Source organism: Podarcis bocagei (genome assembly GCF_964188305.1).
Source record: "Podarcis bocagei genome assembly, chromosome: 1".
In the NCBI taxonomy this organism is placed as follows: Eukaryota; Metazoa; Chordata; class Lepidosauria; order Squamata; family Lacertidae; genus Podarcis; species Podarcis bocagei.
In genome coordinates this window covers 23775566-24267703 of record NC_138125.1, presented here as the reverse complement: position 1 = coordinate 24267703, position 492138 = coordinate 23775566, and the positions used below count along the sequence as shown (strand labels likewise).

Below are 492138 nucleotides of genomic sequence, written 5' to 3'. Positions count from 1 at the left end.
GGAATACATGCCTTGAAGAGTTGTAGGGGGAAAGCAATACCTACCTACCTACCTACAAACAAACAAACAACTAATAATAATAATAATAATAACAACAACTGGATGCCTCGGTTCAGTACATATCCTCCAGCATTTCTCAGATGAAATGAATGAATGAATGCTTTATTATTACTGCTAAACAGCCAGCATAGCATTTCTCAGATGAAAATAGGAACATCTTATTCTATTATTATTATTATTATTATTATTATTAGTGCTTTTTTCTAAAAAAATGATTAGGGGTACTCTCATTTTCCTACTCATATTGAAATGCTGCCCCTCAATAAGGCCAAACTTAGATTCACAAAATGTTTAGGGTAGCCTGTGTCCCCAAGAAAAAACACTCCTTATTAATACTAATAATAATACTCCCACCCATCTGACTGGGTTGCCCCAGCCACTCTGAATGCCTTCCAACATATGTAAAAACATAATTAAACATTAAACAACTTCCCTACGCAGGGGTGTCTTCTAAAAGTTATATAGCTGCTTATCTCCTTGGTTCAGGGGGTTGCCTAACTCCATACCCTCCCAAGATTTCTCCGATGAAAATAGGGACGTCCTAAGGAAAAGCGGGACATTCCAGGATCAAATCAGAAACCGGGACGGCTTCTGTAAATCAGGGACTGTCCCTGGAAAATAGGGGCACCTGGCAGTGGCGTAGCGTGGGTTGTCAGCACCCAGGGCAAGGCAAGTAATTTGCGCCTCTTAACCCGTGGATTTGTGCCCCCTAACCCTAACCCCCAGATGTTGCGCCCGGTGCGGCCGGCTCCCCTGCACCCCCCACGCTACGCCACTGGCACCTGGAGGGTTTGTAATGATCACCAGAGTCTTCCCTTCCTTCTCACATTACTCTCATTCCCCCCCCCCCGAGGGGTAGCTGGGGGGGAGTTGAGCTTGCTGGTTGCAGCATCAGAACAAGAGGTTCTCTGGCCAGCTTAAAAGGCTGAAGACGCAAGCCTCAAAGCACCCACCAGAACTGCCCTTGCCCGCCTGATGCCTTCCAGATGCTTGTGGCCACAACCCTCACCCTTACTGGCTGTTGCTGACGCAAGTTGTCGTGCTTTGAAAGGTGGCTTGCTGGTGAAGGCTGCAGTGCGGTAGCCACTGACCTGAGGACACATGGACTTACTTAGAAATCATAGAATTATAGAGTTGGAAGGGACTCCAAGGATCATTTAATCCAACCCCTGCAATGCAGAAATATCAGCTAAAGTATCCGTGGCAGATGGTCATCCAGCCTCTGCTTAAAAACCTCAAAAGGAGGAGAGTTCACAACCTCCTGAGGGAGACTGTTCCCCTGTTGAACAGCTCTTACTGTCAGAAAGTTCTTCCTGATCTCCTTTCTTGCAACTTGAATCCATTGATTTGGGTCCTACTCTACAGAGCAGGAGAAAAGAAGCTTGCTCCATCTTCCATGTGAACACCCTTGAGATATTGGAAGATGGCTATCATATCTCCTCAGTTTCCTCTTTTTCAGGCTAAACATACCCAGCTCCCTCAACCGTTCCTCATAAGGCTTGATTTCCAGACCCTTAATCATCTTGGCTGTCTTCCTCGGTACACGTTTTAACTTGTCAACATCCTCCTTAAATTGTGGTGCCCAGAATTGGACACAGTACTCCATACAGGGTAGATACACATGCTGCCTACAGTGGTGTTGCATTAAGGAGAATTCTGGCCATTACAAACCCAATTTTGAATTGGACTAGTATTAAACATCCAGTAAAAACAAAAACTTGAATGACAAACACCCTGAACTGGTGCTAGCCACAAAGCCCTTGTCCCCATGCATTGGAAGGGGACAGTTATCATGTCAGGTCATAGTCATGCTGTGGCAGAAACAGAGTCCATAAGGTAAAGATTGTACTTCTGGCATAAAACTAATTTTGTTTGCTTGTTTATATATAAACACAATATCCAGGCAATGCCTTCATAGTAACAAAACATCTGCCAAGCTGCTTGTTAATGGTACTCCAAAATCTGCTGCATGAGAGTGCCTGGCCACCAAGCTAGATGACTTTAAGAGGACAAATGCATGGAGGAGAGAGCTATCAGAGGCTACCAACCATCATGTCTATGCTCTGCTGGAGGCAGCAGTGCTTCTGAATATGAGTTGCTGGAAACCACAGGAGCGGGGAGTGCTCTGGTGCTTGAATCCTGCTTTTGGGTTTCCCACAGCCATCTGGTTGGTCACCAAAGGATATTGGACTAGATAGGCTATTGGCCTGATTTAGGAGGCTCTGCTTATGTTTTGTTTTTAACCACAAGGGCATGTTTCCAAGCCCTAGGCAATGTGAGCATGCAGGGGCAGGAGGTTACCCTGTCCCTTTAATAGTTATGTATATAAGGAATTTCAACAGATGCAGGGTATTTTTTATATATAAACAAAGCCCCTTTGTATACCACATTGAGCTACTTTGCCAGAAGGAAGTGGTTGAGAAATATATACCTAATAAGTTCTTAGTAAGGACGTGGGTGGTGCTGTGGGTTAAACCACAGAGCCTAGGACTTGCTGATCAGAAGGTCGGCGGTTCGAATCCACGTGATGGGGTGAGCTCCTGTTGCTCGGTCCCAGCTCCTGCCAACCTAGCAGTTCAAAAGCACGTCAAAAGTGCAAGTAGGTAAATAGGTACCGCTTTGGCGGGAAGGTAAACGGCGTTTCCGTGCGCTGCTCTGGTTCGCAAGAAGCGGCTTAGTCATGCTGGCCACATGACCCGGAAGCTGTACGCCGGCTCCCTCAGCCAGTAAAGTGAGATGAGCGCCGCAACCCCAGAGTCAGTCACGACTGGACCTAATGGTCAGGGGTCCCTTTACCTTACCTAAGTTCTTAGTAAGTCTAGCACAGGCATAGGCAAACTTGGCCCTCCAGATGTTTTGGGACTACAACTCCCATCATTCCTAGCTAACAGGACCAGTGGTCAGGGATGATGGAAAATGTAGTCTCAAAACATCTGGAGGGCTGAGTTTGCCTATGCCTGATCTAGCAGAAGTCTAGTTCAAAAGCAACTATCCGTAATAGGTTGGAGGGTTTTACCAATTCTCCGAAGAAAGGAAGCATTTATGAGAGGCATCACTTTTCTGCAACACTACCCTACTCTACTTCCAGTTCACACTGGAACTGGAATCCAAAGCTAATGTTGGTTTCACTCAGTGGTATATCACTGATGAAACCGCTTTGCTCCTGAGTCCCTCTGCTAGCAGAGCAACTTCATCCAGAGGGACTCAGAAACGCAGCACAAGCTATATACCATATACCGTTGAGTGAAACAGACATGGCGGTCTGCCCTCATATAGCTCAGAGAGAGAATCCAACTGCAATAGTCGAGGAGCGGATACACCTTGTTCCTCCCTCTGCATCTTTAAATTGCTCGGTTTAGGATCACCTGGTTGCCGCTCCCTTCAGCCAAGCATTTAACCCAGTCTGGCACTGGCTTGCCCAAGCCGGCAGCGGGGTGGGGGCTCCGCAAAACTGCCCCCACCATCTGAGTGACCCCGGTGCCTCAGGAGCATTGGATCACCCAACTGGGGTGGGGGGGAGGCTTCTTCTACGCCCCAGCTGAGCAAAACCTGATGCTGCAGAGGTCTTGGGCTTAGCCCATCTGGGGTTGGGGGAGCCCTCTAGCTGAGCAGCAGCCTGGGCCAGCAGCATTGGCCCTAGCCTGCAAGGCACTGGGGTGAAAGGGCCCTAGCTCCAGCAGTGATGAAAATCTAACGTTTTCCACCCCCAATATCTGGTTCTTAGTTTTAGAAGTGTAAAGAACACTAGTATTTCAGCAAAGTGTACACTACAAAGAATCCATTGTTGATAAATTAACAAACTGATGACACATGTAGTACTTTGTACACAGACAAGTTTATTTCTTGAGGGTAGAACAAATATATTTGAACATATGCACAGTTATGAAATTGTAATAAGCCCTTACTGCTTTTAAAATTTAAATCCACACATAAAACATTTCAGCAAACTTCAAGACTTTTTTTTTGACAAATGCAAGTTTCAACTTTGTTGCTTTTTGAAGTTGATACAACTCATTCAAGACTTGCCAAATAAAGGGAGACCAAATTAAAGACATGTAAAAAGCATGCATCTTTGTTAACATTTACACAAATACTTGTCAACACTGACAATTAAAAGTAAATAATATAAAATCCCTTAATTTGTGTACAGTATTTAGAAACTGGTGAATGGCAGTATCGACTGTAACAGTAATAAAGCATCCAAGAAAGATTAACACAGCTTAATGTGTGATATATATGTAACCCTGGGGATTCGGATGCTGGAGGAGGAAAAACACATACATTTTTCTTTCATCAAAATAATTCTAAAGGAGCCTATGTTCCACTGTACACAATAAGTTAGCAAGTTCTAGCCCAGCTAGAATGAAACAATCCCAACATTTTAAAACTACTGTTAATTGTTTGCATATAAACCATATAAATATTACACTTTGGGAAGATGTCTGAATAAAAGCCTTTATTGTATATATTATATTTGCATGAAAAAATGAAAAAACCTATTATATATCTAATAAGAACCTGTAAATTAATAATTAAAATTAAAATTCTATCATGGTACAAAGTTTGCATATTTAAAAAAAGATATTCTATGGATAGATATGTTTCTACCATAGTTCCCAAAATGTTATATATTAACAACTTCACAAATAGAAAGAGATAACGTACGAAGGAAGTATACATTTAAAATATCAGTAGAGTGTTAAAGTTTACAAAACAAGCAGGTTCTTTGTGAAAACCACAAAGATCTTGCTTATTTGATCTACAGTTAAATGTTTAAAAATAGTTATCTCCTTAAGCAAAGCAAAAGCTTTTGCTTCACAATGCAATCCTCTGTCAACAGCTTCCAGCTTAACTCAGTACTTCAGATGCACCTTGTTCTATTTTCTTCCCTTTTCCTGATGTGTTTTCCAATATATAGTCACATCCATCAGTTGTACCCACAGTAGCCTCAGCATGAGAAATTAGTCTCAAGTTTAACACACACCATTAAACACACTTTCAGTGCAACCCTAGCCAGGCCTACTCAGAAGTAAATCCTACTGAACTCAATGGGGCTTTCTAATAGGTAATTTAGATAAGGATTGCATATTTCTATAATAGTACTTATATGCTGCTTTTCAGGGCAAAGCCCTCCCAAGGCAGCTTACAAAATATAATTAAGACCGTAAAACAAATGTTCAAGATACAAATAAAGCAATCCAATTACAAAAGCTAAAAACAGCAGTGGTTTAAAGCAGTCAGGTGCCCTACTCAGACTCACCTAGAAGACTAGTGGAATGCACTTGCTGAATTACCAGAACTCCCATACGCCCCTTTCCTGATGCGACAGAGCATTCATAAAGTTACACGAGTACAGCTGATCAATTTGAAAGCCCAACAGCAAAGGGAAAAATTATTCTTATACCCTGATCCTAGAAACTATACAACCATGATGATCAAATAGGTCTTCATGCCAAAGCTGCTTTTGTACTCAAAATGGGCAGAGTTGGTTATGGGGAGGAAGCAGCCTGACAATCCCTTTTCCATGTTTCCTCTGCATTTTATCGAATTAGGATATATGGATTTCTTCCTAAATTTAAGGCAGGCATATATAGATGTCCATGCATGCTAGTCATCTGCCAAGCAGGCGAATCATGGGTCTACCAGCTCAGTCCAGGTTCCCATTTCCTCCAGGTTATTGGTGCTAGAGCTGTCCATGGTTTTTTTAGTTGCTTCACCTTAGCTTCAGACCTTTACAGTCAAGGATTAATTCAGGTGCCTCTTATCAAGCTAATCTGCTACATGAGGACTACAATCCTGTCACTGGATCAGGGTGTGGGAAGGACCCACACTGATTTCCATGTTACACGTGTACTTTGACTCTACATATGTTTTAATAGGAGATAAGAAGATAGTTCATTTACAGAAAAACCCCACTATTTATCCTACACTGCTTTATTACATTTACCACAATACACTCGGAAATGTGTTGTGGGTTTCAACTGTACATTATACTTAAATACAGATACAATAAATAATACACTATCTCCTAGAACAACACAAATAGCATTTGTTAATAAAGGATATCTGGAGAACTCTGACTAATGTTGTGGTAACTATTAGGGAGTTATATCCAAGTGCTTTCAGAAATAAAGGCGTAAGAACGCAAAGGAAATGAAATAAAATTGTTAAGAAACCCATTCATTTTAGAATAAAGGGGGGGGATTATATTCAAGGGTACACACCAAAATTGTGCCTCATGTTACAAATGTAAAAATAAGTTATTTAGAAGTGTCATTATTCTTGGGTGTAACCTTTAAAAATGAAATGTCATAATTTAAGAGACAAGCTCTCTCTCTTATAGTACTACTTTTCCTTTCATTTCTTATTTTTCTGATTTACCAAATCTATAAAATCTTTAAAATCTATAAAACCATTATGGAACACTATTTACCCTGATCTGCTACACAAGCCAAGTAGGCGAACTGTAGCACATACTCTGAAGAACGTACCAGTACAAAACTCTGGAGTTGCTAGGAGCATAAGACAAGCCAATAGTCCAAGGACGTGCCTTTTGGATCAGGCCAATGGCCCTTCTAGTCCAAAGTCCTGTTCCTAGTGGCCAACCAAATGCCTCTGGGAAGCCTGCAAGCTGGACACAAGCACCACAGCACTCTGCCCACCTTCAGTTCCCAGCAACTGGCATTCATATTGCCTCTGACAGTGGAGGCAGCATGGCTAGTAGCCACTGATATAGCATTGTATTCCATTGATTTGTTCAATCTGCTCTTAAAGCCATCCAAATTAATTATATTCAAAATGATATTTGTGATAGTATCTCAGGAACATACTTATCTCTTATGCTGGTAGTTGGTTAGGGGATATCACTTTCCCCCCAGCAGTTAGCATTTCCATTGTCACTGCAAGTGTTTTGAGGAAGGGGATTCTACAAGCATCATAAGCATCTAAAGGTGTGCTTATAACATCACTGGAAATGTGAAAAATCAATCTCCCAATTATCCTGGGAGAACTTGTACTGATTTTTTTTAATGTGCTGGATATATCCCCTTCCACTGTGCAAAGCAAACTTTCTTCCACCACAAAAATAAATATGCTGCAAGCAGTTGCAACTCTCTCAAGACATGGCTTTTTCATCCTTCCCATTCATTCTACCACTTTAAAATGGCTGAGGCTTCCTCAAGAGATTTCTAAGTGCTCCACCCTGTTTACGCCACCACCCTCACTGTTCCAAAGAGTCCCCCAATCCCATGGAGAAGGTTTGGCTAAGCATGCAGTGTCACCCATAGAGGGATGCAGGACAGATGACACGGAATGTGCTATTGGGCTAGTCTGAAGAGGAGTGGCAGTTGTAAGAAGAATTTATATAAATAAAACTGGAGAGACCAATCAATCAAAAAGATTTCTAGGCTTTAAAAACAAAAGCACTTTTAAAGCACTAATTATTCCTAAACTTCTCGAAATATCCCAATGAACATTTAACGTACTTTTTATCCATCTATACATCTTTCAGTTCATGCCTTTTGTGTAAGCCTAAAATAGCATATAAGATCTGGCTATGCTGTTTCTAAATATTTGTCATAATTAAGAACTTTATTTAGAAATGTTAGTAATAATAATAATAATAATAATAATAATAATAATTTATTATTTGTACCCCGCCCATCTGGCTGGGTTTCCCCAGCCACTCTGGGCGGCTTCCACAGAAACCAAAAAACACTAAAATATCATACATTAAAAGCTTCCCTGAATAGGGCCGCCTTAAGATGTCTTCTGAATGTCAGGTAGTTGTCCATCACCTTGACATCCGATGGGAGGGCATTCCACAGGGCGGGCGCCACCACCGAAAAGGCCCTCTGCCTGGTTCCCTGTAGCTTCGCTTCTCGCAATGAGGGAACCGCCAGAAGGCCTTCGGCGCTGGACCTCAGTGTCCGGGCAGAACGATGGGGGTGGAGACGCTCCTTCAGGTATACTGGGCCGAAGCCGTTTAGGGCTTTAAAGGTCAACACCAGCACTTTGAATTGTGCTCGGAAACGTACTGGGAGCCAATGTAGGTCTTTCAAGACCGGTGTTATGTGGTCTCGGCGGCTGCCCCCAGTCACCAGTCTAGCTGCCGCATTCTGGATTAGCTGTAGTTTCCGAGTCACCTTCAAAGGTAGCCCCACGTAGAGTGCATTGCAGTAGTCCAAGCGGGAGATAACTAGAGCATGCACCACTCTGGCCAGACAGTCAGCGGGCAGGTAGGGTCTCAGCCTGCGTACCAGGTGGAGTTGGTAGACAGCTGCCCTGGATACAGAATTGACCTGCGCCTCCATGGACAGCTGTGAGTCCAAAATGACTCCCAGGCTACGCACCTGGTCCTTCAGGGGCACAGTTACCCTATTCAGGACCAGGGAGTCCTCCACACCAGCCCGCCCCGTCCCCCAAAAACAGTACTTCTGTCTTGTCAGGATTCAACTTCAATCCATTAGCCGCCATCCATCCTCCAACCGCCTCCAGGCACTCACACAGGACCTTCACCGCCTTCACTGGTTCTGATTTGAAAGAAAGGTAGAACTGGGTATCATCTGCATATTGATGGACACCCAGTCCAAACCCCCTGATGATCTCTCCCAGCGGCTTCATATAGATGTTAAAAAGCATGGGGGAGAGGACGGAACCCTGAGGCACCCCACAAGTGAGGGCCCAAGGGTCTGAACACTCATCCCCCACCACCACTTTCTGAACACGGCCCAGGAGGAAGGAGCGAAACCACTGTATAACAGTGCCCCCAGCTCCTAACCCCTCTAGACGGTCCAGAAGGATGTTATGGTCGATTGTATCAAAGGCTGCTGAGAGATCCAGCAGAACTAGGAAACAACTCTCACCTTTGTCCCTAGCTCGCCGGAGATCATCAACCAGTGCGACCAAGGCAGTTTCAGTCCCATGATGAGGCCTGAACCCTGATTGGAAGGGATCCAAATGGTCCGCATCCTCCAGGCGTGCCTGGAGTTGTTCAGCAACCACACGCTCAATCACCTTGCCCAAGAATGGAAGATTTGAGACTGGGCGATAGTTGGCCATACTGGCCGGGTCTAAAGATGGTTTTTTAAGAAGCGGTTTAATGACCGCCTCTTTCAGCGGAGCTGGGAATGTTCCCTCACAGAGGGAAGCATTCACCACCCCGCAGAGCCCATCGCCCAGCCCTTCCCGGCTTGCTTTTATTAGCCAGGATGGGCAAGGATCAAGGAGACAGGTGGTTGGTTTCACGCGTCCAAGCAGCCTGTCCACATCCTCGTGGGTAACGGATTGAAATTGATTCCATGCAACTTGACCAGACAAGGCTCTAGCACTCTCCCGCCCCAGCCCTGCTCCCACGGTGGTGTCTAGCTCCTTCCGAATATGAGTGATTTTATCTGCAAAAAACTTTGCAAAATCGTTGCAGGAGATCTTGGGGTCTTTACAAGGCCCCGGTGGTAAAGGTGGTTCCGTTAAATTGCGGACCACCTGAAAGAGTCTCCTGCTACTATTTTCTGCAGATGCAATAGAGGCGGTGAAGAAAGTCTTCTTCGCCGTCGCTATCGCCACTTGGTAGGCTCGACGTTGAGCTCTAACCTGTGTCCGGTCAGATTTGGAGTGAGTTTTCTGCCACCGACACTCTAGCCGTCTCAGCGATTGTTTCATCGCCCTCAGCTCCGAAGAAAACCACGGGGCTGTCCGGGCTCCATGCAATCGGAGAGGGCGCTTCGGAGCCAGACAGTCGATAGCCCTGGTTAACTCCGCATTCCAGCGGGCCACCAGGGAATCAGCTGAAAGGCCATCAACATGGGATAAAGCATCCCCTACCACTCTCTGGAAACCATTTGGATCCATTAAGTGGCGGGGGCGGACCATCCGAATTGGTCCCACCTCCCTGCAGAGGGGAAGGGTCGCGGAGAAGTCCAGTTGCACCAGGAAGTGATCTGACCATGGCACTTCTTTGGTTTCACTTTTACTTAGTGTCAGATCACCCACGTCACTAGAGGTGAATACCAGGTCTAAGGCATGTCCATGACTATGAGTTGGGCCCAACTTATTCAGGGACAGCCCCATGGAGGCCATGCTTTCCACGAAGTCCCGAGCGGCCCCTTGTAAGGTCGTGTCGGCGTGGATGTTAAAATCCCCTAGGACAACCAAACTAGGTGTCTCCAGGAGAACATCCGCCACGACCTGAAGCAGCTCGGACAGGGAATCCTTGGTGCAGCGGGGAGGTCGGTACACCAAAAGGAATCCTGTACTGCCCCTATTGCCCAACTTCCACTAATTAGTGCATATCTTTAACATCTAGCAAACAATATGCTTACATTTATTATATTTTGATAATAGAAAGGGACAGAAAATTCTCAGCAAGTTGAACAAAGATGCTTAAAATGGAGCTAATTGGATTACAAATAAGGGTTTCAAAATTGTATTATGTCACTTAACACATCAAAATTTTGTGGCAAACTCTTCTATATTAGTGCCACGATTGACTAGAAAGGGGGTGTTTTCAACTCAATTTAAATAATCTCTGGAAGCAGGACTGGAAAAGAGCCTTGCCTTAGATCCTGGAGATGTACTACTGCCATTCAGACTGTACTGGGCTGGATGGACTAAGTCAATAAAAAAGGAGATGGAAGTAAATAAAGCCTATTGTTTTGATTTTAGTTCAACTGAATTAAACATTCAATTGACTATGCAGGATTATGGATAACACAATCCTATGTATATTTACTCAACAATGAATCCCACAGAGTTCAACGGAGCTTACTCCCAGTTAACCATGTAAAGGATTTTAGCATAAAAACATTAACCAGTGAAGGACACAAAACCAATTAAGGGGAACAAGCTTTGCACACAGATAACTATCATAACAATTCTGTTTCATGCCACAACATTATCTTCTCTTTTGTAGCAATATAAGCCTTAAGATAAACACAACAGAAAATTATATATTTAGCCATACCAGTATCTGTGTGTTTACATTGCTTACTCTAGTAGAAAAGAAACCCTGATTAATTATATAAAATTTGGGGTTTACATTTTATCCTTGTTTGGTTTATCATGTAGGATCCAGATTTGCCCAGAACAGAATTCTCCCAAAGGAAGATGGAAAATTTCATTTATTTCCCGTTCTCCTTGCAACGCCCCCGCCCTGCCTGGTTTCTCAAAATCACATCTTCCCTGCTTCCTCCATGTAACAGTGTATATAGATTGTTTTTATGTATACCTGATACAAATATTTTCTCTGTAAATATATTATAACATTTTTTCTTGAAATGAAAACAAAGAAAAACAAAGTTTTCTAGCTTCACTGGAGGAGTTTACTAAAATAATATTGCACCAACCTTACTGGTGTCCTGGAGAATCAATTAACAAATTAGTCAGAGAAGGGAGTCATCCACAGCCCTGCCCCCAGTTCTGTTGCACTGCGGACAGGAAACAATATCCATTTGCCTGAAAGACTGAACACTAAACAGGATCAAGCCATAAGAAATTATTTGCTTCACGCTTTTAGTATTTTTTTTCTATCAACTTAAAGTAATAACATTTTATTAAACTAATTAATTGTCCGATGCAAGTAACAATACCATAAAAGCATTTATGGCAACACAACTGCATCTGTACCACTTAATCTCTAATCACTATTATTATACTACTTTCTCTACTTAGCATATTATACCTATTTCAAAATGTAACCAATAAAATTATATAGTGTACACATTCAAAATTTTGAAAACATATCTGTTTGAACAAAAACATAATGAAAGTTGTGCTCTGCACCCACTTATGCTTTTATCAGATAAAATCCGCTCCCAAGAGTACAAAAATGTTCACGATCTTTCTTGATAGCTGCCTGTGCAAGAGAACAATGGAAATACAAACTCCCCTTTTTCCTGAGAAATTAAATCTTTATTTTACTCTGCAATTTTATGAAGTCCTACCAAATATCAATGAAACTATTCTAATATAAAACACCATTTATTTGGATTTCTCCAAAAGGGACTAGATTTTTTAAAAATAATTATTTTAAACTATATATAAATTTAAACTAGGGCTCATCGCATTGCAATTTAATCTGCTGAGCCACTAGGAATTTATTTTAAAAGTACACATTTTAATCAATCTTAAAAGTGAAATGGAAAATCAAAAGAAGTATAGCAAAACATTTCTGTTTAATTTACTGAACACGAAAACAGCTTTCATCTATTAATTGGTGCTTTTTGCATAATCATGACGCCTTGATTTATTACAGAGAAAATGTTCCATTGTATAGGTCAATACAATGGGGGGTGTGGGGTGGGAAGGTCATATTCTCAAAGAAAGATTCAGCAAGTGAGTCCAAACTAAATGCTGGCATAGTACTGAACAGCTTAACTTAAACTACTACTTTAAGTTATTTGTGCTATCATCACATAAAACTTTAAAATATAAAGATCCGGGTAATGTAAACAATAGTTTTCATATTTTCCATCAGCTTAGAAACTCTGGCAATTTATCTCAAAGGATTCAATTAAGAGCACAATCCTATGCCTATTTACTCAGAATTAGGCCCCAATGAATTCAATGGGGCTTACTTCCAAATAAGTTTGCAAAAGACTACAGCCTAAGTAATTCATATAAATAAACTGTGAGAACTTATCAGACTGAAAGATGTGCCACTTCTTTAGCACCAGGGCCATACTGGAAACTTGTAAGTCTTCCAGCTTATCTGCCTTAAAAAATGAAAAAAGAAAGAAAGAAAAGCAGTACAAGCTTCTGTCCCGTCCATGTTTGAATATATAGACTGCAGGCATAATTTAAGTTCCTAAACACAGTGTGGAAGCCAAGGCACATCTGGTGAACAAGCTGTGTTAATTCTGTGCTGTATGGATCTTGGAATTAACAACTCCAAATGTGAACAACTCAGATTAGGATGTCAAATGATTAAGTCACTTAAGCCACCTCAAGGGACAAAATAATTATGGTTGCAATTATATGATATTTGCTAGTCAGTTAAGCTTCATTGAACTCAGCAGATTGTGCTTTTAAGTAAGCATGCATTAACAAACATGCAAAAGATCACACTGCTCATCTGTTGCTAAATTACAAGCCTTCTAGTTTCTAACATTAGATCTGCAAGGCTACTTTTACAACAAGAGCTAGAATCTTAACTTTTCCGTAAATGACAACTTGATTGCAAGAATGCTGACAAGAATCTAGAAAGCCACACAAAAAATACCTCTGGGACCATTTATCTCATTCCTGATGCAAGTGCTACCAATTACACTACAGCAACACAGAAAAATATACTCTTTTCAAGACAGTTTTCCATCAATTTCCATAGGTAAGCCTGCATTAGGTTTCTCAAAACACTGATAATAGATGTAACTTTGTAAACAAGCCATATATATATATATATATATATATATATATATATATATATATAAATATAAATTTTGCATAGGATTTGGATCTAGTTTATTTTACAATGCAGCAAGGTGTTTTTACAAACGACCAGATGTTCTCTGATCATGCAAATAAACTGCCCCAAAGAATTCACAATGGGACTACTCAATAACTTTTTGCAAGACTGGAGCACAGGTGCTGTAGAAGTGCTCTGCATATGTTGAGAAATTATGCTTCACAATTAAAAATGTTACCATTTTAAATGCATCAGTAAGTCACATTTATGATTCCAAATATATTACAGCTACGGTAGGAAATCTTACCGTATTTACAAACACAGTGTACAAATGTGAAGCACAGTGTTTGATAGAATATCCCTTTAGTTTTCCCAGTGCATATATGGTTTAAAATCAAAACATGCCCCAACATGAGAGGAGGCAAAATCTGAAGAGTATTGCGTATAGGTATGGAAATCATGGCAAGAAAACAAAAGCTTAATATTGCAAAGCAGAATGATAAGTTCATAATTCTCGCTGAAGTTACTAGAACATCTCCAAGTTACACAGCATCTCCAAAAGGCATTTTTCACTTTGTTCAGCTACTCACCAAATGCAATTATAGGTGTACCAAATCATGCGTAAGCATTACGTATCATTAAAACCTCTAATATTATGCTACAACTAGATAGCACACTGTCAGATATATCACAGCATGCTTAATTTTTGGACCCACACATGATAGCAGGAATATAGAATTTGCAATTAAGAGAAAATCATTTTTATATTTAGCAACGAGGCATAAATATATAAGATAAACCTATTTGTTCAGAAAATCTTGACATGTTTTTAGCACTGAATGCTAAGAAAACAGTAAGTTCCTTTTATAAGTACTGTATTAGAAGCTATTAAAAAAACCCCAAAAGTCGTTCAAAATAGAAAATAGGAAATGGCCAAAATCTACAGAAGAAGTAATCACAAAGTTCTGCATACTAGTTGCCAAGCCCTGAACAGCAAAAATGTTGCCTGTGTATTGTGCAAGGATTTGTGCATCCATTTCACATGCCGAAACTTATCTTTGGATGTGACTTGATTTTCCTTATGCAGGAAACCTGCATAAGGACAAAAGCTGCTGCATATGGGGAAGCCACTATTTTTGATCCTGGCCATTATGTTTCAAGACTCTTAAAATCATACTGTCATCTTTCTAATATACAGAAATTTCCAAAGAAAACCAGCCTTAATTAAGATGTCTGCATGAATCCTGGACAGTCACTGCTAGTAAATGGAGTTCTGAGAGCTTATGAAACTATATTTCCTTAACTAGCAATGAGAAAGCCCATTTTGCATGTCCAGTTACCTCAAAGGACTACAAGGGCCGGATTCAACTAACCCAGTGTGCTTGTGGAAGCCAGTTCTGGGACTCCCAGTAGCACAATTGGGCTTCCCCCCTTCTCCTCCCCCCATGTGCCCTGCCCGCTCCTCCCACAAATGTGGAGAGTTGGGAGAACCCCCAGAACAGCACATGGGGGGGAGAGAGGGGAGATGGTTCTGTCTGGCAAGCAAAAATTATTGTGCTGGTGGAAAATGTTTTATTAGTATGATGTTGAACTCCACCCCAAGTTTTGTTCATTAATACAGTGGTGCCTAGCAAGACGAATGCCTCGCAAGACAAGACGAATTTCCCTATGGGCTTGCTTCGCAAGACGTTTCATCTTGCGAGTTCTTGCGAGTTTGTTTCCTTTTTCTTAAAGCCGCTAATAGCTGTGCTTCGCAAGACGAAAAAACTGCAAGACGAAGAGACTCGCGGAACAGATTAATTTTGTCTTGCAAGGCACCACTGTAGCTTCAACAACTTCAATGCTGGTTATAACCACAGCAGTATTTTAAAATGTCCTATTTCAGACTAGGACTGAAACAAAAGATTAGAAAATAAAATGTGTGCCTTTAAGTTATAGGCAGAATCCAACAAGTGATCTTGTGCTTACGGAAGGATTTTTGATCCCGCAGAGGCATTTGCTAACAGAAGAGATGAGATTCAATTCTTACTGAGTTCCCCATTTCAGTCTCCAGTGCCCACCCCATGAATCTGCACCAGAGAGTTGGGGGACACTCCAGAATAGAGTTAATGAATGCCTCCCCTATTTTAGTGGACACCTCCACTGGATCAGAAGTCCTTCCATCAGTAAAAGGGTATCAGTTGGATTTTCCATACACATATAAACACTCTTTTTAAAGGAATGCATATGCCAGCAAATTCTTCATCAGAGCAAATCTCTGTTTTTCAGTCTGAGAATTGGAAGATGCTCTCTGGATTATTGCTGTCTGCAGGAATTGCTGGCTGCAGGGTCTTTGTAGGAGTAGTTTTACCATGCGAATGAGAAGAAGAAGAATGAGAACTTTCACTGGAACTGCTTCGAGTCTCGGTACTTGTACTTGTTTTTTTCATCTTCCTTCTTTTTGCAAGAGGTGCCTTGTCAACATTCTGTAGGCAAAATCCTTCCCTCTTATATTTGTTAAAGGCCTATTTTAAAAGATAAATGCATTTGTGTATATTCAAACTGAAACCAGTTTTTATAGTTGCTTAAATATAAAAGTATTAAGAATATTTCCCCTAAAGAATTGCATTACGGACTTCAAAATATTTTTAGCAAAAAGACTTGATTAAATATCCAACAATTAATATACCATTTAATATTGTTGTAGGCTACAATCCTAGCTTCTAATGTAAATTTACCTATTGTTCCTGGCAGTTTCACAAATGGTAGGTATCCTAAAAGCAGAAAGAGGCTTCCATACTACAAGCAACAAGCCTAATTCATTCCACCATTTCTTCCGGAAATACTTATTAGTCTCAGGGGCTGTACCAAGAGGTCCTAGGCAAACTACATTCTGATGGACTCACACCTTTACGTGTCAGACCTAGACCCAGTGCAAATGCAGCTTTAAAGGTTGGGGCAGAGTAAGCATCAGTGATGCTGGAACCTCAGCAGCTATCAAACACAATGTGGTGACACGAAGGCCTTCTGACACCCATTTGAGGGGCTTAGTCCATATCTTGGCTAAATATGAGGCCTGGAGTCAGTTGTAGATTTGGTGACAGAAATGGCTGCTGGGGCATAAGAGTTGACAACTTATTACCGTAAATTTCGCTCTATAACACGCAGATTTTTTCTCCTAAAAAGTAAGGGGAAATGTCTGTGCGTGTTATTGAGTGAATGTATGGTCCCTGGAGCTGACTCGCTGGAGCGCAGGGGCAAAAATAGGCAAAAATCAGGCAAAAATAAGATCGGGTGGGTGGGCGGAGGGAAGGCGGAAGCTGCTGCTTTCCTGCATTCTGCCTCAGGGTCTTACTGCCCACCCGCTTCTGTTGCTGCGTTTGCTCAAACTCAACAAAGAGCAGGGAATCCCCTGCCCTCCTGGCAAGCAGAGGGTTAAGGAAAGGGTCGAGTCCTTCCTTCTAATTCTTTCCTAGCTCCAGCCCACCACCTCCTCCTCTCCGTGCTCTAGGGACTCGCAGGCAGCCGAAAAACATGCAGGTGGGAGAGAGAGAGGGCTCGCTTGGGGGGGGGCTTTTGCTTTCCTTTCCTCCCCCCCACCCCGTTAAACCCCTCCCCTGCATTCTTAGCCAGCTGCTTCTCTGCACACCCCTCTTGTGCTCCTTGTCCCTTCTGTGTTTTTCCTTCCCTCCCCATTTAAAACGTGGTGACAAAGCACGGATCCACATGGATCCTCAGGATTTTTGCATTGGGTCACCCCAAATTCACCATCAGATCACATTACATGTCCATGGCTACAGTCTGTACCAAAAAAATCACGCACCCACTGTTGCCTGGGGCTGCAATGGTGCAAAAACGTGGTTACAAAGCATGGATCCACAGGATCTTTGCACTGGGTCACCCCAAATTCACCATCAGATCACATAGCATGTCCATGGCTACATCTTGCACCAAAAAAATCACGCACCCACTGTTGCCTAGGGCCGCAGTGGTGCAAAAACGTGGTTACAAAGCATGGATCCACATGGAGCCTCAGGATTTTTGCATTGGGCTACTCCAAACTCACTGTCAGATCACATGTCTGTGGCCACAGGATGAACCACAAAAATCATACATCCACTGTTTCATTTAGAATATTTTTTTTCTTGTTTTCCTCCTCTAAAAACTACGTGCGTGTTATGGTCTGGTGCGTGTTATAGAGCGAAAAATACGGTAGCTTTGTGGGAGTTGCACAGGGTTTGGGGGAAGGGTACCATCTTTCTCAAATAATAGTAAGGAATGGAAGAGAATTTGGTTTAGGTTTTAAAAATTAGTTTAAGAAGTACTTTTGAGGAAAAGAACTATAGAAGGTTGGATTTAGAAAGTGCTCTTTTCAGCGTACCTTTATCCTTCGTTAATGCAGATTCTGAATCTCAAAAGATGGGTGTCATAATGTTTGTATTATTATTATTATAATCTTTATAATACTTGTATATTCTATTCTCTTAGCATCTCAAGGCAGCTGCCTACCAGCTCCATCTCGGATGCTGACTGAGACCCTACCTGCCTGCAGACTGTCTCACCAGAGTAGTACATGCTCTGGTTATCTCCTGCTTGCATTACTGCAATGCACTCTATTTGGGGCTACCTATGAAGGTGACTTGGAAACTACAACTAATCCAAAATGTGGCAGCTAGACTGGTGACCGCCGAGACCATATAACACCAGTCCTAAAGGATCTTCACAGGCTGCCAGAACGTTTCTGAGCACAATTCGAAGTGTTGGTTCTGACTTTTAAAGCCCTAAATGGCCTTGGCCCAGTATAGCTGAAGGAATGTCTCCACCTCCATCATTCAGCCTGGACACTGAAGTCCACTTCCAAGGGTCTTCTCATGGTTCCCTCACTGTGAGAAGTAAAGTTACGAGGAACCAGGCAGAGGGCCTTCTCAGCAGTGGCGCCCTCCCTATGGAACACCCTCCCATCAAATGTCAGGGAGATAAAGAATTACACAACTTTTAGGAAGCATCTTAAGGCAGCCTTGTTCAGCGAAGCTTTTATGTCTGACATTTTATTATTTTTTATATTTTTGCTGGAAGCTACCTAGAGTGGCTGGGGAAACACAGCCAGATGGGCGGGGTATAAACAACAAAAATTTTTTAATTTTTATTTACATTTAGTTTGATATATAAATGCAGCCCTGGCTTTAGCCAGAAGAAAAAGTGAGCAGGAAGGATTTTGTAAGCGGAGATCATTACCTTCGGGGCAGACAACTATTGGCAGAACCAGAAACAGGACCTGATGTCTCAAAGGTTTTTTCAACAGTAGTTTGAGTGTTAACTCTTCCAATTTACCCCTCCCCCCCCCACTATTCTCCCAATTTTACATCATGATCCACATGTTCAAGAACCCCACTGGGACTAACAGAGAAAGCAGGGGTGCCTCATTAAAGGGGTCAAGGTGAAGAATCCTCAGTTTGAGATAAAGCTGTAGACATTTCTGAATGTATATGGAACTAAAGTGCATCCCACTTTAAATGAAAGGCTGACAAAAGAAGCACATGGTTTAATGTTTAGAAAGTAAGACTATATGAGCTTACATTAAAGGTTGCTTTGACATAAGAGTGTCCAGCAGCTCCTGAAGATCCTAAATTGTCTGGAGTCATTAACGGGTTGGATGACAGTTGGCTACCATCTTGAAGCCATTCATTGTATCTCAAACTGGTCATTTTAATTCTCTTATTTGGATCCACTGTAAGAAGTCCTAATAGGAATTTATTAGACATTCTTAAATCAATGAACCACAGTTTATAAATGAATATTAAATAAGGAATACCAAACCCATAAACAAAAATGAGCTGCTTCAACAATCCAGATTATAACTTTAAATTTAGATTTTAGAATCATACAAATCAATCTTGAATATACCCAGACCATCATTATTAAATAAATAGTTTATAACAGTATTTATTGAGTATTTGTAGAAGTTGCATGGAATCATTTCATAACATCTAGGAAATAAGATTAAATTATCACGACAGCAGCTATCCTGAAGTGTATGAACTCCAAACTTTATTTAACAGAGTATATAAAAGTAAATGATTAAAATGTATCAGACTTTTAGTTTAAAAAAACTGCAAATACCATGTTTCCCTTACATATAACTTGTTAATATTAAAAAAGGATATAAGCATGTTAGCTCGAGTCAATATCTAACCTAAATCAATCCCCCTCCCAGAAACAATGAGTTCAAAAAACCTATGTAACAAATAACAAATTTGATAATTTCTCAGATATGAATATTTATACTCTAGCTAACTCTAGGCATTTTATTTTCACCTGATGAAAACAAACTGCTCTAGTCTTCCCAGTAAGTATCAAACCTTGCTTCAATCAGCCAGCTACATCTGCTGAAATTCCTTCACCCACAACATGTATCCTTAACCTTTTCAGATATGGGACCCACTTATAACCCATTTGGGTACCCATTTATTATTTTACTATACATTTGCATGGTGGTAATGCTCCTGTTACAACTCACAGTGGATCAGGCTGCAAACCACTATTGCAGCCTTTCTCAACCTGTGGGTCCCCAGATGTTGTTGAACTACAACTCCCATCACCCCTAGCTAGGAAGTCCAGAGCTCAGGGACGATGGGAGTTGTAGTCGAACAACATCTGGGGACCCACAGGTTGAGAACCGCTGCACTATTGGATCCTGACCCACCAGCTGAGGACCAGTGTTCTACAGAACTATTAAACTACACAATTGTCCTCTTTTTTACCTGGCCTATCTACCTATTAATCATAAACATTTCAATTTTACTTGCTACTTGGCTTTCTGAAGGTGGGGCTGGGTCAAAGAAGCAAGAAGTAGAAATGAGCAATACGGGGAAGATGACTTTTTTTTACTGCTGATCTAAATCAATGATTCATATTAATTTAAATCCTTATACTGTTTTCTAACTATTTTGTCTTCAAAAGTTCCCCCTAATCAAACTATCCAAATATTTTGTTTCAACTTTCACACTTAAAATTTTGGGGTATAAGAGATTAACTGAAGCTTGTCAGCAAAAGATTGGTGCAGACACATTAGGTTAGGACCAAATTAATCACAGGCAATTGTACGTATTGTACTATCAATACCAATTAAATCAAAGGCAATTGTATGTATTGTACTATCTTCCTTAGAAATCTTCATTTTAATTAATTTCAAGAATTATACTACTATATTATAGAATTATTCTATATTATAGAATTATAGAATTATACTACTAACAGTTACAGGAATTACTAGAAACATAGTAAAGAAATTCTGGGTCAATATATATACCTTGTATCAAATCTTTGGCTTCCTGAGAGACATTCTTCCAAGCATCTCCTTCAAAAGAGAACTCTCCTCTCTTAATTTTCTTCATAATTTCCAATGCACTTGTGCATGTTACATTTTTATCTTGAGACTGGAAGGGTACTTGTCCTGAGAGCATTGTATACTTTTCAAAAATGAAAAATTCTGAATCACTACTACATATAGGGGTGTGTGTATGTCTGTGTGTGAGAGAGAAATGTATACACAAACACACACACAAATTAAACGTGCCATAACCAATCTACAGTTAGCTAAGCAATTTACATTATATTAGGGGGGAAACAGGACAATTTTTACATGTCCACACAATTTAAGATAATATTTTCAGAAGTTACAGAACAGTTGAGGTTTAGTAAACTTTCCTGAAACCAAGTGATAAAATCTCCAGCATCAAATATACTATCCTTTTGGTGTTATTTCTATAACAGTGGGCCATGCAGAAAAACATAAAGACTTTCTCTCTTAGTCATTATTAAGAGCTCGGTAGCCAGATGAGGTATCACACGTTCCCCTCCTGCACTACACACCCTGCACTAGGCATAGTTAAGGGATATGTCACAACAGGTATTAACTGAGCTTAAGACTAATGAGATTTCTTGATTACCTATGATTTGAACTTGATTATGAAATCGTGCTTAAGCAAAGCTGCTATGGAAAAGTGTGTGGTTCTGTGGTCCACTCCTTAACTCGGATCCAAGCTTTCCTCCTGTCAGCAGGAACATCACTTGCATGGAGTTCCACTGAGAGGGCATTCCCACCAGTGGAAGGGATTTTTGCCGCTACCTCCTCGCCCTGCAACCCCTTGCACCCGCTTAATGACTCACTTGGCCAATTCTGGACCCTCTGGAAAGGTATGTGGTGACTGCAAGGGGGCAGCGTAATCAGTAGAAAAGGACCACTGGTCTTATATGAAAAGTATTATTCCTTGAGTGATAAGATGCTCTCAGATGGGAGCTCCCCTTAGCACTTGAAGGCAGAAGTACAACTATTGTAATTTAAAGGGCCTTGCTCACATCCAGCCAGCTTCTACCAGCATTCCACCATCTAAGCTGTGAAATCCCACACATAGACAAATATGAAACAAGCCACAGGGAACACAGAAGAGCATAGGCTCAGGTCATGTCTGGATGCACATGGCCAAACTCCCTCTGGCGGCCCACCTTTTTATTCACTGCCTTCTTACTGCTTTTTTTGCTGACAGGCAAAGTAGTCTTGTCAGTTATCATTATCAGGGGCACAATGGAAGGAATGACAGAAAGGGAAATTGTTCCTCAGTTAAAGGCACAGGTCCCTGACCACTTGACAAGTGATGCCCGTTGAGGAGCTGATGTCACTAAACAGGCTGAGAGAATGCAGTGCTTATGGGCTACCTTTAATTTTAAGCGGTTGTCTCTTGACTCTGGCCAAAGTCTTCTCTAAAACTGCTGTAGCACTGTCTGGGAGCTAAAGAGACAATAAACACCACACAGACACAACCTCTCGGCATGAAAGCAGGAGTAAGACTGGTGGTAGGTAGCTGGATGTGAGCAAAGTCCTCTAAATTAGCAATCTTGCCTTCAAGCATTAGAAGGACTTCATATCCCACCTGAGAACATTTTCACTCCACTCAAATGAAAATTTCCTCCTTTCCCACTTTTCCCAGTGTTGTAAATTCCTACTTCTGTCAGCGGGAATGGATCAAAAGCCTTTGATTTGCAAAAAGCTAAGGTTGAATTCAATCCCTCCCCTCTTAACTATGATTAAGATAGCCAATATTATATCTGCACAAGTCCAGTAAATACACATTCCACCAACTAATGGTTAGCACTCATACTTTAATCTGGGGCCATTATAAGCAACCCTTTCCCACTAGCAATCTGACCAAATGCTTGTCAGTTATTTAAAAATGCAGAATAAAATGAGCAAGCTTACCAAAATGACTCCCAAACTCCAGAGATCACATGATTCATCATAGCCATTATGATTTAAGAGCTCTGGTGCAGCATAATGAAGGGTAAAACACGGCGTTTTAAGAGGCTGATTGTCAGGTGGCTTTAAGCGGGCAAATCCAAAATCAATTATTTTTATTTCTGAACTATCATTTTCATCTGTAAATAATAAATTCTGAGAGAGAGAAAATTAAGTTAGAGATTTGCAAGATATGCTGTCAATATAAACCTAAATACATTATTTTTATATACTTGAGATAACTGCAGTTATGCCTTCTGTTAGGGATGTGGAACCTGTAGCTCTGCAGATATTAGACTACAACTCACATCATAAAAACGTAGGAAAAGCCTGGCTGGATCAGGCCGAAGAAACATCTAGTCCAGTGGGCAGTCAGATGCCTATGGAGTGCTTGCAAGCAGGCAATGAGCACAACCATGCTCTCCCCACTTGCGATTCCCAGCAACTGGTATTCAGAGGCACACTGCCTCTGACAGTGAGGTGGAACATAGTAGCTGTCATGGCTAGTATTCATTGAAAGTGCTATCCTCCATTAATTTGTCTAATCTGCTATTAAATCCATCCAAATTAGTGGCTATCACTACATCCTACAGGAGGGAATTCCATAGTTTAAGCACACGTTGTTAGAAGAAGTACTTATTTGTCCTGAATTCTCTGATATTCCAGTTCTAGTATTACTGGAGGGACAGGACTTCTCCCTATCTACTCCCATGACCATCGGCCATGCTGGCTGGGGCTGATGGAAACTGGAATCCATCTGAGAAACACTTTAAAATACATATATATTCCCGATAGCAGAATTAAGTCATCACCAAGAACAGAACACACACAATTAAGTGAAGAGAGCAAAAAAAAAAAAAAAAAAATAAATAGTATTGTTTATATTATAATGTATATGCATTAGTCACCTCATAATACAGATTTTCTAGACAACACAGAATAATGCTAATAATAATTGTAATTAATTATATCCCGCCTTTTTCCCTGATAGGGACCCAAAGCGGCTTACAGCTAAAATAGAAAAAGTATAAAATAAAATACACATGCTCAATGGGCAGTCCCATTGGCAGGAGGTGCAGGTAAAATTTACCACAAGCAGAGATAATTCATTTCATACTTAATGAACAAATCGCAACACATGAACTCCATCCTAATGAGAAAAGTGAACTGTCTCTATCATTACTAGAAAACTTATTACAAGAAGCTGAAAATGTCATACCTCAGGTTTTAAGTCTCTGTGGACTACTCCTACATCGTGCATGTGGCTCACCGCTGAAACAAGTCTACGCATTATATAACTAGCTTCAGTTTCACTGAAGTGCTTCTTTTTCTGGATACGTTCAAGTAATTCTCCTCCTTTCAAAAGTTCCATTACTAGAAAAGTGTGGAGCTATAAACAATATATTTGCATGCAAATTCTTTTTTAGAACATTTATTTCAAAATGCAAGGGACAATAATCAGCTAGATGTATTTAATATTCAAGTATATATACTGTTTACTTTTAAATTCCTCCAGGTTCAAAAAGCTATTGTATGTATATAGTATACTAGAGTCTGCCCCGCCCCCGGCTTATTCTGCTCGCCAACCCTGCGTATCCACCAACCCCCCTTTCTTTAAACATCACCCACCCCTTTGCCTATCCCCTCACAGCTCTCCCTCTCCCTCTCCCCAGCTTGCCCAAACCCCCAATCCCTTTTAAAGAAAGGCAGAAGGCACTTCAGAGAGCAGCTTGGTCAGCTCCTCTGAAACATCTCTCCCTGCTCCATTAAACAGCTCCCCTGGGCTGCCTGCCACAAGCACTGTTTATGATATACGATGTCTTTATTGTCATTGTCCCATGCAGAACAATGACATTGAAAAACTACATAAAACATTCAAAACCCCCTAAAAACTCTGAAACCCCATTTTAAAATACACTCTACTATGTGTTTCCGTGCTCTCCTGCCTGCTGTCCCTCACACTGGGGTTGGAGTGGTCATCTGTAGACAGCTACGTGAACAACAGACCATGACAACAGCCTTAGATTTTTTATTATACAGGAAGGCATACATGCAGAGACAGTGGAAGACAGGAGTGCCTGGCGTGCTCTGGTCCATGGGGTCACGAAGAGTCGGATTGCAACAGTAGCACTACCACCATGCAATTGTATGGTAAAAGTTAAGAAGCAAATATTGTGATTTGAAACTAACTCTAGCTACATAATATTCCCTTCCTGGGCAAGATGTTTGGTTAGGGTGCCAGGTGTGGGTAAGCCTGGAGAAAGCAGATTATCTATGCCCATTCCTGTACGGTTTCAGGCCTGGTTTTAGCATCAAAACAGCCTCGCATCCTACCTGGCAATCAAAATTTGGCTTCCAGGATCTCATGCCTATACTGTGCAAAGTCAGCTTAGTTTGCAAAATGTTTAGTTCACAAATTATTCTACAATATTTACTATTTCAAATACCTGATCATGGTAAACTTCATGCAGCTTCACGACATGGGGATGTCCTTCGCAAAGTTTTAAAGCTGTTATTTCTCTCTGAGTGTTGGCTTCTAGCCTAAAATATTAAGAAGTCAGTTTGTAACAATTTAACAATCCAAGCATTTCCTTGGACCTAAACAATTATGAGTCTGTACTATACAAACTCTAAAAATATCTTATAGGGGCACATTTGGCTGTATTGTGAACAGGGCAGCAATTTGGTAGTAAATCTTCAGATTAATGAATCAAGTACCATATGTTTGCCTTTTAAAAGACATGTTTGTGCTTTAGCAGAGTCATCTTCTGAGTTCCTTCTTCGGCTACACCCTCAGAAGCAAGGAGGACAGCAACTGGGAAAGGGACCTACTCAATGGTGGCACCTCAATCATGAAATATTTTGACTATATAGTTTGTGGTTTTATATTCTGGTTTTGTTCTGTGAACCTCCCTGAGACCTCTGGGTATAGGGCAGTATATGAATGAATGAATGAATGAATGAATGAATCAATCAATCAATCAATCAATCAATCAATTAAAATTCTCCCTAGGGAAGCTCATCTGGCTGATGGTTTGCTTGTCTTTTTAGTGTCAGTCAAAAGCTTCTTTCTTTCCCTGCATTTTTATTTGTTAAACCATTATTCTTTAACCACTGCCATTATTTTATGCTTTTTAATTATGTTGTTGAGTAAGCGGCCCTGAGAATATCTATATTGAAGGGCAGCAGAGGCATTTTTTAAGGTAAAACAACAAAAAAGCTATTTTCATTATTCAAATTTATAAGAAACAACAAGAAGAAAACATTTAACCTTTTACTAATGATTTTTACTGCATATTCTTGGCTAGTTTTTTTGTGTAAGCATTTTCGACAGATGGAAAAACTTCCTTCTCCCAGTGGTCTTTCTTTCAGGTCCAGTTCATAGTGAAGATAAAACGAAGAGTCCTGCAAGAGATAGCAGTAGAGAGGGAAACTGGCTGTATTTAGTAATCTTTACTGAATAAAAGAAAAAATAAAAAGAACAAAGTTACTTGAGAATTTTTAATTACAGCAAAACATATTTTGTGCTGTATTAGAATACCACAGGCAGCAACCAATTTGTGCAGGGGTTCCATTCCTGGCCCTCGCGAGTGTTGACGGAGCACCCATAAGCCCATTCCGCCCCCATCCCTCCCTCTTCCAGGTCCAAAACTACCAGTACATCAGTGGTCACGTGTCAGTTGGATGTGCCTAAAAAGATCACCACCTGTACTAATTGCAAGTTTACAGTATGTCCTTTTTCCTGCCTTGGGAAATAGCAAAGTAATGTAATATTTGTTTGTTTATTTAGACTTCTGTACTGCTCTTCATCCATAGATCAGATGGTAGCTTACGGCATAATAAAAACTTAAAATACACAACATAATAACAAGAAAAACAACCCACACAGAGACACATTTAAAAGGCCACTAAGAATTCTATCATTAAATATTTTCTTTTAAAATATCTTAAACTGAAAATATCAGGGGGGAAATGCAAGTTATAAATACGTTATAAAACAGAGTTACATCTTTTAGTTAGGCCATTAAACTGCTATATTAAGTTTTAACACTACCTTCATCATAGCACTCCTGGCAATACTTGTAATTCCAGGTCGGTCCACTGCTGTCAGGAAGTGAACAGGATCCATAGTGGCTGCATTACGTTTGAATAAAATAGAAGGAGCAACAAAGGAGTATCCCTAAAGAACAAAAAGAAAATATATCCATCACGCCCAGAGTTTCCAGCTATCAAATTTTAATTTTAATTTCAATAATTTAGGGTAAGCGTAATTCAGACAGAAAAAAAAAAATCAGCATCCAAGATAAGCCAGAATCATTATATTCAAGGAAATTATGCACCTTCTTATCACCGTAAGAGGAAGCCTGCCTGAAAGAAATTAAACCATCTTCTGATCCATTTAAAAAAAAATCATTTAAAAGCTCAGTTTGTAAAAAAATAAAGAAAGCTAAAAAACTGACTCACAGCTTTTTCACTGGTGACAAAGGGTGATACGTCAAACTGGCTAGCTTCTCAAGAAACCTACAGTTAAGGTATCAAACAAGCTTACATTATGACTGGGTAAATGGATTTTTATCTGGTAAACACAAATGTTATATTCTAAAATCTCAGTGGAATTACCATGATTTATTCCTTAGTTCCAATTTTCTTTTATGTTCTATTTCTGATTTTTTAAAACTGTAAAGTTACCGTATTTTTTGCACCATAACACTCACATTTTTCCTCCTAAAAAGTAAGGGGAAATGTCTGTGCGTGTTATGGAGGGAATGCCTACGGGTGGCATGCCTGCGGATTTTCCTCCTCTAAAAACTATGTGCGTGTTATGGTCGGGTGCGTGTTATAGAGCGAAAAATACGGTAATCGCTCCGCAAATTTAATCATGGTTTTATAGTCGTGTGTGTGTGTGTATGTGTGTGTGTGTGTATTTAAATAGTTTAATGTCTTACATGTGTTCCATATATTCAACCTGCTTATACTGGGAGTGACATTAATTTTGAAAATATTCTCGTAAAGAGTTCCAACACGTTCCACAAAAATAAAACTGAAGCAAAATTCTGTTATACCGCCACCATTTAGAAGTAAGATTTCAAGAAAAACTCAATGTAAATGAGACTGGAGCGCAAAAATTCATTGGATGAATTTCACAATTTTTGAAGTTTTTGGAACTAAGCTGGAAGAAACCAATATATCACTGAGTAAGATTTATTTGGCTATGACTTAAATCTTTAGGTTTTGCATTGAAGAAACTCCATACATCAGTTGTTATTTTCTATTCAATTCCCTTGGAATTGTTAGGGAAAAATTCAGCTATCTTTGATGTGGAGCCTATCCATACTCTTACCATGAACACTATTAAAGTATCTCTCTAAAATAATGCACTATATAGTGTTCATCAAGGTTTTTTAAAAAAAATAAAAATAAAAGAGTGGTTAACACTTTTGATACATCTGATCCTGCTAATTTAATAAGAATAATATATCTACCTGTTATCTCGTATTTCCTCTTGGACTACCAAGGACCTGTTCTGTAAGATAATAGTAACACCTCTTTTTTTTTCATCAGAAGAGCAAGTAGCATACAAATCTTCCAATTTTAAAAGAAGGATCTGCTCCTTTCTTTATATTTTTATTTTTTTTCCATTACAGTTTACATTTAGACTAATTTCATACATTTGAAAATTTCCAACATAAGGAGTCCCATTGCCAGACTTATTTAAGGGAAATAAAATATGAGCCAGAACATCTACATGGACATCTAACAGGGAACCAACTGAAGCTCTTCTCCTCCACTATAGGGAGAGTTTGTGACAATGCTTGGGTTTCATACATTCGAACTTCCCCTATGTAGATAAGGTGATGAGGACACTTTGCACGAAGGATTTTTAAACACACAAACCAGGGCAAAGCATTATCAATCACAGACGGACTTGAATCAAGTACCTTGCATGTGGCCTGGCTAGAATGGGTCCATTTAGTTTTAGTGGTAAGCTTGTTTTGCCTCTCTACTCTTCTGCTACCTTCTCCTCTAAAACTTCAGTCACTATTAAATTCTGCTACCTTCCCCATATTTTGTCTGTGTACCAAAGTCTGCCTCATGCACAGCCCTCAGACAACCGTCTCAGGCTGTTCCTATTTCGCTTTCTTATCCTGAAAGCCTTTCTGTGGTTCCCGTCTGCAGCCTGCTCTGCTTTCCACACCAGCTGAAATTGCTTTCTGTGATACATATCTCATCCTACTTCTCTTGCTTTGCTGTACCCCTCACTTAGATGCCACAGTCCATCCAGCTCATTGAAAAAGGTCCGACCCTGAAGAAACAAACATAAATCTTCTCTTTCCTGAGAGGCACTGACTCTATAGTGTGCAAGACTAACAAAGACTCTCCTCCCTGGAAGAGAGGGGAGTGGTTGTGGGCGGGAGACCGAGCTCCGCCCCTGGTAGGGGGCATTAGCCCCCTCCCCTCCTACCTGGCTGGCGCCCACGCCCACCAGAGGTGGCCAACCAGGTGCCTCCGGGGGGCGTGTGTAGCAGCTTAATGCTGTGGGGCCAGCTCCGCCTCCTCCTCATTCGTCGTCGTCCCTCAGCGAGTATTGTGGTATTGGTGGGTAGGTTAGGCATTGGATTCATGTGTTGTGCTGTGTCAAGGGCTAGGTGTGGCCATCGCCTATGCTATCTACCGTGGGTTATTCCGTTAAAGGAATCTGGCGGTCATGTATTCTGTCCGATGCCTGCTTGGCGGGAGGCCATGGCATGACCCTCGGTGACATCAGGGGGTGAGCCTATAGTTGGATGAGCATCAACAGGCTCCACCTACTGTTGAATAAACCCACCACCTATAGTCATCCAATGCCTAAGCCAATACCCTTTCACTGCTGTAATCAATAAAGTTGTGGCCTTTTCTTGCCCATTAACCTTATATCACGTGCCCTTGTGTATTTATTTCACATAGCGGGGTCGGGCCCTCGATCCACAAATATATTTCCTTGCTCTCTTCTATTATTGTCAACTATAAGAGTAGAAGAATAGATGCACATATACTGCTTACATTTCTTTTTTTGTGCCCATTTTGAAGTTCATAGAGCTCTAGAGTAGCCCTTGTACACTAGCAGAGTTAAGCAACATGGCCCAGATTCAACTAACTGGGCATGCTAGTAAAAGCCAGTGCAAGGGCTCCCACTAGTGCAAAAGAGCTTTCCCTTCCCTCCTCCCCCACATGCCCTCCGCTCCTTCCCCAAATCCACTCTGGAGAGTTGGGAGAACCCCCAGAATGGTGCATGGGGGGAGGGGGGATCATTCCATCTAGCAAGCAGAAATGCTTACACTGACAAAACTATAAGAGAGGAATGTCAAATCCCTCACTGTGTCTCAGGGGGTTGGCAGGAGGGAATCAAAATTAGTTTTAATCATCATCTTTGACTATCTAATCAAGATTTAATACCTTTGCCTTCAAAATCAGTAACAATTTTGATCTGATGACTCCCAGATTTATAAATGATGCTTTACAGCCAACCTACAGCATTACTTGCCATTTTTACTTTTCTTTGCATACTGTCAGTCACCAACTTAACTCAATGCATTTCAAATAGTGCTACACAGCCATATCTTTCAGTGTGGGATATATAACTGATGGTCATATTTTTTATTTTATAATTTTACTTGTCAACTAAGTCTGCACTTTTTCTAATGATCCTAAGATGGGTTACATAGTCATGCAAGCATGACTATTCCTTCCCACACTATAGTGAAGGCATAATGATGAGACTTTATTCAGTCCATTTGTTTATGTTAGTATCAAAACATCTCTAGCAAACTTCATTCACTTTAATCACCTTCAGAAACATCACTACATTTTATTTAATTCTGAAATTATCTTTGCACGAGTTCCTAATAATAATAATATTATTATACGCAATTACCTGGAAAAGCTTATCTGCAGCTTGTGGTGTGCTTGCTGGAGAATATGTTGGGTCCATTTCTGTAAACTCCTCTGCAAAGTTACTAACATCCAATTCATCACGAATTACTGGTTTAAATGGAGCTGGCACTATTTTGGCAGCCAAGTCATTCCAATTCAGTTTCTAAACAGAAAGTAATTTTAGAAGGTAATGAAAGAAGAACAAAAGATGAACATTTCAGCGGACAAAGAGAATTTCTCAGGGAAGTTTAATAATGATTTACAGTGCAATCTGATGTACATCCACTCAGGAATTAAGTCTCATTATATTAAGTGAGACTTACTCCCAGGTAAACGTGTATAGAACTGCAGCCTAAGACTTCAGATATGTTCTTTGGGCAAATATGGTTGAGCATAAATACAGACGATGCAACCAACGCTTTGCTCTCCACTTTGTTCACAAACTTCAGAACTAACATATTGTGCTTGCAATCTTTGCTTATTTTACTTCAGCCTTCTTAACTATGACTTACATTGTAATCCTATTAATGTCTATTCCCAAGTAAAGCCTGCTCTTTTTAATGGGACTTACTCCCAGTTAGGTGTGTATAGGAGTGAAATTTTTAATTATCTTTTACAGGCAACTCCCAATTTACGTGAGGGTTATGTTACAAGGCACCGCACATTTAAGTGAAATTGTGTATATTTGAAACACCCCATTCTGCCCCCACCTCACACCTTTTAGTGACGTTTTCGGGTCACTTCTGGATTCAGCACGATATGCGTGTGCACAGTCACGCATATAAATCAAGGCTTGCTTGTACTTTAGAATCTTTCAGTTGTGTCAATATTTATTTATTTTTAACACAGGAAGAGGAGGAGTTTCATGGCTTTCCCTGGAGATCACATTCTATCATTTTCGTACCGCAGAAAACCTTATATGTAAATAATATTGTATAAATAATAGAGTAATTATGGGAAATTAATATGTAACACTATGTATTGTGTTAAATTTGTAAGTAAGTACATTAAGTGAACTATAGTAAAAATAAGGTCAGGGGTTTGTGTGCTCAGAATGAGTAATAGTTTCATATGAGTTTTAAAAGGGCATTTGAATACTGGCGGGAGACAGCTGCAGTTGGCTTGGGAGAGTGTTTGCAAGGTTGCGGCAAGGTTAGTAAGATACAATAGGATCAGCATTGTTGTTGATCATTGTTTGGGGATAAATGCTGATATTTACCTTAGGCCTATTTAGAAGGGTAGATTGGGTTGGAGTGTTTGTATGGACCCAAGTAGCATGTAAGAATGCACATAATTGAAACCATATGCTTCTGTGCAATGAATAATTGTAAACCTTTTTATTACTTCTGTTATCAATATAATTGCTGCATCATACACACAGGCAATTTGACCAGCTATGCTAGAGATGGCAATTATTTAAGTACTTGGTATCTGTAGTGGCAGACAAAAGAACGAGGATTTAAAACACCTGGCAGCAACCCAGCTCAGGACTATACCCCCGAAAGAGAGTGAAGCACATACAGGGGAGTTGAGGTGGATCTGAGGGTGATGTCAGAGAACCACGTTGCTAAGGGGAAGTAGTATAACAGTCCTTTCTCTAATGCCTGCCAGGCGTATTTCTAAACAAAAAGTAACATGTTTCCAAAGCAAAAATGAAAAATAGACAATATCTAGTTTTGTTTCACCTGGAAGAAGGGATGCTGTTTTATTTCATCAGCACCATTTGAACCACAGCCCAGTCTTTTCTTGGGATCTTTCATCAGAAGACCTTGAATTATATCTTTGGCTAGAGCAGTCATTTCTTGGGGATAAGGAGGTTCACTTTTCAATATTCTCCTGGAGAACAGGGAGAAAATCACAACAAGGTAGTGAAATGTTCACCACATGTGAACATTGTAGAATTGTGGTCATAAAGTGGTACAAACTGTCATATGCTTGTCAAGACAGCTGGGTCCACCTAGTGACTACTCCAAAACTTTATGGAGAGCCACTAGCAGAGTAAAGACTCTTGCTACCCAGATTTTAGTACCAGTCCTGCTACCTAAGACCCTTTGAAATGGTGGTGCCAATAAACCTTATCTAGGAAGCGTCAATATGACCCATCAATGCAGTGTTTCTCAAGAATTGGACCTAGGGTCACTTTCAGTGGGCCTCAGTGTCACAGCCTGTTCAGCGTCTCTACATTTGCTTGCCCTGACCTCCATCTGTGCCATAGCCCACTGCTTAGATCAATACCAGCACTAGCAACTCACTGCATGCTGATGTTCCAGGGATAAGGGATGAAAGAAATTGGCAGTTGGAAGGGTGGGGAATTAGGAAGAAGTTGAGTACCAAAGGAGAATAGGAGGGGAAATTACAGAAGATGAGTAAAAATAATTAGAGAAACCCATCTCCACTTACAGCAGGAAATTCTTTCTAAAACAGAACGGCTGAGTAATAATACCTCCAGAGCAAATGTTTGTACTTAGCTTGCGGAAATCTGAACTACAGGATTCTTTGCCAGAAGGAAAACAATGTGGCAAAGAATTTAACCATTTCCAAAGGTGTATTATAAAATCAGTAATTATTTCTGTGACTGATGGGCCTCTGTAATTTTCAGTAGTCTCACATGGGCTCTAAGAGTAGAAAGTTTGAAAACTCCTGCATTAATTGATATATCCTAGCTGCTTATACAGGAAGGTTTCTAAGATGCAGTTGCTTTTTCCAATTGCATTTATTAACTTCAAACAACATTGGCAGACTGTGCTTCTCTTTGAATTTATGCCTAAATCAAAATAAGTATTCAACTTTTTACTACCTTTCAGAATAATATTAAATATGATTTTAAAAAATCATTTCTGGATAAGTAGCAGGGATATATCTACCCAGTGCTTATTTAATGGATTATATTTTATCCTGCAACCAAGAGAGGGATTATCAATTAGAACATTCACAGGATCATCAGCAATATAATACAGAAGCTCCTACGGGCATTCAGGAATCCATCGGTGACATAAGAATTTGTGGGTGGACCATCTTAATAAGCATATTTTACCTGTGAAATGGATCCGGTGCTGCAAGTCTAAAGCTCAACATAAAGTACTCTGACAACATCCAGTCGAGCTCTGTAGAATTTGTACACTACATCTTTTATTGTAATCTGGTTTCCACAAATTGTTAAACAAATGTAGACTATATAAAATAATATTTTCTTTAAAAGTGGAGTTTAAAAATCTAATAATTTGCAGCCAATTTTATAACTTACCTAGATATCTCAGTTTGTGAGTTTCTCTCCCCATCAACAGTAAAAGGTGATGCTCCAGTTAATAATTCATACATAAGAACACCTAGACTCCACCAATCAACAGCCTATAAAATAATCATGTAAGTTATAAAAGCAGAAAAATACACTAAGCCAATACAATTATTCTAAGAAATAACAATTATCCAGACTGCTATCTTCACAGCTAGAGGTAAATCAAGATAGATGAATTTATAAAATAGAAATAAATTATAAGTGAAAGTAAAATTATTATAACTCATGTGAAGGATCTGGGCTTTACTGTCCTGGACTGACTGGATGCACCTTGTTTTATGGATTGTTGCATATTATATGGGACTATATCTTTTTGTCTATCGCCCGTCATTCTTGTCTATTCATTTGTGGATTATAGGGTTAACTTGTGTAACTTGATTCATCCTGGGGTAGTCTTATAGAAATAATTTCCCCCTTTATCTGGTAGCACTGAGTTCGTAAGTAGGGAAGAGTGGCCTCAAGCAGAGGGGTACATTTCCCTTCCCTCAGCAACATCTAAATGTTTTACAAACTTCACCATATGCTTTATTAAGGAAAAGCATACCTTATCATGACCTGTCTCCCCTCCTTTGACAATATCTGGAGCCATATATTCTATAGTTCCACAGAAGGAATATGCTCTTTCATTCTGAAAAAAAGAAGGCACACAACACACTAACTGATATCAGAATCACAAGACAAAATGAGGATAAGAGAAAAGACTAACAGTTCCTAGCACCTCTATTATCGGTCCAAACTGACAACTCTGAGAATAGATGCTACTTCATATATTATAAATATAAGTTGATCACGCAGGCTGAGGCTGATGAGTGATTAAGACCAACAACATCTGGAAGGCTACAGGTTTTCATATAAGAATCAAGATTTTTATTTTTTATAAACCTACATTCTCTGATCTACCAAAGTAGCGCCTGCTGTCATTTATCATCACAAAAAGAAAACACCAGGTGCCTAAGTGGAGCCAAACCATCAACAATTACTCTGTTTTTTAAAAAATGATAAAGTAGGTATTTACTGGTAAAATGACAATTCTTGGTTTGCACATAACACTAAGCCATGATTTAGCCAAAGTGTAGCTTGTCTAAGTATTTGAACCCAGAACCAATCTTGGTTTGTCTTGCAGAAACAAATGTGAAACCATGGTTTGTTGTAGGCTTACAAACTATGTTGTAGACATATGATCAATTGGAGAACAATCTTATGAAGCAAATTCTGTGCTCAAATGCATATGTGACGATTTCAATGAGAGCTAATATTTCAACTTGTTTATGTTCTGCCTTCATTTATACACTCACTTGTTCAAACACTTCATATGAAGATACTCACTTCATCACTAACAAACTCCTTACTCAAGCCAAAGTCAGTCAGTACCACATGGCCATCAGAATCAAGCAGAATATTCTCAAGTTTTATATCACGATATATAATTCCCAACTGAAAAAAGAAATTTAATTCATTATATACTAGTAAGCATATTAAAGCATGCTCATAATTATTAGAATGCTAAATACACTGAGGTGTGGTTATTAGCATTAAAAAACCTATCTGTGCTCTATATTTACACAGGGTGGCCTGATTTAAATCAAGTTTCCTATGAATAAATCTTCATATATGTATATTTAGAAATGGTGCAGAGCTGACATTAATTTACAACTAAATTATTAACATATAAACAGAACACCAAATGGAGAAATGTATTTTGTATGCTTGTAAGATAACCTGCTTTTTATTAATTTTAGAGCAATATTATGCTACTTACCTCTAGAAATAATTCTGAATATTAAATCAAATACTTTAAATACTCCTATTACAACTAGCAGGTGTGACAGTTTATGGAATAAAGAAAATGACACACTGGACGATATTGTCTTCTTTGTAGTGCTGGTCATTTTTTATTCACTCTGCTTTGGCCCAGCAACACCCACATTAAATCAAAGTAGCAAACTAAATTAAATGTGCATGATTGGTAAGTCAAAACAGGAACTGAAGTTTCTGGGCAGACTAGAGAAGATTTTTTCTATGTGTAGTAAGCATGGCGTAAATATTTGAGAAATGATGACATTTCTTCATTTAGAAAGAAAAACTTTTTCAATTAACCACTGTTTGTTGCTATCTCTGAATCTAGAACTGCAGTTACAAAGCAGGATCATTAACCAGTTTGAAGTTGGCTTCTTTTGATAATCTATAGTTAAAACTAATCACAATTTCTCCCAGATTATACACAATGACACACAAATAGTTGAAAATGGAAGCAAATGCTTCTGACATGCCAGTGGTGGGGTGCACAAACCTGAGGCTTATGCATTTATCTCTAAACCACTGGATGCTCAGGTCCTGCTTACCAAAGACATCTGGTTGGCCACTGTGAGAACAGGATGCTAGACTAGATGGGCCACTGATCTGATCCAGCAGGCTCCTCTTACGTTATGTTATTGACTCAAATCTTGATTATTAAGGCCAGCGACCCACATAACAGAATTATGACACAATCCAAAATATGGCTATGGGGAAATACGGTGAGCCTCGTTTCATGCACACACTGCCTGGGTTCATGCTTCACACTAAAACATGATTTAGTGCAATATGCAAAAACTGCAGTGATCCTCAGGCTTGTATACTTCTCTCAACCCTTTCCTCTTCTTGCATGGCCAAAGAGAAGGAATCTGGGTTCTACCTTCAGTTAATCATAGCTGGCCATGTCATCCTGATCTCAAACTTATGACTAGTTTCAACCTGCCAGTCTAAGAACCTTAAGATGACTTGTTTGAAGTTAACAATAATTAACCACAGACATTTAACACGCTACTTGCTGTGTGGTGGGAGGTGAAGGAGGTATTTTGTACATAGGAAGAACCTTAATATTGGTTCACATTTAAGAATAATCCATAACTATATGCACAACCTGAAAGAAGCTGGAGAGAAATTCTTTCATGCCTCCTTCTCCTGTGTATCCAGAAGGATTTCACTAGCATTTAATGGCAATTTCCCCTGATCCTGCCTTGTGATGCTGTTGGCTTGTTTTGAAACAGGCCAGTTTGTTTTAACCCACAATCTCTGTTGTGCATGGCACAGCAACCCATCTTAGAGGAAACGAAATGTTATCTTTTTGTAAATCACTTTGAGATTGTTTTTTCAAAAATAATCAAACAATGTATACATTCTATTAACAAAAAAAAGAAAGACAACTGGCCATAGGCATGTTTTTAATAGGACTTCTTCACCCATGCTGTTGCAAACAGCATGTTAAATTTTGTCATGTCTAATGTTTATACAGTTTAAAGCGCAAGTCTTCTTTCCCCCTTTTTCACACTTCAAAAAACACATGGAATTTCTCAGGAAAGTTCAAATCATAGTTTTACCTTGTGCAGGTGTTCAAGTGCTAACACAATCTCTCCAATGTATATTCGTACCTCATCTTCAGTAAATCTCTCTCTCTGTGAAAGATGAGTAAAAAGTTCTCCTCCATTTATGTAATCTAAGATACAGGAAGTTGATTATTTAATGTAGCTTTATTTAAAAAAAAACAACAACAGAAAGCAGTATCATCTATTCTAAATTGCTCAATTTTGCTCAGTAAGAATAACAGACCTTTAAGAACCCAACTACACGTTACATGAAAACTCTGACAGACCCCAAGGAAAAGCTGCTCTGAGACAACCATTTGTAATAGAAAAGAAATGACTCCACCAGGGTGCTTGACCCAGAGTTCCATTTCTCCCCTCAAAGGATTCTTCCAGGCATTTAACATGGGATGACAATGCCTCACTCACTCACGTTTTAGAGGGGTGGGGATTATGCCATCCTTGCCTAATCGGTCTGTTTTCTCAGCAACCGTATGAAGTTTTCCCCTACTACAGATCAGACCAAAAAGAAACACAGTAGCGGTTCCTTATCACTGTTTTTCCCTTCTTTTTAAAAGCTCCTCCTGCTGGCTTGTGTCATTAATCACTTCCTCTTTCCACCAGTGTTAATCTAAATAGTCCTCTAATTAGCTTGTCCTCCAGAGTGCATGTTTGTGTGTGTGTTTAATTACCCTTGATGCAAAGACAGAAGGAACTGAAGTTTTAGAATTTGAACCTCTCTTTTTCCTTAGAACAGAGAATGCACAACCAGTGTGAAAGTCTCTGCATTAACTTCTATCTCATTGCTGGGAGGAGGTAAGAATTTCTAGAAATATATAAACCATGAGTAGTTGGGTGAGAAGAGAAAAGGCTCAGCAGAATGTGCAACAAAATTCCACTAATGTAGATGCTCTAGTTACAGATAGGTAGCCGTGTTGGTCTGCCATAGTCAAAATAAAAAAATTCCTTCCAGTAGCACCTTAAAGACCAACTAAGTTAGTTCTTGGTATGAGCTTTCGTGTGCATGCACACTTCTTCAGATACTCTGATGTTCTGTTGCAATTCTGGATGCAACATAAAATGGAAAAGAAACAATTAGAGAATTTGAAGGGCCCTCTCCTTCAGGAAGCACCAAAAATCTAATTGGCCCATTGAGTTTCAACTACAGGTTCATTTAGAGTAGGGCTGAGCACGAACCACAAGATTGTAAAATAGCTTGATTCAGCTTGGACCAATTCAGAGGCTGCCCAAGTTGACACAGGGGTCCAAGCCTCATGGGCCAAATCTGACTTCCTGATGGACCAAGACTGACCCATGGGCTGCTGGTTGCCCAATCCCTGGATTATATACTTGGCCCGTCAGTCACAACAGACTTCTCATCTTGACATCATCTTTAGATACATAAATTCCACTTTTGCAAAATTCTCTCCCTCAAAGCATTAGAGTTTGAGAGCACTGGTAAACACAGTCTCTCTAATTACAAGCTAGACTAGTCAATCACAATGGAATTCTCCTTCTACATAGTCTCCTCACTCTAGCGTTTGCTCTCTCTTCTCCCTGGATCCCAACTGCTGAAAGTGAAAATAGCCACTTGTCTGCAGCATTTTTTTAAAAATGTCTAGATCACCGAGGTGCCATGAAGCGCTTCAGGGGTACCAATTTTGATTAAAACCACCTTGTAGAGATCCCTCTTTGCCTCTGACAAGCCCAAAATCTCTCAGAGGCATAAGAGAAGCTTGAACAAGGGTTATGCAACTGAACTATCTGTAGCCGTGAACTGGAAACCAAAACTGACAAGCTGTGTTATTAAAGGAAAATATTCAAAAGCAGGGTGGGAGGCGGGGGGCAGGATTATAGTCTTGTCTAGATGTGTTAACATTCATGAACCTGAAGTGGGGCATGTCAGCACTGAAGGGAGAAAACTTATCTAAGCTGCCACACAGTTGGTAGCCTGCATAAATACAATTTCAACACACATCTCCTTCTGATTTGTCAGAAGGTACTTATAAATGGCTTAAAACTAACAACCAGCAGCTCGTTGGTTTATCTCAGGTGCTCCAGTGTAACTGTGTTCCATTCCAGCATAGAACCACAAGCCAACCCCTTACTCTTCCACCCTCTGTCTTCTTCTCAGTACAACCCCGGTTGCTTCCTCTGTAACATTATCAGGAGATCTAACACACATAACGCATGAATGTTTGTATTTTCTAATGTGACTTGCTTTCAGATCACTGCAAAAATTGTCTATTGATTTCAGTTGGTCTGCTCTGAGCATGTTGAATACAACCTTATAGATCCATGATAAGAACAAATAATTTAAAAAGCATATTCTTCAGTTTGTAAACTCTTTGGATATTTATTATATTCTACCATTGACTGGCCTGGCACTCTTAACATGAAATCACTGAACTTTAATGTTAGAATTTTTTTTGTTTCAGTGAAAATATTTCGTTGTTATATTAAAACTTACCCAAAATGAGATGAAGCTTTGCATCTGTCTGAAACGCGTAATGCAAAGTCACCAAAAATGGTGACTGTCGGATGTGTTCTAGTACCTGCCGCTCAGTCTTCGTATGTTCAGTTGTTTTGGCTTTTTGAATTATTGTTGCTTTTTTCAAAACCTTCATGGCATATAACTTGCCAGCATCATGACCACTTATTTTCCTGACTAGAAACACCTTCCCATAAGCTAAAAACAAACATATGGCACAGTATAAAACACTCAAAAAACAACAGATATTTGTACGAGTAATTGGATACCATATGATTCAATTCCTATCACTTTCCCATCTTCACAACTGAGCAAAGTACCTAAATCAAGGTAATTCCAACCCTGTACACATAGAAAGATAATTATTGGAATCTCTGAACTCAATGGCATTTCTATACCTTGTTGACTGAAATAATACTGAATTCAAATGAAAAGTGATAATAGAAATGGAAAAATGAGAAAAGGGAGATGTCAGGATACATGGGGGATACCCAAGGTTTGCAAAAGCAGATTTTTTAAAAAAACAAAACAAAACAAAAACCTATGGTGGAAAACCACCCAATAAGTATTCAGCATTCTCAGCAGCCATATAATACTGAGTGTAAGTCTGGAAGAAGAAAAAGGGGGAACGGATGGTATAACTTGGAGGAGAGCTTGTCTGGAAGCACTTCTGGTAGAAGGGTATAGAAGCAGTCCTACTTGTTACTGCTATTGAGAAAAAAACAGGGTATGGGGAAGTGAATAGAATAGGATATCCTGAAAAGGATAATGGTCCCTCGCAGGAACCCTAACAAGAGCACTTTACATTTAACATATTGTGAATGCAGTCATTAAACTTAAGATCTTTTTAATAAAAAAAAACCCTACTTAACAATTGTTTTAATATTTTCATATTTAATTAGCAAAGAGAACCTATTCTTACCTCCTGTCCCAAGAACTTTCAGCAGTTCAAAGTTCTCAATGCCCACCTTCTCTACATGACCAGTCAAGTTTGCTAAGAAAACACAAAAACATTTCAGTGTAAAATTACTAGCTTTGTCTAACACACACACACACACACACACACAAACAAACACAAAACAAGGAACAAACAGGTCACGGCTGCTGTCAGCTGCTATCAACAATAGCTACTAGATGTCTAGACCCCAAACCACATTGTATTAAAACTGTTTAGAAGCCATTTTGTATTATAAATGAATAAATAAGATTAGAACTTAGCTTATGTTGAGACATCACAACATTCACAAGTTCTGCTGCTGTCAACAGCTGCTGATGTAGAATGAGGTGGGAAAACAAAAGTTCCCAGCCCTTCTTGCTTGCTGCCTCTCCTCCCAACTCTTTTATAGATGCAGAACTAATAATGGAACATTACTTGAGCTGGAGAAAACCACTGATTCCTGACATTCTCAAAACCTACACACACATTCTGCATCCCATCTTTTATCTCCTTTCCTCAAGAGAAAAGGGTCAAGTTCAGAGGCATAGAATTTTGCCTGTAAAATAAACTTAGTCCCTCCTATCCACTTCCCCCTTTTTTCAAGGCCATGGGAACTTGGTGAAGCAGCACTAGCAGCTGGGATATTGGCTGTGAAATGCATCCTATAAATTCTAATCAACTTAAGGGTTTGAGCAAGCCATTCCCCGCAACACTCAAGTGAAACCCCCTAACACACCATAGGCCCTGGAAGCTCACAACCCTTTTTGTTCTTTTAACATTGTTATCATAATTTACAAGTTAATGCAACCCCCCCCCCCACTACTTGGGAGTATACAATAGTTTTTGGGTGGCCACATGTCACTACTAAACTGACAAGCACTCACTATCCAAGTTTGCTATTTGAGTGACTGTTTTTATTTATGAAGGAAATGAAACATGGGTCATTTTAACATGTTGTAGAAATTATGGGTTGCATCCAGACCTATTTGGTTAGATTTAATTTCAGTTTAAATCAGTGAGATTCAAATGGGAACTATGTGCAACTAACTAGGTCCAGAGAGAAAAACCGGCATGATTTCAGGGGCTCTTTACTACAGATCATAACAGAGCTAATTCACATTTATTTCTGAAGTGGTCAGGTTCTAACACTGTGGTTTTATCACATTTTTACATAGGAAATGGTTGGTGTGAAACAGTTACCACAAGAAAAACTGAAGAGTTACCACATCTGAGGAAACACTACAAAAGAAAGACTGTGAAATTTATTTGCCTTTCAAAATGAGACTTCAATGTTTTTCTAACCAATGTAACAACAACTGGATGCCCATGCTGAATTGAAAAAGATATGTTTTTCTTAGATGTGATTCTTTCTTGCAATATCTACATATATTCATATATGTAAAATAAAACATAAAGAACAATTTATTTGAATAACAAATTATTGTGATTTTGCGGCAATACCTGAAGTAGCTGGGATGAATATGAACAAAGCATTGTTAACCCTACTTGCTAAGCCTATCCATTTTATTCATTTGCATGAATAAACTAAAAGTAATGAGTATGAGCTGTATGCCATTACAGAAGTACATCATGTCCATTAGCAGCAGCCTAGCATCTATGAAAAGCCAGAAGGCTTTATTCTATGTTTAATTCAAGGTGTGCCACAGTGCTATACAAGATGCCTACACTCTTGCTGGGACTAATGCGTCAAGAATTTAATCAGTGACATACTGTAAAATGTGCTTTTATGCAAGATTTTAGGCAGCAATCAAGCACAGGATAAAGGAGGGAGAAGCAGTAAAAAGAAAATGAAGCACTATAAACAAATCCCTCCCTAGCAGCCGTTTTGAGGGAAGCATTAATAATCATTTCAAAAAAGAGAGAAACATTCAGGGAGTTTTTGCAATGGTTTCCTTCCAATTTCTGCTTGATTTAGCTGGCTTATCTGTCAGGATGAATAACAGTCACAAAGTAAGGAGATAAAGTAGAAATTAAAAATGAAAAGCAGGTGTCAACTCGTCTTAAGTAGATAGTATATTTTGATACTTTATGTTCTCTGTGGCAACATACAGCAGAATACAATAAAAGTAAACATTGTTTAAGATGGTGGCACTTATTTTAAAACTGAAGATCTCATACTATATTGTTAGTGTTCACACACACAAAGGAGGACGTAATAGAAATACTGAGCCAACTATTATTTAAAAATGCTCTGAAAAAGATCAAAACTGGGTAGAACTGCTTGTCTGATCACTTTATTTCCCACCTCCCTAAACCCTTTACTGTAGATATTTAAAGTGCTAATAACTAGTTAACATGGCATATACCGTATTTTTCGCCCCATAGGATGCACCTAGTTTTTTTGGGGGGAAATAAAGAAAAAAAATTATTTCCCCCCCAGGTGCAGGGCTGGGGCGGGGAAAGCCCGAGATTCCCCCGACCCCAGAACAGGCTGCCATCCGCTAGCCGTGGGAGAGCCGCGCGGCTCTCCCACGGCTAGCGGAGCGCTGCGCGAAGCCCGAAGCTTGGGGCGTGCTGAGCTCAGCGCGCCCCAAGCTTCTGGGTGCCGGCAAGGTCTCCGCTAGCCGTGGGAGAGCCGAGCGGCTCTCCCACGGCTAGCGGAGGGCTGCATGAAGCCTGGAGAGCGAGAGGGGTCGGTGCGCACCGACCCCCCTCGCTCTCCAGGCTTCAGCGAAAGCCTGCATTCGCTCCATAGGACGCACACACATTTCCCCTTCATTTTTGGAGGGGAAAAAGTGCCTCCTATAGGGCGAAAAATATGGTACTCATTTAAAGAGACAGTACTGTATTAAGCTTGTGTACTGTGTAATCTCCTAATAAATAAACACTAATATATTGGTTAAATATAGTAACTCTATCCAACTAACTTTGTACCATGCTTATTTCCCTCAACTACCAGTTACTGGAAAGTTAAGAAGGTAATGGGTATAAGTAATATTAAATGGTAGCAGAAAACCATTGGCATGGAAGTCAGGTTTTGTAAGGAAACACCTATTTACTTTTCCTCCACACATTCCCATCACACCGTCCTTTGGCTCTAGTCAACCAGAGCAGCTTCTACCTATTCCACCCTTGAAACCCTCCTCATTAGCTGTGATAACTAAATGAAATCTCTAAGTCAGCGGTGGGAAACCCATGTGGCCTAAGAGGCTGTTTCAGCCGAGCAAAGCTCACCTGCTCAAAACACCTGGTGTCATATATGAACTCAGGTGTGGGGCAAACAAAGGAAGGCTTGGGCAAAATGGGCTTTGCAGGCACTGTTGTTCAGCTGATCAGCAGGGTCTGCAAACCTCTTGTGTAGTACTTCCCATGCGCCATCAATTGTGAGCACTTGGGAAGAATTACAGACAAGGCTTCCCCTGCCCTGACAACCAGCTGATTGTCAATGTTTGGGTAGTGCAGTGCATAGTGCTTCCCCAGCACTCACAATCACCTTTTTGTTGATAACTGAGAAGTGCCACACAACTTTTTTGCCCCTATGTTTTCATTTCAAACAGCATCGCAATGGGGTCAGAAAAGGTCCCCTAACTTCATTGTTACATCAGGTGTTTGACAGCTGGGTGGTCCTGCCCACCTGTCAAATGTGGCCTGCAGAGGTATGCATGGATGTAAGTTCCCCATCACTGCTGTAAATTCAGAAACAGTATCATTTCAGTTACCAGCCACTGGATATATACAACAGAAGACCCCTGTTTTCTCATGCACTGCTTGGGAGCTGCTCAGAACATTTGGCTCATCACTGTCTGAAACAAGATTATCTAGATAAAAACAAGTTACTTGCCTAAGGAAGTTAAATGAGTACAAAGTAGAGATGAGATCTGAAACCAATGCCCAAATCATTTCCTTTTCAGTTAATTCTTACCAAGCATTTGTTTTCCTCTGCCACACCAAAATATTCCCTCATATTCCTCCACAATTCCATTTCTGGTCACAGAACCTGCCATTTTTCTAACTTGACATTCTATTCCAAAAGCATGGCACTCTTGCACTCTATCACCTCTTCAGTATCTATCTACCTATAAACCTGATCTTATCCATTATTGCTCTGCCTCCAACATAAAGGGCAGCCAGTTTTCCCAGGACAGACATTAAGCTTGTAATTTCCAGGACCCTTTTAAAAAACTGGTGTCACACTGCCTTACTTTCCAATCCAAAGGTTCAGAGGCTGATCTGAGGGACACATGTTATCAGAAGATCCTCAATTTCACATTTGATTTTTTGATAACTCTCAGATGCATGTCATCTGGACCTGATAATTAGTTTTAATTTTATTAGGCTTAGATGACATAGAACAGTAAGATGCAATATCCACATTACAGTTTTGAGAAAGAGTTTCCCCATCCCTCAACATCTTCTCTATTTTTTGCAGTTTATCTGCTAGTGATTTCTTTAGAAAGTTCATGAACAATTTGTAGCATTCAGCTATCAAGTCACCTAAGTCAGGGGCTTTATTGGGCTTTAATGATTTCATTGCACTAACTGCCTCATCTTCCATAATATGTGCAATTCATAGTAACTGAGGAGGTACCCATTCAGTACTGTGAGGTTCAGCAGTTACTCCACTAACAGCATACGTTCGCTGGGACTTACTTCTATGTAAGTACAGTGGTGCCCCGCAAGACGAATGCCTCGCAAGATGAAAAACTCGCTAGACGAAAGGGTTTTTCGGTTTTGCGTTGCTTCGCTAGACAAATTTCCCTATGGGCTTGCTTCGCAAGACAAAAACGTCTTGCACTTTTTTTTAAAAGCCGCTTGAAGAGGCGCAGTTGCGACGGACCGTGCTTCGCAAGACGAAAAACATCGCAAGACGAAAAGACTCGTGGAACGAATTCTTTTCGTCTTGCGAGGCACCACTGTATGCACAGCAGACATGGGGAATGTGTGGACTTGGAAATGTTGTTGGGATCTATTCCACACCAACCCCAAGCAGCATCACCAACAGTCCAAGTATAACAGGAGCTCAGTGAACAACATCTGGAGGGCCACATATCCACCTCCTGCATAGGATTGCATCCTATATTACCAAGAAAGCTATTTAAAACCAGGGGTGCCAACTTGAATAAAATATTGGGCAGGTAAGCCCCCCACACTGCAGAACCGATCACATGACACACACAGGCACTATTTGAATGGAAATGTTCATCAACTTTGGAGAGGCCTGGACCCCCTCAACTATTTTATTGGGGGGGCAAGGGACCTCTGCCCCTAGAAGTTGGCTCCTAGGTTTAAAACAGCAACAACTGCCATTGTAACAATATTAATGCATGGTGAGGAATGAGTGAGAGAAACAACAAGGTTTCTTTACCAGAAATACCGTGTGCATAACAATAAAGCGCAACGTTTTTGAGCAACAGAAGAATCAGGGCAATCTAGGGGGGAAACTGCAAATGCCCTGGGCGATTTCCTACGAAGACCGCTGCCAAAATTCGCAGCAAGGCGATGGGTGAGGAGTAGGCATCTTTCCCAAACCTCCGTTCACCAAAGTACGTACCCGCCTCGACAGGTCTCTCCTCTCCTGACATCGCTCGCCGCTTTCCCACAGCTGCCACTCGCCCGCCGCCAAACATTTCCCCCTCGTCCGGCGCTGCAACCGAGTCCTTCTCCCCGTCCCGCTTCCCCAACCTCCCAGCCCAAGCCCTCCCCGCGCTCCCCGGTTCTCCCCCGAGCCCTTCTTCTGCGGGCCTTAGTCGCCGCCCCTTCCTTAGCCCCATCGAGCAGCGTCCTCCTCCAGAGCTGCCCCGAGGCGCCTCGGCGACCCACTTCCCCCGTTTCTCCCCCCCTTACCACCTCACGCGCAGCTCACTTTGGCACACGGAAACAAGCACTCCCTGATACCCCCCCTAACATCCCCCAGAGTTTCACGGGGATCTTCGCGCGCTTCCCTCCCTCCCCAGCCCCACATTTCGCGCCTCTCCCCCCCCCAACAGACCTTCCTTTCAAGAGGCTGACCTACTACTCACCGTTCTTCAGCTCGTGTTTGACGGTGAAGAGAGACGGGTCCGCTTCTTCCGCGGAGCGCCCGGGGGCTCCTTCCATTTCCTCCGGGGGTCCCTCCATTTCCTCACAAAGCCCCCCGCCGCCGCCGCCCCCCACTTTTCACCCTCTCCACGCCTGCCCCCCACCCCACGGAGTGCCGAGGGTGAGGCAGGGAGGCTCAGCCAGCGCCGCCCGAAAGGGAGACTTTATCCCTCAGCGAAGGTGCCCCATGTTCCGAGGGCTGCTGCTGCTGTTGTTGTTCTGAGGGGAAGAAAAAAACAACCAACGAGAGCTTTAGAAGACAATAACGAAACGAGGCGCCTACATTGACATGCGCCCGTTTAACCATCGGCGCCTTTGGAAGCGCTTCAGAGCTCCTCTCACTCACCCACCGACCCCCATTCCTAGCTGGGGGGCGGGAGGGAGTAGAGAGACCGCCAAGAGGGTGGGGGGAGGGGCGGCAGGGTGAAGAAGCTCCGTTATCGACGAGATTCTATCGACTCCCCTCCCCTCCCCGCCGCCGCCACACTGAAGCAATCGGGGAAGGAGGTGGGAGGGGCGAGCCGAACGCCCATTGGCCCGCCAGGCTACACACGGCGCCCACGATTGGACAGCGCCCTTTGCATGTTACCACCCTCCCTCCGCCAAAAAGCCGCGGCCCGCCATTGGTTCAGCGCTTGGGCCAATCGCTCGCGCCATTTCTCGCTCTCTCGCCTGTCCCCTCCCTCCGCTTCCAGTCTCTGAGGGGATTCGGCTGCTGCTGCTCCTCCTCCTCCTCACCCCCCTCCTCGGCTCTCCGCCGCCCGGTTCACCTCCTCCCCGCTTTCGAGTAAATATTATGCTCCCGCCTCTCGAGCGGGCCGAGTCTCGAAGAGGCTAGATCGGTTGCCTAGACACGGAGGATGGCCGGTGAGTGGACCCTTGGCGGCGCTGTCACCAGCTGGGCTTGGAGGGTCTCGCGGAAATGCTGCCTCCCTTCTTGCAGCCGTCATTAGCCTTTCAGCAAGAGCAAAAAATGCAAAAGCAAAACAAAAAAGAGGAGGACACGGTGTCTCCGCGTTTAAGAGGCGCAGGGCGGGCAGAAGCAGCTTCCCGATCTCATTTCTAGTGACGGGAAAGTACAACTGATGTAGTCAAGCTGCAAGTGATTTCGGGGTGGGTGGGGAACATAACTGTCAACGTTTCTCCCTTTTTAAGGGAAATTCCCTTATTCCGAATAGGATTCCTCGCAAGAAAAGGGAAAAGTTGACAGCTATGGCGGGGAGTCATTTCTGCAGCCAGCAGACGTAGCTAGGAATAGTCCTCGCTTTGAGGTGGCTAGAAATGGCAAACGACTTTCAAATGTCAAAGCACAGAGTATATTTCTGAGGCAGTTAGGCCCGTGATTTATTTCCTTGTACAGTTGGGGTGTAAATGATTACCCCCCCCCCCACAGAGAGAGACACATACATTGATCATCAACCAATGTTTTGTTTTTGTTTTTTGCTTCTTTAGTGCAAGGCAAGTGCTTTTTTCTTTTTCTTTTAGGGATACTGGTAACAAAGTACTGCAGCTCTTCTAGAGGTTAACTCTGAGGTTTTCAGAGCAATCCCGTACTTGCGTATCCTGAGATACGCTGTGACTGCACCAGTGGAACAGCCAGCCTGTTCCAGGCATCTCATATAGAGGTTAAGACTGTCAGCCAGGAGAGCCATGTTCTGTCCCTACTGTCAGAAGAAGTATGCCTCTTAATGCTACCTGCTGGGAACTGCAGGTGGGCAAAGTGCAGCTGCCCTCACACCCTGCTTGCAGGTGTACCACAGGAACCTGATGGCCATTGTGAGAGCAGGCTGCTGGACTAGATAAGTCATTGGCCTAATCCAGCCAAGCGCTTCTTAGGCTCTTTTGTTCTTATGCCCAGAAGGGGTGTAGGAAAACACACAAGTAGAAAATACAACATATATGCATATATGGCAGACCTGCCCACAGACACTGGAAACTCTGCACTCCCTGATTCATTAATGGAGGAATAGCCATGGACTGAACAGGTATAGCATATGGCTCTCCATAATATTTGTCCCATCCCAACCACAACTCCACTGGATTTTTGTGTATCTGACATATTCTACCACTGTGTCTGTCTTGGCAGCAGTGCATATGGCGTTCATGCAGCAAAGCAAGGCTTCCATCAAATGCTACTGTAGCCTCTCAGACAGCATGTATTTAGCATAGGATTGTGCCTTCGGGCTGCAATACTGTACTCACTTACATGGGGGTAAGGCCCATTTATCTAAATGGGACTTATTTCTGACTAGGTGTGCATTAGGAAGAAAGCCCCATTCAACATGCATAAGATGAAGGTGCACATCTATGATTAGGTTTAACAATGAGAAGATTGTATGCATATGCACACAAAACTTAGGAACACCTGCTTTTCAAAGGAATTTAGCTATTACTTTCCTAGCACTGGAAAATAACGAGGACTGCTGGAGAGTTACAGAATTATGGAATACTAAGAAAGTCCTTCAAATACATTGCAGTGAAGTGTTTCTTGGCTTGTTTGTACACCCTGTTAATTTGATCTAGACTTGCATTCATTTACACGACTAAAGCAAATCCAAGGCGGGGTGTGTGTGTACGGAATTACCATAATAGCTAGCAAACACATTGGTGTTGAGATGTGGATGATTCCTGATGGCAATCCCAAATCAGCATCTTCTGTACTTCTCCATGTAAAGAACTGATCTGTCTTGCATGTACACAGGCACTAGAATTTAACAGCTGAAATACTAAAACTATTTGTATTTACTGAATTACGTAATGCTGAAGTATACCTTCATTGCTTTCATACGATATTGATGAATTATTCTATACAGCATAATGAATATGTTGTGTGTGTGTGTGTGTGTGTGTGTGTGTGTGATATAAATATATATATGTAAAAAGTGATGTACAGATATAGAGGGAGATAGATATTGCATTGATAGTTGAGGAATATTTTCTCAATATTTACATTCAGTGGCTTGCTGCTTACTAACTTACTTAAGAACCTTTTGCTGACTGTGTAATTTGTATGTCTAGTAGGACACTAATGAGCACATGTCCCAAAATCTTCACAGAAACCAGCTAGTGAGGGAGCCTGCTCCACAAACTGGAGAGAACCCTGGCTGAGGAAGCAGCAAAGCGAGTTAGGCAAATGTGTGAATTAGGCAGCAAGGCAAGGAGGCCAGGGCACCCCACTCTGCCCAACAAAATTATCATGAGATAAGCTTATTTTCTTTAAAATTATCCTAAAATCATATATTCACTACTATCTGTTAAACCTTATCAGATAAGGCTTATCTCACCCTGAAGTCCCAAAAACATTTTATAAAGAATCTTTCAGATATACTTAGGTATTTCTGCTTAGATCTGTGCTATCTAGTTGATGGGAAAGCCAGATCTTCTCCAGCAACTGCAGGGGCATAGTCACAAGCTTTGGTGGCAAATGCTTTCCTGTACTCTGCAAGGTAGGTGGTGCCGAGTCACTCCACCCCACTTGCTTCTAACCATAAGTCAAAATCCCCTTTCCTTCTTGTTATCACAATTACTCAAAGATCAAACAAATCCCACTTTGAATGGTCCTTGGGAATAATGATGTCATACCAGTTTTACAGCAAAGTTTTACAGCAAAGGAAGGATCTCTGTGCACCAGTTCTGACTGGGACCCAGGCGTTCAGTCCTATGCTGTATTGCCTCCATGCAGCTGAGCCCAGGATTGGGCTTTTATTAAAGTTTTGGGGGTGAGAAGTTAAACAAGAAGTGCATAACGATAGCCTTCACCCTTAACTGTAACAAGCTGGAATTGAGGTGGAAATAGAAATAGAGGGCTTGGAAAGGAAGCCCAGGGCTATTTGTAGCCTTCAAACTCTTCAAAAGCTGTTACATAAGCAAAGTAAGCTATCTGAACTCTTGATCACATTAGCACTGCAATGGTCCATTCCACAGAGCTCATGAGTAATAAAAACTTGGTAATAAAAATTCCATGAGTTCAGTAATAATAAGCTCTATGGTGGGGAAAGATAATGAAATTGTATAGTCCAGGTGTAGCCCTGCAAGTTGTTCTTGTTATGCAGCAGGAGCTACTCTCAGAACTTTTGCAGATTTGTATGAAAACCTTTACAATACTGATCCAACCTATTTACAGGACACTTGTATTCAAGCAAGACCAAATTGATATTTTGATCAGGTATCTTACGACTGAAGATAAGGTAGCAAAAAAAATAAAAATGTAAACAAAGCAAAGCACAAGGGCTAGATGGCTTTTTTGGGGGGGGGGGTTCTATAAAGCTTTGAAAGATTCTCTTGCTCCTATACTAGCCTCCCTGCATAATACCATCATGAATGCTAGTACTGTACCACCCTTGTGGAATATGTCAAGACATTGTCTTGAGCAAACCGGTTTGGGACCCTAATCAGGACAGGGAAATCTGAGATGTAGTATTGGCTAATAGACTGGGTAGGTTGATAGGTGCCAAAACATCAGCAGGGCTTAGTCCCTCACAGCCAAATTGTTGACTCAGTCCAGAGGATCCTGAATATTATGCACCATTGTAAAACTAAGCAGGAGCCAGTGGCATTGGTCTCTCTAGATGCATATAAGGTTTTCAGCCAGATCAAATGGCCTTCAGGTTCTAACCCATTTGAACATGGGCAATAAATTCATGAGTGTGACCCACAGCATTTACACAGAACCTGCAGCCAACGGTACAGCTTTGCTACTATTGGGGAATAGCATGAAGTATTTGGAGATGGTTCCCCCCAAAAGGCCTTATCTGGCTCAAAAGGCAAAGCTGTGGCCCATTGAGCAAAGAGGTGAAAAGGGAGTTGCAAGCATGGAATAACAATCTCACCTGGCTGGTATAGAAATGGCTATCTCCCTCAACTTCTGTACTTGTTTCAAACACTCCTTGTTCTGCTGCAGGCAGAAATAAATACTTGGCAGCAACTAGTAAACCAGTTTATCAGGAGTAATGGAAAAACCCAAGGTGAATAAAAATATGCTGTACGACTGCCAACAGATAGGGGTTTGGGAATTCCAAGTCTGCAAGTGTATTATGAAGCCTACAATTTAATGCAACTGATTCAATTGGTCAAGGGCAATTACGATTTCAATTGGGTAGGCATGGAGAGCACAACTGTTGGACAGGGCCCTTCAGTTTCTTAAGCTGACTGCAACCAGGTTACAAAACACAAACCCATACAATCCGACTATCCTCTCAGTATAACAAAGGTGGTTCATAGTACCAGCTCCTTCTGAATCACCTCTTACTCCCATTTTGAAATACCCACATTTCGCAGACGTGTCTAAATATAACCAATTTGAAGTGTGGGAGGGGAAGGGTCTGTATAGGGTGGTGGACTTGTTCTTCAATGGGGTGCCTCCTATCTACAGAACAATTGCAAGGGGGGAGCAGGGGGGCAGCTACCCCCTAAATCAAGTAAAGCAAAAAAATACTTAACTAACTGAGGTTCTCCCCACCCAACATGAAGCCTGCCCCCCTAACTTGAAGGCTGCCCTCCCCAACATAAATCCTGGCTACGCCCATGAACTAGACTGGGAGGTGAGGCCCTCTTGGCTATAGCTAATGCTGATTCCATTGTTAAGCAGATACAATTTTCATACACAAGAGCCTCTGAGAATATTAACATTTTATAAATACAATGCAGGCTTGTCTCAGCACATTGTGGGTCGACCATGCTATTCCTAAAATCAGTTTAGGAGAACAATCTAGATAAGATGAATATTTTTGTATTGTATTTGTTGTAGGTATTATTTGTAGCTGCTTTTTTATTTTGGCAAAAGAGATAAAGATATAATTACCAAAGGAAAGAGGTAAGCGAGACATCTAGAACTGATCAAAGTCAATAAACTAGTACTCATGAAGCTTTGATTTTACTGCAGAGCGGCTGCAAACACACACCTTATATTTACAGCAGATTTAAAGCACAGGGCTTCCCCCAAATAATCGTAGGAAATGTAGTTTACCCCTCACAGAGCTACAATTCCCAGCACCCTTACAGTCTTTGGGGAAAGCCATGTGCTTTATATATATGGTGTATAGAGAATGTCCTTCTTGTGTCCTTGTTCAAAAACAGTCATAAAGCTAAATATCCTGTGTGGTGATTTTAGACTCTTCCCCCCAAAATGCTTTCCAGTATTTAGATAGCAGTCCAAACTTGCTGATGTTGATGTGATGGTAGTGGTGTGTGTGTGTGTTGGGATTCAGGTACTCAGTCACCTCCACCAGCAGAGAGGAGAGCCACTGATGCAGCTGGTGTGTTTGTGTTCTGCCACAACGTAAGCCCTGAGCCCTTTGCACTGCAAGTGGTAAACTAGAACTCATGGACCTCTTGCCAGCAGTGACCAGCAGAAGGTCCCCAAAGCACCTTGCCAGGCACTGGAGGCTTTGGATCTGCTGGCTAGAAATCCCTGCAGATTCCCACCACCATGGGCTAATCCTTGGGCCCCTCAGCTGCACCAGCCTGGAGCTGTCATAGCAGAAAAGAGGAACTCACAGCCACTACCACTTTATTCCCTGGTCAATAAAAAGGACAGGGCTGTGGTTCTGGTGGTGACAGCTCTGCCCATCATCACCATTCAAATCTATCACATGTGGACATGCAGAACATTCCATGGCCTTTGCATTCCTGCCAGCACTTAGGAAATCTCTCTTTACATTTGGTCTTGTTGACATTGGCTATCATGTCTGCTTTATTTTTAGAGAAGATTAGGATTGGTTTTTTATTACTTTAAATTATTATTTTTGGCATCCTAAAGTAAGTTGAACTTACTCTTAAACTTGCTAGGACTGTTCAACCTTAGTCATACAGTTGCACTGGGCTAGTTGCTGCATATGGTCACTGATTATTATAGCTACCTCACTGTTTGTATGCACATCATGTGTTATCTCCTTGAAAGGTTAGCTGTTGGGTATGAATATTAGCGTTCACTCAGCTATTAAAATGACAGCTCTGTTAATATTTTTAGAAAGCTTGTCTTTATTGACATTGCTTAAGGACAGGCCTATTATTTTGCTTACTGAGCAGTGAACATTCAGTGCTCCTGGGATTGTTATAATTATTATTATCACTATTATCTGCAGCTCATTATGGCACGAAGGCTGTGGACCTATGCACATTTATTTGGAAGTGAGCGCTGTTCATGATACTTCTATTAAACAAGCTTACAGGTGAAACTCGGAAAATTTGAATATCGTGGAAAAGTTCATTTATTTCAGTAATTCAACTTAAAAGGTGAAACTAATATGTGAGATAGACTCATGACATACAAAGTGAGATATGTCAAGCCTTTATTTGTTATAATTGTGATGATCATGGCGTACAGCTGATGAAAACCCCAGATTAACAATCTCAGAAAATTAGAATATTAAATGAAATCAGCAAAACAAGGACTACAAATACAGCAATACTGGACCTCTGAGAAGTAGAAGCATGCATATGTACTCAGTACTTGGTTTGGGCCCCTTTTGCATCAATTACTGCCTCAATGCGGTGTGGCATGGATGCTATCAGCCTGTGGCACTGCTGAGGTGTTATGGAAGACCAGGATACTTCAATAGTAGCCTTCAGCTCTTCTGCATTGCTCGGTCTCATGTCTCTCATCTTTCTCTTGGCAATGCCCCATAAATTCTCTATGGGGTTCAGGTCAGGCAAGTTTGCTGGCCAATCAAGCACAGTAATCCCATGGGCATTGATCCAGGTTTTGGTACTTTTGGCAGTGTGGGCAGGTGCCAAAGTCCTGCTGGAAAATGAAGTCAGCATCCCCATAAAGCTTGTCTGCGGAAGGAAGCATGAAGTATTCCAAAATCTCCTGGTAGATGGCTGTGTTGACCCTGGACTTAATGAAGCACAGTGGACCAACACCAGCTGATGACATGGCTCCCCAAATCAACACAGATTGCGGAAACTTCAAGCATCTGGCATTGTGTGACTCCCCATTCTTCCTCCAGACTCTGGGTCCTTGGTTTCCAAATGAAATGCAAAAGCTGCTCTCATCAGAAAATTATAACAAATAAAGGCTTGACATATCTCGCTTTGCATGTCATGAGTCTATCTCATATATTAGTTTCACCGTTTAAGTTGAATTACTGAAATAAATGAACTTTTCCATGATATTCTGATTTTCCGAGTGTCACCTGTATAGGATTGCGCTGTGTTCCAGGAATATGAGCAAAATAGATTTTTGTTGACAATTACTGTATATACTTCTTATACTTTCATTGTCCTCTCTAGCTGAAATCACTGGTATAAAATTGTCACCAAACTACTGTTTAGAATCAGAAGATAAACAGTGAAGTGATTTTTAAAGGAAAAAATTATAGAGGCCTTTAGGTAAATAAGTACTCAATTAAGTTCAAATGAATATGAGCAGTTGAACCCACTATCCTAGCCTGTTTCTTGCTGTTTTAGGTTTGGCAGCACTGTAGTAACAAAGGAGCCCTGCCAGGCAGAAATCTACCTTCTAGGTGACTCCTAAAGTTGCAGAAATATCAACCTAGCTGTCTAGCTCAATCCCCACTTACTTGCACTCTTGCCGATACATTTCCTGCCAATAGCACAATAAACTCATATCATGAGTGCTTTACATTCACTTTTTTGTTTTTTCTGAAATCCACTAGGAGCAGAAGCTGGGGGGAAGGTTATTTTTTATACCAATTTATGTTGGTTAGTCCAGAGGGAGGAGACTGCAATGGTGATAGCTGATGAGACAGTGGAATATTGTGGTGGAGGAAGAAATGACAATGGGGACCCCTCTGGCTTGAGAGAATGACAGTGAATATCTCACTTGGTATTGTGGTTGGTAGAGCACCTCCAAAACACAGCACAGCACAGCAAAAATGATCACCTGCCCATCTTCTGAATTTGGAGCTGGGGAAGGGAATGAGATGTAGCCATCCTACATTGTGGGGTGAAATAGACTCGGAGTCAAGAGTGGATTTCATGCTCTTTATTCAGCTCATAGTGGTGCGGAGGAATGGAAGTTCCCCCATAATGTCTGCTTTATATACATTATTTACACAATGGGCCCCACATGATTGTCTAATTCCGGGATTCTCCTGTAGGCCAATCAGGTTGCAGATTCACTTCCACCTGGAGCTGGATTGGGTGGCTCCTGTGGACCAATCAGACTGCTGCATTCTGGATCCTATTATTCTAGGACCAATCAGACTGCTGCATTCTGAATCCTATTATTCTAGGACCAATCAGACTGCTGCATTCTGAATCCTATTGTTCTAGGACCAATCAGACTGCTGCATTTTGGATCCTATTCAACTCAGTACATAACATGGGGCATCTTTGCACCCAGTTTTTCAACCTCCCTTCCTTTCCACAGATTTTCTCCTGTTCCTCAACCTCATCCGGGGGTTTTCTCCAGCCAACCTCACCTTTCAGTTGATATATAAATAGATCCAGTAGTAATGTTCTGTGGAGGTTTTTCCTGACATAGTGAGGGAAAAGGGAACTGTCAAAAAAGGGAACTGAAATAAAGTGGTGTGCTTTTGCTAATGTAAGGAGTTGGGCAATCTCTTGTACAACTTCTCAAGTGCCTTTTGTGCAAAGGCTTCCGATATCTTTTCTGCAACAGTTCACAGTATAGAGCTGCCACCAGAATTCTTTCCACTGGAGTAGGTGTTCTATGAATTATAGACAGTGTTTTTCTGAAGAAAAGCAAACAAACTGGCATTTTTTTATTGAAAGAATTTTGTGAATTTGTGCAAGCTGTTATTCTTCTTGGAACTGTGTATCAGGCAGTGATCCAAACTCACACATGTAGATGTGTTTGGCACCATTACGTTTAGCAATCTGTTCACTAATCTCTTTACAGTATTGTGCTGTGTATTTAAGGCTCTCTCTGGTTTCATGTAGTCTTTCAAATAACCAAGTTCTAATAAGGAACATTACAGACTGGCAAAGAAGAAGAAAAACCACACTATTTTCTGTTGTGTGTGTCAGTTTGCAGTTTCTGTCTTCAGTTTCCTCTTATATGGATGTTTTCTCCAGTATTAAAATTAATGGGGCAGCCTTGTGCACAGTTATATGTGGGACAGAATGTTATACCGCTCCCTGGCAGTCTGGCAGAGTTTCCAAGCGCCCAACTTATTTAAAGGACTATGTTGTTGGACATGTAACACTGTTGGTCTAATGGAAGCATGTGAAATGTAACCGATATGCTTTTGTGCCTAATTGAACCATTACGTGTAGTGCTGTATATAAGAAAACCATTACGATTGTAACTAACGCCTTATCTTGGTGGGGAGGGGTGTTATGTACTGAAGTTCTCACCCTGGGCCAGCAGGGGTATACTGTATATAGTTCAGGTTCACATATGCAAATAAGGGATCGAAAGTGACGTTCAGTGATTGGATAGTTACAGAAAGTTGTTACAATTACATTGTTCTGGAGCTCTATATAAGCAGGCTGGCTGAACCCTTCACTTCAGTTCTGTTCTGGCCTGTGAATAAACAAGAGCTGTTTGAAGAATCGCTGTGTCATCTGATATGTTCACCCACAACTTAACACAGAAGACTTAATAAGTGCTTCTTAAGACCATCTTGGTGCTGCAATCCTAAACAATTTATTAGGGAAGAAGCTTACTGGGCACAGTGGGACTCCTGGTTTCAACACAGGACTAAGCTGTACAGCATTTTTTAAAAAAATGTTATGGACATCGCTTTTTCAGGCCCTTTACCAAGCTACCCCATTTTTGTCTTACTTTGGGAAAGGTCACTCCATGGAGCAAGAACCAAGGCAGTGTGATTCTGTATGGTAGTCATTGACTGATAAGGCTTTTGAGACAACATCTGTCACAGGAACAGGAAACTGGAGGTCTGAGATCATGGAAATAGAATTATTTAGACTTCCAGGATTTATCATTTCAAGTCACAAGAGTGAGTCCCTTTAAATCATGGATAGGCAACCTAACCCCGAGGGCTGGATCTGGCCCAATCGCCTTCTAAATCCGGCCCGCGGATGGTCCAGGAATCAGCATGTTTTTACATGAGTAGAATGTGCCCTTTTATTTAAAATGCATCTCTGGGTTATTTGTGGGGCATAGGAATTCATTCATTATTATTTTTCAAAATATAGTCCAGCCCCCCACAAGGTCTGAGGGACAGTGGACTGGCCCCCAGCTGAAAAAGTTTGCTGACCCCTGGATACCACATCTGTCACAGGAAACTGAACATCTGAGATCTTGGAAATAGATTTGTTAAACTTCCAGGATTTATTGTTTACAAGTGTAAATCCATTTAAATCAACCAACTTTAGTAATTAAATCTTAGTTTCCATGGGCCCACTAGGAATAACACTGGGTATTTTACCCATTCACAAATGCAGTAAACAAATGTGTCGTGAAAATTGCATTATTTGTATTATACCTTGTAGAATAATCTATGTTCTCTGACTTTTTGTTAAAATTATACACTTTCTCCCTAAGATATGTAATAGGTTTAGAAGGGTAGGAAATTCAGTAAGTTCAGTTGAGAATAATGCAGTATAGATAAGTAAATACGGTTTTGGAGGGCAAGATGAATGCTGAATATAACACATAATATTATTTGCAACAAGAAATATAATGGAACAGCAATGAAAAACTGGCATGTGAATAATGATAGAGGAAATAAAAATAAATATTAGTGATTAGACAGTTTTCATACACCACCTACAGTCAGGTTACAATAGTGCAACTTGGGAAAGTGTTAAGATTAGCACAAACAGGGATAGCTATTATTTTTATTTATATACATATATATGAGCATAAGCATTATTTATAAGCCTTATTTATAAACAATGCTCTGAATTAAACCTTGGAAAGAAAACACCTCAATCCTGTTCGTAGGTTAGGTCGCTTAAATCTCACTGACAATGTGGATTTGAAAAAGTCAACTTGCAGCAATAATGCTCAAAAGTCAGAATGTGCCACCCACGGATGACCAATCAGATTAGTAAACTACAATGTTAAAAAACAAAGTAAAATAAAAACAACAATCTAATATTCTAACTGAAAGATGATTTGCGTGTTTGCCTTCAGATTGCAGCCTAATAAATGTAAAACCCAACCTCTGGAACAAATAGTCTTGTAAGTGAATATTATAGTTTCTGCAGCACTCCATGAGAAAAAGGGAGCACAACATTGGTCTGCACCATACATTTAGAGCAGTGTCACACCACTTTACACAGTCCTGGTCTTCCCCCCAAAGAATTCTAGAAGCCTATAAGTGCACAAGGGCCAGTAGGTGGCACTTGACAGGGAGGTCAGAAGTGGCAAGCAGGAAAATAAAGTTAATTTTGTTTTACTTCTCCCAACATGGTGTCCTGCTGTTAATCATACACGATGTCAGAGGGGAGTCCACATGTGTCCCCTGTCAGGAGCTCGTCCTACTCTCGAGTAGGACCCTGGCAGAAACACATGCCCGACTGGCATGTTCTCTCCCTCCTGGTCTTTCATTTGGGAGCTTCAAAAGCTTTTTTCAGCCTGAACGTCACAGCTACTGATGCCAACAGACATCAGCACACTTAGGGATCCGCAGAGTGTTCGCAGTTTGCGTAACAGACCTCAGCAACGCAGCATTTTGGCTAATCTGCGTTTATTTACATATAAACACACACAGAGCACAGCAACATGGCTCCCTCTCTCTCTAGCATCAGACAGCAAAGAGAAAAAGGACAAAGGACAATAGTCCCACTTCACGGAACACAGTAACACAAACATCATGTCTCTGTCACTTCCCACACTGTGGAGTCAAAACATACACTGTCATGTGATAGACAACAATCCCATGGCTGCAATCACGGTGCAGGAATTCTAACAGTCAGAGGGGAGTCCACCTGTGTCCCCTACAGTGCTGTGATGGCATCACCAAACAGAAAGGGGGTCACAGGTTAACACTCAATAAATCCTAGAAGTTCTAAAATCTTAAAAGCAGCTCCCCCCCATTAAGTAAATCAATAAAATTACTTAACTAACTGAGGTTCTGGCCCCCCCTAACATAAAGCCTTTCCCCTCCCAACATAAATCCTAGCTATGCCCATGGATAAGTTGTTTCAGGCTCTTTAGCATCTAATAGAATAGTATGATCATAGAGTTGGAAGAGACCCCATGAGTCATCTAGTTGAGCCCCCTGCAGTGCACAAATCTCTAAAGCATCCATGATAGATGCCCATCCAACCATTTGTATCATGTGGCCATTAAACAAGTTCAGTCCACATTGGGGTTCTTTTTTGATGAGCAGGTTTCCTCCCATATGTTTGTACTTTCTAAGTTTTTCATTCCTCATGTTGTATCAGAACTGTTTTAAAATAATAAATATTGAATTGTTTTATCCCTATGTTAAGGTTGACTAATGAATTGTGTTGTGCAATTTTCTGTTCTGATATTCTTTAAAAAAACACTCAAAGCTACAAAAAAAAGATAGAAAAGTTTCCTGTAGAACAGTGGTTCCCAAACCTCTTTTCCCATGGACAACTTGAAAATTACTGAGGGACTTGGCAGAGCATTTGATTATTTCCCTGCCCATTGTCCTAGATGCTGCATGATTTTTAATGTATTTTATTATATCTTTCATTTATTATATGTTATACTTGATTCCACGCCATTGTAGTTGTAATACAATAAAGTGCAATGTAAGACACAAAAGAGGCAATAAAAATACAATTAAAAATCAACATGAATATTTAATGCATCTTCAACCACAAATCCGTAGACACCTGGGGACCACCTGAATGAAGCTCATGGACCACTGGTGGTCCTTGGACCACAAGTGAAATGCTCTGATGTAGAGTGAGGCCAAATTGAAATGCTCTTTAAATGTCATTCTGGAGAAAGTAACTTCAAATGTCACATTTCAAAGAGGGGTTTTGCTATGGAAGGCACTTTTGAGATTTAAATTCCTTTTTAGTTAAAATTTTAATTCCATGAGAGAGTCTAATGGCTAACTAGAGTCCACTGGAGCTTACACCAGATGATGAGGTGGACTCTACTACCAGAAATTTATACCACAATAAATCTGTAACCGACACTGCAAGACTCTTGTGTATGTGTTTGTGTTGGCTATAAAAAGTAGATTAACACAGCTACCCCTCTAGAATATCCTACAAAAAGATTGCTAAAAATACAGATTATCATAGGCATAAATATACAGCTGTTTATTTGGAGTCTTGCACTGACAAGATAATGAAAAATACCAGGTGTTGTTAAGAAGGATTAGCATTTGCTAGAAATGTATAACTATGTGTTGAATATTTACCTCATTACTTTTAAAAGAACACCAGTGAATTTTTCATGCTTTAAACCTCTGTTTCTCCCTTGGAAATTATCTTTCTTCCTAGCAATGTCTTCAGAAGAATTAAAATTAACCTTAGAGGTGAGGTAATTAGCATTTTGTTTTGATTGAAACTGAAGTTTGTAAAGTGCTTGAAATGGTAACATTAGTATATAATTTGTTGTTATGTCTGAAGTGGCGAAGCCATAATGTAGCAAGGTAAATTTAAGTAAATAGATTTAGCCTGAGTTTGTTAGAAACAAAAAATAAAATAAAATGTAATTTCAGTAATATTTTAAAGCAATATTTTAAAACATGTATCAATCGAACAGTTACTAAAGAAAGTAATAGGGACTCACTTGCCCAGGCTTATAACCAATACTTTGCAATTTAATCAGCTAAATTAAAAAGGTCCAAATAAAATATTTCTAAGGTGACAATTTAAGGCGAATAAATGATAAAACTGATGTTTCTCAACCTAGTGATAAAATCACTGCTTTAAATATTACTGGGTATTCTCTTTGTTTCTATAAGTACTTTTAAATATATTGCAATTTCCCAAAGACAAAAAAATGTAATACAAAATCCATATGCATTCCATGGTGTAATTTGCAACAAAGTTGCATGTAAAAGTAAAAATACAGTGGTACCTTGGTTTCCGAACTTAATCCGTTCCGCAAGTCCGTTCTTAAACCAAAGCGTTCTTAAACCAAGGCGTGCTTTCCCATAGCAGCAGGGGACTCAATTTACAAATGGAACACACTCGACAGGAAGCGGAACACGTTCTGCTTCCAAGGCAAAGTTCACAAACCAAAACACCTACTTCCAGGTTTGCAGCGTTCTTAATCCAAGTTGTTCATAAACTAAGCTGTTCTTAAACCAAGGTGCCACTGTATATAATTCGAACGGACGACATCCAATTGTGTCACCCCTCTTGTAGAATGGAGTTCCTCTTCTGCAATTGGAAATCTGCTCCAGTGGGTTGAGGGAGGGCTGCAGCAGGGAGGAGAGGAAGGGGAAGTCCCGTCACCTTCATTTACTTGACATTGGGTACCTCCCCCCCCCCATGTAATCACATTTTTTCTGTTATTTCAGGATGAAAATATGGTTTTCATAGGCGGCTTGAAAACCCTTCTGCCACATGCTGTCAGGAGTCTAATTCGAACAAATAAACTCCACATTAGCAATACTTCTGGAATGGCAGAAGGTAAAAAAAATATTCCTCATGTTGAATATAAGTGGAGATGTTAGTGATATTCTTTTATGATAGACGTTAACTAATCTGTTTTTCGGCTGAGGGTCACATTCATCCTTGCTCACTGCTCATAAAACGGTCAAGTTGATGACTGAGGAGGGACCGATTTGTACCCCTATCGGGGCAGGGGGGAGTTTGCTTGAGGGGCTGGACCAGGGGCCTAACATTGGGATTAGCCACCCAGTTTTAGGAGGAAATCAACAGGTATTAAAAAATGGCTTATAATGAAGAGGTTTTTAGCTCCCAACATAACTCGGATTAAAACCCTTCCGCAACAATTTGGTTCACTCAGTTTTATCACAAGAACACTACTTTTTGTTGTCTCTTAGATCAACTTATTTGTTTATAATAATATTTCAGAATTAGGAATATTTATTTTATATAAAGCATCATAAGTATTTTTGATAAATGGGTATGCACAGTTCTTATACACTGTAAAGTCATTTCATGAATACGAATATCAACTTAGTACAATACTCAGTTACATCTCAGGTAAGTTTCACTCAGTTACATCTCAGGTAAGTTTCACTGTAATCAACAATAACGTATTAGAATATACATTTGATTTATAATACTAATAAAAAAGTATACATTTAATATTTGTCTTTTTCCTGTTTTTAAATTTTCATTTCATTTTTATTAAGTGAATTGTGACAAGTATAATGTTCAGTCAAAATATGGTTTATATACACTGCATAATACTTAAAACCAGTTTGCTAAGGGTACAGCTTAAGAATTTAGAGTGCTACCTAACCACAATTACTTCTCAGCGTAGCTTTATTCTTTTTATTATTTATGCCACAAATACCAACTTTTCACTTGCAAGCTTCACTGTTTGTGGCCTGAGGCTGTTTACAAAGTGCATAAAATAAAACTTGACTCATTGGCTTAATATAGCAAACCTACTAGTTGCTGCTATTTAAAGTTGTTTGCCTTTTCAGGTTGTTTTGCCTTTTTGTCCTCAGTTTGAAAATTCATGAATAGGCTAGAGAACTTGTTGTAAGTCAAAAACATAGAACAACATATAGAAAAAGAACGTGACAAAATGTTGTGTATTAAAACCAGTGAAGAAACTACATCTGAATCAAAGGCACATCCATTTATTTCCCTGCCATAAAATAGCAGAAAACTGGTATTACGGCACAAATGTCAGCCCCTAGCCTCAAGTCTGGATTCTTGATTCAGCTTAGCATATGTTTCCAATATACTATTCACGAGTTAAACATGGGTAATGTTGAAAACATCAATTGAAAATGGAATGCCTGAGAAATACTTTCAGGACACATACCGATTGCATGTGTATAAGTTTAAATGTGAGCTTTGTAATGTTCGCAGGATTTAAACAGGCAAACGTTGTGATTCTTCACAAATCTCTTGCGGATGACTTTGAAAAATTTTGCCAAGCAAATGATGGGCCACTTCCACTGCTGTATAGAAGTAAACCAGGGGAATGGAAATGCCCATCTCTGAGCAGTGATGCTGATATTAGGTATGCATAGATAAAAGTTCTGCCAGGAGGCATAAGATGATTGTGGTTTTTCTTTTCCTTTCATAATCAGGATTTTAGTGCTGTCTCTTAATTTCTTTCTGCTGTTTCTAATGCCAAATCATTCTGAACCACGCTGGTAAATGTAGGTTGTCCACTGTCTTATCGTAATTAGCAAATGCAATATTAAGTCCCATAAACGTGGAAAGCAAAGATAATTCTCGAGTAAATTCAGTATTGTCGTTTGTAATATTCCTTATGTGCATCTGACCAAAGCCTTCCTATCAGAGTTCATTCCCACCAAAGTTTGAAATATGTGCCTTGAGTCCCGTATCCCCACCAGCACACAAACCTGAGCATGGAGGACATGCAAGCCAGTTGCCATGGCATTCTATAGCACCAATGTACTTTTTACCGCAGCTTCTTTAATATTATCAGAAACTGTTTTCACAGGGTTGCTAAAGCCACAATTTGTCCTCAGATTTGTTTTCAATTACATATGCCAGATCTTTTTTTCAATTTACATATGCCAGAACTTTATTACATTTGCATCTAGGAAAGACTCACAAAAACACCCACACACAAAACCAGTCTTATAATTATTCCAGAAAGACTTCTCTGGGGTGTTTGTGTGCATGTGTGCATGAGATATAGAAGGCTATTACACTATAATGCTATGGTTAAAACCTCATAAAATATGAACGCTATGGTGTTACAGTGCTACAGCTTGATTACATTTTTTAAAAAACCCCAAGAAAAGTGGTTTAGTGATAATTGAAACATTTATTTTTAAAAATAAATAGGAGTAAAGAAATGGCACCCACCACAAGCGTTATAGTGAACATGTGCCGCCACCCACAGCAGCTGTCTAATGCCCATTGGTGTGGACAAAACATAGTGGAATGTACAGGCAGAAATAGGGCAGTATCCTGATAGCGCATTGAGTTCAGTGGGCCATGCTCCAAGTTAGTAAAAGAGTGCAGCCTGAATCCTGTTACCCAGTTCAAATAATCATTTTCAGAAGGCTCTTGGGGATAATATTTGTTTATTTTTGCAGAACTGACTGTCTGCAGTACAAGAAATACGAGGATGGAGCATGTACAGGCACTCTGACAAGTCTGAAGGAATTTTCTGAGCAGCTTAAAGACATGGTGACCTTCTACCTGGGCTGTAGCTTCACATTTGAAAAGGCGCTCCAGGAAGTTGGCATTCCTGTAAGAAATGTCGAACAGAAATGTAATGTTAGCATGTACAAGGTAAGAAGAGATTATTTGGTGGCTTCTTATTTAGTGGTTTACATCAGCAAAACAAAACCTGCTGCAACAGCATCTCTCTCTCTCCCCCCCCCCCCAGTTTTCTATCCAGACAAAGAAGTGAGTCATTTCAGTATTTCTTTTTTATCTCTATGTTCTCAGTATTAATGACATCCTACAAATTCTGCAAGCTGATAAGGACATATTGGGCTGTGAGGGAGGCTGGTTAAAAAGATTTTGCAAACGTATAGACATGCATATCCAGGGAATCCTCCATATATAGGGGGAGGGGGCCTTAATAAGCTCATTTTTGGGTGGTCCTGTTTTGCTTCCAACGTAGCTTTTCTTGGAAATATCCTCAAATAGTTCTTGAAATATATATTTTTAAAACTTTACTAGACTGCTGTGCCTTGCTGGGATACAGAACATTTTCACTGTGACCTAGTAGCAACCATGAGACCTATTCCTAAAGACAAATTGGAAGCAGTTGTGCGAACAACCTATCTGATGAAAAAGGCACATGGAGCACCAATTCACATTGGTAACCCTGGTCAGTGCATAAGAAAAAAAAAATGTAATTAAAATATCTGTATTTGTGTGTGAAAGAGAGACAGAGACGTATCATAGGCTGCTAATGTGTTTCTCTAGGGAAATGTACTTCCCATCCAGGCTTAGTTTTGGGATGACTTTATACACAAATACAGGAATAGCCTCAGTGAACTTCACATTGACACCTAATGTAAGACTTGGGCCCAATTTACACAATATATTTAAAGTTGTATAATCCACTTTAAACAGTCAAGGCTTCCCCCAAAGAATCATGGAAAGTGTGATTTGTTAAAGGTTCTGAGAGCTGTTAGGAGACCCCATTTTCCTCTCAGAGCTACAGTTTCCAGAGTTGTTTAACAGAATTCCCTGGGAATTCTGGGAATTGTAGCTCTGTAAGGGGAATGGGATCTTCCAGCAACATTCAGCCAACCACACCCTTAAGAAAGTATGTCCATGAACAGGACATAAGGCTGCCATACTGTAATTCAGTGGGACTTACTTCTGAGTAGACATGTATAGGATCGCTTCATTTATTGCTGTTTTATAACAGCAGGCTGATGTCTTTGGGTTTTCCTTTAGCTCTCCCGCAATATTCATATGATTTTATCGTGTTTGGGATTACAGGTTTTTTAGGAATCCAAGACCTTTCCAATCCAGACTATGGCGATACGGTACAGGCTCAACCTGGGGATATTCCAGTCTTTTGGGCCTGTGGGGTTACAGGTGCAGAAGCTGTCAGCAATTGCAGTATGTATAAATAATGAAGATTTTTTTAGAATTTCTCCTATAGTATAGAAAATTGCTACCTTTTCTACCAAATTTAAATAAAAACTCAGCCAGAAAAACCTGACAGATTTGTTTCCAGCGTGGGTCCATATACTATTCTATTAAGCCTGACCTAAACTTGGAAATTGCCTTTAAAAAAAAAAAAAGCTATCACCCTCTACCACAACTCCAACCTTGTCAGGATGCTGCCACAGAGATAAAAAGAAAAGACTATTGGCTACTGTCAAATTTTCTGCCAAATATTATGTTATTCATCTCACTGCCTTCTATTTAGCATAAGTTGCATAACTTATGTAACTTAGATTCATTTCATTGTAAACATCAAAACAATGCTTAAAAAGTCATTTATTGAGTAATGTATTTTTTCATGAATATTCATTCATAACATTCACTTGATTTTTTCCCTTTCCTGACTGCAGACAAACAAGCAAAGTACTACAAATTCTGCTTCAATTTCAATTTCCAATGAACATCCGTACTTTCCAAAGACTTCCAAAATTGTTTCTCAGCTCCTGTACAGGGAGCATACTTAAATGTGGGGTCTGTCTCCTGACTGGAGGTACAGCCAGAAAACTCTGCCTTTCAGGTTAAAATAGGGTACCCCCAGAGGTGAGCAGTTCAAGCCTTTGCTTGCGATGCTACTGCTGCCCTTGTTTATTTTTATAGGGTTTCCATGTTCCGAAGGGCACAAACCCAGACACCCCTCCCATCAGGACACCCCCCCTCATCTCTGACATTTGCCCCCTGCCTGCTGCTAACCCCTTCCTCACCCACCTGCTCTCCCCCTCCTTTCCTCCCCCCTGTTAGGGTTGCCATATTGACAGACCCTTCACACGAAGGCTCCCACTTGCTGGTGCCGGGGGCGATTCCTGGCCACTGAGCGGACTCCACTATGGGCTCCACCTCTCCCTTTCAGGCCTTTGGCCTCCAAATGGCCACCGGCAAGGTCTTATCCAGGATCAGGCCTGGGCAGGGAGGTTCGTTGCTCCGCGGCCTCTCCGGTTCTGCCAGGGCCTTCCCCTTTGACATGGCTTAAACAGCAGTATCCAACATATTTTTATTGCTGCATGGGTGAGTCCAAAGAAGAGAGTTTTTAGAGATCTGTCCTCTGCCTATTTGTCTTTTTCAGAGTCTCCGCTTGCTTTTACCCATGCTCCTGGTTGCATGTTTATTACTGACCTGAAAGTTGAGGATGCCGCAGCGGGTGATGGTAAAGAGGTCCCTGAAGTCTATCGTATTTGTCAGAATCCTTTGCATTACAGCATCACGTCGTCAGCAGCTGTGCGAAAAATCAGATGTCTGGAAGACATGGTAGGAGTAGACCCAGGTAGACGCATTCTTATTGAAAAACTTTATTGTAAAGATTTGTCTGCAGCACATTTTCCTGCATCAACTCTTGTCAAAGGGAAGATCGAGACACTAAAGGGGCGCTCCGTTCCTGATAATATGCATATGCCCATTTCTGTGTCATGAGCCCCATAGAGAAATCATGGAGGGTAATGGAAGTGTTGTGAGGAGGAAGCAGGGCTGGGAAAGGACAGGGAGTTGGAACCTGAGGACCCAAGAGAGGGCTTGATTGAGATGAGATGAAATCAATAAACGTCTAAGCTAGAAGAGGGGGCCAGTGATCAAGAGAGTCAGGAGCTGGATCCTGAGGATGGTTCAAGGGCCAGCTCCACTGCCAACCCCTACTGCCACTCCTGTCAGTAAGGAGTCTCCTCCAGGAAAGCTACTGAAGAGTAAGTTGGAGCCAGCACCTCCAGCATCAAGGATACAGAGACACTAGGCCCCACCCACTTGCAAAAGTGCCTGTTAGGTTGCCCAGAGCAAAGGCGCCTGTCATTTGCCATGCTAAAGCTTGTGCTTGCCCCTCTCTTCAAAAGGAAGAGAAATGGGGCTGGATTTTTGGTTGGGTCATGAACACTTAGCCATGCAATTCACCTGCTGCCTCTTTAACCCTTGCCTTGCCTATGTGTCACTCATGTTTATGCGTTGAAAAATTTAACAGAAACAGAAGGAAGCCAATGCTAATAACTCCTGCAAAAACTGAAGCATTCAATATATACCTATTCTTATTCTTGTTCTTATCAGTAATTCATATGCTGCCCATCAGACTGGGTTGCCCCAGCCACTTTGGGCAGCTTCCAACAAATTAAACACATTAAGCCCAGGAAAACATCAAACATTGAAAACTTCCTAATACAGAGGTGCCTTCAAACGTCTTCTAAAAGTCAGATAGTTGTTTATTTCCTTCTGACATCTGATGGGAGGGCATTCCACAGGGCACGGTTAACTTCTGTATTGCATTATGGGCAAGGAGAAAGAGCTGCAAAGCAACACTAAGTTTTTAATTCTGGTGCCTTGGTTCTGTGAGATAGTGCAGTGGATATTGTGGAAACCTGTTGTGGATCAGCATTGTGCTCAGATTAGGCCTTGCTTGAAATGTGCGGGTGAATTCTCCGATAGTTATCTAAATGTTAATATGTTACTAGCAAGGCATAACGCTCAGGGATGATTTCACTCGAAAAGTTGTTTTATCTGCCTTTAGGGGACAGAGGTGTGACTCATCTGCTTACTCAAGATGAACTCCTGAAGGCATGTCTGTCCATTTCCCATGCCCAGTCTGTGCTGATTACTACTGGATTCCCTACCCACTTCAAGTATGAGCCGCCTGAAGAGAACGATGGGCCTCCAGGGGCTATTGCAATGGCAGCTATGTTGAAGGCCTTGGGGAAGAATGTAGCTATTGTAACTGATCAAAGAGCTCTGAATCTGAATGAAAAGATCATCAAGGAAGCCGTTGAACAAGGTATGGCATGGCCATTGTAAACATAACTTGATTATGTGTTGCTTGCTTTAAAAACAAGAGTTTTCAGTGGAGCTAAGAGGAAGATATCTTGAAATTTTTTAAAAATGACCACATTCTCAACTTCCAGGAAGATAAAGGGAAGACCCAGCCTGGACCCAGGTCATATACAGTCATGGGGAAAAGAAAGTGCACCATGTATCGCCATGGCCAGATCAGACATAAGTATTATGTTTATCATGGGGGTGCTACCAGAACTGTCATCCCCATGATTATCTCTCCTCTGAAAAGTCAAGACAGCCCTTGGTCCATGTCTTCATAGCACATTCCCCACATGTGGCTAAGACGGTGTATATAATGTTAATTAAATCCCTGACCATTGACCTAGTTGACTGGATCTGGTGGGAACTTGACATCAGAAGCGCCTGGATTCTTCAACCCTGAATTGAATAGTTTTTTGCAATACCAAAGTAAATCTATGGCTGGGTCTACATTCTGTGTCTCTGGTTTTGCCTTCTTGCAGTAACACTCCACCTCCTCTTCCCAAGACCATTTATTTTTGTAAAAGTGATGGAAAGCCATTTGAGTAAGCCATGAATGAGCTAGGTCCATGCTTCCCAGACCACTGAGCAGCTGATAAAATGTTATAATTGCAAGGAAATAATGCAATTATTTTGGGACGCGGGTGGCGCTGTGGGTTAAACCACAGAGCCTAGGACTTGCCAATCAGAAGGTCGGCGGTTCGAATCCCCGCGACGGGGTGAGCTCCCGTTGCTCGGTCCCTGCTCCTGCCAACCTAGCAGTTCGAAAGCACGTCAAAGTGCAAGTAGATAAATAGGTACCGCTCCAGTGGGAAGGTAAACGGTGTTTCTTTGCGCTGCTCTGGTTCGTCAGAAGCGGCTTAGTCATGCTGGCCACATGACCCGGAAGCCGTACGCTGGCTCCCTCGGCCAATAAAGCAAGATGAGCGCCGCAACCCCAGAGTCGGTCACGACTGGACAGGGGTCCCTTTACCTTTACTCTAAGGCAATTATTGCATGAGCCTTACTGTCTTTTTATCCTCCACTGAATATATTATGTTTCTGTTATATTCTAGGGATACTGGAGACACCGGTCCCTATAATTAGCTATCACAGTGATTCTGTGGATTCAGCTTTGCTGTTTTTGTGTGAAGATGGAAATCCAGAAAAGCCTAGGTATGTTCCTTAAAAAAGCAAAGGAGTAAGCAAACTGAGGAAGACACAACTGTTTATCTCATGGCAGTCTTTAAGCCCTCTTACTAGTAAAGAGTGAAGGGTGAGAATAAAGACCTGATGGGGGAAAGTGGAAGAAGCTGGTTGCCAGTGGAATTATAATAGCCAGTTTCCTGAGGAATAATCCAGAATAGTACAAGGAGATATATGTGAATGGAGGGATTGCAGGAGGGTAGGGGCAAGAGATAGTGGCATTCGCCTGACATGGGGGCTGTAAAAGAACAAAGAAAAAGAGCAGAAGTAAATCTATTAGATCTGAATTGTAGAACTGCTCCTCATAATATAATTTCTCCCCCGTTAACTAGATTTAATCACCTGATAGCAATTGAACGTACTGGGATGGCTGCTGATGGCAATTATTATAATGCAAGAAAAATTAATATTAAGCATTTAGTGGATCCCATTGATGAACTCTTTCTAGCTGCACAAAATATCCCAGGAATTACTACAACAGGTAAGTGTGGTGCCATTTTTGTTCAATAACCTAAAGGATGTACTACTATTATTACATGCTAGTGAAAACCATAAAGGTTGATGTCTGTTATTCCAGTTTGTTTGCCGTGTAAAACTTTGCAGAAGTAGAATGACCGATGACGGTTCAGGACTGAATTTCAAGATGGATAAAGAGTTGGTCAGGAAATAGCTACTTTGGTCAGGAAATAGCTACTTTGAATTCAAGACCCAATGAGCTTCCTGTTGGACTTTACGGACCTCTGTCTATGATCACTGGGAAATCCTGGGGGAGGGGTGAAGTGATACAAGGCTGGAGATGGGCAAATATCCCAATCTTCAGAAGGAGTGAAAATGATGATCTGGGAGGTTGCAGATCTCTAGCACAGGTTAGAAAGGCAGTAATGTTGTTCTGTAAGATGAAAAGCCCTTTGATTATATTGAATGGTCATTTTATATCAAAAGCTTTTAATAATGGGATAACCTTTGGGAAATGGGTCCAAGCTGCATACTCAAAACTGGTTTAGTAAGCTTGCTCAAATCCTAAAGTGAAATAAAATGATTAATGGGCTTACAGTACCTACTTTTAATTTGACAAAGTTGCATTTATTTGTTTTATACGCAAATATATTGATCTGGATTTTTTTTTTTTCAAAATGTACCTGATGTACTCTTGGTTGACCATTACAGCCCCCAATAAATCATGGTCCATGTTGGAATCCATGTTGATTAAGACAGATGTTGACTTTCACTTTGGTCAAATGAAATGTAGGTCTATATTGATTAACTGTTGAATCCTTAATTGGCTATTACTATATTGCCTCCTATTGCTAGAGAAGAAACATTACTTTAACATGACCATTTTAGAAAAAAAGAAGAAATGACATTTTAAATACTCTGTTAACAATTCTAAACGAAGAACTGTTCAGCAGATGAAGTGCATTGAGAAGCGTTGAGATGTCCTTTAGCAGGAAAATGATTAGAGCTGTTAACAAGAAAATGATAAAACTCAATGCCTGCATCCCTCCTCTCTGTGTAACGAACTTGACCACAATTCTAAACAATTAGTTTAGCAGCAAAAGTAGAATCTAGACTATATGCCAGGATGAGATCAACTTTATTACGGTCATAGACCAGGATTAAGAAAAGCATATAGATAAAATAGCAGTTGGGATTTTTGACCGATAATTGTTAGGGCAAATGAGGACAAGGAAACAGGCATAAAACATCCGAATAAAATACAAGATTAAACACAGATAATGGGTGGATAAAAAACTAATAATTAAAACAGATAAGAGCTAAAAACCAACAAAGACACACAGTTAAAACAACTGTAAGAGCATAAGAACTAAAAGAATCGCAGATAAGAAAACTATAAGAGGCTGCAGAGTAGAAGCCTCTTAAATAGAGGACACTCACAACGTTAAAAACTGCTGTGCAAATATGGTTAAAACAGACAATTAAAACAATATACAACACTAAATTTAGAAACAATGTACAGCAATAAACTGTCTCAGGGAGTTGACTCAGAATCACCCATGGAACCGTGTTTGGGGCTTTTCATGCCGGACTATTTTGAGTTGGGCGATGGTCTGTGCCTACAGATCTGTAGACAGAATCTGGCGACCATCCAGGTCATCTTCTGATCTTTGCCCAACAGCAAAAGGTCAAATTTTTGCTTTTGCAGGTCGGCAAGCCTCACCAGTAGGGGATCCATGATCTTACTATGTGCCTCTTTATAAAAGGGACATCTAAAGAACAAGTGTTCTGGGCTTCCTATCTCTCCCAATGGACAGGTGCAAAGTCTCTGAGCATATGGGACCCTTCTAAAGGCTCCATCCAGGACCGGCGAGGGAAGAGCCGAGCTTCTGGCGAGTGTAAAGGCCCTTCGTGCATCCCTAGATACGAGAAAGAAGAGATATGCTGCCGGTGCGGCTATATATCTCTCAATTTCTCCAGTTTTATAGTCAGGGAACTTTGCGCAGTCCTGTTGTCTCTCGGTATCTAATATTCTTTGCCTGACTGTGGCTTTTGCCTGGCCCAAGCCCAGACTTAGAAGGGCTTGAGGGGCAAAACCCAGTTTCTGGAGGGTGTTCAGAATTGCAGTCTGCCAGCCTGACTGGAATTGATCGCAGAGGATCAGTGGGGCTATCCCTCAGGGGGGAGCAGATTCAATGTCAGCCATTTGTAAATTGATGTTAAGCAAATGCTAGCCTCCACTCTCATCATCCCCGTTTCCAATCTCACCCATGCATTTGAGACACATCTGGGGACTTGGAGGAGAGCTCTAAGAAGTCTAGATTGAACTCTCTCAAGGGGGGGAGAAAGCAGAGAAAGGCGGACCCAAAAAGGAACCATACAGGAGTTGTGCCAAAGTTTTGGCCTTGTATAATTTTAGAGCTGCGGGGACGAAGAAGCCCCCTTGTGCACTGAAGAATTTAAGAATACAATTTGCGGGTTTTTCCGCTGAGCTCCCGATGGAGTTTATGTGTAGTTTGTTGGTTCCTGAGGCCTGTACCAGTATTAGGTCTTTATACTCTTTTTTTTAGGGCACGGACAGCAAGATAGGCTTGGTGTCTGACAGAATTTTCGGCTGTCAGGGCAGCTTTGTAAGCATTTTGCAGGGCTTTCTTTGCCTCAAAGCAGGTGTAATCAAACCAGGGTTTATTTGATGTTATTGGTTTAGTTGGCCTTTTTTCTGTGGTATTAAAAAGATAGGGTTTCAATTGTTGGAGCAGGCTCTCATACTTGGAAACTGGGTCTTCAGGCCTAGGATTATCCCCAAAGTCAGTTAAAATTGTACGGAGTTTTTCAGAGGTTAGAATCTTCTTCAGTTTGGAGTCAAGTGCAGGGGTCCATTTGACTCGGCAGCCAGGTCACTCAATGTGGTGATCTCTGCAGGGTATACTGTTCTCAGGAAGGGTGACTAGTTTAACGGAGACACCTGGAGGTGCAAAGGGAAATGGTCCCCCTCTATGAATGGGAGCACTTTTAAATTCACTATTTTTGTTAGCAATTCGCTGTCCGCCAACATATAATCAATTGTGCTGGATCTTACCCCAGACATGAATGTATATTCCCCAGGGATGTCGCCCCTGGTGCAACCATTTAGGATATGAAGACTTAGCTGCCTAGAGTATTTGAGGAGGCAGGCTCCAGCAAAATTTGAATGTTGATCCTTTGACTGCCTTGGTAGTTGTAAAACCTCCAGGCCCAAATCGTCAGGGTACCCTATTTTTTGCCTGTATTTGGTTTGTAAACTGGGGTCATCAGGACCTAACCTCCCAGTACGTTTCCGAGCACAATTCAAAGTGTTGGTGCTGATCTTTAAAGCCCTAAATGGCCTCGGTCCAGTATACCTGAAGGAGCATCTCCATCCCCATCGTTCAGCCCGGACACTGAGATCCAGCACCGAGGGCCTTCTGGCGGTTCCCTCATTGCGAGAAGTAAGGTTACAGGGAACCAGGCAGAGGGCCTTCTCGGTAGTGGCGCCTGTCCTGTGGAACGCCCTCCCAGCAGATGTCAAAGCAATAAACAACTATTTTACTTTTAAAAGTCATCTGAAGGCAGCCCTCTTTAGGGAAGTTTTTAATGTTTGAAGCTGTACTGTTTTTAATATTCAGTTGGAAGCCGCCCAGAGTGGCTGGGGAAACCCAGCCAGATGGGTGGGGTATAAATAATAAATTATTATTATTATTATTATTTAGGTCGCCCACCAGCAGGACCTTTGCTCCCGGATAATATATGCCAGGATTAACAATTTACCAATAATTTAAATTTTCCTTGATAATTTGATGTCAAATTAGTTTAAGCATTGCTGTGTTTTTAACTTTGTATTCATGGATTTCATGTAGTTGTTGTTCGATGCTTTTAGTTTTATAATAAAAGTTGTATGTTAAATAAGAATTGAACCACCTAGCTATTAAAAAACAACAATACACCCAACCCTCCACTAAAGTAACATTGTATGCTTCATTAACGGTTTATACTGTATTTATAAATAAGTATGATATTTCACCATACCTTGTCAATTTTAATTTAGGCATTGGGGATGGAGGAAATGAACTGGGAATGGGAAAAGTGAAAGAAGCTGTAAAGAAGTACATTAAAAATGGAGATGTTATAGCTTGTAACGTGGACGCTGATTTTACAGTTGTTGCAGGTAAGTGAAGAACGGGCCAAATGTGTATATGAAATTCGAACACTTACATGGAACAGAGGGCATTATTAAACAAATGCATCTGATCTGTGCAAGTCACTTGCACAATGTGACTTACCTGCCTCACTCAACCTGCATGTGCCCAACAACACCCCCCACCCCACAATTTTCTGGCTGCTTCACTACTGGCATTTATTATTATTATTATTATTATTATTATTATTATTATTATTATTATTATTATTATTATTTGCATTGAGATGCCAAGATGAAATTTTGCAGGTAGCTTATCATCATCATCATCATCATCATCATCATCATCTCTTGATTCTTCCATAGAAGAGAGTTAGGCACCAAGACAATAATAATAATAACAATAAATTTTATTTATACCCTGCCCTCCCCAGCTCAGGGCTCAGGGTGGCTTACACCAGGTATAAAAACAATTGATTAAAATACAACTTGAAAACAAGATTAAAATACAACATTAAAATGCAGCCTCATTTCAGTAGAAACTCAAATCAAAAACTTTTTTGGGGATGAAAACGTCAAATCTTCACCAAGACCAACTACCCAGACTGCTCCTACATGGGCCAGAAAAAAGCCAGGGAAATCCCCAAATAGGAGTTCCATCACAGAAGGAGAAAGAAAAAAGGAAAGTGGGGGAGGGGATCAAGTTGATTCCAAGCCAAAGGCCAGGTGGAACAACTCTGTCTTACAGGCCCTGCGGAAAGAAATCAGATCCTGCAGAGACCTAACAGTGAGGGAATGCTTCTCCCTTTTAAATTTCCTTCTATCATGTAGGTGTCAATGGCATTAAATTCAGCTGGACACTGAGATCCAGCGCTGAAGGCCTTCTGGCGGTTCCCTCATTGCGAGAAGTGAGGTTACAGGGAACCAGACAGAGGGCCTTCTCGGTAGTGGCACCTGCCATGTAGAATGCCCTCCCTTCAGATGTGAAGGAAATAAGCAGCTATCCTATTTTTAAAAGACATCTGAAGGCAGCCCTGTTTAGGGAAGTTTTTAATATTTAATGCTGTATTGTTTTTAACACTTGATTGGGAGCTGCCCAGAGTGGGTGGTATAAATATATTATGGACCATAGGTTTATAGGTTGTTCGGTTGATACCTTGTTTGAACACCTTACAGACATTCAAAACTTGTGCATTCTATTTAATAGTATTTTTTTTTCCTTTTTAAGGGGTTTCCAACTGGGGAGGCTATGCTGTCGCTTGCGCCCTATATATCCTCAACACCTGTGAAATACATGACCGCTATCTGAGGAAAGCTGTGGGATTTCCTAGGTCATCTGCCAAAATGAAATGGTCATCAGCACTTCCATCTGTGGCCAAGGTATTCTCTTTGAAGAAGATAGTCCAAAAAGATTGTATTAGGATATTCACATCTAGGCCTCATTTTCTGATATGTAGAAGTCATCACTGTTGTAGCCGTGGGAAAAGAGCTGTGCCCATTAAGTGCTTAAGGGACAAAGACATAAGTCCCCCTCTTCCAGTGTGGCTAAATACCGTGCTGCTGTATGCAAAATTCTCCAGAAACTAATTTCAGAAAATTAGAATGTTGTTTTCTATTGCTAGTGTTCTGTATATACAATCACTAGTAATTTTATTATTATAGTATTTTGTTTTGTTTGGTGTTGTTTTATATATTTGTACAAATTTTCTTCTTTAAACACTAGTCATTGGCCAAAGAGATTGCTTTATTCTCTCTAAATAGCCTGATATTAATATGAGACTAAAAACATTTTCATTTTTTGCTCCCAAAAATGACTGCCTGAATTTAATAGCAACAAATAACATTGGTTGGTTCATTTTTAAAGGGTCTCACAGCAGATAAGGTTGTAGGAGACCAAAGGCCATCTAATGTTCTTTGTCCAAAAGACAAACAACAACCTATTCATCATCCTTCAATCTACCTGTACAAGCTATAACCCTGTGTTCTCTTATAAGAGAGAAAGTACGGTACCTGAATTACCTTACCTAAAGACCATATAGCAACACATGACTCAAGTGAAGCTGTACAGTAGAATAATAATAATCAAGCAAAAGTAAAAGTCCACTAGTCCGTTTGACCCAGGTGAAATTTCCTTCTGCACTCCCAAATAAGGCAACTACACAAACTCCAGACTTAAGTAAAACCAAACCCAGGAAATGTAATGCAGAGTGGCTTTATACATAGAACAATTCAACATTTGTGAGGGACAACACTTTCCAGCCCTCAGAATTTAAATCTAACTATATCCTTCAAAGATTTGTCCACCTAAGCTGAGCCTCTCATGAACTTTTGCTCCCCAGTTTTCTGCTTCTAATAATTAAGAATCATCATCTGATTTCCAGCTGTTAATCCGAATTGCTCATTCACTCTGGAGAACATGCCAGCTCCTGAAATTCTATTACTATATAATTTTAAAAGCATAGTTTAGGTGTCATTTCTTTTGCACTGAGACCCAAGCCCCTGTCTGGGCAAATGGACAGAAGCAACTCCTTCACAGATCCCTTTAATGGGATACCCTATTTCTGGAGGGGAAAGCAAGGAGAAGAGCTGGGTGTCAGGGGCTGGCGTGGGCTGTTTAAATCCCCTGGGAGTGGACCTGAGGGAAGCCTGATGGTTCCCTCAGGCATGCCCCCCGAGGAGTCCCGCCCTCTGTGCCAGCCTGCCATTGGCCAATTTGGCAGGATGGTGTGGAGCTGGATTTCAAGCCGGGAGTGCATGCCGAAGCTCATGCTTCAGCAAGACTAGCCCTGGTGTCCCAGCCCGGCATCATTGATGGGAAGGAGGCGCTGGCCCTCAGAAGCCAGTGTGGTGTAGTGGTTAAGAGTGGTGGACTCGTAATCTGGTGAACCGGGTTCGCTTCCCTGCTCCTCCACATGCAGCTGCTTGGGCTAGTCACACTTCTCTGAAGTCTCTCAGCCCCACTCACCTCACAGAGTGTTTGTTGTGGGGGAGGAAGGGAAAGGAGATTGTTAGCTGCTTTGAGACTCCTTAAGGGGAGTGAAAGGCAGGATATCAAGCCCAAGAAGGTAAGCAATCTTCTCAAATGAGTTTTTGAGAGGTTGACTCACCATATTGACCTTTCCTTCTTTCCTTCCCTTTCCTTTCCTAACCTATCCTATATGTACTGAACTCTACATGTGATGATGTTCAGCATGACTGAATTCTCAAAGGTGTCAGTAGAAACTGACAGTCTTGCATAATCTCAAAAGACAGCAAACAGACCACGCCAGAGTTTTATCTCACGAGGTACGTCTCTGATCTGTCTATTGGTTGTGTGAGAAGTAGTTTTCAAAAACCAATGAGTGGAATATCTTGAATGGTTTAGCATGGTCTTGTTGAACAGTTTCTGAATAACAGCTGTACTGACAATAATATCTGACTTTTTTGTGCAGGAAGAAAGGTTGCTGAACATATTACAGCGACTCGAAGTACGCAGTGGGAAAACTGCTAGTCTGGAAATGGAAGTAGATGGGCTGCCATTCTATGACATTCATTCAGCTATGCTTGAGAAGCTGCTGGAGGAAACTCTGAAGTAACTCTACCCAACAAGATGCTGATTTTTATTTTATTTCTAATAGTGATATATAAATATTTTAATAAATAAAATTAATAAATAAAGATATGTAGACTTTGCAAAAAGAAGAAAAAGACTGATAAAAAGATGACCTTCTCAGGGTCCCTTCCAACTCTATTATTCTATGATTCTGTTCAGCTATCTATTTTTCTCTGCATTTCAGAGTGATAAAGCAAACACACTTGCCTCATTCAGACATAATGCTGAACACAGTTTAGCATTATGTCCAAACCCAAACAAACTGTGTTAAGTCCGAACTATGAAACTAGCCAACTTCAAATCTTGGTTTATTAAGCTGGTTTGTTTCAATAGCACCTAGTTAAGGTTGACCATAGCTTAGGCTTCCAACATGATGCCAAAATGGAGGTGGAAGATTCTGATCTCCTCTTCCTTGTAGCTGTGCTGGAGGCAAGGAATGGGGAAAACACAGGCTCAGTAGGGATGGAGGAGAAATTCAATTCAGTTCACAGTAAAAGGAAAACTCACTGAATTCACACTGTCCACAGCAGTACACAAATCAAAACACAGCCATCCTTCAAAATTTGCACTTCTCTGAATTTTGCAATGCAGTTTCCCAGCCAAGTAATGTGTACAAAAATACATGTAATAGGGTGAAGTGTGGATAAAAATGCTTTCTGTATATTGGTGATAATAGCACAGAAAAATAGATTTTCATATGGAAAAGTGCATTTTATGATAAATTTGCACTAAAATGCTGGTGAATTTTCATGAGGACACTTAGAAAAAAAATCTCAAGCTGATGCAGAAATGTGGAGAGCTGAATTTAAGATTGGGAAAATGAGACAGCATTTAAACATCAGAATTTGTGGAAATGTTTCTTAATGGTCTTTATCTATGGATATTGGGCAGTCTAGGTTTCCATGTCAGCAGCTGACAGTAAGCATGAGTTTTATATGCCCCTGCTCAGCTCTCTTGCATTCAGAACCAGTTCCTGGTTTGTTTATCCTTGTGGAATGTTTAGTCTAGTAGAAATATTACTGCCATCTTCAACAGATGTTTGCCCTGACCCAGAATTTTTTCTGAGTGACGATACGGTCATTACTTTAAAAGTTACTTCATTTGCCTTAATGGTTGCTACAAGTCAGACATTTATTTTTTAAAAGATGAATGTGATCTCTTACCATGAATTTACAATAAATTAATCTTGCAATGAATTATTGCCACAGTGTTTGTTTTTTCCAGCACAATCTTGTTTATGTTGTTACAATCTTTTCCTTAATATAAATGCGAACAGGCCGTTCACAATGACAGTGGATTTCTATGCAGATGGGGAAATATTTTTACCAAGACATCCCCAAGGCTGCTATTGTTTCTCATTGTGTCTATATTTTGAAGTGTCACACCCTTGGCCCATTAGAGAAGCAGCCAATGTGTCCCTATGTCTATTTGAGGTGTTCCTGATATTTCCTTAAAGATAATTATTATTATTGTAATAATATTGGGAAGAGGAAAGTGTATTCCTGAGCATTAGGAATGCACTTCGGTACTGAACCTTTTTCTGGATAACTACTTTTTGCTGTCCTCTTGCTTTAAGATAACACAGTCATAAACTAGCAATCCCAACAAATGGGTTCAGTCACTTTTATTCAAGTCATGATTATGTCTTATACTGTCTTGCTCATTTCCATGTCAGCAGCTGACAGTAAGCATGAGTTGTATATGGCCCTGCTCAGCAATATTGCATTCAAAAAATGTTAGCCCACACAGCAAAGGAAACCAAACCAAACACAACAAAATAGTGACCATGAGATAACTGTGCAGTTTAGATTCTTGGCTCAAAGTAAAAATTCGCTACACAGAACTATAAAATACACTGAGTGTTAAGCTAAACAAAATTAATCCTCTTCTGGGCTAGAATACATTTTGTTTTGGCAATCGGTTCTAGCATATTTCATCAAGATTTTGTCCTGCCAAATATTAATTCCAGCACCTGGACCCTATGGTTTTTGTTTGCAACAATATACAACTTGACTTTCTTCATTGGGTTTTTCGCTGCTTTTTGTTAATTGCCACTTAAAAATCTCATACAATATGCACTATTCTTACTGCTTTAGTTATGGAAATCCCAATAATCCTCATCTAAGCATGGTTTAAGAGCCGGAATCCACAGCTGTAGCATTTCAGTTGTGACTCAGAATTTACAAACAGTTCTTCAGCTTGTTTGGGAGTCCTTAAAATATGTTTAATTGTCCACAATCAGTTGTGAAACTCAGTGGTAGGGAACGGGTAACCTTTATGGAACCAGATTTCTGTATGAATTCTTTCAGGTATGCTTTTATGAATAATGAATTATACTAATTCAGATCAACATACTAACTTTTTCCATGGTTTGCAAAAAAAAAAAAAAAAGGATTAAGGGCCTTTCTCTTGCTGCATTAATGCAATGATTTAGCTGCTCATTTCCCCCATTGAAGAGTAGTGATATGAACCATTTCAGAAATTTTTTAATGCACAGATTGATAGACAAGACATCCCACATATAGGTTGCACTTTTAAATGTGATTATATTCCACCTCTTAAACTAAATGATCATTTGAATATCATGCTTTGGTCATCTGTCAAATAATGCTTCACTACATTCAGATTTCTTAAAACAATACCGGAACACTAATACATTTATTTCCACAAGTCCTGTCTTCAGATAGAATATTTTACAGGACTGAGTCAGCAATATGCATAGGATGTATGATTAGTCACTTTGTATAATTAGCCTGCTCTAGAGTAAAGCTCTAAATGACTTTAAAGGAACTAAGGAATTCCCCAAATAGAATGAAGAATATCAGTGTAGGGAAACCAAAATGGTTGTTTAGAACTTAGGGACCCACTGACATAGAACAGACTATAGACAAAAGCACCATACACATTGGCACTATATACAAAAGCATTGGCAACGACCAGAAAAAAGAGCCCTTAAAATTGTGTGCATCTAGTACTTAACACCTAGACACCTAGCCTATATAAAACCAAACAGTTCTCCCATGTGTTGGGGAGGATGCCCCACTATAGGGACATACCACATGTGGTGGGAGTGTCCAAAAATAGAAAGGTTCTGGGGAAATGTATTTACAGAAATATCTTTGATTACAAGTCAGACAGTCCTCATGACCCCAGAACTGGATCCTCTTAACTTGTATAGTCATTATATGTTGCGAATTAGAAACAAAGAAAACATAATTTAACCACTGCCTGAACAACTGTTGCCAGGAAATGGAAATTATTACAGCTATTAACTATGGAAAAACTGACACAAAAATTAAAAGTAGCAAGGGATCAAATTGAAATACAACAATTTTTAAGCAGTCTGGTATGATTTTATTGGCTACACAAATAATGAAGCATGTGGTACCCATAGTTTACAGCACAGTCTGGTGTGCATTAAGTACTCCCCCCCCCCACCTTCCCTCCTCCCTGTCCTATCCTATAATTTTTAATTGTTATTGATACAAAATACCTTTAACTTGTGGTCATCAATCTAAGCAATACATGTTGCTATAAATCATATCATATCTGTAATAATTGTAATAATTTTGGTATATACCCTTAGACACAACTTTGTTAATATATTCAGAAATGCCTGGCAGAAATGACTGGCAGAATCCGAGACCAGGGAGAAGAGTCGGTGGAAGAAGATTGGAAAAAATTTAAAGACTATTTACAGAAATACTGTAAAATTAATGAATGTTAAAAAGACGTTGGACTGAAAATAAGTGGTGTTAGTAATAAGATCAATAAGAATATGTAAATTTGGATTGATAATGACGGAAATTATATCTTTATTATAGTTTAAGATGTTGAACAAGGTTAAACGACAGGGCAAGAACTTGCTGAACTAAATATTTGAACTGGAATACAAAAAGGGAGGTGCGAGGAGGTCAAGAAACTAGTGAACAAAATATAATATTTGGAGGTATAATTTCTTTTTTTCTTTTTTCGGGGTGGGTCTATTGGTGTTTGTTAGGATTTTACTTTGTTAACTGTCTTTTTGTTGAATATGTGTTTTGTTCTGTATCCTTTCTTATTTCTGTAATTCTCTCTGTTTTATGTATTTTATGTTTAAAATTTGTTTAAAATTTGCCTATGAAACCGTAATAAATATTATTTTAAAAAAAGAAATGCTTATCTGAGTGTTTATTGTTTTAATTTTATGAAATTGTTGCATATCATATGCTCTGATGTTAACAAAGGTATATCTCAATGCAACCAAAACATATTAAAGCTGAAAATGAATGAAAACTATGTTACAAAAAAAAAAAAGAATATCAGCATAGTGCAGTTGATTGCCTTTTTGAACTATTGTCCCTCTTTGCAAGATATAATAATTCCTATACATCTAAACTCCAAAAAGGGAAGTGAGCAAATGTACAGAGGCGTTAGATCACTCCTTCCTTTGGTAAAGTGCTGATATATGTTTCTTCCACTTCATGAGCATGTAACTTAGTTAACAACTCTGGGTCCAGCTCCGCCTGCTCCCGGATTTTTTTTACAGTTTCTGGAGTACTCATTGTGTAGGATTCCTTGGTTTCTGTCTGTATACATCTTAGGCACTTTAAACAAGTGTCTCCTAATTTTGCAAAATACTGATAGGTACTCTCACTTGAAAAGCAGTACAATATTGGGTCTGCAACGCAATTAAAAGTAGTCAACAAAAGTGTAATGTGGTACAAGTTAAAGATGCTGGCAGCAAATTCACAGCTGTTTTCAAAGATGCTGCGTATCAGCAATAGAACATGATATGGTCCGAAGCACACCAAGAAAATGATAATTGTGCTCGACACCAGACGTATAATTTGAATCTTCTTCTTCTTCTGAGTGCCATGGCTCTTGCGGACAACTCGCAGAATGCCATAGTAAGAGAAAATGAGCAGACAAAAGGGAAATAGGAAACCAGCCGTGAAACGGTAATAATTGATGTTGTGTTCCCACGTTTTGATGGGATAATGCTCAAAGCACACCACATGGCTCTCCGAGTCCTTAGTCACTTCACCGTGCGTAAAAAGAAGGCAGGAGGTCAGAATTTCCTTGGTCCAGATGGCAATGCTCACCACCACGGCAGCCTTCACTGTCCGAAACTGATGGCAGCGAAAAGGATGCACCACAGCCAGGTAACGGTCAATTGAGATGCAGCAGAGGAAGGCAATACTGATGTAAATATTTTCATACAAGACAATGCCACAGATTTTGCATAAGAGTTCATCATAGGTCCAGTTGTCATGCTGCAAAACATACTGGAGCCAAAAGGGCAGGGAGAAGATGTAAAGCAGATCTGCTATGGTCAAATTGCAAAGGTAGATCCCCAACTCATTTTTGACCTTCACCTGCAAGTAGGCATAGTACAACGAGAGACAATTGGCTGGGAGTCCTACTACAAAGACAAGGACATATATCACAGGTGATAATGTCTGGTGTATGGTGTGATCAATGGTGCAATTCAGAGTATTATTGTCGTTTGCGATGTCCTCGGAAAAGTCATCCATCTTCTGCAAAGAGTGACCACGGAAGCCCCAGCAAGGCAGGCATAATTTTAATCGTCTGTCATTTCATTCTTTCTACATTTTCTTCATACCAGTGTCAGTACTTGTGAACACCTGTATGGGGGGAAACAAAGCACAGTAACATTCTTCTAATGAAATGCACCAACAATAATACCTTGAATATTGTTCATAAACATTTGTAATTCTACCACATTAAATAATCTTTTTTAGCTTTCTCTTGATTTCAAGCATGGAAAAGTAAACTTAAAACTAGGGATAAATAAGGAATACATAATTGTTACACATCTGGGAGTTACTAAATCCACCACATACTATAGTTTATCCAACTGGTATTGGCAGTTACCAGTTATGCATATCCCTGTAATTCAGAGCAGCAGCACTTTGTGATTACCTACAGGTAGTAAATATTTTCTGATTGAAGAGCTATGCCTAGAGTACTGAGGCCCCTTTAAGAATTGTTAAAAATCTGTTGGAATCTTCCCAGATCAAAATACAGATTCATTTAACATTATTATTATGGTTATCATCATCATTATAATTAATCAATCTCAGGGCAATTCACAGGATAAAAATACAAAATAAAACCACAACATATATAAAAACAAAAACAAAACAATAACCCCCAACACCCCTCATGAATAATAAAGAATAATCAAGAAACTAATCAAGAAACCAAAGTAAGGTATTCTTTCTTTCAACACTCTTGACTAAAATAGTATTAAACAGCAGGAAAGTATATCTTCTATTAATTGCAGACACTCCACAACAGATTTAGTTCAGTGCTAAATGCATTTGGAGGCCCCTGTTTAGTTTGATTATACACCTATATCCAATAATATGTCTTTTGATAGCAATGAAAGACTGTTATGAGAAGCAATCTACTGAAACATGGAGTACATATCTTCAGAATGCATATGTTATAAATGCATCTATAATATTAAAGTTAATGTCAGAGGGAAAAACCAGAACCTATTTTATTATACAACAAAATTCCCTTCTATGAAAATCCAATCCAATTTCTGCGTTTGGCGGGGCCCCTAGAGTCTGTGGATCCCTGTGTACATTGCATCCTGGCCACTACTGATGTAGAAGTCCCCTGAAGTTAGGAATAAATTCCTCTCTTTACCTTCCCGGCAAAAGATTGCAGTACTGATATATTCAACTACTGTCTTTGAACATTCAGCCAATAAAAGGCAGCTTGTAGCATCCTTAGATCTGTCTTTGTAGAAACAAACTTGGGTGCAAATGTGTTGGTTCAAAGGGATGCAAAAATACTGAACAATGCCATTGTTTAACACACCAGCAAGCAGGAAGATAAGCTCAGTCTTTTTAGTACTCTTCAGAGTTCCAGTGTCAGGAAATGGCCATTAGGAATAAGGGAGTGTTGCACAGCATCCTCATCGGAATAATATTCAAGAACAATCTAATACTAGGATACCTCCAAATCAGACTGACTTCTCTAATATTCTGCTAGCTTCATGTCACAATAATAATTCTCACTCTGTACCATGTTCTGACTAGTGCATTTATAAACATCGGCACATTTACCCAGGAGTAAAGGTCAACTGAGCACAGTGGGGCTTGCTTCTCAGTAAACATGCATAGGATTGCTCTATAAGCCCCATAACCATTCTGTAACCTAACCATCACCCCTATTAAAGCACACTGAAAAATAAGCTACAATAGCCATGTGAAGGAGGGAAGTGGGATCATGCTTACTTAATATTATCTGCCATCACACTGCATGCAGCTCCTCAGTAACTGTTCACAGGTTGAGGGCATTCATTCTGCTAAACACATGTATGCTGTCCCTATGAATGTGAACCCTGACAAGCGTTGCTAGAGCATCAGTGCACAGTGGCGAGGAAAATGTACGCAACTCTGTTCTTCTGCTGCATGTGACTATCATTGTGTACAGTGGTACCTCGGGTTATATACGCTTCAGGTTACAGACGCTTCAGGTTACAGACTCTGCTAACCCTGGATAAGAACAGAAATTGTGCTCCGGCGGTGCGGCGGCAGCAGGAGGCCCTATTAGCTAAAGTGGTGCTTCAGGTTAAGAACAGTTTCAGGTTAAGAACGGACCTCTGGAATGAATTAAGTACTTAACCTGAGGTACCACTGTATTTTGGAAACCTGATTAGGGCAAATATTACTGGCAATTCTCAGTCATATACTACTTTTTGCTTGTGCTTTTCAGCTTCTTAATGTTCCTGCCTGATCTGAAACTGAGTCAAGTCACCATTTTCCCCGTTTCTTCAGGTGGGGAACCAAAATGGGAAAATGCTGACTTCCTAGGGTCACAACCAATCCATGGCATAAATTGTACACTTTCAAAAAATAATCCAGACCCAAATCCAACTTTTTGAACAATATTCCAAAGTGAGTCTGAGAGTAAAAAGGTAAAGGTAAAGGGACCCCTGACCATTAGGTCCAGTCGTGGCTGACTCTGGGGTTGTGGCGCTCATCTCGCTTTATTGGCCGAGGGAGCTGGCATACAGCTTCAAGGTCATGTGGCCAGCAGGACTAAGCCGCTTCTGGCGAACCAGAGCAGCACACGGAAATGCTGTTTACCTTCCCACCAGAGCGGTGCCTATTTATCTACTTGCACTTCGTGCTTTCGAACTGCTAGGTGGGCAGCAGGGACCAAGCAATGGGAGCTCACCCTGTCACGGGGATTCGAACTGCTGACCTTCTGATCGGCAAGCCCTAGGCTCTGTGGTTTAACCCACAGTGCCACCCGCGTCCTTATATTGCATCCTACATGAAACAAAATGCAGCACAATCTTATACATGTGTACTCAGAAGTGAGCCCCACTGAATTCAACAAGGCTTCCTTTCAGGAAATTGAGGGTAAGATTAGAGGGTAAGATTAGAGGGTAAGATTAGAGGGTACCTATTTATCTACTTGCACTTTGACGTGCTTTCGAACTGATAGGTAGGCAGGAGCAGCAACGGGACCGAGCAACGGGAGCTCACCCCGTTGTGGGGATTCAAACCGCCAATCTTTTGATCGGCAAGCCCTAGGCTCTGTGGTTTAACCCACAGCGCCACCCACGTCCCTAAATTATAGCTATTAACTATTAATTCATCCCTTTCCATAGGCGGGAAAACCTCTACAAATCATTCCCATGACTAAAGTTGTAACATGAGAATGCTTTAGGTACACTTTTTCTTTGCCTTATTCACATGTAGCACTTAACCAAACCATGGCTTAGCAAGAATGAGCAAGCATGCAGGTACCTCGGTTGAAAATAATGGCTATTTTGCCGGTTATGCGCTGATATGACAGTGTTATGGGTTCATGATTTGCCTCCCTCTAAACTTTGGTTGCAATTTGTTATTTGCTGGTAGCGAGACAAACGATGAGCCTAGGTAGTGTTCTGGGTAGTGCACAAGCATCAGGAGAAGAGGAGGAGGAGAGTGGTTGTGATTTTTGCTCTGGGTACTTGCTGGCTCGCTTCTTCTTGCTGAGTTATAATATGGCATAGTGTTGCAGAAAAGGCCTCTCCGAAGAGTCCAGAATAGCAAGATCAGAAGTAGTGGTGAAATATACTCGGAGTCGAGAGTGGATTTCATGCTCTTTATTCAGCTTGTAGTGGTGAGAAGGAATGGAAGTTCCCCCGCAATATCTGCTTTATATACATTATTTACACAATGGGCTGCACGTGATTGGCTAATTCCAGGATTCTCCTGTAGGCCAATCAGGTTGTGGATTCACTTCCACCTGGAGCTGGATTGGGTGACTCCTGTGGACAAATCATACTGCTGCATTGTTCGAGGACCAATCAGACATTTTGGATCCTATTCAACTCAGTACATATCAAGTGGTATATTTTAATTGCAAAAGTCAGCCATGGAATGGCTGATGCCTCCCTTAATTACTCTCAGAGTAGGGACACGGGTGGTGGATAGGTACCTTTCTGGCTCAACCCCAGAGTCATCCGCAACTGGACCTAATGGTCAGGGGTCCCTTTACCTTTACCTTTACCTATAATTTAGGTTATTCTGAGTGAGTTGTTTTTAAAGCAGTTGGACTTAGGTTAGTAGCAAATAAACTAAGTTCCATTGGTTTCAATGGGACAGCTTTGACAAATGTTTTCTTGATTGGGATCAAAGTGTCCAGTATTGCCAGCCATGGCTTGTTGCTGGCAAGAAAAGGACCAGAACACGTGAAGGAAAGGAGGAGCCCTCCTCTGCTTTCCTTGTTCCAGGTTCCAGTTTCCTAAAGAGAGAAAAATTTCTAAGCTTTGTGGTGGCTTCCATGAATAGGAACTACATCCTTTGGCGTTGAAATTGACCCCAACATATTTCAAAATAATTACATAAGTGTGTGTGTTTCATTATAATCTGAAAACGATGACTTTAAACACTACTGCAATGCTTAAATGAAACATAAACAAGAGGCTAATTAGTCATCCCCGCAAAATGTTATATTACTCATTGCATCTACTAAGAGACTGAACTGTTTGCACTTGGAATTTCCCTTGTCTGTTCAGCTTCCTTTTCCAGGTATCATACCATTTATATGACAATTCTGACTGTGAATGGTAGGACAGTATTTTTGCATGCAACTTCTCAGAATGTATAAAGCAGACTTGGGGTATAGCCCTACAATACCGCACTGCGACTCCATTCATATTTCCTGTTTCCAATCTTTCCCTACTGTTATGAACTGTGTTGAATGGACAGTTTGCGGATACAGCTAAAACAAAATAATGAGGATCACCAAAGAATTACATGGCAAATGAAGCAAATGGCAGTGAGGACAAAGAAGAAGAAAGTGACACAGAGAATGCAGCATATTGTATGAGTGTCTCCACCCTCCCCATGACTTACTTGCTTGCATTAAAATTGCTACTTTACAAACAAATACAATGGTACCTCGGGTTACATACGCTTCAGGTTACATACGCTTCAGGTTACAGACTTCGCTAACCCAGAAATAGTGCTTCAGATAAGAACTTTGCTTCAGGATGAGAACAGAAATTGTGCTCCGGCCTCACAGCAGCAGCAGGAGGCCCCATTAGCTAAAGTGGTGCTTCAGGTTAAGAACAGTTTCAGGTTAAGTACGGACCTCCGGAACGAATTAAGTACCACTGTATTGAACTTGGATAATATTTAGTGCAACTGCAGTAAAAGCTTGCTCTCCTATTGGATAGGCAGTATGTGTTCTGGTTGGGTTTGGACTTTGAAGTGTCCTGCATAGCCTTCAACCTGTCACTGTCAGATAAGATATACAAGGAGTCAGGACCAAAAATATGACATCATAAATACTATTGACTATATTATAACATTATTTCAATAAATCTTCCTAATTTTTTTGGTGTTTATTTCCACACACACACCCCCATGAGAATTAACAAATTTTTAAAATCCAAAGAAAATTAAGTTTTCTTTTAGAAAACAATAAACCCTGAACCTGAACGTTACTAGGCACAGCTTCAAAGGCTGGATGTTGTGCTCCTAACATGCAATTAAATAACCAATGCTAAACAGGAAACCAACTAAAAAGAGAACTGGGCGCATGCCAACAAGCACTGAACCACCTCAGCAAGGAGATAATCGTCAACAAGTTACCTCACATCGAATTCATTTAAGGCTAAGCAGCTTGAATAATGCACAACCAAAGGGTTGCAAAACTTCACAAATTGTGTAAGATCAGGAAGGTCTTTTTTTGTATATTGAGACAGAAAGGTAAGAGTAAGCATCAACTAAATCCATTGCTGCAGGGTTTTTAAAAATGCATTTATCTTACATCATGTGTAGATCTTCGACAGGATCAAAAGTTTTAACGCAAAAATTACACAAACATGTTATTCCTTCATTTCCACCTTATAACTTCTATGTATATATTTGAGTATTTTTAAAAGAAAATAAGATAGCAGCATTGCATCCCGGTCCACACCAGGGTGACAAAAACACAGCAGGAGTAAGAATGTTAGAATTGCTTCTTCTTTGGTGATCACTCGTAGCCGAGTAAGATTGTCTTCCATAAACACGGTTTTAACAATGAGTCCGTAAGTGACTGTGGAGGCCAATTCTGGATCCACACGTCCTTCCACAGTGAGGACATTGGTTTCGGGGCGGAAGTTGATCATGGTGTGGATTTGCCAAGCATGCCTTCCTCCTAGCATGTTTCTCCCTTGCATCCTGAATTCGAGTGTCTTCAAAGCCCATGACACCTTTGGTAAAGGCTGTTCTCCAACTGGAGCGCTCACAGGCCAGTGTTTCCCAGTTGTCAGTGTTTATACTACATTTTTTAAAGATTTGCCTTGAGACAGTCTTAGAACTGCAGACCACCATCAACAACTAAAAGCATATTGAAATGTTTTTGGGTGTGCAGTTTTGTTTATGGATGTTGACAGTGCAGAGCCCAGACTCTCAATCATGTTAGATCCGTTTGGTGGTGCCACTTGTGTGACCCAGCACTTCTAAGGTGCCTAAATGTGAAGGCCCCTATTTTGTTATGATGCCATCTTGAGAAGAGCTCCTGAGATATTCTGGAAGGATCCACTACTGTTTTGAAGAAGAAGCTACAATACACTGGCTAATATGGGAGGTAGTTCAAGATAACCAGGAGACAGCAAAAACTGTAGAAAAAATAGCAGGGGCAATTAGAATAAGATCCATTATTTGATTATTGATGTAAACCTCCAGGATATTTTTACCTCTATCTTCAGTACATTGTATTTTATTTTATTGCTATGGCTAGCGGCTGATGCAAATAAATATTCTTCTGATCTGATCTGCTCTGGGAGGTAGTCAAAGGAAAATTACCTGCAGAAAAGAAGACTGGTCATTAGGCAACCTGCCTACAGTCAAATGGAAATAATTTGAGTCCATTTTTATCGTGTCCTGTGAAAACGAAGTATTTAATGGGAGTTCCCTTTAGTCTGTTTCCTCTAGATCCAGATGCTATTGTGTTTAACCAAATCATTTCCTCTCAGTTCAATTCTGCACCAACAGATGTAATACTGCTGGCAATTTGTAATGTGAACCATGGATTAAGTCCAAATATAGCTAGCAAACAAAACCAGAAAAAGCTCTTTAAGTGAATGCTGCCCGCCAATTCTGCCTAAACAAACAAGACCAAGATTGCAGCTGCATAAGAGGTATGTATTTTAGCTCTCAGTGTTTGACACAATTGTGACTGTGTTTACTCACACAACAACTTCGGAAGAGCATGTTGCTATTTTCCCCATTTTACAGAGGAGGAACTGAAACTGTTCCAAGTGGTTTCCCCAAGGCCACACACTTTGTTTATTGGGGGAAATGGCATTTTTACCTTTGATACTAAGTAGTCAGCTGTTGGTGGTATGAAACTGGTATTGGGTCTCAGGCAAAGAAAGACAATAAACCCTCTTAGTTCAGATGGGGCTTTACTTAAGAAGAGGTTATGCAATAGGAAGCGAGAGATATTAAAAAAATAATTGGGTGGGAGAAAACAGCAGTCCAGAAACCTGTTTGCAAAGCAGCTATATTAGCAGAAACTTGAACTAAAAGGTTGTTTTTGTTATTTTCTAGAAGCTACTTTCTACCTCTTCCGTTTGTTCTCTTCCGTCTTTTCTCCCCCCCCCTTTTTTTAAAAAAACCATTCTTAATAAATATCATAACATTTGACTGTTGGGGTCTTGGGCACAGCTGTCAACTTTTCCCTTTTCTTGCGAGGAATCCTATTCGGAATAAGGGAATTTCCCTTAAAAAAAGGGGAACGTTGACATCTATGGTCTTGGGTGTATTTGTGTGAAAATTCTCAGGGTTATCCCAACCTCTCACATGCCTAGTTACTTGGTTCATGTGTGTGTGACTGGGATTTGAGAGGGAAAAGCAAGTAATTTGGACTCTGGGGAGGGACAGGTAAGCTGGATGCCATCTCTGCTTCCCCTTGTAAATATTTGCCTCCTATTCCAGGTTAGAGGAGGGAGCATGCTTCGTCTACTTGGCAGCCTACTTAGTCTTTGCCACAACTGACCTCCCTAGATTGGCAGTCATGGAAGAAATGGACCAAAAGGTTCTCTCCTCCCACTCCGCTGTTTCTATTACTGCCAGGTCAGGAGAGAAGTACTTAGGCAGGAAAGAGGGGCGTAGTCTACCACATTGATCATTGAAGACCTCCAGCACTTGGCATCTCATTAGGTACCAGGGGCCTTCAGCACTGACACCTGCCAGCTGGCTGGGTCTGTGAGTCATCCTTTAAACATCTCAGAGCTTGAGCTGGGAGTGGCAATTATATCTCTATAGAAAGTCTGCATAATTTGGAAATATCTCTGGTTTGCTCCACTGGTGTGTGTGTGTGTGTGTGTGTGTGTGTGTGTGTGTGTGTTCATTCCGTGGCATAAATGAAATAAGCAACAAAAGGTCTTTCAAATGCCCAGCAGTTGGAAGCAACCCTGCAACCTCCCTGCCCACATTGTTTGCCCACATAAGCTTCTCCATTCTTGTTCCCATTGCTGCTTTTAGTCTCTTTCTCTGAGGCCATCGAAAGCATACACATACTATGCCACACAACCCGGTAACTTTGCTAGAGCAGTATTTTAGAATCAAGAATGCACAAACACAAGCAATCTCCTCTGGGCTTAAGATTTAATGTCTCAAAGAGGTACACTGCCTCCCCCAAATCAGATAAGAACGTAAGATTAACGTCATTAAAGAGCTTAAGAAATTCAAAAAATCTGCTTGATTTTTCATCTGTTAGGATGTGGTTCTCCCTCCTTCCCAATTATCAGCAGCTCAGTCAACCTGCACAAGCGCTACGGTAAATCATCCGAGAAAAGAGATTATGTTCATAAACAAACATCCAATGATGAAGATCATTTTTCCCTCCTGATAAAAGCCTCACATACAGAAGCCTTTCACCAAAAGGAAATTGCTCCTCAGGGTGTAACTTAGGAACATTGATGCTGTATTAAAAGTCAGTTAGACTGAAAAGGTGCTGCTGAATCCAGACGTTTTGAACACTATCACCTAAGATGAACCTTACCATCCAAATATATGTTGGGAATTAATCGTCCTTTGGCTTACCTTTCCCAGCTCTAAGGTAACTGTTCTGATACAGGTCAATCAGAATTAGATATGGTGCCCTAAATATGGACATGTCCAGACTCTTCAAGTGTCCCTATTTTCCAGAGACAGTCCCAGAATTACAGAAGTCCTGGTTTCTGATTTGATCCTGGAATGTTCCGCTTTTCCTTAGAACGTCCCCTTATTTTCATCAGAGAAATGTTGGAAGGGACACCTCTATTTTCATCGGAGAAATGTTGGAGGGTATGGTGTTATGCAACCCCCAAGCCAAGGAGATAAATAACTATACAACCTTTGCAAGACATCTGAAGGCAGTCCTGTTTAGGGAAGTTTTTTTTAATATTTAATGTTTTATTATGTTTTTGTATGTTGGAAGCCGCCCATTGGACAACCCCCAGGTTCTAGCACTGTGAGAGGGGTAAAACATCTCTCAATCCACTTTCTCTACACCATGCTTAATTTTGTACATCTCTGTGTTACACTCCTGCTCATCTTTCCCCCCTTCTTTCTAAAAGGCATTTGATTATCTGGCCTCTCACAAGAAGCCGGGCATGTTCTCCAACAGCACAGCCTGTACACCTTGCAGCAACCTCTTTTAATACAGCTAACCACTTTCCAGAGCCACATTGGGGACAGAGGACTTTGGAAGACTGCCATTGCGTTGCCCTGGATAGGACAAGGCGCAGACAGCAGCCACGCTTTGAGTTGCTGGACAGCAGCAAAATGTCCCAGAGTTCTATTACATTTTTAATGATATATTTAGGTATACTTCTGACACAAGCATGCTTGTGCCGGCCTTGTGTCACCCGACGTTTGTTCCTTAAAAGAACAAACGTAGATGACTAATTATTTTCCTGACTGGTCCTAGCCTGTCTGATTCACCTTTAAGGGTCTGTTGCAAAATGGCAGTTAGCAAAGCTCAGACGAAGGGCAGCAGGAAACCTAAAAGTACATCACAACACCCACAACAGACATACAGAACTATTGGAGGCAGCATTTCCAGAGAAGAGCAAATTCAGATAGAAAAGGCTACTGAAACAGTTGACTGGGCTTCCATTCATAACAACGGCTAAATAGCCGAAGAGTTACATGAAAGTACACAGAATGGTGGACATGGTTTGTTTTGAATAGAATAAGGGGGTAAAAATGAAAATACTGCGAGGAAGGGAAATCATAGGGTGACCAACTTTCATTTCATATCAACATACTCATTCTGTGCTCCTCAGTTTGAGTTGAGTTGGATCATGCATCATGTCTGTATTATCAGGATGTGACCCTTTAATCTTCAGTCTCAACTTGAAAGCTGTCACTACCCTGACTACTTCTGTCAATATAGGCATATGATGTACCAGCTGTGACCTCACCTGGACTGCGCTAGGTTTGCTGGAGCTTTTGATGAGAGATTTTGTCCAAAGCTTTTTGGAAGTCTAAGTACACAATGTCTGCTACTACAGGGATGGGGGAACCTTTGGTCCTCTAGAAGTTGCTGGGCTACAACTCCCTTAATCCCTGACCACTGGCCATGCAGAGTCCAACAACATCTGGAAGGGCACAGGTTTCTCATTACTGGTCTGTCAGATCACCCCTCTCTCCACATGGTTATTGACACAGTCCAAGAACTCTGAAAGGCTGGCAAGACAGAACCTACCTTCGCGGAAGCCATGTTGATTCTTCTTCAGTAAGACTTGCACATTTAATAATTTACTATAAATTATGGAAAGCTGCTTGTCTGTTTTTTATGCATTCAGACACCTCGTAAGAGATCGTAACCAAATTTTGCATGATGGTTCCTGAGATTAAGCGTTGATTTTAATTGCTGGTTTCAAACTGCACTGATGTTTTGGTTTCTTAGAATTTCTGAGCAATACTAGGTATGAGGGTGCTGGGTTTATATGTAATAATGTTTTCCACCATTTTTTTCTATAATTAAGGCAACTGGCCTATAATTCCCTGCATTGCCCTCCTAGACCCATGTTAAAAATTGGCAATTTTGTGTGTGTTTCTTAATAGTTCTGAAGAAAATATCTTAATAGGTCCTGCTTTGACCCTTCATGCCAAGTTCCACTGACTAAAATTTATTTTTCTTTGCCACTATTACGGATAAAGGAACCTGCACTTCCATCACGTACAGTAACCTAAAGTAAAAAACAACAACCCAGAGAGATGGTATTTTTTGTGGGGGGGTTTTTTGTTTAATGGTTCCAGTGTTGCAGTTTGAAATAAGGATAGGTTTTGGATTGGAAAAGGTTGATGTCTGCTGCTCATAAAAACATTCGCATTTGTATTCTAACGTTGCGACATATTTTTAGTCACTAATTGGAGATGTGTCTGGGCAATTGAAAGGATGTGTCTGGGATTGTGTTGAGAAAGCTAAGCTGCGGCAGTACATAGCCAACAATGGAAATCTAGGCCTGCATTGTAACTCCCATTCTTGGCTGTATAGGTTCTCACAAGAGATAACTGACTCCATCTATGTACAGACCCAGAGCTCTAGCCATCTTGAGGACACTTTTTTCTGAACTTGCCATTCCTCCTAGCTGGGCTGGATTTAGGCGTAGGCAGCCTAGTGCTGGCCTTGGGGTTCCTATCACAGATTATCTACTCAACAGTCCATTCAACAGCTGAAACCTGTAATGCAAATAGTTCATCTTGACTTGTATGTGGCCAGCACGGCATTCTTTTTGAAGCTGTTCTGATTTAATGGGGAATAGTGCAACACTGATTGCAATCATATTCATAGGTGTTCAAATTTATTGTCTTAGATGAAAGCGTAAAATCATGCCCACAAATTGTGCAAAGATAATGAAAACGGGCTCAGGATGCAATTTTTAAAAATCAAGTTATTCAAAAAGTGATCAGATTGAGGAGGACCAAAGACATGCCTGCTTGGTGTACCATTTGATCCAAGGGTGGTCTAAGACTATGGCAGTATCTGCCAATCTCCCATTCCCACCACCTTTCTGAGTAATACCCCTCCCCACCTTCTTACTATATAGAAGGATCTGGCAACTTCTGTTTCAGTGTATCTGAAGAAGTGTGCATGCACACGAAAGCTCATACCAAGAACTAACTTAGTTGGTCTTTAAGGTGCTACTGGAAGGAATTTTTTTATTTTGACTATGGCAGTAGTATTTCTCCTCCAGGTATTTTTAGGTAGGACTCTGCACCAGATATCTGGCTCAAGCTCTCTGTGGTTGGAGGGGAAAGAGAGTACTTGGCTGGTCAGTTTGGCCCATCAAAACTAGTATCTTTAAATTTATTTTAATTTAATGTATTTTTTTAAATGCTTAAACTGTTCCAGTATTCATAAGAAGAACAAAATTCCTCAGTACAGCCCATGGGACCTTCCCTATCTATTGCCTCTAATTCAGCAGACAATATAAAATTTCAGATTTTATACATAAAAGCACTTTTGTGTAGCAGAATCATAGAATCTTAGAGTTGGAAGGGACCCAAAGGGTCCAACCTCCTGAAATGCAGGAATCTCAGCTAATAAATCCATGACAGATGGACTTCCAACCTCTGGCTAAAAACCTTCAAGGAAGGAGAGTCCACCACCTCCCGAGGAAGTCTGTTCCACTGCCGAACAGCTCTTACAGTCAGAAGGTTTTTTCAAATGTTTAGTCAGAATCTCCTTTCTTGCAACTTGAAGCCATTGGTTTGAGTCCTACCCTCCAGAGCAGAAGAAAATCTTCCTCCATGTGACAGCCCTTCAGATATTTGAAGATGGCCATCAAGAAGGCATGTAAAACACCTGTAGATGGTCTTTTTTTTTTAAGGATACAAATACCACACCTTTCCACAAGGTGACTTAATACCAAAAACAATACAGTTTTAAAAATGCAGCACACCCAACAATACTGCAAAACCCATTAGCAGTAGTCACTACAGTAAGAATCAGCTAGGGAATATGCACAGCTGATAGTCTTTTATTCCAAAATCCCTCTGCAGCAGCAGAGTTTTAACCTGATGTCTCGCCCACACTCATGAAGGAGCTAATAGCCCTTGCGGCTTTTGTACAACAGCCAGAAGGGTCCTCAGACTCTTAGTAAATACAGACACTGCTACTTACGGATGGAACTCAACTGTTTATTTTAATAAAAAAACACAACTGAGGCCTAGAGACTCTAACACGAGTCACCTACCTTATCAAATACATTAATATCCAAACTGCCACCAGGAGCTCTTCCCATGCTGCTCCTAGAAAGCAAATATTGCCTCCTGAGGTGACAGAACTCTTCACTTAACTCCTGTATGAAATGATTGCGCATTGGGGCGATGTAGTGGCAAGAACAGTGGACATTGTGATGCTGGACTTGTCCTCCATTTATTGAAACAGGAGCAGGAGCAGGCCCCTGCTTGTAAAGTTGTATGCAGAGAGGACTCCCTACAAACAATTGAGACCCCAGCAGAAAAAGGGTTCCCAATTACACACAACGACCTGGGTTCTCAAATGTTTTTAGACTCCAGTTTCCTTTGTCTCTGACTGTTGCCCTTGCAGGCTGAGGAAGATGGAGGTTTGCAATCCAAGACTATCTGGAGACTGAAGGTTGAGGAAAGCTGGCGCAGAGCTGGGGAACCTGTGACTCTCTATTGTTGGATTGTGGGGCCCATCATCCCTGACCATCATCCATGCCGATGGGAATTGGAGTCCCAGAGAACCCTCTGTACATACAGCTGTGTACCCTGGGCTCCCCTACATGCATGTACGTAAGTCATGGAAGGAGTCTGTCACCGACCCTGCCCCCCCCACCCCAAAGTGAGCTCATTTAACCTGACATACGTGCATCTACATACATCCTGCTGCAAACACATTTACTTGAGAGGCCACAGTTTCCTGTTGCCTGGTCCCCACAGTATACCTAAGTGTGGCAAAAATAGAAGGGCAAAAAATCTTCTCACGCAATTAGGCCCACGGGCTGTTTGCACAGTATTTCTGACACGCAATTATTTTTTCCTTGAGGAAATGTGTCACATCTGGAACAGCCCTTGGACGGGAGCTAAAGGAGAGAGAAACAATAGTAATTTTGAACCGGGGAGACGACAGGCAAAGCTTATAGTATTGAGCTGGCCAAGGTCTATTCTCAGCTTGATGGAACAAAGGGCAAATAAATAAACGCCTCCAAGTCTCTCATTGAGGGTGTTGTGGTGGAAATTGGACTGAAAGAGGACTCTGACTGGAAAGGGGAAAGAGGTTTTGGTAAGCTGTGTGGGGAAGGGTGTTTCCCATGCAGTGAAATCCCACAAATACGGCTCAGAGACTTGAGCACATATTGGGCCAGACATGGCAATGCTGAAGGCGACAAAGCACGAGTTTAAAATGAGCAGCAAATAAAAATTGTGCTGCTGCTCGAAACAGAGAAACCAACACCCAATCTCAAGGTTTCTCGGGATTAACTTGTGGCCAAAAAATTAAAAATGGCTTCTTTCGTGATGAGTCTATGTGTTTTGAGATATGGCACCAGTCCCATAGACCAATAATACTATGCTGGATGGAAGGAATGACTGAAGTCAGAGCTATAATTGCTGCCTTAGGCAAAAATTAATTTTGCTGCCCCTGCTCTTGTTTATTTGAGGGGAGCGGTTTCTTCAAGGTTTCCCCAGTTACAGCTCTCTTTCCATACTCCTTAAGTGACCGACAACGGAAAGAATGGTGGTGGAATTGGGAACTGACACCTTGAGGAGTAAGGCACACCAGTTCACAGGCCCAGACAGCTGTCCCAAAAGTCAGGAATGGGGTGTTGTGCATATTTTTCAGTTCCTGATTTTTCAAAGCAGTTTGGCACCCCTGTCTGCCGTAAAGTTAAGGAATCTGTCTGGTCTGTGTTTTATGTGTTCCAGTTCACTAGAATTCTAGTCCTGGTTTTACAGAAAGCTGGGGAGCTCTAGAGACAAGACCTGGGAGCAGATGAAAAACTATATTTCTGTAAGGCTTTTCGCATGCCTAATGTTTTAGAGCCTATTTCCAATAAAGCGGTTTAGTCACTATCCTGGAGTTAGTTAGCAAACTTGTCTTTTCCTCAGGATATAAAACAGCAGGTAACATTGATAGCAAGTGCTCTTTTGAAGTTCGTACATACATTCATCTTCTAAATGAGTTTTTTTACAATACAATCCTATGCATATCTACTTGTAAATAAGTCCCACTGAGCCATATCCCAGGTAAATTAACATGCTACAACCAGATCAAGATAAGAAAACCAGTTACATCTTTTCTTACAACCTATTTAAGTACTTTATTCATCCTCACCGAATGTCACAAACCAGCTTGGTTATTTCAGAGAACTCTTAACCACAGCCACGTCTTTCCTTTAAAATGTCAGGAACAGCTATTTAGATGCTCCGCTTCCCCAACCCTTAAAAAAAGTTTTCAGATATAAGAGCATTAAAGCACAATCCTACACATGTCTATCCAGAAGGATGTTCCAATAGTTTCCAGCGTGGCTTACTCCCAGGTAAGTGTGCACAGGCTTAATAAATTGACAAGAACAAGGTATACTGCCTAGGTTTCCTGCTGACCCATTTTCATAGCTACTTATTAACATAAAGAGAGGTAAGGCTCACCTGTAGGAAAGGACCCTCTTGTCAGGGGGAGTTGTGAAAGTTCACTGCCTGAGCAGCAGCAGGGAGCTTCTGTCTCTCTTGCTTGGACTGCAGCTCTTGTCTGACTCACCTCTTCCCAGCTCAGAGCTAAGCTGTCAGTGAGACTGAAACGGAGGAGGAGGAGGAGCAGCTTAGCTGCTGCTCTTGTCATAGAGATTTTTGGTGTCTTCTTTTGGTGTAGTTTTTTTAAAAAAATAAATTCATTTTATAATGTACCGTATATGAAGCAGAGGCAACAATAATTATCCATTCTTGTCATTATGGAGAGCACAAGAGGAGCTCTCACGGGATCAGACTGAAGGCCCATGGAGTTCAGCTTCCTGTTTCTCACAGGGGCCAACGTGCCCCTGGGAAGCCTGCAGGCGAGACGTGAGGCCTTTCTCGCTGTTCCTCCCTGGCATTTGGTCGACAGGGGCAGGCTGCCTCTGAAGCTGAAGCTCTAACCAAGGACACAACTGACATGTGTGGGGAGACCATATCCCCCATTAACGTGCCTAATCTTTTTACACATCTTCAATAAATTGTGTGTTATGTGAGGAAATGCTTCCGATTTAATGGCACAGAGTTCCAGTTTTCTCAGAGGGGGGCAGAAGTTATCTACATTCACTGTTCTCTACACCATGGGTGCAACTTTATAGGCGTTTCACTGGGTATTAGTGTTCTTTTTTCTTAATCATAGTTATTAAAAGCCCAAATCCTGCCCCCTTTACATTTCTACCCTTCCTTTCTTCTGTCATGACCTGAGGGATAGCTTAGTGGGTAGGGTGTCCGACTCTTCAGCTCAGGGTTGTGGGTTCAAGCCCAACACTGGGTGAAACATTCCTGCATTGCAGGGGGCTGGACTAGATTATTTTTATGGTCCCTTCCAACTCTCCAAATCATTCTATGACACCTAACATGTGGTTCCCACAGAGTCATTCACCTATCCAGACACAGAGCTGCTTAGCTTCAGAAAGCTACTGGCCTCATATACCTCCAGCTCATACCCCAGGATCAAATGTGTTAAGTTTCCCCACAGCAGGGACTTCTATGATTTGTACACATTTTGTAATTCTCCAATATCTCTTTTGCATCCCAGTCATTTATTTAAAATATTTATATCATCACCTTTAAATAACATGGGAATATTGTTTTGCCTTTTTTTATTCACAGACAGTACACACAGACCTTAATTTAATAACCAGAAAGCTTGCCAACTGCTGTTTCTATTGATAAGGTTGTTAATACAATCAAGGGGGAAAACAGTTGTACGACGGTACAAAAAAAAATGGCAGGGAGAGAAAAGGAAAAAGCTTCATCTAAAACATGCTACAATTTACAGGGAGAAAAATGTGGCTATTAAAATACTGACTTCTTATCAATATTTGCTTCAGACCACAAAATTGGCCCCCATTTAGCAATATATTTTAAATTCACAGATTACGATTTTCTTCACCTTAAACCCATCTTACTTGTAAGGCCAAGAGGATGAATGGATTGCTCCTGGCTCCTCCCACTTTGCTGGACAGTTGGAGACTTGTAGTGGGTGGGATCGGGAATGGGGAGGGAGCTTATAATAACCCCAGACCTATGCAATGTGTCAGAGGAGTAGAAAGAGGTCCTAATGTTATGACTAATAGCTTATAATTTGTGTATTACTATGTGTAAACTGCTGGGTTCCCTCCACAAACGTTGCAGTTCTCCTGATGCAACACACTTCCCCATCTTTCCTTCCACATGCAGCTCCTGAAAATCTGCACCAGGGGTTTGGGAAAACCTCCAGAGCTTGCCCAACTTTGGAGAAGGACCATTATAATATAAGACATTCCCCCATTAAATTGCTGTCTCCTCTCCTCGTCTGTGCTGAAATGGTATTTGGGAACATGAAATATGGATTCTTTGCTTGCAGTTCTTTGTATGTCTGATATTCCAATGTATTGAGCAACTTTATGACTAATAGCTTATAATTTGTGAGTTTTTAATCTAGTTCAGTCCCCTACCACATCCGCTCCTCCCTGTCTGTCCACTTTGGCTGACCCTCCTTCTTCTACTCAGAAGTTGCCATGAGAGTAGAGCTGTGTTTATGGGAGGGACGTTTGTGTGCGCAGAGGAGAGGAGTTGGATTGGGTTCCTATTGATGGCTAATAGTTGATTAGTTCAACAATAAGACAATGCAACCAGCAATAGGAAGGCTTAGAGATGCTACAGCCATGAAATTCACTGGGTAGCCTTGGTTAAGTTACTAGGCGATATCCACCGTTAGTAATACTCAGAGTAGAGCCACTGTAATGAACTGAAGTCCACAATGATTTCAATGGGTTTGAGTATTTCTAACAGCTTCACAAGTGCCTGACTCTTAGCAGCTGAGTGGGGCATTTTATATCAAAGTCAGGCCCAGTTAATTAACTGTGAACATCCCCATTAATAAGTACAACTCCGTTTCTTCCATTCCATTCCTTCCCTTCTCTTTGATATAAGAGGAATCCTGCAGCAGACCTGTGGACAGAGCCCACCCAGAGAATTGTACAGAACCCTGCAGATAGACTAGTTAAGTTAATAACAGCTGTGGAAAGGCTGAATTATGTAAACAAGCTTCAAGAGACAAAAAATAAAGCCAAAAGATTAAGAGATCATTCACAAAATTTTAGTACCTGTCAAAGAACAGGTCTAATGCATGTATGGGAACCTTTTATTAAAAGTACTATGAATTTATTATTAAAACTGTATTTGAGTATTATACCCTAGAGACGAAGTTGGAGGACCCTGTCTGGAGGCAAATGTGGGAAGCCTTTCTATAAATATTAATATGAGGGAATGAAAATCACAACTTGTCAACCATCACCTTTCTCCCCTTTTTTTCTTTTTAGAATGGCTGTTAATGCAATCCTCCGGAGAGACATTAACAGAAATGTGTATTTAAAAAAAGCTTTATTATAAACAATCTCACTCTTCTTACAATATGATCCGCTACACACTAGTCACCGGTTATGTGCAATTGTTACAGATTTGTGTGTTCTCTCACTATAGTAAATCAAAAATCAGGAGAACTTTTACAATTCTGTTGTAAGGTAATCTGTCACACACAGAAAGGGAGGGGAAGCATCTTTACAAGAAAAACAGCAGAAACACACAAAACACTCAAGATATACATAAGCACTCAATGAAGCTCCCAAAATGTAAAAGTCTTTCAGCTGGGCATAAATATGATTTAATAAAAAAGCATTTATTTCATGTGCATAGAAATGTGTTTTGGTTTCTACACAGTTCCAGTTAACAGTGTTAGAATCTGGGCCTGAAAATATCAACTACTTAAAATGACTGGCTCCGGTGGAAAAAAATAGCCTGAAGATTGCAGCAGTCATAAAGTCATCAAAAGAATCTGCTACGTATCATTTATGATACAAGCAACTGTACACATTAGGAGGAAAGCAGAATTGCAGTATCTGTTCATTTCCCCGTGGCTCCCAGCAGAGCCACGCAGAAATATAACATTTGCAGTAGTGAACACATCAGTCTAGTGCATGGAGTCACTGTTACCCCACAAGAACAGTGCGTCCGTTCCAGTGTTTTTCATAAAACGTTAGCCATATATATAAAAAAGGCAGCACCTCCACTGCACCACAATGCAGGTGCAGTAAAAACAACAACACACAACCCCAGGACATTGAACAGGCCTCCTAATGTACTGTGACAGCCATCAGAGGGAAGGGTTGAGACAGAGACCTCTACGTTTTAGTCACCTCGTTTTTAAAACAGCAGCTGCTCCAACCCAGACCAAATAAGAGACTTAACAGCTTAGTAAAAATTGCCTGCCATTTTAAAATAGGAGGGAGGTGCCTGTTTTATCGGGCGATGTTTTATTAAGGCTTGAACTCAGTAGGCAAAGACACACAAATATGCAGTTTTCCAATTAATGAAGAGCAACAGGGCCAGCAGGAGAGTTAAAGGGAAGCAACACTGCAAGCACTCTGTGCTTCCAGGAGTTCAGCTTAATTTCTGGGTTTGAGGGAGAGCAGGAAGAAATGGAGACACTTGATCTGTCCACATAGTCATCTAGGCACAAGAGCAGCAGCTGCATTTGGCAATTCAATCTTTCACCTCGAGGGTACACCAATGCATTTTGTTCCATTACACTCGCTTTGCCCAAACCAGTGCCCTCCATTGGATTACAAATCCCACCATCCCTGGCCACTGAGGCTGGCAAGGAATGATGGGAGCTGGTAGTCCAAAACACCTGGAAGGCGTCAGGCCAAGCAAGGCTGTACGTTAGCATCTAAAAGAGAGTTAAGACATCTGGCAGGTGGCTCTGAATTTAGAGACACCATCACTCCTGACGCCACCAAATTTTCAGTACTGAAGCACATATTGTACATCTGTTTTTGGGGGTGAGGGGAGGAAGGCAAGGGCATCACACACAGCCATATTCATACCAAACAGTCTGCTGATCAGCATGAGAATCTGGTGATGATGGAGGGTTCTTGGAGCTGCCCCCTCTGTTTGCTTCTTCAGTGCCTCCTGCTGGAATTTTATTTTCTGGGGATCGACCTTTGGTAAGAGAGGCCTCACTCGGGCTCGGCCCCTGGGGGCTGCTCCCTTCCGTGCTGCCGGAGACAATTCTGACAGGAGTCACTGTGGCCACTTCCCCAGACCGCAGCACCGGCTTGGATTTGATCTTAGAAGCAGCATATTGTGGAGGGGAGCAGTGCTGCTCCAAACCTGGCTTGGCTTGCTCCTGTGGCTGAGAGTTCAGGTCATCCTTGGAAGTGGTTGGGGAGGAAGAAAACGGGGGGAACAAGAGTGACTTCTCATCTTTTGGAGGCGCAAGAGAGAGCCTCCTGACATCAAGCTGCCGACAGCGAGAATTAACGCTCTGCAGAGAACCTGCCACCTTTGCAGACTGCGGCCTCTCTCTCAGCAAGACCTGGGAGCCTCCCGCTACAGGAAGTGGAGAGGTCTGGATATCTGAGTCCTTGCCCAGCTGGAGATCGGCAGTCACAGGCTTTGGAAGGCTGTCATAGCGTCTGTATGCCTCTGGACCAGTGGCTCTGAGGAGGTCTGCGGAAGCCAAGCTAAATGCACGGTTCAACGATGTGCTCTGCTTGCTCATGTTACTGCCCTGCTGAGAAGACTGTGCCACCTGCCTCGAACCCCTTTGAGATGCAGGAGGGAGCTTGCAGGAATTGTTGGAGTTTGCTGCAAACTCAGATTCTGTTGGTCGAAGGTTTGGTTTGACATAGTGGCCTGGCTTGGCTAGCCTTCCGTCTTCATTAGCACCAGACATCTTTACGGTTGGTGTGACGTAGATGGTGGGCATCTTGGCTGCCTCCTTCCTATTTGCCTGAGAAAGTTGACTTCCAATAGATGGAGGCTCATTTGCTTTTCTGAAATAGTCACTCAGGAAGTCGTCTCTGCTGGATGCGTCCTGAGAAAACAAAGAAACTGAATGAACATGGAGCTAATAAAATCACTGTCTGAATATGGATATACAAAGATGCCACCCAATTTCTATGCTTTGATTAATGGATGGATAAACTTAAACCTTCTGAGGATCACCAGGGAGCCTTCCGGAAAGGTGTGCTGGCAATCTTTGCCAGGGCCGCAGCAGGGCGAAGAGTCTTCACCCCAGCACGCCCCTTTCATGATTGCCAGGGTGCCTTTTGAAAAGTAAGGCGGTGGGTGGGTGGGTGGTGGTGGGTTGTTGGCCTGGCCAGGTGAGGGGGCACATAACAGGGGGGCCCCCAATGTTGGGCGCAACTCGGTGCCTTTGCTGCTGCAGAAGATCAGGCTTCCAGATATGGATATATGCATACGGCTTGTAGGCTTTACAGATACAGATACAGATACATACAAGTAGAAAGCAATCTTGTTGCTCCAGCAATTCAAGACGTAACACAGACTCAAACTCAGTGGCAGAATCACTGACTGACGAATGCGCTGACATGCCTTAATCACTTATAAAGATGCCGCTGGGCCGCTGCCATAGCAACTGGCTTGGCTGACCTTGCACCTGTTGGCTCATCTCATACATGAGGTGAAAGAAATTCACCCCTTCGTCAGTTCCTCCAACATTAGCTTACTGTGTACACGTCAATGTATTCATTTCATTGAATAAACCACAACCAGTCAATCACTGAATAAATCATTTCAAATCATAAATGGAGTTCTGGGTGCTTACATTAAGTGGCATTGATCTGTGGCTTTCTTTCAGGAATTCTTCCAAAGTCACCAACTCGCTGCCCGGAGAAGCAGGCCGATGCCTAGCAGACTGTGCATGGGCTGGGCTACTTTTCTGAGATATATCATATGAAAACGCAGAGTTCCTGGTAAGGGAGGCATTGTGCTTAGTGTTTGAGCCCCCAGGAGCAGAAGAGGTAGGACAAAAAAGGCCGTCTCTAGGTGAGCCAGGTGTGTCTTTAGTCAGCACCGTGTCTTCACTACTGAGACTCTCTGATCTGCCATGAATACGATCAAAAGAACCTGTGCCAGGAGATTAAGACATATCAAAGTTACCATCTTGTTTCCCTTTCACTCTGTGAAGAAGCTTTCTTTGAGCACCACCCAAATATGAAGGATCCCTGGGCAGTTAAATCCAGTCAAAGGCGACTATGGGGTTGCAGTGCTCATCTTGCTTTCAGCCGAGGAAGCCGGTGTTTGTCCACAGACAGCTTTCCAGGTCATGTGGCCAGCATGACTAAACTGCTTTTGGCACAACAGGACACCATGATAGAAGCCAGCGCACACGGAAATGCTGTATACCTTCCCACCACAGCACTACCTATTTATCTACTTGCACTGGTGTGCTTTTGAACTCCTAGGTTGGCAGAAGCTGGGATAGAGCAACGGGAGCTCACCTTGTCATGCGGATTCAAACTGCCGACCTTACAACCAGCAAGCCCAAGAGACTAAATGGTTTAGACCACAATGCCACCTGTGTCCCCTCCTCTACCCAAAGCGTCCATACCAAAGAATAAGAGACACGCTTGGCCATATGTTCCCAAAACCAGGTTAGTTTATTTGTATTGTTTCATATGATGTTGTGTGGATTTATTCTTTTGTACTTAAATATGGATATCATTATTTACAATTGCTTCTAATATATATATATATATTTAATTGTAAAACAACATTTGGACTTGGGGTAGTTTTCTGAAAAAGGTATCCTACAAATCAACAGATGATGAAGCACTGATTTAAAACCAACCATGTTAAATACATCTGTATTTTATGTAAGCCATTTAGATTTGTTGTTATTATTAAGCCATCTATAAATTTGATAAACACACCAACCAACAGCACAATTAGTAATGTGATCATGAGAAAAGGCCTGCTTATATCAGGCCAAACACCTAACTGTTCCAGCATTCTGCTCCCACTGTGGCCAAACAGGACATGAGTACAACAGAACTCTTCCCCCTCATAATTCCCAGCCACTAGTATTCATATGGATACAGCCTTGGATAATAGAGGTAATATATTCATCATGAATATTAGCCTTTGTCCTCTATCAATCCATCCCATTTTAATAAGAGGGCATTACCCTATGAAATTAAAACTTTACGCACTGGAATTCCAGTGCAGCTTTTAGGTGAGTATGCCAGGATGCAATCCACCATATATTTGGGAATATATCTTACCTTTGAAGTTCAGAGGGGAGCTGCTGGAGGATGCATTTTCACTGTTCTCTAAGCTATTCGGCCTTGATACTGGAAGGGAGAAGAGGCACATGAGAGCCTAAGGTGAGTCCCACCTCCCGAGTAGCATCAATTGGGAAGAAAAGAAGTCAACATTTCCACTCACTGGAGACCAGAAAGGTCTCTCACGATGCTCCGAGAAATCATGCGGCAGCAGCGACAACAACAAATTCTTTCCAGTGATAATGCCTTGCATCCTAAGAACTGTGAATGGAACTTTGCTCATGGAATCGGGTTTTCCCCACCTCCCATTTCAGCACCGTATAGAAGTCTGGGGACAGCCTTCCTCCCTGAACGGTGTTTAGTCTTGAGGATCAATGACAAAGGGGAAACGACTAATCACTTACTGTGCTGCCTGCTTGAAAGCTCTACCTCAAGGAAGTTTTCATACAGGTCACCCTCTGAATTATGGCCTGGATAGAAGAATGCAAGATATCAGAACATAATGTTCAACTGAGATGAACAAAACCAGCAGACATGTCCAGCCATGTTATTTAACTTTCGAAATGGTATAGGTCAATACAGGGAGATGTGAAGGTGTGTTGCATAAACAGGCAACCTGTCAAGTCTGAACTAGGTGCAAATGCTAGGTCTGGTCATGGGAGTGAAGACCACACACTAGGGAGGGCTAGGCTGGAAGCATGGAGAAAAGGGGGCTGCCTGGAACTCTCCAGACTTAGCAAGGGATGCTTCCCAATATACGGTCTCCAAAAATCTATTCTCTTCAGTGCAGCACCAATAATGTGCAAGGGCCAATGTTTCAGCTGCAAATCGCCCCAAAGGTAGCAAATCACTGAAGATACACATTGGAGGAGCAGAGGAACTAAGTCCCATATTCCATGGCACAAACCTGTTTTCAGTTTTAACGCCAACTGTAGAACACGTGACATAGAACATGTGATTTTAATGCCAACGGTAGAACATGTGACATACTTACAAACAGCATGCTTGTAAAATGTACTGTCCAACCACCACATGTCTACACCCTTAAAGGTTTCTGCCACATTAAAGGCCACATTGGGGGGTTTTTTTGGGGGGGCGGTTCATCTTCTTCTCTCCCCCTCCCCACAAATGATGTACAAAATTCTCTAGTGTTAACACATGAGGACTTATGCAGCAAAGCCAGTTCTATGAAAGGGGAGATGGTAAATGAAGCAATGCCTGCACATTGAGGCTTTTGATTCGTTTGATCTTGGAAAGTGTTTCCTGAACCTCCCCAAAGCCAAGGCCCCCATTGCTAACCTGAAGTCAAGTCAGCCATGGCACATACCTCTGGGTCTGTTTTGTTGTCTAGAGGTGGAGGTAGAACCAGGAGCAGCCAGGTAGGCGGCTGAGGCAGAGTAAGTCCTGGAACTCGGCTCCACGTAGCACTGCTTAAGAGCAGAGTCCATTGCACTTTCAATGTGGTCACTGCTGCCTCCATAATGAGAATTTCTCTTCGGCTTTGAATCCACTAATATTGAGTGGGAAAGGCAGAAGAACGAAAGAGAGAGAGAGAGAGAGAGAGAGAGAGAGAGAGAGAGAGAGAGAGAGAGAATAAAGCACACCAAAACTAGGCACAAATTTACCCACCCACCGCCCTATAAATGCAGCAAGCAGGCACAAAAACAGTGGCACAAAAGATGCGCTGATTATGCAAGCTGTATCACTGAAGTTTATTATCAGGTTATATTTGCATTCAGTTTTGCAACCGGATGCTAGCTCAGTGAGAACCTAATGAGTGTCCTGAGTAGCAGGGAGAATGTTTTGTAGATATTATGGGGAAGGAAGGGCCACACACCAACACTGGATGGGGTGAGAGCACTGAAAATCCTCTAAGGCTGGAAAGCTATTAACCCTTACTTGGGAGTAAGCCCTAATGAACCTATAGGGATCTATTTCAAGAATAGGATCAGATATCACAAATGCTTTCTCCCTTTAGCATTACAATAAAGAAGGTAATTAATGTTTGATGCCCTATGCAACATATTGTTCCTAGTGTTCCTTCAGGGAATAATTCATTTTTCAACACAATAGTTTTGAATATGGCCTTGGTTACGCTGGAATACTAGGTTATAAATTTAAACTGCCCATTGGAGTACTAAACGCCAAAATTATTTACTTGTAAAAGTGAGTTAGTATTCATTAAATAATAAGGGTCTTGTATACTTTCAAATGCCCAAGAAGTGCATGTTACAATTGTTTTCCAGAGTAATTCTCTGCAAACGATACCACTGAATTCCTGAAAAATGAATAGGATAAGGCACAAGTAACAAATGGCTGGCATAGACAACAAACAACAGCGACAAATTAAATTAGCACAAAAGACACAGGTGAGTTAAAAATTGCAAAGTAAGCCTGAGAAAAGTGCCTAGAAGCTGTGCGTAAGGCTATGGTGCAATGGAAATATGAAAATGCCAACATAATACTGGCAGCAAACACTCAAATCTGATGTGTCCCATATTCTAGAAGCTCATGGAACTTGGGAAGTAAGAGGAAAAGCAACTTTAGGGCTGATTTATAATGCTGCCTCCTAGTCATCTACATGTAAAAAAGGAGAGACATTTGTTGTAATACAAAAGTGACTTATGCTGCACATTCTGATGTGATGAACATCCTATTTAGGGTCAGCTCTCTCAGAACAGTTACTCTTACTTAACAAACATTTTAAAATCACCCACCTCTTGCTTTGGACAATTTTTTTTTAATGTAAAAAGGAGACAAAATGCAATGGCATTTCTTCACTACAAAACTGGACGTTTTGCGGATAGTAGTATTTTGCACTTTCTAAAAATTAGAGTAGGTTACGGCAGGAGCAGCTGACATGGTGCTCACCCCATGTTGCTGGGCTGTGGTTCCTATCCTTCTTCCTGAGCACTGGTGCAGAGTGAGGGGAGCTCAGCAAAGATCTGTAGGTTTTTCCACACTGGCAATGCCTGGGCTCAAGTATCATAACATTCAGCTACCTTTGCCAATAAAGGTAAAGCTACCCTTGCCCGTACGGGCCAGTCGTGTCCGTCTCTAGGGTTGCGTGCTCATCTCGCTCTAGAGGCCGTGAGCCGGCGCCATCCGAAGACACTTCCGGGTCACGTGGCCAGCGTGACGAAGCTGCAGCTGGCGAGCCAGCACCACAGCAGCACACGGAAACGCCGTTTACCTTCTCGCTAGAAAGCGGTCCCTATTTATCTACTTGCACTTAGAGTGCTTTCGAACTGCTAGGTGGGCAGGAGCTGGGGCCGAACGACGGGAGCTCACCCCACCGCGGGGATTCAAACCGCTGACCATACGATCGGCAAGTCCTAGGCGCTGAGGTTTTACCCACAGCACCACTCGCGTCCCTATGCCACCCGCGTCCCTATTTGCCAATGGTTAAGTCTCTATTTCGATGTCTACATTGCAATATTATCAGAGAACAGACAAACAGCATATCGGGAAGGGGTGAGTGCTGCAAAGGGTCTGTTAGATAAAAGGAATCTTTAACACAGAATATGCAGAGGCAGTTAAAGAGGATGCATCATTGGCAACACAGCGACAGCAGTTCATCTCCGCATTTGGACGGGACATGAGGCACACCAGTGAAGCACACAGCAAACCCACTTACTTAAGATGTGCACCATCACCTGTAAAGAAATGGGCACTGTGTGGTCCTTTAGAGTGTACTGTGGTGAAGAAACGATCCAGATTGTGCAATAAAAGATTCTTCATCTTACTGAGGGGGAAATGTAGTCCATGTTGACTTGATCTGAGCTTGGATTTAGTTTGTGTCAATGATATGCTGAACGTCTATAATTTGTGTATGTAGAGAAGTTATAAGTCTGGTATATATATATCTATTCAGAAATGCATTGAAAATAAATGATAAGAGAAGGTGTTAGAGATCTCCCGTTTCCGAGAAAGAAAGTGGCTCATTAGGAGAGGATGGGATGTCAGAAGACGGCCAGAACCGGAAGCGGTTAGAGAGAGACGGATGATTCGATGGAGACTTGGGAGACTTTTCTTTGGGCTTGCTTGTGCTTCTCAAAAAGGGAATCTTTTTGCGTTGAGCAGCTAAGTGTTATCACCCAGAGATCCCAAAAGGAAGAAGAAAGGAAGAAAAAAAAGTAACAGAAATAACTAAAATGTACTTCAAACAACCAAGAGACCAGCTAAACATGAAAATGGACCAATTATTTATTCTACAGCAACTACTAAATCAGGTGAGGGATTAGATGAGAAAATGGTGCAGCCACAGCCAATAGTATCTACGATTATACATACATAGTAAAATCATACATGCAATAGACACATCTGCTGTTTTTCTCTGTACAGTGGTACCTTGGTTCTCAAACGCCTTGGTTCTCAAATGCCAGAAAACCCAAAAGTGTTCCGATTTTTGAACGTTTTTTGGAAACTGGTGTGGCTGTCGGCTATTGTTTCCAGGGCACCTGCACCAATCAGAAGCTGCACCTTGGTTTTTGAACATTTGAGAAGTCAAACGGACTTCTGGAACGGCTTAAGTTTGGCGCTTTTGTTTTTGCTATTTATTTTGTGGTTTTGAGGCTTTTCCGGTAAATTTGTTTTTGTGACTGTGTGGAACCCAGTTCATCTACTGAATGATTGATTGTGTAACTATGGAAATGGATAAAAGCCCCCCACCCCCTGCAATCCAAACAATGACTAACATCAGTGCAGGTAAGAAAAAAAAATAATTTTAATTTTTATCATCTACAATACTACCTTATTTATTTTATAGTACAGTACATTGCTTTCATTTTATGGATCAATGGTCTCGTTAGATAGTCAAATTCATGTTAAATTACTGTTTTTAGAGGTTGTTTTTAAAAGTCTGGAATGGATTAATCCATTTTGCATTACTTTCTATGGGAAAGTGCGCCTTGGTTTTGGAACGCTTTGGTTTTGGAACGGGCTTCAGGAACGGATTCAGTTTGAGAACCAAGGTACCACTATACTGCAGTTTAGAAATATCACTGCATTTCTTAATCATTTGGGGGCATATGCTTTTACTTTGTGTAGCATCTCTTACAGAATTTGTAAATGAGAAGGGACACAGAGCTTTCCCCATCTCATGAGCTGCATCTACGTGGTTCTTGATCCAGGAGAGATGCCTATTAATGCCCTGTGGTTCAGCTCTGGCTGCAGCTTGTGGTTAGTGAGCCCACAAGCCCAGGCACAGACAACACACTAAGCCAAATCATGGCTTAGTTCAGCATGGTACAAGAGTGAGAGAAACCGGGGAGAAGTAAAGTAGTTATGAGCTCCTCGCTCGGAGCCTGTACATTATTTTTGTGTTCCTCATAAGCCATAACTTGGCTTACTGGGCTGTGTGAACCCATCATGTGTACTATGGTCACACATTTACCATTATAATTAAGGTCTACATTAAGATTTCACATCATTTCCCCCCATACACTTGTATACATTGCAAAGTAAGTAAGGCACATTTGAACACAATGGGACTTTAGCACAAGGTTAAGCACTTAAATTCCACAAGTTACAAATACAATTGAGACCTAACTTCCTCTGGATTAAGTCTCAGCTAGTTAGTAACATGCACCTTCCATCTCTCCCAATGTGTCACATGGGTCACACACACAGTTCCTTTAGAAAATATTTGTACAGCATAAAGAAAAGTTGTGAAAAGTTTTCATAAGAATTTCACTCAATGCTCTTGTTTTCTTCCTGCTCTTTAATAAATGCCAGCCTTTTCCAATAATCCTGAAAATTGCTTTTACCTCCAAGTCAATAATTATTAGTTGCATTTTAGTGTAACATACTCTGCTTTCTTACTGACAAACAGCTGGTTATAAAATGAAAACCACCAGCCAACACCCGGTGTCTCTTGAAATCACTGCCAACCTTTCCCACTTTTCTTACTGTTTCTGTGCGACCATTTCTTTCCTAATTACTCCCTCTACTGTTAAGAGATGGGCCACACCTTCAGAGTGCATAAAATGTCATAGTAAATTGCACTATATGGAGGAACCTTTATATATTCTTTATATATTTTGGACAGCATGAAGTGCAAAATCTCCATCCATTAATTTTGAAACAGTACTTAATAGATCTCACGCAATCAACTCAGAAAACATGTTGAGTTGAGATGCCGTTAAAAAACCCAGACATTTGGATGAATCTGATAAACTCAGAGAACTACTATGTCTAATAGGACATGTGACAGTAATACTATTAGTATTCAGTAATCCAAAATAAATTTATTTACTCTAAACCATCTTTCAGTCATAATGCCTCCCAAAGCAGTTTAAAATAAGAATAAAATTGAAGATGAAGTAAATAATAATAATAATCTAAAAACCACTAAACAAGAAGTCTAACTTAGCAGCAGCAATGGCAGGACAACCAAACCACAGCATCAGAATAAGCAAAACCTTCAAACAGAAGCAGCAGCAAAAGAAAAACTTTACTCCATCTTCGTGCTGATAGCTCAGTAAAAAAGTTTTATGTTTCACACAGCCCTCCCCAGAAAACAGACTGTGCCTGATGAACCTCCAAATAGTAGGAAGTTTCAGAAAAATAAAATAAAATAATAATAATAACAACATTAATAAATTAATAATAATAATAATAATAATAATAATAATAATAATAATAATAATAATAATAATAATAATAATAATAATAATAATAATTTATTATGTATACCCCGCCCATCTGCATCTGGCTGGGTTTCCCCAGCCACTCTGGGCGGCTTCCAACAGTACACTAAAATACAATAACCTATTAAACATTAAAAGCTTCCCTAAATAGGGCTGCCTTCAGATGTCTTCTAAAAGTCTGGTAGTTGTTTTTCTCTTTGACATCTGGTGGGCAAAAGGTCCCCAAACTAAAAACTCTGCTCCTTATTGAACAGGGGTAGGGAATCAGTGGCTCTTCAGACATGTTTGAACTCCAGCTCCCATGAACCATAGCCATCATGGCCAATGGTCAGGGGTGATGGGAGTTCCGTATCTGCATTGTTGAGGATCCACAACTCACAGTAGTCATGGCTTCAATGGCAGAGCTTAATATGCTGGAAAATGGTTTATCAGACGTATATTGACCCCTGTTGCATCTCAGAAGTTTGATAAGCAGTGGCTGCAACCTCAATATAATCCATGCTTAAAAAGCAAATCAACATTCTGTCCCGAGAAAAAACTGTTTAGCAACCCTGTATAAATAAGTACGAACTCATTTTCAGAGGTAGCTCCAGAGTGGTGAAGTGGGACATTGCCGCAACAGCAAAACCAACCTCACTTTGTATGGAGCACCCAAGAACACCAGGCAGTACAACATAATTCTCCATCTGTGTTTGCAGTTAAAGGAGTCCACTTTCCAAAGGACTCATTATTCTAGAATGGGAAAGTATGCTCTGCATACTTTCACCTAAAGCTCAAATCCTGCCGCCCCCCCCCAATCCCTCTAGGTTCTCTCATCAGCCATTAACCCCAATCTCCTCTTCTCTTCATGCAACTCTCGGCTGCCCACCTTCTTTTCAGTAAGCATAGGCTCAAGATTATGCTTGCTAGCTCTGCTTTGCCAGTGTGCTCAGCAAAAAGTGAGAAGGAGCTAGATGTTCTGTAGATTCTTGCCTCCAACTGGGAACCCTGTACCAATGAACTTCCTAATCACACATACAGGCTTTATGCACCTACAGAGTACCAGGTATACTCAAACTTTTTGAAACTTTCCACTGAACATACAGAGATAGTGGTCAGTAGGTGCGACCCCACTGAGGAATCCCATGTTTACTGAATGTGTGAATGGAAAGCGACAACATGTTCAAACCTTCCTTCTCAGCACAACACCCACTCCCCTATCATGTTGTCTATGAAACAGGTGAGAGACCATCACCTCTGTGGAACCAGAAGGTACCACTAGTCTCTCGATTTCTACCATCTCCACAAGGTGGTCTCCTTGTCTACCCTTCCTCATGAAAGTGCATTTAAAATAGCCCACTAAAAAGAGATGTGCTTCACTCTTAATTTCCCACTTGATTTCAGTGGCATTCAGAAATGCTCAGCTGTGGCTGAATTGCACCCTTTTTTCTTTTCTTAGCTAGCTAACCTTGCCAGCACCAACAGACCAGCAGTTGATTAACTATCCATTAAGTGCAACACCACCTACCTTTCCCCATAGGTCCATTATTCTGCTCTCTGCCTTCCACTGAGCCAGACTCTGCGGAGCTGTTCTCCAGATTCTCCTGCTGCTTGGGCAGCTGTGAGGGCGATGGTGACCCAGCTGTGTCTGTGCTTTCTGAGTGCCATGGAGGGCTCTCTGTCGAGGATTTCAACCGTTCTCTTGTAGCTTCTTTCTTTGGCTTCATGAGTTTAACCAAGGCTCTAGCTCCTATCCAGTGGTTTTTCCTATTATTGAGGGAAGGAGCAGCAATCATTTTGTTTCGTGTTTTTAGCACAGTGCAATGCTTATCTTTTCTCTCCACCATAAAAGAGTACTGTGAAACTGCCTTGGCATCAGGAAGATGACATTCCCTGACTCAATAAAAGTTGGGCCGCGTTTTGCCAGAGGATTTAAAAACCAAACACTGGGCAAAGACCCTGCGTGGAGTTTTCACATAAACAAACATCCCATGAATTTTTTATTTGTTGTCTCTTATGAGGACCTTTTCGGATTCCATTCATTAAAAACCCTCCTGGGAGAAAGATGGGGACTTAACACTGTAATTGCTCACTGCTGAGATACATACAGACACCAGTGCCCTTATCTATGAGCCTTATATAGCAGGGGTGGTGAACCTTCATCCCACAGGCTGAATGTGGCCTTCTAGGCCCCTCTGCCTGGCCCTTGGGACTCACCCCATCACTGGCACCTTCCTCAAGTGCTTTTGCCTGGATGTTGCATGTTCTTGAACTGCGTATCTTGCTGACCGGAACGGAGGGTGGAGAAAAGTGGTCTGTGTGGTGTCTAGAGATCTTTGGCTTTTGTGTGGCAAATGTAGCTTACTGTACAAAGTAAGAGTTGCATCTGTAGCTTCACTCACTTTTGCTTCTGACCCTACTCATCGGTGGCATGCAGCCTCGGGCTGAAAAACGCCCCCACCCTTGCCTTATCAACAGTGACTATCTGTGCATCCACACATGATGAAACCTGCAAGGTGTGACCAACCCCCCAACCCCAATATCTTCCCTAAGAGGAAATGCCTGTGCCTCAATAAACAGAATTTCTAGACTGCAAGAACTGTCAGTAAGTGGCCGCCTTTCCAAACACAAAGGCCCTCGCAATACAAGTTGCCCTCGCACACTTAAGGGGCATCTTTCTGCCTAGGAGAGGACTGCCCCTGTGCCATTTAAGCTTGAGAAAACTTACTTTTTTGGAGCCGGATCATAAAACTTATACTGATCCATTATTTTCTCCTCCAGTTTTTCTTTGTGTCGCCTTAATGCATTCAGTTTGTCACTGTTGAAAAACCAAAGCGGCAGGGAAAAACAACACATGAGCACTTAGAGGGTTCTACTTGCTAGGAATTGAGTATAATTAATAATTCAACTCTCACAAAGCCCGTGTCCCCGAGGGCAGGATTTTGAGCGATGAAAAGCCCTTCTGAGAAAGTACCTATCACACAGAAGTAATTAGCTTCATGATTAAGCACGTCAGCCGTCTAGTTGGTAGGGCAACCACCACCAAAAAGCTGAAGCACAAGAAAACAACAAGGAGGATTTTAAAATGTTTGCAGTCCTTGAGGGGGGGAAAGTGCTGGTTTTGTTTTGTTTGTGGAACGTGTGAGCTAAACTACCTAGGTAGATTAAGTCAAAATCAGTTCAATACAATCACGACAAGTTCATGGCAGGATTTAATGACCACACAGTATATCTGGGCCTCTGGACAATGTAGTTGGATGCCTGGATAGTACAGGGCTGTTACCATGTCTGCTAAAAGTTTAGGGATCAGCCAGTACCATGTGAAATAGAACCTCACACCTTCATACCTGCAGCTTGTCCCAACAAATTTTACATAACTTACCAGGTGCATCATTCAATCTGCCATATACCAGGTAAGCACATTTGACACTTAAAAAGAAACCCCAAAACTACCTTTATGTATGCATGTTGGCCTTAACCTGTTATATACACTACGAGTGAATGAAACAAGACTGCTGCTCCAGCTGTTGCCTGCCATGACTCATTCAGGCGCACTTAAAGGGGTTTCAGGCGCACTTAAAGGCTTGCGTGCACCAGGCAAGTCTCAGGCAAGTCTCAGGGCTTGATTTCCCTCCATGTCTTGTGGCAAATTGCTTTTGCAACTTTCCAAAGTTTCAGCCACAGGTTGAGACAAAGCTTGGGAGGCTGCTCTTCATGGTCCAGAGGAAATCTGAATTATACATAGAGGCTAATACTAGACAGCACATCATAAGGATTATCTGTGATAATTGGCAACATCACTAGTTAGGTATTTATATCTTGCACTTCTTAAACCAATTACTTGGCATCAGTGTGTCCTGCACAGTTGCACTATATATTGGGAAATAATAATGATAAATCACACCATTCCTCCCAAAGAAACCCAGGATGGCAAAAAGATCCCTTTTTAAAAAACAAGCCTTATAGAAATAATTAAGTTGACAGAAACAATGGGTTGCATCCAGCACAAGTTTCAGCACCATAACAAACTTCTGCATGTGCAGTGAACATTCTCCTTCCTCTATTGCTGCCTGCAGTCCCCAGCACAATCCCAAAATCTGCTCCAGAGAGTTTGGGGGAGCCCTTAGAGAAGTTTGGGGGGTTCACAGGAGGAGGAGAGGAAGGGGAAGTCCCACTGAGTGGAAATCCATTTGTGCAGAGTTGGATACAAGTCAATATCTTTCAGCCATCGAATGCCTGGATGAACAGGATTATTATCATTTTTTAAAATGCCTAAATGTTAATAATTAGGGGGAGAGGTGCACCTCATCAGGGAGGGCATTCCATGAGCAAGAGGCCACTACTGAGAAGGCCCTGACACAGGTTCACACCAGACAGGCAGCACCCAGTGGTGATGACACCAATAGGGCATTGCCTGCCAACCACTGAGGTCTGCAATGGTTTATCTTCTAGCTACTTGGCATCCCAGGCCATGAGGGCTTTGCACACTGATACCAACACCTTGAACTAGGTGTGGTAACTCACACTGCAGTCAGTACAGTGCTTTCAGGAAATAACTCTCTGCAGCTTGCATCTGCTTTCACACCCTAGCATCAGGTTGTTCAAGTGCAGGAGCAGGGATCTATGCAATACTCTGTAAGCTGCGTAAAGCTGAGTAAAGGGATCACCCAGTTGCTCAGAAGCTTTTTAAATTGACTTTTGGCTGTAATGTGGCCCAAGGGACTCAGATATCCCCTTGGATGTCTCCATGCACCCTCATCGCCACGCTTCAATAACAGTCTCACTGACAACATGATAAATAAGTGGGGAGGGGAGTCTTACATATATTGCTTCTGTTCCTCATGATACTGCTCCTTGTTCTCCATGTTCTGCTCCAACAGCATTTGGTTCTGTTGACTCAGCATCTGGATCTGACTCAGGAGATGATGATTCTCTTCTTCCAAGTTTCCTTTTAGGCGAGCCAGAAGCTATTCAACAGACACATCACAGGTGAAGTTCTTGTCTATTCACCATTAATAAAACAGCACCAAGCCAAAGGTCCTTTGTACCCTAAAGCTCACCAACTACTTTGGCGGTCAGATAGCGAGTGCCAAACCACTGCCACCAGTGCTAAGATGCACATGCATAAGTATGTCTCACTCAAATAAATTACTGGCTGTTTGCTGCATTTATATTGTGGTAGCCTATCGCTTTCATTGCCATTCATTCACTGATTTTAACTGGGAGTGAAACTAGGCACGACAGGCTGCATAATCCAGCTTGGGTGATGCTGAAACCCTAACAAAGCAAGGTGGGGGGAGCTTTCAAGTGCATTGTGAAGCTGAGTCCCTGCTGGAATAAAGAAGCTAAAAAAACAAGTAACAGTTATGAGACAGGAAAAGATGAAGGCATGGAAGAGGTGAGCTCCCCAACCCCATCCTGTTCTCCAGTCCACCCATCTCACTTTTTAAGGATTTGGCAGCAACCCAAGCCCAACACCAGGGTTTCCCCTTCAAATTACTGGCATTTAAGTGCAAGTCAACGCCACTACATTCTGCTCCCTTTGGCTGCATTCTCACATGACAGTAAACCATGGTAAATGATTTACCACAAACACGCAGATAACTCTCACTTCATTTCTCCTTGCTAGCAACAATCCATCTTCCTGGGCTTCACAGTATGGCTGAACCAGGGATTGCTGTTTGCTTCACTCCAAACAAAGGACAATCCGAAGCCAAGGTTTGTTCTTGGCTTACCAGTTGCTTGGAGTGAAAGAAGCCATAACTCCCAGATTGGACATTAATGTTACGCCAAGGATTGTGGTTTGTTGCTCCTGTTTGCACCACAGAGAACTAGTGAAGTGGGAGTGATCTTCCATGGCTTACGGTCCTCTGTGAATGAGGCAGCATCTATTTATGGACTGGCAAAGTCTTCCTGATCTCAACAATAACCACCTGCATTTCATTGGTCCATAGATCTCACCTCACAGTGGTTGTCCAATTTAGTCAAGGAAATGTCCATGGTTTGGTACTGCTCCTTCAGCTCATCATAGCGAGCTTGACAGTGGTTCAGCTGTAGCTGGGAGCTATTCAAGGAGGTTTTCAGTTCCTTGGTGTGGACGTGAAGCCCCTCGTATTCTGCTTTGAGCTTGCTGTGCAAGAAATTAACCCTAAATGGGAAAAGCCAAACATCTCACTGCTTCCCTGTCCAAATCTCCAACAGCAATTCAAACCAGAAATGAACAGTTAAAACCTTGGTCCTTCTGAAGGGTAAGAATACAGTGTTTCTGAATGCTAAACAAAGAGGCAGGTCTATTTCTATTAGCAAATAATTAGTCAAGCATTAGATCTGCTAATAGTAAAATCTGAGAGGGATTACAAGTTTCAATGGTACCTTTGTTTTCCAAAAGCAAGGTTTTAACTTAATCCTACTCCATTTAAGCACAATTATGCCCTGCCCAAAATAATTACCAGAGCAGCGTTTGAGGGTGTATGTTTTTAATACAGGCATTTTCTAGGCTCATATTTCAGTTGTTCATTCAGTCCTGTGATAGATAATATCCTGCATTATGTCCCCAAAATTTTGCCTATGACTAGGGAAGGAGATTACTGGGTGAAAAAAATATACAACATAGACACAGAAAGTATCGTCATCATGTTAAAATGACAATGGTATAATGGAAGGCCTATAAAAACATTCCGTACCTAAACTATATGCAATGTACTTGCAAACACTATGTTTTTTATATAGGTAAAAGGTAAAACGGTAAAGGACCCCTGGACGGTTAAGTCCAGTCAAAAGTGACTATGGGGTGCAGCGCTCATCTCGCTTCAGGCCGAAGGAGCCAGCATTTGTCCACAGACAGCTTTTCTGGGTCATGTGACCAGCATGACTAAACCGCTTCTGGCGCAATAGAACACTGTGATGGAAACCAGAGCGCATGGAAACGCCGCTTACCTTCCCGCCTCAGCGGTACCTATTTATCTACTTGCACTGGTGTGCTTTCATTTTTTAAAAAAATAATTTTTATTAACCGACCAATCAAATCAAATCAAATCAAATCACATCACATAAATTCCAAATTACAAAGCCGAATTTTAAATTTTGTTGAGGGGACCCATATTTCAAGTTCCGAAGGGGGATTCCGATCATCTTCTTGCTACTGCGTTAATGTCCAAATCAGTCCAAATAAAGTTCATAATTCTATCCAGTCTTATCTTGCTGTATATTTTTTCTTTTTTCTTTATGATCTCTTCTGGTAATCTCCTTAAGCAGATAAACACCAATTATAATCCTGTGTGAATTTTTCCATTCGTCCAATCCTCAAATCGAGATGGTTTCCATATATCATCGCTTTCATAAATAACATCGCTCTTTCCATCATTAATCGCAAAACTGCCGTTCTTAAGTCCCTCTGAGGAGTCTCACCCACAATATAAAAACAGCTCTATTTCTCCTCCCAGACTTAAGTCCTCCGACAGAACTTGCAAACATGGCGACGGTATTTTTAACTGCGTCATTCCAAAGCCCTTATACATTCCACGATCTTCTTAAAACATGCTTTGGTTAGAAAATTTATCTCCACAGTCATAAATCCACAGCTTAAGTCATTAAAACGACATTTCTGACTTGTGGGGGGTGGGGATTCTTGGTTAATCACTTAGAGGAAAAAAGAAGGAAAGTTTTTTTCCCCTCCCCCATCAAGTCCTTTTGCCATACTGAGTCTTGGCGTATCTTCTCATGATTTATCTTGTTCCTCCGACCCGTCTTGTTTATTAGAGATCTCTTCAGTTAGCAGTCTTTACTCCCCCTCCTTCCTTGAAATATGTGCATTCGCTTCCTCCTAATTGTTTCTTTTGAAGTTCTTGCAGCTAGAGGCGTGGATCAGAGACAGCGTCCAGGAGCGCTGAGATCCACAGGAGAGCATTCTGCCTAGTGCCCCCATCCCCACAAATTCGGGGGTGGTATAGGGCACAGCAGGCAAGGGCAGCCCCCCCCCACAACCTTGGGGGAGTAGGGAGGCTATTTACTCCCATCACAGCCTCCTAATTACCTCGTGTGGGTCGGAGAGATGTTATTGTCAGCCATCTTCCAATGCGCCTCTAGTGGCCCCTCATTGCACTGGTGTGCTTTCAAACTGCTAGGTTGGCAGAAGCTAGGATAGAGCAACAGGAGCCCACCACTGTTGTGTGGATTCAAACTGCTGGCCTTCTGATCGGCAAGCCCAAGAAGCTCAGTGGTTTAGACCACAGCGCCACCCGCATTCCTTCACCTTTTACATAGAACTGAGAGGAGAGAGACTTTCTGCAGGCAATGGCTTTCCCACCTGCCTTGCCCCACCCTTCAGCCCTGGAAGCCTTTCCCAGACCATGACTTTGAGAGCAGCAGAGGCAGCTGGGAACAGAGTAGCTCAGGGATAGTTTTTAAAGATAGTTTTATGGGCTGTGTGTCCTTGTTTTTCAATCTGATCCTTTTGTATGTTTTGTGGTATTTTATGCATTGTGATTTGCTGTTATTTTTCTTGATTATAGATTGGTAATTCTTTATTGTAGCTGATGGGTGTGGACTGTTTAATTTTTATTTGCTGATGTTTGATTTTGCTGTTAACTGTTAGATTCTAGTGGATTGTTGAATACCGCTTTATTTGAAGTAGGTTGTTTCTTTTGAAGTTATTTTGACTTTTTATGTAAGATCCGATTGTAACTATTAATGTTTGATGTTCTATATTTATTTTTATGGGTGTTGGAAGCCACCCAGAGAAGCTGGGGCAACCCAGCCAGATGGGCGGAGTATAAATAAAATTATTACTGCTGTTGTTGCTGTTTTCAATGAGGTGGGCTCAATCACTTGGACAGAAGTTTGTATACACCCCTAGCAATGATATGGGATAAACCATGCCATCCCAAAGCAGGGGAAGCTAAGGTGCTGTCCTCTAGTGTTAATGAATTCCAATCTGTTGGAGGCCAATATAGCAGGAGTGGTGTACCTTCATCCCATGGGCTGAATGTAGCCCTTTAGGCATCTCTATCTGGCCAATTCAGGCCTCATCATAGGACTGAAACTGCCTTGGTCGCACTGGTTGATGATCTCCGGCGGGCTAGGGACAAAGGTGAGAGCTGTTTCCTAGTTCTGCTGGATCTCTCAGCGGCGTTTGATACCATCGGCCATAACATTCTTCTGGACTGTCTTGAGGGGCTGGGAGCTGGGGGCACTGTCATACAGTGGTTCCGCTCCTTCCTCCTGGGCCGTGTTCAGAAAGTGGTGGTGGGGGATTAGTGTTCAGACCCCTGGGCTCTCACTTGTGGGGTGCCTCAGGGTTCTGTCCTCTCCCCCATGCTTTTCAACATCTACATGCAGCCGCTGGGAGAGATCATCAGGCGGTTTGGGCTGGGTGTTCATCAGTATGCAGATGATACCCAGCTCTACCTCTCAAATCAGAACCAGTGAAGGCGGTGAAGGTCCTGTGTGAATGCCTGGAGGCGGTTGGAGGTTGGATGGCGGCAAACAGATTGAGATTGAATCCTGACAAGACAGAAGTACTGTTTCTGGGGGACAGGAGGTGGGCAGGTGTGGAGGATTCCCTGGTCCTGGATGGGGTAACTGTGCCCCTGAAGGACCAGGTGCGCAGCCTGGGAATCATTTTGGACTCACAGGTGTCCATGGAGGCACAGGTTAAATCCGTGTCCAGGGCAGCTGTGTACCAGCTCCATCTGGTACGCAGGCTGAGACCCTATAATAATAATATCTTTATTGTCATTGCCCCCTCTCGGGGACAACGAAATTACTATCTGTCTGCGGACTGCCTCGCCAGAGAGGTGCATGCTCTGGTTATCTCCCGCTTGGACTACTGCAATGCGCTCTACGTGGGGCTACTTTTGAAGGTGACCCGGAAACTACAACTAATCCAGAATGCAGCAGCCAGACTGGTGACTGGGAGCGGCCGCCGAGACCATATAACACCGGTCTTGAAAGACCTACATTGGCTCCCAGTACGTTTCCGAGCACAATTCAAAGTGTTGGTGCTGACCTTTAAAGCCCTAAACGGCCTCGGTCCAGTATACCTGAAGGAGCATCTCCATCCCCATCATTCTGCCCGGACGCTGAGGTCCAGCGCTGAGGGCCTTCTGGCGGTTCCCTCACTGCGAGAAGCCAAGTTACAGGGAACCAGGCAGAGGGCCTTCTCGGTAGTGGCGCCCTCCCACCAGATGTCAAAGAGAACAACAACTACCAGACTTTTAGAAGACATCTGAAGGCAGCCCTGTTTAGGGAAGCTTTTAATGTTTGATGTATCGCAGTATTTTAATATTCTTTTGGAAGCCGCCCAGAGTGGCTGGGGAAACCCAGCCAGACGGGCGGGGTATAAATAATAAATTATTATTATTAATTATTATTATCTGGAATGTACCGCGTTGCCCAGTAACATGTAAAAGGGGCTGGCATAATTTCTGAGGATGTGTACCTTTCCAGCTCTTCTCTCAGTTTCTGGTTCTCCGTGGTCACTAGTGCACTTGCTCTCTTTTCCTGCTGCAGAACCTCTTTTTCTGTTTTTAAAACCATTTCCAGCTCCTCCAGTTTGGATTTGTGTTGTATCAAGCTGTTATATCTGCAGGAAATAGATAAAAGAATGCCTGCCATTTTGCCTTAATGCATCTCACGATTGAAACATGATTCAGAAAATCGAGATTAATTTTCTCTGTGTCAACAGATTCTGGTGGTCTATTGTAAATTTATGTATTTGCATAAGCCACAATGCAACCAAAGTTAGGAACTTCTCTTGCATGCCTAATTGTCTGTGATTCGGATTGATAGGACCTGAAAGTTCTTATCTATGGCTGGATAACATCCATATTTTTTTGGTTTATTCCATGTACTTAAACCACATACATTGTAATTTAGATATTTTTACACACACACGTTTTCAAACATCTGATACAGGAGAAACTACTGGCACATACAATATTTCCAACACAAGGAACTTGAGAAGGTTGCCAAGTCATCAGGGGGGGGAACGCGCAGATCGGCCTGTTGTTGTGCTTTCAAACAGATGCTTGATCTGCTGAAATCTGCAAGTGATGCTTTTCATTACATGGAAACATCATCTGCTAATATCTGCAGAGCAAACTGCTAAGTAAAGGCTGAGACCTGTTTTTGTGAGTTGTTTTTTTTTTTTAAGTTGGCAACCCTTTTTACAACCCCATCCTGCAGTAAATCCCCCAGGGGGGCTTCAGATGTGAATAACTCATTTATTCCAAGAGGCTATGCAAGACCCACTAACCTTTCTCCCAGATCTTTGTGCTCCAGATCCAAGTTTTTATGAAGCGCTTTGAGGCAGCTGTGCTGTTTTATCAGCATTTCATATTCTGTCGACTGCCGCTCGTGCAGCGAGGCCAGGTGCTCGTGGTCTTGCAGGAGGGACTCGTATTCTGCCTTGAGCTGATCTTTCTGCTTCAACAGATTGTCACATTCGTTCTCCTTGGTCAGCTGCTGGTTTTGGAGTAGAGCATTTTGGGCCATCAAGGAGGCACTCTGCGAATTTAGGGCTGAGTTCTCCACCTAAAAGTTTCCCAGAGAATCAAGAAACGTTTCATCAGCACACACAGGGGTAAATTATATAAAAGGTGCTTGCACTGCTACACCACTTTGGAACTGAATGCCTGATAGTGAACCTTTCTCTCATACCTACCTGCTCATATGCGAAGATCTAGTGTGAATGTCCTCTTGACAGGGGAATCAATAAGAAGCAACAGAAGAAAGGCACAGACCGAATCACAGACCCAGGCACTCCCTGACTGCAGAATTTCCTTCCTTTTCAGGTGTGCTTTGTGTTGACATTTCTGAGTTTTCAGTGCCAATTGAAGACCTACTCATTCACCCAAGCCTTTGGTTGACTTTGTCTTGCTGCACTTTGCAATGAGTCATTTGATTATGTATGTGTTCTTGCTTGCTTTATCGATTACTGCATACTGATTGCATGGTTTTTATTACATTTTATCAGTATTGTACCCTGATTTGACAATTGTTGTTAAATATTTTATACTTCCAAGCTGGGCTGGGGAGGAAATTAAAGGAGTGGAGTTTTTTGGGGGGAGGGCAGGATTCTATCCCCCGTGGAACACATACTAGGGAGGGATGTGTCTCTGGATTGTGTCAAGTCTTGCACGTGTGTGTTCACAAGTCCATTCCGTCCTTCATTTTCATTTTTTAAAAAATCAATATAAAAACTCAAATTTAAATATGTATTTTAACCATAAAATGGATATTTAAAATAAATTTTGATCCCAATACAAGCCTTTCTAAATGCATCTTGTCCTAATATATGCATTTTTAAAATAAATATTGTTGTTAGATGTGCATGCTATATTGCAATATGCAATATAACATCCATTAACAACAAACTCAGGTTTCCAATGTTTACTTTTGGTGGGAATGGGAAGGAATGGATTGACCCAACAGCCAGCAAGCTCACTTTTAAGCACATTTTGGTTTGTTGGTTTGTTTGAGCTGAGAACTATATCACACAAAATGATGGAAGATGGAATCCAACAATATTTGGAGTGTATCCACCTGTGCATTAAGTTTTCCAAATTACGTAACAGCACTAAATCAAGAACAAAAGAAAGGGTGAAATCCAATGTTGTGCTTTTCCACTCGTTCCATTAGCACAAACATTTCAGCTTGCTAGAAGGAATGATCCTCCCTCTCCTCCCTCAGTTCTGGGGGTTCTCCTGACCACCGTGGTGCCAATTTCGGGGGTGGGGGGTGGAAGGAAAGGGGAGAAAGCCCCGTTGCATAAGCAGAAGTCATAAGCTGAATCATGCCCATAAAATCAAAACATACCTCAATTTCCCTGAAAATACACCAATGTATTAATCTCACAACCTTGTAGGAGAGGATAATCTTTCTTTACCACCAGATGGACACTCAAAATGATAAGACCTTTGCTAGAAATTGGCTAATTCCATCCCATTTTAAACTGAGCCACCTAAAATGTTTCTGGCAAATGTGCACAGTAGGGATTTTCCTGACCTGGAGCTTGGCTGTTTGTGTTTGCATGGAGGTGTTGTGCTCTTGAAGGAAGGCATTTTGCTTCTGTAGTGTCAGGATCTGATTGTTGAAGGAGGTGTTCTGGGTTTCCAAATGTCTTAGCTGCTCCTTCAGAAGCTGCTTCTCTGCATGTAAGGCTGCATTCTGATAGGAGAAACAGAAATGAAAAGGCAGGAGGAAAAAGATTCAGCAGCTACAGATTCTTCAGAGCATCTCTGACACAAGGGGAGCCTACACAGTCTTCCATTTTTCACAAGCAAACAGCTCATGAGTACCCTTAAAAGTTATAGATGCTAAAGTGGGGCCAATACTGCCTATGTTAAAGAAAAAAGCAGGAAATAATGGTTGCAAGTACCCTGCACCCCAGACTTTCATACAGGTAATGAAGCAGCAATGGTAGTGGACTTCCATCCTTCTTCCCCTAAATCAATGGTTTAAAGCTGTGTTCAAGAGAGAACTGGGACCCTTAGGAAGCTAATCAGGGATGTCTTAATGACAAGGTCTATAATGTCAGGACAGTTTCTTGAATTGCCCACCAATGCAGATCATCTCCAATATGCAAACAAAGGTGTGCTGAGTATGTTTTGGCACATATTCATTCTTCCGATACAGTGTCAACAGTGTGCGCAAACACCATCAAATGTGCACCAGCAATTTCTGCAGAATGCATGAATGCCTTGGCAGACCACTGAATATGGAAAGGGTTGCCTGTAGGTGGAAGAAGCTTGGAAACCACCAGCCTTAATAACGAGCATCTGCAAAAGAAAAGAGGGCTTTGTTCCTCTTTCTTATTCAGGCACATTCATTGAGCTCTGTATGGGAGAAGGTGTAATACTGTAGAAGACTGACATAAAGTATGAAGGGAAAGCATTCTGAAAATGCATACCAGAGGAAGGACCTTCTTAGGGGTAGCCCCTCAGTTATGGCTCCTCACAGAGATATGGCTGGCATCAAATATCTTGAGTTTTGGGCACCAGCTGAAGACCTACCTTTTTGCTCAGGCATTTGCTGAACATTACTGCCTGTTTGCTATTAATATTTTAGTTTTAGTTACTGAGAGTAACGTGGGATATTTATTTATGATGTTACATTGTACATGTTGTATTTTGATTATTTTTTAATGTAACCTGCTCTGGGATTGCTATCATAATGAGGAGTAATACATGTTTAAAACAGATTCATAAAATAAGGGATGCTCCACACATTATGATTTTCCTACAGAGAGAAGTTCCATATAGGAAAATATGTCAGAGCTTTCAGAGCCACAGGCTTGTGTAATTGGCACATGGTTCCCTCTCAGCATACATACACAGAAATCAACCATCAATGGGCTGTACCCAACACTGTCTGTCTGCTAGTGCCAGGACTCTTACGCTAACGTGGACAGGTGAGATTTAAAGCTGCTCAAGAGAAGAACCCAATGCAACAGCTGCACTCGAAGAAACTTGTTGCACAACAGATTGAGCGATGCATCGTGAAACAAAGCTATCAGCAACCTGCTTATGCATGTCTCTTGTGCAACAAGGTTCCACCGTCAGCAAAGTGTTTTGCTGGAACAAGTATACCACTAAGTGAATTCACTTTAGTGCAACACTGGCTACAGTGCATCGCATAGGATGAACATAATAAGCTAACCCAGTAAAGGACAAAACTTACATTCCTTTCCAGTTCTATAGCTCTGTCTTTTACTTTCAGAAGCTCCATTGTTGCTTCTTTGTGTCCCTTTTCCCACTTTTCCTTTGTCTGATGACAGGAAACCAAATTTTCATTGGGCTGCTTCAATGAATTCTGCAGAAGGATTCCATCCTCTTGCTTCTGCTTGGCACCTTCAAAGTTCCTCCTCATCTGTAATACACGTTGTTTGTAAATATGCCAATAAATAGAACTGTGAAGTCTACAGGAGTAACTTAGCCTAACCCTAAACCCATTATCAAAAAACAGATGATCACAACCATATATATCTGTTGAAAACATTCAGCATTCATCACTTTAACTACTACTTTTTATTGCTTTTTTCTATTAATATTTGTGAGGTTTTTAACCCAAACATTGCAATGCATATGGAAACCTGTTTTAAAGTGTTTTTACACTGATGGTACATTGGGTATAACAACCTGTCATTGCTTTCTGGGTCTTGAATTTCTGCAATCTATCTCTTGAATAATTTGTGTTTTTAAAGACTTCATTAGGTCAGTATTTCCCAAACTTCTTATAGGAGAGGCAACATTTATTATAAATTAAAACAAGAGAGACGCTTTGCTCTTACATCCCAAAAGCTTTACTTTTAGGTATGAAGATGAAAACAAGACTTCTTCAGTGATGGAACCCAATATTATTTGCCCTCAGAAATGCCTAACCCATTTCTTTTTTGAGCCACTGCTCTGAGTGTCCCTCTTGATGGAAAGGAAACAAGACAGGGACTTGACTCATTCAGCAAATCAATGGGCACCCTTCTCTGAGGACATGTAATTTGGTCTCCCTGCATTGGTGTGATCAGATGATCCAACCACATCTCATTCACAAATGGAGTAGAGTTAGTTACCCTCAGCAGAGGTCACTCCTTTGTGAGCATATGCTTTGATCTTACAGGAACCTTTAATCCATTTCAAAAAACACTAATGCATCCCGGCACAGAGTTTGGGGATTATTATGATCCAAACCCAAAATCTGTTGGGATGGGAGAGTTTGGATTCAACAGATCTTGAGCTTTCCTGGCTAAGCTGAAGATATACCAATGTAAATCCCTGAGACTGTATAAATTAAGTCAATGTATAAAAAAGGTGGGTTACAGGGGTGTGATGCAGGCAGAAAAGGACAAAGAGAGACTTACACCCCTTCCAAACCTCTTTCAGCTCAGTCACATGACCTAGCATCTCAGCATAATTTAGATGGTAAAAAAGGGTAGTGCAAATGAAATTCCTCCTGAACGGAGTTTGGAACTGGGTAAATCAAGCCAATGTAACTTACGTTGGCATAAATTAGGCCATCTTTCTTGAGTTGAGATTGAAGAAACATCATAATGCAAGCTAATGAAACATCTAAACTTTGCGCCAACCTTCTTGTTGATATGCACTTTTATTTTGAAGACTCATCTATGGTGTGTTCCAGTCAGGGTCCCACATGGGTTTTCTATGGAACTACACAAACACACAAAGTTGCTATTTGCCCCTGCATACAGCATGTTTGAAGGCAAAGAGCAGCCAGGGGTGGCGGCACGATAGGCAGTTAACTGGTGTGCATTGGGTACAATTTCACGACCTGGATGGAGTACAAATTCCACTGTTCGCTTTTCTCCAGAATAAAAAGTGGCCCACATGCTTTTCAAATAATCAATTTTTCATAACATGCAGTTTCACCCTTTATATTATGAAGCAAAGGTTTCCCTCTTACGGTGTTTAGTTCATTCTGTAACTGCTGATTCAAGGTGAGAAACTCTTGCAGCTGGGCCTCCAATACAGCAATTTTCTCTTCTTTATTGGATAGCGTTGTCTTTAGGTCACATTCAGTTTTGCTTTCCAGTATCTTATACTTCCTGTGAAACAATGACCATATCAGTAATGAGAAAGGCACAAAAATTCTGCCATATTGAGGCGTTTCAGCCATTCTTCCTGAATATTAGAAAAGAGCCCACAGAACCATTGACTTTCCATCAGTATCCTACTTTCTCATTTGCAGAGATGTACTTATGGGGTTAGGGACGTGGGTGGCACTGTGGGTTAAACCACAGAGCCTAGGACTTGCCAATCAGAAGGTCGGTGGTTCGAATCCCCACTCTGCTCAGAAGCGGCTTAGTCATGCTGGCCACATGACCCAGAAGCTGTACACCAGCTCCCTCGGCCAATAAAGCGAGATGAGTGCCGCAACCCCAGAGTCAGTCATGACTGGACCTAATGGCCAGGGGTCACTTTACCTTTACTTATGGAAATTAGAATAAAAACATCCGGACATGCGTAAAAGGATGCTGTATGGGGACTGGCCTGGGGTGGGGGCTTGTATACTGGCATCCATGGATGCATGCTGCTAGACCAGGTATAGAGAACTGGGTATGGGCAGGGCAGTGGGCCAGATCCTTATCTCCTGCATTAAAACCCCCAGGGCCAAGTTTGACAGGTGGGTGAAGCTATGCTCCTTTCAATCTCCTGACATCACAATGATGTCAAGCTTGAAATCAAACTGTGCAGGCAAAGCCGTAGCCCATTGCAAGTCCTGATGATCAGCTGATCACTGGGGCTTACAACCCCCTGTGCATCTCTGTTTGCAAGCTCTTCTCAAGTACTGTGCCAGCTGATAGTTGGGGCTTGTGAAGCCCTTGTACACAGTACTCTGTAAGCCCTGGCAATCAGCAAAGCACAGGGGAAACCCCTTTTGGGCCAGTCACAATGGTACTTGATGGGATACGTGATGCTACACATTTGGGGCAGGTGTGCATGCCTTGGCCCAAATGGTTTGGTGGGCCACACAAGGCGACCTGGAGGACCTACTTGGGCCCCACACTGGGTTAAACATACAGTAGCACTGCCACCTATGGTGAACAGTGCAGTTGGAAGGGAGAGCAAAATAAAGGTAAATCCTTGTGCTCATGCCATTCTACTACATTACAGATATTTTTGCAGATGCCATGTATCCACATCTCCCTGAGAATAATTCAAATAGCAAGTGATATGGAAAGCAGAACCATTACTTGGCAAAATTGCAATATTTACGGTAAGTAAATCCCTGATCTCACTGAAACTCAGTGAAGCTAAAACTTCATATTTAATTCACTATGGCTTGCAAGATGTCCCTACATCTGTGCAGCTGGCATCTCTGTTGACAGCCTTGTTTGAAGAGAAAGTCAACCTCACAGCAACTCTAGGACTAATAGGGGACTTTCATCTACCTATAGAAGCTTCTGTTAGAAACAAGTAATGTGGTAATTTAGTTCCTTTAGAAGAAACAAATAGGAGCACCAGAGAAATCCCACAAACTTTTGACAAGAGTACAAAGAACCTGGGAAATTGTAATGAGGGGAAATTGAGGCAAAATGTGCCAGAAATCCTTCCAAAACAAAAAGGTGGTCTTCTCACTTCTCATTGTTGCCATTATCAGTCTCTAGGAGCAGCTCCTTATTTAATCCGATCTTCTCTAGTTCCTGGTCCAACTTGTCCATCTCACTAGACAATCTCTGGCTCTTCAACTTCTCAAGAACCAAATCCTGCAAATAAGGACCAACTTAATTAGTAGCCTAACAGTGAAAGCAACAACACAATTGCTTTTCTTTACAACAATATTAGATTTTGGAAGGCCTCTGGGCCACTTCACAGAAGACTTTTCTTGCACAGTTGTCACTATTGGGAAGAAAAACTATGTCATCTACTGTACAATACTTCTCAAGATAAAAATTTGCACTGGATGAAGAACTGCATTTATCTTTGTGATAAACCACAGTTAAACCAAATAGTCCTTAATCAACCATAGTTGCACATTTAGTCTGAACCGGCAAACTATGATACCAGCTTTCAAAAAAGTTGACATAATAAGAACTCTGAAGTATGGTTTGGTATCTTGGCTTGTTGTAAAATTTGTCAGTTTGTATGAAACAAACAGATATGGATAACTGGGAACTTCCCAGTTCAATTGTGGGCCACAGCACAAGAGGAATCAAAGAGGCTCTGTGTACAATCCAAAGGCTCATGTTTAACTTGGCTTAATATCTTAGCAGGTGTTTGAGCAAAGTCACTCGGGAACCAGCCTATTTTAACTGTGTGAACCAGGCCTTAATTTGTGAAGAAACCTTTGCTGAGGATTTACGACTTCGATGTTCTGTGTTCTTGAAATCACAGCCTGCCTGTGAAATATGACTCTCTCGTCTGTGATTCAGAAATCAGGTCGGCACTAGGCAGTGATTTACTAATAACTCTACAACATCTAGATTGTGGATCACAGAGGAGAGTGCACATCACCTATTGCGGGGGTGAGGAGAAGGTAGATTGGGATCTGAACTTCCATTAGTTCAAAAATGAACAACAACAAATGAACTTTGTTCATTTACATTAGGCTGCTGCAATGAAGAAAGTTAACCAAAGTAGACACTGGGGGGAAAGGACTATAAGCTCAGCTCAGTTGCAGATAACAAGTTTCTAGGGGTCACAGTGTTCTTCAATTATTTTGTGTTGTCTAATGCCTTTTCTACCTGGCTCTGGTTGGCACACCTTGGGGTTCTAGTAAAAAAAATTAAAAAGTGGCTCCAACAAGCCTGAGGTCAACAGAAATGGTAATGAGAATTCAGCCCCCTCTCTGGGCCATGACAAGATGTTATGCTCCAAATGGCCACATAGTGTCCCCCTAATTCCCTCAGTTGCATTGGCTATACGTTATATATAGGGTGAGTCTTTTAAAAGAGGCCCCATGGAAAATGTGTACAGTGGTACCTCGGGTTAAGTACTTAATTCGTTCCGGAGGTCCGTTCTTAACCTGAAACTGTTCTTAACCTGAAGCACCACTTTAGCTAATGGGGCCTCCTGCTGCTGCCATGCCACCAGAGCACAATTTCTGTTCTCATCCTGAAGCAAAGTTCTTAACCCGAGGTAATATTTCTGGGTTAGCGGAGTCTGTAACCTGAAGCGTATGTAATCTGAAGCGTATGTAACCCAAGGTACCACTGTACTCTGTATCCATGGGGCCTCTTTTAAAGGACTCACCCTGTATAAAACTTTCTAATATGCTACATGCTAAAATGCACACTTCGGACAAAGACACTAATGTTACATGTACTCACCTCTCTCAATGTAGCTAGTGTTCTCTTGTCAATGGCAAGTTGCTTTAGGAGATCTTTATTGTCCTTTTCAAATTCTTTCATCTTATGAGACAAGTCTCTGGACCTAGCCAGTTCTCTTTCTAGTGTTCTCTTTTCCTTCTCCAATGCTGCCAATTCTGCAGTGTTCTCGTCCAAATTAGCATCTTTCAGCTCCACCTGCTGCCAAAGTCTTTTTGTCTCCTTCTCCAGTATCTTCTTGTCTTTATCCAGCTGGGACACTTCTTGCTCCAACAGTTTCTTCTCCTTCTCCAGCCACTCCAACCGCTTATTTGAGATCTTCAGCTCCTCTAAATTTTTCTGGAGGGTTTGGTTCTCATTTTCAGTGCCTTCCAGTTCCTTCTCCAATTGCTGGATTTTCTTGCTGCTGTTCTCTATAATCTGCTGGAGTCTTTGGTTCTCAGCATTCACACTCTGGTAACTCAGCTCCAGCCGTTCCGATTTCTTGATCAGAATCTTTAACATCTCCACGTTTTTCCTGAGCTCTTCTTTCTCTCTTTCTAGCTCTTTATTTTCTGCTTCTATCTGGGCCATTTTTGCACTGGCGAACTTCATTGTCTCTACCATTCTCCTGAGTTCCAGGTTCTCTTCATCTAGCTCCTTGTTGTCCTTTTCTAGGCTTTCTAGCCGGACAGAAACATTGTGCAAGGTGTCCAGGGATTTTTTCAGCTTCCTGTTTTCCACTTCCAAGTTCCCATTTTGTTCCTCAAGAACCTGTACTTTCTCCGTAGTGATCTTCATGGCAGCAACTTTCTTTGTGAGCTGCTCGTTCTCCCTCTCTAGTCGATGAAGCTCCTTGTCCATTTCCTCTACTCTTTCCACTTTTTCTTTAACCTGCTCGAAGTCCTTCTGCAGTTGCTTCTTCTCAAACTCCAGCTTGCTGAGCTTGCTGCTGGTCTCTGTAACCGTTTCATGGAGTACTTTGTTTTCCACTTCAATGTCTTTAACCCTGGCCTCACTACTGACCTGAGACCTCTGCCTCAGAGACAAAACCACTTGGTTGAGATGGTCCGTTTCCTTTTCTAGGTCTTTTATCTACATTCAGAAACAAAACAAGATGGTATATTAGGCAAATACAAAAAGCCCTGCTGCATCCAACGCAAAGCTCAACTAGTCTGGCATTCTGCTCCCCCAGTTGCCAATGAGATGTCTAAGGGAAGTCCACGAGAAGGACATAAACGTAATGGTACCTTCCCAGGCATTCAGTACCAGAAAGCTGCAAACAAGCCCTTGGGAATTCTCTTTTCAAGAAACACAGCCTAGACCAAACAGGTGAGATACATGATGAAATTGCATTATTTCAAGAAGTAAAAGTAAAGGGACCCCTGACCGTTAAGTCCAGTCGCAGATGACTGGGGTTGCGGCGTTCATCTCGCTTTACTGGCCAAGAGAGCCAGCGTTTGTCCACAGACAGCTTCCGGGTCATGTAGACAGCATGACTAAGCTACTTCTGGTGAACCAGAGCAGTGCATGGAAACACCGTTTACCTTCCTGCCGGAGTGGTACCTATTTATCTACTTACACTTTGACATGCTTTTGAACTGCTAGGTGGGCAGGAGCTGGGACCGAGCAACGGGAGCTCACCCCATCGCGGGGATTCAAACCACCGACCTTCTGATCGGCAAGCCCTAGGATCCGTGGTTTACACCACAGCACCACCCATACTTGAGTATAAATACTATACACCTGGTTCAATAATCCTTTTGCTCTGTTTTGTGTCATTTCAATTGCCCTGAGACCTCCAGGTATAGGGTGGTATATAAATAAATAAGTAAATAAAATTAAATCTCATAGCACTATGGACACGCTGTGCTGCTAGCAAGCAGTTAGCACCTCTGTGACAAGTACTGTAGGCCAAACATTTTAGGTTTGGCTGGAGGTGCTATGAGGTCCCGGGGTGGCAGAGCATGGCAGTGTCAGTGTCAAGACATTCCCAATGCAGGATTAAAGTTGTGGAGGAGATGGCTTGAGAGATCTGTCTGGGATATCCCAATCAACCTTGGGGAAGCAGAGTGTTTCAGTTTTCTGTGGAAATTTCCACACCACCTTGAACTGAGTTGTGTTTACTCCTTATTCTGCCCAAATATTACTCAAACAGATGATGTGACTAAGCAAGCACAATGGGAGTTGTTTACTTAGGTATACCTAGGATTTTGGTTTTGTCACTTTGCAAGAGAGTTCCTGTGGACTGTTATGGGAGTCAGGGTAGGCAAAACTGAGTTAGATGGATCAATATAAGGTATAAGGCAGTTTTCGTTGTTTCAATGAATTCTTGAAGCTATTCAGAACAGCAGCAAAGGTGATGCAATTCTTTCAGCATTTTTATAAATTTGATCCATACACAACTGCTTATGCAACTCAATTTTGCTTCTGGCAGTATGAAAATTGAGTTACTTCCTCTTGACTCTCGCTCAAACTGGCAAGTCAAGGTGACCTGAAAGTGTGGAGACACCCATGTGGACTGTGATGGATAAGTTGAAATGCTTCATGTTTTGATCCTGGGGAGCCCTAATTTCCTGGCAGGAAGAAGTTTTGGTGCCTTTTTATATTTGTGGGCCAATAGGTCTTTCTAAATAACCAACCAGCCAACTAACCACGCAAACATGCCTCTGGGTTACATCTGCAAGCACCTGTCTCTCTTTGTCAGCTTTCAAGGTCTCCATCTTGCCCTGAAGCTGTTCCTTCTCCTTTAGCAGCTCCTCGCTTAAAGCTTCCAAGTCTTGATTACTTTGCTTCTCCCTTTCAATCTGGTTCTGCAGCTTTTCAATCTGCATGGGAGAAAATTACCACAATATATCATATGCAAGCCTGAACAAACATTGTTCACATGCAAAGACATTATGAGAATGTAAATACTTGCACATTTGTCCATTCAACGGTACTTTTTTCAAAGCAACAAGTTTCAACAAACTGGGTCTCTATCTCTGTATATATAAACAACGCAACCTTTTACTTCTGCAAGGTTGCTGAATGTCTCACTTCAGTTTGCAGTAGAACTTCAGTGCTGGAAACTGAAATTGTTTTAACCTTTAAGTGTCTGTCATTCCCCAAACTAGATGTTTTCATCCCTATCAGCCAAGTTACATGTTATATACAGAAACCAGGATTATCCAATGGACAATGGACAAAAATACCCATTTTGTGTGACCAGGATTCTCAGGTATGCCCTTATTGAAAAATTGCAGCTCTTTGAATTGTATCACAAGTTCTCAGGAACAGAAGGGGTAGGCCTCAAATGTGTCACTGCCTTAGCAGAGTTCCCCATTCAGTGCTCTGGTGTGGAGATGTGGAGACCCAAGCCTTTCCCCTCCTCCCTTGAAATTTTTTTGCATTATGGAATTTTTTTTCAGAATGGTGAATGAAATGTTAAAAACAAAATGAAAGACCTACATTGGCTCCCAGTATGTTTCTGAGAACAATTAAAAGTGTTGGTGATGACCTTTAAAGTCCTAAATAGCCTCAGCTCAGTATACCTGAAGGAGCATCTCCACCCCCATTGTTCAGCCCGGATACTGAGGTCCAGCGCCGAGGGCCTTCTGGCAGTTCCCTCACTTTGAGAAGTGAGGGAACCATGAAGAGGCCTTCTCGGTAGTGGCACCCGCCCCGTGGAATGCCCTCCCATTAGATGTCAAGGAAATAAACAACTATCTGACTTTTAGAAGACATCTGAAGGCAGCCCTGTTTAGGGAAGTTTTTAATGTTTGATGTTTTATCATTTATTATTATTATAATCATTAATTCTGTTGGGAGCCGCCCAGAGTGGCTGGGGAAATAATAATAATAATCATCATCATCATCATCATCATCCCTCAAAATGTTACCTAAAAACTATATAACAGGAAGACTGTTATGTAAGACTATATACAGTGTCAGATGATTACAATTCCTATACAGTTACACTGAGGACAGGCAAGTCCTCACCCAAAAAACTGAGATGGAAATTCTCAAACACAAGCAAGACGCATTTTTGCCATTCTCGCGAGAGAAGGAAGAAGTGGTTCCTTTGCTTGTGAAAGGGTAGAGAAGCTTGTTTCAATCAGGGCAAACCTTCAGTTTTTATAATTCCACGACAGCAACAGCTCAAAAGATTAGTCTGACTTAAAAGCAAAACAAAACATGTTTACCCTCCCATGGTTTCAAAATTTCCAGAAATTCTACAACTCTACTCTGGACACAATCTAGAAGGCACAACTGTAGCCCCCCCCCCCCTTTTGTCATATTAAGGCAGCCATGCGGCAGCTCAGATGGTCCAGCTCATCCCCACACTGCTAAAGTAGCAGAAGAAGTCCAGGCAATGTTGCAATGGCATTGGCATAAGGAAAGAAGGGTTTCTGTGACAGAATGGTCTATCTAACGGTGAGGTAAGGGGTTCCCTAAACTCCCCCACCCCCTGCCATAGGCACTTGTTGAAGACCTTGGTGGACCACACATTGATGTCTTGCCTGTTGTAGCAACTGTAATTCCATAGAAAGCAAATTGTAAAACAATAAAATACAATAAAAGAAGCAGTAAAAACAATTAAAAATCAATACAAATATTTAATGAGATAGGTGTGCCCTTGCCTATCTTCAGTCACAATTTCACAGGCATGCTGGGAACCATCTGAATGAAGCTCACAGACCACTGGCGGTCCACAGACCACAGGACCACAGATTGGAAACCCCTGCTCAAAGGGCTTTAAAAGAGTAAGCTCTCGTTCATTTTCTACAATTCTGCTGTTAATGTTTTAATTAAAATGCATCTTTTCTAATGCTCCCCATCCTCCCCAATTAATTAATGTAAAATTAAAATAAACTGGGATGGGGAGAGATAGATAGGACCCCCTCCCCCAATTTTTTCTGATTCTAATCCAGCCAGTTGCCAATCCAGCATTACCAGCTCACTTCAGCACCAACATACCAAACACCACCTGCTTTGTCTGGCAAAATAAATACTCAGCCTTACAAATGGCCTATTTTTATATTCACTACAGCCTGACCAGGTTCTGGAATATCTCAACACATTGGACCCATAGCCTTTAGGATAATTAAAATTGAACTGAATTTGTCCTGTAGAATATCCAGCAGAATTCTTTGAGGAAGAGGTCTGTGGATACAAAATGTTAAGCACTGAAAACAGCTGCTGCCATCCGGTATGGTTGGCCAAGCTTCTGGCTAATTTAGGTAATCTCTACGCAATGAAAGCATTTCCCCCTTTTCCCTGCTAATGGCTACGTTTGGACTTAGTGTGGTCACATGAAGCAGCTGTTGGCTCATGTTCTCTCACCTACCCTGGCTGAGCAAGGAGGAGAGCAGAAGTTTTTTGCTTTTGTATCAATTAACCACAGTTTAGCATGATGCCTAAACCACTGCTGGTCATAATTAGAAGTTACCGAAACAAGCAAATTTCACAAATCACGGTTTGAAATAGGCTTGCTTTAGTAAACCATCCTTATGATTAACCACAGCTTGTCTAGATTTGGACATTGTTGTTATATTTATTTATATCCTGTCTTTTCCCCAGACAGGGACTGAAGGCAGCTTATAGATAGAATAGATGCTAATGCTAAACTGCAGTTAAAAATGGAAGAGGAAGCTTCTGGTCTTCTCATGGTCCCGCAGAGTATATGAGCACAAGCCTTCTCATATCAAACTACTAAACCACAGTTCAGTGTGAAGTTTGAATGTAGCTGGTGAGTCAACCTCAGATGATTTTATGTTTTATACAAAATCTCTCTACTCATAGAATCATAGAGTTGGAAGAGACCACAAGGGCCATCGAGTCCAACCCCCTGCCAAGCAGGAAACGCCATCAGAGCACTCCTGACATATGGTTGTCAAGCCTCTGCTTAAAGACCTCCAAAGTAGGAGACTCCACCACACTCCTTGGCAGCAAATTCCACTGTCGAACAGCTCTTACTGTCAGGAAGTTCTTCCTAATGTTTAGGTGGAATCTTTCTTGTAGTTTGGATCCATTGCTCCGTGTCCGCTTCTCTGGAGCAGCAGAAAACAACCTTTCTCCCTCCTCTATCTGACATCCTTTTATATATTTGAACATGGCTATCATATCACTCCATCTGAACAGAGGTCTGGGTGTCTCCAATGGACTTGGACTAACATGAGAACAGCCAGATAGATGGATCAGGCCAGTGGCTGTTTGCACAGCAGCCAGACAGGTGCCTAGGGGAAGCCCTCAGTTATAGAAAAGAAATTGGCAAAGGGCTGGCAGATTACAAATGTGTATCAGCCACTATTACAGGAAACGTCTAGATAAAGCAGCCCTGCCTAGTATGTAAAGAAGATCATTTAACATCTAGAAGTGGCTCCCTGGGGGGTGTTTTGCCAAAGGCTGGAATATAAATCCACTGCTGTGCACAAGATTCTTGCACCAGAGGGGACCAGAAATTAAATGGAAATGTCTGTTTAATCTGCTTGCTTCTTCTTGAAGACATTGGGGTTGGAAAATTAAAGCAATTTGGCTCGATACCCATGGTTTGTTTGTAACTCTGACATATAGTGAAGGCTTAAGTGAAATTATGAAAGTTAAATTGTCAAGAGCTACCAGCCAGAGCTCCTGCCAACCTAGCAGTTCGAAAGCACATCGAAGTGCAAGTAGATAAATAGGTACCGCTCCGGCGGGAAGGTAAACGGCGCTTCCGTGCACTGCTCTGGTTCGCCAGAAACGGCTTAGTCATGCTGGCCACATGACCTGGAAGCTGTACGCCGGCTCCCTCGGCCAATAAAGTGAGATGAGCGCCGCAACCCCAGAGTCGGTCACGACTGGACCTAATGGTCAGGGGTCCCTTTACCCCTTTACCTTACCAGCCAGAGACTATCAAGGATTCATCATCAGCCCCATAACGTCTTAAATACTGTACATCTATATAGCGGAGAGTTTGTGCTACTCGTACGAACATGAATGAAACTCCCTTAAACCAAGTCAAGACTACTAATCCAGCTTGTCTGATAATGTCTTCTCTGACTGGCAGCTGCTCTTCAAGGTCCAAGACAAGAATCTTTCCTTGCTCACACTAGCACTGTACTGGGTTTCCTAGCAGGGAAAATGAATAATCTTGCTATGAGAGAATGGATCAATACCAATCCCTTTAAGAGCAAAAAAGGAGAAGGTGGCAAACAGCCCCTGGTACGCTCAATTAATGTTTTGTTAATTACCTTTTGGCCAAGCTGCTGATTCTCATTTTGTAGCTCCACAAATTTAAGGCTACTCTCTTCAGAGGTTACCGATGCATCCCTGAGCTCTTGGATAATATTTTGCAGACTCTGGTTATCCTTTTCGAGCTTCAAGATGCGACTTGATGCACATTCGTTCAGTTCAAAGACAAAAGACTTCCTTGCTGTTGAAATACAACATTCAGAATACAAGATTGTAGCACATTTGTACGCCTGCATCTATATCCAGGATTAACCCCATGTGTTATCACCTGACTTGTATCAATACTCAACTCTTTAAAAACAAGAGGGGAAAGGAGAGAATTCTCACTTCTGAGAATTATGTGCCCTTTCATTCTAAAACACCATGAAAATTATTTCTTCTTTTCATTCATAAAAACAGTTTTTTTATTGATTACTATAACCAACTGATCAGCTGAGTACAGAAGATGTAATTTAAATGGAATTGATTTAAAGGAAGATAATAATTCCTTTAATATATTTTTAAGTCAAACACATTATCATCAACATCCCTAAAAACAAATAAATCCTAGCAAGATACATATTACTATTTACTATGATTTGTTATTAAGGATACTGGTATCATGTATATCTTTATGCAGAATTATTGACTCACTATTTATAATAATTTTTTGCCTTTAAAATTCCATTTATGAATCACAATCCAATAAAGTATCTCAAAGGAATTTCACAGTAAGAACATCCACAGTCATTTTGTCTCAGACGTTGGGGAATTTCACAGCAGAAGAATCGCCTCAGGTGGGGGCACACCCTCCCAAAGGCTCATGACCTCCTTAGATAATTGTTATTTAACAAAATATATGCACAGTGGTTTCAAGGGAATCAGCATTACATATGTATCAGCCCACAGGATCACTAGCAGCAGAGAAAGCTAGTGAGAAACTATGGGTATAAAAGAACAGATTCCCCCATTTAATATTATATTAACAGCACCTGAAATTAACTGCTTTATAAATCACGCACAGATGTTTGCATCTGGCTACCTACAGAACCAGAGGCATTTCTATTAGGCCATCATCCAAGAAAATCCACCATTCAGAAAGTTATTAATTAAATAGTCAGTGCTTCTGCCAGCAGCAAGATGTGTTACTGTAAAGTGCTGAAAAACTGGTGAGACACTGTAAGGTGTGCTTCTGCTCGCCCTTTCAAGCAGGCAAGGCCTGATATGTTTTGGTGCTCAAGGCAGAAGATTCAAACAGTGCCTCACCCAAGCTGGTAAAAGATAATGAGCATCATAATTGCCAATTTGCTAGTCTTTACAGAAGCCCAGAATTTGCCACCTGGGGGAAGCTGCTTCACCTTGCCCGATGCCAGAGATGGCCTGGGTTTTTTTAAAAAAATATTGAAAAGGAAAAGATGTATGAGAGAGAACCTAGATACAAGAGAGAAGCACTTACTGGGGAAGCCTCCCTCATTATGTGTATCTAAACCAGAATAAAAACAAAAAATGGACAGGCAGCTATGTGCCAAACCACCCCATGTCACTTACTATCAGAGAGATCTGTGCTCTTTGACAGCTGCTCCAGTTCCCTGCCCAGGTGTGCAGATTCATTCATGCTTTGCTTCTGTGCAATTTCCAGCACCATATTCTCTTCCAGCAGCTCCTCAATCCTCTTCTTGTCCGTATCCCTGTCCTAGTGGAGAAGGGGCAACACAGAAAGACATAACAATAATCGAGCTTGGAGACTTAGCATTTATACCTAACAAAGGCTGCTATGTACTAAAGACAACGATGGACAATTTTTTCATCCTGCTGCACGTGGGGAGCTGTAGTCTCTCCAGCCAAACTGCTCACAGGGAGAATCCCCAGCATGATCATGGATATTATTGGTGGGAGAATATTTGGCCCTCAGGCTGAAGAACTGGGCATTTCATTCTGGAGGAAAGACGTGTATTATCGTAGCTCTCACTCAAAAATAATAATAATTAGTTTTTAAAAGAAAATTCCCATTGATAATTAAGAACACGTCACCATACCAGCTCTATGTCATGAAGCTTGGATTTCAGCTGCAAGTTTTCCTTCTCAGCTTCATGCAATTTATCACCACGAGCTCTTGCGATCATCAGCTGCTCTTCCAGCATCGTCTTTGTTTCCATTAATATGATGTTGTCTTCTCGAAGCTCCTGAAAATGGCAAATTCACAAAGTAAAGGATGGTTTCACTGAGATTTCAAATGGCAGGTAATTTTAATGTGCTGAAATTTAATCTTCGTGTGCTGCAACATCATTCTTGAATTAAAAGACTTTTGTTTTCCTAGCAGAAGTTTGACTTTCGAGAATCACAAGACCAGGCCACTGTTGATATGGAAATTGTAGAAAGACAGAAATAACTTGCAGAGCAGGAAATTTACTCAGATCAGCAAAATCCATATGTTAAAGCCATTAACTAGATAACAAATGAAATGCTAAAGTTAACTGGCATCCTTCAAAAGAATGAACCAATATTAAAATCCTTCCATCTCATTTTCACGAGAAAGAGGAAGACAAAACAAATACCATGACTTAGCACCAAAATATATGTTATACAAGAGCCATATGCAATAGCTTGGTGCCCTTAGGAGGAGAGGCTTTGCTGTGGGGAAGGGACAGAGGCCCGCAGGTTGCTTCCCCTGCTCAAATGTATTACAGAAACGCTCTGCTTCCCCTCAGAGTCGTCTTTGCAAGGCCAACATGTGTTTAGAACCTCTTTTAAGGGCACTTTGCAACAAGGAGGCAGGTCAGCCTAAGCTTACACGAGGCTGTAGTGCAATATTTAGCTCTGTATTTGCAGCGTAACCCTAAACACATGTACTTGGAAGAAAGTTCAATGGGCCTTACTCCCAAGTAAGTGTGCACAGAGCTGCAGACTGATACTTGTTTTACATAGTATTAAACAGGTGAAAGCACTTGAAAGAACAGCACATATCTAATCCTTAATTAGTTCTGAAAAGAATCAGTGAATGTGTTGAAGGTTTAACGGTTGGTCAAATCAATAGGTCAGCTTGGACATCATGGTAATAAATCATGGTTTACTGTGTCAATGGTAATAAATCATGGTTTACTGTGTCAAGAAAGAGTCACAGCAAGTCTCGGGCTCATGCCCTCCAGTATGGTAAAAAAGGAAGGTGAAGGCATGAGCTTGAGGTTTGATGTGCCTTATTCTTGATATGATGCACCATGGTTTATCATGTCAGAAGTTAATATAAACCCTAAACTGTGCTTAATCCTAACTACAGCTGATTGCAACAAGCCAGCTTAATAAAGCATGGTTTAAAGCTGACTTGGCCGCAGTTTGTTGGAATCAGATGAAATTCTGCTTTAGGTGGCCTGTATTATTCACATAGTGAAACCATTGTTCAAACTTTGCCTACAAGCAACATTTTAATTGAAATAATTACTCCACAAAACTATAAAGCTGCAAGTCAGAGCCTGGAAAATGTACCCTGTGGCATTGACCTCAAAGGGCACTTAGCTGCAAATCATATTTGTGTTAGGTAAGCAATAAAAGACAAACAATGCCTGCCTAAAGATTTATTCTCTACTTTAATTAACAAAAAAAGCCATTAATCACAATTTCTTTGGTAACTAACTAAAACAACTGCACAGATGACTTCATAGCTTGGGAGGTGGGGTGTGTGTGTCTGAATACTACAGTTTAGTATTAAAACACCACTCTCTGTGTGCATTTTTAAAAACTGCATACTGGTATTCATTTTTATTCCACTCACTTCTCATTTTCTTCTGGGGAATCTTGACTGGTGTTTGCAGCAGGGGACTCAAGCAGAGATTCCCTAGCTTCTGAAAGAATCCAGTCTCCAGGAGCAGCATGGGACTCAATGCAGAGGAATGCCATGGCATATTTATGACAGGCTGGAATCTCCTCCTCAGAGGAAATGGACTAACACTGCTCTTCTGTGCATTATTAACACACACTACATTGGGATTACACAGCAGGGCGGCCTACAGACCACATGCACCTTGCTGCTTCCTGGAAGGCTTGTCAAATTAAAACAGCACTCAGTTACTTTCTCAAAATGAAGCAACCATGGATGGCAAAAGCAGCTCTCATGGGCTGAAGAACAGCACTGTTTTGAGAGAAACACGCTCCTTTAGCATTCAATTTTATGAAGAGGAGTGAGGGCCACAGACTTTTCTACAGGTGAGAGAAGCTGCCTCGAATTCTGACAGGCTCTACACTAATGCCTCACAATTCCAACTATTACTAGTGAAAACACAAACACAAACGTAAAGGTCCTCTGCTGTCAGGCTGGCATAGGCAGTCATATGGAGACAAGGGAGATTTAAGATTTCTGCAGCTTTAAGCGGAGGCAACCCTGGGCTGAAGCAATGGCTAGAGCGATGACTCCGCCATCTTGTCCCCTCAGCTCTTCCTGCTTGTCGGAACTTGTTGTGGAGCAGAAGAGGCAGCGACTGGGGATGTAGTTTGAGCCGCAGGCTGGCAGAGGACTCACTCCTCTCTAATGCTATTTGCCGCCATGTTTTCCTAGGGACCATTTCAAGGGTGAGGTACATACTGGGGTTGAAGGAGAGGCATACCAGTTGTTGGGGATGGTGAGCAGGAGAAGGCATTGTGCGTTGGACCTGCTTGTGGGCTTCCTGTAGGCATCTGGCTGACCATTGTGGGAAACAGAATGCACCTTTATTACATATTTTTGAGATCGTTTATTATATTTAGTGGTACATTTTTAAAATATATCTAAATACATAAACTCCTGGTTAAAAACCTGACTTGCCTCCATCCGTGCTTTGTAGAAATCCACATCGTGCAGTTTCTCTTTACACCGGACCAGCTCCATTTCAAGCCTCTCCACTCTGTTTGCTTTTTCTCTTAAGGAATCCAGTTCATCTCTATAGGCCCGAGCAGAGCGGGCATCTGCCATGAGGTTAATGTTCTGAGTTAAAACAAAAACCAAAAAAGGAGAAAAAAACTAGCACAGCAAAGTTTTAAAACACTTTAATGATGGACACTCATTTTATCTGTTTATGTAGAAACTTGTTCCACCCCCGTCCTCCATGTCCACTTCCCCTAAAAATGGCTTGCAACACTAAAATATGCATATAATGAAAAGAACTCCACAAAATGCACTAAACCACCATAAGAAAATGCCAAAGCCATAAAAAAGCAGGAGGGCATTGCAATGGATGGGTGCCACCCCGAAAAAACCCCCCAATACTTCCTGTTTATTTCATTATTTATTTTAAAGCATTTCTAGGCTGCTTCATATATTAAAAACATATACCATAAGTGATATCCAAAAATACAGCATAAAAATAATAGATCAGTATCACAAAGTCCATAGTCCTCTGCCACCACCGTTCCACAGCAATGGGAAATCTTGAGCATACGGTTCTGAACATGGAGTTTCTATGTAGCTAACATGACTAAGAGTCACTAACAGACTTCTCCTCCATGAATCTGTTTCATTCCTTTTTAGTCATTTAAGCAACTGCTTTGTCCACCACATCCTCTGACAGTTAACTTTTGGCATTCTATGCTTCAGGTAAAACTATCTGCTTAAGATCTGAGTAACAAAAATGCTTGCATACTTAATAGAAATAGGCCAAAAGAATTTAAGAGCGGCATTTCGGTAATAGTTGTTCAACAGCGGTACAGACTCCTTTGGAAGACCATGGATTCTCCTTGATTTGAGGTTTTTAAGCAGGGGTGGAATGGTCATCAGTCATGGATGCTTTAGGTGAGATTCTTGCATCGCAGGGGGTTGGACTAGGTAAGGTAAAGGGTTAAGGACCCCTGGACAGTTAAGTCCCATCAAAGGCGACTATGGGGTGCAGCGCTCATCTTGCTCTTCAGGCTGAGGGAGCAGGTGTTTGTCCACAGACAGCTTTCTGGGTCATGTGGCCAGCATGACTAAACTGCTTCTGGTGCAAGGGAACACCATGACAGGAACCAGAGCGCATGGAAACACTGTTTACTTTCCCGCCGCAGCAGTACCTATTTATCTACTTGCACTGGTATGCTTTTGAACTGCTAGGTTGGCAGGAGCTGGGACAGAGCAACGGGTGCTCACCCTGTCGTGGGGATTCGACCTTGTATGGCTGGAATGTAGCCACATTCCATTGCTCCACCCACTTTTGCCTCTGGCCCCACCCACCACAGGCATGAGGTTCTCACAAAGGAATGCTGCTCTTTGGCTGAAAAAAGGTTCCCCACCTCTGAACTGAATAGCACTTCTGCATAGATTTCCTTACCTCTTGCTTTATTTTCTGCAGTTCCAGGACTAGCTGATCTACTTCATGTCTAGTGTCAACAAGTTGCTCCGATTTTTCTTCCCTAAAGAGTTCATAAAAGTTGATTAAGATCTTGCCACATTAGTCCCAAGAACCATTAAGGCACTGTGAATATCCCATATCTAGGCCTAGATGAGAAATGTGGCACGATTCAAGTTCTCATGTTGCTAATTTACCAAATTTAGCAAGCACCACATACTACTAAAAAGCAGTTTCAAACTACAGTATTAAAAAAAGTCATTTAATTTTCTGGTTTATCCATTACCAACCAAGAACAAAAAAAATGTATACATCAAAAAATAAAGAGAATCGACAGTAACAATGACGCATGGGAAGGGGTAAGTAAAAACAGAAAAAGAAAAGAAAAAGAGGCAAGGCAAAATAATGCTATCTGGTGTTATATCTTCATGGTACTTTTTTAAAAGAACTCAGTGCCATCTCTACCATTAGGCAGAGTGGGACAGCTGGCTCAGGCTGCAGGTGCCAAGGAGAGGAGAGGAAAGAGCTGCGTGCTGCACATAGCCTGGTATGTATGCCCCTCCACCCCAAGCTAACCAGCTGCCTTCAAGTGCAGTTGAGGCTGCTGTCCCATTGCTAGTGTCAAAATAAGGCTCAGCTCCCAGTGTTGCCAGATTCCATACATGAACTGAAGTGGGTGTGGGGGGCCAAATCGCCCTTCGCCCCAGCCAGCAAAATGTATTGGGCTGGTCCTGCTAAAACTGCACACAGGGAAACAGCAGGACCATGAATAAAGACGTGCATCTTTGTTAGCACATGAGTAGTTAGGACTCAGCATCGTGGACTGTTGCTGGTGAGGGTTGGGGGATGCGGGTGTGGCAAGATAATGCAGCTTCTGGCAGCAGCCATGTCAAGTGAGATGTGGCCTTCTGCCCTGAAGCATATAAATGCAGGAAAAGCCACCTTGCCATCTGTCTGTGTCACGTGATCATTCAAATATTTACAGCGACAACTTCCACCACTTTCCGCCTTCTTTTCTCTATATACCAGGCTTTCCCAAACTTGGGTCTCCAACAGTTTTTGTACTACAATTCCCATCATCCCTGAGGAGGGGTCCTGCTAGGGAAGATGGGAGTTGTAGTCCAAAAACAGCTGGAAATCCAAATTTGGGAAACCCTGGTATATACATTTTTAAGAATGCAGACTGTGTGAAGGTAAGAAAATGTAGTGGGTTGATGAGCAAGTGTGCAAAAGCAGGCGTGTGTTGTGGAAAACAAATGAACCCCGAAGTGCTTTCTTCAGGAAGGCAGCAGGGGAGACTGAGCGCCCTGTTCTGTAAGTACAGCTAAATGCAGGACTTACCAGTGGTCAATACAGTGGTACCTCGGGTTAAGAACTTAATTCGTTCTGGAGGTCCATTCTTAACCTGAAACTGTTCTTAACCTGAAGCACCACTTTAGCTAATGGGGCCTCCCACTGCCGCTGCCGCATGATTTCTGTTCTCATCCTGAAGCAAAGTTCTTAACCCGAGGTACTATTTCTGGGTTAGCAGAGTCTGTAACCTGAAGCATATGTAACCTGAAGTGTCTGTAACCCGAGGTACCACTGTACACTGAAGCTAAATGCTACACACTGTGCATGCAGTTCTGTGTTATCGAAGGACACTGAGAGGCCAATAGTTCCCCAGCAGCTCCAGGGGCTTAGTGTCAGTACTTACAGCTCCTGCCTGATCCTCCTTAGTTTAGCCTTTGTGTCTGCCAGCTCCACAGACAGATGCTGTTTGTCCTCATTGGAGAGGCGGCTGGCTGGGTTTGGCGAAGAGGCTGGGCTGGAAGTTTTTAATGGGCTGGGTGGCTGTTGGGATTGCAGGTAATCTCTCTCCTGAGTGAGATCCACAATGAGCTGGGAACAAACAAACAAAACAACCCATGTGAAGAATACAGCTTGGACATAGCTCCATTCATAAAAGGATCTCAGACTATTTTATGAAAGTCGATGACTTTATAGGAAGATTTGGACACAGAAAGCTTTAGTTGCACTAGCACAGAAATAAAGTACGCAATGGCGCCAAAGGTTCCCCACATTCGTGGCAAGCCATAATTCGGCTTATTGTGATGTGCAAAGCAGACCACTATGTCCCCATGCGATTGTCACAACTCTTTCTCTGTGCACACATATGGTAGAAAGCTGTACATTGTCTAAAGTGAGTGCACAGCCAGTGAAATAGACAAATGCACAATGATCAGAAGTCACGGTCCACTAAGGACCATGTAGTAGTAGTTGTTATTAGTAGTAGTAATAGTAGCATTTTAACATATGAACCACCCTTCACCCTAAGGTCTCAGGGCAGCTTACAGCAATTTAAAATACATTAAAAGGAGTCTGAAAACTTAACGATCAAAAAAATGCAACCACAAAACAAGGGTGGGTCTTGAAAATACACATCTCAGCAGTCGACGGCTGGAGCTAAGAGGGCAGGGTACTTGCCAATTCCTACATGGAATTATTTTTTCATTCAGAGTTCTGTAAACTTTTGAAGTGGTTGTTGAGATGGCTTATTATACAGTTTGAGAATTATAACGACGTCATATGTCCTTAGGCTTCTTGGCCTTTTTCCTAGGCTAACGAATCCCAATCTCTTTTTGAGATCTGGGGAAATCTGCCCCTTCTCTTCTTTTCAGTTACTACAATATAAGATGCTTCCTTATAAAGACCTTTATGTTAATGTAAACTGCTTCGTATTTGATGTACAGCTTCTAACGAACACAGTATGGAAAATAATATACATTTACAACAGCATGGGGGCAGCATCCTTTACACTGCTTCCTAAAAAATCCATATTTGAGCATAAAAAGACCAAGCTGGTTATGAGAAAGGGTCTTGTCATCCCTTACCCAAACCTACAGTCATATACAGCAGATGCAGATTCATCACTTGAAATGTAGATCTGCATCAAGTATGTAAATTGGGGTGGGGGGGAGAAGAGAACTGACTGGCACCTTGCAGCTTATCTCCCGCCTGCACGCTTTTCTCTCCACTGAGTTCCGATACCAGGACTGCACCCAACTGAAAAGTGTCAGGGGGAGGGGAAGAGCTAGGCTGGATCTAGACACATCAAAAAAACGTTCTGCGAAAAAGTGTTGTAAACCTCATAATGGGAAATGGGACTCCACAGCGCCATCTGGTGTCACGGTAATTCAACACGTTTAAAACTACCATATTTTTCACTCTATAACACGCACCTGACCATAACACGCACATCGTTTTTAGAGGAGGAAAACAAGGGGGGGAATTCTGAATGAAACAGTGGATGTATCATTTTTGTGCCTTATGCTGTGGCCACAGACATGTGATCTGATGGTGAATTTGGGGTGACCCAATGCAAAGATCCTGAGGATCCATGTGGATCCATGCTTTGTAACCACGTTTTTGCACCATTGCAGCCCCAGGCAACAGTGGGTGCGTGATTTTTTTGGTGCAGGCTGTAGCCATGGACATGTAAAGTGATCTGATGGTGAATTTGGGGTGACCCAATGCAAAGATCCTGAGGATCCATGTGGATCTGTGCTTTGTAACCACGTTTTAAGTGGGGAGGAAAGGAAAAACACAGAAGGGACAAGGAGCACGAGAGGGGTGTGCAGAGAAGCAGCTGGCTAAGAATGCAGGAGAGGGGTTTAACGGGAGGGAGGAAAGGAAGGCAAAAGTTCCCCCCCCACCCACCCAAGCCAGCCCTCTCTCTCTCTCTCTCTCCCACCTGCATGTTTTCCGGCTGCCTGCGAGTCCCTAAAATGCTTCCCTGGACGCAGCAGCACCGGAGCACGGAGAGGAATTAGAAAGAAGGACGCGATCCTTTCCTTTCCCCTCTGATTGCCTGGAGGGGAGGGGATTTCCCTGCTCTTTTTCCGTTTGAGCAAACGAAACAGCAAACAAAACAGAAGAGGGTGGGCAGTAAGACCCTGAGACAGAATGCAGGAAAGCAACAGCTTCCTCTCTTCAGGCGTCCCTCCTCCCTGATGCGCGATCGGATTTTTGTCTGATTTTTGCCCCTGCACTCGGGTCAGTCGGCTCCAGGGACCACACATTCGCTCAATAACACGCACAGACATTTCCCCTTACTTTTTAGGAGAAAAAATCTGCGTGTTATAGAGAGAAAAGTACGGTATTTTTCTTTACTAATGTAGCTGAGTCCCTAGACTGTGGAGAGGCAAGATGAGAGAGAGAGAGCACTCACCCACATGTCCTTTTGCTCTTAAAACCAGCCCTCTCATCCCTCTCATGATTCCTGATGTGATCAGGACAGATCCACATTTACAAGTTGGGCCCTACTGCTATCACATCTAGCCTGGCCCAAGTGTATTTGGCAAGAATCAGGAGGAAGGCTTTTTAGGGTGCTAAGTCAAGAGCAAAGAGTGCAGAAAGGGAATGAAAATAACTTGGTTGTCAAGAAGCAAGTCAGAACACAAAGCAAGGTGGTTAATTTGTGTTCTGTGCCACTTCAGACTGCAGATGGAGGCTGTTTTGTTTTGTTATTTTATGCATAGTCCTGCACACAAAAAGCTCTCTGCCTGCAGTAATCTAGCTTGTAAAAGAGAGAACTCCCTTCTCCCAAATGCGCTACTTTATCTCACATGCCCAACAGCAATAAGCAATAATCATGATACAGCAAAGAAAGCCGACACTTGCTGGTCCTGAGCTGTTTATTGGACTTACTGGATAATTTTACCTGGAGAAGCATTCGAAAGTTATGATCCTGCCCACACCTGCAGTCTGAAATGGCACAGTCCAAAACTTTATCGCCTCATTCTGCATATTATGTAGAACACCTCAGATACAAGGTGAGCCAAGCAGAAACATCAAAGATTTCAGTACATCTGGCTCAGTTTTTAACTAGGAAGCTGTGCTCTTCATGTTATGGAAACACGCAGGTGGAAAACTTGCATTGTTAATTAAGACCATGGCCGAGAGAAACAGAGGCTTTATTTATTAATTTAAAAAGACAGGCCCCAAACGGCCAGTACTTGAAAGAAGAGATCAATATAAGAGCAAAAGGTTAACAGAAAAAGAAAAGTCTAGCACAATACTTCAAACAAACTGCATTGTCTTTAACATAAATAAAAAGCAATTCAAGATACTTTATCCATACCTCTGTGCACTCGTCTCTCTCATCGATCAGCCTCTTGAGATGGAAAACCATATTTCTGGAAAGAGACTCGAGTTCTTCTGGAGCCATATCTGGGAGCTCTAGCCACTGCAAGTCAAATACATTCTCCTGGTTATGGGTTACCTGAAATGAAGAAAGAAAAATGGAGATTTGTCTCTTTTTTGGAAGCTGTGCCTGAGTTTTGCCTGAAGAGCAGCCTCACTCAAACAACCTCCACCTCCGAACTTTGGGCCATGCTGGCTGGTTTTGATGACACATATTTTCTTTCTCTAACATTAACACATAATAGTGATCTTATAGACCAACTTCTGCATTATTATTTAAGAGTTGCTCCAGTTTTTGTTTTTATGCCCATTTGAGTATCTTTCTTTTGCATTTCCCATTTATGGCCCTAATACAGACAGGAAAAGCAAAACATTCATGAGCCAAAAAGCCATGATACGAATGCCACCTGTACTCAATGAGAAGTTACGAGGAAAGTCCACTGGAACACAAGAGAACAGGAACAAAGGAGTTGAGAATCTTACCTCTTGAATATGAGAAACTATTGCAGCCTGAGTTTCAATATCTAGTTGCTTTATCCTTTCTATAAATTCTTCTTTTCTTTCACACTATCAAGAGGAACAAAAAAGGCACATCACATAATTGTTTATTGAGCACTGAAAATGCACTGCACCTTCTTTTTTTATATAACCTGAATATTAGAGAGGAAATGATAAAACAAATGTGGCTGGGATATTTAATAGCTTGCATTGGTAATTAGCTTATTAGGTTTACTAATTATAACTATAGTGCTAAATTAGGAGTAAACTTACCTGCACAGCACAACCCAAAACTAGCAGAAGCAGCTTTTTAATTTCATCCATACTTTTCCCTAGGAGATGAAAAATGACCATTAAATATTAGAAAATCATTATGAAGATTATTAAAATGAAAAAGGCCAATGATTTTCTAACAACGTATCCTCAGCAACATAGCATTAAAAAGGCAGCATATCTCTACATTTCAATTGTGGTCACAGATCAAATTTTCTTTGCTTCTTAAAAGAAATGTTTCAGCTTTGAGATGATGTGTTTACAGTTCATAGCTCTTGTAGCTGTTAAGGGGAAAAAACCTAAACCTCATCACTGTGAATTCTTTTTAAAACTCAAAGAACAAGCTGGCACAATTAGCAGTATATATAAATATAACACCAATGAAAGGCAGTGGATGGTTTTACTGCACTTGATGCAAATCAGTGCAAATTTATTTATTTTTGCAGCAACGCATAGCTGATGTGAAACAAGTTGCTTTTCCCCAAGGTACTGGCATGTGTGTTCCTACCTATTTGCTAAAAAAAAAAAAAGCAGTTTTCTGTTTCAGCTGAGAATAGGGTGCCTTGACTCTTCACACAGCTTCTTTTAGATGTGATTAAAATGACTGCTGTTTCCCTGCAGTTTGTCTGCATGACGATAAAGGCGCCATGAAATATCTCTGCCTTGATCTATACCAAATAATCAGACTCATTTCAAGAGATTTGAACACATAAAACCTGCCTTACAGGAGACGTGTCACCTGCCCATCTACTGTACTGCCATACAGTCTGACCAGCATCAGCTCTCAAAGATCTGCGGCATAAGAAATTCCCTACCCTTGTTCTGGAAGGTTCTTTTAACTAGAGATGCCAGGGGTTGAACCTGTAATGTCCTGAATGCAAAGTGGTACTTTCTATTCTAAATCCTCAGAACAAAATCAGTCTGTGGAGAATGGTTCAAGATCACCAATGAGTGTCCTTGACCTAGTGGTTATCTGAACTCAAGTGTCTGGGTCAGAAAGACAGGCGCTTGGAAGAGAGCTGTTCCTTCAGCGGTGAAGCAGCTTAGACTGAGAACTTAGAAAGAAAATGGAGGCCAGAGCCAGCTCAGCCATTAGGCAGACTGAGGTGGCTGCCTCAGGCGGCAGAAGCCCCTAAGGCAGCAGCCCTGTGGGCATTCCACCTGCCTCTGCCACCACTGAAGAAGCTGGCTGGAGATGATGCACTACAACAACAGCTGACCACCCAAGGTTGAAGAGCACTGTAAGTTTAGTGACAACTCTGAAGCTTGGCATGCTGTCTTCTGTGTTCCTGTGGCTCTGGGTGACATCAAGGCGGGCAGAATTTGAGAGTTGGCTAGGAACCCAGAAAGGTGGTCCTGGGACCTTCACTCCTAGGACCTCCTGCAAGTGTGAAAATCTGCTCAGGGGTCTCCTCCTCTAAGGAGACCTCAGGATTGAAGTCTGGGCAGGGCTGAACCCTGACACCAGGTCTTCAGTTCCAGCCCAACAAGCCAACTACTTCTTAGGCTTTCAAAAGCTATATACCTGGCCTATCAGTGCTACAACGGTAGTAGCCAAGGAGACTGGTGAGAGGCAGGCAAAAAGAAGAAACAGAAAGAGCTTCCCAGGCAAGCAGCTGTATCAGTTTCTTCCTCTGGACGTGCGCTTATCACTTACACTGCCACTCTGGACTTGAGTTCTGCCACCAGCAATGTCATGACATGAATGCCATTCACGTAAGTGAAATTCATTCAACATTTAAAGGTTGTTGTCCCACCCCCCCAATCTAAAGAAAGGCACCAAAATGTAAAGGGCTCCATAGACTTGTATATGCAAATGATTTCCACTCCCACCAAATAATTTGGGCCTCCCAGTGAGTTTAAATGCACAAAAGCTGTTGTGTAGCTGCAGGTGAGATAGCTGATCTGCTTAAGTGCTTTCCTGGATCGTGGCCAAAGTGTGGAGCGACCATCACAATATCAAGTCTTTATTTTACAGAAAATGCTCCCCTGACCGTATTCTTGTACTACACTTCAATTATTCTTTTAAGACATGGATACAAAGACCCACGGGGCCCAGACCTGGAAAAAACAGTTTGCTGCAATAATAACATTTCTACATTTGCTACGGCTTTTTGTCTGTAGACGGTTATTGATTTATAAGCTTGCATGGATTGCACCCAGGTGGCAATGAAGACCTGGATACAGTGAGGCTTACATGGGTCTCTCATGTACTAGCTTGGGAACCAGTGGTCTACTCCAGGGTTTTCAGATTGGGGACAATTCCAGCCTAATCTGGAGAGTACATGGATTGAACCTGGAACAATGTGCCTCCAAAGAAAATACTCTACCACTGAGCTACAGCCCTTTCCATGAGTAAGCCTTTGTCCAAAATAGTTGTCCCCTTGACTGTGCTAGTATATGATCCTATCTACAGGAAACTGGAATGGAGTCAATCAATTATGCTAATGTAGATTTAACAAAAAGACACAGTAACTGAACTACTAATCAACTTTGAGTGGAAATTCAGTATGGAAGGCGGGGGGGACGACGACAAACTTTCACCATTAAAAAAGAAAATACTGGTAAGAGAAAAGGACTGTTTTTATTTCTTGCTTACCCTGGAGTATATTTCAAGAATTCATCCAATGTACATAAAATAGTTAAGTCATTTGAACTGATTTCCAAGCCAAACTTTGTTTACAACATGGTTTAACACAATGTTTGCATGCTAAACGTTCTTCCATATTACATTTCTATGGTTTGTTGCAATGTATAGCAGAATTGTATCTATCCAACTGTAATAAATTACAGTTTATTCTCCTACCCCAATTTCCCTCCAATACAAAGCTATTTAATACTGTTTCCCACAATGCCTTCCTCAAAAGGTGGACTTTTCCATGACCTTCCCTAGCAGCTACTTTTAACACACAAAGATAAACTGTAGTTTAAGTAAAAAGGGTGTGGGGAGAGCTACATATTAAAAGCACTTCAAAATTTAGTGTATATTTTAAACGCATGCAGCAGTGATTTCAAGCACAGCACTTAACACCACAGAACCAAGAAAGCTTTGACTGATGTTGTATGATTATATGGCTAAGTTAAGCAGAACTCCTCTGCTCTTCGCAGCTTCTGTTTGAATGACTGATGCTCAAGTGACAGATGGTACAAAAGAATTCTTATTAGACATTAATGGGAAACAATTGCAGGCAAGTAAAAAATGCAGCAGACATGCAGTGAAGTTGATGGTAGCTCTTTAAAAGATATCACCTACTCCTGCCAAATGCTGATGAAGCTGATTGCATATCAAATGCTGCCTTGTATTACTTTGTTCCTATGCATTTTGCTATGCTGAGCACCATCGTATTTCATTATTTTAAGACCTGCTTAGTGCCTTCTGGTGCTGCGTACCTGATAGGACCATGGCGTTTGAATAACGTACACTTATCCTTCCAAGTACATTGCAGAACCGAACCAGGAAACATGGGCCACACAGTGGGTTAAACAGATATACATAAACTGTTTGGTTCTGTCTAGACTGAGATTTCAAAGGGTTTTAGGATTCAAGCCACTGGTTCTGCATTAGACGGTGTAATCAAACTCCTATAATAAAATACACACTAGCATTCCCATGTCAACTACTCTGCTTGATTAAGGTCTTATAAGCCTTTGTGCATGCTTAAAAAAGGAGAAAGCTGGGATGCCTGATTCATTACATTGAGTAGTAAATATGCAGATTAAACGGATTATAAATGCATCCTTTCCATCACAATAAATCAAATTCGGGTTTACCATGTTATAAATTCTCTTCAATTGTTTGCCATATGTATTCTGAATATTTGACTATATACTCCTTGTGTACCTGCGCTTGTAACTGCATAAAGTGCTTGTATTTTGCCAGGAGGGAAAGTCGTGGCTACAAGTCATGGTGTTTGTTTATTTATTTATTTAGGGCATTTGTGGATTGCCATTTCTCCAAAGGAGCTCTGGGCACTATATACAACCAAACATAAGAGCAAAATACATCAAACATCAATCAAAACATATACAGACCTAACTTTTTAACAGCAAATCATTAAAACACAGACCCGCATACCAGTGCAAAGGATTGTAATCTCCAGTATCAAACATAGCTTGCCTCCGAAATGTCAGTTGCAGGAGAAAACAATGGGCTGAAGCTCTTTGGGTGGTTACACTAGTGACGCCTTTCCCATTAGTGGCACCCTAATTATAGGATGCTCTCCCCACCAAAATATGACTGCCACAGTCATTCTTTGCATTTTGGCACTAGGTTAAAAACCCATCTGCCTGGGCTTTTTAGCTATGTAATTCTTCTAAATGTTTTACATCCAAGAGTGTTTTCCATATGTTCTTATTGTTAACATTTTTGTTAATGGCTTTGAGATGTTTTACAGGAAGAAATTCACAAATGCAAATATATAAATACTGTAAATGCAAACAAGTCCACTGCTGTGGAAACATAGTACAGTGGTACCTTGGTTTACAAATTTACAGTGGTACCTCAGGTTAAGAACTTAATTCATTCCAGAGGTCCATTCTTAACCTGAAACTGTTCTTAACCAGAAGCACCACTTTAGCTAATGGGGCCTCCCGCTGTGGCCGCGCCACCGGACCACGATTTCTGTTCTCATCCTGAAGCAAAGTTCTTAACCCGAGCTACTATTTCTGGGTTGGCAGAGTCTGTAACCTGAAGCATATGTAACCCGAGGTACCACTGTAATCTATTCTGGAAGTCTGTTCTTAAACCAAGGTGTGTTTTCCCATAGCAGCGGGGAACTCAATTTACACTCAACAGGAAGCAGAACATGTTCTGCTTCCAAGGCAAAGTTCACAAACCAAGACTTCCGTGTTTGCAGCGTTCTTAATCCAAGTTGTTAATAAACTAAGCTGTTCCTAAACCAAGCTACCACTGTACCATAGAGTTGGAAAGGACAGACAAGGGTCCTCTGGTCCAACCCCCTGAAATACAGGAATCTTTTGCCCAACATGTGGCTTGAACCCACGACCCTGAGATTAAGAGTCTCATGGTCTTAAAAGAGTCTTAGCTAAGCTATATAGATTTCTGAATGCCTGGGCCACTTCCACTCCCAACGTGATTGGCTGCCTGAACTTCCAAGCTGCAAATCACGACTCAGAGTTTAAGGGCCAATGGTAGAAACCCAAATCCTGAAATGTTCTGTGATTGGATATCATGTATCAAATCAGAACACAGGGGCTCAGAATCCTTAGTCCAGACTCAAGCTCAGGCAAACACAGACCACTGAATACATAACAATGCTACTGTAACCTGCCCTGGAATCATCTGGTGAAGGGAGGGTTTTAAAATGTTCTAAATAAATAAATATGGTGCTCATGTTCTGTTTCTGGGCTTCTCACTGGCCAGGGAGGCTAGACTAGATAGGTCTGCTCTTGTGTTGATTTTTATGTTTTAAATTGATTTAAAACATTCTGCATCTATCAAGCCATGGCTATGACCTTGCCCATGTAATTAAAAAAATTAAAATCCAGATTTTTTGGGGGGGGGATTGCAAGCACCTAAAATTTTTAATAACAAAATAATATCAATGTAATCTCAAACAGCCAAAGGAAGACTTTGCCTCCACCCCCAAATTTACTACCTAATGAAAATGTAAATTGACTCATTTTCCTTCTTAACCTATTTATCTCTGGTGGCACTTAATGTTCAATGCAAATTGATGTATCCTGCAATGGCGTTTCAGTACTTAAAACTCCTTCCCGACTTTATTCATGCCTACTAATTTCATTTCAAGACAGTTGTGGAGGTGGGGGGGGAAAGACTTTTTCTCCAAGTCATACAATCAGAAAAAAGTAAAGAATAAAAAAAAACAGCATTATTGTTCTGATGCTATACAGAAAGGGCCACTTTTAAAAGGAAAGAAAAATACAAAGGAAATGTACAAGAAGGACCTTCTGGAATGCCCTCCCTTGAATAAATTGGAAAGCCCTTCAAATGCCTCTTTGAAACTTGTCTGTTTACACAAACTTCTCTGGACCCTGACTTTTAACTTCTTCTTTTTTGTTTTGTTTCACACAGTGCTGAGTTACATTTGTGATGGACAGTTCAGCTTTGTTTTTATCTTGTTTTCAGGAAGTGTTATTGAATGCTGTATTTCTGTTGTTTTCCCGTAAACTTCTAAGGAGATCATTATTATATTAAAAGATTAATAAATAATAAGGAACTCCGATGGAAGGGAATAATGGATCGAGAGGAGTTGCTGGAGGCCACATATACATTATTCCTTCAAGTTGCCCATCTGTGGTCTAGTCCCATATACATTATTTCTTTAAGTCACCCTTGGATTAACGCTCACAGGGGGTGAAGTTAACAGGTTCACCATCCCCTGTTTGCATGAAGAGAAACAAGCAAAGAGGAACGCTAATTAGATTCGGTGACAGAGCTGGCTAGTGCTAACACCCTCCTGCTCTGTACCATATGCCAAGCATAAAATAGCAGATTGACACATCTGAGAATGGCCAAGCCACAGAAGCCCTTCTGCATTGTCCTTTTAATGTCTAGATTTGCATTACCAAGATGCTTGCTCCGCAGCCCAGCTGAGACTGGTGAAACCATACCGATAATTAAATGGTAGTTGTGTGTGTGTTAAGTGCTGTCAGAAGGCATCAGCCAAGAGCCTTGGGAGACTTAAGTTCTCAGCCTAAATATTTAAACAGAAATTAAAGGGAGAGCTTGCATGGAAAGCTGTAGATCAGGAATCAGTTAACAATATCTGACAGGGCTGAATCGAGGAATCTGACGGCCAGCTGCTCTCCATTTGGTGTAAATGGCAATTCTTCAGCACCCACGTTTTACAGTTTCGGAAAAGGCAGACTACTTTTAAATTAGGTTTTGTATTATTAATATTGCAATTACATTTATATCCTGCCTTTCCTCCAAGCAGCTCAAAGTAGCACATGTGGTTCTCCCATCCTCATATCATCCTCACAACAAACCTGTAAGGTAAGTTAGTGACTGGTCCAAGATTACCCCCTGAGTGCCACTGCGAAGTAAGGGATTCAAACCTGGGTTAACTTTAAGATTTTCCCTTTTCTTCAAAGTGCATCAAGCAATGCATCTATATATATATCTAGCTCCTTCTCTGTCAATGTCTTTGTAGGGTTGCCTACAGAAACTAAATTCCACAATAAACCAAGACTTTAAAGCATCACAGAACTTTTGGTATTTTAGGTCTGCACAAACAGCCAAGGCTCTTCAAAAAAATCGAACACAATGGCATTTCCCTTATTTTCTAAAAAATTCCACGGCAGCCCCTGTCACACTAGGTCACTGAGCCATTAAACCAAGGGATTTGCAGGAAGGCCATCTGCTCCCCACAGTGGGCCAAGTCCAGAGGGAATAAAACCTGTACTCTGGAAGCTGTGTTACATACAGTACAGGACCTGGACGCCTCACACTCACACAGGAAAGGGATGGTGAAAAACAGATGGTAGGATTGTTGTGGGAGGCCGAGAAAAAGAGATTAGCACACCAACAACAAAAGGATAGAAAGGTGAAGAAACAAAATGAGGGAGGGGAAAAGCCATAGGCTGGAAAAATGGGAGAAGACAGCAAGAGAACTTTGGTTTAAAACAAGGACATTTGATTTATCTAGTTTGCCCCCTTAATAGATTTTCTTTTCTAAAGGAAATTTGAGATTGCACAATAGGTGGCCCACAAATTTGCAGACACATTTCTTTGTAATGCCTTCTGTGTATAGGTACCCTTATACATTTTCCGACTCAGTTTCTGGGCTACCATTGTACCAGTGCTGTCCTCAGTGCCAGCCCATGCCATTTGGCTGTCAGGATTGGAGCTCAAATGCACCCACACACAGAAGCAGGTTACCATATATTTTTCTGTCTATACACATGTGTTCACAGAACTATCACATAGGGAAACTTATATTGGAAGCGACCACACACCACAGAGGCTACTGCAACAAACGTGATGACTCTGGAAATAATTGGATGATCTTGTTAAGGATAGGGCTGGATAGGAAGGGCATGTTAATTCATGTACTGGGTCATTAGATCACTGCCAGTTTCTTGTCATATGGTGGGAGGGTAACCACAAGGGGCCTTTGGTCAATCTCAGGTGCCTGAGATGATCTTTGGGTGGAAAATCGGAAAAGTTCCCCTGGAAATGTAAAGATAGGCAATCCAATTACCATGGGAAGGTGCTTCCCGATAGATGCCACCATGACTGTACAGAGTTAATTAATGCTATATAAAGGCATCTACTAGCATTAGATATAGGGACGTGAGGGGCGCTGTGGGTTAAACCACAGAGCCTAGGACTTGCCGATCAGAAGGTCAGTGGTTTGAATCCCTGCGACGGGGTGAGCTCCCGTTGCTCGGTCCCTGCTCCTGCCAACCTAGCAGTTTGAAAGCACGTCAAAGTGCAAGTAGATAAATAGGTACCACTCCAGCAGGAAGGTAAACAGCGTTTCCGTGCGCTACTCTGGTTCGCCAGAAGCGGCTTAGTCATGCTGGCCACATGACCCAGAAGCTGTACGCCGGCTCCCTCGGCCAATAAAGCGAGATGAGCGCTGCAACCCCAGAGTCGGCCACGACTGGACCTAATGGTCAGGGGTCCCTTTACCTTTACCTTAGCATTAGATATGGTAGGAGTTCCAAGGAGCAATCAGACTTGAGCATACACAATCCATTATGAATACCAGTGAGAACAAGGAAATCCTACAGCTTCTACCATGAGAAGGAAATTTGGCACAAACCAGTGGGGGTTTCCCTTGATAAACTCTGCCGATTCCTTGAGCTGGTGCTCCACTCATTTCTCAGAGGAAAGCCAAAATAACCACTTGGTACATGTGCAGAGTTCCAGTTGAACTGAACTTCTCTCAGGGACAACAAAGGCAAACATCTTGGTAAATCTTGCTGTGTCATTCAGATACCAATTTCTGCCTTCATCTATTCTCTCTCCCATCCCCCATGGTGCAGGTTGCTTTGGCCTGCTATATAGCAAGGCCAGCCCGGCCGCCTTGCCTCTTGCTTGCACCATTTTGCTACAGCAGCTCCAACTGGTCTCTAGACCTCGCAAGCCAACAGAAACCTCTGAGCAGCTAAAACACTCACAGAGATACCGTAACGCTTTAAGTCGCTGAGCCAATGGCTGTTCAGGTCTCACCAGAAACTGAGTGTGGTCCCAATTTTTTTTATTGCCACATGGTATCTAAAAGGATGCAGGAAAAAAATCCATCGTCTAAATTTCCAACACTAGCATCTGCTGACTTGCGCCACCCAACTTTTCACTTCAGAGTTATGCAGACACATTTTATCCTGTACTACATTTTGCCTCCTTGGAGAATTGCGGAACAAAATGAGGAAGGAAACTGGGTGTGAAAAGTAAATATGGAAGTGGGAGCTTAAACCTTTAATGATTAAAAGGACCAAAAATACAGACATTCATTGGGGGAGGTTCCTGGCTTTCCTCTCTACAAGGACTTTATTTTGGCACATTCATTCAAGGGGAGGGAATTTGCTTCTGTTTCACTTTTTTTTTGGGGGGGGGGGGTGATTTGAAAAATCTCTCAAGACCACCAGACTAATATGTGCACATTGTTACAGATAGGTAGCCGTGTTGGTCTGCCATAGTCAAAATAAAAAAATTCCTTCCTGTAGCACCTTAAAGACCAACTAAGTTAGTTCTTGGTATAAGCTTTCGTGTGCATGCACACTTCTTCAGATACCAGGTATCTGAAGAAGTGTGCATGCACACGAAAGCTTATACCAAGAACTAACTTAGTTGGTCTTTAAGGTGCTACAGGAAGGAATTTTTTTATGTGCACATTGTGTTCTCATTGAATCCCTAAATATGTCCTCTGATTGAACTCCTAAAGCAGGCCCAGGAAGCCACAAGACCCAGGAAGCAGAAGGCGGCTCATTGGCCATGCCCTGCTAGGGCCTCCAAAGGCCTTCGTTTTTTGCTGCCTGCCCGAGACTGGGGCTCCTCACTCCCTCTGGCAAATGCTGCCAGTTTCAGAATGCTTCCCTGTTACGGGAAAACCAACACAACTGCCTACACTTCTGCAAGGAAAAGGCAAAAAAATACCTGTAGTTGGCACAAAATTAAAGACGCACATTACAAACAAATGCCGATTCTTTGGAGATGTGAATGCTGGGAGAGATCAGTTTCATTGAGATGGCCAAAGCCCAACAATGATCTTGGGTCTCAGGCATTAGTTCAATGAACACCTTACAATGGGGCTGCTACCATAATGGATGGGCAGAGACAGCTCAGGATTACAGTCTCTCTCTGAATAAGAGATCGGTGCACGAGTACAAATTTATTGCTAACCCTTTCCCTCTTCCTGACTTCTGTCCTCTCTTTTTCTTCCCTATATACATTTTTTTGCTCCTTTGTTTTCCTCTCTTGCATGTGGATGCCAGAGAGGTACTGGTCACTGATGGAGCAGCAACAGCTTAGCCAGGAGAACAAAAGGTGCCTCTGTATTGGATTACATCATATTATACTCCTGGAACTCAAGCTTCTCTGGAAGTCACACATTCCAGATTGAATGCAGTTGCTCAGTGGTGAGATAAAGGCACTCTGTGCATGCTTAAGCACTCTTTTCTGTATTATCTATATCCTAGAGATGTTTTGCATGCTAGGCATGCCCTCTACCGCTGAGCTATGGCCTTTCCAGTTTCTGAACTGGTCGATTTCTGCACAGATACAATATTAATGCTATGCTATGACCATACAGTTTTGAGGTGGGGCTGGGAGGTGGATCTGGGCTGAAAGACTTAAGGAATGATATATGTCTAATTGCAACCCAAAAACACCAGAATCACATCTTGTTCTCCCCTCTTCCACAAGTTCCTCTGAATGCAGGGTAAAAACAGTTTGTTCTCAATATGAAACATTTAAGTTCAGTGAAATAATTCAATGAAAGGTGCAAGAATGTCTGATTGGGGTAACCCTAAAAAGTTCAAAGGGAGGGAGAAAATAAAGAATTGCTTTGACATTTAAGAGCTAAAAACAGAAGTCTGCAGCAAGCTTCTCAGGCACAGAACCCTCAAAGCAATTGCTGGGACTCCACATAATTCAGTATCAGATTTACAGATTCACAGTGTGACTGTCTGGGAAGAGTAGGAAGTTGTCAAGACACAGGAAGAAGAAGAAAGAGAGGGAGAAGAAGAAGAAGAGGAATCAGCTGATAGTGCTAGATAGGAGAAGGAGTTCTGAAGGAGGAAAGGGTACTTCAAGCCACATCATTTAAACACACATACACACACACACACACACACACACACACACACACCCCAGTTCATCACTAAGACTTGACAGCTCCTTTTTTTTTTTTTTTTTTGCATTTTAAAAAATTTTATTAATCTTTCCATATATATACATTAAATCCGTGTTTCATACATCTCATTCTTTTGGACTTCCTTCAACGTCCTTGACATTCATTCGTATTTATCTCTTTATAACGCATTCCAATCTTTCGTACTGCCATTAGTACCATTTTTCAGACATTGTTTTCCATAAGCAATACTTCTTAGTGTTTTACAGTGCCTCTTTAAATCCTACTAGCGTTGTGTTTACTAAACATTTGTTCTCCAGATAATCCGCAAATTTTCCCCAGTCATCTATAAATTTTTGATCCTTCATATATCTAATTTTCCCTGTTAATTTATCTAACTCCGCATATTCCGTCAATTTTCCAATATGCGGTAACAGCAGCTAGAATCGTGGTGGCGCAGAAGTGGAAGCAGGAAGAAAGCCCAACGTTAACAGAGTGGAGACTTGACAGCTCCTTTAAGTTACCAGATGACTGTGGGGATTCCACAGGATTTGGAGGGCAAGGTTTTATTTATTTATTTTGCAAGGCAGTTTTACAAACCCCACACTGGATATGCTTTCAGAAGAGACACCGGAGGATCAAACTATTGCAGCAAGCGGCTTACTGATCAGAGACGCTACTGCAATGCCATGTCCATATCAATGCAAGATATGGGTATGCTCCGTCCAGAAGTGCAGTGTATAAACATTTATAGAAATAAATATTTCTTTAAAAAATCCCAAATCTGATGCCCTTGTGCGCTCAATTCTGTTCATTGATACACCATGCTGAACAAAGGTCAGAGCCTTCATCCTAGTCAGCTCTAAATCAAAATTTCAACCTGTTTTCTGCAAGGGGCTTGTGCAATAATGAACCAAGTTGAGCACATCCACACAAAGGCCTCATCAATTTTATTTATGAGTCCTGTGGGACACATATATGGCGTGTTAGCTCTGAACTGACCCACCTTCTGTTGTTGGAAGCTTACACCACAGAGGGAACCAACCCACTATTGGCACCTGCTGTGTAGCCTTGAACAACTGGCTTCCTGTTTTCGAAGCAGAGGAACCTGTACCTGGCTTCCATTACGCTCTGGATCAAGTTCTGTTTAGCAGTACAGAAAACATAAAGGTGGTTCAAAATGCGGCCACAGGACCTTGCCCCTAGTTGGCAATATAGCCAAGAATTTCTTTTACAGTTTGGCAACAAGCTGTGGAGGGAAAAGGTGCTGCAGCTGAAATCACAACTCTTGCTCTCACCTTTCGGATGACTGCAATTCCACAGTGCTGACTCAATGTAAAATGCTTTTGCCCCACGTGACTCAGGAGCAAAGGGCTCCAGTGCTGATTTCCAATGGACGCAGAACACATATACTATAAATGGCTACCCCTTGCTTATACCCACCTCTCTTTTAGTCTCCTTATTTTCTTCTGTACCAAACTAATTTCAGCTGAGAAAGTTGCAAATACTGTTCCATACAGTCAATATTTTTGAAATTTAAGAGGACAGAGCATTGCAAGGCTACTCACCAGACAGAGGATCTTTGCCAACTATCAAGACGTTTGGCAAATTCATAATGATCAGTTGCTGGAGGACCTCCTAAAATATGAAAAAAAGAGGAGATAGAATAATGAAAACTAATGCTAGTTGTTTTTAGAGACAGTTGTTTTTAAAGCAGTTTTGAGAACTACTAGTTATTTAATATGACTTGCCTAGACAAACATACTACTGCCTGGAAGAAGTGAATTTGTTCATGGAGGCAGCATAAGTGAGACTTGGGCTTTTAGAGCACAGCTGCAGATTTGCTAATTTGGTGAACAAGATCCTCCATAACATGTATGTGTATATGTGTGTTTGCTTAGTTTTTTTGTGGGCGGGGGGACAAGAGAAAGCAGCAGGGGTGATTCTGAGAGTGCTTTACAGTGGTACCTCTGGTTACGTACTTAATTTGTTCCGGAGGTCCGTTCTTAACCTGAAACTGTTCTTAACCTGAAGCACCACTTTAGCTAATGGGGTCTCCCGCTGCCGCCGCACGATTTCTGTTCTCATCCTGAAGCAAAGTTCTTAACCCGAGGTAATATTTATGGGTTAGCAGAGTCTGTAACCTGAAGCGTATGTAACCTGAAGCGTATGTAACCCGAGGTACCACTGTACTGTGCTAAGGCTGGAGCAGAGGTAGGGAGGTTGGAACAGATTATCTTCCATTTCCTTGTAAGATCATTTCAACCACGACTTTTGTTTTCAAATCTCTTTATTTATTTTTTCCAGCCTCTTGTTCCCTCTCTCTCTCTTAACCTATTTTGTCTTCAGTGTGCCAATATCCTCCTCTTGGGTTTCTTGCTATCATTTTATGCCCCTCTCGTTTTTCACTTGCGCCCCCTTAACATTCCAGCATCCAGACATGCACATCTCTCCTTCCTTGCAAATGTTTAAACGAGCAGTGGGGAACCTCAGACATAAGGGCCAAATGTGGCCCTCTGGGACCCTCTATATGGTCCTCACAGCTCTCCCCATGCCAGCCCCCCTCTTTGCAGAGCACCCCCCTCACTGCTTTGCACCCTAAGTCTTTTTTCCTGCCTGACATGTTTCCTTGAACTCTTATAATGCCTCTTGACTGCCTCGATAGAATACAGAGAGGGGTGAGAGACAGTGTGCATAGAAACCAGTCTACTGTACAATTAAAAAACTTTACATTTCTTGCCCTGCCTACTTTTGCTTCTGGCCGCTCCCACCCCTGGCATGTGGTTCTCAGAATGCTGCCCAGAAGGGAATGTGTCCCCTTGGCTTAGAAAGGGGTCCCCTGCCCCTTGTATGAAGCTTTTCACTTGCAAATGACCTCTAATCTCTGCCTCTCCCCCAAATTTCCTCGTTTTTTTAGACCAGCAACATTTGCTCTTTTTAATATATATATATATATAGTGTACAATGCCAAGCGGTTTTATCATCATTACTGAATGCTAAGGTCTTATAATGCCTTCAAATGAATGTGAAGTGAAACAAGTGGGCATAGCACCATAGATTCCACTTCCCGTCTAGGGGCAGCTTTGCATGCTCTAAAATGCTCCCTACCGAGAGGTCCTGTGGCTGCAGACTCATGCAGGAAGTAATGGATGAGCTGGTGGAACCATGTTGGCAGGTGCTGCTTCCTGGAAGCAATTCTGGTAAGCATAGTGGCATATTTTTCAGCGGCTCTGCTGATAAGAATCTGTAGACTCTAGACCTTTTGAATTAAGCTGCACACCCAAAAGAAAGCACTGAACATCTAGAGATTTTGGGTTTTTAAAAATAATTCATTCTGCAGTATATAGATCAGACAAAACTAACTGCAAAATCCATTCTAGTATACAGCATATGATAAATTCAGATGGGGTGGACGTGTAGGAGCAGGGGTCGGCAACCTAAGGCCCATGGGCCACAAGCGGCCCATGGGGATTGTTTAACTGGCCCATGGACCCCCGCTGCCCGCTCAGTCGGCTCCCGTGAGCTAAACCAGAATGGAGCGGGGACCGCCTTCCATGATGCTGGCCGGCTTCCCATTGGCTGCAGGAAGCTCCTGCAACCAATTGGAAGCTGTGCACGCCTCCTCCGTGCCGGAAATAGCGTTTGCACATGCACTCCGGCCCACCGCGGCGTCTGCGGGACCGTGAACTGGCCCAAGCCACAAAAACTTTGCCAACCCCTGTATGGTAGCAAACTCTTAGGGTCCAAGGTCCATTCAGCCCCACCCAGTAAAAAAATTGAGAGGGCCCCCAAGTTGATGGGCATTAGTATTTTACTACCTCTTACTTTTTTGCTAATTGGGCAGGTGCCACTTGCCAGTGGTCAGGCAAGTGAAGAGCCAGGTGCTTCCTCACCCTCTCCTGCACGACTGTCTCCCAGAACCAGGAGCGGATTGAAAAGAGGTAAGCAGAGGAAGCATCCACACAGGCGTAGCCTCCATGCGCACAGCTCATCGGGGGAAGGGGTCCCCTGTTGCTTCAACTGCTCCATGGAGTGCAGACCTGGGAATAGCTGCCTAAACGCTAGATTGGTGTGTATAGGTCTCCTGAGCTGTAGAAGGGACTGTCAACAGAGGCACCAAGATCAACGTATCCCAAGTCTTTGACAACAGAGAGGTAAACTATCTGCCATGTGCATTCCTTTGGCTGGAAAGAGCCCTTGACAGATGCTGCTCAACTACAGCTCCCATCATCCCTGACCATTGGGGCCACGCGGATTGGGAATGATGGGAGTTGGGAGTCTAACAACATCTGAAGATGCCACAGGTGGCCCATCTGGAGATTGTACAGGTTTCTTATTGCCTAAACTAAAGGACCTGATTACCATCAAGGGCAAACTTTCTACTGCACTTAAGAGAATTTTTAATTCATTAACAAATTTGGCTTCATTCTTGGAGCCTGGAACAAGGATGACTAGGTCTTTCCTTATGTCATAAAAGTATGCAGCCACCATGTGGTTGCACATTGCAGTACATCATGCTTGTAGCTTCTTAATACACACATTTTTAAATTTAGAAACACACACCATCTGCTGGTACCACCACATGCCCATCATCACAAGGTCATCCCTCGTTTTTGTCCTTACTTCTGCATGCCAATATAGACTCCACTGTCATATTTGCTTGCAAATCAAAAGTAGTAGGCCTGTCATTTGCTGGGGCTGCTTATAGGATTCTAGTAGTCAATCTACAAACACCCAACCAGACCTCAAGCATGTTTTATATGAACACCTGTTGCAGATAATATGTCCTACTTGTTTTCAAGCTTCTTTGGTGATCCAGAAGCAACTGAGCCTGCATGAAAAGCAACTCTGACCTAAACCCACAAACATGCATTTCTATTTTGGCTTCAGACTATCACCGCAGAGTCATCAAGATCAAGCATCCCCACCTTGCTTAGATAGGCAATCTCATCCTGCCTTAGATCAGACGCCAACGTCTTTACGTTAACTTTCAGGATTCATCCTTTAATCCAAAGAATGAACAGAGCTAATATGAAATCACATTTCAATCTTGTACCAACTTAAAAAGGGGACCAAATAAATAATTCACAGGGTACAATCCGCTGACTCTTGTAATCTAATGCCTGAGCCAAGTAAATTCCATTTGTTGATTACCCACAGGACAATGCTGAGCAGTCTTTTGCTATTCACATGTAATTAATAGGCAAACACACAAAAATCTATATGTTCACAACTGTCCTTATTGACCTTATCAACCTGCAGTCTATGGATAAGTTGCCCAATTTCCCCCTTATAAATACATAAAAAATAAAATGACAATTCAACTTTCAATCCTTATACATAAACTAATATAGATTTATTCGTAATAATGTGGTCAGTACGCTGTTCTTGATAATACTGTATATTTATTTATTTATTTATTTCGAAAATGGATAAACTCCTCAAAATGTTCTCCAAGGGGTGTGTAAATCACAATCACCAGATATTATTCTTTGTTTATTTATTTCGGATCTTATGATTTATGTGGAAGTGGTTCAACTTGATTATGCAGGTTTTGATTTTTTTTGTTTTGTTTATTGCTTATGACTACTTTTGTTATGCTTGCACCTGTGTAATTTTTTATATGTTGTAAACTGCCTGGAGCATGGTTTTAACTTTGTAAAGGCGGCATACAAATAAAAGGACTGAATGCTTGATATTAAATGTGAAAGGTTTCAAATATTTTAAATGCACTGTTTTAAAAAAGATTTGGGCCCCATACAACTGAAAGAGGACCTCTTTCCCTATAGGTTTATTAAAATCAGTGGGAAGCCCTTCCTGCCACTCTGAGAGATTTGGTTCATGAGGGGGGCCTTCGTAGAGATGGTCCCCAGGCATGTGGCATGCCCTCCTCCCAGAGACATACCTAGTACCACCTCTGGCCTTTTAAAACTGAAGAATTGGTTTTGGTATCTTCCCTGTATGGTATTGTTTGGGGGTTACCATATTTGCAGGGAGTAGTCTTTTGTGTTGTGTTTTTATATGCTGTAAATCTTTCTGGGACATTCCTGTTAATGGCAGGTTATAAATAAACATAGGGACGCAGGTGGCGCTGTGGGTTAAACCACAGAGCCTAGGACTTGCCAATCAGAAGGTCGGCAGTTCGAATCCCTGCGACGGGGTGAGCTCCCGTTGTTCGGTCCCTGCTCCTGCCAACCTAGCAGTTCGAAAGCACGTCAAAGTGCAAGTAGATAAATAGGTACCGCTCCAGCGGGAAGGTAAACGGTGTTTCCGTGTGCTGCTCTGGTTCACCAGAAGCGGCTTAGTCATGCTGGCCACATGACCCGGAAGCTGTCTGTGGACAAACGCCAGCTCCCTCGGCCAATAAAGCGAGATGAGCGCCACAACCCCAGAGTCGGTCACAACTAGACCTAATGGTCAGGGGCCCCTTTACCTTTACAAATAAACATATAAATAAATATGTATTATAGTTAGTGCGATGATTAACACAGGGCACATACAAAGGTTTCGGCAGTATGCATTTCTTCTCCTGTGTTCCTAAAAAAATAAAGAAAAAAGTACAGTGGTACCTCGGGTTACAGATTCTTCAGCTTACAAACACTTCAGGTTACAGACTCCGCTAACCCAGAAATAGTACCTCGGGTTAAGAACTTTGCTTCAGAATGAAAACAGAAATCAGGAGATGGCGGGAGCCCCCTTAGCTAAAGTGGTGCTTGAGGTTAAGAACAGTTTGAGGTTAAGAACGGACCTCCAGAACGAATTAAGTTTTTAACCCGAGGTACCACTGTACCTTAGGATTGCACTCTGCAAGGTAGGAAGCTCTTAAGTTGCAGCTACCAGATATGTACACTATGATACAGTCGGATGTTAAGTAGTCAATGCCATACGTTTTCATAATTATAATCAGAATGTACTCCAAGGAACTCAACTCCGAAATTTCTACTCTGGCATTCTTCTAAAAATCCAAAATTTAATTTACCGTATTTTTCCATCTATAAGACGCCCCCATGTATAAGACCCCCCCCCTATTTTGGGGGACTCCAATTTAAGAAAATGGGGAAAGATCTGTCCGTGTATAGGATGCCCCCAAATTTTGGACATTATTTTTTAGGGGGAAAACCTAGTCTTATACACGGAAAAATACGGTACCTTTTTAAAATTTTCCCAAGTCCCATTACTAAAGCTCATTTAATCAAATATGTGCTATTCTCCGAAGAGAAATCCAATTGTGAAAGTACAGGCTTGCAAGCTTTTACTGCCAGCAGCATATTTTACTAATTTAATCACTGACTGGAAATAAAAAAAGAAAAGAAAGAATCCTATTGATTTATCCTCAACTTTTCACTCTAAAGCGTGTGCAAGTATCTCTTCATGTTTATATTGCTCTCCAGTTAAATTACCCTGGATTTTTATTTGATTCCACTCCCGAATGGCACAGTGGTGGTTTCTCTGTAGTAACTGGAGATAATAAAGTGTGGTTGTGTTAAGAGCTTGTCACTTAAGATTACAGACAGCTAAAAAAATTAAATCCAGCTGCTCAGCACATGTTGCCAGAGTCTCAAAGGCCCACATGTATCCTTGAGGGAAAACTAGAGGCCAAGCTGCGCTATACAATGGTACCTCAGGTTAAGTACTTAATTCGTTCTGGAGGTCCGTTCTTAACCTGAAACTGTTCTTAACCTGAAGCACCACTTAGCTAATGGGGCCTCCCGCTGCTGCCACGCTGCCAGAGCCAGATTTCTGTTCTTATCCCAAAGCAAAGTTCTTAACCTGAAGCACTATTTCTGGGTTAGCAGAGTCTGTAACCTGAAGCATATGTAACCTGAAGCGTATGTAACCCAAGGTACCACTGTACATTTTCAGCAACACTGTATAGGTTTGCAAAAACAAACTCTTCCAATATAAATTGTAAGCTTTTTGGGGCAGGGCTCCATGATATACCGCATTTTTCGCTCTATAAGACGCACCAGACCATAAGACGCACCTAGTTTTTGGAGGAGGAAAACAAGAAAAAAAATATTCTGAATCCCTGAAGCCAGAACAGCAAGAGGGATCGCTGCGCAGCGAAAGCAACAATCCCTCTTGCTGTTCTGGCTTCTGGGATAGCTGCGCAGCCTGCATTTGCTCCATAAGACGCGCACACATTTCCCCTTACTTTTTAGGAGGGAAAAAGTGAGTCTTATAGAGCAAAAAATACGGTACCCACAGAAAAGAGAAGGGGGGTTCAGATCTGAGAGGGCCTTTGGACAAAAACTCCAGAGTGCTGGTGTTACTGCTACTCATTCACTAAACCTCTTCCTTTGGCCACTGTGTGCATAACTAGCTAGCAAGAAAGTTGAATGAAGGATAATGCACTTCCTCCTTGCTTCTCTCACAACTGACTCATTCAGAGAGAGCAGCTGACCAGACGGCTGCAGAGCCAGCTCCAGAAGCTGGCAGTGGGGTCCTTGCTGAGGCACTGGCCTTGACAGGTGACCAGCTATGCTGACCACTGGCACCAGCTCTGGCAGATGTTTCAGATGCCATCACTAGTCATCATCAGCGCTCAAGAATCTGAGACAAGGCTACATCACCAATTATCTCCATTTAAAGTAATCTGTTGTGCACCTTGTGTAGAACTAATACTGTTAACGCTAATTCATTTGCAGAGCTTTAGTTTCTCCTCCTCTGGGGTTTTCCTCCTACTGATAGGAAGCATCTCCCATAATCAGCCAAACATTTCCGACTAGGGTGGCTTTTTAAAAATACATTTTGGTTGTCAAGGAAAAGTTCACCAGTCTTTCTTTATTAATACATTTTAGAAATCATGAGATATTTAATACTTCTCCTGGGAGTGCCCAGGAAAGTCACCAGCAAAAAAAATATTTAAAAAAAATTAACAGGTGCAACACAGACCTGCTAAGATCTCTTTATCCTGCCGTCTGTCACAAACACAGAAGAGGCACCATATAATCATTAACATTTACAAAAGATTAACCCACACAATACTCCCGGTTACGCCAGTTTTTGAGGTTCCTTGTAGCATTGCCAACTTTCTTCATTTGGCTAATTCGGTTTTTTTAAAATATATGTTTTGAGGGTTGTTTGTTTGTTTGTGTTTAAAGAGTTATGGTCTTTTGAATAATGCCATTAAAGTCTTTTTTCTTGTGGAAATTTAGAATGGTACAGAATTATCTGAGAGAAAAAAACACATACAAAATGTAGATTTTAATGTGTTTTAGAGGGAGTTTGTGTTAGGCTCCCATCTGAAAGAAGGGTAGGCACCAAATGCAGGAAACGAAAGGAGGGCGGGAAACGTCAGCGGGGCAAAGAATCGTAGAACTGTAGAGTTGTAAGGGACCCCAAGGGTCATCTAGTCCAACCCGCTGCAATTCAGGAATCTCAACTAAAGCATCCATGGCACATGGCCATCCAAACTCTGCTCAATGACCTCCAATGAAGGAGAGTCCACGGAAGACAATACATTTAGTTATAACTCTTATTTGGAGGCAGTTCCGATGCTATTCTTTGGAACGGAAACCAAAACCATCTTCCACACCAGGAAGTATAGAAAGCATACATAGTTTAAGCATGTCTAGGGGCAGGAAACATTAAATTCATGTAGTCTGCTCCAACACTCCTCACGAAATACACAAACATATCAAGCAACGTTATAAAAGTAAGGGAGGCCTGGCTGAAAGAAGAATAGCCTTGTTAAAAACCCTTCTTACTACTACAATAAACTCTGCTTCCGTCATTGTGAAAGAATATCCATGCCAAGGTGTTAATTTACCTGGTCAAACCAGTTTTCTCCCCCCACAAAGAATGCCATGGACTAGTTGATTCTAAGACATGGCTGGTGGGAAATGAGAGAGCTACAGATATTAGCTCATTCCTCTGCAAAAGCTAATCCTGCAGGAGCCTGTCAAAAAGTTTTTAATGAGCAACATCCAATTTGAATACTGTAGATAGGATCAGTGTTAGAAACTCAGATATACAGTGGTACCTCGGGTTACAGATGCTTCAGGTTACAGACTCCACTAACCCGGGTTAAGAACTTTGCTTCAGGATGAAAAGAGAAATCGTGCAGCGGCAGTGGAAGGCCCCATTAGCTAAAGTGATACCTCAGGTTAAGAACAGTTTCAGGTTAAGTACGGACCTCCAGAACGAATTAAGTTCTTAACCCGAGGTACCACTGTATAAGATAATCACCAAATGGCACCTTAAACTTAGGTCATAGTCACCACAACAGAGTGTCTAGGCACCATTCCTCCCACCCACCCCCAATCAGATTTATTATTGCTACTATTATATTATTAATTTCATTTCTATACCTCTTGGCCGCTCCTGATGCTCAGCCCGCTTAGGAAATATGACAATCGTGCTACCACTGCAATACATTAAACAAACGCAACCAAACGGACTACTTTGCCTCTGCAAAAATGTCCATCAAGAGCTGAAGGAGTTATTTCAAGGGCCACTAAGTTCTGAATTAAACGGCATGAAGGGCAATGACGGGGCACATGAAAGAGACAGCGCACAGCAGAGGGGATGATTCTCTCATTAACGGCAAGGAAGATGTTTCACCTCATATATGCAACACAGAGACACTCAGAGGAAGCCCTCCTTAATGAGGCTAATGCAGGTTGCCTAGTCAAAGTAGGTCCACGCTACCACCCATACATCTAACCACTTGCCTCCAGGGCATATGCCACACATTTTGTTGATGGCAACTTGAAATAAGCCTTTTCAAAAGGATTTGTTTTTGAAAGATGAAACACAGGTGAGAAGCTGCTGTTAAAGTTTTGTCCCAGTTTCTGGGGCCTGTAATAAAGTGGCAGATAACAATTTTCGGCTTAATGAGCTCTTATGAAGACACAAACAAGATTGGCTCCTCTACTGTTCCTGAATATTTTATACCTAGCAGCACAGCTGCTCTTTTGAATCTGCTCATTTACCCTAATATGTAAAGTGGTGGAAATGGCAGCTATGCAATACATGGCATTCACATATTGCAATGTACGGCATGTGGTACATCGCATTAATTTATTTTATTGCCGTTGGTACAGCATTGCACCTCTTACTTAGTTAGCTTATAGGAAATTCTTACCTGCCCTTTAGCGTAAGGTCCCAGGGCAGGTTCCCATGTTTGTAAAAACAAATGAAACCATTGCAATGATAAAAATGACAAATGGAACAGAACAGTATAAATTCAGCAAAGGATAGGGGTTCTAGAAAATAAATTGCTGCAGGAACACCAAATCAACACCACCCCTTGCCGCAGACACCAATAACCCCACGTCCCCCCTAGGCACTACCCATGTATAAGACGACCCCCGATTTTAAAGATGGTTTTTCAGTAAAAAAAAACACCAAGTCTTACACACGAAAATGTAGAATCATAGAGTTGGAAGAGACCACAAGGGCCATCGAGTCCAACCCCCTGCCAAGCAGGAAACACCATCAGAGTACTCCTGACATATGGTTGTCAAGCCTCTGCTTAAAGACCTCCAAAGAAGGAGACTCCACCACACTCCTTGGCAGCAAATTCCACTGTCGAACAGCTCTTACTGTCAGGAAGTTCTTCCTAATGTTTAGGTGGAATCTTCTTTCTTGTAGTTTGTAAATGCTTTCTTGTAAATGCCAAAGAGGTGTGTCTTCAGCGTACAGTGAAAGCTGAATACAATGAATATGCTTAGATGCATCACTGTGGGGAGGGAGTTCCACAGTTTAGGGGCTACCACAGAGAATGTCCTCTCCAAGGACACCTGAGAAGGTTGGTAGGTATGGAGGTGGTCCTTCAGATATACAAACCCTAAATTGTTATGAGCTGAAGCAGTGAGAACTGAAGCACAGCCGTACTTTGAAGCTCACAGTTAATCAAATTTTCCAAATAATCAACTTTCCTTCAAACTTACATGAAGCTGGGTGGCCACCACTCTCACAGGTACCTTGCCCAAAATGGGTATCTTCACCACTGGGCAATAGTTATTTAACACTTCTAGGTCCAAAGAGGTCCTCTTAAAGAGAGGATGCACAACCACCCCCTTTAAAGTGGATTATCAATTGTCATTTGAAGATTCTGGTCTACATGTTCATTAACTTGAAGAAAGTTGTTGAGCATTTTGGGCAAAATCGCAAAAAGAAATGACGTTTCTGAGCTTTTTTTTTTAAAGGGAGATTGCCAAAAATGACACTGCCAACATGGGTCACCATACGTCTGGACATTTTTTAGCTTTCCACCCGGACACTGCTTCTGACTGCAATACTCCAGGTATGTCCAGGAAATTCCAGATGTATGGCAACCTTATTCCAGGGAGCACTGGAGAGTGTGTGAAGAAATCAATGTACAGTGGTACCTCGGGTTACATACGCTTCAGGTTACATACGCTTCAGGTTACAGACTCCGCTAACCCAGAAATAGTGCTTCAGGTTAAGAACTTTGCTTCAGGATAAGAACAGAAATCGGGCTCCAGCGGCATGAAGGCAGCAGGAGGCCCCATTAGCTAAAGTGGTGCTTCAGGTTAAGAATAGTTTCAGCTTAAGAACGGACCTCCAAAACGAATTAAGTACTTAACCTGAGGTACCACTGTACAGTGGTACCTCGCAAGATGAATGCCTCGCAAGACAAAAAACTCGCTAGACGAAAGGGTTTTTTGTTTTTTGAGCTGCTTCGCAGGACGATTTCCCCTATGGGCTTGCTTCGCAAGACGGAAACGTCTTGCAAGTTTGTTTCCTTTTTCTTAACACCGTTAATACAGTTGCGACTTGACTTCGTGGTAGCCTTTTTTGAGGTTTTTAAAGACTTAGGTGATTTTTGAAGCTTTTCCAAAACTTTCCCGACACCGTGCTTCGCAAGACGGAAAAAATCGCAAGACGACAAAACTCGCAGAACGAATTAATTTCGTCTTGCGAGGCACCACTGTATCTTGTTCAGTGTGGAAATCTGCAGCTTCCAGTTGCAAAACTTTAGCACCAGTTTTGAGGGGATCCCAGATTTTGGGGTTCGTAGTTAATGAAGCCGAAATATGTATGTCCCAGCTGCAAACCAGTCTTGAAATCTGACTAGGAAGGAATCAGCAACGTTTCTTAACTTTTGTAGGCAACAGTAACTAAAACCAATTATGAAGTGCAAATACTTTTTCATCAGCAACAGGGTGACTCACCAACACTAAACAAAAAAGGAATGCATTTAACCAATCCGGTGGAATAAGCCAGAGAGGATGGTTTTAAATTGGCTACTAAAAACAAATGTTCCAGTCATCTGTGACGGCTATACTGTTGCTTTTGAAATCTTCAACAGGTTGTCAAGCAAAAGAGCCAAAGCAAATGGCGAAAAAACAAGAATTACTCAGTACAAGAACTCAGTACATAAACGATCAATTATGCAAAGGATTCAGCAACAATGCTTAGCACACGAGTTGCTTTGTTGTCAAGGCAGCTTAAGATACTGAGGAACAGCTCACATGATCAGGCTTCCAGATAACAGGAATGAACCCAGAAAAGACAAAACGCTGGGTGCTCTGTGTGTAGGTCAGGATGCACTGCTAACTTTGCAACATAACACAAGTAAAGTACACGTTGAATTTTGCCATGCCTATGGGAAATGGAGCGAATTCTGGGACCGTATTTGCAAAGCAGGATGGGCTTCGGAATTTATCAGGAGCCTCAAATCCTCCAAATCAGAAATGGGGAACATGTGGCCTTCCAAAAGCTATTGGACTCTGCCCTGCTTACTGACCCTTGCTTTTCTGAGCCCTCTGCCTTGCTTACTGGGCTCTGGAGAAGGATGTGTGAGGGCCCTAGGAGCACGGCCATCCCAGAGCCTGGTAAGCAGAACGGAGGGCTCAAAAAGTATTTCTCTGGCAAGTTTCTACCGCTCTTCATTTATTTATTTCCTTTTCGGCCACACACCTAAAGGTGCAATTACAGTGGTACCTCGGGTTACATACGCTTCAGGTTACATACACTTCAGGTTACAGACTCCACTAACCCAGAAATATTACCTCAGGTTAAGAACTTTGCTTCAGGATGAGAAGAGAAATCGTGCAGCAGCGGCAGCTAAAGTGGTGCTTCAGGTTAAGAACAGTTTCATCTTAAGAACGGACCTCTGGAACGAATAAGTACTTAACCCAAGGTACCACTGTATGTAAGTGGCAAGCCCACTGTATATACCAAGAGGGACGCTGACTGTAGAGAGCAGTTTGCTTGCATTTCCAATAATGTTACGGTGCAAGCGCAGCGCAGATGCATGCTTACATTGCAGGTATAAAGAGCATCTCTAGAATATAGTGTGTTGTTTTTCTATATGGTAATCAATGCATGTCAAATATTATTTCATTATCAAAAAGAATATGGGAACTCTCTGGTCAACAATAATTTTCTTACAGCTCAGGAGGAGGTGGCAGCATTGGAAGTGGAAGCAGAGGAGTAGGACACAGGCCCCAATTGCACTATACATTTAAGCCAGTATTGTACCACTTTAAACAGTCATGGCTTCCCCGCAAGAACCCCAGGAAGTGTAGTTTGTTAAAGGTGCTGAGAGTTCTTAGGAGACGCCTCTTTCCTTCACAGAGCTCCAGTTCTCAAGAGGGGTTTAGCAGTCAATCTCTCTTCCCAGGGAACTCTGGGATTTGTAGCTCTGCGAGAGGGGAACACCCAACACTCAGTACAAAGAGGAACAACTTTCTGCTGGGTCAAACAATTGTAAACATTTATGGTCCTTTTATGAGGTGTTGAATCCGAAATACGCTGAGTATGTTGGGCTTCCATAAGCCAACAGATTCCTAAAGGAGATCCACCTGCTTCCATTTTCTAGCTATGGATTCTTCTTCCAAGTTCCCAAGGGAACATAGCCTTTTAAGCCTTAGCACAACACAGCTGTTCCAAATAAGCCAAGCATTAACCCCAGAGTGACCTTTCCCTCCCTTTAACCCAATGAATGTCAAAATGGTCTCGACGCTGCATGGTTAACTGCAGACGTTACCCAGCCCCAGATGCCACCATGCCAATCTCTTATGCATTAGCACACATTAGCTTCAACCATGGCTGTCTGAGGTTTGTTTGTTTTTGTCTCGTTCCGATGCTTTGCTGCAATTATACCTCGTGTTCAGTGATTCTGACAGCGACAGCTACACAGAAGGTATATCAGTCTGTTGAATAAATTCATATTAGCCAGATTAAAGTGCGATAGAAGTGAAATGGCTTAAAACCTGAAAGTCAATATCTGTGCTGGGTTGAAAACCCCCACACCAAACATGCCAATAAAAGCATGTATTACTGCAAGAGTCTACACCGAGGCTGCACCAACTCCAAAACTTTGGCACCATCTCCCCAGAGAGGTGTATCCTGCTTCAACGTTATACTCTGGTACCATCCAGACACCTCAGTCAGATCTAGGGCAACACCTGGTTAAATTTAAAGTTCAGTCCTAGGCTTGTCAACCAAAAAGGGCTCTAGATTAGCTCAATGGGACTTATTCCCAGGTAGGTGAGCAGAGAACTATAGCAGGCATAGGCAAACTCAGCCCTCCGGATGTTTTGGGACTACAACTCCCATCATCCCTAGCTAACAGGACCAGTGGTCAAGGAGTCTCAAAAAGATCTGGAAGGCCGAGTTTGTCTATGCCTGGACTATAGCCTTAAATGTCACTATGAGAAGATATTACTTCCTTGTCTTCTTTATCCTTCTGAGTACAGGCAAACTGAAGCTGAATCTGGAAAAGACAGAGGTGTTTGGTGTCATCACATCCAGGTCCGCTCCTTGTAGTGTGGTCTTACATTGCACACTGTCACTTCATGCTCAGGTGACCTCAGTGGCTAGGAGTGCATTGGTTTGCCACCTGTGGCTCCTTTTGGACAGAAATGACTTGGCCACTGTACTCCATACTCCGGAAACTTCCGGACTGCGTTATTGCAACACCCTCTATGTGAGGCTGTTGAAGAAGACTCTGAAACTTCAGTTGGCCCAAAAACTCAGCAGCCAGATTTACTAACTGACGTTCCATTTAGATCTCATACAACCTTCCTTTTAAAACAGTCGCACGGGTTTGCCAGTCAATTTCTAAGCCCAGTTCAAGGTGCTCACATTAGTGTTTACAGTCCTAAATGACTTAGGCCCCAAATGCCTGGAAGGCTGCCCCTTTCCCTACAGACCCTCTTAGGTGTTAATCAGAAGAGGTGACCCTCTTGGTAACTCCCACCCCGCTCACAAGCTTGAGGTGGTGGTGGCCCAGGAGACACCATTTTGTGTGGCAGCTGCTAAGCTGTGGAACTCCCTCCCCAAAGGAGTGCAACTGGCACCCTCGTGAATCAGTAGTTTTCCTCGTATGCTGAAGACACATTTCTCAATGCCTTTGCCACACGAGAGGTACAGTTTTAGGGCACATCCTATTTTTGAGATTGTTAATTTGCTTTAAACTGTTGTGATGCTGTATTTTAAATTGTTGTAACTCAAGTATTTTATTATCATACACTAGTGATCAAATCTATATTCCTGTACTACTAATCTATTTTACTACCTGGGTAATATATTTTTTCTGTATAAAGAGAAAAATGCATATGCTACTTTCCCACACACGGGCCTCAAAATTGGTTCGCAAGCAACTGCCAAACATGCCAAGAGTTAAGTAAGTTTCTGTTGCTTTTTTTTTTTTTACCCTCCTCTGAGCAGAGAGTCTGAACTCAGGAAATCTAGGAAACCTCTTTCGGCAATCTTTGTACACACAAGTGTTAACAGCAATTTTTAAATGAGATAAGAGTTGCTAGGAAACCACAATGCTTAAGCCACTCATTTCATACACTGTGTGTCTGATTCCTGCCTGAGACCACCATAAAATTATCTGTATTTCACATTTAGTTTTATCCCTTATAAATTCAATGCCAGAGGGTTCCAAAAGGGGGAAAAAAGATTTTCCCTTCAAGATCCATTGGAGAATAACGTACAGCGAAAGTAAGGCTTTGAGGCTGTACAACACCAACTTTAGCCCTCAAACACAACTGCATAAAAAGTTGTGGCAGCCATACCCTGGCCCTTGCACAAAATACACTGTGGCCCCCCTCACCCAATTTAGTTTGAATATATTCCAGTATCTTAAGTACATACTTTCTGATCAGAGGTGAACCATTGGTATGAGAAGAGGGAATATATTTGTTACATTTCTATGCCACCCTTCTTCCCAGAATTTCCCAGGGTAGCTAACAAAGCAGTAGAACAACACAACTGAAAATAAAAAAGTAAAAATAACCACATGTCCTCAGAGTTAATAATTTCAAGGTTGCCCCAAACAGTATCTTCGAGCCATCAAGTGCCTGGGGGAACGGGAATGTTTTTCAATTCCTCCTGAATGTTAATAATGAGGAAGATGGATGCACCTCACCAGAGAGGGCATTCTGCAAATGGGGAGCCACCACCAAGAAGGCTCTGTAAGCTCCAGCATGGGTAGCACTCAGATGCAGCCCCATAAAACATATACTATGAAGCACGTATCTTCATAATGCATATGAATTACAGTTGCATCTTTATACCCAATATTTATTAATTATTTAATAATTTTTTTCAGGTTTGGTGGGCTTCCTAGAGCCTGTGGGCCCCTACACACTCTGCATGGCCGCCAGAAGTAGCTAATCTTCCTGGCATATTAAAAATACCAGCTGGGATCGATGGAAACATGTGGTGCCATAGCATAGATGCCACAGCTACCCAACTTCAAAACTTGCACATGCCAGTCCCAAAGCAAACAGCTCAAAACGCAAATGACAATTCTTTTGCCAGGCAGTGCAATGTTTACTGTAAATCGAAAACTTAACTAATCTTTTCCCACGAATTCCTGGTTAGAACAATTCCCCACCAAGATTACATTTGAAATAAGCTTTGCACACAAGACAATACTTATAGAAACAGCGGAAGGACAACTGTTCCCATTAAGTGAACACACCTAAATGCTGCCTCCTCTTCTTGATCGCTTCCTTCTCTTGAATTTCTTTTTAAAAACAAATGTAACCCACAGAGAAGGATCCCCAAGTTTAAAAGGATGCATTTTTCTCCTTCGCTTTACACCACCAGCGCAGATGTATCTATATTTCCTTATGCTTTAGTGTTCACAACTTTGCAGTAAACAGCCAGAGTGGTTTCCCTGGTTTATTGGTTTTGATGGAGCTGATCATCGAACAAAGTTGATGGAATACCTGATTAGCAATAAGGAACACATTTAAGCACCTGAGTCTATCCTTCACCCTGAGTACAACAAATTTGTGTCAGGAAGTCACACAAATAATCACCTTGTTTCTCCTTTCCTTATATTGTTTCCGTCCCTTGCTGGACTACAACTCCCGTCTTTTCTAACCACTGGAGGGCACCGATTTGGGGGCAGGCTGATGTCGAGCAAGCCTGTTGCGGAGAGGGATGGAACAGAGTTCGCTGCAAAGGGGAATGACAAGCTGGCTGGCACCCTAAACATGAACACTCCACACTACAACATTTTGTTGGAAGGCCACACTTACCTAACACTCCACATGGCTTGCAATACTACAATTGCCTGTGTTTCACTTGACAGTTAAGGTGTGGGTTGGTTTTTTTTTCCCCTGTGGGACCATCCTCTTTCGCTGAATTTATGCTGTTCTCTTCCATCTGGAATGGGTTTGTTTGTTTCATAATTGCAAATCTTTTATTTGCTTTTATCATCATACATTATATTTTATTTCTAACCTGCCCCAAGCCCTTATAGTGAAGGGTGGGCAAGAGACCTTGCAAATAAACAAACAGAGGTACTGTTGTGCGTGCTGCAGTTCTTGTACAAATAATAAACGCTACCACCCAAAGTGTGGCCAAAATGTCATCAGGGTTCCCTACATGGATTTTCAGATCAGAATTTTGCTACAGCCATAAATTCTTCAAAGGCCAGGGACAGAGCCAAACATGCTTTAATTGGCAGTGTGGCTTCAAGGCTGTGCTCTCTTTCAGAACCAAAAAAGCAAAACACAGGAAATGTCAAAACACATACATTATGGAATGTATTCATATCTGATTTTCAGGCAGATGGGGGTGGATCAAAGGTTTACTGGTCCTGCTCTCTTAAGAAGCCCAAGCTGAAGGATTATAATATAACGGGGGATTTTAAAAAAGTGACTACTATGCAATTTCACCTGCCAAAGAATAACAAAGTTAAACATGCCACATTTGTTTATCCCAAGACACAATCCTACAAAGATATAGCTGTTCAGCAAAGAACTGGACAAAGGAAAACCATAATTAAAAATGTGGCATTCTGAAGTTCACACTTCCCTTGCGGAAGCAGCAAATCTCACTTCTATTGTTTCTCAGAAACCTTCCCCCTCCCCCCTTTCCAGGCTGCAATTTAAATCAATCACATTTTCCCTTGCTAACCCAGCTTACCTCCTGCTATTAGGAGATACTGCTTAAAATGTAGCGCACCCAAAGCTTTTATTTAAAAACGAATAGGGCAGAGAGGGGGTTACTCTGAGAAATTACTCTGATAACTATCAGACGGCACAACTGGTTTTACATACGGCACAAAATTAGGTTCGGCCTGCTGGAAATTGGTTACGAAATGTGAAGTCTTTTCTGGGTCTTCCTAAACCCACATGGGAGTTTTTCAAAAGCTGCTCTACTTTAAAAAACAAAAACAAAAACAACACACTTGTTCTAATAGTGCCCTTTTTGCACTCTGAAAGAGAACACAACCTATTCCAGAGACAAAAGCAGCAGCAAGACAAAGAAGCCACGTAATTAGACATTTGGAGACACAGGATAAAAAGAAACAAAAACACACTCTGTCTTGCTACCAGCCTTCCTACGTTATGAAATGCAGATTTTTACTATTCACATTACAAGAATAGCAACTAGATTTATGAGGGTATAAAAATACATTCAGCAGCCTGGAACTGCTGGTAAGATGCTGGAACAGGTTAGCTGCCTGATTTCGAGTTATTTCTCTCTCCTCCACCAACTTCCAAGCCCTCGGACTCTGTGTGTTTTAGAGAACCATCTGTCTGAAAAGCAGGAATGTAATAGCAGGATGGCCAGTGATTAACTGGCAAAATCTTAGGGCACCTCTATATGGTGTTATTATTTCTTTTAATACTTCTCAGACATGATTTCTAGATGCCAGGTTCTATAATGACCTTGGAGTGAAAGTCAGAGCTTCTGCACTGGACAGAAATATTGACATATGTAAAGTACATTACTTTCACTGTAATCTAGATTGCAAAAATAGCCATCCTGATGGAACCACATGCTCTTCTGTAGTGAAGTAGTTCATCTACTGCATGATGAAATTGGACATCAGCACACACACAAAACCCCACAGGTAAACTCTGTTTTTCTACATATCTTGAGGACGACAAAGCATGCTTGATCCAGGAATGCATGCAACCCACACATTTGCTTGTGTGTTTTCCTAATTCATTAGAAACAATGAAACATGCCTGACCTTTCTAGCAGTACACAACTGAGTAGTCAGAATTAATTTATACACAACAGGGAATCTCCAAGAGAAGCATGGACTGATCAACCTCTGATGCTCTATGGGAACATTTGCAACATATGCAAACTGAGGGTGAACAATGAAAGCTAGTTCCCAGACACTACACAATGGGAGCACTTCACAAGGGAAGCTGCTCTAATTATTGCATTGATGGCACATTCAAGCATTATAGCTGAGGAGACTCAGAAGTTAACCCTTCCAACATATCACAGATAGCACAGATTTTGTTTTTGAAAATCCCACTGTTTGCAGGTTTGATTGCCTTCCTGACTTTTTAAAAATAATTTATTCAATCGTTTTTCTGTGCTGCATTAACTTCTGAACTCTTCCACCTACATCTTTAACCTTTTAATTTAGCTTCTTTCTTTTTTTGGTAGACACTTTGAAATTTATTTGCATTGGTTTTAATTGTATTTCATGTCTTTTCATTGTACACTGGCCTGACTATGATATGGTGGTACAGAATAGTAATCATCATGAGACACTTCATATTTGATTTACAGATGGGTAGCCATCTGTAAATTTGATGGTCATTTTTGCAATCTGTCATATTTGATGGTCACATTCATCTAGAGAAAAATACTACTGTATATTCTATTTTAGACTTGATATTTGGTTTCCATAAAATTTTTGGATGATATTCATCAGAGGTGCCAGGTTGCCCCAAGACTGAGAGGGCCCAGCGCGTGTCGTGCTCGTGTGACGAACTGTGCACGACAGAGGAGGCCGAGGCCTCTGGAGGAGCTGGCTACTGAACCTGTGACACGCTCAGGGATGCCTTAATTTGAGGGGGCCTGGCTCCCTTAAAACAAATATTCAGGGAGCCGAGGTTGATGTGTCTGATATCCATTGTGTCGAAGTATTATTGCAGAACAGAAATTGGAAGTCCTCTTAAAATGTGAGCTATGGGGTGACATTCTTTTTAAATGTATTACTCAAGCAGACCAATAGTCCAGGTACACAAACCAAAATCCCTCATACGGCCACACATGGTTCCTATTAATGGATTTTTTTGTCCTGACCATGTATACATTTTGCACGCATTTCAAACTGGATGCAAGTCACAGAAGAATAAATTAATGAAGAAGAATGCCAGAGGAAATTACTACTTATTGATCAATGATGGATGTTGAGCTATGGAATTCCTTGGCAAGCCTACTAAGGTCAAGGGTTTCTGGGAAATTGGCAATGTACATTTATAAACATAGTTTGAAGGTAGCTTGTTTCAACAAGTTCGCAGCCAGGTCTATTGTCCAACAATTTACACAAACCACCCAATACCATTCCAGGAGGTGGAAAAGGGAATGTGTGGTCATGTAGAGCTAAAATACTCTTCCCATTTAAATGCACCCACACCTGATTTGCTGCAAGGATCAGAGCATTAACTGAAAACATTTCATCACAGACCACTTCCTCTTTTATTTCCTGTGGCAAGTGTCTCTTCAGCATAGCAGGGACAAAAAGTACATAAGATATACCTGATAGTAGGTCTTGATGTTTCTGACCAAGATGGTGAGGTTTTGAATCCGTAGGTTGACATCATTGTTGACATGCTTGTTGACACGCTGGTTTGTGGGTCGTGGATCTCTGAAAGAGGAAGGCTGGGATTTTAGGAAATCCAAAGGAATTCAGTAATTACTTTGTTGTTTAAACAGTATCTTTGCTATGTCCCTCAATTGCCCTTTATTTGCTCCTTTGCTACTTCCCGAAATATCCAAACCCCTTGTAAATTCCATAACCTCTTTGACCTTCGTAATCACAAGGTCATTCCACAAATTAGATAGAATGAGGTGCTAAGATTCAGAAATGGTCTATTTCAGGCTGAAGGTGCAAGGCTGAGATTTCAAAATAGATGGCTGGAGAACTAAGCTTGCAGGCTAAAAGTGTTAACCTAGCCTTTACACACACACACACAGAGAGAGAGAGAGAGAGAGAGAGAGAGAGAGAGAATGAGAATTGTGCTAGTTTCACTACATATAAGGAGTCCTATAGACAATATTCCATAATTAAAACTACTACTTGCAGAATTAAATTTTGTGGTCCAAAATACGAACATCTCATTCTACTTAACATGTATAATGACTTTTATACCATGCTTCCCAAGGTAATGGGGTAATAGAGTAGACTATAAAGTGCTGTACAGTGGTACCTCGGGTTAAGTACTTAATTCGTTCCGGAGGTCCGTTCTTAAGATGAAACTATTCTTAACTTTAGCTAATGGGGCCTCCTGCTGTTACCGCGCTGCTGGAGCACAATTTCTGTTCTCATCCTGAAGCAAAGTTCTTAACCCAAGGTACTATTTCTGGGTTAGCGGAGTCTTTAACCTGAAGCGTATGTAACCTGAAGCATATGTAACCTGAAGCGTATGTAACCAGAGGTACTGTAAACAGTATCACTTCAGAATGCAAACAGGAAGGCTGTTTTTCTATGTTCTACCAAGTAAAGAACTGCAGTTTTTTAAAAAAAAATTAAAGAAAGAAAGAAAGAAAGAAAGAAAGAAAGAAAGAAAGAAAGAAAGAGCCAGCTATGACATATCACCATTGTACTTGTTTCCCCACTTAACAGGCAGAATAAAAAAGTGACTCGCTCATCTACAGACTGAAGTGATAATGGTGATGATGATAATGAGGTTATTATTTATACCCCAGTCACTCTGGGTGGCTTCCAGATACAAGTCAACCCCCTCAATATTCTTTCTACTGTATGCATAGACTAGTCAGAAACTGTCTTATTTGAAAAGCACCTAGCTTGCTATATGTATTATGTGCAAAAATTAAACGGCAGTAGCGGTTATATAATAAAGAAACAGACAAATGAAGTCTTTCATAAAGGCAGGCACATTGGCAGCCTAACCCTGAGTATTTCTCAGTTAAGGAAGTCTTTTTTACCTTAAAGGAAAACAGATTGTTTCATGGTATTTAAACCTCAGTTGTGTAAGAGCTGTTGTAACAATGTGATCATTTTACACTTGGTTAGTTTTTTACCCCAAGCTACTCACCAAGTCTTATCAAATCAGGTGCACAAGGCTGAAATTTTAAATTCAGAGCTGGTTTTTAAACAAATTCCCCATCCTCACACAGTCCCAGCCTTCCTCAGAGGCGATTTCCATGACTGAGAGGAAACTGCTGGTGCAGCCACCAGGACTGATCTACCAACTGGTGGAATCTGCCCCTTGCCCCAGCATGAAAACAGGGCACAAGAGGCCCAGCTGTGCTGCTCCCAAACAAAACAGGGAAAGCTCTCCTTACAAGGAGCTCAACCCAATTCATCCACATGCCAGAGATCTAGTGAATAATAATATTTAAAATAAAACAGGCAATGGCAACAAGCAAAAGCTTGAGGCTTTCAAAGATGTCTGGGAAAGATTAGAACCCAAAGGCTTTTGGTTCTAGGTTGTCAAGACTGGCGGCTATTAAACTGGCTCCATCACAAAAGGCAAAGTCTGGCCTTGGAGCAGCAGAATTAAGACTCCGCAGTGCAGCATTTCATCAGACCACTTCCCCTTTCACTCAGGTTTGTCTATATAGTACTTTGGGCTTTACAGTTGTACCTCGGGTCATGAACGCTTCGGGTTGCGCATTTTCGGGTTGTGGGCCGTGTTGAACCCGGAAGTACTGGAACGGGTTACTTCCAGGTTTTGGTGCTTGCACATGCACAGAAACACAAAATGGCGTCACACGAATGTGCAGAAGTGCCAAATCGCACCATGCGCGTGCGGGTTGCGAACGTGCCTCCCACACGGATCACGTTCGCAACCTGAGGTATGGCTGTATTAACTTGTAGCAAGATGAACCATCAAGGTTGAATGGGGAAGGGGAGGAAGAGGAGGGGAAAGCCGTTGCCATGGATGGCACAAGGTCTCCTTTCCAAACCCAAGGCGCTCCTCTTCCCCCAAACCAAACACGGACCTGCATGGCCTGAGAGAGGATAAATGTTTCCCTCACTACCAATAGCCCACCAAGCTGGGAAAGCTTAGGAAAAACCAACACACCCCTCCTACACTGGAAATGTTCGAAAGGGGGAAAGGAGAAGGAACAGCGTTTACTCCCAAATCTACTGTGTCAGGAGCGGGTTGGCTTCCCCATTCCCAGGGGCGATGGGCAAGATTTGCTTCCACCCACAGTGGAGGTTTTACTCCCCTGCCAGCCGTTCACTGGCAGGGGAGTAAAGGGCTACTTTGAGGTGGGGGCTAAATCTCTTCCCCTGCCCATTAAGTTGATGGATAATGCCGAAATGGCAAAAATGACCGGAAGCATCAGAAATCAGGAAGACCAAAATTTTAATAAGGAATGGGGGGATTTATAAAGTATCTTAAAATCCATTGTGAACAGCTAAAATCGTCAGTAGGATTGGAATACTTGTAGTTTAATGGTGAATTTTGGACATAACGGAGGTGTAAAAGACTTGGATTATTATAAAAGATACGGGAGGAAATGACTAACAATAGGACCCACGAAAGGAGAAGAGGGAAGTCCAGGAGATTCTTTGGAATCTTGTTTTTATGTTGCATGTTGGATATGTGATTATAAAATTTTAAGCTGAAAAACCAAATAAATAAATGTATTAATAAATAAATAATATCTCTTCCCTGCCTGTGATGATGCCAGACACGGGTAATGTCCAAACTACATGACAGCAGCAGACCATTATCTTCAAATGTGGGTTTCCCTCAATCACATCTAAAGCCAGGGTTGAAGTGCAAAGACATTACAATTGCTCCAACAGGTGGAAAACCCATTAGGTGGTCTGTAGGGAAGGGACGCGGGTGGCGCTGTGGGTTAATCCTCAGTGCCTAGGGCTTGCCGATCGCGTGGTCGGCGGTTCGAATCCCCGCGGCAGGGTGAGCTCCCGTCTGCGGTCCCAGCTCCTGCCCACCTAGCAGTTCGAAAGCACCCCTAAAGTGCAAGTAGATAAATAGGTACCGCTTTCTAGCGGGAAGGTAAACGGCGTTTCCGTGTGCTGCGCTGGTGCCGGCTCGCCAGAGCAGCTTCGTCACGCTGGCCACGTGACCCGGAAGTGTCTCCGGACAGCGCTGGCCCCCGGCCTCTTAAGTGAGATGGGCGCACAACCCTAGAGTCGGACACGACTGGCCCGTATGGGCAGGGGTACCTTTACCTTTACTAGGGAAGAAAGTTTGGAAACTGATATAGGGGAGATGAGTAAGTTTTAAAAACAAAAGGAAAGCAAATTGCACCAGGAAGCATAGCATGTGAACACCACACTCTGGCAAATTCACATCACAGCCATGTGCCCTGTGGGCCCAAACTTCTTTTGTTCACCTTTCCTTTAATTTTAGAATATATGAACTCAATCATTTAACTCTCAGACAGCCTGCCAACTGAGCTCTCAGCATCAAACCTAATCCAGAAGCCTGTCTGGGTTAGAAGCCTGTCAGGTCCAGGTGCACTTTTGGAATTCTGGGAGTTGAAAGGGACTGTGGGTTGTACTTGTCTTTGTTTATATAATAAATTTGGGGCATGGGAGCTTCTCTGTCCGGGGAGCTTTGGATAAAGAGCAGGTTGCAAATGCCTATAACAAATATATCAAAGTTGGGGGTGGGGGACTGAACAAGCAGAGGTTTCACAGATTTGTTCACATTTCCACATTGTTTTATATGCATATCAACAGACTCTTCTGGCTATTCAACAGAGCCAGTACCTGTTAGCTCACTGTTCTGAGTCAACAGAAAGTAAAAGAAAACACACTGATTTAGGATATTTGGCACCTGCCACTGCTTGTACTACAGCCATGAAAGATAAACGACTTCCGAAGGCCCGTTTTCTATTGCTTGCAATTATAATCACAGTGTAGTGTAGTGTACTGGAAAGAACATGATGGAAAAACAAGCTCATGTCTAACCTTTATTCTAAAAATGCCAAGATTAACTGAAATGCCAAATAGGTGTGGAAATTGTTTTTGTTCAAAGAGCTTCTAACAGAGGCTTGGGTAAGCTTTCAAAAGCCGGAAAATGCTATTCCCTATTTTGGGGAACCTTTTCCTCATTGACTCACCTGCTAAGAAACTCTGATACATTAAGAGAGAATTCCAGGGAGCATTTTACTCGCCTAAAAAACAGTTGTGTTTAAAATGCAGGATATTATATTATATAAATAGGAGACACGCTCAGTAGAGGTAGGCAGTAGAAAAACCAGTTCGCTCCCATCAATGCCTCGTAGATGAGCTGAGAGCGGGTTCTAAAACAAAACAAACACTCTGAAGTGGCTGCACAAGCGGGGGGGGGGGGAATAGCAGGTGTGATGGGCAGAGCTGTCCACTCTTTCTTATCTTTATGGTGAGGAACCCTGCTGAGAAGCTTCCAATGAACCTCCAGGTTCCCCAGGGAACAGTTCAAAACATGTATGTCTGGGATTCCAACCAACCATTTGTGAACAAAATGGCGCCTTCCATTTTCAGAAGGAACTGGGATCCAGCACAAGTTCCCCCACTGGAACAGCCTTTGGTAGCATTTATTTGTTGATCCTCCCTTTCCTCTACAGTACCTCGAACCACCTTTCACGCTGTGCTGAACAGTCCTCCAATGCTCTGGAACAGATTTTCAAGGGACTAAGGGGGAAGGTGATATCAGTGAAAGCCAGTTCCCCACTTCTGCTGGCAGGAGCATCTCATGAGCACAATTCTATTCTATTGCATCAGAAATTCCAGAGCATTTAACACAGATGCCTGTTTCAATATTTTCAAGTTCTTATTAGCTTATTATTGCACCCATTTTTATTTAGTTATTTATTATTCTGGGAGCAGGTGAGTTTATTAAGCATTTTATTGCACATTTATGGGGACTTAACAACAGCTAAGCCATATTGTGCAAAGCACAAGAGTGAATCCTTTGAACCATTGGGCAAAGTGGGGCAATCTGATTTTGGCCATCAATAAAAAATACTGCCATAAACCAGCATCATGCCATGTTTATGGAAGACAATCTTACTCAGCTACGAGTGATCGCCAAAGAAGAAGATATAAATATTTATAAATAAAGGGCAGGAGATGTATTTCAATTTATTAATGCCTTCCCCCCCGCCCCTGCCACCAGATAGAAAATCCCACTCTAGTAAATCTGTCTCTGTTCCCAAAATAATTTGGCCAGTATTATGCACTCAGTTTGTGAGAGTGTCCCAGCTGCTGCCCTAACTTGGACAATAGTTTCCTGACCTGCTCCTGTGTTCAAGATCTGGCGTGCAACATTGCACTTATGATGAGCAGCTGAAAGCATGCACCTATCTTCTGGTGATGGGCAGCTGCTGATCTAACCACATCCTGGTTTCAGCACTATTTAGAGCCTATACAGTTTAGTCATTTCTCTACAGCTGTCCTTATTATGTGGGGCGTATATGGTTATTGCTTTCTCTAGCTAGGAATAAAAGAACTCAGCACACAACAGTTGTTATGTGAAACTCCTTGAAAGTGTTTCCATGGCCACTCCGCCATATGAAACGTACACAGGGAGTGGTGAGGAGGGAATGAAAGAATGGCTGTCCGTGTTTTAAGCGTCTTCTGGTAATTTTCAGTAGTGTTCACTGAGAACTGACCTTCTAATCATTAGTTTTGGGTTCACAAATATTTTACTGGTCCAGTGAGATCAGTAAGGAGGCTAGGATACAGGGGACAATGAAAGACAAGCAATATAACTTGTTGAACTCTCCTTGTATAACAAGCCCCTGTCCCTGGAACAATGGCTAAGGTATGGTTCTCCAGCTTACCACCTGGGAAGCGGTTAATAAAATATTAAGTGCAGATACTGGCAAAACAGACATGCCTATGAAACACAGGAGGCATAGAAGTAGATTGTCTTACAGGCATCAATTTGCCGGCTGTCCTTCACCTTGGTCTCAGTTGGATGACTATGCATGGCGAGACCATAATAGGAAAATGGATGAACTGCTTTGCCAGACCAAAGGTCTACGACGCTCTCTCCGAACACCATCCAGACAAGTACCTCTGGAAAGCGCACAAAGCAGACAATGGTGGAGAGACAGCCACGCAGTGTTTGCTCCCAGCAAGATGTCCAGAATACAGTGGTACCTCAGGTTACAAACACTTCAGGTTACAGATTCCGCTAACCCAGAAATAGTACCTCAGGTTAAGAACTTTGCTTCAGGATGAGAACAGAAATCACGCGGCGGCAGCAGGAGGCCCCATTAGCTAAAGTGGTATCTCAGGTTAAGAACAGTTTCAGGTTAAGAACGGACCTCCAGAACGAATTAAGTTCTTAACCCGAGGTACCACTGTACTTGGCCCTCCAGAGGCTGTTGGACTCCATCTCCCATCATCCCTTGCCAGCATAGTCAACAGTCAGGTGTGTTGGGAGTTGCAGAGTCCGACAACATTGTTCTAACGCGGTGTTTCCCAAACTTGGGTCTCCAGCTGTTTTTGAACAACAACTCCCACCATCCCTAGCTAGCAAGAGCAGTAGTCAAGGACGATGGGAACTGCAGTTTGAAAGCAGCTGGAGACCCAAGTTATCTAGCCCTCCATTTAAAAGCAGAGGAGACTGTATCAGGTATTTGCAGTGGTTGTTGCACTCCCCTTCCCCCAGCACGTACAAATGTCAAATTCCATTCACTGGGTGGAGTGACCACGCAAATGTTTTCTCAAAAGTTGACAAAGCCATTTGGGAATTTTGCTTTATATCTGTTCTCCAGCATAAGCAAAACAGGTTTCTGATTAGGACAGCAATAGCCATGCAGGCCCCATAGAACAGGGATAAGTAGTGACAACAGTACACCCTCTAGCAATGCCAAGGCTAGGATGCCAGGCGGCCACCCTTGTCTCTTTGTCCAGAGGAAGTACTTTCTGTGCTTAGGAACAGCAGTCACTGGCTATACCAACCTCCCATTACTTTATCTGAACCCTTTCAAAGCCATCCAAGAGGCTGGCACAGCAGCACACCTTGTGATAATCCATTGTGTGAAGAGTAACTTTCCTTTAGTTGTTCCGAAGTTTCTTTCCTATGCTAACTCAGTTGAACAGCCCACTAAACCCCCTGCTCTACAGACAAGTATGTGGAGAGGTTTTATTGAGAACTCAATTGACCCACCTTTTCTTCTCCCAGGCAACAATTGAATGCTGCACTTTATTTTCAGTAGTTTCTTGGGTTGTTGTTGTTTTTTAAACCCTCCTCTGTATCTGTGTTTTGTTTTTCTTCTCTCACACAGGTGGTGCTGTGGAAGGACATGGGTGGCGCTATGGTCTAAACCACAGAGCCTAGCACTTGCCGATCAGAAGGTCGGTGGTTCGAATCCCCGCGACGGGGTGAGCTCCCATTGTTTGGTCCCAGCTCCTGACCACCTAGCAGTTCAAAAGCACATCAGAGTTCAAGTAGATAAATAGGTACCTCTCCAGCGGGAAGGTAAACAGCGTTTCCGTGCGCTGCTCTGGTTTGCCAGAAGTAGCTTAGTCATGCTGGCTACATGACCCGGAAGGTGTCTGCGGACAAACACTGGCTCCCTTGGCCAGTAAAGCGAGATGAGCGCCGCAACCACAGAGTCGTCCGCAACTGGACCTAATGGTCAGGGATCCCTTTACCTTTACCATCATTTTTATTGTGTTCAATCTGTATGTGTTTGTGCCAATAAACTTTTAATTAAAATAAATGAATTTGCAGGTGATTCAGTTGCTTTCATACGAATCACGGTGTTTCAGGGGGAAGAATAACTTCCCCATATCTGAACACCTGTCTCCTTCCAGCCACCCTTACCCAGTCATAGGAGCTACTGGGACTCGACTCTACCTTCACATTTTATAAGTGGTCTTAGAGAGAGTAGTTGCCACTATTTCCCCCAGAGTCTGCCACCATCACCAACATAAAGAGGTGGAGCACAGCTGAGGCAGAGAGGAGAGGAAAGCAAAGCAAAGGAGAGCCCCATACAACATAATTTGTCCTGAGCTCTGCACATGAGCATAGCCAGGATTTATTGGAGGAGCAGGCATTATGTGAGGGGTGTGTGTGTGCAGAACTGAGTTATCTGTGATGCAATTAGTCAGTTAAGTATTTTTATTTATTGACTTGACTGAGGGGGGAGCTGCCCCCCTCCAGGGACGGCCCTGCAGTCTACTGAAAATCACCCAGAAATCTACATCTCCCTTCTGCCCACCCATGCATTCGCTCTGTAAGATCTAAAGATAGTTCCCTAAAAATGCTGTACAAGATAAAGATATTCAATTATGTCTCAACTTGCAAGGCGTGGGTAGAGTGTGTGTGCACACTTCATAGCAGTAATTTAAATTGGCTATGGCATTATGGGGAGAGAGAGAAAGGGAAAAAAGTCTATCCGAAGCCTTTTAAGGTCAAAAGAGCTACTGAAGTTTAATCAGTCCCTGGAGCATACACAAGAAACTCATTTGACTAGCCATCCTTGCATTCTCTATCCCAATGGATTAGTTCATCTTTTAAAGCTGTGTGTTCTACATGGAAAGAGGTCCATCAGTCAGACACACAGCATCTTCAGGGAGGTTGCCCAGCTGTCTAACCACCAAGTTGCAGTTCTGATATACACACACTCTCTCCAAGAACGAAATTTAGTAGACTTACCTACCTACTGAGCTTCTTTTAAATATATAATAGTACCATATTGCATCCTAAAGGTATAGTGACCCATGACCATTAGGTCCAGTAGTGGACGACTCTGGGATTGCAGCGCTCATCTCGCTTTACTGGCCGAGGGAGCCGGCGTACAGCTTCCAGGTCATGTGGCCAGCATGACTAAGCCACTTCTGGGCGAACCAGAGCAGCACATGGAAATGCTGTTTACCTTCCCACCAGAGTGGTGCCTATTTATCTACTTGCACTTCGTGCTTTCGAACTGCTAGGTGGGCAGCAGGGACCAAGCAATGAGAGCTCACCCTGTCACGGGGATTCGAACTGCCGACCTTCTGATCGGCAAGCCCTAGGCTCTGTGGTTTAACCCACAATGCCACCCGCGTCCTTATATTGCATCCTACATGAAACAAAATGCAGCACAATCTTATACATGTGTACTCAGAAGTGAGCCCCACTGAATTCAACAAGGCTTCCTTTCAGGAAATTGAGGGTAAGATTATTGCACTTAAAATAAGAAAATGACACACACACTCTCTCTCCAAACTTGGATCTTTGATAATAATATATTTTAAAATCATTTTTTTAGATTGGTGTTGGATCAGTTAAAAATATATGTGCAAATGCAGAACTCAGCAAATGGTGCAAAAAAATGGTCACTTTTAGTTCTATTCCACCCACAATGATAAAATGAGAATCAATTTCCAACACTCAGCCTTGAATGAATGAATGAATGAATGAATGAATAAGATAATATTCATGTCACTGCCTTTTTACAAATAGGGAAGCAATGATTAAAATAAAAATAAAAATTCATGAGGCAGTATTTGCATCCATTTCCAACCAAGACCCATTCACTCGAGCTGTTAGATAAATCAGCAATAGCAGAAATAATAATACTGCCTTCTCTGTTTCCAGTTTCTGCAAACACAGTCTGGCTGCAACCTGAAGTGAGCTGCAATCAGGGAAATACAGAGCCGAAGCCCACCTGCCAAGATGGCACCTAGGTAATACATTTCACCAGTGAAATGCAGTGTCCAATTACAGATGTAATTTCACATAAAATTGGCACGAAAAACCCAGAAGCATTCAGACTATTTAACAGAAGGGGATTGGCACCTTACTGCACTGATGCTCAAAGCAGGAAGCAAAGGGAGTGCTCACATGCCAAAATAACCGACATTATCTCAGTCAGTCAAAAAATATGCTATCAAATCTGAAATCAGTAAGCACTAAAAGGTATTGAGCCAAACACTTTAAAAGACAGTTTTACACCAGGCCTGAAAAACTGATGAGTCTGCACTAGAAACTCAGATTCATTCCTTTCTCTGAAGCAATAATAAACAATTTAGGAGTTGGTGGGAGGCAGAGGAGAAAAGGCCTCCTCTGATTTACAGGCAAAGCAGTAACTGCTGTGCAGAATCTAAATGTCTCAACATAAAAGGCAAAAGTCATAGGCAGTAGCTGTGAACACCTTTGCAGCAAGCTTAGACTGGATGTACACAAAAGCCACAGTTCTGGTTTCTTGTTATACAGATTCAACCCTTCGGGAGTAAGGTTTTAATTTCATTGATCCTGAGGCACAACTGGGCACACTGCAAACACTGGCCCCGGAAAACTCCACTACAAGGAAAAGCAAAACCAGCTCTGCTGAGGTGCTCTGACAGTCACCGCTCTAAAAACATGTTTCACATCTGACTAACTTTGTATTTCTGGAGAGCTGCGAACCTGTGAACGTTTACACTGACGTGACGCTTGGTGATAACTGAATTAAGAGAGTGAAGACAACATAACACCTTTCTTTAAAGCAAGAAGATCACAAGTCCACATATTCTGCTGAGATTAAACTCTTCTGAAACGCAGCTGTGTTTCAAGCCAAGCACAAAGCTCACATGAAACAGGTTGTTTCATCATGTTACAGAATCCGTAACAGGAAGGGATGTGGTCAAAATTAGGCTTAACTGAGCTCAGAGACAGAAAGAAAGAAAAGACACTTATGCACAAATTAATATTTCCCCAGGCACCACTGTTTCCTCCCTCTCTCCGTTGCCATTTTAGGTTAACGTCTAAAGGATTTTATGATTGCAAAAGCTTTATGAACAATAGGCTGCTAAAATTGTCTGATACATCACACCCTGCTTCTGGCAGGACAGCACATTCAGAACATTCAAACTTCATGTTTAAAAAAGAAAAAGTTCTCTCTGTCTAAATTGAATTATTGAATAAATTGAATAAAAAGGCGTGACCTTTTTTTCCTTTTTTAAAAGCCAGCCTCTCCCCATTCCCGGCATCTAAGCATCTCTTTGGCATTATGAAGCTGTCCTATACTTTCGCATCTAGCACCTAGTGCATCAACTGGCAGCTGTTCTCTAAGGTCTTGGGTATCTTCCCCATACCTGGTCCCAAGAGCTTTTAACTCAACGGTGGGGAACATGCAGCCCGCCAGATACTGCTGCACACCAACTCCCATCAGCCCCAGCCAGTATGACCAATAGTCAGCCATGGTGGGAGCTGCAGCTCAAAGCCAACTGGGCAACCACAGGCCCTTCACCCCTGCTCTAACTGGAGGTGCCAGGATTTGAACTTGGAACCATGTGCTTCCCAAGAGTGTGTGCACTTTGCTATTGAGTGATGGAACCATAGGCTTTGAAAAGCCCTCAGCGACAGCACAGAAGAGCAAGTCAGTCAAAAGCCAGAGGTGAACCATGATTAATTTTCCCAGGCGGAAAGAGGCAACAACAGTCACCCACGAAACTAGGGTGCTGAATCGATGGCATTGACTTTCATTACAAATGCTTTCATTCCACCAGTTCTAAAAGCATAATTTCCCCACTCATCCCTTTAGTTGTAACTCACACTTGCAACATTATTTTGTTCAGGAAGACTCCGTCCGCAAGGTCCATATACATGGCGAGCTTGTCTTCATTATCGTTCCCTAATGGTCCAAACGTTTTCACCTGCCAGAAAAAAAAGCTTTATTAGGAAATAATCTCAAAAAAAGGGGGGGGGGACAACACTTTGCAACTTTGCCCCAGTCACCTTCAGTCATGTTAGCAAAGATGCCTGAGAAAAGTATCCACTAACTTTAAGGAAACACCCACCATTATTTCTGCTACAAATCCATCTCAATAGCAGTTGGCATTGTCTTGATTCCTTCCAAGATCTTACTTAAACCAATTTCCATTCCCCAATTAATCTTCTTGACACATACACATTAAAAAAAGAGAGAACAACTTGACCTGAAAAGTTTGCCCTCTTCTACAGGCCTGGTACACGTTGCTTGCTACTATTAATTTATTATGGCACACCAGATGGCATGAGGTGTTGTGGCCAGTCTAGAAATCAAATGGTAGACTGCTGATGTGGTAGAACTGACTGCACCCCGTCTGACAGCAGGTAGGAGAGAGCTTTTTTGAACCCTCCTCTGTGTAACAACTCCACTCAAGCAGGTAACAACTTTGGGAGAAAGGTTGCCGCCTAAGCCTCCTTGGGGACATTTTGCTCATCTGTCGTTCAGAGGAACAAAGAGACCTTACTCAGAGTGAGCCAGCCCTAGAGATTATCTCCACCAATGTCCTGTTTGCAGCACCAAATGCTACTGCCTACTACTGTCAGAGCTGCCTCATCCACAGTGGCTCACTCTTAAGAAAGGACTCATGATCAGATGAAGTGGTGACCAGGAGAACCCTTCGGATCACGGCCACTACACTGCAGGCCACAGGAGCAAGGTCAGTAGCCACTCAGCAAAATGGAGGTGGGCAGCTCTGCAGGCAGGCAGGTGAGCCAGGCGAGGAATTGATCCCCTGCTTCTCCAAATCTGCCACCTGAGACACCTTGGCTAACAGGTGGCTTGGCCCTGTACAGGGAGTATATGCAGGGGAGTATTGAAAAATGCTGGTCCCTACCCTACTGCCTGAAGTAGTGCAGTCAGTTCTACCACTGCATGTGTAAATTCAGCATGGGTCAATCAAGACTGGTGAAATCCTCACTAATAGGGCAAAGGGATGTGCATTTGATCATTGATCATCCTTCATTTCCTTCCACACCTCACAGCCACAATCCAGTTTCAGGTGAGGCGCTTTTTGGTCCAGTTGATTTCAACTGGAGAGTTAAACACATGGATCATATCAGGCTTCAAGTGGGGCGAAAGAGCACATGCTAGCTTTCCTTTTCAATTATTTCTCCTTCAACTAGCTCTCCTTCTGTTCCAAGCAAGGTTTTGCTGACTGTTTCTGCCTTAAAACTGCACTGGCTCCAAAGGCCAACCCCAAAAAACTTCTCTTCCCCTGGATGAAAGGTCCAGAGGGGAGGGGGGAGCCAGAAAAAGTCATTAGCTTGTACTGTATAAGTGAAATCCTATGTCCCCTTCCTTTCTAAACTCCTGCTCCAAGGAAGGAAGGATTATGTGTTGGAAAGGAGACAATGCCATGAATTCCCAAAGACAGTAGCAATGGTGGCTGGTGCCCATTGGAACTTGTGGGGTGGAAGCTTAGGGAGACCAACAAGAGCTGGAGCCAGAACCAATGACTGGCAAGGGCAACTCATTCCTAATTTTGCCCCCAGTCCTCTTCCTTGCAGAGTTCTGCAAGGGCAGCGCTGAGATCAAGGAGGGGGAAGCTGGCAAGCAGTGCCACTCCTTAGACTGGCAGTAAGAAGGCCGGTGGGTGGGGCTGGTTATGGGTAGAATTATGGGTAGAATGAGGTCCGCAGGGCAGTGCCCCATTTGCTTTCATGGTTCAACCTCCAGTGCTAAGCAGGATTTGTGCACAGGAAGACCACGGCCCTTGGTGACAATCATGCACATGTCTACTTCGGCATGTGGGCACAACAGAAGTGTGCGAGGGAGAGGAAGCTATGGCCAATTATGGCTTTCAAAAGGGAATCTCCTGGTGATCTTGGTGGGGTTTGAATGTCACTACTCTTCTTGTAGGGAAGCTTCATCTGGGCAGCATTAAGGCCAAAGCAGCCTCAACAGTCACAATGCACAAGTGCTTCTAGTTTAAAAGATTAAGGGGTCCCCTCCCCCTTTCCTTTTAGGGTTTCCGGACACCTTGCCGGAGAGCAAGGTGCCACATCCCATAAAAGAGAAAGGAATCTTTTATGAATGAACAATAATGAGCCTGATCACGGATAGCTCTCTATTTTTAAAGAACACAATGAATGGACCATTTCCAACCGCACAGTTCCATGGCTCGGAAAAAAAATAAAAACTTTTAATTTGGAAAGCCCACTTTTGCAACAAGTTAGGAGTATGGAAATCTAACACTCTTTCTCCTCTCTCTCTTTTAAAGTAATCCTGCAGGGATTACTTGGGAGCACAAGGCACCCACTTCAAACTCCATCAACTTCTTTCCTTCCGGAAACCGAGAGGAAAGCGGCGCCAACAAAAGCAAGGCAACAAGCACACTTTCCGTGTTGGTGTTTTCCCAAGGGGCCCCGCCAAGTGGCTCCTCTCTCCCTCCCCACCCAAATCGACCCCATTTCCTGGGTTGCCTCTCCTAGGTGCCCCACGAGGAAAGGCGATTTCCTCCGCCAGAGAGGCGCTCAGCCCGCCCCCCGCCCCGGCAACAACTGCTAACAACAACAGCAGCAGCAACGCGGCGGCGTCTTTGCAAAAACTCACCCAGGTCACCAAGGGGCTCTGCAGAAAGAGCTCCATGAGTTCGGAAATGGTCACGTCCATGTTGCTCCCCGAAGAGGAGGAGGAGGAGGCGGGCTCCTCCGTTTGCCTTTGGCTCGAGCTGGTTGCGCTCACGCGGGGAACAAAGGCGAGGAGCCCATAGCCCAGGCGGACTGGCTTACGAGGGAAACAATACGAGGCTCATCTCCTTTCTCCCCTCCCCCTGGGCTGCGGCGGGGAGGGACGCGCACACGCGGGTCGCGATCAGTCGCCCTCCTGCGGCGCTCCTGCTTGCAAAAGCGGCGGCGGCAGCAGCCTCCTTCTCCTCCTCGAGGCAGCCCAGCCCTCGCCAACAACCTGCTGATGGGCAGGACAGAGCGCAGCTCGCGCGCAAAGGAGCGGCGACGGCGGCGGGAGCTGAGCAACCGGCGGCGCACTCTTGCCGAAGCCTCCGGGCGTAGCGAGTGGCTCCTCTTTCGTGGCGGCTGCTGATGCGCAAGACGGGCCGGGGGTGGGGAAAGGAACAAACGGGAAAGGGACCTCTTCTTTTAGAAAAGCTTCCGAAAGTTTTCTTTCTTCTGGAAGCCAAGCAGAACGCGCGTCCCGGGCGCTCTGCCTGTGCGCTCTAGAGCGCCTCGCCCTTTCCCTCTTTCCAGGCAAGAGACAAAGTCCTCCTGCGCCGCGCAGTTATTACCTGTAGCGGGAACTCTTTTACAACTGAAGATGAAAGGGGAGCGGGGGAGGGCAAACACACACAAACCACCCACTTTGATGGACGTCGCTGGTTGCAAATGAGAGCCTGGGGTAAAGGGTTGGAGCTGGCCAATGGAAGATGCCTCTGGGCTTAATTGGGCTGGGAAGGTGCGAGCAACTGCGCCGCGAGAACAAAGTGCGCGCGAGGGGAACCCGGGCCCCCTTGAGCTGCGCGGGGTCCGCGGTGCGCGCCGTCGCTTCTGTGGATGTAAGCCGCGTTGGAAGCGAGTTAGCCTTTACTTCTTCCGAGCGGATGAGACGCCGGCTGCCCCTTCGGGTTTCTCAAAAAGGAAAGGCAAAGTGTGGCCTCACGCGCCTCTGGTTTCAGTCCCAGGCGCCTGGCTTGGTCTCCAGCACTTTGGAGGCGTCCCCAACAATCCGCTGGGAGGAGGAGGAGGAGGCGGGCAGGCTGATTAAACTGGAGAGGAATTACAGGCTCTGGTTTTCAGCGCAGAAACAATCCTCTCCCACGAAAGCCCCCCGAGTGGGGGCTCGATTCCCCTCTTCGGAGCGGCAGGATGTTTTTCTTCTGGGCTCGTGGTCTCTGCAAACATGACGGCAGCGTTAGGCTGGCCTATTGTGTTTAAACATGAACTCATGCCAAAAGCTTCCAAAGGACAAAGGGAATTGGTCGAGCGAGTCTGTAGGTATATAGGGGATTTAACCCCAGAGTCCTGGGAATCATTTGGGAAAGGGAGACAAGGGGGGATGGAGCAAGTGTGGTGAAGACCCTCCAAGTGCCCCAGTTTTCCAGGGACAGTCCTGGATTTATAGAATCTGTCTCGGTTTCTAATTTGATCCCAGAGCATCCCGCTTTTCCTTCAGATGTCCCTAATTTCATTTAAGAAATGTTGGGAGGGTATGGTGGTGTAGTGGTTAGAGCATTGGATCAGGCCCTGGGAGAGGCCAGGGTTCAAATCCCCTCCGTGCCAGGAAGCTGATGGGGTGACCTTGGGCCAGTCACAGACTCTCAGCCTGACCTCCCTCACAGGGTCCATGTGGGGAGAAAGAGAGCTCATTAGTGGGGTAGAAATGGGATAAAGCAATAATTTGAACTTTGTTACAGCTCCTGCAGAAAGTACAGTTTGGGGAAACAAGGTAAGGAAGTCCCACGGTCTTATTTATGGATCGATCTGGCATTCAGAAACAGCATCGCCACACCAGAGGATCTAAGTGGATAAGCTACCAGGAGGACCTTCTTAAGGAGTGGGAGAGTTGAAACAAGGAACAGAGACTAAACATCTAGGCTTCTGCCCCAAGCAGTGGTGAGCCCCTCCAGTCTGACCACTGAAATTGGGGCATCATCTCTGCAACTCGCTTCTACCTGCTCACCCAGACACTCAAAAGCAAGTTCCACTAAAAGCATTGGGACTTATGCATTATTTTATTTTATTATGTGTGACCTTCCTTCCCATAAACTATTGTCAATCCTGGTTTTTTCTCGCTTGCCTCCTTGGATTTGCTTAGGCCCATTTTTCTCTCTGTTTTACAGACACCTCATTATAATTGGTCTGAAATATTTGCTTTAGTTGTTAGAACTCTCAACATCCACTAACATTTTATCCTAAAAGTATCAAATCTTTGGGCAATCCCACCACATATGGTGGTAGTACTCAAAGCAGTAGAGTTCTTTTCCAGCACTCAAGGCTTAACAGAGCCATAGATATACAGTAAATTAACCCTGGGGGTGGTAAAATACCATCTGTATAAAACCTTCAGGTGTATTTTCTTCAATCTTTGTCATTACTGATTCTAGTGGCCATTTATGCCTTAGGGAATTCTGGTGGGCCATATCTTCCTAAGACAATAGCAGACTTTAATTTCTCAGTCTCTTAAAGACTATATAAACTAAGTAGGAAATTGCTTCCTGTTTGTATATTCCTGGCTCTCTACACACACTACTGGAGATATGAATCTCTGTTGTACTTTATTTAACAATTTGTTACAACAGACTCTTGGCATTTTGGACACACCTCTGTACTTTTGCAGTGTAGGAGGGCTAATAATTGGGAATTACTGTACCAGATGCACATAACATTTGATAGTGATGATGCAGCCAAGTGTTTCTTAACCACACTTGGCACACTTTTCTTTCTTTTTTGAAAGTTGATTGCCTGCCTCATTTTCAAGACTCTGAACAGGTTAAATAATAAAAAATAGGTGACCTTTTTCCTCTATGCTGGGAGGAAATCTGGAAGGAGCAGTGAAGAGGCGGATTATTTTTGAACAAACTAAGTCTGTACACCTATATACATTTACATGGAAGTAAGCTCCACTTAACACAGTGGGGCTTAATATTTCTTTTTTAAAAAAATATTTATTCTTATTTAGTTAATCCAAAACATGTAATTCAATAGCATATAAGAAATAAGGAAATCAATGGTTTCTACCCATGTTAAGTTCCGATTAATAATAATAATAATTTATATATACCCTGCCCATCTGGCTGGGTTTCCCTAGCCACTCTGGGCGGCTCTCAACAGAATATTAAACACACAATAAAACATCAAAACAATAAAAAACTTCCCTTAACAGGGCTGCCTTCAGATGTCTTCTAAAAGTCAGATAGTTGTTTATTTCCTTGACATCTGAGAGGAGGGTGTTCCACAGGGCCTCTGCTTGCTTCCCTGTATTCTTATTTCCCGCAATGAGGGAACTGGCAGAAGGCCCTTGGAGCTGGACCTGAGTGTCCAGGCTGAACGATGGGGGTGGAAACGCTCCCAGGCATACTGGATTTCACTGTTGGAGGCATTGTGCCTCTAAATACCAGTTGCTTGGAATCAAATGTGGGCCAAGTCCTGTTGTGCTCATGCCTTGCTTCCATGCTTCTCAGAGACACCTGGTCAGCCACTCTGAGAACAGGATACTGGATTGAATGGGCCATTGGCCTGGTCCTGCAGGCTCTTCTTATGCTCATGTTCCTATGAAAATAAAGGGGGAGGAAATGCAATTGAATGAAAATTAAATCGCACACACAAATATAAATTTGGATCGTTGCATTCACAAACCCTGCTAATAATAACAAGAATAACTGATATTAGAAGGCAGTAGCATGTCCTTTAAAAATATTTATTTTATATGTAAGTATCATCATGTCCTTGGCATTGTATGGTATTCTCAGTTGAAGCTAGGGAACCGTTAAGAATTCCAAATAGTGATGCTCTTAGATTTGCCTTGTACATACAGATAGAATTGCTGGTTTTGAACTGCAGCTTACCACAGCTCATACTTCTGCATCCGTGGTTAGCAGGCACTGCAGTTGATTTTGGTTTGGGAGTTTTTGGTTAACTCTTAAGGCAAAAATGCATGCCAGTTCTTTCCTTTTAAACTCCTTGCTGCCCTTTGTCTGACTCATCTGGTTTCATGGAGAAGTGCAGTTAAATAAACTGCATGGAGAAATGCCAGAAAAAAAATATGTATGACCACTGCAAGTTAATAACACTACTTTGAAATTATGCCAGCAGACCTGGCATGGATTTACTTTTGTGTTCTAACAAAGTGTAGAAGGCTGATGGCCGAAGAATTAATGCTTTTGAATTATGGTGCTGGAGGAGACTCTTGAGAGTCCCATGGACTGCAAGAAGATCAAACCTATCCGTTCTTAAGGAAATCAGCCCTGAGTGCTCACTGGAAGGACAGATCGTGAAGCTGAGGCTCCAATACTTTGGCCATCTCATGAAAAGAGAAGACTCCCTGGAAAAGACCCTGATGTTGTGAAAGATGGAGGTCACAAGGAGAAGGGGACAACAGAGGATGAGATGGTTGGACAGTGTTCTCGAAGCTACAAACATGAGTTTGACCAAACTGCGGGAGGCAGTGGAAGACAGAAGTGTCTGGTGTGCTCTGGTTCATTGGGTCACGAAGAGTCGGACACGACTAAACAACAACAACAACAAAGTGTCAGGAGATCTGAGGTGTTGCAGTGGGTTAGGCTCTGAACCAGAAGGTTGGTGGTTCGAAACCACCCAGGGATGGCTCATTGACTCTTGGGGCCCCTTCCAACTCTCCAGTTCTGTGATTTATGAAACGCTCTAGAGGACAGAAAGAAGAGCAAGAAAATACTTGGCAAAAACATATGCGCTCTTCAACTGAACTGTACGAAGAACATTCAAGTGGCAGCTGAATGGTGAACAGTATGTGGCTAAATAAACTTCAAACAGCTATTGCCCCATCTCTTTGCTTTCCAAAATGCAACTGGCACCTTCTTTAAGCATTCTGTCACTACTTACTTTGTTGTTGATCATGTTCTACTTTTCAGTGCACGTGTTGGATAAATAAAATGAGCTATGGGACACGCTTGTGAGTACAGTTCTAACATCTGCATAGCTTGTATAGTCCGGACACTCAAGATTTGAAACATTGTAGTTTCTGTATTACAAAGAAGAAGAAAAACAGACATTGTTTGCAATGTCTGTCACTCCCCATGACCAGGCAATGCAAAGAATGTTTCCACCACCTAGCGGCTGAAAAACACCATTCATTGAGCGCATTAGTTAAAGCCAAAAAAAAAAAAAAAAAAAGGCAACTCTGGTGACCATGGCAAACTTTGTTTTAAAACAGACATTCAAGTAGTCGGTCACAAGTGGTGCAGAAATCATGGCAATGGCACCATTTGGGATAACTATAGAAGCCAGCTGGATGGGCCAAGTTTTTTTGTTTTGTTTGGCAGGGCTCTGGCTAATTGTATTGCTGTATTCCTTGTCCTCTTACACTACTATGCATTGCTTGTTTTTGGCTGGATGTTCCTTTTTCTTTCTGCTTTTTTATTTTGGTTTCTCTTAGTTGTTACTGTATTTTGTAGTCTTAATGGTGTTAGCCACAGTGGACATTGCAATTAGGAAGCTGTAGTCCTCCAGATGTTTTTAGATTCCCATCACCCCAGGCCAGTATGGCCAGTGTTCAGGGGTGTATTAACATCTGGAAGGCCACAGGTTGCCTGTCCCTGATCTATGGAAACATGGAGTGCAAATTATAATTAAAGAGCTAAGATCTTATTCCTGCTCAGCTGCAGGCAAACAGTAAACCGCCATGCAGAACTCACCAAAAACAAAGAAATGGACAATGGAGGGAGACCATGTGAACCACTGACTGTGGACCTTTGCATGTGGCTGGGGGAGGTCTCACAGACCAAGGGACCAAACACTCTGCTATTTCTGGGGCATCTTGCTAGTGACAGCGGGCCCAGGAGATTTTGTCAGGCTACATGTTTGTGTGTCACGTTATTCACTAGGATTTACTTCCCAGGAAGTTTATTACATACAATTGCAGACTTAGGATGCAATTCTATACAAGCTTGTCTGGTGTGAACTCAGTGGTCTTGCCCTCTCTCTCAATATAGAGAAGAGGATTAGACTATAAGATTTATAGGTCTCCCTAGATAGGTGAAAGCTGTAAATCAAAAACACAACTGAGTACACCCTTACATTTTTTGAGTTAAGTGAACCTGATATGATTCCCTTGAATTTTTTTTAAAATAGAAAAAAGGTCATGCAGGACCCAGAAGAGCTGTTTGAAATTGGAAAAAAAAACTTGAAAAGAAAAAAATATGTTTTAATGCTGTTATTTTCTCAAGCACCTTGTTGCCATCCCACAGCAGCTGACACAAAACGGGGGATTTCCAAAGTGAAGGCATTTTGGCATATACTTTGCACTAACTGTAAACAGAGTTATTCGCCTCTCTCCAAATGTCTCCTAGCAACAGTCCCAAGCATTAACAAAGCCTCACCATTCATGTGTCCTCTAAAAAGAATCTCGGTTCTTGGAAAGTAGTAGTGGATGGGCTTGGCAAAGCAGTGGGACAGAAAAAAGGTGCCCCCTCCCAACACCATGTATTTAAAGCTAGAGGAGCTCTTTGAAATAAATCCCATCCTTAGTGGCAAAGGCCAGGTTGTAATTTTACTGACATTTAAATGAAGCTCGAAGGTTTTTAGAGTTCATGTATGTGGGCAAGCACAAGTCAGCAAAATGTTTCCAACTGAGCACCCAAAACGTGACGAGGACAATGGTGACAATTCTCTAGCTTACTAGAATGTTTAGATTCTGTAAGCAGTAGATGGTGGGTCCATACAGGTGTCCACATCCTAAATTCCTATGATGGTTAGAACTCTGCAAGCTGCATTGCCTTGCCTAATTAGGAAGCTTTTATCACACGTCTGCTTGATCTATCAGGCCACAGTTTTGCGACATGCTGGCATTAGTCTCTCATTTTTGTTGTGTTTTTGTAATCTGAAAGGAGCACTTTTGGGAAGCCAAAAAGTGGGGCAGATTTCCCCCACCCCTGAAAATAAAGTATGGCATGCATACTCATGTGTGGTACCAATTCTCTTTACCACATGGGACCAAACTAACCCTAAAATAGTTTTGACACCGTAGGAGGGTTCTCCTTATTGCAGAGGAACAGTTGTCATGTCAGGTTGTGTGTGCGCATAATCACTCAGAGAAAAGAGAGTTGGTTGAACAGTACACCAGTAGACCAAAATCATCGTGGCAGAAGATCCCATTTAAAAACGTATTACTCCTGGCCTTCTGTCAAGACAAAAATCAGCAAGGTAATAGGACAGCTATGAATAAATACATCAGCTGGGCTTTTTATGTAGTACTTGTAACCAAACATTAAAAGGTAAATATGACGGTTACAATTTTCAGAAAAGTTTTCATGGGGTGAAACATGGTGTTTCATGAAGGGGTTTTAATCTACCCACCTTTGCAATAGACATCTTCAGTAGGTAATCAGCGGAAGGAAATTCATTTATATTTGTAACCCAGTTCTTAATTCCCCATCTTTCAATGTATGGAAAAAAGGTAAGAAATTTGTAAGCTTCCTATCTCCATTACTTGTATGTGGGTGGTCTGAAAACTCTGCACTTTGCCTCCTGGGAGCACCAAGCACACTAGCTAATCCCCTTCCCCTATTATCACATGATGGAGACACACACAATACTGGATGTTATTTGTTTAATCCATTGGTATCTTGATGTGCTTCAGAAAATATACTATGATCCTCAGGAACTGTTGGAGCATGTGATTTAAGTAATTCATAGCAGACATACTACAAACTCACACCAATGAAGATGGATCCATATCCCATTTATTGTGGGCTCTGAGCTAATCAATGTAATCTATTCAACTTTCCTGCTCTCATTCAAACAGCATTCCCTACAGACACCAACCTTCTTTCCTTAAAATCCAAGGAAAACCACTCCTCTGTATTCTTGGCAGGCCCGCCGCATGGCTGAGCCACACAGCTCAGTTTCACCTTATGCTTCTAACATCAAATCATAATCCAAAATACAGTCTCGGAACTTCCATCGGCGCCAACTGGGGAAGGTGCTGTGAGGAGAGCAAAGTTTAATTCAACAGGCAGAGTACTAGACTTGGACACTGCAAAGCTAGGCTAGGTTGAAAGTGATTGGCTATCTGGTCCATGGTAAAACCACAGGTTTGCATTACAACAAGCAAAATAATTTTGAATCAATGTAAATGTTGGAACATCTCCCAAGAAAGCTTGGGAAACACTTAGGCAAGGAGCTGAAAATTCTAACTGAAGAACACGAGGATCAGGTGAATATGGCACAGGATCAAATCCAGATTATTTAATAGTGCCTATGTAGGAAAGAGAAGTAGCAATGTGATGCTCTCCTTGCAGTGAGTATAATGCCTACTAAAAAAAGTTTTAATGCTAAAGACAGCCTACTTTTTCCTTTATTGGCTGAGGTAGAGTGTGATAAAGAACAAAAATTTAAGTGTGTCCAATATACTAAGAGAACTCCATGTTATAACAAATGCCAAACATACTGAGCAAAGAGCACTAAAAAAAATCAAAAACCTCCACTCAGATACAAGTTTATACAATTCAAACTACCCCTCAGGGCTTCAAGGCCATAAAGGGATATTCTGTAATATAAAAACGGGTAAAACCATCAGTGCTGCTTGAAGCAGCTCTTGAAAGTTGATTCTAGATGGTGGGATGACTGGGTTATACTGGGACTCGATACTTTCCAGGGAATGTATCAACCTCAAAACTTGAACTTGAGCAACTCCCCCCCCTCTGTAGAGATAAGTGAACAGAACTTTTCCTGGAAAGATGGTGGTGTTTTGATTCAATGAATAGGATACTTTTCAACGACTTGATATTTTCTCTTTGCAGGAAGGGACAGAGGTGCATGTTCACCCAAGAACTATTACTATACCAACTTGAGAAATCTCTCTGGAAATTATACAATAGAACACATCCTAAATTGTAGTCTTCTCTCTACCGCCTCAACAAGCAACCAGTAACACGTTTCCAGCAAATGGAAATTCAGTCCTTATAACTATCTTATGGAATCCAAGTTTTAGTCCAGTTTGCAATGAGCAGACAAAAGATAGCCAGTGTTATACCGTTATTTTCCTATCAAGAACTAGAATAGATTAATAACCTGAATCAACATTAATATTTCAAAGCCCCAGCATAATCTGTGAAAGTAAAACTGGTATTCCAAAGGGAGTCAGAAGTTTTTAAATAATGCCACTAATGCAGTAAATTGTTTCATTTCTATTTGTTTTTATTTTAAAAACTCAAATGTGTCAGTACTCTTAAATAACCATTTCAAATTTGATTTAAATGTACCAGCATGGTTCCAAGCTAGGAAATTTCAAAATCTCTTTGGAATACTAATTTCATATTTATAGGTTTCTTTACTTTATTTTTTATTTTTTTAAAAACAACCTATTTCCCTGAATTGTTTCAAGACAGTTGATGATGTAAAGTTTAATATAAAATATTTAGTCACAAAATAGTATTGCTTTTGTATGCACATTGTGGCAAGATTCATTTGCTCTTTTTCAATAAAAACTATACCATCTCCCATAAAATCCTAAACATATCAAGAATTGTGATGCAGAACAGAATTACACATGTGAAACAGGTACCAGCACAACAGTGAGATTATATTACATCAAAAAAATTTTAATGGTCCCAAATATATACTCAACAACTAAGCATACACTCGGGGCAAAATAAAAATATGACACAAAAGTGACCACATCTAGAATTCCATTCAATCTTTAATCAAGGGATAGACAAACCCCTTAGCTCCAAACAAAAATCTGCAGTTTAAAGGGCAAAAGGGAACAGATTATTTTTTTTAAAAAGAAAGAAAGAAAGAAAAGAGGAAACTTATGTTCAGCCCTCCCCCAATGAGTTTTTCTTTAAAACCTGTTGTAGCTTGACTAAAATGTTCAGAATGTATGGTTTCAAAGGCAGGTCTCTTTAGACAAAGAAACTGCTGGCATTCTTAGCTAGTGAAGAATTAGGGCAGAAAAAGCATTTTCTTCAAAGTCTTGTACATGGTCCAAAAAAGCATATTCTGATTGTAACAAACTGAACAGCCAATCCAGAGTTCCACTACCAAAACTCCTGCCCTGTTGGCTTTTACATATATATATTTTTTTCCGTTTCCTTCCCTGAGAAAAGGGCAATGTGTGGTCCAAGCTGGAGAGGTCAAAGGCATGTCTTTTCCATAAAGCATAGTATTTCCTCTTCTTCTGCTCCTTCAAATTGGCACTTGACTAGCAGAAATCCATGTTTTAAAAATTGATCTGTGTTATACACAGTAATTCATTAGAAATTATAGTTTTTAATTATAAACTTTTCCCCCTCTGGAAACTTTGTTTATCCCTCAACCGATATTAAATTTCAGAGCTGTCATTATGAGGACTCTAGCTTTGCTTTCTGTGATAAAGGTATGCTTTCTTCATCATCCTCGTCATCATCATCAGGATAATCTACAAGCCCCACTAGGCCTCCCTGAAAAGAAAAAAAGATTTACAAACATTAGCTATTCCAGAGTTTCATCCTTCAAATGGACTTAAAATGATCTGCTTAAAACTCCAATAAGTTGATATATATGTAAAACACAGAGATACAATTTCACAATATTCAGAGACAAAAACATAAATGCAATGCATGGCCATTAATTCCTATACTGTGCAAGAGGTTATTATCTTAACCAAAATATACATACTTAAATGACTCTTGCTAGCAATTAAGGGGCACAATGCTCAGGTATGATGAGCAGCTAAAAGCAGCTGTACTTGGCTTAATACATACAAAGGAACACACAGTGCTATGCAAGCAAAGATTAATAATGTGGGTATTATTACTATTATTATTAATTGAATTTTACACCACCCAGGGGTCTCAGGGCCATTCACAGAATAAAATCAAGATATAAAACCACAAAATACATAATAAAAATAAAAACAACAACCCAATAGCCCCTTCCCAGAAATACAATGGGCTGTTCTGGAGGGAAAAGATAGTATAACATTATATATGTATATATGACAGATGCATGCAGACCAGCCCCATAGTATAAACACACTATCAGATGTTACAATATATATCACAGCGTTTCGCAGATAAAGACATACCATCTTTGATGGATTTTAAAAGTACACATTTCAAAGCTGCAATCCTAGAAAGCAGTCATAGTAAAGTCTGCTTCAAGGGAAACACTGTGGTTAGAGTGTCAGAATAAGACTGGAGATCACAATTCAATTTCCCTCTCAGTCACAACCATTGCCCAGTCACCATCTCTTAGCAAAACCTACACACAGGTTTGTTGCAATGATAAAAAGAACCTCATGTACGCTGCCTTGAGTTTCTCAGAAGACAAGACTAGGCACAAATAAATAAATAAATAAACAAATAAACAAACAAATAAATAACTATGCTTCACTTTATAAAATACTGCGTGTTACATGCAATTTAGGGGAAGAATTCTGGGTTCTAACGCCACGCAGGGCAAAAGATCCCTGCATTGCAGGGGGCTGGACTAGATTATTCTTGTGGTCCCCTTTCAACTCTATGACAGAATGATTCTAATCCTAAAATCCAACATGAACGGGCATCGGAAGCAACTGAACTGCTTAAGGAACTGTGCTGGGGCTTAGCAATACTTGGCTGATTTTTGAGACAAGTGGCTGTTTTGTGGCATTCTGAAGTTGCTCCAAGAATACATAAAAGTACAAAAATTATTGAGATGTGAAAAGTAAACAAATGCTAACAATGATTGGAACATGTTGCACAGTGGTGGAACCATAGACAGCACTGGGAATAGCATAGCACTGGAAGAGTAAGAGGCCAATATTGGGGAACAGAGTTTAGGGCACTAAAACTTCCCCATATTCTGGTCCTCTTTTCTCACACCAAATTACTCACTGAACCCTAGTTTAAATGACTTAGAATTACACAGACCACACACCTAACATATAGGATTTAATTTAGGAGAAGAAACTAGCCTGGTATGTATGATAAGAGACCTGGCTGACTGAAGCTGGTGGTTCTACATAGACATAGTTACCTACCAAGTACTCTGCTTAGAAGCAGCATGGGGCAGGAAGGCTGTGCTGCTATGGTTTAAAATAATGCCATAATTCTTACCATGTATCTTGTTTAACATATGGCTTATATTCAGTGTTTACACTTGGACTTGGCTCCAAAGGACAGAATACATTCTGTTTATAAATTAGCTGTGCCTCCCTGATTTGACTGATCCCAAATCTCAGTCAATGTACAGGGGGAGGTAGAAGTATTTCCTAAGCAACTCTGTTAGGAGTCTAAATGGACAAAACAATTGTAAAAAACTCATTAATTAATAAATATCTTGCTTGTAACAAGATGAATTCCCCTAAAATTATTTCTATTGAAGGCAGTATGTTTTGTATATATTTTAAAGGGCATCTATGCACAAAAGCAACTATTCTTTTAAAGTCTTCTTTACTTTTAAGTATAGACCATATTAAAAGCATGGGGCAGAGAGATAGTCACAAACTCCATCCAAATCACCTATGGATTTCCCAAATGGCAAATTCAGAGATTGGCCGTCTCATGGAATAGTTCTGATAACAGCATGATTTGAGTCAAGTGAAAATAGTACCTTGGTAGTTATAGCTGCCATCTGAGATGTGCTTTTAGAAACTGATCCAGGAGATCCAGGGGACCCGGGAGATCCAGGGGACCCAGGAGACCCAGGCAAATTACTTGCAGATGACTGGCTGGTGAGATTAGCCTTTGTACCACTAGAGAAAGAAAGTTTGAAACTTGGGCTCTGGCGACCAGATAGATTCGTTTTCAGAAGGACCTCTTTTTCTTCACTTTCTTTAACTGTAATTTAAAACAAGTACAGCTTTAATAAAAGTTCCACTATGAAATCCAAGAGGCTAAAGGAGACAAAAAGTACTATTATCATACTTATGTTACATTCCTGCTTATTTTAGTACAAATTTATTACTGTCTAAAAGTGCAGGAGGCAGCTCTGTGCCTAATTAGCTGTACTGCACACACGCGCACACGCACACACACACACTGGTGTAAAAAGTTATTGTGAATACATTAAAGGGATGGAGAACTTGCGGCTCTCATTGATTGCTGGACTCCAACTCCCATCAGCCCTAGTCAGGATGGCCAATGGGACTGGTGCCCATTGGACTAGTAGAATAGAAGTCAGAAAGACCAAGAGTAGGTGGATCTAGTACCAAGAAAAGGCAGAGCCAACTAATTTTACTTTTGTCCCCATCTACCTTCCTGATGAGTTCTATAAGGGCAACACTGTTTGGAAGGAAGAAGGCAGGCAGATGTGGTCTGGCTAAGGGGAGGTTAAGGTTGGTGGGGCAGTGTTCTATTCGCCCTGATGGATCAGCCGTAACTGGCCAATGACCAGGGATGATAAAAGTTGTAGTCCAGCTACTTCTGGAGGGCAACCCCTGCATTAAAAGCTTCCTCAATAGAAACACAGAAAGCAGCCTTCCACAGTCAAAGTACATCTAGCTTAGTTTTGTCAATTCAATTCAATACAATACAATACAATACACTATACTATACTACAAAATAGTATTGTCTATCTCCCTACCTGCAGATACTGGGGATTGAACCTGGGAGCTTCTGCTTACAAAGCAGATGCTTTTCCACTGAGCTACAGCCTTATGTCCATTTAAACCTTACAATATCCATTTACAGCCCTATGGTAGCTAAATCTATTTAAAGCTGAAATATAGTAATCCCACCCAGTTACTTACATTTTTTTCTTTCCATAAATTTACTTATAGGATCCATAATATCTTCATCATTTTTACTTTTGTCAGAAGGTGGCACCACAGCCTCCCCATCTTCCATATCATCTTCATCAGTGTTAAACCACATCTCTTCCTCATCCTCCAAGGTCCTTGCATCTCTCCTGTATCTATGGTTTCTTAAGATGGAACGCATGCTATGAAAAAATATTTTTTTTAAAATTTTACTTTTCATATATTGCTAAAGCAAGAGCTTAAAAAATGAGCCTTGTGCCGAAACCTTTACATTTCTCTCACACAACTACGTGATACAATGCCTAAAGAAATATTTTTAGAAACTAATATACTAGGACAATCACTATGCAAGCTGTGGATGTGCTTTAGCATTAAGCTAAGCCACATGCACATCAAGAGACCACTATTTCATTTAGGTGTGTGTTCCTGACACTGTTTCCATGCCTTTTTATCTTCTCATCTCTTGTATGACTTTCTAATGTAGGTGATTAATGAAAGAATAGGGCACTTCTGACTGCCAGCTACGTATTGTAGGTGTAAGTTGTAAAACATTTTGAAGTTTGAAAATCACCAGGGTTCATCTAAGATGCACTGAGATGAATGAGACAACTTACAAAAAAAATTGTGCACCTTATTTAATTGCAAAAATACATAGAATCATAGTGTTGGGAGGGACCAACATGTACCAACATGAAGAATCTACATGTACCTTGATGATGAAAATCTATCAAAATGGAATGTTTTAAAAAGAGTTGACTGCCAAAGGTTTTTATCCAAACACCAAAAGGAATGAATGCAAATGTTAGTGTGTGTCCCCATGTGTGTATGTGAGTATATAAACCGAACAACTAGAATCAATGCACACACTTTTTTATTGGGGTTTCCCTCTCCAAAGAAGTTGTATTTTGAGATAATACAATTTGCCTGAAATAGTGATTTCTTCATAGAGATAAAGTAGACAGAGTTTGTGCTTTCAACTGATGAGCTGTATCCAGACAGCTTCTGTTTGCGGAATGAATAAAGATGAAACAGAGGCTCTTGTTGGAGGAAAGCAGAGATGGTGGTGGATTTTTGCAGATTCCCCCTTCAGCCCCCAGCACCATCTCCCAGGCTATTCTGAAGGGGACATGAGGGGTTGCAGGAGGAAGGGGGGAAAGCAAAATCACTTCCAACCCTTGTTCCAATGGCAGAGTCTTGTGGACAGAACTCTGCCCACAAGTAGTTTGAATCCAACCTGATGGGTTTCTTACCTTGAAGGTACACAAATGGTGAGACTTAACTGCTTGATCTGGGCAATGAGACACTCTCATAAATGATTTGCAAACTTTGGATATGCATACAAAGTACACCTGCAATATGAAGCTGGCAGCCGGCAGAACAATATTTTAGCCTACCTGGACAGAATAAGGTCCAGGGCTTTATGTCTTTTTCTGGCATTAGGAAATAAGCATGTGTGTTATAGTCATCCACCAGAGATTATCTGGGTCAATTGTATGGAGATGTATATTTCTCTGTATATCCTGATATGGCTTAATTAAAGAATCCTTCCAACACAGTACAGTGGCTTATAGCTTCACTTAATGATCTTCACTTAAAAATATGTCAGTCAACTGACACTAAAAGCAGCCATCTGAGAAACAGAACCAAAGTGTGCTGTTCATTTTTCCCTAGTTTGTCCTCAATAGGAAAATGTTTTATGAAAGAGCCAATAACAATTTGTGTACACTAACCTGTCAAGTTTGGGATTATCTTGTCTTTCCCTTTGTTGTTCATAACGCAATTTCAAACCTTTGAATGTCTGCACATAATCTACATCTTCTAGTGCTTTCCAGTAATTCTCAATTACATGAGCTGTTAAGGATTTTATGTCTTCCTAGAAAATAAAGTTATTTTTTCCAATTAAAGATGTTAAAAAGTAGAAGCATAGAAAAGCCACAAAAAAATCTTTTAAAATGCTTAAGGGAATTATTCTAAGTTTGTTCCCTAGTCATTTTTTCATCCAAACAACTACTAAGCAGCATGAGGTAAACATGGCCGTCATTACAGAAAATGCAGCAAATGAAGTATGCAGCAAATCAAAATATAAAATTTTAGGAAGAACCATGTTTTTAATCAGTCCCTGACACATTGTTGGTGCTTAGAAAGTGTCTTCTATGATTAAAGAATAGTAAACAGATGGAAAGTTATGATGTCCAACAAAATGTTTGAACGGTTTTGAAATCTTTTTAAAATCCTGACTCAGGAGCTGGTTCTGACAATATGCCAACAGTGAAATTTCGGAACACCATTCTCATTTTTCTTCCAGGTACTGAAAATTACAAGTGACAATTTTACAGTTCATGAAAGAGGTGCTGTGATCAAAAGATGGCCACTAATGTATTGTTACAATAAACTCTAACTGAAGTCTAACTCCTTCACTCTTTGAGCAGGATGCCTAGCCAGATATCTATTAGCCAGAACATGCAAATTTTAATTTTGCTCAGATTATCTATGCTGAAGACTGCTATGTTTTTAACATTACAAAATAAATCTGCAAACACTTTTTAACTTGCAATTTAAAAAAATGTTTGCACCACATTCCAGGCCAAAAACTTCATCTTCAACATCCTGGTGCTTCAGTAGCGATGACCCACTGTGAGCCACCATTACTCCATCTATCCCTGGGTAGTTAAGAGATGGGTTTTCCTTTGTGTTCAGTCAAGTAACTGCATCAGTACTGCACCTTAGGCACTCATTATTTTCTTGGAGTGCATTACAATCTAATTTGTTTGAAGAGTTCTGTTTTGGGGCCCTGAATCTTCTGAACCAGGTGGATTTCCATCCTTTCAACTTCTATATAGGTATCAAAAGTAATGGCTCAGAATGTCCCAACTCACAGTAATTGCCCTCATTGGTACATTCTTACTCCTACTTATAAACAAGGCTGACCACAAATGCTTTCCCCTAAGAAGCAGCGCCATCTCTCATGGTTCTGTCACTATCAATATGATGTGACTATTGGGTGAGTATGTACCTACCCAAGCCTTAAGATAAGCAAGCGTAAGTGTGGCGGGTGGCTATAAGAGTGTGAAAGAGGGCTTTCTTGTTGGTGGCCCTCTTTCTGTTAGTGAATGCACTCCAGATGCCTGCCTGGTGACTTACATGAATGACTTTTTTGATCAAAGACTGTTTTCCCTTCTCAGGCCTTTTAACACCAATTTAATATTTTTTTAAAAAATATCTTCCGAAGATTATTTTTTAACATCAGTAGTTGTTAAAAACAGTTGATGGTAGTTTGTTTTTAGCTTTTGCAAAATTGTTGTAGCACTCCAGAATATTAATGTGATTAGATTGTCATTAGAATTAGGTTTTACTGTGTTGGTCTGGTTTTTTGTGTTGAATTTGACAGTCACCATTTGCACTTAGGTTTTAAACTGAAGTACTGCACATCACCTAGAGTGCTAACGAGGTGATCAATATAAAAAATAAATATTTCTGCCTTGAAAGGCCTCCTATTCCAACATTCCGCAAACTTTCTTTTTCTCTCTCCAAGAAGATACTTGGAGTTACCTTATTTTATCTGCAACTCCCTCCTGTAGAACATACTCAGAGTTAATAATGTTTTTGACACCAGCACCTGCAGTGTTAACATCCACCCTTCTCTAGAAAGTGGTACTCACCACTCTGATAAATTCAAACATCTCTATAATAGCAGAATTCATCAAATTATAGCGAGATCCATTGCTGAGAAATGCTTTGACCACTGGTTCAAACAAAAAACTTTTCATTATATAGCGGTTGTAGAATTCATCCTTCAACCCAATTATCTTTCTTTTAAAACGCAGGGCACCTAATGAAGAAAAATCATTATTTAAAAGCAATTTTCACATTTGGTTTTCAATAACAACATCCTCAGTACCCAAAGTTTAATAGAACGGCCCACAGCTTAAGTAATTCACCACACTTTTACACAGTAGTATGTGATGATGAAAAGGAAACAAGGACACTGAAGATCAGTCAGATGAGAATATACTGACAAAGGACTGCCACAGTATCATATAAAACTCTTTATGAAAAAGAGAAAAGTCACTATGTTACAGATAACACCATAAAACAGAGGTAGCCAGTCCTCTAGTTTGCTTATTATGGTAAGCCGAACTATGGCTTACCAGGACTGCACGAATGGGCTCCTGCAGAGGAGCTCACATCTACTCTGCTCTTCAGTCTTTAGCACAGCATATTGCAGCAGTTAAGCCAAGGTTTGGAAAAGTATGTTGTCTTGAAACCAGGATCATGGTTACGGTCTCTCTTCCTCAACCATAAACTGTGACCATAGGATAAACCTTGATTACAGGTAGTGGTTAAGGAGAAGAGACCTTAATCACAATCCTGGGTTTGAACACGCTAAGTTTGGTTTAGCTGCTGTGCTAGGACAGGAGAGTAGCAAAGCAGCTGTGAGCTCCTCTCCAAAAGCTAGCACACTTGTATAGTCTCTTAACTTGGCTAACCATGATGTGTGAACAAGGCCAATGTTCCACTTGTTTTGGACTATCACCTCTGACCATTGGCCGTGTTGACAGGAGCTGCAATCCAAAACAAATGGAAGCACCACAATGGCTGATCCTTCAGACAAAAAGTTCAGATGGTTTGGGTTGGTTGAGACATGCGGCAGCTCCACACAAATGACAATTTTGTCAGATGAATTTCAATTACTGCAACCTGATGACGTGACCAAGCTGCTTGAAGGGTTGTTCCCTCAACCCTGGTTGATGCTAAAAAAAATGACCGAAAGGCCTAGGGAGTGAATAATACTTCACTGCAATGGGGGAGACAGTTTATCCCCTTAAGAAGTTGTCGCTGGATCCAGAAATGTGTGACAACTATTGCCTGGTTGCCAATACCCCTTTTCTGGCAATATGCTTTACTAGGTAGTGGCAGGGCAGCTTCCTGATACTTAATTATATTCATCTCTTCACCTGGCCAGGCCTTCAGATCTTTTTTATGTTGTTTCCACAACTGATTTACTTAACAGTCTATTAGTATGCTTTTTGTATTGATACTCCTTGGATCTGATTAATTAGTTTCTGGGATTTTAAGTATGGCTCTTATTAGCTGTCTGTGATTATGCGTTTTACATGACTATTTGTAAATCCCCATGATTTTTATGAAAATACTTACATAGTGCCAAGAAGGCATGCATTGAAGACATCAGAACTAGCACTCTTCGAAGGATATCCTTATTTATAATGTAGTTCTTTATATGGTATGTATGATGTTCCACACAGAAAGTTAGTAACTCTAATATCAAGGCCAATAGCTGGGCTGTCTGAAAGTCATCTAAAACAAAACAGACAACATAAAAATCACATAAAAATAAACAATTATTTTATTTTATTTTTGATACATAAAACAACTCACAATTTATTTTCTGCAACATAAACAAAAACAGAAATAAGATTGGGCTTATTTAATTTTCTGTTCCACTTGTTTGGCATATAAAGCAAAACATACTAATTGATTCCAGCACCATAGACAAATCACTACATAGTAGACATTATTCCACCGCCTTGATATCTTTTAGTTTTTTATTAGTGTAAAAGCTGCAGGTTCAATTTTGATGCATTTTATGAGATGTTCAAGAACAATCCATCCCATTTGCACACACGGAGGACAGCAAGACACACACAGTCTAAGTGCCTTCTATCCAGGCATGCAGTGATCTACTTCCTGCTCTTAAACTCAAACCACATTTGCTGGGAGCACATGAAGGTGCTGGATGACTGCAAAGGATGGGGCTATGCACAAAGGTATAGGGATGATTCTTAGTGACTGGGCCAAGACTAAGCTCAGATCTCTATTACAATCATACCTCGGGTTGAATGTGCTTCAGGTTGAGCGCTTTCGGGTTGCGCTCCGCGGCAACCCAGAAGTAATGGAATGCATTACTTCCGGGTTTCACCGCTCGCGCAGACGCAGATGCTCAAAATGACGTCACGCGCATGTGTGGAAGCAGCAAAACACGACCCACGCACGATCGCGTCTTGGGATCCCGTTCGCATCCCAAGGTACCACTGTACATGAATTTTCACTATTATGGGAAGCTCTGAAGTGCTACACCTGGAAGACCTGCTTGATGAAAATAAAAACTGTCCTTCCCCCCAGCTGTAATTGATCTGGATTTTATAAGGATGAAACAGGGCAATGTGCCTCGCCACTCCTTCTGAAACAGCAGCCCTCCGTCCACACATACCCTGTCATTTTGCTGGTTACGAAATTTATTTAGATTATTTGCATAATTCAGTTTATTATTTGTATAATGCTTTTAAAGAAAAACACTCTTGCCAAAGCATTTTAATAGGGAAAATGATGCCTCAAGAAAAGATTTCTTGCCTCACCTTTGCTAGGCTTTTCCTCTGTAGTATTGGCCAGTAGTGGTGCAGTGAGGACATGCATACAATGTTTGTAAAAGAACCCCAAGAATTCAGTTTTTTCTGTTTTCTGCAGAAAAAAATAAATAAATTTATACCTAATGCACATAATACAAAGTGCCTTAATAACTTGGGGGCATATATTATGACTGCACATAAATACTTGCTTACATTGGCAGTAGCTAGCATATTTTCTGGATCCACCAACGTACGCAATAGACCCATCAGTTGGACTGCTCCTCCAAGTTCAGGATCTGTATCACAAATCATGTGTTCTATGATGAGGTTAATGAGTAAAATATCCTGGTTTAAAAAATAAAATTAAATAATGAACTGGTTAGTAACAACTAAGATGCAAAATAAGACACACCAGGAGGCAATTCTAGACAAAAGCCTGGATCTAAGCAGGAACTGTGGGTGGGTGTTTTCATAATAGCAGCCACTCATGCTGTTTCTGGAAGTGAAGAAAATTTCAAAAAACATGGGATCATCTGCAACCCCACAGGATAGATACACATCCTTGGGCCTACCTGAAGCAGCTATGCAGATGCTAGCCAAGTACTCTAACATATAAATGTACTTTCCAAATTCCAATAGATGCATCACTACCATGTGAGGAGTAGGGAACTGACAGACTGCTGCCTACTCATGAAGAAGCAAGTGAGGCTGTACTGCATCAAGTTTCTCTGCATTTTCTCCAAGAATCCAACCCAGAAAAAGGCAGAGATATTCTACATCATCCTGTAGCTGAGCACAAAATAGGAGGATGTTCTTAATAGGAGCATCACTGGCCTGGCATGAAGTCTCCTCGCCTTCTCCCATTCAAAGAATAGAGAGGACAAGGTTCCCAGCAACAGCTGCAATAATTTCTCTCCAGCACTTGCTCTGTGAGGGAGGCAAGAGGGACATGCACATGGAGAAAATCAAACCACTCAGTGCCACTAAAGACGGTCCACAGTCGCTGAACAACTGCAGAACCAAAATCATGTTCAGAAGCTCTATTAAACATACAGAAAACCAAGTAAGTGGGGAGAGACTGATTCCCCCCCCCTTCATATTTTGGTCTCTTTTTAAAAGGTAAAGTATTAGCTACAATATTTATTGCAAGTTTTAACACAGAAAAGGGTCTGGGTCTAGAGAGGCACTATGGAGCTTTACTGCCACCTTTCCTCCCAGGTACAGTCGCACAGTGGCCCTTAAAAACAGGTGTGCAAAAGGTCCCGGGACCTCTTCTGGATCAGCAAGGGATGAGTTGGGGAAGCTGCAACAGGAGGGGGAAACTGGTGGAATTCTGGGGACCACCTTGTGTGAGCAAATGGAAGTTTCCACCCACACAAAACACCTTTACATCTAACCCAACAGAGTAGGACCTACGGCTAAAAGTTGACTTATATAAAAATGATTGCTTTCATGTAACTATGTATTTGGTCCTAAACCTTTGCCTTGGTTGTACAGTATGCAGTACAGTGGTGCCTCGCAAGATGAAATTAATTCGTTCCGCGAGTTTTTTCGTCTAGCAAATTTTTCGTCTTGCGAAGCACGAAATCCCAAATCCCATAGGAATGCATTGAAATTCAATTAATGCGTTCCTATGGTCAAAAAAAGTCCAAACAAAGCCAAATTTGGTACAACAAGAGTTTATTAAGTGCTCTTTAAAGTCACACATACTGTAAAGAGCATTTCAAAAATTGAAGGAACAATAAATTAAGTTTCTAAACATGACAGAAAAACTTTTTAAAAAAACAAACATGGCCCAATGGTCACAGAAAATAAAAAAAAACAAAAAAAAACACACACAAGCTCCCAGATTCTTGCAAACCCCTCCTCAACTGTTCCCCCAGCCACCCACCACAGAAATTCAAACCCAGAATTTTTTTTAAAAAAACAGCAGAGTGGCCCAATGGTCACAGAAAATCATAAAAATTCAAAAAAAAAAAAAACACCACACAAGCTCCCAGATTCTTGCAAACCCCTCCCCAACACCAAGTCCTTGAATTCCAAACACCCCAACCCAAAATCCAACCCCCCCAAAAAAAGTTTTAAAAGTTTAAAAGAAGTTTTGGAAAAGCTTCAAAAATCACCAAAAACCTCAAAAAAGGCTACCACACTGCATTCTATGAGTTGCTCCTCGAAGTCAAGTCGCAACTGTATTAAAGGTGTTAAGAAAAAGGAAACAAACTTGCAAGACGTTTTCGTTTTTCGTCTTGCGAAGCAAGCCCATAGGGAAATTTGTCTTGCGAAGCAACTCAAAAACGGAAAACTCTTTCGTCTAGCGAGTTTTCCGTCTTGCGGGGCACCACTGTATCATTGAACGTTATGGGGAGATCCTTGAACGTACACTATGCTACAGCTATTTATGATGGTATGGCATAATCACTAGCTACTAAATGCTCTTTACTACATGCTATAAGAAAATTGCATCCTATTTATAGAAACACTCAATTGCTACTGCTGTTTTAAAAATGTGTTCTGGGGTCTAACATACTATATATCAATCTCTCAATTCAGCTGATTATCACTTTAGAGATTTTATTGAATGGTTGTTTTTTTTAAAAAAAGAGCAAAACAATTCAGCATAAAAACTTGTATTAAACGTATTCAAAAATTTAATACATTAATGGAAAAGCAAAACTATATCATCCAAAGAAATACTGTTATCAAAAATAATCATGTATATGACTTGTGCATAGTTATATTCACAGATTTGTAGCTGCTTCATGGTATCATTTTCAGGGGGTTTTTTTTTCTCCACACAAGTTTTACTTAGAGACGCACTTAAGAGTGATTTCTCTACAGTGGTTTCTGTATCCAAATAAAGGCTATCAGTGTAAAGTGTGAATCAGTCCTCAGACATTGGCCCAGTAGGGACAAAACTCTGGTTTACTTTCCCCCCACTCTCAGTTCTCTGAAGTGAATCTCCCTTCCCTTGCTGGCTTTAACCATATTTTAAAACAGCCTCTGTATATCATCATTTGCATGGTCACCACAGACAACAAGAAATTATATACAGGTATGTGTACTGTGGCAGCTAGAGGAGAGACTCTGTTCCTCCTCCTATTTCTAAACAGTGCATGCAGTAGAGCACCAAGCACAGAAACAGAGGATTCTCCTCTCTTCTTCCAGCAGCCCTCTGAACTTGTATGAAGAATGAGGTTTTACTACTTTTTAGTTATTTATAAAATATTAATATATCACTATGTCATAGAATATATACCAGAGCAGTTTACAACAATAAAACATAAAAACCATACAATAAAACCATTAAAATGTTAAAAACATATCAATTAACCCTTGTGGAAGGATGTACAGCAGTACCTCGGCGGTCAAACATAATCCGTTCCAGAAAACCGTTCGACTTCCAAAATGTTTGACAACCAAAGCACAAAGGGTGGTTGGCAAAGTCAATGGAGAAAAAAGAAAAAAATGTAGCGGAAATCGTTTGACTTCCGAGGCATGTTTGAAAATAGAAGCAATTACTTCCAGGTTTTCAGCGTTCAGGTTCCGAAGGGTTCGGCTTCCGAGACGCTCGGAAACCAAGGTACCACTGTATTATTGATTGCCTGTACAGGCCTGGCAGAATAGTTTTCAGCAGTCGTTTAAAAGTTGGCACAGAAAGTGCCTGTCAAATCTCTAATGGCAGGGTATTCAAAGGACTGGTCTGAAGACACTAAGGACTCAGTTTCTCATCGTTGTCAAATGTGCCTCACCAACTTGGGGAACAACCAACGACATGCCTGCAGATGATCTCAGCAATTGGGCTGGGATATAAGGAGTTCAAGAGATTCCTGAGGTACACCGGAACTAACTTGTTCAGGACTTTGTAAATTAGTACAAGAACTTTGAACCTTGGCAGCCAGTGCAGTAATTTTAACAATGCTGTCACATGTTCTCCACAAGAAGCTCCCAGAAGCAGTCTAGCTGCAGCATGATGTACCATCTGGAGCTTCCAAACCAAAGAAAGGTAGGGCAGAGGAGGAACCAGGGTGCGCAGTTCCTCCTCTGCCAGATTCTCTTTTTTTGGGGGGGCAGAAATGTTTACAAGACAATTTAATACCTGTATCAATGCTAACCATGGTTAATGGCAACTAGCATTTCCAAATAAACCTGGGGTTATAAGACAGGACTTGCAAATAAAGGTTTAGAGGAAATTTGCTTAGTATCATTATTACCATATTTACCACAAAAAAACTGGGAAAACTTATTGACTCGAGTATAAGCCGGTTCACCACACCACAAACCTTGTGGTGGCGGCAGTGGTGGAGGAAGAACAAGCAGCCCAAAAGGGCTGCTTTCGCGGTGCTTGTTCCTCCGCCACAAACAGTGGCAAAGGCGGAAGAGGAAGCAGCAGCCCAAAAGGACCCTCACTCGAATATATGCCAAGGGGGGCTTTTTCAGCATAAAAAATGTGCTGAAAAAGTCGGCTTATACTGGAGTATATATGGCAATTAGTGCCAATGCAGAGGTAACTCTGAACCATGGTAAAAGCTGACATGGCAAGCAAGAGGGATATTTGGGCTCAAGAGGCAAAAGGAAGAGACTACAAACTTCCAAGACTGGCTCCTAATGTGCAAACTGTGGTTTGCAGAAGCCAGTAACATATCTGTGAGAAAACTGCCTGAGTTTATACAATTACACATCAGTAAAAGAATACTGAAGCATCTATCAAAGCTTCAGTTGTTGAAATACTTCATTGTCATGCTTTACTAATGGAAATGTAATTTTGAAAACGGTAAGAGCCACCTACTTACATCATCATTCTGTTGAGCTTCCTGCATGACAAATTCTCGTACCATAGACGGGTTATATTCAACCAAATATGAGAATATATCAGTAGCTGCACTTCGCACTTGTGCATCATCCATACCCTGCAGTCAAAAAGCAAATTATGTAACTATAGTAGAAAGGTAGTCTAAAACTTATTTTCATTGTTTTAATTAGCTCACTTTTGAGACAAAATGCCTTACTAAAGAAGTCTATTTTATAATATTCTTTGCCCCCAAGGAAGGTTGAAACCAAAACCTCTTGCACATTTTGTGTATCTGATTAAACCGCCCAGTACGGTTTTTGATGCTTTGCCTATGCTTTGGTGCTGCCCTCTTCCATTCCCCTACCTGGAGTATGACAGGACAGGATATATATAAAACTATATGGTTTTTATAGATAATGTAGTATCCCAAAATGGTACAAAAAAAAGTTGCAAACATTTAATTGCCGGACTATGGGCAGAATTCAGCTAATGAGTCTCATCAGTGGAAGCCCATACAAAGATTTGCGCTTGTGCAGTGGACCCCCCTGCCCCCCAGCCAAAAAACAAACAAAAAACACAAAAAACCCCCACAGCTCAGATGAGTCAGTAGAACCACCACCACAACACGCAGAAGGGGGATTGCTTCTTCTGGCAATGCCAAATGCTTGCCCTGATGGAATGACTGACACAGTGCTACATGTACTTCTTATTCAAAAAATGCCCCAATGAAAAGAACATACAAGTTTAGAAGTAAGCTTTGCAAACTTACTAGGATGACTTCTAGTGCTGGAAGAATGCCCATATTAGACAATGTTTTGAAAAAAGCATCTCTGTTTTGAGGTTGTAATGTTTGAGAAAATGCACAAAACTCTTTAAGAAAGTTTACCTGAAACACAGAAAACAATACTTTATTCACCAAGAAACAGAATGCAGCAATTGCCTCACTAAGCTCATTTCAAAGCACTTACCAATTCTTGTCTTTTCTCCTCATCTGTAGCTTCATCTGTAAGTTGTGCAAACAGGTCTGTCAAAAACTTTTCATCTTCCTATAATATATCAATGTTATGTTTAGAAATACACATTGACACTAAAGGTCTATAATATATTCTCCAACCAAACACACCAGTTACAAATCAGATCATTTGAAGGGACAAAGCTATGCCTCACTGGTACACGTTGTCTTTAACAATAATATAAAGCAAAACTTGATTTAAGGGGCAAACTCCCACTGACTTCAGATGCAATGTTTCATTCACCTAATTACTTGTGCAAAATGTAAAAAAGAATTGTCTTGATGGTGGAAATCAAATATTCACATTGTCTACAGAAAATGACAGAATATTTCCCATCTAATACCACATTTTTCCTAGCCTTTGCAAGTGAGCTTACACAGCCTGAGTCAAGTCAAAGCCCCCCCAAAATGACTCCATACATTTAATCATTTCATATTTACACAAGCCTGCTAACAAACTGTACACCACTTGCACATAAACTTATGTAATAGGAAGTTGTATCACACTTCTTCTCCTCGCATCTTTGTTAATATGTTGTGTTTCTAACTGGACAGGTACAACTTAAGAGGCAATGCACAAAGGGCAAGGTAGGCACAGTAGACATAAGTAGAATTTTGCTCTTCTGATAAACACACGTTCTAAGCAGTTTCAGGTACATGTGAATAAGCCATTACTGCACCAATCTCTTGTAGGAAATGAATGTGTATGACAATATAAAAAAATTCCTCTCCATCCCCCAAGTAATCAGATTATAAAGCCTTTGTAGGTATTAGTTAGCCCATCCACGTCACCTGGACACTAAAAGTCATACTTCATGGAACAAGTGTGCTTTTTTTACATAGAAATAGTTGCTAAATATTAATAAACTGTTTACTATTAGATTCTAATGGATTATTGAATATTGCTTTATTTGATATAGGTTGTTTATTTTAAAGTTATTGTGACTTTTTATATTGGATCAGATTGTTACTATTAATGTTTGATGTTTTATTGTGTTTTTGTATGTGTTGGAGGCCGCCCAGCATGGCTGGGGCAGCCCAGCCAGATGAGCAGGGTACAAATTAAATATAAAAATAACAACAACAGCAGCAGCAGTAGCAACAACAACAACAACAACAACAAAAAGTAGGTGAAATAGCCGTAAGACCTAACAATCAAGCACGGCCAGCTATCCTGTCCACTGGGACAAAACTTTAAAAGTGACAAGGTTCAACTATAGTAGTTTGTTAAGTGTATATCTCACCACTGATAAATGTTAACAATCACACACTGCACTCTATGTAAATACACATTATATGTGTTTGAAACAAAGTCTAGGTTGCAAGCTCTGTATTAACCGACACAACAATTGTACCATATGTGATTCCCAGTTTATCCTCATGATTTTTAACTATTTATTTTTGGTTAACAAAGGTTAGTGTTAAATTAATGAACATAAGTTGATTTCAACAGGTCTACCAAGTAAAACTTAGTTGAATACCACCCATAGCTCTTGGATTTAACATTCGATGATCAATTAATGAAAAGGTGTTTACAACATTCACTTTTTCCAAGCAAAGAACATCCCCTCTCCCCTGCCACGAACAGGTAGCAATTTATGTTGTGATTATGCCCTGCGATCTAGGGGTATAGGGCAGTTAGTTAGTTAGTTAAATAAATAAGGCTTCATATACCTCTAGCCCATTCCCAAGGCTAGATGTATATCAATATTTTAAAAATGTACCTATGAAAAGCATACTTAAAATTTATTACTACTCAGAAGCTTAGCTCTGATCATCAAAAGCCAGCTCCCAAATAGTACAGGATTAGGAGTGTTTCATGTGCACCAGGTGGTTATGATAAAAAATATGATTATCAGTTAATTGGGTTGGATTCAGAGTTTCCCTTCTGTGTAGGCTCCCATGACTGAGATTGAATGGAGAGTCTCCATTTAAGAAAGTGGGAGGCGATTCCCTTTCCACGCCCAGGTCGCTACCCATGCTCTTCTGCAGGGTCCTCAACCCCCTGGAACAGTTTTCAGGGAGGCTGCAGGGTGAAAAAGCAACCAGCAACAATCACGTCTTCCACTACCTAAAGCAGGAGCATCCTACAAACAGTGCTCTCTTCTACTCTTCTTTTTCTGTTCGCAAAAGTTAAAACATTTCTTCCAAACCTCTCTACTTCTGTAGAACAGCTATACTTAGCATCTTAATGTTTTCACAATAAAAGCTGCCTTCTATATTTACCTTTGCATACTTCCACTTGAAATGAGCACACAAAATTTGTACTATTTCAAATGCAGTCTTACTGACTCCCGAGTTGTACGATGCATAAGCGTTAATGTTCCTGTTAATATAGTCAAAATTGTCCAAATCTGGCCCCTTTGCACCACAGTATCACATACTGATATTTAAAGTTATATTAGCAACTCTTTAAAAAGTTCAGTTTGTTATGCACTATAGCCGTAGCATTTTAACTCTTCTTTCTCATGCATAAAACTTTACATCAGGCCTTAAACTGCATTTTATTACCTGAAATATTCTTTGGAATATTTGCTAATTTCAGTAAATATGATTAGCTCATTAACTCCAACTTTACCCAAGCTAATAATAAAAAAGCAACAGAACCACAGAATCACTGAGTTTTTCACACAAGAGCAAAATTACCATATGGTAGTGCCTTGTAATCCAGTATTAAGAGACTCTAATGTTCATGGGGTACAGCTTTTAACTCTTAAATATTCACATGTGGCATCCATTCATTTTACCCATTAGGTGTACTCTCCCCGTCCCCCAATTACAGTGCCCTTTGCAAACCCCAAAAACTCAAAACCTAAAGTATTCAAAGCATACACAATGCTTCCCCCCCCCAACCCCAACCCTCACAATAGATCAGAAATTTTCTAACTTGGCACTGACCAACAAAGAAGTACCGTATGATGTAATTTCTGATGTGTAATTTGTGTAATTACCAATAACACCTGACTTTGCTACATACTACAGCAGTTTCGGCGCTATGAAACTGTATCTATTAAAAGTTACAATTCATTTTAAAACCGAAATTGTTTCCCTTCAGCTTCTTGGGCCTCTGCAGTTCTCAACATCCCCTGAAACCATATAATTAACAAACACCAAGGCTCTGCAAAAAACAAAAAAAGTTTGGATTCGTTTTGGTTTGTGGGCATGCAATGTTTTGTTTCATTCCTACTTTTTAGGGTTCCTTTATTTTGTAAACAAAGATTTACTTTACTGTATTACCCATTGGGAAAAATCACAATGCATTTGTATCTTAACATATTCAAACAGAACTGAATCAAATTTGCAGGAATGGGAGCCCCTTCAAAGAGGATGGATTCTGTCACTTTTCAGACAACTAGGTCATAGCAGGTTTGTGCTAGTTTCTGTTTCCTTTCACTGGCCTTTTAGTGCTAAGTATTTGCATGATATTCACAGGGAATGCAGAGGTGCAATTTGATAAGTTACCGGCAAAATTTTACATCACTATGTTCAAGAGTTTAGAAGTTACCCAAAATTCTTTAAAAACCCAGTATTTGAGTTTTTAATTAAACCAATTAACAGGAGCCAAACTGTAAGACCCAGCATCCCAGACTGCATCTTCCAGGTACAGGAATTGCCCCAGGTTTGCCATCAGGCTCCAAACAAGGAAATCTAGATAGAAACAACATTCAATCTGCACAACATCCAAGATTAAAGAAAACAATTCCTGACTTACCTGTAACATACCAACTATTTCTACTTTATTAAAAAAGATGAATGAATGAAGAGTTGATAACATGTTTTCCTCAAACACCGAAGGAGTAGGTAGAACCATATCTTGAATATACTGTACTCTGTATGTCTGATGTATTTTTTGTTTCAATTCTGGATCAGATATTGGAATAACTTCTTTAAATTTTGCAGTTTTTGTCAGAAATTCCCTGTGTTTCCGTGACTGTGATAAAGAAGGATCATATTCTAGGCATCCAATTACATCCATTATACATTCTTCAGAAAACATTACTTCAAAAAGTGCAGTTCTATTCAAAAGGAAGATTCCCTTAATAATTTCATACAAATGGTGTAGTCCTTCAATGTTTTCCAAGTCCTCACACACATGAAAAATTTCTAAGAGCTTTTTAATGTAGCCCTCATTTTCCAGTGCTAGAGCAAGTTTTTCTCGCCGCAATGGAGAAGGCAGCGAAGACGCCACAAGTTCTGCAATTTCCTCTAGTCGACTTAATTCACAAGATGGCAACTCTAGACCTGGGGATGACATATCATCAAAGCGTTCCTCTTCAGATTCATCCACCAGATCCTGAGTAATGTCCACTGAAGGGTCTTTCCCTTGAACCTATTAAAGTGAGAGAAAACCAAAGGGGACCTCTTCAGCTTTCACAGCCAGATGCCTACAGCTATATACAGAGATGCAGACAATCCAAGCACTATTACCATAAATTTATCTTAAACAATATTGCAGAGAAAAGGGAACTGTACCCAATCCAGTGGAAATGGGTAAAACCAAATATTAAACCTTGAATATCAGGTATTGAAAAAAATATACACGAACCAACCGGGTGGGTGAAAGTTCTAGTTACAGAAAAGTCCACACCATGGCAGCTAAGCATCACAATGCAAGCAGCACCAGGTTTGTCTTCAGATATTGTTATCTTAGACTAAAAACCGAAGTGAGCTTTTTTGCTTCACAATACTAAGTTCAGCCTCTAACCAACACTATAGAATGAGCCTGAATATTTTAGAAGACTGCTCCTACCTAGCTAACGCTTGCCTACTAATATTTGGTTTTTCTATTTGAATGTATTAGCACCAACTTTTATAAACCACCCAAGAATCTCTCTTGATGAAGGGCAGCACATTAAAATAAAATGCAAACAGTACCACCCTGGGCAACTGCCACCTAGTTATCCACACTCTGGTCAGGGCTACTGTTACAAATTAAACTGGGCCATCTTGCCAATCCTGCGCTCCATACTTATGTACAAATATTTTTGCTACTCCAAATTAACTGTATGGGTAGAATTCAACTCAAGCTCCTTTGGGAGGAAGGGTAGGACAGAAATTTAACAAATAAAAACAATGAAATGCTCTTGGGCTTGCAAAAGGACTTTTGATCAGCAGATGTCTCTACTAAAGGAAATGATAGTTTTCAGTTTTCCCCTTTTTCCACACAGGCTTTCAGAGCACCTTCCATGCTGTTTTGGAGGGTCCCCAAAACAAATCTCTGGAGATTACTTTTGGGGGCTGCAGAGGGAAAGGGGAACAGGCAAAAATCTCCTCTTCTATTAATGGTATTATCCACTTGATGAAAAACCCATCTGTTAAGTGCAAAGGCACCAACTTAATTCTACTTTTGCTATTGCTATCTTACTACCTTCCTAATGGCAAGGTTTACGGTAATTTATGATTTCCCAGTGTTCTACAACAGTGGAATATTTTTGTTTTCATATCTGCTGACAATCAGGAGTTGTAGGTATTTGGCCCTCTTGTTTAGTTAGCCCATTTGTTAGTTTGAATGGAAGTCTGAATATGCACTAAACACATTTCAGGTTTTAAATAATCTGGATGCTTCTGAAGGAAATGGTGAAGGAAATATTCACTTAATATTGCAAATGGAACAAATATTTAAATATTTGAGAGGGAAAACTTACCTGACATATTTTTTCCCATATTTCATCACATCCAGCTTTTTCTTGAAAGCTAAGTGCCAGATCATAGTTCTCTGCTTCAGACCACACAATCAGTGTGTCCTTTAAAAGTTAAGAGTTATGTTTAGTTAAGCTATATATAACATTACAGAACTTTTTCTAAAGATGAATTATTTGATCCAATAATGTCTGAGATAAAAAAGCAAAGTGTTTCACTTGCGTATTACTCTTAATACAACAAAAAACACAAACTAAAAATTCCCATATTGGATTGTCAGTGGATACCAAGCCAGTGCAAAGAAAGTCACATGCACGGCACGCTGGCAGTGTTTTTAGCATATGAGATACAGTTGCCACTGAGCAAACTAGGGCTGCTGGATCTAAAACATCATGTATATTTTGGCAAGTAGATGGATTTTATAGGGCAACACTGTGTTATGTCATGCTTTGCATGAAATCATGGTTGTCACATCTGCTACATTCTCATTTTGATTAAAAGCCAGCTTTCATAAAGAATATTTCTTATTCACTTTTTTATCACCAATAACCACACTCCCATCTGTATTGTATTTTAGACTCTCTTCATAAAACAATTAATCCATCTGATAATTATAGCAGCCTTTATGCAACCTTTTTACAATTTCCCAAAGGTTTTGAACTGCATGCACACAACATTTCAAATATACACAACATCAACTTTGGTAATGGCATTATTTGTTGTTTAATTTTCCACTCTTTTCCTATTATCTCAATTTGCTTTTCCCCCTACAGAATTACACTAAAAGGCTTCTGCAGAAATTTGTTTACTCGTTCATATGCTCTTTCCTGTTTTTTAATCAGTCACCAACCCATAAGATCACAGAGACTAATTAATGACTGCTACGTTCTTAATGAACTTTTCACAAGGCCCTTTGCTGCACGCTTTTTGAAAATCCACAAAATCTTTTTATTTACAGGACTCCCCTACATTGTCTACTAGTTGAGACTGCAATTGTAATCCTACTAGCCTGGCAACAAGCCCCACTGATTTCTATGGGACTTACTTCTGAGTATACATTATTCTGACTGCAGCCTTACTTGGGTAATCTGACTGAGAAGCATACAGTTCCTTGGATGCTACTTAAAAGACGGTGTTACATTGGTGATCTACTAGTAATTTGGTATGGATGGTCCTGCAATTTTACATAGGAGTTCCCTAAGAGCCCATTGGTGAATCACAATTTATCCAAGCAACTGGTTACTATTTGGTTTGTCAATCAGTCCAAAAATCTCCTGACACCTTTTTGGGTGCAGCTTTTTTATTGTGTTAGCTGATCTGTTAAGTTTAATGTGAAGTTCACTAGACTTCACTGTATTCATTACACTCAAGAGTACCTAACTCACAAGACTATTGTACAGAGGAATGATATAAGGAGTTCTGGAAAACTGCCATACATCAAAAGGTTCTATGGTAACTGAACTGTTAGATTAAGCTGGAGACACAAACAATTACCATGTTACTGTTACATTGTTGCCAGTGAAGCATCAACAAATACACTTCTGGGTCATAGCAGCAGTTCATAACCCAAGCCACGACAGCCTGAAAGCACCTTGAAATTGGCAGACCCAACTGTCATATTTCCACCAAACACTTCCTATGCTGGGAAAGATAGCTGACTAAATTGTTACCTGTTGCTTCTGGTAAGCAGTATTAGGATTGATTTTGGACTCCAGAAGAAGAGAACCTAAAAAGAAGGGGGAAAGTTTTATTTCCTCCCCTAGAAATAAAGTAGCATTTATATGATCTATACAAAGCAAACTGACAATAATCGTTCACCAGGTATACACAACTATTCCTGTGAAGAAATGGTTACTAATTCTGCAAACAGTTCTCTAAAGCAACCTTCGCCATCCTGGTGTCCTGCAGACCTTTTGAACCACAACTCCTATCAGTGCATACATCCAAAAAAATGAGAAGGACACCAGTTGGTGAAGGCCGTTCTAATGATTATCAAGCACTGAAATCCTGTAATATATAATTTTAATTAAAAGCAGTTAGTTAGTGTTATATTGATTTTTCTAAGACTCGACTGTGCAAAGCAAACTTTCCTAGGTTAATATCAAAACACACTTCCTCTCCCTCAAAGAAGGTTTCAAGGTATTAAAACCTTCTGGAAAGGAAACAAACATAAACCATACAAATCATGTCTTCTGTAAAACCTTTCAGGATGGGTAATAGAAAGGTTGCTATACTGTGAAAGAGTGGTAGCCAACTAGCCACCATTACAGAAATAATGCAAGGCTTGCTATTGCAACCTTCCTAAAAGGTCCTGCATATATTACACTCCACTTTTGTACTGGACTCTAGGGCTGGTAAGTATTTCAATTTTCTATAGGCTGAACAATTTCAAATTTCTAGGTGCCATTATCAAGCTTCCAGAATTTTTGTGATGAAATACAGACCCCCCCCCCAGCCCAGCTGAAGATGTTCTGGTCTAGTTAGAGGTATACAATGCGAACACAGAAATCCAAAAATCCAAATCAGTTCGCATGCAATGTGAAGCCAATCCATGGCTTAGTAAAAGCACTTTGCATCTGCACTTATGTGAGCTAAGTCATAGTTTGGGTTAGTGTATCATCAGAACACAGGCTCAGGATTTCTCTCACTCCAGAGAAACCAGAAGCTGTAACCACGTTTTGGTTTACATGTCAAACCATGGCTTTGCTCATAGCAGTGCAGCAGCAGCATCAGGATCAGAGGAAGAGCAAAGCAGTTGTGATTTATTCATCAGAAACCTGCATGTTCATGCATTGCAAAAAGCCATAGTTTGGCTTTTTATTATATATGAACCACATCAATAGCAGTAGGAGAAACAAACTGTTGCATTAAGGTTCTGTATTACCTGTAAGTACAGATCTATAACTAATCATGGCAATGGGTTAAAAGTAACGAATTCAAGCATTCAGCAACTAGGAAGAAGTAGTGTATGGCTGAAGCCAAAGGAAACATACTTCTGAGGACACATCTGAAGGGTAGAAAAAGTTTACAGTTCAAATACTGAGTTATTACTGCCGGGGGGGGGGGGGAGAAGCAGTACCATTAAATTGTAAAAGCAGCTGATGATTCAACACTTCTTAAATGCCTGAAATAGTTAAAAAAGAAAGATACAGTGCCTAGTTTTTGTTCTCTGCATAGACCAAGTCTCTTGTTTATCATCCCAGGAGAGTGCAGAGAACATTCTCTTAGAGTTAACTGACTGAACAAATGGAACAGGTACCTGAAAGTTACCTTTTAAACTCATCTCTTCCACAAATTTCAGTTAGCAGGAGTCTACTTTTCAGTTACTAAGTTAATGGTTAAATGATTAACACTATTACCAAATATATTGTGTTTAGTTGTGGCTGTTGCCTTAGTTCACTGAGATAACAGGTGTTCAATAAAATTGATTTAAGGGCATGGAAAGATTTCACCACGGAATAATATGGACTAATGTTAAAAACATGTTTGTCCTCTTCTTTTAACATAAGAAGCAGGGTGGGTTCAAAAACAGACAGGACATATGCTATTTGCCCAACAGTGTATAACTGCCACTAAATCTACCTCATATACTGTACAGTAGTTTAAGAGATTAGAGAGATATTTGCAATATTCACAGGTTACAATCCTATACCCACTTACATGGGAGTAAGTCCCAATGAACTCAGTAGACCTCTGTGTAGACATGTACAGAATTGCACAGGAAAATGACTATACAGTAAGTGGAAAAAGTGTCACAGTAAGTAAGCTGTTCTTATTTTTAATTTGTAAGCCACCTTGAGTCCTTGTCAATGTGGGGTATAAATAAATTAATAATAACAATAACAATAACAATAATAATAATAATAATAATAATAATAATAATAGTAAGGAAAATGCAATAAAAAATAGGCTTTCCTTTCATTCCAGTTTTATCATGCAGCCAAAAGTCTGTGTGTGCTGCAGAGGAGAAATGAGATATTTCTGGCTTCCCAGAGAATCAAGTTGCCCACATATGTTGGCCATTTTTGCTTAGAAGAAAGCCTTATCTGGGGTGTACATTTTAAACTCCCTTGACAATTTATCATTCAAGTCAATGTCAAAGCATATATACAAATATATATGCTACTTGCCTGATCTAGTATGGCTAGTACAATACTCCACTTACCCCTTCTCCACATTGCCTTATCTTGGCTCTCATCACTTTGCTAGCACTGGGGAAGACAACTGAGCATGATGAAATTCTATGCTGCTGAAATGTGCTTGACTATTTCAACCATGTGGCTTAAGCCATGTGCATGGTTTCCCCCCAAACATTCCTAATGGCAGTAGCTCCTGTGATGCAGTGTATATACCTGTTATGTGGGTGGTGGTGGTGGGGAGCTTTGTTAATACCACATGATTCGTATCCCAAGTACCAGGACCATCCCATTGCCTTTGTCACCAATTTGCCTGTCTGCAATCCCATTTGGAGAGACTACAACACTGTGGAATACTTACTGCTTTTTACTCCCTAGAGATGCAGATACTACAACCTATCTATCACTTTCTACCAGGTCCTATGTCTATAACGTTCTTATTCAAAGAATAAGTGTGGTGCACAGCAAGACACATAAAAATATCAATATGGCAACAGAAAATATAAAGCAAAGCTGAACAAGAAATTCTAGAAATAATTACAAAGCAATACATTGGGAGTGAGAAAGCTCTCTACTTAATCTCCAAGGTGCCTATTCCAGAATGCTGTGTAGGGGCAAAATTTGTGACATACCCCACCAAACTCAGCCCATCAGCCATGTATTGCTGCCTGCTAGTGGCATGGTAAGTTTCCTGTTTCTGCTGCTTGTCTAGAACAAAACAGCTCATCATCTGAGATGCAACTGGACTAGGTTCAGCTTGCAAATCATGAAGCATGACTTGTGTAAAACTTCCACAATATCTATATGTTTACATTTCATTGACATTATTTTACACACTGCCCCTACTATCTGCACGCTCACTATCTGAAAAGTCATGTCCCCATGAAAATAATTACGCCCAAACCTTGCTATACACTCCACAGATTCACTTATCTGATTGCTGATTGGCTACAGCCATTACAGGAAGAAACCATGGGGGCGGGAGGGGGGGGGAGAAAACAAATCCCACAGTTGAATTTCCATAGGAAATTATAGACTAGTTATGTGAATGCTTGCCTAACCAATGATTTCACAGAATGCATTGTGTTTGGTAAGCGGGATCCACGTGTATTTTAAAGTCTGAAAAGTTTAAAAGTAATATTAAGAAATAAAATAATTCCATTTTACTTCATTTCTAAAATTTGGAAAATGGACTTCCATACTAAGATAATTTGAGGCACACTTTTGATAAATCAACTAAGACTATTAAGTTCTAATCAGTCACAAAGATTCCCTGAGTTAACACGCAAACTTAGTGTAACTAATGACATGAGTCTACGGGTAGAATTCAACATTGTGCTAGTACAATGGTTCCATAAGTACAAGCATTTGCCCCAGAGCAGATTTGGGTGGCTTGGCGGGGGAGGGGGGTGCAGTCCCACTGCACTAGTGGGAGTCCTTGAATTAACCAGGTAAGTTGAATACAGCACTATCAATGGGGTTGAATTAACAGTAAATATGGAAAGGATAATGCTGCAAGACTGAAATATTATGCACAAACTTATCAGCAAGTCTCACTGCTCTCTTGTAAATCAGTTCCATTTATTTGTTAGGGGTTTCCCCCCACCTAGTCTACTTTCATTTTTACTTAGTTTCAAAAGAGGGAGAAGATGTTTTTCGGCACCAACCTAAAAGGGCCACTATCAAGTTAAAAACAAAACAAAAATAGGAAGGGAAAAAATGTGGTTAAAGATGAAATAGAACTTAAGATCGCTTGTATATATTGCAGCACACACTGGATTCACTCAACTTCCAAATTGCTATTAAGTGTTCCCCAACTGATTTGTACTTCTTTTGTTGGCCTTAAAACCTGAAGGAAAAAACATTTTATTTACTTTGAGCAGATACACAAGGCAGATCCTGAAGCTTAATTTATCATAAAGAAATTATTCATATGCTTTCACAAAGAATCTTGCCACAGCAATCATGTTAAAAAAGGTAAGTGTGTTTTTCAACTTATAATTTTGATAATCTATAGTTCATGGGTTTGACAAACATGAACTATAGATTCTCTCTAGAATGTAAGGTGATAATGGGTTTTTATGGAAAGCAGGAATTAGAAGTCAATATCATTCCACACACCTGCTGAGATAAGGATTATAGGACAGCATATACATTCATTAAAATTAATGCAATTTTTGTAATTATCTTCCATCCTAAGATTTTAGGAGCAAAATATGCTAATCAGTACTTAATTTTTATCTAGGCACAGTGGCTGAAGTCTATTGTTGCAAATATTCTACAGCAGAATATTGCAATAACTGTTATGTAGTTAACAACAGCACATTGTTGGGAATCATCTGTCATGATAGCCAACATATGTTGAATAATACTTACCTGGTTTCAGACTCCCATATACATCACCCAACACTTGAAATTCAGTTCCAAGATATGATTACCACCTCCCACCTTACTAACATGAACACAGGGATTAATACTTTTGGTGTGCACATGTTCACACATTCAGCCAAACTTACCATCGCTCTCTGCCCTGACTAGCAGGGACATGCCCTTCAGCCTTTCCACATAGCCAGAGGACACATGTCCAGTGCCTCGGTCGTCCCACTGTCTATCTTCATTCAGTGTATAAACCTTCACCCTTCTCCGGGTATCAGTCATCCTGCCTCTCGCCACACCACAGGGGACTACAATAGTTGACTGAGCTGATGTGTGTGGGGGGGGCTTTGCCCCCCTCAGTGAAGGGTAGCAGGAAAGAGAATAAAAAGTCTCAGACGGTGTCCCACAACAGTCCTCTTTATGGCAACTGCTAGCGTAGCTGCTGCATCACCCCTAAAAGGGGGCCAAAGCAAAAGTGGGGGGGGGGAGAGGAAAGGAGGTAAGGGAAGCAAGTCTTAGGGGAACACAGAACTTCTTCAGTGAAGAAGCAGCACTGCCTTGCAGGATGCGAGATAACAGGAAGTAGCAATGGCAGAGTTGAGAGGGGGAAACAGAAGGACGCGGAGGGTCTTAAAAAAAAGGTGTGAAAAGGGTCCCGAATTACAAAGGTGACTAAAAGCGTAGAAATTAACCGGGTGTGCCAATAAGGCAGGCTGGCATGAAGAAGTGGAGGAGCGGGGCGCAGATCGGAGGCGTAAGTGACAGAGCAGCGGGAGGAGAAAGAAAGCGGGCGGATCAGTGGTGACAGGAAAGGTAAGCGGGGGGATTAGCTAGTCGCAACCGACAGGCCGCCCCCAATAAAAAAAACAAACCGAAAAGTGCCACGGGAGCGGCGGGAAGGGAAACCCGTAAGGATAGATCGGGAGACGTCTTTAGGGGGGAGCGGAAGGCGAAGCGGGGGGGAAACAACGGGCAAAGCGGACCGGTTCGTCCTCTGCCCGGCTCTATTGTGCGCGGAGCTCCCAGGCCCGAAGCCCCTTCTTTCGGCCGGACTAGGGGACCGAGACGGAGCCGCCCCTTCTTCGCAGAGGAGGCCGCGGCCTAAGCCGGCGGCGGCGGCGGCGGCGGGGGGACGGTGCTGCTGCTGCCTCGCTGCTTGCCTCGCTGGGCGTGGGCGGGGAGAGGAAGCGGGGCCGGGCGGGCCGGGGGCGCGCAGGCGGCCTCACGGCCCGGTCTCCCCCATCAGCTCCCCTCACGAGCAGCGGCGACTCAACTCCCAGCCCGACTCCTCCGCCGCCATGTTCTTCCTGCTCCCGCTCCCGCCGCCGGTGCCGAGTCCCGGGCTCGAGCCTCGTCGCCCGCGGCGCTCCTCCTGCTCCTTCCCACGCAGCGGGCCGAGGCGCGGGGCCCTTTCGTGGGCGGGCTGGGTGGCTGAGGCGCTGGCCGTTCGTGTCCTTCTGTCTCAAGGCTCAGTCACGGCGCGGCCGCCATCTTGGTTTCACCTCTTCGCTGCGCGCGCGGGGTCTCCGAGCGAAAGGCAGCACGGGCCGGCCGCGAACATTTAAAGGGCCAGCAGCCTGGCAGAGGCTCCGCTCGGGATGGTGGCTCAACCTTAAGGCGCGCTTCTTCGCACTTTGCACTCCCCTTCCTCCGAGGAGAAGCGCAGGAAACTCTCCCGGAGGGAAAACAACACGTTTTGTTCCGCGTAGGAAAAGCCGCGTCTGAAGCAGCCTGTAGAGAAGCGAGTTCCGTGAAGGTGGCCCGATTCACACGTGACATTCAGGAGGGCGAACTTAGCCCGGGGCTGTGAGTGCCTTGTAGCGTGCACCGAAATTTGTGGGTGCCTGGTCCCTTCATGGGGGATTTTTGTGGGTGCTCGAGCACCCCGGGCCCCAGCGAGTTGGCAGCTCTGGTGACATTCATGGTATAACAAGGAGTTTGTCGTGCCAAAGAAGACCTGTGTAGGCGAGGGGAGAAATCACAGCTGGGTCTCTCTGCCACCTGCACGTGTTCTGGGGATCCATTGCCAGTTCCAGTGATAACTCCCCTCCCCCCAAAGAGAGCCTGTGGCAACCGCGCGCGCACTTCCGTACAGATGCGCTCTGGGCATCCCGCTGGAACTGCGCCTGGAAGCGGCAACTTGCGCGGCCGCCTCCACGAGTTCAACAGCTGGTGTTCGATTTCACCCCACTGCGCACAGCCCCAGGGCATGCTAGCTGATATCCCGGGATAAATCAAAAGTGCCAGACACAAGAGGTTAAAAGGATTACCTCGGGCGCTCCCAACATTTAGCGCACAAGTGGAATAAACAGCTCTGCTGACTTGCAGGTAAGTGCACACTGCTGCAGACCTGGGAGGCTGTGAAGCTCACTGGGTGACCTCCGGTCTAGCAGCCTAACACACCTCACAGGGTTTAGAGGTTAAAAATGAGGTGGGGGGCAGAGCCTTGAGGTCCTTGCAGGAAGGTGGAATATGAATGTAATAAAAATAATAGTTGTCTCTCCCCTGCTTACAATTACATATTCAAAACAAAAGTCAGTGGCGCTCAGAGAAACCTCTGCAAAAGTAGCACATCCTGTATACAACACTAACAAGTTCTTCATAGTTTTGCTGAGCAGAAGTCAAAAAGGCCAGCCTTGAACACAAAATGTAACCAATATGGTTCTCTTCAGAACCAGCTCTCATCAGGCCCAACCACTTTTTCTACTGGTCAGGGATGTGGGATTAGTATCTGGGGAGCATCCTGTTTAGCTGATAAGAGGCTGGCAATTCCTGGTTGGGGGTGTTTATTATTACTATTACTGCATAAGTATAAGTGCAATGGTGGAGACTCATCCAACCACAGGCTCCAGAAGAGACACAGTATCACTGACTATTCTGAATAAACAGTTTGCACATTGTTCTGAAGAACCCCACTTAGTTTATCACCAAGATGCCTTTGGTCACCCACTGATTGCTTGAGTAACTCAGCACAACGGCAACAAAAGCCAAAAAGAATATTTTTGTCGCACCATTGAGTTGTACCAACTTTTGTGATTGAATATTCAGAGATCATTATGAATGGGTCCAGAAAACGTTTCTTGACACCACCACAGATAACTCTTGAGAAGGTTAAGAACATAGGAAGTGCCTTGCTGGTTCACACCCAAAGCTCACCAAGTCCAACATCCTGTTCTCACAGTGGCCAACCATATACCTATGAGAAGAGCACAAGCAAAACATTCAGAGGCATACTGCTTCTGAAGATGACAGAGGCTGCAAAATAATAGAATCAGAGTTGGAAGGGGCCCTGTGGGGGGTCATCTAGTCCAAACCCCTGAAATGCAGGTATGTCAATACACAGTCCCCCATCCTATTTGAAGTGGATGATATTGTTGAGATGCAGGGTGGCACCTCCTCAATTTTTCTGGTTGTGACTTACTACTTTCTGAATCTAGTAGGAAACTCAGGCTATGTCTGGAATCAATGCTAAACCATTGTTTAGTGTTACAAGAAAAATCCTGTCCTCTTCCTACTGGGCTTGTGCACTCTTGTTCTTCCAGCACCTGAGATCAGAAGCTTCCACTTCCACTTTAGATTAGCTAAACGGCCTCGACCCAGTATACCTGAAGGAGCATCTCCACCCCCATCGTTCTGCTCGGACACTGAGGTCCAGTTCTGAGGGCCTTCTGGCGGTTCCCTCACTGCGAGATGTGAGGTTACAGGGAACCAGGCAGAGGGCCTTCTTGGTGGTGGCACTCACCCTGTGGAATGCCCTCCCATCAAATTTCAAGGAAATAAACAACTACCTGACTTTTAGAAGACATCTCAAGGCATCCCTATTTAGTGTAGTTTTTAATATTTAATGTTTTATTCTGTTTTTAATCCGTTAGGAGCTGCCCAGAGTGGCTGGCGAAACCCAGCTGGATGGGCAGGGTATAAATAATAAATTTATTATTATTATTATTATTATTATTATTATTATTATTATTATTATTATTATAGCTTCTGTTTAGCATATATTCTGAACCCTACATAGTGGTCAGTCAGCCGAAATGTTCAACTAACTCCCAAGGCGTTTGGGAGCCGAGGTACAACTGTAATAGCAAGGATCTTTTAGATCGGGGATGGGGAATGTGTGGTCCTCCAGATGTTGCTGGACCACAGCTTATAACATCCCTAACCACTGGCCATGATGGAGTTTGAGTTGAACTATATCTGGACTAGAGTGTCACAGGTTCCAAATGCTTGTCCTAGGTCATCTTTCTATCAAATTCTTAGACTACAATTCCTATCGGCTTTCAAACCTTTTGTGAAAAACATCTGAAGGGCATCAGATTGTGGAAAGCTGTTCTATATGCTGAACAGCTGATATGCTTTTTATTAAAGCTTAGTATTTTGATTACAGGTTTTTTTTAAAAAAAAGGTTAAGGTAAAGGACCCCTGGACGGTTAAGTCCAATCAAAGGCAACTATGGGGTACAACGCTCATCTCACTACTTCAGGCCGAGGGAGCCGGCATTTGTCTGCAGACAGCTTTCCAGGTCATGTGGACTAAACCTCTTCTGGCACAATGGGACACTGTGACGAGTACCAGAGCACATGGAAACACCATTTAATTAATTAATCAAACAGCGTTTGCTTACAACATCATAGTGTGGTCATGGTTTTATTTATCTGCATTATAAGGCTTTTTCAGCAATTAGCTGAGTAGCAGTTTTCCTAGTCATATCAGTTCAGTTTGAGTAAGGGTTTCAGTCCTAGTCTACTACCTGTAGTTTAGACTAGACTACCCTCAAAAACAATTTTATGAACAACTTATTTTGATCAGCCAGGTGAGCACATTCTGGTTTGTAATCATTAAAATATTAATTGCTCATATGACAACACCCCATTTTATTCTAACCAAGGCTAAATTGGATAAACTAAGGCAGTTTGTTTTCTTTATATAGTATCCATCCATCAAGTGTTTAGAGAGGAAAACAGGAGCCACCCACTTAGACTTACACATCAGCTGAGCACATGCAGAGCTGTGTACTGCTGAAACAACATAATCAGCGGCTGGCTGCATCTCTCCCCAACAAAAGTTATTATTGTCTCTAGAAGAAAACAACAAATCCTGGCACGAGTAAACAGTTAAGTATGAAGATGGCTCCCATAATCTTTCCCCAAAAGGGAGGCAATCGATTTTTACTATTCTCCCCTGTGGAGCCCCCAAGCTGCTCTTGATGCCCCTTGCCAAACCTCTACAGCAAATTTAGTGAGGGGCTTAGGAAGGGAGATGGAGAATCACCAAAAACTGCTTCCTCCTTGTTCCACTGACAGAAGCCTTATAATGAGCAGAGTGACACTGTTGGATACAGGCCTCTGACTCTTCCTTTCTGTATGGTGAACACCGTGCTTCATGGATGGCTCAAAGTCAAACATTTTAAAAACACTGGTCAAATCTGAAACAAAACTTTCAAACATACATGCCATTCTTAGATGTGCTTTAACAACCCAGCCTCTCAAAGACTCCTGAAAATACAGTGGTGCCTCGCAAGACGAAATTAATTCGTTCCGCGAGTTTTTTCGTCTTGCGGTTTTTTCATCTTGCGAAGCACGGTTTCGGAAAAGTTTTGGAAAAGCTTCAAAAATCACCAAAGTCTTCAAAAACCTTAACGGTTTTAAGAAAAAGGAAACAAACTTGCAAGACATTTCCGTCTTGCGAAGCAAGCCCATAGGGAAAATCGTCTTGCGAAGCAACTCAAAAAACCAAAAACCCTTTCGTTTTGCGAGTTTTCCGTCTTGCGAGGCATTTGTCTTGCGAGGTTCCACTGTATTGCCTTTAAAACCAAGGTAAGTTCAGCAACTGAATTCCACCACAAGAGCCAAACATTTTAACCTAAATGTTACAGGTTCTATACCGCAGAAAATATCCTACCTTTTAGGAGATAAGCAATTGCCACAACAGCCTTAAATATTAAGTGTAAGCAGCTTCAAGGAAGTGATGTAGGGGGCGCAGCTGTTCCTTATTACTGAAGTTTTTTATTAGTTATAAATTTTGAGGACACTTTCGTAGTGCCTTGTTAGTTTATATTGTGTTGGATGTTGTTTCTGCTTTATGTGAAATTGTACAATTTAAAATGTAAATCAAGAAAATCTATTAAAGACTCCTCCCAGAGTGGGGAACAGGAACTGATAAGGGGGGCAATCAACATTCATTAAGTTCAATGAGACTTATTTGCATAGTAACAGGAAACAATGGGGCAAGGTGGAAGTTTCTAATAAAAGCTATAAGGGACCTTTACTGATTGAGAGAAAGTCAACAAACTAGGTGTTATTCTGCCTAAAGTAGAACAGCAAGGGAAAACCTAGCACAGAAGGTATTACTCTCCTCAACACATTCACACACATTCACACACATTCCACAGGAATTGGCTATATTGTTTCAGTTCATCACTACTTGTGGTCATAGGAAATGCTGAAGAGCATTCACTCATGAACCATATTCCACACAACTGTATGCAGCTCGCCATGTGGGTAAACCATGTACCGTACCCCATCTCGAACTCCTTGGAGGAAAAAAAGTGGTATATTAACGTAATACATAAATAATAGCAGCCAAAGAATTCCATTTTTTGCCCGGATGACAGGTTTATTCCAATCTGAATGATCTCAGATATACAACATAACTATATCAAAATCCTGTGAAAATATTATAGTCTCATAACAGAAATGCTACCTTAGGAAGATGGCACACGACAAATGTCTAGTGGGTGTTCTTTGAGTGCTAACTAGCAATTGTGCTGACATTTAGTCGGTAGATACTTAATCTCAGGGTTGTGGATTTAAGCACCACATTGGGTAAAAGATTCCTGTGCAGCAGGGATTTGTTTTGTTTTTTTATAATCATATTTATTAAAATTTCCAATAATAACAGAATAAGAAAAATAGAAAAGATAAAGAAAGAAAAGGAAAAAAAGAAAAAGAAGCTTAAATCCTTACTTTCATAACCTTCTTTCTAGGACTCCCTCCTTCCCCTCCCTACTGTATTCCCCTTTCCTTAAGTTGGTTCCACGAGCTCTCATTCCCAATTTAAAACCAATATGTTTAACCCATTAGCCAAAATTTATACAATCTTACCATCACTCCTCGTCTTTAACAGAAAAAGTAAAAAGATTTCCCCCCCAAGATCTGCCCCAATTTCCTTCCACGAGTTCCCTCTTATTTTTTTTAAACATATTAAATCAAAATACCAAAGTTATATAAAGAAATAGAAAACAAAAGATATAAGAAGATTCAAAAAGTTGGTTACATAGCCTTTGGATTCCAAGATTCCCCCTCCCTTCCCCGGTTTGAATTCCCCATGTCCATCAGTCTGTTTGTTGTTAGCCTGGAGGTCTCAAGTCCATAGCCAAATTTTTCCCATTCTACCTTGCCGGTTTTCTTTTAATTTGTTTGTTTCAATGATGTTTAACTTCAAAAATCCAGTCTAATAGAGGCCTTTAGTTTCCTTGGTCTTTGTTGCTCCTCCCATTGTTCTTTCAGTGTCGTAGTTGGTCCTTTGTTCTTTTTATTCCTTACTTTCTCAGGTTTCTTGTCTTGTTCAGCTGTTAAAACGTTCTTATTCCGAGATCTGGTATCTCTACAGAGGTTTGTTATTCAGGAACAAAAACTTGCGTCCAGTCCCTTCCTTTCTTCAATAGAAAATTCTATTGTCTCCTTTTAATGTAAACACCTCTGTAGACAAAATACTGTTTCAGTTTTGCTGCTTTCCCAGAGGATAAGACCTGTACACATCCCAGAGTAATTTTCCACATACGACCACTTGTAATGTCCCGAAACCCCTCTAGGGGGATTGCAGTAACTTTGTATCCTCTAATCCAAAAGTCAAATAGTTGTTTCTTTTTTCCCCCCGACAGTTTGTATCCATATTATATCAAATTGTAACAGAATTAACCAGCAAAATACTTGTAACAAAATCCTCTTTATATTCTCAGGATTTGACAGCTACTTTGACAGCTGTCAAATTCTCCGTCTCTCTTCGCCAGGTTCTACGAATCGCCCCGGTTCCCGGGGGGGGGGGTTGCCTTTTCCCTCTCACCCTCCTCTCTTCTCCTCCAGCACAATTCTTGTAGTTTCCCATCGTGGAATTTATAATTTTTATCAGCAGTAAACTTCTGGATCGATCTTGGTTACCCAGTCCTTGTTTTAGCATGTTTACCATCAGGAGGGGACTGACTTCCTTTTTAGATCCCCCCCGCTCGTGCCGAATCCGAAAAAAAATTCTTTTTTTCTCCTTTTGTACCCGGTTTCCCAATTACTCACGGGTTGTTGTTAAAAGTCCGAATTTCCAATGGAAGAAGCCAGCGCTCTCCGTCGAATGGCATGCGGCTGCGCTCGGCAGGGGAAGCGAAGGACTCACAGCACCACGCCACTCCCCGGCACCCGATCGGAAGCCTTTAAAAAGGCTCCTTCACGAGTCGGGAGGGCGCTATCGGTGCCAGCCGAGTCACCATGTCCACGGGCTCCGTGCCCGTGGTTTTTTAGGGTCCCCGCGTCGCCGGCGCGGTAGGACCCAGCCCCTGCCGAGCAGACTCCCTCCGGAGCTCGGAGGGAGTCCGCCATTCGGCGATGGCGCCAACCCGGAAGTCGCAGCAGGGATTTGGACTAGATGCCCTTTGTGGTCCTTTCCAGTTCTAGAATTGCACACTATTTTTTGTGTGTGTTTTAATTATATATTTTGATCTTCTATTTTTATGCTGTGAACTGCCCTGAGATCTATGGATACAAATGAAATAATTCATGATATGATTATATGATTTTCACAGTTGAGAAATCCTCCAAGCCCATTACGAGCTGAGCGCAAACCTTCACCAGAATTCAGACTCAGCTCATAATGGGCTTGGCTCAGTTTCAGCCCTCCAGAATGCAGTTGTCACCCCCTTCCCCTTTTCACCCAGTTTTACCAAGGGATTATAACTAAGGTTTTCCCTGCAAGCGCTGCCACAAGTATCTGCAGAGAACTATAGAGGATGAAGCTGCTATGGCTCCTGACCCCTTAACTGAGTTGGCAGGATCTACAGGAAGTACATTTCCCAAGGAGTCTGATGCCCAAAATGCTGCTTTGCGTTCCACAGGAGATGTGCAGAGGTGTAGAAGCCTCCAGACTCTGTTGTGCTAATGGTAACATGTTCAAGAGATGCACGGAGTTTGAGTTTGGAAGACAACCTAAGCCTAATTCAGGCCAAAATTAATAGGAACACAAATTCACTTATTTGTATAATAATTTTTTTTTATTGCTTTTTTTCCAAGGTCAGAATACATCGTCAGTAACACAACAAAAGCGGTTTTACAGAAAGAAAAAAGAAATTATAAAAGAAAATTCACTTTTTCAAATCAATTTTCATGATCAACCGGACTTCCCCACGTCCTCCATCCCCTGCTTTCTTTACAATAAAAATAAACAGCAAATTAATACCTTATTTCATATGTTTTTGTGTTTTCATTTGATTATATAGTCTGCAATTTATACTTTTCTAGATCATAACTTGGTTTCCATCATTTACCAATCTCAATACTGAAGCATGTTTTTTCCAAAGGCTTAGCAAATTCTCAACATTCATATAACTTATAGTGTTTTTGTAAATAGTCCTTAAATTTTTTCCAGTCCTCTTCCACTTCCTCTTCTCCCAGATCTCGGATTCTGCCTGTCATTTCGGCTAATTCCATGTAGTCCATCAGCTGCGAATGCCACTCTTCCAGTGTGGGTAGCTCCTGTGCCTTCCAATGTTTAGCTATAAGGATTCTTGCTGCTGTAGTTGCATATAAAAAGAAAGTTCTATCTTTCCTTGACACTCTCTGGCCCACAATGCCCAGGAGGAAGGCCTCCGGTTTCTTGTGAAAGGTGTACCTAAACACCTTTTTCAACTCATTATAAATCATTTCCCAAAAAGCCTTCACCCTCGGGCATGTGCACCAGAGGTGAAAGAATGTTCCTTCAGCCTCCTTACATTTCCAACATTTATTGTCAGACCGATGGTATATCTTTGCAAGTTTGACTGGGGTCATGTACCACCTGTATACCATTTTCATAATGTTTTCTTTTAAGGCACTACATGCCGTGAATTTCATACCGGTGGTCCATAACCTTTCCCAGTCTTCAGACATAATGTTGTACCCAATGTCCTGAGCCCATTTTATCATAGCTGATTTAACTGTCTCGTCTTGAGTATTCCATTTAAGCAACAAGTTATACATTCTTGAAAGCACTTTCGTCTTAGGTTCAAGTAGTTCTGTCTCTAATTTTGATTTTTCCACCTGGAAACCAACAAATTCACTTATTTGAGAGCGCACTTTGAGCCCTGGAAGCTCACTCAACTTGTTTTGATAAACAACAAAACAATATATTAAAACCGGCTGTGCATAAATGACTTACGTGAGGGACACTAGAGGGCAGCATTCATACTGCCAAAAAAGCACTCTCTGGCTGTATCTATACACTGGATTAGCAGATATTTCCTCTCCTCAGAAAAACCTGAGAACTCAGCTGGGAGAGGGAAGAGCTCTGACATTCTGTAACACAGTACTCCAAATGCAGTCGCATCATGGATTTATACGACAGCATTATGCTATCAGCAGTCCGTTAGGAGCGGTAGTCTTGTAATCTGGGGAACCGGGTTCGCGTCTCCGCTCCTCCACATGCAGCTGCTGGGTGACCTTGGGCCAGTCACACTTCTCTGAAGTCTCTCAGCCCCACTCACCTCACAGAGTGTCTGTTGTGGGGGAGGAAGGGAAAGGAGATTGTTAGCCGCTTTGAGACTCCTTAAAGGGAGTGAAAGGCGGGATATCAAATCCAAACTCTTCTTCTTCTTCTTCTAATGGCTCCTAGCATGAAATCTGCCTTTTTTAGAGATGCCGCACTGGGTTGGTATTTTCATTGAGCTTCCCACTATGACTCTGATTCCCGCCATCATGACTAGTAGCTATTGACAGCCGTACCCTCCATGAATTTGCCTAATCCTAATCTTTATGAAGGGACGCGGGTGGCGCTGTGGGTAAAAACTCAGCGCCTAGGACTTGCCGATCATCAGGTCGGCGGTTCGAATCCCCGTGGCAGGGTGCGCTCCTGTTGCTCGGTCCCAGCGCCTGCCAACCTAGCAGTTCGAAAGCACCCCCGGGTGCAAGTAGATAAATAGGGACCGCTTACTAGCGGGAAGGTAAACGGCGTTCCGTGTGCTGCGCTGGCTCGCCAGATGCAGCTTGTCACGCTGGCCACGTGACCCGGAAGTGTCTGCGGACAGTGCTGGCTCCCGGCCTCTTAAGTGAGATGGGCGCACAACCCTAGAGTCGGACACGACTGGCCCTACGGGCAGGGGTACCTTTACCTTTAATCTTTTTTTATAGATTAACCTTATATTTATACGCAACAGTAGCAGCAAGGCTATTGATTGCGAAAAACTGGAAAAGTGGTATAATACCGACAAAAACAGAGTGGCTTGCCAAATTATTGGAGTATTACAATATATCCAAAACAATGGAAGAAATTGGAAGGATTTCAAAAGAAAAGATAGATAGGGACTGGAAGGTGTTTAAAAGATACTTGCAAAATCATATCAAAAAATCAGCACTCCTATTAGAATAAACAAGTTCCGTTTCAAATACTGAAATATCAAATAAGGTGGAAAACAACGTGTAATAGAAAAAGAAGTATGAAATTAGGGTAAAGGTGTGTGAAAGAAAGTAATAGAAGTGGAAAGATATTGTAATTGAGTAGATTGGAAGTCAACACAAAGGTGGGGTGAAGGGTCGGTGGATGGTGATGGGGAAAGGAACTATTTGTGGGATTGAGTGTAAGTATGTTTGAATATTTTTAAAGATTGTATGAAATGTAAAAAAAATAATAATCTTTTTTTTGGGACACGGGTGGCGCTGTGGGTTAAACCACAGAGCCTAGGACTTGCCGATCAGAAGGTCGGCGGTTCGAATCCCCGCAACGGGGTGAGCTCCTGTTGCTTGGTCCCTGCTCCTGCCAACCTAGCAGTTCGAAAGCACGTCAAAGTGCAAGTAGATAAATAGGTACCACTCCAGCAGGAAGGTAAACGGCGTTTCCGTGCGCTGCTCTGGTTCGCCAGAAGCGGCTTAGTCATGCTGGCCACGTGACCCAGAAGCCATCCGCCAGCTCCCTCGGCCAGTAAATCGAGATGAGCGCCGCAACCCCAGAGTCAGCCACAACTGGACCTAATGGTCAGGGGTCCCTTTACCTTTAATATTTTAGAGCCATCCAAGCTGGTGGCTGTTGCAATGCCTTGTGGGAAGGTATTCCATAGTTTCATTATGCATTGTGTGAAGAAATACTCCCTTTTGTCTGACTTGAATCTTCCAATGTTGACCTCCATTGTATGTCTATGAATCCTAACGCTATGAGAGAGGAAGCAAAACACATTCCTCAATCCATCCATCCTTTTATCATGTCCCCTTTTAGTCGCCTTATTCTCTAAACTAAAATGCTTTTTGTCATGTTGGTTGCCCTTCTCTCAATCTTCTCTTAACTCCACATTATCCTTTTTGTAGTGCGGTGCTGGAATTGTAAACAGTATTCCAAGTGTGATTGTACCACACTTTTGTATAATGGCCCGATGATACTGACAATTTTATTTTCAGTATTATTGAGTGAACATTTTAGGGGTGGTATTCAATTCAGTTTTACTCGGAGTAGAGCTATTTAAGTTAATGAACATAACTCAGCCATGCTCATTCATTTCACCAGGCCTACTCTGAGGAAAAAATAGTTGAAAAACCACCATACATATTTTGCATTATACACTGCTTTAAACGTTCTCATTTTAATTGTTTCTTTCTGCAGTATTTTATTTTGTAAATCTCACTGAAAATTTTTTTTAAGGTACAGAGCAACTAATGTGCAATAAAGAATTATTATTATAATAATAATATCTAACACCATTCTTGAAGGCTGCTGATTTTACATATGCCACTAGATGGTCGTGTTTGGCTTTGTGTTCCACCCTAAACAATGTACGGAGCATGGTTTTGTAAGTAACCTATTTGGCCTCGCAGAATCTTCCACTTTGATTATCCTTTAATAGAATATCTCCCTCTAATAGCATAACCAAGTGCCAGTGGGAATGGAGTCAGAATATGCCCACTGAGAAAGCAAAGGGAAGTAATAGCAAGAGTCGTTAGCCGCTTCACACACTTCCATTGCTACTGCTGCCGCCGCAGCTGCAGAGGGGGACTCGCCTCAAGCTGAGCCGTCACTTAAAAAACCCCTCAGATATGCTATTCATTTAATTTGATGAACATTTGAATTCGTTTGTATTTCTACTATATGTAATAGCCTTTTTTCTATTTTGGTGTGACCTTATTCTTAGCAATTCTATATCCTTGGCCATACAGTATTATTATTATTATTATTATTATTATTATTATTATTATTATTATTATTATTTACAGAAAGTAGCTTTAATGCTTTAAACACTTAATTACACACTATACAATTATGTGTAACAGTGCGTGATGTGGCCTTGATAGAAACAGTTGACATTTCTATATTTTTATTTAGTGCCAGTAACTACCGTATTTTTCGCCCCATAGGACGCACTTTTTCCCTTCCAAAAATGAAGGGGAAATGTGTGTGCGTCCTATGGGGCGAATGCAGGCTTTCGCTGAAGCCTGGAGAGCAAGAGGCATCGGTGCGCACCGACCCCTCTCGCTCTCCAGGCTTCAGGAGAGCCACAGCGCCAGCCCCACAAGGTCGGGGGACAGCGGGGAGGCGGAACGCCACCATCCCACTGTCTCCCGATGTGGTTTGGAGGCTGACGGCGGGGAGATGCGTGCTTCTCCCCGCCGCCAGCCCCGCAAGCTCCGGGGACAGCTGGGAGGCGCAGCGCGTCTTCCCGCTGTCCCCGGACCTGGTCTGCAGGCGGCCGGCCGGGAGAAGAGCGCATCGGTGCGCACCGACCCCTCTCGCTCTCCAGGCTTCAGGAAGCTATCCGCAAGCCTTGCAGCCCCGGCGTGTGTCCGCAAGCCTTGTGCGCCCGGCAGAAGGTCCCGCTGAGCGCGCGAGGCTTGGGGCGGCAGCCTGTCGCCCGAAGCACGGGGAGCCCTCCGGAGGGTGCCCCGTGCTTCGGGCAGGTGTGCGCAAGGCTTGGGGCGGCAGCCGTGGCGGGGGGGAATATTTTTTTTTTTTCATCTCCCCCAAAAAACGAGGTGCGTCCTATGGGCCGGTGCACCCTATAGGACAAAAAATATGATAGTTTTTGCAGTGCCATTCAATGGTTCAAGGTGCCATTTACCAGAGACTGACATACTGAAATATATTATCATATAATGATAATATATTTAATGTTAATGGCTTCTTTTTATATGTTTATGCATATAGTTTTGTTTATCAAGCTGTGTTTTAGTCACCAAAACAGTTATTAAGCTATTAGAAGCACAAGAGAGCCTATTACTGAATTTGCTTGTATCAAAACTTAACATGCCAATTGTATTTTTTTGACTTGTCCTATATCATGTACATGTTCTAATGGAAATAAAATAAGATATAACTACTGAGTTTCCTTATACTAAACCTTAACATGACAATTACTGGTGCCATCACCTTAGAATGGTTTAACTTTAACTATGAAACATGTTTTACTTTTTAATTTGATACCTGCAAGTGACAAGTAGGCTTGTGCTTATATATTTTCACTGTAGTTCCTTTACTAAACAACAGGTTTCCCTATATGTCAACAGTGAACGGACTCATGTAGCGGACCTGAGTTATTTTTATATTTCTTTTACTTTAAAAGCTACATTTTATACATACACAACATAATTAGAATTCAAAGTTGATGGTAAATATACAGTTAGTGGCAGGCTTAGTGATTAACGTGAATCATTCACGTTGAATTTTCAATAGCAGGTTTGGTGCAAAAAATGAAAGAATGGGAATTCACTGCATTGCCCCATTGAATATAAGTATCTCTACAGTTTTTGGTTGCCATCTGAACAAGTTTACCCATGAATAAACATGTATATTAACTAAAATCATTTTCAATGCATTAAAATGAACATTCTCCTATTTTAAATGAAAATTCTCTAATATTCTCATTAATTGAGAATTCTTGAGAATTTAACATCACTAGTTATGAGAGACCCTGCAAGCAACCGCTCATGAGAATTTGGTTCTGCCACATTCTCTTCCATGGCTGAAGTTGATGCAGCAATGGCTGCCAGACCTCATTCCATTGAGGCAAGAGTGGTTGAGCCGAAAAGAGCCAGGGAAGAATTTGGAAAACCTGGAGCTCTTGTTACTGTGGGAAAATTGTTTGTTGGTGGAATTAAAGAAGATGCTGAGGAACATCACCTTAAAGACTACTTCTCAGAATATGGAAAAATTGACTTGATTGAAACAATTACAGACAGACAATCTGGTAAAAAGAGGGGCTTGGGATTTGTAACTTTTGATGACCATGATCCGGTGGATAAAATTGCATTGCAGAAATATCATACTATTAATAGTCATAATGCAGAAGAAAAGCTTTATCTTAGGGAAGTTTTTAATGACTGATGTTTTAATGTATTTTTAACTTTTTGTTGGAAGCTACCCAGAGCGGCTGGGGAAACTCAGCCGGATGGGTGGCATATAAATAAATTGTTATTATTATTATTAGGTTGGAGAAATACCAAAGTTTGCACACATATGTACATTAATAGGAGGAAGAAGCACCTCTTTAATCAAGAAATAACCGGTACGTAAAATAAGCAGAGGCGCAAGTAGACACATTTAGCAATGCACTGTATTTTAAATATATGAACTATTTTATTGTATACTGCTTCAGTGACATTTTTGGAGGGGGGGGGATCTTGCCCAATAAACTTCAGTAAAATTCATGACAAGCAGCGACTAAATGTGTTTCATCCTAAGGAACAACAAGTGAAAATTCCTCACATCTTTTCAAAAATATTTTTCCTAAACAGAAAGACTACAGCTAAAGATGAAATAGTTGTACATATGTTCATTCAAAAAAATACCATTAACATTTGTGGAACATAGTTACTGATAAAAGCAACAGGCGGGTCTTATAGCAACTTTAAAAACCAACACATTATTATAACGTTATTACTATTGCCAGTCAATTTTTTGCAGAATCATCAGAATTTACTGAATCTCTCTTGGGTGGGGGTTTTGATGCCACTTTATTTCTTCTTAGTTTCCTTTTTAAGAAGTTCCTTATCTCAATTTCAAATACATACAGAATAAATGCCACAAAAATAATGCCTCCAATTAATATAGACGTCATTGAACCGATAAGATAGTTTCCTGGGAATGCCAGTGGAGAATCGTCAATATAAATCTGCAACAGAAAATATTGTAATTCCAACAGTCACTTCCCTTTAAATTGACTATTGTTCATAATGTTGACTACAAGATAGTGAAACTGGTCTAAGTGATAGTGAAAGCTGGCATATGCAAATCCTAGTGGTGGGGGAACGGAAGCAGTCATCTGAGTTTATAGGGAAACCAATTTGGTAAGCGTTGCATGCAGTTTGTTGCAAGATACTGCATTATATTGTACCTCGTAAAATAAAATACCCAGAAAAGTATGGGCTAAGAATGAGCGCTCACACCTTCCTTGTGGGAGCCTTTGGCGGGACCACGTGCAGCACCCTGGCCCCTTGGGACCCACTAGCTGGCTGGGCTGGCCTGACTCCCTGTGATAGCCATTGAAGGTTCCCACCAAAGCTCAGTTAGCTAATCAGCCCTGCAGGGAGGCGGGGCCAACTGCTTAAATAGGAGGCGGAGCCGGCAGCAACCATGCTGGAACTCTCCCTGAAATATTGGAGAGGTGCTGCCAGCCAGAGCAGACTAGCCTTCCCAGACATTTGGGACTCCCATCCCCATTAGCCCTTTGCAGTCCCAAATCACCTAGAAGGCATTAAATTGGAAAGGCTGGAGCAGAAAGTTAACCTGGCCCAGATTATCCAAGTGACTCTATCAGCTCTTGTTTGAGATGGCAGCCTTTCCATGGTCATATGTTTGGCACTGGCAGGCCTGCCAAGAGGGCAGGGGGCATATTGCTGTGCCAGAGCCAGCACATGGCCCAAACTCTGAACTTTAATTAAAAAAAGCCACACACAATTAAGTTTCTAGAGCTTGTACAACAGAAGTGACAAAGCAAAATCTTCAGGCACCATTCAAAGCTATTGCTTTGTGAGCTTAGAGGCTACTCCTGCCTTGCAGTGTTTTTAGTCAATGACCAAAGTCACAGTTGTGCTATTTAAATATCTGCTGGGCTTCTCTCACTAAAGAGTACTTGCCTCAGTTCTGGGCCTTGGCATCCAGAAAATCATTCATATATCCAGGGTGAGTCCTTTAAAAGAGCCCCCGTGGATACAGAGTACACATGTTCCACGGGGCCTCTTTTAAAAGACACACCCTGTATGAGGCTATATATATATGTAAAAGCTCCAGTCTGCTTTAGCTTCCACTTCTGTGCATTTCCCTAAAGTGTCCTTCTCCAGTCCAGTCCCCCTTGCACCCGCTAATTCCTGCTGTTCTCTGGGAATGTGCTGAAGTAAGGGCTAAATATGTGGGAACACTTTCTACAATCTTGTATCCTATTTTATGTTTGTTAATTCATTCTGTGTGTAATTTGTGTGTTGTTGTTTTTAAAAAAGAGCTAATGACAATACCTGAAATTCGTCAAATAAGTTACAAAAGGAGACTCCAGGAATAGTTGATACCCTGAAATGGAAAAGCTCAGATCCCTGTTGGAAAGGGGGGGAAAGTTGTTACTAATATGCAGTAACATTTGTTTTCATTTTTTAATTAAAATTGTAATTCAGTTGAAACGTTTCACAGAAATAATGTGCAGTACCATGTCGGTATAACTTAAAATCAGTGTTGCTAGCAGTTGTGTTATATCCTTGGAACAGTGAATTTCTGATATTTTGATTTAATATGCAAATTACTTAATGTCAAATGTATATTGCAGGTGGCCCAACATGTGGTCCAAGGGCCACATGTGGCCCTCAAGGCTTTCCCCCCATCCCTCAGCAACATCTGATGCCCCCTCCCCAGCCCTCATGCTGCCTTCTCTAATTTGGGTAAGTGCTGAGAAGGTGCTGTGAGGGCTGACAAGATCCTAGAGCCCTCCTGTTTCCTTCCCAAAGACTACTTGGTGATTTCCCAGCTTTGGGAAGGAGGTAAGAGGGCTCTAGGACCCTTCCAGAGCCCTCCCATCTCCTTCCCAAAGCCCGATGCCTTTATTACCCAGCTTTGGGAAGGCAGCACGAGGGTTGGGGGGGCGTGCATCAATTCTGGCCTCGTTCCACCACCCCATCCCACCTGCCCGCATGAAAAGGCTTTGTGTGACCCACAGGTTCCATGTAAAAGTACTCCATACCCTCCAACATTCCTCTGATGAAAATCAGGACGTGTGTCTTTTGGTGCCATGCTGACTCATGCGAGAGCACAGCATCACTGCAAGCACTGGCGCATCCTCTCCTCCTCCAGCGCAGTGGCGCTGGAGGAGGTAAATGGGACATTCTAGGATCAAATCAGAAGCTGGGATGGTTTTTTCAAATTCCGGGATGATGCAGGAAAATTGGGGCACTTTGAAAGGGTATGACTACTCTTGTGACCCACTTTGTTTGAAAAGTTGGACCACCCTGGTACAAAGATTTTAAGGTAAGAAGAGTTTGGGTTTAAGGTTTGGTCTTTTCGTTCAAAGTACAGTGGTACCTCTGGTTACGAACTTAATTCATTCCGGAGATCTGTTCTTAACCTGAAACCGTTCTCAACCTGAGGTACCACTTTAGCTAATGGGGCCTCTCACTGCCGCCATGCCGCCAACTCGCGATTTCTGTTCTCATCCTGAGGTAAAGTTCTTAACCCGAGGCACTTCTTCCTGGTTAGTGGAGTCTGTAACCGGAAGTGTTTGTAACCCAAGGTGTTTGTAACCTGAGGTAGCACTGTATGTATTTTCTCTGGCACTTACAGTTATCGTTATAGATAGGCCATCTGGATTATATAGTTCAGTTTTGAGTCTGTGCTCCAAATATTTTTTCATTTTTAACATACTTGATGTTTGATTGGAACCTGAAAAAACAGTTAAAACAGTCGCAGAGTGGTAGGTTTGAGTTTCTTCCTTCTTTTTTACATTTCAGTAGGGCCTGAATACAGATGAATAGCCAGATCTATTTCTCATGAAATGTAAAAGTAAGAAAGGTATCAGAGGCACAGCATGATGTATTAGAGCTGCACAGGGTCTTCTACAGCGGCTTTCCAGAGGTTAACAAACAGCAGTGCTTTTTTTCTAAAAAAAGTTTAGGGGTACTCTCATTTTTCTATTCATACTGAAATACTGCCCCTCAATGAGGCCAAACTTTGATTCACAAAATGTTTAGGGTTATGCGTACCCCTGCATCCCCCCAGAAAAAAGCACTAACAGTGATTACCGGTAATTATCACGAGTGGGTGAAAAAGGAGGGGTGTGGGCAAACATTCATAAGAAATGTTGGTTAACCTGAACTCCTCTTTGTTATAGCTGAAGTGCCACCATAACTATTAGTCATGGTAAAAGCTAGCAGGAGAACTAGAGGAGGAAGAACAGCTAGGGGAAGGGGTGTACCCATGGTAAACCAATGGGTTGTGTTATGCTTGTTTCAGGCCTTAAGGGTCTGTGGGTGTAATAGGTTTTGCATGCAGAAAGAATTGGACTAGATTCAAATCTTTCCACATCAAGTCTTCCCTGAACTAGAACTTGCAACAGCCCCAGCAGGCATGGCCAATGGATAGGGATGATGGGAATTCAGCAACATACAGGGGACCAAAGGTTCCTCACACCTACTATAGGGCAAGAAAGAGGGCCTGAAAATACATTGACAACAAGTATTTCCAACAGAACCTCTCCGATACGAAAGATAATGATGAATCCCAAGATTCTTCCGCTCCCTACCTGAAACTTTCCAGTTGGTTCTGTTGTTGACTTCTACGATTGTGATAAAATAAGGAGATGTCAGATTTACAGAGCGACCCTCGTCCTCAATGGTGAAATAGAGAGGAAGCCTTGATACTGGGAATTTCATTCGCAGGGCCTGGCAATGAAACATATATAGAAATCACTGACATTAAAATGATGCCTGCATGGATCGATGTGGAATGACACAAATGTAAGTACAGTGGTACCTCGGGTTAAGAACTTAATTCGTTCCGGAGGTCTGTTCTTAACCTGAAACTGTTCTTAACCTGAGGTACCAGTTTAGCTAATGGGGCCTCCTGCTGCCGCTGTGCCGCCGCTGCATGATTTCTGTTCTCATCCTGAAGCAAATTTCTTAACCCGAGGTAATATTTCTGGGTTAGCGGAGTCTGTAACCTGAAGCGTATGTAACCCAAGGTACCACTTTATTTACATAAGCTGGTTTAGTTCTGCTAAATAGGAAGTCTGACTTACAAATTGGTAATGAGCTGAATAGAATAGAATAGAATAGAATAGAATAGAATAGAATAGAATAGAATAGAATAGAATAGAATAGAATCATAGAGTTGGAATAGACCTTTAAAGCTCTATAAGGCTTGGGAACCCAGTACCTTGAAGAACCATGGGAGTCTTTAGAAATTCTCCTTGGCATGGTAGAAAGCAGCCAGAGAAAGGATTCATTGGTTATGACACCCCATTTGCAGAATTCCCTCCCCAGAGATGTTTGCCTGCCACAACATTGTCATCTTCTCAGCACTAGCTAAGGGTATTTTTATCTTCTTAGGTTTCTTAGTGTACTGTTATTTTTATATACTTTACATACTGGATGTAATGGTTCCAGGATACTATATAACTCCTCCGAATAACAAACAAAAAGCTGCACATGTAGGCATAGCCCTTACCTTCTCCTTGCAATCAGAAAAGGCAACAGAAAAGGACAGCTTCATATTTTCTGTACATCCACATTCGGAGCGGTTTGATTTGCCAGCACATTGCTTGTACCGCCCAGAATTCTGTTGGAAAAGTAAAGGGACCTCTGACTGTTAGGTCCAGTCGCGAACGACTCTGGAGTTGTGGCGCTCATCTCGCTTTACTGGCCGAGGGAGCCAGGGTTTGTCCGCAGACAGCTTCAGGATCATGTGTCCAGCATGACAAAGCCACTTCTGGCGAACCAGAGCAGCACACAGAAACGCTGTTTACCTTCCCGCTGCTTGCACTTGATGTGCTTTCGAACTGCTACGTGGGCAGGAGCTGGGACCGAACAATGGGAGCTCACCCTGTTGTGGGGATTTGAACCGCCGACCTTCTGACCGGCAAGCCCTGGGCTCTGTGGTTTAGACCACAGTGCCACCTGTGTCCCAAAGAAGGTATAATCAAGGTAATTCTCAACTGGGCTTACAAAGTAGACCAACATATGCAATGGAAATCATTTGGCCTCTGAATCAGTCTATAGTTTTACAACTATCAGTGGACTGGGGAACCCAGTGCGTTCAAATTTGGTGGAAAAGGTTGTCAGAAAGAAAGGGAGAGTCAGGGCAAAGAGAACTATGCAATAACTCTTGTTCCTTAGTGAACAGGAAGTGTGATATGCAGTTGGGTTGAAGAGAAGCATTCTCTTGAGCAAGAGACAAATGAGTTGAATGGACATTGGGGCTCTTGGGTGACAGCAAATGATTTTGCAGATGAAGTTCTCTGCCTGCTTTTCAGCCTTTCCCTTTTTCTTCTCTACACTCTCCATATTCTTAAGCAGCCTTGATACTGTGGACTTTGAGAGTCTTTAATCAGTTGTAAAATATCATTATCTTGAATATATGGAATAGTGCAAAAGGAGCTATGCATACAATCCTCTACTGCCTCTTGTTGATAGAACAGGAAAACATGGAGGATTGTAAAATGGGGTGAGGCAGTAGAGTTCACCTAGGGCAAAAAAAGGAAATGCTCATATTGACTGCTCTGGGTGCTTCAAATTGTTTCCATAGCTCCTAAAGTATATTTACCTTGAGTGTGTGGAAAGTAGTTGGGCAATTGTGTCAACATATGTTCTGATCCTGATCTGTCCTATTACTGCAAAGGTTTGGCAAGTGATATGAGGTGGCAATGAGGTGGCCATAAAGTTAAAACATAAGGATTTGAGCCCAAGTTTTCAGGTTATTTTTCTCAGAATAGTATGTGAAAACCAGCTATTTATAGTGGGAAGAAGACAGGTGTTGAGTCTATAGTATGTGCAAGCAGGATGCCTAAGTTCTGGGGCAAATTCTATAGAAATGCTCATCTGGAAGTTGAATTTCAAGATTCTCCTCTTAATTAGAAATCTCTTTTCTTAATGTGTGTATGTGTATGTAAAGAACATGCAATAGCACAGAGTGCAAAATGGATAGCAATTTTGGACTTCCGGGTTAGCGCCAACGGCTAATGGCGGATTCCCTCCGAGCTTTGGAGGGAATCGGCTCCGCAGGATTCGGGTGTTGCCGCTGTGGCGACACGGGGACCCTTAAAAATCACAGGCAGGGAAGCCTGTGAACCTGGTGACTCGGCGGGCACCATTTGCGCCCCCCGACCCGTGAAGGAGCCTTTTTAAAGGCTTCGGAACAGGGGACGGGGTGAGTGGCGCGGTGCTGAGAGTCTACTGCTTCTCCTGCGGAGTGAAGCCGCATGCCATGGTCGGAGAGCGCTGACTTCTTCTTGTGAACAATTGGACTTCAAAGTAGCAACCCGTGAGTAGTACGGAAATTGGATTTTTAAAGAAAAAAAAATTTTTTTTGAATCAGGCACGATCAGGGAAGATGCAAACAGGAAGTCCGTCTCCCTGTCTTGTAAATAATCTAAAGCAAGGACTAGCTAACTAAAGTCAAGAGGATTTTTTCCCTTTTATTGGGTAAAAGATATTAATTGCACGATTTGGCAATTTAAGCAATTTTACTGGAGGATAAGAGCTAATTTTTGGAGCTGAGGCGCCACCCCCCCCGGACCCGGGAGTGATCCGTGAGAGAGCCTGTTGGAGAGATATTGAAGAGTTTGACAGCTGTCAAATTAGCTGTCAAGACGGAAAAAGCGAACTTTGTTTTCTATTGTCTCTGCTGGTTATATTTGTTACAATTGGGGTATACTTTGTCGAAAACAAGGAAGAACTGACACAAACTAACTTGATTGTTGGATTTGAACTGGAATGAATACTAAGTAACCAAAATCCCTCTAGAGGGGGTTTTGGGACATTACAACAATGGTTGAAGGAGGCAAAACTCAAGCTAAATTGGACAGAGTTTTCTTTCTCTTGGGAAAGTTACAAGGCCAAATTGATGTTTTGGCTACCAACATTGCAACTCTGGACTTAACAGTAAATAAGTTCATTGAATTTGATAAGGATTTGATCCAGGAAGCCCAAGCAGCTGGACAAGAGGAGAAATTTGAGAACTTTGAGAGTGTGGAGAAAGAGACACATGTTGTTTCTGAGGAAAAGGAAGGAGGAGATATAATGTTGCAGATGGCAAAGGAGAGCCAGAGGCCTGACATGATGGTTATAAAGGAAAATAAGAACTTGATGATGAAAATCTGGTCTGAATCGGAAATTGAAGAATGGAGAGATCTCTCTCTGTGGAGATCTGAAGACCCAAGGATTACAAATTTGATTAAGGTGAAAGTTGGAGCTTTGGGGACATTTGGATTTGAAAGGAGTAAGAAACAAGATTTGGGCTCCACTTTTAAGCATGGAGGTCTGGCTGGAAGAAACATTGTCCTCATCGGGCTAGAGCATCTCCGAGATCTGGTATTTAATATCAAGGACTATCAAAAAAAACGGCAGAGAGGAACTGAGAGACAATTAAGAGCCTCGGACGTGAGATCCCCAGGCTGATAGTAAATTAAGACTGATGGACATTCGTTGGGGATTGAAACCGGGAAAGGGGATGGGGTGGGGTTTGGGGATCCAAAGGGTGTATAATTATAATTCTTTTTTTAATCTTTATTCTGTTTTGTTATATGTATGAAAAATGGGGAATTCGTGGAAGGGAATTTGGGTCGACTTTAGAAAATGGATTTAAGAATGAGTAGTGATGTATAAATTTTGCTGTTTATAAGGTAAAATCGTTTTTTTTTATAATGAATCAAACATAAAAAGGTTAAAAAATTGGGGATAAGAACTTGTTGAATTAACAATTTGAATTGGAATATAAGAAGGGGAGGTGTGGGGAAGTCAGGGAAATATGTTATTGGAAAATAAGGATTGTAAACTGTATATGTTTTTAATTTTTCTTTTTTCTTTTTGGCTTTTTAATCTACTAAAATGGAAAATCTTCAATAAATATCTATTAAAACATTCAAAACAAAACAAAACAAAATGGATAGCAATTTTGAAAAATGCGCATTCTCAAATTCTTACAGGAGTAGCTATGAAGACTTACTTTTGAATTTGTAAAATAATCCCTCAGTTTAGGTTTGCTGGGGTCAGCATTATAGAAGTTTTCTGTGAGTGGAACAGCAATTCCCAAAACAGATGGTGGCCTGTAGTTCACCTGTATGAAAAACAACACAATTTAATGGGGAAAATTTATTGATTATTTGAAGAATTTTTGCAAACAACTTAAATCGTTAGTGGGACTGACATAAAAATGTGCAGTGAAAATAATTTAAATAAAATACAAAGGATAAATAGTAAATAGATATGAATTGGATATGCAGTGATAAAAGATAAAACATAAGTAAACACAGAAAGGGGGGTCAATGATTTGATATTTTCTAATTGGTTATATAAATTTATTTGTATGATAATCTTTGTAAATGAAAAAACACTTATTACCATACACTTATTACCAGCAGCACATATTTCGTTGTTTTTTTTTTAATTATTAAGGCTTTATTAATACAGATGAAAGAACAAATTTAAAAAGCAAACCAATCTAAATGAAAACAAAAAGAGAAAGAGAGATGCAATCCTCTCTCAAAGGTAGATCTCAAGCCGTGTCTCACACATAAGGGGGTGGTTCTTCCCAGATCTCACCTGGGAGCTTCCCTTCTTCCAGCCTCCCACCCTGGGAGACCTTCTCTTCCCTGCCTCTCACACAGCGTCCTTCACCAGCCAGCCCTCACCTTCATGTGCATACACCCCCTCATTGACCCAGAGCAGAGGACATAAAAACAACACCACCAAAAGCAGGACCAAGGGAAGGCAGGGAAAAGAAACATGAAGATGAAAATAATAAAAGAGTGGGGGGGAGAGAGAGGGGGGAAAGGAAATAAAAGGGCTTCTGATTCAAATATCCTGAGAAGACCTCTGCAGCCCAGATGTAATGAAGGGACGCAGAGGGCATAGCACTGCACATATTGGAAACTCCCTGATGCAGTCGCCATGGGCGGAGGCATCTCTGTCTCTTTCAAGATGTATCTGAATTTGGACTTAAGAAACAGACGTGTTTTGGAAGAAAGAGAATGGTAACCTGTGAAATGAATCAGGCACTGAGTGCCAAGGTTTGATATGAGGAGAACTCTCATTATCATAACTGGAATGCTACGTGATTAAAGGGGAGCCTTTGCTCTTTTTTTTTACATTATTTTTGCTGTGCTATGGATCGGCAAGCCTTCACTGAAAAAGAATCAAATATTTATGGAATGAAATTACTAATGGATTACAACTATATAGGGAATGCAAGAGGGATTCAAGAAGAACTTATAATTTTTTTTACGGAGTGCTTGAAAGAATAGACTGTGTGGAATACTGTGATGATTGGTAACATTGCCAACTAAAGAGAGCTCTAATTCTGATTTATTACGGTTTTGGTGAGACGCCAACTTGTTAGAAAAAACAAGGAGATAAACACTGGAAGTTAATCAGAAGTCACGGCCGGACCCTGGATTGCTTTTGGTTTCAGAGAGGCAAAATGGAGCTTACCTACGCATGAGTTTTCAATGGAGGGGCAATGTTGAAGAAAATTGACTGATTACAACATTAAGGAAAAGAAGAAGGTAAACAGATACTTCACACAGCTACAGAATATAAATTCCCTCTGCAAGTTAATGGATTTGGATTTATTAAACACGATTGAAAGTCATCACATCAGTGGCTGCTAGAACAAAGGATTAAGATCGGAATTGTGGAACTTGGACTAATTAAGAGAATTGGCGCAGGATCAAGGAATAACATCAACACCTGATATCTAGAACACAGGATGTTTAATTCGGAACTGTTTAGTTGGCTCTTTTGATTGTATTGTGATTTGGCGTGATTTGCCATCGAATTAATGTGGCCTCCATAGGACTGTTATTAATGAAACATTTAAAAAATTGATTTTTTAAAAAAGACAGTTGGAAATGTTGACCCTGCCTTCTATCAGAAGATAAGTTAGCTTTTACCTTTCTGCTTCACTGACACAGATGCCAGAGAGTGTAATGATGTCCTCAGCATCGCTCTCTGTTTCACGGGCCACACTTAAATCCATCCAACTCAGGAGTCTTGTGCCTGGGTATGGCTTTGGAACAATGTATCCCGGGGCTTCATAGAACAATGGCTACATCTGTGCCCTTCCCCTGTTCAGAACATTTAAGAAAGGGTACGAAAGAATTCTAAACTAAAATGTAGGATTTAGGATCCTTACCGGTAGCTGCTTTAAAAGTCTGGCAATCGCTGAGCCATTTGGTTCAGCGCTGACATCCTCAACTAGCCAGTCCGAAGGAGAGGTTTTAGCAGATAGAACATAGTGCATTGCTTTAAGATAGGAGCAGGAATTCTTCAGCGTTAAGATAAGAGTTATCACTTCACATCGGAGAGATCCCCTTGCGATAATCACAGCTATGGTGCTTTTACCCTAGGGATGTTTATGAAAAAGCATAACATTACTTGGTCTCCAACATAGATGAATATAATTAGCTTCTCATCATAGGATGGATCTACACACAGGGGGGAAACCCACCATAAATAAGTCAGAAATTAAATCATTATAACAAAAGAAAACAAACACTATGGAAAATCGCAAAGAATTTTGTTTGTTTGTTTTTTCTCCATCACTATTTGGTGTTGCATGTTTATAATGCATTTAAAGCGCTGTTTTTCGACTAATGTAGCTGTCTCCATAGAGCAGGGGTCATCAAACTAAGGCCTGTGGGCCGGATAAGGCCAGAGGGGCTCTTTAATCCAGCCTGAGGACCCTGCCCGGTCAGTCCCCATGCTAAACTGGCACAGCGCGGCGATTGACTTCCGCGATTGGCATGCAGGTGGCTTTGAATTGGCTTCAGGAAGCTCCCGCAGCCAATTCGAAGCCACAGACGCCTTTGGGCGGGCAGCGACACTGGGCAATTGAGAGCCGTCCCTGGTTTCCTCAGCACACAGGCGGCGAGGCTTCAGATTGGCCAGCAAGGCCATGGACAGAGAGGCCTGTGGGCATGTTGTGGGGCTTCGGCCGGAGCTTGGCATGCCTACTGGCCCAGACCTGGGAAGCTCTTCCAGAAACGATAGGTGCCACCACCGCTACCGGCTCTCAACCACTGCCGGAGGAGGTAGGAAAGCAGGAGGAGGGGAGGGCCTGGGGGAGAGAGAGAAGCCCACCTCCACCATTGTGTGTGCGTCCGTGTGCACATGCGTGTGTGGTCCAACCCTCCAGAAGATTTAAGGGACAGTGAGACGGCCCACTGGTAGAAAAGTTTGCTGACCCCTGCCATAGAGCCTTATCCATGCAAGCATGGCTGTTGATGTAAGGCATTTGCATTCATTTCACCAGCACAGCATGTGTGCATTGTACGTACTAGAAGAATTCCAAATTCTGTCGTCCATTGGAATAGTTTTAAGAATTCTCGTATGACAAATGCCTCTCCCACAGGAACATTTTAAATATTATTAATCTAATACTCCAAAACAAGCCTATGACAAACAATATATTCATACCAAGACAAGGGTCACACATCAGGTAAAGTTAGCTGGGACTGGGCCCCATTCATAACAACAGAACTACAGTAGCTTTTAAGCTTTCTCTGCCTTGCTCTGCCTCTGTGTGTGAGGGGCCTTGGATGCTCCTGGGTGATTTTGAGAGAACTTGGATGGACCTGTGAGATCTCACAAGAGCACTTCAGGGCTTCTGGAGCCCAGGATGCTCATGAAGGGGTTCAGTTCCAATGATTTGAGTGTAACACTATGAGTGGCTAGTTTTTATGTCCAGGATCCAGCCTGTTCTAGGTGTTGCCAATTAGTTTCCAGGCCCAATTCCAAGTGCTGCTTTGACCTATGAAGCCTTAAACGGCTCAGGACTATAATACCTCAAGGACCACCTCACCCTATATAAACCAACCAGGACCCTGCAATCATTACCTGAGGCCCTTCTGCATGTGCCTTCTCTACAAGAGGTCTGGAGGGTGCCATCACAAAAGCGGGCCTTTTCTGTGGTAGCTCCCCATTTGTGGAATGCTCCCCCTAGGGAGGCTTCCCTGGCGCCTTCATTGCATACCTTTAGTTGCCAGGTGAAAATGTTTCTCAGGCGTTTGGCTGATTAACATTTTATAGCTTTTAAAATGTGCTTGTGCTTGTGGGAGGGGGATTGCAGGCCCGTGCGCAGTGTGCCTTGGGAACTGGGAAGTAAGCAACAAAAACGACATGAGAAGAACTTGGAAATAAATTGGCCATGAGGTTTTGGCATAGGCATTGGGTGTGTATCCCAAATCATCCTACCTGACTGCTGGATGATTATTCACAAGGGTCAGTCCTGGGTTAAGGGTCCCCTCAAGATGCTGGTAAACTAAGCTGACAGCCCCTGGCCACTGAACCGAAGTCCTTTGGCCCATCACCCCCACCTCACGTCATCTGGACCTTCGGATTTCAACCCAGATGCCTTTACCATGGTACCCTGAGATTTTTACATGTCCAACAGGAGAGGCTCCCTCTCACCCCCAAGTTACACTAAGTATCCAACCCAATGCCTTTCCCCAGCACACAAGCTGGCCCCTCCCTGCCAGCTCACCACCACACCTACTAACATCTGCAACCAATTCCCATCACATCTAGCAACCAAGTCTCATTACTCTACAATTTCTAGGGTTCTGTGAGGAAAGCCATAGCGTAAACTGGTCTAAAACCAACATAAGTTTGTTTTGTACAAAAACACGGGGAGAAGATTTTTGGAGTCTGAATGCACATTAAAGCTGTTTTACTTTATCAAGGTACTCTGAAAAGAGCTGGCAGCATGTTACCTTTTCAAAAAATCTACTATGAACAGTGATATCGATTAAATTGCTATTGTTGTCGTCAAAATAAATGTTTGTGCTCACATCCAGTAGAGAAGGCCTTCCAATTGCAATGTACATTAGCCTATTATGAAACACATTATACGCTGTGGAAGGAAACAACAATGAAAATGATGTTTATTCCCAATATTTCTTTCCTGTAGAACAACCTCACACAAAAGGCAAAACTTAGCTCCACTCTGAGACTGCAGTTGGGTTGAAAAATACTTGAGGATTTTGGCTGATTCCAGTGTACCCTTACTTCATATACATCTGTGTGCATATGCACATCAAAATGAGAAATCCATATGAAAGATCTACAGGCAGGATGGGAGTCAATAGGATAAAAATATATGTAAAATACATTTTGTTGAATTTCAGTTAAATTATTAGAGTGAGGATTATAACTTATAAAGAGTTGTATAAAGATCTGTAGGCAGGATGGGAGTCAATAGGATATCCCGCTAGTTTCAAAATCTATATGACATATACATTTTGAAACAAACCTTTCTTCAAAATGAAGGGGAAGGTGTTCAAGTGGTTGGTAGGTGGCTACCTCCAAGCCCTGATTTTCTGGGCCCATTCCAGTTGGGTCTCATGCCTGGTTCTGGCACAGAAACTGCCTTGGATGCCATGTGGAGTGACCTTTACCAAGACAGATATGGAGGGGAGGTGTGACCTTCTCGGTTCTCTTGGAGTTCTCAGTACCATTCATCATGGTACAGTCAAACCTTGGAACTTGAACGTTGCCGAACGTTTCAGTTCCTGAACACCAAAAACCCAGAAGGAAGTGTTCCGGTTTTCGAATATTCCTCGGAACTCGAACATCTGTCCGGCTTCCACTTGAGTGCAAGAAGCTCTTGCAACCAATCGGAAGCTGTACTTTGGAATTTGAACGTTTTGGAAGTTGAATGGTCTTCCGGAACAGATTACGTTCGAGTTCCGAGGTTTTATTAGAGGATTATACCGTATTTTTCGCTCTATAACACGCACCAGACCATAACACGCACGTAGTTTTTAGAGGAGGAAAATCCGTAGCTATGCCACTCGTAGGCATTCCCTCCATAACACGCACAGACATTTCCCCTTACTTTCTAGGAGGAAAAAAGTGAGTGTTATGGTGCAAAAATACGGTAATTATTATTAATAAATTATTAGAGGATTATAATTTATAAAGAGTTTGCTTTCATATGATTTCAAACACTTTCAGACATTTTATAGAGAATTCTGAAGAGGAGAGAGACAAGAAATATATGCAGTCTTACCTACATTAACTGGAGTCACTCTGAATTTAAATTCCAGCTTTGACCCAATATCCAAGTATTTAATGGCATGACGTGGTAGGTCATCAAACTGTTGTATTGTATATCTACATATGTCAACAACAATTTTCCATTTTCTGGTATTTGCAGTGCCAAAGTCATACAAGAACCACCTCCCAGGTGGAATGTCTGTATTTAAAGGCACCCTATTAGGCATAGTAGCATCTCCTAAAGCATTTTGGTCATCCACAACTTGAATAATGAAGAAACTGCTACTGCCTGGAATCACCACTGTTTTCTCAAGATCGGTTGGTTTAAATATATTCACACCTGGAAAACAAGAAAATAAAGAAAACATCATTCAATGTGCAGAAGCTGCATTTCCCTTTGTTGTTGTTGTTGTTGCTGCTGCTAGGAATATGCTTAATTTACACAAAAGATAAACTGACCTGAAGCTATGGCTTCTTTGATATAAAGTTTAGATTCCTAATTTTTGACAGACTGCCACTACCTGTGTGACTCTCCTAGTCAACAGCAGCCCTGTAACTCCCACAGCTCATGAAACTTTCTATTTTGCCAGAAACCTCAGAAATGCAGGCAGTGTCAAGTGAAGGCAGAAATCCCATGCTTCATTCACAGGCTGGAAATTGGGGGCTCTTTCTCTTCTTTTTATGGGGCTACCAGATTAACCCCTTACCTTACTTTTCTGGGATACACCTTCCGTACCCTCCCTTCATTTTGTCTCCATAAGAAAAGTATGAATTTACACATAGTTGGAGACCCATTGGCTGGCTGTTGATTTAGGAAGGGGATCTAGTAGAAATAAAAATGACTGGATGGCGAGGAACATATGAAAGAGGCTACATAGGAAATTAGGAAATGCTGGGCATATTCATTAGATGAATAATAATAATAATAATAATAATAATAATAATAATAATAATAAATAATTTATTTATATCCCGCCCTCCCCAGCCGAAGCCGGGCTCAGGGCGGCTAACAACAATAAAACAGTACAAAAGTACAGCATAAACAACAATAGTATTCCCTACAATTCTTTTCCTATATATTTCCCCCCTGAAGTGTGATTAGCATAAGCCAAAGACCCTCCTTCCAAAAACTTTTCATTATCAGGTGATGCACAAACCTGGAGAAGTCAGCTGAAGCCTGTATGATATACTGCTCCCTGTAGGGGGCAAAACTCTTAAAGTATTTGCTGTACAAGGGCTAGCAGTTTTAGATTCAACAGGAAACCGATCTAGAACATCTGCCAGTACAGATGATATAAAGCCCGGAGGAGCTGGCGTCCTAAAAACATCTTTGATTATACACGATCCTCCTGGCCTAAATTAAAAAGAAACATACATTTAATACCACCTTGATGATGTCAGATCACACATCTAATGAATTTTAACGAATTTCGACTAGTTCCTAACATTCCCTTGCTGGAAAATAGTGCTAAGAGAAAATTGTGATTTCAAGCATGTCAGCTGGCACAGGGCTACTGTTCAGCAGCTATTTCTGATCTTTTGAATCATTATGATTTTGTATTGAGTTGTAGTAACTGTTTGATGAATTTGTCTTTAGCTTTATATTCTCCTGTGCTTTGAATTTACTACCATGATCACAATGTTAACTTGTAATGGTATTATTGTTACTGTGAGCCACTTTGAGCTCAACAGTTGTTGTGGGGAAAGCAGAATACAAGTATTAAATCAAATCAAAATCAAATGTATTTCTTATTACACAAAAATACCCCTTAATCTCCATGTTTGGTACACCTAGTAGGTGCAATACTTCATGGGCCATATTATCTGAACCTGTTCCTTCTGGCTCCAGCAATATCACATCCCTGGAAGACAGCAGACTCCAGCAGTCTTTGCTCCCAAATGTGGTGGTGGGTCCCCGTCCCCCCCAGATGATGAAGTCATGGGAAAACCATGTCATCATCATACACACTGCAGGAACCGTTTCCAACTTCCGACAACACACACATCACCTACTGATATATTTTTGAAGCCTACAAGTTTTGTTTGAAACTTGTATTACACGGTATACGTTGCAAATGTTAGTACAAAGTGGTTCTAAGAGCAGGCAGAACAAGAAAGTGGCAACCCTCTGAACAATTTAACCAAATTAGAGAGATGCTATTTTGCTATATTCTGTAAAATAGCAGGGTACATTAAAAAGAAAAACCCAACAGAACAAGACATTGCTTGTTAACAAAACATATGCTGTTATTGATATTTACTCATAATCTAATCTTTTGCCGCTTTGCAGCCTACTGAATCTCTCATGTTTTGTTACCATCCGTGGCTCATGGTTTAAAAGTAACATTTGCTCTTCAGTGATATACTGTACAGCCAAAGGAAATTCAAAACCTAAGTCAATATCCTGGAACAAAGTGAGAAAATTAATTATATAATTTTTTTCCATGCGTTTATAGATAAAAAACTTGCTAAACTAGCTTAGGAATAAATGGGAATTAAAAATAATAATAAGAAGAAGAAGAGTTTGGATTTGATATCCCGCTTTATCACTACCCAAAGGAGTCTCAAAGCAGCTAACATTCTCCTTTCCCTTCCTCCCCCACAACAAACACTCTGTGAGGTGAGTGGGGCTGAGAGACTTCAAAGAAGTGTGACTAGCCCAAGGTCACCCAGCAGCTGCATGTGGAGAAGCGGAGACGCGAACCCGGTTCAGCAGATTACAAGTCTACTGCTCTTAACCACTACACCACACTGGCTCCACACCACACTAAGGGATAATTTAATTTATAATAGCAATCAGAAAAGAAATTGCTTAGAAACTGGTAATTAAGCAGCACAGTCATAGCTGCAGTAATCACAAAGTAATACTGATAGTACTAAATTTCTCCCTAGTTTCTCTTAAATTTCTAATGAGTACAAGACTATGTTTTTAAAAATCAGTATTTGCTCAGCGTCCTGAAGATAATGGTAGAAGTCAGTTAAAGCTATGCACTTTCAAGTCCCACTTGAAAGAAGTGAAGGAGTTGAAGGTGGCAACTTAGTTGGAGCATTATGTGACTTTGCCTGTGCTAAGGGGAGGGGCAAACTCAATGGTTTTCTGGAAGTTTCATTAATGCACTCCCTCGGCATATAGGGCACATATACAGGAAATATGGTTCGGATTGAGTTATTGGGACCCGATTGCGCCGCTGAGGCCCACCGCCTTTCAAGGTGTTGCTGCCTGGCCAGGCAGGAGCAATAGCCAATGCCCAGACTGTCAGCTTTAATGGTCCTTCTTGGCAGGGAATCAACCAGGGTTCCTGGGACTGGGGAGAAATTTCCTGCAACGACTGGAGCACGTGAGGCCTGAGCTCGAGGGACCGCAAACGTCGCCTCTGCTCCCCCCCAGAAAGCAGTGAGCAGCTATTTTTTTTCAGGAACAAAAGAATTGTCTTTCTTGATTTAACCTATTATAATGGTGGCTTTTCTGAAATCAACTTTTAATGGTTTTTTTTTTTAAAGAATTAAATCTATTATAAGGATATCTAGATAGTGGTGAAAAAATGCTGGATTAATGACTCCACTGTCAATTCTAGCACTAGGTTACTACTTTGACATGTTGGAAGAGTGACGGTTTGTCCTTAACAAGAACAACAATTATTACAATCTCATAGACATTTTTCATTCACACATCAAAAGCATCCTTAACCTTCAATAAAGTGTCCACATCCACACTCGTCTCTTTTACAAATGTGGCAATTGAATCATTCAAAGAAATATGATTTAATATTCCCAGGTGGTCAAAGTACATGTTGAAGATACCCTTTGCTGGAGGGATAAGCTTGGCATATCTCGGTGAACCTACAGAAAAGGGGGGATATAATAGGTTTCTGTGAATATTTGGCGAGATCAACAGCTCTTCCAACCCATATTTAATCAATGCAATAAGGAAATAGATCGTTTTGACCAGGAAAAAGTATATCTAAATTATGCAACTTCTGACAATAGTTCCTAAGGGCCAGGATCTAACAAGGCCATATGTGGTCAAATACTTTGAAGCATGCAAGGAGGTGTTGTTCCTTTTTGGAAGAAGCTCCTTGTGCCTCATGGTCTGAATGGATTGATCTGCAGTGGAGGGTTTTGGAAGGTAGATGCAGGGTGCTGCAGCAACAAATGAGTGGATTAAAAGCTTCTAAGACCCACTAGAAGATTGCAACAGCTCTTTGGATCCCAGCCAACCATACTACACTATGAGATATCAGCAAGCAGAATGCATAAGGCATTTATTCCCTGGAGAATAATGTGAAAATAGGGGTATCAGGAGACAAGATAATAGCCTTTGCTGTTGGTCACCCAAGTTCCTGCAATCTCACTTAAGGTAGAAGTCATAGAAGATGCAGTGAATCTATGTCTCTAGTCTACATGGTTCTTGGTTTGGGCACCCTTAGGGCTCCCTGGTTCTGCCCAGCAGAGAGTGAATTTCTTAGGTGCATCAGGTGCTTCCACTTGTTTCTCCCTACCTAGCTATGAGAACACATAGGTTGGGGGACCTGGTTACTTAGCCTAATCTCATATTTGAGTCTTCAAAGACTGCAGGAGACTCCACTTTTTAATGTTTTCCTACCTGCCTTAGTGTAGAAAAGGTTTGCCGAGTCAGTCACAAATATAATCGCTTGGGTGTAAACACATGAATCTACCTCTATAATCGTCTCAGAAGTTAAGGTGAAAAATGGTATAAAAGTGGCGCCTCCATCATAAGAAATCCACACCTAAAAGGGAGGGGGAGAGACAATAATGAATATTGTATAAGAGATCTTTGTTGGCATCCATCTGTCTTGAGAGACAATGGATTGCGCCTCTGGGGGTGAAGTCAAACCACTGTGTTAGCAGCACTGAAGTGACCTCCCAATAATAATAATAATAATAATAATAATAATAATAATAAATTATTTGTACCCCACCCATCTGGCTGGGTTTCCACAGCCACTCTGGGCAGCTTCCAACAAAGATTAAAAATACATTAAAATGTCACACATTAAAAACTTCCCTGAACAGGGTTGCCTTCAGATGTCTTCTAAATGTCAGGTTTATCTCTTTGACATTTGATGGGAGGGCGTTCCACAGGGCGGGCACTACTACCGAGAAGGCCCTCTGCCTGGTTCCCTGTAGCTTTGCTTCTCCCAGTGAGGGAACTGCCAGAAGGCCCTCTGCGCTGGACCTCAGTGTCCAGGCAGAATGATGGGGGTGGAGACGCTCTTTCAGGTATACTGGGGTTTTTTAATGTTTAATGTTTTATTATGTTTTTACATACGTTGGAAGCTGCCCAGAGTGCTGGGGCAACCAAGTAAGATGTGTGGGGTATAAATAGTAGAATTATTGTTATGGAATGGGGCGTTCCTATTTTCATCGAAGAAATGTTGGAGGATGTGTGACTTCTGTGTCTTGATTCTCTTTTTTTAAAAAATAGATATTTATTAAGAATTTTCCATTTCAAAAAAAACCAAAAACAAAAAACAAAAAAGAAAACATATACAGTTTAGAACCCTTCTTTTTCTATAACGTATTTCTCTGACTTCCCCACACCTCCCCTTCTTATATTCCAATTCAAATTGTTAATTCAACAAGTTCTTATCCCCAATTTTTAACCTTTTTATATTTAGTTCAATTTAAAATACCATTTTTACAACATCAAAATTTATGCATCAATGTTCATTCTTAAATCTTAAATCCTTTTTCTAAAGTCGACCCAAATCCCCTTCCACGAATTCCCCACTTTTCATACTAGTAACAAAACAGAATAAAAAGAAAAAAGATGGATTATAATTATGCACCCTTTGGATCCCCAAACCCCACCCTGTCCCCTTTCCTGGTTTCAATCCCCAACAAATGTCCATCAGTCTTAATCTGCTATCAGCCTGGAGATCTCACGTCCGAGGCTCTCAATTCTCTCTCAGTTCCTCTCTACCGGTTTTTTTGATAGTCCTTAGTATTAAACACCAGATCTTGGAGACGCTCTGGCCCGATAGGAACAATGTTTCTTCCAGCCAGACCTCCATACTTAAAAGTGGAGCCCAAATCTTGTTTCTTATTCCTTTCAAGTCCAAATGTCCCCGAAGCTCCAACTTTCACCTTAATCAGATTTGTAATCCTTGGGTCTTCAGATCTCCACATAAGGAGATCTCTCCATTCTTCAATCTCGAGCTCAGACCAGATTTTCATCATCAAGTTCTTATTTTCTTTTGTAACCATCATGTCAGGCCTCTAGCTCTCCTTTGTCATCTGCAACATTACATCTCCTCCTTCCTTTTCCTCAGAAACAACATGTGTCTCTTTCTCCACACTCTCAAGGTTCAATTTCTCCTCTTGTCCAGCTGCATAAACTTCCTGGATCAAGTCCTTATCAAATTCAGTGAATTTGTTTACTGTTAAGTCCAGAGTTGCAACGTTGGTAGCCAAAACATCAATTTGGCCTTGTAACTTTCCCAAGAGAAAGAACACTCTGTCCAATTTAGCTTGAATTTTCCCTCCTTCAGCCATTCTTGTAATGTCCCAAAAACCCCTCTAGAGGGATTTTGGTTACTTAGTATTCCTTCCAGTTCAAATCCAAAAATCAAGTTAGTTTGTATCAGTTTATTTTCAACAAAATATAGCCAAATTGTAACAAATATAACCAGCAGAGACAGTATAAAACAAAGTTCTCTTTTCCCGTCTTGACAGCTAATTTGACAGCTGTCAAGCTCTTCAATATCTCTTCAGCAGGCTCTCTCACGGATCACTCCCGGGTCCGGGGGGGTGGCACTTCAGCTCCCAAAATTAGCTCTTATCCTCCAGTAAAATTACTTAAACTGCCAAATAGTGAAATTAATATCTTTAGCCAATAAAAAAGATAAAATCCTCTCGACCTTAGTTAGCTGGTCCTTGCTTTAGATTATGTATAAGACGGGGAGACGGACTTCCTATTTGCGCCTTCCCCGATCGTGCCTAATTAAAAAAAAAATTTCTTTACAAGTCCAATTTCCGTACTACTCACGGGTTGCTGCTTTAGAATCCAATTGTTCATAAGAAGAAGTCAGTGCTCTCCGACCATGGCATGCGGCTTCACTCTGCAGGAGAAGCAGTCGACTCTCAGCACCGCGCCACTCACCCCGTCCCCCGTTCCGAAGCCTTTAAAAAGGCTCCTTCGTGGGTCGGGGGGGCGCAAATGGTGCCCGCCGAGTCACCAGGCTCACAGGCTTCACCGCCTGTGATTTTTAAGGGTCCCCGCGTCGCCGCAGCGGCTAGACCCAACTCCTGCGGAGCCGATTCCCTCCGGAACTCGAAGGGAATCCGCCATTAGCCGATGGCGCTAACCCGGAAGTGTCTGTGTCTTGATTCTCAAGGGAAACACGGCCGCAGGGTGAGGGTCTGGAACCCCCAGAATCCTGTTACCGCTTAACAGAGGTTGAGGGTTGGCATGCCACCTTTGCAACACTATGTGCCAGTTGTTAATACACCTTCCTTCTTACACACCTGATTGCCATATGCATACAGAAAATGGCTGTTTGTGTGAAAATACAATCCTTTTGGTATAAATCGCGGATCTGGAAACCAGAAGGCTGGGAATTTTCTTTTTTTATTCATGCTGCCGTCTGTTAACTTATGCACTGATACCAATGCCCGATTCTAGGAAGAAAAAGAAGGAAACACAGTTAAACATGTGCATTATAAAAGAAAGAAATGATACAGCAGAAACACAGTGTCCAAGCAGAGTGTTAGAACTCGGCAGGTATAGTTGCCCTAACAAGAGCCAATTTAGACCTTCTCATTGCCAGGAAGGCGTTCATTGAAGGGAAGGCCCTGGTTCATCCCTTAGGCATAGCTAATAAGCACTTTCTGAGAGGCTGGGACCTCTAAGTTCAGAAAAGAAGCTGAGAAAAGGGAACATACACGAAGTGCTGGCTCAAAGAACTGCCATATGGAGCCAGAACTGCACTCAGATGGGCAGAATGCCCTGCTGCAAGAAGATCAAGTAATCCAAGTACGGATTTCATTTTCTTCTCTGCCACACTGCTGCTTCTGCCTCTTCAGGAAGTGCTTGTTAGACAGGCCTCAAAGTCCCAGCAGGAGTGAAAGCTTAGCCCCGCGGTCGTGGTTGCCCAGGGTCATGGGTGCCATGCCGCATGCTTGGCTCTGACACCAAAATTTGTGGGTGCCTGGCCCCTTCATGGGGAATTTTGTGGGTGTTTGGGCACCCAGGGCCCCAGGGAATTGGCACCTATGAGTCCCAGATTCAGGACGTTTAGTTAGCTGAATGCCCTCGTGCCTCAGAGGGAAGGCAAGACTGGCCAAGAGCAATTAAACAACAACAACACACTTTTACTGACCTTAAGAATGCAGTAGAAGAGGTGCCCAGATGCAATCTATCTGGGCACTTCCTCTGCCTTCTAAGGGGCAATCAAAAATATATTGCCTAATTATTGTTCTAAGGGAGGGAGAAGGCACCTGTGGCATTTAACTGACAAAGAAGAAGAGATGTTTTATAAAAGACAACAGTTGCAGGGATCAGAGCACCAGAAGATACAATGCCTCATTTTAAAATGTTTCCTTTTTAAAACATCACCATAGCCATTGTTTTGAAGAAAATATCCAACATATATATTGGAATCATGGAACTGAAAGGGAACAGAAGGATCTATATTCTTCAGAAAGACATTCATAGACTCCCTGTCAACTTAGGTGAATTGTGGAAGTTTATGTGTTAATTAGTTAATTAATATCCCACCACTCCTCCTGAAAGAACCCAGCTTGGCAGTGGGGTGGGGAGGGAGTTGAGGCTATTGCAGGACACAGTTTTGATATTGGTGGGTCAGCCAGGGAAAATGGGGAGAGGGGGCTTTCAATCAGTTGTCCCATCCATTGCTAATTGCCCCCTTTCTAATTCAATTAAAATGCTTTCACCAAACCATAATTCACATCACAAAAAATGAGAATCCATTCTAAACAAGAGCAGCAAATTGCCCTCTGTTCAGAGTTATCTATTAAAAAGGAGTCCTTTGATGCATTGTACCTGTTGAGATAACAAAGCGATGCCAGTGTTCTGTTCATAATCAACGAGAAAAGAAACCACCCGTCTAGAAAAGTGCCCTTCACCTTTCATTTTGTGAGGCAAGCAGCTGTGCCATTTTTGAAATGTATCATTGCTATAGAAACAAGTGGATTCCTGTGTTTTTTTAAAAAAAACAACAACAAAAGGATGCAAAGTAATCAATTTAGAAATACATCGTTGTTCGAACTTAAAAGCTTTGCTAAAGAATCCACTGAGCTCTGAATATACAGGAGTGGCTAGTGGGGAGGGGCAATGGTGTGTACCTGGCCTCCTAGCAGGACAGCTACTGCCACTGACCAGGAGGGAGAAGTGGAGGGCCAAGGCAACAGAAAGGTCAGAGCTGTACGGTGCACCAACATGCTGATGTTGATGATGATGCACTTATGCAGCAGTGGTTTCCCCATTACCTTGCCCCTCCTGTCCTCCTTCCTGGTAAGTGGCAGCAACTCGCCGTGTCAGTGCTCCACTCAGCAGGCCTCTCCTGTATAAAGCAAACAAGAAGCAAAGCAAGAAGATTTTACAAGAGCAAGGGCCAAATTGCTCATTATTGATGCTTTTTAAAAAGTACACACAGGTCCTGCTAACCAAACACTATGAATTCCTTGGAAATCATTCTATGGGCAAGCACTCACATCATTTCCATCAATTCCTGTGCAAACGTTTCTAACTGTGGTTTTTGTACGATCTCCCCCCACCCCCACCCCAGTCCCATCTCTCCATGGTTTCTTCCTGAGATGGCTGCAGCTTAACAGCAAAAGAAAGACAAAGGGGGGAAATAAATTTTCAAATGTCTCCTGCTCTGATTTCTCCAATCTCTCTCGTTCCCTCCCTCCCTGCATGGTTTCTTCCCCCAAATAGCTGCCACTGACTAGCAAAGCAAAAACATGCAAGGAGTAAGAAAGTGGGTAAACTCCGGATGTTCAAATATCTGAATCTGTGGAGTGTATAGCGAGGCATAGAATAATTCTTTAATTTGGACATTTTGTGAATTTTTGCATGGCTAGCAGGCAGAAAGCAGGGCCTGTGTATATGTTTAAACTGGCCATTTTTATTTTGAAGAAAAAACTGTTGCAAAATGCCTTCATCTTCAGCTTGCCTGGCACCAGTTTTCTTTTGCTGAAAATCACTCACCTGTGACTTCAGTTTTCCTGCACAGCATCCGCAGAGGCAAACTGAAGTGAGGTTGATAGAATTTTCTGCCAGAAACTGTTGTGGGACTCAGAAGCCTGGATCAGAAGCCTCTTTTGGATTGGGGCTCTGAACCTGCTTTTTTGGACCCACAGTACTGAACCAATGGCCCTGGTGAATACAAGGACGTGTGGGGACCCCAAACAGTGACTCCTCCAAAGACCTCAGTGATCAGGTAGTGATCTAAAGGTTGAGATGCTCCTTATGCTATCATAAGCTCCTTATGCTACAAGTTAGGGCTTTGTAAATAAATACAAGAACTTTGAACTTATCCTAATAGCATATGGCAGCCAGTTCCCTAAAAGCTCTGATAGTGACCACAAAAGCTTCCAGTAATAAATTGGCTCAACTGTCTTTTTGATTTCTGAACATTAATTTGCCAAGGTGGCCAGGAAGTCAAATTATGTACTGAACAAAATGCACCAAACCTCAACTATACGTCGGCAAATTTTCATAAGATTTTATCGTCATTTGCCTTACCTGGCTCAATGACTTATCTTTGTTGAATGACAGACTAACATAGTCCGCTGCAAGAAAAGCAGAAATATATTAGCTACAACTCAGTGCTTGCACTTCTAAAATATAGTTTACAAAAGGCATCAACCCAGTTTCATGTGAACAGTTAAAAAGAACTCAGGGTGAAATTTTGAAATTATTTTTGTTACATGCCTTAAAATATATAAGTGTATATGAGCGGAGAGGCATGTTCTCTGCCTTGAGCTGGTTTATTGCAGGAAAGCATTGTGGGAGTGCTCTTTGCCTCCACTTACACTAAGGAGTTTTGCAGGGTGCTATTTTGTCCCCCATGCTATTCAACAGCTACATGAAGACATTGGAAGCAGACATTAGGACATTAGATGACACAGCTATATTTCTCCATAACATTGGAGAACCCATGGATTCAAGTTACACATTTAACACATATAAATCACTTTTTCTTTACAAATCTAGCTGAGTCCCTGTTTTCTTACTTTCGTATAATTCCTTGTTAGCTAGACACTGGAGGCTGTACCATATTTCAGCTTTAAGATAATCATCCTGTGGGTGGAAAAAGACAAGGAAATACTTAGCATGCCAAGTGAATTTGCATAGTATAGCTGTTAAGATTCTGAAAGGGTCTGCTGAGGCACAAGTCATCCTTTCTAACTATCACACATTGCCTAAAAACCTCTGTGGAACCAAGGAAGACAGTGGACAATACTGTCAAATGTCAGAAAACAGCACTAGCTTTCTAGTTTCTAGTGGCAGTGGCGTAGCGTGGGTTGTCAGCACCCAGGGCAAGGCAAGTAATTTGTGCCCCCTAACCCGTGGATTTGCACCCCCTAACGCGTGGATTTGCGCCCCCTAACCCTAACACCCAGATGTTGCGGCCGGTGCGGCCGGCCCCCCCTGCACCCCCCATGCTACGCCACTGTCTAGTGGCAATGCCAGTGATATTAGTAGTGGTGCTGGTGGTGGAACAACTCAAGAGAATTGATGGCCAAAAGTAGACAGAATTACAGATATGTCAGAAGCAGAGCAAGATGTAGTTGAGATACCAACTTCCCCAATGATAGTCAGGAGAAAAGAAAGGGTTTAAGTGAAAATGCTCCTGCCAAATGAAACAAAATGCCTCCCCAAAACTACTACCCCACTGCCTCTTTCTGTTCTTCTCATGCAGCACAGAATTCTGATTTAACACATTGACAGCTGTTTATATAACCTTGTCAGGGAATTCACAGATCAAAGGATAGCTATATGGCCTCAATGGGACCCAATTCCTCTTGTCCTCTGAAATTATAGCACACAAGTGGAAACTAGCAACTGGAACTATACAATGCACTATTCTATGTCTTGCTTTCAAAACTCACTGCTTTATCACAGTAATTTATATACTGCTTAATTGCAATAGCCTCTAAGCAATTTATAAAAGTTTTTGTGAGTTATAGCTCTATTCTCTGTATTAATGGGAATGGGCCAAGAGGGATCCCTTCCCCCAACCTTCATTCAGCTTGTTACTCCAGCAATCTCCAGGATGAGTCTGTGACTGGGACAAGAGTAAAAGGAGTTCATCTACACACACCCCTCAGCACTTCAAAGTTCACAGTTCCTCTGTGAACTGCGACTGTGATAAACCATTAGTAGTAGTAGTAGTAGTAGTAGTAGTAGTAGTAGTAGTAGTAGAAGTAGTATACCACCCTATAACCTATAACCTAGGGCAGTTCACAACATAAAATTTCAATAAAATAACACAGAGTACATAATAAAAATGAAAACAAAGACGGCCCAATAATTCTCCTGTCTACAAACCACGCAGTTGGTCAGCATGGGGGGTGGGGGTGGAGAAATGAAGTTCAGTGTCTTATGAAAAAATAAAAAGCAAGGCATTGGCTATCAAGCAACTGATTCCTGATGCTGTGGGAAGCTACGGAATGAAAAATAACATTCTGATGCTTGTATAGCTGTGTGGCTAAGAGAGCTGGAGTGTAAGGTGCAACCTCCCATTTTGTGCCTTTGGCATGACAGTTGTGAGAGCTGCCTTAATTCCATATTTCTGCCTGGCAGGCCTTAAGTCCTCCTTCTGTTTGCTACCTCAGCCTGGTTCCCGGTGAAGGAATAACTTGTCCCATTGTGGTCCTTCCCTCACGTTGTCAAAAAGTTCCTTCCTGAGGCGCTGTTTGCTCAGACCCCGACATTTGTGGATCCTCTGTCTAACGTCATCTCCCAAGGGGAGCCATAAAGCCACCCAAGGGTTCTGGTGAGCTAGCCAACCTTTCTTCCCTGTGAGTTTTCCTGTCAATTGTGTTGTCGCTAGAAAGCTATGTTTATTGGGCTCTGTGTGTGTGCCTGCAAGCTTCTGTCTTCTATGTGTCATCGAGGTGGGTGAGGGCATGGAAGCAACATGGCTGACTTGCAGGTGTCAGTTGCCTAGCATACAGAGATTGCATTGTGTCAGTGCTGGGGGGGGGGGTGTATCACAATATATTGCTATGTTTTCTCTCCTTTAGAGTGCTGCCATTTACATTTGAACTTGCAGCTGGAAATGCATAGGATTCTGACAACACATTTGATGTCAATACTAAGCCAATGTTAGCATTCTGCCCAGTGTACCAGGGTCTCTGGATTTCATTGTTAGGATCCGTATACTACGTGATTTATGATCCTTGGGACACTTATTTCTAAATGGTTAACAAAATGAATGCCAGAAAGAGTTTCAGAAAACATTATTTGTGAGATGTTAAAAAACACACCACTGAGAACAACAAACAAAACATTTAGCAATTTCTCACCATTTCAAAGCCACATAAGGTTGGTTTGTTGAACTGAAATAAAACACAATAAGACCAAATTGTATGAATCATCACTTTCTCTCCCACACTTTTCACAAGCAATTTCACAAGTGTATTACTTTACATATTCATTTACCACTTACACTCAATATTATTAACATGGTCATTGGTTGTTTTGAGTGACATAAGAAGCCTGTCTCCACCAACAGCCTGGGGCAACCTAGCCAGGGCATGTACTTTTCCTGTGAGATAACAGGAAATAACCAATAGCTACAAACCAACAGCTAAAACACCTAAGGAAATCAAGTACCATACCCATCACTAAAAATAATTCAACAATGGTGCCAGCAAAACTCTCTGGGGAGAGGCTTCCAAAGACAAGGGGCTACAACAGAAAAGGCCCTGTCACAACCCCCTTCACTTCTAAAGGTAGCACTCCTGAAGCAGGACCACAGAGATTGATCTTAATATAAGAGGTATCTATTAACTGCAGCAAAGCTACTGTTGGTGCAAAGAAAAAATAGGTACACAAAGGAGAAGTCCTGGATACCAAGATCCAAGTTTGGGGCAAGTACTCTTTATTGAGAGACTCCAGCAGATATTTAAAATCACAAAATATGCAGCAAAAGTGAAGCATGGGAATATGATAATAATTTTTATTATTTATACCCCACCTATCTGGCTAGGTTGCTCCAGGCTGTTAAGACCTTTAAAATTTGCCCTTTCAAGTTCCTTCCAAAGTTTACCACTTCCCCTAGCATAGAAAAAGACCACATGTTTGGTAAGGTTAAAATGGTTCACATACAAATTCTCTTCAAAGGTCTGGTTCATATGCTTTTCCACACATCAGTCAGAAACGTTGCAAAGGCAGTAATATTTGGTTTAGTTCCAAAGTGGTGAAAGTTTCTAAATTATTGATATAGGAACACAAGAATGGCTTGTGAATGCCATGCAGCTAAGCTGGAGCAACCAGCTTAGCCTCTTCATACACTTAGTTCATCAGGTGAACTGGGGAGAGAACAATTAGTACACAGATTAACAACGCAATCCTAGATGTGCCTACCCAGACGTAGTTCTCACCATGTTCAATGGGACTTACTTGCAGGAAATGTGTATAGTGGGGATATAGTCTTAGGCTGAATGAGATTGTCTTCTGAGCAGACATGTATGGCATTGGAGATCTTCCAAACTTAGTTTTTTTTGCAGTATGCTTACCAGTGGTTTTTAAAACATTAGATGATTGGGGGGAAGGGACACAGGGATATTTAGAAGTGCACATATGTACCTGCAACAGCTTTCCAGTTTTAATGCGCAGATCATCACTGATAAATAATCCTAGTGAGGTGAGGAGTACAAGACGAGTATTTGTTACGGTGAGATCCACAAGCGCAAGTCCGTAACAATCTTGAGGAGAGAAAAGGCACTGTGAGTAACCTGAGTTGCATCTCTCAGACTTCCATCATTACTTGTTATAGACATGGCAAATTACACCCATATTGAGACACCCAGATCTGTTGGGCAATCCATGCACCTGATATGCATTTGAAGAAGGTCTAGATCTATGTGGTTTTTAGAGAGGGTGGAGTGATGAAATCTGCTCTTTCGAACCCTGCTCCTTTGCTGCATTTTTTTAAAAAAAGATATAGCAAAGGCAAGTTCAGGGGGCAGGAAGAACAGAGGCTGACTCTTCTGACCTTGCCCATCTGACTTTGTTGCTCCAGCCACTCTGGGTGGCTTCCAACACATATAAAAAACAATAAAACATTAAACATTTTAAAAATCACCTTCCCTATACTGGGCTGCCTTCAGATGCCTTGGGGGTCAGATAACTCCATACCCTCCAGTATTTCTCTGATGAAAACAGGGCTATCCTAAGAAAAAGTGGGGCATTCTGGGATCAAATCAGAAACCGGGACAGCTCCTCTAAATCTGGGACTGTCTCTGGAAAATAGGGACACTTGGAGGTTCTGCACTCCAGAGTAAAAAAATTGGCAACCCTGGGAACCACAGCTGAAAGCACCAGTAGCCCAACATGCTAGATTCAAGGCTGGCGTCAGTCAAAAGCCCTAAACAGGCTGTAGAATCTGACCTGTCAATCCCACCCAAGAGAGAGAAGACCCTAAATGCTGAGGGATGAGGGTTCCCATATCCAAGAAGCTGAAATTTGGGACCCAAGGAGGCAGGATTCTTTCTTATCACTGTCCAAAGAAAAGGGATGAGGGAGGGCTCTCCAGATCCTAGGGTTTTGAACCACACCACATCACACCACAACCTTCACTTTGAGACCTACAATTACTGTATTGGTCTGAATATAGGCCACACTTCCACAGGTATAAAATTTACGGCATGTAATGCCCTAAGAGAGAATATTATGAAAATGATTTATAGGTGGTACATGACCCCAGGCAAGCTTGCAAAAATCTATCATTTGCCCAATAATAAATGTTGGAAATGTAAAGAAACCGAAGGTACATTCTTTCACCTTTGGTGGACGTGCCCAAAGATCAAGGCTTTCTGGGAGATGATTTATAATGAAATGAAAAAGGTATTTAAATATACCTTCCTGAAGAAACCAGAGGCCTTCCTCTTGGGCATAGTCGGCCAATTGGTGCCAAAGAACTTTTTGAATGTATGCAACAACAGCAGCAAGAATATTGATTGCAAAGTATTGGAAGACACAAGATTACCCACACTGGAAGAATGGCAGATGAAGGTGATGGACTACATGGAACTGGCAGAAATGACTGGCAGAATCCGAGATCAGGGAGAAGAGGTGGTGGAAGAAGACTGGAAGAAATTTAAAGACTACTTGCAGAAATACTGTAAAATTAATGAATGTTAAAGGGATGTTGGATTGAAAATAAGCGGTTTTGGTAAAAAGATTAATAAGAATATGTAAATACGGATTGACAATGGTTGGAAATATATAGTTATAATAGGTTAAGATATTAAGTAAAGATAAATGATAGAGGGTAAGGATTTGCTGAATTAACCATGTGAACTGGAATACAAAAAAGGGTGGTGTGAGGAGGTCAGGAAACAAGTAAATGAAATATAAGACATGAAAATATTGATTTCTTTTTAACTTTTTTTGCTCTTTATGTATTTTGTCTTTGTATTTTTGTATTTTTTCCCCTTTTATTATTAAAATTAAAAAATTTCTTCCAGTAGCACCTTAAAGACCAACTAAGTTAGTTCTTGGTATGAGCTTTCGTGTGCATGCACACTTCTTCAGATACACTGAAACAGAAGTTGCCAGATCCTTCTATATAGTGAGAAGGTGGGGAGGGGTGTTACTCAGAAGGGTGGTGGGAATGGGAGATAGGCAGATAGCTGAGAGAGCCTCTTGACGACTCTTAACGACTGTAATAGGTCTTACAGGAAAAGGCAAGGGGTGGGAAGGTGAGAAATGGTTTAGTCATGTATAGTGAGATAAGAATCCAATGTCTTTGTTCAGCCCAGGTCTTTTCATGGTTTTAAGTTTGGTAATGAGTTGTAATTCAGCAGCTTCTCTTTCCAGTCTATTTCTGAAATTCCTTTGTAGTAAAACAGCTACTTTGAGATCTTGTATAGAATGTCCTGGGAGATTGAAGTGTTCTCCTACTGGTTTCTCTGTTCTGTGATTCTTGATGTCAGATTTATGTCCGTTTATTCTTTGGCGTAAGGTTTGGCCTGTTTGTCCAATATAGAGAGCTGAAGGACACTGTTGGCATTTGATGGCATACACAATGTTAGACGATGAGCAATTAAATAGTCCCGAGATGGTATGTGTGATGTTGTTGGGGCCAGTAATGGTGTTGTCCGGGTGTATGTGGCAGCAAAGTTGGCATCTGGGTTTATTGCAGGCTCTGGTGCCAGTGTCTGTGTTAAGTCTGGTTGTAGTATTATTGTGGGTTAGGAGTTGTTTAAGATTGGGTGGCTGTCTGTAGGCAATGAAAGGTCTTCCTCCCACCCTTCTGAGTAACACCCCTCCCCACCTTCTCACTATATAGAAGGATCTGGCAACTTCTGTTTCAGTGTATCTGAAGAAGTGTGCATGCACACGAAAGCTCATACCAAGAACTAACTTAGTTGGTCTTTAAGGTGCTACTGGAAGAAATTTTTTTATTTTGACTATGGCAGACCAACACGGCTACCTTTTATTATTGTTACTCTTTTTCTATTTCCTATTTTTAATTTTGTAACTTTTTATTGTCTGTAAAATTTCAATAAATATCATTTAAAAAAATAATGAATATAGGCCACACCCCCCCCCAAAATCTGGCTCACATAAAAGCTGAGTGCAGTCTATAGTGACACTCTTATAAATAGAGAAGCTATGTTTTGACAGATCTCATTTTAGGGGTGTAGTCTGTATTCGGACCAATGCCGTACATTCTATGAAAGTGCAACGTGTCCTAAGGCCTTGGGGTAAGACAGGCTACAAATAAAAAGGAAGTGCATATGGGTCAATTAAACAACTGAAAATAAGAATTACCGTTTTCCAAGATGGCACAAATGGTAGCAGACAAGTTAAACCATACCGTATCCCCATCCATAAATCCGCTGTCAGTCAATCCTACAATTAGTCCTACAAATACAAAAGAAAACAATGCATTACATGAAAAGTGAATCACAGTATAAAGCCAGGCTACCAGTATTTATGACACTGTTATAAAGCTTCATATTTCCCAGAAATTTCAGCAGTGTAGCTGGTTTGATTGCTTTTGATGAAGAGATGACTGGAGGTTTCTCTGTGATATTTGAGTTTATTTACAAATATATGCTGAGCCTGGGTAGAAGCACAACTTATCACCCCAACAGCAGCAAAATCCACAAATAAGCACCCCTGTATCCACAGATGTAGTTACAGACCTTAAATACTCAGCTCAAACCTACCTGCACACACTGAAAGAAAGCATGTCTGCCCGCTTTACTAGTACCACATATCTAAGTTAATAAGCACAAGCAGGTGGTTCGGTATGGGGTGGGGGACAGTTGCAAACATATCCCTGGCGTATTCCTGTGGTTATTGTAGAATACGCTGCAGTGTAGTGGTTGTGTCCTGTCCTCTCCTTCCCACCTGAGATTCTCAGGAAAATGCTCTAGCAGTCATGCTTTTCACCATCACACACATATTTGACTAAAAACAAACAAACCAGTGAGCAAATAATTCAAATTAATTGTGGTTTTTTTTGGGGGGGGGGGATACCATTTCAAAAAATGCATACCTACCATTTATTCCATCTATTTTGAATGGTCAGTATGCAAGTGTCATTTGCTTGCCAAGCTAAAATAGTGCCAGCGATGCACAAGGTTTGCAAAACTGCAAATGACCTTTTTGTAAACAACAACAACAAAGTCTTTTCCATTGCTGTGAGAGGGAATTGTCCATGAAAGCTGCACCAGGCCCTCTGAGAACAACAGAATGTCCTCAGTCCTGTTGCTTCAAGGGGAACTTGCTCCTCTACTCTTTTCAAAGCACATGGCAGCAAGAAGGCCTTTCCCTGCTGCCTAGGGTTGCTATAGGGTTTGCCACTCCTTGGTGTGTGGAGTGCCGCAGGGCGCAATTCTCTCCCCAATGCTTTTTAACATCTTTATGCGCCCCCTTGCTCAGATTATCCGGAGCTTTGGGCTGGGCTGTCATCAATATGCTGATGACACTCAGCTCTATCTACTGATGGATGGCCACACCAACTCGGCCCCTTACACACTGACCAGATGCTTGGAAGCTGTGGCTGGATGGTTTCGTGGGAGCCGATTGAAACTAAATCCTTCAAAGACAGAGGTCCTATGGCTAGGTCGGGATAGCATGGGGATGAGGGACCAACTCCCTTCTCTTGCGGGGGCCCAATTAGTGCCATTACCTTCCGTTAAGAGTTTGGGTGTAATCCTTGACGCCTCCCTTTCCATGGAGGCGCAAGTCACAGCAACAGCCAAGGCGACATTTTTCCACCTTCGCCGCATCAAGCAGTTGGTCCCTTACCTTTCCCGCCCCGACCTGGCCACAGTGATCCATGCGACAGTCATCTCCAGGCTTGACTACTGTAACTCGCTCTACGCGGGGCTGCCCTTGAAGCTGTCCCAGAAACTCCAGCGGGTACAGAATGCTGCAGCGAGGCTCCTCACAGGGTCTCTGCCATGGGAGCATATTCATCCAGTGCTTTTCAAGCTGCACTGGCTCCCGGTGGAGTACAGGGTCAGATTTAAGGTGCTGCTTTTGACCTTTAAAGCCCTTCACGGCCTAGGACCCTCGTACCTACGGGACCGCCTCGCCTGGTATGCCCCACGGAGAGCCTCAAGGTCCATAAATAACAACACCCTAGTGGTCCCAGGCCCTAAGGAAGTTAGATTGGCTTCAACCAGAGCCAGGGCCTTTTCAGCACTGGCCCCAACTTGGTGGAACGCTCTGTCTCATGAGACCAGGGCCCTGCAGGATCTGATCTCTTTCCGCAGGGCCTGTAAGACAGAGTTGTTCCGCCTGGCCTTTGGATTGGAGCCAATTTGATTCCCTCCGCCCCCTTTTTCTTTTTTCTTTTCCTTCTCCTGCAATGAGGCTCCATTTTAATATTTTAATGTTCCATTATTTTAATGTTGTATTTTATTTTTGTTTTTAAGTTGTAATCACTCATCTTGTTTTTATTATTGCTTGTAAGCCGCTCTGAGCCCGGCCTTGGCTGGGGAGGGCGGGGTATAAATAAAAAATTATTATTATTATTATTATTATATTTCTAGAAGTAAAAGTTGCTGAGCTTTCTGGGGAAAACTCAAAGCTATTGAGCAGACATTATTTTAGAAAATAATGAAACTCAAAGTTGTTGAGCTCAAAATTCCGGACATTTAGCCGATTTTCCGAAATCTCCCCCTGGACACTATTTTCACCAGTTAAATTATGGACATATGGCAACCCTACTAGAGAATGGAACATTTTAGAAGGGGAAAAAAGTAAATAGGAACAGAGGCAGTGCTGAACCCTCAGACTATCTCATAAAGGAATTTGCTGGAATGTGAATTCTAAAGTGGACTCATGATTTGATCCAGGTGGTGATCTATTCAGATTAAATCTGGCAAGTCCTCTTTAGAAGCAGGGTTTCCACCATCACCCCTACTGACCTGAAATAATAGACCTAGATTCGCACACAATGTTCCCCAAGGGGACACATATGCACACGGAGCCAGCATTTCACAGGTTAACAGCTAGTTGCAGAACACTCATGTGTAGTAGAAGTGTAACAAATGCATTCACAAGCAAAACCAACTGCATTTGATGAGACTTACTCCCAAGCAAGTATAGGATTAAGCCCTAGCCAACACAGTGGGACTTACTTCTGAGTAAACAAGTACACTTATTTTATTTAAACTTTTACATCCCACTGTACCCAGTTGGAAAACGAAGCTGGTGGATCAGCTAATTATGTAAAAATGCAAGACACTTACCTATTTTTCTTGTTGTATAAATCAGACCAATTATTGCTACATCACTTGCACAAGGAGTTTTTGCTATTTTGATATCGGCTACTTTAGACAATGTATCATTAACTTCCACGTTTTCACCAAGGGACCAAAACCACTGAAGAAGAGGATCTGCAAAAGAGCACTAATGTTTAAGAAAGCAAAAATTCTTTCTGCTTTTTACTTAAAAAGAAAATACAGTTGAGTGAAGGAAATATGTGACTATCTCTGAAATTTGTGGGAACACCCTTGGAGGTGAGTAAGGGATGTTATCAGTCTGGTCCAGGGTTGGGGTGGGGGGTGGGGTGGGAATGGGACTGCCATCACTGTGGTGGAAGGTAGGGGGAAATACAGAAGTGGGTGAAGGCATACAGAAGAGACGAGGTTGTCTAAGTCTGCTGGAATTGAAGAGTACTAGGAGACCACTTCAAGTAACGAATACCTTCCTTAGACCTGTTCTTAGTAAAATACACACACACACACACACACACACACACACACGGGATACTCTCTTTTTTCATGATGGTGGCCATTGGAAATCCTGCCAGTATGATATTTTGTTTCAACTGACAAGACAGAATTACTGTTTCGGGGGGACGGGCAGGTGTGGAGGGCTCCCTGGTTTTGAATGGGGTAACTGTGCCCTTGAAGGACCAGGGGCACAGCCTGGGAGTCATTTTGGACTCACAGATGTCCATGGAGGTGCAGGTTAATTCTGTGTCCAGGGCAGCTTTCTACCAGCTCCATCTGGTACCTAGGCTGAGACCCTATCTGCCCATGGACTCATTTGCCAGAGTAATGCATGCTCTGGTTATCTCCCGCTTGGACTACTGCAATGCGCTCTACATGGAGCTACCTTTGAAGGTGACCCAGAAACTACAACTAATCCAGAATGTTGCAGCTAGACTGGCAACTCGGAGTGGCCGCTGAGACCATATAACGCCGGTCCGGAAAGACCTACATTGGCTCCCAGTATGTTTCCAAGCACAATTCAAAGTGTTGGTGCTGACCTTTAAAGCCCTAAATGGCCTTGGCCCAGTATACCTGAAGTAGTGTCTCCACCCCCATCTTTCAGCCCGGACACTAAGGTCCAGCTCTGAGGGCCTTCTGGTGGTTCCCTCACTGCGAGAAGCAAAGTTACATGGAACCAGGCAGAGGGCCTTCTCAGTAGTGGCGCCCTCCCTGTGGAAGGCCCTCCCATCAGATGTCAAAGAGATAAACAACTACCTGACATTTAGAAAACATCTGAAGGCAGCCCTGTTTCAGGGAAGTTTTTAATGTGTGACACATTATGTTTTATTGTATTTTTAATATTCTGTTGGGAGCCACCCAGAGTGGCTGGGGAAATCCAGACAGATGGGTGGGGTTTTAATAATAAATTATTATTATTGTGATGATGATGTATTGCAGTTTTATCATTCAATTCTTTTGTATTCATATGTATCAATGTTGTTTACTGCTTTGGAGACTTTGGGCCAAAAAAGCGGAATAAAAATATAACTTTCCATATCATATGAATAAATTCAGAAAACTTTATACTTAGTGTCCGTGCTAATTTCCAATAGACCAGAATTACTTACAAAACCGCAAACACTCCCTATGAGCTATGACGTACCTCGTACGATATCCAACAAGGTTCCCGTAGTAGTGAACATATTTAAACCATGATGCATATTAAATTTTACAAACCATTCCTCAATTGGATTAACATCTGTTTCAGCGGCATGTACAAGAAAGACAGAGACAGATTAGTCATATAAGTACGCAAGTATTATGGGTGATATCCAACGTCAAGCAAACAGGCCTTTGCTCACACAACATGGTTTCCTTTTCTCCTCCCTCTTGCAATCCCCACGACCAAACCCTCTGGAGCAAATTTCAGGGGGCAAAGACTTGTTGCACAAGTGGAAACCCATTCCACTTGCAGATAGACACAAGTGGATATTGCTGTATGCTTACGTCAATATTACAGTGGTGCCTCGCAAGACGAAATTAATTCGTTCCGCAAGTTTTTTCTTCTTGCGAGTTTTTCGTCTTGCGATGCACGGTTTCCCATAGGAATGCATTGAAAATCAATTAATGCGTTCCTAGGGAAACCGACTTCAGACCAGGTCCGGGGACAGTCTGTCCCCGGACCTCCTCTGAAGGCTGGGGGGGGGACAAGGGCTTTTCTTCCCACCCCCAGCATTTAAAAAAACCCTGGGACAGCGGAGGACTTCTCCGCTGTCCGGGGCGATCTTAAAATGCTGGCGGGCGGCATTTTAAAATCGCCCCGGACAGCGGAGGACTTCTCCGCTGTCGGGGCGATTTAAAAGCCCCTGGGAAGGCAGGCAGGGGGGACAAAGACTTCTGCCCCCCGCCAGCCTTCAGAAGAGGTCCTGGACCTCTTCTGAAGGCTGGCGGGGGCGAAAGTCTTTGCTCCCCCCGCCTGCCTTCAAAAGCTGTCCGGCCCAGGCTTCCCGGACCTTTCCGCCAGCAGCGGCAGCGCTGCTGCTGCTGGCGGAGACTTGCCGGCATGCAGAAGCCTGCGCGCAGCGCGCCCAGGCTTCGCGGATCTCTCCCCCAGCAGCGGCACCGCTGCCGCTGCTGGCGGAGACTTGCCGGCATGCAGAAGCCTGCGCGCAGCGCGCCCAGGCTTCGCGGATCTCTCCCCCAGCAGCGGCACCGCTGCCGCTGCTGGCGGAGACTTGCCGGCATGCAGAAGCCTGCGCGCAGCGCGCCCAGGCTTCGCGGATCTCTCCCCCAGCAGCGGCACCGCTGCCGCTGCTGGCGGAGACTTGCCGGCATGCAGAAGCCTGCGCGCAGCGCGCCCAGGCTTCGCGGACCTCTCCGCCAGCAGCGGCACCGCTGCCGCTGCTGGCGGAGACTTGCCGGCATGCAGAAGCCTGCGCGCAGCGCGCCCAGGCTTCGCGGACCTCTCCGCCAGCAGCGGCACCGCTGCCGCTGCTGGCGGAGACTTGCCGGCATGCAGAAGCCTGCGCGCAGCGCGCCCAGGCTTCGCGGACCTCTCCGCCAGCAGCGGCACCGCTGCCGCTGCTGGCGGAGACTCTCCTGCCTTCAAAAGCCGTCCGGGATAGCAGGAAGCGCTTCCCTGCTATCCCGGACTGCTTTTAAAATGCTGGCGCTGGGGAGCAAAGCCTTTCGGCCCCCGCCAGCCTTCCTGGACCTCTTCTGAAGGCCGGAGGGGGGGGAAAGGCTTTGCTCCCCACCACTAGCATTTAAAAGAGGTCCCCGGAGATTTCCCTATGGGCTTTCGTCTTGCGAAGCAAGCCCATAGGGAAATTCGTTTTGCGAAGCGCCTCCAAAACGGAAAACCCTTTCGTCTAGCGGGTTTTCCGTCTTGCGAGGCGTTCGTCTTGCGGGGTACCACTGTACTCGGCTACAAGAGATCGCCAAAGTTGATGACGACTACATGCTCTTCTCAAATGTTGCCTACGATGGTGCACTGCTCTTCAACTGAATTCTTAGTAATGAACATTCCTGCATATTTTTTCTGGCCAATTTATTTTTCTCTTTTTTTCTATTCAGACTTATAACACACCCTTCACCAAATAGAGTGAGTTACAAAAATAAGTGCAAATATACATTATCCCAAAACTTGCTTTCTCTCCACTGAAGTTGGTATACTACTTATGCACCATTTGAGATTGTGCCAAATGCTCACTACCAAGTTGTCAAATTTCTCCCCTGCTAGCAGGATTTTGTGCAAAAATTTTCTTTTGAAATGAAAAACATGGCACCACCTTACGTGAGTAGAAAAACAGCAGCAACAACACAAGGAAGCATCAATAGCCAGTGAGGATAAATAAATGGAAATTATAAATCTCTCACCTGTATTATATGTTAACTCTTCTCGGTTGATTTTAATACTCCATGAATCCACACCTTCTCCCTTTTGTTTAAAAAAAGGATGGTAACCCAAGATTTTAAGTCTTAAATGCTTGAAGAGTCACATACATTTAAGTGCGGACTGATTTTCCAATTATGAATTTTCGTAGCTGATAGTCTCATAGCTTACGGGCGGTGGCAGAGGGACGAGTGGCGAGAAAAGGCTCATATCTCTGCCACCGCCCGCCTCACTTGAGTATAAGCCAAGGGAGGCTTTTTCAGCATAAAAAATGTGCTGAAAAAGTTGGCTTATATTTGAGAATACACGGTATGTTTTGAAGAAAAAAAATGAACAAATTCCTATGCCCCAAAAATACCTCAGAGATGCATTTTAAATAAAAGCACACATTCTACTCATGTAAAAACACCAGGCAGGTCCTATAAATAACCCAGAGATGCATTTTAAATAAAAGCACACATTCTACTCATGTAAAAACACCAGGCAGGTCCCACAAATAACCCAGAGATGCATTTTAAATAAAAGGGCACATTCTACTCATGTAAAAAGATGCTGATTCCTCGACCGTCTGCGGGCCGGATTTAGAACATAATTGGGCCACATCTGGCCCCCGGGCCATAGTTTGCCTACCCATGTTCTAATGTTCTAAAGAAATTCTTGGACTAACTGATATTATAGTTTGAAGTCTTGTTTGTTCCCGTTACATTTTGCTCCCAAAAGACCCATTTATCCTAAATAAAATCAAATATTGCAGACATGTATATACAAAACATTGAGATCCAAACATGAAATTTTGCAGGTAGCCCTTACAAATAACATTTAAAACCATGAGTATAGATCCACCCCAGGAACCTTCCTTAAACCAAGTCAGATTGCTTGTCCATCTAGCTCAGGCCGGCCCAACTTTTATACCAAGTGGGCCACAAGAGCACTCTGACCATGTAATTTGTGGGCCACACACTGCCTTGATGCGGTTAGCGCTTTCCTAGCTTCGGGAAGGAGGTAATAGGGTTCTAGGACCTTGGCAGAGCCTTCGCACCTCCTTTCCCAAACCCAGCACCTCACTTAGCTGGCTTTGGGAAGGCAGTGTGAGGGCTGAGAGGGCGTCAAATGTTGCTGAGGGCCAACAAAAAAGGTTTTGAGGACTGCATGCAGTCCTTGGGCTACACATTGGACCACTGTAAGTTTCCAGCCGAATGTTATGGCATTGTTTAATAAGTATCCGGTGACAGTGGCTGTCCTGAGTTCAGGACAAGGTGACCACCTGCTACCTGATCCCTTTTAACTGGAAATAGCCAGGGAGTGAACCTGGGACCTTCTGCATGTAAATGATGTGCTATGAGCCCTTCCACAATGCTTTACCAGAGTCATTTTGAAGTAGAAGACTTTGGAGTAGGTACTGTTGAAGATCTGGATGCTGGGAGCAAGACCAGCTGAAGTAAAAAGAACTAGATTCTTCCGTCTGTTCTCCAGGGTGTCGGGCTTATTGATATTATACAAATGACAGCGGACAATCTTTAACAAGGGGGAAAAACCCAGGATTAACATACGAAGCACATATCCACAACATCTGGAATTATTAAAACTTTAAATGGCAACCTAACAAACTGGACTGTTGATTTCAAAAGCGGAAGCTGCAATAAATAAGGCTTTAAGGAGCCAGAAAGGAAAGGAAGGTAGAAATCCTCATTTTGTGGAGGGACAACTTGCCCTCCCCCTCTCTCAGGTGATTTTGCCTGCTTTTGGCTGGCATGGGCAAGTGCCACTGAGAATTAGGCAGTTTAGGGTTAAAGTAGAGAAAATGATCATTATCTAACAAATTAATATACCTGAATATCACAGGGCAGTTTACAATATAAAAGCACAAAATATGTACCGTAATATAATAGCAAAAAATCTCACAATAGACCCCCCCCCGACACATTTAAAAGGCCATAGATGGTTTAATGAGCCAAAACGCCTAAAATGTTTAAGTTTGTCCTTCTGTTGCACCCCAAGGCCCCTTCCTGCCATCCCTCCTCTTCCTTTCTCCAATAACCTGAGGCAGTGTTGGCAAGGCTTTCTTCATCAGGCCAGGCCTCCTTCCACCTGCCTTGCCCCACCCTCCAGCCCTGGGACTCCTCATAAGGGAGCTGTGCCTTGAGGAAGACCTGTGAGAGGAGAGACTTCACCAGGCCAGGCCTAAAATGTTTAAGTTTATCTTCTGTTGCACCCCAAGGCCCCTTCCTGCGAAAATTACAGTATCCTGAGGCAGTTTTGGCCACTGTGTCTATTTCATAGGCATAGATCTAGAAATGCGGAGCCAGTGCCTGTTCTAGGTGTCTTTCTTTGCAGTTACCTCAGGAACTGCTAGCCCAGCATCTACAGGGGTCTTTCTTCGAGGGTCTGAGCACCATGGTGCCTACAGGCACCAGCTTGGTGGTCCCTGGCTTTTTATTTTAAGTTTTATCTCAAAAGAGAAAAAATGCCCCCTCAGAATCTGGTTGGTTTTGAAGGATTTGCACAGGACAAAAACTGGCAGGGATGGTTCCCCTTCTTGTCTGTTGGTCCATCCTATTTGCTTGCCAACCATGAGGAGGCTGTTCAGGAAGCGGGTGGGAGCAGCAGCAATGGCTGTACTGTGACTAATTTTGTGTTTTTTCCATGCCCCGCACAGCAGCCAGGATGTGTTATGCCACACTCCCCATGGCAGCCATTTTGTGACTGGCACTCACAGCACTTCCTTCAAATTCAAAATGTGCCCACTGCCCCCCCTCCAAAAGGTTGGCAACCCCTGATGTAGCTCCATGAAGTTCAATGCTGTCCATATGGCAGGAGGGAAGAAAGGGAGAATCCTGATTCCAGACTCATTAGCCCTGCATCACGTAAAAGAAATTACCTGGCTATATTCATAGCTGCAGCAAGTTCAGAAGCTAGAACACCCTTTTATTGTTTATTTAAACAAACTGCAATACCATGTTTTGTTATGATGCCAATAAATAAATAAAAGTTCTTTAAATCACATATGGTGTTGTTAAATCCAAGGGGAGTCTGAACAACCAATAATAGTTCACTCCATTTAGCTAAGCTTCTTAGTCTAACTGCTTCTGATTCAGTTAGTGATGACAGCTAACAATCCATTTAAACATACCATATTTTTCTGTGTACAGGACGAGCTTTTCTGACCCAAAAATGAGATTCAAAATTTAGGCTTGTCTTATACACAGGTAGTGCTGAGAAGGGACGGGCGAAAGGTTTTTTGGCGCAAGCCCAAGATTGCAAGAAGCGATTGGCCGCTTGATTGTTGGGGGGTGGGATGCCGGAAATCGCTCACCCGCCTCAACGCAGCACACAACCGCTCGTGTCACTTACAATTGCTACTTACAATCTCAGGCTCACACTTCGTTCCGACAGGTGAGCCATTTTTGGCATCTCCTCCCCCCCCCCCAACAATCAAGCGGCCAATCGCCACTTAGAAACTCGGGCTTGCACTTTATTGTGGCAGCTGAGCAATTTTCGGCATTGGCTGCTTGATTGTGGGGGGGATCCCAAAAATCGCTCACCCGCCGAAACACAGCACACAATCGCTTGCATCACAGCTGCCTGATCGCCACCGTTGGCCCTCCTGATTCCCGCTGCGGCAGCTAATAGACAGCTGCTCTTGTCGCAGCAAGCGGGAGCATGATTGGTGACCACTGGCGGAAATCGGGGAGCTGATAGGTGGTTTCCGTTTGCGTCACTCGGTTGTGTGCTGCGTTTTGGCAGGTGAGCGATTTTTGGCATTCCCCCCAAATAATCCTCCCCAAAAGCTCAATCCCGCCTATCTTCTAAATTTTGAGGCCCCCAAAATAGACAGGGGCGTCTTATAGACGAGAAAATATGGTATGTCATCTAGATATCAACTTTGTATGGATATCTATCTGGACATTAGGAGAACTTAAATGAACTTCTATGATTTATGCACCAATGGTTATCGGTATCCATAATATGAACTGACGATGAGTTCTTTCGTACTGTTGTTGGTATTTATTTATAAAATAGTACCATGCCCTTACTTTAATTACTTTCTCCTTCCCTTCCCTTCCCTTCCCTTTCCCTAAATTTGGAGGGGGGGGGGGGAAATAGCTAAAAGAATTGATTAGCTAATTCTGCTGAGCCAAAGAATGGTGTATCGGCAGGTTATTCCCCACTGCCATAATACAAATGCATTATTTGCTGAGCTACTCCCCATTCTATTGCAACTGGAAATACATTGCTGGAAACTTACCAAACTTTTATCTGAAAGAAACAGTTTAATTGCCTTAGATGACATATTCCGCTCATCTCCTGTGTAGCAAGAAAAACTCGAATTGGCCATCACTGAGTGAGGAAAAAAGATATATTGAACACTAATATATTCAAAGATGATATTACAGAACTAGAATATCCTGAAACTCAAATCAAAAATGAAATTGGGGACTGAAATAGATTGCATTGGCTTTTGTGAGTTATAAATAAAAAAATACAGTAGTAATAATCACATCAACAACATTTGATATTATTAGCAGTCTCAGGAAGGAAGTTTTACTGGGAGACATGGGGTTTAGGGTGGGCAATAAGAAAATAAATAATATATTTATGGCAATCTTTAAACCAAGGCAAGACCGCATGGGTTTGGACAACCAAATTAACCTTTGTGCTTCAGTCAGTATCTTCCCAAGCTCTCACTGTGGCTCATTTGACTCCTAGACTACACACATTGAACATCATTAGCAAATATCTCTTGCTCCTTAATATGGTGGGTTTTTTTAAAGAAGCTTCTTGAACCATATATATATATATATATATATATATATATATATATATATATATGCAGGTTTTGGTGTCTTCGGGTGTCTTCCCGTGTAAGAGTTGGGGTGTCTAGGCGACGTTTCGACGAGGTCTCACTCGTCATCTTCAGGCTGGTGCTTTCGGCTTCTTGTTACTAGAACAAGAAGCCGAAAGCACCAGCCTGAAGATGACGAGTGAGACCTCGTCGAAACGTCGCCTAGACACCCCAACTCTTACACGGGAAGACACCCGAAGACACCAAAACCTGCATTCCTGTACCCGTGAAAATCTACGAAAGCATATATATATATATATATATGCAGGTTTTGGTGTCTTCGGGTGTCTTCCCGTGTAAGAGTTGGGGTGTCTAGGCGACGTTTCGACGAGGTCTCACTCGTCATCTTCAGGCTGGTGCTTTCGGCTTTTTGTTACTGGAACAGAGCCAGTACTTGTTACTCTGTTCCAGTAACAAGAAGCCGAAAGCACCAGCCTGAAGATGACGAGTGAGACCTCGTCGAAACGTCGCCTAGACACCCCAACTCTTACACGGGAAGACACCAAAACCTGCATTCCTGTACCCGTGAAAATCTACGAAAGCAAATATATATATATATATATATATATATATATATATATATATATATATATATATATGCTTTCGTAGATTTTCATGGGTACAGGAATGCAGGTTTTGGTGTCTTCGGGTATCTTCCCGTGTAAGAGTTGGGGTGTCTAGGCGACGTTTCGACGAGGTCTCACTCGTCATCTTCAGGCTGTTGCTTTCGGCTTCTTGTTACTAGAACAGAGCAGGATCTCAGTGTTTGAGTTCCTATAAATACTGTTGAGGGGGTGTGGTGTATAGCCTCCAACGTTCTGGGCAGAGAGGAAGTTCCCAGGTTATTGTGCCTTTTCTTCTTTTGTTCATTAATTACTTGAGGGATATCTTGAGTGATTTCTTGAGTGATATTCTGAGTACCACTTAGGAGGGTCATTAGGTGTGGATTAGTTGCTAAAGCTTTCGTGTCTTGACCTCTTGAGCTTGTAAAGAGTTTTTCTGAGAAGATGGCTGTACTGCACTTAGTTGTGCTCTGGCTTGGCTTCGTGTATAGGGGCGAGCTGTGGTTTTGTGCCCTGTGCCAGCCAGATCTGTGTTGGGATTGCAGGGGGGTGCAGCATCCGGAGGTGCCACTATGGTTTGGCTACTGGATGGTGTCTGTAATTTATCTGTGGAGAGGGTCTGGGTTTGGGTCTGGTGTGGTTGATTGGAGATGGCGTTCTGTGTGCCTCTGGTTCTGGTGTCGGTTTTTGTGGGGAGGGCTAATTTCCAGATGTCTGGCAGGCGGGACGTGTCGTCACGCTTGTTCATGTTGTGAGGGTGTTTCTCTATCTCGATGGCTTCCATGATTATTCTCTTGTGGTGATGTTCCATGTTAAAGAGCAATTTGGAATCTGCAAAATTAATTTCGTGTCCTGTTTCTTTCATGTGTTGGTAAAGAGAGGAAGTTTTTTCTTCTTTTTTGACGGCATTCTTGTGTTCTGCGATACGTGCATTTATTCGTCTGTTTGTTTGTCCAATGTACGTGGCCGGGCAGACTTTGCAGGGTATATGTTGACGACACCTTTGTAATTTGGCCACACGGGAAGGAAAAACTAGATAGCTTCCTCACACATCTCAACAGCCTACACCCCAAAATACAATTCACTATGGAAATAGAAGCCAACAACCAACTTCCCTTCCTTGACGTCCTAATCTACAAAAAACCTGATGGCTCCCTAGGACACACTATCTACCGGAAAAAAACACACACCAACCGCTACTTACATGCACAATCACACCACCACCCTGCACAAATAAACTCCGTAGCCAAGACTCTCATCTCCAGAACCAAACGCCTGGCTGACAAAGACCACTTGACAACTGAGTTACAGAATCTCTCAAATGTGTTAATCGCCAACGGATACCAGCAAAACAGGGTTACGAAGCTAATCCAAAAAGAAACACCCCCCAAAAACCAAGACACAGAAGAAAACAATGGCATGGCCCTCCTTCCTTATATCAAGGGCACTACAGATAAAATTAGCAAAATCCTCCATAAACACAATATCAAAACAGCCTTTTGCACCAACCAAAAAATAGCCAATATCCTCAGAAACCCAAAAGATAAAATCCAGTTAGAAAACCAAGGGGTCTATGAAATACCCTGCAAAGTCTGCCCGGCCACGTACATTGGACAAACAAACAGACGAATAAATGCACGTATCGCAGAACACAAGAATGCCGTCAAAAAAGAAGAAAAAACTTCCTCTCTTTACCAACACATGAAAGAAACAGGACACGAAATTAATTTTGCAGATTCCAAATTGCTCTTTAACATGGAACATCACCACAAGAGAATAATCATGGAAGCCATCGAGATAGAGAAACACCCTCACAACATGAACAAGCGTGACGACACGTCCCGCCTGCCAGACATCTGGAAATTAGCCCTCCCCACAAAAACCGACACCAGAACCAGAGGCACACAGAACGCCATCTCCAATCAACCACACCAGACCCAAACCCAGACCCTCTCCACAGATAAATTACAGACACCATCCAGTAGCCAAACCATAGTGGCACCTCCGGATGCTGCACCCCCCTGCAATCCCAACACAGATCTGGCTGGCACAGGGCACAAAACCACAGCTCGCCCCTATACACGAAGCCAAGCCAGAGCACAACTAAGTGCAGTACAGCCATCTTCTCAGAAAAACTCTTTACAAGCTCAAGAGGTCAAGACACGAAAGCTTTAGCAACTAATCCACACCTAATGACCCTCCTAAGTGGTACTCAGAATATCACTCAAGAAATCACTCAAGATATCCCTCAAGTAATTAATGAACAAAAGAAGAAAAGGCACAATAACCTGGGAACTTCCTCTCTGCCCAGAACGTTGGAGGCTATACACCACACCCCCTCAACAGTATTTATAGGAACTCAAACACTGAGATCCTGCTCTGTTCTAGTAACAAGAAGCCGAAAGCACCAGCCTGAAGATGACGAGTGAGACCTCGTCGAAACGTCGCCTAGACACCCCAACTCTTACACGGGAAGATACCCGAAGACACCAAAACCTGCATATATATATATATATATATATATATATATATATATATATATATAATTAATATTGGATTCATTTCCCCAAACTGTGTGCACACATTTCCCTTTTAAAGGTGGGCCCTATAGTGATACATCACTCGGACAAAATAAAGTTCTGATCTTTATGGAGTCCTTTGCAAATCACAGCACATGCAAATGCATGGCTGTGAGATTCAGTGCACTAGTAACTAACCAACCCGTATGCAAGAATAGGAAGGTGAAATAAAGTAAAACACAACTTACCATTTACATTGTAGGTAAGTCCTGATGAAAGTTGTAGAACAGCTGCAAGCACAAAATAAAGCTGCAACTGCGCCATCTGTAATTGTAAAAATAATATAAATGTGCATTTAATTCAAAGCTATATATAAAGCTGTTCCCCCAGTAGTCACATAATATGCACAGTGACCAAGGAAGACAACAAGGATGCAGATAAGAGCAACATGCTTGGTCATCAAAGAGTCCCCTTAGGTGCTATGGAAACTGCAAGCTGAAACCTGCTTCCTGCTCCAAACACTGGGTTCACCTATGGCAGAAAGAAGATTTAGTTCCCACCCCAGATGCAGACTATAAGCAACTGGTATGTGCAGGATCAAATTATTTCTTATGAGCAGGAAACAATAATACTCAATCATAGATACCCCCATTACTCCTGTTTTTTCAACAGAGATATATGGTAGAACAACAGAAAGCTAAATGTGGGTATTCACATTAAGAAAAAAACTCATTTGAAAGCCTCAAGCATAATGATAAAACCAAAGTAATACCAAAGATCTATTTAATACTCCCAATATATGCAAAAGAGTCTCTTTGTCCTTCCTACAATGTTAATAATATTATAAAGCATTCTAACCACTACACCATATTGGCAACTTGTAATTATAATTATATCATTAATATAATATAATATAATATAATATAATATAATATAATATAATATAATTAATGTAAATAATTATATCATTATTATCATTAAACAGAAAGTGTGAATACTTTCTTCAGCAGATTAATGAATTGCTACATTGCCTATTATTGGCATGGGGGGGGCCATACTTGGCATTATCTTGTGCCCAAATTAAACATGTCTTTCTTTCTTTAAACCATTTCTATACCACTTCACATTTTAAAAGTAATCTCTAAGTAGTTTTTCTGTCTTAAATAGAGCATTACTAAAAATCCAGGTAAAACATTACAAACATGCAAATACAGTAATACTCCCCAATGGAATGCAGCAAAGAAAAATCCAGCAAAACAAAATCATTGGGCCAATTGTAACTGCATGCTGTCTTGTAGAAGGCAGTCTCCTGAAGATGATAATGTATGATTTGGGGTGACCCAAAGCTTATGGTAGGGGTTCATATCACCAGCACAAACTTTGGAGAGGTCACCCATTTCCAGTTTTATATGATTTGATTAGAAGGCCAGTAAATGACAAATTTAAAGATGCCCAATCCCTCTGTTTTTCTCAAAAAAAATCCACAGAAAGCTCTCCATGCAAACAGAACAAAAAATATGGGGCTTTACAATCCCTGCTACTCCACCCCCCCCCCCGCCCTTGTTTAGATAATGGCTGCTCTAACTCTAAAAGGGAAAGAATTTCAACTGTCCTTGCTTCAGGGAAGGTTCTCACATGCCTTCTTTGCCGAGGCTGTGTCAGTTTTGCTGAGCCATCTTTGCCACTTCCAAGAGAGCCAGCCAACTGTTTGCTTTTATCTTGGGTTCCACAGGCTGACAGTTGGAAGAGTTCAAGTTCCGTCCCAGTGACTCCTAATAGCAACAGGACTCATAAACTGATCCAGCTTCAGAAATGCTTGTGGGGATAGATTTTCAGAATTTAAAATTATGTGGCAGGAACAGGCTACGTGGAAATCTTCCCGTAGTCCTCACATAAAAATGAGGGTCAGTGGCTCCGATACAAAAACTACACAGGAGGCCTGTCCTCCATGTTAATTTCCTCAGCTCATCTGTTGCTAGAACCACATAGGATGCAGCTATATGAAGTGGGAGTCTTTCAAATTAAAAATAAAAAAACCCCACAGTTGCGAGACTAAAGTGAATGCCACAAGGATATCTTCAACCACCCAGTTAGAGCTCCATCTAGGGCAGAAGGGAAGCTGATAAAAGATGGAAGCAAATGGAAGAAAAAACTCAGGTCTCTGAATAACTTGTCTTAGCTGAATATCTTCTTAGTCATAAAAATGAATCGCTTCCATTAGCAATTCTCTTTAAAAAAATTAAAATACTTTAATCCGTTTTGTGGGCGTTTCAGTTTGCAAACAACAACATAACAATAGTATAAAGCAGGTTCACCAGACATGATTCTGCATTAACTATGACAACAGAGGTGTCTTCCAGTGAGAAAAGGCAGCAGGAGGAGGCACTTCTACGTCATTTTTTTCTGGTGGGACAGGAGCAGCATGGAGCAACAGCAACAATGTCTGACTTTGTCTTGCTTCAGCTCTCTCTTGAGCCTCTACCTACTGCCTATGAACAGCAACATCTGCAGTAGCAGGGAGCCTGGGAAATGTAGTTCCCTAGGGCTCCTTTCAGCTAGGACACGATGGTTGCAATGCAATGGTGACCTGCTACAGGCACCCAAACCTCAGCCTGCCATTAGCCAGTGGCATAGGAAGGTCAGGTGAATTCACCAGTGCGAAAAATTTATTGTCAACCCCGCCCCCCCATTGAAATTATTAAAAGAAGGAAAATTAGATACTTACATCAGTGGTGTAGATAAGGTTTTTGCTGCCCGGCATGGTCACTGAGTTCATGCCCAGCAAAAGCACCCAAAGCAGGAGCAATAAAGAGGATGTAATCTCTCATACCTGCCTGCTGCTTCTGTGAACAGCCATAAGTACAGTGCTCAAGTACAGTTGATTTAGGTGGTGTCATAGGTGCCCCTCTGTGCCCGCAACAAGTCCCATTGGGCCTTTTCGCAGCCTGCCGCAGGCATGGGAAAGTCCAATGGGGCTCATTGCAGGCTTGGGAAGGACCGGCGAGGCCCGCCACAGCGAGTTCTGGCCCCTGTGGGTGGGCTTAGCCCCATCCCAGTTTTGCAGGGGGTGGGATGGTCTGAGGTCTCCTCAGCCATAGCGAGTTGGTGCCTATGGATGGTGTGGTCAGATGAGGACTGCCTTCTTAAACCTTCCCTAATCTAGGTAAGTGCTTTATAAAATTCCATGTTTTAAGAAATCCCCAAATTGCAGCAAGTGGCGCTGGAACCCATCAGAAGGGATTTTCCTTTCTGTTCTTCTAAGTCCCACTAGTCCCTTTCAGCCTGAGAGGTTCTACACTTAGGCAAGAATAACCAGCTGCACCAAGATGGGGATCACTTGGTTTACCAGCAGTATATGTTAACAGATCTAGGAGTCTTAGTAGACCACAATATGAGTCAACAATGTGAAGCTGCAGCAAAAGAAGTCTAGTCTCTAGATCACGTACCACTCTACTCTGCCTTGGTCAGACCACACCTGGAATAGTGTGTCCAGTTCTGGGCGCCACAATTTAAGAAGGACATTGACAAGCTGGAAGGTGTGCAGAGGAGGGCAACCAAAATGATCAAGGGTCTGGAAAGCAAGCCTTATGAGGAGTGCTTGAAGGAGCTGGGTATGTTTAGCCTGGAAACGAGGAGACTGAGAGGAGATATGACAGCCTGGGGGGGGGGGCCCACTAGGGGCGCATCGGAAGATGGCTGACAATAACATCTCTCCAACCCACACAAGGTAATTAAGAGGCTGTGATGGGAGTAAACAGCCTCCCGCCCCCCCAAGCGTGTGTGGGGGGGACTGACCTTGCCTGCTGTGCCCTATACCACCCCCGAATTTGAGGGGGTGGGGGCACTAGGCAGAAAGCCCTTGTGCGGACTTCGGCGCTCCTAGACGCTGTCTCTGATTCGTGCCTCTAGCTGCAGCAACTTCAAAAGAAACAATTAGGAGGAAGCTAATGCACATATTTCAAGGAAGAATGGGGAGTAAAGACTGCTAACCGAAGAGATCTCCGAGAAACAAGACGGGCCGGAGGAACAGGAATAAATCATGAGAAGACACACCAAGGCTCGGTATGTTCGGCAACGGGACTGGATGGGGGGGGGGGACTTTCCTTTCTTTTCTCTATGTGATTAACCAAGAATTTCCCCCCACACGTCACAAGTCAGAAATGCCGTTTAAATGACTTAAGCTGAGGATTTAAGACTGTATGGAGATAATTTTCTAACCAAAGCATGTTTTAAGGAGACCGTGGAAAGTATAAGAGCTTTGGAATGACGCAGCAAAAAATAGCGTCGCCATTTTGGCAAGTTCTGTCGAAAGACTTATGTCTGGGAGGAGGAATAGATTTGTTTTCATAATGTGAGTGAGCCTCCTCAGAGAGACTAAAGAAGGCGACAGATTTGCGAGACTGATGATGGAAAGAGTGCTTTTATTTATGAAAGTGATGATATACGGAAACCATCTCGACATGATGGATTGGATAAACAGAAAATTCACACAGGATTATAACTGGTGTTTACCTGCTTAAGGAGATTATCAGAAGAGATCATAAAGAAAAAAAGAAAAATATACGAACAAGATGAGATGTGAGAACAGCAAGCTAGGACTGGATAGAATTATGAACATTATTTGGACAGATTTGTGGATATTAACGCAGCAGCAAGAAGATGATTGGAATCCCCTTCGGAACTTGAAATATGGGTCCCCCCAACAAAAAATTAAAAATTTGGCTTTGTAATTCAGAATTTATGTGATGTGATTTGATTTGATTGGTCAGTTAATAATTTTTTTCTTTTTTAAAAAAGAGAGGAGATATGACAGCCATCTTCAAATATTTGAAGGGTTGTCACATGGAAGATGGAACAAGCTTGTTTTCTCCCGCTCTGGAGGGTGGGACACAAAACAACGGCTTCAAGTTACATGAGAGGAGATTCAGGAAGAACTTTTCTGACAGCAAGAGCCCTTCAACAGTGCAACAGACTTCCTTGGGAGGTTTTGCACTCTCCTTCCTTGGAAGTTTGTAATCGGAGGTTGGATGGCCATCTGTCATGGATGCTTTAGTTGAGATTCCTGAATTGCAGTGGGTTGAACTTAATGGCCCTTGGGGTCCCTTTCAACTTTACAATTCTAATATTTTATGAAAGGTCCTTACAACATAATGCAATTTAGTCCCATATGATTAAGTAATTATAAATAAATGAGTCCCCCCACCCTGAGAATAGTGCACTCAGATAAACTGGTTTGTGCAGATCTTTTTGATTAAGATACTTTGGTCATAATAACAGGCTACATCCAACTAAATCCTACTTAGGGCAGACTCTTTGAAATTAATGTTTGGATTTTTAATTCATTTCAATGAGTCTACTCTGAGTAGGAGTAGCATCCGAGGCAATGGTGTGTGTGTGTGTGTGAGAGAGAGAGAGAGAGAGAGAGAGAGAGAGAGAGAGAGAGAGAGAGATGTAAATTTACATAGCAGGAGGAGGGCAAACGAGGGCTGAGAGCAAATGTAAAAAAAAATACAACAGCTGCATATTCCTGCATTGCAGAGGTTTGGACTAGATGAACCTCAGCAGGGTCCTTTCCAACTCTACAATACTATAATTCTAAGGGAAAGGAGCCGAAAGGGCAAAATCGCTTCCCAAAGGTGTCTTTCCACATGAGAAAGGATTTAAAGTGAGGCAGGAAACAGTTAAGCGTGGAGATGTGGAAAGGTGGGAAGGGGCGCAGAGAGAGAGAGAGAGGAGGAAAGAGTCGCCCTGTTAATTTATTCGCAACTTCAAAAACACAGCCCATTACACAGGAAAAGAAACCCAAAGGTGCAGCCCTGGCCCTCAAATGAAAGGTGACATCAGGCGACCACAGCCTCTCCCGCCTCCGCGCCCTTTTTGGGAGTCCGTGTCAGGCCCAGAGCATTGCCCCGTGAGCAGCACAGCTTCAACCGCGGCCACACAGACACACACAAAGCACCTGAGGCGAGGACGGGACATGGACAGGCAGGGAGAGCACATGCGCCCGGCCCCGGCCACAGAGGTGGGAAGGGGACGCGATGTAACTCAACCCCGCTCAGTTCCTTGAGGTAATCGTGTGCAAACACACAAACACACCGTGCCCAGACCTTGCCCACCCCACCACCGCCCTGGACGCCTCCTTTGCCTCAAAGGAGACCGTGTCAAGAAGAGTTCAGCTGGCTTTTTGTCACCTCAGGGATAACACCTGGGGCGGCCTGCACCCCCTTCCTACGTCACTGCCAGTAGCCCATCCCCAACACCCTCTTAATGAAGGGAGAACCAGACGCCTCACTGTTTGTTGTAAAACTCACATTTAAGTCACTAGGACAAAAAAAGTTGGAGAGCACAGGTGACACAGATTTCAATGCATTCATAATCCCAGCTAGCTGAACAGGTGTGTGGATGTGTGTGTGCGCTCCTCAGCATTGCTGTTCTCTACTACAGACACTTTGTGGCAGCAAAGCACAACATTTCCTGCACTTCAGGAGAAGAGAGTTCTGCTACTGCCTATGCCCAGCTCTATCGACAACAAAAAATTATATAAAAACCAGCTGTGCAGAAATGACTTATGTGAGGGACACTAGAGGGCAGCATTCATACTGCCAAAAAAGCACTCTCTGGCTGTATCTATACACTGGATTAGCAGATATTTCCTCTCCTCAGAAAAACCTGAGAACTCAGCTGGGGGAGGGAAGAGCTCATTCTGTAACACAGTACTCCAAATGCAGTTGCATCATGGATTTATATGACAGCATTATGCTATCAGCAGTTTTTATTCCCAATTCCTTTCCCAATGGCTCCTAGCATGAAATTTGTCTTTTTTAAAGATGCCGCACTGGGTTGGTATTTTCATTGAGCTTCCCACTATGACTCTGATTCCCGCCTAATATTGGAAGCAGAACACAGCCATCATGAATAGTAGCTATTGACAGCCGTACCCTCCATGAATTTGTCTAATCCTAATATTTTAGAGCCATCCAAGATGGTGGCTGTTGCAATGCCTTGTGGGAAGGTATTCCATAGTTTCATTATGTATTGTGTGAAGAAATGCTCCCTTTTGTCTGACTTGAATCTTTCAGTGTTGACCTCCATTGCATGTCTATGAATCCTAACGCTATGAGAGAGGAAGCAAAACACATTCCTCAATCCATCCATCCTTTTATCATGTCCCCTCTTAGTCACCTTATTCTTTAAACTAAAAAACTTTTTGTCATGTTGGTTGCCCTTCTCTCAATCTTCTCTAACTCCACGTCATTTTTGTAGTGTGGTGCTGGAATTGTAAACAGTATTCTGAGTGTGATTGTACCACACTTTTGTATAATGGCATGATGATACTTACAATTTTATTTCCAGTGTTATTGGGTGAACATTTTAGGGGTGGTAAATTTTACTCAGACTAGGTTTTACTCAACTAAGTTTTATTCAGAGTAGAGCTATTTAAGTTAACGAACCTAACTCCGCCATGCTCATTAATTTCACCAGGCCTACTCTGAGGAAAAATGAGTTGAAAAACCACCATACATATTTTGCATTATTAATACCCCTGACCGTTAGGTCCAGTTGCGGACGACTCTGGGGTTGTGGTGCTCATCTCGCTTTACTGGCCGAGGGAGCCGGCGTTTGACTGCAGACAGCTTCTGGGTCATGTGACCAGCACGACTAAGCCGCTTCTGGAAAACTGGGGCAGTGCATGGAAACGCCGTTTACCATCCCGCCGGAGTGGTACCTATTTATATACTTGCACTTTGACATGCTTTCGAATTGCTGGTGGGCAAGAGCTGGGACCGAACAATGGGAGCTCACCCCATCGTGGGGATTCAAACCACCAACCTTCTGATCGGCAAGCCCTGGGGTCTGTGGTTTAGACCACAGAGCCACCCGCATCCCTATTTTTAATATGTTCTTATTTTAATTGTTTCTTTCTGCAGTATTTTATCTTGTAAATCTCCCAGAAAGTTTTTTTTACGGTACAGAGCAACTAACGTGCCATAAGGAATAATTATTATAATAATATTCTATCTAACACCATTTTTGAAGGCTGCTGTTTTTACATATGCCACTAGATGGTCGTGTTTGGCTTTGTGTTCCGCCCTAAACAATGTACGGAGCGTGGTTCTGTAAGTAACCTATTGATTTCGCAGAATCTTCTACTTCCATTATCCTTTAATAGAATATCTCCCTCTAATAGCATAACCAAGTGCCAGTGGGAATGGAGTCAGAATAAGCCCACTGAGAAAGCAAAGGGTCATTAGCCGCTTCACACACTTCCATTGCTACTGCTTCCAGCCCACCTGCAGAGGGGGACTCACCTCAAGCCAAGCCATTGCTTCAGAATAAAAGACCTCAGCGATATATATATTTAAAGAATCTTTCTCCTCCTCCCTTGCTTCTTTTTGCTTCCTCAACCAGCCAAAAATGCCTCGCGGAGATCGGGGGAGTGACTGGAGGGGAAAAGAGCAGTTCCGCAAACTATTCATTGGTGGCTTAAGCATCGAAACAACAGAAGAAAGTTTGAGAAACTGCTATGAGCAATGGGGAAAGTAAACGGATTGTGTGGTTATGAGAGACCCTGCAAGCAAACGAGAATTTGGTTTTGTCACATTCTCTTCCATGGCTGAAATTGATGCAGCAATTGGCTGCCAGACCTCATTCCATTGATGGAACAGTAGTTGAGCCGAAAAGAGCCGTAGCCAGGGAGGAATCTGGAAAACCTGGAGTTCATGTTACTGTGGAAAAAAATGTTAGTTGGTGGAATTAAAGAAGATACTGAGGAACATCACCTTAGAGACTACTTCTTGGAATATGGAAAAATCGACACAATTGAAATAATTACAGACAGACAATCTGGTAAAAAGAGGGGCTTTGGATTTGTAACTTTTGATGACCATGATCCAGTGGATAAAATTGTATTGCAGAAATGTTGTTGTTTAGTCGTTTAGTCGTGTCCGACTCTTCGTGACCCCCTGAACCAGAGCACGCCAGGCACCTCTGTCTTCCACTGCCTCCCACAGTTTAGTCAAACTCATGCTGGTAGCCTCGAGAACACTATCCAACCATCTCGTCCTCTGTCGTCCGCTTCTCCTTCTGCCCTCCATTTTTCCCAACATCAGGGTCTTTTCCAGGGAGTCCTCTCTTCTCATGAGGTGGCCAAAGTATTGTAGCCTCAACTTCACGATCTGTCCTTCCAGTGAGCACTCAGGGCTGATTTCTTTTAGAATGGATAGGTTTGATCTTCTTGCAGTCCATGGGACTCTCAAGAGTCTCCTCCAGCACCATAATTCAAAAGCATCAATTCATTGGCGATCAGCCTTCTTTATGGTCCAGCTCTCACTTCCATACATTACTACTGGGAAAACCATAGCTTTTACTATACGGACCTTTGTTGGCAAGGTGATGTCTCTACTTTTTAAGATGCTGTCTAGGTTTGTCATTGCTTTTCTCCCAAGAAGCAGGCGTCTTTTAATTTCGTGGCTGCTGTCACCATTTGCAGTGATCATGGAGCCCAAGAAAGAAAGTAAAATCTCTCACTGCCTCCATTTCTTCCCCTTCTATTTGCCAGGAGGTGATGGGCCCAGTGGCCATGATCTTCGGTTTTTTTGATGTTGAGCTTCAGACCTGAAGAAACTAAAATTGACCAATTCTATGAAGACTTACAACACCTTCTAGAAATGACACCAAAGAAGGATGTTCTTCTCATTATAGGGGATTGGAATGCTAAAGTAGGGAGTCAAGAGATAAAAGGAACAACTGGCAAGTTTGGCCTTGGAGTTCAAAACGAAGCAGGGCAAAGGCTAATAGAGTTCTGTCAAGAGAACAAGCTGGTCATCACAAACACTCTTTTCCAACAACACAAGAGACATCACATGGACATCACCAGATGGGCAGCATCGAAATCAGATTGATTATATTTTCTGCAGCCAAAGATGGAGAAGCTCTATACAGTCAGCAAAAAGAAGACCTGGAGCTGACTGTGGCTCAGATCATCAGCTTCTTATAGCAAAATTCAAGCTTAAACTGAAGAAAGTAGGAAAAACCACGGGGCCAGTAAGATACAATCTAAATCAAATCCCTTATGAATACACAGTGGAAGTGAGGAACAGGTTTAAGGATTTAGGTTTAGTGGACAGAGTGCCTGAAGAACTATGGATGGAGGCTCGCAACATTATACAGAAGGCAGCAATGAAAACCATCCCAATGAAAAGGAAATGCAGGAAAGCAAAGTGGCTGTCCAACGAGGCCTTACAAATAGTGGGGGAGAGAAGGCAAGCAAAATGCGAGGGAGATAGTGAAGGATACAGGAAATTGAATGCAGATTTCTGAAAAATAGCAAGGAGAGATAAGAGGGCCTTCTTAAACAAGCAATGCAAAGAAATAGAGAAAAACCATAGAATGGTAAAAATCAGAGATCTGTTCAAGAAAATGGGAGATATGAAAGGAACATTTTGTACAAAGATTACCATAATAAAGGACAAAAGTGATAAGGACCTAACAGAAGCACAAGACATCAAGAAGAGGTGGCAAGAATACACAGAAGAATTATACCAGAAAGATATGGATGTCTCATACACCCCAGGCAGTCTGGTTGCTGACCTTGAGCCAGACATCCTGGAGAGTGAAGTCAAATGGGCCTTAGAAAGGACTGCTAATAACAAGGCCAGTGGAAGTGATGATATTCCAGCTGCACTACTTAAAAATTTAAAAGATGATGCTGTTAAGGTGCTACACTCAATATGCTGGAAAACTCAGCAGTGGCCAGAGGATTGGAGAAGATCAGTCTACATCCCAATCCCAAAGAAGGGCAGTGCCAAAGAATGCTCCAACTACCACACAATTGCACTCATTTCACACATTAGCAAGGTTATGCTTAAAATTCTACAAGACAGGCTTAAGCAGTATGTGGACCGAGAACTCCCAGAAGTGCAAGCTGGATTTCAAAGGGGCAGAGGAACCAGAGACCAAATTGCAAACATGCGCTGGATTATGGAGAAAGCTAGAGAGTTCCAGAAATAACCTGTAAATTAAAATAAACAGAGGCGTAAGTAGACACATTTAGCAATGCAGTGTATTTTAAATATATGAACTATTTTATTGTATACTGCTTCAGTGACATTTTCGGAGGGGGGTGGAATCTTGCCCAATAAACTTCAGTAAAATTCAGGACAAGCAGCTACTAAATGCGTTTCATCTTAAGGAACAACAAGTGAAAATTCATCACATCTTTTCAAAAATATTTTTCCTAAACAGAAAGACTACAGCTAAAGATGAAATAGTTGTACATATGTTCGTTCAAAAAAAATACCATTAACATTTGTGGAACATAGTTAGTGATAAAAAGCAACAGGGGGTCTTAAAAACCAACACATTATTATAACGTTATTACTATTGCCAGTCAACTTCCTGCAGAATCACCAGAATTTACTGAAGCTTTCTTGGTTGGGGGTTTTGATGCCACTTTATTTCTTCTTAGTTTCCTTTTTAAGAAGTTCCTTATCTCAATTTCAAATACATACAGAATATATGCCACAAAAATAATGCCTCCCATTAAAATAGTCGTCATTGAAGTGATAAGAGAGTTTCCTGGGAATGCCAGTGGAGAATCGTCAATATAAATCTGCAACAGAAAATATTGTAATTCCAACAGTCACTTCCCTTTAAATTGACTATTGTTCACCCTGTTGACAAGAAGATAGTGAAACTGGTCTAAGTGATAGCGAAAGCTGGCATATGCAAATCTAAGTGGTGGGGGAAGAGAAGCAGTCATCTGAGTTTATAGGGAAAGCAATTTGGTAAGCATTGCATGTGGTTGGTTGCAAGATACTGTATTATATTGTACCTTGTAAAATAAAATACCCAGAAAAGTATGGGCTAAGAAAGTATGGCTCTCTTTGTTAGGCATAGGTTTTTCCTTGTATTCTCAGACAATCAGTTCTATGAGGGAAGGCTCACAGTTCAGCGGTAAAGCACATTTTGCTTACAAAAGGCCAAAGGTTCAGTTACTACTACTATTTCTACTTCAGAAAGATTTGGGGTAGCATGGCTAGGAAGGAACTCTCCCTGAAATATTGGAGAGGTGCTGCCAGCCAGAGCAGACTAGCCTTCCCAGACATTTGGGACTCCCATCCCCATTAGCCCTTTGCAGTCCCAAATCACCTAGAAGGCATTAAATTGGAAAGGCTGGAGCAGAAAGTTAACCTGGCCCAGATTAGCCAAGTGACTCTATCAGCTCTTGTTTGAGATGGCAGCCTTTCCATGGTCATATGTTTGGCACTGGCAGGCCTGCCAAGAGGGCAGGGGGCATATTGCTGTGCCAGAGCCAGCACATGGCCCAAACTCTGAACTTTAATTAAAAAAAGCCACACACAATTAAGTTTCTAGAGCTTGTACAACAGAAGTGACAAAGCAAAATCTTCAGGCACCATTCAAAGCTATTGCTTTGTGAGCTTAGAGGCTACTCCTGCCTTGCAGTGTTTTTAGTCAATGACCAAAGTCACAGTTGTGCTATTTAAATATCTGCTGGGCTTCTCTCACTAAAGAGTACTTGCCTCAGTTCTGGGCCTTGGCATCCAGAAAGTCATTCATATATACAGGGTGAGTCCTTTAAAAGAGGCCCTGTGGATACAGAGTACACATGTTCCACGGGGCCTCTTTTAAAAGACACACCCTGTATGAGGCTATACATATATGTAAAAGCTCCAGTCTGCTTTAGCTTCCACTTCTGTGCGTTTCCCTAAAGTGTCCTTCTCCAGTCCAGTCCCCCTTGCACCCGCTAATTCCTGCTGTTCTCTGGGAATGTGCTGAAGTAAGGGCTAAATATGTGGGAACATTTTGTACAATCTCGTATCCTATTTTATGTTTGTTAATTCATCCTATAGTATGGTGTAATTTGTGTGTTGTTTTTAAAATGAGCCAATGACAATACCTGAAATTCGTCAAATAAGTTACAAAAGGAGACTCCAGGAATAGTTGATACCCTGAAATGGAAAAGTTCAGATCCCTGTTGGAAAGGGGGGGAAAGTTGTTACTAATATGCAGTAACATTTGTTTTCATTTTTTAAATTAAAACTGTAATCCTTGGCTATTAATGTGATCTGGTTGCTGAAAGAAAATAAGTGTTTTGTATGACCTGAACAGAAATATAGATATGGCTGGCTGAACTGCAATGTGGTACATGGTGCAATATTGCCTCAATATTGCTGCTCCATTTTTTAAAAAACCGATTCTCTTAAATGTCATAAACTATAACCGAAATATAAAGTGTTCATGTTCACTTGAAATGTTTCACAGAAATAATGTGCAGTACCACGTAGAACAGACAGGAGCTGCTTATTGAGAAAAGCATCTTACATGCATTCAATTGTTTGTATAACTACAGCCTAAAAATCAGTGTTGCTAGCAACTGTGTTATATCCTTGGAACAGAAAATTTCTGAGATTTTGAATTAATATGCAAATTAAAAAAGGTAAAGGTACCCCTGACCGTTAGGTCCAGTCGCAGACGACTCTGGGGTTGCGGTGTTCATCTCGCTCTATAGGCCGAGGGAGCCGGCGTTTGTCAACAGACAGCTTCCAGGTCATACGGCCAGCATGACTAAGCCACTTCTGGCAAACCAGAACAGCGCACGGAAATGCCGTTTACCTCCCTGCCAGAGCAGTACCTATTTATCTACTTGCACTTTGATGTGCTTTCGAACTGCTAGGTTGGCAGGAGCAGGTAGCGAACAACAGGAGCTCACCCCGTTGCGGGGATTCAAACCGCTGACCTTAGGCTCAGTGGTTTAGACCACAGTAATAATAATAATAATAATAATAATAATAATAATAATAATAATAATAATAATTTATTTGTACCCCGCCCATCTGGCTGGGTTTCCCCAGCCACTCTGGGCGGCTTCCACAGAAACCAAAAATACCGTAAAATCACACATTAAAAACTTCCCTGAACAGGCCTGCCTTAAGATGTCTTCTGAATGTCAGGTAGTTGTTTATCGCTTTGACATCTAATGGGAGGGCGTTCCACAGGGCGGGCGCGACTACCAAGAAGGCCCCCTGCCTGGTTCCCTGTAGCTTTGCTTCTCGCAATGAGGGAACCGCCAGAAGGCCCTCGGCGCTGGATCTCAGTGTCCGTGCAGAGCGATGGGGGTGGAGACGCTCCTTCAGGTATACTGGGCTGAGGTTGTTTAGGGCTTTAAAGGTCAACACCATCACTTTGAATTGTGCTTGGAAACGTACTGGGAGCCAATGTAGGTCTTTCAAGACTGGTGTTATGTGGTCTCGGCGGCTGCCCCCAGTCACCAGTCTAGCTGCCGCATTCTGGATTAGTTGTAGTTTCCGGGTCACCTTCAAAGGTAGCCCCACGTAGAGCGCATTGCATTAGTCCAAGCGGGAGATAACTAGACCACAGCACCACAATGTCAAATGAATATTGCACGGTGGCCCAACATGTGGTCCCAGGGCTGCATGTGGACCTCAAGGTTTTTTCCCCACCCCTCAGCAACATCTGATGCCCCCTCCCCAACCCTCGTGCTGCCTTCTCTAAGTTGGGTAAGTGCTGGGAAGGAGCTGTGAGGGCTGAAAGGATCCTAGAGCCCTCCTGTCTCCTTCCCAAGGCCTGATGCCTTTATTACCCAGCTTTGGGAAGGCAGCACAGGGGGGTGGGACGTGCATCCATTTTAGGCCTTGTTCCACCATACCACACCACCTGCCCACATGACAAGGCTTTGTGTGACCCGCAGGTTCCGTGTCAAAGTACACCGACAAGTCAGCATGGCACCAACATTCCTCTGATGAAAATCAGGACGTATGTCTTTTGGTGCCATGCTGACTTGTGCGAAAGTGCAGCATCCTCCTTCCCAGGGTCAGTAGTGGCACTGGAGGGGGTAAATGGGACATTCTAGGATCAAATCAGAAGCTGGGATGGCTTCTTCAAATTCTGGGACGATGCAGGAAAATTGGGACACCTTGAAAGGTTTTGAGTACTCTTGTGACCCACTTTGTTTGAAAAGTTGGACCACCCTGGTACAAAGATTTTAAGGTAAGAAGAGTTTGGGTTTAAGGTTTGGTCTTTTCGTTCAAAGTACAGTGGTACCTCTGGTTACGAACTTAATTCATTCCGGAGGTCTGTTCTTAACCTGAAACCGTTCTCAACCTGAGGTACCACTTTAGCTAATGGGGCCTCCCACTGCCGCTGCGCCACCAGCGTGCAATTTCTGTTCTCATCCTCAGGTAAAATCCTTAACCCGAGGCACTCCTTCCTAGTTAGTGGAGTCTGTAACTGGAAGTGTTTGTAACCCAAGGTGTTTGTAACCCGAGGTAGCACTGTATGTATTTTCTCTGGCACTTACAGTTATCGTTATAGATAGGCCATCTGGATTATATAGTTCAGTTTTGAGTCTGTGCTCCAAATATTTTTTCATTTTTAACATACTTGATGTTTGATTGGTACCTGAAAAAACAGTTAAAACAGTCGCAGAGTGGTAGGTTTGAGTTTCTTCCTTCTTTTTTACATTTCAGTAGGGCCTGAATACAGATGAATAGCCAGATCTATTTCTAATAAAATGTAAAAGTAAGAAAGGTATCAGAGGCACAGCATGATGTATTAGAGCTGCACAGGGTCTTCTACAGCAGTTTTCCAAGGTTAACAAACAGCAGTGCTTTTTTTCTAAAAAAAAAGTTTAGGGGTACTCTCATTTTTCTACTCATATTGAAATACTGCCCCTCAATGAGGCCAAACTTAGATTCACAAAATGTTTAGGGTTATGTGTACCCCTGCATCCCCCCAGAAAAAAGCACTAACAGTGATTACCGGTAATTATCACGAGTGGGTGAAAAAGGAGGGGTGTGGGCAAACATTCATATGAAATGTTGGTTAACCTGAACTCCTCTTTGTTGCCACCATAACTATTAGTCATGGTAAAAGCTAGCAGGAGAACTAGAGGAGGAAGAACAGCTAGGGGGAGGGGTGTACCCATGGTAAACCAATGGGTTGTGTTATGCTTGTTTCAGGCCTTAAGGGTCTGTGGGTGTAATAGGTTTTGCATGCAGAAAGAATTGGACTAGATTCAAATCTTTCCACATCAAGTCTTCCCTGAACTAGAACTTGCAACAGCCCCAGCAGGCATGGCCAATGGATAGGGATGATGGGAATTCAGGAACATACAGGGGACCAAAGGTTCCTCACACCTACTATAGGGCAAGAAAGAGAGCCTGAAAATACATTGACGACAAGTATTTCCAACAGAACCTCTCCGATACGAAAGATAATGATGAATCCCAAGATTCTTCCGCTCCCTACCTGAAACTTTCCAGTTGGTTCTGTTGTTGACTTCTATGATTGTGATAAAATAAGGAGATGTCAGATTTACAGAGCGACCCTCATCCTCAATGGTGAAATAGAGAGGAAGCCTTGATACTGGGAATTTCATTCGCAGGGCCTGGCAATGAAACATATATAGAAATCACTGACATTAAAATGATGCCTGCATGGAAAGACATGGAATGACACAAATGTAAGTATTTACATAATCTGGTTTAGTTCTGCTAAATAGGAAGTCTGATGCTGGACCTACAAATTGCTAATGAGCTGAATGAAATCCAATGGACTGAAAATCAGTCCCAGAAGGTCTGAGATTCTGTGGGTAGATGGCACATCTGTTAAATCTGTTATGCATAAGGTTGCACTCCTTCTAAAGTAGCGTTTCACAAGCTGGTAAGAGGCAGCCCAGCAGGTCCTAACGTTCCTTTTTGCCACGTGTGTTTTCTTGGAGCAGTCCTGGTTTGTTTCCAGAAAGAGAGGGCAATCGCTGAGGCTCCCGTTTTGACCAGTAGAGCCCGCAGTCCAGCGCTCCCATGTCAGCTAAGTGTGGTGGTGGGGTGGCAATGGATAGGGCTGGGCAAGCCAGAGTTGCTTGTTGTTGCTGCCAGTGCTGGGTTCGGTGGCAGCCTGGCCTGACTCTGCAAGGTGCAGGGTGCAATCCACCTCAGCGCTTAGTGGATCAGGGCCATCAGATGTTGCCAATGAGTGTAGGGCCCGTCGGCAGCATTGCACCGGCTCTGCATGGATGTTAATTGATTTTTACTTATGAGAAGACAGCTGCCCCCATGCCCCCCTCTTGGCTACGTCCATGTGGGGTGGGCCACAGGAAGAACACAAGGTCAGAAGAGGGCCATGGTTGGGAAAAGGTTGGGAAACACTGCTCTAAAGGATCAAATTCTTAGACTGAGCACACTCCTAAATATAGCTTTGTCAATGGAGAACCAGATAAGCCTTTGTGGGAAGGAATGTCTTTCACATTAATTTAGGCTGGTGTGCCAGCTGCAGCTTCTTCTGGAAAGCAATAGCCTGGCCACAGTTATCTGGAAACAAGGATTGACTACTGTATTGGGTTGCATCTGGGGCTACCTTTGGAGACTGCTCAGAAATTGCAGTTACTGCAGAATACAGCTGCTAAGTTAGTAACTGTGAGTGGCTTAAAAGGCTTCACTAGCTACCAGTCCATTTCTAAGTTCGCCTTTAAAGCCCTATACAGCTTGGGATCCAAGCACCTTGAAGAACCATGGGAGTCTTTAGAAATTCTCTTTCAGGTGTCCCCACCATCTGAGGTGTGGCAGAAGGCAGCCAGAGAAAAGATTTATTGGTTAAGATGCCCCATTTGCGGAATTCCCTCCCCAAAGATATTTGCCTGTCACAACATTGTCATCTTCTCAGCAGTAGCTAAGGGTATTTTTGCCTTCTTAGGTTTCTTAACGTACTGTTATTTTGATATACCCGGTACTTTACATACTGGATGTAATGGTTCCAGGATACAGTGGTACCTCCAGATGCGAACGGCATCCGTTCTGGAGCCCCGTTCGCATCCTGAATAGAACGTAAGATGCGACGGCGCGTCTGCGCGTGCGCGGGTCACGTTTTGCCACTTCCGCGCATGCATGTGACGTCATTATGAGCGTCTGTGCGTGCGCGAGCGGCGAAACCCGGAAGTAACACACTCCGTCACTTCCGGGTTGCAGCGGAGCGCAACCCGAAAGCGCTCAACCTGAAGCACATTCAACCCGAGGTATGACTGTACTACATATCTCCTCCGAATAACAAACAAAAAGCTGCACATGTAGGCATAGCCCTTACCTTCTCCTTGCAATCAGAAAAGGCAACAGAAAAGGACAGCTTCATATTTTCTGTACATCCACATTCGGAGCGCTTTGACTTGCCAGCACATTGCTTGTACCGTCCAGAATTCTGTTGGAAAAGTAAAGGGACCCCTGACTGTTAGGTCCAGTCACGGACGACTCTGGGGTTGTGGCGCTCATCTCGCTTTACTGGCCAAGTGAGCCAGGGTTTGTCTGCAGACAGCATCCGGGTCATGAGGCCAGAATGACAAAGCCACTTCTGGCGAACCAGAGCGGCACACAGAAACGCTGTTTACCTTCCCGCTGCTTGCCCTTGATGTGCCTTCGAACTGCTAGGTGGGCAAGAGCTGGGACTGAACAATGGGAGCTCACCCTGTTGTGGGGATTTGAACTGCCGACCTTCTGACCGGCAAGCCCTGGGCTTTGTGGTTTAGACCACAGTGCCACCCGTGTCCCAAAGAAGGTATAATCAAGGCAATTCTCGACTGTGCTTACAAAGTAGACCAACATATGCAATGGAAATCATTTGACCTCTGAATCAGTCTATAGTTTTTCAACTATCAGTGGACTGGAGAGCCCTGCGTGTTCAAATTTAGTGGAAAAGGGTTGTCAGAAAGAAAGGGAGAGTCAGGGCAAAGAGAACTATGCAATAATTCTTGTTCCTTAGTGAACAGGAAGCATGATATGCAGTTGGGTTGAAGAGAAGCATTCTCTTGAGCAAGAGACAAATGAGCTGAATGGACATTGGGGCTCTTGGGTGACAGCAAATGATTTTGCAGATGAAGTCCTCTGCCTGTTTTTCAGCCTTTCCCTTTTTCTTCTCTACACTCTCCATATTCTTAAGCAGCCTTGATAATGTGGACTTTGAGTCTTTAATCAGATGTAAAATATCATTATCTTGAATATATGGAATAGTGCAAAAGGAGCTATGCATGCAATCATCTACTGCCTCTTGTTGATAGAACAGGAAAACATGGAGGATTGTAAAATGGGGTGAGGCAGTAGAGTTCACCTAGGGCAAAAAAAAGAGGAAATGCTCATATTGGCTGCTCTTGGTGCTTCAAATTGTTCCCATTGCTCCTAAAGTATATTTACCTTGAGTGTGTGGAAAGTAGTTGGGCAATTGTGTCGTCATATGTTCTGATCCTATCTATCCTATTACTGCAAAGGTTTGGCAAGTGATATGAGGTGGCCATGAGGTGGCCATAAAGTTAAAACATAAGGATTCGAACCCAAGTTTGTTTGTTTTTAAAAATATTTTATTAAGTTTTCAAATACAAAGTTGGAAATATACACAGAGAAAAAGAAATATAAAAAAGAAAGAAAAGAAAGAAAAGAAAGAAAAAAAGAAGAAAAAAGCCAACAGCTCAAAACATTTTTTATATAACTAACTGGACTTCCTCGCATCTCCCTTACCCTGCATTCTTTATAATAAAAATATCAGAAAATTATTACCTTGTATCATACCTTATTTGTACTTTTCAAATGTTGTACTTCTAGATTTAAAGTACTTTTTATCAATTTACTTATACCTTAAATTAAACATAGAATTACTTTAAATTTCGACCTTTTCTTACTTATAGCTTAGTTATAGCTTAGTTTCCTGTTTCACAAAATCTAATTGCTGGAGGTAAAGTTTCCAAATCGTGCAAATTCTTAACATTCATACAACTTATATTGTTTTTGTAAATAGTCCTTAAATTTTTTCCAGTCCTCTTCCATTGTTTCTTCTCCCAAATCTCGGATTCTGCCAGTCATTTCAGCCAGTTCCATATAGTCCATCAATTGCGTCTGCCACTCTTCCAGTGTGGGCAAATCTTGTGTCTTCCAGTATTTTGCAATGAGTATTCTTGCTGCTGTAGTCGCATACATAAAAAAGGTTCTGTCCTTCTTTAACACTTTCTGGCCGACAATGCCCAAGAGAAAGGCCTCTGGTTTCTTAGGGAAGGTATACTTAAATACCTTTTTTAACTCGTTATAGATCATTTCCCAGAAGGTCTTCACTCTTGGACAAGTCCACCAGAGGTGAAAGAATGTCCCTTCAGCCTCCTTACATTTCCAACATTTATTATCAGACAGGTGATATATTTTTGCCAGCTTGACTGGGGTCATGTACCACCTATATATCATTTTCATAATATTTTCCTTCAGGGCATTACATGCTGTGAATTTCATTCTGGTGGTCCATAACCTTTCCCAGTCCTCAAACATGATGTTATACCCAATATCCTGCGCCCATTTTATCATGGCTGATTTGACTGTCTCATCCTGAGTGTTCCATTTAAGCAGCAAGTTATACATTCTCAAAAGTACCTTAGTTTTTGGTTCAAACAATTCTGTCTCTAGTTTCGATTTTTCCACCTGGAATCCTATTTTTTTATCCAGTTTAAAAACCTCTTGAATTTGAGCATAATGTAACCAATCTCACACCTTATTCTTTAATTTTTCTAAACTCTGCAACCTCCAATTGTCTCCAATTTTTTCTATTATCTCCCAATATTTCGGCCAACCGGCCTCCATATTGAGTCTTTTTCGGGCCTTAGCCTCCATTGGTGATAACCATCTCGGGGTCTTGTTTTCTAATAAGTCTTTGTATTTTGTCCAGACAATAAATATTGCTTTTCTGACAATATGGTTTTTGAACATTTTGTGAACCTTTACCTTGTCGTACCACAGATATGCATGCCATCCAAAAGCATTATTGAACCCTTCCAGATCTAGGACATCAGTGTTCTCTAAAAGTAACCAGCCCTTCATCCAGCAGAAAGCTGCAGCTTCATAATATAACCTTAAGTCCGGCAGGGCAAATCCCCCTCTTTCCTTTGCATCAGTTAGAATTTTAAATTTTATTCTGGGCTTTTTGCCCTGCCAGACAAACTTAGAGATATCTTTCTGCCACTTTCCGAAACATTCCACTCTGTCCACAATCTGTAGGGTTTGAAACAAAAACAACATCTTTGGCAATACATTCATTTTTATAGCTGCAAAGGAAAGTTTCAATCTTGACCAAGTTTCTAGATCCTTTTTAATTTCTAACCAACATTTTTCATAATTGTCTTTAAATAAGTTCAAATTTTTAGCAGACAAATTAACCCCTAGGTATTTCACTTTTTTGACCACCTTTAAATCTGTCTCTTTCTGAAACCCCTCTGCTTCTAAAGGTGTCAATTTTTTTTCCAAAACCTTAGTTTTTTGCTTATTCAACTTAAATCCCGCCACCCGACCAAACTCATGAATCAATTCTAAAACTCTTTTCATACTAGATTCTGGCTCCTGTAATGTTAAAACCAAGTCATCTGCAAAGGCTTTCAATTTATATTGTTTCACTCCGACCTGTATTCCTTGCACCAACCGGTCCTCCCTAATCATGTTCAAGAGCACCTCCAGGACTGAAATAAATAACAGAGGGGATAGGGGGCACCCTTGTCGTGTTCCTTTTTCAATTTTAAACTCTTCTGTCACCACATTGTTGACTATCAATTTAGCCTTTTGCTCTGAATAAATTGCCTCTATTCTATTTTCAAACCCCCGTCCCACTCCCATCCCTTCCAAATTTTTCTTCATAAACTTCCAAGAGATATTGTCAAAGGCCTTCTCCGCATCAATAAAGATCAACACTGCTTTTGTATTAATATTAGTTTGTAAAAGTTCCAAAATATCAATAATATTCCTAGTGTTATCAAACAAATGTCTACCTGGGAGAAAGCCTGCCTGGTCTTTATGAATTACTTCATTTAGCACTTTTTTAAATCTACTTGCCAAAATATCTGCAAAAATTTTGTAATCCACGTTTAGGAGTGAGATGGGACGGTAGTTCTTAAGTTGAGTCTTTTCAGATTCCAATTTGGGTATCAATGTGATGAAAGCTTCTTTCCACGATTCCGGTGCCTTCTTCCCCTCCATGATCTGGTTACAGACCTCCATTAATGGTTGTATCAAATAGTCTTTCAATGTCTTATAATACTTGGAGGTAAGTCCATCTGGTCCTGGAGATTTGCCTAATTGCATATTCTGAATGGCACCCTCAATTTCTTGTTGTGTTATTTTATAATTCAGGATTGTTCTCTTTTCCTGGGATAGTTTTGGTAGTCCATTAATTTTTAGGAATTTGTCTATCTCAGTCTCTTCCTGCGGCCCTTGCGTGTAAAGTTTTTTGAAATATCTCTGGAAGCACTTTCTAATTTCCTCGGGTTTCTGGATGTTTCTCCCTTCAATCTCTAGGTTAGTAACTGTATTCAATTTTTGTCTCTTTTTCAACTGCCATGCTAGCAGTTTCCCACACTTATTCGCCGATTCAAATGATCTTTGTTTCATCTGTTTAATTTTCCACTCAACTTCTTGATTTATCAATTTAGCAAATTGTGCTTGATAGAATTTAATTTCTCTCAGAACCTCCTGTGATTTTGGTTTTGATCTCAGTTTTTTCTCACCATCTCTTATCTTCTCTAAGATCTTATCCTTTTTTTCATTCCAGAGTCTTTTCTTTATTGTATTCTGTTGTATCAAAAACCCTCTCATAACTGCTTTACTTGCGTCCCAGATTGTTCTTTTTTCCACCGTAGTGTTCAAATTTATTTCAAAATAATCTTTTAAAGTTTTTTGGGCCTTCTTCACAATCTCCTGATCTCTTAATAGGGTGTCATTCATTTTCCATCTGAAGGAACCGATTGGAATAAGTCTCATTTCCACTTTCATAGCGTTATGGTTGGAGCAGGTTTTTGGGCAGATTTCCACTTTTCTAGTCTTAGGTGCCAGCCCTCTAGTTATCCATATTTGGTCAATTCTTGTCCATGACAGATGGGCTTCAGAGAAGAAAGTTCCTTCTTTACCTAAGGGGTTCTTTGTCCTCCATATATCAATCAAGTCCATATTGTCAGTTAGTTCGAAAAAGGTTTTAGGTAGTCTGCCGTCTTTTGTTAAATTTTGATTTTGTGACTTGTCCATATTTGTAGAGACCACTCCATTCATGTCTCCCATCATAATGATGTTGGTATAGTCTAGATAGTCCAGCATTGTCTCGTGCAGCTTCCTATAAAATTCTGATTTCCCCTCATTCGGTGCATAGATTCCTAATATTAAATTTTTTTCTCCTTGCGTCTGTATTTCAATTGCCAAAATTCTTCCTTGCTCATCTTTAAATAAAAATTTTGGTGACAGGCTCTCCTTTGCATAAATCACCACTCCTCTTTTCTTGACTCTGTCCGATGAGATAAATTCTTGGCCTAATCTTTTATTAATTAACACTTTCCTGTGGAGCCTAGTCACATGTGTTTCCTACAAGCAAATAATGTCCAATTGTTCTTTTTTCAATATATGAAAGATTCTTCTTCTTTTTTCCGGGGAATTCACGCCATTAATATTCCAACTAAGAAGTTGCAGAGACATCCTGGATCAATCTGTTAGTCCTGTGGTGGCGTCTCTTTCTTTTGATCCTCTGGTCCCGAGGGTGCAGGCGGAGGTGGTGGCCAAGATCCTACTGCTCCCTTCTGAAGGTCCTCTTCGTGGTCGTTCAAAAACTTTTGTTGATCTTCTGCTGTTCTAATTTTAACTTTCTTTCCTTTGAAGTTGAAGGATAATCCTTGAGGAAACTCCCACCTATAAGGAATTGAGTTGCCTCTCAGTAGTCTTGCTAGCTCTGTATATGTAGCTCTAAGGTCCAAAAGTTGTTTCGGGATGTCTCTGTAAATTTCTGCTTTGCTGCCTTGATTATCAAGTGATTTTCCAAAATGAAGGCCTAGTATTTTATCTCTCTCTAGCTTGGATCTTAAAATGATCAAACAGTCTCTGGATCTGTCCTTCCTCACCACTCTTCCTAATCTAAAAGCACTTACGATTTTAAAGTCCTTGTCTTCTTCTATACCCCAGAACTTTGAAAATTCTGATGTCAAAAATCTCCCTGTTCAAGTTCTGGGATAGCTGTCAATCTGAGATTATTTTCCCTATTTCTCAATTCAATCATAGACAGGTAAGCCTGCTGTTTATGCAACGGCTTTACCTCCACCTGTATTGCCTCGGCCTTCAGATTGGCTTCCGCTGCTTTTTGATTGGCTTCCTCAGCCAATTTACGGTTTTCTGCAGTTGCTTCCTGTAGATTCCCAATTGCTTGTGTATGTTGAGCAACTTGATCAGTCAATTTGCTAATAGTGGCTGTAGCTTGGTCAATTTTAGACAAATGCTCATCGGCCTTTTTGTTTAAAATTGCCAGTTGTTCCAAAATTTGATTTAAGGCCGTTTCAGATCCTCCTGCAGCCATATCCTCTGGTGATATCTGCTCAACTTCCCCTTCTTGTATCCCTAAAACAGCTGGGACAGATGATCTATGTGCCTGAGAAGTCAAAGTTGTTTGTACCAGTTGTTTAGCTTTCGTTTTAGCCAATCTTGCTTTCCCTGTGCCACTCATTCCAATCCTGTCTACGTGCCAAGGTCAAACTATATGCAGTCCCATGGGAAAGGCAGTTCCAGAGTGTAAACAACAAGGCAGCAAAGAATCAATACAAAGTGCAGTTCCCAGACAATTATAAATCCAAAGTCCTCTAGGGGGAGTGCAACTGTACTTCAGAAGAAAGAAAGAGTTGATTCCGCCATTAAAGTCCCAGCAGTTAAAAACAAATTCAAAGAGAACCTTCAAATTCCTTTTGGCATGTAGAGCTTTTCCCTTAAGTTAAAACAAAGTCTCAAGAAAGGTGCAAGAAACAGTTTCTCTATTTATATCCAAACTGTAGCGCTCGCATGTAGCACTCTCAGAATTAGAAACAGTTTCAGCAATTTGACAGTTCTTCTTTAGCCTGGCAGTCCGAGGCTTTGGGTTTCTTAATCATTTATAAATCCACAAGGGAGAGGGAAAGTCCAATCAAAATCCAATAAAAATAAAACAGAATCGTCTCTTTTAGTTTCTTAGAAACAAGTTCAGTTGTTACACGATAATCCAAACTTTTTACAGTCCTTTTTAAAGTGCTTCCCGCTTGTCAAAATCTTTGCTTTGATCTCTTAAGCACGATCGGGAGATGGACTTCCTGGTTGCGTCTCCCGTTTTCAGCCGAATTTAATCACTTTAGTCCCGAAAATTTTAAAATCCCTACTCACGGGTTTGTAGTTTAAAATCTGATGTTCCAAGAAGAAAGGTCAGCGCTCATCAGCAGCAGCCGCGCGGCTTCGCTTCCGCAGAAAGAGCGATGAACTCACAGCACCGCTCCCCCTTCCACGTTCCGGAGCCCCTTACGGGGTTCCTTCTTCGTTTCTGGGGGGGCTTCTGGCGCCCGCCGAGTCCCACGGCCACAGGCTCACTCTGCCTGTGGTTTTTCTTGATGGGTCTCCGCTTTGCCGCAGCGGACGACCCTTTTCTGCGGAGCCCCTCTTCACAGCGCGAAGAGGACCGCCATTGCTGTTTCGCGCCGCCTCCGGAAGTCCTCGAGCCCAAGTTTTCAGGTTATTTTTCTTAGAATAATATGCAAAAACCAGCTATTTATAGTGGGAAGCAGACAGATGTTGAGTCTATAGTATGTGCAAGCAGGATGCCAAATTCTGGGCCAAACTCTATAGAAATGCTTATCTGGAAGTTGAATTTCAATATTCTCCTCTTAATTAGAAATCTCTTTTCTTAATGCGTGTATATGTATGTAAAGAACATGCAACAGCACGGAGTGCAAAATGGATAGCAATTTTTTTAAATGTGCATTCTCAAAGCTCTTACAGGAGTAGCTATGAAGACTTACTTTTGAATTTGTAAAATAATCCCTCAGTTTAGGTTTGCTAGGGTCAGCATTATAGAAGTTTTCTGTGAGTGGAACAGCAATTCCCAAAACAGATGGTGGCCTGTAGTTCACCTGTATGAAAAACAACACATTTTAATGGGGAAAATTTATTATTTGAAGAATTTTTGCAAACAACTTAAATCGTTAGCGGGACTGACATAAAAACGTGCAGTGAAAATAATTTAAATAAAATACAAAGGATAAATAGTAAATAGATATGAATTGGATATGCAGTGATAAAAGATAAAACATAAGCACAGAAAGGGTAAATGATTTTATGTTTTTTAATTGGTTGTATAAATTTATTTGTGTGATAATCTTTGTAAATGAAAAAAGAGGGAAATTATATGATGAAAAACAAGGCTGGTTTCCCCTTTGTGTCATCTCCCCAACCCTGTATTCATACAATTATTACCAGCAGCACAGATTTCTTTTTTAAAAAAATAAAAATAAAAATTTATTACGGCTTTATTAATACAGATAAAAGAACAAATTTAAAAAGCAAACTAATCTAAATGAAAACAGAAAGAGAAAGAGAGAGAAATGCAATCCTCTCTCAAAGGTAGATCTCAAGCCGTGTCTCACACATAAGGGGGTGGTTCTTCCCAGATCTCACCTGGGAGTTTCCCTTCTTCCAGCCTCCCACCCTGGGAGACCTTCCCTTCCCTGCCTCTCACACAGGGTCCTTCACCAGCCAGCCCTCACCTTCATGTGCATACAACCCCCTCATTGACCCAGAGCAGAGGACATAAAAACAACAACACCAGGAGCAAGACCAAAGGAAGGCAGGGAAAAGAAACATGAAGATGAAAATAATAAAAGAGTGGGAAAAGAAAAGAAAGGGGGGAAAGGAAATAAAAGGGCTTCTGATTCAAATATCCTGAGAAGAGCTCTGCAGCCCAGACGTAATGAAGGGACGCAGAGGGCATAGCACTGCACATATTGGAAACTCCCCGATGCAGTCGCCATGAGCGGAGGTATCTCTGTTTCTTTTAAGATGTATCTGAATTTCGGACTTAAGAAACATACGTGTTTTGGAAGAAAGAGAATGGTAACCTGCGAAATGAATCAGCCACTGAGTGCCAAGGTTTTGATCTGGAGATGATTAAGATCGGAATTGGAGCAGGATCAAGGAATAACATCAACTCCTGATATCCAGAACATGGGAAGTCATCCAAAAATGTTTAATTCGGAACTGTTTAGTTGGCTCTTTTGATTGTATTGTGATTTGGCATGATTTGCCATCGAATTAATGTGGCCTCCATAGGATTGTTATTAATGAAACATTTAAAAAATTGATTTTTTTTAAAAAAAGACAGTTGGAAATGTTGACCCTGCCTTCTATCAGAAGAAAAGTTAGCTTTTACCTTTCTGCTTCACTGACACAGATGCCAGAGAGTGTAGTGATGTCCTCAGCATCGCTCTCTGTTTCATGGGCCACACTTAAATCCATCCAACTCAGGAGTCTTGTGCCTGGGTATGGCTTTGGAACAATGTATCCCGGGGCTTCATAGAACAATGGGTACATCTGTGCCCTTCCCCTGTTCAGAACATTTAAGAAAGGGTACGAAAGAATTTTAAACTAAAATGTAGGAATTAGGATCCTTACCGGTAGCTGCTTTAAAAGTCTGGCAATCGCTGAGCCATTTGGTTCAGCGCTGACATCCTCAACTAGCCAGTCCGAAGGAGAGGTTTTAGCAGATAGAACATAGTGCATTGCTTTAAGATAGGAGCAGGAATTCTTCAGTGTTAAGACAAGAGTTGTCACTTCACATCGGAGAGATCCCAATGCGATCACAGCTATGGTGGTTTTACCCTAGGGATGTTTATGAAAAAGCATAACATTACTTGGTCTCCAATATAGATGAATATAATTAGCTTCCCATCATAGGATGGATCTACACACGGGGGGAAACCCACTATAAATAAGTCAGAAATTAAATCGTTATAACAAAAGAAAACAAACACTATGGAAAATCGCAAAGAATTTTGTTTGTTTTTTCTCCAGCACCATCTGGTGTTGGATGTTTATAACGCACTCAAAGAGCAGGGGTTGGATAACGCACTCAAAGAGCCTGTGGGTTGGATAAGGCCCAAGGGGCTCTTTAATCCAGCCCAAGGACTCTGCTGCCCACTCAGTCAGTCCCCGTGCTAAACTGATATCTCACCATGCGGGGACTGACTTCCATGATGGGCGTGTGGGTGGCTATGGATTGGCTTCAGGAAGCTCCCACAGCCAATTCTAAGCCGCAGACGCCTCTGGGCAGGCAGCAACGCTGGCCAATTCAAAGCCGTGCCAGGTTTCCTCAGCTTGTGGGCGGTGAGGCTTCAGATTGGCCAGCGAGGCAGCCATGGACAGAGAGGCCCATTGGCTCATCGCAGGGCTTCGGCTAAAGCTTGGCATGCCTGCTGGCCCTGTGCCTGGCGCCCGGGAAAGTGAGAGCTGCCGCCGCCGCTGCCGGCTCCCAACCACTGCCAGAGGAGGTAGAAAATCAGGGAGGGAGGGGCTGGGGGAGAGAGAGAAGCCCCCTCTGCTGGTGTGTGTGTGTGTGTGTGTGGTCCAGCCTGCCAGAAGATTTAAGGGACAGTGAGCCTGCTGTTGACGTAAGGCATTTGCATTCATTTCACCAGCACAGCATGTGTGCATTGTACATACTAGAAGAAATCCAAATTCTGTCTTCCATTGGAATAGTTTTAAGAATTATCATATGACAAATGTTTTTCAAACAGGAATAATAAATATTATTAATCTAATACTCCAAAACAAACGTATGACAACAATATATCCATATAAAGACAAGGGTCACACATCAGGTAATGATAGCTGGGACTGGGCCCCATTCATAACAATAGACCTACAGTACGACCACGTCATACATGCATTTAACTTGCCTGAGTTCAACCATACGCAGTTGAAGTCTGGCTGGTTGAAATCTTGCAAGTTGAATAAGGAGCTGGCAGGAGGCGAGCATCTTGCTTGAGAAGCAAGGCAGAGAACTTAAAAGCTATTTTTGCACCAGGAAAATCTGATGCAAAAAAGAACTTTTAAGCTATCTCTGCCATGCTTTGCCTATCTGCATGACGGGTCTGAGGTGCTCCTGGGAGATTTTAAGAGAACTTGGATGGACCTGTGAGATCTCGCAAGAGCACTTCAGGGCTTCTGGAGTCCCAGGATGCTCATGAAGGGGTCCAGTTCCAATGATTTGAGTATACACATTTTTGCAGATATGCAGTCTGCTTTGAACGGAATGCCTGTGTAAGATACAATTGCACTGTAGTCATTAATAACTTGCATCCCATTGTTTTCAGTAAACCTTGTAGTGTAGTCTTATACCATATAGCTGTGTCTGTGCTAAACTGGTGCCTGAAGGCGATTAGGGGTAGGGTGAGGGCTATTAAAAGGAGTGTAACACTATGAGTGGCTGGTTTTCGTATCAGTGTTGTGTTCCCCCCAAAGGCTGCCAGTTAGTGCTGCTTTGACCTATGAAGCCTTAAACGGCTCAGGACTATAATACCTCAAGGACCACCTCACCCTATATAAACCAACCAGGACCCTGCAATCATTACCTGAGGCCCTTCTGCATGTGCCTTCTCTACAAGAGGTCTGGAGGGTGCCATCACAGAAGCGGGCCTTTTCTGTGGTAGCTCCCCATTTGTGGAACGCTCCCCTAGGGAGGCTTCCCTGGCGCCTTCATTGCATATCTTTAGTTGCCAGGTGAAAATGTTTCTCAGGCGTTTGGCTGATTAACATTTTATAGCTTTTAAAATGTGCTTGTGCTTGTGGGAGGGGGATTGCAGGCCCGTGCGCAGTGTGCCTTGGGAACTGGGAAGTAAGCAACAAAAACGACATGAGAAGAACTTGGAAATAAATTGGCCATGAGGTTTTGGCATAGGCATTGGGTGCGTATCCCAAATCATCCTACCTGACTGCTGGAGGATTATTCACAAGGGTCAGTCCTGGGTTAAGGGTCCCCTCAAGATGCTGGTAAACTAAGCTGACAGCCTCTGGCCACTGAACCGAAGTCCTTTGGCCCATCGCCCCCACCTCACGTCATCTGGACCTTCAGATTTCAACCCAGACGCCTTTACCAGGGTACCCTGAGATTTTTACATGTCCAACAGGAGAGGCTCCCTCTCACCCCCAAGTTACACTAAGTATCCAACCCAATGCCTTTCCCCAGCACACAAGCTGGCCCCTCCCTGCCAGCTCACCGCCACACCTACTAACATCTGCAACCAATTCCCATCACATCTAGCAACCAAGTCTCATTAATCTACAATTTCTAGGGTTCTGTGAGGAAAGCCATAGCGTAAACTGGTCTAAAACCAACATAAGTTTGTTTTGTACAAAAACACGGGGAGAATATTTTTGGAGTCTGAATGCACATTAAAGCTGTGTGTACTTTATCAAGGTACTCTGAAAAGAGCTGGCAGCATGTTACCTTTTCAAAAAATCTACTATGAACAGTGATATCGATTAAATTGCTATTGTTGTCGTCAAAATAAATGTTTGTGCTCACATCCAGTAGAGAAGGCCTTCCAATTACAATGTGCATTAGCCTATTATGGAACACATTATACGCTGTGGAAGGAAACAACAATGAGAATAATGTTTATTCCCAATATTTCTTTCCTGTAGAACAACCTCACACAAAAGGCAAAACTTAGCTCCACTCTGAGACTGCAGTTGGGTTGAAAAATACTAGAGGATTTTGGCTGATTACAGTGTACCCTTATTTCATATACGGTACATCTGTGTACAAATGCACATCAAAATGAAAAAGGACTGACAATCCCGGGACCGGGGGGAGGGGACGCTGGAAGAAGATTGGATTGTTTTTATTTCTTTTTCTATCATTAGGAATGTTGATGAACGTTGGGAAAATGCTGAAATGAAATTATTTGGCTCTTGTAAAAATGTTTAAAGAGGTAAAAAGGTAATGATTATGAGAAGTTGGTAAAAATAAGATTTAAGTTTTAAGTTTTAAGGTTTTTTTTTATAAGATAAGATGAAAATAGAGCAAGGCAATGCAATGACAGAATATTATGAATTATGGAAAGGATTTGCTGTGATAATTATTAATTAAGATACAAGAGATGGGAGGAGGAGGAGGTCATGGAAAGAAGGTAATGAAAGTGGAGAATTTGAAAATGATGGTTTTATTTTTATTTTTTATTTTTCTGTTTTTGTCTTTTTGTCTTTTCTCTTTGTAATTAAAAAAAAATCTTTTTTCAATAAATATCATTAAAAACAAGAAACAAATGCACATCAAAATGAGAAATCCATATGAAAGATCTGTAGGCAGGATGGGAGTCAATAGGATAAAAATATATGTAAAAAACATTTTGTTGAATTTCAGTTAAATTATTAGAGTGAGGATCATAACTTATAAAGAGTTTGCTTTCATATGATTTCAAACACTTTCAGACATTTTATAGAGAATACATAGAGTAGAGAGACAAGAAATACTGGTATGTGCAGTCTTACCTACATTAACTGGAGTCACTCTGAATTTCAATTCCAGCTTTGACCCAATATCCAAGTATTTAATGGCATGGCGTGGTAGGTCATCAAACTGTTGTACTGTATATCTACATATGTCAACAACAATTTTCCATTTTCTTTTGTTTACAGTGCCAAAGTCATACAAGAACCACCTCCCAGGTGGAATGTCTGTATTTAAAAGCACCCTATTGGGCATGGTAGCATCTCCTAAAGCATTTTGGTCATCCACAACTTGAACAATGAAGAAACTGCTACTGCCTGGAATCACCACTGTTTTCTCACGATCGGTTGGTTTAAATATATTCACACCTGGAAAACAAGAAAATAAAGAAAACAGCATTCAGTGTGCAGAAGCTGCTTTTCCCTTTGTTGTTGTTGTTGTGGCTGCTGCTGCTATGAATATGCCTAATTTACACAAAAGATAAACTGACCTGAAGCTATGGCTTCTTTGATATAAAGTTTAGATTCCTATTTTTTGACAGACTGCCACTACAGTGGTGCCTCGCAAGACGAAATTAATTCGTTCCGCGAGTTTTGCCGTCTAGCGAATTTTTCGTCTTGCGAAGCACGGTTTAAACGGCTTAACAAAGTCGCAAGACGTTTTCGTCTTGCGAAGCAAGCCCATAGGGAAATTCGTCTTGCGAGGCAAATCGCGGACAAAAAAACCTTTCGTCTAGCGAGTTTTTTGTCTTGCGAGGCATTCGTCTTGCGAGGTACCACTGTACCTGTGTGACTCTCCTAGTCAACAGCAGCCCTGTAACTCCCACAGCTCATGAAACTTTCTATTTTGCCAGAAACCTCAGAAATGAAGGCAGTGTCAAGTGAAGGCTGAAATCCCATGCTTCATTCACAGGCTGGAAATTGGGGGCTCTTTCTCTTCTTTTTATGGGGCTACCAGATTAACTCTTTACCTTACTTTTCTGGGATACACCGTCCATATCCTTCCTTCATTTTGCCATTTTGTCTCCATAAGAAAATCATGAATTTACACATAGTTGGAGACTGATTGGCTGGCTGTTGATTTAGGAAGGGGATCTAGTAGAAATAAAAATGACTGGATGACAAGGAACATATAAAAGAGGCTACATAGGAAATTAGGAAATGCTGGGCAGGGCCCACCACCATGCAACCAATCTTAGACGAATAGTATTCCCTACAATTCTTTTCCTATATATTTCCCCACTTAAGTGTGATTAGCATAAGCCAAAAACCCTCCTTCCAAAAACGTTTCATTATCAGGTGATGCACAAACCTGGAGAAGTCAGCTGAAGCCTGTATGATATACTGCTCCCTGTAGGGGGCAAAACTCTTAAAGTATTTGCTGTACATGGGCTATCAAGTTTAGATTCAACAGGAAACCGATCTAGAACATCTACCAGCACAGATGATATAAAGCCCGGAGGAGCTGGCGTCCTAAAAACCTCTCTGATTATACACGATCCTCCTGGCCTAAATTAAAAAGAAGCATACATTTAATACCACCTTGATGATGTCAGATCACACATCTAATGAACTTTAATGAATTTTGACTAGTTCCTAAGATTCCCTTGCTGGAAAATAGTACTAAGAGAAAATTGTGGTTTCAAGCATGTCAGCTGGCACAGGGCTGCTGTTCAGCAGCTATTTCTGATCTTTTGAATCACTGATTTTGTATTGAATTGTAGTAATTTTTTGATGAATTTGTCTTTAGCTTTATATTCTCCTGTGCTTTGAATTTACTACCATGATCACAGTCTGTTAACTTGTAATGGTATTATTGTTACTGTGAGCCACTTTGAGCTCAACAGTTGTTGTGGGGAAAGCAGAATACAAATATTAAATCAAATCACACAAAAATACCCCTTAATCTCCAAGTTAGGTACACCCAGTAGGTACAATATTTCATGGGCCATATTATCTGAACCTGTTCCTTCTGGCTCTAGCAATATCACATCCCTGGAAGACAGCAGATTCCAGCAGTCTTTGCTCCCAAATGTGGTGGTGGGTCCCCATCCCCCCCAAATGATGAAGTCATGGGAAACCATGTCATCATCATACACACTGCAGAAACCATTTCCAATTTCCTACGACACACACATCACCTACTGATATATTTTTGAAGCCTACAAGTTTTGTTTGAAATTTGTATTACACGGTATATGTTGCAAATGTTAGTACAAAGTGGTTCTAAGAGCAGGCAGAACAAGAAAGTGGCAACCCTCTGAACAATTTAACCAAATTAGAGAGATGCTATTTTGCTATATTCTGTAAAATAGCAGGGTACATTAAAAAGAAAAACCCAACAGAACAAGACATTGCTTGTTAACAAAACATATGCTGTTATTGATATTTACTCATAATCTAATCTTTTGCCTCTTTGCAGATTACTGAATCTCTCACGTTTTGTTGCTATCAGTGGCTCGTGGTTTAAAAGTAACATCTGCTCTTCAGTGATATACTGTACAGCCAAAGGACATTCAAAACCTAAGTCAATATCCTGGAACAAAGTGAGAAAATTAATTATATATATATATATTCATGCATTTATAGATACAAAACTTGCTAAACAATTTTAGGAATAAATAGGAATTTTAAAAAAGATAATTTAATTTATAATAGCAATCAGAAGAGAAATTGCTTAGAAACTGCATTTCTTTATAACAAGAGGTAATTCACATATCCCCTCTGTCCTCAAGGTCTTCACATATCCCCTCTGCCCTCAAGGTCTTCAACATCAAAGTTTTTTAAAAATATATATATATATATATATATTATTAAGGATTTTCTTGTTTTACAGAAGTAAGTGTAATGCCTCGTTTGTTTTTTTCCCCATGTAACATTTTTACAAATCCATTTCATTTGTTGAGGCATTAGGGGGAGAAGAAAAAAAGAAAGAAAGAAAAAAGAAAGGGGGGTGGAGGGAGGGAAGATGGATGGGGTGGGGTCAGGTGGCGGTGTTTCTATTATGCTTAATGTATGTAGAGTTTGGTGTCAGCGTTGCTTGTGTTGTTCACTTGTGTTCCTTTGGTGGTGAGAGAGGTTGGGGTTGGCCTAGGGTGTGATTGTTTGTTTGCGATTGGCTGTGGTGATCTTTGTTTTCGTGTGTGAGTGAGGTGGGTGGGTGTTTTGGATCAGGTTAGCCATATTGATTTGTATGCTGTTGGTGGATTATTGTCATTGTCCTGTTGGGCTGTGTATGTGATGAAGGGGAGCCATACCAGGGTGAAGGCGTCTTCTTCTGTTTGTCCCCGTGTCAGTTTCAGTTTATTAGTTAATTTTTCTAGTAGGGCTGTTTCCCATACTATTTGGTACCATTGGTCCATGCTTACTCCTGACAGGTTTCTCCAGTGTCTGGTTATGGTGTTTCTGGCTGCTGAAAGTAGGTGGGTTATGAGTTCTTTGTGGTATAAATGGGCATTGTTATCCTGGAAGATGTTTAGTAGGGCCAATTCTGGGGTAAAGTCTAATACTTGCTTAGTTATTTTACATATTTCTCGTATGGCTGTTGTCCAGAATAGTTGGATTTTGGGACACTCCCACCACATGTGGAGGTATGTGCCTGTGGAGGTGCACCCTCTCCAGCATTTTGGTGAGGTTCCTGGGTGTATTAGCACTAGTTTCCTTGGTGTTAGGTACCACCTGTAGGTGAGTTTCAGTGTGAGTTCTTTTCGTTTCGTTGATATGGATTTAAAGGGGGGTTTAGACCACATTCTGGTCCATTGAGTGGGGTTAATCTCATAGCCTATGTCATTCTCCCATTGTTTTTTGATTGCGTCTAGGGGATTTGCGGGATTTTGGAGTAGTATTTTGTATATTGCGGATACCGTCCCTTTACCGTTTCCCTTTGTTGTTAGGAGGAGGTTTTCGAAGGTTGTCAGGGGCCTAGTTGCTGCTGATTTTACTGTTGGGTTGTTTAAGAGGGCATGTAGTTGGTGTTGTGTTAACCAGGGCATTTGGGTGTCTTCTAATTTGTCTTGCATTTCTTGTGTTGACAAGGGTTTGTTATTTTTATAAAAGTCTATTAGGCGATATAAGCCTTTGGTTCGCCAGGTTTTTATCTGGAGGTTTTGTGCTGCATGGTGGAATAATGGGTGGTACGCCAGGGGGATTAGTGGGGATGGGGTTGGGGATAGTTTGCCTATTTGTGTTTTCCATGCTTTGAGCATGGTCTGTGTGTACCTGTTAAGTGTTGTGGGAATTTTCTTTAGTTTGTTTGGGAGGAGTGGGTATGTTGTGGTGCAGGTATTTTCAATTGTGTCCCTCTCTAGGTGTACCCATTGTTTTGTCTCATCTTCTAGTATATATGGGATTATATGGCGTATTTGGTTGGCAATGTAATATGCTTCTATGTTGGGGATTCCCCATCCTCCTCCTGAGGTGGGGAGGTGCAGGTATTTGGGGCTTATTCTTGGTTTTTTATGTGAGAAGATGAAAGAGTGTAGTTTTCTCTGCCTACTGCGGAAGTGGGTTGAGGGGATCCAGTTTGGGAGGGTTTGGAATAGGTAGGTTAGTTTTGGGAGTGTGATCATTTTGATCATGGCTATTTTGTCTGAGAGAGTGAAATTCATGTTATTCCATCTCTTTAGGTTTTTGTTAATTTGTCGCCACAGGGGCTTGTAGTTGTGGAGGTACAATTTATTGAGGTTTCTGGTTATTTGTACCCCTAGGTATCTGAACTTGGTGTGGCAAAGTTTTATTTTGGTGACCTTCGTGAGTTCTTTTTGGGTGTGAGGAGGGGTGTTGAAGCACATAGCTTCTGACTTTGTAAAATTTACCTGTAGGCCCGACACCATTGCAAATGTGTCGAGTTCTCTGATTAGGGAGGTTGCTGTGCTTATGGGGTCTGGTGTTGTGACCATTAGGTTATCTGCAAAGAGCCCTAATTTATAGGTTCTGCCTTTTATTTCCACTCCCTTGATGTCTGTGGCTGCTCGGATGTGGATTGCTAAGGGTTCCAGAGCCAGGAAAAATAAGAAGGGAGACAGTGGGCATCCTTGTTTCGTGCCTCTTTGGATAGCTATAGTATTAGAACCCATATTGTTAGTTCTGCATTTTGCTGAGGCTTGGGAGTATATTTGTTTGAGGATTTGTAGGAAGTTGGGGCCAAATTTCATGTTAGTTAGTACTGCTAATATGTATTTCCATTCTAAGCAATCAAAGGCTTTGAGGATGTCTAGGGACATAATTGTCAATGGGAGTTTAGTTGCCTTGCTGTGTTCGATCAGGTTCAGTAGTTTCCTGATGGGGTCTGTTATATTGCGGCCAGGGACAAAGAAAGTCTGGTCTGGGGCTATTAACTTGTGTAGGAAGATTTTTAGGCGGTTGGTCAAGATTGATGTGAATATCTTGTAGTCTTGGTTTATTAATGAGTGTATCTGAAGAAGTGTGCATGCACACGAAAGCTCATACCAAGAACTAACTTAGTTGGTCTTTAAGGTGCTACTGGAAGGAATTTTTTTATTTTGACTATGGCAGACCAACACGGCTACCTATCTACTAATGAGATTGGGCGGTTGATTCTACTTTGAGGCTGTCTTTTAGTGATTTTGGGATGGAGACTATTTTGGAGTGGGTCCAGGTTTTGGGGATGGGGCCCCCTTTTATGATGTCGTTGAATAGGCGGGTCATGTAGGGCATCAAGGGTTCTTTGAATTTCCTATAGAATTCTGCTGTGAAGCCGTCTGGGCCTGGGGCTTTGTGTGGTTTCAGGTTTTTGAGGACCGCATCTATTTCCTCTGGGGTGATAGGGCTGTCCATGAATTCCTGTTCCTCATCAGTTAGGGTAGGCATGGTCAGTCCTGCTAGAAATTTTCTGATTTCCTTCTCTGGTGGGTTATGGGAGGTGTATAGGTTGGAGCAGAATTCTGCAAATTCTGAGGTTATTTCTTCGTGGGAGAATGTTATGTTGCTGTCTTTTTTGGTGATGCAGTGTATTCTTGTTTTGAGTGCTTTTTTCCTACAACTATTTGCTAGTAATCTGGAGTTTTTCCCTCCATATTCATAGAAATGTTGTTTAGAGTATAGAATGTTGATCATTGTTTTGTTAATTTCTAGGGAGTCTAGTTCTCTCCTTTTTTGTTCTAGAAGTTTGAGGAGTTTTTTAGATCCTGTTTGTTTGTAGCGTGTTGAGAGGGCTGTGATGTCTTGTTCTATTTTGCTAATTTTTGAGGAGGTTTGTTTTTTAAGGAATGTTTTCTCTTTTATGCAAGCTCCTCTGGTGACCGCTTTCATTGCGTCCCATAGGAGGGGGGTTGTTATATTGTCTACATCGTTTTCCTTGAAGTAGTTTTGGAGGGTTTTTGTGAGACTCTCTCTAATTTGTTTGTTTGTAGTTAGGATGGGACTGAAGGACCATGATGGGGTGGTTTGTGTTCCTTCTCCTATTTTAACGATGACTTCTACTGGGGTGTGATCTGTGATTTTAATGTTACCTATGTTTGTTGATTCCACTGAGGGGATCAGACCCTGTGTGAGTAGAATGCTGTCCAGTCTGGACACTGTATCATGGCGTCCTGATTGGAATGTATAGCTGATGTCTCCCGGGTTTTGTTCACCCTAAATGTCGTAGAGACCCCTGTTTTTTAGCATTTTTAGTAACTTGTAAGAGTTCCTAGTTGTTGGGGGTTTCCTTCGGAGGAAGGTTGCCCATGGGGTTGTAGGGTGGATATCTTTCAGGGATATACCGTTCATATTTAGATTGAGGTCCCCTCCTAGGATTGCTTCCCCTTCAGAGAAGGAGAGGAATTTGTTTAGTGTCTTCTGGAAGAATTCTAATTGTTTCGCGTTTGGGGCATATATGGAGCCGATTGTCAGTTTGATTTTGCCATCTAGTGCCCCTTTAGTGAAAATGAATCTGCCTTTTTTGTCCTTGAGGACTGTTGTGGCAGTGAAGTTCAGGTCTCTACTGAGTATTATGGCTACACCATGAGCTTTCCCTGAGCCTCGTGCGACCCACTGTTGACTGAAGCGGGGGTCGCTCAGGACTTTGCTGCCTTTGGGTGGGTTGTGTATTTCTTGTAAGTTAGAGGTCAATTGCTCTACGGAATTCTAGTCTGGCTGCCAGGGTTTACCCAGCCGGTAGAATGAGTGCAGGCAGCTTGTGTCTGGAGGAGGTGAACACAAGGTAGAGACTGCAGCCTGGGCGAGATTTCTTACATGCTGGTTAAACATCTGCCTCACAACAGATAAAGATCCTCTCCTTAGTGAAGTTTTGCTAGATCCCTTTCTTTCCCCAGGGCTACAACGGTTTAAGATAAAGGGACAGCAACTTGTTCTTAAATGTAAACTATATGTTGATCTCCGCCTGCAGTTCCTAGATCAACTCTGCATCCCCAAATGGAAACCAGAGTTAGAGGTCATACATTTTCTATTATTGGGGAACAATCAGGAGCTCACCAAGTTAGTGGCTAAATATCTTTATCTGTTTTTTTGTCATCGAAACACACTGCAGACGCCTGATCTCCCTGGAGACCTAGAGATGTAATGCTAGATTGCTTTGTCTCTTTCATTTGACAAATGTTTTGTGTCACTGGGAAGGCGGGAATTCTGTATTGATTGCTATGGATGTTGGTATGTGATGCCAATAAAAGGTTTGATGATGATGAAACTGGTAATTAAGCAGCACAGACATAGCTGCAGTAATCAAAAAATAATACTGATATTACAAAATTTCTCCCTAGTTTCTCTTAAATTTCCAATGAGTACAAGACTGTTTTTAAAAATCAGTATTTGCTCAGCGTCCTGAAGATAATGGTAGGAGTCAGTTAAAGCTAAGCACTTTCAAGTCCCACTTGAAAGAAGTGAAGGAGTTGAAGGTGGCAACTTAGTTGAAGCATTATATGACTTTGCCTGTGCTAAGGGGAGGGGCAAACTCAATGCTTTTCTGGAAGTTCCATTAATGCACTCCCTCGGCATATAGGGCACATATACAGGAAATATGGTTCGGATTGAGCTATTGGGACCCGATTGTGCCGCTGAGGCCCACCGCCTTTCAAGGTGTTGCTGCCAGGCCAGGCAGGAGCAACAGCCAATGCCCAGACTGCCAGCTTTAATGGTCCTTCTTGGCAGGGAATCGACCAGGGTTCCTGGGACTGGGGAGATATTTCCTGCAATGACTGGAGCACGTGAGGCCAGAGCTCGAGGGACCGCAAACGTCGCCCCCACTCCCCCCTCAGAAAGCAGTGAGCAGCTATTTTTCTCAGGAACCACAGAATTGTATTTCTTGCTGTAACCCATTATAATGGTGGCTTTTCTGAAATCAACTTTTAATTTTTGTTTTTTAAAAAAGAATTACATCTATTATAAGGATATCTGGATAGTGGTGAAAAAATGCTGGGTTAATGACTCCAGTGTCCATTCTAGCACTAGCTTCCTACTTTGACATGTTGGAAGAGTGAAGGTTTGTCCTTAACAAGAACAACAATTATTACAATCTCATAGACATTTTTCATTCACACATCAAAAGCATCCTTAACCTTCAATAAAGTGTCCACATCCACACTCGTCTCTTTTACAAATGAGTCAATTGTATCATTCAGAGAAATATGATTTAATATTCCCAGGTGGTCAAAGTACATGTTGAAGATACCCTTTGCCGGGGGGAAAACCTTGGCATATCTCAGTACACCTACAGAAAAGGGGAAATATAAATAATGGGCATGCATCAAATCTTATTATTATAGGAAGCATGAGTTTATTCTAGAACAATAGGTTTCTGTGACTATTTGGAGAGATCAACAGCTCTTCCAACCCATATTTAATCAATGCAATGAGGAAATAGATCGTTTTGATGAGGATAAAGTATATCTAAAATATGCAACTTCAGACAATAGTTCCTAAGGGCCAGGATCTAACAAGGTCATATGTGGTCAAATACTTTGAAGCATGCAAGGAGGTGTTGTTCCATTTTGGAAGAAGCTCCTTGTGCCTCATGGTCTGAATGGATTGGTCTGTAATGGAGGGTTTTGGAAGGTGGGGGTAGATGCAGGGTGCTGCAGCAACAAATGAGTGGATTAAAAGCTTCTAAGACCCACTAGAAGATTGCAACGGCTCTTTGGATCCCAGCCAACCATACTACACTATGAGATATCAGCAAGCAGAATGCATAGGGCATTTATTCCCTGGAGAATAATGTGAAAATAGGGGCATCAGGAGACAAGATAATAGCCTTTGCTGTTGGTCACCCAAGTTCCTGCAATCTCACTTAAGGTAGAAGTCATAGAAGATGCAGTGAATCTATGTCTCTAGTCTACATGGTTCTTGGTTTGGGCACCCTTAGGGCTCCCTGGTTCTGCCCAGCAGAGAGTGAATTCCTTAGGTGCATCAGGTGCTTCCACTTGTTTCTCCCTACCTAGCTATGAGAACACATAGGTTGGGGGACCCGGTTTCTTAGCCTAATCTCATATTTGAGTCTTCAAAGACTGCAGGAGACTCCACTTTTTAATGTTTTCCTACCTGCCTTAGTGTAGAAAAGGTTTGCCGCGTCAGTCACAAATATAATCGCTTGGGTGTAAACACATGAATCTACATCTATAACCATCTCAGCATTTAAAGTAAAGAATGGTGTAAAATAGCTGCCTCCATCATAAGAAATCCACACCTAAAAGGGAGGGGGAGAGACAATAAAGAATATTGTATAAGAGATCTTTGTTGACATCCATCTGTCTTGAGAGACAATGGATTGCGCCTCTAGGGGTGAAGTCAAACCACTGTGTTAGCAGCACTGAAGTGACCTCCCAATAATAATAATAATAATAATAATAATAATAATAATAATAATAATAATAATTTATTATTTGTACCCCACCCATCTGGCTGGTTTTCCCAGCCACTCTGGGCGGCTTCCAACAAAGATTAAGAATACATTAAGATGTCACACATTAAAAACTTCCCTGAAGAGGGCTGCCTTCTCTTTGACATCTGATGGGAGGGCGTTCCACAGGGCGGGCGCCACTACCGAGAAGGCCCTCTGCCTGGTTCCCTGTAGCTTTGCTTCTCACAGAGGGAACTGCCAGAAAGCCCTCGGCGCTGGACCTCAGCATCCGGGCAGAATGATGGGGATGGAGATGCTCTTTCAGGTATACTGGGCTGAGGCTGTTTAGGGCTTTAAAGGTCAATACCAACACTTTGAATTGTGCTTGGAAATGTACTGGGAGCCAATGTAGGTCTTTCAGGACTGGTGTTATATGGTCTCAGCGGCTGCCCCCAGTCATCAGTCTAGCTGCCGCATAGTTGTAGTTTCCGGGTCACCTTCAAAGGTAGCCCCACGTAGAGCACATTGCAGTAGTCCAAGTGGGAGATAACTAGAGCATGCACCACTCTGGCAAGACAGTCCGTGGGCAGGTAGGGTCTCAGCCTGCGAACCAGATGGAACTGGTACACAGCTGCCCTGGATACAGAATTGACCTGCGCCTCCATGGACAGCTGTGAGTCCAAAATGAGTCCCAGGCTGTGCACCTGGTCCTTCAGGGGCACAGTAATCCCATTCAGGACAAGGGAGTCCTCCACACCAGGCCGCCCCATCTTCCAAGAACAGTACTTCTGTCTTGTCAGGATTCAACCTCAATCTGTTAGCCGCCATCCATCCTCCAACCGCCTCCAGGCACTCACACAGGACCTTCACCGCCTTCACTGGTTCTGATTTAAAGGAGAGGTAGAGCTGGGTGTCATCTGCATACTGATGAACACCCAGTCCAAACCCCCTGATGATTTCTCCCAGCGGTTTCATATAGATATTAAAAAGCATGGGGGAGAGGACAGAACCCTGAGGCACCCCACAAGTGAGAGCCCAGGGGTCTGAACACTCATCCCCACCACCACGTTCTGGACACGGCCCAGGAGGAAGGAGCGGAACCACTGTATGACAGTGCCCCCAGCTCCTCTAGACGGTACAGAAGGATGTTATGGTCGATGGTGTCAAAGGCCGCTGAGAGATCCAGCAGAACTAGAAAACAACTCTTACCTTTGTCCCTAGCCCGCCGGAGATCATCAACCAGCACGACCAAAGCAGTTTCAGTCCCATGGTGAGGTCTGAATCCCAATTGGAAGGGATCCAAATGGTCCGTTTCCTCCAGGCGTGCTTGGAGTTGTTCAGCAACCACCCGCTCAATCACCTTGCCCAAGAATGGTAGATTTGAGACTGGGCAATAGTTGGCCAAATTGGCCGGGTCTAAAGATGTTTTTTTAAGAAGCGGTTTAATGACCGCCTCTTTCAGCGGGTCTGGGAAGGCTCCCTCACAGAGGGAAGCATTCACCACCCCGCAGAGCCCATCGCCCAGCCCTTCCCGGCTCGCTTTTGTCAGCCAGGATGGGCAAGGATCAAGGAGACAGGTGGTCAGTTTCACTTGTCCAAGCAGCCTGTCCAGATCCTCGGAGGTAACAGATTTGAATTGATCCCATGTAACAGGACCAGACAGAATTCTAGCACTCTCCCACCCTGGCCCTGCTCCCACGGTGGAGTCTACCTCCTGCTGAATCTGAGCGACTTTATCTGCAAAAAACTTTGCAAAAGCACTGCAGGAGATCTTGGGGTCCCTACCAGGCCCCGGTGGTACAGGTGGTTCCGATAGATTGAGAACCACCTGAAAAAGTCTCCTGCTGCTGTTTTCTGCAGATGCAATGGAGGCGGCGAAGAAGGCCCTCTTCGCCATTGCCATTTGGTAGGCTCGACGCTGAGCTCTAGCCCGTGTCCGGTCTGATTCAGAATGAGTTTTCCGCCACCGGCGCTCCAGCCGTCTCAATGATTGTTTCATCACCCTCAGCTCCAGGGAAAACACGGGGCTGTCCAGGCTCCATGCAATCGGAGAGGGCGCTTCGGAGCCAGACAGTCAATAGCCATGGTTAACTCCTCATTCCAGCGTGCCACCAGGGAATCAGCTGAAAGGCCATCAACTTGGGATAAAACATCCCCTACCACTCTCTGGAAGCCAATTGGATCCATTAAGTGGCGGGGGCGGACCATCCGAATCGGTCCCACCTCCCTGCAGAGGGGAAGGGTTGCGGAGAAGTCCAGTTGCACCAGGAAGTGTTCTGACCATGGTACTTCTTTTGTTTCGCTTTTAGTTAGTGTCAGATCATCAACATCTGTAGAGGTAAACACCAAGTCTAAGGCATGTCCGCGGCTATGAGTTGGGCCATAATGACAGCTAATAGGAGCCACAAGTGAGAGTTGAGCACAAGGTAGGAACTAAAGGTGGACAAACTACCCCAGAAGGAGCACAACGTGTCCCCCAACAAAGGTACTCCTCCTTCTCTAACACCCCATCATTTGAAATACCTAGAAGCACCCACCACATTGTCTTGAAGATGCTGACGAATATTTACAAAAAGTCACATAGATGCAGACTTCCAAGGGAGAGGAACGGTAGTTTGGCTGTCTCTCTGTTAGCTCCTGACTATTAACCACTCTGAAGATAAGGGTGATCTGGGAGTTATGCTCAAATGAATGAATATTCAGAAACAAGTCACTGGACAATATATCCCACAGGATAGCAACTCTGTTGCATGCCTGCAGAACTCAGATTACATGCATCTTACTCAAACACATCCAGCAAGCCAACCTTTGACCAGCGTGCAGGACAACACACCTTTCAATCACCCAACATCATGACCATGCCAGGGGGCAGTCAGGTGAGCCGTCCCAGGCACCTGCCCAAATTTGCATTGAAATTGCTGCCAAATCAGAGCCTTTTCCTCTCCGCTGTAGCAGCAGTTTCAATGCAAACCACTTTCTCTTCCTGGAGCAAGCTGTGCTCTCACTGCCCACCAGAGTCAAGACACCCATATTTTTTTTTAAAAAGAAATTAATAATGGTTTGATGTCTTAACCCAGATGTGAGACAGCTTAGCAATGTAAAAATGCAGGCTGAACCATCATGCAGGACAAAGGAAGATTACCCTAGCCACAAGCTAAGTACAGAGCCATCGAGAAACAAGATGGGGCCACTGGCAATCCAAGAGAACTGTCCTCCCCTCCCGCCCCCCCTAAAATATAAACAGAGACAGGAAATTTGGAAGGTTGCCAGGGTAACTGGGTGTGATGTCACAAGAAGAGTTTGGGGCTTTGGGCAGGAGGCTTGGAACAGAAAAAGGAAAGGAGCACGATCTTGGCAGGCAGGCCGCGGGGAAGCTGGGAGAGATGCCTTGGAATGCAGTGCTGGGGGGGGGGGAAGCCTCTCTTGAGATAACTGTGCTGTTAAGATCTGGACCCCCTCCATCTAAATTCAGGTGTAACTATGTGAATAAATCCTAACTCTTAAAGCTATGACAGCCTCCACTCAAACCCTCTAAGTGTCTCCATTTCCCAGGGATGTCCTGATTTAGAGAAGCCATTCCCGTTTCTGATTTGATCCAGGAATATCCCACTTTTCCTTAGGATATCCTTATTTTCATTGGGAAAATGTTGGATGGTATGGAGTTATCCAACCCCCGAGCTGTATGAAGGCAATCCATAGGGAAGGTGTTTTTTTTTAATGTTTAATGTTTTATTATGTTTTTACATACGTTGGAAGCTGCCCAGAGTGCTGGGGCAACCAAGTAAGATGTGTGGGGTATAAATAGTAGAATTATTGTTATGGAATGGGGCGTTCCTATTTTCATCGGATAAATGTTGGAGGATGTGTGACTTCTGTGTCTTGATTCTCAAGGGAAACACGGCCGCAGGGTGAGGGTCTGGAACCCCCAGAATCCTGTTACCGCTTGACTGAGGTTGAGGGTCGGCATGCCACCTTTGCAACACTATGTGCCAGTTGTTAATACACCTTCCTTCTTACACACCTGATTGCCATATGCATACAGAAAATGGCTGTTTGTGTGAAAATACAATCCATTTGGTATAAATCGCGGATCTGGAAACCAGAAGGCTGGGAATTTTCTTTTTTTATTCATGCTGCCGTCTGTTAACTTATGCACTGATATCAATGCCCGATTCTAGGAAGAAAAAGAAAGAAACACAGTTAAACATATGCATTATCAAAGAAAGAAATGATACAGCAGAAACACAGTGTCCAAGCAGAGTGTTAGAACTGGGCAGGTATAGTTGCCCTAACATGAGCCAATTCATACCTGGTTAAGACCTTCTCATTGCCAGGAAGGCGTTCATTCATAGCTGTCAACGTTTCCCTTTTTTTAAGGGAAATTCCCTTATTTTGAATAGGATTCCTTGCAAGAAAAGGGAAAAGTTGACAGCTATGTGTTCATTGAAGGGAAGGCCCTGGTCCATCACTTAAAGGTAAAGGTAAAGGGACCCCTGACCATTAGGTCCAGTCGTGACCGACTCTGGGGTTGCGGCGCTCATCTCACTTTATTGGCCAAGGGAGCCAGCGTATAGCTTCCAGGTCATGTGGCCAGCATGACTAAGCCGCTTCTGGTGAACCAGAGCAGTGCACGGAAACGCTGGTTACCTTCACACCGGAGCGGTACCTATTTATCTACTTGCACTTTGACGTGCTTTGGAAGTCCCAGCAGGAGTGTCAGCTTGGCCCCACGACCGTGGGTGCCCAGGGTTGTGGGTGACATGCAGCATGCTTGGTCCTGACACCAAAATTTGTGGGTGCCACAGCAGAAACACAGTGTCCAAGCAGAGTGTTAGAACTCGGCAGGTATAGTTGCCCTAACAAGAGCCAATTTAGACCTTATCAGGAAGGCGTTCATTGAAGGGAAGGCCCTGGTTCATCCCTTAGGCATAGCTAATAAGCACTTTCTGAGAGGCTGGGACCTCTAAGTTCAGAAAAGAAGCTGAGAAAAGGGAACATACACGAAGTGCTGGCTCAAAGAACTGCCATATGGAGCCAGAACTGCACTCAGATGGGCAGAATGCCCTGCTGCAAGAAGATCAAGTAATCCAAGTACGGATTTCATTTTCTTCTCTGCCACACTGCTGCTTCTGCCTCTTCAGGAAGTGCTTGTTAGACAGGCCTCAAAGTCCCAGCAGGAGTGAAAGCTTAGCCCCGCGGTCGTGGTTGCCCAGGGTCGTGGGTGCCATGCCGCATGCTTGGCCCTGACACCAAAATTTGTGGGTGCCTGGCCCCTTCATGGGGAATTTTGTGGGTGTTTGGGCACCCAGGGCCCCAGGGAATTGGCACCTATGAGTCCCAGATTCGGGACGTTTAGTTAGCTGAATGCCCTCGTGCCTCAGAGGGAAGGCAAGACTGGCCAAGAGCAATTAAACAACAACAACACACTTTTACTGACCTTAAGAATGCAGTAGAAGAGGTGCATCTGGGCACTTCCTCTGCCTTCTAAGGGGCAATCAAAAATATATTGCCTAATTATTGTTCTAAGGGAGGGAGAAGGCACTTGTGGCATTTGTAACTGACAAAGAAGAAATGTTTTAGAAAAGACAACAGTTGCAGGGATCAGAGCACCAGAAGATACAATGCCTCATTTGAAAATGTTTCCTTTTTAAAACATCACCATAGCCATTGTTTTGGAGAAAATATCCAACATATATATTGGAATCATGGAACTGAAAGAGAACAGAAGGATCTATATTCTTCAGAAAGGCATTCATAGACTACCTGTGAACTTAGGTGAACTGTGGAAGTTTATGTGTTAATTAGTTAATTAATATCCCACCACTCCTCCTGAAGGAACTCAGCTTGGCAGTGGGGTGGGGAGGGAGTTGAGGCTATTGCAGGACACAGGTTTGATATTGGAGGGTCAGCCAGGGAAAATGGGGAGAGGGGGCTTTCAATCAGTTGTCCCATCCATTGTGAATTGCCCCCTTTCTAATTCAATTCAAATGCTTTCACCAAACCATAAATCACATCACAAAAAATGAGAATCCATTCTAAACAAGAGCAGCAAATTGCCATCTGTTCAGAGTTATCAATTAAATAATAATTAAATCAGAGTCTTTTGGTGCACTGTACCTGTTGAGATAACAAAGCGATGCCAGTGTTCTGTTCATAATCAACAAGAAAAGAAACCACCCGTCTGGATAAGTGCCTTTCACCTTTCATTTTGTGAGGCAAGCAGCTATGCCATTTTTGAAATGTATCATTGCTATAGAAACAAGTGGATTCCTGTTTTTTTAATTAAAAAAACAACAAGAAGAAAAGGATGCAAAGTAATTGATTTAGAAATATATCATTGTTCGAACTTAAAAGCTTTGCTAAAGAATCCACTGAGCTCTGAATATACAGGAGTGGCTAGTGGGGAGGGGCAATGGTGTGTACCTGGCCTCCTAGCAGGACAGCCACTGCCACTGACCAGGAGGGAGAAGTGGAGGGCCAAGGCAACAGAAAGGTCAGAGCTGTACGGTGCACCAACATGCTGATGTTGATGATGATGCACTTATGCAGCAGTGGTTTCCCCATTACCTTGCCCCTCCTGTCCTCCTTCCTGGTAAGTGGCAGCAACTCGCCGTGTCAGTGCTCCACTCAGCAGGCCTCTCCTGTATAAAGCAAACAAGAAGCAAAGCAAGAAGATTTTACAAGAGCAAGGGCCAAATTGCTCATTATTGATGCTTTTTAAAAAGTACACACAGGTCCTACTAACCAAACACTATGCATTCCCTGGAAATCATTTGATGGGCAAGCATTCACATCATTTCCATCAATTCCTGTGCGAACGTTTCTAACCGTGGTCTTTGTATGATCTCTCCACCCCACCCCACCCCCACCCCAATACTGTCTCTCCATGGTTTCTTCCTGAGATGGCTGCAGCTTAACAGCAAAAGAAAGACAAAGGGGGGAAATGAATTGTCCAATCTCTCCTGCTCTGATTTGTCCGATCTCTCTCTCTCTCTCTCTCTCTCTCGCTCCCTCCCTCCCTCCCTGCATGGTTTCTTCCCCCAAATAGCTGCCACCGACTAGCAAAGCACAAAGATGCAAGGAATTAAGAAAGTGGGTAAACTCTGGATGTTCAGATATCTGAATCTGTGGAGTGTATAGCGAGGCATAGAATAATTCTTTACATTTGGACATTTTGTGAATTTTTGCATGGCTAGCAGGCAGAAAGCAGGGCCTGTGTATATGTTTAAACTGATAGAATTTTCTGCCAGAAACTGTTGTGGGACTCAGAAGCCTGGATCAGAAGCCTGTTCTGGATTGGGGCTCTGAACCTGCTTTTTTGGACCAACAGTACTGAACCAAAGGCCCTGGTGAATACAAGGACGTGTGGGGACCCCAAACAGTGACTCCTCCAAAGACCTCAGTGATCAGGTAGTGATCTAAAGGTTGAGATGCTCCTTATGCTATCATAAGCTCCTTATGCTACAAGTTAGGGCTTTGTAAATAAATACAAGAACTTTGAACTTATCCTAATAGCATATGGCAGCCAGTTCCCTAAAAGCTCTGATAGTGACCACAAAAGCTTCCAGTAATAAATTGGCTCAACTGTCCTTTTGATTTCTGAATATTAATTTGCCAAGGTGGCCAGGAAGTTAAATTATGTACTGAACAGAATGCACCAAACCTCAACTATATTTTCATAAGGTTTTATCGTCATTTGCCTTACCTGGCTCAATGACTTATCTTTGTTGAATGACAGCCCAACATAGTCTGCTGCAAGAAAAGCAGAAATATATTAGCTACAACTCAGTGCTTGCACTTCTAAAATATAGTTTACAAAAGGCATCAACCCAGTTTCATGTGAACAGTTAAAAAGAACTCAGGGTGAAATTTTGAAATTATTTTTGTTACATGCCTTAAAATATATAAGTGTGTATGAGCGGAGAGGCATGCTCTCTGCCTTGAGCTGGTTTATTGCAGGCAAGCATTGCAGGAGCACTCTTTGCCTCCACTTACACTAAGGAGTTTTGTAGTGTGCTATTTTGTCCCCCATGCTATTCAACAGCTACATGAAGACATTGGAAGCAGACATTAGGACATTAGATGACACAGCTATATTTCTCCATAACATTGGAGAACCCATGGATTCAAGTTACACATTCTACACATATAAATCACTTTTCTTTACCAATCTAGCTGAGTCCCTGGTTTCCTTACTTTCATATAATTCTTTATTAGCTAGACACTGGCGGCTGTACCATATTTCAGCTTTAAGATAATCATCCTGTGGGCGGAAAAAGACAAGGAAATACTTAGCATGCCAAGTGAATTTGCATAGTATAGCTGTTAAGATTCTGAAAGGGTCTGCTGAGGTACAAGTCGTCCTTTCTAACTATCACACATTGCCTAAAAACCTCTGTGGAACTAAGGAAGACAGTGGACAATACTGTCAAATGTCAGAAAACAGCACTAGCTTTCTAGTTTCTAGTGGCAATGCCAGTGATATTAGTAGTGGTGCTGGTGGTGGAACAACTCAAGAGAATTGATGGCCAAAAGTAGACAGAATTACAGAGATGTCAGAAGCAGAGCAAGATGTAGTTGAGATACCAACTTCCCCAAGATCTCATTCCAGCTCCCAATGATAGTCAGGAGAAAAGAAAGGGTTTAAGTGAAAATGCTCCTGCCAAATGAAACAAAATGCCTCCCCAAAACTACTACCCCACTGCCTCTTTCTGTTCTTCTCATGCAGCACAGAATTCTGATTTAACACATTGACAGCTGTTTATATAACCTTGTCAGGGAATTCACAGATCAAAGGATAGCTATATGGCCTCAATGGGACCCAATTCCTCTTGTCCTCTGAAATTATAGCACACAAGTGGAAACTAGCAACTGGAAATATACAATGCACTATCCCATGTCTTGCTTTCAAAACTCACTGCTTTATCACAGTAATTTATATACTGCTTAATTGCAATAGCCTCTAAGCAATTTATAAAAGTTTTTGTGAGTTATAGCTCTATTCTCTGTATTAATGGGAATGGGCCAAGAGGGATCCCTTCCCCCAACCCTCATTCAGCTTGTTACTCCAGCAATCTCCAGGATGAGTCTGTGACTGGGACAAGAGTAAAAGGAGTTCATCTACACACACCCCTCAGCACAGCAATTCCTCTGTGAACTGCGACTGTGATAAACCAGTAGTAGTAATAGTACTACTACTACTACTAATATACCGCCCTATAACTGCAGATCTCAGGGCAGTTCACAACAATAAATTTCAATTAAAAAACGCAGATTACATAATAAAAATAAAAACAAAGACGGCCCAATACAGTGGTGCCTCGCAAGACGAAAATAATCCGTTCCGCGAGTCCCTTCGTCTAGCGAAGCAACCCTATTAGCGGCTTAGCGGCTTAGCGCTATTAGCGGTTTAGCGGATTAGCAGCTATTAAAGGCTAAAAGGCTATTAGCGGCTTAGAAAAAGGGGGGGGGGAGCGAAAAAAAATCGGAACACTCGCAAGACGTTTTCGTCTTGCGAAGCAAGCCCATAGGGAAATTCGTCTTGCGAAGCAGCTCAAAAACGGAAAACCCTTTCGTCTAGCGGGTTTTCCGTCTTGCGAGGCATTCGTCTTGCGGGGCACCACTGTAATTCCCCTGTCTACAAACCATGCAGTTGGTCGGCATGGGGGGTGAGGTGGGGTGGGGGTGGAGAAATGAAGTTCAGTGTCTTCTGAGAATATAAAAAGCAAGGCGTTGGCTATCAAGCAACTGATTCCTGTGAGTTTTCCTGTCAATTGTGTTGTCGCTAGAAAGCTATGTTTATTGGGCTCTGTGTGTGTGCCTGCAAGCTTCTGTCTTCTATGTGTCGTCGAGGTGGGTGAGGGCATGGAAGCAACACGGCTGATTTGCAGGTGTCAGTTGCCTAGCATACAGAGATTGCATTGTGTCAGTGCTGGGGTGTGTGTGTGTGTGTCACAATATATTGCTATGTTTTCTCTCCTTTAGAGTGCTGCCATTTACATTTGAACTTGCAGCTGGAAATGCATAGGATTCTGACAACACATTTGATGTCAATACTAAGCCAATGTTAGCATTCTGCCCAGTGTACCAGGGTCTCTGGATTTCATTGTTAGGATCCGTATACTATGTGATTTATGATCCTTGGGACACTTATTTCTAAATGGCTAACAAAATGAATGCCAGAAAGAGTTTCAGAAAACATTATTTGTGAGATGTTACAAAAACACACCACTGAGAACAACAAACACAACATTTAGCAATTTCTCACCATTTCAAAGCCACATAAGGTTGGTTTGTTGAACTGAAATAAAACACAATAAGACCAAATTGTATGAATCATCACTTTCTCTCCCACACTTTTCACAAGCAATTTCACAAGTGTATTACTTTATATATTCATTTACCACTTAGACTCAATATTATTAACATGGTCATTGGTTGTTTTGAGTGACATAAGAATCCTGCTTCCACCAACAGCCTGGGGCAACCTAGCCAGGGCATGTACTTTTCCTGTGAGATAACAGGAAATAACCAATAGCTACAAACCAACAGCTAAAACACCTAAGGAAATCAAGTACCATGCCCATCACTAAAAAGAATTCAACAATGGTGCCAGCAAAATTCTCTGGGGAGAGGCTTCCAAAGACAAGGGGCTACAACAGAAAAGGCCCTGTCACAATCCCCTTCACTTCTAAAGGTAGCACTCCTGAAGCAGGGCCACAGAGATTGATCTTAATATAAGAGGTATCTATTAATTGCAGCAAAGCTACCGTTGGTGCAAAGAAAAAAAAAGAAAGGAGAAGTCCTGGATACCAAGATCCAAGTTTGGGGCAAGTACTCTTTATTGAGAGACCCCGGCAGATATTTAAAATCACAAAATATGCAGCAAAAGTGAAGCATGGGAATATGATAATAATTTTTATTATTTATACCCCGCCCATCTGGCTAGGTTGCTCCAGGCTGTCAAGACCTTTAAAATTTGTCCTTTCAAGTTCTTTCCAAAGTTTCCCACTTCCCCATAGAATAGAAAAAGACCACAAGTTTGGTAAGGTTAAAATGGTTCACATACGAAGCAACCAGCTTAGCCTCTTCATACACTTAGTTCATCAGGTGAACTGGAGAGAGAATGATTAGTACACAGATTAACAACGCAATCCTAGATGTGCCTACCCAGACACAGTTCTCACCATGTTCAATGGGACTTACTTGCAGGGAAATGTGTATAGTAGGGTTATAGTCTTAAGCTGAATGAGATTGTCTTCTGAGCAGACCTGTATGGCATTGAACTGTTAATAGATTTCAGGAGGAGATCTTCCAAACTTAGTTTTTTTGCAGTATGCTTACCAGTGGTTTTTAAAACATTAGATGATTGGGGGAAGGGGACACAGGGATATTTAGAAGTACACATACATACCTGCAACATCTTTCCAGTTACAATGCGCAGATCATCACTGATAAATAATCCTAGTGAGGTGAGGAGTACAAGACGAGTATTTGTTACGGTGAGATCCACAAGCGCAAGTCCGTAACAATCTTGAGGAGAGAAAAGGCACTGTGAGTAACCTGAGTTGCATCTTTCAGACTTCCATCATTACTTGTTATAGACATGGCAAATTACACCCATATTGAGACACCCAGATCTGTTGGGCAATCCATGCACCTGATATGCATTTGAAGAAGGTCTAGATTTATGTGGTTTTTAGAGAGGGTGGAGTGATGAAATCTGCTCTTTCGAACCCTGCTCCTTTGCTGCATTTTTTTAAAAAAAGATATAGCAAAGGCAAGTTCAGGGGGCAGCAAGAATAGAGGCTGACTTTTCCCACCCTGCCCATCTGACTGTGTTGCTCCAGCCACTCTGGGTGGCTTCCAACATTTATAAAAAACAATAAAACATTAAACATTTAAAAAACCACCTTCCCTATACAGGACTGCCTTCAGATGCCTTGGAGGTCAGATAACTCCATACCCTCCAGTATTTCTCAGATGAAAATAGGGCTATCCTAAGAAAAAGTGGGGCATTCCGGGATCAAATCAGAAACCGGGACAGCTCGTCTAAATCTGGGACTGTCTCTGGAAAATAGGGACACTTGGAGGTTCTGCACTCCAGAGTAAAAAAAATGGCAACCCTGGGAACCACAGCTGAAAGCACCAGTAGCCCAACATGCCAGATTCAAGGCTGGCATCAGTCAAAAGCCCTAAACAGGCTGTAGAATCTGACCTGTCAATCCCACCCCAGGGAGAGAAGACCCTAAATGCTGAGGGATGAGGGTTCCCATAGCCAAGAAGCTGAAATTTGGGACCCAAGGAGGCAGAGATTCTTTCTTATCACTGTCCAAAGAAAAGGGATGAGGGAGGGCTCTCCAGATCCTAGGGTTTTGAACTGGACATCACACCACAACCTTCACTCTGAGACCTACAATTACTGTATTGGTCTGAATATAGGCCACACTTCCCCCCAAAATCTGGCTCACATAAAACCTGAGTGCAGTCTATGGTGACAATCTTATAAGTAGAGAATCTATGTTTTGAGAGATCTCATTTTAGGGGTGTAGTCTGTATTCGGACCAATGCCGTACATTCTATGAAAGTGCAACGTGTTCTAAGGCCTTGGGGTAAGACAGGCTACAAATAAAAAGGAAATGCATATGGGTTAATTAAACAATTGAAAATAAGAATTACCGTTTTCCAAGATGGCACAAATGGTAGCAGACAAGTTAAACCATACCGTATCCCCACCCATAAATCCACTGTCAGTCAATCCTAAAATTAGTCCTTCAAATACAAAAGAAAACTAATCATTACATGAAAACTGAATCACAGTATAAAGCCAGGCTACCATCATTTATTAAACTGTTATAAAGCTTCATATTTCCCAGAAATTTCAGCAGTGTAGCTGGTTTGGTTCGGAGGTTTCTCTGTGATATTTGAGTTTATTTACAAATATATGTTGAGTCTAGGTAGAAGAACAACCTATCACCACAACAGCAGCAAAATCAGGAAATAAGCACCCCTGTATCCACAGATACAATTAAAAACTCAGCTCAAACCTACTTGCACACACTGAAAGAAAGCATGTCTGCCTGCTTTACTAGTACCACATATCTAAGTTAATAAGCACAAGCAGGTGGTTCAGTATGGGGTGGGGTGGGGCACAGTTGCAAACATATCCCTGGCGTATTCCTGTGGTTATTGTAGAATACGCTGCAGTGTAGTGGTTGTGTCCTGTCCTCTCCTTCCCACCTGAGATTCTCAGGAAAATGCTCTAGTAGTCATGCTTTTCACCATCACACACATATTTGACTAAAAACAAACAAACCAGTGAGCAAATAATTCAAATTAATTGTGGTTTTTTTTTTGGGGGGATACCATTTCAAAAAATGCATACCTACCATTTATTCCATCTATTTTGAATGGTCGGTATGCAAGTGTCATTTGCTTGCCAAGCTAAAATAGTGCCAGCGATGCACAAGGTTTGCAAAACTGCAAATGATCTTTTTGTAAACAACAACAAAGTCTTTTCCATTGCTGTGAGAGGGAATTGTCCATGAAAGCTGCACCAGGCCCTCTGAGAACAACAGAAGGTCCTCAGTCCTGTTGCTCCAAGGGGAACTTGCTCCTCTACTCTTTTCAAAGCACATGGCAGCAAGAAGGCCTTTCCCTGCTGCCTAGGGTTGCTATATTTCTAGAAGTAAAAGTTGCTGAGCTTTCTGGGAGAAACTCAGTCAACACAATGGGACTTACTTCTGAGTAAACAAGTATACTTATTTTAAAATGTTGCATCCCACTTTACCCACTTGGAAAATGAAGCTGGTGGATCAGCTAATTATGTAAAAATGCAAGATACTTACCTATATTTTTAGTTTTATAGATCAGACCAAGTAATGCTACATCACTTGCACAAGGAGTTTTTGCTATTTGGATATTGGCTACTTCAGACAATGTATCATTAATATTCAGGTATTCACCAAGGGTCCAAAACCACTGGAGAAGAGGATCTGCAAAAGAGCACTAATGTTTAAGAAAGCAAAAATTCTTTCTAGGAAATATGCGACTATCTCTGAAATTTGTGGAGACACGCTTGGAGGTGAGTAAGGGATGTTATCAGTCTGGTCCAGGGTTGGGGTGGGGGATGGGAATGGGACTGCCATCACTGTGGTGGAAGGTAGGGGGAAATACAGAAGTGGGTGAAGGCATACAGAAGAGACAAGGTTGTCTAAGTCTGCTGGAAATTGAAGCGTACTAGGAGACCGCTTCAAGTAATGAGTACCTTCCTTAGACCTGTTCTTAGTAGAATACACACACACACACACACACACACACACACACACACACACGGGATGCTCTCTTTTTTCATGAGGGTGGCTATTGGAAATCCTGCCAGTATTATATTTTGTTTTGATTGACATATTTTATGTGTTGCAATTTTATCATTCATTTCTTCTGTATGCATATGTATCAATGTTGTTTACTGCTTTGGAGCCTTTGGACCAAAAAAAGCGGAATATAAATAAAACATTCCATATCTTATGAATAAATTCAGAAAACTTAATGTCCGTGCTAATTTCCATGAAACCACAATTACTTACAAAACCGCAAACACTCCCTATGAGCTATGACGTACCTCGTGTGACATCCAACAAGGTTCCCGTAGTAGTGAACATATTTAAACCATGATGCATATTAAATTTTACAAACCATTCCTCAATTGGATTAATATCTGTTTCAGCGGCATGTACAAGAAAGACAGAGACAGATTAGTCATATAAGTACACAAGTATTATGGGTGATATCCAACGTCAGGCAAACAGGCCTTTGCTCACACAACATGGTTTCCTTTTCTCCTCCCTCTTGCAATCCCCACGACCAAACCCTCTGGAGCAAATTTCAGGGGGCAAAAACTCGTCGCACAAGTGGAAACCCATTCCACTTGCAGATAGACACATGTGGATATTGCTGTATGCTTATGTCAATATTACTCGGCTACGAGAGATCGCCAAAGTTGATGACGACTACATGCTCTTCTCAAATTTGCCTACAATGGTGCACTGCTCTTCAATTGAATTCTTAGTAATGTACAGCCCTGCATATTTTTTCTAGCCAATTAATTTTTCTATTTTTTTCTATTCAAGTTACAAAAAGTTTTTTGTTTTAAGTTACAAAAATATCACAGTCAAAATAAATGCAATATACATTATCCCAAAACTTGCTTTCTCTCCACTGAAGTTGGTATACTACTTATGCACCATTTGAGATTGTGCCAAATGCTCACTACCAAGTTTCCAAATTTCCCCCCTGCCAGCAGGATTTTGTGCGAAGTTTTTCTTTTGAAATGAAATGTACTCACCACCTTACGTGAGTACAAAAACAGCAACAACAACACAAGGAAGCATCAATAGCCTGTGAGGATAAATAAGTGGAAATTATAAATCTCTCACCTGTATTATATGTTAACTCTTCTCGGTTGATGTCAATACTCCACGAATCCACACCTTCTCCCTTTTGTTTAAAAAAAGGATGGCAACCCAAGATTTTTAGTCTTAAATACTTGAAGAGTCACATACATTTAGGTAAACTACTGTGCGGACTGATTTTCCAATTATGAATTTTCATAGCTGATAGTCTCATAGCTTAAGAACTGTTTCTCACAGTGGTTTGATATGTATTTTGTTGTTAATGTTCATGAAATGAAGTACTAACAAGAATTCTTTCAAAGTGTTAATTCTATTGTGCAACAGAAAGCTATCACTTGGCTTTGGAACACATTTTTAAAAGAAAAGCCTGACAAGCTTTTCAGATACCTTTCAATTGAAAAACTTTCTAAAAAAATGCCTAAAGTAACTGATATTATAGTTTGAAGTCTTGCTTTTTTCTGTTATATTTTACTCCCAAAAGACCCATTTATCCCAAATAGAACCCAATATGGCAGACATGTATGTACTCTCTCTCTCTCCATATATATATATATATATACGTGATCCCAGTGAGACCCCAAGATGAAATTTTGCAAGTAGCCCTTAGAAATATTAAATAATCCATACAATGTTTTGGGATTTTTCAAAACCATATTAATTTTTTTAATCACTTTTAATATTTTTTTTAGCTGACATTTAAAATTTAAAGTAAGTCCATTATGTGACATGTGCTATTAAAGCCCATGAAGTTCTGAAGAGATTGGTGTTTTTAGCTTTGATGTACCTCAATTCTGGGCTGAGCTCTTAAGCTTTTTGTGTAATCCTGGAAGGCTAAAATTGTCAATTTTTAAAAATTTCAAACCCTCATAACTAAAAAATGGGCTGAGGTTTTTTAAAAAAAAGTTTTAAACTTAGTTTTCTTCATTCAACAAGTGTGCAAAATATGAAGAAAATTGGATGACATGAGGTATAAAAGTTGGATAACTTGACATGGAACGACCCTCCTACGGATCACAACAAATGGTATTCAGAAGCATACAGCCTCCAACTGTGGAAGCAGAGCATTGCATCCATGGTCCATGGAGGGCACAGCATCGCCACCATCATTGCTAGTAGCCACCAGTAGACATCCTCCATTGAAGTAGCAGAGAGCAAGCAGAAACTTCCCCTTTCTGGCATGCTACAACATGATCCAGAGAGTAAGGTGCCCGGCTCCTACTAATACAGAAAATGCCACTGGCACCTTACACTGTTGGAAACAATGTAAAGCACATCAGGAAAAGCTCCATGACTATGATACTTGATTCCTGCTAACGCTTTTCACATGCATTTATTTGCAGAGTTCATGTGGGGTTTGCATTCTTTTAAGGAAAAGGTTAAGTTAAAATCAGCAATTGACAGCTGCCACTCTATTGCTTATTGCTTATTATCATTATTATTACATTTGTATACTGCCCTATATCCACAGATCTCAGGGCAGTTCTAAAATAAAATCACAACATAAAAACACAAAATACATAATAAAAACAAAAAAACCCACATTTTAAAAAATTGTATAATACCACACCATAGTTCAAAGGGGATACAGGGCTGGATCTACACTGACTTGTTTAACGTTATTAGAACAATATTAGATATATTGTTACAAAACGTCACAGGGCATACTTGCAAAATAAAGCTTCTTTCTTTTTCTTTTTTTACCTTTTTTAAAAATCAAAACAGCTGTCTCCCTACTGCCAGTTGCTGGTTGCTCTGCAGCACCCTCTGGTATCACATTTTAATAAAGCATTATGAACGTTAAAAGTAGGACGTGATGTGTCCATATGGTTATAAAAACCGTTCCTTAAGCCTTCCTTAATGTTAAAAACCATGAGTGCAGATCCACCCCAGGAACCTTCCTTAAACCAAGTCAGATTGCTTGTCCATCTAGCTCAGGCCGGCCCAACTTTTATACCAAGTGGGCCACAAGAGCACTCTGACCATGTAATTTGTGGGCCACACACTGCCTTGATGAAGTTAGCACTTTCCCAGCTTCGGGAAGGAGGTAATAGGGTTCTAGTACCTTGCCAGAGCCTTCGCACCTCCTTTCCCAAACCCAGCACCTCACTTAGCTGGCTTTGGGAAGGCAGTGTGAGGGCTGAGAGGGCATCAAATGTTGCTGAGGGCCAACAAAAAAGGTCTTGAGGACTGCATGCGGTCCATGGGCTACACATTGGACCACTGTAAGTTTCCAGCCGAATGTTATGGCATTGTTTAATAAGTATCCGGTGACAGTGGCTGTCCTGAGTTCAGGCAGAGGTGACCACCTGCTACCTGATCCCTTTTAACTGGAAATAGCCAGGGAGTGAACCTGGGACCTTCTGCATGTAAATGATGTGCTATGAGCCCTTCCGCAATGCTTTACCAGAGTCATTTTGAAGTAGAAGACTTTGGAGTAGGTACTGTTGAAGATCTGGATGCTGGGAGCAAGACCAACTGAAGTAAAAAGAACTAGATTCTTCCGTCTGTTCTCCTCGGTGTCGGGCTTATTGATATTATACAAATGACAGCGGACAGTCTTTAACAGGAAAAAACACCAGGATTAACATATGAAGCACATATCCACAACATCTGGAATTTTTAAACCTTTAAATGGCAACCTGCATTGATTTCAAAAGCGGAAGCTGCAATAAGTAAGTAAGCAAGTAAATAAATAAATAATTATTATTATTTTTTCTTTTTTAAAAAATATTTTTTAATTTTTATTAGAAAAGAGATTCGCTTTACACATCAAACATCAGATACATATATACATACAGTTAAAAGGAAGAAAAAAAAGAAAAAAGAAAATTAACAAAAAAACAACACATTCAGAAAAAAAAGAAAAAGAAAGGAAAGAAACGATAAAAAACAAACTTCCGTTCAACTTGGTCCAGGATTACATAACCATTATATAATCTTTGCAGTAGAACTTACATTAGTACTTTACATCGAAGGTGTTAATTATCTTCTGCTGTTGTGTTACTAATGCCCATATTGTTCTCAACATAAATTAAAAAATTCTTCCATTCATCTTTAAGTTTCGTAGTATTATTTTGCCTTATCTTCTGTGTTAATCTCGCTAATTCTATGTATTGATATAATTTCACTTGCCACTCTCCGGTCGTAGGCATATCAGGGGATTTCCATTTTTGTGCAATTAAGATCCTCGCTGCAGCTGTCGCATATTGGAAAAAGGTTTGATCTGATTTTTTTATTTCCTCGCCAATCATGCCTAAAAGAAACAACTCGGGTATTTTGGGGAAATTGTATTATATCTTTGCCGATATAATGGCAAGTAGACTTAAGAAGTTATTAATGAAATACATACATAAAGATCAAGCGGGATTCCTCCCTAACCGATATCAGAAAGATAACGTTCGCCATATATTAAATATCATTGAATATCTAGATACAAGGATAGACACTCCAGCAGCATTAATCTTTATAGACGCCGAAAAGGCTTTTGATAATGTCTCCTGGGAATTCTTATCACTATGTTTGGAAAAGGCAGGTATAGAAGGCCCCTATATGAAAGGTATCAAAGCAATATACTCGGAACAACAGGCCATGCTGATTATAAACAACAGCCTGACCAAACCATTTAAGATCGGGAAAGGTACAAGGCAGGGCTGTCCTTTATCCCCCCTGCTATTTATAATGGTTTTGGAAGTTATCGCAAACAGAATAAGAGACGTAGTGAGTGTGAAGGGGATAAGAATTGGAAAGAAAGAATTTAAGCTAAAGGCATATGCCGATGACCTAGTCCTATCCCTGGAAGAACCAGTGGACAGTGTATGTAAGGTGATAGAACTATTAGAGGAATTCGGCAGACTGTCAGGATTTAGATTAAACAGGAAGAAAACAAAAATTTTAACAAAGAATCTGGCCAATGAGGACAAAACCCAATTGGAACAAAGGACTGGTATAAAAATTGTGAATAAGGTAAAACACTTGGGAATTTGGCTATCTCCGAAAAATATAAATTTGGTAGAAGATAATTATGACAAGATTTGTCAGGAAATAAAAAAAGATTTGGACACCTGGCAGAGGCTGAAGCTTTCATGGACGAGGAGGATGGCGGCGATTAAAATGTGCATCCTTCCAAGGTTATTGTTTTTGTTCCAAAATATCCCGATAATCAAAGGCACCACCCGTTTTAGGAACTGGCAAAGAATTTTGACTAAGTTTATTTGGCAGGGGAAGAGAGCCAGGATAAAGTTTAAATACCTGACAGATGCAAGAGAGAGGGGTGGTTTTGCGGTACCGAATATAAGGTTATATTATGAGGCAGCTTGTTTAAGTTGGTTAAAGGATTGGGCCACCCTTAGAAATACTGATCTATTGGATTTGGAGGGTTTTGATATCAGGTTTGGGTGGCACGCTTACCTTTGGCAGGGGAAAGGTGAGGTTCACAGAGGGTTTTCTAGTCATATAATTAGAGGTTCACTACTGGAGGTGTGGAATAGATACAAAAAACTGATTGAAAAAGGGACCCCTTGGTGGCTCTCCCCAGTGGATATCATTAAAATAAAAAAACCGAACATGACGGGAGAAAGATGGACCTATGAGGATCTTTTAATAAAGACAGAAGAAGGTTGGAAGGTGAAGTCCTATGATGAGCTGAAAGATAAGATAAAAGAATGGTTTCACTTTCACCAGATCAATGCACTGTGGGGTGAGCAAAAGAAACAGGGGATGAGTGATAAAAAATCAAGATTTCAAGTGGAAATTTTAGAGAGTAATGATAAGCACCTCTCTAAATTATATAAACAATTATTAGAATGGGATACAAGAGAGGATTTGGTGAAGGGCGCGATGGTAAAGTGGGATAGAGACCTTGGACATAATATCGATTATAATAAATGGCAGACACTCTGGAGGAAGGGTATGAAATTTACAGCGTGTGCAACCCTCCGAGAAAACCTAGAGAAAATGATGTACCGCTGGTATCTGACCCCAGCAAAGCTAGGAAAGATGTATAAAACTGTTGATAATAGCTGTTGGAGATGCAAAGAGAAGATCGGGACCTTTTTCCACATTTGGTGGACCTGTGAGGCAGTGAAGGAATTTTGGGGAAAGATCTATGATGAACTGAAAAAAATCTTAAAATAAATAAATAATTAAATAAATAAGAGAACAACAACTACCAAACTTTTAGAAGACATCTGAAGGCAGCCCTGTTTAGGGAAGCTTTTAATGTTTGATGTATTACTGTATTTTAATATTTGGTTGGAAGCCGCCCAGAGTGGCTGGGGAAGCCCAGCCAGATGGGTGGGGTATAAATAATAAATTATTATTATTATTATTATTATTATTATTATTATTATTATTATTATTATTATTATTAGAGTCATAAAGGAAAGGTGGGCAGATACCCTCGTTTTTGTGGGACAACTTGTCATGAGACAAAGGTTTTTGAGGGCAGAAGCTGGCAAGGCCTAGGCACAGAACAAGGCCTACACAATCTTTAACTGCTAAAAGTAAATTGCTAATTCATCATGACACGTGACTCATCTTGAGTGATGACTTATTCTTCCTATATAAAGTAGCCATTTTCTCTCTGGGCGTCAGTCTGTAATGAAGTCTCTATCAGAGTCAGTCTCAGCTCATTTTGTGAATGTATAGCTGTTGCAGACAGAACGAGCGGCTCCAGGACTCCCAATTAATCAGTAACTAAAGACTGTGCCTCTCTGAAGACTAAAATAGCTGCTATGAGCACTCTGTGTATGCTCTTAAACTATGCTGTTTCTGAACAAGTTTATTTTCTTCAAGTAAAAGTTTTATTCTGTTTATAAAGAAGACTCTGCGTTGATTAATTTACCGCTGTGCGACACAACTTGCCCTTGCCCTCTCTCAAGTGATTTTGCCTGCTTTTGGCTAGCATGGACAAGTGCCACTGCAATTGGGAAGTTTAGGGTTAAAGTATAGAAAATGATCATAATTTAACAAATTAATATACCTGAAAAGCACAAAATACATAACATAATAGAAAAAATCCCACAATAAATCCCCCACAGACACATTTAAAAGGCCATAGATGGTTTAATTAGCCAAAACACCTAAAATGTTTAAGTTTGACCTTCTGTTGCACCCCAAGGCCCCTTCCTGCCATCCTTCCTCTTCCTTTCTAAATGGGCAAACAAGGCTGCCCTTTGTTTCATCCCTGACAATATCCTGAGGCAGTGTTGGCAAGGCTTTCTTCATCAGGCCAGGCCTTCTTCCACCTGCCCTGCCCTACCCTCCAGCCCTGGGACTCCTCATAAGGGAGCAATGCCTGGAGGAAGACCTGTGAGAGGAGAGACTTCACCAGGCCAGGCCTTCTTCTGGCTTTTTATTTTAAGTTTTACAGTGGTACCTCGGGTTAAGTACTTAATTCGTTCCGGAGGTCCGTTCTTAACTTGAAACTGTTCTTAACCTGACGCACCACTTTACCTAATGGGGCCTCCTGCTGCCGCTGCGCCATTGGAGCACAATTTCTGTTCTCATCCTGAGGTAAAGTTCTTAACCCGAGGTACTATTTCTGGGTTAGCGGAGTCTGTAACCTGAAGCGTGTGTAACCTGAAGCGTATGTAACCCGAGGTACCACTGTATCTCAAAAGAGAAAAAATGCCCCCTCAGAATCTGGTTGGTTTTGAAGGATTTGCACAGGACAAAAACTGGCAGGGATGGTTCCCCTTCTTGTCTGTTGGTCCATCCTATTTGCTTGCCAACCATGGGGAGGCTGTTCAGGAAGCGGGTGGGAGCAGCAGCAATGGCTGTACTGTGACTAATTTTGTGTTTTTCCATGCCCCTCCATAGCAGCCAGGATGTGTTGTGCCACACTCCCCATGGCAGCCATCTTGTGACTGGCACTCACAGCACTTCCTTCAAATTCAAAATGTGCCCACTGCCCCCCCCAAAGGTTGGCAACCCCTGAGCTAGTTTAGCTCCATGAGAATCTTGATTCCAGACTCATTAGCCCTGCATCACGTAAAAGAAATTACCTGGCTATATTCATAGCTGCAGGAAGTTCAGAAGCTAGAACACCCTTTTATTGTTATTTAAATAAACAAACTGCAAGACTATGTTTTGATGCCAATAAATAAATAAAAATTCTTTAAATCGCATACGGTGTGGTTAGATCCAAGGGGAGTCTGAACAACCAATAATAGTTCACTCCATTTAGCTAAGCTTCTTAGTCTAACCGCTTCCAATTCAGTTAGTGATGACAGCTAACAATCCATTTAAACATATGTCATCTAGATATCAACTTTGTGTGGATATCTATCTGGACATTTGGAGAACTTAAATGAACTTCTATGATTTATGCATATCCATAATGTGAACTGATGATGAGTTCTTTCTTACTGTTGTATTTATTTATATAATATTACCATGCCCTTATTTTAATTACTTTCTCATTCCCTTTCCTTTTCCTAAATTTGGGGAAGAAAGTAAAAGAATTGATTAACTTATTCTGCCGAACCAAAGAATGGTGCATTGGTGAGTTATTCCCCGCTGCCTTAATACAAGTGTGTTACAGTGGTACCTTGGTTTGCAACCGTTTTGAATTACAACCTTTTTGGATTACAACCATGTCAAACCCGGAAGTGCGTGTCCGTTTTTTTGGATTACAACCCTTTTTTTGGGGGGGAGACCCCATTGGCAAAAGCGTGCCTTGGGTTACAACCTGTTTTGGCTTACAACGGATTATGGTTGTAAACCAAGGTACCAATGTATTTGCTGAGCTACTCCCCATTCAATTGCAACTGGAGATACATTGCTGGAAACTTACCAAAGTGTCATCTGAAAGAAACAATTTAATTGTCTTAGATGTCATAGGATGCTCTTCTGTGTAGCAAGAAAAACTCGAATTGCTCCCCACTGAGTGAGAAAAAAATATGATCACTAATATTTTCAAAGATGATATTACAGAACTAGAATATACTGAAACTCAAATCAAAAGTGAAATTGTGGGCTGAAATGGATAGCATTGGCTTTTGTGAGTGAGCAATAAAAAATACAGTAGTAATAATCACAATAACAACATTCAATATTATTAGCAGTCTCAGGAAGAAAGTTTTACTGGGAGACGTAGGGTTTAGGGTGGGCAATAAGAAAATAAATAATATATTTATGGTAATCTTTAAACCAAGGCTAGACTGCATGGGTTTGAACAACCAAATTAACCTTTGTGCTTCAGTCAGTATCTTCCCAAGTTCTCTCACTGTGGCTCACTTGACTCCTAGACTACACACATTCAACATCATTAGCAAATATCTCTTGCTCTTTAATAGGTTGGTTTTTTTTTAAGAAGCTTCTTGCATCTGCTGCAGTAAAAAAAAAAAAAAAATAAATCCTGGATTCAGTTCCCAAAACTGTGTGCACACTTTTCCCTTTGAAAGGTGGGCCCTATCATCACTTGGGCAAAATAAAGTTTTGATCTTTATGGAGTCCTTTGCAAATTACAGCACATGCAAATGCATGGCTGTGAGATTCAGTGCACTAGTAACTAACCCGTATGCAAGAATAGGAAGGTGAAATAAAGTAAAATACAACTTACCATTTACATTGTAGGTAAGTCCTGATGAAAGTTGTAGAACAGCTGCAAGCACAAGATAAAGCTGCAACAGCACCATCTGTAATTGTAAAAATAATATAAATGTGCATTTAATTCAAAGCTATATATAAAGCTGGTCCCCCAATAGTCACATGATATATACAGTGACCAAGGAGGACAACAAGGATGCAGATAAGAGCAACATGCTTGGTCATCAAAGAGTCCCCTTAGGTGCTATGGAAACTGCAAGCTGCTTCCTGTTCCAAACCCTGGGTTCACCTATGGCAGAAAGAAGATTTAGTTCCCACCCCAGATGCAGACCCTTCAATTGTCCCTATTTTTCAAGGACAGTCCTGGATTTGCAGAAGCCGTATAGGTTTCTGATTTGATTCTGGAATGTCCCCCTATTTTCCTTGGAGATACGCTGGAGGGTATGCAAATGCACTCCTGAGTTAAATGCCTTGCCTTTCTCTACTACATGTGAATGGCTGGAGCTCATGCCATTGGGGAAAAGTAAAATCTTGGATTTAAGGATTATATTGTAGAGGGAGCAAAAAATCAGCTCAACGCCTGCAACTGATTCAACACCGACACTCTGCTCCCCCTTGTTGCTTTGCTGTTATTTGTTCATTTATTACTTTGGTGCTGATAATGCCAAAGTTGTAGGTTCAATCCCCGTATGAAACAGCTGCATATGCTTACATTGGAGGGGGTTGGACTAGATTATCCTCAGGGTCCCTTTCCAACTCTACAAATCTTTGATTCTGTGAGGGATGTGGAACCTGTACTCCTAATGTTGCTCTACTACTTCATCTGACCGGTGGCCATCGCTAGGAGTGATGGGAACTGAGGTCTAATGTCAACTGGAGAAACAAAGGTTCCCTATTCCTGCTCTGTATGATTGGATTACTTATGTTTTCTGTTTTGTTTGTTTGTTTCATATAGTCAATAGCTGCCGTGCGGATCTCAAATGAATGAATAGGCAGGATATGAATGTTAAAAATAAATATATATTTTTTAAAAAAGAAAAGATCATAGATTTAAAAAATTGGACTACTTTGTTAAACTATAAGCAACTGGTTTGCGCAGGATCAAATTATTTCTTATGAACAGGCAGCAATAATACTCAACCTCCATTTCTCCTGTTTTTTCAACGGAGACATATGGTAGAATAATTAAAAGCTAAATACGGGTCTTTGCATTAAAAAAAACTCATTTGAAGGCCTCAAGCATAATGATAAAACCAAAGTAATAACAAAGATCTATTTAATATTCTCAATATATGCAAAAGAATCTCTTTGTCCTTCCTACAACGTTAATATTATAAAGCACTCTAACCACTACACCATATTGGCAACTTGTAATTGTAATTATATAGATAATTATATCATTATTATCATTAAACAGAAAGAATGAATACTTCATCAGATTAATGAATTGCGACATTACGTATTATTGGCATGGGGGTGCCATACTTGATATTATCTTGTGTCCAAATGAAGCATTTCTTTCTTTCTTTAAACCATTTCTATACCACTTCACATTTTAAAGTACCTTCTTTGCCAAGGCTGTATCAGTTTTGCTGAGCCATCTTTGCCACTTCCAAGAGAGACAGCCAACTGTTTGCTTTTATCCTGGGTTCCAGAGGATGACAGTTGGAAGAGTTCAAGTTCCGTCACAGTGACTCCTAATAGCAACAGGACTCATAAACTGATCCACCCTCAGAAATGACCACTCCCCACATCAAATGGGGGGCACCTTTTGTATGGTCGCACGCAGCCTCCCGGATCTCAGTGCGGCTCCCAGTAGTATATGGGCTGGCTTCGCCCTCCCCAGGCTGGATACCTGGAGGTCTCCACCTATCTCAGCCAGTCGCCCAATCCCACCTGGGGAGGCGTTGCCAGGGGATCGGCCAGGTAGGGGGAGGGACCGCCCTGCCAGCACAACAGAAGGTGAATCTTACCTGCGAAGCGTCAGTTGGCTCCAGAGCTTCTTCCACCATGCCCTCCCTCAGTTAAGTCTTCTTTTGCAGGTTAACCTCTTCTCCACAGGTACGCAGGCACTGCTATGTCCGGGTCGCTGTTGAAGGGCCAGAAAGGGATTTTCCTGCATTGGCAGGTTTTGCCTTCCCCATAGCAAAACGTCACAACTTTGGTGGTTTCAGGCCTTGGGCGGAATCCTTTAGGCTATCTTCCTAAACTGGGGGGGGTGTGTGTGTGTGTGAAGCGGTGAACCACCCTTGTGGCGGTGATCCCAGGGTTCCCCTTCAAAGGGGTCTTGAGGGGAGGCATTGGCCATACGCCGAGAGGTTGTCATTGCTCTCCCCTGCGATGGCTGCGAAATGGGGGGGGGCGGGCTCTCTACTTGAACATAAGTTCTCCAGAGCCAGCCGAATCCCCACACATTCTGGATAACCCTGATGTCTCCCAGATCCCCGGCTGGGGACTGGGAAGGATAAACGCCCAGTGACTGAGCCAAGGTCTCCCTACATCCGAAACTTAATAAAGCTGTGGCCAATTTTAATCCCATAGCACGTTGTCTTGAGTCATTATTCCACTCAGGAGTCGCCTGGAGTTGGGGGGGACTCTGCCTGACCACACAATGCTTGTGGACTAGTACAGGGAATAGATTTTCAGAATTTAAAATTATGTGGCAGGAACAGGCTATGTGGAAATCTTCCCGTAGTCCTCACATAAAAATGAGGGTCAGTGGCTCTGATACAAAAACTACACAGGAGGCCTGTCCTCCATGTTAAATTCCTCCGCTCATCTGTTGCTAGAACCACATAGGATGCAGTTATGTGAAGTGGGAGTCTTTCAAATTAAAAACAAAAAACCCCCACAGTTGCGAGACTAAAGTGAACGCCAGGAGGGTTTCTTCAACCACCCACCCAGTTAGAGCTCCATCTAGGGCAGAAGGGAAGTTGTTAAAAGACTGGTAAGCAAATGGAAGAAAAAACTCAGGTCTCTGAATAACTTGTCTTAGCTGAACACCTTCTTAGTCATAAAAACGAATCACTTCCATTAGCAATTCTCTTAAAAAAAATAAAATTTCTTTAATCCATTTTGTGGGTGTTTCAGCTTGCAAACAACAACATAACAATTGTTGAATGTTACTTTATTTGATGTAGGTTGTTTATTTTAAAGCTATGTTTTATTATCACATTTTTGTATGGCATTAGATTGTACATTGTACATTCTTTGTTTCTTCAGCTTGTAAACCACCTTGATTATTGTAAGATAGAAAGACGGTACAGTGGTACCTCAGGTTACATATGCTTCAGGTTACAGACTCCGGTAACTCAGAAATAGTGCTTCAGGTTAGGAACTTTGCTTCAGGATAAGAACAGAAATCGTGCTCCAGCAGCGCAGCAGCAGCAGGAGGCCCCATTAGCTAAAGTGGTGCTTCAGGTTAAGAACAGTTTCAGGTTAAGAACGGACCTCCGGAACGAATTAAGTACTTAACACGAGTTACCACTGTATACAAATTAAAAGTGATTATGATGATCATAACAATAGTATAAAGCAGGTTCGCCAGACATGATTCCACATTAACTATGACAACAGAGGTGTCTTCTGGTGAGAAAAGGCAGCAGGGGGAGACACTTCTGTGTCATTTTTTTCTGGTGGGACAGGAGCAGCATGCAGCAACAGCAACAATGTCTGACTTTGTCTTACTTCTGCTCTCTCTTGAGCCTCTACCTACCGCCCATGAACAGCAACATCTGCAGTAGCAGGGAGCCTGGGAAATGTAGTTCCCTAGGGCTCCTTTCAGCAAGGACACAATGGTTGCAATGCAGTGGTGACCGGCTACAGGCACCCCAACCTCAGCCTGCCAGTAGCCTACCCCCAAAACCCTCTTAACAAAGGGAGACCCAGATGCCCCACTATTTGCTGCAAAACTCACATTTAAGTGACTAGGACAAAAAGAGTTGGTGGAGAGCACAGGTGATACAGAATTCAATGCATTCATAATCCCGGCTAGCTGAACAGGTGTGTGGATGTGTGTGTGTGCTCCTCAACAACATTGCTGTTCTCTACTACAGACACTTTGTGGCAGCAAAGCACAACATTTTCGGCAACTCAGGAGAAGAGAGTTTCTCTCCTGCCTATGCCCAGCTGTGCAGGATAATAGAGACACGTGTTATATTCTGTCAGAGTCTGATAACTTTTTGTGGCAGTAAAACACTTAGAATGGAATTAATACAAGCGTCTTCCATGTCTATGTTCCGTATTTGTTTAGCAAAAGAAAGGTTCATGGTGACTAATAGAATTATTAATTGGGGATTGCAACAAGTCATGCGGGGACATAGAAAATCCCCCCTCCTACTGTACAACACCACTGGCTGTTGGACTCAAGAGTTCACCCCATCTTGAAACTCAGCAGCCTAGTGCCTGTGATCCATTTGCTCTATAACAGGGCCAAAACAAGGGTGGGGCAAGCAAGTTTTCCCAATGGTCCTGTGAGTGAAGGGGGCACCCTAATCATGATTAATGTTATTGTTGTTATTATTGACATTATGCACACCATATACAAAATTAACATTTAAGTGAGATTATTATTTGGTGCTAAAATACAAGTGTGATTTATATCCTGTAGAAATGTCCTCAGATATCCAAAGATTCAGACACCCAAGTGCTACCAGTTCTCTCAGAGTCAGCAACAAGTTGAGACCTCCTCCACGGAGTCTTCTCCAAACCTGGAAACATACTTGTAATAAAACGATAAACAGCACTTGGAGCAAGTGGAACGGTCTCCCTTGGGAGGTGGTGGACTCTCCTTCCTTGGAGGTTCTTAAGCAGAGGTTGGATGGCCATCTGTCATGGATGAGTTGAGTTTCCTGCATTGCAGGAAGTTGGATTAAATGACCCTCAGGATTCCTTCCAACTCCACTATTCTATGATTTTGTGAATTATTGTTGATATTTCATTTAATAAAATACGGGTTTGCTTAGGGGCACTTTTCATGTTGTTTGCCCCAGGTGCCAAGAGACCTTATTGTGGCTCCAGTCTATAGCATTGACTGTTGACGGTGACATGAACAGGAAACTGCCTATCTAGCCATGGGCTTCATCTGTACAGTTCATGGTAGGGTTTTTTTTTTAACCTCTCACTCCCCATGGTGTATGGGAGAGTTGAGGAAAACTGGAGTTGGAGAGTATGTGTTGTAAGATATTATCCATTCTTTGAGGTTAGAAGCTGTGCCCCTTCCTAGCTGAGAAGTGCCAGTTTGTCTGCCACTGCCTCTTATTAATGCTTTTTGTTTGTTTGTTTAAAATAACTAAAATGTTATAAAAGCTTATAGGGACGCGGGTGGCGATGTGGGTTAAACCACAGAGCCTAGGACTTGCCAATCGGAGGGTTGGCGGTTCAAATCCCCACAACGGGGTGAGCTCCTGTTGCTCGGTCCCTGCTCCTGCTAACCTAGCAGTTCGAAAGCACGTCAAAGTGCAAGTAGATAAATAGGCGGGAAGGTAAATGGCGTTTCTGTGCGCTGCTCTGGTTCGCCAGAATTGGCTTAGTCATGCTGGCCACATGACCCCGAAGCTGTACACCGGCTCCCTCGGCCAATAAAGCGAGATGAACGCCGCAACCCCAGAGTCAGTCACGACTGGACCTAATGGTCAGGGGTCTCTTTGCCTTTTTATAAAAGCTGATGTGCTTGGTTTGCGATTTGTGAGAACTCCCATTTACCAACTGCCCCTAACATTTCTGTCAAACTATTTGTGAAGGAAAAGGTTCAGAGGCAAAAGAAAAACAAGACCACATGATATTTGAGCAGGGAGTTTTTTGTGTGTTTTTTTTTGACATGGGACTGTAATTTACTCATGCAATCTTCCACCATTATGAAGTGGCAGAGTCCTTGCAGGGCTGTAGAACACAATTGTTCTGAATGCCTTCAGAACAGTATCCAAATGCAACAGAGGTCCATGCTAGTTTGTTACAGATGGCTAAGTCTATAAAGAGGCTTTAGGTATGCAGTACATCTGTGTGTGGATCCGGGACTATTCATGAGGTGTGTACATGACGTCACTATTGGCATCACCAGCTCGTCAGTCAGCTCCTTTCACTCCCTTCTTAAACAAAGTACTGGCATCTGGCCCTGCCTGTTGCATAACTAGCTGTGATTCCGGATCACTCAGAAAGCCTCAAACTGGCACCTGGTGGTAGCTTGGAGGAGGAAAAGGCTTTTCCTTGTCTCAGCTTAGTTTAGCTTCATTCAGTAAAAGGATAATCACAAGTGAGTCAAGCACACACATTTCCTGCAAATTGGGGAAGCAGGGTAAACAGCTGTGATCTGGTGACATTTTTCTCTTACAATTTAAGGAATTTTACAAATCAGCCATCTGAAGAGCAGAGAGGAACCTCTTCATCTAGTCCAGCATTGCTACTGTCAGTTTGAATTTCTTAGTGCAGAAAGTATTGATCTGATGTGTTGAGATCTTTCCTATTCTAATAAATTCAAGAGGGTTCTGGAAGCATCTCTGTGTGAAAGAAACAAGCAGAAGGTTTGGGTTACACCCAGTGCTTTTTTCCCCTTAAAAAAATGTTTAGGGGTACTCTCATTTTCCTACTCATATTGAAATACTGCCCCTCAATGAGGCCAAACTTAGATTCACAAAATGTTTAGGGGTTTGTCTTTGGAGCTGAGGGCGATGAAACAATCGCTGAGACGGCTAGAGCATCGGTGGCAGAAAACTCACTCCGAATCTGACCGGACACAGGTTAGAGCTCAACGTCGAGCCTACCAAGTGGCGATAGCGACGGCGAAGAAGACTTTCTTCACCGCCTCTGTTGCATCTGCAGAAAATAGTAGCAGGAGACTCTTTCAGGTGGTTCGCAATTTAACGGAACCACCTTTACCACCGGGGCCTTGTAAAGACCCCAAGATCTCCTGCAACGATTTTGCAAAGTTTTTTGCAGATAAAATCACTCATATTCGGAAGGAGCTACACACCACCATGGGAGCAGGGCTGGGGTGGGAGAGTGCTAGAGCCCTGTCTGGTCAAGTTGTTGTAGCACCCTGCTTGTGGTTAACGCTTAGCTGGAATGAAATATTCAACGCAGCAACAGAGAAATTAAATAATAATTTATTTGTCAGACAAATAAATAAGAGGCACAGTGGTATATGGTTACCAAGCTCTGGCCTGCCTCCTGCCATTATGGCCAGCCCTTATATTTCCTTAATCCACCCCCCTTTGCTCCTCCTGTGGCTGCCTCTGTTCAATCAGCCTGCTTGAATTTCCTATTGGCTGATTGCTATAACCAATTTTAAGATACACTCATATCCTCCTGTCCTTATATGGAACACAAAGAGCTATATATTGTTACATCTATAAATGACAAATAAGTAGTAATATATCTTACATGTGTCTCAACAAGGAATCTTAATTACCAGCTCACCTCTTGCCTTCCTTGCCCTATTGCCTTCTAAAACAAATGGTTAATAATTTTAAAATTTTATCTTGAACAGATGTCAGAGACCTTGGGTTCACATAAACATTGAAAGATCTCCTTCATTTGAAGGTTTCTAAACAAATGTCTGACAACTAATATATCAGGATGGCGTCTCTTGTCTAGGAGGAAAACACTGTCAAGGTTCTCTAAAAATAGCTGGCCTTCTTGCCTGGCATGAAACATTTGAAAATCTAAGCCCATTTAATTTAGGAACCTGATCAAGATATAAGCCAATATATGCCTTGATTAAAAATGCAGTCTATATTCAGATGCCACATTGTATGGAATCAATTTCAATCCGTTACCCCCGAGGATGTGGACAGGCTGCTTGGACGCGTGAAACCAACCACCTGTCTCCTTGATCCCTGCCCATGCTGGCTAATAAAAGCAAGCCGGGAAGGGCTGGGCGATGGGCTCTGCGGGGTGGTGAATGCTTCCCTCTGTGAGGGAACATTCCCAGATCTGCTGAAAGAGGCGGTCATTAAACCGCTTCTTAAAAAACCATCTTTAGACCCGGCCAGTATGGCCAACTATCACCCAGTCTCAAATCTTCCATTCTTGGGCAAGGTGATTGAGCGCGTGGTTGCTGAACAACTCCAGGCACACCTGGAGGATGCGGACCATTTGGATCCCTTCCAATCGGGATTCAGGCCTCACCATGGGACTGAAACTGCCTTGGTCGCGCTGGTTGATGATCTCCGGTGAGCTAGGGATAAAGGTTAGAGTTGTTTCCTAGTTCTGCTGGATCTCTCAGCGGCCTTTGATACAATCGACCATAACATCCTTCTGGACCGTCTAGAGGGGCTGGGAGCTGGGGGCACTGTTATACAGTGGTTTCGCTCCTTCCTCCTGGGCCGTGTTCAGAAAGTGGTGGTGGGGGATGAGTGTTCAGACCCCTGGGCCCTCACTTGTGGGGTGCCTCAGGGTTCTGTCCTCTCCCCCATGCTTTTTAACATTTATATGAAGCCGCTGGGAGAGATCATCAGGGGGTTTGGACTGGGTGTCCATCAATATGCGGATGATACCCAGCTCTACCTCTCTTTCAAATCAGAACCAGTGAAGGCGGTGAAGGTCCTGTGTGAGTGCCTGGAGGCGGTTGGAGGATGGATGGCAGCTAATGGATTGAAGTTGAATCCTGACAAGACAGAAGTACTGTTTTGGGGGGACAGGGGGCGGGCTGGTGTGGAGGACTCCCTGGTCCTGAATAGGGTAACTGTGCCCCTGAAGGACCAGGTGCGCAGCCTGGGAGTCATTTTGGACTCACAGCTGTCCATGGAGGCACAGGTCAATTCTGTATCCAGGGCAGCTGTCTACCAACTCCACCTGGTACGCAGGCTGAGACCCTACCTGCCCGCGGACTGTCTCACCAGAGTGGTGCATGCTCTAGTTATCTCCCGCTTGGACTACTGCAATGCGCTCTACGTGGGGCTACCTTTGAAGGTGACTCGGAAACTACAACTAATCCAGAATGCGGCAGCTAGACTGGTGACTGGGGGCGGCCGCCGAGACCACATAACACTGGTCTTGAAAGACCTACATTGGCTCCCAGTACGTTTCCGAGCACAATTCAAAGTGTTGGTGCTGACCTTTAAAGCCCTAAATGGCCTCGGCCCAGTATACCTGAAGGAGCGTCTCCACCCCCATTGTTCTGCCCAGACGCTGAGGTCCAGCACCGAGGGCCTTCTGGCGGTTCCCTCATTGCGAGAAGTAAAGCTACGGGGAACCAGGCAGAGGGCCTTCACGGTAGTGGCGCCCGCCCTGTGGAACGCCCTCCCATCAGATGTCAAAGCGATAAATAACTACCTGACATTCAGAAGACATCTTAAGGCAGCCCTGTTCAGGGAAGTTTTTAATGTGTGATATTTTAGTGTATTTTTGGTTTCTATGGAAGCCGCCCAGAGTGGCTGGGGAAACCCAGCCAGATGGGCGGGGTACAAATAATAAATTATTATTATTATTATTATTATTATTATTATTATTATTATTATTATTATTATTATATATTATTATTGTCTACCCCTGTATCTCCCCAGAAACAAAGCACTGGTTATTCCTTGAGAGGAGCTGAGTACAGCTGGCTTAAACTGGTTCTGTTATCAAGGTCATGCTGACTAAAAAGGTAAGGCCAGAAGCAGCCTGGGTTTCACTTTTCTCTTTCTATCTCTTTTCCTTCTGGTGTGTTGTTCTGTACATAGTATGCTTAGTGTTAAGGTTTAGACTTATAAGTTATTGTAGACGGGATGAGCTCCCGTTGTTCGGTCCCAGCTCCTGCCCACCTAGCAGTTCGAAAGCACATCAAAGTGCAAGTAGATAAATAGGTACCACTGCGATGGGAAGGTAAGCGGCATTTCCGTGCGCTGCTCTGGTTCTCCAGAAGCGGCTTAGTCATGCTGGCCACATGACCTGGAAGCTGTCTGCGGACAAACACCAGTTCCCTTGGCCTATAGATAGAGATAAGCGCACAACCCCAGAGTCGTCCGCGACTGGACCCAATGGTCAGGGATACTTTTACCTTTACACCTTTACGTTTAAGTTAAGTCTGTAGTAACTGGATTTCTTACGGACAGTGCCAATCCTGAATGTATTGGATTTGTGACCATTATTTTCATTTGCCTTCAGTAGCAGTAAAGCTCTGCTGGATGCAATATTAATTGCCTCTGATCTATTTTGGGGAATCCTACAACATGTTTAAGTTGTTACTCTGCTAACTATACATTGGAATCTGCTCTGGATCATGACATGCTAGGGGGCCAATGCTACTCTCCCAATGCTGCTCTCTGGACTTGGTCCTAAAGGATTGGAACCACAGTAATACAGGGCCCCCAATTCCCACCCACCAAGCCAGATTAGGAGGATACCATGGCCGTTGGTATCAAATGCTGACAAAGAGATCAAGAATCAGGAGGAAGCTTGTACTCCCACTTAGCTCCCATTCAAAACACTGTTTCCTGTTTTGCACTAGGCATGACCAAGGGTTTGATCCAGGGCAGTAGCTAGCATCACAACTGCAGCAGAGAAAGCATGGATGGGAGCTGTTGGATTATGGGGAGGGCATCAGAAGTGCTGTGCTAAAAAAACAACAACACACACACCCTGAAGGCCAGCACTGGCACTGTCTGTGAAATAGGAATAGCCCATATAATAACAACTGCAGTGAGCAAAATGAGTATAATTGTACGTTGTAAATGTAATAGATTTCAATGAAAATACAAATCAAGTATTTGTTCATACAGCACCATTTATGTACATAGTGCTTTGTAAACAGAAGGTCTGTTAGGTCCCTACTCCAAGGCTTCTTTGGGAGGAAGGGCAGAATAACAAACAAACAAATAAATCCACTCAAGTCTTCCGATGCGTACAGCAAGGTGCAAATGCGACCTGAAGAGGAAAACAACCTCACTGCGTTTCAAGTCAGTAACGTGTACATGGCCTGATGCTCAAATATTATTGCAGCATCCAGCATAATAATTTATTATTTGTACCCCGCCCATCTGGCTGGGTTTCCCCAGCCACTCTGGGCAGCTTCCAACGAAGATTAAAAATACATTAAAACCTCAGTGGTTAAAAACTTCCCTAAACAATTTCAGATATTAGAATAGGAATCAGAAACAGTAATGACAACCGTACGCAACCTGCTTCCACAAGGGAGCGCTTTTAAAAAGTGTATTTGCTTTCGTCCTTTGCCACCTGCTGAAGCCTGTATCCATTTTAAACTGGAGGTTTCAGTTTGTACATATTAGCTTGCCTTGGAAGAGCCAGTGTGGTGTAGTGGTTAAGAGCGGTGGACTCGTAATCTGGTGAACCGGATTCGCTTCCCTGCTCCTCCACATGCAGCTGCTAAGGCTAGTTACACTTCTCTGAAGTCTCTCAGCCTCACTCACCTCACAGAGTGTTTGGTGTGGAGGAGGAAGGGAAAAGGAGATTGTTAGCCGCTTTGAGACTCCTTAGGGTAGTGATAAAGCAGGATATAATATCCAAGCTCCTCCTCCTCCTCTTCTTCTTCTCCTCATAAATATGGACAAATTAGCTTACTAAATAAGCTTTATACTGTGGACAGTGTTCCTGAAATGTAGCAATATACAATGGCGTAGCATGGGGAGAGGAGCACAGGAGTGTTTGCCCCAGGCGCAAAATTGTTACGGGCGCAAAATTTCAATAGTTGGTGCTGACTCAATACAGCTGCACAATTCCATTGCTGGGCTCCATTGAAAACAGCTTCTCCATGTGAACCAGGAAGTTACCTCTCCAGACACTGGAATGACTCTTCTTTTCTTATCTCTGTGGCTGCTATCTCCTGGGTGACACAGATGTCATTAAGCAGTGGAATGTGCATGTATACTTTTGTCAGTTCTCCTCCCTCAATGTGGCCCCAGGTGTTGGCAATCCACCCTATGCCACTGGCAATCCATAAATAATATAGGGGGATGCTAACTTTACCACAATAGTTGTAGTTGCAAAATGTTTCAAGTGGCCCAAACGCTTAGGATTCCTGTGTGCTGTGTGTCCTAGTAGCTACCCAGAAGCACACCAAATAAATTTAGGGGCACCTCAGCCTCCTGGGAAGTTTTGTCCAGCAACCATACAAGGTAGGGCCATTAAGAGACAAGAGGGCTATTGGCAATGCATGAAATCTGCCCTCCCCTCTTGCCCTGAGGTGTGAACAGAGTCTGGGGTTTTTTGGAAGCTTGCCAGGGTAACTGGGTGTGAGGTGACAGGAAAAGAGTTTTGAGCAAGGGTTGCTGGGATGACGAAGAAGAGAAAGACTGGGATCCATCTTGGGCAAGCTGGCTGAAGTCTGGCTGCACTGCTGTGGGGGACAAACCCCTCTTGAAATGAGCATGCTACAAGACCTGGACTCCCTTTATGTAGACTGGAGGTGTAAATAAGTGAATAGACCATATTTACTAAAGCTATGACAGTCTCTGCCATGTCTCTATTCTCCAAAGGAACACAGACCCTGGTGAGTGCGTGGAACCCCATGGGTTCTTGCCACCACTCGGCAGAGAGGGAGAGAAGGCACCAACTTTTCTAACAATATAATCACCAAACCAAGTTCCCCTCCATTCTCTCAAACGGAATGTGCCCAGACCTTAATGTAGGAACAGCTTCCAGTTGAGCCACAGCCTTTCGTCACTAGTTCTGATGTGCCTTGGCAGTCTGTCACCTGGTTTATTTCTAGCTTAGAAGAAACACGTTTGTCAATGCAATTGTCTAATCACAGCTTGTTTCCTTCCAGTACAGGCAATGCAACAGCTGTGTTAATTGTCTCTTGTAAAAATATCCCTCTGTTTTATCACTGTTCTGTTTGTTTAAACCCACAATAATCTACCATTTATGGTTCATTCACCATTGACCTTTCAGGTGTATCGTTCCAGACATAATTTTCAAACCAGACAAAGAACTGAGATTATCAGCTTTAATTACTTAAATACTTATAAAATTATAAACTGTTTAGCCATGATTGATATGAGCTAGATGGGAACCATCAACTTAGGAACAAACTAGACATGCACTCTCAGCATCTTTTGTTTTCAGCAGTTCTGCAGTCTTTTACCATAGTGCTCTAAGAAGTTAGATGGTAAAGGATTTACAACTGGAAACCTTAGCTACTGACCCAGTTAAGCATGTTCATACATCAGGGATGGCTGACCAACAGATGTTGGTGAGCTACAGCTCCAGTATTAATTGGCCATGCCGGCTGGGACAACAACTAGAGACCTAAAGGTTCTCCAGCCTAGCCATAGTGTCTTCATATTCAACTTATTGTATCCATATTACAATTAACTATTCACATCTGCCTGCTAAAATTACATATGATAGCACTTTAAAGGGTTGAACATTTGACGAGCATTTTTGCCAGTAAACATTTCACCATTTCACAATGCAGTGCCACAAGCCAGCATTTATTAAATACACAATCTTCCTCCTAGGTTAGAATACTTTCATTCTTCACAGGAGCAAAGGCTTTCATTTGCTGTTACTCCATCTCTTGGCTCACAACAGTGAGTTAAGTCTTAGGCCCCCAAATAGGAGCAAGTACTATGACCTGGCACTTTGAAGAAGCACCGAAAGCCTCTCTGCATGTAGCAAGAGTTGTCTTGAAATGCCCAGCCCTCCCTCACGTTAAAGCCCAATGCTCATAACAAGCAAGCATTCTTCAAAATTACTTTAAAAAGTTTATTCCAAGATTCTGAACATTAAAATACTAATCTGCCCCCTGCTGCCTGTCTTAGATCTCTTGCTCAACACGAAGGGATGACTGCTGAGAGATGTCTGAAATAATTATTAAGCGGTGCCCTCATAACAGTTTTAGAAAGAAAACAGTAACTGAGGCAGGGGTTTCAATGGAGAAAAGGAAAATGTCTTCAAAGTCATTTTTAAGTTAGATATTTAAGTTAGAAGAAAAGCTAACATAAATATACGAAAGTTCTTTTAATCCTTATCAAAAGGATCAGTAGTTGGGCCCTTAACTTTGCAAGATGACCTCTGTATTCCATGGATATTGTGAAGATTCTTCACTTTGTGTCTTTTTTTCAGCACTACAGCTCCTTCTCTTGCTTTCCTCTCCAGAAGTGACCTTACACACCAGTCAATGCAGGTATTTCTTTTCCTTCTGTCTTAGTGGATGTTTGTTTATTTTAAGTAAGTGCAGAAGCCTCTTGGCTCAAGTCCCAATGAATTCCCAAAGTACTGCCCACACCAGCGTCATGCTGGATTGACGTTATGCCATTTAACGACAACCTTCTCTGGATTGGCAATCGTGTCTCTCCACTGAGCAGAAGCTTCAGGACTGTTGCTGTCACTGCTTAGCCAGACCTGCAGAGGAAGAGAAATCACAGGGGTCATTACAAAGGTCACGCCAAATAGTCATCTTTGACATTTATCTTGTTCGTCACCATGCCAACAAAAAACTGTACATAAATACAGAGTGTGAGAAAAGAAAAAGCTAACAACCTGACAACCATATGTCAGTAGTGCTCTGATGGTGTTTCCTGCTTGGCAGGGGGTTGGACTCGATGGCCCTTGTGGTCTATTCCAACTCTATGATTCTATGATTCTAAGTGGAAAACAGTCTATACATGTTTGTTTGTTTTTTAAAATCTGGATTATTGCTGTGGGTTGTAGTAAGTTGTCCATTTTATCTGATCGTTTAAAATACTTTCATGTAAATCCCCAAGGTGGTTTACAACAGCAGATACACAACATAAGAAAACAATACATTAAAACAAGGTAAGTAATAAACACATCACAATAAAGAAACAGACTGAAATGCAAACAACCATAGTAGTCAGATAACCTCTCAAGGCTTGGTATGTTTCCATGGATGTTATCTGATTTTATATTTCTATGGTATTTTGTGGGAGGGGGGTGTTCAAAGGATTACTATAATAGCCTGTTGCTGCTCTTGTTGATTTTAAATAATATTGCTCCATTGCAGAAGAAATTCACTGCTATCAATTGTGGCTTCCCAACTTAAAATGACTTAAAAAGGAAGCCTAGACAAATTCATGGAATATAAAGCTACTAGTTGCATGCTACTTCCAAGGTCTGAGGCAGCATGACCCAATAGCTGTGGAACAACAGTGGGAGGGTGCTATTGCCTTCGTGCTTATAGGGTTATCATCACAGGCACCTAGATGGCCACTATGGCAAATAGGATGGTGGACTAGATAGGCCTTTGATCCAGGAAGGCTCTTATGTTCTTAGGAGTATAGAACAAACAAAAAGCTAACCTCCAGCCCAGCTTTTATGGGCTTTAACCTTCACTCTGCTTAGACACTCCCTCTGCGGAAGTTGAGGCTTTCAGCTTCTCTGCCTAACAGCTGACGTGCAACAGCTGCCGCTGCTTTCCCCCATGTGCCCTCCAGCCTCTTAAATTCTATGTGTGGATATTTTTGGATACAGTATTTTTTGTATGGGTTGAAGAGAGAGCAGCAGAGAGAGCGTTTAAAGGGTGCTCCTCACTTTACACGATTTCACTTATGCACACAGGGGCCCAGAACATAACCTTCGTGTAAGTTGGGGGACGCCTGTGCTTTGGAAACATCCCTGAAGCACATGTCTGCAACAGAACATGTTATTAAAGCTGCCCAACTGTGCTTTCTGGGTTGTTGAAGGAGGCGAGAGGTAGGGGAGATTGCAAAATGAGATTTTACCGTACTTGGAAGTGTGCATGATTTATGCATCTCATGCAAGACTGTTAAGATTAAATGTCAGTTAGTTTCAATCAATCAATCAATCAATCAATCAATCAATCAATCTTTATTACGGTCCAGAGACCCAACAAATCATTACAAATCAATACACAATTCATACAGCCTACCTCCAGTTTAATCAAGCATTTTGTTTAGAATATAGGGCTCATTTGTTCTTGCAACCACCGATAAAAACTTTGCCACTGCTAACCTTCTAGCATTTGTCTGGTCTTCCAGTAGGAACCTGACATAGTGAGCCTCTGATTTTCCCGGGAAAGGTACCAGCAAGGATAGTATCAGTTCAGCCCTGGCCTGCTCATATTTTGCACAATGCAACAAAATATGATTTATGGAATCAATGTCTTGAGCACACGAGCAAAGTCTGTCCTGGTAGGGAACTCCTCTCAACCTACCATCCAACACTGCAGAGGGAAAGACATTTAGTCTGGCTTTGGTAAAAAGCCTTCGGTAGTTAGGTACTGTCAGCAGTTAGTTTCAATATTTCACATGAGAGAGTTGCAGTTCACGTTTGATTAGCCATTTTGGTGAAGGACAATGCTATCTACTCACAGGGAGCAGCTTCCCTTACACTGGGAGGCTTACTCTATTATACAATCAGGAAGCAACACTTTAAAAATACAGTTTTGCCCTACTCAGCTGGTGGAGGAATTGTGAGCTGACATTTCCTCCTCAATAGGAGTAATGCAAACAGATAACCAGCTCCTTGTATATGAATGGCCCTCCACTAGTAAATGTGTGACTTGTTTCATTTCAGAAAGCCTATGTTAGGAGTCTGTTGGGCTCTTTGCTCTTGTTCACATCAATTGGGCACCTATGCCAGGCCACTAGTATGAAATGTACGGTCCAGGGGCTTTATCAGGTCCTGTGAGGGGTCCCCAGGCAGCCACAGGGTATGCCCCTTCCACTCTCTACATATTCAGGGCTAGAATCTGCTGTCTTTGTAGGACAAAAGGGCTGAGTCACCAGTGTCTTCTACTACATGCCAAAGCGGGAGTCATCCTTGTCCCCTCCTGAGGAGCAGCACAAGAGTCAAGCACTGCAAGTGAACGTTAGAGCAGTGTTTCCCAACCGGTGTTCCCCGGCACACGAGTGTGCCGTGAGACACCGGCTGGTGTGCCGCGAGATGCCTGGAGGGAGGCGGGCGAGTCGGGCGGCAAGAGGCGGGGCGGGGGCGGCGAGGAGAGGCCGCGCCTCCTGCTGCTGCCTGGCGCTCCTCCTTGCAGCCGGCAGCGCTGCCTGGGCGCCTCCGCGCGACTCTGTCTCGCTGGGTTTGGTCTCCCAGCAGAGACGGGTCACACGCGCCCCTCCCTCCCTCCCTCAGCCTGCGCGGAGGCGGATTGAGCGCAGCTGAGAGGAGCTGCCGAGGGAAAAAACGTTCACTTTTGTGCGTCCCTCCCGGCGTGACGCTGCGCGCTGACGTCACGGGGCGGGGCTTTAATGGTGGTGTGCCGCGAGATTTTTTTTTAGTACACAGGTGTGCCGTTGCCCAAAAACGTTTGGGAAACACTGCGTTAGAGGGACAATGGGAAGGGCACAGCAGTGGTATGTACAGAATCTGCAGCTTGCGTGGCCATGGCCCCCACTTCCCTGACTCGGGGGGGGGGAACCCGTCAAGGCACATACTTTTGGATCAAATAAGGCCACAGCTTCATTGCCACTTTCCCATATTCCTCATGCTAGCTAAAGGAAATCCATTACTTGTGAGGAACAATTAATGCAGAATTAGAGGCGTTACCTGCACTGGATATGGTAGAGGTTTCAGGGGCGGATTAGGCTTTTGCTATAAAAGATCTGTATTGTGCTAATATAGTGAAAGGAAATTCCTCTTTCCATCATCCACTCTGGGGAGGACCTTGGCAGGGGCAGCCTTTGGTAATCTTTCGTAATATGGCACCCTGTAATAGGGTATGTGCATAGGCATTGGTTATAACCTGAATAAACAGCTAGCTTGATGGTTTTTTTGTGGGGCAATGATGCATGTGGATTCTGGGAGCCACTGGTTCGGAAACCTATTATTATTATTATTATTATTATTATTATTATTATTATTATTATTATTATTATTATTTTCATTTCTGTATCGCTTTATATTTTTAAGGAGGGAAAAATCTCAAAACCATTTACAACACATTAAAACATCACATAAAAAAATCCAGAATAAAACATTACTGAAGAAAGTCAAATATAAAGTATACATTCAAGGCAACATAATTAACAGGAAACTAAAATACAGGTATTATCTTAAAAGATTTCAAAAAAAAACCACAACATTACAATAGAGGTCAGAATGCACATTTAGCATACAGAATGCACATTTAGCATAGCAAAGTTAACAAAAAAAAATTATTTTAAACATTTCAAAATAAAACATTATTAAAGGAAGTCAGAGATAAAATGCATATTTAAAACAGCATAATTAACAAGAGAATTATTAATAAACAACAACAATTTGTTTGCACCCCACCCATCTGACTGGGTTGCCCAACATATATAAAAACATAATAAATCATTAAACTTTAAAAAGGCTTCCCTATACTGGACTGCCTTCAGGTGTCTTCTATGCTTATAGAACATATCTGCAGCTGTTGCTGCCAATCCAGCCAATGGTGGTCCATGGCAGGTGGTGGCTGAGGGTCCATGACTTGGGTATGTACTAAGAGACAGCCAATATGGTCTCTGGCCTCCTCAGCTTTTGCAGCTGGAGTCAGTCAGGGGCCTGCACCCTCTGGCCAAGTGGGAAAAGGCCTGCAAGGCAAGGAGCAGGTCCCCCAGGAGTCAAAGCCAAAGTCCATTCCATTTGGATTATGAGTTTAGGATCCCAGAGCTAGGCTCAAGTTGAGCTAACTAACTAGCACTCCACAGGAAGAAGCCTGAAGCTGAAATTCACAAGATTTGATAAGCAGAAGGCATTTTTTGGTCTTTAAAAAGCATAGTGCCAAAGCAGAGATGTGACCTAACCGACTTGTAATACTCCAGACTCATGTTAATTTGCAGCTTAATATTGTGTGTGTGTGCGTGTGCGTGCGTGTGCAAATATACCAACCTGTCCCAGAAGGTGTTTTCTTCTCACTGAGCTCCTGCTGTATAGTCTGACGAGAAAGTTTATCCCATGTTCATTGTTGCTCACTGGGAAAATCATAGTTTCTCCCCACTTCACTCGACCATTTGTGGATTTCAGTAGCCGGGTCTTTTTCTTATCAACCAGCCCTTCAGTGCTAAGCATGGCAGCCTTTACAAAATAATCTAGCATGGAAGAAAATGGCAGTAAGAGGTGGCAGGCAGATAGGCAGGCAAAATAAAATTATTATTATTATTATTATTATTATTATTATTATTATTATTATTATTATTATTATTATTATTATCATCATCATCATCATCATCATCATCACCACTGGAATAGGGACTAAACTTTTCTTCAAAGTCACAGTTTTCTAAAGGAGGGACTTCTCCTTATCCTCAGCAGTCCTGCCTGCCTATTTTCTCCCACATAACTGAATTGGTGCAACTAAAATTTGAGACATCTTTAAACCTTTAGCATTTGATCAGACTTGCACCAGAGAGTGCAGCAAAACCTATGAATTAGATTATTTATAATAAAAGAGCAAGGGAGGGGTTGCAAGAATAGTATAGTTGCTTCCCTTATTAATCATATTTTCATACACAAGACAGAGCACCTCTTCATACATATCAGAGTACTGTATAAATACTACTCTTATATTACAGAATTAACAAAACAAACATGTTGCTTGATTTGCATACCAAACACAGACAGTAGAATATCTACTGGAACAGATATATATATATAAAACGGAAGTAAAATTTAGCTAGCACTCCACCGGTGACTTTATGTCAAATATTGACAATGGCTGATCTATATACTATTGGCAATCAAACTGCTTGTCTACGCTGCCTCAAAGTATTCTAGAAAAGGACATACAAAATCATTGCAATACTTACTTGAAGACAGTGGTGTGGTGGAGCTTGGGAGGTTCTGGGCTTCAAAAATTTGCAACTGGATCCTACTGTTTACTGCTTGAAAACAGGTGCCTATTTTCATTTCTGCAGGGGACACCTGGACGGAAAATAAGAATGCAAAGACATATTCCATTTAACTCTGAGCCAAGTTGTACAGCTCTGAAACAGAAGGTCTATATTATAAGTAAAGAGATCAGATGTTATGAATTACTTTCTGTTATGACACACACGAGGAATGCCAGCTTACTTGAGAATGTTGGACCGTTAGGCTTGTGCACATTCTGGGTTAAAATGTTGCAGCCCTGCCCAAATGTGTTAGAATTTCTAAGCCAGAATCCAAATAGCCACTTAAGCTCATGGAAGAAGCTTGCACCAGCTCTGTGGAATCTATTTTCTTTAGACAGCAGGATTCCCACCTCCACGCCCACAGGCTGTTGTTAGAAGAAAAGCAATCCCACTGGACTCACAAAATTAATTTCATGGTTCTTTGGAACCTGTCCCACCAAAGCTTAATACGTGAGGCCACAATATGACTCCTTTGTGTAAAACTCTACAGTAGCAAGGCTCCATAATTAAAATCCACCCACCACCTGGTAGGTTGAATACATCTGTCTATCTAATCCCTATTTTTTCTGTGTCATAAGCATGCCCAAGTACAGTTTAAAAAAAAGTTTATTGCCCCTGTCAATCGCAGCTGTAACAGTTTCAGATTCAGCATATACCATAAATTAGTCAAAGATTCACAATGTTTTCCTCAGAACTCTTAGCAACCAGTTGTTGTTGGCTACAGATTATGGAGGTTTTCTCCCTAAATCAAGTTTTGCTTCAGAGCACACAATCTCAAGGAGGAAAGGAAGAGCTGATTACCAGGACAGAGAACTACTAAGAACCAAAATCCATTTTAAAATCATTATTTCATGAAGAATTAAATGTTTTCAGAACACCTGATTATTACCCATCAGCCAAAGAGCAGTTGTATTTCAAGGTTGTGATATTCTATGACGTTCATAGATTTTTCAGAACAGAATATAAATTAATTTTACTGAATTGTGCTTAGGTGTATTGCATGAGATGCAACAGCTGTATACTATAGGGAACCAATAATTTAGTGTTCATCCACGCTTCCCCAACTGCTTTCCCCTGGGGAAATCCCACTGTTTACTGCTGAATCAGAGAAAACATCAACTGTGTTTTCTCCAGATGTATGTTTGTTCTGAGTTAGTGCTAAAGAGTATTTTTTTTTCCTGCAGGAAAGCAGCAGGGCAAAGGCAAAACTGCCCAGACTAATGGTTATAACAAGGCAGAGGGCCTTCTCGGTATTGGCACCTGCCCTGTGGAACGCCCTCCCATCAGATATCAATGAAATAAACAACTACCTGACTTTTAAACATTTGAAGGCAGCCCTGTTTAGGGAAGTTTTTAATGTTTGATGTTTTATCGTGTTTTTAATATTCTGTTGGGAGCCACTCAGAGCGGCTGGGGAGGCCCGGCCAGATGGACGGGGTATAAGTAATAAATTATCATTATTATGGACAAGCAGAAGTGTGAACAAGCCCTTAGTCTTCTTACATTCCAAGTAATCTAGGATTACCCATCTTGCATCAAGGAAGAGCAGAGTCTTTTTCTGTGATCCAACCTCAGAATGCAGAACCTATTATTAAAGTGCAGTTAACATACCCAGATGGGATGCGGGTAGTGCTGTGGGTTAAACCACAGATCCTAGGACTTGCCAATCAGAAGGTCGACAGTTCAAATCCCTGCGACGGGGTGAGCTCCCGTTGCTTGGTCCCTGCTCCTGCCAACCTAGCAGTTCGAAAGCACGTCAAAGTGCAAGTAGATAAATAGGTACCGCTCCGGCAGGAAGGTAAACGGCATTTCTGTGTGCTGCTCTGGTTCGCCAGAAGCTGCTTAGTCATGCTGGCCACATGACCCGGAAGCTGTATGCCAGCTCCCTTGGCCAATAAAACGAGATGAGCACCGCAACCCCAGAGTCGGCCACGACTGGACCTAATGGTCAGGGGTCCCTTTATCTTTAACATAGCCAGGGGGTTCTTTATTCAGGTTATCATGTTGATAGTTATCAAGGAATAACTTAGTAGAAGGCACAAGAAGTAAACAGCAATTTGTTTGTTGTATTTTCAGGATTAATGCAGTTGCTTTTAAAATGATGATATAGGATCAGTTTCAGAATCCTAGTCAGTACTCAGATGTGTCCTAAGCAATGTTCATTCCAGATGACTTTCAAGGCTCCTTAGAACACAGTAACTTACTGAAGCTTTGGAAGGAGGTGCTACTGCCAGCCAGTTGTCTGTTTCTTGCGAGCTGAGCTCTCGCAGCGGCAAAACACATTCCCCGATAGTTTTCTTCCTAGGAATCTGAGCTTGTACTTTGAAGACAAGCCTCGCAGTCTGCAGAAGTTGCAGTTTGATGGCAAACACAAATGTTTCCATGAATTCAATTTCCTACAAGGAAAGGATAATAATTACATAATGGAGCAATCAAAACGGTGAACCTAATCCTAACAGCAAACACACCAGCAGCACTATAGCACTTTAATAAAGCCGATGGCAGTTTAGGAATAAACAATAGGCGCGTTCCAGTTGATTGTAACACCTAGATTCTCATCTCTGGTGCTATTTGTACATTAGCAGTCATCCAAAAGCAGTGGGGAAGCACCCTTCTAAAAGTAGCAGGACCAAAGGCATGTGAATTAAGGAGAAGCAATCCATAAGCATCCCTAAAAGCAGCAGGTTGCAGAAATTAATAAAGATTCTTATGAACAGAACAAAAAAGAGGAAACCTGTCTCCACTGGAGGGGCATTCTACAGTTATGGTAACACCATCCAAAAGGTGCTTCTTGCACCCACTTGTGTTGCATAATCTCATGTAACAACATGATAGGAAGCAGGAGTTCAGATGTCAATCTTAAAGCGTGGGCTGGTCCTATAGAACTGCCTGGATAATGGATAATGCTACATCTGCTGTGATGAACTCATGGGGTGGAAAGTTCCCCAGAGAACAAAGCCTGATGCTTTTTGGAATGTCACTGTTTACACGTGGAGAACTGAAGGGAAAAGAGTATGGACATAAGGCTCATGCCAGGACTGATCAAGCAGCTATTAACAGTTCTAAGAAGGTCTCAGGACTTCACAGGAAGCCTCTGAAAACGAAGCCCAAAACAAAAACCTAAATGCACACAACTGTGTAACTTCCCCCAGATTCTGACTGTGACAGATAGATGTAATTGAAGTGACAGGTGTTGACACTTGTCCCTGGCTTCAGCTCAAGCAAAACAAAAAGATCACAGCAACATGCTGCATGGAATGCTTTAATGCACAAGGGGAGGGACCCTAGAAAAACAGAACTCTGGAAAAGCATAGGGTTGCCAATTTTTTTCCTGGCAGGGCTTCTGTGCCTTTAACAGCTGCATAACAGGCAGAAATCAGTAGGCAAAACTTACTCTGCCATAGGGACTCAGAGATGGAAGGAGGTTTAAAAAAATTTTTTGCAGCTGTTAGAGGCATAGAGACTCTACCAGTAAGAGTTCGTAATCCTCCCAAAATCACACTGCTGTCCAAGTTATCCACATGACGACAAATGCCATAAGCAATGAGGCACACAGACCGTTCTACTGCACTGAATGGACAGCAAAGTTGTTACATTGGTGGGATGGTTCAGCAATGGGCCATTATTTTGCCTCTTAAGTTGTGCAGTGTCTTTAGAGTCACCAACACTCATACATATTTAAAAGTAGCCTCCTTTAAGGTAAGCTCAGCCCTATGCACCAGCAAACATTTATTTACCATGTTAAATTGAAGCACATGTGTATCAAATCGGTGTAATTGACTTCTAGTCCTGCTACGCTCTTAAAAGATTCTAACTCCTGCTCCTGCAGACCTCTCTCTAGGTCAGAAAACGTTACAAGGGTGTCATCAGTGACGAGGCTATGTGTGCCTTTTAATGTCAGGCTTGGTCCAGACTCCATCTGCCACTGTGAACAAGGGAAGCAATAAGGGGCACCACCCATCCTATCCAGAGCAACTGGTGAGTAATCAAAGGTATCGGCTCTAATTACCGCTTTTGAACTAGAATAGAGCCATATTACCAGGTGCAAAATCTCTTCTCCAATTTGCAGCTTTTCTAACACAGAGAGAGAATGAAACTTAAAACTATTGAAAGCGCTGAGAATGCCCAGAGAGAGGAGTCCCCAAGTGCTTGCAAAAATTTACAAGGTTTAGTAGCCACTGAATAGTTCCTTACATGACACCCTGGCATAAAGCTGGTTTGGTCTCTATGGATATAATTAAGTAATAAAACAATTTAGCCTCTGCACAAGACCAGCAGACAGGATTCCTTCATCTTGATTGACTAGGGCTATTGGCCTGTAAGATTCAGTGGGGGGACCTCTAGCAGTTCTTGAAAACAGTGATTCACATACAGGGATGGGGGGGGGGAAGGGAGTCAATATTTTTTAAAAGTGTCACTTACACTGGAAGCTTCCTTTGGTGAGCATCTGAATTGCACTGGCTTGGGCAATGTAATAGTTCCTTTGATGGAAATGTGGGGGTTTTCTCCAAGGCTAGATGACCAGCTCAGATCTTTGCACTGCAATTTTAAAAATAGAAAATGGCTTTTATCCCACCGGCAACCAAACTGCTTGTCAGTTTTATTTGCTTGCTTTAACGTTCCTGCCTTATTTGTAGGTACTGCTATTTTCAACCCTATAAGAATGTGGTTCTCCAACCTCATAGAATCTCAGGCAAACTTTTGCAGATTTAGAGAGCACTAGCTGGGGGGGGGGGGAGCGCGGAGAAACCATTTTGCAATGGGTCTCCCTCCAAGGTGCTTGCTAGCATGCAAGCCTCACCCCAACACTGAGCTGGTCAACATTAGATTAACAGATTGCCACAACATAAAAATCACCACAGAATATTTGTTAGCTTAAACCAGTAGGAAACCCCCTCCCTCCAAACAACGTTTCCTCTCCAAATAACACACACGGTGTCGTCCAGATGAAGCTTTGTATGCACATGCGCCCAGGTTCAGATGCTCACATCTCCTGTTACAAGGATATCACAGAGGAGGTGTTAGTCATAGTAGACATTTGTGAGCTGGAAGGACCAATGATTGACTCAGTATAAGATAATTCCATTTCTTATCTACAGTAATTATTAAGTTTGCAGATGATACTACCATAATGGGCCTAATTGCAGGCGGAGATGAAACAGCGTACAGGGAGGAGGTTCAAAAAGTATCTACATGGTGCTTAGAGAATAACTTGCACCTAAATATTAGTAAGACAAAGGAGATGGTGTTGGACTTCCAGAGGAAAAGAGGGGAACCTGCCCCGTTGTATATCCGGGGGGGGGGGGGGGAGGCTGTGTGGAGAGAGTCTCCTCCTTTAAATTCCTGGGAGTTTACCTTAGTGAGGACCTCACTTGGAAAATCAACATAACTCAGGTGGTCAGAAAGACCCAACAGAGACTCCATTTCCTCAGGGTCTTGCGAAAGAATAATGTTAAACAACAACTGATGAACTCCTTTTACCGGTCCACAATAAAAAGTGTCCTTTCATATTGCATCGCAGTGTGGTATGCTGGCCTGACAGACATGGACAGAAAGAAGGGCCAATGGATCTGTGTCTTTTTTAGAGAAGTAGGATGGAGGTGCACAAGCTAAACTCCTGCCCAACATCACCAGTGTAAGACTAACTCAGTTCTCGAGGTCTTGCTAGGCTCACTTACTTTCAAGATTGTGATCCAGATTTGTTCAACGTGAGGAACGTAGCACACCTTCACATTAAGCCTGCCAAATTCTCGCTCATCACCTGATAACGTAATGGTATCTGTGGATAAAGCCAAGAATTCATTTAGGACTTTTTCTCAAAGACTGCAAAGCACTGTTCAAATTGGTGAACCAGGATTATCAGCAATGTTATCATTGTAAAAGAGCAGCCTCACTATTTATTTCCATTTATAATTCATCATGCTCCTGTTATCGTCAGGATTCATGGATGTAAGACCCACGGGGAAATACAGCAGTTGCGCATTGAAGTGCTGCAAATGTTTCTACTGCTGTTTCAACTATTTGTAAATTACAGTGGTGCCCCGCAAGACGAATGCCTCGCAAGATGGAAAACTCGCTAGACGAAAGAGTTTTCCGTTTTGGAGGTGCTTCGCAAAACGAATCTCCTATGGGCTTGCTTCGCAAGACGAAAATGTCTTGTGAGTTCCTGTGGGTTTTTTCCCCCTCCCCCCTTTTTCTAAGCCGCTTATCAGCTGATCCGATAAGCCGATAAGCCGCTAAAAGCCGCTAAAAGTGCTAATAGCGCTAATCCGTCAATGGGCTTGCTTCACAAGACGAAAAAACCGCTAGACGAAGAGAATCACAGAATGGATTCTTTTCGTCTTGCGAGGCACCACTGTAATCCCAAGTAAAAAGGCATTGTCAGAGGCTTCTTGAAATTATATCAACAAATTATATAAGGTTGCCACTTTTTCCTCTTGGAGAGTTCTGTGGTGCTTAACATCTATACTAATAGGACAAAACAGGTGAACCTTTTCACTGTTGTATATCCACTCCCATAAAAGTTTTGCCAAAAGGCACAGAATCTTTGCCTGAAAATAGCAGCTGTAACTTGGTAATGTTGTACATTCTGCCCCTGAAGGAGTTTTCATGTTTCTCCTTCATTTATGGGGTAGTTATCTTCCTGTCTGTCACACGCCACATACAACTAATTCCATTTAAGTGTGATTTAATTTCATTAAATTCTTCGCCCTAGTAGACACAAGTTGGAAGCCATATTTTGATCACACAGCAAGGTAAGTTCCCTTAAAAGTGCCTTATAAAAAGGGCAATCTCAGGACAGATGTATTCCTGAGCTGGATACCTGAACCAGGTGGCTGTCCAAACAGAATAACAAGGTGATAATAAAACAAAAGCCAAGGCAACTGCACCTATCCTTTTCTAATTATAGATGGGATAGCACTTCAACTTGATTCCAAAATGACTGCTTGCCTGATTTTTCATGTTGGCAACAATGACCTGACCTACTACATCCTGAAAATCTGTTGTATTTTCTTAACCATGTTGTATTCCAATCAGTCATCTCATATTTCCCCAATACCTAGCTCCCTGCTTACAACAGATCCTGACTACTCAGCTTACAGCCATTGCCTTTACTGTGGGCTTCCAACTAAATGAACCTCTCTAGGAACAGACTCTCCAAGGACCAGAATCAAACGTTCAGAAAAAAACACATGGTACAGTCCATTCTGGTTTGTACCAATTCAGGCTGCATGTAGGGACCTCCATATTCGAGTGCTTCCATGAAAAGGCGCCATCTGTGTGCAGTGTCATGTCAAAACCCCTCCACTCGGACATGCTAGCTTTCCAATTACATGGAGAAGGATTCAAATATGTAAGCTTTCGTCCTGTCCGTCCCTCATGTATCAATTCAATAGAGCACGTAGACATTCTATTTCTACATATTTGAACTGGAACTTATATTCATGGGGATAGAGCAACTCGGGCTTGAGCTCTGACTAAACTGTGCCTGCAGTGTGGCTCAAGATATAGCCAGTCATTGCTTAATGGCTTACCATGAGCAAGCCATGAGCTCGCTGGCAGTGCTTTTCTCCACTTCCTGGCTGGGCAATACTGACATAGGTGTTATTCCGATGAGATGATATCATCCTTCAGAGCTTTGTTCTTAAACAGACTGCAAATGCCTTTCTGCAAAAGACTTTCCCACACACTTGTTGTGCTGCATCCTCCTTTGGAAGTGCAAATCCTTATGTTCTGGAGCACTGAAGTCATTGTAACTGTGCTACAGTACTAAAAATCGGTAGGAATAACAAGGCTGAAGCAGAACAAATCTGCAAGTTTCAGTCAGAGGCACAACCTTAGTCGTTCCTGAAAGATCTGTAAAAACGTAATATATAAACTATAATGGCTTGTGTCTTTGACACACTTGCGCATGGAACAGCTCCATGTTCTCAAGCTCACAAGCTTCTCCCCAGAAAGAAGGAACTGGATGATTAGCTCTGAGCTTGCATTTTTACAGATCAGACACAGGTGTGTCTTCGGGGAATACTTCCGTAAGCAGCACGTGACTTGTATTTGCAGTTACAAAATGTCCATATTCTTGATGTCATGTCTAAGCCTCAGATTTACTTTCAGATTTGAAAGAAGATGAACAAACAGTGTTTATTACCTAGACTCCTGTTACTACCGTGCGAGTCCTTCCTGGATGAAGTGCTGCTTGGAACACTGGAGACTGAATCGTATCTCTGTCAAAAAAACAAAAATGTACCTGATCAGTGAACGAGAAAACAACAACAACAACCAGGGATACAAGACCACCTATACAAATTCACACAGCTTGTCAATAGCAAATGAAGAAAAGGAGCTACTATGGAAGACACTGGCTCTTCCCTCCAACCTGAAATGCTATTGCAAAGCAAGAAAAACTGGAATTTGGCTACAATCTAGCACCACACTGGTGCTTCTTAAATCCCATTGAAGTAAATGGGGCTAAAGTAGCAAAACCCTATAATTGGACTGTAGCATACGACAGTATCATGCATATTTATCCAATTTCATATCATGTTGCTGCCACAACTTGGAAGGTGTAACTTGGAAGCTGAGCCAAACTGTAAATGCTGTTTAGTCAGAGTTTAAGCCAAAGTTGCTTTATCCCCATGGATTGCAGGGAGTTGGTCTGGATGACCCTTGGGGTTCCTTTTCAATTGAGAGCTGGACCATAAAGAAGGCTGATCGCCAAAGAATTGATGCTTTTGAATTATGGTGCTGGAGGAGACTCTTGAGAGTCCCATGGACTGAAAGAAGATCAAACCTCTCTATTCTTAAGGAAATCAGCCCTGAGTGCTCACTGGAAGGACAGATCCTGAAGCTGAGGCTCCAATACTTTGGCCACCTCATGAGAAGAGAAGACTCCCTGGAAAAGATCTTGGTGTTGGGAAAGATGGAGGGCAAAAGGAGAAGGGGGTGACAGAGGACGAGATGGTTGGATAGTGTTCTCGAAGCTACCAGCATGAGTTTGACCAAACTGCGGGAGGCAGTGGAAGACAGGAGTGCCTGGCGTGCTCTGGTCCATGGGGTCACGAAGAGTCGGACACGACTAAACGATTAAACAACAACAACATGATTCTCCAAATGCATTGACAACAGTTTGTGAGCACCTCTTGAAAGGGCATGTGAAACCCACTGAAGTTTGAGGAGAACATCTCTAGCGCCTTCACTAATTTCATGCATCACAAAAGTAGTTACAGATTGGCCTAACAAGAAAAATTCCAGAGGGACTTGGAAATGCATATAAGACAGTGAACACTGGATAGTCCTAAACTCACTCCTGATTTATTTCCTCAATCATATTTTAACTACTACCTGCCACCCAGCAATTGGTGTGGCCTATATATACTCCATTTAGGCATTCTGGAATTGTTCCTGGTGTGCACTACTATGGGTATTATGACTATAAATGTGTCCTTTTTTCAATGCACATTACAATGATTTCTAAGGGCTATAATGTCCAGTTATGCACTGAAATTAGATGCAAAGTGCTTTGCCAATCACTTTCCATACTTCTGCTAACACAGCCACAAATTTTCACAAACAAAATGCATTTGAATCCAGCGAAGCAGGACTCTGAAAAAGGATGAGATAATTTCTAACATAATTGAGTCAGCCATTGCAAGCACCCAAAGAATAAGGATAACAATGTAGGAGAAGAAAGTATGCTTCTTGGTGGGTGCAGCCTTTAAGTTATGAAAAGAATTTATTACCTGCATAAATCGGTGGGGTGGACTTGTAAGGTCAAACATTGAGTGACTTAGAGAAGACGAGGCTGGCAATGTGGAGCTCCTTAAGTCACAAACTGAAAAGAAATGGAAGAGAGACCCCTTGTTTAAATCTCAGGAACAATATAGGATCCTGTACAAGCTGCACACAACTGGGGCAGAGACTGTATTGTTCAAAACAATTAAATACATAGATAGTAGATTCAAAAGTAAGATCCTAGTATCTCACCCTAAGAATCTGTAGGTAAAAAAACCAGTCTCATTCAGACAGTTCTGTGTCAGTGACAACTCAGAATAACTTATGATTTTTTATAAGGAAGGTACTTTACTGTGCCAGCCCCATTAAAAAGAAGGGAAGCTGCACAACTTTCCTGCAGGAGTTTTCTTGCCAGGTCCCAACAGTTCTCCACTAACTTGTGTCCACACAAAGAATAGCTTTGTTGTATACATTGTCTGATTGCTGCCTGGTGACAAGGTACAGGGGACCAGGACAACTAAACCATTTGCTGTTTGCTAGCAGCTGTGCTGACCTGGGCATTTGTGGGTGGGGAATTCAAAGCAGCTGTGACCAGTTTCAAACACCTGGCCTATTGACTAAATGAATGAGTGCTGCTGCCCTGCCTACCCGCTAAGTGCCGTTCAACATTGGAGATTTTCTCTCTGTCTCTCATTGTCTCCCTTTGTTTGTTTCTGAATGTGCAGAGGGCACAGTACTTGGGCGTGATCGGTGGTAGGGCACTTGGTGTTTATAGCTCAGGGTGAGAACCTGGGCATTTGGAATACTGACAGGCCCATGCAAGGTGAGGGGCAGCTAGATAGACTTGCCCTAGGCCTCAGAGGAGCTGGCTGCAAGTCCTCAAACACATGAAACAGTGGTGTGCTCCCAAAAACCACTGAGTTCACGGCTGAAAAGGGTCTTTCGAGTACAATGCTGCTGTCCAGGTCACTTATTTATTTCAATTGCAGATAATGAAGAGGCAGTGGTGGGTCGAATAGTATTGCCACTAGTTTATTATTTACCTGACCCGTATAGTTTTCTTTTGTTAGATTTTTCTGGGCAGTACTGAGTCGAATCTGGAGAGAGAGAAGGCTGCTGGTACATGTAGAATGGATTATACACCACATCAACAAGAGGTCTTTGCTGGTACGTGTTGGAAACATCTGCTTTCCGGTCGCCAAAATGTGCTATAGCAGAACCTGCAAGGCATGAGTTACATTATTAGGCAAGTCAGCATTTCACCTAAGTGTTGCGTAACATATCAGCAGGTCAGTCTACAGAGTCAAAAAACAGATGTTTCCTCTTCCTAGGTTGCATGCCTGTGCAAAGGTCAGTAGCTGAGTTGGGAAATCTTGTAAAGTTATAAAAGGTTTTCCAGGACCCAAATACTTTTAATTGAGTATTGATACCAAGGGATATTACATTCATAAAAAGCTGAAAACAAATATAGAGAAGGGAGGTGCATTACTTTGCACAGTTATTGACATTGGCAGAGCATTAAAAATTACCTTGTGTATCCTAGTGCTTTATTTGGAGCTGCTACTAGACACTTATTTTGTGCCAATGGTATGGTATGCTCAGTGTCATGCAGAGCACAGAGAAGAGCTGGTTTGTGTCCAAGAAAAGTGTGCAGTCAAAGGGGTGTTCTAAATATACTGCTGCGACATGAAAAGCACGTACCCATGTAGGTATATCCCACATCACATCAAAGAATGCGCATCAGAAGTGCTTCCGCCAGGGCCAATGCTGACAATGCTGCCTGCGCATTGCAAATACACATATGTATCAAGTGCCCTTTAAATGTGATGCTAATCACACCAAATACCTATATGATCTTCACTCAGTATTAGCATCACTAACTAAACAGAGGCAGCCCAACCCTATGCATGTCTACTCAGAAGCAAATCCCACTGAGCTCAGTGGGGCATTCTCTCAAGTAAAGGCATATAGGATTGAAGCTATCCTGAGTAGACAAAGTTGAAAAGAGGAGACACAGCACCAATGACCGGGTGGCAGTCAGGCTTCATTATCCTAATATTCCTATACAACAGGATCATGCAGCTTTCGTCTGTATGACTGAGCACTTTTAGGTCGATTGCACGATTTCTGTGATGCTCTTTCTTCACTTCTGATATTGCCTAGAGGAATGGGTAGGATCTTGCGTTAAAATCCAAATGAATAAAGAAAAAGAAATGTGACAGCTATCTGCCTCTGGGCTATGAGCAAGGCAAGCAATTCACCGTTGAGTAAAATACTAGCATACAAGCCACCTTTTCCGGAGGAAATTTTTTAATGTTTGATGTTTTCGTATTTGTTGGAAGTTGCTCAGAGTGGCTGGGACAAACAATAAAATTCTTCTTCTTCTTCCACTAAAACTACCAAAGAACACTTTTGAAGAATGAAATTAATAAATGTGATTGTAAAATCTATCTGTTCCAGAAAAACACAGCAGAAAAGGGGAAGATCCCAATAATTCTGTGTGTTTTAAATCAGCAGGCACAGAATATATTTTTTGACAGTCTTAGCCTTAATTCTGCATGATCTACTTTTTTACTTTAAGACTTTTAACTACAAACAGGTAAGGGCTAACTTTTTCGGCACGGCAACATATTTTGAGTTGTTTTGCAGATCCTAAAATCAAGAATGCATTGCCTGATAAACCACCTGACTTGCAGAACACTCCCTGGCCTGAGAGTCCTTGAGGTGCACGTACTTCACAAGAGGATACTATTTCCTCACTCAAAGGTCTCAAGGAGGGGGGGCGGTTGAGAAGGAGCTTCCAAAACACACACACACACAAAATCCACCACACAAAAGAATACATTGTCATGGGAACCATATCTGCATGAAACAAGACCTTGGCTCTACCTTCCAACCCAGATTAGGTAGTGGAAATAAAAACAGTTGGAACACAAATGATGGCCTGAAAAACACAGGTCTAATTATTTGAAGGGGTTGTAGGGAATGACTAACGCCAAACTCTGATTGAATCAGAAGCCAAAGAGGCTAAAAACATTCTTGGCAAAAGCCAGGGGCTTTCATTTTGGTGTGAATGGTTACACAAACGGAAGGAGGGTCCTAAGTGCAGGTTTTTCATCCTAAGAGCTGCAGGTTTGTGTAGAATTTCCCCAAAGACACACAGCAGCCTGAAGCACTGTGAGTATTAAACAAGTTGGAATGCATTGCGGATGCAGGCAGCTCAACTCAACCAAGTGCCTCTGAAACTACATAGTGCCTCTGAAACTACATAGGGTATCCCTCAATTGAATAAACAAGCTGCTTTTAAATCTGTTCTGTTTTCTTCCAGTGCTTTACCTTGAATTCCTCCAATGTGTGGATTGCCAAGGTTCCTGGGCTGAATGTAGGCAAGCTTGAACTGAGGAACCACAAAGGGAACATCCTTGCCACCTGGCGGGAGCTTGGAGAGAAGATAATCCTCCGAACAGCCAACCTGAGGTTTCACCAACACAGAAGACAAGGGAGGCTTCTCTACAACATTTGATCTATATTTGGCTGTAACTTCAGACTCCTTCTCCAGAGAAGCTGTAATTTAACATAAAAAAAGCATGAGAAGCACATTCAAGCCTTGAATGAACAGTCTGAAATGATCTTTTGTGTTTTTAACAGGATCAGAGGCAAATAGGTTTTTCTATCCTGTTAACTGCATCCCCAGAGAGGGAGCAGCAGGCAGTAAGTATATCTGTCTCAGGAAGATTTGCAGTGGTTCCCAAGTGCTGTAAACCAATCCTTTTCACGGTTCACACAACTGCTTCGGAGAAGGTTTAGAAGGTGATTATTGAGAGGCAAGCTGTCCATTAAACTCAACATCACAAATGCAAAATTTAAATTGTAACCTTCACAATCTACACAAGAATGAAGAATGTGTTCTACATGGAGCTGTCTTTGCAGAGGGCTTGGAAATTGCAGCTGGTGCAGAATCCTGGCCCATCTGCACAGGCTACTGATTAGTTTCTGGACCCAGTTCCAAGTGCTGGTTTTGACTTATGTGGGTCAGGGCCACAATACATCAAGGGCCACCTCTCCCCACATGGACTAACCCAGGCCCTTTGTTCTTCACCTGAGGCCCTTCTCTGTGTGCCCTCTCCGAGAGATGTGCGGAGAATGGCAACAGGAGAACAGGCCTTCTCAGGGGTGGTTCCACATTTATTGAATACCCTCCCTATGGAGGCAACCCCTGGCATCATCACTATCTGCTTTTGGGTGCCAAGATTTGGATCTCCTTATCTTTTAGCAAGGTGAGGTGGCGTTGGATCTGTATGTATGTGTGTGTATATATATTACTTGTGGAACTGAGGATGTTTTATCCTTGCTTTTAATGCTCATTCATTTGTAAGTTGCTTTGAGTTTCATTTTTATTTTATTTTTTGCAAGAAGCAATTAATAAATAAAATTATTACATGTGTTAATAATAAACATTAATAATCCGGGTTGTTACCCCGTGTCTATTCCAGTCTCTCTCTCTCTCTCTCTCTCTCTCTCTCTCTCTCTCTCTCTCTCTCTTTCTCTTCTTCCCTCCCTCCCATACCCCTCACACTTGTACACATTTACAAAATGTGCTCTGCTACAGAATAGAAGAGAGAAACTCCTTAAATTCTGCAGTTATGACAAAGTAATTACTCAAAAAATGACAACTTAAATGCAATCATCAATGACAAATATGCAAATAGTGAGTGATGCCCAACACTGCCAATGAAAGACAATCTTGCACACTGAACATTTCCCTCGCTTGTCTTCTTCCCTGAACCCCCAGTACTACTCAAAGGTAATTTTCCTCCTTCTACTGCAGCATTGTACAATTCATTCCACAAAACTGATAAATCGCTTCAAGAGAAATATGTTGGAGGGATGGGGGGGGGGTCTGCAGTGTTGAAGGAGGAGGAGGAAATATATATTGCATGAGCTTGTCTTCCATTCCTGCAATGTTGGCTATCACCCAATTGCCTTACAATGGCAACAGGATATTTAAACATTTCACCTACTAATACAACCTGAAAAAGAGAGTATAATGAAATTTTGAAAGGCTGGTGCTCTAAATAGAACATAGCATTTCTGGTGATCAAAACGATTGTAAGACAGCTGCCAATATACCCACGCCAGTGTTAAAAAACATGCAAAATTTAATTGAACTCACCATCATGCTTTTCTTTCTCAACATACAAACATGCACTGCAACAGTTCTTGATGCATTCTGCTGCCATTACTGCTTCTAACACAAGCTGGAATGCAGTCAAGAATCCAAGTTAGAAATCAGCCCTGAAAATTAACCATTGCTTTAGATGAGAATACAGGAATGAAAAGGACATATTTCTTTCATTTGTACAGCATTTCATTTACCCAGTTTCTATGCTGTTCCATACAATACAGTGGTACCTTGGTTTGCATACGTCTTGGTTTGCATACGTTTTGGATTACAAACCTGTCAAACCCGCAAGTGCGTGTCCCAGTTTGCAACCTTTTTTTGGATTACAATCCACTTTTTTTTGGATTACGAACAATTTTTTTGAGAAGGCCCCATTGGCGAAAGCACACCTTGGGTTACAACCTGTTTTGGTTTACAAACGGACCTCTGGAATGGATTATGGTTATAAACCAAGGTACCACTGTAATTTAGGACACTGCACAGTGTCCTAAATTAAAACACTTGCTTCATTGGGGTTTCTAGACAGGAACTGGTAAAAAAAGCTCTAGGCTTGTGCAAGATGTCACACAGGCAACTCACAGCTTTTGGTGCTACTATGCCCAATTTATCTCCTACAAGGAAATACTGTTAAATAAAATGTGCTCCTATAAGGAAATACATGTGACTTCTAAAAGGAAAGGAAAAAACTCTCTGAAATGGGTCATGTGCCTAATAAACACGCACTGAGCTATTAAGAGAACAGAAGGCCAGCAGCAGCAGCACACGCCAGGCATTTTTATAAACAGGTGTGAGGAATAGAAATTTCAGCTTATATTTGCTTCCTTCCTTCCTTCCTGTGCTGCAACATACTCCAAATGCACTGCTGCAGAATTCTTCTAGGATGATGGAATTCAAACCAGGGCCACACAACCCAAGGATGGCCCTATCAGTCCAAAGCAACCAAATATCTAAAGAGAGGGAGCATCTCATAAAGAATTCACAGAAGGAGCACACACAAATGCAGTGTGAGCTATGCAAAGTAATGGCCATCCAACATGGAGCTGTGTTCCTACGCCATTAATTGTAAAAAGGTAAAGGACCCCTGACAGTTAAGTCCAGTCGCGAATGACTCTGGGGTTGCGGCGCACATCTCGCTTTACTGGCCAAGGGAGCCAACGTTTGTCCGCAGACAGTTTTTCCGGGCCATGTGGCCAGCATGACTAAGCCGCTTCTGGCAAAACCAGAGCAGCGCACGGAAACGCCATTTACCTTTCCACTGGAGCGGTACCTATTTATCTAATTGCACTTTGACGTGCTTTCGAACTGCTAGGCTGGCAGGAGCTGGGACGGAGCAACGGGAGCTCACCTTGTCGCGGGATTTGAACCACGACCTTCCGATCGGCAAGCCCTAGGCTCAGTGGTTTAGACCACAGCGCCACCTGCGTCCCTGCCATTAATTGTACTTAGGTGTATTTTATTGGGTTCTAGCCACTGTTTCAGTCTGCTTCTTTTTTTGTCTCAGTGGTTTCCTACTATTATTATATTTTGCAGTCTTTGACTGCTTTACACTGACTGTTGTACACTGCCTTAGGGACATTCATGTCAAAAGGTGTGATAGGATTTCTATAACTAAATGCATCAGAATGTTGAATTTTCGCAATTCTAGCATAGGGACTTGACTTGGTGACCCACTGTCATGGTACGTCTTGATAGTATCAAATATTTTTCCATATCAGATTCATCCCTGCTCTCTGTTCACCTGGCTGCTAGACCAAATACAACTCACATTTGTATAGATGTGAAGATAAAAAAAATGCTCTTGAGACTAAGAAATGTAAGATCAAAGTTGTTGGTTCTTAAAAAATAAAAGTCCACCAGACACACTCCTAAAGAATTTAATCATTACTACTTCAATGTAGTTGGACTAGAGAGCATAAATATGTTAATGATTTCCAGATTTGTTTTGGTGGACAAGTTAATCAGATAAATCTGATATCAAAGCCTTAATTCCCAGACGCAAATATTTGAAGAGGAAAGCAAATACCTTTAACAATTACGTAAAAAAATGGCCATAATAGGAATCAACTGTAAAGAACATAAACAATCAAGAGCTGAACATGATCTCTAGAGAAAAGCAGGTCTGCTATTGTAGTTGCTATAAGTCAGTAATTGACTATTAGGGCTTTTGTGTGTGTAAGTCATCTTAATCTTTGAACATAACACCCCCGCAAAACAAAATACTCAGCAGTGACAATACAGTGTAAAATTACAAGTCAGCAGTCTGAAGCCTGAGGTTTATTGGGTAGTACGTCTCGTGGGGAAGGGGGACACACATCATGCTCCTTCTGAGATAGTTTGTCCACCTTTGGTCCCCACCCTGCACTCAGTTCTCACCTGTGCCTCCAAGAAGCTGTCAGCATGCAACAGTGGCCACACCCCAGAAAACAGCTTTGACTGGGCAGCTAAACCAGGTGAGGGTAGCTGATAGGTCTCAAACCCTCAGTGAGTTAGGGTCTTGCCCTGCATGTGAAGATGGGCTCTGGTGGATTGAGCAGACTAGACCAATAGCAGGCCCAACAGTCAAGAAGGTGGTTTCTGCATGTGCTGCAGAGGGAAGTGAGGGGCAGATGTGCTGCAGAGGGAAGTGAGGCTCATCAAACTGGGAAGGTAGCCCATCTTTACCATATGTGGTGGGAATGTAAGAAAGTGAAAGGCTTCTGGGCAAGGATATATAATGAATTGAAGAAGATTTTAAAATACACATTTATAAAGAAACCAGAGGTCTTTCTGTTAGGAATATTAGGAAATGAGATAAAAAGAAAGGATTGTAAATTTTTCCAATATGCAGTGTCAGCGGCAAGAAATGGAAACAACAGGAAATACCGACGGTGGAAGAATGGAGAATGAAGCTGTTAGACTATGCTGAGCTGGATAAATTGACTGGGAAGATTAGATATTTAAGAGACCAAAAGTTCATCGAGGACTGGGGGAAATTTGTGGAATATCTGGAAAGTATAAGTGAGGGACAGATAACACTAGAGGGATTTAAAGAAGCACTGTGAAAAATTGAGAAGTATTGTTTAAAGGGAATAGAAAAGAAATATATAAATAATGACAATATAAACCTAAGGAATGCGTAACTTAAATAATGACTATGGATGATTTACGGAAAAGCTGAAGGAAGTCCAGAAAAGAAATAATTTGTGAAAAATTGGATGTGAAATTAGTATGTGTTCTTGTTTTTGTTGTAAACTAATAAAAATTATTTTTTTAAAAAAGGAAGGTAGCCCATCTAGGAGAAGGAAAACTCTGATCCTAAACCTCTGCTGCTTTGTGGGATAACTTTGAGAGAAGGAAAGGCTAAGGACTAAACCCTACACAATTCGGGAGTGGAGTCCCTAGGATGGTTGGGTGGTGCCTTGTACATCTCCTTCCGGAGACTCCTGCAGACAAGCTGGTGCCAAACATATTGCTCTGCTTTCCTTTGGACCACATCAGCAAGGCTAAAGAAGTTATACAGAGCTTGGATTCCTCAGCAAGATGAGCCGACTTGCCACTATTTTATCCGATGGTATGCACCCAGAGAAATGTCGGTCCTGTGCTAACAACGCCATAAGCCTAATTAGGTCCATGTGTTGGACATTCTCTACCACTGCCACAAGCCCAGTTCAGACTTCTCTGAACTGTTTCACATGTAGTGGCCTGAGCAGTCCCAAGGATGCAGCTGAACAGAGAAACACCTAGGTCATCTCCTTGCAGATGCTACTGATATTCCTCAGCACCGATTTGCACAAGAGTGCCAATAAATTCTTGCAACAGCTATGGTCACACAAATCACTGCCAGAAAGCGGATATCCTGCAATGAACAACTTTTCTTCTACGTGTACCAAAGCAAAACAGAGATAACCATTACATTCTTTAAAAAAAGTGTAAATACAATAAAATAACCATTAAATTATTATTAATAATAATACTACATTTCTTGTGGCATTTGAACACCACTTTAAAGACGACTTCTTCTTCTTCTTTGCACAATGGCAAGAAGTTAAGCTCCAGAATTTCTGTCTCTCAACACCTGCATTCTGCATCCACAGAGAGATTCAGGTTGTAAAACAAAAGACGTCAACAGCCCAACTGTTAACGTTAACTAAATACACGAGTTATGCCCAAACAAGATAAACGACTGTTTGTGAAGTGGAAAAGTATTTGAATACCTGTATACATAATACTAGGCTCAACTGGTAAGAACATGTGCTTCAGGGAGTGAGGGACAGAAATTCTAGCATTTGTTTTACGGGATTGGCGGGGTGGGGGCTGAACACAAACCTAACGTACAACAGCATAAACAGGGAGATTGGTTCTCTGGATTTGGCCTTCTGCTACCCTGCCAGAGGAGCAATGTACCAGCATGCATTTCCTTGGAACCCTGATGATCAAGCTGCGTAAGAGCAGTCCTATTAGATCAAACTAAAGGTATACATAGTTCAGCATATTGTTTCCCCGCAGCAGTGTTAGAAACAGAGATATGAAAGCCAGGAGCTAAACGGCACCCTAAACCTAGGTTATGGGTGCAACCTAGGTGCCCTTTCTTAATAACAAGAATAGAAAGCTGAAAATGAATGAAAATGTTATGTTCATTTTTCACATGGTCTGGTCCTTCCCCTGCCTGCCCCCCTAATATTCTTAAGAGGGTCTCTTCTCCAGTCTTTGGAGAGTGGCTGGAAGTGGGGAGGCAGAAAAAGGTCCTCCTTTCCTTCCATTCTGCAGTTTTAATCTGAAGTCTTATGTGCAGCACTGTACCCAGAACTCAGAAACTGCTCGTGCTAATGAAATTTCTTGTTGCAAAGTGTGCCTTGAACAATGGGAGTTTTGAACACTGTCCCGCAGAGACAATCTAGGGAAGCATGCATGCAGGACAGGAGGGTAATAACCCTCTCCTTCTCTTCTCAAGAAAAATTACCCCTCTCTCTCCCTGGAGGTAAGGTTGCTGCAGGGAAGAGGTTATGTTTGGACAATCAAAGGTCATGCTCTTTGACCTGCTCTGCCCCATCCCTCTACTTGAGACCAATATCTCTTTGATATTTTGAGTGGGGTGGGCAGGGGTGAATTTTACCTTTAGGCAGGATAGATTATATTTGGCTTTTAATTGTTGTGTTTTAAAATGATGTTACTGGGATTTTTTTTGTCTTCAGTTTGTTGTCTTCAGGTGTTCCTTTAGTTTCTAATTTACATTAACCATTGTAAGATGACTTTGGGGACCTTCGTGCAAGAAGGGAGCACAAAAATAAGCTCTAAATTAATTGGTTTATCATGACCAGTGGCCATCGATAGTTTTAGCCTCCATGGATTTGCATAATTTTCTATACCTCTACCATGACCTTTTTTTTTTGTAAACTTAAGGAAAAGCAAACCTTTTCTTGTGGGGTGGTTGCTCCAGCCCCATGACCATTTTGTCTGCCCTCCTTTCGTTTTTAAATTTAAAAACAAGGGTTATTTCTGGTGACTTCCTTATGTCTGGTTGTTCTTTGTGCTTATTTGATTGTTAGCCATCCTGAACATTAAAAAAAGAAAGGCAAGGTATAAATATTAGAAACAACAAGGGACAGGGAGGTGCGCGTGCTTTATTACCAGATGCAAAAAAAGCAGACAGTCGGGATATGCCATTTCAATCTGGGTGGAGTTTGCTTCCATTTCACCCTCCTGTTTTTAAAAAGGCCTTATTGTGCCTTAAGTTCCTTGAAGTGTATATCCATGTCATTCCTCTCCCTTGTTCAAACAAGATACGCTGAATGTATTCCCTGTCCTCATGTTTTCTACTACACCTGTGGTATTATTACCCCTTATTAGGTAGATTAGCTTGCTGTTAACCTCTGCCTTGCCCTAATCCTATGCAACACTACCCCAATTGTTCAGCCTGTCCAACTCAGTTCCATCTTCTCCTGCATCATCAGGTCATAGGCTCCAGGAGAATTTGATCTACCCTGGCTTCCCTCCATGCAAAGCCCACTCTCTTAACTAACATAAATTATTCTGCTTTCGATGAGTTTCAGTGTTATTATTCTGCTTTCGATGCTTTCAGATGCTTGTACGTTAAAAAGGTTTCACAGATGGTTTAAACTAATTCAGACAACAGCAGCTTCTGCTGCAGAAGAACTTCTAGCTCAAAGCTGCAAAACAAACTGATGGAGATTCGGTTGTGACTAACTTTAGCTAGATCATGGCTCAAAGCAAAAACAACAAAACCCAGATTTGTTTCCCAAAAAACAACAACACATAGTAGGGTGTGTGGCTAATTAATTGATGATCATTTGCAGGGGGAAAACCCCCACGGGGGGCACTGAATCTTCTCCAATGGAAAAAGATCCCAGTACACTATTGCTACTTAGGTTTTTGAATAATTTTATTGGGAGAGAGAGCCTACAAGCAGTAAATCAGAAGGTGTTTTACAAAGAATGGAGAAAGCAGTAAAAAAAGAAAAAGGCAGAATAAAAAAGTACCGGTGTGTTAGTTATTTCTTAATATAGGAAATATAGGCACATAATTAAACTACATGATCTGGCATAGATGTAACCTTCAAAAACACTTATAACTCAACTCAGCTCAGCTACTGGGAAGGCATTCTGAGGCAATGAGCAACTGTAAGACTGCTATATTTCTTATATATTACACTATATGAAGGCATTTCGGATACTGGCCTTTATAGGTATGCCAATCCTTATGCCTTGTTATGCAAGCAAGCCACTAACTAACTTAGGCTAGGAACTAACTTCCTCTTTGGGTTGCTTATTGCATAATTACCTGTTACAGTGATCTATATTTTCCCTCTCATATTCCTCATAATGGTCTTTGCCAAGAAATGAAATATCAGGAGTGGGTTCTTCGGTTACTACGAATACCACAACTTCTTCAAATACCTTCCTCATTTCAGTTTTAGAGGCTCTGAAATTTTTCACGTCCCACTTTCTGAAAGATTAATTTGGATTCCAGCATTTTCCCAATTTCTCCAATTTGTAAACTGTCAAACCGAAAACAGCTCAGCAAGACCTTCAGGTTTTTGTTGCATGCATGGGACTGCAAGACACCGTGTGTATGCTAAAACATTTTCCAGGTCAAAACCATGGCTGTATCATAGAATCATAGACTTGGAAGGGACCCCAAGGGTCATCTAGTCCAACCCCCTGCAATACAGGATTATGAAGCTATCCTATATGGGGATCGAACCTGCAACCTTGGCATTATCAGCACCACACTCTAACCAACTGAGCTATCCAGGCTGAAGAGGAACATTCTCTCCTGGCATCTAAAAATATGTAATCAGTCACATCATAGTTCTTTGCAAATAACACCCTCAATTTGCAGAATCAGGTCCCAAGCCAACTAGAAAAAACAGGTGACAAACATTTTCATATATAACTGCAAGTACTCTAGTTAATTATTAGAACACTACTCATATGAATAGACAAGTGGGGAATCCAAGAATTTGTAGCACATTCCCTCATTCATAAAAGGAGTGATTTTTAAGACTTGTGCAAATTGTAAAAACCGGCACAGGATCTTTCTTCTCAAGTGTACCTTAGGTTCACGAGTAGAGGCTTTTCATACAGTGTGCTGAGTTTTTGAGTTACTCAGAGCACTTCTGAAGCACAGTGCAATGTCAGAAACGTTCTCCTAACTTGCATTCCTAAACCCCAAGTTCAGGAGAAGAGATGGGGCTCATCATCCTATGCTCTCCAGAAAGGGGTGGGATACTTGCCAGGATGAGCATGGCGAATAAATTTGTAGCAGTGAACCAAGAATGTCTGCTAGCAGCATATTGGCCATAGTCCAATCTTGATTAAAAAACCACATCATAAAGAATGTCACATGCCATGAAAGTCAGATTCAATGGGTTATCACTCCATCAGCTTACAGTCACTTGGTTTGTGTTTATGGGGTGTGCACCTATGAAACCAAATGCCTACAAGACTAAGGACAACATGAAAGGCAAATTCACACTTATAACCATCTATGAATTTTCATAGACCCTTTCAAAGGAATAAGCCTCTCCTAAAACAATTCTGAGAAATGCAACCAGCGCACTTGCATAGGACCAATAGGAAGCAAAAACAGCTTGCTATATGGCCGGTGCCTGGATCCAGCTAGCACCCCAAGTGGGACATTTAAATGCTTGTTAAGATGTCATCTGTTTCCAGACATCAATGTGTTTATACACCCTTTGTTTTGTTTCTTTTTACTTGCAGTACACTGGTGTTTGGTCTCGGCACACATAATTTTATAAGATTCACAGAGGTAAACAAGAATAGTCTGAACAGAGAGGTCTTGTCCCATTGTGAGAAATAATATATTTTAGGGCTAATCCTACTCTAGTTAGTAATCCTTACTTCCATCAATCTCTGTGGGCCATTCTGACAGGTTGCTGCCCATCTGTGAATCATCTGGCATCTCTGTGGTGTCAAGTATCAAAGGTGCCATTACTCTGCATTCCACCAGGAAAAAAACAAAGAACTGCTCACATCTGACATTGTATCTGAAAAATACCGTCAGCTGGATTCATCACCAAGTTCTGGCCACTCTCAACTGGGGCTTTATCAAGTTTTACATTTAAAAGGTCAAAATAGAATCAAAATTATTTGTGGGCCTTTAAAATGAGAAGAGGAAACTTGATGCACTGGGTAACCATAAAACAAAAATGTCAACATTTTTACAAAGCAGAGATTCTTTGAGAACGGCAATAAACCAGAGTCCTTTCACATATATCATGGTTTAAAGAAAAAAAAAAAATCCCGTAAAAAAATCCAGAATGCAGAAGCTCAACATCGCAGGCCAAGAGGGCCAAAGGTTAATAATTTTTAACCCCAAGGCAACTGACAGCATTGTGTTAGGCTAATTTTGCCAGTGCAAGAAGTACCAACAAAATACTTGAAAATGCTAAGGAGCCTAGTAACAACTATCAGAGGTATCCCATACACTTTTCTAATGCTGCATTAGGCAAACACCCAATTCACGTACTACAATTTATTCTGCTGATAACATTGTTCCCATAACTTGTAAATACATTCATTCAGTTGGATAAGGAAGCATGCAGAGGAAGTGGCAGGTGTGGTAAATGGAAGTGAATGCATCTCTTATACTTCATAACATGGTATCTTTAATTTAGGTGAATTTAGGCTGGCACAAAAGTGATTGGGATGTTGCTGGACACCTTTGTTCCTTGATTTGAATGGCAGCAGTGAACGCTAGAACACAAGAAGAGCCTGGTGGATCAGGCCAACAGGTGATCTAGTCCAGCATTCTGTTCTCACAGAAACCAACCAGGTGCCTATGGGGAACTTGCAAGAAGGAACCTGTGTGCAACGTTCTTCCCTCCTGTGGTTTCCAGCAACTGATATTCAGAAGCATATTGGGGTGGCAGAACATTGCCAACATCATTTGTAGGCACTGATAGACTTATCCTAGATGAATCTGTCTAATCTTCTTTTAAAGGCATACAAGTCGGTGGTCAACACTGCCACTTGTGAGCACAAATTCCATAGTTAAACTCTGTGCTGTGTGAGCAAGTACTCTGTATGTCCAGAATCCTCAGACGTTCAGCTTCTTTGAATGTCCGAGCCCTAGTGTTATGAGAGAGGGAGAAAGGTTTTTCTCTAATCACTTTCTCCATGCCATGCACAATTTCCATCGTGTCAGCTCTTACTGACATTTCTCTCTAAACAAAAATAGCCCTAAATGCTGTAAGCTTTCCTCTCTGGGAAGCCACTCCATCTAACTCTCCAATATCCTTTTTGAGGTAAGGCAACCAGAACGGTACCCAGTACTCTCAAGTGCAGCCACACCGTAGATTTGTTTAATGACATATTGGCAGTTTTATTTTCAGCTCCTCTCCTAATTATCCCTAACATGGAATTTGCCTTTTCCACAGCAGCCACTAACAGTGCTATGATAAAGCAACCAGGACTCTACTGGTGAACCTTAATCAAGAAGACAGGAATGTGCCCAGACTTAAAAGTTACAAGGCTAGTTCGAACCAAAATGGTCTGAATTTAACGAGTTACGTCAAATGGCTAGACACACTTGAACACACCCAACTGGTCAGGTGCTCAAAATGAGTGTACAGGAATATAGTCTAGGCATTGGAACAGAATGTTCTGATATCATGACTCCTCACCAATTCACTGTTGAACGAAAGGCGTCTGGGCTGACAGACAAAAATATTTAAGCAAGATGCATCTGTATTGAAAGATGCAATCCCATGCCCAGTTACTTAGTCCACTGAGCACGCTGGGATTCCTTAGGAGTAAACAAATGCAAGATTGCTCTGTTCTGATATCAATATCATAGAAGATATATTTTAATAACATACTGCTTATAACTAGAACAAAACTGATAAATTGCTCTGTGCTCTAATGGATGCTAAAAGAGTATTATATATATATATATATATATATATATATATATATATATATATATATATATATATATAGTGATTTACTGAACTGACGCATTACTCTAAGAGTTCTTACCATGTAGCAGTATCAATATATATAAAAGCCAGTTTCCAGAGATCATGCTAAAGCTAAAGGGTAGTGGATAAATAGAAACCAAGATGGGGTTACACATATAAGATTTGATCCCATTTTACCAATTCTGTAAAAATACAAGTGGCATGCTTAGATAGGAATAATAGCAGGTAGTACTCCCATTTTATAGATCGAGAAACTGAGTGTCTTGAGCCAAAGACAACATAGTAAATTCATGGCAGAACTAAGAATTAGCTAAGATTCCTCTGTTAACAGGCAATTAAAGCTTTAGCTGACTAGTTTATCAATTATATCCAACTTGTAGGCCTAGATCTATTGTCCCACTGAAATCAGTGAGAGAAGTTAGTTGTGACTCACTTCATCACCACTGATTTCAACAGAATTTTAGCACAACTAACAACATCTGGATTGAATTCTTAGCATTTGGAGAAATGCAGGGCACTAATTCAGTTAACAAATGAACACAAAGACTCTTCAGTAAGAGTGAGTGAATTTTGTTAACATTACATTTGCTTTAACATATTTGCCAGGGTTTTTAGCAGGCAGAGGGGCTGAATACATCAACCGCAAGGAATTAGCATTGCACTCTGGACACTTTACAGAGAACTATCACACAAACTTTCGAGATCTGAGTTTCAAACAATTCTGCTTTAATCAGCACAGCTGGATGAGGAATGAATGGGCAAGATCAACGAAAGTGCCAAAGCACGAACTTTCACTAAAGCACCATAGATGTAGTTCCTGAAAACCAGTACTCTCCCTACTAGGAGTCACCTGCCACACTTAGGATCAGTACCTTGCCTTCGGGCACATTTTCCTCTAATAGCTTCCCGACAGGCGGAAATAAAACAGATAATGATGCTGGGGAAATTCTGCAGCTCTTGAACTTTTGGCCTTTCCGACAAAACCAGATTTGTTGTTGTTGGGGTTTTTTAAGGCCACCTAGCCCCCTCCGCTTCCAGCCGCCCCTCATTCACAAGACGTGCCACTATCCGGGGAAGCTGCCGTTTGGCGCAGATGGGCAAGGGGTCTACCTCAGCAGCGAGGCCACTCCGGTCAGGTCCCTTCATCCTCCTCCTTCTCCACTTTTCTCTCGCTTTCTTTGCTCCTGACCGCACTCCAGCGGACGACTCAGCCCCTCTGTGAGGCAGAAGCGCACCTGGCTGCCCCCCGGGGCGCGCGCGCGCTAGGCGGCCACTATCTCCAGCCTCCAATCGGATGAGGGACACGGGGTCGACGACGACTTGCCCCCCTCTCCCCACGAGGAGGAAAACCGGCTCCAAGACACCAACTTTCCCCAGGCGAGGGGAGGAGAAAAAGGAGAGGACCACGCGCACGCGCGCCTTGGAGAGGAGCGACTGCCCCGGGGCGGCTCCAGCTTCTCCTCACCTCCGCTCGCCTTTCCTTTTTCCTGCCCGGCTCTGTTTAATTGGGTTCCCGACTCCGCCCGCGAACGCGCACCTCTGAGGCGGCTTTATGCACCTCTCCCTTCCTCTCCTAAAACCAACACCTGCTGCCTTACGCTGCGCGCGAAATGCTTTTTTTGCCCCGGCTCCCTTTTACGCGTAAACGCCACCAGTTCTCGGTGGGCTTAGGCGGGTCCCTTCCCGCTCTTTTCTGGCGCCGACCCCCCCCCCCTTCCCAATAGGCACTTTGCAAATGCAACGGTCCTTCTACCCGCTTGCTAGCCCTCGGCCGGGCGCAAAACTTTCCTCAGCTGTCTACCTCGGTAGTATTTCCTTTCTCTTACCTAGACCCCTCGAGTCTGCACCAGCTACCTCTGCAACCTTCTGCCACATCCCATTGCTGGAAAATGTTGTTCCTCTATCGTAAGTAACGCAGCAGGTTTCCTGGCGGCTTGTGAGGGTTGTTGGTTGGGGTTTTTTTTTCTTAACTCTTGCCCAGAAACGGGTCGGCCTTCCTCTCCAGGAAGCTTGCAAGCAGGTGCAGCAGCTGCTCTTCCGTTCTCTAATTGATTCCTGAGGCACGAAACCTAACTTCCTTTGGTTACCAGCCTTGGGCTTAAAAGAGAGAGAGAGCAAAAAAACAGCCGGATGCAGTAGCCTTTCTTGTGTGCCCTAAAGCTAGACTACAGCAAATACTGTAATTTCCATGTTTGCAATATTTTGGTCTGTCCAGGCCTCCTCCTTTGCCCATGGGTGGTGAGAGGAATAAAAGGGCTTTCCCTGTTTAAATCTAGTTCAGCCTGACATTCAGGGACTAGGGGTTGCTTTAGCAAAGCTGGATCACACACATGCACACCCCATGCTTGCCCAGTTATTTGTAGATTTTTGTTTGTTTGTTTCCTAATTGTAAACCCAAAGTGGGAGAACCTACATAGGAAGCCGCCTTACACAGAGTCCTACTGTTGGTCCATCTACCTCAGTATTGTGTATGCTGACTGACAGTGGCTCCCCAGGGTTTTAAGCAGGAGTCTCTCTCAGTCCTACCATGGGTCTTCTGCTTGCAGGTCTACCTCTGAGCTAACATTGATATTTTTATTTACACCATCTAAAAGCAGTGGCACACATTCTGTAGCATGGACACGTTCTGAGTACCACAGCCAAAGGCTCATTTGTACGGTGGATTATAGTTTCCAGCAGAGATTGATTATTGATTGATTTTAATTTATTTATTTCTATACCACCCTTCACAAGATAAAAATGCAGGATACAAAATAAATACAGGATACAAAATAAAAAGTACAAAATAAATAGTTAAAACAAAAACAAAACAATAACCCCACCCCCTCCACAAACACATTTAAAAGGCTGTAGAATATTAATCAGCCCAAAGTCTGGTTGAAGGGGAAGGTTTTTGCCTGGCACCTAAAGATGTATAATGAAGGTGCCAGATGAACTTCCCTGGGGAGAGCATTCCGCAAATGGGGAGCCACTTCAGAAAAGGCCCGTTCTCGTATTGCCGTCCTCTGGAGGCACACAAAGAAGGGCCTCGATGATGATTGCAGAATCCAGGTTGGTTTATATGGGGAGAGGCGGACCTTGAGATGCTTCTGGCAGATGACAAAGTCCACTAAATTTCAGATCACCTAATGGGATTACTTCTTAGAAGCGTCTACAGAAACTCACTGTTTCAAAATAGCATCATAGATTTCCTGCTCAGTTTCTATTAGCAGGACTATCCATGTGGCAATTCTATGAGGCAATATCCTGAGTTGACAAAAGGCTTGTGATAGCCCTGATAATTCTGATAATTTGTCCCCATGGGAGTTAACATGACTAAGGTGGTGGTCAGAAGATATAACCCCTCAGGATCCTGCCTCTAGCCAGGTGGAGGTGGCTCTCCTGAAAAATAAAAAAGTGAACAATAACAAGAAATACTTACCAAATCCAACTCCCCACCCCAGTTTCACTATATCCAAGAGCAGGCCTTTAGACTTTCGCCAGATCTATTATCTTAATGAAATCTGAAATGTTAACTTTGCTTTCCTCTCATTTACTCAATACCTTAATGATCTCCTCGTCTTATCGGCAACTTTCATGCCCCAGGCTCATTTATGTGACAGTGGCTACTCTCCTTGACAAATGCATGACAAGACCCAAAATAAGGAAGGGATATGACAAAAATAGAATTGATGAACAGGGAAGGTCTGCTTCAAAAAAAAAAAGTACTCCTTCCTCATTCCTGCTCTGTGTGAGGATACACACAGCAACTTATTGTTGCTTGTCTCACCGATTCCCTTAGGTGGTTGAGTGCTATCACTGGTAGCAAAACAAGACCACTCCAACATAATAGCGATGCATAAATATATTAAGTTGGAAAAAGGTGATATAATAATAATACAGTGGTACCTTGGGTTAAGCACTTAATTGGTTCCGGAGGTCCGTTCTTAACCTGAAACTGTTCTTAACCTGAAGCACCACTTTAGCTAATGGGGCCTCCTGCTGCTACTGTGCCGCCGGAGCACAATTTCTGTTCTCATCCTGAAGCAAAGTTTATTAACCCGAGGTACTATTTCTGGGTTAGCGGAGTCTGTAACCTGAAGCGTATGTAACCCGAGGTACCACTGTAATAATAATATGAGTTTGTTGGTGCCTGGACTCGCCTTCTAATTCTTAGGTGACAGACACTGGATTTAACATGTTAAAATACATACAAGCTAGGACCCAGCCTGGTAATGACCTGCTAAAGCAGAGGTTTTAGGAGGACAAAGGAAGTGTCTCTGTGCCAGAGGATAAATGGGAGTGCGGCCCTCCCTCAACTCAGAATTAGTTAGAAAGTTAGAACTAACTACTTTAGTTGAAGTAATTTTTACAGTTCGAAGGAGAGTAGTTGTTTTCAGGATTGCAGTTGGGGGTGATGTAGGTTGGAGGAAAAATAGTTGCAGTCTGTTGAATGCAGCAAGCTGAGCAGAGAGACAGAGGGCCATGGCTGATTTCTGCTGGCGTCCAGGACTGTGGCCATGGGACAAGCAAGAACCTCTTGTAGTGTAATGCTGTGAGCCCCTCCATCATAGGCTTAGGTTGTATACATGTGTAAATAAACAACAGAGACAACATGGTCTCCCCTGTGCCTCATTTCCAAAGGAAACACAAAGCCCAGCTAAGCACCAAGACCCCTGGAATCTTGTGCGGCTCAGAGATTGGGGTGGTGTGCAATCAGGACCATCTTAAGCATATCCGGCGCCGTGGCGCAGTGCTCCCTCCTGTGCCCCCTCCATTTCCAAGAGTTGTCCACCTTTTTTTAGGGAGGATGGCACTGCTTGCGGGGCTGGAGGAGGTGGGCAGCGGCTGGAGGGCGGCTCCTCCGGCGGGGAAGAGGCGGAGGCTGGATGCGGTGCCTCCCGGCTCAGCCGGCTGCTTCATGCCACAGTGGCCATGGCAGACGGAGGCTCCAGACACAGTGCTGCTTCGGTGCGGCATGGCGGAGGCGGGCGAGGACGGCGAGCTGATGCTGGGAGGCGCCGCATCCAGCCTCCTCCTCTTCCCTGGCGCCCTCCATAACTTGGCACCCTGGCGCCCCGTGCCACTAGGCTCTGTGGGGAAGACGCCCCTGTGTGCAACACTGGTATTAGAAATGGGATTTGTGTTTCTTAGAAGTATGCCTGAGCCAAAAAGGGAAGAACAGCAACACTCTTTGAGCAGCTTGAGAGAATGAAGCAGTGGCTGAGCCAGTGGTTTGATAAAACGAGCCAGCTGCTGATAAAGTGGGGGAGAGTCCTCCGTGAAGAGGGAAGCGTGACTGCATGCAGGGTGGGTGGGAGCCCTGCCTGATGAGATGCAGACATTAGCTGAAGGCAAGGGGAAAGGACGCCTCAGAAAAGTGCATCCTAGCTGGAAGTGAAGAGCTGTTTCTGACTGATTCCTTCCTGGGAGCCCACTGTTGAACATTTCACACACACAAACCCCCATTTTTAGGAAAATACCACAGGTAGAGGTGGGACAGAATGTTTGACTCCCCATTTACATTTTGCTCTCTATATACTGAATTCACAGATCACACAGTGGCCTTCTGCCATTCTTTTGGGCTGACCTGGACCAAAAACATGCAACATGGGTCATGTAATCTGTTTTCAAAGCTGAGATTGCTTCCATTGATGACTGCAGTCAAATTCAGGATTCTGTTCCAATTATTTCCTAGAATTTATAATTTTCTTAGCAACGTATTGTTGAAAAAGTTGTTTCAGGAAAGGGAACTTTTTGAATGGGAAACCACCCACAAGCATACCTGACCTTGAAATGCTTTCATTTGTCAGAAATGATTTCCGTCACCTCGGCAAACAATCCTGGTCATGACCTGAATATCTGAAACAAACGCATTGGACATCTGGCATGGCTTCCTTGGTTGAGTCAGGCTGAAAGTGAAAATTTATATTGACATGCAGCAATACAAATGAATTGCAAAGCCATTTGAGAAAACAAACTTAACTGGAAACATTGCAGAGTCAACAAAGCAGAATTACTGTAATAAGATTCTTAAGTGTGTTTATTTATGTACAGATTTTGCTCTATCCCACAGCTAGCCAGCTTGTGTTCTGTGGGCAGCATCTAGCTCTCCAGTAGGGCTGGGTGATATCTGGTTTTCCACATCATAATATATCACCAGCTAAATATCTTGATATATCATAATATATATCGGCAGTGGCAGAAGACCTTGCTGGGCCTCCCCCCAGTGGCAGAGGGTCCCGCCATGCCTCCCTGCAGCAGCGGAGGGTACGCCACATTTCCCCCGCAGCAGCAGAGGGGCTTGCCATACTTCCTCACGGTGACAGAGAGTCCCACCCATCTGAAAAGTATCTATGGTATCGGTTTGGCTGAGCTACCCCCTGGGAAGCTGTCAGTCTCCACCTTTGTTCACCCATATATTGCCTTGTTGAAACACTTATCACAATGTTATTTCAACGATTTGGCGATTTATCACACGGCCCTACCCTCCAGATGATATTGGTAAGCCTGCGAAAACCTTTAGCATAGGACAGTCTCCACAAACCCTGGGGTCTGCAGAGCTCTCAGTTCATCCCCTTCACCATGTAGGAGTGAAGAGAATAACCACAGCTTTTCCTCGTCTCTCCCCCTTTTGATTCCTTCCTGGCAGGGGTTTTTTATTTTTTAAAAAAATACTGATTTCTCCACCCACTGCAATTCCAGAGCCAGAGTGGATATCCTCCATCATTCTGTCTTAAGGTGTATCTTGTAATGAGCTTAAGCAACAGATCAGAGAAGGCCAACAAGTGAAATATGGGAGACAGTTAGGAAATCCTGACCACTGCCTCGTGTGATGAGTCATGTAACTGCAGTCTCTCAGGTAGGAAACTTACAGATTTGTTGTGGCTCCACTTGCCCCAGCTAGCCACAGGCTCCCCCACCCTAGACAGGAAGTAGTGTAAAGGACATCCTTTCCCAGTTGATCAACAAGGTCTTCTTGAGTACCAATGCACTGCATAGTTTTGGTCCTGCTCCCAATTTGTTATCTGTGTCTGCCTCCTGGTTTATCCTGTGATCTTGACCCCTGGGCTTGTTATCTAGACCTGCCTTGCATGCCACAAAGTTACCAGGAGAACAATAAAACACACTGACACGAAGTATTTTGGTTTACGGGTTCAAATAGGCCACAGCTTTATTGGTTACAGATGTGAGCGGTTTGGCTTAGGCATTGGCTTAGGCTATATCTTGACTCCTGCCCGTCTGCAAGGAGTCCACTTAAGGGTAAACCACTGATAAGGGGTGCCCTATGACTTAGATCAAATGGGGCACCCCAAGGGGTCCCCATAGGGGCTGTGACATGGCTCTAGCCCATGTCCAGGCTTCGGACAGGATTCACACCCTGGATCGCTTTAACAGGTTACCCTTACCGAAGAGGGGCAGGTGAAGGCAGCAACCTCCCCTCCAACCAAACAAAGGCTTACCCAATGCCTAACCTCACCAAAGCTGTGACGATTGCTACTAAGTAGGCAGAAACCAAATGGCCGGTGCCAATTTGACAAGTGGAAAAAAATCCTACCCAGCCCCCAAAATATGGTGACCGACAATTGTCCATAGCAAGGTCATATCAGAACAAAGCATGAAAAGAGGGCAGGTGGGTAGGGAGATCTGGTGATGGGGCAAGAAAGAGGGTCCCAGCCAGCTGCACCGTGGTTAAATCGCCTGCGGCCACACCCACCCTGCCGAATGATGGGCTGGGGCTGTCCCACAGAGGGCAGAACCCCAGCAATTATGACGCGGCCAGCCGTGATGCAGGGAAGAGGTATCGTCCCTTAGGCCGGTAAACTGTGAGACCCAGCTACTTGACCGCAACGCCGCCCACCAGGTGAAAGGTGGGCAGACTTCTGCTTGCATGTTCTCCAGTTCTGTTTACTCTTCAGTCTGGGCTCCCTTTTCTTAGCCACCTGACTCTCTTCCTGGTGCTGACCACAGCCCTGACATCTAGATTTTTCAGGATCTCCAGCCCTCTTGGGTGCTATGACAGTAGTGTGTGCAAAAGCGTCAGCCTCAGCTGCTGGTTTAAACAGTCCCTCACATTTCAATTGTTGGCCTTCTCTGATCCGTTGCTTAAGCTGATTGCAAAATACACCTTAAGAGGAAGACAAAATAGCAAGACATGAATGCAAGTGCACATGTAAAAAAAATAACATCTTTATTCCCATAGAAATATATCTATTCCCATATATCTTTCCAAGAAAAAAACCTATATCTTAGGGGAAATGTACTTATTTACTTGTTCACTTGTTTGTTTTTATCACACCCTATATCAAAGGTAGAGTTGAAGACTGATGTCTAAAAATAGAGTGAAAATGTAAAGTAAATCAAGGGGGGAATCCTGCTGTACAACAAATTTTCTTGTTTAATTCAGATTTTGGACAAAGTTCACCTTCACTGACTACAAAAAGAGCAGACTTTTTTCTTTTTGCAATGTCTCTTGCATTGCGTTGTGCATCTGTTTACACTGCTCCAGTAATGTAAGTTGTTTTTCCTGTTATGGAAGAAGGGTCAATCCATCATAACTGCTAAGAATGTTACATGCGTATTCTGTCTCGGGGGGGGGGGGGGCTCACAGAGCCTTGAGACTCTTGCATGAGTCTCATTTCCACTGAAATTCATCTCAAAATAAACTTGCTAATTTAAAAGAATCCACAGCATTTTTCTTACTTTATGCAAGTCCAGTCTCTTAAACTTTGATATACACTTTAGATCACACACTTCATGAAAAAATGTTACATGTGCTTGGATAATATAACTCACTTTGGATCAAAAAGCTCAGGATCTGTGCCTGTGCAATGATAACATACAAAAAACTGCAAATCACTCCCTTCATAGGGTGGTGCTCTAGTCCAAGTGCAAGCTGAATTATCTTGTACACACGGACTGCAGATCATGTTTTATCTCCTGCATGTTAGCATAAGGACTGGGCTGCAACCTGTACTACAGTCTATAGCATTTATTTTCCAAACGACTGGATTATTTGAAATTATTCAAGAAATAACTCAGAAGCATCAGTGATAACTTGATGGTGCTAATATGGCAATCAAAATAATGAGGGACGTTGTTTCGTTGTTTGTTCTCTGATAGAAAGTAATTTTATTTGCCGTGAAGGCTGTACCTTTCCAAAAGAGCAAACACCCAGCTGCCTAAAGGTGTATTCCTTTGTATTCATCTGTCAGAATAATTGTTTTGATGCATAACCTCAAAGGGGCCGGTTGTTGCTTTTAACCCAGGGATGAGCAGGTATTCATTTTGCTACAGCTGACAATGTGACTTTCAGTGCGTGTGCTTATGCCATGACATAATGTATAATGTCAGTGGGTGTCGAAAGATTCAGTCCATCGTATTCAGAGAAGAACCTTGGTTCACACTCCAGTTAAGGACTTAAGTGACTCTTTACTGCTCATTTTGCAGTCCTTGCAGTAGCTCAGTTCCTGTAAGTATGCCAACTATGGGTCTTTAGTATTAGCCAGCACTGTGCCAGGCTAACACATTTCATTTGAACTAAAAGGAATTTGGCAATCACCTGTGAGAGAGCCACAAAGGAGTACAAAATAAATATTTATTTTCAGTATTGGGGCTTGACAGTAACTCAGTGATGGTGGCACATAATTTGCAGAACTTCCTATGCAGAACTTCTTATGATCATTCCCCAGTATCTTCAGTTAAAAGAAAGGACCATGTAGCATGTAATATGAAATAACCTTCACACAATAAGCCTTCACACAAAACCCTGGAAGGAATCTCCCAGTTAGAGCAGACAATGTTGACTAGATGGGCAGTCTCCTGGTATAATTCCACCAATTATAATACTATCAAATTATAATGCTTGATATGGGTAGTATGTGGGTCCAGCCATTGGGCAGCTTCCCTCCAACATGAGTAACTTCAGTTTCCATATGGGCAAGTCCATCCAGTTACAATTCCACCAATTATAATCCCACCCACTTTAAAATTGGATGTCCTTTATCCCACCTTTTCAGCAAGGTCTCGAGGTGGCTAACAAGAAGAGCATACCCAATAAAACAAGCAAACGCACACTAGCAACATGCTATAAAACAACTAGAAGCAACAGTTTGGAAACAAATAAATACAGAGCTGGTGTAGTTCAGATTTAGAAGAGGACAATACAGATAATCTAAAAGCAATTAAATGCCTCAAGATGCTTGAGAGAATAAGGTGGTCATTGCCTGCACATAACAGGTAGTAATGACACATGAAGGTATCTCAGGAGGGTGTCCACAGCATGGCAAACTCTCTTACCTTTTAGCCTGTGACTCAGCATAACCATATTGTTTGTATGCTTAACGCACCACAAGTTTAGAAGGAAGACAAGGAGCGAATGAATTCCAGGGCCTATTGATGGTGAATCCAAGTGTGGAAATGTTTGTCTTAGAATAATAACAACAGGGAAATGGTGTAGGGGTGGGGTGGGGAAGGACTTCTGTTCAAGGACCGCTTTTGTTTTCCTTCATTTCAGATTTCAATACCCAGAAATGTGTGTGGGCTGCAGCCCAGCTATAGCTGCAGACGACTTGCTGTATATAGCTGATGAGTGTTGCCGTACACCTGAATAAGTTTGTTAGCCAACCAGTTCATTAGGACCATCAGGATACGAAGGTGCATTCTGATTCCTATGTTGAATTGACTACATGTATTAAGATCTGCATCTGTTTGCAGATCCTCTTGGCTGATTTAAGGACAATCCATAGCTGTTCTCTTAGGTCTTGTCAGGTACTTGTTTTAGCTGTTCTTGTCTCCCCTTGAAATATGTGGCATAGATAATTTGCCTTCTGGTATGTTCTACTAAACATGATATACTCTTTCTTGAAAAAACAAACAAACAGAAACTGTCCCAGAGGAAAGGGGGGGAACTATTGGCGCACTACACTACCAATTTTGGAAGTATTAAATGCTGGAGTTCTTCAGCAGTAGTCACCATTTCCCTTTGAGGAGTGTGTGTGCAAGTCACCACTTGGATGAAAATTGTGATGCCAGAATAATTACAGTGGTGCATCGCAAGACGAAATTAATTCGTTCCGCAAGTCTCTTCGTCTTGCGGTTTTTTCGTCTTGCGATGCACGGTTTCCCATAGGAATGCATTGAAAATCAGTTAATGCGTTCCTAGGGAAACCGCCTTCAGACCAGGTCCGGGGACAGTCTGTCCCCGGACCTCTTCTGAAGGCTGGGGGGGGGGACAAGGGCTTTTCTTCCCACCCCCAGCATTTTAAAAAACCCCGGGACAGCGGAGGACTTCTCCGCTGTCCGGGCGATCTTAAAATGCTGGCGGGAGGCATTTTAAAATCGCCCGGGACAGCGGAGGACTTCTCCGCTGTCCGGGGCGATTTAAAAGCCCCTGGGAAGGCAGGCAGGGGGGACAAAGACTTTCGCCCCCCGCCCGCCTTCAGAAGGTGTTCCCGCCCCCCGCCCCGCTTCGGAGCAGCGTTCCGAAGCGGGGTGGCTGGGGCAGGTGTTCCCGCCCCCCCCGCCCGGCTTCGCAGCAGCGCTCCAGAGCCCGGCGGCTGGGGCAGGTGTTCCCGCCCCCCCCGCCCGGCTTCGCAGCAGCGCGTCCCGCTGCCCCCGGACCTCTTTTGAAGCAAGCGGCTGCGGAGAGAAGCGATCTCCCCGCAGCCGCTTGCTTCAAAAGAGGTCCGGGACCTCTTTTGAAGCAAACGGCTGCGGAGATAAGCGATCTCCCCGCAGCCGCTTGCTTCAAAAGTGGTCCGGGACCTCTTTTGAAGCAAGCGGCTGCGGGGAGAAGCGCAGCCGCTTGCTTCAAAAGAGGTCCGGGGGCAGCGGGAAGCACTTCCCGCTGCCCCCGGACCTCTTTTGAAGCAAGGGGCGGTGGGGAGAAGCGATCTCCCCGCCGCCCCTTGCTTCAAAAGAGAAGACCCGCTGTCCCCGGGGCAAGCTTCGTTTTGCGAAGCAAGCCCATAGGGAAATTCGTCTTGCGAGGCAACTCGAAAACGAAAAAACTTTTCGTTTTGCGAGTTTTTCGTCTCGCGAGGCGTTCGTCTTGCGGGGTACCACTGTATTCCCTAAGGTGTTTGTTTGTTTGTTTGTCTGTCTGTCTGTCTATCTATCTATCTATCTATCTATCTATCTATCTATCTATCTATCTATCTGCTCTGAATTCTGTCTACTCCTAATAGTTTGCCTGTTCCCTATCTGTACAGATTTGCTGTTGTTATCCATCTGTCTTGGGAGACCATGGAGGAGTGCATCTTTGGGGTTGAAGTCAACCTGTTGGAAGGTAGTCCTGCCTAAATGCATCTCCCCGACCCCTCACCTCTCCTAAACAATTCCCGAACAACTTAGTGAGCTCCTGACAATAAGATAGTTTAATAGATTTGGTGCAGACATCTCCCTCTGTTTGCAGAAGAGTCCCAAAGATGGGACTCTGTTGTGCGCTGAAGGGTGAGGTGTTGATTTTTCACAATCCTCTCTGCCACATGAACCATCTCCTCCCATTCTGTTCCATAGGGTTATTCAACCCTCCAGAGCAGATTTAGGGGAACGGCCATAGGGATGGGGTGAGACAGGTGTGCAGGGGGAAAGGAATGAGCTGCACATTTTCCTCCTCCCCCTTTCTACCTGTGGGTAGCATTCAACTGAAGATATGTCTGTATCCACCCTTTTGATTTTTGCCATAGGAACATAGGAATCTGCCTCATACTGAGTCAGTCTGTGGCTTTACACGAATGAGCAAATGTGTGGGTTCCCAAAGAAGGGATTGTGGCCACTTTCCCCCTCCCCAGTCATCCTGCTGGTGCTGCGCTGTGCCAAACGGGACTCTACAAGCTCTGGCAATCAGCTCTAACGTGCTGGGTATGGCATGGCTGCACCCATACAAAGAATGTAAGCAAAAATATGTCACCAGGTGTTATTGGATTGTCAGACTTGGACTGTGGGGAAGATAAGGATCTGGCACCCTGGCCAGATGAAGTTCTTATCCTCTGATCCAGACAAACTACAAGCTCCAACCAAGGCATGTCCATGGCTTAGTGCAGCAGAACAACCAGGAGAAAGCAGCCACAATCTCCTCTCTGGGAGCCTTAAAGGAGGACTGGCCCAGTGTGTCTTGCTGCATTTCTCAGTAGTAGTGCTTTATTGCAGAATGGTTTATGGCAGCACAACTGGAGCTGAAGCGGGTTTGCAGCACTTTTGCAGCACTCGAGTAGTTCAAGTTGCAGCATCTCAAGGAACATTAAATATATCATTGCATTTAACATGCCTGCTTTTTCCTTTCTATAATGTGGGGTGGAGGTGATCAGAACAGGAACTGTTGTGTTCATGAGGGGAGTCGTTGGAAGCAGCCTTCCTGGTACTAGCAGCAGCTTGTGGTTTTATCACAACTTCAAATGGGAAACTCCTTCTCGCATTGTGTGGTTCCAATCACACACACACCCTAACACATTAAATACAACCACAAATTTTATGCCAGGAATGGGTTAAGCTGAAAAACAAATAATACATTTGGTTATTTTAATTTACAACAATCAACATTTTTGGCCAGGATCTTCCAGATAGTTTAAACAAATGAATAAGTTACCTGTTGAGCACAGAAGGAACTAGTTTATTTATACTATTCTCAAAACAGAATAGTGTACTGTAGATAGTTGCAAAATTTATTCAGCTTGCAGAATTCAGTGTTTCGCTCTTCTGCGAAATTTTGAATTGTAATACAGCAAACTGTAAAAACCCTCAGACATAAATATGAAGCTAAAGATATGATTGTTTTAAAATAACAGCAATAACTTAGCGTTTGCATCATACATTAAGAGTATTCAAGGCTCACGTACATTGTCTCAGTAATTCTCCCAGCATCCCCGCAAGGCAGATCGGTATCATTCCCCACATTGCAAAAAAAACTTGTCTAAGACTACAGTTACCAGGCGAGTTAATGGCAGAGGTGAAATCTGAATGGAAGATTTTCTGATTCACAGCTCAGCCTCTTAGCCACTACACCAGTTTACAGATTAACTACTTTCGCCAAAGTTGAAAAGCACATTAAACATTCATGGAGCCTTTGATAACCATACCTATTTATAGAGCTGAAACTGACTTTACAGGTTTATCACCAGAGGCATTCAACTTTCAACCTTTTTTTGCCATGAGAATAAGTCAGTCGTCATATGTCCTGGAGGAGGCTAGTTAGAACATCTGGTTCTGCATCTCCTTGTCTTTATTAAGGCACCTTTCGGCAAGGGCACGCTTCTGAATTAATCTGTTTGTTGTGCAGTACAGGGAAGTTCTGTGAAACATGGGTGGCACTTGAATCTTGCAACAGAGATGTTCATTTGTATTTGAAATGGCTAAAGATCCTTATCAGCACTGTGAATAGCTTGTCAAGTCTAATGTGTCCCAATGAATGTCATGTTGGCAGGACATGTGTTACCACAGTCACGCATAAGAGTTAGCTGGGGAGTGGTTTTAAAAAAACACAACCTGACGTATGAGCTGGTTTTGTTTAGTAGTCTGTGTGATTAAGACTGTACAGCATTCCAAATTTACTCTAGTAAACCTTCACAGGGGAGCATTCCATTGGAAAAGAATTCAGTGTTGAATCTGTCATGCAGACAGACTGGATTTTTTTCTTCCAGTATTTAGTACTGTGAGATCCAAGAAATTATGGAATTTGTCATTTTCACAGCTGCTGCATGCTGACTTGTCCTCTTCATCAAGTTATCCAGTATGACTCCTGCATTTCATATATGGCCAGTCACTACAAACCTCTTTAGTGTAAATGTGAAATTAGGATTCCCATCCCCCTAATGTGCAACACTTTCCACTTGTTTACATGGTATTAGATAATCAGAATGACAAAAAAAACGCAATTGCCATTTTATTGCTCATTCGGTTTGAAGAAATCCTTGTGAAGCTCCTTGCCATCTCTTTTTGCTTTAACGACCCTGAACAATTTGGTATCATCAGCAAACTTGGCTACCTCTTTACCCCATCTCTAGATTGGGGGGGGGGGGAGATTTCCAACTGGTGGGCCAGATCCTTAGGTTTCCCCCAACCCCCATGGGTCATTCTCACAGGTGGACATCGGGGGACATAAGCTGACATATTTTTCTTTGTGCAGTTTGAAATCAAACCTTGTGGGCAAAGGCACAGGGCTTTGCAAGTCCCAACAGTCGGCTGACTCTTGGTGCTTGCAGAGCTCTGTGCCTTTGCAGGCATTGACAGTCATGGTGGGCTTGTAAAGAAACAGAGCTTTGCAGATCCATTTGGTCAGGGAGTTGGTTCTTTACCTGCCCAACACCAGAGAAACGCTCAGCTTGGCTAAAATGGCCAAATGGGGAGACCTCAGAGGTTCCCCACTGCTGCTGTAGATAAATCGCTTAGCAAGTTTAAAGGAGCAGCTTACAATAGAAAAGTGGATATGGGTTTCCTTAATATTTGTGCATGCTCATTTATGTGTATAGAATCATATTTAGAAATAATTATTATAATTTAAATAGAAATGCAATACATCTCCTACTGAGGAAGGCTGTGACCGGGTGATTTGCATACCTGCTTAACTTTTATTCAGGTGCTAATTGTTGATAAGCAACTTCAAGCCCAACACTTTTCTTGGGGTTGTCTTTAAACCACACTTGGACCCAATAGCCCTTCAACTATTACTATTACTATTACAATTTATTGCCTGCCCTTCACTCTGTGGCCCCAGGGTGGGTTACAACAATTAAAACACAGCATTAATGTTAAAACACAGTATTACATGATATTAAAGACACCTTACAACAACTTAAAATTACAAATATAGTGAACCCCCCTCAAAAAAAAAGGGACCTCAAGTGCCCAAAGCCAGAGCAAACAAGTGTGACTTCAGCAATTGAGGACTATCCTCTGTAAAGGAGGCTACATGGCCATCCTATTTAAGACATAACATGTTTGAGAACGAGTGTGCTTGAGTCTTGGATGCAAACACACACACCGCCTCAGGTACAACAGGAAAATGAAAGGATTCACTTCTTGGTTTACACTAACTGCAGTTTTCTGTTGCACCCAAGCCTGGACTGTGGTTAAAATTTGTACTTATGGTTTTATTTAGTCATTGTGGTGCAAGACAAAGAATCCAGTCCTTAACTCCATAGTGACATCGCTCACCCCGAGCTCCTCCACATCTTTCCCCAGCTACAGCCCGTGGCTCTACGGGGGGCCTCAGGAGTCAAATGTTGTTGAATTCTAAGTGAGCGGCGAGTATGCAGGGATGGTGGCGCTTCTATGCTCTCCAAGGACATATCTGCTGGCAGTTCTTCCCCTCCCTCCTTCTCCTAACACCTCATAACTTGGCAGCTCATCATTCTGCTGTAATTCAATCCCGTCTCCCTCTTCTCTTGAAACTACTGGAGAAGGGGAGGGTGATTCCCCTCCCCTTCCTCGGGAAGCAGAGGAGAGGGAGGGGGCGATTCCCAGCCCTCCTCTTCAGTCCAGTCCCTGACATTGGCCAAGATAGGGGTGTTAAATGTGTGCATTGGACTGGTACTGGAAGCTGAAGACAGAGGCATGATTTGCTCTCTGCTGACCCAGAGCTGTAGCTTGGGGTTTCCCTGGAACTGTAATGAAGAAGCAAGATCTATTGGGTGTGTTAATGCTGTGAGCCCCCCACCCCGTCCTATGCTCAGGTTGTGTATATGTGTAATACATATCCTATATATTACCCATATATCAAAAAAACCCCCACAGTCTCCATTAACCTTCATTCCAAGGAAAGTGAACCCTGGGTAAGTTCTGGAACACCCTGGAGTCTCTTGGAAATTGGGGTGCACAGAACAATACTAAGAAATGCTAAAATAATAAACCCCTGTGCATTATTGTAACTTCATTTTTAAAAAAATAATAATAATGTTCACATCAAAAAAATCACTTATAATTTTATTGGATTTTTTTTGTACAAACACTTTAAAGAACATTTCCACATTGGCATATTCAATGCTGTGTTCATTCACAATCTTTAAAAAATAATGCAAGAATTTTTAATTATTTTTTTTAAAAAAGCTCGGTTCAGATACAAATTAGTAAGGATTTGTGTATGAATCAGAAACACCAAAGATATGTAGTGTAAATTACATTATCCTCTTTGTGTTGGAAACTAGTTACATTGCAGTATCAAATGATGACCATCTGGATTATGAAGATGTATGTGTTGTTGATGGTGAGAATAGATTGTATTGACCCAGACAGGACCCATGATAGGGCAATGCTGGGGAAAGAGGTTCTGATAGGAACAGGCTTCTCAACAGCTACGGGTCACTAGGAATGGGGAACAGCCTCCATGTCACCGGTGCCTCAAGGTCACCTCTTTCCTTCGTTGCATGTAAGTGAATAATCACCATTTCACCCCTGTGTTGGATAAAGTGCTATACTTGGGGACACCATTGTGGCAAAAACCCATCTGGAAAATACTTTTTAGAATACTTCAAGCTTGTTCATTGCAATATTCAAGCTAGAGTATTAAATCGTGTTTGTTTTATGTACATATATGTTTTCCTTGTGTGCTGGTCCCATGAAATAATTGCCAGTCTATGTTGAAATGGTATATTCTATGAAACCATATTTAATCATTTAATGTAGGGGTTATTGAGAGTCCCAACCTAGATATGCAAACCATATTTTCTTTGGATCCACACAACGTTGCTTGTTTCACAGAAGAATTTGTGGAACTTAAAACACTGAAATTTAAACATGGAGATTGATCCTCTAATATTAACATGTTGCACAGCCTATAAGTTAAGCACAACTGGGCCCCGAACACAACTTCTAATGGTTTTGGAATATTCACGGGGAAAACTAACCAAGCATATAGATGCATTATAAATGACTTGAATTTTAAAATTTTGAACAATTTAATGTTTTAAATTCCTGAACAATCTATTCCTCTCTCAAAAACCTTTGTGAAAACTAAGCAAGATACAGTAATAGTATTAATAAATTTCATGACTATCTATTGTTACGCAGATCTGTTGAAATTATTTAGAAGTGCACATGTTACACTACTGGTGCTAGAAATCAACCCTTCAAACAATATTGGAAGAAGAAAACATGTTTTATGAAAAGAACTAGGAGCCTCATTCACAGTTGTATCCTAAATATAATTGGTTTCATTTTTTGCTCCCATAAATATCTTCTTGCTGTACCTCGCTGGAATTTTAGAAGAGCATTATTGTGTACAACCACAATAATCCCAGGTGAGGCACAGGCAATATCTTCGTATCTTAAATTTCCTAGCCCTGGCTGTCTTGGCTGCTGAGCTACCTTTGAAATTCAGAGCAAATGTGCTATTTGGGATGTGCATTAAAAGAGCAGACTAAGGCTGCAATCATCACCCCACTTGCCTAGGAGTACTCTGTTGGATTTAATAGGACTTACTTCTGAATAGATGTGGTTAGGATTGCTCTGTTAAGTCTCGTGTAACTAGTTCACATTAGCTAAATCCTATGTCAGCTCAGCCTTGGAAGCAATCTAATAGAAACAGAAGAGAGTGAAATAGTTCACATCTTGAAATGGTTAAGAATCAAGAAATAAAAAGTTCCCCAAAGCAAATAAATGTCATGCAACACAAAAATGGTTATTCGGGGCATGAGCCACTGTGTGTAGTTCATACAGAGCTACAGGTTCTCTTTCCCCAAAGGGAAATGCTCTATCCCAAATGGTCTACAGCTGCTGGTAGTAGCAGGCCATGGCATCAGACAGACGTATTTCCTACTCTGGTACCTGAGATCCTTTAATTGGAGAGCTATGAACTCTTGTGTGCGCTTAGGATGAGCGAGCCTGTCAATTTCTATTTCTCTCAGTTTCTCATTTTCCAGCCTTAAATTCAGTTCTCTGCGTTTCCACATCAGCCTGTGACTTTTTAAATAAAAAATACTCACGAAAATTCATCAGCATTTTAGTGCCAATTTCTCCTAATATACACATTTTTGTATGCTTTCTTCCCTAATATACACATTTTTGCAAGGCACTTCCCCCTAAAACACTGCATTTCAGCACGTCATTTTCACTGATACGTGCATTTATCTGCATACACATTATGTGGCTGGAGAAGAGAATCGCAAAATTCAGAGTTGTGTGAACTGCATTGCAAAATTTGGAGAAGTGCGAATTTAGAAAGATGGCTGTGCTTTAGTCAGCATATTGTTTCACTAGGTACAATTTTGCAAGTTTTGCTTTTAAATGTGAACTGAACGGAATTTCTCCCTCTGCCCCAACGTGTTTGCATTTTACCACTGAACTGTGCCACAACCCTAGGTATTGCTTTCCCTACTAACAGAAGAGAACAAAGAAGCCTCTTCTTGGTGTTCAGAATGCAGACTGTTTCTCAGAGCTACTGAAATGTGACCTGCATGTGTTTGATTTCATAGCGCAGCTCCTTATCTATGGCAGACTGTCTTGAGATTATAAATCACAAGAATTATAAATGGAGCCCAAATTGTAAATGGAGAACCAGGCCCTGTATATTTTACAATAAATATTTTAAACAGTACTAGTGATCTTTCCATCAAAACCCAGTGCCTGGTAGTGGCTGGGATCCAAAAAGATGCAACATGTGAAGCCAGTGGCTTGAGCATGTCCAGTGGGGTTTTTCAGATTTCAGCATCAAATGTCCAAGGCATGTTACAAGCACATGGCCCTGGATAGTGGGGGAGCTCTTCAACAAGCATATAGGAAACTGAGTCAGGCCACTGGTCTACCTGGCTCAACATCGTCAACACCAGCCTTCCTAAACCTTGGGCCCCCAGATGTTCTTGAGCCACAACTCCCATCCTCTATGATCACTGGCCATGCTGGCTAGGAATGAGTTGCAGTCCAACAACAACTGGGGACCCAAGGTTGGGAAAGGCTAGTCTACACTAACTGGCAATGACTCCAGGGTTTTAGACTGGGCAGAGGGTATCCTTAACGCTACCTTGAGATGCTGGGGATTAAACCTGGGACCCTTTGCTTGCAAAACAGATGCTCCATCACTGAGCCACTGTCTTTCCCTTCAGTTCTTTTGGCCATGTGTGACTACATGATTCTTCCCAAAGTTTTAAGGCAGAAAAGAACCCAGGCTGAAAAGAAGGAATTTTTTCTATGGGGGGGGGGGAGCAAGATGAATGATGGACAGTTTCTATAGAGACACATAACAGGGTCAGAACTGATGATTCCACAGACATTTTTGAGAAGGCGGCTGGTGGTTCCCTGATTCCACAAGTGTTAGCAGAAGAAAAAAGAGAGAGCAGAACAGCAAAAGCCAGCATTTCCCACGGTTTCTCTGGTTATTCTGCTAAACAGCATTGCCAGGATAAAGGGGGAGAACTTCACAGTTTCTTAAGCTTATAATCACACTGTATAAAAAGTTTTGGAAAGCAAGACAAAAGATTCTTAACAGCACATGATCATTGCAGGAAAAACGCCTATGGAATCCATTGGCAATATAATGCTTAGGTGGTTTCAAACCATGAGGAGGAGGTCTGGCCCATCGTAATATGAGCCATTATGGCAACTTTTATTGCTGATTTCATGTTGAGTTATTAGACGCACTGACTCCTGAGAAGAAAGTTCTGGCAGAAAAGGGATAATGCCCTTTTCAGCTGGTGTGTGTGTGTGTGTGTGTGTGTGTGTGTGTGTGTGTGTTTTACAAAATAAAGCAATGAAACTCTTGGTTTAGAAGGGATACTGTGATACATATATCCTCAGCCGAATGACGGAGCTTCCTCTGAAGTTGATGACAGTGTTAACAGTAATCATCTCCAGGTCCAAGAGAATGTCACGTGGCCCCTTCAGAGGACGGGTCATCACTAGAGTGGCACTGATAGGTCCAGTTTGCTGTGTGGAAGACACAAAAAGAGCTTGAGGTTTTAAATAGTAATCATCATCATCATCATATTGAATCTGCCATGCAAGATCCTATCCCACTTACACGCATGTAGAATTCTCTTCCCTCATTTCCTGATTTTATCTGGAAGATGTAATAAGCACCAGGGTAGCGGGACGTTGCTTGCATTTGAAATATATCAGATGGCACAGTGCGCCCTGAAACATCCATGTCTCTGTACAAAATGGTAAATGGCTGGTCTCTGCAACCAGGATTTTCAGCTGGGCACATACAGTGACTGGAAGAACAGGAATTGTTACTATTAGTAGTAGTATTGCCACCAAAAACAATGGAGAGTCATGCAGTACTCTGAAAATTAACATATTTATAATGGCATATGTTTTCCTGAATGAGTTATTCACTCTACTAATTATTATTGCTGCTATGTCTGACACTGAGCAAATTTCCAAAGAGAATTTGTTTTGTGTTGCTTAGCAAGAAAGGATACAGTGGTGCCCCGCAAGACGAATGCCTCGGAAGATGAAAAACTCGCAAGACGAAAGGGTTTTGCGGTTTTTGAGGTGCTTCGTAAGACGAATTTCCCTATGGGCTTGCTTCGCAAGACGAAACGTCTTGCGAGTTTGTTTCCTTTTGAAGCGGGAACTGGGCTGGCAGGGAGCGAGCGAGGGAGTGACCTACCTTTTCCAGAGGGATCCTCTTCTGGAGAGGGCACAGAGGCAGGTGGGCTAGGATCCAACGGATCTGGCTGGGTCTCTGCGCCGCCTCTGCCTCTCACTCTCCCCCTCCCCACGTGGCTGCTCCATTTTGCCCTAACTGCGCGAAGGCAGGAGGAGGCGGGACAAAGGAGGAGGAGGAGGAGGAACCCACTGCGCTTGGGCCGCCGCGAAGGCGCCTTTGCGGGGGTGAGAGAAGAAGCCGGGAGCAGCTGTCGAGACTGTGGGGAGCCCGGTGGCGTGGCGCAAGGTAACGGGGGGAGCAAGGGAGAGTCCGCGCCAGGCGCTTCGTGCGTCCGCCCTTGGTTCCTGGGCTCGAACTTCCCTTGGCACCTCGTGGAGAGAGAGGGAGAGGAGCGGGCTGGGGCTTTGATGTGGGACGCGGTTTGGCGGAGCGAAGACGCGGCAAGGCTTGGCGACAGAGGAAGGGGCGTTGTTTTCATGGGGAGGCGGGAGGGGGTGTCTTTGCCTCTTCCTGGCAACAGATCCTCCAGGCTGGGGAAACTCCTCCTGCTGGGGAGCGACCCGCTTTGTGCTTTGCCCGCTATCCCATTATAATACAGTACCAGGGTGCATCCGTGATCGCAAGACAAAAAAATCCACAAGACGAAGAAACTCGCAGAACGGATTAATTTCGTCTTGCGAGGCACCACTGTATCTAGTATCTGAATGCATAGCACAACCTCTGCATCCTCAACTTCAGTTTTCCCTATAACCTGTTTTATAATCTACACCCTGCTGTGTTACAAGTGTTTATCAACAAATTTGTGAAGTCAATCACCTGTTAGATTAACCAGTTTATAATAGTTAAATCAATCTGTTTATTGATCGATATTCCACAGAATACAAGACCTAAATTAATATGCACATACCATTTATACTTGGGTTCTTAAACCTTAAATGCATTGTTTTGAATCAAGAGAGGCACACAAACAATGTACCATCAACATCCTCTATGGAATAGCATTGAATGACAGCTCAACTTTGAAGACCTTTGAATGACTAATAAGGCCTTCTTCAGAAGCATACAGTATTTCTAGCTTAACTAGAAATACAGTTGAGTCTTTTGCCATCTGGTGGCCTGACAAGGAATTTTATATTTTGTGCCTGCTACTGTTAAAAGAAGCTAAGAAGCAGTTCTTATAACATCATCTTGGGGGCAGACAAGGCAATACATTGGCTCTGTTAAGGTCTGTTACCTATGCAGAATGGGACCAATATTGCCTTTTCCCTGCTCATTGCATCTATCATCTGATGAGTGGGAAGGAGCAATCTGCATCTCCATCAGGGGCTAGGCAGGAATGATGGAATCAGAGTGCAGATAGAAAAAGGAATAATAATAATAATAATAATAATAATAATAATAATAATAATAATAATTTTTATTTATACCCCGCCCTCCCCAGCCAAGGCCGGGCTCAGGACGGCTAACAAGCAATAATAAAAACAAGTTGAATGAATACAACTTAAAAACAAGATTAAAATACAACATTAAAATATTGAAACATTAAAATATTAAAATGCAGCCTCATCACAGGAGGAGAAAGGAAAAAGAAAGAGGGGTGAGGGAATCAAATTGGCTCCAAGCCAAAGGCCAGGCGGAACAACTCTGTCTTACAGGCCCTGCGGAAAGAGATCAGATCCCACAGGGCTCTGGTCTCATGAGGCAGAGCGTTCCACCAGGCTGGAGCCAGTGTTGAAAAGGCCCTGGCTCTGGTTGAAGCCAATCTAACTTCCTTAGGGCCCGGGACCACTAGGGTGTTGCTATCTATGGACCTTAAGGTCCTCCGTGGGGCATACTGGGAGAGGCGGCCCCGTAGGTACGAGGGTCCTAGGCCGTGAAGGGCTTTAAAGGTCAAAACCAGCACCTTAAATCTGACCCTGTACTCCACTGGGATCAAGGGGATGCGGGATCAAGAAGAAGACAAACCTATTCCTGCTGAAAACTCTTGTGTGCAAACCATGCTGTGACTAAAACAAGCTGGGAAAGGGACATCAGTTTTAGAACCTCTGCTTTGCATGTAGAAGGTGCCAGATTAAATCCCTGGCATCTCCAGATATGGCTGGGAAAGGCTTCAGCCTGAAACCCCAAAGAGCGACTATCAGTAATTCAGAAGCAGCTCACTGGCTGGGGTGAAGATGCTCTGCTAGATTCCTGGCAGGTTGCTTGCTGGGAGGTGGCTGGTGTGGTGCAGATTCACTTGTAGGAGCAATGGAAGCCATGCCAACTTCCCTGTCACCTCACCTGTCCAGGTAAACAACCATGACCCACCTGTGTGAGAAAGCTAGTGCAGTGGCTGCACTCAACAAAGCACTTCTGCAGCAATGCTGACCTAGCTGGACCTATGGCCTGACTCTGCCTAAAAGGCAGTTTCATATGTTTCTATGTAGAAAGGAGTGGACTTGAAGTGAGTGATGAGATATGTAGACTGAATAAAGAATGCCATGAGGTCAGGGAAGGTCTACAACTCATTTCATCCTCACAAGGATTCTGCATATTGTATGTACTATTATGTATAGGCCGTTAAGAGTTAGATTTTTATTTAAGCTAAGGGCCAGATACACAGCAATAGACCTGGGTTTGCCACTGAGTATGCACTCAACAATGAGCCACAGGTAGTTCTAGCTTCTTGATGAGCATAGCCATGTGAAACCCATTTTTCCAGTTTTCTGTCAGTTACATTCTCACTTCATGCATACACCTAAAGAGGAATCAGAGAAAGATCCCTAAAATCTGAATTGTGTAATGCAAAGCTAGCAGCAGAAAGTCCAAACAGCACATGCCTCTTGAAGAAGATAAATAGCCTCCTATTTCTATGAAGATATTACTCACTTTTCACTGATCAGGATATAAGGCTCCTCACACCTTATTGGGTCTAGGCATTTGAATCCTCCTTGGACATTAAAACATGTTTGTTGCAAGGTACAAGTGTGGTTCCCAACGTCACATTCGTTAACATCTAAAATGAAAAATAAAATAAAATGAATATTAGTATATTTTAACAAGTGTTTTAACCCCATAGCACTTGTGGCACAGAATACTATTTAACTAAAACACATCTCAAAGAGTCTTGCAAGATGCTACCTATGTATAATGTCCAGTAGGATGTACTGTAGTGTTTAGAGTGCTTTCAGGGACTGAATCTCCACCCACAAAACTCACTGAGTGACTTTAGTCATACTTTCTCAGTCTAATCTATTTCACAGGGTTGTTCTGAGTGTGTGTGTGTGTATGGATCAACCCAAATATTTTGACATGTCTGAATGTACCCAAAGAAGAGGAGGACAAAGGAACAGCAAACGAATATTGGCTCAGCTTCTTGCAAATGTGAGATCATACAATTCACTGCGGATCATGTCAAAACTCTCAAACTCTAAACACAGGGCAACAAAGCAAGCACGTAATTAAAATTCATTGTGATGTCTCCTCAAGGAGTTATAGAATTATGAGATAAAGCTGTGTTGGGTGGTGTGTGATCTAGCAAAAATTGAAGGGAATTAGGGGGTTTGACCAGGAGGTTTCATTATGGCCCCCAATTACCTTTTCTCCTTTAAGTGGGGCAACAGTGACCTAGCCATGTAATTCAACTGGCCATACTCCATGTTTGTTTCCCCACCAATGTAATCAGTGTGCTGAAGGAGAATGTTGATGTGAGCTAAGGCACTGTGATGACTGGTTCATACTTGATAAAGTTTCTTCATAACTGCTTCATTCTGTGTTATCAAAGAAGCATATACGCAACTGTGTTGGAGAATTATTTTAGCATGAACCAGGATGTACCTGTGGGACCCAGCAACATCCTCTCTGACTGATGCTGCACTTTCCATTACATTATTTACACTGACTGACCTTTCACCATCTGGGCCTGTAACTCAGGCACAGTCGATTGTCTGGAGGACTTATGCTAACTGCATTTCTGCACAGGTTGAAAGGAAAACTTGCTGAGCTTAACTCTTGCTATGTTGGATCCAGTGCAAACAACACTTTCCAATTATGCTTGGTAGAGGGGGGAATGCTATATACACCCAGAAGAACTGGTTGCTTGGTAAGGTATTTTAATGAGTTCACTGCTGTCCACAATTCAGTAGTAAACAAGCATGTTTAGTATGGAGTCAACTCTCTCTATTAAGGTCATTGGGAGATTTGACGTTTTCTTCACAGTTGGAGCAGAAAAAAAAGGAATAGCATGGGACCTGTTATGTAATCCTTAACTGCACTGGAGAATGCTTGCTTAGGCCAAGAACCTTGTGAACTGTAATGACACCACACACATAGTTATGTGTTCAGCAGCATTGCACAATAGCTCCCAACATGCATTTCTAATTGCTTAGACCTTATGTTCATCCTTTGCTTCATTAACTATTATTTCGAGAAAAAGGTTAATGTTTTTTCTTGTGTTTGTTTTTTAATTAAAAAAAACACCAGCTGGCAAAATGTTCTTACCTTGGCATCGGATATCATCCAGAAGAACGTAGCCAGCAGGGCAGAAGCAGTAGTAACTACCTGGCTGGTTGACACATTCATGCTGACAAAGAAATTCCGAGAAGCTGCATTCATCCATATCTGTAAATTTGGGATTATGAAGAGTTAGCAGTTCATTGGTGATAGGTTCAGACCATTACCTGCCAATATGAGTAAGTGGTTCAACCTATGTTTCTCAACCCATTTTCTAGTTTTATGGTGCTTACTGACCCTCTTAAGTTGCCCTTGAGTTTCATTGGAGGCCGCAACCATGGACCATCTCGTGACATGAATTCCACCTAAACAAACAGAGGGCAGCCCATCTCCCATCATATTCCCTGCCATATATCACTTCCTGAACCAGTCCCGTGTGGCAAGCACAAGCTGACTTTATCCACCATGCAGCTTATGAGACAAAGGAGCTCTCCACCTATGTACCATTCATGCTTTGTATGCCCACCCCTGCCACTCTGGGCCCACATTGGGAAGCTGCCTATCTAAAACTGTCCTTTCCTAGATAAGGTATTCTGATGCTGCCCTGCCCCTTGTAACGCTGCTGGATTGTGTAAATCGTGTTATATAATCTACAGCCATTAACCAATTTTAGAATCACTACAGATGTGCCAGACTAGGCCAGCAAAGGGTTTCACAATACTAGGATGACTAAGCAAACTTCCAAAACGTTGATTGAAACCAGATTTTATTTGGTATATTTGGGGAGATGTGCACAAACTTTAGATTCAGAAGAAGCCCACAGGATTAAAGCAATTCCAACGCTGAGCCAAAGTGAAGAAAAGCCAAGCTGATTTATTCCCTTTTGACGCTAATGTGAGAGGAGGTCAAAGGAATCTATGGGCAACACCAGCACTATTTTTGTACAGGACCTTGCAATTTTAGGTGCGATAACAACACCAAACAAAATAATATTTGGGGATTTGGGTTTGACAACTAGGCAATCTAATCCCAGAACTGGCATGCTGTATCTCTTAGGGAAATCATTGGGTTTTGTTTTTCCCCCTTCCTGTGATGTCTGCAAATAACAAATGCAGGCAGATGGTGAAAAATGGAGCATGTCTAGTAGCAATATGCCAAATTAGGAACTGATCCTCAGAAGTACCAAAATTAACAGTTTAGCATGGAGTGTACTAATTCTTTAGCAAGTACATCATGATGTTGAAAAAGCTCTACTGTAGGCAGAAATACCAGCTCAAATGCTGTGTCTGGAGTACTGTTTTCCCTTTAAAATGAAATCTTGCCCAGATGAATGACCTAAGGCAGAGGAGGCCATGGTGGCAGGTGAGGTGGATGGCAGAGAGGCCACCAGGAAGTGAAGCCAGAGCAAATAACAGGCAGATCCGACTTAAGTCTAGATTTGCCCCATCCTGCTCCCTACAAGAGGCAACCTTGGACTAAGGAGGAAGATGTTGACAGGCAGTGCCACCGCCTGGGTTAGGTGTAAGAACTGGATGGGAGGCAGCGCCCCATTCTCCATATTAAACCGCCTGGGTTAGGTGCAAGTGGGAACTGGATGGGAGGCAGCGCCCCATTCTCCATATTAAACCAGTCTCCACTGAAGGAAGGGGAACCCTTTTCAGCCCAGCAGCTGCATCCCTTCTAGGCATGGCCTAGGCAGAGGGAGTGTGACTTGGGGAGAGTTTTGAGGGCCAGTTGGAGAGGCCTGGAGGGCCACACTCAGCCCCTGGGCCTGTGTTTCCTCACCCCTAGCCAAAGAGGTTCCCTGTCTGCACAAACGGAGGGTGGTCTTCAGCTAGATTTAACTCAGAGCAGGCCCACTGAAATGAATGAACATGACTAAGCTAGGTACATTAATTTCAATAGGTCTACTCTGAGTAAGACCCACCCGGAGTGTTCTTTTTACTGTAAGCCAGGCAGTGTTGCATCTACTTATGGTAAATTGGGGGGGGGAGCATTTTTCAGAGATGTGTTTTTCCCAGAGCTTGACTCATTTAACTAGGCACAGGAGACCATTTCAGAACACAAACAGGCTTAACTAATCATTTTCAAATTAAACCAAGTGTATAATAAGTGTTCCATAACTGAAACAAGTATGAAAGCACAAGAAACAGCCGTATAATCCTTGTTGCAGTCATATACTTAAATTCATTGACTTCAGTGATTTAAGGTCACTGCCAACACACTTGGGGCAAGAACATGTGTACTGTAAATGCTTCTTTAGTTCCCCTGCAGGAGGCCAAGCAAGGTCTAAGGTTCTACAGTTAAGAGGCACTGATTTAACAAAATACATATACCCACACAATCCTGACCACCTTTACTTGTGCTCCATTGAAACCAATGGAAATAACTGCTTGAGTCCTACATTTTGTGGGATTAGATGTTCCTGTTAATCCTTCCTAGTTTCATCACTCTAACCTTCCATGTATACTTGAAGGAGCATCTCCACTTCCCATCGCCCAACTTGGATATGGAGGTCCAGCTCCGAGGGACTTCTGGTGTTTCCCTCATTGTAAGAAGTGAAGTTACAGGGAACCAGGCAGAAGGCCTTGTCAGTAGTTGTGCCCTCCCTGTGGAACACCCTCCCATCAGATATCACACAGATAAACAATCATATGACTTTCCATAGACATCTGAACGCAGCCCTGTTTCAGGAAGCTTTTAATGTTTGATGTTTCGTTGTGTACCTTTATATTTTGTCGGAAGCCACCCAGAGTGGCTGAGGCACCCCAGTCAGATGGGCAGGGTACAATTTGTTGTTGTTGCTGCTGCTGTTATTAAAACAATGTAAGTACATGTGGAAAAAACGTTCTTTCCCCTAAAAGCCAAGATAATAATGCCCACAATTTTTACTTACCAGTACAGCTAATACCATCAGCCTCTAATTCATAGCCAGGGTCACAGCGGCAAAGGAATGAGCCATAGGTGTTGACACAGTTTTGCACACAAGGATTGTTGGTTGTACATTCATTCACATCTGTGGGAAAGCGGTATCAATCACTTTTTTCAAGGCTCTAGTTTGTTTAAGGCTTACAGCAATGAAAAATAACTTCTTAAAATTAAAACCTGCTGAGATGATTTTGGCTACAAAAGAGAGAGAAAAGTAACTGGAGTATCTTCTTCCCTTGAGGCAGGGATGGGGACTTCCAGATGTTGTTGGACTACAACTCCCATTAGCCACAACCACTATAGCTTGTGGTCAGGAATGGTGGCAGCTGTAGTACAATTACATGTGAAGGTCCATAAATTCCTCATCCCTGCCATGACATTGGACACACAGCCCACAGAAAAAATAAATAAAACATAGCTGATCTTTTGTCTCTGAGAGATGTTCTAAAGGTCATTTCTGGGAGATGTACAAATCACCACTTTAGAGAGAAAGCGGTGACAGATGTGTGAGTTAGTTGCTCATTCTCTTTGTGGAACTACTTTATGGCAAGTAAGAATTACTCCTAGTTTTCCCAAACTGTCTCTGTACATGAGGCCAGAGGGAGCTACTCTGCCAAGGGAACCACTATACTCAATGGGCAACATGGGGTAGTACACATCGGACGCTGACATGCAAACAAAGCTACAGTGCTGGAAAAGTTCAATTTACCACTGTGACATCTTGAAAAGATTCTGCATAGTCTGTTTGGGTTCAGACCAATATGGCAAACAAAACTGAAGAGTATCCTGCAGGTGCTTCCTTGTTTATCTACAAGTTTTAAGACTCTGACTGCTTCAATCATAACAAAACCTGGCCAAAAGCAGCAGGATGAAACAAGGTGGAAAGGGCAATGGATGAAGGCGTGTCTGTGACTGTAACAAACTGTAGCCTTAACTCTTAAGATTACTTTTTATGGGCATATTGCTAGGAGATTTCCCCCACCCCACACTCAGGACCAGAGAGCTTTGATGATTTTGCAGCTGAAGGAGAACAAGGACTTTCATAAAAGAAAATTGCAAGAACCACCATGCATTAAACTTCATAAATGTGTTTAAGGCTGTGAGTAAATTGATATTGTGCTTAGTGATCTGCACTGGCTGCCTGTTGCTGCTCCCAAACCAAACTCAAGGAAACCCTAAAGAGCGTGGGACCAGGCTACATAGCAGAATATCCCCCCTGCTGAAAGCCACATTGGACTCCCTCATAGGAGACTCTGCTGGCCGTAACATAGCCAGTGGATTGTCGTCTGAAAACACCATGGAAACGGGCCTTTTCAGTTGTTATACCAACCCTCTGGAATACCCTCCCAAAGAGATTCGGAAAGCTCTATCAGTTGAATGTTTTGCTTAAAAAGTACTGTGCTCTCTGGTCTTCTCTCTCTCATGCACAAACAGTACCTTGGCATGATCTTCCGTCTTCATTCAAGATAAATCCTGGATTGCATGTACAGGAGTAGGAGCCTGGTACATTGGCACATAGCTGCTGACAGTAACCATAGCGACATTCATCTATGTCTGCAAAGAAAAATGTGAACAACAAACGAGACTATTAGTTGCACCTGTCACACAGTGAAATTTATAACCGCATGCACCCCGAACAACCATTTGCTAAGAGATCTCATTATTTCAGTGTGAGCAAAGGCTGTATTGTTCAGGCCCATTACTTTGCACACAAAATCTTCTTTCATTGAACCCTGTAATCTCCCTTCCCCATTGGTCTGTCCATGCCTGCCTTGAGTCCACAGATGCTGTTGGATTACAACACCCATCATCCCTGACCATTGGCTAAACTGGCTGGAGATGATGTAGTCCAACATCTGGGGTCTGAGTTTGAAGAACTGAGGATTATGCAACTCATTGAAGGCCAACTCATACCAACACTCTCCTCATGATGCCTTTTGCTTTTAGTCCAGATCACTGCATGCACACACCCTGTATATCAGAAGCACAAACCATGTTTTTAATATACCATCATAAACCTAATGGTGGGCTGAGCAAGCAAAATCTCTTGCATGGAACAAGCTGTACAAAAAAACGAGGCACTCAGTTACATGAATTAGCACATTGATTTTAATCTACGCCTGTTCAACAGGGACTATGTTTGCTAATAGCTTCTAGCAGACTAGTGTGTTGCTGTACAATTAATAAACATGGAAGCTGTAATATAAAAATAAAGCTGCTCACTGTTCATACACCGTCAAAAAATCTTTGGTCTTAATTTGTATTTCTCAAGTTTTATAAGCTCGTAATGTTCCAGTGTGGTATTAGAAAGAAGCAGAGCAGAAAATATCACACTGTGAGCACGTCTGCAAAAATTATGTTGCAACAGAGGAAGCTTGACAACTGAGCAGCGACTTTCCCCCAGCTGTAAAAAAATAAAAAAGTTACATTTAAAAGAATGCTGCACTGACTTGCATGGTAATAAAAATCTTTGCTGGTGTGAAAGCAGCAGCAGCAGCACTGAGGCTTCTTCACCACCTCTGGACTCTGAGAATGGGCCAAAAGTGTCCTCCTTCAGAGATAGCATTCAGAACAAAGTGGTCAGGAGAACAGCTGCAAGTCTACCAGTTTGCTGTGCTGGCTAAAAACACTTTTTAATAATAATAATAATAATAATAATAATAATAATAATAATAATAATAATAAGAAGAAGAAGAAGAAGAAGAAGAAGAAGAAGAAGAAGAAGAAGAAGCTTAAACAAATCTTAGTTTAAAAGGCATTTCCAAATCTTCAGTATGATATATTTCTTACCTGCCCTTCTCCATGAGGTCCTAGGATGGGTTACAACAATTTAAAAATGCAATATTAAAATGTAGTGGGTAAAATGTTGGGATTTAGACTGGATAGACCAAGATTCCAAGGCCAGGAAATGAAAATGGCAAAATAAAGGCAAGTTTTATTACCATGCATGTAGGAAAAGGCCAATGACCAGATGGAACCTTACTCTAGTATCTCTAAAGAAAGAATGTGTTCAATTTCAGAAAATCTTTTTGTGAGTTGAAGGAACACAATTCATAATGGCTGATAGCATGTGTTTTACATTTGGTTCACTTATTGAAAAGATGTCATACTGGAGCCCAAGGAATAGGAAGAAACATCAAAATGATGGTTTCGCAAACACCTTGTGAATCTGGCCAGCCCAAATGATATACTCACTTATGCTTTAGAGATATGATTGACTCATAGCAAACCCAATACTTTGTTTGGATGCAAGACACTATTTGCTATGTAGGTAAAGGTAAAGGTAAAGGACCCTGGACGGTTAAGTCCAGTCAAAGGTGACTATGGGGTGCAGCACTCATCTCACTTTCAGGCTGAGGTAGCCGGCATTTGTCCACAGATAGCTTTTCGGGTCATGTGACCAGCATAACTAAACCGCTACTGGCGCACGGAGGACCATGAGAGAAACCAGAGCACACAGAAACGCCATTTACCTTCCTGCCACAGCGGTACCTATTTATCTACTTGCACTGGTATGCTTTCGAACTGCTAGGTTGGCAGAGGCTGGGACAGAGCAGCGGGAGCTCACCCCATTGCACAGATTCAAACTGCCGGCTTTCCGATTGGCAAGCCCAAGAGGCTCAGTGTTTCAGACCATAGCGCCACCCAAGTCCCTTTGCTGAAATGTGTAGAGGTGTCTTGCATTCAAACGTTGCATTGGGTCAGACATGACTGCTTAACACCTTATAGGACACTCTCTCTGAGACCTGCCATCCCTTTGAATAATAGCATCCTTAGTCCCCTTTATTTACGTGGTCTAGACATACATTTCCCCCCAATCCATCATGCAGAAATCACAAACTGTTTTGCTTTGTTTTAAAGACACTTCCTCCCAAAGTATTACATACCTAAACATTGGCCTTCTAAAAGCCAGTATCCTTCTGTGCAGGAGCAAGTATATCCTCCCTCAGTGTTGATACAGATTTGGGTGGGGTTGCACTGGTGTGATTCAGACGCACATTCATCAACATCTGCAATTCAGAGAATAATCAAGCATTACATGATTATTCAGATACAAAAGCATTTGTCACAACTGCAGAGTCCCATTCCTATAATCAAATATATAAAAGATCCATCTGAGAAAGCAAGGAAGAAGAATGCCAAATACATTTGGAGCAGTTTTAACCACAGTCTCTGAGGCACTGAAGAAAATTCAGTATTGTACTCTCCATGCCAAGGTACTGAGTGCAGGAGAATCATTGACAGTTCGTGAGAAACATGTCCACCCAACAGATGCTCTGTCTCTTATAGGGCTGATTCAATGACAAAAGTTATTTCCAGTTTCTTTGATATCATGCTACATCTACTTGTTGCTTTCCTGGTAAATAACATTTCTGAACACAGACCAATTGGGAATTTGTAACCCGTAATAAAAACGCCTTCTTCAATCAGACCTTTTGTTTGCCTGATCTCCAGAGCACTAGGGCTGTATTCCTAAGCATACTTGCAGCATGATGTAGCAGGTTCCTTAGAAGTAAGTCCTCAGAGTTCAATGGGACTGACAGCACTGTCTTACACATGCCTACAAACAATTCCCATTGTGTTCAGCGGAGTTTACAGCCGGGTAACTGCATTAAGTTGAAACCTAAGGATGCTTCCAGACTGTTCTTCGGTGGGTGGGATGGTACACTAGAAAATTCAGGTTTGGCAGTTAGAGTGGATTTGGCACAATAAACTGCCTCCCCTTCATTTGATACAAACACCATAAAGAATAAATGCTCAATAAGATTACAATTAGCGATGGGGGAGAAATTTGATTCTGCTTACATTTAAGGGCAAATCCACTGAATTTTCAGAAGCTATACATGAATTGAAATGAAACCATCCTGCAAAATTCACACTTGACTTCCGAGTTTAGCAACACAGTTCTTCAACCAAGTAACACGTACAAAAATGCATACATTGGGGAAATGCGCACAAAATGCAAAAATGAGTGAAAATAACTTCAAAAAATGCATGAAATGAGAGAAAATTGATTGCAAAAAATTTGTATATTAGGCAAAATTGCATCCTATGGGTAGAATTCAATGTTGCACTGTGATGAACGATCCATTAGTGCAAGGATTTCTGCTAGTCAGATGGAGCCAGCTCCCCTCCTGCCACTATATGCTGTTTTGGGGCTTCTTCTGACCCTCCAGAGTCAATTGGGAGGGGCACCTGGACAGGGGAGAGGAAGAAAGGTCCTACAGTGGTGCCTCGCAAGACGAAATTAATCTGTTCCGCGAGTCTCTTCGTCTTGCGGTTTTTTCGTCTTGCGAAGCGCGGCTATTAACGGCTTAGCGGCTTTAAGAAAAAGGAAACAAACTCGCAAGAAATTCGTCTTGCGGAACGACTCAAAAAACGGAAAACTCTTTCGTCTTGCGCGTTTTTTGTCTTGCGAGGTACCACTGTATTGTGCTAGTAAGATTCATTGTGCTGGCTTCCACAAGCCTAACTATTTTTTGAATGTCATTCAAAGATGTATATATTAGGAGATATTTGCATTATAATGCTGACGAATTTTCTTGAGGTCTTAAGGTTTTGCAAACTGATGTGGAAATGTGGAGAACTCAACCTAAGACTGGAAAAACGAGAAACCAAAATCGACACATTCATCCAGCCTTAATTTCACATCCTATACACCCGTTGGGGTCAAAACACGTTACTTCAAATGCTCTGCCTTTCTTCTCCCTTTTAAAGCTAAAGGTAGCTTTGCAAGTCCTGATCTGGATTAGGACTGCAATGCAGAAGGGGGTGGGTTAACACATTTCCTTTTGTTGCTTCCCTGCTGAAAATCCACCCCCACCCTTGCAGTTTGCAGCAAATGGCAGTGCATAGCAAACTTTCTGTGGAGGGTGAATCTTCACTGGAGAAATTAATGTCGCTGTCCTCCTTGGTGCAGGGACATGTTCTTTTCCCCCTTTTTTCTTGCTCATGTTACTCCTTTAGATTCTCTAACCTTACCTAAATGGCTGACTGCTCCCATGTAAACCTGCCCATTCACATCTATAATCTTTGGACATCCTTCTCTGAGTGCCCCTGCAAGGTTAGGACAACAAAACAGGGCCTCTTCTGTAATGGTGCCTTATTTGTGGAACCCCTTGCCTGCCTGGCACTCGTACTTTGGGGGTTTTGGGTGCCTGTCCAAAATGGTTTAATTCAGCCAAGCTTGAAGTGACAGACTGCTGGGGTTCCACGTGCAAACACTTATGTGTAACTCAAGATCTATACATACAAGTGCTCCAAGGACATTCTTTGGCACCTTTTTGTTCCTTGGAAAATTGCCAGCAAGAGCAAATGGAACGGAGGGCATTGTGCAAACATCACTTCCCCCACTCTCTTGAACATTACGTTATATAAATATGGGAATAAACTGCTTAGTTTTGTGCAACTCACTGATTTCCTGCCAGGTCGTTTTGCTATGAACACAACTGAAATATATGGCAGAAACACTGCTTAACAAGTCTCTACTGCTTTTCACCTCCAGTGTAGTTTAAAAGGACTAATGAATGGGCTATGGTGAAGTGCCAATGGTGCTGCACACATAAGAACTGGTGAGCCAATTTCGTCATTGGCGGTATGTAAGTCCTGCAAAGGTAAGCTTCTTTTCATTTTCCAGTATCACTCTAGAATCAGGCCTTACAGAATAGATCTTGAGTTCCATGTAAGTGTTTGCATGTGGGACCCCAGCAGTGAATCTCTTATCAGGAATAAGGGCTGCCAGAAACCAGTGGGATATAGAGAGGACGGTATAATCTCCTTTTGGAAATCACCCCACACCCCACCAAAGAACAAAAAGTTGACATCCTGATTTGGTCTCTGGTAAAAAAAATCCTTGAAAATGAACATTTTAAGTCTCCCCTTGATAACTTTGTTTTTGCTAAGAAGATTGTCTTCTAAATTTCTGCCTACATATCTTTGGCTACAACTGGAATCAACTGGTGTGTTTTTGTGTGTGTGTGTTTTTGCAGATGCTAAATTCATTCTCTTTTATATAGCCAGCCTTTCTGATATACTAAAATTGTCATCCCGCTTGCCTTTAAAATATTAACCTGTGTCTTCCAATACTATGCCTCATTTTAGTATGCAAATAGACATGATCCTGTCAGAGTTACAGTATACACTTGGAAGTCACACTGATTTCAGTTACAGAATTAAGCACATTAATATACAGTATGCAGTGTTTTTTTCCCTTTAAAAATGTTTAGGGGTACTCTCATTTTGACTCAAGAAAATCACCATTTTATAGTTCAAATTGGGAAAAATAAATACAGTGGTACCTCGGGTTACATATGCTTCAGGTTACATACGCTTCAGGTTACACACTCCGCTAACCCAGAAATAGTGCTTCAGGTTAAGAACTTTGCTTCAGGATAAGAGCAGAAATCGGGCTCCGGCGGCGCAGCGGCAGCAGGAGGCCCCATTAGCTAAAGTGGTGCTTCAGGTTAAGAACAGTTTCAGGTTAAGAACGGACCTCCAGAACGAATTAAGTACTTAACCCGAGGTACCACTGTACAGTAAATGGACAAAAGTACAAAGTTTCACAAAATGTTTAAGGGTGCGCGTACCCCTGTGTCCCCCCAGAAAATAAAGGACTGAATATATGCATATCAATCTGTTGAACCTAATAGTTTGGACACTGAAATTTGCCTTTAAACAGGTGTTGAGAGAGTTGGTCTTGGATGGTTCCCAACCTATCAGGCTGTCCATGAAAAAATAACACTGCCCAAACACAGCAGTGATTTGCATTTTGGCTGTGGTTTGTACTTTAGGAATGTAGCATTGTTAAGTGCTCCTTCTTACCAAATGCAATTATCTTGAGAGGAAGGAGGGGGGACTAAGAGAAAGTGTATTATTTCACTGCAGAAAAATCTACAAGAAAGAACTTTATTTTGTCAGTGTCCCAAAATATAGTGGCAAAGGGGTTTCGAGGGAACTTCATATCAGATACGAGATTCCGAACCTTTTCTAGAATCATCATTTTAAAGTAATATGAGCTACTTTTTCTTTTTCACCAACCATTATAAATTAAATAGTCAGATGAGAACAAAACTTTAAAAACTGCCTCCTTAATGGGGGACTAAACTAATTTGTGGGTAATATTAACCTAATCATGCATATTAGGAAGACTGTTGATTTTTTTCCCCATTAGTAAGCTTTCCCAGGGGCATCTGGCAAACCACTGGATTGCTAGATAGATAGATTGCTAGACTGGATAGGTCCTTGGTTTGACCCAGCAAGGCTCTTATCATCATTATGTTCTATGCATGTTGCTATACTTCTTTGGGAAACTTGGAGAAATGAGAAGAGGGGAACTGAGCTAGTAGATTTCGCCAAATAGTGATTAGTTTACATTCCCACTAATGCGTGAACTTCTTGACGGTACAGTTGAACTGAGTCATTAAAGCTTTCGCTCCAAGGCTTTTCGGAAGGCCAGCAAAATATTGGATGCAGCTGAGGGCGCTTCAAAATTGTTTCCACTGCTCTTAAAATCTTGCACCTCTCTTCACCCTTATGATGATGCTTCTTAAGGTTGCATTGCTCTGCCTATCCATTATTCAGAGTTAAACCTTCAGATCACTGAAGCTTGTTTCAGAGGAATGAACTGTGTCAATGAAGCAAAGAAAACCACACTGAGCATTTCACAACTGCTGGCCCAGTTGTACCCCTGTCTGGACAGGGATAACATATTTCTCTTGTCTATGCTTTGGAAACCTCTAGGTTAGATTATTGCAACATGTTATACGTAGGGCTAGGGACACGGGTGGCGCTGTGGGTAAAAGCCTCAGCGCCTAGGGCTTGCCAATCGAAAGGTCGGCGGTTTGAATCCCTACGGTGGGGTGCGCTCCTGTTGCTCGGTCCCAGCGCCTGCCAACCTAGCAGTTCGAAAGCACCCCCGGGTGCAAGTAGATAAATAGGAACCGCTTACTGGCGGGAAGGTAAACGGCGTTTCCGTGTGCTGCGCTGGCTCGCCAGATGCAGCTTTGTCACGCTGGCCACGTGACCCGGAAGTGTCTCCGGACAGCGCTGGCCCCCGGCCTCTTAAGTGAGATGGGCGCACAACCCTAGAGTCTGTCAAGACTGGCCCGTACGGGCAGGGGTACCTTTACCTTTACGTTATACGTAGGGCTACCTCTGAAGACGGTTCAGACACTTCAGTGGGTGTTGGCTGGCATGGGGGAATTTCCACAACTTCTCTACAATTTCACCACATCATCTCCATGACATTGTCACACTGGCCATGATTGGTGGATACTGGCTGTGTTGCCATGCCCTCCGGGATGCTACCATGCTGTAGTGTAGCATATGGCATGCATTGTGCTAGTGCATCAGAGTACACCCTTAAAAAAAAAACCCTTTAAAATCCTTAAACACTCAAGGGTACTCTAACCCAGTGTTTCCCAACCACTGTTCCACGGCACACTAGTGTGCTGCGAGATGTTGCCTGGTGTGCCGCGAGATGTTGCCTGGAGGGAGGCGGGCGAGTCAGGCGGCGAGAGGCGGGGCGGCGGCGGCGAGGAGAGGCCGCCCAGCGCGGGGCTCTCGCCGTCTGCCTGCCTGGCTGCCTGCGAGCTCGGCGGGCAGCGCCTCCGTCCGCAGCGCCCGCCTCGCGGTTCTCATTTCCTGCCCCTGCCAAAGTTCACCCAGCCAAGCCGCGCTCTCCTTCCTGCCTCGCTTTGCTGCCTCCTCCCCCCCCCACCCCCAAAGCTTGGAGGTTCCCCGGCAAGGGGGAGGGAAAAAAATTGAAACTTACACTTCCGTGCGTCCCTCCCGGCGTGACACTGCGCGCTGACGTCACGGGGCTGTAATGGTGGTGTGCCTCGAGATTTTTTTCATCAAACAAGTGTGCCTTTGCCCAAAAAAGGTTGGGAAACACTGCTCTAACCAACCACAGAAAAATGCACACTTTTTTTAAAAAAGGGAGCTGCTTGAATTTATGTTCCTAACATGTTTCCATGATACCTTTACTACAAGGGATTGTACATAAAGCTCCCTTCATGAGGAATCTGTTCTATGAAGTGGGGGTTTCAGTGACCTTAAGTAAACCAGTCTATCAAACTTATTGATAAACATATCATCAAAACACATTAACAACAATCCTAGCACCAGTTTCTCTCTCTTTTTTTAAAGGTGCCACATCCCCATTATAATGATTGTCCCTTTCTGCATCTTTTCCAGATCTGCAATATTCTTTTTGAGAAGATACGCTTCTGAATACCAGCTGCTGGAAACTGCAGGTTAGGAGAGTGCTCTTGTGTCGGATCCTGCTTGCAGGTTTCCCACAGGCATCTGTGAAAACAGGATGCTCAGCTAGATGAGCCATGAACCTGATCCATCGGGCTCTTCTTCTGATAAACTCACTCAGATTGTAAGCTCTTGGCTCACAGTCTATCTATCATCTATCCATATATATTTCTATCTATCTATCATCTATCTATCTATCTATCTATCTATCTATCTATCTATCTATCTATCTATCATCTATCTATCTATCTATCTATCTATCATCTATCTATCTGTCATCTATATCTATAGATCATCATCATCTATCAATCTTTGAGCACCTAATACACTTTTACCACTTAATATTAAATGATAGAATTTTAGCCTTTGGCATCTGGCTAACACAAGATCCTCAGACATTGTCAGTAACTCTGGCCTAGCCTGAAAACAATGGGAATTGGGAAGAGCTTTGTTTGAAAGGGTAAATTTCTCACTGATGTCTGTAATCCACCAATTTTGCCACCTCCCTCTGGGGAAGTCTTGATGGGCTCTGAGAAAAAAGAAGACTGCCTATTCTTGCCTGGCCAAGGCATTGTGATCTTTGGCCTTGTGGAAGCTAGATGACTTATCCAGGAGAAAATAAATTGCTTTTAAAATTTCATTCAATTTTGGGGTCTGTTCGTCAGCCAGATGTGCTCCTAGTGAAATCTCCATAAAGCTAAGGTAATTCTTCTCTAAGCAATGTGGCTTTAGGGCTTAGAATCATAGAGTTGGAAGAGACCACAAGGGCCATCAAGTCCAACCCCCTGCCAAGCAAATAAGTTGTAGTGGATGAAAGCCAGTCCTGGAGAAAAAATCTTTGAGAATTATTGGCTTAAAGAATTTAACAGCTGTGTCCTCATTACCATTAATGCACCAAAGTGATGCAGTATTCCTTTCTAACTTACACATCACAAAGCCTTCTTATTCTTTTTTTTTTTTTGCATGTTCCAGGTAGTATTGCCAACTGGAAATGCATTTAACCCCAGCTCAAATAATGTTTTAAACTCCAATTTAGCATTTATTCCCCAGTGCCTTCTGAGCTGAACATTGTGATCAGGGAGAGAGACCTGTAAGTGGGAGTGGCAAGAAGGACAGTGATATAGATCAGGGTGCTCTCAGTGGTGGCACCCTGTTTACTGAACTCCCACCCACCCAGTGAAATCAGTCAGCCTCCCATTTTGGCCACGTTCAAGAGGAATGTTAAGATTTACATATTTGTCCCTGTCTTTGGGGCATAATTATGCTTGAGGTTTCTGCACTGAAGGGATTAATTGCTGTTCCTTTCAGTCTGATCGATGTTTATAATGTGTTTATGGGTCTTTGGACCACAATAAAGATTTATTATTATAATGTGTCAATGTTTTATTGTGTTATCTTACATTTTTAGCTGCTCCAAGATCCCTTTGGGATGAAGGGTGGGATTTAAAAAAATTGAACAAAAGTTTTTTTTTTGGGGGGGGGGAACACTGGGAAATGTGTCAGCTTGAAACTCTTAACCACTATATGCCAAGTAGGATATAAAAATAAATGAAAAAAATATGTAAGAGAGCCCAATGGCATGTGATGTTGAGTTGCTTGTCCCTGTGTTGTTGCTTTTACTTTGATGAAATGCACGGAGGCTGCAAAGTAAAGAGAAAAACCAGCATGTGTGCAAAAGAGGGGGTTCTGAACCCTTTCCATTAGAGTAGCCAGGGCCTCTTTTCAGTGGGAACTCACCAGAACTGAGTTCTGGCACCTCTCAGGTGGGAGCCATTGCCATTATAAGAGAACAAGGGAGATGTTAATGTTGAGCTCTGGCACCTCTTTTTCTAGAAAAATAGCACCGAGAGTAGCCATGTTAACCTTTAGCTGAGAGAGTGCAAAATACCATGTGGCGGCAGCATGGGCTTCACCTGATTTCGGGGTTTGCCAATGCTGACAGTCAGATGATCGGCAGCACTCCCAAAGGCACAGAGCTTTGCAGGTGCCATTTTCTTCCTCTGATCATTCTCACCTCTCTCTTCAGCAATTTTCAGATTGCAAGTTCCTCAGGGAAGATGGGAGCAATCCAGCTTCTTGGTAACGGCCTAAGTACGTTAAGGTAACAAAGGAAGTGGCTCTGTGCCAGAGAGCAGATAGGGGCCCTTCCCTCTCCTTCAACTGGCTGGTTGTTAGAAAGACTAAAGTCAGAGATGAATGCTAGAGAGAGAGCTGGGCTTGCTGCAGGCAGAAGCCTGAAAGGGAGAAAATGCTTGGTTTCTGTTTGAATCCAGGGCTGTGGCTATAGGATAAGCAAGACCTTCTTGGGGCACAGTGGTACCTCGGGTTAAGTACTTAATTTGTTCCGGAGGTCCGTACTTAACCTGAAACTGTTCTTAACCTGAAGCACCACTTTAGCTAATGGGGCCTCCTGCTGCTGCCGCGCCGCCGGAGCACGATTTCTGTTCTCATCCCGAAGCAAAGTTCTTAACCTGAAGCACTATTTCTGGGTTAGCGGAGTGTGTAACCTGAAGCGTATGTAACCTGAAGCGTATGTAACCCGAGGTACCACTGTAGTAATACTGTGAGCCCCTCTATCATAGGCTCAGGTTGTATGCATGTGTAAATAAACCATATATTCCGAACACACCAAAGTCTCCACTGTCCCTTATTCCAAGCAAACCAAAAACCCTGTGTAAGCGCCCGTAACCCCTGCAATCTCACACTGCTCAGAGATTGAGGTGATGTGCAGCAATATTGATATGAGTGAACAACGACAAAATCCTTTGACCTTCATGGGTTAATCATACAGAATGTTCTGAAGCAAGAGAGAAAATGCAATTAGGCTTTGGGTCACAGCTAATCCACATAATGATGGGAAATGTAGCCAGGGGGAAATGTCAAGCTGCCTTCGGGTGAGTCAGAAAACAACTTTTTGCATAAACAATTTCAACACTAATATGATCCCATCAACAAGTACTTCAGAGTCAATAAAGCATCAAATACTTGACCGTCAAACATGGGGAGAGGAGCGCAGATCTCATCGATGTGTGTACATGCCAGTTACAAATGATCACACTGGAGGGAGATTCCTAAGGAAGGTTTACTAAACTCTTTTAGAAGCTCTGCCTCCCATTTTCAGAACTTGCACCACTGTCAGTCTTCTATGGATTCTTCTTCACAGCTCATATGGAAAACACATTTGATCCATCATCATCTGTCATTAATCATCAAAGCTTTGGAGTAAATCATAAAACAAAGATCTTGGATATTAGCTATAAATGTACTCATTTATTTATAACACATGCATATTGCCCCCCACCCCTTCAGCTAAAACCATAGCGGTTCACAGCATGAAAGTTAAGATATAAAACACAATATAGAAGCATAAGAGCCTGCTGGATCAGACCAGTGGCCCATCTAGTCCAGTGGCCAACCAGAAGCATAAAAGCAGGACCTGAGTTCAGCAGCATCTTCCCTACTTGTGATTTGCAGCAACTGGACCCACATCTGCATAGTAGCTGTGGACAACTGTGTCCTGAGTCATCCAACATAGGATGTCCTTGAGTTCTGGTTTTATGAGAGAGAGAAGAACAGTGCATAGTTATCAACTATGAACTTGTTCCCACAGGGGGCAGTGATGGCCACCAGTCTGGTTGGCTTTAAAAGAGGACGAGACAATTTCATGGAGGACAATGCTCTCATGACTATGTTCTACCTCCACTATCAGAGGCAGTGTGCTGGGAATTGCAGGTGGAAACAGGGCTGTTGCACTCATGTCCTGCTTGCCGACTTCCCACAGGCCTCTGGCTGGCTCCAAGAGAACAGGATGCTGGATTAGATTAGCCTTTACCCTGATCCGCCATGCTCTCCTTATGTTCTTCTTTTGTGCAAAGAGGTTCAATCACAGGCATCTCCAAGAAGGGCTGGGAAAGAGCCTCTGTTTCAAACCCCGAAGAGCCACTGCTATGCTGAGCTAGACAGGCCAATAGTCTGAGTCAAGGCAGCTTCCTATGGCTCTAATATAGGATAAAACAGCTAAAAGCATCTACAATATCACAACAATACACAATGCAGTAATAACAAAACCAATAATCTCTTTTAGCAAACAATCCAGCACAAAGACTAAAACAGACCACTAAAAACACCAATCTACCCCCTCAATTAAAACCAATCCGGGAGGGGGGGAAAAACGTTTTCAAGGCATAACAAGGGTAGGATCTAGACACATACAAAAACCGTTCTGAAAATGCTTTTTTAAAAAGCCTTTAAAAAAAATAGATTGAATTTTCCATAAGGGTCACCATCGTCATCTTGTGTCAAATTGTATATTACACTTAAAAGACAATTAAAACGTTTTCTTTGAGGCTGTATAGTTGAGTCCAAGGATGGCACCAATTGTATTTCCTGAGGGAGGTCCACCATTTTGAAGCAACCACTTAAACATAACACCATTCTAAAGGGCATTACTTTTACCAGTTGCAGAGAAGTCCTCCATTCACAAACTTCCCTGATCAAGGAGTTTCACAAAGCTGACCACACACGAAAAGGACATGATCCTAACCCCCATAATTGAATTTTTTCTTCTTCCTGTGTGATACTATAGGTTTTGGCCCAGTGACCTGTGGGATTTCATGAGGGGATTTAGCTTAGGAGCCACCCAGCTCATAAATCCATTTGGGGTAAGTAAACTACCAAGAAATCAGCCATCCCAACCAAGGAAATCTTTTTGCCTCAATAGACCAGTACCAGTCAGCTGATGATATGGCATGACCCCTGTAATGCTTCATTGGTCTGACCAAGAAAGAGACTGGTTATTATCCTCAGAAGGCAAGATTGCCAACTGGCAGTTCTGTCTAGTCTGGCATTAAGTTAGTTCAACTTCAGACGCTGTCTAAGAGAAGCCGCTGCTTCTTCTGGATCAGTTAAAAACAAAAACCAAACCTATATTGCTGGGCGTCATCAGCATAGTAATAACACCACATTCCAAATGTTCAAATGATCTTTCTCAGCTGTTTTGATACAGATGTTGAATGCTGGGAGAACAAAATGAACACCTGTGGCACTCTGCAAGACAAAGCCCTTGGGGGAGGGGGGCGCTGGTTTAAAATTCCTCAGCCAAATTCTCCAAGAATGCCTGGAAAGGACAAAGTGCAGCCCGTCAATGCTAGTCCCATTGTTCCTACCATTTCCTGAAGATGACCCAGAAAAAAGTCGTGATCTATTATACTGTAGCAGAAGCAGCAGAGGTGTCCAAAACAAATCAATCAACAGAGAAGTAGTTCTTCTACCCACCACCACATGCAGATAACTCACCAAGCCCTTTAAAAGCATTTTCAGGATACAAATACAAGTCACATTAGTGAGAGTTAAGTGTTGGATTTTTTAATGTGTGTTTGGTGTTCTTTGTCATGTCAGAGGACTGTTCTTACCCTTCTAGCTTGCACTACCACATTCCTCATCAGTGATGTGCATGAAGCGTTAGCTGGAGGTGGGGAGACAGGTTGCTTCTTTTTACAGCTGTTCACTTCAGTTCTAAAATATAATGGCCCATTGAGCCTTGCAGCTGGGGCTTGCATGGGTAGGTCCATCTGTGCAGGAGTCACTTTGCTACTTACTGGACGATGCCTGAACACATTGCATTTTCAACCTACTGCATATTCTTAACACACTCCAACAAACTGTGTTTACTACAAGGCATGCTTCGCAAAAACACTTTTCTAATCCAGCCAACAGCATGTGTAAAACTGGATTTTATGCACATATCAGTGCAGTTACACAATCAGTGGTGCTCATACTAAACACTGATGAGCACATCCTAAACCGACTGTGTACTTGCTTCCTTCAAACTTGTGGTCCAGCTGAAAGGTGGGCTGGAATTGATAAAATAATTTTTGTATCATCTTGGAATGCCTGAACATGTCCAGCCATTCTTATCACGCTGTCAAAGGATGGTAAATGAGACACAGGACAATAGTTGGTCCAATAGTAGTCACTAACCAGCAAGGACAAAGATCAAAAGCAAAAGCAGATCCACAAAAAACAACTGATGACACTTCTAGTTTAGTCTCTGTACTAATTGCACAGTATCCAAGTCACAAAGAGCTCAGCAATTTTACCTACAAATGTCTAACAATATTATTATTGCAATTATTAATTAAAATTGTTAGTTGCTTTGTCTTGCCAAGGCAACCTAGAGCAATTTACAACCAAACAACAACAAAAACCCACATAAAACCATGGGGGTGGGGCATACATTAAAACAACCCATCCACATCTAAAAAAACACAGATAGTTAAAGGCCAAATTGTCACAGTAGACTTGATTTGGTTCAGCGACTGCACTTGGGTCACTCCTGTTTGGTCCATGATTTCCAGGCATGGGTCAGACAGCTTCTTCTTTTGTCCCAACACTTTCCCTGGGAACTCCCACAATTTACTGCTGAATCTGAGCAAATATCAATTGAGTTTTCTGCAGATTGATGTTTGTCCTGATTAAGCATTAAACAGAGGGTTTTCCTGGGGGAAGCAGTGGGGCAAAAGAAAAAAAAACCTCTCGGACCTATGGCTAGAAGTAAGGAATCAAATGAAAGAAATAACCAGAAGGCATCTGGAGCAGAGCATCTGATGCCTGGCCAATGAACTAGTGTTTCTAGAAATGTTACTTGACTTCTTTCCAAGACGGGGAAGAGTGGCAGCAAAGGAAAATGGACAAGTCAATCCTAATCTAGTTTGAGGACCAGCCTGGCCAAAATATGTTACCAATATACGGGGGGGGGGATCCTAGGACAGGGAAAATTTGACAATCATTCCATATATCTGTATGCACAAGCAAAACATGAGTGATATATATATATATATATATATATATATATGCAGGTTTTGGTGTCTTCGGGTGTCTTCCCGTGTAAGAGTTGGGGTGTCTAGGCGACGTTTCGACGAGGTCTCACTCGTCATCTTCAGGCTGGTGCTTTCGGCTTCTTGTTACTGGAACAGAGCAGGATCTCAGTGTTTGAGTTCCTATAAATACTGTTGAGGGGGTGTGGTGTATAGCCTCCAACGTTGTGGGCAGAGAGGAAGTTCCCAGGTTAGTGTGCCTTTTCTTCTTTTGTTCATTAATTACTTGAGGGATATCTTGAGTGATTTCTTGAGTGATAATCTGAGTACCACTTAGGAGGGTCATTAGGTGTGGATTAGTTGCTAAAGCTTTCGTGTCTTGACCTCTTGAGCTTGTGAAAAGTTTTTCTGAGAAGATGGCTGTACTGCACTTAGTTGTGCTTTGGCTTGGCTTCGTGTATAGGGGCAAGCTGTGGTTTTGTGCCCTGTGCCAGCCAGATCTGTGTAGGGATTGCAGGGGGGTGCAGCATCCGGAGGTGCCACTATGGTTTGGCTACTGGATGGTGTCTGTAATTTATCTGTGGAGAGGGTCTGGGTTTGGGTCTGGTGTGGTTGATTGGAGATGGCGTTCTGTGTGCTTCTGGTTCTGGTGTCGGTTTTTGTGGGGAGGGCTATTTTCCAGATGTCTGGCAGGCGGGACGTATCGTCACGCTTGTTCATGTTGTGAGGGTGTTTCTCTATCTCGATGGCTTCCATGATTATTCTCTTGTGGTGGTGTTCCATGTTAAAGAGCAATTTGGAATCTGAAAAATTAATTTCGTGTCCTGTTTCTTTCATGTGTTGGTAAAGAGAGGAAGTTTTTTCTTCTTTTTTGACGGCATTCTTGTGTTCTGCGATACGTGCATTTATTCGTCTGTTTGTTTGTCCAATGTACGTGGCTGGGCAGACTTTGCAGGGTATTTCATAGACCCCTTGGTTTTCTAACTGGATTTTATCTTTGGGGTTTCTGAGGATATTGCCTATTTTTTGGTTGGTGCAAAAGGCTGTTTTGATATTGTGTTTATGGAGGATTTTCCTCTCTTTACCAACACATGAAAGAAACAGGACACGAAATTAATTTTTCAGATTCCAAATTGCTCTTTAACATGGAACACCACCACAAGAGAATAATCATGGAAGCCATCGAGATAGAGAAACACCCTCACAACATGAACAAGCGTGACGATACGTCCCGCCTGCCAGACATCTGGAAAATAGCCCTCCCCACAAAAACCGACACCAGAACCAGAAGCACACAGAACGCCATCTCCAATCAACCACACCAGACCCAAACCCAGACCCTCTCCACAGATAAATTACAGACACCATCCAGTAGCCAAACCATAGTGGCACCTCCGGATGCTGCACCCCCCTGCAATCCCTACACAGATCTGGCTGGCACAGGGCACAAAACCACAGCTCGCCCCTATACACGAAGCCAAGCCAAAGCACAACTAAGTGCAGTACAGCCATCTTCTCAGAAAAACTTTTCACAAGCTCAAGAGGTCAAGACACGAAAGCTTTAGCAACTAATCCACACCTAATGACCCTCCTAAGTGGTACTCAGATTATCACTCAAGAAATCACTCAAGATATCCCTCAAGTAATTAATGAACAAAAGAAGAAAAGGCACACTAACCTGGGAACTTCCTCTCTGCCCACAACGTTGGAGGCTATACACCACACCCCCTCAACAGTATTTATAGGAACTCAAACAGTGAGATCCTGCTCTGTTCCAGTAACAAGAAGCCGAAAGCACCAGCCTGAAGATGACGAGTGAGACCTCGTCGAAACGTCGCCTAGACACCCCAACTCTTACACGGGAAGACACCCGAAGACACCAAAACCTGCATTCCTGTACCCGTGAAAATCTACGAAAGCAAATATATATATATATATATATATATATATATATATATATATATATATATAGTTGAAATTCAATGCAAACCATAAAATCCAGTTTTCTTGCTTAGCCAAGCCATCAAAAGTCATCTCTAATGGAAATGACATAAAGCATCTAATACTTAGACTGTGAGGATACTCCAGGAAAGTATGAATTAGGAGACAAGAGGCATTTTGATTGTTGACTCCTATATGAAGTGCTGATGGACCTATTAAGAATCACTATTCTTATGTAGCTCCAGTTTGTCTTCTCACAAGGTTCTGTAAAATTCACTGAATAAACCAGTATTTCACACATTACATAGTGACAACCTGGGTTTGCTGCTGAGCGTGGCAAGAAATTGAAAGCAATCCCGACTCTCTAATAGGCAGCATTTATGCTTCTGAAATGCAGAACTAATAATTTATCTGTTCTAGCGACAAGACACAGAGAACAGCATCAACCTCAAACTTGTCTCTGCCTATGGAGTCTGGCAGTGCACTCAAATTATCTGGCCAATGTGCAAATGTTGAAGAGCCAATTCATATTTTCTATATATTTTGGCCAAACATCTTGATTATGGCATAGAACTGCAGCCAGTTTTAGGTTTGGAACCAAACCGAAGAGAAACAAACAAAGCTGAACCAAGAAATATAAGGCAGGAGCCAAGAATAGCAATCAATTTTATGTGTCAGTGTGAACGCTGCCATCTCTAGACGCTACACAGGACCTGCAGGCAACACAGTTTTCCAGAAATCTGAGGGCTGCTTTGACATTTAAACAGCACTATGGAACCCAGTTGAAACATGTTCCACATTGATGGCTGCTCCGGGCTGCAGTTCTAATGGTAGAGTGGCTTGCCACACGGATCCCCTACATAATACAGTACGATGAGATGCTGTGACACTACCAGACATGAACATGCTATATTTTATACTTGCCATACTGAACAACTGCAACACCATAACAGTTTCCTCCGCATGAACAAAATACAATGGTACCTCAGGTTAAGAACTTAATTCGTTCTGGAGGTCTGTTCTTAACCTAAAACTGTTCTTAACCTGAGGTACCACTTTAGCTAATGGGGCCTCCCGCTGCTGCTGCACGATTTCTGTTCTCACCCTGAAGCAAAGTTCTTAACCCGAGGTACTATTTCTGGGTTAGCGGAGTCTGTAACCTGAAGCGTCTGTAACCTGAGGTACCACTGTAAAGGATTTTGGCCTGGGAAGAAAAAGCGCTTAGCATGAGATGCTAAGGAGGAGAACCAGGCCTCATATAAGGGCTTAACTGGTGAAGAAACTGAAGCACGGGCTTCTCTTTAAATATCTTTAGATTGCAAGCCTGAGGGCAGGAACCGCCTTATTAGTGATCATTGCAAGCTGCTCTGGGAGTCATTTCAGCTGAAGAACGGGGCAAATAAATAAATAAGTAAATAAAGAAAATTCCAGCACAGCTTGTTCATGTGACCACAAGAGTGGGTTGCTTCAATTGTTCTGATCACCAGAGAACATGGCTATAATTAAATTGAAGAAAGAGAGAAAACTCAGATTTATCCCAACAAGACAAACTCAGGTGGGGAAGTTGTGACTCTCTAGACCAGGGGTCTGCAACCTTTAAGACAAAAAGAGCCACTTGGACCGAAGGGAAAAAAACTGGGAGCCGCAAAACCATTGCGACATTTAAAACAGTGGGGAGTGTCGGGGCACACAATGCGCCTCCTCCCCTCGCTAGTATCCGCCCCGGAGCCGCGGCAAAGGTGTAAAAGAGCCACATGCGGCTCCGGAGCCGCGGGTTGCTGACCCCTGCTCTAGACTCTAACTCCCATCAGCCCCAGCCAATATCGCGTTTGGTGAGCGATGATGGGAGCAGCAACTTGTGGAGGGCCCCCACTCCACCCCTCTCCACTTTACATCATGGCTGGGAGGGAGACAGAATCGTGCACTCGTGTTCTTCAAACCTGTGTGCATAATAAAGCATTTCAGTATTTTCTTGAATGTCCATCCATATGCTCTGTAAGCTAATGATTATTTAGGATTGTGCAAATACACTGCTACATGTAATAATAACAACAACCTTATTATTTGTACCCCGCCCATCTGACTGGGTTGCCCCAGCCACTCTGGGCACCACTTTTTCTACCAGTGAAAAGTGCAAAAATCTGTGAGAAAATGGCCATTACCCTAATGTGCAACTACCCATGTTTCCCAAGGCAATAAGTACATGTGCAGATGCCCTCTGTGGAATAGAGAGACCCCACAGATCCCCCCCCCCAATCATTTAGTGACTTGTAAAGAAAACTTGCTAATGGGCCAAGATCATTTGTTCATTCCTTGCATTCTTTTACCCAGCATGTAAAATGGTTCCCATGCTATGTTAAATTACTATCAGAACAGACTGAACTAACAGACACATGCTGAATTTAATGGACTTGGCAATCCTGAAATTAGGAGAAAAAGAAAAGCTTCAACAGAAGGAAAGCAAGGAGAGTGAACAGTGTGGAGAATAAGCAACTAATAAAGAAAGCTGGTCAGACACAGTGATGAACTATGTTTTAGTGTTATATGAATTTCTCTTGGTTTTGTGGGCTCCACCCTCCCTTCTGGCACAAATGCAAGCAGAAGACTGAAAGCTTTGGCTTTCAATTCTAACTAACCATGTTTACTCATTATATCTGCACCCAGACAAACTGTAATTTGTCTTAACTATGGTTTAGCAAAACATGCTGTGTGTGCGCGCACACACACACACACGAGCCCAAGTGTTGTAACTACATCCAGCAAACCAGATCAATGATATGTACTGTACTGTACAGTACCGGACAGATTCAGATATCTGAAATCAAATTTCCACTTAGCCACGTCTCTGTCTAATATAACTCTCAGGGTTCTTAAGAAGTTAATATGAGTGAGAGAGACACTCTGTACACTCCCTGACCTCCCTGAAGGAAGGTCTGGATAAAAATGCAATAAATAATTCAACTCTGCAAACCGAAACAGTGTGAGCAAAATCTTCCAAACTGGCCCTGGTCCATACAATCCATGGCCTCTCTGTTCAATACTCTTGATAGCTATTTTCTTACTAGACCCACTGCTTGAGAGGATATGGGACACAGTTTTGCCTCATGGAATTTAGAAGTCCCTTTGTTCACGTAGTCAGGCCCTGCCTGTCTTCCAATTGTAGTGTGGATTTTGCCTGGCAGGAGGAGGCTGAGAGCCAATTGTATCAAGACAAGCGCATGGAAACATGAAAGCATGAAAGCTGCTCACTCCTTCATTGTTTTCATGACCAAACAGCTGTCCACACAAACCAAAATTGGACTTCAAAGTATTTTATCTGGTTCCTAGGTAAAACTGTTACCCACAATTTATGTGGTAAGGAGAATAAATTTATTTTCAAAAGTTATGAGAGATGTATCAAGATATCCCATACTGAAACAGATCACCTCTTTTTGGGGTTTTCATTTTTTATTTTTAGGAGGTTACATACACTGGCTGAAGAGAGACGATATGAAGCCACGTATATATACACACACACACCTGTGCTGCTGCTTTATGTATGCCCCTAAAAGTCAAGGGATTTCTACCAATCTCTTCTTTTAAAAAAACCAAAAACTTTTTAAGAGCAAAAAAGACCTTGACAGAACAAAGAATAGCTAAAATATGAATTCACAATCATATTAACAATTCAATTATTTGTTTTATTCCCACATTTTTTGGAAACAAAATATTGCAAACCTATTCTAAGAAACATAGGCTGAGCACAGATAAACAAGCAAACAACAAAAATAATTTCATCATAACTTATTCCAAGAGACACCAGCCAAAACAGATTTACAAACCTATTCCAAGGAACAGGAGCCAAAGAGGGAGAGGGAAGGAAAGAATATTGTTTTAATATGACCTTGGGGGGATAGCTATATATTTATTTATATTATCTCTAGCACCACTTTTCTGCCTATATCGTTATTCCAATATAAAGTAAAACCTTTCCATCTACTTATTATGTTTTCCCCCTAGCCATTGAAACATCCCAATTTTATTTTATTTGTACTCTGAAATAAATAGCAATATTAAAAAAAAAATGAAGATTAAAAGTTTTGGCCTGCTAATTTACTGGAGAGCTTCATAATGCCAAAAATGGAATTGAAAAATAAAAGTTTTTTGCCTGGGAAAAGACATAAGGAGAATGCACTTAATATGAGATGCAGAATGCTGATAAGGATGAGTTTCAGTCTCCTGTTTCTACAACTTTCCCATCTCCCTAAATTTAAAATTGTACTGCTGCTCCAATTCTTATTTTCCATTTCCCTGCACTCAGACCTTCCCAAAGGAAATAACAATAGAAGGGTTATAGCTGCTACCTTTTTACATATGGGGAAATAGTTGTATGGCAGACAGATGTTCACCAGGTGAAACATTTTTCATCAGTGCTGTTTCATGCCAGGAGATACCAGACCAGTTCCATTTGTGTCTCACATGGAATTCTGAAAGGCACAGATCTCTTCTTCCCGAAATGTGGCAAGTATAGGAACTTAATAAGTTGCCTTATACCAAATTAGGCTATTGATCCATTTAGCTCAGCACTGTTTACACTGACCAGAAGTGTTTCTCCAGGGTTTCAAACAGGATATTCCCAGCAATATCTGAAGATGCTAGAGAATAAACCAGGGATCTCCTTCATGCAAAAGCAGATGTTTTACCACTAAGCTACAGCCCTTCCCCAGCAATGCATACCTTAGAATCCCCCATTGCTGGGAGATGAAACAACCACAGCATCATCTGCTCATTAATATCCAATGACCACTGATGGCTGGGGGCTACTAGCTATATGTCATATCCAACCTGCTTTGCGGGGAAGGACAGTGAAGAAAAGAGTTTGTTTTTTTAATGTACTCAGCAATAGATAACCAAGTCATAGAATCACAGAATTGTAGAGTCAGAAGAGACCCTGAGGACCATCTAGTTCAACCCTTTACAATGCAGGAATATGCAGCTATAATAATAATAATAATAATAATAATTAATAATAATAATAATAATAATAATAATAATAATAATTTATTATTTATACCTCACCCATCTGGCTGAGTTTCCCCAGCCACTCTGGGCAGCTCCCAATCAAGTGCTAAAAAAAGTACAGCATTAAATATTAAAAACTTCCCTGAGCAGGGCTGCCTTAAGATGTCTTCTGAATGTCAGGTAGTTGTTTATCTCTTTGACATCTGATGGGAGGGCGTTCCACAGGGCGGGCGCCACTACTGAGAAGGCCCTCTGCCTGGTTCCCTGTAGCCTCACTTCTCACAATGAGGGAACCGCCAGAAGGCCCTTGGAACTGGACCTCAGTGTCTGGGCTGAACGATGGGGGTGGAGACGCTCCTTCAGGTATACTGGGCCGAGGCCATTTAGGGCTTTAAAGGTCAGCACCAACACTTTAAATCGCGCTTGGAAACAGACTGGGAGCCAATGCAGATCTCTCAGACAAGGAAGCAAATCCCATAGAAAGCTACTGTCTGAACTTCCTACCAGCTGAGGAAGAGGAGAGCATGGGATTTTCTCTTTGTTTTCCTTTTATCACTTTTCCTAGGTTTCCCCTTCTGTTACAAATGATTTCCCCCCTTTCCTTACCCATTTCCATGTTTTCATATCTTTGCTTTTTCATGCAGCCACTCTGCATTAAACATTTTAGCAGGAAAGCTGCTTCTTCTTTTTTTCAAAAGTCTACGCATTGCGTTTCTTTCTAACAATTCTGAACGAGGATTACGAAAATCATTGTGAAGCAGGAAATGGCAGGGGTGGGGTGAAGGGAAATTGGAAGCGACTTTCAGCTTAGCTTATGAATGTGTAATGAAAGAACGTGAGGCTTTGCTTCAGTCACGGTGTGCCAAGGAGGGATACTGAACAAAAGGGTCATTATTATGGCTGAGCATTCTAAGAGCTTACAAGAAAAACAGTCAGAAATGGAATAAGTTAAAAGGGGTCACAGCCAGATCAAAAACGTTGGCCTAGATTTAGTGCTTTATGCTTTGCTTCAGGAATGCAATTTACTCCCACCTGGATCCAAGCAACTTCATAGCAGTTGTGTCTATGGTGGTATTCCCCCGTACACGTAGATATGTCTAGCTTGCTTGCTTGGGCTGCAATGCCCTAATCCATGTTGTTTAAGCATTTTTTTAAATCCTTCACTCATGTTTCAAATATGTCAAACATGCAAATGGCAGAGCTCCTCTTGGTAACATGATTCATGTCAATTCAGCACTTGTATAAACCATGTGAGTTACTCCAAAGTATGGGGCATACGGGGTGTATGGGGAGAGGCACTATCTCTGCTGGGGGAAGCATCATGCTCCTTCTGGGGTTGTTCAGCCACCACTGGTCCCTACCATGCACTCAGCTCTCATTTGTTGCTCCTAGAAGCTGCCAGTATGTAACAGTAGCCACACCCAGGGCAACAGCTTTGACTGGTCGGCTAAACCAGGTGAGGGTAGCCGATAGGTCATAAACCCTTGGTGAGTCTTGTCTACCTCCTGCATGTGAAGACAAGTTCTGGCAGATTGAGCGAACAAGACCAATAGTGGGTCCCATGATCAAGAAGGCAGTTTCTGCATGTGTTGTTGAAGGAAATGAAGGGCAGATGGGGCTCAGGAACCTGAGAAGGTAGCCCATCTAGGAGTTGGGTCATTTCCACAGAATGGAAGATGGCAGGATCCCCAAGGATGTGCTCTATGGAGAGCTGGATTCAGGCACCAGGCCCATTGGCAGACCAACTCTAAGATGTCTGCAAACGAGACATGATGGCTGGCAACATCAACCCCGCTGTGTGGGAATCCCATGCAGATGACCATAGTGCCTGGAGACAGACAGAGAGGTTGTGTATCCACAGCAGTGACCGGAAGAGGAATAACCTCTGGAATGAGCTCAAAGAGAAGAAACGGCATGGTGCACCTGCATCAGCACAACTGGACGCCTTCATCTGCCCTAGCTGCAGTAAAACATGTCTCTTCCATATTGGTCTCTACAGCCACAACGGGTGCTGTAACTCTCCAATGGTTTGACTTCACTCCTTCATTGTCTCCCGAGATAGACAGATGCCAACAACTTCAAAATTGCTGCTGCTGCTAGATTAGATACACCATTTGCCTCCTCTAGCAAGGCAATAATTTAATTCTTAAATGCATATAGTGGTCTCTCTAAGCCAGTACTGGAACCGCAATGCAGGAATCACAGCTAAATTGTTGAAGACCCCCTTCAGTTCTTTCGCACTAAGAAACCAGAAGTTCAGTGTGTAGCAATCGCACTAGAATCCTATAATCACAGGACAAGAAAGAAAGCTTTCCAGTCCACAACCCTAAGGCATGCCAGAAATGTCTGCCAAATGTAGGAATACTTAGAACAATCTTGATGGCTTCAGCAAATTGGGCAAATCATAATCTACAGTGGAAGAGACACACGCCCTTGGTCACTAGCCAATCTGATAAGTGAAAACCCCTTCTCAGTCTCAAATAAGCAATTTAGCTTGAGAACTAAATGTGAAGAAATGCCTACCCTACAAGCCTGCAGCCATGGCCATTTCAGATGACCCCAGAATAAATGGATTTCAAGATGCAGAGTTGGGAATAACCACTGCCTGGATCTCGGGGAGTCCTTGCTGTGAATAGTGAACAGTACTGGGGCAGACGGACTGATGCTGAGACTCAGGATAAGGCAGTTTCATATGTCTGTGAGTGCAGAGGAGGGATAGAGGAGAAATTTGGTACAGTATACAATTTAATGTGGACTTTTCTAATTCACAGTTGCCAATAGAATATGTGGACCAAAATGCACCTATCCTTCAGAATTCACACTTCCACAAATTTTGTAATGCAGTTTCTCCAATCACTGTGTACAAAAAACAAAAACAAAACAACACGCTGACAAACTTAAATTTTTCAAACCAATGTAGAAATGTTACAAACTGAATTTAAAATTTGCAAACCAATGTAGAAATGTTACAAATTGAACGTAAAATAAAAAAGAGAAACCGAGAGAAAGCCAAATTGACTGGTTTTGTCAACGCTTAGGTAAAGGTAAAGGGACCCCTGACCATGAGTGTTAAGTGAGTGTTAAGAGAGTGTTAAGCAATTGATCTTCGTTTCAGTTTTAAAGGTAAAGGTAAAGGGTCCCCTGACCATTAGGTCCAGTCGTGACTGACTCTGGGGTTGCGGTGCTCATCTCGCTTTATTGGCCAAGGGAGTCGGCGTACAGCTTTCGGGTCATGTGGCCAGCATGACTAAGCCGCTTCTGGCGAACCAGAGCAGCGCACGGAAACGCCATTTACCTTCTCGCCGGAGCGGTACCTATTTATCTACTTGCACTTTGACGTGCTTTCGAACTACTAGGTTGGCAGGAGCAGGGAACAAGCAATGGGAGCTCACCCTATCATGGGGATTCGAACTGCTGACCTTCTGATTGGCAAGTCCTAGGCTCTGTGGTTTAACCCACAGCACCACCCGCGTCCCTTGTCAAACCCTAGTAAATGAAGAACCTTTACAATGCAGAAAGAAAGTAGGGTTCCCAGGTCCTATCCTGGAGACTTTGCTTGTCACTTTAAGAGCTCAGAGCCAACGAGGGATTATGTGTTGGGGGTAGTGAATTCTTGCCCTTCTGCTCCATTGGTTCTCTTGACCACCTTCATTTGCCACATTCAGTGGGATGTAAGCTGGAGAGAATGGTGAGTGAATGAACCATATGGAATAGCAGGGCAGGAAGTGGGCTACTGAATCCTTGCTCACTTTCTCAACCTCTTAAATAAATGGACAGTCTTCCCGCTTAGCCACATTCCTACACTGAATGCTCTAAATGCTTTTGTGGATATTCATTGTATGAAGGAGTGAATATAATGTACCACATAGTATGTCAATGTTGACATGCAATGTACTAGACACTAGCCCATAAAATGTTTTAATAAAAATGAGTTTTTGAAAGCCCTCCAAAGATATGGTACTAAATTAGATACCTCATATGAGCTGAAGGGGGCGGGGGGGGGGGAATCTCACCATCAATTAATATGAAATGATGGAACATAAATAGAACGGACAAGGTATAATGCCTGTTGTGTGTTTCATCTGACAATCTAGATTCGTCTTCACCAACCTGCTGCCCCACTCCAGATGTTTTGAAGAGCAACTGTCATCAGCCCCAACCAGCAGAGCTGATGGGAACTGTAAACCAAAACATCTGCAGGGCATCAGGTTGGCAAAGGCAGCAGACAAATATGTTTGGACCATTGTACATAGAGGATGATGATGGACTGAATTACTGAAAGTAGCTGGCATGAGACAAAAACAGAGTTTCCAAAAAAACTGCGCAGCCAGGCTTTTGCTCTCACTCTGTTCCCCTGGAATCCTATTAGTTTTACAACTTTTGATTCCACGTATACTAATGGGATGACCCCAGTGTGACGTCCTTATCCAAACAGACTGAACTTCACCAGGAATTACTTTTAACTTAAACCTTATGGGTTGATGCTTGGACAAAATAAGGAAGCATCCTGTTGGGAAAAGACCACCATACTGGTATATTATCATGACCTGTGCTGGCATTGCAAGTGGATGTAAAGATGATCAGAGCTGTATTTGTTGTTGTTCTAGTCCCTGGGAACAGCTGCTACTGCCAAGCACACAGCTGCTTAGCTATAACAAGAGGTGGTGCGTAACATGGATCATAACAGAAATGTTGTATATTCATCACCTAGACTTTTCAGGCTCTACTCGGCTATGAGTGATCGCCAAAGAAGAAGAACAAGCACTACAAACCTACAAACCTAATATTTGGGGTAGGGTTTTTTAATATAAAAAATAGCTTCACCATGATCAATTTGACCGTAAAAGGCATGAGCGCTGGCAAAATAAAGGAAGCCTCCATTAGGTTATACACTGAAGAAGGATGGTCTTCTCATTATCTGCCACTCTGAATATCTGAGGATTTGGGCCTCTTAAAAAACAAAACAGACTAGCTTCTGACTTAATACATGGACTTTTACATCAGTATATTCTTAGCTCACGCTTTTAGGAGCTACCCTAGTCTCTCGATTGTAAATCCTTATAATTGATTTACCTTTTATGGTAAAGGGTGGGTAAGAAATCTAATAAATAATAATGACGATTGATAAATAAATAAATAGACATGATAGAAAATCTGAGATAAAAAGATAAAAAGATGAACTAGCATAAATACATTTGGTAGGTATATAAACACAGAGACAGATAAATGATAATTAATTAAAAGCTCTCTCCTTATTCCATTTGGATTTTTTTTTTTTTTGCTTTTGAAGTAGATGTATATTTTTTTTAATAATTGCCATTAGATTTCATAAAAGTATTTTTCTATAAGCGGTGTATTTATGTCAGTTTTTAACAGTTAATTTTTTGATCTCTATATTTTTTTATTAACATATCTTCAATTTGTCAGGGTTTAATCCCTTTTTTGCCCTGATAGATAGATAGATAGATAGATAGATAGATAGATAGATAGATAAAATGTGAATAAACTGGGATAAAACTGGTGCAATAATAAAAATAGCAGGACAAATATTTCAGATCATAATAATAACACAGCCATTCATTAAAATAAATATAAATAAATAAATATTATGCAGGGATCTATAAGACATTTTGCTACTTACCCACACACTGGTTGCCTTCGCTCATTTGGTAACCAAACCGGCAAATGACTGGAGTTCGTGCAGCAGTTGGATAATTGGGAGCAGGAGCTGGGGCTGGAGGTGGTGGAGGATATGCGTTAGGGTAAGGATTCAGATATGGCGATCGATAAACGGGATTTGTTCGTGGTATGCATAGATAGCCACCATTCTGGTTAACGCACACCATATCTCCTCTACAGGCCTCAACAATAGTCCGACATTCATCAACATCTGAAAGAATGCAGAAGGGAAAAAACAATGTAGCTCTCTGCCAGTTAAAGGTTTATTTAGCAAATCAATCATTTGCTATTTAGATCAGTCAACAATTAATGTTTGTACATTTAATCAATTCATCATTCATCATTTATATGCATTGCGTGGACAGGCGGAGCCCCCCAAACCCTGGGCGGCCCCCGTGTGGAATAATGACTCAAGACAACGTGCTATGGGATTAAAATTGGCCACGACTTTATTATGTTTCAGATGTGGGTAGACCTTGGCTCAGGCATTGGACGTTTATCCCTCCCAGTCCCCCGCCGGGGATCTGGGGAACATCAGGGTTATCCAGTGTGTGGAGGGGATGGGTTGGCTCTGGAGAACATATGTTCAAGCAGAGAGAGCCCGCCCCTGTTATGCCGCCGTCACAGGGGAGTGCAATGACAACCTCTAGGCATTAAGGCCAAAGCGTCCCTCAAAACAACCCCTTTAGCGGGGAACCCTGGTATCGCCGCCGTAGAGAGAAGGGGGGCGTGGGTCACTGCTACACGCCCACCCCCATTTAGGGAAGATAGACTAAAAGATCCTGCCCAAGGCCTGATACCGCCAAAGTTGTGATGTTTTGCTATGGGAAAGGCAAACCTGCCAATGCAGGAGATTTCCTTTCCGGCCCTTCAGCAGTGACCTTGATGTAGCAGCGCCCGTGTACCTGTGGAGAAAAGGTTAACCTGCCAAAGAAGTCTTAACTGAGGGTGGGAGAAGCTCTGGAGCCAACTGACGATTCCCAGGTAAGATCCTCCCCCTATTGTGTGGGCAGGGTGGTCCATCCCCCTACCTGGCCTGATCACCTTGGCAACGCCTCCCCAGGCGGGATTGGGCAATGGGCTGAGGTAGGTGGAGACCTCCAGGTATCCCACCTGGGGAAGGCGAAGCCAAGCCTGTGCTAATGGTGCTGCATGGGGTCCAGGGGGATGCGCACGACCACTCAAAGGGCAACCCCATTTAATGTGGGGAGTGGTCATTTATAAACATTTCAATATAAGTGCCTTTTTTGATACAGAAGTGCAGGAAAACTCAATAACAGTATTATTATTTTTAAATTAAGCCACTGCTAACTTTGGGGGGGGGGGAAGAGAAAGGCATTTTTAATACAGGAGAGAAATATGATGCTGCTACACACTAGCAGAACATCAGCCACATCCACTGTGTGCTCAGCCCAAGAGTAACCCTAGAAACCTCCAGGACTATGTTGGTGACAACACCCACATGCCACCCACACCACGCAGAGGGAGCCAATGGTTTTGTGAGAGTGACATCACACGCACCCAGCACCTTCATATACACACCACAGGCAATATTATACCATAGTGCCTCCCATCTCATCAGCTGCAGAGGCAGAGCTTGCAACAGCCCCACCACGGCCAGTCCTCAGGCATTCCTCTAGAACTCCATTAGGCTCCACAAAAAGGTAGAAGGAACCTTCACTTCGCTGCCAATACATGAGGCTCTGCACAGTCCTCCTGTGTTCAAAGGTTCAAGACCAACCATGAGTGGGAAGAACCTTTTGCATGGACAGGCGGAGTCCCCCCAACTCCAGGCAACTCCCGAGAGTAATAATGACTCAAGACAACGTGCTATGGGATTCAAATTGGCTGCAACTTTATTAAGTTTCAGATGTAGGGAGACCTTGGCTCAGGCATTGGGCGTTTATCCTTCCCAGTCCCCAGCCGGGCATCTGGGAGACATCAGGGTTATCCAGAATGTGTGGGGATTGGGTTGGCTCTGGAGAACATATGTTCAAGCAGAGAGCCTGCCCAAAATTTCACCTCCATTGCAGGGGAGAGCAATGACAACCTCTCGGCGTATGGCCAATGCCTCCCCTCTATACCCCTTTAAAGGGGAACCCTGGGATCACCACCACAAGGGTGGTTCACTGCTTCACGCCCCCTCCCCCCATTTAGGAAGATAAAGGATTCCGCCCAAGGCCTGAAAGTTGTGACGTTTTGCTACGGGGAAGGCAAAACCTGCCAATGCAGGAAAATTCCTTTCCAGCCCTTCAACAGCGACCTGGACATAGCAGTGCCTGCGTACCTGTGGAGAAGAGGTTAACCTGCAAAAGAAGACTTTACTGAGGGAGGGGAGGGTGGGAGAAGCTCTGGAGCTGACTGCGGCTTCGCAGGTAAGATTCACCTTCTGTTGTGTTGGCAGGGCGGTCCCTCCCCCTACCTGGCCAATCCCCTGGTAACGCCTCCCCAGGCGGGATTGGGCGACTGGCTGAGGTAGGCAGAGACCTCCAGGTATCCAGCCTGGGGAGGGCGAAGCCAGCCCAAACTACCAGGAGTCGCACTGGGATCCGGGGGGCTGCATGCGACCACGCAAAAGGAGCCCCCATTTGATGTGGAGATTGGTCATTGTTAAGCAGCCATGGGGCAGGGCAGGTCACAAGAAAGGCTGCCACCGCACCATACTGACAGCAACAGCAACAGCATCCATTGGCTAACTGCATGAGGTATGGAGCTGGCAAGCAGGAGATGGGAGTTCAAGCTGCACCAGGAGGAAGAGGATATGTGTCCTCACAAGCTATCAGAATGTCATTCCCCCTCACCGCCCAAAAACCTCTCATGTTCTCATGCATGAACCCACACTAAAAACACCACAGATGTCAGGGACTGATTGGCTGCAGAGGAATGGTGGGAGGAACCAGGTGGGAAGATGGCTCAGAGCCCAGGAAGTGCTAGTGGTCAGAGGGAGAAGACTGGGAAGAGAAGGTGTCAGAAGCTGAGGAGGTAACATGGTTTGGTGAGCTCGGAGTCTGTGGCAAAGAGAAGCCCAAAATCAGAGGCAGAAGCTGAAGCAGTAGAGTGGAACGACAGAGGCCAAGAGCAGAAATGAGTCAGGCTAGTGAAGAGTCATGTGTGGCTCCCCCTCCTGCTGCAATAGGTTCCTCTCCTCCCTGGTCTCCCAGAACCAGGAGAGGCATGAACAGGGCAGAGGAGATGTTATCTTCATGCAAGCACAGTCTCAAATTGCTTGGGGGAAACCCTGGAGAGGAGAGGACTTAGGCAGCTGTGGGGAGGATGTGGGAACCTTCAGTCTCAGCAACTGCTTCATGGGGGCAAGACCTACCAGAGACGAGTCGCTATGCGTTCATTAGACCTGACACTCTTTTTCAGACTGTGATTTTGCTAATAAAGAGTTAACTCCAACTTGTGATTTACTGCTGGCTCACGGCTAACAACAGAGCAGTTCCACAGCAGTGGAGAATAGAACATTATGGGGAAAGCTGCCCAGAAGAGGGGGCTGCAGAGGGTAATGGGTAAATGCCTCCCCATATGTTCTCAAATGGGAGCCTCCACTGGATCTCAGTCCTGGAAGGGTCCTTCTCTTCACTAAAGGGCACTCTGGAGACAACTCAACATACATACATACATACATACATACATACATACATACATTTCATTAACTAAAACAATAGAAGGCTCATTGATATTACCTTGGTCTTGCCATGTCATGCAGATTGATAATGGTTTGTGCACAAGGTGAAGCAGTAATGCAATTTCCCAGATCCCCATTTTTAACATCCCGTCACACAGCTGCTAAGAACCATCTAATGGTGCAATAAAATGTAGACTCGCATTGGCAAGATCAACACAGGCCAACAGGGAGGTCTGGCATAAACTAGACCAGTGTTTCCCAACCGGTGTTCCGCGGCACACGAGTGTGCCGTGAGACGTTGCCTCGTGTGCCGCGAGATGCCTGGAGGGAGGCGGGCGAGTCGGGCGGCGAGAGGCGGGGCGGCGGCGGCGAGGAGAGGCCGCGCCTCCTGCTGCTGCCTGGCGCTCCTCCTCGCAGCCGGCAGCGCTGCCTGGGCGCCTCCGCGCGACTCTGCCTCGCTGGGTTTGGTCTCCCAGCAGAGACGGGTCACACGCGCACCTCCCTCCCTCCCTCAGCCTGCGCGGAGGGAGAGCCAGAGAGAGGCATCGCTCCTGCGCGGCGGGAGAGGGAGCAACCGGAGCGATGCCCCAAACGAGCTGAATTCCGAGCGAGGGACTGAGGGGGGAGGGAAAAAACTTTCACTTTCGTGCGTCCCTCCCGGCGTGACGCTGCGCGCTGACGTCACGGGGCGGGGCTTTAATGGTGGTGTGCCGCGAGATTTTTTTTCAGTAAACAGGTGTGCCGTTGCCCAAAAAAGTTTGGGAAACACTGAACTAGACTACTCAAAAAGCCTCATCTAACCCACATCATTTTATCTTATCCTACTCTTACGTTTCTAGTGAAAATGTAAAAGATCCCATTCTTATTGCCTTCTCTACTTCTCATTGCCAATTGCAAACTCCTGTAGCCTTTTTCCACTAACACATTTGTAAAAGAATATTGGGATACAAATTTCAGGCTTGTGGCTCCCCACCACCACCCCCGACACTGATGGTTTGATTTGGCAGCTGTGAAACTTGGCTCTGAATCTGGAACTGCAAGCTTCCTGGTTACAGGATATTAAACTCTGAGGATTTGTTTCAGATCTCCTCTTAGCTCTCACCATTTGAAAGTTATTTCATGTGTCGTAATGAACTGACTTCAGACAGATACAAACTGATTAATAAGATTAGACTGCAGACACCATTTTGGAGACCCTCTTCCTGTTTTGTCTCCTCTGCCAGAGAGATAACAAATGAATGAATTTTGGGGAGGGTTCAGTGGGAGAGCATCTATTTTGCATGCAAAAGGTCCCTAGTCCAATCTCCGCCATCTCTAGCTAGAGTTGGGAAGGCTCCCTGTCTGAAAACCGCTGCCAATCAGTGTGGACAATATGGACCAGTGATTTGACTAAGTATATAACAGTTTCCTATGTTCCTAACTAAAGCTTTGGTGGTCATACTAAATACCACCAAATGAATACATGGATTCAACTGGCAAGTATGGATTTGAACCTAGATTATACGTTCAAAATCCAGCAGCCCGGCTATTGTCACCACGTATTAATGACATCATCCCTAACCATAGCCATTTAGAATCATAAAGTTTGTAGTGACTCTGAGGATCATTTAGTTTAACCCCCTGCTAATGCAGGAAATCTGATGTTAAAGTATCCCTGATAGGGATACTTTTCCAGCCTCTGCTTAAACGCCTCTAACAAAGGAAAACAGGTCATGCCACCAGTAAGTTATTCCTAACATTTAGTTGAAATCCCTTTGTAATTTAACCCATTGGTTTGTGTCCTACCCTCTGGAGGAACAGAAAGTAGCAGATGCAGTTAACACCCTGAAGCAGACATACTGAAGGACAGAACCATAACCAATATGCTACGATCAGACAAAGGCACTGTACATAATGAGCAGTCGAGTCCTAGTTCAAAGGAATTGATGCAATAAAATCCTACCTAAGCACTGGCCCGAGGTACGGTCCATCTCAAACCCATTTGAGCATTGTTGCTAAAAAGAGAAAAGAAAAGGACACTCAGTCAATGGAAACCTGGATAAACACAGATCAGAATGAATTAGGATTCTCCCTTCCACATTTCGGTGCTGAGTTGCGAAATCTGCAGCAGACACACAAATTCAGGTACCACTATAAGATACTGTAGTTGAATGAAAGAACCCACAAGTGCCATGATTAAACTCCTAGTTGGCTGTGATCCTAAACCCAAAGCATTCTACCACTAGAGAATGTGCGCAATAAAGATAATATCACAGTTCCATTCTTTTGGGTCAGGGCTAGATTTACTCTTGTCATGAAATGTGCAATTATTAAACTAAGGGCTCATCCACACTGCCATGTGGCCTGCCGCTTTCACCCAAGAAAACCCACAGCTGAACAGTGAATTGAACCAAATGGCAATCAGGTTTTGCGTGGGTTGCCATTTGTCCCCATTCAGTGGTAAGGTGTGTGTTTTCTCCAGGAAAGCTGCGGGACAATTTTTTTAAAAATAATAAATAATAAATAAATGCACAGGACAAGTGAAGTGTGGAAGAGCCCTAAATGTAAAACTACTGCAAAATTATCACACCATATCCTTAAAGGACACTCAAAGCATACCCACCCATAATCCTCAGAGCTGTAGTTTACTCCTCACAGAACTACAATTCCCAGCACCCATAACAAACAACAGTTGAAGTTTCTTGCATGGGGGGGGGGGAGGCAGTGCTTTAAAGGTATAGTACGTACACAGTTGTATTTTATACCTATGTCCCCCACCTCACCCCATTGCACAAGCTGGATTTTGAAGTTTTCAATATTCTGACATCCTTTTCAAAGAGAGAAAGAGAAAAGGAAGGAAAAAAACACAACAAATTTAAATACGTTTTTTAAGGTTTCTTTTTTTAAAAAAAAGAAGCTAAAAATGAGTTTGGTAAAAACTACTGTAGTTCAAAAGACCAGGTGGCTCAACTAAATCATTGGCTTTAGTTTCTCCAAATTCCATCATGCATCTTCTGGCAGACCATTAGAGGATCTTGCTGGGTGAACATGAGGACTTCAGGAAACTACCCTCTTTCCCATCACTTTCCCACATTGTTCCAATGTTTGCCACTAGCAGCGTTCAACTCTCTATAAATACAGCAATCTGCCATTTAGGATGCAAGCTTGTTAAAGCACATGAAACTTAATAATTCCATTGTCTGGAAGCATAAATGCATTCGTTTCGTGGAAGGGACTTGCAAGGATACATAGCCAATCTATTTTTTAAAAAAATTGCAGCGTTTTTATTTACTGTACATCTCTCTTTTGTTGACTACAGTGGTACCTCAGGTTACATACGCTTCAGGTCACATATGCTTTAGGTTACAGACTCCACTAACCCAGAAATAGTGCTTCAGGTTAAGAACTTTGCTTCAGGATGAGAACAGAAATTGTGCTCCGGCGGCGTGGCAGCAGCAAGAGGCCCCATTAGCTAAAGTGGTGCTTCAGGTTAAGAACAGTTTCAGGTTAAGAACAGACCTCCGGAACGAATTAAGTACTTAACCCGAGGTACCACTGTATAGCCAGGGGAGCCATTTAGAAAGGATGGGAGAAGTCACCCACCTTTCCCTTGTTTTTCAGACATAATGTAATGTAAATATTCTTTGGTAATGTTTGTATCTTTAGTAATGGAACAGGATAAAACAAAGCAAAAATGATGCACTTAACCCAACCTAGGTGGTGGTGCTTTTCTTGCAATTTAAACATGACTGTTGTCTAGAAACAGGCCTTTGAACTTTACTGTGCATCTTTCCCCTTCATTTTTAAATATCCCAAATGCCTGAAGAAGCATTCCCCCCAAAAAACTATAACATTGAACTCTCAACTTATCCCTCGGCTTTATGGCAAGGTACAGAAGTTATATGAGATACCTGTCATCTATATCTATGGATATAAACCTTATAGAAGACACTCAGGGAATGTGAGTGGGGTCAGGAGAAATAGCTGCATTTTATTCTTATTCTTAAAGTGAGCCTTGCTTCCTCCTGGCCTCACAACTGAAGATAAACCCTCAGGTTTCCTCTTCCCTACGGGCTTCAGGTGGGCTGCTTGCCTTTCTTAGTTAACAAAACACTGCACAAACATTCATGCATTCATCAGTTCATTAGTGTGCTTGTACTATTAGTGCTCCCCACTAGTAAAACCAATTGTTTTTAATTGCAGGATTGCTCTGAGAAATAGAGAGGGGGGTTATTGATGGGGGCCATATATCAGCATCAGCTTCTACTTCAGACTTGCAAGGGTTTTTAGAGCTTAACCTTGGGGGGGGGGGGCTAAGCTTGATGATGGAATACTTTGACGTTGTTTCATAGAATTGTAGAGCTGGAAGGGAAGCCAGGGGGTCATTTAGTCCAACCCCCTGAAATGCAGGAAACTCAGCTAAAGCATCCATGGCAGATGGCCATCCAACCTCTGCTTAAAAACCTCCACGGAAGGAGGACTCGCTGCTCTAAACTTGTTGGGTGTGTCTTCACCCTTAAGGAAAAGAGCAAAGGGAATGTCAGCAGATACACATGTTATGAGCCCCTTATTTACATCCTGGAGAGGCTGGGCCACTTGGGATGAGCAGGGGGAGGAGTTCAAAATGTGCCTGACAATGACTCTGGGGAGGGAACCCGGTTAGGACAGACTGTGGCCTGGTCCCTGACTCCCATCTGTGCATTGTGGGGAGGAGTCTACAGGTGAGAAGTCTCAGCAGGTTGCCACCTAGCTCCTAAGTACCAGCCTCAACTACAGTGGCACCTCGCAAGACGAATGCCTCGCAAGACGAAAAACGCGCAAGACGAAAGAGTTTTCCGTTTTTTGAGTCGTTCCACAAGACGAATTTCCCTATGGGCTTGCTTCACAAGACGAAACGTCTTGCGAGTTCTTGCAAGTTTGTTTCCTTTTTCTTAAAGCCGCTAAGCCGTTAATAGCCGCTAAGCCGTTAATAGCCGCTAAGCCGCTAATAGCCGCTAAGCTGCTAAGCCGCTAATAGCCGTGCTTCGCAAGACGAAAAAACCGCAAGACGAAGAGACTCGCGGAAAGGATTAATTTCGTCTTGCGAGGCACCACTGTACTCTGCCACCAGCACTGCCCCTGGTGCCGCCAGAGCTTCAGCCTGCATCAGCCTCTACTGATATGCCCCTGCCCACTGAGGAGGTGGCCGATACCCAGTCTGATTCTTAGGTGGCCCTGCTGCCTCCTCTGTCACCTAGGGCACAGAGATGCTAGAACTGGCACAGACAGACAACTCAGGTACAGTTCCTCAGGCGTTTGCTTGCTCAGTCCAGAGCTGCATCCCGCTTGCTATGCTAAAGCCATGCGTGCCCTGCTCCTTTAAAACAGTGGTCCTTGCTTCCAGAACATACTGGTCTGAGTAATGAAATCTATAGTAGGATCCGAGTCCAAGTCCCACATCCAGGACGGTTTGATCCAACCCACACCTTCTCAAGGTGCCAGAATGGATGAAGGTGCTGGGGGGCAGGAGCAGCTGCGATCATTGGTGTCTACTGAGCCCTCCAAGTCTTTGCCCAGGAGATTGCCACCCTGAGAGGACAGCTTGTGTAAGCAGCTCAGCCAGCTGCCTCACCAGTCAAGACTCGTCTGCCCACTGGTCAAGTTCCAAACTGGGATCAGTTCATAGCATGATCCATTCATGTGTGTGAGGGCAGACGAGCGGAAGATTCCCACCAAATACTCAGCTGACAGAGGTGTGTTCTGCAAAAAAGAGCAGTATCAGCTCCCGTCTCACTGTCCCTGTTATGGTACCATTGAAGCACTGGGAGAATTCATTGATACCAACCTCAAGTGAGGATCCATCCTGTCTTCCATGTCTCCTGCTGGAGCCCCGATCCTGTTCGAAGAAGAAATCAGGAGTAACAACTGCTGTGCGCTAAACAGGAATTCCATCCCTAATCACTACCTCTGTTCACTGATCAAAGGCCATGCACCATCAATATCTTCACTAAGCTGGATCATAGAGTAGGCTACAAACTAGTAAGAAGCCAAGAAGGGGATGAATGGAAGACTGCTTTACAAACCCAATATGGACATTATGAATACACTGTCATCCCATTCGGCTTCTGCAATGCCCCTGCTATCTTCTAACACCTCACGAGCGACATATTCAGATACTTTCTTGACAGGTTCATGGTGGTTTAACCAGACAAAATCCTTATCTGCTTGGAGTCACCCCAGCTCCAGTGGTTAACAACAGGAAAATCTCCATGTCAAGCTGGAAAAGTGCAAGTTTGACCCCTCCAGCATCAACTTCCTTGGATACCTGTATCTCCCACCAAGAGGTAGAGATGGACCCATACCAAACACATGGCATGCTAACCTGGCAGTCCCCCAAAGCCAAACAAAAACTTGCAAAGCTTCCTTGGCTTTGCTAATGATTACTGGAGGTTTGAAAACCACCACCGCACTCACAGGCTGTCTTAAGGGAAAGAAGTCATTTCAGTGGACAGCAGACACACAAAAAGCCTTTGAACACCTAAAGGAACCTTTTGTTTCTGAACTGATCATATACCACTCAGATCTGTCCCATACCTTTGCTGTGGAACCTGATGCCTCCGATGTGGCTACCAGGGTGATTCTGCTGCAGGCTGAAGAGATGGGAGGAAGAGCTTGTCCCTACATGTACTACTCCCCAAAATTAACCCTGCCCAAACAGAACCACACCATCTGCTGCAATAACAGCAAAGACACTTTCAAGGTGTGGCAACACACTATAGAGATCCAGATGGACCACCACATCTTAGGGATTGCCTGGCCACTAAATCAACGACAGTTCCACAGGTCACAGTTTTTCACCTGGTTCTATTTCAAGATCACCAACATACTCAGCACTAAAAATTGATGAGAGGATGCCTTCTCCTGCAAGCCGGAATACAACAGCACCAGAGCAGAGTGGGAGCCTGAACTGAACCCTTCATCCAGAGCAATTGATAGTGGACAGCTCCTGCCAACCTAGCAGTTTGAAAGCACGCCAAAAATTGCAAGTAGATAAATAGGTACCGCTCTGGCAGGAAGGTAAATGGCGTTTCCGTGCGCTGCTCTGGTTTTGCCAGAAGTGGCTTAGTCATGCTGGCTACATGACCCAGAAAAACTGTCTGCGGACAAACATAGGCCAGTAAAGTGAGATGAGCGCCTCAACCCCAGAGTCATTCGCGACTGGACTTAACTGTCAGGGGTCCTTTACCTTTTTAAAGGAGCAAGAAAGGTTCCTTTGTTGAGGAACAACAACAGCTTCAGACAACATAAAATCCTACACACAGTCACTCGTAAATTCTGGTGGCCAAAAATAAACCACCATGTAGAAAAATATGTGCAATAATGTACAAAAATTGTGTGACACTTGCTAGTGGGCTGGCCTGCCTCCTGTAACTACCCTCTACACCCATTGGACCATGGGAAATGGTTTCTATGGACTTCATCACTGAACTCAGCACCACATTACAATTTTAGTGGTGGTCGACACCTTTAGCAAGACGGCTCATTTTGCTCCCTCGCACTGGACTCCCAAATTTGTATACAACTGCATCTAGAACTCCACTCAATAGACTCCATTCCTCACCAGCTATGGATTCCACCCATGCACCTTTCACTCATACTTTATTGGCTGCTTCAGCTACTGACTTTGTCCAAGAACTGCAAGCTATAGAATAGCTGCTACAAGAACTGGAAGGAGCCATGGCCACTTACATGAAAGCTGCTGATGTGCACTAACCACCTGGAAAAGACCACCTGAGCATGAAGCCGCAAGCTAGAAGGCCTCAGATTTGGGTCCTGTGTCGCTGAAGCACAAATCAACCTAGTCACATTCTGGTTACTTCTCTGGCTCGCCATGAAACTCCCTCCCCCTCCACCACACCCATACCGATCTGACAGCAGCCCACCACCCCCAGTGAACATCAAGTGGGAAGAATAACTTGAAGCGCGACACATCTTAGACTTTAGATAGCACCACGGCTGCCTGCAATACCTGATCCACTAGAAGGGCTATGTCCCTGACAATTGGTCCTGGGAAGTTGATGTTCAGGCCCCTGAACTGACTGCTTTCCACATAAGCCCAAATCCGAAGGCTGAGAAGGGGCGAAGGGGGATAATGTCATCAGCCCATGGTGACATCATGGAGAGGCTGGGCTCACTGGGGTGAACAATGTGAGGAGTTCAATATGATGCCTGACGATGATCTTGGAGAGGAACCCAGATGGTAGGGCCAGATCGCAGCCAGGCCCTGAGTGCCATCTCTGTAGTCCAGGGGAGAAGTCCATGGGTTAGGAATCCAATGCCATGGAGGGACCCAGTGTATTTCTGAGCTAATGTCATGCCTACTCTGCTCCTTTGCAACAGGAATACAAGAGGCGTGTCTACGGCTGGATCAACATCTTAGGTTGCCAAGCCATGCACCAGTGATCCTTGCCTTGCTTCCATAACATACTGAACTGAGCAATAAAGTCTATAGTAGAAAATGAAATCCAAGCCCCACATCCAGGACAGTTTGATCCAATCCACACCTTCTCAAGGTGCCGGAATGGATGAAGGTGCTGGGGGGGGGGGGAGGCAGCTGCGACTAAGCCCTCTAAGCCTTTGCCCAGGAGATGGCAACCCTGAGGGGACAGCTTGTGCAAGCAGCTCATCCAGCTGCCCCACCAGTCAAGACTCTTCAGCCCGCCTGCCAAGTTCCAAGGAAACTGGGTTCACAGCGTTCATGGGCCAGTGTGATCCATGAATGCGTGTGAGAATTTCCTGACAATGCAATGAAGGTTGTGTTCATCAACACCCTGCTTGATGAGGATAACAAGGGGTGTGTTAAGTGTTGGCCCAGCTTCTTGGCTTGCCTAGCTGTGCCATGCACATGTGGTTTTTTGTGGGTTTTTTTGAGGGACTATCAAGAGGACAGTGCTCTGTTGCTGCCCTAGGGACCTTTAGGAGATGGCCAGCATATAAATTTAATAATACTGGAAGACATCATATATACGTTTACGAGCACAATTCAAAGTGTTGGTGTTGACCTTTAAAGCCCTAAATGGCCTCGGCCCAGTATACCTGAAGGAGCGTCTTCACCTCCATCGTTCTGCCCGGACACTGAGGTCCAGCTCCAAGGGCCTTCTGGCGGTTCCCTCACTGCAAGAAGCCAAGTTACAGGGAACCAGGCAGAGGGCCTTCTGGGTAGTGGCACCCATGCTGTGGAACTCCCTCCCACCAGATGTCAAAGAGATAAACAACTACCTGACATTCAGAAGACATCTTAAGGCAGCCCTGTTGATGGAAGTTTTTAATGTGTGACATTTTAATGTATTTTTAATCTTTGTTGGAAGCCGCCCAGAGTGGGCGGGGTACAAATAAATTATTATTATTATTATTATTATTATTATTATTATTATTATTATTATCCAAGGCTGATAATGTACCGTACATTTAAAGCACACGGTTGCCCCCAAATAATCCTAGGAACTCTAGTTTACCCCTCACAGAGCTACATTTCCCAGCACCCTTAAGAAACTACAGTTCCCAGAATTCATTGTGAGAATGTCATATGCAAGATTAAAAACCATAAGATGGGCCACAGGCGCTTTGAAATTGCCTATCAGCAGTTTCTATCAGGACAGAAATGTGAGCAGGCGATGTAGGTCACAGTCTCCCCCCCACCATGGTCACAGAATCACAGAGCTGTAGAGTTGGAAGGGACTATGTGGGTCATCTAGTCCAGCCCTCTGCAATGCAGGCATCTTTCACCCAACGTGGGGCTCGAACCCACGACCCTGGGATTCTGAGTCTCATGCTTTACCAACTGAGCTGCAGACATATGCACATCAGATGCATTTCTAATTAAACTGCAGCAATTATTTCTAAATTGTCGTCTTATACATATAAAGTAGTATGTGGAATGTTTATGAAACCATGTGTCCTATTTTATCCTAATTTTTTTGCTATGTGTAAATGTCCGCCATAGGTAGGTGAAGCTGAAGGAAAAACAGGTCCTTCAAAGCAACTAGTGAGCAAATTATTTAAATTGAAAGGCAACAGCTTTATTTAACAGGAAGGGAGAAAGAGGTGAGGGATGAAGAGGAACAGCTCAGGCAAGTATATGATTTTTAAAACGTTTCTAAGCAACGGAATAAAAGCAAAGTCCAGCTTTCAAGTTGGCCAGGTGAGCATTCAGAATCTCACAAACTTATTGCTGGCTTTAGGGCTAGGCCTCAGATTCTGTCACACACCTTGGCCTTGGAGCTTCTATGTGATGGCAAAAGGCATAGACTGTTGCTACTGTTTCTGCCAATATGGATCCTTTATTCCCTTTCTGTAATCTCCTCAGTCTCTCTGTCCTGTTTACAGTTCTCCTCAGAATCTCCATCTCTACCCCCATCTCCTCAGTTTCATATTGCAGTTCCTCAGAGCCAAAAAGAGAGAGACTGTGCTCCTAGCATCCCAGAGACAGCTATGCTACCAGGGTTCTATTATTATTATTATTATTATTATTATTATTATTATTATTATTATTATTATTATTATTATTATTATTATTATTATTATCATCATCATCATCATCCTGCACTTCCTCTGAGAGGAGCCCAGGGCAGCAAACAACAAAGCGGCAAAACAATACCATTGAAAATAAAGGGCTGTAGCAAGAGAAAGTCCCCTTGCTATTATCCCCCCCTGTGCCTCCCCAAACTATTCTGGGGGCCAACCTCCAACGCTGCCAAAGTATTGGGGGTTGGGGGCACATAGGCAGATGAGAGGGAAGGGGACTTCTGTCATACAAGTGGACCTCCTTGTGCTAACAGGCCAATGTCACTGACTGGAGACAAACCATCACACATAAAAAGATTTTAAAATATTATTAACAGCTAAAAAGAAAATTAAGACCCTCTTAAAAATAAATAAATAAAAGCGGTCACATATTATTGTTTGTCATTCTCATCAAATGGTAGGCCTCTGGGCCTGGACCTCCTTTCATTTTTTAAAAGAAACAACAAACTCTCTACTGTCTGGGTTTCACTGCACACCTTAGAATTCTGGCCTAAAGTGTGTTTTCCTATATATTTTAAAGCTAAAATAAACAATGGCCATTTGCTTCTGCCTTCTGTATTCTAGGGACAATAGTTTTATCAATAAGCTCTCTGTCAACATATGTCTCTTGTCACAGCTCATGTTGCAGGGAATTCTGTCCTGAAGATGCGCCTGTAGGAAATACATTTGCCGCCATCTGGCAAAGGCGGAAAAGAGCAGCTGAAACTCCCTTGTCTACAAAACTGTTTAGGTGCCAGAATCCTGCCCTCTTTTTCACCTGATCACCATATCTGGTAGAGATATGTATTACTTCTGCCCTAACTACATTGCGTATTAGGTGATTGGCTTTGGGGCATGATTTTGATGAATCTGTTATGAACCGGGTTAGGATTTGGGTAGGCTGACATAAGGAATTGAATTACAACAGATCAAACTATTAGTCTATCAAATCCAAGATTTTGTACTTGAAGGGTGGGGAACTTGTGGCCCTCCAGATGTTGATGGACTACAGCCCCCACAATCCCTCATCACTGACCATGTTGGCTGGGGATGATGGGAGTTGGAGTCCAACAGCCTGTAGAGGGCCACAGTCTGCCACCACTGGTCTACTCTGGCTGGCAGCACTTCTCCATGGTCTCAGAAAGAGTGAGGCCTATCCCATGAGCCACTTCCTGGTCATTTAACCTGGAAATGTGTTCAATCACTGATCTATAAGGGTGTGGAGAAGACGTTGAGCTGAAGTCAAGTTCTGCATAGCAATGCTGGGTTCTTACTAGTTTTTATATGGTTTTTACATGGTTTTTCATGGTTTTACATGGTTTTTCTAAGTCAGTTTACCATAACTTCTACTTATTGATGCAACTACTGATTTTTGTTCTTACAAAGGCCATATAACACTACTATTATTATTATTATTATTATTATTATTATTATTATTATTATCTGCACCACCACCAAGTTGAGTGAGAGAATAAGTCTAATGCAAATGTTAGGCTCTGGTTCTGCCTTGACCCAAGCCAACAGTGTAACACAAATCCAATATTGCACTGTGTCCTGGTCTTCCTCTTTGGCAGTCCATGGTCATGAAATTTCTCTGTATAAAACGTTGAAATATTTGTGACATATCTTACCTGCGTCTTCCCACGACTTAAGAGGCAGGCAGCCACCATGAAAATGGTAATTATCCTGCAATAGGAACATAAACCTCATGATTATGCAGGACAGTGATATGTGTAACCCACCTGTTTTCTGATATGACCCCACTGCACTTAGCCACCATTGCATCCAGAGCTACACCAGAGGAACATTTAGCTAAAGGATAATTATTATAATCTGAAAATGGGGTTCTGAGAACAAGCACACTCATCACTGGTTATTTTGAGGCTGCTCTCCGCTGAGCGAGACTCTGGGCTTTTGCCTACAAAGGTCTATCCTGACCGTAATGTCCACTTCCTCTGAGGGTAAGTAATGCTGTCTTTCTGTGCATCAGGTGTGATTGCACAACACAGCAAAATTGGCCACTCTGGCTAAATTACCCACTTCCAACAGAAGAATAGCAGAGCAGGGCAGTGAAACATTCACTGAGTCAAGTAATACACAGCCGCCTACGAAAGAAGCATTCAGAAGGAGCCTGTGGCCTATTGAACAGTTCTTTAAAATAGAGTTGCTGTATCTTTAAGGGTCATCTCCTGGTTGTTGGGTCTAGGCAGAAACTGTGGGGAAACTGTGGTCCTCCAAGACATTGTTGGACTCCAGCTCCTAATAGCCCCAGATAGCATGGGATGATGGGGTTCCAGCTCCCATTAGCCCCAGATAGCATGGGATGATGGGATGATACTACAAAACCATCCACAGGGGCTACAGGTTGCCCATCTGTAGAGAATTTGAGCTGCGTGATCCTGCAGCTAGCAGGGAGTTGCTGTCCTCTGTTTGTTGTTTTGTCTTTTTGGTCTTCCTCTAGAGTTAGTGAGACCTCATGCTGTCTTTCATGTGAAGTCTTTACTTAAAAGAACCCCTAATTTTATAGCACACTTTCAGATGGCACACAGTTTGAGAATCGCCGGGTTAAGATCTGTCCTGTGTTTGGGTGCTGGATGCCAACTCTTCAAAGGTACAGCTCATCATTACAATTGATCATTAGGGTGCTGGGAATTGTAACTCTATGAGGGCTCTCCTAACACTTCTCAGCACTCTTAACAAGCTGCAGGATTCAGCTGCCAGGATTCTTTGGAAGAAGCCATGACTTTTAAAGTGGCATTAGAGTGCTGACTATTTTTGAATACTTAAAATACAGCCGTCCCTATGCCTTGGAAATCAAATGTTTAAAATGTGAACATTATTATTTCTGTAGATTTGCTGTCATATAATCTCTCAGTCTCTCAACATAAAGTTTCTTGAACTTCAGTTCATACCGTATTTGTGTGATCTTTCCAGGAAAGCAACTTGTTTACATTAGCTGACATAATCCATCGTAATTTTTAGTACAAGCCCCATTGAAATTTGATGTATGAGAGAGCATGGTAGTTTAATGGAGCTTGTGCAAAACAACTTTTTGGTTGATTGCACCTTTATTAATATATAGCTTCTATGTCTATTTAACTGTTTGTGGGGGATTTGATTTAAAACATTTTCTAGGAAGGCCAATGCTTCAAAGAAAACTTTCCCCATTGCCGCTCCCAGAGTTTTCAACTCCCAAAGCACAAGTGGATGCTAACAGCATATTTTGTTCTCTCTGCATATTACAGAGGAGGCAAACAATGCTGTTTTTAATTCTGACAGCAACTTCTCAAGCCCTTCAGAACACGATTCAGAAACAAAGCACAAAAAAACCAAGCAAATCCCTCCATTGGTAATCCTGTGCAGGCAGATGTTTGCTTGCTTGGCAGGCCTTTCAGTCATAGAAAACTAGAATTGTTCTCCAGAGACACTGCCTAGTGCTATGTCATCTGTCATTCAATGCTGAACTTTGTCTACAGAGCTCCTGGAAGCTTTCCAGTGAGGTAGTCCAACTTCAAAAATGCACACCCAAGTGCAGATTCATTCTGTAGCACAAGTAGAAGGAAATCAAGCTGTTGCTCATATTACAAAGCAGCAAACCTGGTCTTGCCAATGAGAGTGTACAAGTAACTGGGCAATCCTGGATCCCTGATGAATATACCAGTACAGTGGTGCCTCGCAGGACGAAAAGAATCCGTTCTGTGATTCTCTTCGTCTAGCGGTTTTTTCGTCTTGCGAAGCAAGCCCATTGAAGGATTAGCGGATTAGCGCTATTAGCGGCTTTTAGCTGCTTATCTGCTGATCGGATCAGCTGATAAGCGGCTTAGCAGCTTAGAAAAAGGGGTGGAAAGGGGGGAAAAACCAGCAGGAACTCGCAAGACATTGTTGTCTTGCGAAGCAAGCCCATAGGAAATTCGTTTCGCGAAGCACCTCCAAAACGGAAAACTCTTTTGTCTAGCGAGTTTTCTGTCTTGCGAGGCATTTGTCTTGCGGGGCACCACTGTATATGGCACACCTGTTTGTGACCACATGTTGGTTACATCCACACATTAGAACAAGCACATTTGCAAATATAACATAGGAAGATGACTGCTGGGTCAGACACAAGTTCCATCTAGCCCAGTTTGCCACCATGGCCAACCAGATGTGCCCATGGAACCTGCAAGCAGCGCATGAAGGCAAAATCCCTCCTCTGCTGGTGCAACTGGTATTCAGAGTTAGACCTTTCTTGCTTAAATGGCCCTGAAGGAGCTCTGTTCCTCTGTACTGAAAGTGCAACACATAACGCTCTCCTCATCAACACTTTTGAGTGTGGAGGAAGAAAGAGGTTTCAGAGTCACCAGTCAACAGCAAGATTAAGGATTTGGCTTAATTCCTAGCTGCATGTAACTGACCTTGTGCATATTATTCACCTCTTGCCTTCCTCTTCCTCCCTCTGTCATTTTCCCCCATTCAAAATTTACATTGCAAGCTCCTTGGGGTAGAGACCTGACTTTTTTTGTTTGGCCTCCTCTGTAAAGCACCATTTACAGGGAGAGTGATATAATCTTCTTCATCAACAACAAATCCCTGAATTTCTGTATATCTCTTCAGTGTCATGTTTCCAGGTTTACTTTATTTACAATCCCTATCACTTCTTCCAGACAGCTATTCTCAAGAGATCTGTCACATTTATCAGCTGGAGAGGCTGGCTTAGCCACCAGATGCAATAGCAGTTAAATAATAGTGAACGATGAAATCAAAAATTTTTTACACGTTTGCACAGGGGGGGAACCCCCTTTAAGATCCACACTTTCTATGAGTTACTGCAGCTATCAAGGGCAAAAAGAGAAAAGAGTGCAAAGGAAATTGGTAGATGCTACGTATACATCATGCTACAGAATAGTCTGTTTCCCCGCTCTCCCTCCTGTTAGCTTTAGCAAATGTGATAGGAGAAGAGACATCAGCTATTAAGCAAGGTTTGCATTCAGTAAACACTAAGAGAGGGAGAGAGAGAGAGAGAGAGAGAGAGAGAGAGAGAGAGTGCATAGGACCTACCTTTTTAATCCTGTCATGTCCAAAACTGAAGAAAAAAGTTGAGCAGGGAAAATAATGTGTGCACAGCTGAATAGCTGAAAAATAGTTTTGCACATTAAACCTTTTGCCAGAACGTTAGTCCTGCCATCATTTATATTCCACAGAATGAAAGACCCAAAATCATAGAGAAGCAGAAGCAGAGAGAGAGAGAGAAAGAGGGAAGGAAGGAAGGAGGAGGAGGAGGGAGGGAGGGAAGGAAGGAGGGGAGAAGAGTGAAGGGAGAAGGAGAGATCTGCTCCTCCTTAGACACTGGAGAGAATACAGCAAAAGCACCTGGTTTTGCTTAGTTCTCTTCTGTAATTCAGCATTAAACCAATTGGAGGAGGAATGTTAAAAATGAACACTTCATTTTCTAAGTATGTTAAACAATGCAAATGGGAGGCCTCAGTCTGGGGACAGCTGTTTTAGATTAGAGAGCTCACCAACTGGCTAGACTCCTCACAACACTCCTAAGGAGCCTGCCAGGATTAAAAAAAACCCGCTCACAGTTTGAAGAGAAGCCTTTCCCGCTGCAAATGTTACTGAGGAGCGTGCCACAGGAGGAACAGCAGTACTGGCATGGGGCAGATAGAAAGACGTCCTCAAGAACTAATCTTGCTTATGTCTCATTATCTTATCCCTTCCTAAACAATTTGTTGCCGACCAAATATACCAAAGAGAGCTTCAACCATCTGATGGGCAAAGAATGAATTCCTTCCTTGAGTTCCTTGGAGGAAATGTAGAATTAAAATGTAATAGCAAAACATAGTAAATAAATACAAATAAATTCTTCTTCTTCTTCTTCGGCGATCACTCATAGCTGAATAAGATTGTCTTCCATAAATATGGTTTTAAAAGTGAGTCCGTAAGTGACTGTAGAGGCCAATTCGGGATCCATACGTTCTTCCACAGTGGGGACATTGGTTTCCGGGCGGGAGTTGATCATGGTGAGGGTTTGCCAAGTATGCCTTCCTCTTAGCGTGTTTCTCCCTTGCGTTCTGAGTTTGAGCATCTTCAAAGCCCACAACACCTTTGGTAAAGGCTGTTCTCCAATTGGAGCGCTCGCAGGCTAGTGTTTCCCAGTTGTTGGTGTTTATACTACATTTTTAAAGATTTGCCTTGAGAGTCTTTAAACCTCTTTTGTTGACCACCGCCATTACAATTTCCATTTTAAAGTTCAGAATAGAGTAGTTGCTTTGGAAGACAATAATTAGGCATCCGAACAACATGATCAGTCCAACGAAGTTGATATTGAAGAATCATTGCTTTGACACTGGTATCTTTGCTTCTTCCAGTACACTGGCATTCGTTTCCTGTCTTCCCAAGTGATGTGTAAATTTTTTGGGAGACACTGTTGATGGAATCTTTCGAGGAGTTGGAGATGGCGTTTATAAGTGGTCCATGTTTCACAAGGTATATAGGCAATACTGCACTAAAACGACCTTGACAGATTAGAGAACTGGGCCAAAACAAACAAGATGAATTTTAACAGGGAGAAATGTAAAGTATTGCACTTGGGCAAAAAAAATGAGAGGCACAAATACAAGATGGGTGACACCTGGCTTGAGAGCAGTACATGTGAAAAGGATCTAGGAGTCTTGGTTGACCACAAACTTGACATGAGCCAACAGTGTGACGCGGCAGCTAAAAAAGCCAATGCAATTCTGGGCTGCATCAATAGGAGTATAGCATCTAGATCAAGGGAAGTAATAGTGCCACTGTATTCTGCTCTGGTCAGACCTCACCTGGAGTACTGTGTCCAGTTCTGGGCACCACAATTCAAGAAGGACACTGACAAACTGGAACGTGTCCAGAGGAGGGCAACCAAAATGGTCAAAGGCCTGGAAAC

The 492138-nt window shown here is 42.3% G+C and overlaps 9 protein-coding genes and 4 long non-coding RNA genes across 31 annotated transcripts; 4 read left to right on the top strand and 9 right to left on the bottom strand.

The window, feature by feature from the left end:
- Positions 1-15696: 15696 nt before the first annotated feature.
- Positions 15697-47219, bottom strand: RPS6KA5 (ribosomal protein S6 kinase A5). The gene is made up of 17 exons (XM_081173007.1): positions 46687-47219; positions 40691-40762; positions 39748-39966; positions 37296-37411; positions 35263-35370; positions 34481-34564; positions 33886-33989; positions 32327-32477; positions 30643-30804; positions 26785-26910; positions 26002-26135; positions 25178-25271; positions 23950-24120; positions 22695-22886; positions 20748-20907; positions 19015-19178; positions 15697-15963 (listed from the first exon to the last, which is right to left on the bottom strand). Exons 1-17 carry the CDS (start codon positions 46781-46783, stop codon positions 15724-15726), a joined length of 2394 nt encoding a protein of 797 aa, XP_081029133.1. The 5' UTR covers positions 46784-47219; the 3' UTR covers positions 15697-15723.
- LOC308576009 lies at positions 15767-42833 on the top strand. The gene is made up of 3 exons (XR_014002999.1): positions 15767-15865; positions 38030-38093; positions 41881-42833. It is a non-coding gene; the product is annotated as an uncharacterized lncRNA (long non-coding RNA).
- A 139-nt stretch (positions 47220-47358) lies between the features above and the next one.
- DGLUCY (D-glutamate cyclase) lies at positions 47359-79763 on the top strand. Of its 3 annotated transcripts, XR_014002633.1 has the most exons (14): positions 47363-47611; positions 62101-62212; positions 63596-63749; positions 64804-65002; positions 65399-65549; positions 66173-66295; positions 67464-67661; positions 68883-69143; positions 70237-70336; positions 70699-70847; positions 74886-75005; positions 76204-76355; positions 78166-78260; positions 78407-78624. XR_014002633.1 is itself a non-coding variant. In XM_081173266.1 (13 exons), exons 2-13 carry the CDS (start codon positions 62110-62112, stop codon positions 78548-78550), a joined length of 1854 nt encoding a protein of 617 aa, XP_081029392.1. In that variant the 5' UTR covers positions 47364-47611; positions 62101-62109; the 3' UTR covers positions 78551-79763. The 3 variants fall into 3 exon arrangements, 2 of the variants coding, with proteins under 2 accessions (XP_081029393.1, XP_081029392.1); XM_081173266.1 differs by lacking the exon at positions 78166-78260 and having other exon boundaries at positions 47364-47611; positions 78407-79763; XM_081173267.1 differs by lacking the exons at positions 76204-76355; positions 78166-78260; positions 78407-78624 and adding an exon at positions 75807-76087 and having other exon boundaries at positions 47359-47611.
- A 1275-nt stretch (positions 79764-81038) lies between these two features.
- Positions 81039-99982, bottom strand: GPR68 (G protein-coupled receptor 68). Its single transcript, XM_081174258.1, has 3 exons — positions 99690-99982; positions 82726-84194; positions 81039-82183 (listed from the first exon to the last, which is right to left on the bottom strand). The coding sequence occupies exon 2, from the start codon at positions 84081-84083 to the stop codon at positions 82980-82982; it is 1104 nt and encodes a 367-aa protein (XP_081030384.1). The 5' UTR covers positions 84084-84194; positions 99690-99982; the 3' UTR covers positions 81039-82183; positions 82726-82979.
- Positions 99983-102618: 2636 nt separating this feature from the next.
- On the bottom strand, positions 102619-202803 carry CCDC88C (coiled-coil domain containing 88C). 3 transcript variants are annotated; one of them, XM_081171906.1, is made up of 30 exons: positions 201099-202802; positions 198332-198432; positions 186402-186510; positions 166010-166079; positions 153160-153218; positions 152872-152955; positions 152327-152467; positions 148901-149085; positions 147187-147268; positions 145710-145868; positions 142954-143100; positions 142466-142610; positions 140938-141119; positions 136417-136554; positions 133751-134821; positions 132060-132187; positions 130384-130525; positions 128650-128838; positions 126976-127137; positions 125225-125502; positions 124409-124552; positions 119932-120118; positions 118792-118937; positions 116699-116788; positions 115499-115737; positions 108669-108851; positions 107746-107811; positions 107342-107410; positions 105883-106184; positions 102619-105129 (listed from the first exon to the last, which is right to left on the bottom strand). In XM_081171906.1, exons 1-30 carry the CDS (start codon positions 201156-201158, stop codon positions 104116-104118), a joined length of 6072 nt encoding a protein of 2023 aa, XP_081028032.1. In that variant the 5' UTR covers positions 201159-202802; the 3' UTR covers positions 102619-104115. The 3 variants fall into 3 exon arrangements, with proteins under 3 accessions (XP_081028032.1, XP_081028033.1, XP_081028034.1); XM_081171907.1 differs by lacking the exon at positions 107746-107811 and having other exon boundaries at positions 201099-202803; XM_081171908.1 differs by lacking the exon at positions 201099-202802 and having other exon boundaries at positions 186402-186524; positions 198332-198410.
- Positions 202804-210774: 7971 nt separating this feature from the next.
- On the bottom strand, positions 210775-240329 carry PPP4R3A (protein phosphatase 4 regulatory subunit 3A). The gene is made up of 15 exons (XM_081172981.1): positions 239375-240329; positions 234393-234448; positions 232728-232826; positions 230795-231412; positions 227039-227116; positions 226840-226956; positions 226072-226188; positions 221495-221626; positions 221291-221393; positions 220074-220232; positions 218576-218745; positions 216647-216789; positions 214908-215098; positions 213770-213996; positions 210775-211635 (listed from the first exon to the last, which is right to left on the bottom strand). The coding sequence occupies exons 1-15, from the start codon at positions 239514-239516 to the stop codon at positions 211537-211539; spliced, it is 2451 nt and encodes an 816-aa protein (XP_081029107.1). The 5' UTR covers positions 239517-240329; the 3' UTR covers positions 210775-211536.
- On the bottom strand, positions 222417-226064 carry LOC308575894. The gene is made up of 2 exons (XR_014002963.1): positions 223637-226064; positions 222417-222796 (listed from the first exon to the last, which is right to left on the bottom strand). It is a non-coding gene; the product is annotated as an uncharacterized lncRNA (long non-coding RNA).
- A 14105-nt stretch (positions 240330-254434) lies between the features above and the next one.
- On the top strand, positions 254435-313855 carry LOC308575858. Its single transcript, XR_014002952.1, has 2 exons — positions 254435-255276; positions 313698-313855. It is a non-coding gene; the product is annotated as an uncharacterized lncRNA (long non-coding RNA).
- On the bottom strand, positions 255283-305123 carry LOC308574572 (cation channel sperm-associated auxiliary subunit beta-like). Of its 7 annotated transcripts, XM_081172531.1 has the most exons (27): positions 305082-305123; positions 302605-302680; positions 298678-298769; positions 295794-295946; positions 294416-294476; positions 292200-292295; positions 290570-290716; positions 287631-287723; positions 284439-284557; positions 283154-283186; positions 280856-280922; positions 280365-280411; positions 278658-278810; positions 277121-277273; positions 274236-274380; positions 273321-273472; positions 271894-272036; positions 270790-270986; positions 269646-269972; positions 268348-268487; positions 265770-265979; positions 263583-263693; positions 260088-260198; positions 259165-259303; positions 258205-258305; positions 256898-256972; positions 255283-255558 (listed from the first exon to the last, which is right to left on the bottom strand). In XM_081172531.1, exons 1-27 carry the CDS (start codon positions 305115-305117, stop codon positions 255337-255339), a joined length of 3399 nt encoding a protein of 1132 aa, XP_081028657.1. In that variant the 5' UTR covers positions 305118-305123; the 3' UTR covers positions 255283-255336. The 7 variants fall into 7 exon arrangements, with proteins under 7 accessions (XP_081028657.1, XP_081028660.1, XP_081028661.1 ...); XM_081172534.1 differs by lacking the exons at positions 298678-298769; positions 305082-305123 and having other exon boundaries at positions 302605-302626; XM_081172535.1 differs by lacking the exons at positions 298678-298769; positions 302605-302680; positions 305082-305123 and adding an exon at positions 297974-298081.
- LOC308574593 (cation channel sperm-associated auxiliary subunit beta-like) lies at positions 313418-369452 on the bottom strand. Of its 5 annotated transcripts, XM_081172602.1 has the most exons (27): positions 369399-369452; positions 367439-367514; positions 366671-366759; positions 361280-361432; positions 358900-358960; positions 358086-358181; positions 357313-357459; positions 356144-356236; positions 354879-354997; positions 353733-353765; positions 351662-351728; positions 351171-351217; positions 349583-349735; positions 347487-347639; positions 343168-343312; positions 342189-342340; positions 336069-336211; positions 334988-335184; positions 333718-334044; positions 332672-332811; positions 329839-330045; positions 328191-328301; positions 320477-320587; positions 318647-318785; positions 317697-317797; positions 315276-315350; positions 313418-313967 (listed from the first exon to the last, which is right to left on the bottom strand). In XM_081172602.1, the coding sequence occupies exons 1-27, from the start codon at positions 369435-369437 to the stop codon at positions 313746-313748; spliced, it is 3396 nt and encodes a 1131-aa protein (XP_081028728.1). In that variant the 5' UTR covers positions 369438-369452; the 3' UTR covers positions 313418-313745. The 5 variants fall into 5 exon arrangements, with proteins under 5 accessions (XP_081028728.1, XP_081028729.1, XP_081028732.1 ...); XM_081172603.1 differs by lacking the exon at positions 358086-358181; XM_081172606.1 differs by lacking the exons at positions 366671-366759; positions 369399-369452 and adding an exon at positions 368990-369007.
- Positions 369453-380294: 10842 nt separating this feature from the next.
- TC2N (tandem C2 domains, nuclear) lies at positions 380295-414410 on the bottom strand. Of its 4 annotated transcripts, none has more exons than XM_081173600.1 (12): positions 414334-414410; positions 402058-402179; positions 400221-400448; positions 397928-398104; positions 396893-396984; positions 395302-395377; positions 392831-392931; positions 391575-391691; positions 389357-389548; positions 387069-387183; positions 386152-386351; positions 380295-381708 (listed from the first exon to the last, which is right to left on the bottom strand). In XM_081173600.1, the coding sequence occupies exons 2-12, from the start codon at positions 402122-402124 to the stop codon at positions 381598-381600; spliced, it is 1476 nt and encodes a 491-aa protein (XP_081029726.1). In that variant the 5' UTR covers positions 402125-402179; positions 414334-414410; the 3' UTR covers positions 380295-381597. The 4 variants fall into 4 exon arrangements, with proteins under 4 accessions (XP_081029726.1, XP_081029727.1, XP_081029724.1 ...); XM_081173601.1 differs by having other exon boundaries at positions 402058-402142; positions 414334-414376; XM_081173598.1 differs by lacking the exon at positions 414334-414410 and adding an exon at positions 413618-413840 and having other exon boundaries at positions 402058-402142.
- LOC308575935 lies at positions 414273-421170 on the top strand. The gene is made up of 2 exons (XR_014002978.1): positions 414273-414412; positions 418300-421170. It is a non-coding gene; the product is annotated as an uncharacterized lncRNA (long non-coding RNA).
- Positions 421171-429379: 8209 nt separating this feature from the next.
- FBLN5 (fibulin 5) lies at positions 429380-490530 on the bottom strand. Of its 2 annotated transcripts, XM_081173866.1 has the most exons (12): positions 490272-490530; positions 486869-486923; positions 480520-480570; positions 476659-476710; positions 471048-471296; positions 445274-445396; positions 442824-442940; positions 441355-441474; positions 438507-438626; positions 436896-437022; positions 433434-433626; positions 429380-433339 (listed from the first exon to the last, which is right to left on the bottom strand). In XM_081173866.1, exons 1-12 carry the CDS (start codon positions 490364-490366, stop codon positions 433178-433180), a joined length of 1464 nt encoding a protein of 487 aa, XP_081029992.1. In that variant the 5' UTR covers positions 490367-490530; the 3' UTR covers positions 429380-433177. The 2 variants fall into 2 exon arrangements, with proteins under 2 accessions (XP_081029992.1, XP_081029993.1); XM_081173867.1 differs by lacking the exon at positions 480520-480570 and having other exon boundaries at positions 490272-490508.
- Positions 490531-492138: the final 1608 nt, after the last annotated feature.

What these genes read in the sequence shown, in the direction of transcription:
- GPR68 (XM_081174258.1), bottom strand. Translation starts at nt 84,083, where the DNA reads ATGGATGACTTTTCCGAGGACATCGCAAACGACAATAATACTCTGAAT.
- RPS6KA5 (XM_081173007.1), bottom strand. Translation starts at nt 46,783, where the DNA reads ATGGAGGGACCCCCGGAGGAAATGGAAGGAGCCCCCGGGCGCTCCGCG. An exon ending in AAAGCTTCATCTCATTTTGG is followed by an intron (nt 37,412 to 39,747) that starts GTAAGTTTTAAT and finishes CCTGTATCTTAG; the next exon opens with ATTACATAAATGGAGGAGAA. An exon ending in ATGAAGTTTACCATGATCAG is followed by an intron (nt 24,121 to 25,177) that starts GTATTTGAAATA and finishes TATTGTTTATAG; the next exon opens with CTCCACACTTTTCTAGTAAT.
- FBLN5 (XM_081173866.1), bottom strand. Translation starts at nt 490,366, where the DNA reads ATGTGCAAAACTATTTTTCAGCTATTCAGCTGTGCACACATTATTTTC. An exon ending in TACCTCGGGCCAGTGCTTAG is followed by an intron (nt 471,297 to 476,658) that starts GTAGGATTTTAT and finishes GCATTCTTTCAG; the next exon opens with ATGTTGATGAATGTCGGACT. An exon ending in GGATGATATCCGATGCCAAG is followed by an intron (nt 437,023 to 438,506) that starts GTAAGAACATTT and finishes TTTTCATTTTAG; the next exon opens with ATGTTAACGAATGTGACGTT.
- CCDC88C (XM_081171906.1), bottom strand. Translation starts at nt 201,158, where the DNA reads ATGGACGTGACCATTTCCGAACTCATGGAGCTCTTTCTGCAGAGCCCC. An exon ending in AGAGCCCCTTGGTGACCTGG is followed by an intron (nt 198,433 to 201,098) that starts GTGAGTTTTTGC and finishes TTTTTCTGGCAG; the next exon opens with GTGAAAACGTTTGGACCATT. An exon ending in TCTACAAAGCACGGATGGAG is followed by an intron (nt 143,101 to 145,709) that starts GCAAGTCAGGTT and finishes TGCCATTTTCAG; the next exon opens with GAGCTTCGAGAAGACAACAT.
- PPP4R3A (XM_081172981.1), bottom strand. Translation starts at nt 239,516, where the DNA reads ATGACTGATACCCGGAGAAGGGTGAAGGTTTATACACTGAATGAAGAT. An exon ending in AAATAGTTGGTATGTTACAG is followed by an intron (nt 227,117 to 230,794) that starts GTAAGTCAGGAA and finishes GATATATTATAG; the next exon opens with GAAGATGAAAAGTTTTTGAC. An exon ending in GATAATCCCAAACTTGACAG is followed by an intron (nt 215,099 to 216,646) that starts GTTAGTGTACAC and finishes ATTTTTTCATAG; the next exon opens with CATGCGTTCCATCTTAAGAA.
- LOC308574593 (XM_081172602.1), bottom strand. Translation starts at nt 369,437, where the DNA reads ATGGTGGAAGAAGCTCTGGAGCCAACTGACGCTTCGCAG. An exon ending in CCTTTTCTACACTAAGGCAG is followed by an intron (nt 342,341 to 343,167) that starts GTAGGAAAACAT and finishes CCTTTTCTGTAG; the next exon opens with GTGTACTGAGATATGCCAAG. An exon ending in GCTTCAGCTGACTTCTCCAG is followed by an intron (nt 334,045 to 334,987) that starts GTTTGTGCATCA and finishes CTTGTTTTCCAG; the next exon opens with GTGTGAATATATTTAAACCA.
- TC2N (XM_081173598.1), bottom strand. Translation starts at nt 413,653, where the DNA reads ATGAAGGGACCTGACCGGAGTGGCCTCGCTGCTGAG. An exon ending in ACACATTGGAGGAATTCAAG is followed by an intron (nt 398,105 to 400,220) that starts GTAAAGCACTGG and finishes CATGCCTTGCAG; the next exon opens with GTTCTGCTATAGCACATTTT. An exon ending in TCTGGATCACAATCTTGAAA is followed by an intron (nt 391,692 to 392,830) that starts GTAAGTGAGCCT and finishes TTAAAATTGCAG; the next exon opens with TGCAAAGATCTGAGCTGGTC.
- DGLUCY (XM_081173266.1), top strand. Translation starts at nt 62,110, where the DNA reads ATGGTTTTCATAGGCGGCTTGAAAACCCTTCTGCCACATGCTGTCAGG. An exon ending in AATTCACATTGGTAACCCTG is followed by an intron (nt 65,550 to 66,172) that starts GTCAGTGCATAA and finishes TTGGGATTACAG; the next exon opens with GTTTTTTAGGAATCCAAGAC. An exon ending in CAAGGAAGCCGTTGAACAAG is followed by an intron (nt 69,144 to 70,236) that starts GTATGGCATGGC and finishes GTTATATTCTAG; the next exon opens with GGATACTGGAGACACCGGTC.
- LOC308574572 (XM_081172531.1), bottom strand. Translation starts at nt 305,117, where the DNA reads ATGCCGGGCAGCAAAAACCTTATCTACACCACTGAT. An exon ending in CTTGTTGGATATCGTACGAG is followed by an intron (nt 290,717 to 292,199) that starts GTACGTCATAGC and finishes GCTCTTTTGCAG; the next exon opens with ATCCTCTTCTTCAGTGGTTT. An exon ending in AACCAACTGGAAAGTTTCAG is followed by an intron (nt 258,306 to 259,164) that starts GTAGGGAGCGGA and finishes CTGTTTTTTCAG; the next exon opens with GTTCCAATCAAACATCAAGT.